Source organism: Polypterus senegalus, chromosome 4, assembly GCF_016835505.1.
Source record: "Polypterus senegalus isolate Bchr_013 chromosome 4, ASM1683550v1, whole genome shotgun sequence".
Lineage (NCBI taxonomy): Eukaryota > Metazoa > Chordata > Cladistia > Polypteriformes > Polypteridae > Polypterus > Polypterus senegalus.
Window position 1 is genome coordinate 129,365,593 of NC_053157.1, and position 576,716 is coordinate 129,942,308.

General features: G+C 36.4%; 1 protein-coding gene across 7 annotated transcripts; it reads left to right on the forward strand.

The window, feature by feature from the left end:
* Window positions 1-3,715: 3,715 nt before the first annotated feature.
* pcdh7b (protocadherin 7b) lies at window positions 3,716-474,999 on the forward strand. 7 transcript variants are annotated; one of them, XM_039751265.1, is made up of 3 exons: window positions 3,716-8,098; window positions 224,645-224,861; window positions 288,936-289,706. In XM_039751265.1, the coding sequence occupies exons 1-3, from the start codon at window positions 4,991-4,993 to the stop codon at window positions 288,950-288,952; spliced, it is 3,342 nt and encodes a 1,113-aa protein (XP_039607199.1). In that variant the 5' UTR covers window positions 3,716-4,990; the 3' UTR covers window positions 288,953-289,706. The 7 variants fall into 7 exon arrangements, with proteins under 7 accessions (XP_039607199.1, XP_039607200.1, XP_039607203.1 ...); XM_039751266.1 differs by having other exon boundaries at window positions 224,645-224,837; XM_039751263.1 differs by lacking the exon at window positions 288,936-289,706 and adding an exon at window positions 469,442-474,999 and having other exon boundaries at window positions 3,717-8,098.
* Window positions 475,000-576,716: the final 101,717 nt, after the last annotated feature.

Genomic DNA, 576,716 nt, shown 5'->3' on the forward strand with positions numbered 1-576,716 from the left:
GGGAGCACCATAAGAGGAATGCTGTCACCCTGAATACTTGGGAAATATATGTATACGGGAGACTGTCTCCCGTTGACCATTCATTAACATGGTTTCCTTTCCAGGAAAGGAAGCCACGTCCAACTCGGATGAGATGCCTGTCCTTCCATGTCTTTTACAATATATACACATACACTCACGCAGTATACATATAGACTTACCCACACGCACACACTCACACAGTATCATACAAATCTACATTTACACACACACTCACACAGTATACATACCTACAAACACACATGCACACACACACGTATAGTTTATTAAGAGATGACTGAGGTACACAGAGTCTTCAAACTAAAATTAGAGCAGTCAGACATGGATTTGATTGCTTGCTTACAGGAGACCATAATGGAATCAACTGTGTGCTTTCATTCTTCATTGTTTGATTCAATAAAACAAAATTATCCCACTCACTCATACTGTATATAAGCACACACACACACACAAACACATAGAGACAACTGAACGTTTGTTTCTCTTTCATTCTGAGGTACCATTTACATTTAGTTACCCTGGAGACTCTGAGACAAAATTCAATCAGCCCTAATGCACCTCCACTACCAAAAGATACTTGAGCAAAACAAAGATCTAGAGAGGAACGGAGCAAGAGAACGGAAAATAATGTAATATCTGTGAAGCAGATCCAACTCACACACCAATTTAAAATACTCCTTAAAAATAAGAGGAGAAACATGGCAGGTGCGCAGTATAGTTAAATTCGCATACCTAAGAAATAAAACATGAAAGAAAAACAAATTTCACCCAAACCTATAAATCAGGTTATATTATAATGGGCTCTAATTCTGGTGTGGGTGGAATTTTGTATCGATCTAACTAAAACTAAATCAGCAAGCAAGCAATTCGGGAAATATCTTAAATATTCCAAGTCTATAGGCTAGTCAGTGAACAATTTGGGTATTAATACTCCAGTTAGACAGTTTTTATTCCCACGTGCAGACAGACGTGGACTGAATGCTGATCACCAGACGAGTTTCGTTGCGGCTCGTGACCGGTGTCTTGTTGGGTTTTGCTGCTCAGAATCACACATTCTTCCCGGTGTCGTCACTGAGAGTATCGCTTCAGCAGATGCAGGAACTGATACATCGCGGCATTTTAAATTTTATTTTTTCTTCTCCCTTTTCTGTTGGTTTGCAGAGTTGTCTTTACAACGTTGATTGACTGTAATTATAAGGATGAACAACAGAGGGCGCAAAGTCGCGTAGCGTTTACCTGCCTGCATTTCTTGCATGCCGGCTAATGAAATTATTTAGGTAGATCTGATAGGTATAGGGGAAGGTAAAGGGCTACGAATAATAAGTGAAAATAATACAATTTCAAATCGGGTCGCTCACAATTGATCACAGTCTCAGATCGCAACGCTCTCCCTTTCCTCCTTCTAAGTCTTTCTGCAGGAATGCGGCGGCACATCTGCAGCATTTCTCTAGACGCGCGGTTCCCACGCGATCAGAACAACAACCGCAATTCACAAAGTGGATTTCTTTTCACCTCGAGCTGTGCTCCGTCTCCGGAGATGAGGTGATGAGTTTGCCGCATGCTGCAGATCGCGGCGGGGGAAGATGGAGAAGTGCGAGGTCCGCCGCCGAGCCCGTAAGGAGCCGCCGCCCGCAGTGCGGGGAAGGGGATGCGCGACTCTCTCTCTTTCGCTCGCTCGCTCGCTCGCTCACTCTCTCCTGCGGCACAACGGCACAACCAATTGCCTCAAATGCACGGGACAGCAAAAGTTTGCAGAGGCAGCTGCCGTTCAGCAGCGCGCTGGGCCGAAATGTAAAAGCACACGTGGGAAGGAGCGCGCGCGTTGAAATGAATGAGCTCGTCTGATCGAGCGAGGAGATTTAAAGCGTCCTGCCGTCTGACATTCTCTTTGCAATAAGAAATGGGAACAAAAACGGCCGACGTTTTTGACCTTTGTGGGAAGTGTCCTGGGATCACTTACGTCGCTATTGCTAGAGAAAAAGGGGGAAACTGTCCCGAAAACGAACCATCGTTTACTATATATATATATATATATATATATATATATATATATATATATATATATATATATATATAATGCATTCAGCTGTAATTTACTGTTAAATCTGTAAAGGTCACTCATTATCCATGCCCTGCACAGCAGTTCAGTTTTCGCTTAGTAATGACAATCTGGGCTTTAACGGGTAAGCTTGCCATTGGTAGTAATCGAACCTACACGCTCTTGGTCGATTTATTTATTATCGATATAACGGATGTAACAAAAACAGGTGATGGGAAATGCCAGAAGTATGGCCCGAACTGGTCTAATCAAAACGATACTGCTTTCTTCTACCATTAAACAAAGCAATCTACCTAACTGACGAAAACCAAGCATTTTGCAGTGTATAATAAGAATGGAACATTTTCACTTTAGCGTTTTAAATGTAATATAACTGTACCTTGGCGGTTCACACGGTGTAATCGCCAAAGGCGCACTGCACAGTGTTTACATTGAGATGATGTGTTCATTTGGTACATGTATTACTCGTTATATGGCCGCAAAACCACTAGATCACATGCACTTTTAAATGTTTTAATCAGTATTAATAATTAAACAGAACTGCTCTGCGATGGCAGCCACATCCAGCATGCTGCCGGTGTAGGCTCCTGCATCCCGCTGACTCTTTGCAGTATTATACCGGTCTGCTTTCTTAGCATTCGTTTTCTGTACCTGTAGCTGAACTGAGTGACTGCCTGAGTGTGTGAGCGCGTTACATGGGTGCCCTGTCCTGCCTTGGGCCAGCTAGGCGCAGTCACTCTGTAGCCCTGCACACAAACTAGTTGCAAGGACGTTGGCTGATTGACATCATTAGATTGATTAAAAATATCAATAATTAAATAATTATAATAATATGTCTAAAAGACTGGATGGATGGGGGAAATACATATGAAAATACCGTATTACCCCTTGATATCGGAAGGCTTCGACCTTTCATGGCAATGACAGAAGGGAATTAGATAATTAGATAATGCAGCCCAAAAGTGCCATTCATTCCTACTGTTAATGTTCTAATGCATTTACATTGTATTGTCGATTTTTTTTTTTTTTTTGCTTAAATATAATAAAAAGTAGCAATAACCCCGAAAGCAAGCTGCTGACATTAATGTTTTACCTGTATAGCGGTTGCAAAACCGACCACTCACATCACCTGGAGATAATGATGATGATGATTATTATTATTGTTATTCACAAGCAACATTATGATCAGACCACGTAAGTACAAATAAAAAATATAAAACTACAGTAGTTAAATACGCTTTGACTTTGGAGGACGATGGTTCAAATTGTGCTCCCGCTTTTGCTGCTTCTGATGAATGACACATACAATGAACAATAATAAAACTGTAAAGCAAAGAGAAAAAACGCGTGGAAGTGGCTGCAACGTATATTGTAGAGTCAGCACCCCAGGCTTAGTATTCTATCATTTGTGCACGATGTTTAGCCGCAACGCTGTGACATATTAAAAATCCATATTATCGACGATTCCTTTAATAGGAAGTGTTTTTGCACCCACCTCTTTCAGTAGCGACTAGCCATTCATTTCAGCCGCAATTTGACTCTCTCTCTCTCTCTCTCTCTCTCTCTCTCTCTCTCACTCACTCACTCTCTCTCCCCCTTCAATCTCTCTCCCCCTCATATTTTTGCCCCTTACACGAACGGACTAGAATTGCTCAGCTCACGTGGCTCCTAGCCCCTACTTTGATTCGCCTTGCCCTTATTAACTAGAAGAAAAAAAAGGATCGCCCTAACAAATATTCTTTCAGGTCCCCCCTCTTAGACGGAGCGATCAAGTTCAGCTCTGGTTACGTGCGCCGGGACAGAGAGGAGGAGGTGGAGGGGGGTGGAGAGAGAGAGCGCGAGAGACTGCAATATCATTTGTGAATCGCTCAGAGTGCTGCAGATACAGATTGCTAACACATGCAGTGCAAATGCAGGTGAAGAACAGACGCGCACACTGAGAATATGCAGGACTTGGGGAAAAGGCTCCATACTCGGGATCCGAACTACACGGCTTGTCGGAATTACAGTTGTCACTCATTGAGCCCGGCAGCAACACTGTCCAGCAGCTGATGGCAATTTATTTTTTTGGTTCTGTTTTTTGAAAGGCTGTTTTATTCTTAAGTTACTGAAGGAACATGCATCTTGCCCTCTTGGATGTTGTGTAGATAGGCGACGGGACGAGCACACTTTGCTCTCGTTATCACTGCTACTGTGAGGTAAGAAGGCGCACTGTTTAATAAAGTAGCAGTACTTTGGATATAATGTCATTTTTCATTTCATTTCTGTCTTGATCGGACGGCGGATCTGAACGTTTAACCTATTGCTTGGCATGCGAGACTGGAATATAACTGAAGGGGGATCATTTTTGGAGCTGGTTAGTTGAAATACTTTATACACACACATATCCGTAGAAACTGAGCGCTGCAAAGCCCTGGACTTGGGATAAAGTGAATGTTTTTGGAGTGGATGAACACAGCGGGCTATGCATACGAATACGGTGTGTAGAAGCAGAGAAACCAGAGCACAAATCTCAGCCGCTGCAACAAGAAGATCCCCCAATCTCTCAAGATAATGTGTACATTTCTTTCAGTATATATGCAAGATCAGCGTAATAGGTTTACAAGAGATTTCTTTTTCCCACGTTAACAAAAACGACAAGGATTATTTGGATACAAGATTTTTTTTTCTTTTTTTTCAAAGGATGAAAGTCTGCAGCATCTGAAAACCTAGACGCAAGGCTTTTAAAGTCACTGTTTTTTTTAATTAACTGTCTAGTGAACGCGAAAAAAAATTAAGAAAAACGAGTGAACTGTATATCTTGTCACTGGTACTGAGAATATTAGAGACCCAAAAAGCAAAAGAAAGCAACAATCCACAAAAAAGAGAGTACAATAGCAGTTGCTGCGAGCCATGAGGACTATTGGTGCAATGGACTGCCTGCGCTCGTGGGTGCTAGTGCTGCAGCTCGTGCTGACTCAGGCGGCTGCGAAGCAAGTGCTTCGATACCGTCTGGCGGAGGAGGGACCTGCCGATGTCCGGATAGGGAATGTCGCCTCCGACCTGGGCATCGTCGCCGGATCCGGCGAGGTCACTTTCACACTCGAGTCAGGATCTGAATATTTTAAAATTGACAACATCACCGGAGAGCTGAGCACCAACGAGCGGCGCATCGACAGGGAAAAGCTGCCTCAGTGCCAGATGATTTTTGATGAGAACGAGTGCTTCATCGACTTCGAGGTGTCCGTCATCGGGCCGTCCCAAAGCTGGGTGGACCTCTTCGAGGGCAAGGTTATTATTTTAGACATCAATGACAACACGCCCACTTTTCCCTCCCCGGTGCTCACTTTGTCCGTAGAGGAGAACCGGCCGATTGGTACACTTTACCTTTTGCCCACCGCCACTGACAGAGACTTTGGCAGGAATGGCATTGAGAGGTACGAGCTCCTGCAGGACAGCGGGGAGAGCTCTTTGAGCCCAAGCAGGAGAGGGGGAGGAGGAAGCTCCATCTCAGGTGGGGACAGTTTTCCTGCCAAAAGGAGATTTGAACCTGAAGGAGCCAGCAGAAGTAGTGTCTTTGAACTTCAGGTTGCTGACACCACAGATGGAGAAAAGCAGCCCCAGCTCATTGTCAAAGGGGCTTTGGACAGAGAGCAGAGGGACTCTTATGAGCTGACACTTCGAGTTAGAGATGGAGGGGATCCTGCCAGGTCTTCACAAGCCATCCTCCGAGTTCTGATCACTGATGTTAATGACAACAGTCCTCGTTTTGAGAAAAGCGTGTATGAAGCTGATCTGCCTGAGAACAGCTCTCCTGGGACGCCTATACTACAGATAAAGGCCACTGATGCTGACGTTGGTGTGAATGGACAAATTGAATATGTATTCGGGGCTGCCACTGAATCAGTCCGCAGGTTGCTGAGACTGGATGAGAATTCAGGCTGGCTAAGTGTTTTGCATCGCATTGACCGGGAAGAAGTCAGCCAGCTCCGGTTTTCTGTCACGGCACGAGACCGTGGTCAGCCCCCCAAAACAGATAAAGCCACTGTTGTCTTGAACATCAGGGATGAAAATGACAATGTTCCCATCATTGATATCAGGAAGATAGGCAGGATTCCACTGAAAGATGGCATCGCCAACGTGGCAGAAGATGTAGTGGTGGACACCCCTATTGCATTAGTGCAGGTGTCTGACAGAGACCAAGGGGAGAATGGGGTGGTCACCTGTACGGTTGTCGGGGACGTGCCATTTCAGCTCAAGCCCGCTAGTGAAACAGAGGGTGAACAGAATAAAAAGAAATACTTTTTGCACACTTCAGCCCCACTGGACTATGAAGCCACACAGGAGTACAACGTTGTCATTGTAGCAGTGGACTCTGGAAGTCCAAGTTTATCCAGCAATAACTCACTGATTGTAAAGGTTGGGGATACCAATGATAATCCCCCTGTCTTCAGTCAAAATGTGGTGGAGGTGTCCTTTGCTGAAAACAATGCCCCAGGTGAACGTGTTGCTACTGTGGTTGCAATTGATGCTGACAGTGGCAAAAATGCAGAGATTATGTATTCCCTAGACCCTTCCGTATCTGGGATATTTTCCATTGACCCAGATTCTGGTGACATCATAGTCAATACGGTTTTGGATCGGGAACAGACTGAGAGATACGAATTTAAAGTGATTGCCAAAGACAAAGGAACACCTATCCTTCAGGGATCTGCTACGGTTGTGGTGCTGGTTGCAGACAAAAATGACAATGAGCCCAAGTTCATGCAGGACATATTTACCTTTTATGTCAAGGAGAATCTGCAGCCAAACAGTCCAGTTGGAATGGTTACAGTAATGGATGCTGACAAGGGCCACAATGCTGAAATGAGTCTCTTCATTGAGGAAGAGGATGATATTTTTTCTATTGAAAATGACACTGGAACAATTTACTCCACCATGTCCTTTGATCAGGAGCAAAAATCTACCTACATGTTTCGAGTGAAGGCAGTCGATGGTGGGCTTCCCTCCCGGTCAGCTACAGCCACAGTGTCTTTGTTTGTAATGGATGAAAATGACAATCCTCCTACTGTTACCTTCCCAAGTAACAATTCATACACCCTGTTATCCCCATCAAGCAATGTCAGGACAGTTGTGGCTACCGTATTAGCAACTGATAGTGACACCGGCATCAATGCTGTTTTGAACTACAGCATAGTTGGTGGGAACCCCTTCAAACTGTTTGAGATAGACGCAGCCAGTGGGGTCATTTCTTTGGTGGGGAAGCTGGCTCAAAAGCACTATGGGCTACATCGACTTGTTGTACAAGTGAATGATAGTGGCCAGCCATCACAGTCAACTACTTCTCTAGTCCATGTCTATGTCAATGAGAGCATCTCCAATTCGTCAATTGTGGAGGCTCAGATCTCAAGGAGTCTGCACACACCTCTTGCACAAGACATAGCAGGCGATCCAAATTACGATTTTGGGAAACAACGACTCAGTATTGTTATTGGGGTGGTGGCGGGCATTATGACTGTCATCCTGATTATTCTGATTGTGGTAATGGCCCGCTATTGTAGACCAAAGAACAAAAATGGATATGAAGCTGGCAAGAAGGATCACGAGGACTTCTTCACACCACAGCAGCATGATAAAAGCAAAAAGCCTAAGAAGGACAAAAAAAATAAAAAATCAAAGCAACCGTTATACAGCAGCATTGTCACGGTTGAAGCATCAAAGCCAAACGGGCAGCGCTATGATAGTGTCAATGAAAAGTTATCTGACAGCCCTGGTATGGGCCGATATCGGTCAGTAAATGGAGGACCAGGAAGCCCAGACCTGGCGAGACATTACAAATCAAGTTCACCACTGCCCACTGTTCAGCTTCACCCACAGTCACCAACTGCTGGGAAAAAGCACCAGGCTGTACAGGAGCTTCCTCCTGCCAACACTTTTGTTGGGACAGGAGATAACATTTCCATCGGATCTGACCACTGTTCCGAGTACAGCTGTCAAACCAACAACAAGTACAACAAACAGGTAAGAGGATTCCTCTGAGTGGTTTGTGTTAGTTTGACTGCTTGCCTCGATATTTGAAGTCCACAGGCACAGGATTGTAGGTCTAGTGAAAGAACTGGGATTGTAGGCTTACGGCCCTTAAGTACTGGGTCATGGCCATATTGTGCTCTCCCTTGGCTGGTGAATTCATTTCTGAGTCCTCTTGGGATCCTCACTATTTGCTGAAGAAACTCACTTCTAACTGGGATACAAACCCAGAAGCTCCATCACCCGTAAATGATATGCCTTAATTGTTTGGGAGTACCAGGGTGGAATCAGTTTTAGCATAGTTTGAAGATGTCTTTCCCCCCCAACACCACCACCACCTTCATCCTCCCCAAAACCTCATCTGGGTTTGATAAACTGGTCCTCTGCCATGAAACAAACTCACTACCTGTCTTGTCCTAACACCTCAATGTAATTACTGTTTTATGCGTGCTTTGCAGAAAAAGGTGTGCATTATTTACAGATTCCAAGAGCGGCGTTTTCTCACTTCAGCTCTGGTGGCATCCATAAGATCTGCACTTGCATTTCATTTGGGCTAGCATTCGAGAAGTGGCAATCATGCCAGCCCCAGTAAACACAGCCAGGTTAATGCACTTTAAAATAAAACCTTTTATTATCCATTTACTAGGAATGATCACTAACACAGTTTTTTCTGGTCTTTTCTGTGGCAGTCTGATGAATTTTTAATAGTTTTGTTACCCAGTCTAAGCAACTGCTCTGAAATTTCTGAGTGCTGCATCCTGTCATTTTTAGCGTGGTATAGGATTTATTTTATTTTTTTTAAATACATTTATTTATTCCATTTTGTTGTCATGATTGTAATGCATAGGATGAAGGAGCACAGCAGCAAAAAAAAAAAAAAAGAAAAGCAAACCTTAAACAAAGAAGCATTTCAAAAGGGAAATTGCATGGAGTGCAAAGACTGTTGTTTCTTATGTTTTCACTGGCTGTCTCATGAATGATTAATGCAGTACTTTATGTAGTGCAGGGCACCTCTTGCATTCAGAAGCTCTGTTTCCCACTTTGATTTATTTCATTATTTATTTAATGATGGCACACCTATGTCAGTCAGTCAGGAAAATCGATTTAGGGCTTATATAGGTGAGTGAAATTAAACAATTGACCTGTGGTGGAACAAAAGAAAGAGAGAAAGAGGCACCCGCTCTGTGCATTTGTAGCTGTTCTGAACCTACACTATACAGGAAGCGGATGCTTTTGACATTGAATTAATGCACATTAGAATTGGTTTTATTCACAATCAGAGGACAAGAAACTATGGTAACAGGCTCCAGCGCAAAACATTTTAGAAGGATAATTTTAGTTAATTTACTAAAAGCAAAAACACAAACTGCTTTGTCTGTTGTTGATGACAAATCTAAATTCTTAACAGATGGATCTGCATCCAAAAAAGAAAAAGAAAACCTTTTAGGCATCATCTCCTTTAATTTCAAAATAGCAATATAATGCATCTGTTGTCCCCTCAGAGTCTAAACGTGTAATGCGTTATACAGATTTTTAGCCCAACATAATCTCTCTGAAAATCAATCAAAGTCTGAAAAATTCTATCTATCTATCTATCTATCTATCTATCTATCTATCTATCTATCTATCTATCTATCTATCTATCTATCTATCTATCTATCGCTAATGAATGATTCAAACCTATTTGACTTTCTCCTTCTCTGCCCTTAGCTGTTTAATATAAGGAATGCAGCGTTGTGCCCTTCATAGCCTTAACCCCACTTTTGTAGGGCTTGCATGTTCATGGCTATGAAGACAGCATTCTGATGATGCTCCTTATGTTCCATGTACATTGACAGTATGCACATTTGGGAGTGAGTGAGTGTCCCCTATATGTATAGCTGTTGCTTAGTTCCCTGTGTCCCACAGAGGTTGTACTTAAATGAAAATGTAGGAATTCTGCAAGCTACAATGACAGCGTGTTTGCTGTAATTGGCGAGAGAAAGCAGATAAAGCAGAAGTGGCTGGTGCGCAGTTTGTCCTTTTGAACAGAAGGTGCTCCAGTGCGCTTGTAATACAAGTCACCTCCTTCTCCTGAGATAGCCCATAATTTGGCACACGCTGGGTATTGTACGTTTATTTAATCTCCTGTTGGGCTCTTAGACTGTGAATAGTCAGCTTATGAGAACAAAACATTGGGAAACCCAATTGATTTGGGCTATAAAGTGCCTTATAATGACCTTATTTGCATTATTTATTTTTATAAGAATGTAACATTGCCAAACAGAAAAAATCAGTCACTTGTTGGCAATGGGAATTTACCTTTGTTTACTTTGTTTTTGGACGTTGTATGATTATTAAGTGCCTTACATTTTTTGTTATCTTTAATCATTAATGTACCTGAAGTGAGCCTGACAAATGCATCAGGGTTTTAGGAAGACTTTTAATCTTTATCACAAAGGCCATGAATCCCGCCCCACCACCCACCAACCACATCTTATTTCTTTTCTTCTATTCTGTAGCTCAGCCAAAATGTATTGAGGCATATCCAGTGTGACATACAAATTCTTTCTCTTAATAACTCTAGGAGAAGCACATAACATACTCATTATATTTATAAGATGTAGCCTTTGCCAAACAGAATTTTAGCGGTCCTCTTGATTTCACTCAGCTTGGAGTGTTGTGTGTGTGGGGAGGGGATGCCTCGCCTTTTTTGTAAGTTTAAAAATCTTTTAAAGATATTCATTCCACCTTGTTAGCTGATTGCATTTATTAACCATTGCTTGAATTTTGCTTTGTTTTTTGTACACCAAGTGCCTCATTGTCACGCTCTGGCTTCACAGTTTTTGTTTTCTTTGTTTTTTTTTTCTTAATTTTATATGTTTATTTATGTACTTTTTATTTTATTATTATTTTATTCTTTGTATCAATCATTGATGTGGGGAATATATTTTGTTGATTATTTTGCTTTGAAGTTGAAATTGAATGCTTTTCTTGTGACAAATTCTTTTAGTGACTCCTGTATGCTTGCAAAAGAAATAAAGGAATATAAATGTATAATGAAACCCCTGATTGTGTTCTTTAATCCAGTCGATATGCGCTGTATCTACTTTCTCAAAGATTTCAAGCAACAGAAACTAATTACTGCAGGTAATCTTGAGTGATCTCTCCATCTCCTTGAATATTCCCTCTAATTAATAAGATGGGGGTGAGCCTTCCATTCATGAAAGTTTAAAGCTACTGATTAAAAGCATCTGGCCTCTCCTAGTTGCAGATAGCAGGCGGATGTCCTAAAGGGATAGCAGTGGGGGAACAAACTTGCTAATAAAAGGTTACATCCTGAACGCTTTGTGCTCTCTAGTACTCTTGCCATGTGCGCAGTCTGATTTTTTTGGAAGCGTGTTTTGATGAACAGGAGCGGTCCCACAGGAAAGCCTCGCTCGTTGCACCCTGGTGGTTTAAGGTTACCTCATTTTGAGCTCTTCAGTGAAATGCTAACTGAAGTTTGTTAATATAAGATGCACAGGCAGGTATCCAGGCAACTGTAGGGGGGTTTTCAGAAGAAGCCTTTACCTGATAGAAATTTAAGTCCAGGAGTGAATCCAAAAAGAGAAGAGAAATTCAATATGGAAAGTCACAATGCAGCTGTTGTGAAGGAAAATGATACCTGTCATGGGTATCTTCTTTGCTTTCTACTTGATGTGAAGGCTTTTCTAAAGTACCTGGGCACCACGGGAGAAAGTAAAGGGACAGTAAACTGAAGCTTCATCATCAATATCGGTGTGTGTCAGCAAAGTGAGAGTTACAGCATTCACATAGAACTCTCAGGAGAAATCATTGTATTAAAACCCTGCTACCATGTTCTGCAATTTGCAGTCATAGGTAACCTTAAAAATGTGCACTTGTTAGCTTGATGCAGAGAGACAGAGAAAAGAAGAGTAGAATGAATTTGATAACGGCATAATGACCCATTTTTGAAAAATATTTGTTTTATTTCAGGCTTTTAATCCTACATTAATATACTTGTTTTCATGCATAGGAGCTGTAAAAGGAATCATTCTTAGAATATGGGCTAGCATCCCATCTAGGGTTGACCCTGCCTTGCTCACGATGTGCCATTATAGGCCTTTTACTTTAGTACTCAACCTTCAATATTTCAACGCTCCAGAACTTTACCAAACCCTGAAACCCTATGGTCCTCCCTGCGTGAAGTTTGCATGTTCTCCCCGTGTTTTTTCCCCGTGGGTTTCCTCCCACATTCCAAAGACTTGCAGGTTACGTGGATTGGCGGTTCTAAATTGTCCCTAGTGTGTGCTTGGTGTGTGGGTGTCTGTGTGTGTGTGCCCTGCGGGGGATTGATTCCTGCCTTGCGCCCTGTGTTGGCTGGGATTGGCTCCAGCAGACCCCCGTGACCCTGTGTTTGGATTCATCGGGTAGGAAAATGTATGGATGGATGGATGAAACCCTATAGGGGCCCATTGATGGAGGGACCTGTCCAACATTGGTCAATGGACTTGCCAAAAATTGGACAAAAGTAAATTTAGTTAACCAATAAAACTAAAATGTAATAAAAGGAGTGATTAGGGCATTTGATTTTAAACAAGATAGTTCAAAGCCCGCCTCAAATACATCTCATAACTTTCATGTGCTCCATTAAAAAAAAATGTAAGCAAACAAATGTGCCACATTTTAGTGTTTTAGTCACCTCAGTTAAAGGTGTCTGCCAAATTGACAGTAAAATTAATAATGGACTGCATGGCGGTGCCACACTGCCGCACACCCCAAGGACTTGCAGGAGGTTTACTTTCCCAAGTAATCTCTCTCAGTGTGGAGTTAACACATTCTCTCTGTGTCTGGGCAGACTGTCTGATTTTGTCCAAGTCTTCTGACACCAAACTTGAAACACATGCACATTAGGTGCATGTCTGAACAAGTACCAGTATATAACTGTGCTCCTAATGGCCGTGCCCTGTACCCAGTTCAGTAAAAATTAGGCTTTTCCACTCCATGATTCTGTAAAAGAAAAACACCGGAGAAAGGTGGCATAGTAGTACAGTCTTACAAATCAAACACCCTGCATTCAAATATTGTGTTCCATCATCCACTCTCTGAAATTGTTGTTTGAGTATCTGCATGGGCTTTCCTCTAGGTTTTACTCCCATATCCTCTAAGTGACTGTGACTATGTGACTGTTTCGTTATCAGTCTTTTAAAATTATCCCCGTATACATGTGTATCTAAGTCAGAACTCAAATGTAGAGGCACCCCTTCTAGGATTTAGTCCACCTTATAGCCAGGGTTGCCAGCATATGTTCAGGCCCCTCATGACACTGTGTGAAAATGCATGGATATATTTATATATGGGGGAATCAAAAATAGTGTTTATTTACCACATACCACATTTATTTGTTACATTTCTACGCATTTTCAGTACCGCATGTCTCTTTGTAGCTCTCATTGGCTGATCTAATGCAGGCAGTTTGGTGCAGTGGTTAAGGCAAGCAAGTCACTAGACCTGTCTGTGCTCTAATTGGAAAATTAAAAGAAATCTAACCATTTGTCCAATTGTATGTCAGATGCTGTAAGTTACCTTGGGTAAAGGTGTCTGTCAAGTAATACTAGAAAAGGATACAATGGTGTTGGAGAGTTTTAATTTATATCTCCTTAACACAATACCTACATTAGTGTATATTGACTGTTTTTATTTTCTATACAGATTTTTTGAAAATGGATGGATAGATGTGTATGTGTATGTATGCAGGAGATACAGTATATGTGTATTACGGGTATATATATGCCAAGGGAGGAAAAATAGTAAAGAAAGCAAGTAAAGTGGCTATGCACCCACTCATTTATTACTGAACAGACTTAATTTGGTTCAGAAACACAGGAGCTAGAGATAATTCCAAGTACAAGGTAGAAAACAACCCAGTTGTGGGGTACGCTAGTATACACATTCACACTCACTCATACACGGATAATTCAGGCTAAACTAATTAACCTTACATGCACATCTTTAGAGGAGGCCAGAGAAGAACCATGGAGACTTAGGGAGATACAGGAATTCTGGACAGTGGAGCTACGAGGCTTAATGCTAAAATCTGATTTTTTTTTTTTTTTTGAGATTGGCCTCCTTTCATTTGTTTAACTTCCTTCCTTGTCCAGTCGTTGCCCTTGAGGAGTTAGCACATTCTTCCTGTGGCTGCATGGATTCTTACCTGGGTTCTCTGCTTTTCTTTCCCAATGGTGGTTAATAGACACCTCCAAATTGACCCCATTGTGAAAGTGATTGTGTGCATGAGTGGGGCCTGGCCCCCCATCATAGGCTGTTTTCCTGCCTTGTGCCTAGTGCTGCTGGTGTTGGTTTTGACCCCTAAATTGGATTAAGTGTGTTTCAGAATGGTGTGTGATTGTATACACACAAAGTATACCATATGTGGGACAGTTACTAGTTAAAAATAAATAAAATCTTTTTAGCTCATGAGAGAAACACCTCCTGTCAGTGATTCACAATCTTCTCAGAATGTAGCACAGTTTTTACACATTCCATGTAAGTGTATTTGTGTGATTGTTGCTTTTATTGACTTTTGAACATCTGCTGACTTTCATATTCTGCCAAAAGTAGAAACCTGTTTCCAGTCTGTTTATAAATATAAATAAATAAATATAAGCAAAATAGCGTCCACCCTTCCATGTTTTCGAAATGAGCCCAAGGTCCATTTTCATAATCAAATGCAAAACAAAGTATTTTTGGGGGTGTCAGAGTTTCATTGATGTTTTCATTTTCTAAAGGCCCACACAGCACTCATAAAGCTGGTGGAAATTTGATTATCTTAAATATTGCTTCTGCAAGTAAACCTATTTGTGCCATACTTTGATTACTTTTTAAAAGCTTTGCTTGCACTGCGGATGCAGTAATTTCTAAACTAATTACATTTAATTTTCTTTTGCTGTGTTAGCAAGCAAGCCTCTTTTGTTCTTAAATTAATTTGTCTAATGAATCTATTGCAATAGATGTGGTAATTGCTTATTTTGCTTGAATAATTATTTTTAGTTTCCTAGTATACTAAATTCTACCCCAGAACAATAAGGGATATCAAACAGATTTAGCATGTTTGTATTATCTATCGCATGGCGTGTTCTATTATCCTGCTACTGTGCCGCTTACCTTATTGTGCTTTTATTATTTCATGTGCAGTAAGTTTGAGTTCTGGAGATCACTTTCTTTGGTGTGCCTCAGGGCAGTGCAGCAAATAATTACAAATATGTGAATGCTCAAGCGCAGTGTTTTTTGATAACCCTGTTCCTCTCAGTTCCTGTTTTTCATTCTTTCTTCATTTTTAAGATTAAGGTGGTGCAGTCCAAATAGTTCCCAGTATAGATTGTGGATAATATCTTTAGTAATCCGTTTTAAGGGACACTTTAAAACACTTTCAGGAAGAGTGTGGCACACAGCAAGTGATACAAATTGCTTCATACAGACACTGGCACGGACACTTTAATAGTATGATGATAGCTGACATATTTGTAATGCTGTTTAATTATTTGTAAAATATGTCATGGACTGGTTAGGATTTGTTCCTACCTTAAATCCTTTGATGTTGTGATAGGCTGCAGCTCGGTTGTGAACTGGATAATATGATTCATGAAACAAACAGTTGGATAGATGGATATTATAAAAATTATTGGAGAAAATGATATATTTGCAACATCCAATAATTGTTTGAAACAATATTTATAATACTGAATTCTGTGATTTAATCAATTTATTGTCACCAGTTAACCTGGCAGTTGGCTTTGTGCATTTGTCGAAAGATGTGAACTCCACACATAGAAGGATCCCTAGCCTGCATTTGCAATTCTGTGACATATTAACTGTCTGCATGCACCACTGATCCCTTTATTAAAATCTGAAACTGATGTATAGATTTCTGGTATTATTTTATTTGTGTTTATCTAAATAAGAATTTTAACAATACTTATATGCAAAAGTTTGTTTAAGTGGTTATTGGCATTTTTATTAAATTTCTTACTGAGATCTTTCTACTGTACACCTCTCTGTGTTTCATTTAAAAAACAAAAGGCTATATTTTGACTGAGGTATTTTTAAGCTATTACTGAATTTAAATAGACCAAAAGTATTCAAGTTCTGGTTTTCTATGTGTTAATAGATAAATAGTAGCATTGGTAAGACCTTGCTGAATTACACTGGCTAGCCAATTCCTGCATACGCTTAAGTCATTTAAATACATTAGTTTCAGTGTGTTGACTTATCTCTGTAATACAGCCACTTGACAGGCTGAGCAGATGAGAGTGCCGCACAGATATGTAAATAAATAAATAAATAAAAAATTAATGGCTGGTCTGAAGGACAGTGAAAATGAAAGAAAGCTCTCTAAAAAATGAAAGCTTTAAATATACTTTCTTCTCAGAGCTTGAAAAAATATATTTATATTGCCCAATTTATATTTAATTTGCTTTGATTCTTTATATATTACAGAACCTATTATTTTAGGAAAGATATATGCAGTGTATATGTATAGTATGCTGCTATGTACAGTCTACACAGTTTATACAGCACACTGGGAGCAACTATAATGTTATACAACACAGTACATGTATACTCTGTATATATATATATATATATATATATATATATATATATATATATATATATGCGCTTTGTACTTATTTTCATATGTTTTGTACTTATTATGCGTATATTAATATATATATATAGAGAGAGAGAGAGCATAAAACAGCAAGAGAAGTGTTAGGGAAGAAACCTTATTTGTTCGCACTAGGCAAGTTGGAAAAAAGCATCATCGGTGTCTGTTAGATCATCGTCATATCCTTCAGAGTGCCAGAATGATAACAGCTTTTTCTGTTTGGGTTACTTTTATGTAGCTATTGTATGAAGGAGTAGACCCTGTGTTGGGTTGCAAATGGTGTGACTGGCTTTTTTTCAGATAGTCCTCTTCCTTCAAAGGGCAGAAGCGGGAAACAAATCAGAGGTGACAGTGGATCATGGTTGTAACTTCAAAACAAATTGTTCAACAAGATCAAGCTGACACAGAAGAAAACACAATACAAGTAAGGTTTTCTTCACTCAGGGAGCTAAAGACATATGGACTAATTTACGAAGTAGTGTGGAAGAGAGTGATGCTTTAGGGACCTTCAGAACTTGACTCAGCATTCATTTGGAGAGAGCTGGGGAATGAGATTGGCACACCTTGTGGGGTTGAATGGCCTGTTCTCATTAAATTATTCCAGTGTACCTGAATACAAAAAAATTGAGGTAATACAATACAGATGTTGGCCCATAAAATGCCCTGGATGTAAAGGTCCTGGTAATTGTAATGAATCCTGTTTTTTTATCATTTTTATTCAGTTTTTTCAGTTTTGCTCAATTTTCCTTGCATCTAATTTTATACTTAAGAGGATGATGTCATTTGATGCCATTAGATTCTTTGCCTATCATAGGCATTGCTATTTTGTGATTATTTTTATTGACCATGGTTATATTGTTTACAGTTACAATATCCGCTGGAGGTCTTGTTATAAAGATGTCACTTTATGTATTACATCATTCAGCTCCACCTATGAAAGATGGTGACTTTTGCAGTATCTGGCATCCTAGCCTTATAATATGTTGAATTGTTTCCTTGAGTTCACTTTACTGATTTTTGGCTATGGACTTGTTCAGTTTTTGAGTTTGGGAGTTTGACCATTTGCCTTTACCTTTTGAATTCGTAATTAGGACCTTTATTTTGATATTTCATGTTTGATTGTTTTCACTCCCCTTGAATGTTGTTCTGTCCTTTTTGTCAGATCTTTCATCTCCTGATCTTCTTTTTTGTTGTTTAAAATCTAGCAGACACCTAGCCCATGGTGTTTCACATCAGCAATAACAACATTGCTTAAAGACACAAGACCGGCACTGACAGAGAACAGTACTTCCACATGTAATACTAAGAGCCCAGGAGGCAATTACTCCTTCCATTGGGGGAAAATACTAACATTGCCCATACAGAAAAGAGGTTCAGCAGCAAAACTCAATTGCATATGTATGGACGGACTTTATATAGCAGACATGACATGGGGCCTTCCACTTCCATCCACAAGAGGGGTTTACATTGGAGTTGGGAGGACTGGTATAAGCATGAGCTCGCTCTGCAAGAGGAAAAGAAGCAAGGTCGGAGACAGAGCAGCCTGTGCTTACATATGCACTGTGAGGCTTTTGGCTTTGTAGTTCTCCATTTTGTAACCTTTGTCTCCAGTTTTCCTGCACTCTTTGGTAGTTAATGTGTTTTATTGTAATGAACTCTTTATTTAATCCTTTTTGGCCTACTTGGATTATTTGGGTTTGGAGTCTGGTTGAGAGTGGCTTCTGTTATTTACTTTTTTTAATATTTATATATTTATATTTATATATACATATATGGTGGCGCAATGGTAGTGCTGCTACCTCACAGTACGGAGACCTGGCTTCGCTTCCTGGGTCCTCCCTGTGTGGAGTTTGCATGTTCTCCCCTTGTCTGAGTGGGTTTCCTCCCACAGTCCAAAGACGTGCAGGTTAGGTGCATTGGCAATCCTAAATTGTCCCTAGTGTGTGCTTGGTGTGTATGTGTGTGCCCTGCGGTGTGTGTGACCCCGTGTTAGGATATAGCGGGTTGGATAATGGATGGATGGATAATGACTGACTGACATATATATATATATATATATGCTGTATATATCTACCTGTATATTTGTATCATATACAACTAAGGGTAGAAGCACATCTAGTATTTCCTTTTATTACATTATGCTCTAGATGGTAAACTAATTTTTCAACAATAGACCTAATTTACACTCAAAGTATAATTAAAATGTGAGTGACTTACTTATACGTGTGCACTGATCTGATAATGGGAACAAGAGGTGATTTGGCACATTTATCGCTGTAGTGTTGATACTGCAGGTCAATTTGCAGAGTAATCCAGAAAAGATGAGAGTTATACAATAGGAAGCTCAAGGTGAAGTGGTAAGTGAAACGTATTTTGTTAAAAAAATAATTTTTCTGCCACTTGCAAATTCATTTTTGATAAATCCCAAATAAAAAGTCTTTATTCATAATTTGTGAAACATACTTGAAAATGAATGTCTTATTAACAATTAAAGGCAAAGCACTGACAGTGAAAGGAACTTCCTTTTGGTTATGTTTCATTCTGTGTCCTAGGAAGTTTAGCTGGATTCAGAGATGGAAACATAATGGTTGATTAAGTGGCTTTGACTAACTTGACACTTTATTAGAATAATCATATAGTCTGGAATGGCATATGTGCTAAATAAGACATTTTTTTCTTGGAGTGTTAAATTTTGCAGTTGGTGAGAGTGTAAGAAAATGAGGACTTGGTGGCTGGTTGTAAGGCCTACCTTTTGAATTTTGGCATTCATGGCAAGTAAGAGGGCTGGAGGAATTTCACCCTAAGCACATGGAGGAATGTGTGTTTGCATGCTTGTTAGGCCTGTCTGTTCCTGACTATAGTGCCTCACCTCAGTAATTTACAGAGCCTGGTTTTCCCCTAACTTGATTGAAACTTTTGAATTTTGAATTTAAATACACTCAACTGTGTCATGTGTGCCAAGAGAGGCTTTGTGACATTTGTCATAATTCTGATGATATTTCAATGCTCCATGCCTGAGATGTTGGAGCTGAGGTTGATTTATTTATTTATTGTTTGTTTGTTTGTTTTCCATAGCTAACATTTATTCTCTAGGCTCATCTACTGCCCTGTGTCATCTTATATCGTTTAAGTACAGTCTTGTAATAATTTAGCTATACATAGCAATGTTCTGAGTGCACCTCATTCTGTTCATTCGCATTACTGTGTTGAGCACTGCCATACATTAATGAGACTGGATTCAGAGGTTTCAATGGATTTCTCCACCATGACATTTTACTTCTCTTTACTATATAATTCCAAACATAAATAGTGCTCCCAGTTTATGTATGTTATTAGTGGTAGTAAATAAACAGTGTAAAAATAGTTATGCTGAATGGGAAATCCAAAATATTCATGTAAAAAATTGGATGTCACATCATACAAATAACCGCTCGGTTTCATTTTATTTTTGGTATTGCACAGTTCTTTTTGTAAGTCAACAACACTGTAAACATTCATAAATGTAATAGATAAAATAAAATAGAAAGTAGCACACACTAACACAAAGGCACCATGCAGACATGATATAAATGGTTTGTGCCTGTATGTACTGTACATAAGAGCATACATACAGCATAAGAAATTTTATAGATGAGAGGATTCCATTCAGTCCATCAAGCTCATTTGTTCAGCTAGTAGGTAAAGATATATATATATATATATATATATATATATATTGACAGGTGGCCTGGGCCCTCTCCCGGCCGAGAGGTCAATATAATGGAAGGACCCACAGTGTTAGATGGCAGCCTCCCTGGGTTGCAGCGGCACCTTGAATTCCCGTGGGGCTCCATGGGAGTTGTTGGGTTCTGTGGGGGGTGACAGGTGGAGCTGCATAGCCCTGTTTTGGGTTTCCACCACACCTGTGACTACCAGGCGTGACTATATGTTTATACGTATATAGGCACAGTCCACATGGAACTTTCAAGTTCTCCATATGTCTATTGTGTATTTTTTTTCTGTGGGTATCTTGGTTTCCTCTCACATATCGAATGACATCTTTTTTCAGATAATTGTCACCTCTAAAGTGATATTGTCCTGCAATGGAGTAGTGCCCTATCCAGGACTGGCACCCAAAGATAAACACTGAATCTCTAGAAATATGAACCAAGTAAGCAGGTTAGAAAATTGATGATAATAATAATATTATTAATACTTTTTACTAATCACTTTTCCTACATAGAAATTCAGCTCAAGGTGAATTCAATAAATTTCATAAATTAATAAATATAGCGGTAAAAAGACAAAACATGATTAGAAAATAACACAAACAGATATTGTATAAAAATAAATATACTAAAATATAATAAACATGATACAGTTGATACTTGACTGAAAGACTTTAAACAATTTTCTAGTAGTAGCATACATAGTATATATCTTAATAGTAACACATTGGTGCCACTGTTTGATAGTTGTTGGCCAGTATTGTCTGCTTAAAATTTGTGTTGCTGTCATGAATGGTGTGCCCACGGGCACTTCTCATACCCTTAAATAAATATGTAAACACTGCATTACATATTTAGCTGTGTGCAAAATGTGTAGTATGCTTCTGCTCAGGTTAAGGGCAATTTAGAGTGTTTCATCAGAGCCTGTGAAAAGATCATAGGCTGTAAGTTGTATACTGTTATGCAAGTTTTATATGAATCCTGGGTAAGGAAGTGTGCTGCAAAGATAATTGCTGATCTGACTCACCCTGGGTATCACCGATTCCAAAGGCTTCCCCCCAGCAAACGCCTGTATGCAGTGAAAGCTAAAATAACAAAATCACCTAAACAGTTTTCTTTTCCACATGCAGTTCCACTACCCAGGCCTGAGTTTCTATTCAGTATTCATGAATACCTGCATACTGGATTACCTGGGCTTTCCTTTTTTTTTTCTTTTTCATGTTTCATTCTGTTTTATCTGTTTAGGTTCTGTGTTGACCTTGTATTCTCCATCATAGTCCATCTTTTTATACTTCTCTTTCTTGGATTTTGAGTTGTTCTTGCATGTTGCATTAATACTACCAAGACTAATTCCTAGTACACATTAGTGTACTTAGCCAAAAAAAGTGAATTCTGATTCAGATTCTGAAAACAGCACATGAACAGAGAAGTAAGCATTCAGTTCTATTAACATTTTTGGTCAAATTTCAATGTATGTTCCCAAAAGTATCAATAAAATAAGAATTTAGAAATTAATTAGTTTTATAAGCTAAGGTCAGCTATTAAGGGTGGAGAAAAAAACCTTTTCTTGGCTTTAGTGTCTTTAGTGTCAAGGCCACTGCCATTGTCAATGTGGAGTTTGCATGTTCTCTATGTGTTCTCTTTTCCCAGGTTTTCCTTCCACGTTTCTAAACTTATGGTGGTTAGGTTTATTAATGATACAAAAAATGGACTGTGATAGACTGGCTCTCAGTCCAGAGCTGCTTTATGCTTTTCACTTTATACTGCCAGGTCCCGGCGACATATGATTCCCAGTTGGATTAAATAGGGTTAAAAATTATGTATTATTTTATTCTGACTTACACATAGCCAAATACTGTATGCCATACAGTGGTTACATATTTACTTAAAGGTAAAATTCCTATTTAAGAGGAGTGAACTGTAAAAATAGTTATGTGGAAAAGAAGCTCTATAACTCCAAGGCAGATAGTCAGTGGCACCCAAAATGTAGGTGGGCAATGGTTAGTGGGCAGTGTACCCTAGACATTTAGTGGTAGCACTGCTGCCTCGCAGTTAGGAGACCTGGGTTCGCTTCGAGTTTGTATGTTCTCCCCATGTCTGCGTGGGTTTCCTCTGGGTGCAACGGTTTCCTCCCACAGTCCAAAGACATGCAGGTTAGGTGCATTGGCGATCCTAAATTGTCCCTAGTGTGTGCTTGGTGTGTGAATGTGTGTGTGTGTGTTTCTGCGCCCTGCCCGGGGTTTATTCCTGCCTTGTGCCCTGTGATGGCTGAGATTAGCTACAGCAGACCCCCGTGACCCTGTGTTAGGATATAGCGGGTCGGATAATAACTGACTGATTGACATGACTGTTCAAACTCTTTAGGTCAAGTATATCCAATATCAGGTAACATGACAAAGTAATGGAGACATAAGCAATACTGTACTTCCTTACAGTTTTGGGAAACATGGTTCTGATTTGTGCCTGTTCACTATCTTTCTATGGATCTGTCTCACTACTCTTGTTTTCCTCCCACATTCCAAAGGTTGCGCAAATTAGTGGTGATGCACTGCGGTGAAGGTTAGTTCTTGTCATGTGTCCAGTGTTGGGTGTAGCCTGCTGTAATTATAAAATGAGATGAAGCAGATCAAATAATGAATGGATAGATGGGTTCAGTATGTTAATTTATCAATGCATAAAGAATGATTCTCAACGTCTATGCTAAATGAAGGCTGACAATTAAATTCCCACCTCTAATTTATTTGCAGCATATAAGTATATATACACACACAAATACACACAAATGTGCTGTCTTGGAAACCTTACTAAAAGTAACAGCTGATATTATTAGGGAGCTTTACGTAAAAACGCACAAGAAGATAAATATAGCTTTTACTTTAAGAATTCTCACTTGAAAGATAATCTAGGCTACAATGCAATGCAGGAAGTTAGCACTTTCTCCTGTTTTCATCCATCCATCCATCCATCTATTTTCTAACCCGCTGAATCCAAAGACAGGGTCACGGGGGTCTGCTGGAGCCAATCCCAGCCAACACAGGGCACAAGGCAGGAACCAACCCTGGGCAGGGTGCCAACCCACCGCAGGACACACACAAACACACCCACACGCCAAGCACACACTAGGGCCAATTTAGAATCGCCAATCCACCTAACCCGCATTAACGGTGAATATTAAGTTGCCTACATTTATTTAGTTTTTCAATATAATGACTTTATATTGTACCTTAAGCTTCATTGTTAAACTTTGAGTTTGCAATGACCTGAATCAATAAACTCTAATTCTTCCTCAGTTACATTAAGTCATTGGTCCATCCATCCATCCATCCATCTTCTGAATCTGATTCTTCCATTAGAGTTAGGCAGGGGGATTTATTGTGGTATGGTAGCACTGCATGCTGGGCAGAAGTCAACTCAGGGCATGAGGTCAGTCTATCACAAGGCACACTCGCACACACATCAACACTTTCTGAAACTAGGCCAGTTTATACCCACTCTTTAACTCTGAATGCAGTCTCCCTAGGTTTATCATACTGTTCCTAACAGATTCTTGTTTTCCTCTATTGAAACCCCCATGCCCTTGTTTATTAATAGTCAGTGATGTACCACACAGACTAGTGTCACCTGTAGTTCTGTGGGTCATAACTAAGGAACAATAAAAGTGACTTAAAAATCAATTTTAATTGATGGAATTATTCCGAAGCTGACAAAAGTCAGAATATCCAACGATTTGTGAGGGCCAAGAATGACAAACTACAGAAGACACTTTTTAAAAAATCATGCTTTAATGTCTGGCATCATGGGAAAGAAGAAGGAGAAAACAGGAAACATGTTAATCTTCAATGTTACGTTTTGAAGTTTAAAATTACGTTATGAATAAAACATTGGAAGCTCAATCATGTAAAGAAGTAGGAACTCCAAAAAAACAAAAAATGTGCACAAGATGTTTTCCTTTAAGTTTGCATCAACTTTGGATATCTGCAGTTGTTTCACATGCCTCAGGCAGTGCTAGTTTAAACAGAACATCTAGCAACGTGTCTCAACAGACTTTAATGGAAGTTTAATAAACTCTCTGTTCTCTTGTGAACTCTGTGTTATTCTAACAGACTCTGCCAGGAATGAATACGCACTTACTAAACTAAATAACTGACCAAAGAATTCAAATAAATCCAGTCAATAAAGCAAATAGTACTTAGGAGAGCTGACAACAGTCTATTCTTAAAAATCATGACAACAGAGCATAGAGAAATTATCACTTCAGTGAGTTTTTTGCTGACAATTAATGTAATTACATTTTCATCAGCCACCTCTTTATTTCATAAATATTTAAGAGTCGTCTTTGTTTAGTTGGAAACTTGAACTCATTTACTTTTAGATCTCAACATTATAAATATCATCTTACTATGTTACTATGATGTACCTCTGAAAATACATATAAACATTTTACAGGTATCTAGCAGCTCATCTGGCACACATTTAATTAAAATCAATTAACAACGTGGCATTGCTTAATTTTAGAATGTAAATAAGACATTTTTTAGTAGTTGCCCTTTTGAAGCCCAACATAAGCAAGTACTAGAATGTGAGAGGTCTATCCTATTTTTAGTTCATATTCAAACACTTTCTGAACTCACTTTTTTATTTAGGAACCAGCAGCATTAGGCAGGCAAAGCCCTGAATGTGATGACAGGCTGTAGTTGTACTTCCATAGCTGGTAGTCTGGAAAGGCCAAAAGGACAAGAAAAAGAAGTCAGAAAATTATGAGAAGTCAAGAAACTAGCAATAGTCAAAAACAACAAGCCAATAATATCCGTTGTCAAGCCCAAAATGTATTCCAAAAGGAAGCAATTTCATAAACTGTAACAAAGCCAATAGTCATAACCAAAGGAATCTACAACGAATGTTCAAGCAAAACGTTTAGAAACTGTAACAGAAGTCCATTTGGTGTCAGTTTAAGCAGTGTCGATGACATCATAAATGGCGACAAAAGATAAGTGTGACGTTAGCAAAGGACAGCAGTGTCATACCAACTATTGTTCAAAATGTCAATGCCTACAAAAAGAGAAAAAGGCAACCCAAAATAACAAAGTAATAGTGGTAAAATAAATAACACCAAAAACCAAATGAAATAACAAACCCATATTGAATCTAAACTCCCTATAATTACATACCAATGGAAAATATTTGTTATTTCCCAAAAAAACTGTAAACTTCACATTCATAGGGTTTAGTCTTTTACACCAAAACATCTTACATTCAAAAAATTATTGCTGGGCTATGTTGCTACTGCTTAACTGACTAAGGTAGACTTTATTCAAAATGTGCGTAGTACTTTATGCTTCTTGGGTGTGATGTCAAGAAGAGCGTTTGAAATTGCTTTAAATAACAGATACACTCCAAGAAATAACTTTTGGGCTAAGTTGCCATCACAAGGGATTAGTGAAACTATTAATGATTGTGTGAAACTGAATTCGTAGTGAACGTCATTGTTTGACTTAGCAAAAGAAATGGTGTTTTACTTCCAGCATGCTACTGATGCAAGAAGAAAGATGTTTATTTCCTGCCTGGAAGTATTTTCATGCATTAATTCTGCATGTGTCTGCCTTTCATTTAGTATTTAAATAAAGATTTCAAGTAAAAAATAATAAAACACCAGACAAATTTCCTGTCATGTAAAGACTATTTGGTGCTGGTAGTATGTGCTTCAATGACAACTTGGCAATTGCCATCCTAAAGATGCATTTCAGACAGAGCAGAAACTCTGTGCTCTATGGTGCATTAAGTGTAGATATCCTCAACTAAGATAAGGTGGTCACTAGGTGATTGTGGGGAAAAGGCCTTCCATGTAGTAAGGTTTCCTGTGGAGAAAACACAGCAACGTACATAATGATGTATTTTGGTGTGATAATATGCAGCATGTTACATTTTAAAAAACACATTGCACTCCTCTGTGATGATGTGAACAGGAGGAATGAACAGAACTGAATTTACGTGTAGATATAGCAGGTTGGAAACTGACTTGACTGACTGGCTATGTGACAAATTACATGTTGCAGAAAAGAACACAGGTAAACTCGGAAGAGTGATCAACTTTTTAGAGAGCAATATTTCTTATTGCTTATCCCCAAAAAACTTTAAAACCCCTTAGAGAACTCCTTTTGGTAAGTTTTGTATTCCGCAAGTGCAAAATTTCTCAGTTTTGAGAAACTGTATGTCAAATAATACTGACTTGTTTCTCTCATTGATAACCATTTCCCAACTACCTTAAATTGACTTTATTAATAACGTGCTTTCAAATGTAAAAAATAATTTTTTGGGACAGTTTAATATTATACTGCTAGCTCAAGTTGATTCAACTGGTAATATACTTGTTTGTAGGCTTTATGTATCTTTTTCTAATACAATTGATATCATTAGTGGATGTCATAGGTTCATATGCATTTAAATAAAGCAAATGAATTTCTTTAGCATCAGACAACCAATCACATTAGGATGTCACACAACAATGTTGCAATGTAGACAGGCTGCCCTAAATAAATCAGGTGAAGCACCTTCTAATAGCATAAAAGAACTTGGTTTGAGTGTTTTTTGGGTGCTTTTTACAGCTTATCAGCCATTTGCCTTAGTAAAAAAGCCATATTAACCTAAGGAGAAGGTGGAACTTTCTTTGTGAAAGAACTGAAAACAGTTTTGGGAATCTCCACTTATGTATGTATTGTCAGAAAAAAATTAAGGCTGGACAAAGCAGTGCTCTTTTGAGTGCTAAAAATCGGTGTGATTATGATGGTGACTTTGGGCTGGTTTGTCTTTGAAAATTTGGTCATCTTATTGCAGTCTTACATCTCAGTGGCATGTAAATCACATTTTTGAGGCCAAGTGGTACTGTATTTGTTAGAATAAATTGAATTAGACCAATTCAATTTAAATAATTGGAATTGTTTGTCATAAGAATTAACAGTAGGCTTGCAATTAATTAATTCTTCAGGTAACCAAATATGAAGATTTACCTACGCATATAATTTCATGTTAAGAAGTTCAGATTGATTGGATGAACTGTGATGTGTTGTTTCCAGGTGAAATCCATTGAGTAGACAAAAATAAAATGACCTGGTCTCACGAAATATTGCAATTTTAGAGTTACTATGACAGTCTACAGTAGGTTAAGATCACTCTTTGTTGGTGCATGGAAATGTGTGTAATAAATAAAGAAACCAAAAAAATCTACTTTTTGATTGTAGCATTTCTAATTACTTTAGGATGTACATCTTTGTGAAAATCTAAGTAATTAGCGGAAGAATGAAGAAACACAAGCAGTGGTTACTAAACCCAAGTTTCTCCATTAATGAGGATGGACTGCTGGCCAGTTTCAAGTTTTCAATCATAATTGTGAAATGAATGAATATGATTTGGTGGATCATTTATAAAGCTACTTTCAATCTGATCTGATGTGATCAGGGTTGAAGGTTTCTGATCTACCATGAAAGTACACTTTGTGTTCTACATGTTGTTCTCATAGTTGTAGGTGGAATTAAAAAAATTAAGAAATGCCAATGACATTGCAAAGTGGTTTGCAGAAGGAGAAAGTCTTGAAGGCTCCCTATTGGCTTTCTTGGAATTTGACTCCTGTAATCTCCACTAATCTCTCTGGTCTTAGCGATCACAATGATTAAGTTTGAAAAAGTACTTGAGTAACAAAATGCGTTAAGTTGGTTTTTTTTTTTTAGATAATTTTTCACACAGACTTTTTTCATGAAGGAACTACTCAGAGGAAAATAGGTTTTAAGATCCTTTATCTGCTGATGCCAAAAAACGTCTGCTGCAAATATTTTAACCAAAGTGTCACACTTAAATAATACAATAAAATATCAGCATTTGTAATGTTATCCTGTGTAAAACAGCTATAAAAGCAATACAATGATGAATCGATTTTATAATGTGTAACAGCTTGGTGCCATTCAGAATTCAGAAACTATACTGAAATAATATAAATTCTTCACCTGCTTTTTATGGGTTTATAAGGTCACAGTCTACATTATTATAACTGTATCTGTTCAACTTTGCATTTAAATTCTGGCCTTTGTGTTTTTCAATCTGTAGTTTTCTTGTTTTGACAGTGCTGATGTAATTTTTCACCATTAATTGCAGCTTGTTTCCTTCACAGGAGGGTTCAAACTGATCCAGTGCAGTATACAGTATGTGAGTGTCAGTGCATATAGCAAGCGAAGGACAGATATTCTTGTCCATAGTTGTTTCTTGCCTAACACCTAATGCTGCCAGAATAGATTTAATCTCCATCAGTTTCTGATAGAGGACGTATACTCTTGAAAATAAAGGTGCCAGAGTGGTTGCATCAGAGTTATGCCATAGGGTAACAATTTTGGTTCCTAAAAGACCCCTCCACATGAAGGATCTGGAAAGAACTTTTATTTATTTAGATTTGTAACAGGCTCCATACAGTAAATACCAATGAATAGATGGTTAGCAGAATTGTGAAATATCAGTATAGTATTTGGTACACTGTATTTTGGTCTTGATTTCAAAAGAAATTTCTCTGCATACAGTAACACAGGCTAAATTGAGGTTTTTTTAATCTGTTATTGTCCTGCTAGGTAGATTAGCATACATTGAAGACTTTTGTATGTGTGTTTTTTTTCTATATATTAGGAAGTTTTTCAAAACACAAAGAACAAACTTCATATGCAAAGAACCCTTCTCAAAATGAAATGGTGCTTTGTCAAGCATTGACCATTTGAGGTACCACACAATCCGGTAAAGTGCCATTAAAGAACCATTATTTTTAAGAATTTAGTTTCAGAGATAGATGGACGAGCAGAATGCTTTTGGACTGTTTTACCTTCTTGCTAAAACATCTAATACTGACATTTATTTCCCTTTATCAAGAATATTCTAATTTATTTTTAGTTGAAAATTAACACCTTAAATTTATGTAAAAAAGAAAATAATTCCCTTATACTTATTTGCATTAAATTTCTTTGTGTGGCATTGTTTTGCTTTTCTTCTCAGCATTACATTGTTTTCTGTGCACAATGTAAAATATAAATAGCATCATAGAAAATGTAAAATAAAATATACTGTATCATTTTTATATGTTTACTAGAACATGTACTTAATAATTTCACTGCATTCTGTAAATGTAGCAATAATGACCTCATAACCTATATAATGTATAACCTACTTAATTTAAATGAGGGTTTTGTAGCCTATACTGGCAGTACTGGATACATGGCAGGCAGCAGCTGTGGTGAAGGTACCAGTCCATCACAGGACCACTCCCACACACATGTATGTACATTCTCAGTCAGGCCCATTTGGAATTAGCAGTTAAGCTAACTTTAAGGTTTCTTACGGATGTGATGCAGGCAACCTGGATATAGAATTTGAACCCCGGATACTGCTCCACCTTTCATTCCTAAGTTAAACACATCTCTCTATAATATAATAAAAGTCCCATGAGATGAGACTTTGGCCATGAGATTTTTTCAAGTCACGCCCTCCTCTCAACTATATTCAACCACAAACAAGGTAATCTCACCTTTCATTCTTGTGAATGCTTTTGACAGACACAGTTTCTGCTCTCTCGGGTCTTATAAATTATAAATTTTTTCCTCACTTTAAGTTCCCAATTAAAGAAGACATATTATGTTCAAATCGTATTGAAGAATTTCATCACGAAAGGTTATCAACAGAAAAAAATGAGTATACATGCAATCCTAGCACTGGGAAATGATGAAGTCAAATGAATTAATGCCAAAAATATTGATCCATTACATGACAAATTTGTTACATACGTATCAATATACGATGGTGAAAAAGTTGGTGGTGATTGTGCGGAAGATGAAAACATCAACTTACAATATCCCGACGAATATCTATAACCGTTAACACTGTCCGGTCTTTCACCGAAACTAATTACTGTAGAAATAAGGATGAACCCAAGAAAGGTAATGTAGTATATCTTCCGTGGATAACATTACACAACAAAGGAGACCTTGATATGCCATTTGTATTAAAACATTAACAGTTTCCCGTTAGAATAGCTTTTGCAAAGACAATTAACAAATTGAAACAGTTATACATTGTGTTGGCATGATGAAAGTGCAAACACAGAATCAAAATTCAATGCGATATTGCCGAAAATTTTATTAAAAAAATATTTTTACTGAGGTTTTACAATAAAAGTGTAAGTTTAAAAGGTATTTGCGTGTTAATTTCAAAGCCAAACAGAACAAAATTGTATTATGCAATGAATAACTGTAACGCAACATGAAACATAATTTACTTTCAAATTATTACATTTTACTCCTTTTTAATATGGTTAATTACTTGCTGCAATGTAAAATAGTTCTATTATGCATATGTAACAATTCCCACGAAAATAAAATGTTTAAATTGTACATCCACATCCCCATACGTGAGTGACAGAACTGCAAAGAAGTTAGCGCTTAGCACAGTCATGGGGGTTGGCGAGTGAAGTGAGCAGGGGGCTAAGCACCGTAATTTTCAACAAAAAAATGTATTAATCCATATCATGTCACATAACATTTAGGTTCATTGTTAAATGTCACTTATCATTTTAAAGTTTAATTTATTGGAAAAATTGCACATATTATGAAAGCATTAAAAGATATACAGTCCTGGAATCAAAGTGAAGTACAAGATGTTTATTTTGAGCCATTTGGATTTTTAGATGTATTGCATTCTCCAAATCTCATTTCCTCTTACCTGCAAACACTGATTTCTAGGAAGATCCTGGGAAAAAATGAAAACTAAGAAAGATGAATAAGCAAAATTTCCCAGTAGTGACATCTTTGGTCCAGACAGCCACTTGATGAGTGATTCAGTTCAGCATTTAATAGTTCAGTTCCACTATAAAGCAATTAAATATGCTGACTTTTGTTTGTTTAATGCACGTCAGTAAGGATTCTTTAAATTCTTTGCTGCACATATGAACTGATTCTGGGGACTCCTGTTTGAAGGATTGTATTACTTGTGATATTTGAGCTCACTGAGATTTCTGCTGTTTGCTGCAGGCTGTGTGCTTTGTTGAAGTATTAGGCAATTTAATTAAGACTGTGCCATCACCCACCCCATCAATGAGTGCATAACGTGTCATCAAGTGGGTATGGTGGGTGGAGGGCCGACCGGGGTGTTAAACAATGTTTCATCAGCCATCTGTGTCCAATAAATGGGTCTACCAATTCTTCTTTCATCATTTCCTTTCAAATGCCCAGGTGTGCTGTGATTTACCAAGCCGTTTGTAATCATGCAGTTAATTAAACACCACAACAAAGCCCACCATTGACTGCATATGGTCTCTCAATTGTTACTTTAATGATGCTTTGGCACATAATGCTGGCCATTTCATACCAGTCTCTGCAGAAGACCATTTTAAGACTCATAATAATCAATAAACTTTTAACAAATGCTGAGAGAAATGTACATGTTTACTAGAATGTCCTGACTACAGCTGCAAAGAAATCCAAGCTGATCATTATCATCATTATTAAAATTATTATTTTCTGTTACTGCAAAGTGTTCTTTTTCAAAACCAGAAAATTAGGTGTTTTTGCTAGGCTTGTCAGGATTTTTTTTTTTACCTCAAAGCTAGTGTATATAGAATGGATTCAGCATTTTTTATTTTATTGTTTTAATTTTTTGACCAGCTTTGTCAATCAGCAAAAATGTTTTACAGAATCAAAATGTTAGTCACGATTTACATCCATTTAAAATGTATGATTTGAAAAGTTCTAAATATTCAGAAAGCACTAGGCAGAGTACAAAGCAAAGAGTAGAAAAAAACAAGGAATCAACCTCCAGGCGAAAACTTTTCTAAGCAAGAGGAATTAAAGAAAAAAAACTTGAGATCTGACATTTACTTCTGTTATGAAGATGACTGCTTTTTGGTGTTGTATAGTGCTGTCTTATGTAATGTATAGCACCTCTGATGAATTTGAAGAAAAAAAACCACACACACACAACTCTTTTTTCTGTAAATACAAAGCATTAATTTCTAAAGAGAAAGTCACAGAAATATTACTAGTTAAGCAAATTTGTCCCAGGCAATCAAAAGTGTACTGCATATAAAGCAATCATTCACACTAGAAAAGCAACACTAGCAGAAGGAATTGCACTTTTAGTGAAGTCTATTCTGTATGCTACACAAATAAGCATAAGTTATATATAATGGATGGACAGATTGTTGTATGACTTGATCCATAATTAATTTAAAGGGAGTCTATCTATCTATCTATCTATCTATCTATCTATCTATCTCTCTCTCTCTCTCTCTCTCTCTCTCTCTCTCTCTCTCTCTCTCCAGATGAGTATTCTGGTCTAATAACGTGTTATAAGCCAAGGGTTTGGAGCTTTGAAGCATAACGTTCCATGACATAATATGTTTCTGAGGATCTTCCTATAGCTGTATGGATTTTATCTCACTAACTCTGGAAGGTGTACCTCTGCATTTACATAGAAATTGTATACCGCAATAATAAATGAACCCTTTTAGGGATGAACAGCCACTAAAGTATATCCATGCATCTATTTTCTTAACCCACTTAGGCTAAATTAAGATTGCATCGTGCCAGGGCACGTCAAGGGAGAACTGGGTAAAATGTATAATCATTAATCTAGCATTTTTTTTTCTGAATGTCAGTTATCCATTTTTCAGATAAAGCAAGCCAATCATGCCTCCCGCATTAGGTGGAAAAGAAGAATTAAACCTGCATAGAACACACACACACTCTCATGCACTAACTCATTTTTAAATATCCTAACCGACAAGTCTTTGGGATGTAGTTGGAAACTGGCTTGAATAGACAAAGCCCAAATTTAAAACAGGGAGAATGTGATAACACCATAGAAAGTGAACTGAAGTCAGTGGAGCAGTGAGGCTGCAGTACCAACTACTGCACCATGTTGCTGCCCTATTTCTGACAGTTAATTGATTTTTATATTAGTGCCCTTGACACTTTGGTCTCCACTCCATTTCTGTGATATTTGCAGTGTGCAGGCATGACAAATAAAGATTCAACCTGCAATACTTTTATCTTGTCAGTTCTTGGTTGGCAGTTTCCTGTTAAGTTTTTTTGAGTACTAACTGTGCTCCACTGACATTGGGAATCCTGAAAATCTTGTTCCACTCAGAAAAATTAATTCTGCTCAGTGCATGTCATAAAAGTATAAATAAAACATAATATTTTATTATCATGGGTAACCTGAATATCCCACCAGCAGTAGGCACAAGGCAGGAACCAACCATGGATGGTGTGCAGTTCCCACATCATGTAAATCACAAATAAAGGCACGTGTTGCACAGTGGTTAGTTCTTATGCTTAGGTTCTGACTCCTACCCTGACAATGTCTGTGTGCAGTTTTCACATTCAATCTTTGTATTCTTTAGACATTTCTAGTTACCTTCCATATTCAAAGTGAAAAATAGTGTTTGTTAATTATTCTAATTTAGTCTTGTGTGTGTGATTATTGTCAATCTTCTGACTGTGCCCCTGTGATAGCCTGGTTCAGGATTGGCTCCTTCTTTGTGTACACTGCTCTGTACATGAGCTCGGGGGACTCTATAATTGGATAAGTGAGTTAAGATAAGGAATTAATGAAAAATTATAGTGACTGGCTGAAGAAGAAATTTTGAGCTCTTTGTAGACAACCTAAAGAAAAAGGGTTTTCACTTATGGATCGATGTTATGATCTTGAAACCCACAAAAAACCCATCTTCACCGAAAAGTTAATTTAATCACAAAAAATCATACAAAATTGAGATGATGGTTTGTATTTAAAACTGGAGAAGGAGGGTATTTATGTCAGTCTGTAGTGGTTGCAGAATACCACAGATGGTAGGATGTCCGAGAGCAAGTTATTGGCACTGTAGTTTGTGTCCTGCCTTTATGTTTTTCTTTTTTTATCTTGATCTTATTTATGTTTTGTCAGCAAATGTATATGCAGAAGAATAATGATCAGCTCTACATGTATTGTCAATGTAAATGATATGAAGAAATTAAAAACTACAAAATTATCTCTTATCATTGAAAAAAAAATACAAACCCACCTCATCAATTCCCCCGCTCCCCCATCCACCTCCCCATCCCTCCTTAGTTGCTATATATTGCCATGGATTCCTGTAAGACTAATGATTTTCCTCTGATTATGATTCCTGATAGGAGCTGAAAGCTTAGGAATAAAAAAAAACTATATATATACATAAATACAGGGGTTGGCTACAGTATGAAACAATAATATAAGAATAAACTCTGTGTTTTGCGTACAACTATAAACCTACTTTTGCCCACCCTAGTTTATACAAGCACTGTATATTAAAAGGATCACTGGGGCCTGCTGGAGCCAATCCCAGCCGTGAACCTGTAGTTAGGATATAGCAGGTTGGATAATGGAAGGATGGATGTATATTAAAATCTCTAGACAGTGTTTAGTGTTCTTTATTTTATTGCTGCTGAATAAACAGCTAAGTTGTTTCAATGATCTGCGTCTACCTATTGCAGAGAGCTCCACTGGAAATGCAGTGTATTCTTTTAAACATGTTGGGTTCTTCTTCTGATCGCTGATATTTTGCTCAATTTTCCTTATGTCTTTTTATGAAGTATGTCATCTTTCATTCATTTGCATTTTGGTCTCACAGGGCTAGTCTTTCAAAAAGTCCCAGGAATCCGTCTATTACTTGCATGTGGCGTATTGCTTGTCCTTCAAGTACGTACTTGTGTTAGAGACAGAACATATATAAAATGCTGCATGTTTCAATCTGTATTGCTCTCTATAAAATGTAAGTTTACAAATAATAATTGATAAAACTATAAATCTGCAATACTTTCATAGGCAAAAAGCACATCTACCATCTTATTTTGAACAGTAAATGATGAGGCATATTTGTTTTATTCAGACTCTAGGACCTAAATATTTATTCAAAGAATATTACCTGTTTTGTTCTTCAGGATATTACCATTATAGTGGACGTGGTTCAGTCAATTGACTGATATTCCTCTTGCCTTGATCCTGTGTATCCTTAGCAAAGTGATGTTGACCTTTCATAAATAAATAAATACAGAATTATTCATACAATGGTATCTCTTATGTAAAATAGAATGCTGAATCTTTCTGCATGATAAGTTCTTCCATTTTTTCTGTTTATGCGTGTGCTTCTTTCTTTTTTTTTTTTTTTTCTTTAGACCTGTGATGGCATTTTGAATTCTGGATGACATATAGCTCTTGATTGATTCCACTGATGCCCTTACTGTTTGACATGCATGTGTTTGCTCACACTGTTGTTCTTTACTGCCTTCCTCTTTGTTCAGTGCTTATCATTCTATACTGGCACAAGGGTAACATAAACTAACCTGTGGTTCTGTTTGAATTTCTGGTGTATATTTCAAAAATACAATGTAACATAAATGTAGAACGTTGTCAAGTACTGGGGGCTGCTTAGTGTGTTAGTGCGGGTGTGACTGTGTTGCTCTCTGTCATGTATGTAATTTCTCTGAGCTTACCAAATGTTTATCTGTGACTCAGATAGCCTGTATTAAAGTCACCAGATTACAGAGTAAGTGTACAGGATGTAAAGAAATGCTCACAGGCAAAAATATATGCCATAGTTTTTAACTTTTTATTATTTTAATCAGCCCTTGAGGCTTTTTCTATATTCACCAGATAAGAATAGCTTTGCTGTACTGTAGAATAAACCACAAAGTATGCTTTGCTTTTTTGCTATTAGCCTTTACAATGGTTCATTAGAATATGTCCTTAAATGAGATTAGCTGTGTACGAAGCAGGCTTAAGCACATTGAGAAGTCATCGATCACCCGGCAGGGAAGATGGCTGTCATACTCCAATCACAAGTGCAGCATGAGCTGCGGCAGCAAAAACAGCACTACAGCCCTTCTTCATCATATGTGGAAAATTCAGTGGAGTGATGTAGGTGAAAAGATTTCATATATATATATATATATATATATATATATATATATATATGCACATACACACACAAGCATTGAAGTCATGGAAACGAAAAGATGTGGTATTAATGAATTTCACTTGTGAAACTATTAGTGTCTGAAAATAAATCTTGTCAAATTTGAAGCCCTCCACAGCTTTGAGAAATGAAGGTCTTGGCTACAAGAATTTTACCAGATAAATGGCTTGCTATTACAAAAGAACACAGAAAAGGTGAGCAGTGAAGAGCAGGGGCACCTTTACAGGCAGGCTAATTATAAGCAGAGGGGGTTGGGAGATGGCGTCCTTGCCGTATTCTTACATGTGTGGCTCTGTTTTACTGGACCAAGATTATTTCCCATTGTTCCGCTTCTCGTTTCAACAGTCTGTCAGTGGGAGGTTATTTATTGCTTACTTGTGACTATGGGGAAGCATTTAATATTTATTCTGATGCATTCACATATTGAGTATTCAAGAAGCAGAGGCTTGTTGCGAACCGTGAAATAGAACTAAATTTTGGACTGGCAATTTAGCAATGAGCTACTGAAAGATCATATTAATCTTGTTGCTGTTTTTGTATCTATTGTTGGTTATTATTAAAAAAAAAGGTTAATTAATGTAAAACAAACTCAATTAAGGCACTTGGGTAAAATATCTGTCATCGTGAATGGCAATAATGTGAAGTGAAAGTGGTAAACATTTTTCACACGATGATTCCCCATTCTTTTTTTCACTTTGTGGGTTAACTTAAAGGAACATTTGCAAACAAAGCCAAAACTGATATTAATAGAAAACTTTTTTTTTTTAATTAAAAAGTATGCCTAATATTTTTAATGAATGATAATCACAGACGAGCTAAGCACATAATTAATATACCCTCAATCAATGCAAGTCCTAATGCGGGAATTTAATACAAACGAAGATAAGGTTTACAAAAGACTCAAGATACTTAAAAATAATAATTAATTAGTAGGGCTGTATTTTACACTGTGGAGCTTTAACCCAGACTTTGCAATCTATCTTTATTTCAATCAGAATAATTATTTTGAAATGGGAGTTTTATATGAGGAATAAAAGGAAATGTATACCCACCGTTTTTTTGTTTTTTTTTTAAATGTGAATAAGAGCATTCTCAATATGACAGGGCAGTCACTTTGAATTTTTTTTAGCAGCATGAATAAATAAAAGAAGCCAAAGCTGCTGGGCATGGCAGAGTGATAAGCTGGGCTTGTTTAATCAACCCTAGACTATTTTAGAAAAGTGATTATGGAGTAGAGGCTCAGACACTGCAGCAGATATTTCCTATATGTATATTTTTGAAGTATTTTATACACCCAACACAGAAACCACATGCATTTATTAGTGGCTGAATCATAGCATGCTTGACTGTAGATGTGTCAGTGCACGTGTTGTGGAATGAAGCTTTCTTTTTCATTCTGCTTGTGGTTTGCTTATTTAGAGAAGCAGGAGTTTAAGGCAGTTGGCTTAATGACTTACTGATCAACTGATACAGCCCAGAGTTGTTTCAGTTTGGAGGGGTAGCCTGTGGTGGAGGCGGCAATTACTCTTTCACAATGTAATGTAGTGGTCCTTCTTTTCAAGACAGGAATTTGTTTCTTTGTTATGGGTGATAGCACCCCCTCATTATCACTGGGAGGGGATCACATTTTGAAGTGTTTTGCTTTGGGACGAACTCTGCGTTACATTTTGCTGGGGGAGGGCCTTGTTTACACTTAAGAAGTTAGGTGTGTCACTTGTCATTGTTTCTTTGAAGTTACAGTTAAGAAAGTGCCACTAAAAAGCTGAGTAAAATACATAGAAACCAGCCAAGCAATGTTGTGGTCTGTCATTAGTGGTCATAATTTCAATTTCACTAATAAAAATTTGATCAAAAGCAAGAGTAGCTAAGGAGAGAGCTTCATTGCAAGTGATGGCATTAATTCTGTTTATACATTTTTTGTATTTTTTAGTAGAAAACAGACAACTTGAATCAATAGTTGCTTGAAATCACAAGGTTCCAGGTTTAAACCAAAGGCTTATTTTGTGCCCCTTAAAGGTCAAATGTGTTCCTATTTGTCTAGTTTTAAATCATATATCTGTGGGAGCTGTGCTATGTGTTTTTTTGAAAAGTGTTATACTACTTAAAAGAAAAGTTGCCTAAATTATTCAGCCTAATGACTAGGATGGTATATTTTTATCCACATTTGTCCTTTAAAGAGTTTATATTATAGTTAAATCTTAAGGGTTTTGCCTATTACATCATGATGCCGACACATTTGCTAGGAACTCAGTTCTGCCAGCAGTATCAGCAGGTGTGATCTAACAACTTTCTTCTTACATACTTTAAAGAAATTGACTTGAAAATCTCACTGATTAGCCAGTAGTTGTTCTAGATTATGCGCACTTACTAACACAGGGACTCTTTACTGGAATGGAGGATGGCCAGATGGCATATTACATCTGAATTAAAATTTATAGTATAGTCAAACTGTGATTGTGTTTTCAGTGAACAGGGCAGCGTAGTTCTGATTGTATGTTGTACCAAATTCAGAAGTAAAAATCAGGACAAATCACTGTCCAGCAAGGAGAATATACTTATTGGAGAATATATTTCAGAAACATTTTAAAATTGGGAGTGCATGCTTGTTCACATCACTACAGCCTGATGACAGCTCTTTCATCGAGCTGCAAAGTGAGACCAGCTCAGACTCTGATTAAGTGGCATATTTAAAAATGCTTCCTGGAGTGAATTGTCACAAATTTCTGGAGATATCTGACCACCATCCTGTGGCTTATGATGTGTAACACCCTGCACTAATACATAAAAATATTTGTATAACAGCTAATGTACTCCATTGGACAGAAGTAATGGATAAAATTTACAAATATTTGACAGTGATTTCTGAAATGTTTGAAATGTCAAGTGGTCGGGGTCAACCACACGATAAGGATTGACTGACTATCAATTTATTCATTTATTAATCTCATGTCTCACCAGGGAAGGAGAGATGCTTGGATATTACAAACCAATGTAAGATGAGAGCATTTTTTTTTTCCTCTAAGCAATAAATTATTTGAAACACAGAGACAAATTTGATCACATTTTGTTTAAATAGGCCAGTTGCACGAACTGCTAGAGAAATATTATATTCAAAGGTGCAGAGGAGCGCCTCTCGTAAGGAGGTGACAGATTATGTGATTATGTCATGTACTGATGCTTGTGAGCCATAGAGCTTGAAAAGAAGTCTTCAATTTGGGATTCCTTTTGAGATTGCAACCCCAAGAGACTCTTACAGTTGTGGCCACAGTTGTTTTGTGTTTTTTGTTTCCAGCTAACAGCAGTTTGTCTCCACAACAGATGGCACACCCTGGACATTTATCAATAATCTTTTCGCTTTATTGGAATCAGGCTTTCTGTAAATGCCAGAGAAACATTTATGTGGGTTTGGATAGCTTTAGATCCTTCTGCTTTGGAGCATTCTTTGAGTTTAACACATGTTCCTATTTTAATACATATAGCATGGACAGTGAGCCTATTTTTGTAACCCATCATGGACTTTTCACACAGACAGTATGTGGCAGTTGATTTTCTATAAAAATTACATTTTATTAATAGTGTGTTTTAGTAGTTGTACTAGAACTGTATTGAAGTTTGAATGTTCACTTTCTAAGTGTTCTTCGCTACCTAATCCAGAACAAGTTATTTAATCCGCTTGTGCTTTAATTGTCAAAATATATACAGCACCTCAGTAGAAGAATGACTCTAAAGTACCAGTAAACTGCTTTGGAATAGTGTTCACCCTGAAAGGTGCGTTATAAAATTCAGACTAATTGAAATGCAGCCATATATTTTGTCACATAACACTAAAGCAAGTCGTACAATGCATATTCCCTCATTAATTTAATTTATTGAATGTGAATGTGAAAGTTAATGATGGCCCACAGCATTTTCAGTCCCCCTCCCACTCTCACCCAAGTGGGATTATTTGGGCTGTTACTCCAGCTGTTTCGTCTTCCATTACCTATGCCAGTTTTACAAAGCCCAATTAAATCTCTTTTCAGTTAAAGTGGCCTCCTGAAAGCACATGGGGATTCCGTATTTCTGAGCTTTGAACCAAACTGAATCAAGTTAGATAAGTTATACCTTTTCTTGACTGTTTTGGATTTTTTTTTTTTTGATAAAGGCTATTGTCCAAATACCATTCTCATTTACACTGATTTTGTTAATACATTTGGTAAAATGTGTTTTTTTTGTGATCCCAAGTGTATGCCCACATAATTTGTTAGGAAGGTCATTGGCTAAAATATTGAAATTTTAATTAAATAGTTTTCCAATTAGAGATAAAATGAACATGAATGGTTTTACATTTAAAAAAAATAAATAAATAAAGGCTCTACCACATTTTTCAGACTTTTTGGGTTTTACCCAAGGCATGAAAATACAGCATTTTCCTTCATGAATTAATTTTTTAACTCATTTCAACTACTATAACGTCACAGGGTCAAGCCGCAATGGGGTCCAGACAATATTCAAAACTAGGTGAGCCATTCAGACCTTCCTCAGGGTAAATTTATATACACAAAAACAAATTCCAAGACAACTAAACTACTGGCATTGTGGTACAGTGTTCAACTCTGCTGTTGCCTCACAGCTCCAACAACCTGAGTTTGAAATCCAGGTCCTAGAAATTTCTTTGGGAAATTTACATATTTCCAACTTGTCTGCAGATTTTTTCTATGGGTGTTTTTGCATACCTCTCACACTCTGAAGATTGGTATGTTAAGTAATTTGCAACTCTAAACTGTTGAGTGTGCACTACAATGGAATGTTTTGCATATTACACTAAAACTAATAGCTCTAAAATGGTCCTTTGCTGGGTGGTGTGCTTCCTCATAGAACATCTTCCTGAAAAAGAACCTTTTATTTCTGGGAAGGATTCTTTGCATTTGAAATTGGTTCTTTGAGCTTTTAAAGGTTACTAACATGTGGACAAAACTGAAATCTTTAACTTTCATCTTTACTGTACAGTTGGCTACCTAGGAGGTTACAAACATATCAAGAAAACCTGAACTTATCCTGTGTTACTGCATACAGTAAGAGTCTTTTAATATCATGGACTCAAAGATTTTTCAAAAATGTGTTGCCTATTCATGGAATCTGCTGTGGCTCTGAATTAAAGGTTCTTCCTGGAACCTTAATATGGATGGCTCTTTTGGACAACAAAAGTGTTTCCCCTATGGCATTGCTCTGATGAACCACTTTGGTGCCTTTGTTTTTTAGAGTAAATCTCAAACTAGATAGGTAAGGTAGAAAAGGGATGAATAGTTGAAAATGTCTACAGGGATATTTTGAAAACCTCAGTGAACCGAGGAAACTCAAATCATGAGTTAACAAATGAATGGATAGATGTAAATGTCATTAGAATGTTTCTAGAAACCTCAGTGCCTAATGAAAATGTATGGATAGTTTGAAACATTTTTAGAATGTTAATAAAAAGTACAATACCCAGAGAAAGCTCAGTTCGCCTCTAGTTGGACAATACAAGATATGGAAATATATATATTCAAACCTGGATTCGGTAGTGGTAACTAGTTCACCATTATTATTTTGGTCAACATATAGTATAGACCTTGAAAAAATTAAATTAAAACACTAACTTAATTAACTCAAATATGATTATTAAAGGAATATTCTTTGCAAAATTTTCTATATATATACATATATATATATATATATATATATATATTGCAACGGGTGGCTGGGTCCCATACCCGGCCAGGACGCGCCTTCATCGCTGGATGCACTCTAAGTCCCCCGGAACGCATGGTGACAGCCCTCTTGGGTTACATCGGGGCAGCAGGTGTGAGACTTCAGGACTCAGACCTGTTGGGCTCCATAGCCACCTCCCAGAGAAGCTGCACGGCTTAACAGGCCTCTGCGGGCTGGAATGCAGCCACACCCAGAAGTGCAGCCTAATTAGGCCAATTACTACCTGGAGCACTTCCGGAAGGGCTACAAAAAGAGCCTGCAGCCACTACTCAAGGGCCAGAGTAGGGTGGAGGAGAACATGGTTGCTTGGGAGGAGTGGTAGTGCCAAGGAGAGAAAAGTGCTTGTTGTACTGGTGTGATTAGTGCTGGGACTGTGTATTACCTGTAGGTCACGGGGAGGATGTGTGCCCACAGGGGAAGAAAATAAATACTGTGGTTTATTTTATTGTATATGTACCTCTGTGTCATTCTGTGTCGGGTCAGGCGCTATATAGCATCAAGCTTACAATATATATATATATATATATATATATATATATATATATATATATATATATATATATATATATATATATATACTAGAAAGTTTATGCCCTGCTTGCTTCGTTCAACAACCCCACACCATACCCCGGTCTGCGCTATGCACCAGCCGCTTTGCGTCTCTACCGGCTCTGTTGTGTCCATCCATCCTCTTCCGCTTATTTCTTGATATTTTTTAGTTTATAATTTAAAAAGGGAATAAGAATCTGAACATCTAACAACATTATATTAATGTTTGATAAATTCTGAAAAGAATGATACCAAAAATATATATGTAGGTTTTAAAATAAGCCCAATTTAAAGCATAACATAAAAACATCACATAAAATCATTGCACTTTTAGGCTTATGATTTTTTATTTATTATATATATATATATATATATATATATATATATATATATATATATATATGTTAAATACCTCCTGTAGTCTGTGGTGATGGCTGAGAAAAAAAAATGGAAGCCCTTATTTTAATGATGGATGGAGATTACAAAAAGTTTCTGATACAGTCAATAGTGACCACACTTTGATGTAAGTGAGCATTTGAATTGAAGAACCTGTTCCCATTCATTCATTAGGGCACAAGTCCAGCCGAGTAACAGCTTATTCATTGTCTAACGTTGCATTGTCTAAGGGTGCATAACAAGCAGAAGATCAATTCACCTGTGCAGTTTCACAATTCACTGCTAAAAAATTCAAATGCAATCCAGCTTTCAATATAATTATAAATATAATGAAAGGGAGGCAAGTGTACATTTCAAATACTGATTCATATCTGAGCTTGTTCCGCTTTAGGTCATTGGAGCATTATTAACAATACATGTGTTTGAGACACTGTGAGCATATGACCAGATGACTTCATGTGTGGATTACGTGAAATTTCTTTATGGACATTTTGGTATCATTTGCTGATATCAGTCCAGTGTTGCTCACCAATGACTTATATTATATTAGAAGATTTTCTGTCCCTGTGTTGCCTGAAAACATGAGATAAAAAAATTTTCTCAGCTGACTACAAATTACATGTGGTAAGTAAGATAAAATTAATGTAATTTTTGGCTGAAGAATTCCTTTAACATAAGTATTTGTAGAAATATCTCATTTTAATCTGATATGAAATGAAATCAAGTAAAACCAACCATCAAAATGATGCATTTGTTTAGATGAAAATTTACTTGAACAGCAGTGTACAGTGACTATGTTGTGGTTTGGAGAATGTTTAATAACAATTCATTTCAACTACCATTTTTGTAGAGCTACAGTATACGGCTCTCTGGTTTAAAATGGAGATTTGCCAGTATGCAAACACCTCAATGGGACCCAGTATCCCTTTACCACCAATGACCAAATACTCCATAACAAAAGTGAGCTACACAAAAATACTCCATGTAGCTGATTTTTATAGCCCAATTTTAGGTGTTATCAACAAGAACTTAGGGGTATAAAAATAAAAATAGTATATCAATATTTGACATGCTCTTCACAGATCCTTTGCTGACATTGGTTTGTTTTTCCTGATTGAGATATAAAACACTCCTTGCTGAGACACTGGGTTCATCGTTAATGACACAATTTATTTTTCCCAGGCATGTTCCTCCATCCATTGGCCTGAGAAGAAGACCACAGCGCAGGATGGTACCTTTGACCATTAGTAAAACTGGACATGAGCAAAACCTGAGAGCAAAGTTAGTGTGGTGGAACTTTATGTATGATCTTTTTCATAAAGATTTCCCTGGCATGGGAGTTTTTGAGGATGGATGAAAGCTACAAGCCATGACTTCTTCTACTCATACTTATAATATGCACATGACGTTTGATTCCAGTTTGTTATTTTTGGAAAAACCATCTAGTGACAAATAAAAAGTTTTTTGCCTTGTATCAGCATGTTATTGTCACTTTTCTCTAGTTTTCTGAAAAGCAGGTTTACACTGTTTGCCCATTAAATCTCTGTTTTGCTTTATATTCATTGTTTACTCCAAATTAATAAAGTTTTGTAGACATTTAATCCCAATGAGCATAACTTTTCATTCTCACACTGCCTATGTTAAAGACATGACGTTACCTTTGGTGCACTTACTCTTTTTTCCAAATTGAACAGTAAAGTAGAGCGTGCCATGGTCGGGTCTGCTGCCTATCAGATCCATTGTCCTAGGAATCCAGCATTTAATCTCTGCCTGTGTGGCACTTACATATTCTCAGAGTATATTGGTTGGTTTTTACTCAGATACTAAAGTTTTTCTCCTCTATTCCAGTGACATTTAGGTTAGGTTAGCATACTGTATGTATTGGAGCCATGTCGGTGTATGTAATTCCATAGACAGCCATCTAATTCAGTGTTAGTTCCTGACATGCCCCCCAAAGATGTACCCACAACCCTTTTTAATGTTACTATGGCTATTTGCTTTAATGTTTTATATTGGCAGGCTATTTGCAGAACAGTTTGATGTGCTGTTTTCTGTGACTGATGACAGTGGATGGCAGGCAACTTTGACCTTTATGTCACCAGTTTAATTCTAGCTGCGGGCAACAGTAATTGTAATCGTTTCCTTCTGATGACACATTTTAGAGTGTTGAGAATGGGCCTTGGTAGACATTACAAAGGCACCTTCATAAACATTGCAGATTTAATGTCTGAATGTTATCATTGTTATCATTCTAGAAGAGTATGCCAACAATTATAGCTTTGTATTTTAAGAATCCTACCATTAACTGAAGCTCAACACATAGCATCTTAAACCAAAATATACTGATAGTTCTTGTACTGACCTGGTTTGTCCATAGTACTGCAAATAACAGAAACACAGCAGGCTACCTGCAAAATGAAACATGAGAACACTGTGATCTTTGGTCATGAGTCACTATTAAAATGATGCAGCTGCTTCAGTAACCTAACTATTAAGTGTGCTTCATATTTTGTGTTTGTCTGAAACACACAGTGAAGTTGATGGCTCATGTCTAATTGTTAAACTTCTGTATCAGTCTCAAAAATTATATATGTCTATTTATATACTGCTCAAAAAATTAAAGCAACACTTTTTAATCAGAGTATTGCATCAAGTCAATGAAACATTTGGGATATTGATCTGGTCAGTTAAGTAGCAGAGGGGGTTGTTAATCAGCTTCAGCTGCTTTGGTGTTAATGAAATTAGCAACAGATGCACTAGAGGGGCAATAATGAGACAACCCCCAAAACAGGAATGGTTTAACAGGTGGGGGCTACTGACATTTTTCCTTCCTCATCTTTCCTGACTGGTTTTTCACTAGTTTTGCATTTGGCTACAGTCAGTGTCACTACTGGTAGCATAAGGCAATACCTGGACCCTACACAGTGTGCACAGGTAGTCCAACATCTCCAGGATGGCACATCAATACATGCCATTGCCAGAAGGTTTGTTGTGTCTCCCGGCACAGTCTCAAGGGCATGGAGGAGATTCCAGGAGACAGGCAGTTACTCTAGGAGAGCTGGACAGAGCCCCTCGTAGAAAGTCTTTAACCCATCAGCAGGAGTGACCAGTATCTGCTCCTTTGGGCAAGGAGGAACAGGATGAGCACTGGTGTGAATGTCTCTGACCAAACAATCAGAAACAGATTTCATGAGGGTGGCCTGAGGGCCCGACATCCTCTAGTGGGCCCTGTGCTCACTGCCTGGCACCGTGGAGCTCGATCGGCATTTGCCATTGAATACCAGAATTGGCAGGTGCACCTTGTGCTTTTCACAGGTGAGAGCAGGTTCACCCTGAACACATGTGACAGATGTGGAAGGGTCTGGAGAAGCCATGGAGAAAGTTATGCTGCCGGTAACATCATTTAGCATGACCGGTTTGGTGGTGGGTTAGTGATGGACTGAGGAGGCATATCCATGGAGGGACAAACAGACCTCTACAAGCTAGACAACAGCACCTTGACTGCCATTAGGTATCGGGATGATGGGACCCATTGTTAAACCTTATGCTGGTGCAGTGAGGCCTGGGTTCCTCCTGGTGCACGACAATGCCCGGCCTCATGTGGCGAGAGTATGCAGGCAGTTCCTGGAGGATCAAGGAATTGATACCATTGACTGGCCCCATGCTCGCCCAACCTAAATCCAATAGAACACCTTTGGGACATTAGGTTTCGATCTATCTGACGCCGCCAGGTTGCACCTCAGACTGTTCAGGAGCTCAGTGATGCCCTGGTCCAGATCTGGGAAGAGATCCCCCGGAGACCATCCATCGTCTCATTAGGAGCATGCCCTGACAATGTCAGGCATGGATACATGTACGTGGGGGCCATACAAACTACTAAGTATGATTTTGAGCCTGCCGCATCATTTTTTCACTTTGATTTTCAGGGTGTCTTTCAATTCAGCCCTCTGTAGGTTGATAATTTTCATTTCCGTCAAACGATGTGGCATCATTTCGTTTCTAACACATTACCCAGTCTGTATCAGTATAGATATACAGCTGGATTTTTTTTCCCATTGAGATCAAAGTGTTCCTTTAATTTTTTTGAGCAGTTTATTTATTCTGTCTGCTTTTCCCTTACAAGGTTATGGGAACCCAGAGTTTACCTAGGAGAACACAAAACTTGACACATCTACACTCACCCATACTCAAGCTTGATTAGAACCTCGAGCTATTTTTACCAGTGTGTCTTTGGGATATGATAAAAAATAAATAATATGAAGAAGAGGCAATGAGCAACATACAGAGCTAGCTTTGACTGAGCTTTGAGATGGTGGCACTAACCATTTTACCATGCTGCTGAAGTTTTAACAATTAACCAATATTGCCTAGGTGAGAAAATAGAAAGGTAAAGGTAATTATAAATGATCAAACTTGTTGCATTAAGTACATAACTAGTTTGAGTAAATGAAAACATCTTCATATACAAAAGTCTCATTTATTTTTCTCTTTTAGTGCAAAGAACCCTAATAAATAACTCTGACGAAAGTATAGCTCCGCCGGGCTTGGTTAGGGGTTTTGCCAAAATAATGACGGAACTACTTAATTAAAGAACTTGTTTAATTGCGGTGGGTGGATATTCAACCCAGATTTCTTAGTTAAAGCAATGTAACTATAACACTCTCTGTTGATAAATCATAGAGGAAAGCATGGTACAAATTTACATCAAAAAACCCAACTTGTAGTGAGAAGTACCTGTGTACCAGATTTCAGCTTTGTCGGTTGAAAGTAAAGTCATTCTTGAGAATGCTGCTTTATAGACTATTAAGGGTACAACTGCAAGCTGTCTTGACAATAAGTGTTACTAGAGGTTTCTCAGACTGAGCTAACTGGTTATTGTATGTTTAAAGAATATAGTGCCCTCTCCCTTTAACTGCTTCTATATAGGTAAAAGTAATCCTGTTGAAAATGAGCAATTGTGTTGGCCTTGTGTTCCTCACACGCTGCCTTCTCCCACTGTGAGAATGGGGGTTTAAAGTCAGTTAAAAATAATGATAATCCATCTTAATAAAAGGGTAAGTGTCTGTGTGTCTGTCTGCATGTCCACCCAGTTGCTATGTCTCCATCATTCCGAAAAATGGTGCATCACAAACATTAACACTGCTTTTACAAATCCCATATGAAATGACAACAGACACATAGGTATTGCATGGTGCAGTGCAAATGGTAACGCAGAGGTCTAGATAGAACTTTATTTGTTCCCAAGGGAAATTTGGCAATGCTAAGTACTTACCTTTCATTCCACCTTAGATAGGTAGCACAGCTAGTAATACAAATATCCATAATTCTGAAATTGACTTTATTCAAATCTGGATCTCAGTAAGCTGGGGAAACAACCCTCTAGAGAGTGTCCATCATGTAAACACACACACACATAACTATGCTGCCATACATATTGTCCAATTTAAACTACTAAATAACCAACTAAAGCTTTCCCAAACAACTAAAGCAAGACATCTTTGGGGAAATTTGGTAAGAAAAACTCAAATAGTCTATAGATACATCTGTGAAACATCAGTGTTACACACTGTGCAACCATGCTGCTAGAAATAATAATACTTCTAATTCTTAACTTAATTTCAAAGCACCCAAAGGCAAGTTAAAATTAAATTAAACAAATTATGTACATATAACATAATATTCTAAAACACAGGCCACACACTGAACTCTAGTCAATTTGGAATCAATTGCCTTTGGAAATGTGTAAGAAAAACTCACACAGACACAGGGAAAACATGAAGATTCCACACAGATAAGAACTGAGCAGGAATTAGAGCCCAGGTCACTAGATTTGCGAGGCAGCAGCACTGACCACTGTAAAAAAAAAAAAAAAAGAAGAAACAGAAAGTTAAAATAAGTTAAAGCTGTGCATGCTCGCACACTAAAAGTTATTTTTCAGTAAGCCCTCTTCACATTATTTACATGGTTCCAAGCCATATCAGGATTCTGGATTGTGTTTGCCTGACATGACAAGTGTCTTATTTGCACTTTCAATTTCAATAACAAAAACAAGCTACATTAAATTAAAGTCGTCTGTAGTAGCAACAAATACAAACAACATTATATATGTAGATTTTATAAAGATAGAGTTAAAGAAGGAAATCTGGAAACAATGTAATACAGGAAGCTTTAATATGTTGATAAGCACACGCAAGAAAGAATATTACTGTACACTCTACATGTGACAATTCTTATATGCTATGAACATATAATAACAAAAATGTACAGTATATATATTTAACAGTTAATGGGTGCTGCCTTTTCAGCACAGACCAGTCAATTCATTTCTAGATCCATAATTTACAAAACCCAAACTAGGCCAGCAAACACAAAAAAACTGTTCCCCACACATTTTGTAGACTGAACACGTTTCAGAACATAGACTTCATTTTTCTAACGATGACCAAATTTTGTGTTGCCTATTTATGAATAGTAGACCATATCTATATTCTTTTTATTTTTACCAGATATATTAATCATTGTTGCTTATTAGTTCTGTAGTTTATATACTAAGTAATTGTCAGATACCACTAGTTATGTATTAAATTAAAGAGGAAATATATTGAGCAAAACTGCAGTTCTTAGACCTGAGTGCTTTTTAGTGTTGAATATCTACTGATAACAGTGAACATTGAAGTGAACAAAAATGGACTAAATGGTTAAGCCACAACAGTCTGAAAGGGTCTTCTGAAGTACTGATTTGGAATTCTTTGTGAATGGGGGCTTTGCTTTGTGCCACTACCTTTGGGAATGTCTCATCTTTTTATTCTTGATTTTAAATATGCTGAGAATTGACAGATGTATGCTAAGCTCGTGTGAAAATACCACACAGTTCATACACCGCACAGTATACATACAGAGAGAATGTGGGCGCAACTGGGAGCTCTGATCTTTGAAATCTGTTACTTTTCACAAATATGTAGTCATATTAATAATTCAATTACTAGCTTACTGGCATTATTTTTAACTTGACTTGGATGAGTGTAGAAAGATAGCCTGAAAATAGCAAGTATTTAAAAGTGAATGAGGCTTTTATCAATATGGAGTAGGTGTTTGCTGATAGGGTGCAGGGGCTGCAAATTTGTGCTTCAGCTTCACTTATTGTCGATAGATTGCACAGGCATGGGCATGGAAGCTAGAATGCTGTTAGCTGATGAATCCATTCCAATGCTTGCTCTAAATAGGGTTTCTTTCTGTGCAAATCTAATGATCAAACATCCAACATCAATTTGTAGCTGAAGAGCCCCCTCTTCATCGGTGTTTTTACATGTTTGAGTTTTGCAGAAATAAGGTGCCATAATCTGTCTGCCCATCTACATTGTGCTGCACGGGAGAGAATACAAAGGCCACCATTGTTTCCTTGAATCCATTTTTTTCCATTATAGGGTTGTGGGTTACTGGACTGGAGGGAGTATTGAGCACCATCCCTTTTAAGGATGCCAGTCCATTGTGTTTGGGCATCCATGCCCACAACAACACTTACTTGTATCAGACAAATTCAGAGTCATTGCAATCTGAACCTCATTGTAATTGGGGGGAAAAATATACAGACAAAGTGAGACCCCTGACCAGGCCAGGATTCAAACCCAGATCCCTAAAGCTATGTGGTTAAATCATTCACCAGCACATAAATCACAAAGAGATAGAAAAACAGGTGAAAACTAAACAGGAGTAGAAAATAATGGAAATAAACATCATGCTTTTGTAACTGTGAAGCATAGGGAAGTGATAACATTCAAATGGAAGCTTTAAATATTTCATCACTGCCTGGTCTTTTCAGAAAAAACACAAACCAATAAAACACTATCAGAGGCAAAGGCTACCAGAGATGAACTAGTCTTTCTTTCTTTCTTTCTTTCTCAGAATGGGATTGCAACATTAGTTTATACTAAAGTGAGTAACAACGTTCCTTCCTGCACTAATCAGAACGTATGTGGGGGGCTTGCAGTGAGTAAAAGCAGCTGCATTCCTGTTTGATTACTCTCATAAAACAGAGAGAGCTTGCAAGCCAACACAAGAAGAGCATTTTTCTCCTTTAAGCAAAATGATGCTAGGTTCAGTGCTTATGAACTCGGTTATTGAATAACTGAGTAATGTCCGGGCTGAGATCTTTCTTAATGAATAAAATCTGAAGTAGCAATCAGTACGTTCTTTTCCCACAGAAAAAAGGAATTGTTTCCACTTTCTTAGCTGACCAAATTTAAAACTTTTATTATGGTGCTCCAAGTGGCTAGCGAAATCGATATAGACAGCCAAACTCTGGTTGTCTGCCAGCGAGGATCAATGTAAGCAAAAATGAGTATCAAGCAAAACGATTGTATGTCCAAAGGGTTATAGAAGTCGTATCGGGTTAGACTGCGCAGTGCCACTGTTGAAATGAAAAGTGGTGCCTACAGCTGTAGAATTCCACAGAACAGAGAGGCAGTTCTCCGATATTAAACTACAAAAAGAGAAAGAACTTGTTCTGCTAGCCTTTATGTGACTCTGACACACAGTGGAGGTGTGTGTGTGTGTGTGTGTGTAGCTCAGCATGCCTCTAGGCTTTAGCAGTCTGTGAGAAAACTAAAGGTGGGGTGTTGAGCTGTTTTATCTCTAAATAAAGTAGAGTCCATTAAATTAAAAGATACAATCTGTTTGTGTTTTTAGTTACTTCTTCAAATCCAGCAGCTACTTAGAATAGGTATGTCATCATCTGATAAGACTCTTGTCCTGTATTTTGTATTAAAAGAATGAGAGCTGTGTAATGTTGGCATTTTAGATTTTTCTGTATAAATTTCTAGTAGCCACACATCTCTGAAAAGAAAAAAAATCATAAATATACTTCATGAAACAAATTTATCATGGTCAGAGTTCAACTTATCTTTATTTTATTTATTTATTTATGTATTTATTTATTTATTTATTTATAACATCCTGGCCTGCGCAAAAGTCAGAAATGCATTTCTTTTTCAATGAAATATGTTTACTCAGTTTTCTAACAACGTGAATTTTTTTTTTTTTTTGTTAAGCAGATTTGTAAGGCAGTGACAGGTTTGAAAAATTGGACACACTGGTTGCTTGGAGCATTTTTACAGATGCTAGGCACTCTAAGCAGGGTAAGAATGCAGACAAGAGAGAGTGAAATATTGCTGTGTTTCAGAGATGACAGATTTGTCATATATCCCTTATTTCACCTGATGGCTTGAAACAATTTGAGTATATCTAATGTGGTATTTGGATCAAATACATGTATATTTTGGAACAGCCTCTCTGTCTTGCCACTTGAATTGAACGCTAAGGCCCAACCGTGTATATTGAAATGACTTTCTGAAACTTTCAGCTGGCCATTTAAAGATAAGTATAGTGTCTGAACATTATAGCTCTTCACATTGAAGCAAGCCATCAAAACCTTTATACAAGCACAAGAAATAAATGCACAATATGTTGTCCAATTTGTTTTGCAACAATATATGAGAAGCCCATGAGAAAATGTGCACAATTATTAATACAGGAGACATTTCAGATAAATGATGTTTATGTAGTCGCTTTAGACAAGTCTATACATTTTTTTGTTACTGAGTCTCAGTGAAATATGAGGAGCATGTCTTTCAGGATGTTCTAAAGAGCAAAGAGAAGACAAAACCGTGCCATCCAAGGAATCTACATAAGAAGTTCTGTTTATACAGTATAATCACTTAGGATATGCAATTCACAATTGAGTGTTATGGCATTTGGTGGGAGAACATTGTTCATATGTCAGTGTCACTGCATGTGACTGAGGAACTTTGGAGTCAAGAGTTTATAAACATAAATACTTTTTATCTTCAGGTTTATGGACAAAGAACAAAATAAAACCTTAAAAGTCCGCTTGGCTTTTTCTAAACCATAAATGCTCCCATATTTTGTTCTTACTAGTGCAGACTTGATAAAATATACTCTCTCACTGCTCAACTGACACAAAATAAGAACAAAAATAACAAAAAAGTGCATAATCATCAACGTGTTTTGCAAAAAAGCAAATTTAGAGTGAAAATACAGTTTAATTACTACAAACAGACTTTGCATTTTCTAAATGACACTTCTGACTGAAAACAACTTTTCGCAAAATGGATTCACTGTTCCTACCATCAAGCTTCTTTCAGTCGGGAGATATTCAGGCTTGTGCAGTCTAGAAGGCAGGTTATATAACTTATGAAAGAAGGAGGTCATCCATTCAGTCCTGGCAATCATTCAGCCAGGTACAACACAAAACATATTGATATTGACAAGTCCAATAGTTTGAAAGCCAAGCATTCATGCTTCTAAGAATCTTCAACCATGATATCCACACACCATTGCCAAAAAACAAGCAATAAAATATTTAATCCATCCATTATCCAACCCGTTATATCCTAACTACAGGGTCACGCAGGATAAAATATTTAATGGTTTTAAATATTTTTTCACAATTCTGGAATGGAATGGCGACAGGATTAAAATAACCAAGCACCACACTGTTTGTATAATTCCTTAGAAGCAAACGTCTTTCTGACATCACAGCATGAAGACTTAACTTCTTCCTGAAGTTTTTCTCCTCACCAGAAATGAGCAGCATGGTCACAATAATAAAAAAAAAAAAAACTTACAGAAATATGCTATTCATCACATTTGATTATATTGTGTAATGTTTTATGTTTCAGAAAAAAAATCATAGGCAAATAACAAGCCAATTTTTCTGTTTTTAAGTTATCTTTTAGGCCAAATTTAATAATGGTGAGGTGCTCCAGTAGTAAGTGACTGAGAAAGAAAACCGAATTAGTGAAATTGGACACGTAAAAAATAATTGAGATATTGTGTTAGTGAGGGAGTGATGGGTTAAAAGTAAGTAAGTTAAGTAGGTGATACTAAGAAACTAAATAACAAATCAGCAACTGAGAAAGAAACCAGTTTAGTGAACTATTGATTGAAAGAATGATCAAGCATTTCATTGAGTTGAGTAAGTGAGTAGTAAAAATGAGTTACTAACACACATGAATGACATGTTGACTAAGGTACTCGTTGGATGTGGCTCCCGAAGAAACTAACCAGTGACTGAGAGAGCAATTGACTTACTGAAAGTTTGAGTGAACGACTAAGAAATTCATTGGTAGGAGTGAATGAGTAAAACTGAGTGAGTTAGATTCTGTGAATAGAGTAGTTAGGGGCAACTAAGAGTAAGTGAAATACTGAGTGATATGAGTGAATGACCAGTTGACCAGCTGAGGGGCTGAGTAAACGGGTGAGTGAGTGAATGAGTAATAATGTTACGTAAGTAAAGTAGGAGTGATATTCTAAGAGACTAAATAACAAATGAATGGCTGGGAAAGAATCTGATTTATCAAACCAGTGAGGCAGTGAGTAAGTGATGGGTTAAGTAAATAAATTAGGAGAGAGTCACTAAGAGATGAATAACAAATGAGTGAATGAAAAAGCAACTGACTTAGTAAGAATTTGCCTGAAATGAATGAATGAGCGAGCGAGTGATGGGTTAAATAAGGGAATTAGGAATTAGTCACTAATCGATTAAATAACAAATGAGTGCCCACGAAAGCAACTGAGTTGGTGCATCATTGATTGCACGAGTGACCGAGCAATTCAGTTGGGAAGTGAGTATGAAAGCTGAATTGGTGCGACTGGTTGAATAGATAGGTGAAGTGAAACCATGAATACGTGAAATACTGAGTGATGTGAGTAAATGACTGGTTGCTTGAAGGATTTAATGAGCAAGCAAGTGGCCCCTTAAATAAGTAATAAAGAGATGAGGGAGTGGTAGAGTTTGAAAATGAGTCCCTGAGAGCAAATAAGCGAGTCAGAGACTAGGAAGAGGAGGATACTGGCTGAGTGAGTGAGTGTGTGAGTGAATCAATGAATGACTCACTAAGTAAGTGAGTGATTAATTGAATGACATTGAAGGAGTGAGGGTAGTTTGTGTGGAAGTGACTAACCAAGTGACTGAACAAGTAAGTCAGTGAGTTGAGTGCCAGGGGCAGTGTCTTATGGTCTGTTAAGACAGAGGATGTTCCTGTTTTTAACAAAACTGTCTGCTATCTCACATAAACAAATTTCCGGTAGAAAGGAAAATTATTCTATCACATAAATTTTTAATGGTTATTCAGTAGTGTGGTTAATTAAAACAATGCATCAATATGTGCTTAGAAGCCATTGCAGAATAAAACATTTTGTTCATTAACAAAACAAGAGTTCTGTACCAGTGTGTTTTTTTACAGTTGTCTTCCCCACACTCAAGCAAAAAGCAACATTTGCATTTTTTGTATCTGTGAAGCTTAAAATGGATCTCCACTGCAGCTTTAAAGAACAAAGCTGAATTTAAAAGGTGTTTTAGAGAACATTTACCGTGTCACATGGTAGAAGTATTTAGAGCATTAAAATTCTGATGGTAATCTGTTAGCCTTGAAGTGTCACAGAACATTGGTGAGACTGAAATTGAAACATTTAAATGAATAGTCTGTGGTTTAGGAAGATTAATAAAATTAGAAAAATTTGATCTGCAGCCATGACCATTACTCTCACCTTAATTTCACAGGCATCTGCAGGGGTTTTAATACTGTGCTTCTCATGAATCAATTAGAAGAAGGTGAAAATCTAGAAGATGAGGGTCACATATGTCATTTTATATTGAACAAGATATCTCCCTCGAGACTTAATGAGGGTCTAAATTCAGTACGGTTGGGTCATTGTTTTTGCCACTGTTGCATCAATTTCCTTGTTATAAGGTTTGTAGAGTTTTTATATTCTGGGATGAGTAAAATACAGGGATACATGTTAAAAAGGTAGCAGCATATTATGTTTATTTTTTTTACAGGAACCAGGAAAGTCTCCATTCTCTTTCATTGAGGTGTAAAATTATCAATTGCTTTCAAAAGTGTAATGTCGACTGTAACATAGTGTACCAACACATTGTCAAACCCATTTAATCCAATTCGGAGACATGGAGCAATGTGAAATGTGGTATATAATATAAAGCATTATTGGGCTTATACAGTATATAACATGTGCATTCCTCTAGAAAAGAATTACCCCCTTTCTGATATCCTTTATTTTGGCACATATTTGACACTGAATGTAACAGATAAGTAACAGATTAAAGTTACCTGAGTGAACGAATAACTTATTTAATTTGTGTAAGGTTTATTTTAGATATTTTTTAACTGACATTTTAGCGTATACCTTTCACACTATGTTCCCTGATTTATTTTCCTTGTACAAGTGAGGGCTTTATGATTCCCTGTCCTGCAAGTTAGAAAATGAATGGATGGACATATTCACGTGTAATGTTTACATTTAAATGCTCAACCTCGACTTTTTAACTCTTTCTGTTTGTTAAACCATTATTAAACATATTTAATAAAGTATACATTTTAGTTTCTACTACTTGTACATTTTTGGGTGCTTTTTGAAAACAAAATAACTGATTACCAGTAGGATTAAAATAAAAAATGAGCATCATTATCTTAATTTATGTCACACTGATAAATGAAATGTGTAAATAAAAAAACCCCAAAAAAGTCAGCAAAGCAAAAGGAAGACAGCACAGCCGTTAAATGCACAGTAAAGGCTCTTTCATTTTGATGACATTACTGAGTTTTAATTTAATATTTTAGATAGGCCCACTTTTGGTACGGTGTTTGTTCCCATTTTTTTTACATATGTGTTGTTTTTGATAATCATTTTTTGGATCTTTAATGCTGTACATCTAATAGCACTTTAATATTAACTCAAATGGCTTAATGAATAACCTTTTACCTGCTCACCAGCTATGGTTGCATGCATGGCATTAAAAACTGCAATTATGTTTGCCAAAATAAACAAAGCAAATCGATTGTAACATCACAGATGCAGTAACAGACCACCTAGGCTGGATCATCTCTTTTCACAGCGGGTCCCTGTTTGTTCCCAGTTAAGCAGTAAAACAAACTAAAGTGGCTTGATTACACGGAGAGTCTCTTGTGGAGATAGAATAGCAATCATGGATCACTTTCGCTCTGTGCATCCGGTACAGATGACAGTGGTGTACCTACTGTGCTTTGACATCTTCTTCAGGCTTGCTGATATCTAACACGGACCTGATCCATGGAATGTGACCTGACCCTCTTTTAAAAGAGATGCATTAAAACACCGGAGCTTAGTTAAGTAGCTTACCACAGAATTCAATAAAGCAGATCATTTTTTTTTTGTTGTTTTTATCCAGGTTGGGGTGGTTTTTTTTTTTGGTTTTTTTTTGTAGAACAGGCACAAAATGGTTAGGGGATTTGTTATTCTCTGAATGACATATACTTGTGTTTTTATTGTAGTTGATTACAGACATGCCACTGTGCAAAATGTGTAGTTTTAACAGCTGAAGCTGCAACTACTGAAACTTCCTAACCAACTATTCATTTTCTGCCCAGCTTCTCCAAACTATTCTGGCAGCCACATACATAAAACAGCTCTGTTAATGAATCCAGTCCATCATAGGGCACATACTACTGTGGCCATACTTTCACAACATGGTCATTTAGAGGGGCCAATTCACATCAAAACTAGGCCTATCAGGTAAAACCTGAGTTTCGGTTACAGTCTGTGTGAATATAAGAAGAACAGCTAAATGAAAATATGTGAAAATGTATTGTATTAAGATAATTTTAAAAAATGTTCTTTTCTCCATAAAAAAAGATAATAGAAAACACTCTAGGGCTAGATTTTAAGGCACATCCCTGTAGTGAAAGGGGAATAGCATCTAAATTACTTTCTTATGTGGGCAGTAAAGAATAAGGGGCAATAGCACTGTGATGAGGAATGACACTAAAGAAATTCATTCCTTTCTTCTTTATAGTGCACAGTTGTTAGTTCTAAGTCCAAAGTGAATTATGCTTAAGCCTTAATGTATTACAAATTGGACCGGCCGTTTCATGGTGTTCTAGGTGTTTGGTCCATCAAGCAGACTTTAAGCTAATTCAGTCTTCAGTCCATATAAACAAAGGAATGACATTTAAAATGCACTTAGTTATTGTTTTTAGATACTGAGCTCAGTGGTATTTTGTATGTCTCCCTGTCACACATGAGCATGTCTACAATTTTCACCCATAACACAGGATCCATGCATCGTTAAAATGAACTGTATCTCAAGTACTTGCCTTAGCATCCCATTTTACTAGTGAATAAGAGGAAATTTAATTTTCAAAGTGCTCACACATACTGCAGTTCCCAGCCATTATGATTACAGTATATACTTATGTATAAGTCGGGTCTTAAAACCCGAATAATTGATCATGAAATCAGACCCTGGCTTATATGCCCCTTCTTGCCTCCTCCAATCTCACACCAGTTTCTCAGACACATTGAAGTTTGTTGCATCAGTGCAGAGACCAATTTCTTTTGCTAGTTCTAAACTGTTTAACTTAAAACAAGCTTCATATTTTCTTCTGACCGAATGCTCCATCATAGATAAGGGTGTGAGATACAAAAACACAAATCAGGTCAAACTTTGCTTTGGAATAGTTTGGGTATTACCATTTGGTCACGCAGGCACAATACATAGAAAAAAAGCCAGTGTGCTTTGTGGTTACTCTTTCAGGTGGGCATTAGCATATCATAATTTCTTGGACCAATAGCGTGAGTTTTCTGCTTTCGACTTATACGACCAACATTATAAAATACCAGAAATTATATCGTAAAATCAAGTCCCAACTTACCCGTGGGAGAACTTATCCGCAAGGATTTTTCCGTTTTTTGTAGACATTAGAAAGAATATAAACAATGCTGGGTGGTTTACATGTATTCTCAAAAAAGCTTGTTTTCACATAGCCCATCTTATTAAATCAGAACTTTCATTACTATTCCAAAATATTTTTTTAACAGATCAGCAGAGTATACTACAAGTCATGTCTTTAGCAGCACAGTCACAAGCTCTTCAGTATTTTGCGTGTCTTTATTTTTCTGTCGCACAGCATGCAGTCTTCTGTGGTCATTCATGGTTTGTGAAGCTGTCTATCAGACAGTTTTCACTAGAATTACAGAATTGTATCTGTATTATACTTATATTATATTTATACTTTGATATTTTAAGGACTGCAATAAAGCATAAGATATATTTATATGTATGTGCTTGTACCGTGTGTGTATATATATATATATATAATGTGTTGTGGGGAACAGCCCAGACACAGACAGGTAGACACGATCTTATAGCACCACACACGTTTATTTACACTAATATTTACAACAGTGACACACACAAGCCAGTGAAGCAGCACCAATCACCCCAAAGTCCAGGCCATTACACAATGCCTCTTCACTCTTCTGGTCCGCCTCCACTCCTCTCCTCGGAGCTCTGGCCTCTTCCACCCGATTCAGCCATCGAATGGAGGGAGGCTGCTCCATTTATATACACCAGGACGTGCTCCAGGTGCCTCCCGGCAATCTTCCACCAGCACTCCCCAGTGTGGCGGAAGTATTGGCTCTGCATCCGGAAGCACTCCGGGTGTCCCTGATCCTCTTCCCCCAGCACTTCTGGGTGTGGCGGAAGTGTTGAGGTCCAGGGCTCCATAGACATCGGGGCGCCCCCTGGCGGTGCCCAAAGCCACCAGGGCAGTCCCCCTCCAGTGGTCTGGAGGAGGCACAAGCCCTCCTCTGGTCCTCCTGGGCGTTCCGGCTGGGTACCAGTCCCAGCCACGTGCCACAGTGTATATATTATGACAAATGTAGAAGGCGTAGCAGCCACTCAACTCGACACAGACAGATGCAGAAGGCACACTAATAAAAGTACAAATGTTTTTATTTTCTTTCTTCACCTGTGGGCAACGCCTTCCCCGTTTCCCACAGGCACAACACAGTCCCACTAAGTACAACAACACACAATACTTTTCATTTTCTTCCTGACTCTTTTCTTTCTCCTTCAATCCTCCTTGGCAAGCTTTGTCTCCCTCCTCCTGACTGGCTCCCTGAGTAGTGTCTGCTGGCTCCTTTTATATATTACCCGGCAGTGCATTCCGGCAGCACTTCCAGGTGTGGTGAAAGGATCAGCCATACGGGCTCTGGATCAGCTACAGTGATGCCCCCGGACGCCAACATGGCTGTAGACAACTCGATCTCCCATGAAGCCCTGCGGGAGTCTGAGGAGCCACTGCAACCCATAGGGGCTGCCATCTAGCATCTCAAGGGAGGTACTGTTCTGCCCAGACTTACTTCCCCGGCCATCTGTGACAATATATATTGTCCATATTGACATGGTTACGTTATAAAATTTCTGAGGATGTGTCAGCTGTGCATTCATGGTGCAAATCTCCTGTTCTACCCCATCCCAAAAGATTTCTATTGGATTTAGATATAGTGAGTAGGATGTTGTTGCCCATCCACCTCAAGGTTTCCCATGTTTTGCATTCTGTCATGCTTTTCTACTCACCACAGTTGTACAGAGTGGCTATATGGGTTACTATAGCCCTTCTGTGAACTCCAACCAGTTTGGCAGCTCTACTCTGACCTCTCTCATCAATAAAACGTTTCTATCCAGAGAATTGCCACTCACTGGATGTTTATTGTTTTTCACACTATTCCGAGTAAACTCTAGAGGCTGCTGTGCTTAAAAATTCCAAGAGATCAGCAGTTACTCAAACCAGTCCTTCTGTTAGTCAATATAACCTGAGACCACATTTTTCCCCTTTTTGGTAATATGAACAATAACAATATGAAGTTGCATGAATGAATAGGACCAGATTAAGGAAATTTAAGACTTAAGTCCATGCAAACATCCTTTGTGCCATAGCCTAGGGGAAGCACAGCCTGCTCTTGACTAGTTCAGCCTCCGCTCCATGCACATCTCCCCAACGGCCTCTGCCAGTATTGTAATTGGGAACTGCTGTCTCAGGGGGGAAATCACTGCTGTTGCAAACACAAAAATGAAGGAAAAGTGAGAGCAAGTGAAGGACACTGTTACCTACATGGATTGCATCTTCCCCTCTGCCTGAGGCATTTTTCTTTATACTAACTGTCCCATAAAAAAGTTCTACATCTCCACTGTGAAGTCTCAGTGCCAACAGGCATTTACTGTGTAAGAGAATGAGTGCCAATGTCATGGTAAGTAGGTATATCATCCACTTTGCAGAAATGTGTTTTTGCCACTGCAAACCCTTCTGCAGGGATATATAATACATAGGAGCAAGCAGTCAGAAGAGAGAATTCACAGAAAACAAATGATTTACTGTGTTACTGACAAACAGACCAACAAGGCTTATCTTCCAATATGATTATTGAAATTCATCCAGGAACAAAGGTATGATTTTTAACATCATGCAGTTGTAAGCTGTAAAAGGTAATTTTTTCTTGTGACTGTACAAAGAGAGAGAGGTTTGGAGCATGCACTGATTATAGCACTAACCACATGCCGAACCACCTGGATTGAGATCCGAGTGCACCTGTGTAACAGGTGACACCTCAGCACCACACTGAAGAGTGCAAGTTTTTTTTATTTTTTTTACAGTGGCTGGAGTGCCAATCCTGCCACCAACCCCCAGGCTTTCCTAGCAAGTTGGAGGAACTGCTTGTGGGGCTGGAGATGATTGTGTGAACTGATGTGCTAAAGTCACAGCCACAACCTTAAAAGATTGTTCACAAAAACTTAGTACTGGAAAGTAACAAATTACACTTACTTTCGTTACTGCACTTGAGTTGATTTTGTAGAGAACTGTATTTTTGTTAATATTTTTAAATCTAAATACTTTTACTCTTTAAAAAGTATATTTATTAAGTAACGATCCTACTTTGTTACATTTCCAAGATTGGTCGTTACAAAGAGTTCTTGACCAATTAAAATAAAACTAAATGCTTACATTTTGGGGTTCGAAGGTGAGGATCTGGAAGCACATATTTTATTTTAGAAGTATTTTAGTAATGATATAAAAGCCATGCAATTTTCTTGGTTTCTCTGGCTCAGTAAGTGGACGGATCTTAGTATATCATGGTTTAATGATCCAGTGTATTGGCTATGGTGGCCCTGATCCGAGGTCTAAATACAGCCTGCAATACCAGGTAATGCTCACAACATCAGTCATGAAACACTCTTTTATGTCAGGTATCCCTCCCACAACTCTAATCTTAACAATAGTGTAATATGATGGGCATTTCGTGACTGACACTGAGGGTGTTTTGTGATGTCGGGGCGTTACATGACTGACCTCATAGGTACTGTAGTTTACAATTACAATCTTTTGTAGAACACACTGCTGGCCTGATTCTGCCTCTTGTCTGCAGTGTTTGAGATGTCTGTGCAATGAAAGATGTAACAGAAAGTGCAAGATGTAGTGGTAGCAGTTGCTCTCATTATTAAAGATAGTGGGTACTATAGCTAACTGGTCACATTTAGAAGAGATGTTTAGTCTCGATGACTTCATGTGTGATATTGATGTTGATTTACCTTCACTCTAGTACTCATGGAAGTAAGTTGATTTTTTTAAACTTGTGGGGTATCTCAATACAACATAAATGATTTTTTAAAAAACCATAGCTAATTGCACTGACAAATAGCACAGTACATTTCTGATAACCACGTCTTGTTACGAATGAAGCAATGCCAAAAGAATAAGCTAGTATGGCCGGCGTTAACATAAAAAAAAGATGTTCCCCTTCAGTGTGTAATGTGAGGTTCATTTTAGCAGGTACACCATTTCCTAAACATGGGTAGCGTGCATTGGTTTGTAATTTTTAGCAGTCATTTTCAGTATAAGAATAAGGGCACTTGCAACATGTTTGGTTAAGAGAATCGTAATGATGAGTCCAGAGCACCTGCCTTTTCACGGTGTATGCAAAACCCAAGAATTATTCACATGAAAAGGCAAAAATAAAAAAAATTGATGTTATACTGACGGTACAGTCATTTTGTATTTGACTAAGCACACATTTCAACTAAACAACTGAAAACATATGAGTAGTTTTACGTATTGGCAACACCTGTCCACATGATTTTTTTTTTTGTTTTATAACAGCAATGCATTGTAGCGCAACCAGAAAAATTTGAATGCAGCTTATTAGTTGAGGTTCTCCTTTGCTGTTTAGAGATAACATCCCTCATCCAACCTGCTATATCCTAACTACAGGGTCACAGGGGTCTGCTGGAGCCAATCCCAGCCAACACAGGGCGCAAGGCAGGAAACAAACCCCGGGCAGGGGGCCAGCCCACCGTAGGGCACACACACACTCACACCCACACACCGAGCTCACACTAGGGACAATTTAGACTCGCCAGTGCACCTAACCTGCATGTCTTTGGACTGTGGGAGGAAACCAGAGTACCCGGAGGAAACCCATGCAGACACAGGGAGAACATGCAAACTCCATGCAGGGAGGACCTGGGAAGCGAACCCAGGTCTCCTAACTGCGAGGCAGCACTGTGCCACCGTGCCACCCTAGATACAACATATTAAAAGTAATTCAAGTTTTAACAATTTGCTTTTTTATGCTGGTTATATACAAATTGTACTTGCCCAGCGTCAACATGATTCAAAAGCCTTTTGTGTGCTAATGCACATGATTTGCAAAACTGTTTGTCTTTATTGGAATCTTTGCTTTCTCAATTTATACTTTTTAATGCTAACTACATTTTGTATCATGAACTGATATTCGGAGACGATTTCTATTACTTGCATTTGTTGTCATGATGTCATTCTTTGCATATTTTACTTTTTGAAATATCCAGGTTACATCAATGATGTTCACTGTTAGTGTAATAGACTAAGATAAGTGTGGTCAATAACTTTGTAATGACAAACTAAATAATATAACAGCCTAATTGATTTGAAATTGTAATTAGTATAGTGAATGCGTAGTAATAAAAATATGTCGACTTGTTTTAATGAGTTTAAATTCTAATAAGGAGAGAGAGTATGAGACACTTTGCTGTCAATGAAGTAGACAATAATAAATACAGTTTGAAACCTCTCTGCCTGCTGCACTGTTTATTTGGATTTTAGGTTTTAATCAAATGTTTTCATATGTTGAAATCCAGGTGACAGAGAATCCTTCTGTCATATTTGTTCCGTATTTAGAAATGTCATTTAATCTGTTGATTTCTGACATTTTATAGAAAAACGGACTGTTGCAGTTTTGCATGTAAGGTTTTCCACTGAGTTCATTTACAGTAAATGTAAAAACATTTTTAAACAATATGTAAATAAAAAATATAACAGCCATATGTTAATTATTGTAAACTACTAGCAGTAAAAACACATGGTTAGCTTCCATAACTTTAAATCTTAGCCCAGTGGATGGAATGCTGGGCAACTGATGGTGGGCAAACTTTGTGGTTAAACTGGAAAATAGCTAATAAACCGGAGTTGATGATGATGATCGCCATCATCATCATGATAAATAGGTATTATACGATTTTATGTATTTTTTGTCCAATATCCAGAGTACATTGAAAATCTTAATTTCATGTACTAATCAACATGAAACACATCGCCGTTCTTTGGCATCATGATAAGTGAATATTATCTGTATAACCCTTTATATGAGCAACCAGGTATAATAAGTAGATTGATGATCGTACAAAAAGAATGAAGAAATCTTTTAAGCCCCAACATTGAACAAAAGGAACATCAACATCCAGTCTACACCTATCAGAAGTGTTAGCTACTTTAGCACCTGCTGTTTCCAAATGTACAGACCCAAAATGCTTCCTGCATGTGCCTTTTAATATCAAGGAAGGAAGCAATTTGTGAGTGGCACACATTTGGCTGTATGTCTGGATTGTTTGTCCATGTTTATGAATACCTTATTATGCAGAGTGCAGTACATTGAGACCATTCTCTGACCACTGCACTGTTATAATGTGTGATAGTCTGTGCAAGTGCGAAAGTGTTCAATTATACAATTAAAACTCTTCCCGCCCCCCACTGCATTCTCTGATGAAGGTAACTCAAATGGCTATGGACATTCATATATACTGTAGCTTCATTTTGCATGGGATACAATGGCTTGTATTATTAAACCATTAGAAAGGCCTCTCTTAGATTACATTCTATTCCAATATTCTGAAGGCCTGTACTGTGCTAAGGTCATTTATAACACAAAAGAGAAAAATGCAGTGCCCAGCTATAGAATTGGTGCTTTGAATTATTGAGGGCTTGATCTACCGAAGATTATTATTTCATATTTAATGTTGCTGCTTTTGAGGAAGATCATTTTTACTGATGAGCTAGTTGTTTTACAAAATGGTGTCATTAAAATGTATTCATAGATTCAAAAATGAAAAATGTAAAAAATAAATACTTTTCTATATCTGTATTTTCCTTCGCTTTTTCTTGGAAAGTTTAAAGTGAATGTTAAAAAGTGTCATTATTCATTTGCCTCTAGCATACATTACACATTACTCATGTTTATTTTCAGACATGTGTAACTTAATGGAGTCTTTGCATTTGTTGTTAGTACAGCTTTAAGAATTCCAAAAGAGGCACTGTAGGATGTATGGAATACACTACAACTGTTACTACATTTATTTCCTCAGTCCAGTGTACAGTTTTAGTGTATCCACTTTTTACCGGAATCTTCATGACAAACACATTTGTTCGATAATTATGTCTGCTTAAGTGTCATATGTGGTTCAGTTGATGCCGAAGAAAACCAGCCTTGTTTTCATTGCATGCGAGAGCAAAAGCTTCCTCTTAGAGATCAGCTTGATCAAAAGCAAAATATTTAAGGCTCAAACAACCCAAAAATTCATTTCCGATAGCAATGTTTCATGGGCTGTGTCCATTTATTAACCTTATGAAATTTCATGAGTTTCTGATAAAATGTGCGTAAATAGTCCGTCAATAGGACTCATTATTTCTTTTCTTGGCAAGAGTTATGCTTAAGACTTGCATCGCAAGAGACCAAGTTAAATGCTCTTGGCTCAAAGTTTTCTCTCTTTGTCAAAGTGCCATTTTACTTTCAGAAGACACAAAAGGATCTTCTCATAGAAACAAAGTAGAAATAAAGGAACTTAGCAAAAAAAGGATGTCTACAGCAAAACAGCCAGCCATCTATATACAGTCAACCATTTATAGCCTTAGAAGAGTTGCTGGACCTCCTCTGGGGAAAGAATTTATTTTTAACTTGGTAAAAGGATAAGAGAAAATAAAAAACATTGTAATATTAATTGCATTAAGATGTATTTGCTGAAAAAATATTTTCGATTGATTTATGTCAAAAAGCCATCTTTACAACCGAAGTCTAGCTAATCAGTTGAAATCTGCATTAAGAACATTCCCATCCACATGTTAGTTTTGTAGACAAAACAGTTAATTTTAATATCATTTTATTTTGTTGTTTTCCATCCCTTAGTAATAATAAATTCTGCCTAATAAAATTAACCCATTGGATAAATATATTATTTCATTTTTTTGACAGTGAATTTTCTAAATTTGTAATTCATATTAGGTGAATGAACTATATAACAGAATCACGACATATCTGATGTTTGAATATTTTGAGATGATGTGAAATGACTTTAAAAAGTAATAAAACCAAGAATTCTGCACAAAAAAACATAAAAAGCGTAAAATCACCAGTGCTGAAATGGAAACATATTCAATTCAGAGTCAGATATTCAGATCAAACACAATGTCTCACTATTTTCAGGAGCTTTCACTTTTGTACAGTTTTCTTTTGCAAAAAAAAAAATAAATAATAAAAATCTTCACAAAGTTTGATAGCTCTCTGGTCTAAAATCAACACTTTAATACAGGCATTGCCATGTATTAAGAGGATGTGTGATGATGTTACCATAGTAAACTTTATTAAACAATAAACAAACACATTAAGCACTATAGGGAATCACAACAGCACAAAATAATGGTGTGCTGGACACAAAATGGCAGCAAGTAAATCATATTGATGGTAAAAAGGGTGGGAGATTTGTTTTCAATCCTATTTTTTTGTAAAAATTGATCTATTTGTATGGAATGATTATAATAAAATCAATAAAATAAAATAAAAAATCAGACAAAATGTTCGTGCCTTGCCCTAATAAAAGTAGACTGAGGAATGGAGTTAACCGGAGGAGAGGAAATGCAAACTGAAACCAAAGTTGAAACCATAGACTTGTCCTACTGTTCACTGATACTAAAATTCTAATCAAAGAATTATACTAATGATACAAAACAAATAATCAGAAACTGGGGAATCTAAAGCACAACAACTAAACTGACTCACGCAAGTAAAAATGTTTTTTGAGGGTTATTACAGCTGCAGTAACTAACGCTGTGTCATCACTGTGTCATGAAGACAGCAACTCAACATGGCAGTGCCCATAAAAAAATAAATAAATACTGCAATAGATAAGGCATAATTATTTATATTAATAACCAAAAATAATAATAAAAGCTGAAACAGGAGCTTAGTCAATATTAAACGACACAGAATCATATAAAAACTAACAAAATCAAGACAATAATATTCTGCAAATCTTTTTAATTCAGTTATGGCATTGTAATTTACCACTGGATACAAGAACAAAAGGAACATATTTGCACACACATGCATACACAGGTATTGGATGTGTGTGTTTTGTCAGTCTCCATTTTTAGAAGATCTATTACATCTTCTATAGAAGATCAGAGAGGCCTGCAGTTTATCCTTCCAGCATCAGGTAAAATGCAAAAACTAACCTTGAATAGGACAGGACACCAGCCTCTAACATGGCACACTCACTCCTAGCAGGTTCCTAACTGTTACCAGTTCTTTGTGGAAACCCACACAGATATTGTGAGAGCATGGAAAATCCATGCAGACAATGACCAAGTTGTTGTTTTGTTTTACATAAGTATTGGTATTCCCCTACTATAGTGTGTTTCCATTGTCATTGTTAATAATTTTAGAATGGTATATTTATTCTTTTAATATCTAAGGTTTGTAAGCTTACAAATCTCTAAGGTCATCGGATAATGATTCATATCTAAACCTTTGTTCAATGTAACAATTCTATGATTCAAAAAAAGTAAAATAAAATATAAATTCAAGCTTTTGGTAGCTCAGAGGCAGAATGCTCAGCACTGTTGCCATTCAGCTCCAGAAGTCTGCGTTTCAATCTCGGTCTAGTCTTCTATGTCAGTTTGTATATCACCCCACGTCTTTATGAGGCTTGTCTCTAGGCCCTCACGTTTTCCTTCCAATGCCAAAGCTGTAAGCGTTAGACTAAATGGCAACACCAGGTGTGCCCAGTTGATTTAGTGAGGGTCAGGGTTGCCAGGTCCTTAAAAAATGTCAGCTCAAAAATTGTGTAAGCGTTAGATTAAATGGGAACTCCATTGTGTATTGGCACACATATGAAGGGGGAGGTGTATTCAAAAAATAAAAAAAAATGCTTATAAGGTTCTGGAGTGGTTTTTGAAAAAATAGCCAAAGATTCCATATTGTTTTTAAAAAAGTAGTCCAAAAATACAACCCATGGAAGCCCAGTTTTTTCTTACAGATACCAATCAGATGTAGCCCAGTAGGTCAAGAAAACTATGGACCTGGCTACACTGGTGAGGGTACATGTTTCCTCTGACTGGCACCTCATCCAGGATTGGCTAGTTGCTCATGGTGCCACAGGAATAGGCACTGGCTGCCACAACCTTAAACTAGATTAAGAGGCTGAGAAAATGGATAACTTGACTCTTTTATCTGCAGATGTAAGGTACTGGTATCTAAAAGGCCACCTATTCATTAATACAAAGTCATCATTGAAATGCCTCAAATTCTTGTTTTCATTTTCTGCCTCAACAAAATTAGGAATTTTAATTTTGTATCATTTTGTAAATCATATTTTAGAATTAAATATGTGACAGGATCTTCAGAAATATTTACAGTGAAATAAATACTCAAAATACTCATTCACATATAAGCCCTTCACGAATAAACCAAAACTTTTGCACATAAACCAAACTTAATCTACTGGCAGCATAACAGACCACCGTGACAAAAGGAATCGGTCATGGCATGGTGGTAGAGTAGCTTTTAGTGCTATTTTAGGCTTTTTAGTGTATTTATCATTAATAATATGTACATAGTCTCTGCTGGCAAATTGTGGAGAGAACCCTTTGCAATCCTCAAACATGAAGACAGAATGTTTCTTCGGTCTGGGATACTACTAGCAATGTTAGCACTGCTACACTATGCTCAAAATATGAAACAGAAAAAAGGATAAGAATAATATATAATAGGCAAAACGAAAGCAAACTTATGTCACTTGGCCCATGCATTGGCTCATTTTTTGTTTTTTTTTTTAATCTTATTTATAATCGTAATTGTAGTAATCTCAGCTTTAACCAAAAAGTCAGTGGCACAATTTTTATTTTTGAATTAGAAAACAGTTTGGGACATAAGAGCAACGCAGAAAGATAATTCTGAAATGCTGAAAATAATTATGCTGATTAATCTTTTAATGCTAGCATTCTTCTGTAAAGTGTCATCCAACACATTTTGGTTTTGTACAATATTTAATTTCTAAATAAAAATATGTCTAATAATAAACTATGCCTTTTTCGTCAGATTGCAAAAAGCCAATTTACACTGAACAGAGAGACATATTAGCACATGACTGTAGAAGCAAATCAAAAGAATCTGAACATTGTTTTCATCAATGTAACTGAAAGAGTTGTTTGATTAGGCTGCTCTCTCAATTTCTTTGTTGAAATTGTAATTTTATTTCTGGGTTGCTTGGCCATCTTATGTGGAATTTAAGCTTTTATTCAGTAGAAAACAGACAAACAAGTCTGTATATCGTAGTGATGTTTTTTGTAAATTAGCTTTCCGTTGTGACATCAGTCAAGATTTTCTTGTTTTCAGTATTGTCTGAGTATATTAGTGTATGTGCAAAAAAAAAAAGTGAGCACCTCAGCATTTAATTCATGATGTCAGTTAATGAGGAATTTTACTACAATCCAATATTCAATTAGCAAAGCTTCCTTTCCAAGCAACTTGCTTTGTGTCAGTGTGAGGCAAGGTGCTTTTGTAGCAACAAATCAGATGAAATTAAATGTCAAATTTGTGGGGCCTCAGCCTCTGATTTACGACTGCTTGTGCAAACCTGCTCACTCAAGATTTCTTTCAGACCTCATTCTGTCCTTGACTATTTCTGTGTTCAGCCATGTCATTGATATTATGAATTAAAGATGCTGAACAAATAATGCACTATTTGTAAGCCATCCTCTGATCCCATGTGGCCCTGATATTTAAGATGCTCAGTTTTTTTCTAAAGTTGCTTGAATGAGTGGACATTTGCTTTCATGTGCTTGCATGTTTTGCATGGGATACAAATAATGGAGATGGTTGGGGTGTTGTGTATGTGTTAATGAAATATAATTGAATAGAGGGATACGTTGATGAGGCTATTTTTCTCACTCTCTCATCTCAGATAGTGGCAGACTAGGCCCTCAACGAAAAATAATGACCAGATTTGTGGACATGGTGTTTAATAAAGTTTGTCTGATCTCATCTCAAAAAAATTGAATAACATTATTACAATAGTTCATGCAAAAGTCAGGCTCATCAGTAAAATATTATGACTTTAAAGAAGGGTTATAATAATTAAAAATGGACTTGCATTTTCTTTCCACATCTCAAAAATTGGACTCACTTCCAACTCTACCCTTGCCCAGGTGACTGAGGGTAGGTGCTCGTGTGTCCTGTAACTCTTGTACCAGCAGACGTAAAGTGAAGGTGTCCCTTCTTAACACACTTACAAAGATGGTTTGCTTAACAAATTATAGCTTTTATTTCATGGTTTTGCAAGTCCTTGCTTGGTATGAAGCATTAGCCCACAACATTTCCATTGCATGCACAAATCAATCAATCAATCAATCAATCAGTCAGTAAGTCAGTCAGTCTTTACTTTATGTATTATCACCCACAGTGTACAATACCTCAGGTTTTTGTACATAACAAATAAATGTTATATTTCCTTTCCAATTATAAAGCTTTCTTTCTTGCACAGTTTCTGTTTCTATTAAATGTAACCCTTCTGCTCCACTTGGTGCCCCTCATGCATGGCCTTAAGAGGGCTTCTCTTCTTTTATTAACTACCTCCAGACCTTATGCTTAGGGGTCATAATAAGTGGCATTAATATTTACATTTGTAGTCTACAGCAATGACTTTTGGAAATTGAGAATTCAATGTTCTCTTTTACCATGCTGGCGTAGCTTTTTTGCTCATTATTTAATGTAATTTATTGACTTCATTGCAGTGCTTACATTACAGATCAGTAAGACGTTAATTAATCTTATTCAGTTGCGATAACCCTCCTTATCTTGATGCTCAATTTTGGCCCAAAATGTCCTCCCACACAAAAATGAGAACAACAACTGAAAGATAATTTTTCTCACCCTGGGTGAAAGAAAGCAATGCAGTGACGAGTAGGCCATATTTATATAATTTCTTCTCCATTATGAGCCTAAGATCTTTCTAACAAAAGTAATTAACATTAATATAAATCATATGACACAAAAGGCATAGCTGATATTGTACAGCATATGAATCACTGTGTAGCAGATACTGAGTATTTAGACCTAACAAAAATCAAAGTACTTAATAATGGTTGGATGTAAAGGTAAATATTTCACATAAATTAATTATTTTTTTGTTCTCTAAAGGTAAAATAGCATCACTCCTGACATACGCAGTGTCAAAGAATTGTATGGTGCCCCCAAACCAGCCCGTTCTGCAGCAGAATGCCCAGAGAAGGGGCAGTTGGTCTCTGTCAGCTAGAATTAACGTTTTATAAGGATCATTGGACCCTGGAGGTCCATTTTCACTAATATTTGCATAAAGTACAGTTTTATTTACTTGTCCTTCATTGCCAGCTGTCCTTAGCTTTACTTACCCTTTCTTAATTTGCTTTATATTACATTCCCTTTTAATTACATTACCATTATTGAGGGCCTTAACCAGCTATCCTGAAAGAAACCACACACACACGTATGCAAATACTGTATGCTTGCAAAAATAACATAATACATTATGTTCTTTTTTAAGAACCTAATATGTATAGTGCTCGGAACCCGGGAAATGCAGTATGTGTAGTAATGAATTTAATTGAAATGAAGAAAGAAGTAGACTTCTGTATTGTAAGTTTAGTGATTATAAGCTGGAATCATGTTTGCCCATATAGGTTACACTTTCCTTGCTGCAAATCTTGGCTTTAATTTGACAAACTAATTATAATTTATAACACTAAGGCACTCCCGCAACCCTGAACTGGGTCAAATGGTATTGAGAACGGATGGGTGTATGTAAAAAAAATAAATAATGATAATAATGGTAAGCCATATTAGAAAATCTCCATTATTACAAAGTACTTGAAGGGCACCTTGTTGGTGCCGTACGTAGCACTGCAGCCTCTCAGCTACAAAGTCCTAGGTTCATATTGGTGTTCTCTCCACTGCCTCTACATTTGTTAAGTGTGACTACTGAGATTGACTGGTGCCCAATTCATTGTTAGCTCCTGCCTTGTACTCCTTGTTTATGGGATCGAGTGGATTTATCAGGTCTAATAACAAGTGGAAAGCTCATGCATAAGAGCATGCAGTCATGCTGGGATATTTTTTCAGAATTCCATGTTCAGTTTGACCTATTAATATAATGAGTTTTGAGTGTAAAGGTGGAAAGCACACTTTGGAACATTTGCTTACAACATAGGAATGTCATTTGGCTAGAGATGGTTAATTAAGGTTTTATCTAGTGCATGTAAATTAATCAATTGCGCCATAATTTTTTTCCTGTCAAGTCCAGGCCTCAGGCACATATTGGTCCTGCTGTAATTCAGATAGCTTTATGAGCAGTGAAATGATTGGCTTTAGAATATTGAGTGATGAAATACAGTTGTCAATGCCCAATATCATTTCAAAAAGCTTCACTATTGATTTTTTAGTTTTTTACACCATATATTTAATTTGTTTTGATGGTACCAAAACATTGCTTTGTTTTACTCTATATATACTTTATTAAATGTAGAATAATTACATTGTCTAGTATTTCTGGATCTGTACTTTATATATATCACTTTAAATACTTATGTTGACAGAAAGAGGAGGTTCATTATGCCCACGAGTGTGGGTATTGGTGCAGTATGAGGTGTAAGTGTAGGATGGTGGGCAGCTGCATGGATCCAGCATGGAATGACAGTGAAAGAGGCTGGGCAGTTGCACATGATGCACCATAAATGAAGGTTGTGGGTGTGTATGATGAGCTGCACCCATGTGTCCATGGGAGGAGGTGCCAACATCCCAGCATTAACTGGTGACCTGCAGATATAAAGCATCAGGTTAGATGCTGACTAGGAAAGAGCCATATGAGAGAGGGAAAGGATCTAAAGAGCGTTTGCATGAGTTATCTGAGCAGGGTTCAGGAACGGTGACTGAACTTCAGATATGTCTAATATGTTTGCATGTGCACGCATGTTACAGGAGCTATAGTTAGATGATTCAGTGCAGTGTTGCAAATTTGGTGGCATGTGGGTGTGTAGATTGGGATGAGAGTGGTATTCAATTGGCATTGGCTACAGCAATTCTACAATTATATATTACAGCACTACATTGGCTAGTAAAGGTGAGTTGTAATTAGTTTACCTGTGGAGATGATCCAAGTGTCTGGCAGACTTCTGAGAAATCTTTTTTATGAGGAGAAGGTTTTGCAGTGCCTGTGGGTGAAGTCCTCTGCACTACTGCTAAAGCGGTGGTAGAAGTCAGTGTTAAAATATGCTGCAGTTGCTGGAGGGAGTTTGACTGTTTGTTAGTGACCTATGCCAGCTCCGTGGGAGATATAGTATTGTGCAGTGCCTGTAAACAAAGTCCTGCAAATTATTGAAGAAGAAGATGCACAACTGAGTGGTGATCCTGTGGGGTCAGCTAATCATCTGAAAGAGGGGAAAAGAAGTATTTGATTTTTGTCATCTTTATTCATTACACATTATTTTGGACTGTGTCCATGTACTAGAATAGTTTTTATTTATAGTTTATTGCTTGGCGCAAGTTTGTGATTTGGCATACTTGGAGTAAATATTTTTTATACCTTTTCCATAATATTGGTTTATGTGTCTCAGTCCTCTCACTCCTTTATGACTCCTGATGCCCTGAGTCACCATTTGGGTTATGAGCCTAGATGGCAGCATCACACAGCTTTTTCTGGACAAGCTTTCCTAGGCTATGTAGGTCACCACCACAGTTTTGAATAGCACTTTTCGCCCTAGCTCTGGGAGTGGGTTCTGGTGTTTCTGTTGCAGTCAAGGTTCTTCATTATAATTAGAATAGTTACGAGGGTCATTTATGCATTGTTCTTTGACTCCTTCTATTAGAACAATTTGCTGTGAGTGAACCTGACAGGAGCTCATATTTCCAGAAAACTTAGCTCCAAGGATAAGCTAAATCCCAAATTTGACTGAGAGACAGAGGCTGCCTTAAAAGATAGTTTCTGTAGCAGTTGCCAAAGCAAAACCTTGTGTATGAGTAGAATTTGGGGAGACCCCAACAGAGAATGGTTTTCAGATGGTTTTGAAGAGGTTCTGGCAAACTGTTTAGCAAGGGTAGGGAAATATTGACCTCCATCCACATCATAGTAGAAACACCACATTAAGGAGCACGTAAACCCAGTGGTCATAATGTATTTGGAGGAGAAAGCGCCAGAAGCATTGTTTGGAGTTGGGTGCATCTCTATGACTGAGGTAACTTTTATGGTTAGGAAGCTCCATTGTGTGCTGAAAGTACGGATATTCTGAGTTTTTTTGGCTAATGCACCATAGGAGACATGGGCTGGTCCTTGGGACAGGCAGACTTCAGTGTTAATACCTATTTTTAAAAATCAAGACAAGAAAGTGTGTTCCAACTGAATCATCTTCAGTATCTCTGGAAAAGCCAATACCAAGGTACTGCAACAGAAACTCCAATTGTTAGTTGAAATTGAACTAAGTTAGTTGAGACTTGAAATTCAAGAGGGTCAATGTAGATTCTATCCTGGACATGGAAGAGTGGAACAACTCTTTGCCCTTCCTCAATTAGTTTTGGTGGTCATGGGAGTTTGCTAGTCCTACCTATGCTTGATTTGTAGACTTAAAAAAATAAAATAATAATTGTAATAATAAATACAAAAACATGTGTTATGTTGCAACCATTGTTCCTCCTCTGGTTGGGGTTCAAATATATGTTTTATATCTCTTTACTTCATCTTTGATGGTTTATTTTATGTTGATTATGTGCATTATTCTTTGTTTTTGATTTTGTTTATGTTTGTATGCTGCCTGTGTTATAGTCCATGTGTTTTTTTCTGGGTGGTCCCTCAAGAGGCAGGGTCACTCGCTAATTACCTCCAGGAACTGCCTTCCAGAGGATCCCCACAATTTCTGGTGGTTCATTCCAAACATGCCTAGGAGTGGTGAGCTTACTTGTGTTTAATGGATTTCTAGATTTTCGACTCTCTGATCAGTATTTGGACTTGTTTGCTTTGGATTGCCTTTGGAGTTACAGGCAACTCTTTTTTCCTTTTGGATTCCTAAGGAGATCCAATATTGGTACAAACAGTTTTGAGAAAAATACATCTTTTTATTGGTATAGTCTCTGTGTCATGGCTTGCCACTGAGTGTAATGTGGTTGGGATGGCAATTAGTATCTCCATCTCTGAGGTCAAGGTCCATTTCTGGAAAAGAGTAACCTGTTTCCTGCAGATAATGGAACTAGTGTAGGAGTTAAAGTGCCTAGATGTCTTATTTACAAATGACTGTAGAGGTGACCAATTGACTGATTAATGAATCAGTGCAGCAGAAGCAGTTTTACTGGACCAAGGAGGTGGTGAAGTGGGAGATAAATTTTTGGATAAAGCTGTTAATTTAATGTTTAGTCAACATCCTCACCCTCATCTGTGGTCATGAGAACTACATAGTGACAGAAAGTCTGCTATCTTGAGTATAAGCAGGTAAAATGTTCTTGCGCGTGTTTGCTGGGCTGACTGTCCATGACAGAGTAAGGAGTACAGAAAGACCTTAGAATAGAATCATTACTTCTGTGGAACGAGAGGAGGTGATTGTAACTAAGATGGTCGAGGTGATAATCTTGGGAAGTGGACAAGGCACAGCCCATTGGAAAAAACAAAGGGAAAGAAAAGGACATACTGACTGGATTATATCTCTTAATAATCCTTGGAGAATCTGAGTAGCCCCAAAAATAACTGGAGGAAATTACTGGGAATACTACTAGTTGTACTACTACTGTACAACTACTACTGTTGTTATTACAACCTCTACTAAGATATTTACAATGAAAGTAATGATTATAATAAAATATTTATTATTGGAAGTACAATGTCATAAACACCTAATTTTATTTTTTAACCATTCACCATTAAAGAGTATTTTTATCAAATTACTGAGTGCTCCTTCATTATAGTGGAATCATTTTTCATATAATATTTATTAAAAACATGAAGACATTCATTTTAATGAATATCATTCTACTGGTACAGATGAGAATCTACTTTTTGTAGAATATGCCGGACTCTATAACCTGTTTATTTGTTCTATTTTGTCATTAATTGAGTATTTTGATTAATAGTTCAGTTGTATGCTTTTGTACAAAATTGTTTTCAAAGCTACAACATACTAAATGCAACTACCTCCTATTTAAGTAATAATGCACATATTCCATTTCATTAACAGAAACTGCGATGATTTCTTTAATCTAATATCACATGGCATCAGTACCATAAAACATATCTGTCAGATTACTGAATAGCGAACAATAAATTAAACACATAAAAAATATATACCAGTATAAAAAGAATAAAAATGTATACAAGGCCAATGATTCTCTTTCATTTGGAAAAGTTGTGCTGTCAAGTCGCGTGACTTCACCTTCATATTACACTGGTTTGTCCATGCCAGGACAGCAAGATGTTGGTGTTCAGTCTCTGCATTTTAATAACAATGCTCAACTGTCTTTTACTGCCTGCACTAAACAGTGCACTAAAGTTTTTATGATTAGTTCACATAAGGAGATGTCACAAGTGTGCTGTCTGCTGTTGCGTCCAGGGAGAGAGAGCACGCATCCACATCTTATCTTTTCAACAGTCAACCTTTACTCATTCTTTAGTTATACTGCATTCCTCAGCTAAGTCCCCCGGCACATTGTGGCTCACCATCCACCCACCAATTTCAATGTGCGTTGGAGTAGCAACACCCACACTAACCTAACATTTCCTAACATGATCTTAAAATTTCTGAAATGTTGAGGCCACAACTGTAGTCTGACACTCTGGCTGTCTGCTTAGCATCCTGACAGACTAGAACCACGTCTTTGGTAAAGTGTAAGCAGTAAGTCTAGCAATAATGACAAATCCAAAATAGGATGCTATTAGGTGCAACTGTAAAAAAAAAGGCAATCCATCTTTTCTTGTCATTTGTGGCTTTTTTATTCTGGACAGAATCAAAATGAGCACATGCTTGCACAGCATGCACAGCATGATTCACAGCCAGAGCAGAAGGCTGTGTGACTCTCAAAAGGCAAGAGTGCTGCAGTCTCTAGTCATCACTGTACTGAAATTTGGCTACTTCAAGCTGGTGACTGATTTGTAATGGAGTTAACTAGAAAGTGCAGGTCCTACATTTTATTAGCATCTTTTCCTGTCTCTGACATAATCTGTCTAGATTATTGGACACAATCTATAATCCACTCCATCCCCTCTGGGGAACATTTCCTCCCCTGAGAACCGGTTTCTTGGTTGCATGTGTCACCGGACAAATGTTATGTCATGTTTGACTAGATGCCTTATAGCATACCTGTAGATGTCTGCATTATCAGCCATGTAGGTTTGGAGGAACCTTTTACAATAATAACTCTCACATCTCAGACAACACTGGACCAATAAATAATATCTTTGCAATCCCTTTGGAATTATTTCTTACCTATATACCACCTGTCCTGGATAACTACTTTTTACATAAACATATTTCATTACAGGGTGTACATTTTACATTACTGGATTAATTGTAGTATGGGCAGCAGTGCTGCTAAAAAGTTTGAGCCGCATGAAAGGATATCATATTGGGTCCTCACCCTGATTCATTCAACATTGTACAATCACTGTGACACTATAATTCAGCATCCCGTCCTCCTACCCAGTCCTTGCTTTTGAAAACTTTACCTCTGCAGCCTGGTATAGCTGGAGTTGAGCCACATACTTATTATACATGTCATATTAGGCAAAAAAATGTTTGAATATTCAAACTAAAGATATGTAATACTCATATATATTTGAACTTAGGTTAATGATTCTAGGTTTTACTTTTTTGCATATGCTTTTTCCTACATTATTATTATGGTAATGGCAGAAACATCAAGAATACAAGCCACCAGAAAAATAGTGATACTTGGACAACTGTTATATTTAAATATAAGAGCTGTCAAAATCCCATGCTGGTGCACTCTATAAAAGAGAAGCATCTGCTCAGCCATCATGTCTTCAGTCTAGAACTGACGGCTCAGTGAGCAAGAACAAGAATGGCGAGACATAAAATCAGCCATGAAAAGGATATTAAATCCTTGAAGGCCGTGCATGCTGGCACTGAATTTGGCTATATTGTTATTAATATTTTTGCTTTTTTTTTAATCACACCCATATGTCTACAAAGCATGAATTTTTTACCTTTATTTTCTGAAACTGGATTTCAATTTAAGCAAAAACAAAAAGCATCTAACATTGGCTAGCAAGTGTGCAGACCAATGCTCAATGAATTCAAGTTCATAAAGACCATACTGAACCATTCCAGGTAAAAGGTGTTAGGGCGACAATGTAGTTTAAATTCAATGACTGGATAATTAAAACTAATACAATTATATTCCAGTATTTTTAAGGTCCCCTGTCAGTCATGGGGCTCCTCAAATCGTCCACTCCATTATGGCACCCCTGAGTACAGGACAAAGTAAAAACAGATCCATCATTCTGCCTGATAACGTTAGTAGAAATAATCAGAAGTCATTGGAAAACTCCATCAAAAGAAGAAAACTTTCTTTGACTAAGCATCTGTAATGCTTACTGTATTTCTACACCACCTACTGGTACTATTGATACTATCTCTGTATGTACACTCACTTTATTAGATGCACCAATTTAGTACCAGGTAGAACCTGCTTTTGCCACCAGAATAGTCATGGACTCAACAAAGTCCTAAATATTTTTCTTAGAAATTTTGGTCTATAATAACTGAATAGTTTCTACAAATTTCATGGTCATACAGTCGTTCAGGTCATTGGTGTAAACTGATGTCCCTGCCATGCGTTATGACCTTTCTGGCTCTCAAGCACAAAAGTAAAGTGTTGCCTCCAAAATGTTAGCTTCGTGCCTTATTCAAATTGGGTCTAGAATTCAAATTGAGCCTTTCCCCTAAGCCATAAGAAGGCTTTGGCCTACACAGGCACAAACGGGGCAAAGTTCAGCATCAAAACAGTACTTAGTAAATAGCAAGGAATTACACAAAATTCATAAAGAGTGCGTAAAACTATAGAAACTGTAATTTTTTTTTTTTACAATTTAACGATTTTATTACCAAAAATATATATTCAAACAAAAAGCAAATAAGAGCTCAAAACTAGGCGAAGGCAAGACTTGACATTTGTCACCATATATTATTACAGTAAGCAAAAGCATGACAAGCTTTCCCTGTAAATTAGAGGATATAACCAAATGTAAAGAAATCATGTAAGGCCTGGGGTCTTGAGAAGCAATAATTCTTTGTTATCAAGCAGCTAATATAAAGAATAGATATAGACATTGAAGGAGGCTCTTATGCTTTACTTAAGACCCCTGTGCCTTCTTCAAGGAGAAGAAAAACAGTTAACCCATCCTGCCCTTTTTACACAAACCTGACTCTGCAAACTAAATAAATATTAGAACAAAACTGTAATACTATTGCAGTGCTTCTCAGTTTGAATCATAAGCAAAAAGTTTAATTACATACCGTTAAAAAATATATTTCCCAGTAAACTTTTACATGATAATTGGAACATTCTGATAGGCAGGAATGAAAAATAAATCCCTAAAACTGTAAAAAATATTTTTTTTATTTTGCTGGTTATTTACTCCCTTTTAATAATATGAATCGCATAGACTACATGCCGAGCATTTTCATTTTAAAGGGAAGTTCACCAGCATCCTGATTTATATGCCAAAATAAAACATTGCAAGGAAACACTGGACCTTATAAACGTGACTGGTTTTTGCAATGATAACACAACAATACAAACACGGATTAACAGAGATTTGCCATAGATTTGTGAATGTTGCTTTTGGAGACATTAATGAAGTGCACTTTGGGGCTATAAAAGGTCTTTCTTATGTGGGGGCATTTTAATGATTCAATTTCAAACAAATTGAAGGAGAGATGGCAAGTTGTGTGGGAGATACAATAAAATTTTATTAACTTTCGATGGTAATCGACAGTTTTAAATGTGTGTATAGTATTTATGTGTGTATTGGGAGAGCTCGTCTTAGATCTTATTACAGGCAAAGCCGTTTTATATCTGCAAGTGGAAAAAAAAAGTATGACCACAAATTATGCATTCCTGTTTTCTACACTGATGCAATGTCATCGAATGTGGAGTGGATGAATGAATTGCAGTGACTTGTGGTTTTCACGCAGAGGTAAATAGAACTATTTTCCCTGCTTTTAACCAGCAGGATTTAAGACCTGCTGTTTCCTTTTTACTTAATTCTTTTTACCAACAAATGAATAATTGGTGTTAGCAACGTGCGTGTCCATGAATTTTATTATAGCCCTTTTGTTGTGCATGTTTCAGCACTTAAGTGAGTGAGTGTGTGCCAATATGTGTAAAAGGTTCAAAAGGAAATTGTTGACATTCACCATTTTCTTTTACTTTTTTTAGATGGTCTATCAAATTATATGAAAAAGGTTGCACATATATGTACCATTATAATCTTGCCAGCACTCTGAGCAACCTGAAAATTGCTTCATGCAGCAGACATCTTCCTTCATTTTGCAAAGTTTTGTTCCAGAACTATGAATTCTGTGAAAAAATTGAGAACAAATAAGTCATTTAAGTTATGTTTATTTGCAGAGCTGCAAAAATATCTTGAATCTTCAGACAGAAGCCCCTTATGAGAGCCTGAGTCACCCCTCAGCAGTGCACCAATAAATCACCTGGCATCAGAAATCAAGTTTCACCTCTCCTCCAGTCAATCATCAAACATCAACCCCAACCTGTCATTTAGTCAATCATCTGGCATTAGCCCTCAGCTGCTCTCTAGATAGTTGTCTCATGTCAGCACCACCCCCCACCCCAGTCTATCATATACTGTAGTAAGCTTCAAAAAGAACCCTCAAGAAATTATCATTGACTCCTCACCTCATTCCTCCAGACATTTGTTAGAGACGGTCCTTGTCAAAATAAAATTGGTAGGATATTAGCTGTAAAAATATGTTTTCAAGGTTCATTTATGAGATATGATCTATTGCTCCAGTTTATGTAAACTATAAATAAGGTTTCAAGGAAAGAGTGACCACCTTAATTGGCTTATCCATTCATTTCCTGTTTTTTCTACAGCAGGGTCATAGAAAGCCAGAGCCTATGTGTGACAGCAAAGGGAATACAGCCTAGACGAAACCAAGAGTGCACTGGATACACTCACAATTACATTCCACTCTTAGTCGTACTAAGTCAATTCAGAATTACCAGTTACTCTAGTGTTAACACTGTTGGGATATGTGGTGGAATTGAAAGAAACACCACACTGATAATCATCACATTTTCTTTTAAAAAGATGCTTAATCATTTCAATTGGGATATAAAAACTTAAATCAACATGACCATATGGCTGAGTGGCAAAAGAATTATGTATGTAGAACAGCCATACAACTGGTTGTTGGATGAAAGATTCAGAGACATTGGATAGTATAAATGAAAACAATGAAGCAAAGTTTTAGTATATTGTGAACACAATACCTTAGAATATCTTAGGCATTTCTTGGGCACAAATATTTTTAAACATGAGTTAAAATTGCACAGGAAACCGGTGCATTTACCCCAGCTGAGTGATTTTTGTCATGGGAAACGAGGATGATCCCAGTCTTTGTGAAACCCATTCTGGAAGCAACAGCATTAAGAAAGGAACACATTGCCAGTGAGACTATTTTCCATTCCATAGTAGAATGGTGCCACTAAACATTCCAGAGCCTGCTAAAGTCTGGATAATGACTGATGGAGCAGATCCTGATGGCATTGTCACAAGGTTGGAACCAACCTTAGAAAGGAAACTGGTCTGTCAGTCTCCACTCACTAGCACACATTCACTCAGTTCTGAAAAATAGTAAGGTAATTTCAATGCATTATTTAACTAACAGAAGTATACTATTTCTAAATTATTATTTTAAAATGAATTTTGAATAGGAAAGGTTTGAAAGGCAATTGACACAATCTTGTGCAACTCTTCCTTAGCTGTAAACATTAGAAGGGTTTCCTACCAAGTGAATGATCATCAGTATGATATATCATCATGCCAAAGGGAGACATATTGATTTCCTGTCATTTAAGCCTCTAGGGTCCAGAGGATGAAGCCACTGACCTTAAATGTAAAGATATTTTGCTGGAAGGCTCTATAAAAGTTGGAAGCAGAAGGAAAACAGTTGCAAACATTACATTAGGTGGTGCCACCTCACTGGACACACAAAGCAAAGGATGCACAATCCTCTTTATTAAACTGATGCATGTATTTTAACAAAATACTAGCCAAACTGCGGCGTACCATATGCTGCCTAATCAGGCCAGTTTTTTAATGATTTTTTTTTTTTTTATTATTTTTATTTCACGCCATACAAAGCAATCAAGTTTTTACAAAAAGAAAAATAGAGTTAAGAACAGATCGATCCCCACCCTTGAGAGAGAGAGCAAGCCAAACTGCATAAAAAATTTTACAGCTTTTAAACATACCTAAATTAATAAATTCTCTATGCTTCATGAACTTATTTTAAAATATTACTGATTAGATCCTGCCATGTTTTGAAAAACGTCTGTACGGATCCTCTAACTGAGTATTTGATTTTTTCCCATTTCAAATAGTATAACACATCAGTTTCCCACTGACTTAAAAGAGGAGAGTTTGGATTCTTCCAGTTTATCAGAATAAGTCTGCGTGCCAAGAGTGTAGTGAATGCAATCACAATTAGTTTGTCTTTCTCCACTTTAAGCCCCTCTGGAAGAACCCCAAACACAGCTGTTAATGGGTTAGCAGGGATTGTGAGTCCAAGGCTATCTGAAAGGTAATTAAAAATTTTTGTCCAGAATAATGTTAATTTGGTGCAGGCCCAGAACATGTGACCTAGTGAGGCTGGAACTAGTTTGCAGCGTTCACAGGTTGGATCAAATTTTTAATGATTTTTAAGCACAGGGAGAAAATTAACATTTGAAAAATCGGTAAGGTAATAAATCAGCAAGAAAAGCAACATTGTAACCATGCACGGAACGAACCAACACACAATCGTCCGTGACTGAAAACTGGAGGACCGCCATTGCTCATGTGCCTACCTCCAACTCATCACTTGAGTCATTGTCATCTTTGCACAGTCCAGATACACCTGTGACTCATGTAAACTTTCCGTGTTCCTGCAGGAGCATCTAAGAAGACGCATGTTTGTCGCGGATGCGAATTGCTGTATGTAGCGTGTAAAACAGTTTGCTATGGTGCACGCGATCATGCGTCGTAACCGAACACTCGGTTTTTAAAGACTGCTTACTTCATTGTGTTTTAAACTCAGTTGTAAAGGATTGTTTTAAGGATCCCATGAGATACCCCTCGCAAACCGTTTTACACGCTGCATATGGCGATTCACCTCCGTGAGAAACATGCGTCTATGAGCAGTCAACGTGGCCTCTACGACAGATGAATATAAATGACGCCTTTTTTTCTGTGTCGTCGCGTCCGAGTTGGTGGGCGTGGCTCTGCGAGTTGTCGTCGTATCCAATGGTCTTGGAGTTGGTGGGTGTGGCTCCTTCCTGCATGCGCCATAGGTGTCTTACTTGTCGACGGCTTAGTGAATCCACGCCCCTTCCGGCGTGCTTTCCATGGGTGTCTTGCCTTAGTGAATTATATATATAGATGATGCAGCATGGTCTTACCGTTCAGTTTATATAACAACGATGATCTCAGACAAAATCACTGTGGAGCATTTATGGTGACTCTGAACAAACCTTACAATATAGGCCAAATATTTGCACTCGAATGGCATGTGGGTTAACTAGCCTAACTGCCGTAATCAGTTCATGTCATCTGTCATTTTACTTGCGCACTATATCTGTCCGTCTGTGGTGTCTTTTCATACCACCACTTTCTCCTACTTAAAGCTTGTTATCTTCTGCTATCATTACACTATATATTCTACTCTATATAACAGGACATGTTCAGAGTTTGAGATTATTGTAGAAGGTGGTGTATCATTACCCATATTCTTTGCTGTGTGTTGTTTAATACTCTATAGTAAGTTCATAGTACCAACTCTGTGGAATGAAGCCCTCACAGGTCAGGATCTTCCTAGTTTAAAAAAAATGATGGTACTTTCTCTCACCTATAGGCCCCACAGGTCTTCTCAAATGCAGCCTTTGCAGGTTTGATATTTACTATATAAGATCGAGTTCCATAATTCTCACAGTGTGCATTCAGGATGCTAGCCTATTGCAAAGCACATCTTGCCTGACTGCTTACAGTCTATACTAAGTTTTTACAAACAAAAAAGCAGCTCTTAGAAAATTCATATAAAGAAATGTATTTACAAAGCTTTATTTTAATAAACTTTTAATTAGATACCGCTTAATGCAGTACACTTTCAACATAAATGCAAGTCATTAAATTATCTGATTTTTTAATCTTGTTTTTGTTGCCCTTAATTTAATGGCTGTTTTTCACTCAGTGAAAAGTGACTTATAGCATTAACTGTTTAGCAGAGGAATACCAGAAGAGACAGGTTACTATTAAGTTGATGGGGGTCCAGTTTTCTGTCCTCTAGCTGCTGGTTCTGGGTCATCCCAAATTTTTTGATTTCTTACTAATGAAATAGAATGTTTTTCTGAAATTGTATTTGCTCCATTTCATTCTGCCCTTGAGTCATGTAGGTCACTGATGAATAGACAGATAGATAAAGTAAAGGAATAGTTTATCTATTCACCTGTCTTGATGGAATCTCAGGGTGATTTAGAGTCAGAGCCTCTTCCAAAAAAAGGCAGGAACCAACCCTGCATGGGATGTCATTCCACAGTGAGGAATCCCTCATACACACTCATCGTCATCTGCCTAAGGCCACAATAGGATAATTCAGCTAACCTCTTTAAGTTTCTTTGGGATGTCGGAGGAAGATCAGAGTACCCAGAGGAAAACATATGCAGACATGGAGAGACTGTGATTTATACACAATGAGAGGTTTCCTTGAGGTATGGGACACTAGTAGAACAAAAATAAAAAACAAACTTTTCACATTTCATTCACATTCATGCTTCCATATGTAATGGTGTGGATTGCATAAGTTTCACCCTCTTATTTTTTCTTGATTTTAACAAATTAGAGTTAAAAACAAACAAAAAAACCCCTATGATTATTGCTTTGTCACTCACAGGTCTGCTTATTTGTGGGTGACAATGTGGTGCCATCTTGTCTTTGTAGTGATCTGACTAAAGTTCTGCTCAGGCTGCCATTGACTGATAAGCACTTTTGTCTTTAGTGATTTCATCTTCTGTTTTATTCTGTTGTATATCATATATGAACTTCTTTTGTGTACTCATATGTTTCTACTTTCACCGTTTCCTCTGTCCGCATTGACTACTATTCAATCTGTCCGCCACTTTGGTACTGCACTGACCTCATTTTAAGAGAAAGCTCTGTGAAATGCTGCCGAAAGCGTCATGATCCTCTGACACGATTGTTGTTACACTTCAACAAGAGTAATTGCTACTACACTACCTTCCCTGAATCAGCTCCTCTGAGAGTTAAGACCATACATTATCAAGTGAAACATTTTTATAATGCACTTGCTTACACAAAGTCATTAGCTTGGTCCTGTTATTGCAATGCATGTTAAAAGCATTTTTTTCTGGTGTTTTTGATCCTTTTGAGTCCTGCTGCTGTTATAACTGCCATTCCCCCTGATGAGGGTATCCAACAGAAAAGCAGTAAAGTAGAAGATATTCCTCCATTGTGGCCAGCAGGCCTGCTTCTTTTGGTACAACCCTGAGATCTACTTAGAGACATTAAAGTGGAAATCATTCAATTAAACTCTTCACCTTAGACTGCCCTTGGCAGTTACTATTACCAGCCAGACCTACTCAAGTCCTTACATGGCTGAAGTTTCCCAAGAGACCATGTCACATCCAAAAAAAGATGTACCCATTTGTAGCATCGGCTAATAGCACTTTTATTCTATAAACGTGTTTCACAAGCGACAACATCTTTTAACAGTTGTTCATGCTGCAAGATCTTAGTGTCTTGTGCACTCTTGCATTCCTGACCCTTTTTTACATAATATGCAAGCAACTGTAATTCTATTTTGGAAAGAAGTAACAACAGTGTCTTGCTGAATTAAGAAAGAGTTATTATTTAATTTTATTTTTTAAAATTAAAAGACCTCAGATTTATTAGGCTGAAGCTCATAAATAGAGTTACACAAAAAAGTAATATGTGCACCTTTAGAGAAACTTCATTCCCATAGGTATAATATACATCTTTTCTGTGATGACTTTTTTTTAAACGGATGTTCCAGTTTTTAGTTTATGCTGTTTCCTTTTTTCTACTGCCCAGTTATTGAACTACTAGCCACGCTATCTGTCCTATGTGTACCTTCAGCATTTCTCATATGCCTTTCCTCTCTATCTTTGTGTCTGGACCTCTCTTGCCTGATGCTACCTCTCTTGAACGCGTCCCTGTAAAGCCTGCTTCTCAGACTCTGACATTTCAAGGTGCTTTGCTCACCTCCTGTCCTCTTTCTGACTACCACCAATGGTAGACAGGCCCCCATTACTGTGAAAGCATAATTTGTATTATTGCGGATACTTCCCATCTTTGAAGGCAACTGTCAGCATATCTTTTGCACCTATACTCCTGCTTCTATATTTCAGGCTCTCTTTTCTGGTATCACCAAAGCCAAACTGGCCAATTGGAACAAAGCCAAATTAACAAATTAGATTGTTTGGAGGAACTGAACACACACATACACACACACACACATACAGAGACAGTAGAGTTTTTGAGTAGAGATTCACATTTATGCCACCAATATATTTTTGATTGAATGTTTAATTTGTAAAGCATTTTGTGCTAATGCCAATTATAAAAGTGTGAAAGGTGCTGTATAATTAAGTAAGTACAATAGATTATATTTAGAAGGCACTATATAATAGATAGATAGATAGATAGATAGATAGATAGATAGATAGATAGATAGATAGATAGATAGATAGATAGATAGATAGATAGATAGATAGATAGATAGATAGTGTAAGGTTTCTAAACTCTTCTGGGACTCCCTCCAATGGGACGACATGCCGAAAAGCGTCCCAAAGTGCGATCACCGTGTCTGTGGAAGACAGCCTATCAGTTGCCAAGGTGTCCGCAGGCTTCCAGCACTGTAGCGGCTCATAGCAAACGCAAATCCGAGCCGACCTCATTCACACTATAAGTGCCTGTCTTCGATTGGTGATTCAAGGAACATTATAAATGCAGGGAACAGTATTACTTGGCCACTAACCTGGCCACGACCCTGCCTGTTTGCTGTGTCTGTGTGTCGGAGAGTGGTAGATCCCGCTAAAATAAATAATTGTGCTGTTCCTGTTTCCGGCTGAATAAAGCTGGTTTTGCTAAAGTACTGAGACTCAGTCTCATGTTTTGGGGTGCAAGACAGGGACTCACACATCACAATAGATACATAGATAGAGAGTAGACATACAGCATGGCAAAAAAGTACAAACCAATACGTAAGTCCAAGACACATAACTATCTGTATACACACCATATACCCATTGTACATTTAGTATATAGTGCCCTAAATAAATAGTCACTATGCCAAAATGTCTGTTAATACACTACTTGCCATGGTGAAGTTGAGCACAATGGCAAGATGTGCTTTGATTTCCAATGGTTGTTATCAGAAAACAAGGTCAATGAAGAGCTGTTATAATGTAACATATTTCTTTGAAAAGACTGTACTTGAAATGAAAGGCACTGTATAAAATAAAGTTTCACTGATTGCCCGTCCTTGAGTGAGCTTTCACTTGGTTCCTGCCACTCTTACATCCAAAGCAACGTTAAGCTTGACAGTCTTATGTATGGATGATGGATTGATATGCTCATGGTAGATAAATGCAACACAAAGGAGCTGGGTTTCAGCACATTGATGCTGTATAGAAAAGTTACAATTATAATGACATCCTTACAGAAAAAATTTAATGAATAGATGGGGTGAATTAAAAAAACAAACTATAGGTATTGTCAATTCTTTCAATTGTTTCAGATCTTTTGTACTCAATTGCTTTTAGGCTTTCACACCATGAGATCCCTTATTTTTATTGAAGTTGTTAAAGGTAATGCTTTGTGACACATGCTTATCTCGGTGTATTCTAACCACTTGGCAAAATGATTTGCTTTGGATTCTGAATTTGGATTAAGACTGAGCTTGTTGATCCATTTTATATAGTTTTGTGACATTTCTACTAAATAGTATCAGTTCCCAGCTCCTTCTTTTGGGAAACACAGACACCATAGTCTTTCTGTTCTACACCAGTGTTAATATTTATTTGACTATAGTACTATATGAAATGTTTTTATCCAGGCTAAGGCTAATAATACCACAAACAGTTATTTGCCACTTTTTCTTGAGTTACTACCAGGTGAGTTATATTTTTATGCATTATAGCTGTTAAGCACATTGTGCACCTGAAGTGATCTGATATCAGATCATCCTGCCGTGGAGCGTATTAGGATTAGCAGGCCTCTCACTGTGGCAAGAGTAGTGTGTTATGGTAAAAAGAGGCCACAACAGTGCAACTAAAGTGAGACTTTCTTACTGGATTGCACATTTTTAGACTCAATATATTTCCTTTTCTTGATGCTTACTGTCTAAAAACTTGCCTTGACAGATTGTTGGAAAATGTGCTTTCAATCCTACTAAAATATACATGACTCCCAAAGCAAAACCTGGTGCTACTCACTGATTACTTCAACAGCTCTGGCTTTTTAGTGCATTGTATGGGAAATTATTTAGAGTCAATTAAAATATAATGATGATGCACAGTTATCATAAATGTTCACACTTTCAGAGATTTGGTTTCAGTTCAGGGACAAATCACTCTTTTGCATAGTTTTTCTGATGTATCTTTCTTGCTAATAGTACTACAATGTTATGCATGTGTAATAAGTTTCTGTTTTTGTACATTCCTAATTCACTTGGAATGACTAAATTACCCAAAAGGCATCTTATTTCAGAATAAAAATTATTGGGAATTCCAATATATCTTTGTGATCTGGTTGACAGTATGGGGTTTAAAAAAGTAATACAGCATGACTTCAATTTTAAATACATATGCTTTGGCGAGTGGTTGCATAATGATCCAGATTGGTTTTGGTGTAGAGTTTGCATGGGTTTTTCTCAATTTGCTCTGGTTGTGTGTGTAGATAAGTGCCCCAGTGATGGATTGGAGTCCCATCTAGGTTTAAATCCTACCTACAGCCCTGTACTACTGGAACTGGCTCAATCTTCGATTGGATTAAACAAATTTGAAAATGTTATCTTATTATAAATTGAATAGATTCTTAGTCTTAAAGTCATCTTCATGAGTTTTCATATCACGATGCCCCCACTGAATTTTATTTCTTTTCTTCTGATTTTTCTTTTGATTCTACATGCCAAAAGGGGGTGTGTGTGTGTTTTAGGCAGACTAATGATTCTAAACTGATGGCAGTGTGAGTGAATGTTGCTATGGAGTGCAACTTGAGTTGGACTTACACATTTGTAAAATGGATTCATGCAGTGGTAATATTTATTTTAATTTTAAGCATTGCTGTTTTAACACACTGCTTTTTTATTCATTTATAAAATTATTAAAATTTATTATAAAATGTATTATTTTATTTTATGCTTTATATTTTTCTGTATTGGTGAGCTCCAATGTCACGTTATTGGTTGATTTATGTGCTAAGTAAATCTAAAAACAGGAGTAGGCCTTTTTGTTAATGATAATTTCATTAATATGTGCAGTCTAATTATTGTAAAATTTATGTATATGAAATAACATATATCGTATAATTGAGTGAGTGAGTATGGGTGTGTGATGAGTAGCCCTGGCCGGCATTGCACTGACATCACATCCAAAGCTCAGGGCTGCATAGATAGTCTAATGCCCCCCATTTACCCTGAACTGAATTACGTAGATTTGAGAATGTTATCTTGCATCATGTTAACAAAACAGCATTTAAATATTATAAAACCTATAAATAAATAATCACTGTAGATCATTTGAGTATTATATTAAATAGAAATAATCATTAGACTTCAAGGAACATTATCTTTATCTACAGCTTCCTTCTTCTTTTCTAAGATCATTTATTACTGTTCTCCTGTCTTATGTCATCAGATATTTTGCTGCATTTCAGAGAACCAAAAGAAAAATACTCAGCATCAGTAAACTTTAGTTTTCCTGTACGTCTGTACTGCAATGTGCTGATTTTAAAGTTTTATCATTGTTAATTTCAAATATTGTTCCATTGCCCCAGTGCTGTAAAAATAAACCTGTCGGGAGCAAGGAGCCACTCGCACCTTCACAAATAGTGGCAGCAATGGCATGAGCTGGCAATGGGGACTGAAGAATCGGAGACAGAACAGCAAGCTTGATAGGTGCCTAACTTTTTAAAGAACCCATGACACCAAGCCGGATGAGGACTTTTAAGAATTGAACTTTTTAATGGAGATTTAATGGATCATTATTTGATTGTCGTTTTAAAAGATCTTGTTTCTTTTAATGTCCTGGTTTTGCAAGGGAGCTTGGGTTGGTTTTAAGAGGGGTTGTTTGAATGCTTTTATTGCACTGTAGGGCTATGTTGTGGACCTGTGTCACTACTTGCACAGCATTGGTTGAGACATGAACCCTTTCCTTTATAATCTTGCTTGGAAAAATTCAAAATGGATTCATGAGCAGGATTAAGTAAGCTTGGACATATTGTTTCAAATAGAAAAGAATGGTAAGTTTATGGATTAACTGTTTAATCATAGAAATGGTTGAATTGAGAAATATCAACAATTGATTGGAATGAAAATCTGAAGCCACTGCAGCACCCTTGAGCTGTACAGCTTGAACTTACAACATGAAAATATTTGGATATAACAAAAATAGCCTCAAAAATACCTAGTCTGTTTACATTTCTCCCAGATAATATTTTAATGAAATCTTTCTTAAATTACACCTACTGCTTTGATAATGTTACCTTACTAGTCCTTTAGACCTTATTCATTAACACAGCTAGCAAATCTGGACTTTCCACTGTTTATTTTAGGAAAATATTCATTGTAAGTCTGTTTTGATTTTATTTTCAGAAATAAATGTGTACCCCTAGGGTTTTTTTCACTATTCTGTGACAAAAAAGTATTTTTTAAAATCATATTTTTAGACAAAATGTTTTCCTTAATTGTGTTTTAAACTTTCAGTTGTAATGAAAATTTTTTATCCCTGGGAGTGTTAGGTTATTCCAATCTTGCAGTGCTCCATCGAATCATTGCAGTCACACAGCTGAAATATAAAGTATTTGAATAGATGCAATTACATAAACTGATGATTTGAAGTAAAATCATAACCAGGCAGCAGTGTTCTCGAGGTAGGGGAGGAGATACAAATCCATCACAGGATACAAATGTGCAAATTCAGTCATTTTGTGATTTAGACTGTGAAAGGAACACTAGTAGGACTTTCAAACTCCACAGTTTCTTCACTGTTAGCCTAAGTTGTCCTGTATTCTATTTAAAGCTATGTTATAAGGGAATGGCATAGTTTTTTTAATGTGTGTGTGTGGGGGGGAATGTGCATGTGGGGCGGGGAATATATGAGTGTACAACATGCAACTCCAGTGAGCAGCAGCATATTGTGTAGGGAGTGTTGGCAGGAACTTTAAAAGTTTGTTGATTTACTGCTGGTGTCTTCCATGTACTTTAGAAGTCTGATCACTAGGCTCAGACAGACTGTATTGAAGATTACTGTTATTATGACGTTTCTGGCAAGATATTTCAGTTTCCTGAGCAAGGAGGTAAAAAAGCAACAGTTGATCTGCTGTAATGACGGTAAAAAAAAACCTTTAAAAATAGCTTTAAAGGTGTGTGACCCATATGTGAGGTACCCATTCTTGTATTGAAGTATAGCCCAGAAATGTTTGATCTTTCATTTTGGTGAAAACAACTTCAGGGAAAAGAAAAAATAATCCCTCTGTACCTTGTGATGAGCTGAAGGGGGGACTCACAATAAATATATCAAGATGATGACACAAGCACTAAACTTGAAAATCTATCTGTGAATGTGAAGTTTCTCATACAGTGCTGGTCTTAAACTTTGAATTGAGATTGCCAAAGTCAAAAATATATATATAATGAGATAATATATATATATAAGGAGCTACTTACTTACTAGTGGTGTAGCACAGATATTTGGCTTGAAACCAAAACATTCCGTCATACCAACTACCTTATTGTGTGACCATGACTAATTCTAATTCTCTTAAGCTGTCTATGTTGCAAATATGAAAAATATACAGTATGTGAGCAATTATATGGTTTAGTATACTAAAGTAGTGTGTTCACAATACAAAAGCACTATGTAATGTAAACATTTGTTTATTTTATCATTATGGTATTGTTGATTACAACTTTAATGTTGTTCATTTCTTTGTCTTATGGGTGCCACTTATACCTATGAGACAGCAAAAGTGTTTCTTTGATATTTGGAATTCAGGCTTCACACATTATACACTTCATGTCTACATTTTGTCAATTATTACTAAAACATGAAAAAGTTTCTGTTTTAACGATGTGTTTACATAGATCGTTGTAGACATGGAACACACATGAAATGCAAGTGTTCCAAATAACGATACAGGATTTATAAAATGTGTCATTTTGCTTGACTTCTCACTCTATACAACTCTAAACAACTGACACACAGGTAAACAGACTTGAGATGAGGAAACTATGCGGGGTGAGGGATGTGATAGCAGGCTGTTTGCTGCTTATCAACACATTTAAAGGACAAACAACGCTGACAGAGAGGTGCAAAGCGTTTTAAGGTGGGACGGATCTATGAGTTTTTTCGTAGGCTCTGGTAATTCTAGTGTTAAGTAATCCATACTAATTAATAATTAGCTGATCTTAACAAAATAATAAAAATAAGATAAAAACAACTACATAGATATACTGACAATGGGATATTTTATTAAGAAACCTGATGTAGGGAATTGCTGTTACACGCTTGCAGTGATAGAGAGATTAAAAAAACTGACAATCTGATAATTTTGGAAGAGAGGCCCTAAGAGATTCAGATGGCTTTCTTTACAGACTGGAGCCAAAAGGCTAAATGAATTATCCATTCTATGTTGAGTTGATTTGGTCTTTGGGCAGCTAAGAGGCAGAAGATCTATGTATCTATGAACAGTGAATATGTCCTGGAGGTACACAGAGACAGTAGTGATTGGGCACGCTCCGTGGTTATAGTCACAACACCAGGCCATCTTATTCCATCTTATTTTATGTGTAATGTTTATAATGTTGTGGAGTTCAGCATGTGTTTGTGAAATTGTAACGTGCCAAGCAGGGGGAGGGCAATCTGTTGGCCTGGGGTTAAAAACTCTGATATTGCCTGTATCTATATAGAGTATCATGGATCCCCAGTGGTTTACTTTCTGCAGGGATGCTATTAACTGGAGATGTGACTTTCCCTCTCATTTGTTGTTAACTGGCCTTATATAATTTCCTATATCAGCAAATACTCATTTTAATATTGCTTTTTAAAATATTAATTTTTATAAAAAAAAAATAAATAAACCTCTTGATATATGTGTTTCTATATGCGAATTCCATACGATCATATACTTAGTTGCATTGTATTAGTAAATCTGTATAAGAATCTGAGTCTGAACTTGGAAGTACAATTTAACTGAAGTGAGTAATAACTTTGTAAAGGATTTTAAAACAAATTCGGTAACCCTTTAGGTAATGCAAAATGAATCTATTACTCATTTACTGTTATGTAAGAAGAACTTACCAAACACTTCTTTGAGTCTTCATAATACTTATAAAGCATCAGTAAAGGATTCATCTCTGGAGCTACTAATAAAACTTCACTTTGGAGTGGTCTGATGAGGCTTAACTGAGACACATTTCTCTTGATATGACATATTTAGTAAAAGACCTGCGAATTCTTCATATTAACAAGTAAGTTTACTATCATGTCAGTATGCCACACAGCACAGGGATGAATGCCCTATCTACTGATGTTTTATAAGTGTCAGGATGACCAAAAGAAGCCAGTGTTGAGGTCTTGTTTCATATTACTAAATGAGTAATCAATGAATTTTTGCAGTACCTAAACTAAACTGTTACCTGAAATTCTAATCATGATTGGGAACCCATATACAGACATAATAACATTGGAATGATATGACTGGATATTCATGTTTATATAAGAGTATTTGAACCACAATGTTTGGCTTCTGTGACTGGTTTTAACTGAATCCTGCCATTATCCAACTTGGAAAGAGCAGCCTATCTACCTGCACCATGACAGATACCATGGCTGGCAGTAAGGCATAAATCGCTTATTACACCAACAAATCTACAATCTGCTCACTACAAGCAGAGGAAAAAAGCCATCTGGTCAGAGGAGTACATGTGTAGCACATATGAGCCTAGTCCCTGGGCTCAGAATTTCTTGTTTCTCATAGTGAATGGCCATGGTGGGGAATTAATTTACCTGAAATGGTAAGGTTCATCCATTCCCTTAGAGTGCAAGATAAATGCAAATAAATGTGAAGTGATTGAATGTTTTTCTGTGATGGAGCAATTCTTTTCAGATGGTAGTGTAATTTTTTCAGATGACAATGAATGGTTTGAAGAGGATAATGTTTTAAACCAAATGTCAACCAAATGGCCTTCTCAGTCACAGGCTCTGAAACCTATTAAGCCATTATGGGAGATTCACCTGAGTGAGTGTTTTCCACCACCCTTATTAAAACACTGAATGACAGAATTTCTTATGGAAGAATGTTGTTGTTTCTCTTCGATACAGTTCCTGATGCCTGAAGAATCAATGCCAAAGTGCACTGAAGCCCAAAAGCTTTATGATGACAGTGTACCTAGGTGTTATCTTTAATTTGTTTAGTAAATGGGTTAACTCAGTTATATCACATAAGTTACCTTCTGGCTTAGTTTTGTAACACATTTACTTTATGCATTGAGGGTAGGTCCATTTTTATTTCTGCTCCATGATCTGGGAAGTAAAGAAAATTTTGTTTGCCTCTCCTCAGTTACCACCATGTTGCATACAGTACTTATAACTAAGTACCTTTGCTTATGTTAAAATACCATAAAACAAAAAACAGTACTTGAAATAATTTATTTCTTTCATCTGAGCATCCATGGCTTACTGTAGGTTGCCCTTCCCACAGATTCCTAAAATGCAAAAAAAAAAAAAACTGTTGTTGGCATTATTTGACTTGGTTTTATAATCAGTTGCATGATAGAGTTTTGGGAAAGGAGATGAAATAGATCAAAGACTGAGTGTATGCCGGGGAATAATGGGGGCCTAGTTTTTGGATGGGAATGTGATGTTGAGTTTTAATTATTAAATTTACACACCACGCAGTCTTACCCTGTATTCCCACTGGAGCTCCTGGGTTCTGAAGGTGCATAGCTTGATTAGTTGTTGATGAGTGTATGTTTGTTTCACATTATTACAGAAGCAATACATGCAAATAGCTACTAATTATATTACCACCAATTTTAGATTCTTCTTTTTCGCCTGAAAAAAAATCCTCAGAATTTGTATTTTTTTTTATTTTTTTAATTTTTTTTTCACCATGATCCTGGTGTAATGTTTGGAATGTGAAAATGACTGGAAAATGCTTTAAAGAAAAGAAAAGTAAAAAAATACTTGCCTTCCTACCTTTTCTGAGAGCTTGCCTGTATTGTGAATTAATAATTTAAGGCGAATACTGTACTTTAGTAATCTTTTCTATTCCCTCAAGATCCAATGCTGAACTTGCTTTGTATTATCCATAGCATTTGTTCTAATTAAACAGCTGTTTATTTTTTTAATGCAATCTCCAGACTGTACAAAGACCACAGCAGCAAGAAGCACTCATTGGGAAATGTGGTAAGCAGTCAGTGTCTTGTTTTTTTATGAATAAGGTCGGGCTCGGATGAAACATTTCTGGTGCACTCAGGATGGCACGGGTAAAAGAGTAGAGTACAAAAATATGAATAATAGATGCGCTTCCTCTGGACAAATGAGCAAACGCAACAGCTTATGCTAGAAGAAGAAGACCCACTTAACAAACAGCAAATGTGCACTTTACATATAGCTCAAAGTACAAGGTCATTAAAAAGACAGTGTTGATTTCATCAGTGCATTATGATAGTTATTGAGAGAATGAGGAAATCACTTGTCTTGAAAATGGACTTCTCTAAACCCATAGATGCCTTCCATTCTCTTGGGGGTATATAGGAAAGAGCCTTCCTCTTAAGACCAGGAACATGATGCATTAATGGATTCATCCAAATAACTTACACACCTGAGCCTTGTTTTTCTTACCTCCTCGAAAATATTGACAGCAAGTAACTTGTTGAGTTTACGTAGTGATAACACAGAGATTCAAATTTATAATTTCCTCTAACCTTTACACAATGATGTTTCTGTCCATCTATTTTCTAAGTTGCTTATCCAAGTTAATCAATGAATTCACTGAATCAAGCTAGTGTTACGACTTAACTTAATCTGCATGTCTTTTGAATAATAGAGGGAGACGATATACCCAGATATGGAAGGAACATTTAAATTTAGCAGGCTGATTTTCAAACTAAGACTGAGGAGTTGTGTAGTAACAGTGATAACCACTATGTTACAGTATTCTTTTCCAACTAATTAAAATTTGTGCAATATTGAGGTTGATAGCATTAATATTTACTTTGGTAAGAGTATGCATAGCAATTCCTTTCAAAATGTGATGGCTTCAGAGTAACTAGGGAACACTGCAAGTGCAGTGCCCTATTTAATAGCTCTGGAGAGTGAAATCCAGTATTTAATTGTTTGAATGAACATGTTTTTACATATTCATCTCTCTTTGAACAGTTGATTATCTACAACAAGTTGGAGTTTCCCCCTAAATATTTAATGTTCACAGGTACAATATATTTCCAGATTATCTATGACTCCGGCCAACATTCAGTTCATGTGCACCAGAAGAATTGATGCTCCCAAGGCAGTCACAAAACTCGTCTATGCCACAATCCTTATACAACTCCCTCTGTCTCTTAGGCTAGGGGTCACCCATACCATCTACTAGTATTTTTGTCTTTCTGGTGCTTTAGGTAAAAAAATGTGAACTAATTTCATTCTTTGCATTTACAGTATACTCTGTATAGATGCCATTTATTTTTACGTTTAGATTAATTTGCTTAGCAGACACTTTTATCAAAAGTAACTCACAAAAAAGGTCAAGATAATCGAGTAAACATTACTCTAGGGGACTGTTTGGGAAGAAGTGATACAAGATGGTGTTACCAAGTTGCATATCACAAGTAAAGAACTCAGAATGAAAATACAAGCTAGTTACCCTAGGTTACAAAAACCCTAACAACTAATATTAGATATTCACCAAACAAGAGAGTCTTCAAATGCTTCTTATTGAGGGTGTCAGAATTTTGATTGGATGTGAGCAGCATGTTCGAACAGTTAGGAATTACAAATAAAAAGAGTCTGGAACGAAATTTTGGCTTCACCATCAGTAGACCAAGTGAAGAAGAAGCATAGGACCTCACAAATGTCTAAATATATATAGGTGATGACCCATTGGCTACTCTCTAGGCAGTCATCAAGGATATTCTGCGGGTAGCCAGTATGGTGACCACTAGACATGCCACTCCATTTTGAATCATCTGCAGCACTTTGATGGCACGTGTCTCCTGCCAGCAGAGTTACAGTACGTGACAAGACCAAAGCCTCAGCTAGGAGTGGTGCTATATACTCTTTCTGATACAGTATATTTAGTGGATATTGAGAATTGGTGCAGTATGGTCAGTGAAATACAGCTGGTCATTAATCATTACCCCAAGTTTGTGAACAATCTTGGTGGGTGTTAGTGTTAATGAGATAGGCTGAACAGCCTGACAGACTGGGATAACCAGATGGTCTCTCCTTGCCAGGTTGATCTGGAGATGATGTTAGTTTATCCAGGTTGCAATATCAGAGAGACATGTCTTGATTCTAGCTGATAACATGTGGTCCTCTGGACAGAATGACAGGTACTGCTGTGTATCACTGGCATAGCACTAATAAGAGAAACCTTGGGACATGATGATAGGGCGTATTCAGGAGGTGAATAGACAAAAGAGGAGATGGCCCATCGCCAAACTTTTGGGCACCCTTATGCTTACTTAGCCTTTTTTTACAACATCACTTGTCATATTGTAAGTATCCTTTTTGCTTCTAGACCAAACATCTGAGTTTGACACTAATTATTTCAACATTATAGGTGACTAAAATTATATGTCAATTAGCCAGAATGTAACTAAAACAGAACAATTAAAAGTAAGTTTTTAACCAGGTCTTCAGAATCAGTGCTCACTGCTTCATGAATAGTTCACATACAGAATAAAATAGTAAGACTTTGTGACTTATCTAAAGAGTGGTTGCTTGTGCTATATTTACAAATTTGTTCAAACATAGCCCACATGGAAATCTATTGATTTTTCTGAGATCAGGTTCTTCATTTAGAGCAATGAGGGGAGCCTATTCTGGCAGCATCATATCCAGAGCAGAGATACCAGTACATCACAGGGTTCATTAATTCAAATACCCACTTTCATTCATTCAGGACCAGTTTACAGCTGCCAGTTATCCTAATTTGAATATCTTAAGGGATGTGAGCGGAAATGATCTTTAAATTGTTCCTTGAATAGAATTATATACATTGCATCTAACCATCCCTTTTGTAAATCTCCTTTATGCATTAAGAGAGTTGTGGCATGAAAGAATGCTTTTACTGTGCAGTCACCAGTCTATCACAGATAGTCATGCACACACCTCACTTATTGACACTGGGCCAATATAAAGTTGTCAGTCAGCCTGACATACACATCCTGAAATGTAGGACATAGCATCAGAAGAAAAACTTGTGATGTCATGGTGAGAATTTACAAACTCGATAGAACTGGACTACAGTCCTCTAAAATAGCGATTCTAAAACTATGCAGAGGGATGATGAGTTTAAGTGATAAAATTAAAAACTTTGTAGCTCACCCCATTCAGTTATTGGTTTGCCAAGCAAAAGTCATGATCTTCCTTGATTGTACGTTCAGTTTTGGTCTGTGAATGCTAAAGCATTTTTTGGTTTTCATTCCAAAGCTGCACGCAGTTACTTAATGCATCTAATTGTGGGATCAATTGGATCAATGTTGTGTGAAAGTTGTGTGCAATGAGGTTTTGCGTTGTTGTTGACTGCTCTTTTTATTCCTGGTTTTCCCTGGTTAATGCAGAATAGACTGTAACATAACATATACTCACATTTGTTTAAACTAATTCAGGGTTGTGAGCAGCCAGAACCTACCACAGCAGCATTGAGCATGAGGTAGGAACCAGCCCTGGATGAGCACCAGTGCAGGATTCACTCATTCACACTCATGCGTGTCCATATGTGCAATCACTAACTAACTTATATGTAAACTGCTATATGAGTGGTTCCAGGGGTTTTTCAGTTCTCTCTGCTTCTTGTGGACCTGAAGTATGATATGACTGCACTGTGGGGTGGGAGGTAAACATTAAGGAACAGAAGGCCAAAATGATGTTAATTTATTAAGCTGATAATCTCTTTGCGATGACAAACTTAACAATCCCAAGCATCAGTAAAATTTAAGCTGTTGGTGTTATAGATTAAGATCAGATAGATATTTTGGTTAGGTTGTCTAGTGAGAGTGTCCCCTGGATATATTGGACAATACAGAGCATTACAGGCATACACATGACATTATGGATAGACTATATCTTTTCCAAAGGTTTCTGGAAATTGTTTCAATGGAAGTCTGCCCCTCCAAGGATGAGAGGTTTAAAATTGACTGACAATGAGAAATATATGTGTATTTCTTCAATGTAATATTTTTGCTATTTCATTTAATTCAACTCTTAGTTATACATCACTCATTTCAAAGGGCAACCTTATAATACTGTACAGATGTTCAAACTGAAATCGCAGAACTATATTAAGCATAATAAAGCAGGATAATAATGGAGGAAAGGAAAACAAAAACTTAACTAGACATTAATGTGGACATAAATAGATTCAGTTCAGTTTAGTTTTCTGATTAAGTGATTAAGAACTCAGCATCCAGTAAAATAATTGCAAATAGAGTATGGCTATGAGATCTGATATATCAATTTGTATATAGTGTTTGAATTTTAAGTTCATATACAAAGGTCAGCCTCGTCCAAAAATGGTTAGCTCCTTTGGCAAGCAAGAATAATTTCAGTAGAATATTAGACATTTGAAAGGCAGCGCTATACTGGATAATTGTAGCAGGACTTATGTCAAATGATAGCTAGACCCTTCTTACAGTGTGGGTAGCAGTGTAGTCATATATTCACATTTATTACTAAAACATTCTCTCATCTGAAGCGGGGATCTGCCACTGATGACTTTCTCCACTGTGATTCTCCCCATACTAAATATAAGAATTAAGAGTATTTTTTCTTGTTTATGTTGGTGGCATAGTGCTGTGACATATGAGACTGATGTTTATTGGCAGCCCTAGGTTGTTTCTGTGGAGGATTTTAATTTCAGGAACATTTTATTGGGTTAATTAACACTATGAAAGTGGCACAGTTTAAACGTGAGTGTGGGTGTATTGGCATATGGCTCCATAGCACCCCCATAGGGGATAAAATGAGTATTTCCTAAATTAGTTCACCTTTAATTTCTTAAACTTTAGGAAGTGCTGTAATGTTTGTAGTCTGAGAGATTTTGATGGTAAATGTTATATTTTAAAGACAAATGGGTGAGGTTATGAGAAAGGTAATGAAAGACAAAAAAAAACTTCACATTGAAAGAAAAAGTGTCTTGAAATGGATGTTTTTGTGCAGGTGAGGCTGCTGCCATCCTGTTTGCCGGCACACACAGCCCTTTAACTGTTGTGAACAGTCAAAGGTGCCAGAAGTTGAATGTTTGATCAGCTTGTGCCTGTAATTAATTCACTCTCTTACCTTAATTCACAACACTCATTTTATGAATCTTGCTCCTGTGTATTGTAATGCCAGCAATATAAGTGACTTTTGCTGCAAATTGTGTGAGCTAAATAGCATCTCTTGTGTACTCTAAAAGAAGATGTAAATTGAAGACCCGGAGATATTGTGCACATTTTTCATTTTTCAACCACTGGAGCCTCACACATACCTTCAACAGATTCCCAGGTATGGAAACAATGCTGCCAGGCAGCATTGTATGGCTGTTAATGATTGTGAGAAGCAGAAACTGCAAAGAATAAATAAATCAAAATTTTTGATACGCTCAAAGTAATTTCATTCTTTTTTCACGGTGCGAAACTGTGCCATACGTTTGCTAATGATATGCCAGCCAGCGGGAAATGCTGAAAAGACCAACCATTTCAGAATCAGTCAGGGCATGTGCAAATAGGAACCTTGGTCTGTTGTATTGTCAGCATTTTCCCATTCTGGCTGCTAGGTTGTTTACTTGAGCATCGCAGATACAAGTAATTCATAAAATGAATCTTTTATAATAAATGATCTTCTGCAAATGGGCATGTAGCTTATTTGAAATTGACTCTCATGTCATAGAGCTGAGTAGGTGGAAGAGAAGCACTTCAGAACAAAATTGCAGTGTCTAGAGACGTGCCGCTGAAGCAGTTGCCGCATACTGATACAAAAAAAAAAAAAGGATGAAAACTTACAGCAAAAAAGAAAATGTGTAGCCATGGGGCATCATTCTGATTCCTTTCTGCTCTGCCACACTGTTCAGTTTTTATTAACTGTCAAATTAGGGATGAAATAAATTGTGTATTTAAAAATAAGAAAAACTATCACGTTCATATTTCTGGTAGGTGGTAACAACAATTAACAACAAAGCAGAGAGGCAGTGCAGCAGGCTTAACTTCTGAAACCCGAAGGAACGTGGTCAGCCTTTAAAGGTGAGAATGGTGTCGTGTGTTGTTCTTAAAAGCTAATAGCCATCACGGATCGAACTGTTCGATTTGTGAATTGCTATTTTTGCCACGTGTACATTGGTTAATTCTAAGGTCTCCAATTATTTGGCACAATTTGGCGCAATTTGTAAGAATTTGTAAGAGTTTTTTTCAGGTATTCCAGTCTCTTTCCATATCCCAAATATGGACTGTATGTGTTAGATCCAGTACAAGCGAGGCTATCTTACAGTGGACAGGTATCCCATCTGGTGAGGCCTCCTTCCTCATGCCTGTGCTGATAGGACAGTCTTCAGCTCTCCTTCATCTTTTACTGACTCTGAAAATGAATGCGTCTAGCACATTTTCACAAGCATATTTGTATCACATTGGTGTGCTAGGAGGCGTATTTATGTTGCTGCTTCTCCTCTAATTTTAATGTTCCTTAAATGGATGACTCACTCTGTGCTGTTTAAATTGAAAGCAAACAGCAGCTTATGGCTTGCTCTTTTGTGGCATCCAGCTATTTCTAATTTATCTTATTTTTTCTTTCTACTAATAATGCACTTTATGCATTTTGAGTCATTTGACACAAGGGGTCATTAATAAGTTTAGACTTTTTAGCAAATTAATTGAAAAGATGTTATTACATTTTTTTTTCCTAGCAATGAAAATGCTGAAAGCTTTGGCTGCTGGATTAGCTTATTCCTTTTATACAGATACTATGTAAAAGAACATTTTTTTTCCATATGGCTCCAAGGGTGTCTAATTGATGTAATTAAATACTCTTCGTACTTGTAAACTGTGTTCCATCTTTTAATTACCATTTTGACAGAACAGCATGTGTTTTGAAGTGTTGCTAGATCCCAGATATTTTTTTCTGACCATGTACCCATAAGGCTGTGAAGCTACATTTCAGGGTTTTTCCATAAGTAGCCCCAGTAGGCATATCATTAGATGATTATCACAAGGACATGATGGATTATTCTAAATCTAATTGCAGAGCTTTGTTTACCAGGGGAAAAAAATAACCAATAAGCGAGGTTGATTGAACTTGTTTGGTGTGAATTAACTCTGGTGTTCAACACAGTAGTTCTTCTTGACAAAGAGGATTTCATTTTTAGATCAATTCTAGTATCACATATTTGACTGCTGACCTCTAGAATGCGAAAATGAGGAAACTGACTTGGGTACATATACCTGTAAAAAAGATGGTGATTGTTGTTTTGATTGATTTGTTTTGGTAGGACAAACAATTTTGACTGCTTAGCTCCTATTCCAATGTATATACTGTAGTATGCTGCATCCACACCACACAGTGATCAAAAGGTGAAAATAAAATTGAAATGGTTTTATGAAGTTTGGCAGGGTTTTTCAAGAAATGTTTAGATCTACCTGATCCATGCTTATGCCAAAATTCTGATTTAGTGCACTTATAACAAATATCATTTACAGTATATTGGAAAAATCTTCATCAATTAGGAAAATGTAGCACCACAATACAGCATATTTTCAAGCAAAAGCATAATTTGCATTGTAAAGAGATGCCAGGCTAATAAGGAATTCACAGGGGCAAGGATGGCACAAGGTTGACACAGGATAGGGGATGGATTTGCTATGAGCCAAAAAGTATGAAGAATGCCCATACCGGCTGCTGGGAGGCAGAAAGAGCAGATGAAGGGGGGCGGCTAAGCTTTCTAGGAGCAGGGCATAGATATAAATATTTTTTTCTGCAGTAAATAAGCAAGTATGGACAGGTAAGCAATACACAAAACACCTTTAGAACTCCTTCATTGCAACCCATTTTCACAGGGCATGCAAATCACAAGCTGTGATTGCCTACTCTCTTACTTTTGAATAAACCAAGCAAAGTATAAAAAAAATGAGGCACTGACATGTACTCAGTACAGTCTGCCTGGAATTCTCCAAGACTACATGATTAAGAAACAAACCAAGGAGAACTGGGGGGAAGCCAAGACGATTTTGGATGTCTCTGTCAGTGGTAGACATGTCCAAATAAGGCCTGATAACTTTCTTCTTACATTAAATGGCAGACACTCAAAACCCACTGTAATGTAGTGCCTCTAAAGCCTACTTTGGACTATTGAGTTTTAGAGTGTAAGGATTCATTCACCTTAATAAAAGGATAAGTGTATATCTGTGTATCTATGTGTCCATTTTGTTTCTGTGTCTCTGTTATATGCCTTTTAGTATGGAATTCATAACAGCAGTGCTAATGTTCGTGATGTACCCTCTGTTGGAATGAAAAATGCAAACATTTTATTCCTACAAATTTCTGTAATGTATCATCTCTTGGAATGAAAAATGCAGTGCACTTTAATACTACAAATGCTTGTGATGCACCACCTGTTGGACTTAAAAATGCAATGTATTTTATTACTACATGTATCATAAAATACATTCTGATAGATGGTACACTACAAACATTAATGCTGAACTCACTGAGTTGATTACTTACATTTCAACCCATCTTAGATAGGTAGCCCAGCTAGATAAAATTATTTTGGGGTGAGTCAAAGATGGAAAAATTACAAAGACCAAAAGGTGAAAAAGTAAATACTTGAGAATGAGGCATTGCCAGCATTCTTGGTGAGAAATCCGAACACTGGGGGTTATTCTGATAAATACAAAAAAAAAAAATGCTAATCCAAAATAAAGTCAGAACCCATGCCAGAAGTTCATTAACCAGAATGGATAAGAAACATAGGATTAAGAACCTGATAAGGTCACATCCCAAAACTAGGACAGCACATACAGTAGCAATATCTTAGATATCTGCTCCAGGCTGATGGCATAGGTAGCAACGCAGATCACATAAATGACAATGGAACTATTTGCTAGTAAACAATGTGTCTGCACTCATGAAACAAACAATGTCACAATCTAAATAATAAAAATAATAGTATAGAATAAAAAGTAATGTGGTAAACCTGAATACAATGGTCCTTTATAAGGATAATTAAAAAAACCACAGAGTTTTATTGAAGTCTAACTTGCAAAATTATTTTGAAGCTAGCCTGGATCGCCTCCACAGATATAGGAAAATGAAGTCCCTGCCAGTGTAGTCAAGGAATTAATAATGAAAAGGTCGCAAGGAAAAAAAGATTTAAGTAATTGAAAGAAAGAATAGGAAGTGCTGATGAGACCATTTCTGATGGGGCATCAAGGAGTAGGATTATGGAAAAACCACCCAACCAGATTTTCTGTTGGTCTGTTTCTTTAAGTGTACATTTTGTGGATTTTGCCTTAATAAACCTCTTGCTTTCTGAAATTTCCTGGCCATCAGCATACAAGGTAAACTACTAGGAGGATGTCTCTCTTTAAGGCTCAGAATACCTGAGAAGTAGTTTTCTTGTTCAAGCTTTGAATACAGCAAGTTTGTAATTGCAGCCAAGCACTCCTCTAGCATCTGAAATAGGCATTATTTTACAATAGGGAAAATTGTTTGTCAATCTGCATCTCCCAGGGTCGTCCAATAGACTGCTCTCCTCTACAACCCCAGGGATCTTATAGTTAGTTACCCTTGCTGTTGTTATTGCTGAGCTTGTTTTCCCTTTGCTGTCAGACTGATTAATTAAGCATTAAGTGGTGCACCATGATTGGCAAGAGAGCATTAAACTAAAGTAAATAAACACAAGGAATTAAGTGCAGCTTTTGCTCAAGAAAGACAATCCAGATAATCCAAACAATCCAGGTTGAACATTCTGAGTTGATGATGCTCCCCACATGAATGCAACTTATAATGAGAATCTGAAGTAAATATCTTATTTAGCGTTCCGTTTTCATATCTGTTTAGGCTTTTTTCAGCATGAAGAGTAGTGTGGCACAGCAGCACTGAACACAAAGTAATATTGCTTTTGTTAAGGGATGTCATATGCATAAATGTACCAGTTTGCAATCAAACCTACAGAACAAATGTGAGGCAAACACTAACAAGAACTTGTCAGGTCCAGATAGAGGCCATCACAGTTTCAAATGAATAAGTGGTCTTAAGTTCTTTGAGACAGCAACACTCTCTGCTGTGTAAACAGACCACCTCCAGGTAAATCAGGAAATCAGGTTTCATCCATCCATTTTTCTGAATAAGTATTTTAGCTTAAGTGTATTGCAAAGTCAGAGTTTATACACTTGCATACAGCAAGTTTATATTGGGTGAAGTTAGATCTGGTAGTTAGCCCTGTGTTGAAGTTTCTGAAGAACTAAGAAAAACACATATGCAGACTATATAGATAGTGGGCTGGATTGAAATCACAACCTGGTCTGTGAAGCATTGAGCCAGCAGCACAAACCTGTCGACCTGCAACTTAACCCACATGCCTCAAAGTTAACAGAAATGCATTTCCACCATGCCGCATAGCATTTTTTTTCTTTGTATTAATTAAATAAGCTCCAGATGGAACCCCCAAGATATGAATGGAAATTGTGTTCCAAACAAGATAAGGAGTACTTTTCTAAATAGACACTCAATCTAATCTAAAACATTTTTAGAACACTGTGTGCTAAATGGTATTTTTTTGTACAAGTGAAGATTTTTTATATTTTCAATTAATGCAATGTTTTTTGAACAAATCGTGATTAAAAAAAAAAAAAACACTGTTCTGAGATGTAGAAAAAAATAAAGTCAACAATGGACTGTTTCTTTAGTTTTGAAAGCAAACAAACATACAAGACCTTTAAATAAAGAAATGTTGGATTAGAATTATAGTACTGCAAAATCTGCACTATTTTCCATTCATCCTTCCATTTATTAAATCCACGTCAGTCACACTACTTCTAAAGATTTTAAAGCGCAGGCCTGTATCTGAGATGGTAAAATACAATATTGCAAGTAATTTTTTGTTTCTTTTTACCTTTCATTGGAGGACTCATTATGGTGTAGTTACGTTAATAAACTCATTAATTAAAGCTTACTCTAATGACCTACCATTGAAATCGAAATCAAGTGATCAAAGCCACAACTTGAATCTTCACTTCTTAGACAGTTAAACCTGAAAATAAAGACAAGCTAGTCAGCCTTTTTTTATTTATATAGTAAAATTACAGTAATTTGATTAAGTCAGCCAGATTTTAGCTCTTTCATTGCTTAGTAATGTTTAGATAATCTATTTATAGCATATTTAAAATAAATATACTGTATAATGTTTGTGTGTATTTGTGTACATATATACAGTAGATAATATATACTGTACATATAAATATATCACATTCGTATGGTTAAATTTACTGTATATCATGCATGCAAACTTGTATTTATATTTATTCTAGGTATATTTGTGTACTGTATATATCATAAATAAGGGTGTATGATTTTTTTAATTTACTCTTTATTGGTGTAACATATATGAGTGTGTATTTGTAGTGTAGTGTAAATATCAACACAGAATATTTTTAGGTCTTCAACCAAAATCAAATATAAGTCAAAGATCCCATGAATGCAAATAATGCATGCTTCTTCTAACTTATTTAATTTATTGAAATATCATACTAAACTAAACACCGGTTCACACCATATGAAAAAGTAATTGCAGCTCCTAAAACTAAATAACTCAATGTCCAAAAATTGCAATAATAGAGGAAACAAGAAAAGGGCAAACACTTTTTTTTGGCAGAATCTTCCATAATGCATGTGTGACTGTATACTCTAAGTGTGTTTGTCTGCATATACATTGGATACGAATGTTTGTATAATGTATGTGTGTGAGTGAGTATGCACATTCATTTATAACATTCCAAGCTTAAACTTGCCGTTGAAAATCAATGGGGCTGGAGCCAAACAGCAGCACTAAGCATGAGGCAGCAAATATCCATTTTATATTAGAATATTCAAACATTTCTTTACAAGAACAAGCCATTCAGCTTCACAAAGCTCGCCAGTCCTGCTCACCTAATTTCTCTAAAATAACAGAAGATTATTTGAAGGTTCCCAAATTCCTGCTCTCCACCACGCTACCTGGTAATTTATCCTACATGTCTTTTGCACCCTGTTTAAAGAAAAAAAATTCGAACTTTTGTGTGTAATTTACCCATAACAAGTTTGTACGTTTGTGCTGAACTAATTTTAAAGTAGTTGCCTGGATCTACTGCATTAATTCCTTTCATAATTTAAAAAAAAAAATCAACTTCCTTAAACTGAAAAGGTTTAACTCCTTTAATCTTTCCTTATAAGTCAAGCTCTGCAGTCCTGGAATCAGCTTAGTAGTTCTTCTCTGGACTTCCTCTAGCATTGCTATGTTTTTTTTGTAACCTGGAGACCAAAACTGCACATGGTACTCCAGACAAAGCCTCGCTAGTACGTTATAAAGCATAAGGATAACCACCTTGGACTTGTACTCAAAACACTGTGTTATATAACCTAACATATATAGCCTAGCCTGGCAAGTCCACTATGAATACTTGTTCCTTCTTATTAATGGTATTTTTAAGTTTTAAACCTCACATTGTGTATTCAAATCTAGCATTTCTACTTCCGACGTGTAATACCTTACATTTATTTACATCAAATCTAATCAGCCTCAAATCCAAACAAGCTCTTCATTCTATCCAAGTCCCTCTGTAACGATTTTGCTGATTCCAGATTATCTGCCATCTCAACTACTTATCATCTGCAAATTTAACCAGCTGGGTATTTATATTCCTATCCAAATCATTTATATATATTAAAATAGCAGTAGTGCTAGCACTAAACCCTGAGGAACACCACTCTTAACATCGACCAATTCTAATAAGTTTCTTCTCACCATAACCTTTTGCTTCCAACGTTTTAACCAATTCTTCACCTATTTACACTCCCACTTCTTTCAATTTTATTGCTAGCCTCTTATTTATGACCTTATGAAATGCCTTCTGAAATTCACAATAAACAATGTATGCTTATTGCATCTTTTTGTTGTTTCCTCATAGTATTCTACCATATTATTAAAACATATTTTCTTGCCATGTGCTGCTCAGTCTTTTCCTTTTCCTAAATAAAATAATAGTTGTAAAGCCCCCTCACATGTACTTATTTACATAAGGGCTCATCAGGTTAAAACCTATTCAACATGTGCAAAATGTCAAACCCATGTTACTAGATTCAGAAGGCAGAAGCAGTACCCAGAGTGCCAGTGTGCTGCCAGTTGTTAAAATATATACTTATACAGTGTGTGTGTTTATATTGTACTGTATGTCTGGTATTGTGTGTGTACATATTTGTGTGGGTATATACTGTGTATTTGCTACATATTAGTATATGCATATAGTCTGTGTATGTGTGTAAAATATTTTTGTAATTGTAATGATCCACACTGCTCTAAGAGATACTTCAGATAAACAAATGGATAAATCAATCAACCGTGCCTCGTATTACTGGAGGCATCAGGAGAGACTGCCCCAGGAGTGACTGACTGAATCGCATCTCCTTTGGAATAACTAATTCTGTGCTATCATCTTTCCCAATTTAACAATCACACAGACTGTAACCCATGTTGGCTGTGTTTCTTCATTCATTTTAATCTTGTTTCACACCCGAGTTTCCCAAGACATAGTTTTTCATTAACGGTGCAGTTCTCCAAACACACGTCTTACTAGAAGGGAAGTAACAGATTGCATAAATAAGCAAACGCTTCTATTTTTGGTAATTTCCCTTTTAACTGCTTCTTGGGAAAAGGAACTCAATTTTTTTTGCTGTAAATCTATAAATGAAAAGCTCTTCTTATTAAAAAAAGTGCTTCATTAAGCCAGCAGGGCCAGACTTTGGTCACTGTATCTCCTGTGACATTTATTCACGCTTGCTGCAGACAACCAAAAATAGTAACATGTATTCATTTCATGTTTTATGTTTTCTGGGTTAATTCTGTGAATGGACAGTTTGTGGTGCTCTAAGAGATACTTCAGATAAACAAATGGATAAATCAATCAACCGTGCCTCGTATTACTGGAGGCATCAGGAGAGACTGCCCCAGGAGTGACTGACTGAATCGCATCTCCTTTGGAATAACTAATTCTGTGCTATCATCTTTCCCAATTTAACAATCACACAGACTGTAACCCATGTTGGCTGTGTTTCTTCATTCATTTTAATCTTGTTTCACACCCGAGATTCCCAAGACATAGTTTTTCATTAACGGTGCAGTTCTCCAAACACACGTCTTACTAGAAGGGAAGTAACAGATTGCATAAATAAGCAAATGCTTCTATTTTTGGTAATTTCCCTTTTAACTGCTTCTTGGAAAAAGGAACTCAATTTTTTTTGCTGTAAATCTATAAATGAAAAGCTCTTCTTATTAAAAAAAGTGCTTCATTAAGCCAGCAGGGCCAGACTTTGGTCACTGTATCTCCTGTGACATTTATTCACGCTTGCTGCAGACAACCAAAAAATAGTAACATGTATTCATTTCATGTTTTATGTTTTCTGGGTTAATTCTATGAATGGACAGTTTGTGGTGCTGAAAATGACATGTTTTAAGTCTATAAATATTCATCTATAAATTGGATGAATGACATCATTACATATACAGTATATATATATATATATATATATATATATATATATATATATATATATATATATATATATATATATGAGTTCTGCCTAGGCTGTCACACACATGTCTCTCCGGGTATTTTCATACCCTGACGCTTCACAATGATGGTTCTATTAGCTGCTGCTGATCTGCTGAGCTTGCTTTTTCTCTGCAGCCTGCATGTCGTCACTGGTGCTTTTCTGCAGTTTTCTTATTAGTAGGTGCCCTTTACTGACTGTGCAGCCAAGATTAGATGGTTTCAACTAGACCTGTCCTTACTTTGTTCAAAATGATTACAATCCATAAAGGGGCCTATGTTCTGACAGCCAGAGACTGCCCAGATTGTAATGCCATCCAGTCAATTTTAAACATGAAGCTATTGTGCATTCATTTACCGGTAAAAGAAAAATGCATGAGGGAGAGGGGGAAAAAAATCTTTCCATAAATAGAGATTGATGAAGCTCTTTTCATGTACTGTTAATAGAAAATCTAAGTCTCCTTATTAGATATCATTTTGGGACTGCGAGAAATGGGGATAATAGCCGCTGCTAGATTAGAGTGCTGCCACTTCAATCTATCGTGTCATTTTATTAGCAAAATGTGGGGTAACTGTGACCTTGGGGTTCAGGGGACATTGTTACAAGATACCATTTGTGCTTTCTGAGGGTGGGTGACAAAAAATGGGAAACATGACATGTGCCAAATGTGATGCAAACACAGCATCTGCTACAGTCTCGTTTTATTTATTTATTTTTTCTTTTGGTGTGTCAGACTTTTTAAGGATTTTTATGTGTGAATGTATGTATGATTCTTGTTAGCAGTCATCTATTTTATAATGAATTTTATCCAAAGGAGTGAAGGAGAAAGTGGGGGAGAGAGAGAGAGATAGAGAGAGGTGGAGGATGTTTCTGGAGATAAAAGCTGCATTGGATTTATTGTTGATTTCTAGGAATGAATGCGTACTAAAAAATAAATAACAGTAATGAAAAGCACCAGCAGGCAATATCAAGGAGGGACTTGCTTTATCAGTGCCATTACAGGCAGGGGTGAGTTTGGATCCAGGGTCGGCCAAGAAGTAGCTGCTCCCTCACTACCACAGCATGTTCTGTGTTTATGAACATCGTCTCTATTCACCTTTTTACGGTCCCTTCCCACAGGAATATAGTTCATCAGGAATTGTATAAAGCATTTGGCAGCAGCGACCCACTCCACAAATGGCAGAATTGAGGGGCAGCCATTTCAAGGTGCATTTTGTGTTCTCTGCACACTTGGAAGTGTGCATTCACTGTAAATGTCTTCAAAAGATATTTTGTTTTTGTATCCCAGCCATTGATCTGAGTAAGCAGCGCAGCAGTGGAAAGGTATGAAACTGAGTTTGGCCCAGGGTCACAAACTATATTTAAAACATTTGAATTCTTCTGTTTTGCTATTCATTTGGTAACAATTCCACCTCATATTATACAATATGTTAAAATGATGGAGGCCAATTTCTGCTTTGCTACTTGATAACCTCACCCTTCACATTTGCTCTGCTAAACTAGCATTTAGTATGTGCCCTTCTATACCACAGAAACAAACTAGAACAGGGACAAAAACTTATTTTATAGAGAAAGCTACCTTTCATTTTGTAATCATAGCCTTTATCAAATACTGCACCATTACATTAAGAGTGGCACAGTGGTGCTGCTATTATATGGATTCTTATGGATTGCTATCTTTGACTATTTAACACATTCTCCCTATATTTGAATAAAAATACCTCTGGGTACTGAATTTTTACCTCACATACTGTATCGTAAAACATACCTTAGTTCATTGGTAACTACAAGTTTGCACTGTGTGAGTGTGTGCATGAATGGGCCTTCTAAACGTCTGATATTATATCTATGGGTTGGTCCCAGTTTTATGTTCAGTGTTTTCAGTTTTAGGCTTCTGCCCCCTCAACCTAGAACTAAACTCACTGAATTTCAAAATATTATGTTATGTTATGGCATGGTATGGTATGTTATGTTCTATTTCTATAATAAGTAGTACAGTAGTTAGATCTACCACACATCTCTTGAGTCCTGAGTTCACATCCAATTCAGACTGTAGCCTGTATGAACAATCCTTATTTTACTGGTACCTGTGTGGGTTTTATTCCCTGTTCCAAAGATATTAATGTTCACTGTAAATTGGTCCAGCATGAGTGACTGCATTCCCTAAACCTGATGAACAGGATAGAAAACTGATAAATGGATGGCACCTTAAATATGGACAGTTCTATAATATTTCCTGTAACAAGACAACTAAAGTTATCACTTGTGTACTTTCACAAAATTTCTCAGTTTATTTTAGTCCTCTTAAGAGAAGCTGAGCTTGTTCAGCAAAGCATTATAAATTTTCAAATATATGAATTCTCTTTAGGTGCGTCTTTATCCATCAATGTCCAGGTGGAACAATGGCCAATAGTGACTGTAATGTCAAGACAAAGGGCACACTTAGTCAGTTTTCTGTGTAGTCTGCAGTGCCTCAAATGTCACCAGAAGATAGGAGAGATGGCCATTGGCATTCTGTAGGCAAGAATATCATTTGCCAGTTTTGCAAGACACTCTGGTTCAAGCTGTTCCACTGTGTCCCAGCTGCAGATCAGCATGACAGATGTCTAGCCAACATCTGGACCCCAAAATAGGACCAGCACATCATACTGGCATATCAGAGAAAGTATTTCAGATCTGATTCCTCTATTGCTATTGATGCTGGCAGGCACAATGCTAACATCATTGACAGGACATTGAGGGAAAGATTTGTGCTGCTGGCTTTAGAGCAGAGACCTTCTGCTCACATTGGGACAACGCCAGACTACAGACAGCTGTGGAGGTCACAGCTGTCCTGAGAAATGAATGTTGGGGTGCAGGTGGTGCCTTGTCCTGCTTATCTTCTAACCTTAATATTATATAACACCTTTGGGATACCCCGGTTTACAACATCTGGCTATGTGACCCAATGCCAACATCTTCATCAGACCCTTCTGCACGAATAGGAAAATATCCCACTACTGCAGATTCAGAGGCTTATTGGCAGTAGAGGTTTAAAACAGTGGCAGTCACACAAAATACTGAAGGTCTGAAAGCTGATTGCTGTTAATGTTCTCAGTTGGTATTTTGTTTTCATTGTTATAGTGTTTTTTCTATTATTCTATTATTAGTCCAAGTGCTGCATTATTATTATATATATATACAATATATATATATATTTACAATCGGATTATGAGTAGGGTAAGTTGACTTGCCAAGAGTGTCACACAGCGAGTCAGAGGCTAGGATTGAACTAGTGACCTTGTAGTTTAAAAGTCCAATACCTTTGCCATTAGGCCAGGGCTGGATTAACAGAACAGTAACCCCACAGAGTAATCACTAGATCTGTAACCCTTAAAGCAGGATATAAAAACTGCCACCCCCTGCATGTTAGCTGAGATTGGCTCTGTTAAGCAGTTGGAGAAAGACACCACTTGCAGGAAGGAGGTCAAATGTTTGTGGTAGAGAAGAAGAGATATTATGCTTTACTTTGTTTGCTGATCCGAGGATGCTGCTGAGTTGCCATCTACTGTAGATACCTCCTGAAGTGTTCTTTTCTGTTTTGAAAGAGGACATGAACTGCATTGTGCCTAATCCAAAAATTGTTCTGTGTAGTTGGAAGTGGTGTTCAATGGGGAATTGTGCCTTCCCAGCTGAGCACTTAAGAGTCTATGTTTGGAGAGGCAGCAGAGTGAAACCGTGCTCTTGGACATGCAGCAGTCAAGGCAGTTAGCTTCCTAAAAAGTCAGATTGACCTCTCTCGGGCTTCAGTTATTAAGTCCCCTGTATGTACAAGAAGATCCGATTATCACAAGGGCAGCCGTACTTCCATATCTACTGCTTGACTTAATGATGTTGTACTGTGTGCAGTTTTAATGTTCTACAAGTCCTTCCCCATACCAAAGTGTGATATGCTTAGTCTTGTCTTCATAGACAATAAAATTTAATGATAGATAGATAGATAGATAGATAGATAGATAGATAGATAGATAGATAGATAGATAGATAGATAGATAGATAGATACTTTATTAATCCCAAGGGGAAATTCATATACTCCAGCAGCAGCATACTGATAAAAAACAATATTAAATTAAAGAGAGATAAAAATGCAGGTGAAACAGACAATAACTTTGTATAATGTTAACGTTTACCCCATCGAGTGGAACTGAAGAGTCATAAGAGTTATATGCTATTGTCTGTTTTGGTGGGACTATTGTCCAATTTATGTTGAAACAAGGTGATTAAAGATTATGTTTTATAACTTTAGGTACCTGAGTTCATCTTCTACCTTGGTCCCTGTCTGCCATATTTTCTTGGAGCTTCAGTTTCTACCATCATTGCAAAAATGTGCATTCATTCATGCTGACCCTACCTAGTCTCGCTGGGCCAAATTTAATTCTTCGAAGAAAACAATTTAGAGTAAATAGCATAAAAATCTCACTCCAAAAAGACTACAGTTCTTTCTTAAACCCTTGATTACATCCTGCTTGAAGAAGGGGCCTGAGTTGCCTCGAAAGCTTGCATATTATAATCATTTTTGTTAGCCAAAAAAAGGTGTCATTTTGCTTGACCTCTCATTTCATCCATAATGGCTAACACGGTACAATACCCTACTTTCTCTTCCAGTCTGTGCACTGTAAATGTTCAGGGTGCAAACAAAAACAAAAATGAAGCAACACTTTGATGGCTAGCATTTGTTAAGGGAACATGAATGGTAATATTCCAAAATGGATGTCTTAAGAGTAATGACCAATTTAGTTTTGTGGTCCATATACAGTGGAACCTCGTTTCACGAACGTCTCGGTACATGTACAAATCGGTTTACGACCAAAAAGTTTGTCAAACTTTTGCCTCGGTTCACGACCACACACTCGGTATACAAACAAGCCAGTTTCCCTTTCGGTTTGTACATGTTCAGTCTCTCCCTGTGCATTTCCTGTGCAGCGAGTGAGCGAGCAAGAGAGAGAGAGCGCGACACACACACAGGCACGTGAGAGAGGCGCACACACACAGACTCGGGAGAGAGGTGCACACTCACAGGCGTGTGAGAGAGAGGCACATACACACAGGCGTGCGAGAGAGAGGCACACACACACAGGCACGCGCGCGAGAGAGAGGCACACACACACACACAGACACAGGCGCTCCAGGCTCACGAAAGAGAGAGTGATTGAGAGGGGGAGAGCTGGACGCATAAGGTAGAAAAGACTTGTTTTTGTTTTCACTTCTGTTTACAGCGATCGGTTCGTAGCGTGCATTGTGGTAATGTTACTTTTCTTGGTGATTTATTAAATTACGGATTTTTCAAATGTTCATTTTTTTCCCTGTGCTTAAAACTCATTAAAAAAAAAGTGTTTTTAGCAAGCGGTTCCTAGCACTATAGCGCAAACTATTGCAGTGTTAGTTTTCTCTGTTGTTCAAGGTTTTTTCAGTGTTATTCAATGTTTTTACATTTAGTTTACTATTACGCTGTGCATTCTACGGTTTCATTAACTATATTTGTGCTTAAAAACTAAAACAATATATACTTACATACAGTTCGTACGGTCTGGAACGGATTAATTGTATTTACATACAATCCTATGGTGGAAATTGCTTCGGTTCATGACCAAATCGGTTCACGACCAGAGTTTTGGAACGAAGTATGGTCGTGAACCGAGGTTCCATTGTATACTGTATTCTGGTGAATTATTTTTGACATTTATACACTGACAGTTATTTTAAATTACTTTAGTTATTCTTTTAGATGTGCTGTCAGAACCTGGGTGATGTACGGCCTCATTTGAGGTCCATAGTTCTGCTATTATCAGAGTTGTTAGGCTAAGACTCTTTTGGCTGTAGTGACTACGGGAATCTGCATATCCTGTGTCTTCATTATCAACAGCAAAGAGACCTTACTAAACTAGTGCTCTTTTCACTTCATTTTTATGTGGTGTGACGGCACACCGTTTAGCTTGAATTCACATTCTTCACTTCATCTTTTCACAGAGATAGCTGCCAGTTCTTTCAACCTCACATTTACTTTTTCTGTATCATCATAACTGTGAGAGACAGAGACCACTTACAGCCTGTGACAATGTGTTGTTAATTTTTACCACTAGTCCAGAGATACAGTATCTTCGAAAGTACAATCTGGTTTAAAAGAATGTTTTTTCCATTGCAACAGGCTTTGTTTATTTCTAACATACAGTATGTAATACACTACATTCATTTATAGGTTTAGCAGAGGTGTTTAATGATGCTTTTCCACCATCCCTGCACAGGCTTCTTATAGGCCAGTCTATGTTGACAAGAGCACCACTGCATTTTGCTGCTTAAATTACCACCCCAGCTTTCTGTGGAATATGGCCGGCCAGTCATCCCGGCCAATACCCCCAGGCCACCAGGTGGAGCCCTTCCTGCAGCATTGAGGTGCCCCGAATGCCAGCAGGGAATTATGGACAATGGAGTTTTTATCCACAGCCCTGCTGGATACCATGGGGGCTGGTAGAAGGCGGTGCAGGGAGGAACACTGTATTTGTCCAAATAAAAATGATTATTTGACTTTTACCTGGTGTCTGACGTATTGTCTGAGGGTTCAAGGGGATGACAGCGCCCCCTATCTGTCACACTTCATAAGGCACTGGATTGGTTTAGAAATATGACACTCAGTGTTCCTACAGACATTTAAACAAATTAATTTATGGTTACCTCCAAATATATAATATATACATCAGGTCCTGTGAGGCTAAATTCGGTCTAACCGAGCTCTAAATCCCTGTGAGAAAATGGATGGACAGAGCAGATTTACTATTATTTTACATATAGAAGGGACAGGTATAATTAAAAAAAATTGTATTTGAATAGGATAAGATAATATTCTCCGATCTGCTTAAGTTATATTAATGTCATGGGGGACTTGGAGCCTATCCTGTCAGCACTGAGGGCAAGACAGGAGCAAACCTTGGACCGAGATCCAGTCCATCACACACCCCAAAAATACACACTCATAAGATCAATTATTCCAGCACCCACATCTTTGGGGATGAGGATGGAAACTGAAGTAAGCAGAGAAAATGTTATGCAGACTCGACTTGGACATTAACCATGTGAGAGATTTCAACCCAGCATATTGGATCCATAAGGGAGCAATTCTAAATTTTGTACTAGCCTGCCATTTTGCTTTACCACATATTTATTTTAATAAATGTCATGACAGAGATATTTTATGTCGACTTACTTAAGAAGGCAAAGGTTTACGCAAAAAGCAAATAAAAGAAGCTGTCACATTTCTTACCCACTTTAAGCCTTCCTGTATTTTACACAGACCATGTATATTTGCTTCCATCCACCATTGTTTGCAGCAGAGTCTTTTCAGTACCGATTAGAAGACTGCCGCATTAATGGCAGTGCTTGACTTGTTTACCCTTGTATTGTACTCTTCAGTCTCTTTATATCATTTTTTTTTTTCTTTGGCGCTTCAAGTTCATGTTCCTTCTGTTCATTAGATGTTTTTATTATCTTGGTGCTCTTTAGTTGGTTGTGACCAATGAATACATCTAACATCATGTTTTCTGCTACATATTGCTCAGTAGCACTTCGAAGCAGTTTATTTTAGCCATTCTATATGCCTTATCTGTACTTTCACTTTTTCTTTAATAGTATTGACAAATTATTTCTTATTTGCATGTGCTGTGACTTGTCAGCCATTATCTTGGGCTTAGGGACTGATGAAAATAAGATACTTACTCTGCTACTTCCATGTCCAAAGCCAGGTGAAGACATTAATCCGCACTTACTGTATTACTGATCTATTTTCAAGTTACTCGAATGACTCTGTGTGCTCTCATAAGCTGGCCAAGCTGGGGCTAGTTATTGTAACTAATATAGTTATATCAGCCAATAGATTAAGAGCTTGGTTTTGTTTTCTGTTCCCTTGGTGGTCTTTGTGCTTGTAGTCATGACACTAAAAAGAGCTTTTTTTTTGAGCCGAAGTCCACTTCCACTGTTCATTCATTTTTGTGGATATGTTTTTATAATCGTCTGACTGCAGCCTCTGAAGCCTGTACTCTTTGGTCGCCTTTGTCAAATTAGAGAGGGTTATTCTGCAGATCCCTATAGCAGAGACATAAAACCTCTTTTTTTGTGACTGATGTTTCGCCAGTAGCCTAGCAGTGTTTTCAGTTCCAAGCAATTGGCATTCTGGCGACGTTTCCTACATGTCAACAGCAGAATGCTGCGTGTCTGAGCCTTCATCTCTGAAGAAATGGTTTCAGCCTTGGGAATCCCCTCCCCCTCTTGCCCTCATTGGGTCCCCTTTCTCGGAATAGGCTAGACATTGTACTTGACCAGCCCGCTGCTGTTTTTAAATATACTTCAGTGCATTGATTAGGCTGTCCTGGACAAGGCTCTTTGAGGCATGCCTTTTATATCAGATGCCATGGAGTCAGGTTTACTTAAATAATGCTGTTCCAGTAGGGAAAAAACTGCATGCCTGTTACCAAAACTGTACCTAAGTAGACCAACTTGCAATCATTTATTTTGCATTGTATCTCTTTTTATACCACAGCAGGTAGAATATTTTACTTTTTACACTGAATTTTCCCAGAGTACCTTGGTTACTCAGAATAGCACACCTGATTAAATCCAGTGATGTGTAGATGTGATGATCATCTGCTGAAGCACAGTTGGACACTTCTGGCATAAATATGATGTTCCTGCAAGTCAGGTATCGGTGTTCTGAGCAGTGTGAAGAGGCTGAAGGTGCACATTAAAGAAAAAGATCAGATCACACTAGGAGTTTGCTTTTAGTTCTAAGCTTTTCTGACTCCAAAGCTGTTTTTATACAGCTGCTTCCTGAAGGGTAGCTTTCAGAGTGAGACGATGACTGCATCTCTTTAGCTGCGTGCATTTTTTAATGATTGTAACCCTTGATCTGCAGGGTGGCCTAACTAAATCAGTAATGTCCAACTTCTTTAACAGTGTCTGTACTGACAGCTTCGAAGAACATTCAGGGACACAGAGGTAACTTGAAATGCATTAGATCTAAGTGACCCAGTGTTGGCAGTGTTGACATGTTACATTCCTCTGTTTTGCACTCATAAGTGGCTCTGCAAACAGCCGTTTTAGTGAGAAGCCTAGTTCACCTGTCTCCTGAGTCCAAGCTCTAGTAGTTTGTCATAAACTGCAAGTAATTTCAAATTCGAGGAGGAAAAAAGTAAGGCAGAAATATTAATGAATCAAACCTTTTTAATCAGTGTGTAGAAAACAAACAAAACCACTTATGTTTTATTCTAATCATAAAATGATTAAAAGTCCATCCATTTATATAACCTGTATAATGCCACTTCAGATACAAGGGGAGTTGGACAATAGCAGAGTAAAGTTGAAGGTGAAGACAAATCCTGAATAATGAAAGGCTATTGCAGGACACTCCAAAAATAAAATTGTCTTTTAGATGGACTGAAAGCAACCACAACTAATATAAGGGTGAGCAGGATTGCAATGGAAAGTTTACATCCCAGGCAGGCTGAAAAGTTAAATGGACCTTGGCTAAAGATACGCTTAGATGTGAAGTGTAGGAATCACTCCTCAGCCTTTAATGCAGGGATACTCAGTTACAATCCTGGAAGTCTGCAGTGGCTGCACTTTTCTTTTCCAACCAGATTCATAATTAGAAGACAGGTCTAGCAGATAATGAATCTTGGTATTTCATTATATGGTTTGTTAGTGCTTTCATTCTACCTAGGTAAATCTTTATCACATTATGGATTTTCATTTTCTGAGAACATTATCCAACTGGTTTGTGGTCCTAAACACATTTGAACCTGTTTTTTCTTCCTTTCTTACTCATTTATTTCAAAACATATATATGTCAATGATGCTTACACAAAGGTTTAAATGGAAGCACGTTAGCTGGAAAGCTGGTGATTCCTCTGTCATTTGCACCCCTTAATTAACTGTTGGCTGGTTAAGAAAACAAGCATTAAAACCTTAATGCAGCCGTATAAAACTAAAATAGGCAATTAAGGGATCTGAATTGTAACAAGTGAGTTAACTAAAACTGAGCCCAAAAAACCATGCTGTTTTAGCAGTAAATAAACACGTCTTAATTAAGAAATTGTATAAAGAAAAAAACCTGCAGCTACTGTAGCCCTCCAGGATATAATTGATTAGCCCTGCTCTAATGGGTAATAGCAAAGTGCTCTGACTTCCTGCATGAGATCTTGAGAAATTTAGTATTTGAAGGATCCTCTGTGAGATGAGGGGGTAAACCAAAAATGCTTCCTTTGAGGCTGGAAGAGGGGTCTTGTTCAAAAAGCGGATGCCATCTCCTTGTTGTTGTTTGTTTTAGACTGGCCTACCCCTACTACAAACCCTAAATGTAAGGTTCGTGGGGGTAAGGAAAGATACTCCAGGGTCACTGATCTTAAAAATTTAAAGTAGGTGCCTAATCTTAAAATAGTGTAAGGGTGCGTAATCTTAAAAACAAATGCCGTCCACTTTCTGAACAAGACCAAAGAATGGCACTGGAAGTTTTCTTCATGTAATCTTATCAATGCCCTCCCCTCTTCACTATGAAGTCAGAAGAGAATAAACAATAATGGCTTTCCTGGTGAGCAGGCAGAAGAGGTCAGTAAACCATGGAAAAATACAGTAAAACTGAAGCACCTAAGTTTCATAGAACAGAAGTTAAATCAGGTAAGGTCAGGAAGGCCAGAGAGGCATATCATTTACAGAATTGTTTGCATTTCTGTTTATTGTTTTTTTATTTTATTCTCCCTTGCACACTTTTGCTGTCCGATGAGTCACCCTTCTTAATCCTATTCTGGACTCCATTGGTGGATTTCTAGGTACAAGGTGTCCTCCAGAATGTTGCACTCATTAAGAAAAGAACTAGCATAACTGCTGAGAACATACAGTATTTTAGTTAATTCAGTTCAGAGTGAAGGTGTGTTGGAGTTTATCCTGGAAGAATTTGGTTCAAGGCAATTAACCTAAGATGCACATCTTTTGGAAAACCAGAATAACCATAGGAAAACCCAGTAAGGCAAGGAAAGAAAGTGAAGCTTCCAAAAGGCAATAGCTTACCATGGAATTCGAGATGACAGCGTTGGATCTGTAAGATAGCAATGTACTGATCCTCTGTGCCAGAATGCTGGTGAAAATGCTATTGTTTTAAGAACCACATTATGAGATTCAGCATTGTGAGGTGGAAAATAAGTTCAGGATCAAGCAATTATATTAACGGGTCCTCCCTGTGTGGTAGCGCTTTGAGTAGTGAGAAATACATATAAATGTAATGACTTATTATTATCATTATTATTATATGTGGAGATCAGCACTCCAATAATATAATTAGCTGTGAAAAACTCAAGCTGCAATGTTTATAATCGACTTATTTATCTTGAGAGGAACAATCATTTTTGTCAAGTTAAGCAATTTTCAGTGGCTTTGGTCTATAAAGGTTTAAAGTTTTCCAGTTATTAAAAAGCTGGGTTTGAGTGGAAATAGATAGGAGTGTGGTTCAGCAGCAAAAGCTTCTGACATACTTGACTGACTATGAAGATAAGGTTATATTAGTTAATCCTAATATCGAGGCAGTAATTATAATAATGCTTTAACAGCAGTCAGCATCTGGGATCAGTCTGCACATTTTCCTTACTATGTGTTGTTTTTTTCCTTGAGCTTCAGATTCTGTAACATACCATACCCTTTTCTGAGCCCACTTAAACTTGAGTAAGATCATGGGTACAGATTCCTCACATTTAATTTGTGTGTTAGGTCAACTGGCAACTATAAGTTCGATCCCAAAAATGTACATTTGTGTAGGAGCATCAGCTGTCCAGGCATTGGACTGAATTCTTGCATTTGGTCCTCATATGATAGGCTTTGACTTTTCATAGCCCTGTACTTGAAAAGGGAGGGTGTCAAAATGGTGGCTGGGATTGTACAGTGATTTTGCTTCACTTCTCCAGTGTCCTAATGTGGTCACTGTCCATGTCAAACTTGCAAGACCTTCAGTTAGTTATCCTCTGAATACCCTTTTGTAAGTTAATTGGTAACTGTGAACTGACCCATTGAGGTGAGGTAAAAGCGTGTGTGTGCCTTACCATCCCATCCGAACTTCTGCCCTTTGCTAAATATTGCTGATGGAATAATTGACATTCCTGTAATAATAGAATCTGTTTACAAGTTTACTCTTTTTGTCTTTAACATTAAAATGTAAAGTTTAAAATGATATAATTTCATAGAATTCTTTTTATCATTTTAGACTTTGCTTGGAGAAATAAGATTGTATAGAAATTAAATGACTTGTTTTGCTTGTACAAAAAGATACTATTGTTTAAAATGGGCTTTCTGTAATGCAGTACAATATGAATATACTGTACATTCTTATTAAAATTGGAGTAGACAAAGCTCCCCTCAACTATCTTGTTTAAGAGCTCTCAAAGAAATTGTTATGTATAAATCTTCAGTAAATAAAAACAAATCCTTTATTGGCCTAACATCTGATGCAAAGAACTTGAATTGATGAAGCTCATACAAATAAAACATTAATAACTAACATACAGCTTAATGACAGCAATAGACTACAAACAACCAATTTAACACATATCAAATTATTCTAAGATGCTCATAAAGTTCAAGATGTTAAATATGAAAGAAAAGTGCAACAGTAAGTTTTCCTCTATAAATAACAGATGCCTATCTATGATAGTGGAACATGTTGCCAGCAAAACAAAGTTAACCAGCTATAGTCAGTCCTCTTCCTGTGATGCTCCTAACCAGTTAGGGCTAATGAAAGAGAATTTCAGCTTGTTTAGAAATATCTACTGTAGTTGTGTAATCACTGCACAGTAACAGGTTTATAAGCTAAGCATTATTACAATATTAAAGTGCAGTGTTACAGAGCAGTATGTCTGCAAAGCTATGGGGGAACAGTACAGTACAAAAACAAAGCTTTGTGAAACAAAATAAATGGACTTAAAGGAGATATCTACCAACATCTTCACCTTGTCTTACCTGTCCTGACTGAATTCTTTGTAAGGAAGTCCACATATAATGAAGACGTTAGCTCAAATCATTAGTAGTTGGGTTGTTTGCTGCAGTGCTACTCGTGTAAAAAGGATAAATAACAAACATTTTGTTGAATTTAATGGAATGGCATGAGTAGTCCTCTCTGGTGTCTACCGACGCATGAATAGACCTACAGTATATACAGTATATATATGTGTGTATATATATTCATGCCCGTATAAGTTATTTAATTAATATATCATAGTGACCAAAGCTAAATGTGATGCCAGTCAATCAGAACAAAGGGTGTTGCAGAAACACAGGTGTTGCACTCTGTCTACCAAATGCCCTGTGCCTGCAGATGTTATGCAGCCTCTGGCATTTACTATGTTTTTTTTATTGCCTCCAGCAAAGCTTTGTAGTTTGTAACATCAATTCATTTTGTTTGCAGGTTCTGTGATATAAAGTACATGGGAATATATCTATATTTGATTGGGTAGTTGAGGTATTACTATTAAGAGTTGCCATAAATGCTGCAATGTTCTGCAAAGGAGAGCCAGATCCTGCACAGTAAAACTCAATTTATACTTGTTCTCAGATCTAGAAACCCTAGAAACCATAATATATATATATATATGCTTGTTTTTCTCTCAGTTTAATCAAAGCTTATTTCAAAAATGATATTAACAGACAAAAAGACTTTGTATGATGTTTTACAGAGTAAACAAAAATATAGTTTAAGCAATGTAAATCCAGATAATTCAGATAGATACTAAAACAGAGAAATAAATCATGGCAAGTGCCTACAAAAGTAAAAATGTGCAATGTCTGTAATGAAGATAAGTAATCTGAGACAAAAGTGAATGGCTTTTTAAGTCAGTGTAGGTGATCTGTTTGAGGGTTTGCATGTTTTTATATCGAGATCCTCACAGCATCTATTTTTGAACCTGTCGTTTTTACAAAGCCAAAAAACTAAACAAACCTGAATGCTTAAAACATTTTAGGACAGGTTCACAATGTTGTCAGTCTTGTTTAGGCTCTAAAGTAGTTGGCATAATTACAGCAATATAAAACAAAAACACCACAATGTTTGTTGCACAGCTCAACTGTAGAGGTGGAATGTACATTACAGAGCTTTACCGTTTAATGAAAGATCTGAGGTCTGTTCAGGATCATAAGTCAGCTACAAATACTCCGTTAGCTGTCTCTGAAAAAAGTGCCCACTGGAATTATCAAGTGTATACAATAGGTGTATAAGAGAGAAAGTGAAGCCTTGACAGGTTCATCTGATGCAAACCTGGGCCTGAGCAAATGGAAGCTTGCAAGCCGAATTTGTAATGCTGAAAGGGCCACCAATTAATGACAGCAAATTGCCAAGCTTCTTGATAAAATGTAAAGTACCAGGTAAAGTGCAGGAAATACTAATAAGATTCAAAGGTTGCAGTATGATGGGAATATTGGAATGCTAGAAAGCTCTCTTGTATTTATAGACCTTGTAATATCTCTGATAGAGACTTGTCTCAGCATGCCTGACATTACCCAGAGAGCTAGCCTCTCACTGCTCTGCTTTTTATTTGTTGGGTTTCTTTTAGAGAATTTGCCTACACACCGGTTCAGCTTGTTCATTTTGACAGTATCACCAGGGATGGACTTGTAAGATCAGATATAAGGACAAAGCAGCAATGGTTAGCTTTGAAAGTGAAGACAGTTCCTTCCCTAAGGCTTGATTTCCAGAATGATAATCATAAAGTGGTTTAATTGATTGTATTTGCCTGACATAACTTTTGTGACTATGTTAAAGACTATTTTCAGGAAATCTAAAATACTTTAAAAGCAGTAATTTACTGCATTAGCACTGGTAGCATAGGATATCAGCTACTCTGTGCAATGAAAAAAGTACATTTGTATAGGCCTCTTCCTTTTTGTGGCAATGGCAGACTAAATATTTTATCACAGACCTGGTTATTTTACGTCAGTGGTGCTGAAGTTGAAGCCTATTTTGAGAGCATCATGCAGGAAGTAATCAAGCTCAGGGTAACAGTCTGTCACAGGGCACATTTAGGAGCATTCAGTTTGGGTTTGAATCTCAATTTTATTACTTACAGTACCCTCTGGGATATGGGCATTCTCTGTGTGTCTGCCTAGTTTTCTCTTTTGTCACAAAGACACGTATGTTAATTCAGCTAAAATCTTTGCCAGAGTGTCTGTGGGTACATGTATTAGTGGTATTACTTTGTGATGGACTGATGTTGATTTCATTGTTGCTTAGCAGTCTTGCTACTGGTACAGGATCTGGCATCCTGCGAAACAAAATTCAGTTTAATAAATGAATGGATGGAAGGATGCGTAGACCTGTAGTTTTGTATGGTGTCATGCAAATTTTCATAATGTTAGACAGCACATGATTCTCTATATCTGCAGATGTTTGATAGTTGCCTAGCTCTCTTGTCATTTTAAGACAAGTGGCAAGTGGGGTGACTACTCCAGGCCTTGCTCCTAAGGGGCCCTGCTTTTGAAGTCCACGTGTCCCGTTTGAGTGGATTTGTCAAGTTATATTCTCCAGTTATATTTTGATAAAGTCTACGTGTTATCTTGCAAAAATGTATCTGAATAGTGTAATGACAAAATCCAGTATATGTTAACATTATTTTTTATTAAATTTGCACGCAAGTTTATACAGTCCACACATATCGGAAACAGCGTTTGACGTAACCGTCCCCAAGTGGGGTTGGTCAGCCCTAGGCCCCATACACCCCTAAGGCTGCCTCTGGCAAGATGCCTGTATTGTAAACTTCTGCCACTACTTAAAGAAGCATTTCTTATTGTTTTCATTGTTTTGGACTGTAAATGGACTTTTGAATATATTTAACATCAAGTGCCTTCTTTGGAAGAATTCTAGATTTGGCCTAATGTGAAAGATATCTAAGTTTATGACTACATTGAAAGCAAAGAAAAGTAAGCGATAATGCTAAGGTAATTGTCTTAGTGTTGGTATGAATTACCACAGTTGTACAAACCATACATTATAAAAATGAATTGGTCAAACTTTAATGTAGATATTATTATAAACCAGTTAACTCTATAAACATTTTATGAATTCAATTAAAAATATGAAAATAATAACTCTTGAAATATGTTACTGCCCTTTTTAAAATATGCTACGGAAAGACTTATAAAATGTATAATGATATGCAGACTGTTAATAGCTACTTAGAATGGATACTTAAACTAAAGTGTCATCAGTTTGAGAAAATGACTAAATGGCCAATCATACCAAGGAACCTACTTCCTTGGTAAATAATTCTTATTTTTCCCTTACATGTTGGACTTTAGAACGGCAGATATATAAATATTTATTTTCCTTTTGTTCAGTTTCCCAATTGAATTCAAAAGAGTAAACAAAATGTTGGGGAACAAAAAATAATAAGTATCGTACCTTTTTCATTTTTCAGTTGTGAATGCAGGACTATAAGCCTAATAGGCCATACAATGAAGACCAGTGGATCAAGGGAATATGATACAAGATCCTTCTGAAGTGTTTTAAATCCTGCTCTGCATTTCATTTTGGAGAGGCAGCAAAGGGAGGATTAAGCATTATTTTGTTATTTTCTCAGTACTTGACAAATATACAGTTAGCTTATAAGACTTGTAGGAATTTGCTCTCTGCATGAGGGCTGAATTATTTCATTCCAGGGTCTGAAGACATTAAAAGGTGGTTACAGTTGATAAAGTATTATGATTTGAGTATTGCAAAAAAAATGAGAGAAATAATTACAGTAATCCACCTATTCATCGTCTGAACGTCTTAATCCAGCTCCGGTATAGGGAAATGCGAAGCTGAGACCTATCCTGACAATGTCACATGCCAGGCAGGAGTCAACCCTGGAAGGATGACAGTTCATCACTGGCATCTCTTGCTCATACCAGGCCTAATAAGCAGACACACACATCTCAGAGGAAAATCTTCATCTCCATCCAGATAATGAATAGGCTGCATTTTGAAGTCTTGGGGTTGCAAGACAGCAAGCAGCCATTGCACCGCAATGCTACTCTAATTACAGTTGTTCTTATTTCACATTTTATAATGAAGCCATTTCAGCAATTTTAAAAAAACAAAACACAATTCTGACTTCAAGCACTTCATTAGTTGCGTTGTAGACAGGTTTAAGTTGTTCAAAGGAAGAGTAACATATCAATTATCAGCTTGACAATAACTGTTCAATTCATTTCTCTCCCTTCAGTCACAGAAATTAAAACCCTAAACACAGTATTGAGCAGAATCAATAAAGGATAGAAATACTATATAATTTATTTTCTTCAGGTAGGCATACTGCAGTTGGGGTGTCTGTCCAAGGGCATGTTCAGGAACATTCATTCTGGGTTTGAATCCCAACTTTATTACTTACCCTCTGGCGTTTTGGCATTCTTTGTGTATCTGCCTAGTTTTGTCTTCTATCACAAAGACACTAACATCTTTGCCAGAGTAACTGTGGGTACATGTGACAGTAGTATTACTTTGTGGTAGACTGGTATTGATTTCAGTTGATTCAAATAGTTAGTAGTAGTTTTGTCATTTGTACAGAGTATAGTGAAATTCTTAATTCCATGTAAAAACATGCATTTTGTCACCATGAAAAAAAGAATATGAATATACATAATTTAATTTAACATAAAGCACAAATCAGCTTATGTGATCTGCAGATTGCATAGTCTTTATTCTGCTCTGTTAGTAACGTCCGTGCTATCTATCTATCTATCTATCTATCTATCTATCTATCTATCTATCTATCTATCTATCTATCTATCTATCTATCTATCTATCATATAGTGCCTATCATATCTACGTATCTGTTTTGTTTGTATAATGTATATTTATTAAATATAGGCAATAACTTGATTGTACTTTCAGAGAACTGCTCATGTTATAATTGTAATTACAATTGTTATTCTAAAGTTGGTAATTAGATTATGGTAACATATAAATAAACATATTATTGAATGTAATTAAACAAAGGTATGACATAAATCTCCACTTCTTTCCACAAAAAGTATTACTACAGTTTATAAACCTTCTAGAAATTTTGAAACAAGCTTATAGAAGGCTGTGCTTTAAGTAGATAAAAAAAATCCAAACTTGTCATCACTTTCTGGTGAAACCTATAAGAATGCTACGTCTCCTGGTGGCCCTTAACACCTTGGGATGAATTCCTACTTGGTGAATGTCATATTTGAAAGTGCTGATGAGTACCATCACGGTTTACTAGAGTCTAAATGATGCACACATACTGAAGTGGAAATTGTCCAGCGGAACCCTGTGCTGCTGGTACAAATGTCAGAAAGTGCTAGCAATAGTAAAAAGCTTCAAACCCATCAGAAAAACCTCACTATTCCACATGCCCTATCATTTTCATTCTACCTTATACAATTACGGATAGCAGTCATCTAAATAACAAGGAAACTGGGAATCCATCCTGATAGAGACAGCAGTTTCTTGTAGGACCTGCAATTTTCCTGGGGCAATTAAAAAATACTAGTATTTTGATTTTGAAATGAGATTTATGGGAACACAGGGAGAACACTTAGACTGCAATGAAATATACTACCAGTTGAGTATGTTTTAAATTATTTTGTGTTCTTCTGGGTTTTTTTCCCCCACTTCTACACAGTACATTCCAAGTTCATGGTGTTAAACTTACATTGACATTAGTCTAATAAATAGCGCACTGAATAATGTATCTCTGTCAAGACAGATTATCGCCTGTCTTTACCACAATTTGTTATATGGAGCAGGAGGACAGTAATATTGTTCTTGATTGCTTTCTAAAGCACTCATTGTGAATCAGAGTGATTAATTGAAGAAGCCATGCACACTTGATTGGATATTAATATTTTGAAAAATACATAGATTGACAGAGAAGTCATCCAACATGGTTTTACAGTGAAATTTACTAAAGGCATTTGCAGTTAGATGTACTGTATATGTATAACATTTATTGTTTATACACACAATTATGTACAGTAGATGCTAAATTACTGTTACTATGAAATGATGTAGGTTGGTTAGTTGTTTGCTACTGTTAATTTACCGAGGGCATTTTTCATCTTCTATCAAGAGCTGATTTTATTTTTTGTACCTTCCTGGCTTGAAAAAATCAGCAGATTCTTGTGTACTTTGAAGAAGAGAGCTCGTGACCCACCTTTAACTGGTAAATGACTGTTAATAGCTCAATGGACTGTTTCAAGGAATAAAGCCTGGGAACAAGTTTTGACCATGCAATACCCTCTCTGGATATTTTTTGCTCCTGGACATGTGCAGTGATCCCAGTTCTTACTTATTGCTTTTTTTCAAGCTCTGACACTTGTTGTTTGCCAAGTTGAATGATTTTTAGTAAATCAATTCCTCCATACTATTGCCTGAACCACCATTCTGCTTTTACCATTACTGTTTTTTCTGCCAGCAATTTTAAAAGGTCTTTTATTATAATATTGAATGAAATAACGATTTTCATTTTGTAGTATGCATAACCAACTGGTGTTTCACAACTTTTTTGCCGTTTTTCTTTTGCTGGAAATCTTGTACAGAGGAAAGGAGCAGTTCAACATGGATGTGTTGAGTATGGGATAAAAGAACAATCCACTAGGTGCATTTATTATGTTGATGACATTGTGTTGTGTGGCACTAGAAAAGTGGACAGGAAAGAAAGCTAGAAGAATAGAGAAGGGCTTTGGAAAGGCTTTTGGAGGAACAGGAAGAAAGGCCCTTTACATGGGATTATGCTTTTGAATTGAAAACAGGATTATTGACCAATGATTAAGGGTGAGAGGTGTGTCTTCAATTCAAATGCACACACCCCAAGTGACGGGACTTCCTGTTTGTACACTACTTTCATTTTCCAGTGTTTGTTATTTAACAAAATTTTAGTAAAAATGCATACATTTTGCAAATTGTGAGCATACATAAGGATGACTTGAGACATATTTTTTTAGACATGTGTAACATGAGAGTTTTCCATGGACATTTTTAATATTATATCCCATTGTCCAAGTTTGGGTGCCCTTCCATCAGAAACTTTGTTATGTAGTTTCTCCACAAAAGCATTTTTTTTCTGGGCACCACTACAAACTACATGAGGTATGTAACATATAAAAAAATAATTTTTTGGTGTAGTATTCCTTTAATGACGTGTAGTTCCCATGCAGGCCACATTTACTCACTCATCCAAATTCGCGCATACCAGTTGACAATCAATCTAGAATTCAGATGCTTGGCATATGAAAGAAAACTGGATGATCCTACTTTTTTCAGTTACTAAGTTAGCTATGCCACTTATTTTCTGTTTTCTGTCTGGTGCTTGATTGTCTCTACCAAGATTGTCTCAAGCAGTCTGCATCCCTGAATTGAATTAAAATTTTATGTTGATTGTCTGATTCAGTAGAGGATTTTATAACAATGAAAACAAATATTCATTGTTTTATGAATATTTGGGAGAAATTACAGTAAAACTGGGCAGCACGGTGGCGCAGTGGTAGTGCTGCTGCCTCACAGTAAGGAGACCTGGGTTCGCTTCCTGGGTTTGCATGTTCTCCCCGTGTCTACGTGGGTTTCCTCCCACAGCCCAAAGACATGCAGGTTAGGTGCATTGGCGATCCTAAATTGTCCCTAGTGTGTGGTGTGTGTGTACACCCTGCGGTGGGCTGTTGCCCTGCCTGGCATTTGTTGATGCTTTGCGCCCTGAGTTGGCTGGGATTGGCTCTAGAGGACCTTGTGTTAGGATATAGCGGGTTGGAGAATGACTGACTGACTGATTACAGTAAAACCTCAATTATCCATCAGTCAAATGACCATCAGGGCTAAAAAAAAAAACCAAAACGCTGCACACTCCAGCACCTACCTATTACTATACTATGCTGCCAGCTTTGCACATTGGAACAACTTTCCCTTGGCTAGCGCATAGTGTTCTTCCCTAGCACCACAGTTTTAATTTTTGTACCTTCAGTTTTAATAACGTTTCGTAGCTTTTCTCTTTTGTTATAATTAATGTACTATATATTGTTATGGCCAATACACGTATGCCTGTGGTGTTGGAACTGTCACAAAAACTGAAATTATTAAACATTTATGCAATGGCGAAAGTGTTTCAAGTATTATTTCACTTTACAGAGTAGGAAGAACAGTGAACGATATATAACGTGATGCCGACAAAATTTAAAAATGTGTTGAAAATTGAAACCACCAACAGTAATGTTATTCTGTATTAATGTTCTTCTGTATTGTAATTTTCATTTTAAATTCTGTTATATTATGTTTTGTTAACATATTGTTTCGTGCAGGAAGCTTCTGGCACACTGTCCGGGTGCAGAAAGATTGGAATGAATGCTTCAAGTGATAGGACTGTGTGAGGGGCTCCTCTTCAGTAAGGGGCGGACACACCTCTTAGGAGATGAGTGACAGGAGAAATTAGGAGAAAAAGTAAGGTGTGGTGTAAGGAGTTTTGAGAAAGGAGTCGAGAGTCAATAAGCAGGAGTGTTTGCGATATAGAGAACAAAAGAATATAAATGGCAGGAGAAAAACTGATTGGTAGGCAAAGCTTTATTTTATTGTTTTGGAGGAGTGCTCCATAACCAAAAATATTGGAATATAAGACAGGCTACTTTTTGTTACGGATCAAAGACTCCATGTAAAACATAGAAAACTCCAGTATCTCTGAGTTGTATTTGCTTATTATGTTGGTCGTTACAATATTATATGAATAAATTAATTTTGTTAAAACTATATTTTGTTAATATAGTTTTGTTTTGTAAATAAATATGACTATTTGCTAAACTAATCTACTATATATCAGTTTTAAAGAGCCGTTCTGTTATCCGTCTTTTCCCTCGTCCATCACGTCCTTGGTCCCGACCCCTGACGCATAATTAAGGTTTTACTGTATTGTGATTCAGGACAAAGTATATGAGACAGATTTGCTGTGGGTGACTGCAGAGCTTTTTACTGGTAAGGTCTGTGCCTTTCCTGCTGCTACTGGGTCTAAATGGATATTATTTGTAATACAGTTAATTATAATGCATAATAAAATCTTATTCTGGATGTTACACACTGCTTTTCTGGAGCCAGATAGATCTCCAGTTATTGCTTTACACATTCATGCAGAGATGTAAATTCAACTCCTTTGTACATCACTGTCTATGTGGAGTCTGTATGTTGCACATTCTCCTTTAATCTGTGCAAGTACCTTCTAGGTACAATACTCTGTTTCTCCAGATTCTTGGGGCATGCATATTAATGGGAGGGTGTAAGTTGACTGGGTACAGTTCCATTGATATAGGCTTCAGTTTCCTGCCAGGGAGGAAACAGATTCAGGAAATGGATAGATAGAAATAAAATCCTACGTTACTGATGTGGGGATTAGTAATGGAACAAACAAAAATAATGTTCCTATGAAAAACTAGAGAAAACTTCTGTTAATTAAATTTTACTATTTATAATAGAGATGCACACATAGCACAACCTTTCAAAAGCTATTTAGAATCATCTCTTGCTTTTAGGTACAATTTCCTAATTTAGCTGCAGCACCAGATGACAAACACTTAATAACAATGAAATGAAAGTTTACTTGCCTATGCTTTCTAAAAGGACCTACTGATTAGTTGTCTTCACTGGCAAACAGGAATTCTAATATTTTATTATGTACTGTATAATTACCAGTAACGTCAGAACGCTTAAATAAGTGCAAATATAATTAGAGCATGCTTTGCAATCCAGTGCCAGGGTATAATTGATATTATTACATTTGGGCCCCAAATAAAAAGCTGCTCCATAGCAAATGGACAAGGGAAGATAAACTGAAAGGAATGTTAAAAGATTTGGTCTAGTCCTATTTGCAGAAAATACTCTGCATTTCTAACGACATTTACTTTTGCACCCCTACTCACAATATATAACTGTGTGGCCCATTTTGAAACAGCAACTGGACCACAGTTGTAAGCCATGAGTGTAGAATATATTTTCCGTTACCTTTTACGCAACGGAGCTCCAGTCCTGAATTACATAAACATCATACTCTTCTTCTGCTTCTTTCTGCTCTTCATCTTTTGCCACTTCTATGTGTGGTTCATTGTGTTTGACCAACCTTCTCCAAACACCTCAATCCTGCACCTTCTCCCCAGTTAGATTCTTTTCATTCAAGAGTTCCTTTGCTTTATCTATCAATCTCTGTTTCTGAGTCTTTTGCTTTCTCTTCCCCTGTAATTCCATTGTCATCACTCTTCTGCCCACATGTTCATTGTCTCTGTTCATCATACAGTATGTCCATGCCACTTCAATCTACTTTTCTGTACTTTCTAAGATATCTCCCCTGATTTTGCTGTACCTCTGATTATTATTTTTTTTATTCTGCCCTTCTTTGTAATTCCACACGTTCATCTCAACGTTCACATTTCTGCCATATTCAACTTTTTCTCCTGAGCTACCTTCACTGCCAATGTCTCAGTACCTTACATCATTGCAGGTCTTACCATTGTCTTTAAAATTTTACCTTTAACCTTTGCCTTAATTCTTTGACTGCACAATACTCCTGATACCTGCTTAAAATTGTTCCATCTACAGTCCTACAATTAAATGGAAGGGCATCATACTACAGTACCGAGTATGCAGAATTGACAAGAATTTTAAATAGACTTTGAAAGGGTGTCTTGATTATGTGGTTACACTGGCCCTTGAGATGCTGTTTATAAATGCCTGCATATTGGCGAAGATGCCCAAACACGTTTTAGTTTTGTAATTGTAGCTCAGAATCCCAGCAGCAGGCTATTGACATGTTCTGAAACATAATGATTAACTTCAAAGCTGCAGTTTGTCAAATTGTTATGATAGCGGACTTCTAGCCTGAATGGAACAGTATGCATAACTGGATAAAATCCAAACATTAATTCTTATACGGGTGTCAGACTAGTCTTATGTTTTGACTTTTCTCTTTGTGTATATGCTGAACAAGCATGATGCCAAACACCCATACATTCCAAAGAGTTTTGCTTATCATTTAGTATCAAATTAGTTACCTATTTGCTTTCCTTTTCTTTGTCAATTTATATCTCAGATAAAGCCTCTGGAGCATCAAAATGAATAGCGAAAACAGTAGTCAGACTGAGTGCTGTTATATTACAGAACTGTCCCCATATTAAGCCATATGAAAAAATACAACCAAAGTTTTAATGTTCATGCGGTTATAAAGAAAGGGTAGGAATTTTAAGGTGGAAATAATAAATATGATTTTTGCAGCAAATATTCCTCATTGGTGGGAATTTGGTTGTAATGTTTCCCTCTCATCATAGCATCTCCTTACTTTTGCATGTTTTCTGAACATTATTTTAGATATTTTCTGCTGTTTAAAACTCATCTACTGTATATGGGATAACCACTCTAATAATTACTCTACTCATGCAGTGCTTTAACCATTTTGGAGTGATATGATCTACACAGCACCATTATGCTCCTAAAAGTAATTTTTAGGTGAAGGGAAATATAAAAATGTCTGAATGTTGATAAACATTTGATGAGTAAACCATCTCTGCAGGCTGACAGCTCTGGGGACCTGAATTGTTTTTCCTGGCCCGCTCATACTGTATATTATTCTGTTTCCTCCAGCATTCCAAAGACATGAAGGTTAAGTCAATTGATGACTCTGAATGAGATAGTGTTAGTGTGAGTGTCGGTGTGTGTCTTGCCTTGAGCCCAGTGCTGTCAGGATAGGCTCCACATTTTGAAAATAAAGTAGCAAGTTAAAAAATGTCTGGACATTGTAAGATGCTAGGGGTCGCTGTTGCAGTCAGAAGTATTTTAATGCTTCTTCTTCTTCTTAAACAGTGCCTCCAAAGCACCCCATCTACAATAAACAGGAAATTACACCACAAAGTATAATAATTATAAATACAATTCTCTCCTTCACTCCTCCCAGCAAACTCTGTCATCAGCTCTGTCGACTCCGGCTTACTTGCTGGGTTCACAGCAATCCTTTATATAGTCCTTGACCCGGAAGTTGGTCAGATGGAGAACTTGCTTTTTCCTTCGGAGCTTCCGTACTCGTGACTTGGGAATATTTCTGGGCTTTGGATGAGGCATGACTCCTCTGGTCCTCTTGCAGCATCCCCTAGTGGCATCCACGGTACCCAACAGGGTTGCATTGTCAGACTCCATGTCCAATAGTGCCCTGCGGGAATCCAGAGCACCGCTACAGTCCAGGGAAGCTGCCATATAGCACTTTTGGGGTTTAGTGTCCATAAGTAGCTGTCTTCCCCCATCCTTTTATTCTTTGGGCATTCCGGGCAGGTTGAGCTGCTGGCCATCCATCACAACATGAAAAATTATTCTATTCTAAAGAACATTTTATTTGTGGTATTTTGTCACTATTGTTGTGGAAAATGCTGCCTGTTTTTGAATTTTGATGTATTTACTGTTATATTTTGCCTTGGGGCGCTCCTGTGGCAAACCTAAAACATAATAAAGGGTACTCACAAAAAAAAAAAAAAGAAAACAAAGACAAAAAAAATAATTTTTTTTTGTCAAAATATGTATGTGGATATTGTGCTACAGATTGGCAATACAAGCAAAACCAAGCAGAAGAAATAAAATGCTATAGTAGGGCTTTACAAATCCTAGGTCACCATGGTGCCTAAGAATTTAATTTAAGATTAATATAAGATTTTCAAACTTCACGGCAGCCTCTCAGAAAATGTAGTTCCTGTGATTGTTGTGCAAACCGTGCAGCTAATAATCCAACTCTCAAGCAAAATTTGAGAGTAGCGTAGGATGCTTATCTCAAATAGCATGCCCCTACAACATTTTTAACCACTTGTCTGAGTGAATGCCTCCATGCATTTCATACAGTTTATTCAGAGTCAGCCTGTGTGAGATACTCTTATCAGTGTATTAATGGAAATAAAGTATTTACAGGAGTACAGTAGGGTGTATCTGAGTGTGTTAGCTTATTGGATAAATGCGTGAAATATGAAATAGTTAATAAGGAAGACTGTTTAAGCAGTGGTAACTTTTCTATGTTGATGTCCTGTAACTTTCTGAATATATTGGCTTGTTAAACATCTACAATCTACAATTCTACTTAAAGTAAACAAGACATTAAGTGCTGATACATTTTTAAACAAGCGCTTCTTATTGACCACCAGGGTAACAAAAAAAATCTTTATTACTGTTCAAATGAAGCTTGAGCTTTTCGTAGACATAAAGTGCTGAGAGATAACTGTGACATTTGTCATAAAAAAAGACGTCTCAGTGGGTTGTACAGTGTCGCTTAACAGCTAGAGAGTGCTGGTTTGAATTGCAGCCAAGGCAGTATCTTTGAGGACTTTACACATTCCTTCCATGCCTGCCTGGATTTTTCCTTGCGGTCATTTGCCTCCAATATCTCAAAGAGATACAGGTCATGCTAATTGGTGACTCTAGATAGATCCAGTGTGACTGAATGTGTGTCTCCATCACTTGCTAGGACGAGGTAAGTCACAATGACTTTGAACGGGATTAAACTGCTTCAATAAATCATGTTTAGACTACATGAGTCTTTAGTTAACAAAACAAAGGAAAAACAGTAGATCACCTGGCATGAGACACTTATTGAACAAATCTCTTTTGTGTAAGGAATAATCCGGAGGTATCAAAGTAAAGGTCCATGTCTGAGTAGATATACTCACTGATTACTCACTCAAGGTGCTTGAGAATGGCAACATCTTACTTAAGAATTGCTGAACCTCAGACATCTAAGAAAAACTTATTGGAAGGGATTAGTTTTGCACCAGGAGGTGAGCTAAAGTAAGTAATTATCACATGACCTCTGTAATATTTATGGTATATTTGGATGGGACTAGTTTTACACTGGCAGGTTGGGTAAAACTAATCAGTACATTTATTTTTTTTTCCCACATCAGACACTGGGTAAAGTAATTATTACCAGAGGGTTTCAGTAAGTTTAATTCTATGGGATGGGGACAAATAAAGTATAATCAATTCTAACTTGGGGTTGTTTTTTATAGACTTTTTATAAAAGGTAAAAGGCTTAGAAATCTTGACTGAGATGTGAACACACAATCTGTAAACTGTTACTGACATTGGCAATTCTGACAGCTCTAAAAAGAATTACTTTACACCACCTTATAGTGTAAAACTAATCCTGTTCTAATAGGAATAAAGATTATTTTTTTCTGTTCATTTGTTCTGAATGTTCTTAAAACTTTTATTTTGAAGAACATGACTATATGTGTGTTATGGATTAGGTCTTCAGTTTGAGGATAATATAAATACAAGGGGCATTCAAAAAGTTTCCGCACTTTTTTTTAAAACTCTGTTTACGACAGAATTTCAAGAACAAATTCCATCACATTTCTACATAGTCACCTTCCTTTGCGATGCAATTTTCTTTTTTCTCAGTGTCATACTAACTTTTTAATGCCTACTACTCGTCCCGCGTTAACCGTTTCCAACGAAAATACAAACGTGCGGAAACCTTAACGTCCCTCGTATATTGTTATTGTGTGTCACATTGCCGTATTAGAGTCTCAGTATTTTGTTATTGAGTTGCTATTATGCACTGTTGCTGAGAAATACCCTCCCAAGTGGCACTGTGTGCCATGTCATGAAGGCACTGCTATAAAATTTAATGCTACACTTCCGCTCTCTGTCTAAGATTACTCAGACATTGAACGGTATTATTTCTGGCACATAGTGTTAGATGTTTTTAATCCCAGCCCTCTCTTTGCATTGTCTACTGGCGCAGTAGATTGTAAGTAATCACAAAGTTGTTTTAAATGGATTGGTAGATATGAAAATTTTCAAGAGACTGGAACAAAAATAGCTTTTTTATCCAAAACATACAGAGAACTAATCTATAAGTAAAATCCAAACAAGAAACTGGCAGTCCTTACCACAATTATGGGGGGGAAACAAAACCGAGAACCAAAATACTATGGCTATGAACTGAATTGGGGAGTAGGAAGCTAAAAGTCTGTTCTGACAGAGCAGAGTCGCTTTGAGTATTCTCTACTGGCAAAACAGTTACATGTTGATTAGCTGTGTAAGTAACAATTTCACTGTACCCTGTATGTGTAATAGGTAACGTAAATTAAACTAATCGACACATGGAAAATCCTCTTGTTCATTTTAAGTTATTTCTTTTGAAGGTTTTATGGATGATAATGTTGATTACTGGTTTTAAAGTTATTCTTATGCAAAATATACAATATATGTCAGGAAAATCACTCATAGTACAATTTGTACAATGTGGTTTTGGGAATTTAAGGCAAGTTTACATTAAAGTCTCTTCAACCTACTGAAACAGATCTGTCTATAACTTTATAGAGTCATTACTGTCATGTTCACAGAGTTCACAGCTTACTGTGCTAATCAACATGTAAAACATATAGACAGCTGCCTTCATTCCTCTTCAAAAGCACTGCATTATTGATTCTCCTTTTGTCCACACATTATCTGACCAGTCTGCAAATATGCGGGCCCTTGTTAAACACTTGGGTGCCTCCCCTCTCACCCTTGTATACCCTAAGGCTTAGCAGCTACCCTTTTACAAAACACAAAAACACCTCTGGAGTATTTAACCTGAAAAAAATCTGAATGCAGTGTCATTGAATATAATTATCTAATGTGTAGCTTTTTTCCCTTTTGTATGCAGAAGGCTATTAAAGTGTCATTTTTATTTATACTGTGACTGTAATGTATTGTGATCAAAGGAAAAACAGATTATGCATGACAAAATCATATAACGTGAGTGCAACTTTTAATGTAGCAATCAGTATTTTATAAATGTGTATCATGTGCAGTAAAACTAGGGAGTCTTTGAAATTAAAAATACATATTTGAACAGTCTTGAATGCTTAAGAGATGAGTGGTGGGCTTTGTTTTTGTTTTTTTTTTCTCTTTTAACTGGAATGGATGACTTCCGGTGTTTTTTTTAAAGACAGGTTTATATAATAGATCAGTGTGCACATACTAAATCAAGATAGCTATCACAAGTGTATTGTAATGCCTAAAGCTAAATGTCTTTAGCCTGAGAGAACACATTTTACCATTTACAGCCTGAGTATCAACCTCACTAGCTGATTTTACTGACTTCATTTTTTTTTAATGATTAGAACATTTAGCTCCGACATAAAATTTTTATTCATTCTGAAAACATTAGGCTCATAGAATTTCTGCAGAAAAACTAGCATATATATATATATATATATATATATATATATATATATATATATATATATATATATATATATATATATTCAAAAGAAATTCAAAGATACCCCAAATGGCAGTTGTATAAATTTCAATGTAAAATACCTTATTTTTTTGAATGAATAATTCTGATTCTTTTTTACTTTGTTGTTTTATACCTTTTCCAAAGTTTTCTGGAAAAAAAGAATATTTAAAATGTATATTCCCATCATGTAACATCTTGATGTAAGGCCTACATAGGGAAGACCACCTATACCTAGTTCTATAGCAGTATATCATTTAATGAGAAGTCAAGCAAAACGGACCCTTTTATTGGCTAACTGAGCCAATTACAATATGCAAGTTTTCGAGGCAATAAAAGGTGCCATTTTGCTTGACTTCTCATTACATCCATAATGGATAACATGGTACAACACCCTACTCTACTACAGTATATAATTAATAAAAGATGCACTGTAAATTTGTATACAACATGGAAGGCTTACTCTGTTTTGTCCAGATAATTATCTTAACATAATTTTGATAACTTGCAGTATTGGAGGAATAACAATAGCTACCAGCTTCACCATTGGATAGTCCCTCATAGCAGTTTCCCTAATTTCAATTGCCTGTTTGAAGTTTTTCTCTGAGACAAAATGTTTGGAAGGCTGAATCATTATGTTCATCTTCAAGTAAATAAAACCTTAAACACTGGAAACAGGAAGTAGTTTAATAATTGTAGATGTGCTCTTCAGCCATATGCTGTGGTAAAAAATTGCTAAATGACTTGTTCTTTTGCCAGGTTGTACAATAATGTAACGATACAAACAAGCGTACCAAAGTTTTCCTGCTGTAAAAATAAAAAAAATGATGCGACATCACGTCAATGGAGAGCTCCTTTGTATAGGGTGGTCCAGATCTAATTATGCAATTTTCATTACGTTATAACTTATTACGTTTATTACATAAAAAATCACCTGAAAAATCCTGGACCATCGAGAAGTGTGTGAACTGACGACATGAAAAATTGTCTTTGCGCTGAACTGGAATCGACCCCGCATAAATCAAAGTCATCCAGATGATCTGGATTTGCATAATTAGATCTGGACCACCCTGTATACATGCTGAGAGTGGAGCCAGAATACTATCCTATAGTTATAATAATTCAAGAGAGTTCGCTTGATCATTCTCTATAGGTTTCAGAGTTAGTTTTGTTTTTGTCTTCATTTTTTTGTGCAATGCAGAGAAAAATTACAAAATTAATCTAATTCACTTTTGTTAACTTTTTAGAGTTTCATTTTTTCCCCTTGGGATATGTTTGTGCAATCTGAAATGAGACCTAATGTCACTGTACCTTTTATATTAGTAAAATATGTAATGTATAGGAATTTTGAAAATCTACATAGCCAGAAAATGTTATGATATCATAAATAAGCATAGTGTACTGTCAGTATTTTGGAAGGCTGATCTATAACTAGACTTTTCCCTGACAACATGAACATCCCTAATCTTTGCACAGCTGAGCAAACCTTTCCTGTCTGTTTTGACATTTTTACAAGTTCAGAAACTTCAAGTGCTCTATGTTATTTGGTATTGTCATGGATTTTCTTTTGTTTCTGTTCTTAAAATCTCTTTAAATCATAACTGTGTCAAAAGGAAAAACATCAATGGTAGAACATTTCAAATAAACAAAGTTAAAGTAGATCTATTACCTTCAGTTATTTTCAGTTATTTGGTGTTAATTTAGACCACTTTGCAGACAGTTGTTTCCATTTGGATATTAAAGGGTCTGTTTTTGTTAATCAGAGTCAATGAGAAATCAAGCAAAATGATACCTTTTATTATGTCACTAAAAAGATTACAATACGTATGTAAGCTTTTGAGGTAACTCAGGCCCCTTTCTTCAAGCAAAATATAATCAGAGTCAAAAACAGCAAATTAATTTAACTAAGATTCAATGCTGCATGACAATAAAATGTGTAAAATTCCAAGAGGATGAATGCTTTTTAAGCACTAGCCTATGAATTCTGCTTGGTGGATAAATGTTATTTCACAATAATCTGTTTTCAGCTCCACCGAGTGTCTGTAGATGTCACTCTTATTTCTGCTTTGCACAAAATGGGAAGTAAAATGTTGACTATATGGGTTTTATTGCATCTTCTTCTATAGTTGTAAATGTAAAACCAATCACGATCTTGTCACTAGTTAAATGTCACAGTGGATCATATTTCTTTGTTTAATTTGGTGACACTGCAAAAGTAAAAAAGCCAAAACTGTTACAGAGCCCTCCCAACACTTCAGCGAAAAGTCAGGTACTACTGAAAAGTGGAAAAAAGCAGAGCTATTAGGTGAAAAGGCAGCTCACTTGTTTTTTTAAAAAGCTTGGGTAAAACTTCCTCCTCTGCTTGCTCTTTCAAGTTTCATATTACATTATAGTGGTCTGCATAGTACCAGAGAGAGCTCAGCCTATAATGCACCCGAGTCTAGACAAATCAATGACCCTCATTCATTTTAGCAGTTAGAATTTCTGTTTCATGGGCACACTTTGATTTTGGAGGTAGGAGCGTGGAGAATTCTCAACAGGTAGTGCAGGAGGGAGTAATCTGTGGGTGGAAGTTTCATTCCTTCAGCAGCTCAGCTTTTTTTTTTTTTTTATAATTGGTATCTTTTTGCTGAGCACCTTGCTGTGCTACTGATATCCAGCATAATGCAAGTATATAGCATTTTAAAGCATTTGATAATATTACCATTAAGTGAAGAAGAGGTGATGTATAGCAAATCTCTGAAACAAAAGTCTTTCCTTTCTCTCTTCTCTGGAGAACATTTCCTTTACGCTATATTTGTATAAAGGTGCACAGTTAAGTCATTCTGAAATTACCAACACCACCCCCCCAAAAAAAGGGGGGGGAAATGTGATTCACAGTGTCAGGATGGCCTGTCAATATGGGAACTGTGCTGAATCCTGCTTACAAACATCCACTTAAGAAACTGAAAATCCATTTAGCAATTTTCGAAGAAAGTCTTTTATAAGCTGTGAATTTTGACTTAATCAGAAGACAGAAAGTCTTTTTATTTATTCTAAGGAGCACCTAAGCCTGAGTGTTTGTGTTAATCCCCAGCATCTGGACATTGTCTGCCTGACCGTGTTATCATTAGGGCACGCACCGAGAACCCAAAAGTACTTTTATTTAATTCTCAGTGTGTGCATGCAGGTGCACGTGTTTGAGCCTGTACTCAAATGTTAGCCAATCTGGTAAACTTGTTTTTTGAAATGTCATTCTTATAGCCAGGGGCTTCCTGTGTGCTTGCATTTTTCTCTGTCTTTCTTTTTTTTAAAATTGGTGGGGTGGTGTTTTCTCTATGCAGATATTTACTATAGCGTGTGACCATTTAAAAAAATACTTGATAAAAAGCTTCTCTGCATTTATTTATTTAATTATTTTGGGAAACAGATGCACAAGAGTCAATAAGCAAGCACTAAGAATTCCCCGAAAGGAAGAGGTTTAGAGTAGGGATTACTCTGAATATCTTTATTATCTGTCAAAGATATCTGACTTGATAGTATTCCTTTGATGCCTTGCGCTGTCATCTTCTTTGTCAGGGCTGAGGATCAAGCTTTTATTATCTGAGGCACCATCCGTAGAGGTTAGAAGCTCAAAACATAAGAATGTTTACTACTGGGGCTAACAAGATTTGTCAGATTAAATCTGTGCAACATAATTATATGGCCGTCCATTACTGGCAGTGTAAGTATATTCAGTAAGAGTAACTGGCCTGTTTCCACTGTCAAATTTGATGTTTAATTTCACAGATCATTTTTTAAATGCGAGAGCTGGTATTAGGACCAAAATGAGAAAATAAAGTACCGAGTTAAAACCCATGTGTGCTTGTGGAAATACGTGAGCTGACAAAAAAGTGATGGAGAAAAAACTGCATATCAATAAATGAAATGAATTGTTTACATAAGGCAGTGAGTTTACTGTCAAGAATGATTTAGGTCTTTTCTGTGATTTTCCTATCATATAGTATTTACATGCTGCTTACGTTCAGCTAAATCATCTAATCCAAGACACTATTAAGATAAAAGAGCAGCTCAAAAACTGGGGCATGTGAGCAGTTCTAAAAGACCAGCACCCCCCACAAACCAAAGCATATTTTCTGCATGATGGAATCCACTTTTGATAGTACCATATCAAATAATTATACACAATTAATGAATGTTCCAAGACATTACTAGCAATTGCTAATCGGTAATAGAGGTGGCCTTGGAGTATATTCTTAGAAACAGGAAATCCACAGTTAAAATGACACCTTTTTCCAGCTCATGAAATTCAAAGATACAGGAATTCTCACCACGCATGGCGATTTTATATGCTATTTGACCTGACTGTATTTCTTTACACCATATTGATGCTGCATGAAGCATGGAATACCAGAACATCAGCCCACATAGATAAAAGGAGCATGTGCAAACTCCACATAGATGGTGGATTACAAAGAAAAAAAATATATATATATATATATATTTTTATATATATATATATATATATATATATATATATATATATATATATATATATATATATATATATATATTTTTTTTTTTTTTCTTCTTGTTTGCCAAATTCAAGAATGTGAATCCATTGACAAATTCCAGTTGACCTGATGGTGAATTTTTGTACTGTGGGAGGTAATCAGCATACCCAGCGGAAAGGCATTTAATATTGAATTAGGCAGCATTTTATTTTATATTAAACTACTCGGTGCATGTATCATCATCATCATCCACTTTTTCTCTGTTCACATGATCATACCACTAATACTACTTCAAGTAATTTTACAGAACAAAGTTACAGCATCAACCCACAAGATCATGGCCACCAATAAGTATTTAATCAGTTATACAAATAGCAAGAAAGAAAAGTAGTATAAGTAATCAGGAGGTGGTTAGAATTAACCTGAAGTCATAAATATGGAAAAAAAAGTTTGGTATTCAGAATGTGTTTAAAACTAGAAAAAGGTGTTGCATAGCAAATAAAGGTAAGTTAATGCAGGAAAATATTTCTAAACAAGAGTGAAGAGTATCGTCAGCCTTGATTTAAAATGTCATGGTAATTGGAACCTTGTGAGCAAAACTAGTTACAGATAATCAGAGAGTAGAAGCTAATAAACTAAGAACATATACCAAGAGTAGTTACTCCACTCTTCAGAAAAGCAAGAACAGCAGAGTTTGAAGACCTTACTATGTACAATGGTAGAGTGACAATTGTGTCCAGTGGAAAAAAGATATAAAAAAAGATCTGGAAATATTAACCTTTCAGAGGAAATCCAAAAGAAAAATGTGCAGTGGTCTGCTAAAGGTAATTTCTATTATACAATACAATACAATACAGTTTATTTTTGTATAGCCCAAAATCACACAGGAAGTGCCGCAATGGGCTTTTTTCTTTTTTTGTTTTTTTTTGCATACATGATCAAACTGGTTTATGAACTGGATTATGCCAATAACCAAAGCCTAAACAAGATGGAAACTAAAAGTAAAAAGAAAACACACACTGAAAATCCTAGCTTTACGATTTCTCTGTGTGATCTTATCTTGGAATTTACTGCGTCTTCAATCCAATGTTTGGACCAGGTTTATATGCATCCAGTCTTGAATTTACCAGGTGGGATGAATAAAGTATCTATCTATCTATCTATCTATCTATCTATCTATCTATCTATCTATCTATCTATCTATCTGTCTGTCTGTCTGTCTGTCTGTCTGTCTGTCTGTCTGTCTGTCTGTCTGTCTGTCATCTGTATATAATGGTTGTGTGATGGCATCATACATTATGTCAATCCTGGGTCATGTGACAAGAATGGGTGTCATAAGTAACAATACAGTATGGCAGTGCCAATGAAAACAGGACTTAGAATGCCACCTAGATGGCAATATAATGATGCCATAAACATAGTGAAAATCCAAATAATAATAAAAATGGTAATAATAAGACATTCAAACACTAGAACAGGTAACATAATGGAATCTAACAGTGTTCCTAATAGTAGCTGGCATGGCCAATATTCTGGATCTTAGTAGTGTCCACTCTTTTAGTTAATATTGATAGCTCTGTATGTGACAGGAAGCCACTGAAGTTAGGATAGTTTTGGTCTAAGTCATGATTCTACAGTGATTTCAAAATGTGACTTGTAGCCTTTTGAATACAGAATTACAGTCATTTGGGTGAAGGTGTGACAAAGAATTCATCTGGCAAGGAATAATATATTTGCTATGTAAGTAAGGGAATGGAGTGTTAACAGTAGCAGCATCTCAACATTTTAGATTACTGTGAAGACCAATGTCAAGGCCTATTACAGATGATGATGGGAAGACATAGCAAGATCAAATATTTACCAAAAAGATGCAAACACCTCATAGAACATACCTGAGCCTAACATCTTACTGCCAAAGCATAATAATCTGACCATACAGCTCACTAGGCAACAGTGATGCACGTTGAAGGAATCATTCATAATGGTTTTAAAAACTTATTATAACACAGATTCTAAAATCCATTAATTATCAAGTCTACTTAATTGCATTTATGGGGGCAAGATTTATTCCTGGATGGGGTTCCCGTCCTTGGTATGGTATGAAACAAATATTGCTTAACTATAGAAACTAATCTAGTCCACATTTTCTTACATACAGAACAAGTACAAAATATTAAAAATAGAATCCTGCTCTGATTGTTGCCTAGTCATAGATCACATTATCCTATTCATGTAATCTTTAAAGTAATTACTTCATATCCACAGTCCAGGCTCAATGTATATGCCAGTAGACTCTTAAAACACAGTGACCATCAAACTGCACCCCACAATATTGCGGTCATCCTTAATTTATGTTTTTGTAAATTTTAAAATGAAAGCATTAACATGCTTCCTTAAGGCTGTGGAAATCATTTTAGAAATGAATCATACAGTATTTAATGTAGCTGGCCTATAATAATATTCATATATTGTTGGTTTTAAAATTGAACACACTACCCTTTTCTTTCTGCCAGGTTAATTTATGAGTCCCTCTCAAATGCACAGACATCAGATTCACACTGTAGCACTTTAGATCTCTGATTCACATCTCCAAGCTGTAGATTATTTCTGCTTGCCAGGCAAGCAATCTGGGTCATGTTTTATCTGTTTACTTTCTGGTTAATTCAGCTGAATTTAATAGAAGACACAAGCATGTTAAAAGAAAAAGGATTGTCCTCAAGGCATTTCTTAAAGAAGAGAAGGTGGATGTCATTATTGTGCATCACAATATGTGCCCAGTACATAAAGGAGAAAATCGCCCTTTAAGGAAATCTAGTTAAATATAAATAGCAGTAATGCTTAAGATGCAGCAGACACTGGTATCCTGCTAACAGTTGATCAGTTTTCAACAACTGCTATTTGTCTCATGCCGCATCTGAAAAATCAACTGTCAGTATCACTATGGATATTTAAAGAAACATGAGCATTCTCATTAAGTATATAACTGTATGTACAGCTTGGAATTTACTTAAATGTGAATTTACACAATCTGGTTAAAAACAGAACAATCGGTCTAAAGTAAAATGTCATTAAAGCATGCAGTGTACAAAGTGTTTTAGGAAGATCCATCGCCCAAACAAAGACTTCAGCAGAGTGTTTGGATTTCTGTAGGCAGGTACTTGTTAACTTTAGTTTCCAATTTAACATTAAACTATTCCCGATGTTCCAACAAGCAACACTGATGTCAAAATAATTTAAACTTTACAAACTGCAACAATGCTAATGGAATAGTCGACCAAGAAGATATTTCATAACAAGTCAGTGCCATTATGAGCAGACCTTCTATTCCCTAACAGATGAAATAATATAACTAGAATGGACCCTTTGTTCAAAGTCCAAATTATAGTTAATAAAACAACAGCATTAACACATGACCACCAAAACAAAAATACAAACAGCCAAAAACACATTAAAGGATATAACCACCATGGTGGAGATTGCAGGCATATTATAAGATCATATTAATAAAATATCATATTAATCAATTGCTATCGTCAATTGCACACTCAGGTTAGAGAAGAGCAGAGCATCTCCAAGGCAAACAACATATGTATGTACAATAATAAATAAGAATAATAAAAGGTTACTGTCTGTATGATGTGTGTGTGTGTGTTCAATCCCACTGAGAAATCTGATCAGTCAGTTTGGCTTTGGTCTGATTAGTCAATTTGGCAGTGGTGACTCAGTGATAGAGATGGTGACATGATGAGTTAGGAGCGCAAAGTTCAATTCTTGGTTGTGAAATGTATTTATTTTATTTTTTTACAGAAAAGGAATTCAAATAGACATTTCCATTAACAACAAAGTGAATCACGTACCAAGTAACATTGGGTTGCTAAATCCTAACAGAGCGCAACCACCTCACCATCAAAGACATGAAGTGGTTGTGTTAAATTGTGCCTTCTCATTAAAATGTCCTTCCATAATTTCTAACCACTTGCTAGCTGCATTCTGGTACCATCGATGTATAATTGTTCTGCTGCAGTATTCGACTGAGAGACAGAAATTCTACAGTCTTGTCTGTAAAAAAGTTACGGTGGGTTGATGTCAGCCATTTTCTAATATTGTAAAAAAAATTTTTTAAATGATGCTGTCTGCTTTTTAATTATCAATGATCTACATTAACAAATTTGGACATGTACACAAGCTCAAGCCTAAGATAACTGATGGCTACCACCATCTCCTACTAAACAGTCTAGATATGAAATGTAATTGTGCTTGTTTAAAGGGCACCTGTCAATTATGCAATTACCTACTCATTTTATTTTTTGAATTAACAAATATATAATTATGCAAAATGCTAGTTTTTTTCTTGTTAAAAAATAATTATTGGACAGGCCTAGCTGTCTGATTGGGCGGTATAACAGGGCTAGTTTTAGATTACTTTAGCTTACCATTTTTTACTTTAAAATTAGCAAATGATTACTTTTTTGTCTAGAATCCTGTACTGAAATTGTCCTACAGTAACTACTGTATCTTTGTGGCATTTGCTCTTATTCTCCCTGTGCCTAAGTGGCTTTTTCTCTGGGTATTGCTGTATTTCTCCCATTTCTCTAATATACGAGTGAAATAAAAATTTATTAAGCATCCCTCAGGCATTTATTAGACGTGTCTAAAAAGTTTAATGTCTGTGTACATTATGACTTTATCTATCTATCTATCTATCTATCTATCTATCTATCTATCTATCTATCTATCTATCTATCTATTGACATCTTCCAAACGTTTTATTCACATTATGCTTAATAACAGCTTATTGCATTACCTTATGCTTCACAATCAATGCAACATCAAGACACTGACTTAAACTGGATAGGATGACATAACCACTACTTGCCAGACGCGTGTGCCTTTTCATTCAGTTTTACTTTTGAATACAGATTCATTCATATTAAGGACTGGATGTATTTGATGTCTCTTTCTTGTTTTTCTATGTTTCCATCCATTTTCTAATTCACTTCCCTACATCGGGGTGCTAGGAGACTGGCGCCTCTCCCATTGGCACTAAGCACATGGCAACAGTTAATAGCTGGGCACACTGATGGACACAACCCATTTAATACCTACAGGGCCAATTTGTGTCTCACCATGCATGTGTGGGATATAGAAGGTACACTGGAGGGCCTTTCTTTTAATAATTTAACAACAATCTTTGTGATTTTATTTATTAACGGTAGTGATTCTTTAATATGGAATATTAAACATTAGACATTTCATATGTATTAGAATTCAGAATGGTGAAATGACAAAGATGATTTGAGTGCATTTTTATATTCTATCAACTCTGTCGCGCCCCCAATTCACCTATCTTTGTTTTTCTTTTATTTTTTATCTGTCCCCAATATTTTACACTAAGCACCATTGACTCCAGCAGATGCTACGTTAGCTGTGACGAAACAAATTGTTCAGCTAGAACCAATGCAACTAAACTTCTAAAAATAACATTGTGTCTTTGGGCTTTGCCCCAGACTGCATTGAAGTGGCTAATGATAGAGCTATACCTTACAAATACTAAAAAGAATGTTTCAGTAAGATTCATTAAATTTATTTATTTGTTTTTTTTCCTTCCTTAACTTTTTTTGTCACTAGGTCATTGGTATTTAGACCTTTGGATATTATAATATTTATAATGTTGTTGGGTAGCATGAGTGTCAGGTAATAAATTTTAAAGGTGTCAAATCAGTTCTTTCTGATAATTTTACATATTACATGCATCCTCAAAGCTATCTCATTATACACTGGTACACTATCCTCTTTTGGTTAAACAACCAGTAAGAATATACATACAAGTTAAACACAATAGTGAACAGCAGTTAACTAATATGTGGCTCAATTATTGAGAGGAACATAGGAAATTAAAGTGTGAAAACTTGAATATTGAACACCAGCATTTTCATTACTTCCTTTACATACTTATAACAGATTACAGTAATTCCTCCTCGATCGCGGGAGTTGCATTACAGAACCCCCTGCGATAGGTGAAAATCCGCAAAGTAGAAACCATATGTTTGTGTGGTTATTTTTATATATTTTAAGCCCTTATAAACTCTCCCACCCTGTTAACATTATTAGAGCCCTCTAGACATGAAATAACACCCTTTAGTCAAAAGTTTAAATTGTGCTCCATGACAAGACAGAGATGACAGTTCTTTCTCACAATTAAAAGAATGCAAACATATCTTCTCTTCAAAGGAATGCGTTTCAGGAGCAGAGAATGTCAGAAAGAAAGAGCGAGAGAGAGAGAGCGCGAGAGTAAAGCAAACAATCAAAAAATCAATACGTGCTGTTGGGCTTTCAAGTATGCGCACCGCGATAAAGCAGCCGCAAAGAAGGGAGCAATGTGAAGGTTATCTTTCAACATTTTTTAGAGTAGCGTCCGTATCCCCTAGGCAAACAGCCTCTGTGCAAACAGCCCCTCTACTCACACCCCCTCCGTCAGGTGCAGAGAATGTCAGAGAGAGTGAGAGAGAACTAGAAAAGCAAACAATCAAGCACCGAGCGGGAAGCACATTGTATGTCATTGAGGAGTTTTATTTGATACGTAATACATGCTCTGATTGGGTAGCTTCTATGCCATCCGCCAATAGCGTCCCTTGTATGAAATCAACTGGGTAAACAAACTGAGGAAGCATGTACCATAAATTAAAAGATCCATTGTCCGCAGAAATCCGCGAACCAGCGAAAAATCCGTGATATATATTTAGATATGCTTACATTTAAAATCTGCGATGGAGTGAAGCCGCGAAAGTTGAAGTGCAATATAGCGAGAGATCACTGTATCTCTTTGTTTCAATGACTTTCAATGTTAGTTGACTAACAAGTAATATTTATTTATTTAAATTTTATTGATTTTATTGTAATCATTCCATACAAATAGATCAATTTTTACAAAAAATAGGATTGAAAACAAGTCAACCCCTACCCCTGAGAAAGAGAACATGGGCAGTGGAGTAAAACTTAAAGCTTGTAAAAATAAGTAAATTGATGAGTTTAATAGGCGGATAAAGATAAATGGAGAAGAAAAAGAAATGGCAAGAAAGTTACTCCCTTAGTGTTTTAAGATCTTATTATTAATATTATTGATTAGATCCTGCCAGGTTTTGAAAAATTTCTGCACAGATCCTCTTAACTGACAATTATATTTTTTCCGATTTCAAATAGTATTTATTTTATTTTTTTTTCCATTCCTTATTGTTTTCCTTTTTTTGTCTGAGATGTTTGATTATTTATAACCATAACCCTAACCCAAATTTTCTTTTCTTTTGAGCTTACCTCTACTAATTTTAACTTGCATCTATACTGACCCTCTTTACTGCTTGTTACATTGTGCAAGGTTAGATGTTCATGACCTACCAGATTAGGTTAAACACGCAAACCCCTTCCACCACATTGAGGGACTGGCTGAGACTTTCTAGTGAGTTTGTTTTCTTTTTCCTGAAACTACACCCCTAAAACGCATAACTTTTTAGTGTCGTGAACATGGGGTTCCTAAGCACAATAAGACTAAAAATTACTTAAAAATGCCCACTAGAGGTTTGTGAAAACATGAAGGGCAATTATAAGATTTTTTATGAATACAAATTTCACTTAAATAAAAATGTTATCACTAAAAATGTTCTAAAACTGTAAAGCTTCAAAGAGCACAAAAGGCACAGCAGGGTTTGCCTGAAAAGGCAATCCAAGGCAAACAAATCCCAAAAACACAAATTCAAAGAATAGTAAAAAAAAAAAGAGCAAAAAGATCATAATCTAGAACAGTAAATGATAAACAAAACAATAAATACTAGAACTTGTTAACATTCATTGCATTCAATGAACCGCAAGGAACTGTGGGTTTTCCTCAGCCTTTATAGGGCAGAAGGCAGTCCCTTGACAGTGATGCAGGTTGCCAAATATCTTGGGGGGAGCACCCATAAAATACATGGTGCATAGTAAACAATACATAGACCTAAAGAAAGTAAATGATGCATAAAATTAATAAGAAATACAAAATAATGCAAATAATTAACACCAGTAAATTAATTAACTGAAAGGAATCGAAAACGGACATAGAAGATAAAAAAAGAAATTTGAACACCAGCCAGGCAAACAAAACAATGTTATTTTTACTGTTAAAAATAGCCCAAAATGCTTAATTGGTTTTTAAAGGAAGCCCAAAAAACACAACCTGTAAAAGCCCTTTTTTCACAGTGGAAACAAATCAAAAACAGTCCAACTAGGCTGGAAAACAACAAGACCTGCAGTTGTGCATGTAGATTCAAGTACACTTCACTGTTGCACACAGAATGGAGTGTAGTCGGATGTAGGTTGGTTGACCGACTATTGCCAGAAAGGTATGACATTAGATGTGTATTTTGTTATTCAATTTGTTAATAATGCAGGAGTAGGACTCAGTAGTACTTTAGTACGTGAATCACTTTAGGTGCAGGTGGAACCTCCTGTTACACTTTATGCAACTGTTGTTACGGTTCTGCCTTTGTCCAGAAACAGTTTCCTAAGCTTTATGACCTTAGTCTCGGAAAGTCTTTCCCCGATGGACGACTGGGATATTTTTTCTGAATAAGGAGTGGCATTGCACATGTACTTTGTGAGCATGCCCATGTCAATCAAACACAGGAAGCTCTGAAGTCTACTTGTAAATTTATGCTGTTGGAAGATAAGTAAATAAATATAGGTAAATGACATTCCATGTGGCTTTTATATACTGTAAGTAACATATAAATGTTTTTATATGAAGACCATCACAAAACATAATCACAAACAGAACTTTCCATGATACCTTGGCGAGCTTGGCATGCTCTGCTGTTTCGTTGAAGGACATGCGCATGGCAGATTGACTGACAGGATGACACCCAACTTGTTGCTTCATCCAAACAGTACCATCTTTCACCTTTATGCCTGGTGCAGCTGCATTGTTCTTATGTGAGAGTGGACATTTCTTATGGGGAGGGCCTCTGTTCTCTTTTTCTGATGTATAACCCTTATCCTCATCTGAGTTCACCTCTGTTATAGCATGTTTTTTTTTGAAAACAGCAGTGTCAGATCGGGGGGGTGCGTGAATGAGAAGAAAACTGAGTGAAAAAAAATGCTAACCTTTACAAGTACCATAAATTTACACCGGCTGTTACAGACTCAAATCAAATGTGTGTTTTTATTCTAAGGTGGAGTGGTGGCTCTGAGGCTAGGGATCTGCACTGGCAATTGGAAGGTTGCCGGTTCGAATCCTGAAAATGCCAAAAGGGCCCCTGCTCTGTTGGGCCCTTGAGCAAGGTCCTTAACCTGCAATTGCTGAGCGCTTTGAGTAGTGAGAAAAGCGCTATATAAATGCAAAGAATTATTATTATTATTATTAATAGTTACAATAAGAGTAGCTCACCACTCAAGATGATAAGTCAGTAAACGCCCGGAGTTGAATCAATAACCTCCCTCTTAATTCTGAGTCAGCAGTTCTTACCACTGCACCACACAAGCGGTCATGTCAGTGTTGTGCCCTAACCCAATTTCTTTTTCTTCATTTATATTCTTGAATACATGCGCACCTGTTTTCTTGTAATTGCACCTTTTGTGAAAGTGTTTATTTGATATTTGGACTTCAGTCTTCACACATTATACTGTACACTTCATGTCAAAATTTTGTAATTAGTACTATAACATGAGAACATTTCTGTTTTAGCTATGTGTTCAACATTTGTTGCCTCACATTTCCTATCATCCTACATTTACATAGATTGTTGTTGACATGTAACACACATGAAATGCATGTGTTCCAAATAACAATATATTATTTACCCTATACAACTCCAGGGACTTCACACCCAGATAAGCAAGACTTGATCTGGGAGAACTTTTTGCCCAAGTTGAGCTTGGTGGGGGGGGGATGGGACAGCAGGCTGCTTGCTGCTTGTGCTGATTGACACATTTACAAAACAAAAGACGCTGATGGGGAGGTGCAAACGAATTTAAGGTGGCCTGGGATTACAAGTTTTTTTCGTAGGCTTCAGAAATCCTAGTGTTAAATGCTCATTACATGCTAACAGTTTGATTCTAATCTTATTCCATGCTCATTTCGGCAGCAGTGTGACCTCTTGCATGAACATCATTCACAGCAGTTCACCACTCCTGCTCCTTGAAATCAAAGCAGACACTTATCTTCAAATCTTCGACGCCTGTTTAATGTAATATACTCACCAACTAAATCAAACACCCCAGAAATATTATTATCATTGGATGCAGAAAAAGCATTCGACATGATTGAATGGAAATACCTTTTTACTATTTTGGAGAAGTTTGGGTTTGGCCCGAACATTTGTGCATGGATTAAATTACTGTATACTAACCCAGAAGCTTCAGTTTGCATCAATAACATTTGCTCAGACTACTTTAAACTAGAACGTGGCACAAGACAAGGATGCCCTTTGTCACCACTGCTGTTTGCAATTGCCATTGAACCACTGGCAATACATTATCGAAATACTGATCAGATAAAGGGGATTAGCAGAGAAGGACTGGAACAGAAAATCTCATTATATGCAGATGACATGGTACTGTATATATCGGACCCAGAAAATTCTGTGCCTGCAGTCTTAGCAGCACTCACAGAATTTCAAAAGCTCTCTGGTCTCAGAATTAATCTGAATAAAAGTGTACTCTTTCCGGTGAATTCGCAAGCATATAATATTAGATTAGACACCCTTCCTTTTATCATTGCAGAACAGTTTAAATACCTCGGGGTAAACATCACAAGTAAACATAAAGTTCTATATCAACAAAATTTCGTCGTCTGCATGGAAAAAATTAAACAAGACTTGCATAGATGGTCAACCCTTCATCTCACACTAGCTGGAAGAATTAACACTGTTAAGATGAATATTCTTCCTAAGCTCCTTTTTTTATTTCAAAACATACCAATATACATTAATAAATCGTTCTTTAAGCAATTAGATTCAACAATAACCTCATTTATTTGGAATTCTAAACATCCACGCATCAAAAGAGCGACCCTACAAAGACAAAAGTTTTATTACTGGGCGGCAAATATACAGGCGATAAGAACCTGGACACAAATGGAAGAACATACACAGGCATGGACCGCAATAGAAGTAAAATCCTGCAGTACTTCTTTGTATTCCTTGCTTTGTGCTCCAATAAACACACGTTATCGGCAATACACTAATAACCCAATTGTGCTCCACTCACTTAGAATCTGGAACCAATGTAGAAAGCATTTTAAGACGGAGAAGCTTCTTTCTGTGGCACCCCTGCAAAAGAACCACCTCTTTCAACCCTCACAAACATATGCAGTTTTAATATCTGGAAAAATTTGGAATTAACTTGCTTAGAGATCTTTATATAGACAACATCTTTGCATCCTATGAACAATTACATTCCAAATTTAACATTCCAGCTACAAATTTCTTTCACTATCTTCAAATCAGGAACTTTGTTAAACAGAACCTTCCAGATTTTCCTCATTTTGCACCCTCATCCACGCTGGAAAAAATATCACTCAATTTCAAGGAGTTAGACTCCATCTCTACAATATATAAAATCCTTTTACAATCCCTTCCTTTCAAAGATCCAAGAGGACACTGGGAAAATGACCTCTCAATTAATATATCAGAAAAGGAGTGGAAAGTAGCAATGCAGAGAATTCACTCAAGCTCCATATGCAAAGCATACAATTATACAACTCAAAATTATATATCGAGCACATCTGTCTCGACTAAAACTCTCAAAATGTTTCCAGGGCATGATCCAACCTGCGAACGTTGCAACCAAGCCCCAGCCTCACTAGGTCACATGTTCTGGGCCTGCTCCAAATTAACATTATTCTGGACAAAAATTTTTAATTACCTCTCAGACAGCCTTGGACTCACAATCCCTCCTAACCCATTAACAGCTGTGTTTGGGGTTCTTCCAGAGGGTCTTAAGGTGGAGAAAGACAAACAAATTGTGATTGCTTTCACTACACTGTTGGCACGCAGACTTATTCTGATAAACTGGAAGAACCCAAACTCTCCTTTTTTAAGTCAGTGGGAAACTGATGTGTTATATTATTTAAAATTGGAAAAAATCAAATACTCAGTTAGAGGATCTGTGCAGACTTTTTTCAAAACATGGCAGGATCTAATCAGTAATATTTTGAAATGATTTTATAAAGCACAGAGAATTTGTTGATTTAGGTATTTTTACAAGCCTTAAATTTTACACCGTTTGGCTTGCTCTCTCTCTCAGGGGTGGGGATCGATCTGTTCTTAGCATAATTCTTTTTTTTTGTAAAAATTTGATTGCTATGTATTGATTGTAATAAAATTAATAAATAAAAAAATAAAAAAAAAGAAAGAAATCAAAGCAGATAAGTGAGCAACTTAATTCATGTAGAAATTTATTAGGGATGGTTCTGTGACAATTACATGCAGTAACTTAACTTGTACTCAATGTTTCTACTAAACAGCCTTGCAGCAGCATAATCTGAAGATTGTAATGATTCAGTATGTCTCTGAAACTGCACTTTTCCCTCAGTGATCTGCTGCTTGTCATGTTTGTATACCGGCAAGAAATTTTACTTGAGAGTTTAGCACAAATATTAAATCTCCATCGGCTACTTTTATGTTTAAGAAATTTGAACTACAGTTAGTCACACAACCTCCACATCCAACAACAAACAATGGCACAATAATCTTTTCATCACTTGAGTTGGAATCTGCTTTCTATGAAAGCAATTTCAGTCACAGAATGTAAAGTGTTATTATAAATCATTTTATGTACACTACAAATACATTTAAATACATTCTATGAAAGAACTTGCAGAGCAGACTTTTTTTTCTTAGAAGACTGTGTGACTGTTTTCTTCTAATGTGTGGAGTGATGTTTATATAAGCTATAACTTTGTGATGGCCAGTGCAGTTTTCAGCAGAAATGTGTCAGAAAACACTACTTTGACTCCATTATACCAACAGCATAATGTCTCACTGCAACTGTAACTGCAAAGTCAGACATTTTTATTTTTAAGTTTATTTTCAGTCATTCTGGTGTATATATAAAAAGAGTTGGCTATTTGCCATATAATATTATTTATTTAGTATCTATCTGTCTATAATCAATGTCGTTTTTGAATATGACTCACCTTTACAAAGATATGTGATAAACAAAATTTTGATGAATTCTTTGAAGTCACTAAAAATGTTTCAACTTTTAAATCAGCTAACCAAGTCCCCAAATGCACCAGAATGTTATGCCACGTGAATGTTTCCTTGCTTGTTTATCATTGATGTTGAGTAGGAGAATTGCCCCTTTGACACCTTTAAGAGAATTGTGTCATGCTTCATTACTCACTCAGCCACATCACTGCAAAGTCTGCAAATCCTTTGTCTGTCAACAATAGTTCTAGGTTGACCATGCAGAAAAAGGTAACTGCTCGCTGGATAAGGAAACCCTGTGTAAAATATGCACTATGCACTGTCTAAGCTTGTTTTGACCGATGATAGAACAGAAAATCTTTGCCCTTGGCTTCCAATATAACTTTTACCACATCTGACTGAAAAACTTGAGATTCAATTCAATTTAATTTTTAAAGCACAGTTCCACTTACTGCCCAAGTCCAATAAACTATTTTTTATACTATATATAAAAAGAGAGAAAATATTTTGAAATCAGACACCAAACCCTGGCAGGCACTTCAGAAGCTAAAGCTGATGTCTCATTCATGGCACCAATGCATTAATATGCATCAGTTCCAAAAATAAAAAGAACCCTATAAATGTAATCAATATAAACAATTTAGAGTAGATATTGTACTCATTGACGTTCTTGAAATTAGCAATATATTTAATATAATTTCTGGTGATATCAATTATACTGGTGCTTGGCTAGTATTAGCATTTATGCATACTTAAATTTGGAAAAATTTTGGAAACATTGAAATATCTGAAAATCTGGGGAAAGTAATAAAAAAAGCTTGAAATGAGAAAAGAAAATACTTAAAAACTTTTTTTTTAATGTAGTGCTTTCCAGTGGTTTTAGCCTCATGAGTGAGACTTGAATATCATTCATTTATTCATCCATCTCTTTTTAAACCTGTCTAATAAAGTCTAGGGTTCTGGGCAGCCTAACCTTACAGCACTAAGCGCAAGCTGACCTTATTTAACTGTCTGCCTCTGAATACGATTGATGAAGATTTATAAGTACCTGTAAAGCCTTACTATAATATCTGTTCAGTCCCTTACATTGCGAATTGCAATATATTAGCACTAAACTGTTTTATTAAAATGTGCCTTATTGTCTGAGAGAAACATTGTTGTGTGGAGCCTTCCTTCTTGTGTGAGAAGTTCATGCAAAGCAAATGGGAAAGTGAGATGATGAACAAAATGCTAAATAAAGTATGTAATACCCAAACGCTCCTCTAGAATTATTTTATAGGCCAACTAAGCCGTTTGTTTTATTTACCTGCTTCTCTCTCAGATGTTCTACTGATGCTCAAGGGTATACATGTTCCTCTTTCTTTAACACTAGAATTACCAGAGCCTACGAAAAAACTCGTAATTCCGTCCCACCTTAAACTGCTTCTTAAATCCCTTCACACCTCTCCGCCAGCGCCCTTTGTCTTCTAAATGTGCTGATAAAGAGAAGCTCGGAGCAGCCGGCTATTCCATCCCCCCACCAATTTAGAACGTGCACGAACTTCTCTCAGCTCATGCCTTGATTGAGTATCTGGGAGTGAAGTGGAGTTTTAGAGTGGAAATAATAGATCGTTGTTTGGAACACACGCATTTCATGTCTGTTCCGTTTCTACAGTAATCTGTGTCAACACATTGTTAAAACAGAAACGTTTTTTATATTCTAGTAGTAGATGACAAAATGTAGGCATAAACTATATAATGTATGAAGCCTGAAGTCCAAATAGCAAAGAAACATTTTCACAAGAATAACACAATTGCGCTTTTATTCAAAAATATAACTGCAGAAACAAAAAGCCGCCTAAACATGCGACATTGACACCACTTTATTGTAACTGCCTCCGTGGTTCAATAGACTCAGCCCCGCTTGGGAATCAAAGGTCACGAGTTCGATCCTGTGCCCTCCGTTTTGAGAAGTAAACTGCTCTTAGTCTTACTGTTTTAAAATAAAAGCATACATTTGATTTCAGTATGTAACAGCCGGTGCAATTTATGATCCTTGTAAAGGCTAGCTTTTTTTTTTTTTTTTTATTCACTTTTCATTCTCTCAGTCGCGTTCAGAATCAATCCATACAACCCCATCTGACACGGCTGTTTTCACTAAAGACGCTATAGCTCTGCAGTGTACCACGATGCATACTAACGCCAAACACCCTCAACCTAAAGTCCCGGGTTCTGACACACAAACGCTGGCTAAGCTGCTTTCTTCGTATCTCACCGTCACTTGCTTTTCTTTTTATTCAGTTTTATTGAGTGTTCCTGCCAGTCCCGCATGTTGCTGTATGCTGTTTCTTTTGTACTCCAGGACATGCAGAGGAAAGAATGGTAAAGACCAGTAACTTCGGCTATATGCAATCATCAGACACTCCCCATCTGCCCGTGTCGTTCAAACACAGGAACATATATTGGTGTAAAAGTATAACAAAAGTGCACTTTTTCCATCGCCTTTTCCTGTAAGAAGCAATGTACACACTTCTCTCTATGCTGTGGTTTCTATTACACACCTGAAAGAAAGAGACAATATATGTGAAAATATAATCGCACTAATGCAATATTATTTGAAAACGAACAGCGTCAGATCGGGTGTGAATTTATGCAGGAACTGGAAATTCTCTGATGCGGGACCTTCCCCCAGGGAAGAAAGTACAGTGTCAGGTGCTCATTCAGTGTAATAGAAACCATAGCACAGAGAGGTGTGTACACGGCAACAAGTACACGTGTCGTAAATGTAGGAAGGACGGTCCTTGGGTGTGTGGGAACTGTTAATATTTGAATGTGATGATTTTATATAGCACGGAATGAAAATCTGCACCATGCAAGCTGTCGTATCAATCGCCTACTGTAACTTGCTTTCTTTTTCTTGGTTATACAGGTAGTTTTGAATAAAAGTGCACTTGTTTTGTTTGCGAAATGAAGTGTCTGCGTGCACTTTTCGTGGCATTACACGTGTATTTTTTGAGCATGCCCGTTTGAGCAGTATAAAAGTATTGAAAAGTATAACAAAACAACGGGCAGATGGGGAGTGTCTGATGATTGCATATAGCGCCAACTTACTGCTCTTTACTATTCTCTCCTCTGCGTGCCCTGGAGTACAAAAGAAACAGAATACAGACGCTATAGCTCTGCGTTGTACCACGATGCATACTAACGCCCCCCCACCGGTTCTGACACACAGACGCTGGCGAAGCTGCCTTCTTCTTCTTATCTCACCGTCACTTGATTTTCTTTTTATTCAGTTTTATTGAGTGTTCCTGCCAGTCCCCGCATGTTGCTGTATGCTGGATATTTTCACATGTATTGTCTCTTTCTTTCAGGTGTGTAATAGAAACCACAGCATAGAGAGAAGTGTGTACATTGCTTCTTACAGGAAAAGGCGATGGAAAAAGTGCACTTTTGTTATACTTTTACACCAATATATGTTCCTGTGTTTGAGCGACATGGGCAGATGGGGAGTGTCTGATGATTGCATATAGCGCCGAAGTTACTGGTCTTTACCATTCTTTCCTCTGCATGTCCTGGAGTACAAAATAAACAGCATACAGCAACATGCGGGACTGGCAGGAACACTCAATAAAACTGAATAAAAAGAAAAGCAAGTGACGGTGAGATACTGAAGAAGCAGCTTCGCCAGCGTTTGTGTGTCAGAACCCGGGGACTTTAGGTTGAGGGTGTTTGGCGTTAGTATGCATCGTGGTACACTGCAGAGCTATAGCGCGTCTTTAGTGAAAACAGCCGTGTCAGATGGGGTTGTATGGATTGATTCTGAACGCGACTGAGAGAGTGAAAAGTGAATAAAAAAAAAAGCTAGCCTTTACAAGGATCATAAATTGCACCGGCTGTTACATACTGAAATCAAATGTATGCTTTTATTTTAAAACAGTAAGACTAAGAGCAGTTTACTTCTCAAAACGGAGGGCGCAGGATCGAACTCGTGACCTTTTGATTCCCAAGCAGGGGCTGAGTCTATTGAACCACGGAGGCAGTTACAATAAAGTGGTGTCAATGTCACATGTTTAGGCGGCTTTTTGTTTCTGCAGTTATATTTTGAATAAAAGCGCAATTGTGTTATTCTTGTGAAAATGTTTCTTTGCTATTTGGACTTCAGGCTTCATACATTATATAGTTTATGCCTACATTTTGTCATCTACTACTAGAATATAAAAAAACGTTTCTGTTTTAACAATGTGTTGACACAGATTACTGTAGAAACGGAACAGACATGAAATGCGTGTGTTCCAAACAACGATCTATTATTTCCACTCTAAAACTCCACTTCACTCCCAGATACTCAATCAAGGCATGAGCTGAGAGAAGTTCGTGCACGTTCTAAATTGGTGGGGGGATGGAATAGCCGGCTGCTCCGAGCTTCTCTTTATCAGCACATTTAGAAGACAAAGGGCGCTGGCGGAGAGGTGTGAAGGGATTTAAGAAGCAGTTTAAGGTGGGACGGAATTACGAGTTTTTTCGTAGGCTCTGGTAATTCTAGTGTTAAACATAAATGCTACAGTATGATGCTAGCCTCTGTTACAGATATCTGAAATAGAAAAATGACCCTGAAAGGTAGAGTTCAACATTAAAACAACAGAAGACTGTGGTAAAGCCCATTTATGGGTCCAATGCAGTGCGCGTGTTTTTATAAAAAGCTACGCTCAGGCTCGGGGTTGGGGCACAGGTGCACATGGTAGCAGGGCCAGGCATGAGGAAACTGGGTGATTGCACATTCATGTGCGGATGCGGTCAGCCCAGCTGGTTTCCTCATTAGCACTCTGGAAGACATAATCAAGGCACCTATGCCCACATTTATATAAAAGAGCCTGAGCAAGATAGACAAGAAAGATAGAAAGACAGACAGACAGACAGAAGGTTGAACCAAAAGGATAGAAGAGGTAGGATTCTGGCAAAGCGGGTGCTGTAGTGAGGAGGCAGGTGCCTGCAAAGTGGCCTTAGGTAAAGCAAGCAGATATCGCTCATGACGCTGGGTCACTCCTGCTGAGCACTCAAACAGCAGGAGCAACCAGCTGCTTCAAGCAGCTCTCAATGAATGCCATGGAACGACAGATTCCACCCACACTAAATGACAAGCATATTAGGTGTATTGTCTACTGTGGACTGGCCCCATGTAAGGTTCCTCTGGCTGGCAAATACTGTATAAACATTCATATTACAGAGTAGTTTTGTTACATGAATTTAATTATGCCCAGTGTCTGTATATTTAGCTATGTGAATGAGCAAGCCCTGAAATGGACTAGTGCACCATCCAGGACTGGATCCTGTCTTGCATTCAGTACTGTTGGGATAGACTCTGGGCTGTACAACATGGCTTAAGGAGGTTGATATGGGATAGGTGATTGGATGGATGCCTTTTTTAAGGTGTTTTGTGTTACTAATGAGAGACAGGCTGATGCTGCCATTGAATGTGTTGATGTGTTCAACAGTATTATAGTCAGAATTGAAGCTGATGTATGGTCACCCTGATACCCATGAATTTACAAAAATGTGTAGAAATATATTTGTAATATATATTTGTAGAAATATATTTGTGTGTTAATGCTTTAACCAAGCAAAATGAATGACAGATGGAAAAGGGTGTAAGATGGCTGAGGTAGCCCATAGAAAAGGAAGTTAGATCACTGCCCCTGGGAAGAGGTGGACAAAGATCCCATAGGTTTATATAGGATGGGCACACCAGCATAAATCAAAGATTTCTGACCATTTTTATAATGATAGAGTAAGGTTGTGAAGGGCTGTTAGGGCAATATGGCCTCGTTAAGGGATATGAAGGTTCAGGGGTATAAACTGACCTATAGCCACAGGAAGCAGTTGATATCTGGTGTCACTGTTTGGCTGCCCTGATTCCAGAGTTAACTCTAAGCATTTGTAAGTTCATAGGCAGGTTACATAGAGGAGGGGCAGAGATAAGAAGTCAGCAGGTAGGCAAGCCTCCTATATAGATAGATACTTTTATTGATTCCAAGGAAAATTCAAGTACTAATAGCCAAGAATTATATCAAGTTAAATACAAACACTTAAATACACACTATACAAATAATGCATATTATACAAATAATGCATTAACAATCTGGCACAAACAATAATGCCAATGGGAATTGTGCAAATAATATTGTACTTCCAAAATGACAGGTAGCACATAATATTAAGTGACAGGTACTTACATGACATTAATATTAAAGTAAGATAAAATAAATTGACATGTCTTAAGCTGACAGGGTGACATGTTTAAAGTGACACATTCTGAAAAGGTTATACAGAAGTGACCAGGAAGTGAGGTATCAGATGTAGTGCATAGCTAATACAGCTAATATATCTTATGAACAGCGAAGCAGCATCAGGCCCAGAGCTCAACCACTCCCCGCACCTATCGGGAAGAGTTAAAGAGTCTATTGTCTCTGGCGACAAAAGATCTTTTGTATCTGTCTGTATTGCAGTTCTGTGATAGCAGCCTACCACTAAACCAACTCGTCTGGTTAATTATATTAGTGTATAATGGGTGATGTTTATTGTCTATAATAGATAGCAGCCTGCATAGTGTCCTCCTCTCTGCAACTGTCATCACAGATGACACACCAACCACAGATCCTACTCATGTGATCAGTTTATCAATACACTAAGCATCTGTCTTCTTCAGGCTAAGTGTACTGGCAACTGAAAACTGATTGAACATCTGCAGAAGTTTCTTACATATGTTAAAAGGAACCCCCTCAGAAAATACAGCTGGCTTTGCCCCTTTCTGACCACAACCTTTGTGTTCTCTGACCAGTCAAGCATGTCATCCAAGTGCATTCCAAGATATTTATAATTTTTTGACCCACTCCACATCAGCCCCTTCAATGGAGACAGGTCTCAGCGGTGGTCTATACCTTCTGTAGTCCCTGACCATCTCCTTGGTTTTGGAAATTTAAAACAGCAATTGGTTTGACCGACACTATCCCACAAAGTCATTCACCAGACCCCTGTATTCCTCCTCCTCTTCACATCCATCCCTGACACACCTCACAATGGCAGTGTCATCTGAGAACTTCTGCATGTGGCATGTTTCTGAGTTGTAGCTAAAGTCTGATGTGTACAGGGTGAGGAGGAAAGGGGAGTCCCCTGTGGAGCTACCGATTACAGTCTGTGATGTGCAGTTTCCTAGTCTGACAAACTGAGGTCTTCCAGTGAGGTAATCTGTAATCTAGTCCACCGATTGCGAGTCCACACCCATCCTGGACAGCTTGTCCCTCAGTAGAAGGGGCTGAATGGTGTTGAAGTTGGCACAGAGAAGCTGTGGACTTTGCCAATTTGATTGCTAATGTGTATACTCCTGTATTTTTATCCCTTGTTTATTGTGTTATATGCTTTGTCATTATTCTGTGGTGCTGTTGGAATTACTACTGCATATTCCTGTTTCATAAATAAGGGCCATTTTCTTGGGATCACTACTCTATATGCCTGTTTCATAAATTAGGGCCATTTTCTTTAACATTCCTTTACTAAATATTACTTCATCATAAGTATTTAATCTCATGTGCACATACTGTATGCAATACCTTCTACAAAATTAGTTCAATAGCAGTTATCTTATGTTATATTAATCTGTCAAAAAAGTTGCCTTTGCAAGATTCAGTAATAGCCACATCTACCGCTCCACATAATATAAAACAATAGGAAATGACTAAAGGAGGTAAGATTAAATGCACGATGAGGAATAGAATCAGATATTACAACTTAGGAATCTGTTATGCTGCTGTTTTATTATTTTTAAAAATCTGGCATTTTTTTAATGTAAGTTTTCAGTGTCAACTTGGTCCAGTGTTGCGGTCCTTGTATTCTTTCCAACTTCACCCTGTTTTCAATCAGGGAACAATTACTAATGTTCCTCATTCTTGTGTAACGGAAAGCATTGTTTAAAAAAAAAAAAAACTGAAAGAGATTATGTTGGCACAAGCCAGAAGTGAAAATGTAGACATTGTATTGAAACAAGTCATGTTTTATAGTGTGCAGATGTATGAACTGTACGTCTTGAAAGCTCCCATAAGGCAGCCAGATCCAGCTCGGAAGAAGTACAGAAAGAGAAACCGTTATACCAATATATAGGTTTCTATGTGTGTTTGTGTGGAGTCTCTACAGTTGTTTATATAATACACATATACTGTATGTGGTATCTGTGCATGCACATATGTAAATATATAAACATATGTATATACATACAGTATATAATATAAAATAAAGTCATTTTAAGCCTTTTAGTTTTATTAACTGTGTTTTTGCAGCAGTATGTGAAGGATAGGATGGAATTTAGTGTGGTTTAGGCTTCAGTTCAGTTTATTTTTCTGATTCAGAGCTTATATCAAATAAGACACCACAGAGTATATGGGGGACAAAATAGTATACAAAGAGATAATTAAAATTAAATTAGGAAGAAAGCAGAAGAAATGGATGCTACAATGTTACAATGATTACTGTTGTTGGCTCATAGCTTTAGGGTTTCATTTCATTCTAACCCAGTGAATAGGATAGCCATCTTATAGACTTAAAGCCATTAATTTTATCACAACACAAGTAAAACATATGTGATTATTTGAATGCTTAATTTTGTAGACTGTGCTTCCTCAGATATTGCAGAAATTGTGTTATTGTTATACTTGCAACATAAAATATAAGTAAGAGATGAATCTGGGCTAGCAACAAGACTTCTGTGTATTGTGAAGCTTTAGCAAACAAGAATAACACTGGGCTTTTGCCTCACGGCTCCAGATGCAGACTTTGTTTGAATTCTTGCCAGGTCAATATGGAATTTTCACTTTCTCCACTTACCTGTCTGGGGTATCACTTACTATTTAGTTTACCTCACACATTACAAAGATGTGAATGTCAGGTTAACTGGCTCATTGTGAGGGAGTGTAGGCCAGCGCAAAAGTGTGCCCAATGATGAGCTGGTATCCCACTTCTTGAACATGAGTTGTTAGATAGAAAAGAAATGTTAAGGCTAGATAAAAAAAAAATGAGTAAAATCCTAGTAACCTTTACTGTTGGCATACTAAGTGCATTAAAAAGTCAATGTTCTTGAATCTTGATTCGTCTTGGCTGTAAATGATTGCAATGCACTTATCTCTCTCTGCTGCTGACAACTTTCTCTGTTGTGAATTGCTCCTGAAATAGAAAGGTAGCACTAAGGTATACTGGAAGTAGGAGAAAAGAAGTGAGAAACACCAAAGGCATTAATCTTATAGAGTTTTATAAAATCTGTTATAAAAAAAAAAGTGTTTGGTGTCAAAAAAGCAACTTCAGCAGACCCAGTGGGGTTATTTAAAAGGCGAGAAATATCTAAAAGACTGAGTTTAAAATGTTTACTGCAATACAAACATACTATAGGTAGGCATATTTGCACTGGCTGGAATATCATACCACAATCTTGCATCTGTAATTAAGTTTTTTTTACATCTTCCAAATATATTTTCTATTTTTTGCAACCCAAGAGATACAGTAATTACCATCCTTTGAATGTGATGCACTTTTAGTTTATAAATGCCTATGAGTTTACTGGGAAATGGCAGTACTGATTTCTTTAGCATTTAGAGTGATGATAGAAGAATTTCAAAATCAGTATTAAACTTACCTGTTTGCTAATGAGACTCTAATCAATTGACATCTGTAAAGTAATAGCATGTCAATAGTTCACTTTTTTATTTTAGTTACAGTCCTTACTGCATTCTCAATACATGCTCGACAGGTTGACTAAGTATACTAGAATACCCTAATATGCTAAAGATGACTGCATGTAACCAAAAGACAGTAATTAGATCAAGAAAGCATATTTCTGATACAGTCTTAATGTGGTATGACAGTCCTCTCTCAAAAATAACTTATTGGTTCCATGCCAATGTTGTAAGGATAAACATCACTGATGGCATTCTGTTCTAGTGAGCACAATATAAACACACACACACAGAATGAACCTTTCTGCCAGCTGTCACCATTTTCAAATGTTTGTGAAAGTAAAAAAAAAAACAAAAAACATATATAAACATCTGCAGTATTAATATTATATAAACTAAGATAATTTATGTCATCTCTGAATCCTAAGCAGTTGTGTTCAGCTAAGAGACTGACTGAAGCAAGAAGCGAACAAAAGTACAGGCTGTGCACTTTCAAAGGTTTATGAGGCTTTGTTTGATTGCTGATCTTGTCACTCATCATGGCACCTACTGCATTCCATCTATCAGCAAAAGAGGAGGTTACACAAATAAAAGGAAGCAGCTTATTCATGGGAAAGAAAAATTAAAAAATATAGTCATACAGCAATGAGACGCCCCCTCTTCCTTTCTTCAAAATATGAGAAGCGAATATGGAAATGGGCTATTTATATACATCTATTCACTTCAAAATATGGATATGCTAATAAAGTAATGTGACAGATTTAGTGGATGATTAATACAGTGAATTATACTCTTTGGACTTGCAATAAATTTGTTTTTAAATAATATTTCAGGTATATAGCTTTTATATAAGCTGCCATATTTTATTTATGTTAATGATATGCAGTTATATAGTGCATGAGTTTTTTCTTTTACATTTCAGACAATCAGGGAGGCTGCAAAAACCAGCAGTCCAATGATCTTCCCAGATTCCCAGACAATAAGTCTGTTGTAAGAGGCAGCATGTTGCTGCAACGGCTATGTAGTAGAGTAACTGCCTTACAGCACTTAAGAACCACTTTCAATTTTGCCCTCTTCTGTATGGCATTTTTATGCTCTCTCTATGACTGTGTGGGAAATTCAATTCTCTAGTTTGTCTAAATACATGCTAGCAAGTTAATCGGTGTGCCTAAACTGATAATATACTGTACAGTATGAAAACTAAGAAACCTAATGGTATATTCGGTTGCACAGCATGCGGTGCTGAGCTCAAGTCAAGGGGCTCATTCTTAAGTTATAAATTATAATTGTGAAGCCACAACAGGGATATTGTGTTCAGTTTCAGTCTCATTACCGCAAAAAATAGCAGCACTAGAAGAAGACCATAGGCAAGTTATTAGACATATTCTTAGAATTGTGAAGTGTGAGCTATTAAGAAAAATTGAAGGAGTTGAACCTTTCCAGTTAAAGCAAAAGGAAATAGAGAAGACATGATCGACGTTTCTAAAATTATGAAAGAAATGAGCAGCTTGGGCACTTACTGTTATTTTAAAATGAGTACTTCAACACAAACTTGGGTGTACAGGTGGACAAAACTTAAGGGTGATTTGACACAAATATTAAAGTGTTTCTTGAAACAGATTACCTAGAATAGGTTAAGAAGTAGTGTGGAAGATGCTTGTAATTTTTACCTCTGTAGATCTCAATCTCATGTTGCAACCAAAGTTAGCCCAAAAAAAATGATCTGATGAGTCATATTGGTCTGATTGGCTTGTACTTATCCATATTTTTATGAGCATACTTTATGTATGTGGAGATGGACTTGCTTTCCAAAGGGTTAGCCCATTTTTCCCACCATGTCTGTTGCTGTCAGGGTTAAGCTACAACCTCTTTGTAATTCTGAATTTAGTAAGCTGGTAAATAGCTGAATCGATGGATATTGTTAGCTGTGTAACTATGATAGTTAGCTACCACATAGACTTTTGTTACTTTTAATAGAAATGTACTAATAGAATTTTACTCTTTGAACCTCTTTTTACTAAAATCTATCTATCTATCTATCTATCTATCTATCTATCTATCTATCTATCTATCTATCTATCTATCTATCTATCTATCTATCTATCTATCTATCTATCTATCAGTTAACATCTCCATTTAATTCAAAGTCACAGAACCCTGCCAAGTGCTTTGTGTTACTTAAAACCAGGTCTTCATTACGTGTTTCACTTTGAGCTTCTTTCAGTGTGTGAAAAATAGTGGGAGCTCCTGGAGTCTGTGGACTCTAATTAACACAGTGGACTCCCTAAAAGCAATAAAAACTGAAGGGGTGTGCAAAAATAAACTTTGAAAACACCTTATTATATAATAAATCATTCCATGCCCATTACTGGGTTCACAATAAAATATAGTAGCAGCTGGCAGATAGGTCTTCAAAGGCAAGGACAGGACTAGATGCTTGAGTGATAGCAGTTCATCTGCAGGAAAGGGATGTGCATCTTCTGACAAGCCTCAAGAGGTTTCAAGAAAGAGAAAAGAATTTTCACAGAAGAACAATAAATACAGCCCCACATAGCCTTGGTCTTAGTGATGCTGACCTGTGTGATGGTGGAAAGCAAAAAATGACAGAGATTGCGGAAACCATCATACAGACAATAGTCACAATGAAGGGGCACACTGCTTCTTTTTCTTCTTCTTTTGGCTGCTCCTGTTAGGGATTGCCATAGCGGATCATATTTTTCCATATCTTTCCGTCCTCTGCATCTTGTTCTGTTACACCTATCACCTGCATGTCCTCTCTTACCACATCCATAAACCTTCTCTTAGGCCTTCCTCTTTCCTTCTTGCATGGCAGCTCTATCCTTAACATCCTTTTCCCAATATACCCAGCATCTCTCCTCTGCACATGTCCAAACCAACACAATCTTACCTCTCTGACTTTGTCTCCCAACCGTCCAACTTGAGCTGACCCTCTAATGTACTCGTTTCTAATCCTATCCATCCTCTTCACACACAATGCAAATCTTAGCATCTTTAACTGTCACCTCCAGCTCTATCTCCTGCTTTCTGGTCAGTGCCACCGTCTCCAACCCATATAACATAGCTGGTCTCACTACCATCCTGTAGACCTTCCCTTTCACTCTTGCTGATACCCGTCTTTCACTACATTATACCTAAAAATGACTTGCCCATGAATTTTGTGCTGTACACTAGAGCTGCAGCACTAAGAAGAGAATTGGTTCACGGCATGCCTTACACTTCAAGATGAAACAGCCATTTTTGAGTTACAAGTGTCTAAGTGTAAATGCCTCATGAAAAGCTGCTATTCTGTGTTATGCTTGTCATAGGTTCAAGAGGCTGTGCCTTTTCTTTGCAGATTAAGTATCTTGTTATGATATGCATACTCACAGCATTTCCTATAATTACATTATTGTATGTTTCATAAGAAGACCCCCTGATTACCACACTGTATTTTGCACACTACCTGCTTTTGACATGGTTTATATTTTCATGATCCCAACTCCATATTATCATGTATTTAGTGATCTGGCCATATCTTCCACAAAACCAATTCTTTAATCCTATTTAATTTTTTTTTTCTCAAAAAAATTCATAAAAAAAAAAACATTATACAATTTTCAACTGGCTACATTTTGTTTGTATTGAAGCCTTGCAGCTACAGTATGTAATGCTATCAGGCTACACACCCACACCAAAGTGGTTTTAAGCAATTCATTAAATTAACAGACAAGGGACCACTAGCTCTTAAACGTACAAAGAGATCATACTGAAAATTGTTGGTCTCTGATACTGTAGTCTTTATTATTGCATCTTGCAATGGCTTAGTGACCTCTTTTATATTAATTTATTTATTTTATGTATTTATTATCACTATACAATGTTCTGAGGTCACAACCAATAGGGAGTCCACTATCCACTATACCTTTATTCTTTCTGAAAAACTGCATGTTGCAGCTCTTGCCTTTTGGTCAGCCTTTTTCTCCACAATTTCAATTAATTTATAAGTATTAATCAGTTGTGAGTTAAGAAGGATAACAAAAATAGCTTAGGAACCTTTGATGTGCATGGTACAGAGCAGCTTACTAAAAGATGGCCTTAGGGTGAAAAAGAGTTTTAAAAAACTTGGCAGTTACTGTAGCCTTATTTTTCAAGACAATAGCATGGCATGCTTTCCTTGCCACTGGAAATGATTATACGTATGAAGTAAAATTGGACTGAAAGATGAGAAGGATTAAATAAGTTTGTGTGTGTTTGTGTGTATGTGTACAGTATGTCTATGGCTCCACAAATAACATCCAAGTAAAAATTTGCTGCCTACTAGGCTTATAAAAGTATAATTTTTTTATGCATTATATGAAAGGAAATTCAGGATTTTTTTTTTTTTTTATATTGTGGCAAATGTTATACTGCATTTTATATAAAGGTTGGGTCACTAAGATGTGAGCAAGCAGTGCAGGTCCAGACCACTATAGTTTGAAAGTGTATTAATGCTGACAAACTGCTTTGACTTATCATTAGTAGTCATTAATGTTAGATTTTAATGTAACTTTCCTAAAAAAAAAATAGAGGGAAAAACAGTTTATTTTCTGAGATGAATCAACAGCCTATAGACAGGAAAGATGGCCCACACAAGTTCCTTTCTAACACATAATACAGTCATACAGGGTTCAATCTAAGGAGTCAAAACACTTATTTCTGTAACACATTTTGGTACTTAAGTGTAGCTCAAATAAAAACTAAATGTATGAGAAAGATAACATTGAAGAGTTCATAACAAATGGCGGAGAGGAAAACAAAAACTGCTGGAGAAAATAAACCTGTCAGGATTCCAAGGTTGAAAGACCACACAGCTCCATCTGGACATTGTGCAGTTCTTCAATGTGATAAAGTAATTCAAGGTTATCTGCAAATGATGAAGTGTGCTAGAAGATTCAGTGCTTTATGTATCATCATAGCGTTAGCCTCCCTCAACCTTACCAGCATCAAAAGTGGCTACAGAGTGGCACTGCCACGACACCACCAAAGGATACGAGAAAGATTTTAAAAAATATATTAAAAAAAATACAAATATTTAGGACCATCTAATAGTTGTATTCTATTTCTTCACCTCTGTGAACAAGTGCAAAGCTTTAAAGATATTATACCGTATTAGCTTTAATCTTTTACAACAGATATACCACAAACAAACATGAAAAGCCAAATTAAAAATGTGTGTTTTTAGTAGCTTTTTTAAAAATGTTTGACAGTACTAAACTCATGTTTCTCTATTGGTAATTTATTCCAGATTTTAGGCACATATAAGCTATACAATTGTGGTGAAGAAACTCTCGCTCTTCTGGGGCCAGACTCATTATTGATTTACTGTTTATTTTACCACTACAAATAAAACACTTGCTTTGAAGTTTAAAGACGCCCTAGCGAATTACCTGCTTCTTCTGTACTTCTTAAAGTGAAAATGTTTCAGTTAGGCTTGTGACTAAAAAATACACTGAAGTCACATTAAATCTCTATGATTAATTAGAGATCCCAAAACTGAAGAGCAGAAGACAGTGGTATGACTAGGATGTTTTTAAAGCATCCCAAAATTGTCATCAATAAACTGGTGAGAATTGTCAAGACATGACCTACTTTCTCAAAGCAATTTTAATCCAAGTCAGGATTGTGCTGTCAATGGGCTCAAGACCGAAACCAGCCGTGCTTGCAGGACCCACACTTGCATTTGCTCACTTTAGAATCTTCTGTTGGCCTAAGGCAAGTCTTTTAGAGGTATACGGAGTCCCCAGACTCAAACCCACAAAGAGTCATGGGAATGTCCAAACGAAGCACTGCTAAACAGTAACCCAGCACACTAGATCTGTGAGGCAGGCCCAGTAATCGTTGCACTACCATACCACCCATTGTCAATACTTAGAAATCTGATTTTACATGAAGCAGCACATCCCTGCTCAAGGTAAAATTAAAAATAAAGCAATGTCCATTTTTTAAAAATAGCCATCTTTCACTTGATCAAAAAACTATCCCTTCCTTGTAATTTAGTTTTTTACTTGCCTCTTTGTTATAGTCTATGGTAAACAATTCATACAGTATTTTTATGCTGCAGCTGACTCCTATCCTTCACCATGATAAAAGGACCTTGCATTCTCAAAGGCAAATATCTGGTCTAGTTTTCACTCCAGCATAACCTCGGCCTTGCTTAATTGCTTGTTTGGTTTTATGGATTAAGTAATTAAACTGATATTGTGCTGTAGCTACTCATTACATTTAGCTTTATGTTTAAGTTTTGAGTGCTATAGTGATCCAATAAATAAACATTAGTGCTACTGTTGGAGAGGACCTAGGGTCCGTTTCCAGCACAAGCACTACTGCTTTGGAACTCGCACCCAAATTTGGTACGATACCGCATAGACTTGCACGTTGCAATTAATGTCAAAATTCTAAATAGATAGATAGATAGAGATAGATAGATAGATACTTTATTAATCCCAAAGGGAAATTCACAATTCATAAACTGGCCAGATGAGAGTGAATATGATTGCATGCGTGAGTATGCCCAGCAGTGGCCTGAAGTTTCAACTGTTTTTCATTTTGTGCTGCTTGGATATACTTTACCTCCCTGTGCTTAATTAATGGAAAAATCACAGAATTAACATGGATGAACAATTGCTTTATGTTCTAATGCAAGCATATAAGAATTAATAGAGAAAGTTTTATGATTTGTGAAAACTGACTGTTAATTAAGGTGATCAATTTTGTTTGCTGCTTTTTGTTCTGCAAAATCGTGAAGATAGAGGTGGCTACAAGTTGTTTTGCTAATTATTTTATTCTGGAAAGTGTTCTTGTTATATTTGCTAATTGCGGTATAGTTTTGGCTAGTGTTTTCATCACTCTGGTCAAGGTGCCTTGTTAGATTTTCCATTTATTATGACTCGGTAATTACTAGATATGAGAATAATTAAGTTTTGATTTAGTTTAATTTCATTTCTAAACTGGCACCATTCCTATCTCACACCTGAGTAGCTGAATCTGCTATATACAGTATAAGTTTAAGGTGGTGTCTTCCCTTTAACTATTTTGGAGTGCACCAGATTCTGTATAATTGAAACAAAAATAGTTTGTGTTAACCATTAGTGGTAATGACACTATTGGTAACAGACAGAGGGAACTACAACTACAATTTTCAGCCATGGGTGACCCAGAAACGAATGCAAAGGATGACCTAGAAACTAATGCAAATGTTTTTTTAGCAGTTCCACAAATCACTAATGGGCAAACTAGCATAGTCTCACAAGGATACTGGAAAGGATAACCAGTATGGTACTCCCAGGTACAACCTGAGGGTATGTAGAACATGTTGGAGCACCTTGTGCTCTTAGAGGGAGCTCCTCCAAAGCACACCACCAGAATTTTGAAAGGACACCCAATAATCTAAAAGATGTTTGTTTGTGTTATTTAGAGTAGTCTTATCTTGAGGCTAGAGTTGTGAGGTCATTGGAGACAAAAGCTCAATTGGAGGGAGGAAGAAAAGTCAGAAATGAGACAAAGAAAGTGATTTGTACAAGAAGGTGAGCAGGAATCAGTGTACAGTAGTCGGTAAATGGACCAGACACCACAAAGGGTAGTTGGAGTCATCTGCTCTATAGGTAGGCCCTGCAAGGATAGATTTTGTTATTTTTACACTGTACCTTATGTACTTTCCTACTGTTATTGAATTCCTGTTATCTTGTTACTTTGATTTCCTGAGTCATTATTTGTGTTCAGGATACTCTTTTAAGCATCCTTATAAGGCAACATTGTAACACTACTTACAGAATTATAAAAGATGCACTAAATATTTACTGGCTACCAAGTTAAGCAATTTACTTGTTATTGTCCATAAAACAGTGTCTTCAGTACTGTACTGTGTTCATGTCCAAAAGTAAGTTTGTTTGATTTCAGCCAAAATGCTGCAGTGGCACAGCTCTCTTATTGCAAATTACTTCACATCGGTGTCATACCGGGTCTAGTAATGAGCTGAACAAGGAACTGAAATCCCAAGAATCAATGCAACAATGTGTTGACTAAATGGTGTATAGTCATCCTTCACTATGACCACAACATTGATTCTTGGGGACTTGTCTTCTTCCTCCCAGTGTACTTGTAGAGCAGTGACGTCACTTGTTTGCTCTTGTTTGACCTTCCATTAATTTACATGAAAATGGTTGCATTGTTTCACACCGTGATTTTTTTTTTCCCCCAAGTATCCTATATGAAAATGTACTTTTTTATTAAAAGCTAGAAAAAGAGCTAGAAAATTGTGTCCATTTAATGACAAAAGACATAGCTCATGAAGTATCTTGCTGTGTCATTCTTATGTGCATGTCAATGTTCTCTGCAGGCAATAGCTGGAGTGCTGAGGCCCACTGGATGGAAAATGAGTCATGCAGGATTTGGCTTTTGTGGCAGAAACATTATCACTGATACCATGAGGAATTCGTTGGAAAATTCAAAGCAATAAATATGAGCATTTCGAAGAATTCACATTTGGGAATGAATGTTTTGTTTTCTGTGAATTACCACATATGCTGTATTATTGTACGTTTCCAATGCAAACCAAAATAAACAATAATACTAACAATACCAGAAGATAAGAAAAACTAACAATTCAGAAGGATACTTCTAAACTGGGCCATCTTGTCTTCTCTGCCTGCTGTAATATTCAGTGCTAACACTTATGAAAGAATCCACCAGGAAGCCATTTGTCATAAAGATAAATATTTGTGAAATGCAGCTGTTCTATAACCTAGTCTTTTATTACGTTTACAAATGTATTTTAATTATTCTAGCCTGGTGCTTTACATCATTTTGCTATAAGATAAAGCTTAGATCAATAGGTCTTACACCATAGGAATACCATGCTCCAGGCAATATATTATTCTTTTTAGAAACTTTCTTTGCATTATACATCTTCAGCACACTCTCAGCAGTATCTCTGTCAAGCTTAATATTTTCTATTCAGGATGAAATTCTAATGTGCTCACTGTCCTGCCAACTACACTTTCATACAGTAAAATTATATCAAAGTAAATTAATCTTTACTTTTTCTAACCAAATAAACGTGTAACTGTTTTTACCAGCTGCTTCAGATTGTGTATTCATTTTCTTACTAGCTCTGGAAAACCAATGTCTCCATTTGCCAAATGCAGTACTCTATTGATTAAGCACCCGCTTGCTGTATACTGCACGGTTGTGTGTGTGTGTAAAATTCCGCATTCCCACACTTAGCAAAAAAAATCCTTTAATATGGTTTTCACTACTGGAAGGCATATTTTATTGATTCAGTTTTACCTATTTTACAGCCATGAATAGAGTAATGGCTTAAGGAATAATGCAGTAAAAGGAGAGAAACAATTTTAGAATCAGACACAAATAGAATAGTATACTGCATTATGATTTTCAAAAGAATTAATTGGTGTAATAACAAATACTTAAAAATTCTGTACCTGACAATCATTTTAAAGATGTTGATTCATTTGGAAGCTAGGGCTAATCCTATAATGAGATATTGCTGAATAATGAAAAGAAAAAGAGTCTTCTCAGCCCTTTTGTCACCAGGGTACACATTAAGGCAGAAAATTATAAATTAAATCTGTCCCACCTTAAGCTGAGTCTCAAAACTAAAATATCACTTAACCAATTAAGGCTGCTTGAAATATATCTTCATTTTCTAGTTATAGCAGCTTGCCTGCGACAGATAGTCTGGTAGTTGTTATTGTCTGTATAATCAGTAAAGGAAATATTGTTTAAATAAATTATATGTAATTTGTTTAAACAATATTTTTCTTGCTGATGAAACAGTCAAAGACAAGTGATAAACTATATTTTAGACTGTTTCTCATACAGTGTGTTTACATCAACACATTTTCTAAACCTGCTTGATAGAGTATGGGATCATGGGAAGGTGAAGGTTATCTCAACAGTAGTGGATGAAGAAGCTCTGTTCAACATATCAGTCCAGTGCATGGGACTGTACATATAAACTCATATTTGTTCCGGATCAATAGATTTAATCTTATATACACATCTCTAGTAGACTGAAGAAATTATACTTGCCAGAGAAAACGCACTCACTGGTAATATATACAAATTATGGTAAGGTTTGGTCTCGAATCCAGGACCCTAGAGTGGTGAATGAACAGTTCTCCCTACTGCACATCTGTTCGTCCTCTATATATTCTGTAATATACACAGTATAAGATGTGTGTTTCTATAATATAGAAGAGTAGTGCAGTGGTGCCATTACCATCCAGTATAGTTAGTTAAAAAATGGATAGGTGGCAAAATATTCATACACAATATTTACATAAATACATTCTAAAAACATAATGTGACCAGTTTATTCAGGATCTCAATGGGTTGGCTGCGGTGGGTTGGCACCCTTCCCGGGGTTTGTTTCCTGCCTTGTGCCCTTTGTTGGCTGGGATTGGCCCCAGCAGACCCCCCGTAACCCTATAGTTATAATATAGCGGGTTGGATAATGGATGGATGAATGGGTTGGAGCCTACAGCACAGGGTAACGTTCAGAAAAGTAAAATTGGTCATGGTACCTGACCTTTCAAGGACACATACACAAACCCATGCACCCAAGTACACATCATCACCCACACGCTCACAGTGGAGCCAATTAAGAATCATCAATCCAGTAGGAAAACAGGTATACCAGGAGGATGGCCACACACTGTGTGAAAGCTCCACACAGATAATGATCTGCCCCAGGATTTGAAATAAGGGTCTGTGTGGCAGTATTGTTAACCACTGTACTGCCAGATGGATATCACAGAATAAATGCATACACATATACATCTTCTTGAGCTCTCAGTAGCTAGAATCAGTGGGCAAAATAGTTAGAATATGGAGAAGTGGCTTTCATTTATAGATCTGGCAAGAGTCCTGGCTGGTGGCTGGTGATTATCACAGTAATCTAATCTTTTAAATCAATGTGTATGTAGTGAGTCTCTCTCTACCCTCTGAATTGTTTAAGCACAATTATATACTGTTTTATATAATTATGCTGTATACTGTACTTTCCTTTTTATTCTAACACGGCAGGTTGACTTTGATTTTGGCTGCCTGGGAGATATTGTTCTCTTCTTTTTCATTTTTTTTTTTTTTATTCCTTCAAAACTTTGGCAGCTTAATAATTCTGTTTTTTTTTAAATTCTGTCTGATAAAAATGCAATTATAAAAAAAATATATGTATATATATATATATTGTTTTTAGTCAAATTTCTTTTAATCATGAATGTAATTGATTGTAACATTTTTTTAAATAATTCCAAAATAATAGAATATAAAAACATTTCCATAACATACCTTTAATATCACACCACTAAAATATTTTTCAAAGCAAAATTAAAATCTTAAGCAGAGAGTAAATGGTTTATGTTTATAAATAAAATTTTAATATCGCTTATTTTTCACCCTATAAACACACAACATTTGTTTTCTGGATGAAAATGTAAATTACAATCTCATTTAAGCCCATTATGAAAAAAATATTGTGCATCATTACTATGTTTTATGCCAATATATAATTCTTCTATTTTTATAACCCATGAATGATCTCCTGTTAGATGATAATTGCACATAATTTGTTGCTGAATATTACTTTCAGCTTAATCAAGAAGCAAGTGGATGAATGTGTGAGGAAGCTGAATATATCAGCAATGTGAATACATTTTTAAATATGAAGTAAACCTGGGGTAAACTCGTCTGTTTTAAACTGAATAAATACATGTATATTCACAGTTCATTTTAACTTTATTAAAAGAGCATCTCTCATCAAAATACAGTGAGCATCTTTGTTATTTGTGTTTAAATATCTTCTGATAAAGAATTCAATCAGCCATACTCAGTAGCAGTTACGCAAATTAATTAATCATTCAGATAATAAAGGCTTAAAATTTAAATGAAAACCATGTATTGTTGAGAACAATGAATCCACTGGATTTCCAGCAGTGTGTTCTTAAGTCTTCATGTAGGTTTCTCTTCCCTCCATGGGGTCACTCCACCACCATGAGCCACATAGTTTCCTTAGCTTAATTATATGTTCTCATGATTTCTGAGACACTGAAAAATAATGAAATCCAGAGAAGCACAAATAGCATTAGAAGAGTGTGTTCTGGAGATCCCTTTATATCCAACAGTTTCAAAAAACAAACCAGTCCTGTTTTTCACTGCAGGTAAACTGCCAAGTGATTTAAATACAATAAAATGCTTTGAAGTCCGTCAGTTTTTTTTGCACTGCAATATCAGCAAAGGCTTTGGGAAGCAAAACCATATGCTGTAGCGAAGAAGGCTTGATAATAATGGAGAAGCATAATGAGAAAAAAAAAAACCAAACAAAAACGGGCAAGTAGAGATTTGAGCTTTCAAAACCACTTCTTATATAAAGTAGGGCTCTGGGAAATTAAATACATACTGTAAATGTATGCAGACAACGTGGTTTTGCAGTTCTTAGCACTACTGCAGGACAAATCTGGCATCTTGGGTCAAATCTTGCATCTGGTTGTTCTATGTGTAATTTGCACGCTCGCCCTGTGTGGGGTTTTCAGGTACTGCGGTATTTTGCATATTAAGTTTTTCGGCAAATTGAAATGAGCTCCATGTGTTTGTGAATGAGTGAGTCCTCTGGTAGACTGGCACTCTGTCCAAGGTTATTTCTTGTCTGGCCCCCAAGGGTTGCAGAGACGCCAACTACCCTTAACCCTAATTTGGAATAAGTGGGTTTGTTGTATGCTTAGAAATTCATATATAACAAACCAGCTTTCAACACGTGTCTTGATGTTTCGCTGTGCGGATGAATAGGAGGATGACCAATGTGCACTTTAAATTTTATTGTGCCAGTAGTCCAGCTCTCTGATACATAAAAAAGCATAAAGCAAATATGAGAACTGCAATGCGATGAGCAGTATTTAATGATACTATGTTTACTCGGTAACCTCAATTTTAAAAGAGGAAAAACTATGGAAAAAAAAGGTTTACACCCAAAGGGAATGCAGCAAGGTCACGTTAGAAAGCTATGGCACCATCCCCTACCCTGAAATAGTTTAGCATTTAGGCCAACTAAGTTCATGTACTGTAAGTTAGAATATTAATTAGACATGCATATCCATTACAGATAAAGGCACCATGGATGTCACTTATGATATTTGGGGTCATCACAAGGTAATGAAAGTACAGATTAGTTCTTAAGTTAAAAATCATTTTAAAAGATCTATCAACAGTATCGCCACTAGTTCTCCATCACACACTGCATGAGCAACTGAAAAATGTTCATGCACGCCATGACATGAGCCAGATATGAATATTTACAACTGCATTTAATGATTAAGTGATCATCAATAATTGATAAATTTAGAAGATCTGTATGGTCACCTTGTTAGCTTTCAATAAAAGGAACAAATTAATTGTTTTCCATTTATAAGGATGACATGTTGCCAAATTTAAATACATTGGGATTGGGATGTTCGTGTGTTACAAATTTTGAAACAGACCCACAACTATTTCCCTGTACTGACTTGATAAACCAATGTAAATATAATTTTTAAAATAATGTGCATACTGCATTGATGTGCATAGTTTTGGTTTGACAGTACTAAAAGAATCATTGTTTTGTAAATTTATTTCATGCTGTGTTATACTTGAAATAGAAAGTACATGTTTGTAGAATATATTGGATATCTACTCAGAGCCTTTTCAAGAGTGGTGTAAGCCTCCTCCTGTATGAGAATTGACTTTCGCAGCTCTACCCACTAATTTAGATGTATGTTACATTGAGACCATATATCTTGGTTCCTGAAGACTTGGCTTTGGGTGTTGCAGTATGTTTGGTTTTATCCCAGCTACTGATTTACTGTGTGTCTCTGAGGTCGTTTAACCTTGTTGCCCCCCCCTTTGTGGTCATACGTAGAATATTTTGATGCTGTATGTTTATTTTAGGCATCTGAAAATAATTTTGCACAATAGTTTAAAGTACGACACCATTAATAGAACTAACAAATAAAATCTAAATGAACAGATACATGCCTTTGTATACCTCTGGTGTTAATAAGAGGAGACACTGAAAGGAAACTATTTTTTTGTGTTACATTTCTCATTACTGTATAGGATCTTGGGACAGGTAGCACAATGGCTCAGTGGTTAGTGCTACCACCTTACAGCTCCTAGTTTCTAGATTTGATTCCCAGTTAGGTTACAGTCTAATTGGGGTTTGCATAGTTCCTTTGTGTCAGCTTTGTTTCTCATCATCTCATACTTATGCATGTGAAGTAGATCGGTGGTGTTAAATTGGCCCTGCTATGGTAATTTATGGCTGTGTTGGACATATGCAGCTTTGGTTCCTGCCTTGTTACATGGCTTTCGGCATAGGATTTTACTCCGTGTAACCTTATAAATAAAGGTTAAATCGTAAATAGATCGGTAGGAACTGAATCCAAAGCCTCCTAAACTATTAGGATGCATTACTAAAAAATACAGCCTTGAAAATTATTTATTGATTCATCAAATTTTAGTTATGGCAGCGTGTCTTCCTTATGTAACTGAATCTATTAAATTACAAATGAAATTTAGTTAAAATTAATTGCAAATTAAATATTAAATTTCCTGGAATATATAAAACATTTTGTTAGAACTGGAATTAGAAAAACTGAAAATGTATTCCTTCAGAATGCAAATGCTAGCCAAAACCCTTTTTTTTCATTAATCTGGGGTTCATTCTCCATCACTTTTCAAAGGCAGTAATATTTAATCACCATGTTTTGTGAAGAATGAAATCAGGGAGTAAATCATTTCTTTTTTTTCACTCATTTAGTGATGTAATGTGTCAGGAGGGTGGCTCAACTTTATTTTATAATATTTAGAAACCTTTTATGGGAACAGCATTACTTCTCAACATGGTCTTTATTTATTTCCAGTAAAATAAGTTTAACAAGCATTACATCGTTCTCTTCTCCCTTTTGTACTTAACAACATATTTGAAAACTTACTGTTACAGTAACTGATGCATTCCATCCTGCAGCAAATTATTGTTGAGACATAGTGCTTGTGGCATGAATTTGAGATGAAACCCTCATTTTAGGCCTTTTGAAGTTTTAGCATTACATTCATCTCAGGTCACTGCATGAAAAGCGTTCTACACTTTACCCTTAGGCTGAATGAATAAGTGTCATTTTTACTATTTCACTTTAATATTATTAGATTAAGTCTTTAGCATAAGCGTTTCTGGTTCTTTTGGGGAGTCAGTTAGGGGAGTGGTTTTGTACATTTTCAATGGACATCTAATGCTTCAATAATCTAAAAAAGCCTTTTCTACTCAAATTACAGAAAACAGAAAATTGTAGTGGAAGTGGTTAACAGAACTGTAAGACTGTTGTTCTCTTTGTTCTAGCTGGTAAAATTACATTTGAATTATGCTTGTTTGGCTACATGCGGGACTGTACCTCTGTGAATTTTTATGTCTGGCTTACTAGATCATATTACTGAATATTTTTTTTTGTTCATTGTTTTAGGATTGCTTGTTAAATAACATTATTTGATAAAGATGCCTTTCACTCTGCAAAAACTAGTACCACGTTTAGACCACACTAGGGGATCTTTCTCTGTCTTGGTCTCTGACTGGTTTTCTTGTACTTCTTTTGTAAGGTATTTTGTTTTGCCCACACATTATATTATAAAAGGATTTTATCAAATTCTATTGTATCTGTGATTTAGAGGGCATTAAAAATGTGCCTAGCAACAACACAATGTATACAAACACAGCACGCACATAGCAACTCTCAGCAATCTAAATTAGTAGTAGTATTATTTTGAATTCAGTCAATTTCCTATAGTTTAGCATAATTTGAAAATGGTTAGAAGTTTGAGCTGTGTTCATAAATATTTTCATTAATAGTTTGTGGAATAATATGATGCTGTTATAAACTGTGTAATATGACTCCCTAACCAGCCCACTAGACAATTCTTGATTGGTGCACACCATCACTTAATACAGAATACAGTGATCCCTCGCTATATCGCGCTTCGACTTTCATGGCTTCACTCCATCGTGGATTATAAATGTAAGCATATCTAAATATATATCATGTATTTTTCGCTGGTTCGCAGATTTCTGCGGACAATGGGTCTTTTAATTTATGGTACATGCTTCCTCAGTTTGTTTGCCCAGTTGATTTCATACAAGGGACACTATTGGCGGATGGCTTAGAAGCTACCCAGTCAGAGCACGTATTACGTATTAAATAAAACTCCTCAATGCTATAAGATATGCTTGATTATTCTTTTGACTGCTTGATTGTTTGCTTGTCTCTGCCTCTCACTCACTCTCTCTGACATTCTCTGCACCTGACGGAGGGGGTGTGAGCAGAGGGGCTGTTTGCACAGAGGCTGTTTGCCTAGAGGATACGGACGCTCCTCTAAAAAATGCTGAAAGACTAGCTTCACATTGCTCCCTTCTTTGTGGCCGTGTGGTGTTATGGGTCCACAGTTCGCTTAGTAAAGGCCATTTAAATAAATGATCACCGCGTGAGGGGTGAGGGGGCATAGTGGTTGTAGCAAGCCGTGGGGCGATCTGCAGTGTGGGCGTTTCTCACCAAGTGCACAGGTGAGGAACTGCTACATCCGTGATTGTTCCGGTGGCTAATGTGCTGCAGCTGCTATTAACCCCTCGTTGTATAAAAAAAGCGCAAGTCGGTTGGGAGGGGGGAACGAGAAAAAGAAAAGACAAAAAGAGAGGACGGAAGTTACAAGGGAGCGAGAGAGGAAGCAGGTTGGTGCGAGAGAGACACATGGAGCGTGTGGGTGAGCGAACGAGCGCTCGTGGGCAGCTGCGAGGAAGCCTGAGTGTTAGGCCTACACCCAGGGGTTGTAGTTGATGTCGCTCCCGCTGAGCGAACAGGTAGCGGGAGTGACCAGGGAAAGGCGACTGGCCGCAGAAGGCCGGAAAGGCAGCGGGAGTCGGGAGGCTTGGTAGTGGAGTCCCCATCGTGAGCGACCTGGCGGTCGGTGGAAACCAAGTCTCGGGACTGGGATGAGTGCCAGACCGAAGCCAGGGATCGGGAGGTCTCCAGTCTCTTGTGTGAGTTGAAGAGGGCAGCTGCAGAGAGCGTCTCGCCTGCTGCAAAGCCCAACTGGGAAAAGCAGGTGAGACGCTAACAGAAAAGAAGCACCAGGCTTGTCATTGTTGTGTTTTTTTAAAGACTGCTTCCTGTTGGATATTTTAACCTCGATTTTTAAAGGATTGTTCTATTTATTGTTTTTTAAACCTCCACGTTTTTCTTTTATTGGATTATTTATTTGGACATTGAATCACTGCACTTTATGAACACTTTGTTTTTGTTGACTCTTTTAAATAAAAGCACTTATGCACCTTTTTTTTGAACCATCCCCTTGCTCAAATGTTTTCTCACTGTTTAGCTCACTCGGTGACATTATCAACGGTGTTGGGTTCAAGGGCTTCCAAATATCAGATGGGAGCGTGGAGCCAGAACCCACATCGTCACAGGCCACTTTATTGCGGTGCTTCGGCATACTTAAAAGCCCAACAGTACATATTGATTTTTTGATTGTTTGCTTTTCTCTCGCGCTCTCTCTCTGTCTCTGACTTTCTCTGCTCCTGACACGCATTCCTTTGAAGATGAAGATATGTTTGCATTCTTTTAATTGTGAGAAAGAACTGTCATCTCTGTCTTGTCATGAAGCACAGTTTAAACTTTTGACTGAAGGGTGTTATTTCATGTCTAGAGGGCTCTAATAATGTTAACAGTGTGGGAGAGTTTATAAGGGCTTAAAATATATGAAAATAACTATACAAACATATGGTTTCTACTTTGCGGATTTTCACCTATCGCGGGAGGGTTCTGGAATGCAACCCCCGTCATCGAGGAGGGATTACTGTACTGTATTCGGTTTTTTTAAAGGATGGATGGATAGATATGTTACCCCAATCTGATACTGCTTTTTAGTCATTTATTTCTAGTCATTTATTTAAGAAAGACCGACTTGGGTTTAAAATACGTACAGAATGAAAAATCTCTGCACTGGCACCATAAACATTTAATTCCTGGGTGCACTGAGCTAAAAAGCCTCATATCTGTGTACAGTAGATACATTTGAATGCTGGCGCTACTGAGATCTTATTTCTTATGGTATAGGCCCAACCTATCCTGGGATAATAACATTTTAATCAATGAACTTGCAATAGAAGTACAATGTGTGTATATATACTTGAAAACGGGAACTTTTGAAAAACCCAATAAAAACAGAAGAAATCCTACAAAAAAATTTTATTGACAGCAATTGAACCACTACAACTTTCCTTTTAAGAGACAGTAATCCAAATTATCAATGTCTGAAAATGACATTCTGTAGATGGCGTCCTCCTGTACGTATGTATTCTTCCAACCTGCTGTTGAGGTTCCCCATTGATCGCTGCAACATCTCAGCTGGGATACCAGGAATTTCATCTTGAATTCTTTGTTTCAATTCATTCAGTGTCCTTGGCCGAGTCATGTAGACCCGAATCTTAAGGTAGCCCCACAAGAAAAAAATCACAAACTGTACATGGCTGCCACTACGCATTTCAAAAGTTCCCGTTTTTCTGTGTCACCCTGTATATATATATATATATATATATATATATATATATATATATATATATATATATATATATATATATATATATATGGAACCAGAGGACATTTATTATGATTTCAAATTAACTTTTTTGGACTTCTAGAATTGCTTTAGAGCCCAGTTATGATTGCTGTAGTGGTCTGGGTGGGAACATTTGTATTAGGTGTGCAATTGTGAGAGAATTCAGTGTACTTCCAAGCCAATATAATATATTCTTGCTGTCGGATATTACAGGCTAACCAGAGAAGAGGTTTACAGTGGATGTTTGCTGGTCTTCTGTAATGGAGTTGGTAGTGAGTGTGAGAGAAGAATCCTGTTTAAAGGTGGATGTAATGGGACAAAGAGGGCTTACTTTTTGTTTACAGTTGCATGTTATTAGTATTACTTTTTAAATGTATCTCTAAAAATAAAAGATAAAAACAAAGATCTTATTTCTATACCAAGTAGACACTGACAGTACTTTTTTTCTCGGTAATAACATCTATCAAGTGTCAGTTGTTGTATGAAGGCTTCATTTTTCCATATATGTAATATGTCAATGTATTGTGATCTCTGAGGACATGCTCAATCAAGGCAAAAAATGAATTATTAAAAAATAATAGAAAATGGGAATGGTTTGTGTAGAAAATGCCAGAGAATCTACCCTTCAGTTGTGTTTTCAATGGATACCCCAGATTCAATTCAGTGCTGGAGAATGTTCAACGGATCTTTTGGCCATATTTTCTCAAAAGCTGAAGCTGAGGCGGGCACTATATTAGCCTAGGTAATAAAGATCTCTATCTTTTAATGCCTTGAACTTGTATCCCCTAGGGCATAGGCTGTTTCATTTGTAAAGTCAGATATCTTCAATAGATCCCTCCTGCTAAACCTTCTTCTTCAAGAATTGCAGTTACTTCAGTTTTCATAGTGTTTTGATTCCATGTGAAATGTGTAAGATAAAGCAGACACTGTATCATTTGACCTTCTTATGTTCCGTTTTGGTGATGAACCTTGCCATATACATGGGTTTCGCAGACAGCAGTTAGAGCAAACTTTAACAGTGTTACAAGAAAGAGAGAAAGCATGCCTGCTACAGGGTAGCTGTGGTCATTTCACATTGAAGAACAGTCATCCTGGACTAAGGGATCCTTCCTTTACCTCAACAGGATAAGCTGCTTTTTAATTCCTTATTGGAACATTTAAAATTCTGGGGGCAGGGATATTCTGATGATTGCTGTCCTTCAAAAGCTATGGAGATTTGGCAAAAAACTGTTACAGGACAGGTGCAGTGAAATTGCTTCACTGAAGTAAAAAAATCTGTACCATTCCAGGTAGAAGGAAGCATCTTTTTACTCAGCAAGTTAAACATTCCCTTTTTTGTATATGTATTAGGAAGTGCAAGGTTGTATGTACGAGGGAACCAACCTGCAGTGGGTGCTGGAGGAATCTGTTATAATAAATCAGAATGACATGCTGTATTGAACTTTGACCGGTGTTTTTTCAATAAGGCTGTCTGCCTTCTTAATGCATGTGCTGATCCCCACCAACTAATAAACAATCACACTCACAAATGCTACCAGTCAAAGTCAACTACAAGTGTATTCAATAAAAAAATCACCTCTTAACCTCCCCCATGCACATTATGGAGTCATGGAGTTAAGGTTTATTTATCCATATCATGATGGGATAAATTGCTCTATTATTCTTCTAGTAAGAAATAGATATATGTATGTATGTATGTATGTATGTATGTATGTATGTATGTATGTATGTATGTATGTATGTACAGTATGTATGTGTATGGGTGTGCATGCATACATGTATACTGTGACTGATAGAGGCGGTTTTAGCATCCAACATACAAACTCATCATTAATGCTTTGAATGTAAGCCATGAGCTTTTATAAAACTCTGTCCTCTTTAAAGAAGATCTAAAAGGGCCAGAATTTGCTCTTTATTGCCAATTATCAAAGATGGCTTTTTATATAACTAAATAATTTTAGTCTTAGTGATCATTCTGCATATATATATATATATATATATATATATATATATATATATATATATATATATATATATATATATATATATATATATATGTATATATATATGTCTATTATATAAATAAATCCTGGGACAAGACAAGACTTTTTCAGAGAGATAATTTCATGTCCCGCAAGACGAGACTGTGCCAAGAGATTTAACCACGCCCGGGTTATACTGTATATAAATATATATATATATATATATATATATATATATATATATATATATATATATATATATATATATATATATATATATATATATATATATATAATGTGTGTGTATAATATAAGACTCACTGTGCTAAAAATGAACTAAAAGATTATAAGGACTGCTAATTTGTATTTGGTCCTTGTGTCAGCAATTGCATGATTATGTTCTGTGATAGGCTGACTCCTTGTCCACAGCTGTTCCCTATCTTATGTGTGCAGTTTTGGGAGGATAGGCTCTAGTCCTTATGATCCTGAACTGGATTATGTGGGTTTGATAATAGATTATGTACCATCCTTTTTTTTTTTTATAAAACCAATCTTACAACAACATTAAAAAAAAAGAATACAGGAGGAACAGTTTTGTCATTAGTCAGTGCTACAAAACTAAGTGTTGTTTTCTGTCACTGAATTAGTTTCACAAATAAAGCACATGCCCACAATTTTAACACATGTAAAGTCGTGGTGTTCTTACTACAATGACATTGATACTTTGCATGTGTACTATTTTTTTATACACTTTGGACTGCAGAGAAGGAGCTGGCATTCTCCAAATAGTTGTTGCAATGTTAAAAGATACTTTTCAATGTTTTGCAGACTGAACATTTCTCATGCACTTGATAATAACTGTTGGCAGACCCTGTTGCTAGAAAGAGACATACTGCAAATCCCAAATTACGTTTCCAGTAACACGCTCATTACATTACAATGTTGAAATCAGTTGCTGTGAGCAACTTTCAGATAAACACTCAGGAATGGAATATTTCTGGAAGAGTTTAGATTTTTTTTTTTAGTCCTATTCCTATTGTTGCTTTTTCTCTAAACAAAAGAACCAGTTAGCAAATCAGTTAAGTCAAACCATACAACCGCTGAGCATAATGGAGAGCAAGATCCTCTCCCAAATAGTATAAATTTTAACAATATGCTATCCCTACATTCTAGTCAAGAAATGACAACACGTTTTCTTTATAGTCACAGTCTGTAACAGAATACTTAAACACATTAGTCGGGTAGGTTCAGGTTTTTAAAGTTTTTATAGATATATCTTAATTGTTATTGTCTAAATAGCACATATGAACATTGAAAACATTACATTTTATTTTGAAATATAAATTAGTGCCTTTCCAGTAATCTGAAAGGCATTCTCCTCCTGTTAGACTGTTTACAAGGGTATTTGGAATATTACACTCCAGGTCATCCTTTCCTAATGAGCATCTGGTTTAACAACCAGCTGTTTGTAATAAAGAAAAGCCCATAGCCATGTGTTTCGATTTTGTAGCTCTTCAGAAAAGTAACTGTAATGATTATATTTCTTCAAGATTTGTTCATTTCTTTTAAATATAACTTAAGTGTTTGAACCATTTTGCAGTATAATTTGTTGAAGATCTGACTCATTATAAGATAAAGTTAAAATGGAGTCTGTTATATAAAGTAAAATTGGAAAATGCAGTCAATTTATTTCATATTGTGTTCATAATATTTCATGGATCACCTGTAAAATGTTCCACCATGCAGAATACTTGGTAAATTGCATGATGGAGTGTGTGCTGGTGTGTGTGGCCCATTACTTAAGCTTCACTTGTGCCATTCTTTGACAAGTGGAGAAAAATGTTGACCTGCTTTATCATTTCGTTGAAATCTATTTAAAATATCGATAAACTGTTGGACTGAAGCCTATCAGTTTTGAGCTTCAAAGGCTGCCTGTTACAGTGAGTGTGCCTTTCAGAGTAAAGCAAAACACCCCTTGTTGTATTGTGCTTTGTCGACATTGTTAATAAATTACAATGTATTTTTGTGCGACATTTTTACAATTAGTAGCTCACAATTGTAAAAAAAAAAACTGAAAAATCAAGGCAAAAAGTTGAACTGAAACTTATAAATGTACAATAAATTCAAGATATAAAAGCTTCTGTATGATAAAGAGAAAACTATGCTTACTATATAAAGCTGTGTTCACAAAGTCTGATTGAAATGTGAGTTGTGAATATTGTCTTATTTGCTTTGTCCTCTGTGGTTAGTGAACAATACAAGCTGGCCATTAACTATTACTTTTCATTTTATAGATAAACATTAAACGCTTTACAATCCCAAAAGAGTGAGTTATGGGAACAGACTCATCAAAACTTCAGTTATGGCCTTTGTCAGGAAATCAACATATTTACTAAATAGCAGTAGCAACCATTGCATTTAAAATGGTATAGTTTTCCCATTACCAGGATAACAAATGACTGCATTAGTGTCTATTCTGCTTAATGTGAAAATGATTTGATGAACCTGAATGTCAGATGCCAGTATTTTGCTTTAGGTAAGAGAATTGTATATTGATGTCAAATTTCATTTAATTCCAATTAACAAAACACAATTATAATATGGAATGAGAGTGCCTACCACACAGCTCCACAAACCTAGAAATAATCAATCCAAGAGAATCTAATGTATTTATTCACCAAAAAAATCTGAGTAGGCAATTATAGAAAACAACAAAAATCAAAGCAAATCTCAGTATCCAATGAGCCATCACAAGCAAGATGCTACACTGAATATCTGGTGTAGCGTCTTATCTGCCCTACCCACCTCCCATCATAACACAAATGCTGTTCCCCTCTCTCAGTTTTTTGCACCTCCTTCTCTATCTTAGACTAACTCTTAGATTCTGGGCCATACCCAGAAATGACATATAGGATTCTATGCAAAACTTCAGCCACTAGAACTAGAAACTACACCACCACCTCACTGAGCAGACGTCCATAGTGTTTTCCTAGCTAGAGCCCTTGCAGAATCTGTTTCTGGAGCATTATTTCTACTGATAGTGAATATACTATAGCTATCCTGCAAACAGAAGAACTGTATGTCTGGAGGTGAGATTGTTCTTGTGTTGACATCTGTTCAAATCCACTGCCTACTATAACATCCTAATCCTACTTTTCCAGCAAGGCATCCGCATGCTACAATACCCAATGTTAATAGTTGATTCTTCTTGCCAATTATAAGTTTCCTATTTCTTTTTTAGCATACACTATAGTGCTACATGTTAAATGTATAAGAATGTCATGCTGAACCAGTGTTTGTGAGAGGAAAAATGGGCCAAATGGAAGTGCACCTATAACACTGAACTGAATGAATGTACTGTAGTGAAGAGATGCTCTAAAATGAGCAGCCATGAAACAGTCACAAACCTGCTTTCAACAGGATCTAAATGTTTATTCTGTTCCACTTACCGATTTTTGTGCTACTACATATATTGTGAATCCTTATATTTGTTGTTTTCATTTTATGCTTGGACAAAATAATCAATTGTGGCAATGTGGCACTAGATGATTATCTAGAGTTTGACACTAATCAACTAGTGTGGCATATCACTATATTTTATATTAGTAAGGCTTTGTTTAATAAATGGATATATTGCCCCACTGTCCTTTTCCCTAATTTAGATTTACTCTTCTAAACTGTTTTCTTAGGGAAGCATTTTCACTGATTCAAAATGAAGCATCTCTCTTGATAAGTACAGTACATCTTTAGATGCATTCACAATAAATTAAATCTGTCACAACAACTTAGACATACTCATTAGATATTCTTTTAATATGTTTTAGAATAGAATTGGTAATTAATCAGCATGTTTTCTGGATAGGTCTGCAGCAGAGCTAGAGCCATTCAAGAAGTAGCCCTAGATTACAGGGGTACACTGTTACTCAGTTTGGGATATATTCGAGCCTTCTATCACTCTAACATGTCTTCTTCAATAACACATGATGTCTGTTTATGAAATCTTATTTTATTTAACATTTTCACGTGACTCATTTTAGTCACATCCTTAGAACCTCAGTTACAGATTATTCTTTACACATACATATTTGTGCTTACCAGAATTGTTTTGTTTTCTATAGTGTGACTGGGAGACAGATCTGAACATATTTCCTTGTGGTTTTTCCTGCTTACATAGTAGTCCAAACTGGCTATAAGTGAATGATGATTATATAAATTGACAGCTTAACGGTTCTCAAATATTAAGCTTAATTATTAAGTTTTAAGTTATTACTTGATCACTCTCAACTCTACTTTGCGCTCTTATATGACTATCCATCCATCCATCCATTATCCAACCCGCTGAATCCGAAACACAGGGTCATGGGGGTCTGCTGGAGCCAATCCCAGCCAACACAGGGCACAAGGCAGGAACTAATCCTGGGCAGGGTGCCAACCCACCGCAGGACACACACAAACACACCCACACACCAAGCACACACTAGGGCCAATTTAGAGTCACCTACACAACCTGCATGTCTTTGAACTGTGGGAGGAAACCGGAGTACCCGGAGGAAACCCACGCAGACACGGGGAGAACATGCAAACTCCACGCAGGGAGGACCCGGGAAGCGAACCTGGGTCTCTTAACTTCTTATATGACTATGATTAATTAATTTTAAACATTTTTTAGGCAGCAAGAATGCTTCTGGAACTAGCAAGCCAATTAAAACATAAACATACAATGGATTTAATTTCAAAATGTTTGTGGTTATATTTTTTACGCAGTGAAGGACCTGACTTTTATAAACTTGTTTTATTCATTGGTGTTCTTTTATAAAATGTTTGGAGTGTCTAGAGAGACCAAGAATACCAGCTGCCTAAGGCATATGTTATAAGTGGAGCTTGGATATTTGCCTTTCCAAATGGTCTTAGTGTAATACAGTTATTCTTTTCCATAAATAAAATTTTAGGCACATTAACAAAACATTGAAAAAGATGTACGCACCTGCGTCTTGTATTATGTTAAGTGTGATATTTGTACATTTTAGGTGTCTTGGGTTGGTTCCTGCCTTACAGGAACACAGTATGCTCTGACAATTCACAACTGAATTGATATGAGCAGGTCTGAGAATGCCTTACTAGTTCTGTACAGTGGGCTTGTAAGTTAAAGTTTTCTATATAAGATAAAATTGAATTGAAAATTGCAATTTTTCCCTGGCAGACTATTATATTCATGGAAGGAATGTTGGTTGATGAAACCAAATGTTCACTGTGGGCATTGGAAATTGCTGTTTTAGTTCATAGCTCTCAATCTCCATCTTAAAGATACAAGAAACAAAATGGTGGTGATGCTGCATGAAAGTTCCATTTTTTGTCTCTAATTCAATTTGTATGTAATATTTATCTATAATTAACCAAATGATACAAATTTCTCTCAATCATAATTCAAGAAAATGTCTTCTAAGAAACATATACAGAAATCAAGAGTGAGCAGTATGTAGGAAGCAAAAAAAGTACTGCATGATGCATTTCAGTGTGTTGAATTTTTACTTAATAGATTTTTGATTTGTTCAATCTCTTCGCACTGCCACATGCTGCATACATGATATACACTATTGTATAGAGTATATTTTTGTATTCTGCAGCTGTGAGAAACCATTTATGATTATTCTTCTCCGTTTGCTATCATTATCTTTTCTAATAATTAACATTCTTTTTACAATTTTATACCAGAATCAGTTTAGGTGTACATTAAGTATTTCATTTTAACTGCTGCAGTGTTGCTGCTTTCTATCAACAGAGTTGAAATAATACATTATTAATGTTTTCAAAAACTGCATGGTCCTTGGTCCAAGTGTTGTCTTTGTTATTATATTATTGTTTTTCTAACATATTAGATGTTATTCTTCATTACTGATTGTGTATTGGTGATTACACAATATGTTATTTGAGCTTTCTCCGAAACAGTCTATAACCTTGAAATTGATCAGATTGTTTTTGTTTTTTTAATTTCTTTTCCAGATGGTTTTTATACCTTCATGCACAAACAGAAAGACAAAAACTAGTCTGCTACTACAGATTTGCTGCTTTAGAAAGATTGGCTAAAATTAGTAATCATAAATACATGGCAGGTATCATTTCAGTTATCCATGTTTTTCCAGTGCTCATCTAGGAACTCAAGTTTTCACCCATAGTCCAAAGATATACTAATAAAGCTACTTATGTTACAAAATGGGACTTATGTGAATGTGTGTGTCAGGCTGCATGGTCTGTCGTCCTGTTTCATGGGAACTTCTCCCTTAGCCCTGCCATCAGGGAATGCTCTGACTGAATCGGGAACAAATGATGAGTCAATAATAGATATTACTCATTTATTTTTGGAACCTTCTTACAAATGAGCTTTTATTTATATTGGCAAATATTAAATCTCTTTTTTTAAAACAGTCATTCAAAATTTACAGGTTGCCTTCAGAGCTTCCAAGCACTGAAAGATTTTTCTAATGTTTCCTTTTGCTGATCCATCATCTTCCTTATGCTTTGGGATTATTACTCTTGAAATGTAAAAAAATATTTTGGTGAAAAAGTAATAAGATGTTATTTAAACGGAAACAATCAATTAATGGAACCAATTAATTGTTTCATATGCCTATGAAAAATGTATGCAAACAATATGTATCAATTTTAATATTTGCCATTTCAAAGAAAATGTTTTTTAGTATAAGTGCTGGAATTCATTAGATTAGCATCAAGTCAACAAGTTGTCAGTCTTTCCAACATAAACTCACAAAATGAAAACTTTAGCTGTCACATAGATAAAGCATAGATATGCTTTTTCAAAACTAGAATAATTCTTCTACTTCAAATCATTCAAAAACATCTAAATTAAATAAACACTTTGCTAAAGACAACACATTATACATCCATTATCCTAGAGCAAGCAGCATTTCAAAGCTTTTAAGAAGAGTAATTAAAAATAATCTTATTTTAAACTATACAGATTAATTTGCCTTAAAAAAGACAATAAAAGCAGAAAATATTTTAAACTTATGTCTTTATTGATGGAAACAGAGTGATAGTAGAAATAATTTGGTGGCATAATGTTTTCATTTTATAATAAAATTTGGAAATTAGATATGTATAGTAAGTGTGCAATTCTGTAAATATGAAACATCAGCTTTTTGTAAACTACTACTGACATTCCTCAAGCTTGGACACTACCAGCTATGTGCGGACACATATTGGAAATTAAAGTATGGCTCACTTATAGGTTTGTTACATTTTACCAAATATTTTCTCCAAGTATACCTTCACACATAAACACATAATTAATCACTGCATAAAACTTTGGTTGACTTCACTTATACTATAAAACATTTTCTACCTTGCATGTGATTAGATGCGATGTGAAAGATACTGTAGTTAACCTTCTGATGTTGCCATAGGAGAGAATCTGGCTTTACTTTACATCACTAGAATTTGCATCACTTAATTGTAAATATCTTCAAAGGAGAATTATAAAAATGCACCAGGTCTTATCTGAAGGAGCTTGGCAAGTCAATATTTTACTTCACTTCATTTCATGTCACAGTCACAATATTCTAAAATTATGTTCATTGAAATATCTATTCATTGTTTAGTATCCACACTACTTTCTCTGTTACAGTGTTATGTTATGAGAGGACAGAGCCAATCCTGGTAGAACAGTAGTGACAATAGACATTTAAATGTTACTCAGACTTTTTATACATTACATACATACATACACACACACACACACACACACACATATATACTGTATCTCTATATATATATAAAATCCAACGTCTGTCTGTATGTCCGCCTTTCATGAGAGAACTACTAAACGGATTTAGATTGGGTATTTTTCAATAATTTGCTTGAACATTCTGGTTCTTTTTGCGACTTCTGTCATCACACTAAGTATCATAGTTCGCTTGCGTTACCGATTTATTTGTGCAAATCCAATAGAGATGCAACGGGCCAAGAAGAGGGGGGCAAAGCCATCCTCACTCACACGCCAGCCTCGGGGTGTAGCTTACCTCCGCTTAGCTAGCAAATAAGAGAACTACTTAACGGATTTAAATTGGGTGTTTTTCTGTAATTTGCTTGAACATTCTAGTTGATTTTGCGACTTCTCTCATCACGCTAAGAATCATAGTTCGCTTGCAGGAGAGATATATTCACGCTAATCCGAGACAGAGGCTGCTGACTGAGGGAAGGAGGAGGCATGACGTGAGGAGTGGCGAACCAGGCAGGGCCCTCCTCACTCGCATGCCAGCCACTGTTCGATTCGGTCTGCCTTTGTATTTTGGAATGTACCTTAGCTAGCGATACCTGTTTGTTTATTGATTTTTAAAGTTTTTCCTGTTTCACTACAACATGGACAGAGCTGTGGAGGACAGCTCGCGTGTACAGTATATATATATATATATACAGTATATATATATATATATATATATATATATATATATATATATATATAGTACACACAAGCTGTCCTCCACAGCTCTGCATATATGTATATAAAAAATATGGATTAAAAAAGTATTTATGTTGCAGCCTTGTATTAAAATAATTTAAATAAATTTTTTGTGACATCATGCAATACTCAATACCCCAGAGTGACAAAGCAAAAACAGAATTTTTGAATTTTTTGCAAACGTATTATAAATAAAAAAAACTGAAAATATTCAGACACATTTTTTAATACCTTAATGATGCCACTTTGGCAGCAATTCCAGCCCACAGTCTTTTTCTGCCTGACTTGACAAGCTTCCCACACCTGAATTTAGGGATTTTCTGCTATTCTTTTCTGCAAATCCTTTCAAGCCCTTTCAAGGTTGGATGGGAACCATCAGTGGACAACTATTTTCATGTCTTTCCTGATATATTTAATTAGGTTAATGTCCAGGCTCTGGCTGAGCAACTCAGATTCATTCACAGAGTTGTCCCTAAGCCACCCCTCCTGTCTTGTATTTGCTTTGTGCTTAGGGTCAATATCCTTTTGGAAGGTAAACCATCGGTCCAGTCTGAGATCTAGAGTACTCAGAAGTAGATTTTCATTAAGCATATTGCTGTATTTTACTTCAGCTTTCAGGGTTTACTTTCAGCTTTCAGGGTTCAGCTTTCCATCAACCCTGTCTTGTTTCCCAGTCAATGAAAAACACCCCCACAGCATAATGCAATATTGCACCAGTGACAAGTACAGCCTTGTGTCCTCCAGACATGACATTAATTTTTGTTCGAACAGAGCAGACAATCCTTTAGATACCCTTTTGAAAACCCAAAGCAAACTCTCATGTGTCACTTACTGTGCAGAGGCATCTGTCAGTGTTGCAGTGATGGTTGTCCTTCTGGAACACAGATTCTCCACACAGATTTTCTGGAGCTCAGCCAAGTTGACCATCAGGACTCTTTTTACCATGGTCCTTCTCCCATGACTGCTCAATTTGGCTGGGAAGCTAGCTCTGTGAAGAGTCATGGTTGTTCCAAACTTCTTCCATGTAAGCATTATGAAGGCTGTTGTACTTCTAAGGACCTTCAGTGCTAATGGATTGTTTTTTGGTAGTGTTCCCCACATATGTTGCTCAACACATTGTCTGGGTTTTGGGCTGGTACACATTGTCATTTGTGGGATCTTATATAGACGGGAGTATTCCTTTCCTAATCATTTCCAATCAGTTAAATTAACCACAGGTGGACTCCAAACAATCATCAACAACATCCCAATGATGATCAACACAATAGGATGCAGCTCAGCCAGATTCCAAGTGTCATAGCAAAGGGTCTGAATGCTTGTGTCAATGTAATATCTCAGTTTTTTGGGTTTTTTTTTTTTTTTTAATTAAATAAAATGTGAAATCCTGTTTTCTTTTTGTCAATCTGGGTTACTGAGTGTTGCTTGATGTGGGGGAAAAATAAATTTAAATGATTTTAGCACAAGGCTGCAACATAGCAAAATCTTAAAAAAGTGAAAGGATCTGAATGCATTCTGAATCCACTGTTAATATATAAATATATAATAGCATTGGTTATACAATAATTTAGATGCCACTGTGTTTAGTAGTCAGCTCCAGTCCTAGATTCATTTGCTGCGGCAGAAAACTGTGTGTTCTCCTTCTGCCTGTGTGAGGTTTCTTTCTACAGCTCTTCCTTCTGCAATTCTTAACTGGTCTGTTGATGATGTGTGTGTGAGGATGCTTTGTGATGCATTTGTACCATATCCTGGGCTGGTGTCCACCTTGTGTCTTATTCTAAGGGGCAGTCTCTGGCTCCTGATAGCTCTAAAGTGGATTAGAAACGTTTGAAATGGATACACAAGTGACTGAAGTTATATATTGTGTGTTTGTAATTAAACTTTTATGAAAAAAATATCTACAAGTTAATAGCACAGCTTGAACAATTGTTATGTTAAACAAATGAGAAGATTCCATCCTAAAAATATAAACTGGTCATCTTGAGTAAAGGTTGGACTTCGCCTGAAAGACAAGCAAGTTAGCGAATCGTAGAGAGGGCTGGGGTTGAAAAGACTTCTGCTATCTGTTCAGTCAGGGTCAAAAACCTGAAAATGGCACCAGAAGCAAGTTAGCCAGATGAAGTATAGTATATGTGTTATGCCAAATTGCTTGAGAAACCATTTTCATTTTAATCCTACTTTGCAAATATTTAGTTTTGACAGTTTTTTATTATTAATTTTACATTTAAACAGCTGTAGCTAATGTTTGCAGATTAATAGATTCTGAGAATGTGAATAATTTTAAATTTATAGCAGACACCCTCATAACTAATTAGTGATTGCCTTGGGGTGAGGCAAGACAATCAGATCCCCTTAATATCCATGAAGCTACCGTGGAGGTGGTGATTGTGGATGAAAAGAAAATACTGGTATTGCCAGAGAGTAACTTAGAGCTTGCCAGTGTTAGTGTAGACTGGAATTTCTTTCTTATTAATCTACAGAATTCATTCATATAATATTCTGAATTCAGTTGTTCTAGTTCAGACTTGGAGAAAGCCAGAAGCCATCAAGGAAGCTCTAAAATGAGTAGTTAATGGTCACCAGTTTGAATTATTTTTATAACATAATATTACATAAAAGAATCCTGGGACAAGACAAGACTTTGACTTTGTGCCAAGGGATTTATCCACGCATGGGCCCGGAAATAAAAGACAATAGACAAGGTAGAACATCGTAAAGAGGTTCAAAAATGTTGGCACGATACACATGCAGAGCAGGTTAGAGATAATGAAAGCACTAAAATTTGAAAGTTTCCAAAAAATGATAGTAAAGATCGCATTAGCACAAACAAACAGAAATTACTACTCGGTGAAATAAGAGAACAGCAAAAAGAGATAGAATATATTGTACGGATCGTCTAATTCATTTTTCCCATCAGGGAAAAGTAGCGTTTCTTCCCAATGAAGAGTCATATTCAGGTAATAATGGAGTCCCGAATGAGGCACATTACCTGCATTGTGAGGGAGTGCCAGTTACGGCACTACGACCATGTGGAGTGTTTCCCTGAGGGTGATCCGGCTCATAAGAACCTCATTGTTGAGGACCCGAGTGGCTGGACAAGGCCAAGGGGTCGGCCACATAACACCTGGCTGCGGCAGACAGAGGGTCATTTCCGGAGGGAGGGACTAGGCCACGTGTCTACCTGGGGTGTTGCCAACCGGGATCCCGACTTGTTTCGTCGTGTAGTGGGTGCAGCAACACACTGTACCAGTGCATGCTCCCCAGCTTGACTTGACTTGACTTGAAGAGGTGTATCCACGAGAATTAAAAGATTTGTTGCTTGGTGAAAGTGAAATCCACATACGCGAGTGGCAAAGAAGCAAAATGGCTGGCACGTATAAGTGTGTGTGTATATATGTAGAAAACTATAGCCCCCCAAAAAAAAAAATTGGTTCAGGAACAATTGCAGAATGTACACTAGAAATAAACATTGGACCCTGGAAATGTGCAGCAGCAGCTAATCATAATGCCACTCTGGTATAGGGCAGTCTTTTAAATTATAAGGAGGCATTATTTGATTGATAAGACTTTTGAATATGGCGGTTTCATGAAGATCCCTTCACTTTAGCACTTCAACAGTTGTGTTACCTACTTCAGCAACTCGGGTCAGGAGTATAATTTCTTATCCCCTGTCACCAACCCCTTTCCCACAGTAAAGAACAAAATGAGCCAAGTTCAAATAAAACACAAGACCCCTGTCGTAAATATACATCATTTTTATTTTTTCTTGAAATAGATTAATACAATGCCTTTTTCCCATCACAAAGCACAATGTCAAAATTTAGACCTAAAATACATTCTTTTATTGCTATACAGCTGTCCAGAGCATATAACCTTCTGTATTAATGTTACTGCAACAACAAGCATAGCAGATTGATGTTTCTTCAGCAGAATGAAATAAATAGAAAAATGAATTGTCTGCAGAACATTCAGTCTCCTTTTACAGTCTACAGATATTCAGTTTTCATTCTTCCTTTTTTTTAGACCAACCCATTTTCCTTGTTTAAGGCATGCCTTTTAAAATCATTTTGATGTTTTAAATTGGCTCTTCTTTAATGGCTAGGGAATTCCAAAATGCTGTCTGTTAGCTGTAAAAGCATCCATTTCTCCATGCATTTTCCACCCCAGTTAACTAACTCTGGATGGAAGGTCCATTTCATTTACAAAAGGTACATTTAAACATACCAGTTAATCTAATTTGTATTCCTTTGATATTGGATAGGAAAAAACAGAGATCTGGAGTAAAAACCTTCACAGATCTAGATAGAACATGAAAGTTGCACTCAAAAAAGACTGAGAACAAGATTTGTAAGCAGTAGCACTAAGCACTGCACCACCATGCTGCCCTAATATCATCTGTAAGTAAGGTTATGCAGTTGCAGCTGCCAGCCCAATGTGTGACCTTGATGAATGTTATATTTCTAAGCCACATGGGTGAAAAGCAGAACAATCCCGTTTTGGGTATTAAAATGCCCGTATTCTAACTTCATAAGCTACCACTTAAGTGCTTTTATAACTACATGTGAATCTTTTTTTATTTTTTCTTAGCTAATTAATACAATTCCATTTTAAAAATTCACTTAATAAGCAGTGTAATGCAAAGTAAGCTTAAGGAAGAACAATATTATTAATAATGTTTTTCCTAATTTTTATTTTTCATTGTCTAACCGCATCATGACAAATGGTGCTGTTTTTTTTTTTAATCAATAAAATTTAAAAAAAAAAACAATAAAATTAATAAAATAAAAAAAAGAATTCCAAAATAAATAAGAATGTTATGTCTTCTCATGAGTATAAATACGATAGTCCATGTGTATATGAAATGCAACAATAATAACAGAAAAAAGTATCTGTCCATCCGATACTGTTTAATTTGGGCCAGGAACTTGAAATCTATTGTGGCAGATTTGGATGCAATGTGGGAATCAAACATGGAAGGGGTGCCAGTCCAGCGCAGTACACTTTACCCTCTCACACAGCCACACTCACTTATAAGGGTTCAAAAGAGAGTTGCTAGTTAACCTATTGGACACACATATTTGTAGTATGGAAGGAAAATCCAAAAGGAATGCTCTCAAGCCATCCCTGAATGCAGAATACATGTCCAGCTGGCACTGTATATAAACAAAACATGTCTTTATTGTACAGTAAATAAAGTACATAAGGAAGGAGTGAATAGTAGGAGTAACAAAAATACATGAACAGACGTAAAGCTGCAAATCCTGAAGCCTTGCTAGCCCTTCTTTTGCAACATAGTTGCCCAGTCAATCGAGCAGAGTGTCTGTTTCATTTATCATCATGGTATCATACTAAAATGTCTTTCTTTCCCTCTGTTTCTTTCTCTAATTCTCTCCCTCTTTTCCCATACGCCCCTCTCTATTCCTTTATCCTGACATCTTCCTGTCAGTTTAATGCTTGTCTTGACCTTTGACTTTAGGTCCCAGGTGAACAGAAAGGCTTTTAAGTCCTCAACAGAGTTGACGTCCTGGGTCATCTCCTAGATCTTCCTCTTCCAGCCCTTAGTGTTCTTTCAAGCCAGAGCCCCATTTCACTCTGAACCGCTCCCAAGTAGCCTGTACATCATTGTTTTTGACAGAGAACCAAGCATATAACCTTGTACCGCCTTGCTGCCATCTAATGGGCTAGGAGTTTTCTGACCTATCAACCAAAGGCCTATACTGATTTTTGTTTCTGTTACCTGAAGTATCTGCCTCATCCCAGCAGCTTCCCATATCAGAGCCTGGTAAGGTCCTGTCCCTGTCATGTATCACTTTCTATTGCTTGCACTTCCAGTTCCTACATCGCCACCCTTTACATTACATGAACACAAAGAACATGCAAACAGACAATGAATAGACATCATAGATTTTATAGTGTAAAAGTAATTGTTTCTTTTATATATAGTTAGCTATATAAATTGAAGTCTGTTTTATCTGTTGGCTATTCTCTTTAACAGTCCTACTGCACATGTTCTATTTAGATAACCCAGAAATGGCCCTTATAACTGTCCATATGCTAAGAAACTTTGCAGCAGATATCACAGGCAGCTTAACTTAGACTGAACTAATACAGTTTCTCTCAGTCTTGAGGAAAGCAAATACAATGCCATTCAGTCACACTGCACATGTCATTAGAGACCAAATTTTGCACAAGATTCTGTAACTAACATATGACTGAGCCTCTCATGGGAGCTGAACAAACCATAAAAATCTTATTTTCCATTTAAACCCTTTATTCAGCCTAATAATGAGTTAACATCTTTAACTGTAGATTAGAGCACGGCTTTTTGCTATGGCAGCACTGTGTATAGACAACAAGGACTTGCTCAGCAAAATTTGATACCACATATTTTGAACTGAATAAACAGTTTAAAATTCACTTATCCTGCCATATGGCTATTACGTTACCTGTATGGGAAGTTACTTAGAAAGTTAATGATATTATACAGCATCAAGTCTCAGCCTACAAATAACAACGTCCCACACACTCAGATATCCCACACTGTGACATACATAACAGAAGCTCCTTTGGAATATTTTTGGAAGACTTTACACCTTAATATTTGAATGTTATTTTCATATTTCATGCTGTTCTGTTTTGTTGCCCAAATGTCTGCAAGCATTTCTAAAAGGACTAATATGAAAAATTAAGTAAATGAAAGCAATTATACTTAGTTGTTTCTCGTTCAGTCCTTTAGAGCTTTATTGATGTACATTAGTACATAACTGCTCTAACCATTATGATTTAAAACTATGTTCTTAAGGCAGAATCTGCTTTCGAAGGGCATCCTATTTTAAGATCTCATTTAATACAGCAAATTGAACATTAATGGCAGGTTTGCATTTGTGTGTAGATAGATAGCAGAAAACTCATTGAATTACAAATGTTTTGGAATTACAAGGTTTAAAAGGAATTAGTTGAATGGGTGAGCTTTCAGCTCTGTGTGTTTCAGACAGTTTTCCTGACAAACAACCCAGAAATTTCAGCTAAACCTCCAGAGAAAATAAGCTTGGCTGGTCATGCAAAGGTAGAACATGACACCTTAAAACCTCATGTTTCAAATGAGCTGCATCCATCCTTGAAGTGTAAACAACTCAGATCGTAGTTGTTTATTTCATCATTGAGGTCTTCAGGTAGACCTATATTGTGACTGGGGGTAAGAAAGGCACTCAAATTTCCCATTAAAATGTAAAGCTTCTTGTTAATTATAGAATAGTTGTGTTGTTGTGCATTCAGCACCTTATGCATTCTATCCGCTCCATTACTTTAAGTATAAGTCCTTTGGTTTTGCTTTTCCCTGCACTTAGTGTGCAAAATGTAATTGCTTTTCACCATTCATATGTGAGTTCTGTTGGTCAACCTTAGTCATATTTGGAAATAAATGTATGAACATATCATTTGTTCTATAAAAGTATGTGAATATGAAATGATGAAAATACCTCTAATGTTTTGCTTAATTTGGATATACTGCTGAAATTAAAACTATTAACTGTTCATTTTTCTCAGTGAGTTTTAAGTTATTTCAGTACTTCATGTCTTAGCTATAGGCAGCAATATATAGTACATATATATGTGTGTGTGTATATATATATATAATATATATATACAGTATAAATATATATATATATATACAGTATAAATATATATATATATATATATATATATATATTGTGAGACTTGCCTGGACACCACCAGTCGGAGACCACATCTTTATAAAAGTCACATGTTTATTATTCATTAAATAAACACAGTCCCAAAACACCACACAATGCATAAAGCAATAATCACCCAATAATCTTTCTTTCTCTCAGTCCTTGGCCGCCAATCTCCTCCTGGGAGCTTCGTCCTGCTCCCTCTCCCGACTCTAGCTCCCAGATTGCTGGGAGGCGGCGCCTTTTATTCCTGCCCGGATGTGCTCCAGGTGGCTGATGACGATCTTTCGGCAGCACTTCCTGGTGTGGCGGAAGTGCTGCCCTTTGCCCCGGAAGCACTCCGGGCGTCCCTGGCAGGTTCCTCCGCCATCTTGACAAGTGTGGCGGAAGTAATGTTCTCTCAGCTTCTAGGAGGCTTAAGATGCCCCCTGGCGGTGGCCACGGGTCCCATTGGACGAACAAGCTTTTCAGGAGGGAACAGGAACCCTCACCAGGGCCGTCTTAACAGTATTAAAGGCTCCCCGGCAAAGCAGTGCAAGGAGGCCCCTACCTACACAACCACTCAGCAAGTCACAACACACATAGATTAACATGGGACCCCTATGCTCATGGAGCCCCTGGGCAAATGCCCAGCATTCCCATACGTTAAAACAGCCCTGACCCTCACCTAGTCGGAAGGCCAATATAATGGAAGGACCTGGGGGGACAAACAATGTCTGGATCCTTTATCTGCTGGTATGATGGATGGCACCATCCCTAGGTTAGAATTCCCACACAGACACTCGCAGAGCATGCTGGAACCTGTAGTCCAGTGGGGTAGCTGTGTTGGGTCCTGAGGGGCAACCAGGAGAAGCTGCCTGGATCAGTAATTCCTGCTTTCAGGGAGTTCCGTTTCACCCGGAAATGCTTCCAGTGGGAAATGCCCTAGAATTGGAAGTGCTCCAGGGACATAGATAAAACAAGGAGCTTGACCTCATCCAAGCGAATCGGAATCGGGAAGCAGAGGACAACACTTGCTTGGAGGAAGAAGAGTAGGATGAAAAGGAGGAAAAATCTTTGTTCACTGTGCTATATTATACAGAGGATTCTAGCAGGGCCTGTAAAAAAGAAAGAAAGAGAGAATAAAATCACTGTATTTGAACCTGTGACTGTTTGTTATGTCAAGGGTTTAGGGCTCAGTGACACCCCCGATCTTATATGTATAATTTTTGGTTGATTGGTTGATTTGGTTGGTTCTTCCAAGGAGTCTACTGCTGTTCTGAATATTCGGATATGATCTATACAAAGACGAAGTCTGCTGGTATAATTGTTTAATTATTTCTACAGTCCATTTTTAAGATTTACTTTCTTGCATTTGGAGGAAATATTACATTGTTGGTTTCTTTTCCTCATAAGTATTTTGTTTTGAAACTTATTCTTAATTTAGTAATCCTTATTATAATTAATATCAAAATTCTACTACTCTAAATTAAAGCTAGTAGCACAAAACAATATAAAATTCACAAACATAGTTAATGGAATTTGTGTTTTTTTTCTTGGGGGCACAAAAGCGTAATCTGCCAGCATTGGGAAAAAGACGGAAAGCAAACCCAGGGAAATGTGATTCCATTGCAGTGTAAACTTTCAACCAAACCCACACTAACACTGAAATGATTAATCCTGTTGTTTCATTTACTTTAATGGCCCTAATTCGATGTTATGTGTATATATATATATATATATATGTAATTATTTGTGTAATTATTTTAGTCAACGTGGTCTTTCGAAAACATTAATGTTGAATTATATGCCTTGCGGTCACCAGGGGACTCTCCAGCTCCCTAGACACCAACACAAGCAGGCTTGGACACAAGTTTAAAAACAAAACAGTTTTTATTTATGGGAAACTCTTCTCCTTAAGCATGTCCCAACACCATCAACACAAGTATAGCTATAGAACACTCAGTATATAGCACTCAGTAATGCCTTGTCTTCTCTGGTCTTTCCCTCTCTATCTCTCACTGCCTCCTCCACGCAAACGTTGTCCTTCTCCTCTCTACTCTGGCTCAGTGGAACTGAGGCGTTCGGCTTGTTTTATGAAGTACTTGTAATTACTTCAGGTGTCACAAAAGAATAGGCCCTGGAGAACATCCACGTGAAATGGGATCCCGACAAAGCAGGGCTCCTCAGTTCCCACAGCATCCCCTGGTGGCACCCACAGAACCCAACAGGGCTTAGCTGAAGAATTCCATGTCCCGTGATGCCCTGTGGGAATTCGTGGTACTGCTGTAACCCAGGGGGGCTGTCATCTAGAGTTCCATGGCAGGCAGTGCCCTAAAGATGCTGCCTTCCCCCATTTAAGCTAGGTAAGGATGCTGGCCGTCCCTTACAGCCTACAGATTATTATAGCTCTATCAGATTCTGAGCAGACTAGTGAGACTACATCCTATATACACAACTAAAGACAAAGAGCTGGGGAGGGGATCTGAGAGTATGATACCTTCCACCACTGTTCCCTCTGTTACTGTTAATTACAAGTTAGATATTTAATTGTATCACTTTTTATGATTCTGCAAAAAAAGTACACTTTCTAAGAAAATCTGATTTATAGTCAGTAGAAGGGCGGTATGGTGGCGCAGTGGGCAGCGCTGCTGCCTCGCAGTTAGGAGACCCAGGTTCGCTTCCCAGGCCCTCCCTGCATGGAGTTCTCCCCGTGTCTGTGTGGGTTTCCTCCCACAGTCCAAAGACATGCAGGTTAGGTGCATTGGCGATTCTAAATTACCCCTAGTGTGTGCTTGGTGTGTGTGTGTGTCTGTGTGTGCGTGCGTGCGTCCAAGGGTGGGCTGGCATCCTGCCTGGGGTTTGTTTCCTGACTTGTGCCCTGTGTTGGCAGGGATTGGCTCCAGCAGACCCCCATGACCCCGTAGTTAGGATATAGCAGGTTGGATAATGGATGGATGGATAGTCAGTAGAATAAATAGAGGTGCTAAACACATTTCTAAGACTTCAAGGTAAATCCATGTTCTAGTCATTGGATTCATCATTTGGATTTGAGACACTATTTTGTAAAAAGCATTATGATTTACTTTTGGTAAGGTTTCCATATTCTTACATATTTTTTAATATGGATTGTTGAATTTTATGTCAATGATGCTTGCTAAAAGTAACTCTTTCAAGTCTGAATGTTAATACCGTCTGTCAACCTTTCCTAAAGCTTCTGTACCTTTTAAGACTCATCCCCCTTTACTTTTTTGGTCATAGAAGTAAGCCAAGCTAGGAACAACAAGGCTTTCTGGTTTCAGCAGTCTTTCTTTACATGCTTTTCAGAAGATCACAGATAACTAGACTTTTATTTCTCTCTGGTAGCTTCAGGGACATCACAGACTTTGAAAATAAGCAGGCGGGAGGGTTGTGGCTTTCTGCGGTGGACTACCTATTAGACCGAGCAGTTCTTTTACTCATGTGTTTAATTCAGAAATTAAAAGCTTGCAACAAGACTGAAGATAGTTATTAAATATGCATATTCATCAAGTAGACAACCCTACCAAATTATACAGCACATAAAATAAATCAACAGTGTAGAGCGCAAGAGACTCTACGATTAAGACTCTAAGTTAATGCATATTACCACTTGTGGGCAGGCACTGTTATAAAACCTGGTAGGTTTACTTTATGCGGTATACATGGGTGTGTGAAAATGTTACTGAACAAAAAAAGAGGCATAAATCTACTCAGTTCTGTACCTGTTTACCCTGTTCTTGCTACTAGTGTAGAGTAGATTACTACTTGAAATGATCCTTTTGTTTGCAGAAGAATAATAGATGTGAAAGTACGATGTGTCATTTCTGAAATACTGGCAATGTTTAAATACAGACATAAAACAGAAAAGTTACCAGAAACAAGATATATACCTGTACATGCCTAAGGACTGGAAAACTCCATCCTTCACACAGGAAGCCTATTAAGAGCAGCATTGTTTTATTTTTTTTTATGGGGTGAAAAGGAGCAAAGGTCAGAGTGAAATAGCTTCTCCTCAGGCTATTTCCACACTGATCAAAAGTCCTGTGAAATTTAAGATAAGTCTCAGATGAACAGTAATGCACACCAGAATTCTGTCACGCCGTTTGTCAGGGTTTTGGTTTGTTATCAGACGAGCCCACTGAGTGACAGGCGAGTCTGATTTACCTTTGAACTTTTGCGGCACATATTAGATTGGTGGTGGTAGCCCAGACGCCCTTTACATGACTCCACTGTGACTGAAGTACAGTTTCTTATCTTTGCAGGCAGAGCTGACTGATTGTATTCACATTTGGACAGCTAATGCACCTGGTGTCATTGTATGTTATGCTGCAGACTCTCAGTGAGGTGTCTGCAGAAAGGAGATTCTGAATGAATGGTTTCCACCTAGCCCCACTGTTTAAATTTCATAAAAATGAGCATATAAGGCTTTTGTAGGAAAATGTTTTAAAATAAATAATTAAAAAATTGAAGCATTAAGTATTTATGGCTAACTTATTATTTAACAATCTCTTTTCAGTGTTTCTTTGCATCAATTAAACTATTGCAGCTCAGCTATTTTTAATTTGGCCTTTTTTGTTTTAGATGCTTTGGTTTTTCCAAATGATTGAGCATGCTGTGAGTCAAAAAATGGTTTAAACTCGGAATCGGTAAATTGCCATTTTTATCTGTATTATACCTATAAATAGTGAAGGAATCTTTTTTTTCCATGAACTGTACCCTTTTGTAACATCATTATGGTAATCTGAAGAATTAATTTTTATTAATCTAACATATAAACATATCTAATGTAATTCTTTTCTTAATAAAAAAAATGTCATTCTCAGCAGTAAAGTCTTGAAGATTGATTAGTTTAATGAAGGAAGGAATGAAGGGTTATGGGAAATGAGAGCCTGTCCTATGAATCAAGAAATTTTGGGATAGATGAAAATATTTCTGTACCAATTGGTTGCCCCATTTATTAGATATGAAGTACATTGATTAATAGTCATAACAATCTCAAAACCATCTGTGGCCACTGCTGTATGAATATTTCACTCTCTGTTTCTCTCTTTCACTCTCTCTTCAGGGGACTCTGTCCCTTCTCTGTCAAGGATTATCTGTTTATGACATGTTTTGATGCCCTTCTAGGCTAGGCTGAGTTAGATCAGATTATATTATTTAATATATTATTAATATAAAAAATGAAACATTTTTATATCAGAAGTATTTAATTTTAAACAGATTACTGTTGTCCTGAACATTGCTTGCCGGCAAGCTAACCCAGTTATTTTTGCTCATATTATCACTAGTTTAGGTAGCTTGCTACCCTTAGAATGACTGCTTGCTTTAGCTAAACTAGAATTTTGATTGTGCAACTATGGCAAACTCGCTCTGTTGTCGGTCATTTCAATAATGAAATGCCAGCTCATATATCTGCTGACTAAGCACCAATATCATCGTCAGCTATTAAAAAAGAAAGCACTATTACAACATTTTAATTTAGTTAATCTAATTTCCTTGATATCTCATTTAAAGTCATTGGGTCTGCCTTAAACCCATTCATTCATTGGATTCACATTTAAGAAATTCATCCCACCTAGGTAACTATAGTATAAAGTGCCCACACTGTTGTCTGGGATCTAATGCCAAGGACACATCTTTGGTTTTTGAATGTGTATTTAAATTTTCATCTTATTTATTTTATAAGGTAGATTATTCAGTCTTATAGTTGTTACATGCTACATTGCCTAGCATAGTATACAGTAACACAAGAGCCGTAAAGGAATGTGTATTGATAACATACTATATCGGGGTGGGCAAAGTCAGTCCAGGTGGGCCGCAGTGGCTACAGGTTTTTGATCCAACCTATTTGCTCAAATAGAAAACAATCCTTGCCAACAATTAATGTTAGTGCTTTAACTCTGCCATGTCAGGTCATTCTCATATCCTAGATTATTTTTTTGTTTCTTTCTAAAGATATCATCCAAATAATTTGAAGTCTAAAACAGAGAAGTAATTCTCAGTCCTTCACTTTTTTCTCTTCACTTTTCTTCCAAGTATTTAATTAAACCAAATAGTGTACTATAAATGCACACAGGTGTAAATGGTAAAAAGCTAAATGGAGAACTGTTGCTTTCCTTTGTCATGTGTATCTTATTGCTAATAAGGAGCCATTAAAAACCAAGAATACAGCTGTTTAAGACTAAAATGAGCAATATGGGTTCAAAATCTTAATGAGCGAGACAATGAAAATGGAGCAGAAGTGTTACTTGAGCAGTACGTGCTTCTTATTAAGCAACTGGGTTGGAACAAAAACCTGCAGGCACTGCGGCCCTCCAGGAATGGCTTTGCCCACCCCTGTGTAACTATATGGAACAAATGTAAGATGAGAAAGATAAGAGTTTAGTTTTGTCTTAGTTTTAAGAATAAGGTTAAGGACAAAGTTTAATTTATGAGCAAATATAAAAAAGAATTGTGAGCAAAATAAAATAGAAAGAAAAAAGTGAATATTTGAATTGCCATTAATAGTATACATGAGAGTAAAGCATCCAGGCAAAGAAGTCTTGATTACCAGGATCAATGTACAATTTAAGCATTCTACTATTCCACAGATTTATGTACACATGTCTTCAATTGGAAATGTATACAGTAATTAGAAGATGAATATGGGAAAAAGTAGTATTAGAAAAGAAACATCTTTTAGTACCAAACTTTCTATTTTAGAATTTGCTTCAGGAAAGGAGGCAATGATAGGTCCTATTTAGAGTTAGAAACATGAGTGAGAAGAAAACTCTTTTAGATAACAGTCATGACTATGAAGGGTCAGTAAAGCGATTAGGACATTTGAAAGTGGATCACATGGATTCATAGATGACTCCAACAAGCTGCTTACATTTAGCAGAAAGAATGACATCTAGCTACACTTAATTTTTTTTACAGGATAAACTTTCTGAGAGATTAACTATTAAATTTGTATTTCTTTATGTTTTGCCAATTTAATATTTTTGGAGATGGCACAGAGGGTGCTACTTCTGCTCAAAAGCATTGGAGATTTGGCTTCAGATTCGTGCCTGATCGCTCTCTATGTAAAGTTTGAACATTCTGCCTATATCTTTATGGATTTTCTCCAAGTACTTCCCGTTTCCTCCTGCATTAAGATAATAAGCTAATTGGTTCCTGTCCTGTGTCCTTTGCGGATAAAACAGGTGAACATTACTGGATTAAGACAGTTAAGAAAATGAGAAAATCAATGGAATGTAGTGAAGATCTTTCTTATAAAAAAATTATAGTTACCATAAGTATTATTTAACTCTTTAATCTGTATTTAGACCAAAATATGGACAAAAAAATGTTAAATGTATTAAAAATGAGTCTACCAGATATATATTTAAGGGAATGAATTTGTAAAATATTTTAATGTCAGTCAGATTCCCGATCCTTTTCTGTTTTTCCTTAATGCAGTCAGATGTTTTTGGATAATAATTTGCCATTAGAGTCTAACTTTTAAGGTTACTAAAATAGCTGAGAAGTCGGCTTTTAAAGAATACAGGTTTTGGCATCCCATTAATATATTGTAACAATTGCTTTGCATTTGTCTTCTCCAGTCTTATAGCACCCAAACTTATTTGCGCCTTATTCTGTTTTTAACCTGCATAAATTGTATACATTGATTTTCTTATAATTTTAGGTTACTGTTTTTTTAAAAAGTGAGCTTGAGCCTTCTGAAAACATGTTAAAAGACAAATAAACCAAAAGATCTATATTCAGTGTTGAGCTAAAACAATATACTGTGCGCAATATACTGCTATATGGCATCTTAGTAAATTATGAGAATTAACTATTAAATTAAACGCTCCATTGGTTTCTGGTTTTCTAATTTAGCAGTGTTAGTATGGGAAAAAAATAACTCTTTTAACCTGAAATGAAAGAAGTCATATCAGATGGGAATAAACTAAGGAACAGGCAATAGGTGAATTATTTTATTATATCACAAAAACATCCAAGTGGAAAACTAGTATAATATGTGGTAGTTCACTGTATTGATTTTAAAAGACATTACCATTTTAATTTCCTATACTCTATTACTTCATGAACGATGAGAGCTGCAGTATCTTTTTTCTTTTGTCTTTTTGTATCTTCTTTGCAAAAGTAGATGGCGTAAACTTTGCTGCTTTTGTCCGAAGCATTTGCAAAGCTTGACTAGAAGGATGCTTTTTTTCTATGTTGATTTTATTTGATAAATCTGTAGCATTACTTTATTTGTAGTGTTCTCTGCTTCTTTGACAGTTGATTGCCTTTCTTTTGTGAAGAAAAATGAATTATTGAGGCTGTGCTGAAGAAAAGCTCAAAGGTTCTAAACAGACGAGTGTATTTAATGTTAGGTAACAACAAAAATCATCCATGTCATCCAAAACAACATACACTATTCATGGCCAGACAGATCCATAATAATTGGCCAGGCCTAGTTGGTTTACAAAGATGTCGCTTAGTAAAGAATACAATGGTTTATTGGAGCAGACAGTATAAAGTGTTCTAAGGAAACACACTTATTACACCATCTTCAAGAATTAATGTTTCCACTTTTTGCTTTATTCCACTTTGAAGGTGAAGCACTGTCTCCTTTTTTAAAAATAAGTTCAAACTTGACTGTTTTAGACACTCGGAAGGCAATTTTCTTTCTTCTCATTCAGGCGATAAACTACATGCAACCAAACAGCAAACAGCAAACATTTTGAAGTTCTACAAGTCATGTTGTTAAATAACAATGTACACTGATCACAGCTCTAAGCTTTTTTTCAATACATTAGGTTAAAAATGCACAAAGGTAAGTTACAAATATACATCAAATACCAAGGTCCAAATGCATCATGGGCCTAAGAAATGTAGAAAAAAAATTAGGTCTGCATTTCTTGGGTAAAGTAAGGAACTAGTCTCTCTTTCTGTATTCAGATGATATACACTCTACACAGTCTTATCCAAGCAAGTGTCCAAGTGACATGCGAAGTGACAGCCGATATGCGTGTTATCTATGATGGGAAGAGCATTATTGTTTTTTACTAGTCACATATGAATAGCGTAGTAGGGACCTACACAACAGAGGTTACTAGTTCAGTCATATGGTTTATTTTTAAAGTATTTGATGAATGATAACAATGCTTCTGTACAAAGTGCACCAGAGTTATCAGTGGAATTGTGCTGTGGAAAAAATACACTGAATTAGGAACAAACAGGCATTTATAACAATGTACTCAACAGAAATTTATAAATTATGTGTGGTAATTCATATTAGCATAAATTACAGATTAACTGAGGTGCTGAGAACAAGAGGTTACTTTTATTACCCAGGTACTATTATCAACTTACTACAAAAAAGGTATATGTTGCAAGATGCACAATTAAAAACAAAGCAAAAATTAATACAATATAAAAATATATATTTGCACTTTCAAATTCATCATGTGTATGTACACATTTTGGTGATCAAAGCTTTTGGTGTTAATGTGCTTTAATATTAATCACATTTGTTTTATCCAGTGGTTAGTGCTACTGCTTCACAGATGCAACTTCCTCTGTGTCTGGTCATTGTCCATATGGAAGTTACCTATTCTGTGCATGGACTTTTTTCAGTTTACTGCTGGTTTCTTCCCACATTCCAAAAGACATACTGCTTAGGTTTGTTGGTGACTGTAAACAGGTACGAATGTGAATGTGGAAGGCTGTGTGTGTGAGAGTGGACCCATTGGTACCTTGTTTTTTCTTTGCTGTTGTCATGATAGACTCCAGCCCTCCATTACCCTGAACTGAATTAAGTGGTACCGAGTATGCATTGCATGTTTATACTGAATAGTCTTGTTGATCTGAAAAAAATACACATTTATCCTTTGTGACTAATTTCAGGATATCTAAACTGGTAACAAAGCTCATAGACATTCCATTGGACTCAATAAGAAGGATCTGGCTTGATACTATGAGATGAACTAAAAAGGGACTGGCTTAATAACTGTGTGATCATTTAATATTCATATCATGAGTTGTGATAACAAAATGATTGGGCCTGAAGTGTGGTCTATTTCTAGAATTCTACCATCTGCTGAGAAATCATAGTTTTTTGTTAAAAGTGCTGAAATAGTGTCCTAGAGATAGAAAAAGATCAAGCAAGGATCCTCAACATAACATCCAAGATTACAGGGATAAATTAATGTATTCATATAAACCTCTTTCTCTCATTTATACTCAATATATAAAATTATTCTGTATGTATTCTGGTTTTCATCCACATCACAAAGATAAGTATCATTTTAGATTATGTATCATGTAGTATGGGAAGGTATGCACTTGAGTATGCACAGTGATAGACTAGATTCCCATTGAAAGCTTGGTTGTGCTATGAATTCACTCCGGGGTTATTATTTAACAATTTATCCATCCATCCATCCATTATTCAAGCCGTTATATTCTAACTACAGGGTCATGGGAGTCTGCTGGAACCAATCCCAGCCAACAGAGGGAGCAAGGCAGGAAACAAACCCTGGGCAGGGCACCAGCCCACTGCAGTAAACAATTTATACAGCATGGAAAATATTCTTAATGTATAAAAGGTACTTCACTAAAGTTTGATAGTGGGATGATTTTTTTAAGAAGGATTACTTTTGGCACCATTGTATTTTTATTATTTATTTTGTGATTTGAAATCAATTCTATTATTCATTACTATTGTTAACCCCCTTTTTATCACAATAGCCTCCATTTGGAAGCACTTGCTCTTTTATTGGTGGCAAGGATTTGGTACTAGGAAGCTGCACTTCATTACCTTTTTGCCCTTCCTGGTGTTCAAGATTCTGGATATTTCTAAAATGATTCTAAAAGACTTAAAGTCTAAAATACTTTTTAAGTATTAATTTTTCCTTTAATTTTGCTTACCTTTCTGGCTAGTTGCTTTAGCTCATTTTCACTTTTTTAAGCTTTTTCTGATCCTTGCTTTGTTATTTGCTTCCCCCATCTCCTGGTCCTTTACAGATAACTTCTTTTTATCTTTCTGATTCAGAACAGATCGATTATAGATTGATTGATACTTCAAGGTACCAGAGTCAGTGTTGCTTAGGGAATTGTAGAAATGCTTCCAAAATAAGTCCCAACTTGACCTCAGATTGTTAAGAACGCGTTAACATGCTCACAAAAGTGAGACCATGTGTAGTGTAGCCCCCCAGCATTGACCCTTCCGCTGAAAAGATTAAGCTGCTAACTGTCACTGTCACTGAAGTCTGTAAAGCATGTTAAATAGTGTACTTCTTTGTTAATATATGTTGTACCTGCACTGAGAAAAAGTTTGTCCAAAAGACAATTTAACTTATTTATTTAGATTGGGAAATAAAGAGTGCAAAGGCTTAAAAAATAGCAGTGAGAGAGACAGGCAGCAGTTGTTACCAAAACGAGAAATTACAACAAAATAACTGATACAGAGCCAGAAACACAAATCATAGCAGAACTGACAAGAGCACAGCACCAGTGTAAGGTCTGGGTAAGCCCGTGCCTACCCACTTTTCCTGTTTTTTTTTTTTTTTGTGTTCTGTTTTTTTTGGTCAAATGAAAAATAGCTTATACTGCATACCTACATTTTAATACACATCTCCTATGATTAAAATATTATAAACTTAGCAAAATCGTCACTGTAACTTTATCATTATAAAAGTTAATTTAACTCTTAAAACATTTGGAAAGTGTATATATGTGGATAGAGATTTTACAGCATATGTCAACGTAATATGGTTTAGAATGAAAGACTGACTTTAAACTTTACCAGTCACAACCACATAGAAGATCTAACATCAACAGGAGGCTATTAGCTAGCAACGTACTCAATTTACTAGTTAGTGTAGGTCTCATTAGAGGCAAACATGAATGGGGCAGGATATACCTGAATGATGTTTTGACAAAAAACCTTTTTAAATTTTATAAATGAAAGAATAGCAACCAGAGTTGCAAATTGTGCCAGAGTCTAATGTTGTCACTGAAAATTTTGGCGATGCACCAAAGGCAAGTGAAAACCCCACTGATGGGTGTGCTAAACTTAATAATGGATTTGCTACAAAGACTATTGTGTAGTGTGCTATAAAAATCTGCAACCATTCTTCTGCCAAATGTTGAAGGATTGGCCAGGTCAGAAATTTGCCTGATATTTTCGAGCCAAAAACTCGGCTGGTACTGAAGTTTCCAACTTCTGTTACTGCAGGTAGCACGCAATTTTGCAGCAGTTTGATACAATAGATAAATAAAATACAGTATATCGAGTGATGCGATTGGGAATTTTTCTGATAACCTAATTAAAGACAGATTAACTCATAGATCCAAAGGCTGGAAACACATCGTGTATGTATACACAGATTACAAGGAATGGCAGAAAAAAGGTAATCCTTTTTGCTCTTCTATAATTATATTGGTCAGAATTATTGTAGGTATTATTTGGGTACTGCGGTGGGCTGGCGCCCTGCCCAGGGTTTGTTTCCTGCCTTGTGCCCTGTGTTGGCTGGGACTGGCTCTGGCAGACCCCCGTAACCCTGTAGTTAGTATATAGCGGGTTGGATAATAGATGGATGGATGTATTATTTGGGTACTTGTGCCTTGCGATAAGCTGATATGTTGTACAGCACATATCATCAAAACACGGGCAATCTGTGTATTTTCGCAATTTGTAGATTAAATTTGTGTTAGCAAAACATATTCAAACTAGTATAGCAAAAAAAATAAAAATAAAATGGTAATACAGTTTTGCTGGTATGCCTGGACTTATATATTTAGCAGTAACATAAACAACATTAGGCCCAACTTTTTATGAAATCCCAACAAGACTAAAATAGAAAGTTTGGTTTTGTTGTAATTCATAAATGAGTGTTGTGTGTCACCATCTTTTATACCATTAGGAGACTGATGTGATACAAAATGCCTATGATGAATACATGACTGGTAAAGGTAAACAAGATGGTTGCAACTGTGAATAAAACATCACAACATGAACAAAATGCTGGTGGATAAGTGGTAAATAATGTGATGAATTATAAAGAAAAACATAAACAATAACTATTGCAGGGAAAACTACAACAGATTCGCAGATCTGATCAAACCAAGACAATTCTAAAGCTATTCTAATCTAAGTAAAAAGTATTTATTATTTATCATAGTCAAAAATTCAAAACGAGGATTGTGTCAAATAGCAAAAAACAACAAAGCACTGGCAAATATATCTAAAACACCAGACTAAAGAAGAATCCAAAAGGCAAGCAAAAGTTCAGAAACTCTAATCAGTATATACCAAAAAAGCTTGGCAGAGACTGTCGCAAAGGCAGAATGCACAATTTTATTGTGAAGGCCTCCACTCTGCTGTTTAGTTGTATTCCCCTGCCTCCCTCCATGTGACTGCTGCATAACAGGGTTTGCTTAGCAACTGCGACAGACAGGAGGGTCTAGCAGAAAATGACATCCAAAAGAAAGGCCAAGAGCCCCAGTCCATCCCTGACACTAATGTACTGAGTTGTCATAAATAAATGTGATTTTTTTTTTTTTGCTTTGTCTACAATTTGACAATTCTGTCCTAAGCCTCCTTTGAGTAGTTATGACTCAGAACTTTTGTAAAGACTAATGGGATTACTTTGCAGCAGACTGGTGATTTCAGTACATCACTGCCAAATTATTATCTTCAGTCCCATATTAAGAAAGGAGGTTGGATTAATGGCTGGATGACCTTTGCTGAAGGTTTTAACAAACATAGAGTCATCAGTAGGTTCTTTCATGGGGGGAATGGTTTTAGGCAGTGTAATATTTTTTATGTTCAGTTTGTAATAAGCAAAATCTTCTGTTAGACTGAAATTCAAAGGGCCATTTTTACTGCACATGTTTATGTCTTGTTTACTGTGTGTATGCCGCAGGTAATGAGGATCGTTTTCATTATATTTCATGATGACTCCACATGAGTGACTGACTTTCGAGTACAATTAAATTTGGCATGCCATGTTAGGTCTTCTAGCTCTCTACAGTTCTACAAGTGAATGGGATGGATGATGCAAATCACAAAGTGACATTTGGAGCTAGAATTGAGATGCAATTTGTTGAATACCTATGACATGTTCTTGCTAAGATGATGCTGTAATGTCATCTTCTGTTTCTTGATTTGTCATCTGATTGTTTTGATGAGATCAGAACAAAATGCTTGCCTTATACCACATGAATTAGTTACTAAGATTTAATTAATTGTTTAAGAGGGAGGCAAACTTAGTGTTAATCCTAGGGCTGAAAAGTAGCAAACTGTCTATATAATTTTAAAGCAAGTCACCTGGTCTCCTTGACTCAGCTTGTGTCATCTGCTGTATACTATTGATGGCTTATTATTAAGTCCATTCATGTGACATTTAGTGCTATTGGATTAATGTATTAAATTATTATATGTGGATGCCAGTTTATGTAGAGAGCAGCGCACAACAGTTGTTGTTGCCTAAATGGCAAAGAAATCCTAGGCATGGGATTGGTCAAAAGTGTCAAAATAATGTTTATTAACAAAATCAACAACATTAGTTGAAAAATTCCAAATAGATATTCTTTAAATATAAAATGAAAGTCTTTCCCATAGGTCAATAAAACATGAAGAACAATAACTCAGAAAATATAAAGTCATTTCTCTTCATGGCCTATTACACATCTACCTCCTGTACCACCATGACAAAGTGCTTCACAAAGTGCCACCATTAAGAACACAATACAAAGCAATGTAAAGTAAGCAATAAAATAACAACAAAATAGACTACATGCTTGTGAGCTGTATGTCAATAGATAGATAGATAGAATGATCCTTAATTAATCTTCTTCTTCTTTCGGCTGCTCCCGTTAAGGGTTGCCACCAGCGGATCATCTTCTTCCATATCTTTTTATCTTCTACATCTTGTTCTGTTACACCCATCACCTGGATGTCCTCTCTAACCACATCCATAAACCTTCTCTTAAGCCTTCCTTTTTCCCTCATGCCTAGCAGCTCTATCGTTAACATCCTTTTCTCAATATCTCTCCTCTGCACATGTCTATACCAATGCAATCTCGCCTCTCTGACTTTGTCTCCCAACCATCCAAATTACAAGTTAATGTCAAATGTATTATGATTCTATATTAATGATCCTTAATTAATATAGAATCATAATACATTTGATATTAACTTGTAATTACTAATTTACAAGAAAGCGTACTCCCCTGGTTGCATGTCCAACCATCAATTTTCTAAACTCATTATTGACTCAGTGGATTATCCTCATAGTAGGACTAACACCCACCATATAGGATCCCAGTCCAGCACAGCATATTCAGATTTATACTTCTGTCCATTCAAACTTTATCAACATAATGTTGACTAATATAAACACTAACATAATCCAAGTCAGCTGTCATGGTTGAGAGTCACGGAGACCAAACCCTTTCATGACAGCATCAGGCACAAAGCCAAAAAAAAAAAAAGCCAAACTTTTGGGTGCCAGTCTGTTACAGGACCCAGTTGCATACAGACCTGTGTTCACTCATATGGGGCTCATTTAAAGCCATCAAATAACCCTGTGCATATTTTGGGGTTTGACAGCAATACAGAAGACTTCATGAAAATGACTTGGGGAGAATGGATCTAGGTCTGAGATAGAGTGTGCACAAGATTCTGGAACTGTGAAGCAGAAGCACTAACTACTGAGTGTCTATAACGCCCTAGTGTGTTGTGTTTGTGCATTTCTCTTTTTACTATTTAAATTATTTAAAGAAATATGGTGACAGAGGACATAAAGGTGATGGGTGTAACAGAGCAAGATGAAGAGGACAGGAAGATATGAAAAAAGAAGATCCGCTATTGCAACTGCTAACAGGAGCAGCCAAAAGAAGAAGAAGAAAGAAATGTAGTGTTTTGTGAAAATGTCCATAAAGTGATACAATTTGTTCAGCAGTTTACAATACTCATTTATTATTTAATCTACTGAAAGTGTTTGTTTGGGTTTGCGTGGTTTATGTTATGTATATTTACTTCTTACATATCTGTTGTTAAGTAAATATAGACTACTCAGTGACTGCCAACTTAGTGTGATATTGTATTTCCAACCTCTTCAAAGCTTCTGAAGTACTCTACATCTGAGAATCGTGACATCTGCATCAGATACACATAAAAAAGAAAATAAAAATCTGAACTGTGCTTTCATTTATCTACAGTACTAGAATTAAATTAGCTTCTGAAAAATATGACATTATTATAAAATGTGATGATTCAGCATTACTGCCCAGCAAACTAACTTCACATTATTATTATTAAACCACACAGATATTCATTTAAAACAGTTATGTTCTGACCTCTTCCTCTAATCCAGATTGACAAAAAACTTTCTCCCTATTCAGTGGAGCTGCATGGGCATTATCCTATGCAGTTTTTAATCTCATTATGTACTGTGGAAAGGGCAGATCCTGCTCTTTTCTATTTCTGCCTCATTTTTTTTACCAAGCTTTTCTGCATACTATGACCCTGGTGTGCCTATAGATATGCAAGGCATAGACAGAATTAAGATTTTTCTCCCTTATCCGGAAGAGCTGAAAGCAAGTTATTAAGGTTCCATCTGCCAGTCATAGCAAGTGGTATTTTTTTTTAATCACTGACGGCCTAGGGTGAAAAATACTTGAGGCCTGAAGACTTCCCCAAGCTAGGGAGTACAATTCTCCTCCTTACAATGTTTATAACATGGCTCCAATAAAAATCTCATCATGAACGCAGTCCCTCCAGGGTTTGGGCCGGCAGACTATGGTGCTGAAAGGAGTATATAAATGTCAATCCAATACTTCGCTTTCTCAATACCTTCAATACTTATTTAATGGATTTATGACCTCATGCACTGCATACATAACAAAGGAATGTGTTTTAGTTCCATTAAAAATCCTGTCTACTGCTTCAGTCATTTTTATTTTTTTTGATGATTGCCCTCCAGCTGACTGATTTGTTCATTCTAAAATAACCATTTTAATATATGTCACCGAACACTTTACCAATAAATAAATTTTAGAAATTGGTTTCTACCTAACTATGCTCATAAACTTTATCGCTGTATTGTGAACACATTGCAAAATATTTAACAGAAAATAATCTAACCTGGGTCATATTAACTATATGCTTCATAGCCAGTGATTCTGAACAAAATGTCATGACTCCTTACACTTCATCCCCTTATAAACAGGGACAGTACAGTGTAACTAGAAAACCAGTCAGTCATCACCAGCAGAAATCCTTTCAGTTTGCAGTAAGTGTGCATTCATAACATACGGACTACCGGCCAGACCTGGACCATCAAAGACATGTTTTCACTGTTTAAACTCATCTCCTCTGTAAAAATTAACTCCCAATAACTCACAATCTGGACCAATATCAATCAATATAGCAGTTCTAAACACCAGTGACTGTATTACAAAAAGGGGCAACTGTTTTTATAATACAAAATGAGATCACATCCTTTCAGAGAAGAACTCAAAGTAAGGTTCAAGATCCATCTTCTTAGCCCTCTTCATTTAGTCCTCTTCAGGGATATTCAGGGTTGTTTCCATTAAATGGATTGCCAGCCCATTATGGGAACACACTTAACACTCGCTTATTTCGAGTTTAAACACACATCTGTGATATGGCTATACAATTAGATCACCTGAAGAAAACCCATGTAAATGTGGGGAGAATGTATGAACTCCCAAAAGATGCCAAGCAGGCCACTGTTCAAACCCAGTCTGTTAGAGAAGAGTGCTAACCAGTGCGCCAACCAAGATGAAGTACTTCATTTCAAAGATGCACAACACTGGTTCAGAGTAACTTGCCCAGTTTTACAAGCTGAAAAACAATATATACAAAACTGTTAAGAATGTTTGAGGTGCCATGATCTATCCTGTTAAATCCCGTCAGTGCAAGAGATTTTCCCTTTTTAGATGAGATAGCACAGGCTGGACTAGCAGAAATGTGTCTAATTTCTGGGTTGGCTGATATTTGAAAGTACTGTATCTGCTAACTGGGTGATGTTTTCATAGTAGACAGACCAGAAGAAACAGGTGAGGAGGCTGGGATTGGGAAGCATTCACAAGTTAATCTGAATTGTCTAGATCTTCTTAGCTGAGGGGTGGAAGTAGATACTAATCAGGCTGCTCTGTATCTCTCAATCCCTTTTTCCATGTACCCTTTACATCAGACCCCAGATGAGACGGGCCTTGCTCACCCATTAGACACCATATTTGATTTACTGATTAATGCATGTTAGCTTGGAGCCCAAAGTACCCAATCTAAAAATAATTCTCGCATGCTCCATCATTGACTTGCCAGGCCATCAATCCAGTAATCCATTTTCATTCCCAGTTATCCTATTCCAGGGTCACATCCTGTGCTTGGTTGTTGCATTTGTGGAGTTTGCATGTTCTTCCTACGTCTTTCACCCATATCCCTAAAGATTGCTGGTTAGATTAATTTGCAATGCCAAAATGGCGAGTGCAAAGGTGGGACCTTTGTCATGGACTGCTGTCTTAATCTGGGGATGTTTTCAGCCAGGGTGGCTTTACCACTGCAACAAAAGCAGACATTTCAGTAGGATCTCTGCATGTTTACTCAACACCTCATAGTACAACATCTAATTACAAGTAAGCTAATCGGGTATAGACAGATATAGTACTTTATTGATTATTGAGGGCAAATTCACAATTTGCTGACCCTACCAAGCTTTCCACCTTGACCTGGAAGCACAAAGCTGTGTGGCAGCCTATTTATAGCACTTAAAGGTCACAGCTCCAATAAAGGAGGCAGAGACTTGCACCAGGTGTCACTGAACCTCCTGTAAGGCTTTCCAAATTCGCAGCCTCTTAGTGTGAGGTGATGCAATTCACCTTACATTTGAAATCTTTGCAAACTTAATCATCCACTGGATATTAAATGGTTTTCGGAGATAAGCAGTATGACTAGTGATCTGCATTAATAAATGTTTTCTTTATCTTGTCTTTCTTTAACATTGTGGTGTCAGGACATGTTATCGAAATGCTGTGAGATTTATGAGCAGCAGAGGCAGCTAGCCGTGTATCAAATTCTTATTTTATTTTCCCAGAGTTTTAAAAATACCATTAGAAGGACAAAAAAGAGGTTTGTTTGTAAAGGTGTCACAACTGCAGGGCCCTGCTTTGCTAAAGCAAATTGATTAATGTAGTTATCTGAAAATGTACACATGGAAAAGATATTTTTGGCATCAACAGCATGTGTACCATATATATTTTCTGTTTGGAAAGTGTTTGCCTATTCAAAGCAGAGCAGGTGCCCTTCAGCAAAGTGAATGTTTCTCCTCCGTGTGCTGTGTTTTCTTATTTCTTTTGAGGCTTTTTTAAAGGAGGAGCAGCTGTGAGCACTATGATTACACAGATTAAAGAACAACATTTTTTATTTTAAATAAATTGCCATTCCCCTCAAAAAATAAGTATATTTCTTCATCTTTTTGTGTTTGATTATAATAGTTTTCATTAAGAGCAGTAGAATTATGGTAGGTGTAGGCATCCTGCATAAAATGCAAGTTAATAAAACTCTTCTGTGCAGTTCCAAATGTAATGATTATCATTATCTCTTAAAGAACAGTTTTATCCTGAGGAATAAAAAAGTACTTATTTTTGTATGGTTTCTTAATGTCTGCTATTAAAATGTAGAACATAAGTGAATGGCTTTAATAAAGTGATATGTTTACCAATGAGTCACCTTCCTTGGAAATTCTTTTGCAGTAGCACTCCATGCACAGTTTATTATATTTTTTTTTCTCTCCAGTTAAACATAAGGGATTAGAATGTGTTTCTTAAAAATAAGTTTTAAAAGAAGAATGAAAAAGTGAATGAAAAATGATGTTTCATGTTTTCTAGCCATTGTAACCCCATGCTAGAATCACGGCTCCTAAAATGCACTCACAAAAAAGTTGTAGTAATTTGTAATTGCCGCCTCATCGGCCCTAAAAGTGACCTTCAGAATCTTTTCTCTTGTAGCCATTTCGCAGAGTGACGTTTTCTGTGGTGAGCCAGCCTCAGGACCCCCATCAGGGATCATTGCAGAGTTGCTATGATAGTGGATTGGAAGAATCAGAGACGCCCAGCAGTAAGAGCTCATCAGGTCCCAGATTGGGTGCCCTTCCACTCCCAGAGGACAACTATGAGAGGACTACGCCGGATGGCAGTGTTGGTGAGGCAGAGCATATGGAAAATGGTAGGGGCAAACACAATTAGACACACATGTATAATAACACCAGGGACCACTGCTGCATTACATTTGAGCTGAGCAGCTTTCATTTAACATCTCCATGGAATCAATGTAGCAAAGGCAAGAGAACTTTCCCCCTTGTTTCCTCTGTTTTTCAAAATGTTTGTTCTAGTATATGCACATGAACAGAACTTAGAAGTTGATCGCATGCATTTTTTTTTTCTTCTTGAGTTTCAAATGCAAGTTAAAATTCTGCAATATAAAGAAAAACCCCAGTAAATGAGATTATCCAAACTGAGGGTGGATAAACGTTTTCAGTAGTCTGGCAGACTATATGAAAATAGGGGGATTTACTCATTTGAGATCTGAGACTTGAATTATTGTGTTAAATGTATCTGTAGAAATGCTGCACACTAATATGTAGAGTTAGTTAATGTGACAGCCTGAATTAGCATATACGAAGGCAGTATGTGCTGGGCCAGTTCCAGTCTACTTCTCATATTGGCAGGCATTGTCCTTTTAGAGTGTTTTGTTATAAAAGAAGGAATACAATGTAAAAGATATTTGATTTATTGGCCTGGTCAGTAAAGCTTTAATGGATGTCCAGCCCCCTCCAGTGCAGCACTGTATACATTCCAGAGGAAATGTATTGTACTTGATAGCTAAGCACTTCCAGTTCTTAAGTCAGTAGTTTTTATTAATGGGTTATTCTTCTTTTTTACCTTCTGAACCAATTTATTACAGTGTAATGTTCCTCTCCAGACTCCAAAAGTCAATAGATTTTTTTTCTCTGTCTCAGAATTCATTTTCTGTCTTTTGATATTTCTAAAATGAGCAACTAAAGAAAAGGGCAGGGTAATTCATATTGGGCAAAAATGACCTCCTTCAAAGCATACGTTTGGTAAGCATTTCTGATAAAAGCCTGCTGACTTTTATATTTGAATAATCTTTATTTATTTGTTTTTTGAATAAATTTACCTGAGGCTTATCAGTAGAAGATCAAGGCAAATGGCCCGTGATCAACTCATTATCATATAAGGCAGTGCTTATGTGACCTATTCTTCCAAAAGTATTTCATATCACTCACATCTATGTAGAAAAGATCAAGTTCCATTTGAATCATTGGCCTTCTAAAATAGAATACAATACTTCTCGGTCAGCTAATGTGTGACATTTACAATTTTAGGATCACTAGTCAAGGGAACATAATGATTTTTATTCTTTGCATCCTTAGAAAAAGCTGATAGAATAAATTTATCTAAAAAATGTGGTTCAAATTCCCCTGCATAATAAAGTAATCTGACAAAGACCTTACAGTCAAAAGATTATTCTTTTTGTAAGCAACAGTGTGTTTGATTTATTTTGCTAGAGATAGCTCATTGCCATATTTCACAATATTTTTCACGCAATCCTAAATAGGCACAATGGAAATGAAGGAACATAAATATTTTCCAGTGGTACAGCATAAAAGAATATTAGTATTATAGTAGCGGTTACATCCACGCTCCCTAAAATGAATCGCCGGAGTAATTTAATGTAGAGCTCAAAAAATACCACTCTTCTCTAACTATATATAGGTGAACCAATAAATGCCCATCCCCAAAAATGCAATACTAGAAAAAGTCTATTCCCTGTTCATTCAGGCAATTTCACACATATAGTGCAAAGTGTATAGGTATTTCTCAAGAGAGGGTACAATACAGCAAATCCAAATTAACTATAAAAACCACCTCGGTGAGTCTTGACAAACTAAAAATACATGGCCCATTTCCAGTTTTAGGAACATTTTGCCATCAAAACCAAATAAAGTATAAAATAACAACACCTTCTGCATTGTTGTCCTCCATTCCACTCAATCTTCTAATCAGTTCCACAGATCTGTGGTGTTCTTGCTAAAGTCATTTTCCCCAGTAATATCAAAAATTCATTTTCCTCTCTTAACAAAATGAGCAAGAAACATTGCACTGAACGTTATCCATTTTGTAGATCTATGCTTCATCAGTTTACAACCACCTTATAGGATGTGTATATAATATATGGATTGTATGCAATAACTATGATGCTCTTAAGATTTAAGTTCTGACACATTATTGATAAACTGTACAGTATAAATTGAGAGTTTTCTAAAAAAATATTTCATTCCAATTAAAGTCTATTCAGCACACTCTCCATTTCTAACAGAACAGTTAAAGTGTGTCTAATTTCTCTCTGCTTTTTTCTTTTGTTGTACCTTTCTCTTTGATATTTTGCAAAGCATTTTGAGCTACATTGATTGTTTGAAAATGTGCTCTAGAAATAAATGTTGTTGTTTAGAATCATCGGCCGTACAGCACCCTGTTTTTCTATAGTGGTTCCAACCTTCAACCCTGTTTACTGTATATAAACTTTATATTAATCTGCTCCACCCCACATTACATCTTTGATTATCACTACTTATCCTGTTTTTGCTACAGAATAGGTATCATCGACATGAGGAAAACTTTGTTTAGAAGATGTTGCTTTTGGTTTTCCGAAAACTGGTTGTATAAAGTGAGTTAACTAGGAGTGCAAGCCTTTGTACCCATTGTGCATTTTACACCTCCTTGGTGGAATGATTGAAATCTTGTGCTATAACTTACATCATGGCAAAGATGTTCAATGAGACTTCAAGACTATCTGACTTGTAAATAGAACGCCTCGAGCCTCGTTTGATTTGGGATCTTAATTAACAGCTAATGACTGCTATTTTTAAAGCCATATTGACCAAAGGTAACTATTCCCTTAAGGAAAAGAGCCTGGAATGGCTTCCTTTAAACAAACAGGGACCGTTGCATTTGACAGCACTTACTGAAAATGTGTTCCCTAACCCTGCATTTAATTGAGAATCGTTTCACTGTACGGTAGATTCCAGATTAAATGGATATGTCCACAAAGGGTAGGCTGAATGATTCTTTTGAATATTTAATGATGTGACTTTTGTTAGCACAGTTTAATTCTAGGAAAACCAAAACAATTGATTAAACCAAAAAAAATCAGAATTATTATTGTTAATAATAGAGAGAAAATCATTCCATGTTCTACTGTTAATGGCAGCATTCAAAATCTAACAGAGTCTTAATTCTGCATTCAGCCAGAATACTTTTTTAAGTATCAGGTTATAGGTTTTAACACTATGTAGTACTGAATAACAATTTCAGTCAATAAAATGCATTTACAAATCGTGAAGTTATGAATTCATGATTATTTTTTCCATGGTTTCATCACATAATATTCACCTTAGTTATATTTCTTTACAGAATATTATAGCCAGGCAGAAACATATCTAGCCATCTCAATACAAAAAAGAAAGGAAAACCTTATCTGAGGTATTATTAGGACTTAATCATGTCAGGACTAATGTACAGTAGAATGAAACACATGACGCAAAACTTTGTTGTAAAGCTTCTGATATAATGTGCAAGAGAGGGACAGACAGGGAGCAAGGACCTTGGATAGATTGCTGCAGTGTCAAAATAAATCAAAGGAAAGTATGAAAAGCCCAGTGTTAAATAAATCAAATCAGATGTTGATGTTAAATAATACTTTGATTATAACATATTCCATGCTGCATCTATTTCTTGAAATTTAAAATGACATGAAAACAACTCATCCATCAGACGATGTCTCTCTTTGTGATATCTTGCAAATAACAAATACACATTTGTTTGTATGAAGTGATTTTGAGTTCTGGTATTTCAGAATGGATAAAATATCTTTGCTGCGCCAGTGCATTTACTTGGTGACACATTTCTGAATCGATTTCGGATACGACCGTAAATCTCTGGATAAGACTAGGCCATCATAAATGTAATGTCTGATTTATGAAACATGCATACATTTTTAGATTTGATTATATACCTGTCATGAATAATATATCACATGTCATTCAAAATAACATGTAGATACTTATTTTGGTGATTTTAATATAAAGTCACAGCTTGAAGACACAATACTGACATCTGAACTCCTAGAACTGCCCATGTCAGGGCTAATAGTTTAGCAGCCTACGGTAGTGGGAGGAAAAAACACACACTCCCATTCAAAAGAAGAGATATTCTGAGATCATAGTCCTTATAAACAAGGAGCAGGCTAAAATGTATGTTTTATTTGTTAGCATTAGCAGAGAAGTTAAGTAAAATGACACCTTTTATTTCTCACTTAAAGATTTACCATTGTTGTTTCTTGCCCTAGTGTGTATATAAACGCAGGGAACTCCAGTTTCTGTATTACATCTTGCCAGAAGAAGGGGCCTGAGTTGCCTCGAAAGCTTACGCATTGTAATCTTTTTAGTTAGCCAATAAAAGGTGTCATTTTGCTTGACTTTTGACTAACTAGAAAGATTACAATATACAAGCTTTCGACTCAACTTCTAGAGTGTAAGGTAAAATTAAAACTCTAAATTGCCTGCTTTTATTATGCCAGGTGAATTCCAAATCACAACTAGATTTGTCGTTTATCAGGTTTTCTTCAGTATCCATAGGCCATTAAATTCTGTAAAGCTTGTGAACTCTGATTTAGTGACAAAAGAGGGTCAAGATTAGATAAAGATGTTCTCAAGGCACTCTGGGTATCTGCACTTCACAGTTTTCTGCAATATTTTCAAACATTTGTCAAACATTTACTTTGAAGCTTCCATCTGTGCACTTATGTTCTTGTTAAAGAATGGATTTTAAAGTATGCCTTGCATTATTTAACCATCGTGCTTTCTTTCATTCTTTGAACCTGCATGAAGCTGGAGCCGATCACGTTAGTAACAACCCCAAAGCTGAGGCCATTCTTAGACAGAAAACCAACTGGTTTATTTTCTGCACAGTGGAGACACTACACCCTGGCTTACATTAAAAAAAAAAAAAAATTGTGCTGTCCTAGGTTTAATGAAAATTTATAGTTGTGCATTGTGCAATGCCACCTAGTTTAGCCTTGCCACTCCTCAAAAAAGTATATTAACTTGTAAAAGCCATATTAGATAAATACTCTGGCACTGACACGTTTAACTAAAATGTCTCTTCTACTTATCCCATTATTGTATAAAAATAAACCACAGTCTTCTATAACAGAAGGTTAATCAGATGCAAAGTTGAAAGTGTGTTCATAACGTACTTATGACTGATATACTGGACGTTAAATCAGTTTGGTTGAAAGTGACAAAAGAAATGGCAAAAGTGCAAATGCTTTTGTTGTCCTCAATGCATGTTTAATTTATCTCCAGATCAAGTTTATAAAACTGGAGTGATATGGGTTATTAGTTAAAATTTTTGCATCAACAAAATATACATTTTCTATCATATGACACTTTTTTGATTATCTGTACATTCAATATGTGTTAGAGTGTTTCAGAACAGCCTGCATTTGATTTGCTATGGCATTTGAAAGCTATGCTGTGACCACAGTAGTGCAAGACCAGCTCCACCATGACATTCTTTCCCTTGTCGTTTAATGTGAAAGCTCACAATCACACTTAATAACTACATAAGTAAATGAGTGTGTTTCTTTAAATTGATTTTGTAAATCATCAGATTCAGAATACATTTATGAAACTATCTGTCTATATGCAGTATACTCCTGATTATGTACTGTCATCTTTTTATCATGGCTATATTTGCAAGGCAGACTTTAAAATTATTAAGTTTGCATTTCAATTTACAAATTAGCAGTTCCAAAATTTGAATTCTCATTAGCTTTGCTTTAGAACATTTAAAGGTTAAATTTAATCCCTTTAGTATATCCAATATCTCAATTAAAATGCTTATTATGTTTTACTGCTTGAAAAATATCTGATTATTAAAATACTGCTTGCTTATCTTTTTATTGACATAGCTCATTCTAAAGTTTAATAAGGAAAGTAAAATTGGAAACAAGCAAGTGTAGAGGAATTAGATTAAAAGTATAAGACTGAAATATGTAATGAGCACAAATACCCAAACATGAATAAATCTAGAGCGATTAATATTTACAATTTAAAAAAATATTTATTGTATACTGTATGTCCCAATTTTGTATGAGTCAGACTTTTGATGACACATAATGTTATTGCATAATAAAATCACCACTGTTCAGTTGCCTTTTAAACTCTTAAATGTGTATATATGAAAACAATGTTTATATATATATACTGTAGAGTTGAAATGGTAATGTAATATTGACAGTTTTGCTGCATGTGAAAATTCATACAGAATCATTTATGTAAGTAAAAAGAAAGTCTAATGGACATACTGTAATAATCAGCATTTTACTTTTTCATTTCTATTAGGCGATATGCAATTTATTATTTCCCTAATTTATGTGAGAAATAACAATAAAATTTGTTAGAATTTTGTAAATGTCATAAACTTCACCCTGGGAACTTTGGTGAAAAGCATTGTCTATTTGCTTTTACTTTAAATAATAGACCTATTCTGTTTTCTTTGGAAGTCAACTGACTTCATTTGTATAACTATGTTTAAGAAAGTTTTGTTATTTTTTAACAGTTTTGCATAATACTTTTTATTTATATTTAGCTGTGTGTTTACATTATTTTAATAAAACACGACTTTAACATTTATAATAACCTTACCACTTACTGACTATTAATTTTCTTATTTACTCTTTAGCACCATAGCCCATGCAGGGCTTTGGCCTCCTGATAAATTTCTTTTGGTGTTGCTAAAATATCAGCTCCTTTTTAATAACCCCTCCATACACTTTTCTACAAAGCTGAAAAACTGCATTATATGTTTTGTACAGTTGTGATTATATACATATTATGGTGAATGCCTTTTTAAATAAAGCAGTGTTTTTAAAGATACATTTAAGCTAGCGTCTCTTAACTTTGAAAAAAAGTGCTATGACTGATTATCAACCAACGAAACAAAAAAAAAAAAAAACGCCTGACATCACTAATTGTTACATTGTGTTTTACAAAAAGTGTTTACAATTTTTTCCCATTATTCAGAAAGTTTAAAAGTTTTCTCATCTGGTAGACAGTGATCTAGCTAAATAGCAACTGACAGGCTGGCAGAATGAAAAGTGATTGAAGTAGCTACATTTTCTTCTTTGTTCTTTGCTTTGTAATTGAGACCAAAGCCTGTAAGAACTTCCTTTACTAGAATTCTTTTCCTCTGGAGTTGTCAACATACAAAATCACCAGGCTGAGTCTCATTTTTATAACATACAGTTTCTCATATATACGTTTTTCACATGAGATGGTAAGAACATGGCCAATTTCTGTAATTGTTGACATATCTGTTTTGTCTTGTAACAACGAAGGCAAAAACACTCAGGAGGAAGACTTTGAAATATAATCCAACTTTTTTTCCTTTTTTCATAAAAATGTGTTCCATCTGTATGTTTCTTTGGATGATCTAGTATCCCCAAATAAGCTTTATCCTATGCATCATTTAAATTGACAGCATGATTAACATTAGGAGGGTGGTAAAGCAAGATAGCATTGCAGAATTCAGGCCTGTTTCCCTCTGTTTGTGCAAGTCTCTTCTGGGTACTCCAGTTATTTCTCACAGTCCAAAGTCATGTTCCTAGTTTATCTGGCATTTTTAAATTGACCCATCATGAATATGACCACTGCTGTGTACTGGATGTCCATCAATGGCTGATTCCTTCCTTGTACCAAGTCATGTTGGGAGAGACTTCCCCACCTTGCTTTCCTGAATAGGTAAGACTTGTTTTTGAAAATACAGAATTTCCACTTCTAATTTGAAACAGGACAAAGACATAGTCTTGTAAAAGAATAGAAATAAAGAATTGTGCAAGAATTTGTGACTTGTGGATGTTGCCTTTGATACAGCTGTAACTACTTGTTGTGTTTAAAAGTCACAGCTGATTGCAAATATTTTAGACTGCCCTTGTTTACTTCTGTTGTAAACAATTTTTGATATACTGACTTTGGTTTGCCTCTAACAATATACTGTGCACTTTTTTAAAGTGTTTTTCTTTCATTGTTTGTCAGCAGCAGTTATTAATAATGAGGTGTGGCATATTAAGTTGCAGAAGTCATTGGTAATTGTGTGAGAGAGCATCATACTTCTCAGTAACAGACATGAATACAGAGACACTTGAGTTCTCTTAAATATATGTATTTTTTGCTCAGATGTCAGTTTTTTAAAATAGCGAAACAACACAATAATTTCAGTTAACTGACGACTCTAAATTGAGCATTTTGTGTGTGTGTGTGTGTGTGTGTGTGTGTGTGTGTGTGTGCGTGCATGCGTGCGTGCAGCAGATAGACTTGTGTTCCACCTATAGTTCATTCTGTTCTTGTGTCAGGTGCTGTCAGAATATGTACTGGCTTACTATGCACCTTGATAAGAAGGTTATAAAAAGGTTGGACAGATGAAAAGCTGTATAGTAATATATTGTATCTCAATATAAGTTATTAAGGTGGTGCAGTGGTTACAGATCCAGCATCCTTGGTAATCCTCTGGCTAGTGTTTTTCTGTTATCAGAGTCTGAGTTAAGTGCAGTGTGTCTGACAAACAGAGGGCAACTTATCAGAGTTCCTCTTCAAATGCTCTCTTACATGTATTTTTTCACAATCAAATTCCAAACTCTATGCCATAACTAAGAGTCATCATTCCTTGAAGAACACTTCAAGCTTTTTGAAATTACAGTTGAACAAAGTGTAACTTCAGTGTGTCCAACATACCATGTGAACATGTAGTCTACAACTCTTCCAATTTTCATCTCTTTTGTGGTGCAAAGGGATTAAGCAGATTTCCTTCTCTTTAGATGCCTTGCAGACTCTTTGTCTCTCTATTTCTCTCGACATAAAGATTCGATATATGATGAGGATACCTCAGTGTGCCACTCTACTGCAGGTTTCAAAAATAATGATTTTATTTTAAAAAGGGTACAAGGGGGAGATAATTAAAGAAAGAACACCAAAGTATCAAATGCATGAAAAACAAAACAATCACACTTTACTCCTGTGGATCTCACAACACAGGTTAAATCCTCATTTTAAGAAATGGGATGACTTCCTCACTTGACCATTGTGAAATATCACAGCACCACATGCCTCAAGCAGCTGTCACTCTCTCCTGCCAAACTCGCATTTTGTCTGTCTTCCATAACTAAATTACTGATCTGCCAACTAGGTGAACATTTGCCCTGTCCCACCATTCATCTCCAGGCTAAATGAACCACTACCAGAGACCTTCCTTTAAACTCCATGCTGGTTTTACTTCTGAGGCAATCCCCAGAATTCCTTTTCTGCTTTGAAGTGCTGAAAGTGTTCTACTAGAACTCCTTTTGGTGTCATCAGATATCGCTACATCCATAAGATACAGTTTACCATTAAGTGCAGCTACCCGAAGTTGCCTTAGTTTTGTTTCCCAGTGGTTTGGGATATATTTGGTAATATTCTGCCCTTCACTACTTCATACTTTACTCCCAAGTGAATATTTTTTCCTAAAACTATTAAAGTAAATATAGATATGGCCCCCTGGAGGTCATCTGTCACAGTGACATTTAGAAATGCTTTCCAATTACCTGATGGACTCCTCTTTCCATCATCTGTTGTGTATTTGCCCTATGCCCTTTCTGCCACTGGTAATTTCTTGACAACCAGACAACCTGTCATAATATGATCAGTAATGCAGATGTGTCTCTGTTGCAGGTTTGCTTGTCATGTTTCTACCATTTTTTATTGGTTAACCCTTTTTAATATGCAATCTGTATAAAAACAAAAAAATGAAATAAACCTAAATGAATGTGAGCAACTGGTTTAATGTATATTGGTCATTAGCCAAATGCAACATTTTTCTGAAAGTTTTAAACAGTTCTTATGATAAAAGCTTTGCACTGAGGGGAAATAAATAAATAAATAAATGATGTGCAAGTGCACAGCACCAAATTCACTTGCCTTGAACTCCCCATTTCTGCAGTGCAAGGCTTAAATCCAACTTTACATCATGTTGTTATATCCATCCAGGCACATTACTCTGTGGAAATCGATAAAGTGGCCTCAGTCAGCCTCATCCAGCACTTGAAAGACAATCACGCCTAAGATTTCCCTTTGCAGTTAAAGAATCTAAAACATTTAGTTTATTCCTAATGTTTATTAGCTTTATATAATGAGAGTCAAATTAAAGGAAATCCAGCATCTTTTTCTATCTCTCTAGGTTCTTGAGGTGTAATGAACAAAGAACTCTTTGGCAGAAAACAATGCTTTCCCAATTGAAATAGATTGTTTTGTACTCTAATACCATGTGACTTGTACAGTAGATGCAAAATGGATTTGAAGCTCTAAGTGAATGAACCTTTCAAAAATGTTTTGCATAGGATTTTTTTTTTTCCTGGGTGAGCAGTTAAGGATCCATTAAGGCTTATTTGTGGTTCGGTGATAAGGGTTATAGTAATGGACGGAGGTGCTCAGTGCTTGGTAGTTTAGCTCATATTTTCATTAGGTGTAATAAAAGTGCATATGTGCAACTCTTGTAGTGGTGCAGCAGCTGTGGTCTTCATTCATAATAATGTTCAACAAATGACTGAATAATATATGCCAAAGATGCTACTCATCAGTCTGCCCTTGAAAGGTCTTTTTACTTCATCAAACCCTTTAAAGAAAGCTAACTGTGACAGCTTAGGTATAGACAACTAGAGCCCTGCAATGCAAGCAAGCAATCAGCTAGCATAATAAGGCTAATTCCATTTTTCTAGCTCAGCGGTAACATTACTTTATAGTCCTTTTTAGTCCCTTCCAGAACCCCTTCTGCCATATTTAGCCAATCTACTTTGAACAAATGAAATAATAATACTTGCATTTTTATTAAGGTTACAAAATATCTTTAAAATGAGATGTGAGCAACCCAGGAAATCATGCACAGTGGTTAAAATAAATTGCTCTGAAAGGTGCTTTTCACTTCCTAATTTATTTTAAATACCAGTAAAGTGTCGTTGAGCTCTTGAAAGTCTCTCTGATATTCAGTCTTTCAGATAAAATTGCCTTTGCCATTAATGCCTTTACTGTGGCAGGCGTATTAAGCATCCATTCTTGTGGTAATTGTTACCACCTTAAAGCTAAAGTATATGATGTGCCAGTAATACGAGCAAATGTTAACGTCCTATTAGGAAAGGAATATTCTAGAGAAAAGTTCAGGTATGTGTATGATTATAAATAAATGTATGTTTATAGTGTATATACGTGTGTGTATGTATACTGTATACTTGCCATGGTATCTGAAAGAATATAAATTTAAAAACATCTGATTTCTCTATGTGTACTTACATTGACTTTCTCTGCAATCATGTATGTCTGAATGCCTGTTCACTGACACTCCTTCTGTCAAGTGTGATCGCTTAAAACCTGCTTCTCATTATTTTCAAGGAGCTTTTCTCACCTCCTGTATGGTTTTATAAATTTCTATTTGAAGGTGACTTTCTCAGCATGCACCTTTACTCTTCTTCCTCACGTGTCTCACATTTCCTCTTTCGTCATGTCTCCATAGCCACTCTGACTAATCAAATTACTCTGAGGGATTGGGCACACAAACCTTATTATTATATAGTAGATTATATATATATATATATATATATATATATATATATATATATATATATATAATGTGTGTGTTTGTGTGTATGAATTTGTGTGTATATATTGTGATGGGCGGCCGGGATACCCCTTCAACACTGGATCCGGGGGATGCACTGTACGTCTGATGAAATGCGTGGTGGCAGCCCTCCTGGGTTACATCAGGGCCACTGGTGTGGGACTCCAGGACTCAGACCTGTTGGGCTCCGTGGCCACCACCCGGAGGAGCTGCATGGCTTAAAGAGCCTCTGTGGGCTGGAATGCAGCCACAACCGGAAGTGCAGCCTAAGTAGGCCAATTACCACCTGGAGCACTTCCGGAAGGGCTACAAAAAGAGCCTGCAGCCACTACTCAATGGCCAGAATCAGGAGGAAGAGGATGAGGTTACCTGAAGAGGAGTGGTGGTGGCAGTGGAAGGATTGCTGTGCTGGTATTGAGGTGCTTGGACTGTGTTTAAGTGTTTGGGACTGTGTATTGCCTGTGGGGTTCACGGGGAAGACGTGCTGCACAGGTGAAGAAAAATAAAAAGCCTTGTTATTTGCCCACGTGCTTCAGTGTGAACCTGTGCCGGGTCGGGCGCAATATAGCACCTTTTTCACTATATATATATATATATATATATATATATATATATATATATATATATATATATATATATATATATATATATATATATATATATACTGCTCAAAAGAATTAAAGGAACACTTTTTAATCAGAGCATAGCATAAAGTCAATGTTTCTTATGGGATATTAATCTGGTCAGTTAAGTAGCAGAGGGGGTTGTTAATAAGTTTCAGCTGCTGTGGTGTTAATGAAATTAACAACAGATGCACTAGAGGGGCAACAATGAGATGACCCCCAAAACAGGAATGGTTTAACAGGTGGAGGCCATTGACATTTTTCCCTCCTCATCTTTTCTGACTGTTTCTTTGCTAGTTTTGCATTTGGCTACAGTCAGTGTCACTACTGGTAGCATGAGGTGATACCTGGACCCTACAGAGGTTGCACAGGTAGTCCAACTTCTCCAGGATGGCACATCAATACATGTCATTGCCAGAAGGTTTGCTGTGTCTCCTGCACAGTCTCAAGGGCATGGAGGAGATTCTAGGAGACAAGCAGTTACTCTAGGAGAGCTGGAGAGGGCCATAGAAGGTCCATAACCCATCAGCAGGACCAGTATCTGCTCCTTTGGGCAAGGAAGAACAGGATGAGCACTGCCAGAGCCCTACAAAATGACCTCCAGCAGGCCACTGGTGTGAATGTCTCTGACCAAACAACCAGAAAGACTTCATGAGGGTGACCCAGGGGCCCCATGTCCTCTAATGGGCCCTGAGCTCACTGCCCAGCAGCATGCAGCTCGATTGGCATTCACCATAGAATACCAGAATTGGCAGATGCACCATTGGTGCCCTCTGCTTTTTACAGATGAGAGCAGGTTCACCCTGAGCATGTGACAGAAGTGAAAGGGTCTGGAGAAGCCATGGAGAACATTATGCTGCCTGTAACATCATTCAGCATGAGCAGTTTGGTGGTGGGTTAATGATTGTCTGGGGAGGCATATCCATGGAGGGTCACACAGATCGCTACAGGCTTGACAAAGGCACCTTGGCTGCCATTAGGTATCAGGATGAAATCCTTGGACCCATTGCAGACCCTATGCTGTTACAGTGGCTCCTGGTGCACGACAATTCCTGGCCTCATGTGATGAGAGTATGCAGGCAGTTCTTGGAGGATGAAGGAATTGATACCATTGACTGGCCACCACACTTTCCTGACCTAAATCCAATAGAACACCTCTGGGACATTATGTTTTGTGGTCCATCCAATGCCACCAGGTTGCACCTCAGACTGTCCAGGAGCTCAATGATGCCCTGGTCCAGATCTGGGAGGAGATCCCCCACAACACCATCTGTCATCTCATTAGAAGCATGCACCGATGTTGTCAGGCATGTATACAAGAACACTGGGGGCATACAAAGTGCTGCGTACAATTTTGAGTTGCTGCAATTAAATTTTGGCAAAATGGACTAGCCTGCCACATAATTTTTTCACTCTGATTTTTGGGGCATCTTTGAATTCAGGGCTCTGTAGGTTGATCATTTTCATTTCCATCAAACGATGTGGCATCCTTTCGTTCCTAACACATTACCCAGTCTATATCAGTATAGATATCCAGGAGGATTTCTTTTTCCCAATTTTATCTGATGTGTTATCAAAGTGTTCCTTTAATTTTTTTGAGCAGTTTATATATATATATACAGTACCGGCCAAAAGTTTGGACACACCTCCTCATTCAATGTGTTTTCTTTATTTTCATTACCATTTACATTGGTAGATTCTCACTGAAGGCATCAAAACTATGAATGAACACATGTGGAGTTACTGTATGTACTTAACAAAAAAAGGAGAAATAACAGAAAACATGTTTTATATTCTAGTTTCTTCAAAATAGCCACCCTTTGCTCTGATTACTGCTTTGCACACTCTTGGCATTCTCTCGATGAGCTTCAACAGGTAGTCACCTGAAATAAAACCATCTACCAATGTAAATGGTCATGAAAATAAAGAAAACACATTGAATGAGGAGGTGTGTCCAAACTTTTGGCCTGTACTGTATATATGTATATATGCTCGCGTATGTGGATTTCACTTTCACCAAACAAAAAATCTTTTAATTCTCGTGGTTACGCCTCTTTATTAAGAAGAAACACTACTTTTTCCTGATGGCAACACAAATTAGACAATCTACAAGTCTCCGACTTAAAGTTTAAATCCGAACAATATATTTGATCTCTTTTCACTGTTCCGTTTTTTTCACAGAGTACTAATTTCTGTTTGTTTGTACTAATGCGATCTTCACTGTCATTTTTTTGAGCCTTTTGAATTGTAATACTTTCATTATCTCTAATCTGCTCTGCGTGCTTATCGCGCCGACGTTTTTGAACCTCTTTACGACATTCTACTTTGTCATCTTTTATTTCTAGTCCCAGGTGTGGTTAAATCTCTTGGCACAAAGTCTCATCTTGCTGGGCTTGGAAGTATCTCTCTGAAAAAGTCACGTCTTGTCCAAGGCTAAAAAGTATGTTTCCATCCCTGGAAATTTTTATAGAATAGAGAGATATATGTATGTATGTGTGAGTATATATAATATATATATACTCGTGTATATATATATATATGTATATATATATATATATATATATATATATATATATATATATATATATATATATATATATATATATATATCCATCCATCCATTTTCTAACCCGCTGAATCTGAATACAGGGTCACGGGGTCTGCCGGAGCCAATCCCAGCCAACACAGGGCACAAGGCAGGAACCAATCCTGGGCAGGGTGCCAACCCACCGCAGATATATATATATATATATATATATATATATATATATATATTGTCACACTTGGGTTACAGAGTTGCACAGAAACACACAAGAAAAAATAGAGACAGGACTTTATTCAAACACTTCAAACAAATGTAAGTCTCTTTCAGGAGTAAATCGAACTCCATGTGTAGACAGAGGGAATAGTTCTGTCTCTCAATTAAAAGAATAGAAAATCTTCCTCTTAACAGGGGCGTGCCTCTGGAGCAGGACCCCCAACAGGAACAGAGGATGTCTAGTGGAGAAGAGAGACAAGGCAGTTAGACAAAAGGACACCTGCTATACAGGCTTTTAAATGTTCGAAATGCCACGCAGGATGCAGATCATGCAGCATGGCAGCAGCAGCAAGCCATCAGCTAACCAAGCAAAGAGGAGGTAAAAAACTGTATTTGTTCCCATTGTATCACCGTTTAAGAGGGAGTTTCGGAGGAGAGGCCACGTCTTCTAGGGGTGCGTTCAGCCCCCCTCTTCATAATATATATATATGTATATACGTGTGTGTGTATATATATATATATATATATATATATATATATATATATCTATACTAATAAAAGGCAAAGCCCTCACTCACTCACTCACTCACTCACTCACTCACTCACTCACTCACTCACTCACTCACTCACTGACTCATCACTAATTCTCCAACTTCCCGTGTGGGTGGAAGGCTGAAATTTGGCAGGTTCATTCCTTACAGCTTCCTTACAAAAGTTGGGCAGGTTTTATATCGAAATTCTATGCGTAATGGTCATAACTGGAAGCAGTTTTTCTCCATTTACTGTAATGGAGATGAGCTTCAACGCCGTGGGGCGGAGTTTCGTGTGACATCATCACGCCTCCCACGTAATCACGCAGTACATAGAAAACCAGGAAGACCTCAAAAAAGCGCTGAAGAAAACATGCATTATATAATTGAGAAGGCAGCGAAACAATAAGAAGCGGCGAGTGACATATACAACCATATTCATGAGTTCTGCTACTTCGGAAACAAAGCACGATGTAAACCTAAACTTTAAATTAAGTTCATAGACAGGCTGCGCTGGCGTTTGTAATTTAGTGCCTGCCCATATAAGGCCGTCCGTCAGCGGCAATCCAATAGCAAACTGCCACGGGTAAATATTCACGGGTGAAGGACTGTGCTTATGGAGAGGAAGATGAGATGGTCAGGGTGGTGTTTGACACAAACTCAGCGAAACTGCGAGAGAAAGTTTTAAGTGCCAGGACTAAGGTAACATTAAATACAGCCATGGACATAGCACGAGATGGCACCAGCACAGCTGGGAAACTTCGATGCATGTACACCGAGGCTCACGTGAACTGACGCAGTGCACAGATAAAAGCAACAGTTCCAAAGAGCTGAACAAAACCGAATTACACAATTGAAAAGGCAGCAAAAAATATGAAGCGTCTGATACATACAAGCATATTCATAAATGCAGCTACTGTGGAAACAAAGCACACAGTGGAAAAAGTCAATGTCCCGCTAAAGGAAGACTGTAAAAAAAAACCCGTGCATGCAGTGTGTCAGGTCTCAGATAAAGAAGAAGATGAGCTGTTTATTGATGCAGTAAGAAACGAATCGATGAATGAAACCTGTCATCTTTACAACGATTGACAAACACGGAATGTAACTTGAACACAACACATCCTACAAATACGAACCTGATTGAAAGAAATAATGATAATCAAATCCTTGATGACAGCAACACTCAGTAACACTCACAAAACAAATACTGTATATTGACAGTCATGTTACGTTATTTTTAAAATGTTCCCTTTTCTTTTTCTAGCTTTTTTAACACACTACTTCTCCGCTGCAATACGCGGGTATATATATATCCCGATCTACATACTCGAATAATGGATACTTTATTCGCCATCAATGATTGTTTTGGTAAAGCCATACTCAGTGTATTCATTAGATGAACGGTAAAAAGTAAGAGCGAGGGGATGATGACTTATTGAGGCATGCAGGCTGTAGTGCGCGTCAACTCTATCTGAATTGCGCGATCACATTTGAAAAAATATATCTTTTCAAGTTCTATTTAGTCCATATGTGTCAAACTCAAGGGCGCGGGCCACATCCGCCCGTGTAATTATATCCGCCCGGCGTAATTATATCTGGCCCGCGAGATCATTTTATATACTGTATTATTGTTATTAAAGCCCGGGTATGTGAATCGCTGGTAACACAATAAACTACAGATCCCATAATGCAGCGCTTCAGCTGCCTTGCCGAACACTTACCGCGTTAATCAAGTCTACCTTATGATGCTGCAAGTTATTGCGAAGCTAGCTCACACGATGCTGAAGAGAAAAGTTGATTCTGAAAATAGAGCCTTTAAAAACCGATGGGAGGCTGAGTATATGTTTACTGAACCCGTGTGTCTCATTTGTGGAGCTAATGTGGCTGTAATTACAGAATTTAATCTAAGACGGCACTATGAGACAAAACATCAGGGTAACCTGAATGCAATGCAGAAGATACAGAAAGCAGCATAATTAAATAAGAATCTGACACTTCAGCGGACGTTTTAACCCGTGCACAATCACAAAGTGATTTCAAGTGAAGCTGCTTTTATGGGAGACACAAATGCACTAGTGCACCTTGCCCCACTTTCCCTGTTGCCAAGTAATGTTAAACCAAGTCGTCACTACGGTGTTCCCAAATACGCACTTTGCTGATAAACTGAGCGCACTGCGCACTGAGTTTGCACGGCGCTTTGGTGACTTTGAAGAACAAAAAAAGTCTGTCTACATGCGGCTCGAACCTTGTGCATGTTTGGTAGCACATATCTGTGTGAGAAGCTCTTCTCAGTGATAAAGACTAACAAAACAGCACACAGGAGTCGCCTCACTGATGAGCACCTGCAATCCATCCTGAGAATCTCCACAACACAGAACTTCACACCAAACAGAAATTAACCTGTGGCCAAAAAAAGATGCCAGGCGTCCAGCTCTAAAATGACATATGAGCAAAGACAACTGAATGATTTGATTTGTTATTGCTGAAAGGAACACATTTTATTTATATTTCCAGGTTTTGTTATGCAGCATGTTCATATTTGAATTTGTATAATTTTGACAGGATATATTTTTATGGAGAGCAAAATCTTTTGGGATATTTAAATATTTTTTATTTTTTATATAAAATTACATAAGAGTAAAGAAATTTGAATGTTTGTTCTTTTAACGTTTACTTTATTTCTAACTTGTATAATTTAGACAGGATATATTTTTATGGAGAGCAAAATATTATAAGTTGTTTAAGGTTTGAGTTGATTTATTCACGAATAATATTCCTGTCTGTTTTTACCATTCCTACCAAAGATATTTCTGTCGGCTAAATAAAAATTCCTTCTATTTAAAATTTAAACAGAACTTGAAAAATACGATAGTTCATAATATCCACGCAGACTTGCACGTAAGAGCGGGAGTCATCCGTTTTAACAAGCAGCGTATTGCACTGATACGAAATAGCTGTGTGTGTATATATGTAGATATGTATGTATATGTACATATATGTTTATATATGTGTGTGTGTATGTATGTATATATATATGTATTTGTGTGTATATATGTGTGTGTATGTATGTATGTGTGTATGTATTTATGTGTGTGTGTATATATATATATATATATATATATATATATATATATATATATATATATATATATATATGACAACAACACTCATCACTCACAACAGTGACAAAAAAATTACATTGACAATCATGTTACGTTATTTTCAAAATGTTTCCTTTTCTTTTTCATTGCTTCTTTAACACACTACTTCTCCGCTGCGAAGCGCGGGTATTTTGCTAGTATATATATATTGTGGACTTGGCCCGGACATAGACATGCGGACATGTTGTTTCTCAACCACCACATGTTTATTTACAATATTTACAATGGTCACACAGACCCAATTCAGTGCACAATCCCCAAAACACAGTCCTGGCCACAAATTCCTCTCTTCGGGCCGCCTCCACACCTCCTCTGTGCTTCGTCCTGCCTCCTCCTGACTCCAGAGCTGAATGAATGGAGACGGCCACTTTTATGCAGTCCCCGGATGAGCCCCAGGTGTTCCCGGCATTCCTCCCTTGGCCATGCCCCTGAGTGGCGGAAGTGCCGGCTGTCCTCCCAGCAGCTCTCTGGGTGCCGTCCTAAATCTTCCCCCCAGCACTTCCTGGTGTGGTGGAAGTGCTGGGGTTACAGGTCCCCAAGGCATTGGGGCACCTCCTGGCGGTGACCACGGGTCCCTACAGGATGGAGTATCCATGCCCTGTACCCGTGGCCCCCAGAACAACCAGGAAGGCGGCCCCCACGTGATCCAGGGTGGGCTTTGACCCTCTTCCGGTCCCTCACGGTGTCCCGGCAGGGTCGTTGCCCCTGGCATCCCTGACAATATACAGTATATATATATATATTTATATATATATATATATATATATATATAATATGCTTGCTTTATTATTCTTGTTAGACTATATTGTTGACATTAGCAACATTTTTAGGGAAAATAATACAGCAAGGTCTATAATTGTAAAAGTTTCAAAAACATTTTTCCTTGCCTCTTTATAGTATATGCTTCTGCCACTTTATTTGAAATGCTTTATTAAAAATTATATTTTTGTTATAACATAAACGCACTAACCTATCCTTAATAGGTAACTTTTTTTTTTACACTGAAGTGAGCTGAAATTGAAATCTGTCAAGTGTTTGTTAATTGTAATTGGAATCTTGCTTACATGCATGGTTAAGTTTTAATCAGCTTTTGTATTGAATTTAGATTTAGAGGTTTAAGGAGAGAACCAACCCTTTGGAAACAATTCTGGCCCTTAATTATGACTTTAAATATTTACCGCAGGCTTTAGTCATTTGAGTTCAGTGAAATGGCAATCTCTGAAGTCTGCAACTGTGTTTATGCCACCTTAAGTGCACTAACAGATAAACCTGACCCTAAGAAATCTTCTGATGGTCCGTTTATTCAGTTAGATTTCTGATTAGCTTCCTTGTGATGCAAGTATACATTTTAAAAATGTCTTGTGCATTTCATTTGAAATTTTGTATTTATGTATAATACTCTTAAACATTACCATTTATTTAATATGTTTTAATATTTCAAACTTGTGTTGCCTGATATCATTTTCTTGTTTGGTAAACAAGTATAAAAGGTTTGCAAGAATAAAACACAGTACCTTTAGGATTCACAGTAACTGCTTTAGTTACTTTCAACAGTGGAGAAATGTAATTGTTTGTGTAATGCTCAACAGGGCAAAAAATGAGAAATATACACAATTTTTCTTTCATTTTGCAGTCATAAGATAACATTTGCTAAGGTTCAAATGTTCTAAGTGGGATGTATTGTTAATTGAGGATTTTTTAAATTCCTAATGAAATGTTTAAGCTAAAAGTCATCTGCATTGTATCCTTTGTTATGTTTTGTGTGTGCTCTTGCTGTAGTTTTTTAGCTTCTTCTTCTTATATAATTAAAAGAAGAATGTTAATTTTCAAACTAAAAAGAGGCGATGCTGTGCAAACACACACAACATCTCCTTCAGTTGTACACTAAAGCCTTTGCTGGTAGTAATGATAAATGCACATCATTTGAAATACATTATAACCATACTTAGTACATTTGCTTTCAGCCAGTTAGTTAAATAATAAATATATGCTAATGAAAAGGATGCTGAAGCTATATTGATTTAATATGGTGTTAATTCATAAAAAATGTAATTAATCAGTATGGTATAAAAGTCATTACTTTTTAAAGACTACCAACCAGTTTTAAGTTGCTCCATTTTAGCTTGCATTTGATACCCAGTGTGGAACACCATAGATCTTGGTGTCAAGCATTTTGCAGGATTCAGTGAAATTATCTATAAAGGTATCTTTATAGACAAGTACGCTTAAATTTGATTTTAGATATTTTTGTTTGTCATATGCATTAACTCCCATACACATCATGGTCTTCTGGTGCAGTGGTGTTGGATAGCTTTATTCTAACATATAAACCTCTTGTATTGAGAATGAAATGTTTGACTTTGGAACTTCCTTCAGTGATAAAATATGTCACAAGTAAGGCATCTTTAGGGTGCGTTCTTTGGCCACGCATCATTAATACATTAATATTTACTTTATATAGCATCTTGTCTAGTCAGTATCATCTTAATGATCATCTCAAAGCAAACTTTGAGACTTGAAGAATGATAAAGTGCATTGATCTGACGAAACACTGAGAGAAACATACACAAGACTCCATGATGAAGCCTATGAAATTTTGACCTGGCAAGTTTTAAGAAGGAAAACAAGGAGGTAGAAACTAAAAGTACTGTAGATTAAAGTAATTATGAGTGTGATGAAATCATAGGGAGAAAGTTCCAGTGAATAAGTACTCTAAAGCTGAACATATATATTCACAAAATGAGGTATTGCAAGGAATTATAGTAAATTATTTCCAATGGTCGCTTCAGCGCTCTCATTTGTTGTTAAGTATGTAGGCTAAGCAGTGTGGAAAAACATTTTGGAGAGAATTAGAAACCAATGTATTTCAAGCTGAATGGCCTTAGGGGTGAGTAGTATTGTGCTGTCCTTGGAATGAGTGAGGGGAGTGGGCAGGTGTGTTTATCAAATGTAGGCTTTTACAGCCATATATGATATAGGTATTCTATTAGTTGTGACTGGTGACATGTAAAAGATCAATCTGGATGTTTTTTTTTTCTAGATGAACTCAAACCTATTTCTGCCTAGGTCATGCTGCTCAAGTGACCTGTTAGGTAATCAAAACCATTGCTTTATTTGATACAAGATCTGCTAAAGGTCATCCAATGACCTTTTAGCCAATGTGTTTGTTTTTATTAACATGTAGTTTGTGTTTTCTTTCCTGTTTTACAATACAAATATCAATAAAAATGTTTTGTTAACACTGTAGCAGCTTCAAAATGTACAGTATAAATTTAAAAAATGAATAACATAATGTGACCTGTTACTAAAGCATTGGCCACAAATCCTGGAAGAGACGCAAGTCCAGCACAGGTCATTCTCATGCACTCAAACACAAATCTTCTTCTAAGTTATTCAACCTAACATGCCTTTGGACTGCTGTACAGTTACAGGGTATACAAGAGGGAAACAATGGCAAATTTAACAGAGAAGCTGGCATTAAAATCAAATTCAAAGCACTTTGTGGTAGTAATGCAGGTATGTGGATTTATAAAGACACATCACATAAAAGTGAGACCAGCTATTGGTCTACAACATCTGTCCTTTGGTTTTTCCATATTCACTTTCCCCTTCTCAAGCCGACAAAGAGTTACAGCTCTTGGAAGCAACAGTACAGTTGGTTTTATTAATTTATTTGTTTCATTTTTAACATACACTTTGAAATCCACTTAATCTAGTAAAGGATCATGTGGGGCTGGAGCTTATCATACCAGCATTAGGTATAATTTGGTAGCCAGGATGAAGCATCAGTTCACTGAAGTTGTATAATCTATCTATCTATCTATCTATCTATCTATCTATCTATCTATCTATCTATCTATCTATCTATCTATCTATCTATCTATCTATCTATCTATCTATCGTGGAAGAAATTTATGGGCATCCATCCCCCACTGGAATGCCCTGGTTTAGGCAATAAACCACAGGCAGGATAAAGCATCAGTCATCTTTCTTTATCTAAATCTTGCAAGAGGCAGCAAAGCATATCTTATTCACAAGTGTTACAAAGGAAAAGAACATACTGTCTACTATATTTAAACAATTCATTGATTAGATCACATTTCCAAGGAATTCATTACATAATCAGAAAACTTTTAGCATGATTAGTTACACCAAGTTACTAACAGGACATGAAAAACAACCATTGACACCTTAAATAACCACTATTAACCCAGTCCACTAGGTTGATTGATAGTCCTGTCAGATTTAGGAGTACTGTATATGACCTTTTAAATGCGACCCTGAGATTTTGCTCCTTTTTCTTGTTCCCATGGTTTGTTAGAAATTGGTCTATTTTTTTATAATCTAGCTGGGTAAAGCGACAAGAAAATTAGCCTAAGTATTACAATACAACAATGATTATGCCTTACATATGACCTTCCCTTTAGTGTCTATATTTGTTTTTTCCTATTAAGTCATTACAATCATTGTGAATAATAAAACAACAGCTTCAGCCTTTAAGCATAAGCTCAGAAGATAAAATATTAAAACTCGAGTACAAATTCAGCAGATAATAAAATTACCTGGTCATCTACTAGGTGCAATTCGAACCAGTGTGCAAATTCAACTCTTACACTATCTGTCTATCTAAGAAAAGTAACATTTTAACTTAAGATATTTGATTTTAACAAAGAAATAAATTTGATTATTATTCTTAGTAAAAAAAGGAGTAGAAAGGATTAAAGCAATGTCTTAGTCTTGAAGTTTTCTACTTTCACCCCCTTCCATTTACAGACAGGATTACAGTGCTCTTTGTAAATTGTTACTTTTCCATACATCCTGTTTATTATACAGCTCCAGTTTGATGGCAGTACTAAGCAAACTGTTTTGTTTGGCAACTTGTGTGTCAGTAAAATGGATTAAAGAGCCTTGTGTTTGCAAGCAAACAATGTGTATAACAGGACTCTTTAAAACATTTTTTCATTTGAATGGAATGCGTAATTTGAGGAAACGTTTTTCATTTTCTGCTGGCTGGTGGCATAATAAAAATTTTATTCAGTTTATTAATGTGCTCTTCAATCACAATGGAATGACTGTCATAGAAGAAAAATGTCAGTAAACACCATTAAGAACTACCTAAACATCCAAAAATGCTACATAAAGGCTAGCTGTATATAAGTTACATTTAGTATATTAAGACACCAAATCTAGTCCTGGTTAACTTAGCATTCTTTGGGTTTTGAATTGCAGCTCTCTTACATTCACAGTAAATTTTGGATTGTCCAGCAAAAAATGATTTTATAGCATATATGATGATGTGAGTAGGAAAACAATACAAGGATTTTTGAAGGAAATTTGTGTCCATGTAACATACTCCACGGGAAGTACCCCACTAACGTTTCAAATTCATACTTCAATGATATCTTGGACATTAAAGTGACCCAAGTGTGTAATGGTGTGCAGTCACACAAACATTCAGTGCATAGTCCACTTGATCAGGTTTGTTTGCCTTATGTTTGACAAAATATATTTCTTAACACTCCTTCTGTGGAGATTTTACACAATATCACAAAAGCAGTGTGTCAGCATTTGATGACTGTATGTTACCAGGTACTGCATATGCATTAGAAATTTTAATTCCTTTCCTAATTTAATCATAATAATTCCTGATGCATTTAGGTTAAAATATGGGGGAGTCTTTATAACCCAATGTACTTTGTAAATGGAAATTCAGTCACTAGTTGCCAGGGTTGTGTGGTGTAGTATTTGTGCTAAATTTAATTAGTCAAAGGGTTAAGCCATGTGCCTGTTTTCTGAATTAGCTCCCTTTGTAATTATATCCTTGACATTCTATTTACATTTGTTTCTTCATCTGATAAAACAGAACTGGAGTGAAAATTATAAATGTGCAAAGCTGTGCTTCTTTTCTATCTTCGTGTTTGAGAAAGAAGCATAGTATCAAAATTTTTTCATTTGAAATACAATTTTAACTATGACATTATTGCACGTTTTTTGAACAGTAAAGATTTCAAGGTAGTACAGTGACATTACCGGAAGAACAGTGACTGAGCGCTTCTGCTTTTGAGCACCAGAGGCCAGAATTCAATTTAATATCTTATTGGTTTCTGTGTATAATTTGTTTGCAACTTCATTGCCTTTCTCCAGGTCCTCAAAGTTCCCTTCTGAATTTGAGCAAGTTATGTTGAAAGGTTAATATAAACTGGCCATGCTTGAGAAAGTGTGAGTGACATTGTCTCAAGATGGACTTGTAACATGCCCAGGGTTGATTCCTGTCCAGATAAAGTTCTGACACTCTGCAAACCTTTATCAGGATAATAGATGAACAGATGGCTAGATACATCTATTACTAACACCCAGAGCCCCGAGAAATTGCTACATTAAGCTCATGCTTTTATTGTATTTTCCTTAATATATTCTTAGAATTAGTAAATGTTTCAGAGCAGTACTACATTTGTGTTAACATTTGAAAATGTTTTATAATGTTTAATTTAAATATAAGTGGGTGGATGGATAAACTATAAGCACATCTAAGCTAAAAAGCAAAATCTAATGCATTTGTCAAATCTTTACTCCTGTAAACTTTTTAAAATGGAAAAGCACTATTTTTGTGTTTTTTAATCTTTCATGTGTATACTATCATCAAATGGCAAATTCCATTTTGTTCATGGGCCATAACATATGCATCAGTGCTTCAGAGGAACTGATACAAAAAAAAAACACTTTAAGGATTCTGGCTTTTATTCTTCCCTTTCTTAAAAATGATACATGACTAACAATTCACCTTTATAATCCACTGTTTCACTATACAGAATTTTAACACTTACACATTTTACATATCCAAACAGTGTAAAATCACAATTATTTTTGAAAAATGAGCAGACATTGCTACAGTAAAATTACAGTACTTTGCCAATTGAGCTTCCTGACAGTCATTTTTAAATTTATAAACTAACAGAGGTGTACAGCAACCTCTTTGGATAGTATGCTGCCATATTCACCCCACAAGACATACAATTCTATCTCCTCAAGCAGCTTTACTGCATCTTTCTCTTTTTTATTTTGAAAAGCTCATATTTTAGTTATGCATAATTTATGTTAATTTTTTAATAAGTAATTTGTGGTACATACCGTATTTTTGTTTTTATTTCAAACATAATTCAATTCTTGATAGATTTGGCAGTATAGGATTTGTCTGATTCTCTGGGCACAATACAGTTTATTAATCTTGATGCACCAAATTGTTGTCATTAATTCAATTTATTTCATAGACAAAGACTCAATCTATAAAATGGAATTAATGCACCTCCAGAAGGAACAAATGTTCAAGATTCTTCCCATTGTGAAGAAGGTTAGCAATTCAACATTTTGTGCCTCTAACTTTCTTTTCTACTTTTTATCAGTGTGTGAATACCCTTTGCCTTTTTCAGTCTACAAAATGATTATTTTTGGTTCTTATTTATACATTCTACCACCTGAACACACACTAGCTGTCTTGGTCATGGACTGGATTGGGGTGAATGAGAAACTAGCTGATTGTGCATCAGCAAAACTAAAGAGCACACTGTTATAGGGTAATATAAAAGTGAATTTACAGAAATTTTGTTGCCATGTTAAGTGTAATAAGAAGTGAAATAAAAACAAAAACTGCCCTTTCTGCCCTTGTACTAAAACTTTGTTATCTCCTACCAATGTGTGAATGTGTAGAGTTGACATTCAGCATGTATGACTAGTCATTGCTGAAACAAATGAAAGCGTAAAACAGTGACCTTAATAAAGCTCTTTATTTCTATTTCAAATACAGCTGTTTTCATAATATTTATTTTAGAAAAATTAAATAGATATACTGTAGGAACTTAATTTAACAAAATTAAATTAGGACTTCAATTAAGAAAAAAAGTGTGTATACAACACCATGACTGAACTGGATCATTAAATAGCTCCTAATGTTCAGTAAATATACAACCTTATTATAATCAAGAGAGCATTTTAAATAGGGTTACATCAAAAAATATATTAACACAGGAATCATTTTGGAAAGAATATTTGGAAGATGGGGCACATCGTAGCTCAGTGACTAGAATGCCAAGTTGTGGTCTGTGTGAATTTCTTACATTTTTCTTGTGTCTGTATTGGTGTTCCTGTCAAATTACTGTCAAGTTACCTGGTAATTTCAAATTGGCCCTGTTTAAGAGTGCTTGTGTGTTTGTTTCTGTGTGAGTGATCCATTAAATGGACTGGAATCCTGTCCAGCATTGCCTGTTAATTTAGCTTAAGTGTGACACAATTCTCAGGTGTGAGATGTTAAGCCACTTCTAGGACTGTTTATACTGAAATGAAATGCAAATAATAATGAAATAATGCAGCACAGTCTTCATGCCATGCCACCTCACAGAAATCCTTCACCTGTTTGATTCCTGGCTAAGCTCTCTTCACTTTCGATACTATGTCACCCTCATAATGTTACTTGCTGTGATGTTGATAGCTCTTACAAAGTAGTTTTGTGCCTCCCAAGGGTTGATATTAATGTACTATAGCTTGGTTGTCATTATCTTTTACAATGGAACTGGATCTCATAGAGTCACCACTTTATCCATTGATTAAATGTGGGGAAAATGCAGCTTTTTCATTTTTTTCAGAATAATTGAATTTTTGCTAGTTCTAGGAATATTGTATAGATAAGTCTTATTAATCAACAGATCCTGGTAAAAAAAAAAAAATAAGTTGATTTTATAGTTTATAATAACAATAAAAATATTCTAATTATTCATGTTTTTCCCTAGTTTGATTACATTTCATTTCATTGTATGCTATTTCTTTTGCACTGGCATGTGGACATAATTATTTTTTAATGTTCTGGAAACTGGCTATAAATATGAAACTCCATTTGTAGCTATTCAAGTTCATATCCAGCAATATTTTTTTTATTCTTTCTTTTCTCTTAGCTCAGCTCTTTTCATAGTGTGCCTTCCTCCTTTCCCCAGATCTGTCCTTATTTTTTTCATCATTCTTACTTCTTATGAGTCTTAGTCATATTGTATGAAAAGTGAATTGCATCACTGTTCATTTAGCTTGAGCAGCTGAATCATTCTAAAGATGTTTGAAAATCTGAGCAAGACGAAAGAGACCCTCTCGCTCCAAGTTATGCCAACCCTGTGATTTTTAAATTGACAAACCTGACTTTTAAGATATTTTGCCTTTGAATTTTGTATATGTTAAAAGGATGAGTTACAAAATCATCCGCTAGTTATTTCTGTTTTCCTGTACATACGGTTAGTTAGGTCCAAAAGTATTTGAACAGTGACGCAATTTTCAAAATTATGGCTCTATATACCACCACCAGGGATGGGAAATAAAACAATTATTATGTGATTAAAGTGTAGACTATGAAGAGTGGACCATGGGTTCCAGACTTCACGCAGTCATTGACTGTAAGGGACCTTCAACCAAATATTAAAAATGATCAGTATATTTATGATTATGTTAGTTTTTCCAAATACCATTGAGCCCCTGGAAATGGGCTATGCAGGAAGTTAACATTATTAAATGGCTGATATGATATTTTTGGTAAACCCCTTAAATTAAAACTGAATTCTACACTTTAATCAAATAATGATTTCTTTATTTCAAATCCATTATGGTGGTGTACAGATCCAAAATTATTAAAACTGTGTCACTTTTCAAATACTTATGGGCCCAAGCGTATGTAACTGTGAGACTTCTAGTACAGCCTTAGCTAAGACTGCTTTGGTCTAATGAAACTGGCTGTAGATTATCGAAGTAAGTAATGGAATATGCTAGCTGAGGGTTGGCATTGCATGTTTGTTTAAATCCTATGTATTAAAGTAAGCTCCAAATGTTTTGGACTTAATACAAACCAGTTTTTAATGCACAATGTTATATGCTAACCACTAATTTTGACATTTTCTTTTATTCCAAACCCTGGCCCATTTTCTTACTCTCAGCTCCAAAACCAACCACGAAGGCCTAAACATCCACTCTTAAATCAATTGTAGGGAAAATGTGGGCATTTAACGTTTTGCGGTCTTGGTTTGTGTGGGATTTCTCTTCAATAGTAAGTCAACATTTTACCAGCATATTTGGCTAAATGTCCTTAGTGTGAGAAATTTCAGTATCGCTAACCACTTTTCTTTTTCTTTTTTAAATGTGCTGTGCTTTCTTAACATTTTTGAGCTAATATGAAAAAGCCAAACATGTTGTAGTCCGTTTCTTAAATCTAGCGACTTCTGCATATTAGCTGATTTTGTTTTTATTTCTATAAATAATAACATAGTAAAATTTGCTATTTAATGTGAGACTCTGAAACAAACTACCGAGATGTGTAGCTGAAGCAGAAACCTTGACAACCTTTGAAAAGAATCTGGATGAGATACTGCGACAGCTTAGCTATTAGTTAAACAAATGAGCTTGACGGACTGAATGGTCTCCTCTCGTTTGTCAAATTTCTTATATTCTTATGTTTTTTATCATGTGACATTTAAATTAGATTTTTTTAAATTTTTGTATTAAATAATAGAACCTATTTTAGTTATATAATGACAAGTAAAAGCACCTACTTTTTCAAATGGTCTTAACAGTATATCATATCTTAGGTGGAATAAAAGAAGACTCTAATGCTTGCTGGTTTTAAGCAAAACTGACACATTACCTAATTTGCTTCACCAGCTATACCTGACTAATTTTCATGGAACTATTTAAGGTTAAGAGAAGAAATGCACAGGACAGTGTTAACTGAATACATATTACAAGAACTGATCAACCCCACTCTTGATTTTTGTTTTTTGTTATAATTTGTTTTTGTTCTTTATTTCGCCTCATACAATTTCTTGTACTGTATTAGGAATTTGTTAGTTTTCGCATACCCCTTGGGATCAGAGCACAGGGTCAGCCATTGGACAGAACCCCTGGAGCAATTACAGGTCAAGGGTCTTGCTCAAGGGCCCAGCAGAGTAGGATCTCTTTGTGACGGGGATTCGAAACCAGCAACCTTCTGGATACCAGCGCAGATCCTTAGCCTCAGAGCCACCACTCCACCATAATGGCTAAGAATCTGCAATGATGGAAACTTAGACTAGGGCAAAATCAGCAAGATTTAGTAATCAAATTTGTGTGAATTTTACATAATTTTTTTAAAGCAGTTATTTATAGAAAAAACATTAATCTATTCATTTTCATCACCATTTTACTCAATTCAGAGTTATAAAGAAACTTAAGTCTTTTCATGTCTCATCTGAAACCTGAAGTTAATATATCTGAAATAAATTATTCTTTTAAATAAAATGACATACATAAAATAAGCAAAACTTAAGTTGTTTAATATTTCCCAATCATGTTCTTAAATCACTGCATAATATGAAATAGTAAAGCTGCAGTTCCTTTTTGATATGAAAAAATATGCCATCTGGAGACATAGACTTGTTAAACTTACTAACAAACCTAATATATGCAATCTTAATGAATAAATGATGGGGACAATGAATTAGGCATGTGGTATTTAAGGGCACTGTTTAAAATGCAATTGGGGGAATTAAATATAAAAACACTGCAGGCATGCTACATTCTTGGTTATAAAAGGAATTTTGATTCTAGTCCAACATGAGATGCTTCTGCTTTGGGTTAATTGTAGCATAAAATATGTGTGAAATACGTTTAAAGTTATATTAGTGTGATATTAAACACTGTTGACCTGTTATATTATTTAAGCATCACAGTTCAAGTTATGGATGATTCAGCAGTTTTAATGGTTATTATGAATAAGTTGCCCTGCGGTGGGCTGGCGCCCTGCCCGGGGTTTGTTTCCTGCCTTGCGCCCTGAGTTGGCTGGAATTGGCTCCAGCAGACCCCTGTGACCTTGTGTTCGGATTCAGCGAGTTGGAAAATGGATGGATGGATGGATAAGTTGAAAAGTAATAAAGCTATACGTTTAGAATAGTTGTTTGTTCAGTGAAAACGCATTTTAAAACAAACACTTGCATATACATGTAAACTTTCAGAAAATTGTGTTTCTGAAGAATGTAAATCTTTAATTAGGATATACTTAAACAATAATCAAACGTGACTTTATTAAAAAGCAATACATCACTGGAAGATCTTGTATGTGATTACTGTATTTCAGTTGCATGTGTTATATCTCTGTTTTCTTGCTTGTGTCCTATTTTGATGTTTTTGACTATTTACTGTGTGTTTGTCTATACAATTGCCTGATGGTGCAGGGCAAGTCACTGCTGTCTTATGCATTCACCCACATATGTGTGACAGATGTAAAATTATGTTTGTATAAAGCAGGCCAGCACTTTTATGTTGTTTTATATTATTTGAGCATGGTGATTAATTTTAAATTGGAACGGAATTATTTGCCTGAAATGTTTGATTTTTTGGCTAGTTCACAAAAAAATTAACAAACAAGCAATGAAACTAGTGCTCATTTCATATGCTTCATCTTCTCCTTTATTAACACAATAAAGGTTAATCTTATTTGATTTTGAAAACCTTGCTTTGGGGAATACAATGGCTAGGAGAATGGTGTCTGATCCAGTGGCTGCTAGCCATGTGCCTTGCAACGAACAACACAATGTCCGCATGTTGAAGAGTTGGGAACAATTAAGGTTACTTCATTTAATGGTGGGAAATAAAAGTATAAAAAATGAAATAAGGAGATCTGGATGATCAAAGTATTCAGACTTCTTAATTCCCTGTTCCTGTTCCTGATGCTTCTGTTGATGACATCTTTCTCTTACTAATGCAGGACCTAGAGTGAATGCTAACTGGCATTTGTTTAAGTAGTCTGTGGGGTTAACGAGACAGGGCTTCTAGGACTATGGTGGAAGTGATGTCAGAGCCCTTAACACAAGTCATTTTCCAGTCTATGGACATTAAGGGCAAAGGAATTAGAAACAGTGTCACCTTAATTTTTTTGATTTTGGGCTTACCTTACCAGACCCCTGAAGTGCCCATGTCTATTACAATATACACACACTACCAGTCAAACATTTTATAACACCCCTATTTTTCCAGTTTTTTTTTCAAATGCAGTGATAACCTGAAATGGCACACAGATACGCTATAAATTGCTAGAGGTTAAAAAAAAAAGTTCAGGTTTCCAAAAACTGAAAATTAATATTATTTTCACAGTTTTACAAAAAGACATTTTTCAAGGAAGAAGTAATGGGTTAGTAGTGAATGTCAACTGAGCCTTGAAAATTGATACAAACAATTCCTACAGGTGTCTCAACTTTTGTTGGTTACTTACAGACCTTCTATCTTTATCAAAGCAGTTTTCGATTAAACTGTGTTTCTACACCTACTGAAGCATTATTTTAACAATATTGCACTGTATATTGAAATCATTTAACAAAATACTGAGTTAATATATTCTATTACGAGTTTTAATTTCTATTGTTATTATTTGTTTTGTTTTATTGATCTCCTTTCTCTTAGTAGAGAATTCATGGATGTTTTCACTAGAAAGATCAACAGGGAGTTAAGACCATGCCCCTAAAACAGATAAGTTGTGCCATAGTGCCATTTTTTTAATAAATGTAATTAAATTTTAGATATGCATAACATTAATATCTGTTCTAGTTGTTTTTTATCCTACAGGAATAAGGTAATAAATAATTTATAACAAGAATGTTTAGAATATTACACCTTCAAGATTACTAATTACTAATGGAAATACTAGTGTTGAGGGACCCAGTTTTACAAGGGTATGAGAGACCATGTGAATGACAATAGAACTTTCACCTCAAATGCATCTTTGCAGTTCCTAATCATCTAATCTATCTAAAAATGTCAAATCAGAGTCTGAAGATTGAGCACCTCACAGCTGAGAATTTGTGAATTTCCCCTTGGGATTAATAAAGTATCTATCTATCTATCTATCTATCTATCTATCTATCTATCTATCTATCTATCTATCTATCTATCTATCTATCTATCTATCTATCTATCTATCTATCTATCTATCTATCTATCTATCTATCTATCTATCTATATATCTATCTATCTATCTATCTATCTATCTAGGTCATTGGAGTTGGTTTGGGCATTCTGTAAGGATTGCTGGATGCCTCTCATGGGAACTGTATCAAGAATAGCCCATTGACAATTGACACAGGGTCTAATACTGTAAATGCTGGAGGAATTATATCCTTAGACTGGCCTGGGATTGCCTGAATTTTGCCCAGTCAGAGTTGGAGACTATGACTACTGAGAAAAATCAATAGAGAAAATGAAATGAGATGAGATTTGATTGTCCCCAAGGTGCTACTTTCAACTGCTCTCCTAGGTAACTTGCTCCATGTATCAACAGCCCTTGCTTTGAAATTTACTCTTAATCAAACTTTCCCTCTGTGCCTTCAGGTCCTTATAAGAAATAGTGCAAATCACCAACTTGTAGTTTCCTATACACTTAATTTTAAATGCATACATATGAGTCACCATTCAATTATAAAGCATCTACATGCTTCACAATTTGTTTTTGTAGAAATTAAAGTAGTGCCACTGCATTTTATTTAAAACACATGCATGGAAAACAGTTTTATGGTGAATCAACCACCCAAACTCACTATTTAAAAATATAAGCATAAAGCATAAAAAATTCTACCTTAGAACCCAAACAAATTTTTATTGTAATCTAAACTTAGAAGGTCCTTCAGTATTGTGTTGGCCTATTAATGTGTTTTCCCTGCCAGATTTACAGTTATTGAGTTTCAGAGTCTGCTGCATTTCACCTCTCAGAGTGTTGTGTCCCAGGAGGCTAGTAAAGGACCTCTGTGCCAGATACTAATAGTTTATAGATTAAAATATTTTCACTTACACTGCAGACCTACTTTAGGTAACTATCCTTATCCCATACATAAAAATACATATCATCTAAGGGCCATCGAATGTTGTATACAGGAGCTTAATATTTTTCAATTTCAATAATATTTGTGTAGTTTTTTTGCACTATTTTTGCAGAAAGTGGCTCTTTTAGCAATTGGTACAGAATTAATCCTGTTTAACACAAATACTTAAAATACTTATAGAATTTCATTTTGTCATGTCAGATATTTGCTTGATGCACTGTCAATTATATATGCATAATTACTTTATAAGGTTGTGCAAGCTGATAAAAGAGGAGATAATTATCTTATTCAATTTAGATTAATAGTAATATTTAAGGTTTTATTTTAACAAATAACACAGCACATAATTCCTGCATAAAGTCTTTAACAGTCCAACATTTAAAATTTTGACTATAACAAAGCAGGCTACATTTTCCAAATAAATGGAAAAACAAGTGTGCTTTACAGGACACACATTGCATTATAAACAAGTTTGGTGTTTTTTTAATGTACTAGCCATGTTCCTGGGAAATTTTCTAAGCTAAAGGGCCTTAGTTATAGTGCCAAAGGTTAATTGGAAGTATCAAAAGTACTATATAACTACTTTTCAGTATACAATATTTGTATTTTTATTACCAGGAGCTAATATCACTAGTTCACTTGAGCTGCTTTCTGTTGAGCAAGCTAAGTACAGTCCTGCTGGTTTTGCTGTGAAAGAGATTACAGTAGAACTCTTCATTAACATTGTATTCGGTAATGCTACAAGGGTAATTTAAAGTTGATTTATTAAAAGCTAAAAAATGGCAGTGTTTTAGTTTGCAGTGGAGATGAATGTCTACCAAAAAAAAAGTTACTAATTACTTTTACTCATTTAAAAACACTGCCCTGTTCCCTTCTTATCACATTCTGAAAAACAGCATTTCCATCTGCTATAGAAGAAATCGTGCTTCATTCAGTTCAATCATGGTTTGGCTCTGTTGGCTAATTGTGTGCGTGTGTTTTTTTTTCCCCTCTTTTTCTTGACTTCCAAAAGTGCTTATTGCTGATCATTGATCAATATTATGAACTTCATGATGACATGCAAGTCGATAACGGTGTTGGCCTTTTCAAAACCTTAGTGTAATTAATTTATGTCAAATGTATCGTCACATGTGAAACACTTCCAGTCTGCTGAAGCGATTAACAATGCTGCACGATATTTTTCCCCATTTCTGACTGTGCTCATTACACCAAGGGGAACCCCTTTCCCCCCCTCTTCAATTATTCAAATATTGTCTGTGTGTCATCATGAAAGGTAAAAAGGTAAAACTGCGTCCCAAGGCCATTAAGGATGAGAAACGCTGCTCCAAATTAAATGCTTCAATCCAGTGAGAAAATTATATTGTTATCCCAAAGGTATTGGGGGACAAAAAGCAAACACGTTGCTACCTTTGATGACGTGATGCTTTTATCAGTACTCTTATTTAAACTTTGTTAGCTGGAGCAGCACAGTGACTGATGGGAATTGCATTCCACTCTTCAGCATTTGTACAAGGTTACAGATAAAATGAAGGAGATGGAGGGTAATATATATTAAGTACCTGTCTTACTAGATCAGTTACGTTAAATTAACTACATTCACAACCATAGCATGCGTGTGTGTGTGTGTGTATGCGTATATAAATGTATATATAGATTACTAGCTCCGAAACACATTTGATGGCTCTAACTGAATTAATTATAAAGGAATGATCACTACAGTCTGGCTTTCCCTTTAATTCTCCAAATAATTTATGTGCTTTAAACATTATCTTGCTGATCAAACTTTTCTTTGTCACACTACAGCTTATCATTTGGAGAGTTCCAATGATTATGCCAAATATATTTGAGTTCAGGTGATGGTGCTGCCATTCATAATTGACCTTTATGTATTGATTTAGTTTAGTGTTGTACAGTAGTATATCAGAGTGAAGAAATCTGTTCCAAACTTTATTGTGTTCTCCCTCCCCTCCAAATTTCAAGTAGTCTTTTTTTATCATTACTCCAAACTGTGAACACCCTCCACTGTTTTTAAATATGAAAGGTACAAGTGTAGAATTTTTGAAAAAGGACCTGCTGGGGTTTTTTTTTTAATAAAAATATGCCTTTTTTATGTTTTTACCAAATTCCTGTTAGTGCCAACAATGTTAAAATGAGCACTTTCACTTTAGTCAGAAATCAGCTCTACCACACCTCCTTCAAAATATCATGCCATCTTCACTATTTGACACATGTAATTCCACTGAAGGGTCACTAAAGACTCAGGAGTGCTTTTAAAAGGTAAAATATGAATGGGAATACATGTTAATTAGATCTTATTCATGAGATTTCTGAGGTTGCCAGTATCTGTGACAAAAGTATTTTTAAGAAAAAATGTTTAATTTTTCTGTGGGGATTTTGTTCTTTGAATAATTAAATCTCATTGAAATCTTAAGATTTTTCTAATCCTTACACAGGGTGCTAATAAGGCAGTGCATGAGTGAATATATTGGATAAATCTGTCTTTACTTCAAACAATTCTGCCTCTAATTTACTCAAATGTTTCCGTTTTACGTACACATTACTGCAATAACATTTCAGTTATTTATCCACTTGAATCTTGCTATTGGTGTCTGTGTGGAGTCAGCATGTTGTTTTCATGTTTTATATATGGTCAGGAAGTGTGGCCTTTAGTATTTAAAGAATAAACTGTAGACTGTTAGCAAAACCTAACCTGGAAGTTACTTTCAGTGAAACCTAAGCTAAATAAAGAAATAATATATATGTGATACAAATTTGGCACAGTATTAAAAATAATTTACAATTATAAATATTATTTACAAGGTAAAATAGTAGAATGTTCAATAAGAAGAAGACAAGAACAAAAACTCTGACTGCACTTTCAGTTTTTTTTTTATTTACTTTTTGTTATGATATTCTATTCAGAAGAAAAGATGAACATTAGTTGCAGAGTAATAAGTACCACAAGTATATTTCTAGAGAAGTGCAAATGTTTGGGTTTTTATAGTGTAAAGAAACAGGTGGGCTTTCATTGGATTCTTAACAGTTTCAAGTTAGATGTTAATAACTTCATCGACAATCATAATGTGACAGTCAAGTCAGAAGCGTTTGTTTTTAATTTTCTTGCTTTTTACACATCCTGGTGTGTACTCAGACTGTAGTGTGTGTACGTACATATATTTACAGTATTTATAGATCTACCTATTAATGTATTTATTTATTTCACATCTTCTACAACTCTGTGACAGCCAATGTGATTTTCTATGGTGTGGTTCACTGGGCTGGTACCATCATTTCAAGAGAGTCTCACTGAATCAACAAGCTAATTAAAAGGGCAGGCTCAGTTATAGGACATACTCTGGATCCCTAAAGGTAGTAGCAAAGGAGAGAATTAAAACAAAACTGAGTGCCATCATGAACAATGCTGCTTATCCTTTCTCTGACACACTAACACTGAGGACTTTCGGGCAATGTATTATTCAACAGAAATATGTCAAGAAATGCTACTGGGTCTCCTTTATACCAGTAGCAATATGTCTGCATAGTGCCTCACTGAGACTTGGACTCTATCCTCACAGCATTCATTTGACAGACCATTGTACTTTAAACTACTTTTATGAGTAATAATTTATTATTATTTTAATTACTTATTTAATTATTTTTACTAAGATTTTGATTAAATTGCTTAAAACTTAACCTGTTCATCACATTCGTCTTCAAAATAGGAAACTGTAACTACTGTGTATGCAACACCTTTTTATTTGCTGAAGGTCAAAAATGATCTAAGCAACAAGACCAAAACTACCAATCAGGAGAAGACACATGCATGTTTTTATGGAAAGGATCTCCAGATAATTTTTAATAAAAAAAAAATCATTGTGATATTTCGAATACTGACATTCTGTAGGTTTAAGAAAATTATGAAATAATCATTGGTTTTACACTTTTCTAAAGACCACCTGTAAAATGAATTGCTTACATGATGTTCCTTTAAATGATCTAATTCAAAAGATTTACCTACGTTAAAAAAATAAAAATGCCTTTGCCTATTGTTCCGTGCTTTGTTTCACCTATAAAATTAGCTTTTCATGTGGGATTTGCAGGTCTCACACTGCCACAGAGGTTTCAGCTCTGCTATGTCTCACCTCTTAATGCGTTGCTTCCCATGAGGAGAGTTAAAGACCTCTGGGCCACACTCTAATCATTTGTAGATTAAAGTATTTACATTTCTAATGGCGCCCTTTTTCTTCATAAAAAAAAAATGATTACACACTTCAATTATTCCAATTTACTTTTAAATACTCAGCTAGCATCTAAAAGCATGGCTCTTCAACTTTACAAATAGCATTTGTTTGATGGGCACATTAGTTGCTGCTTTTGGCACCTTCTGGTGCAAAGAAAAAGAAAGGAAAAGATCTGCATGTCAGTTCTGACAAAATCTTGTCATAGCAACTGAATTATTCCCAATGGTAAACTTCCTTCGCTTTTAGAAAATTAGTTTAATGCAGGTTTGATGTCTGTCATTTCTAGCAGTGTCTTATCATTATTTTTTTGTTGTAAAAATGGTTGGGCTTAATGCTTAATATACAAGTATAAAAGAATAAATAATGGGATATAAATGAAAATGGTATGTCTTGTGGAAGATTAAAAAAGACAAAAAGTTTTAACTCTCTTAGAGTTTCTTAATGATCATAAGCACCTCCACCTACAGTACTTCCTTTATTCTCACAAGAAACTCCATCATCTGGTGTAACGGCCCTTACCAAATGCGTCTCTCCCCTTAAATCATTCAATCCACTTAGTAAGGAGCAGAGAGGAGACCTTTTCCTGACTGCACACGGTGCAAAGCATTCTGGGGACAGCAGCAGTGTGGTGCAGTGTTAGCCTTATTGCTCTGGAAGATAGGATTCATATCCCTTCCCTGTCAATACTGTTTATATGGTGTTTATACGGAATGTCTTAATATGGAATTTCTCTAATTTTCTCTCACCACCCACAGTTGTTAACACAAGATACCTGGTCACTTGAAACTGTCCTGGTATGTGTGGTTGTTGTATGAATGTGCCCTGTGATGAACAGGTCCATCGAAAGTTCTTGTTTTTCTTGTACCAGGATAGTTTCCGGCCCCTTGTGTACATTGATTTGATCGAGCTGGTTCAGAAAATAGATAGATGCATATTTTCCATTTATGTATCAATTACTGTCAAGATAAATTTGACTCACTGTGACCCTGTAATTGAAATCAAGTGCATGCATGGATGTCCCTTTTACATGCTTTACACATTAATAAACATATCCTTCTATTCATGTTTTGAATTTGTTTAGTCCATTGAACAAAAGCCTATCCTAGCAGTATTAGGGAAAGGCAGTAATCAACTCTTCAATACATTAAAGAACTCACCTATATGGACTTATCCAGAGTCATTTCAATGTATAGTCTATTCAGTTTAGTTAATGTCCTGCAACACTACAGTATGCAATAATATATACTTCAAGATTATAGGCTTATATACATTAAGAAGGTTTAAGAATGCTATGGTATGTTAATTTGATGTGCATTGGAGTGATATATGTAGTGATTCATATTTTAAAGCCAATAATGTTTTCAGAACAGTATCTCATATGGTAGTATACTATATGTGTTTATGCATAATACATAACATTCTCGTATCTGTTTAATCTCAATAAGGGTGGCAGAGAACTAGAACTATTCTAAGCTGTATCTTGCAAAAAGGAAAAAACACAAGCTGGAGCACACCCACTCACAATCTAACACACACATCTTTATCTTTAGTGGAAAACCAAACCAGGGTACCTGGAAAAACATACACACACACATAAACATGAAGAGAATCTATAAGCTTCATGAAGATAATTGGTTTTAAACACTGGATCCATAATGTAGTCAGCCTGGCAAGGCAGTGCCAGGGGGAGAAAGATGTAGGATTCAATGGAAAAAATAGTTGGAGGACCCAGTGTGGTTTGTATTGGGTTAGTAGGTTCCTCAGTGATAGTTATTTGGGCTATCTGCTGCTGGACATCTGTCATGTTCCCTTTGTGAGAGGGAAGCAGCCCTGAATGATTTGTTTTAAACATTGGGTCAACTGTAGGACCCATTGTGAATGTAACCCAATGTGTAGGTTGTCAGCCGCTTGACGATTGTCTTGCTCATGAGATTGTGATAGGAGTTAATTCTAGCATGTCTTTTCGATTCTATATTGAAGCTCATGGGTGCAAGGAGACCAGAAAGAGAGTTCTGCAATACAGGCCATGGGGCATTAGGAAACTGATCTGGGTAATGCTTTGTTGAATTTAGATGGAGTCTAAATGCCATTCCTAACTAGAGAGCTTTGGATTTGGATTCACATTGGTAGTGTTGCCAGATATTGGGAGGTGAATGGAAGGAGTTCATTTGTGAGGTCTTGTGTACTGTGTTTTGGACAACGGGTTTGTAGATTGGCCAACCCATTTCACCAAGCAGGGTCCAAAGTTATTTTGTAAAGATTATTGGGGTAGTCTTTTCCTTTTGTTACTTTGAATACAACCTCTATTTACCCCTGAGTTGTTCAGGTTTTGTACAATAAAGCCTATTTTTTTTTTTTTATTTTGCTTTTATTACCTTTGTTTTGGGTAAGAGTGGCACACAGAGGTGTCCACATCAAATATACTCATCTACGTGTGAACATTAATGATGTCCTTAACATTTCTGTTAAAAATGAAATGGTAATGTAAAAATTTGGCAAGCTAAGGCTAAATTGACTAAGGTGGAGAAGACAAAAAATGTTAGTGTATAGAAATTCCAGTAAACATAAACCTCCAGGGTGCATGGTTATCCAGACCAAGCAATTTATAGTCCTTAACAGTAATGCCAACTAGTCAGACAGCTCCACCCTGGGTAATTTCAATTAGGAAGTAAGGAAACCCATAGTAATTGATAATGAAAAAACAATGTTGACTCCTAATGGCAAAGAAAGTCTTACTGTTTTGATGTTGATTGATGTTGTACGGTTGATTAACTATATAATTTTCAAATGAAATGTTTCCTACTTGGATCTTTATCTTGAGGCTTGCACATAGTTATTTTTCTTGATAGTATCTGGTTTGAAAACTGTTTATAACAGAAGACTTTGACTTGTGTTGCATAGGAATTAATGTTTTTGAGCTTAGCCAACACATTATGAGCAATTATGATAAATGTATTTTGATAACATGTCCATTCCCACTAAACCATGCATGCCATTTAGAGGTATAAATAGCAAATACCTTCATAATCTGAAATAAAAAAATTGTTTTATAACAAAACCAATGTCATTCAGTTTGGCAGCTTGGCATATGAGTCCTTCATGTTATCTACAAATTTTAACTATTGAATTTTGAACTTCTTTTTATTAATTGAAAATATTAAATGCACAGCTTTTTGAACATTTGAAAGCTATTTTAAAAAAGTGATGCTGTTTGCTTCATCCCTGAACTGCTAAAAGTAAACCTTAAAAGGATGGGAGGTTTACTGTGGTAAATACTATTTACGAGCTCACTGTAATGCAGTTGAAATAATGATCAAAGCACATGTTAGCGCAGCGGGATACTTGTTTGAAACACTGACTCAGTGGGTGCCCTTTTCACTAGGAGTATATTCATTTAACTGCTGTGTTTTGGTGTCTGTGTGTGTGTGTGTGTGCACAAATTATTCAGCTTCAGGCTGCTCCGAGGAGCAGGACAGGCTATGTGTTACTTTAGTCCACAATGGCGATTTCTCCCTTGTCACCATGCTTGTCCAGGGAGTTGTTCTGCACTGCTAAGTATTTTAAGGCATGAAATTAGCATTTTGGCTCTGAAAAACATTCCATGATACCTAGGGCTAAGATTACCATGGCTGTACTTAGTTCAGTCATGCATTAGTCCCTCAACAAGGATTCTCAGTATATTTTGTGTTTAGGGTGAGTAGAGGGCAACCCGTTCTCATGGAGAGGCAGCTAAACTTGCAGCAGGAAGGATGTGCACACACTTTCATGTGGTCATTCCTAAGAAAAGTCCTACAGGGAACATTCTTCATGCTTTACCTGAGATCTAACATTTCAATAAGAAAGGTTCTGTGGCCTTCTACTGTAAAGCTTTTCCTGCAATTTTAGATGCCACTGTCAAGTTTATCATTTCCACGTTAATGTGCTTTTTTGGGGGTAAATGGATAGTCTTCCAAAAGATTGTGGTGTGGACACATTCATAAAAATACATCATAGACTTAACAATTCACGTCATACATTACAGGCATTAAACTTTTTTTGCCCAGAATCAATCTACATATGCTATACACTAAGCAGTTAACCACTTTTTATTAAAATAAAATCCTTCCCCGTATCTAAAAATGTCAACTCACGTTTAATGTAAAGCTGCTTAGAAATATTCCAGTTAATTACCATATGGCAATTACTTATTGTTTTGGGTTTAGCAGCAAATACTGTGTGGTTTCATTAATATTCTTTGTGGTCGAATGGAAGATTACTGCGCCATTTAAATTTAGCAAATACTATGTTGTTTCATTAAACCGTTAAAAAAAGAGTAATTGAAGTACTGTTTTACCACTAAATGAAATAAAGGAAAAATTGATGCAGGCTGCCATTTCGCCCATCAGCTCAGCTTTCAGCTCAGAGTGATTGCTTCATTTTATCTGCATGGACTAAAATCAGAGGAAGCCAGTTACTTTAGACCACCTATCAATATATATCAGTACACTTTATTAAAGAATGTCACAGATCCTTTTCATTCATTTTCTAAATGTTTATGTCCACTGCTGCACTACTGTACAGGGAGACAGCTTATCCTGGCAACATCAGGCACAAAGGCTGCTAGTTCAAACCCCACCAAAAGGAAGAGGCTTAATCGATTAAGACTTTCAAAGACCAAAGTACTGAAAGAATTATGCAATATACTTGATAACTGAAGGTAATTTTCTGACAGAATTCTGCCTACATAAATACATGTAAATACATGTAAATTGTTATTAATAGGAGAATATGCTCTCTCTGTTAGAAACTAAATATGTTTTATCATTTTGTCACAGTAGTGGCAGCACTTGATAAAGATGGAAAATAAATCCTAGAGAGCAAACAAGGTAAATTTGAAATTCAAAGTGGGTTAAACCGAACTCCTGAGAGTGGAGCCAAAGAGAAGCAGAAGTATGAGTAGATCTGAATATTGTGTAGGGTATTTCACCTTAAATATCAACAGATGGGTGTGACACTGTGGGTTCTGCTCCATGCTCCCATCTTACTTCTGGGAGCTCTTGAACCCGACACTGTCAGTAATGTCACCGATGAGCTGGACATTGAGACACAACAAAGCAAGGGGATGGTGCAAAAAGTGCAAAGTGCTTTTATTAAAAATAGCAAAATCAAAAACGAAATGTCCAAATAAATAGTACAGTGCTTCAAATAAGTCATTAAATAAATACCCCATCAAAACAAGTGAACAGTGGAAGTTAAAAACACACTAGAAAAAAAATCCTTCAAAACAATGAGGTTAAAAACAATGGCTGGAGGCAGTCTTTCTTTAAAACTAAAACCAGGTGCGTTCTTCTACTGGCGGCTCCCCTGCTTCTCCCCTACGGGCTCCGCAACAGGGGAGTCGCCCTACCAGCAGATGTAGATCCTTCTTTTTTGGTCCGGTAGCCCCCCAATCCCCAGCTACGTCGGCTACGTATGTATGAAACATACATACAGACATCTCAGGGAGATAGGATGCACTCACACATTAGAGAACATGCTAGCTGTTGTGGACATTGCAACATACTACCTGCTGTAGAGATAAGGAACATATAATTATCATCATGTTTAGAGCAGTGGTCTGATAGAACAGAAACTTTCTTGTCTGTTTTTGAGTTTTTATCTCTTCAGCTCAGCCCAAGTGGCATTTTTCAGAAAAATAACTCAAAGGCTTGATGGTTTAATGACTTCAAAGAAAGCAGAATTGGGGTATCAAATTGTGAAAATAAATAAACATAAGCAGGATGTGGCTGCCCCCTTTTATCATCTTACATAAATATAATTTATAACATTTGCCCTTTCTTCCTGCTTTGCCCCTCTCACCAGAAATTCTGATAAATTCTAAGCTGTCATCTCTATTATTATTTACCTGGCTTCTCTCGGTTGTTTTCAGAAAAGTGAAGAACTCAAAAAATGCATATGTTCTGTAAATCCTGTATCTCATATTGTTATAACGTAAAATATATGTGTACAGTAATCCCTCGCTATATCGCGCTTCGACTTTCGCGGTTTCACTCTATCGCGGATTTTAAATGTAAGCACATCTAAATATATATCACAGATTTTTCGCTGGTTCGCAGATTTCTGCAGACAGTGGGTCTTTTAATTTATGCTACACGCTTCCTCAGTTTGTTTGCCCTGTTGATTTCATACAAGGGACGCTATTGGCGGATGGCTTAGAAGCTACCCAATCAGAGCATGTATTACATATTAACTAAAACTCCTCAATGCTATAAGATATGCATCCCGCGCGAAGCTTAATTGTCTCTGCCTCTCTCTCACCCTCTCTGACATTCTCTGCGCCTGACGGAGGGGCTGTTTGCTTAAAAGATACTGATGCTCCTCTAAAAAAATGTCGCTTTATTGCGGTGCTCGGCATATTTAAAAGCACAAAAGCACACGTATTGATATTTTGATTGTTGCTTTAATCTCGCTCTCTCTCTGACGTTCTCTGTGCCTGACGGAGGAGATGTGAGCAGAGGGGCTGTTTGCACAGAGGCTGTTTGCTTAGAAGATACTGACGCTCCTCTAAAAAATGCCGGCAAACTTAAAAGCACACGTATTGATTTTTTGATTGTTTGCTTTTCTTTGCGAGCGCTCTCTCTCTCTCCCTCTGAAATTCTCTGCTCCTGAAGAGAAGAAGATCTATTTGCATTCTTTTAATTGTGAGAAAGAACTGTCATCTCTGTCTTGTCATGGAGGACAGTTTAAACTTTTGACTAAAGGGTGTTATTTCATGTCTAGAGGGCTCTAATAATGTTAACAGTGTGGGAGAGTTTATAAGGGCTTAAAATATATAAAAATAACTACACAAACATATGGTTTCTACTTCGCGGATTTTCGTCTATCGCGGGGGGTTCTGGAACGCAACCCCCGCGATCAAGGAGGAATTACTGTATATATGCAGGTGTTTGTATGTTTAAATATGTAAAAATAGCAAGAAAATTACGTATATGTCATCATAACCATTTAAAGCATAAATCACAGTGACAGATTATTTATACGTAATCTTTGCTGTGCACCACCTTAGTTTCTTTTTGTAGCTTTGCATCTTAGATTACATTTCCAACATTCGACAGAGTAAAAATGTTAGAAATGTGTATCCCTCTTATAAGGTTAGGGAACTCAATTGTATATACAGTAGTTTTAGAATTTTTTGGTATTGTAAAAATGTCCTCTTGCCCCCTCAATGTTCATCTCTACACTTGCAATATAGAACAAATCTCATCATTAAAAGCATAAAATATACAAAATCAGACATATGTACAGAAACATGCAGTCTCTCCTTCTTCCTCACTCTCAGATTTTCTATAAATTAATTACCTGTTCCTTTTGGCAATGCCCTCATGTACCATCCAAGAGAATCACTGCCAACTTTTCTTCTAGCTTCACATTTAAGGTGCTACAAATATTGGGATTTGACACACCCGCCTCCAGAGTCAAAGTTCAGAAGTTCACAGGGGCAACCAGGAGGTGAATGCTTTAGCTTCCAGCAGAAACTCTAATGCCTGTGCGAAGAAGCATTGCAATCCTCTGTCTGTCATTTACTTTTGACTTACTAACAGTAACAGTAGAGTTGAGTAACATCACTTGAAGCATGTATCTAGTGGCTGGGCAGTAGAACACCTGGCTGATTTGTAACTTTACTGACCATTTTAAAATTTTACTGTCTAGTTTAGGAGACAGAGCTGGAGGTAGCAGAGTTAAAGATGCTAAGATTTGCACTGGGTTTGACAAGGATGGATAGGATTAGAAATGAGTACATTAGAGGGTCAGCTCAAGTTCGACAGTTGGGAGACAAAGTCAGAGAGGCGAGATTGTGTTGGTTTTGACATGTGCAGAGGAGAGATGCTGAGTATATTGGGAAAATGATATTAAAGATAGAACTGCCAGGGAAGAGGAAAAGATGAAGGCCTAAGAGAAGATTTATGGATGTGGTGAGAGAGGACATGCAGGTGGTGGGTGTAACAGAACAAGATGCAGAAGACAGGGAGATATGGAAGAAGATGGTCCGCTGTGGCAACCCCTAACGGGAGTAGCTGAAAGAAGAAGAAGACTGTCTAGTTTAGGTGTATAACTGCTTATTACTACTGTATTTGCATTTATGTTCCTTCAATAAGCAAGAATAAGTCAACTTTCTGACTCAGTAAGCTCTAGCAAATATGTGAAATAAAAAAAAAAATCAAATTATACAGCCTTGATATGTGGCGGAGTTAATAGGAAGTGACTAATCCCTTATTATTATTCATATAGTATGATTAAAAGAGGAGGAAGAAAAAAAACACTTGTGGTAATAAGAATGTTTTGAGTCAAGAGAGCAACATCAGTTTGTTTGTTAAATAGGGAATGATAATCAACATATTGAACCTAGATTATTTCAAACTAATATATTAATTGTAGCAAATGAAGCCACAGTTTTCTCAATTAAATACTTCTTTTGGAATTTAGTATCATGTTTTACAGTTTGACTAAAAGCACATGTTCTGTTTAAACGTACTTTGCAATGCAGAATATTTTAACTTGAGTTGCATTTAATAAAGTACTGCTGCATCATTTGGAGAAAGGCAGTGTTTAACCTTTGGCATTCTTATAGCTTTTTCAAGCTTTGTGACTTTCCATCTTTTGAGGATGAAGCCACTGAAAGTACTAAATATCTCTGACTTCATTTTGCCAAAAGGCAAATGAATCAGTGGCTGGAGAATTCGAAGAATGAATTAATTCAAATTAGGAAATCTTCTGTGCTGCCTTTTTGTGAGTGTGTGTGTGTGTTTGTTTAGACATTTTATGTTACTTCATGGGATTTGCTTCACGAGAAGTTAAACAATACTGATATTTTATATTTGAAAAATAGCATTAAAATATATAATTGTAGTGTGAAATTTTAAAGTCTAAGTCTTTTTGACTTAGATATTAAGGTGTACAGGTGGCATTACGCCATTTTAAATTCAGAGAATTTTGAAGGGTTAGGTAGTTCACCTTTAAATCCAGGTATCCAAGTTGAAGTTATAATGGCTGTTTTTAAAAGTCCTTAGCCATAGGGGCATTTCTGTTAAGTGCATTTTTGACACAGCTAGTCTGCCAGTCATGTAGGAAACTAAGGAACTAAAATGTATCACTTGGGTATTGAAATTAGAAAAAAATATTCCTGTTTCTTGTTTTTAACATTGCAATTTCTATTTTGAATTTTAATTTATCTTAATTATACCATGAGATGAACAGCTAGATTGTTAAACCTTTCCACTATGGTTGAGCTATTAAAACTCGAGGAAAAGAAGAAACTGAGCCTTCTATCAATCAGCCTGTAGATGACTCACCATTATTGGTTTATTTCAGGACAAAGCTCTTTCCAAGTTTGGATGTCATGTTAAGTTTTATAATGAGTTCTTGAGAAACAACGAAAATGAGCAGCAGGATAACAGCAACATTTTTTTTCCCCACTTAAAAGTAGGCAACCTTTGTAGGTCAACTTTATATTAGAAGACAAGATAGAAATGTGTTTTCCTGTTTTTATGGATTAAAGCTTTCTATTGTGAAATATAGCAAGACTGTTATAAACCAGAACATACAGAATACAAAGATTTAAATCTTGTTCAAAACAACTTACCTGTGCTCTTTTGAAACTTATTTATCATTTATTATATTTTGGGAGCAGGCATTTGATATGATTGATATATATTCTGTATTATTAACATGGTCATACTGTTTTCTCAGAAACAAAGGAGCCTATATTGATCATAGTAAAAAGATATGGAAAATTAGTTTGACATATTCTGTCTGCAACAAATGATGATAACTGAGGACAGTAGACTCTATGCATGTGTTGTTGTCAACACCAAACTTTGAATGAATGGCATTATTCTGTTAGAAATAAATCACATATACCCTCACTCACTGTCAAGAATTTGTATACCTGCCTGTTGCAGAATAGAAACCCTTACACTTACGTTACCAAAAATAAACCCTGCCTACATCTTCAGCTTGGTCACTTTGTATGTCACTCAGATCCTCCAAGTATAATATCATGAGCCAGAACAATAAAATCAATATAATTAATACTTATTTTCTAGAATTCTTTTACATACAACCTTCAGTTATTTAACAAACATTATGATTAATTTACCAGCTTAACAATATACAGGAATTGTTCATAAAATTAAAGAAGAAAACGAAGTGAGGCATGTTTACAAGTAAAGCTATATAGCATCAAAATAAGTTGGTTGCCACCTCGTGTGTATTATGCAGGTGTGATGTGATTTCTTCAGTATGTCAAGCGTAGATGTTCCTCTGACTTTTCTATTTCCTCTTAAAATCCAAACATTTTCTGCTTGGTTGTTTGGTGACTCAGAATTAGAATGATGTACTATATGTAAGCATGGGTGTTTAGATATACAGTAAACCCTTGTTTATCGCGGTTAATCCGTTCCAGACTCTACCGCGATAAATGAATTTCCACGAAGTAGGATTCTTTATTTATAAATTGAATATTTTCGCAGTTAGAGCATAGAAAACCTGTTTACGACCTTCTAAATACGTTTTTTAACATTATTAGAGCCCTCTAGACATGAAATAACACCATTTAGTCAAAAGTTTAAACTGTGCTCCATGACAAGACAAAGATGACAGTTCCGTCTCACAATTAAAAGAATGCAAACAGCATATCTTCCTCTTCAAAGGAGTGCATGTCAGGAGCAGAGAATGTCAGAGAGAGAGAGAGACAGAGAGCGAGAAAAGCAAACAATCAAAAATCAATAGGGCTGTTCAGGCTTTTAAGTATGTGAAGCACCGCTGGACAAAGCAGCTGCAAGGAAGGGAGCAATGTGAAGGTAGTCTTTCAGCATTTTTTAGAGGAGCGTCTGTATCCTCTAGGCCAGTGTGTGAACAGCCCCTCTGCTCACACCCCCTCTGTCAAGAGCAGAGAATGTCAGAGAGAGTGAGAGAGACAGAGAAAAGCAAACAATCATAAATCAATACGTGCTATTCGGGCTTTCAAGTATGCGAAGCACCACACGGGAAGCATATCGTATATCATTGAGGAGTTTTATTTAATACATAATACGTGCTCTGATTGGGTAGCTTCTCAGCCATCCGCCAATAGCGTCCCTTGTATGAAATCAACTGGGCAAACCAACTGAGGAAGCATGTACCATAAATTAAAAGACCCATTGTCTGCAGAAATCTGCAAACAAGCGAAAAATCCGTGATATATATTTAGATATGCTTACATTTAAAATCTGCAATGGAGTGAAGCCGTGAAAGTCGAAACGCGATATAGTGAGGAATCACTGTAGTTGACTTCCAACTTTACAAAGACTTTATGATGCTAGAACATAGGAACAAAAGAAATTTGACATAAAATAAAGCCATTCAGTCCATCAAGCTAATTCGTTTGGCTAATAGCTAAGCTGTCCCAATATCTCATCCAGCAGTTTCGTAAAGGTTCTCAACATTTCTGCATCAACTACATGTTTCAGTAGTATACTCCAGATTCCCACAACTCTTTCTGTAAAGAAGTGCTTCCTAGCTTCAGTCTTAAATTCAAATCACTTTAATTTCCACTGATGTCCTCCAGTGTGTGATTCACCTTATGTTGTAAGAATTCTGATTGATCTACATTATCCATGCCTTTGAGGAAATTTGAAGATCTGGATAAGATTCCCACACTCCTTTCCTTGAGACCAAACAGGTGTAATTCTTTGAGTCTGTCAGAGTATGTCATGTCTTTAATGCTACATTTTCACACGATAGTATGGAGGCATTCTTCAGTAAAACTGAAAGATTATTGTAATGCAGTAGATTGTGATTTTTGTATTTTGTAGTGTAAACCGAATATCCCAGGTTTGCACAGTATGGCATTTTAAGAAAAATAGCAATCATGTATTCCCTTTTATTCACAGCTTTAATATGCACTCTGTATGGGTGATATCTGTGGCCCCTCGGTCCTATAGGTGATCAGTATATTTAAAGTCTCATTGTGTTGCTTTTTACACAAATGCAGTTAAGTGCTTGTTAAGAATGAGCAATTTAAAGTAATAAAAGTTATAATCACTAGCCCCCATCGTACCTTTTGCTATATTTAATTTTATCATCTTTTGTCTAGTTGCTTCTAAATTACAACATGCTCATTTTGTTCATTTTTTAGTGTGAGTGAAGGATGGAGTGTGCTCATAAACATAAATAACGAGGAACAAAATTACTCTGGTAAAATTAACTTAACCAGAAATAATAGTTAAAATATAAAAAGCCAGGTTTAAATGTAAAAAGATATTAAAGTGCTGTCATGTTTTGTCAAGGAATTTTGTTACAGGATATGTTATGCTAATTAAAAAGCATGGAGTTTATTAAAGGATAATTAGAAATCTCTTGTTTTACATTTTTGATTAAGCTTTTGTAATGTCTTCCAAAAAAATTCGGACAACTTGCACAATGTAGTCTTGGAAAAATATTAATGGTGTATTAAAATTCTCATTTTACTATCACAAACATTATTTCTATATTACTGACAGATTTTTTTTATCGAAAATTTATAAAAAGGCCTTTAAATCCTCTATGCAGAATACACTACACAAAAGAAAGAGCTTCTGAGAAATCCAGGCATTTCATTTTGAATGAAACATTCTGTCAAAGTATTAAAAATACAACATTTCCTTTTAATATAAGCTTCTGTGGGCTGTCACACATTGCATCTGAGAGTTGGATATAGATAGCTCTGCTACCAAGTGAGCCAGACGGTTTAACATCTTTTTGACTGTCTTTTCGATGGGATTATTTGGATTGATTCAGTCAATAACTATAATTAGAACATTCACTGCTGTCTTAGATGCTCTCAAATGATTGAGCATAATTTTGTCTGAAGAGGCAAGATTTATTTCCTTGGAGAAGGTAGTACAGCTTACAGCTTTAACAAATACCTTTTTATTCCTAATTCATTCGCTGTTTTGCAATTAGTTAACAAATCACCAATTTTGTTCCTCCTTCTAAGAACTCTGCAAAGCTTTTGCCAAAACTGCATATGGAATTGCTGTTAGAAAAGATGAATCCTTGAAACAGTTGCCAAACATATGTATTTTCTTGGGAGTGTCATAAATTTCCAATCTTACTGCAAAGTCTAAAATCCTTCTGTTTTAAACTTCTGTGGGTAAATATAGATTTTACTTTGGGCATTAGATCACAGCATGCCTTGTATGGATGTTTTATTTGGGTTATTAGGAATGTTGTTCAGTCAGAAGGCAAAGCCAAAATAAAAAAAAGAAACGCAGCATTGCCTTCCTAAGTTAAATTGATAACCACTTTATTCATTGCAAGTGGTTGAGAATGATCCCCGTTTCTTTTTATTATATAATATTACATAGTTGTTTGTATATTGCAGAAGACTTTTTTTAGTATAAACACATAAGCTGAGTCACAACATACAGAATAAATTACAATTTCAGCTTTCATACAATGATTTAAATTGTGAATATATGGATTGCTTTTATTTGATGGACACGTTAAATTTTAAACAACTTTTCCATCGAAAGGATGATTGTACCTTGATCTTAAACAGACAGACCGAAACTTACTAGCATGTTTAGTTTATGTTTTTAATTACCTTTAAGATAATATAACCTATTCAACTTTATTTAATCTTAAATCACTCTTTATATCTAAACAGCTGAAAGTCTGACATATCTGTAGCAGGCAAACAAACATAAACCGTACTTGATAAATAGCATTTATGAAAAAAAAATGATGTAATTATATCTTATTTCTAGCATATATATTTAGGGTTACATCTGTAATATGTTGTTTAAGTTAGATGTTAAATATATTTTCAAGAGAGAAACTAAATTATGAAGTAATATGTCATTGATTTGTGTGTTTTTTGGAATTAATCTGAACAAAAGACTTTTTTTTCCCCTCTGACTTTGATGTTTATCTTTAAACAAAGTGTATTTTGAATGTCTTTCTGAGCAACAATTTCTTCTCAGTTAAATAAGAAAGTTTTCCATCAAGGGTGCCATGGCGGTACAGTGGTTTAATCTGCTGTCTGGATACCACATCCTGGGTTTCAATGGCAGATCATTGTTTTTGTGGAGTTTGCACGTGGTTCATGTGCTTATATAGGATTTTTTTTTTCCTCTCACTCCTCCCATAGCCCTAAGGCCATGCATACTGAGTTAATTACTGAGTTTGTACTTGAGTTGATCCTGCAATGGACTGGCAGGAACTGTAGGGTTGGTTGTCTGTAAGAAAAAAGCTCTGACTCCCTGAATTCCTGAACTGAATGAAATGGCATTGAGAATGTAATGTATATGGTTTCAGTTAAATGGTATGACCAATTCGCTTGACTGTTGCCACAGTTAGCATGCCTTCTCTTAAAATTATATGCAATGGCAAATTCTTTGTTTAATGTGTATGGAATTTATTTACTTTGATATAGGTGAGTCATTTCTTTATTTCCTGTACATATATATATATATATATATATATATATATATATATATATATATATATATATATATATATATATATATATATATATATATATATATATATATACATAATTGGTATGCTGTTATTTTGACATATCACAGGAACATAATGCATTTATTTATTTATTTTTCTGTATTGTTTTTGATGGACAAAAATCTCTCACAAAGCTTTTTGTGTTACAGCCTGTTCTCCTTCTAAGTAGAAATGAATCTTAGAATCAGTTTGACTGCATTTTTCTTTTTAGACTATTTCAGCTTGTGTCTAAATGCCTGTCAGATATCCAGTATGACAGTGCCTAACTCATCAGTCACTTGGGAGATGGGGATGAGCAAATGAAAAAGGGGTGCTATAGCAATGCAGAGCTCAAACATTTTCTTGTGGCCTTAGTGAGAAGTAAAACAGCTTTATCATTCTTGCTTCTTTAGGCACATTCTATTTAGAATTTCATGGTTTTACATGAGGTCTAGTTATGGTTTGGATTTTTGACTTTGGTCTTTAGAATTTTGGCCTTGTTACCTTGTTTGGTTTTTAAGTTCATTCCTGTGTCTCACTTAGGTTGTTCTTTGAACACATCTTCTTTAACAGATAGTTTCTTGTGGTTTTAAATTGTGGTTTCTAGTTTCCTTCCTAGGAGTTATGTATTAGTTTATGTTTATAGGTTTTATTGTTGTTTTTGCTGTTTTTGTATTATTATTTTTCATATTTTTGTTGATGTACTAGTTTTATAGATAGACAGAACTTATTTTGTCCCATGGGACAATTTGAAAGAAAGAAAGAAAGAAAGAAAGAAAGAAAGAAAGAAAGAAAGAAAGAAAGAAAGAAAGAACTTGTATCCGGGGGGAATTTGATTTTTTACAAAAGCTTTTTAATAAATAAATACATAAATAGATAAGTAAGTAGATAAATAAATATTCACACACTCACCCTTTGGTCTAAACACACACTGGAATGACTACAAAGAATAAAAATTTTAAAGTAAGAAAAATTTGATTTGGCTGTCACAGTCACAGTGAAGCATTATGCAGACATAGTGCTGTGGGTATAAAAGAGCCCTAGTAGTGTTATTTGACACACTTCTACTGAAAGTACTAAGTGTTAATGTGTCAGAGAGAGGATGTGCAGCATTGTTCATAATGACAATCAGTTTTGTTTTAATTCTTTCCTTTGCTACTACCTCCAAGGGGTCCAGAGTGTGTCCCTTAACAGAGCCTTCCATTTTAATGAGCTTGTTGATTCAGCGGGCCTGTCTTGAAGTGATGTTACCAGCCCAGCACACCACAGCATAGAAAATGACACTGGACATCACAGACTTGTAAATGTGATGGATGTCACTACCTACATTAAAGAAATGCAGTCTTCCAAGAAAGAAGAGTCTGATCTTTCCTTTCTTATAAAGTTCCTCTCTGTTACGAAACCACTTCAACCTGTCATTGTTCTGGACCCATATGTACTTGTTGAAGTGCACTACCTCTACATCCACTCTCTTAATAGTGAAAGTTTATAACCAGTTCATTGGCTTTGCAGATGTTAAGTTGCAGGCAATTCTGCACCAAGAAACAAAGTTCTCCACCTGACTCTGTCTCCTCCCCCTTAACAATAAACCCCATAAATGTAGAATCATCTGAGAATTTCTGCACGTGATATGACCTGGTGTTATATTTACAGGCAGTGCTGTGCAGACTAGTGAAGTGAAAATAAGACAGGTCTGCTCCTTGTGATGCTCCAGTGTTGCTCACTTCTGTATCAGAAGCATAGTCCTTGAGTCTCACAAACTGTGGTCTGCACAACAAATAGTCCATTATCCAGGACACCATAGACACCTGCATATCTCTGAGTTTACCTCTTAACAGAGATGGCTGGATAGTATCAAAGGTGCTAGAGAAATTAAAAAACACAATCTTTACAGTGATGTTCAGGTGAAAATAAGCCTTCTCAAACAGATAAATAATTGCATCCTCCATTCCAATCTTTGTCTGATAGGCAAACTACAGTGGGTCCAGGCTACCACAAGAGGACTTGTATAGTCCAAGACCAGTCTCTTAAAGGTCTTCATTATGTGAGACATAAGTGCCACAGGTCTGTAGTCGATATGTACCTTGTCTTTAAATTTAATAATGTACCATGTTCTTGGTGGGTGTAGACCCTAGAAGCGGAACCACCATGATAGTCACCACTTTTAAGCCCTTCTTCAGGCTATTTAAAAAGGCAGAGTGGGAACCATTCATTAAACTGGTGTTTTGTAAGTATTGGGAAAAATGTTGATCGTTGATTTAAAGTATTAAAACTGTTCTGCTTTAGGATTGTCTTTTAGGTAACTCTTTTGTGCTTGTTTTCACTTGACTGAGCCATGTTTCTGTACTTTTGCAGGTCTTTAATTTATAAAGATAGTTTGTTTGCTTGTCCACACAAACTGAACGTTTTCAGTCATCTTTCCCTTTAGTGAGGCTTTCATTATAGATTTTGAGATAAATAGCTTTCTTTGCCAGTTTTGGGACCTGCTCCGGCATGAAACCAGCAGGTGTCTTAGGGGATTGGCAGAAGTTTGGTGGGCCTCAGCTGGACAGACCAAGTAAGATTCTACCCTTCTCCATAGCATGTTTTGGAGGCCTTACCATTTCTTCCAATTTATAACACTAGGATTCTCTTTATTTTTTTTTCCATTTTTTTAGCTTAGTTTGTTGCATAGTTGAATTTTTTTAGAATCCCCTTAATTCTGTTAGAGGTTGCCTTGCCTCATGGTTATTGTTTCTTTTTTGATTAATTAATCATTACCTCCTAAACATAGGGTATTTATTCTCAATAACTTTGAGGGTTTTACTTCATGTTTTGGTGCTTCTCTTAATTAATCTTCATTTGTGTAAATTACTTGAACAGACCTCTTAATGCGTTTCTTACAAACACTTCTATTCTTGTAGTGGCCTTATTTACTTAATTCCATGTTTCTTATTTGACGATTAAGGATGCAGTTCTGCTAGGTTCAACGTTGACTTTAGTTCTGCGGATTATGCTATTTTTCAAAGTTCTTTTAATGTAGTTGAAAATTACTGAAATCAACATATACATGCATCATTGCTATCTGTATATTGGTGTCTACTATGCTGCCACTGAATTGCAGTTTGTTTATAAAACAGAGTTATGAGAAAACCTTAAAGGGTGGCAGAGAGTGAGTTCGATAACTAATCAAGATCATACAGTACAGAGATTTTTTTTCCTTACTCCTAAAGTTGGGCTAGTTTGGAATATTGTTTGTTCTTTATTAGTTGTTATTTTTGTGTTAGATTTAGTTTAATGTCATTTTGGTGATGGCTTTCTGCTGCCATTTTGGCACTGTATTAACTAGTGATGAGCGAGCACCAAAGTGTTCGGGTGTTCAGTCCGAACACATCGCGATGTTCGTGTGCTCTACTGAGCACACAAGTATAATGTAAGTCAATGGGAGACAACCAGGCACCCCCTGCTCTGAAGAGGACCTGGAAAAGGACAGAAAGTGACAGAAACACCACCCAAATGGACTGGGAACAGCATGGGGACGATGTCTGAATGCATCTTGGACTCCCAAGTAGCTGCTGAGAACCAGTTTGTCCGAGTTGTACGCCACTTTTACAGACTGACAAAAACACGCCCAATTTTACAGGAAAAATGACACTCTAAAACATTATATGCCAGTGCCTGCAGGTGAGCTGACGCTCTAAAACATTATATGACAGTGCCTGCATATATAGCACCCGATGACTTGTTCCGGCCAGCCAATCACTGTAATGCCAGCACCTGACATGGCTACTGGCATTACAGTGAGGACAGTACTTACCTGCCCCTTGATTGGCTGTCTCCAACCCGCGAAACGTGCGGGGCGGAGACTTGAACATGACGCATGAGCAGATGTGGTGCTCGTTCAAGTAGCGCCGTGCTCCGAGCATAGTGATGTTCGAGCCGAACACATATTCGGCCAAGCATGCTCGCTCATCACTAGTATTAACCCATAGCGACTGTGATTTTGATTATCTTGTCACTAAGATGTTGTATGGTTTCTAGGCTCATGATGCCAGTGCCCAGTGACTCATACCATCATAGTGACCATGATATAAAAGATGGCCATGCTTAACAGCATGTATTTGAACCTTAAAATATTAAAAGGGTAAGCATTAATTCAAACAAAAAATCTTCTTGCAAAAGTGTTTGGATCTTTACTTATTCTGACTTTGGCTTTATTTTATGATTTGGCTTTGGTAATTTGGACACTGTTTATTCACGTAAGTTTAACTCTTCTCCTGTTTATTCATAAAGACTTGCAAGGCTTCTTTGCTTCTTCCTTTAACTGTTTGAATTACACCACTGGCTTGAATTAAATGATACCTTTGTAAGTGATAAGTCAAATGCAATGTTAATGCATGTAAGAGAAGAATATGTTTTTTTAAAAAAAGAAAAACGTTTAAAATTACCACAAACTTCAAGCATTATGATAGGACAAAGAAGAAAAAGATAAATGATAAGTGTACTATCTGTTCCCTGTTTAGTTATCTAGCTTTTGAACAACAGTAGCTTTAAAATGACTCATCCTATCCTAAACATTTTCCATTTGGATAAATTTCTGTGGAGCTTCAAATGTTAAAAAAGTATCAGACTGATTAAATAAGTAAATATAAATCATATTCTTTTTTAATTATTTAATAAAATATTTGGTGAATCTGTTACTCAGTAAGTACAACTGTCAGACTGAGATGTTTATTATCTAATATATCTGTGCCATTAACACTGATATTCATTGAGGGCTATAGCTTACATTCACAGTCACAGAGCATGCTGTTATATCAATTTTGACTCCCCTTGCCTCAGTGTGACCATATTCAAATGCACCCTGCAGCTGAATGGCAACATTACTAGTTCAGTTCTTGCCTTGATCTGAATGCTTATGAATTAGACTCTCCCTGATCTGATCAAAAACGTGACAAAATTATTGGCCAAAAGTCTTTGTAAGTCACTGCAGCACAGCAGTATAATATGTCACTGTGAACTGTACTTCACTGATATCTTTATCTGACATCCTACACTATTTTGGAAAGGTTGTTACATGTGTATATTTTTAAACACACATTTTTATATTATTGCATTAGAAAATTGTAGGCCTCCTGTCAAGTATATTTTTAAGTGGATCACTTAAAAAGTAAAATGGATTTCACCCGTGCATCCATTTACTGACCCTGCTTATCCTGTTTAAGGTCATTGTTTGTTTATTTTAAATATTGGCTTTTATTGCTTTAAAATGTTTTTAATGCCTCAAGTATTGGCAGCTTACCTAGATTTTGTTACTAACATGTTAAATAGTCAAGTCAGGACCTAAAAATAAAAAAAAAAATGTTAGAGACAGCAACATAGTGAAGGAAAAGACATGCACACATTGAAAATGCTAGGCTGTGCATTTGTCATCAAAGACCCTTTTTAAAGTAGCTTCCTTTATTAACAGGTTGTCTGACACTGTTTGAATCTTTCCTCATATTTTGTACACGTTCTCAGATACATACAATGTTAAACGTTAGCTTGGTTTTAATGACTACAGAATTCTCGATGATCATTACCACTGCATTTTTATTCAATTCAAAGCTCAGCCTATATATACTTTATGTCGCTAACAATCCTCATTGTATGACGGCGAATAAAATGCTAAAAAATTTAACACAAAGACATTCAGATCATTTTTGTGATACAGTACATTTAATTAATGTCATGGTTTTGCTGTATTGATTTACTCTTCATCGTAAGGGTTTAAGTTCTAGAAATATCGAAAAAATGAGTGCATCTAAAGAGGCAAAAAGCATGATGTCTTGCAAAACATCAAGACAAGCTGAATGGTATATGTGGGGCTTTTGTCATGCCACTGAGTCAGGAGACACCATACAAGAAAAAAAAAAAACAGACTTAAAAACATTCATAAGTAATTCTTTTGAACAATAATTGTTTGGTGAAGAAATATGAAGTTTTACTATAATATGCTGTGTTTTAAAATTACCGTTACATAATGATCATCTATCAGGAGTACCATGCTGTACTGAAATTTGACATATCCTGCTGTTTAGCGTTGTTAAGATGTATTCTTTGGTTTCCTAAAGCAAAAAATGTTAGTTCCAGTTTAGTATAATTATATTTACTTTTAGCCAACCAGAGTCTACAAAACATCCAACATGGCATCTTTGGAGTCTTTGATTGAGTTCTTCATTTACTTTTATCGTGTTCATTCTTTATTTATTCTTAATCATTGTGGTCTGCTGACATTTGCCTTCTGCCCTCTTTGTTCACTTGCTTTGCCTCAGTGAACTTCAGTACCGCCTGCTATGATGTTTACGTGTGCACTTTGTCAGTTTTCAGTCAATTTATTCAATTATGTGTAAGCAACTGTTGAGGTTTAACAGATATAGTTGCTGTAGGTTTTACGTTTTTCTCGTGATCTTTTTGTGAAACTCCTTGATGCCATCTTAATGATTTTCTTTGTTTTTTGTTTTTGAAGGAATTTTTGTTGTTGTTTTCTTTTTGCTTTGCTTAGCTCAGTTTTTTTTCTCTTAGGCTTATTAATGATATTCTTTTTATTTTACTTACATTGATTGCCTGTATTCATTACTTATGTTTATTTTACAGACGATATGTATATTTAAAAAAAAAAAAACTTTTTCTGAAAAATGACATTTTTTACATTTATTTTGAAAGTTGAACATTTCACGTAAATTTAGCAAACATATAAAACTGTAGGTTGTTAGTATTCACCATAGTGTTTGGTCATAGCAAAAATTCCAACTAGGATAAAATAAATACTGTAATATAGCGTTTTGTGATGAAAATCTTTTGCAGACTTCTTTCAGTATTTCATTGGACAAGGTGGCACTTTTTAAATGTGAATCAAGGTTCTTAGCATGCAGGAATGGATACAAGTGATTTTGTTGAAAAGCAAAAAAAAAAATCCACTACATATTTTCCAAAAATTTTGGGATGGACCTAAAGCTGTTTAGGGAAAAATGCCAACTGTGGCTCAGGCATTGGGCAGTAAACTATTAGTGCCAATCTTTGATTTCAAACAAGTGCATTGTTTGCAGAAATATAAAAAAAAAATCCAATGTACTGTGACATATCTGCTGCCAGCTGCCAGGCCAAAGACCTTTTGGCTTTTTGCCATCCTAACCTGACCTTTCTCTCACTACAACTAGGTCAGACACCTAATCTGCTATGTTGTCTGCTCTGTAGCCTCCTGGCAGGACCTGGCAAACTTCTATCCAAGATTGCACAATTATTTGTTTGCCCATGTCCATTTCACTTCTGGGCAACCTGAAAGATTTAACAATATTGCTTTCTCATTCTGACATGTATAGACCTTTATTATTCTTAGTGTGGTTCTCTTTCTGGGGAGACTCCAGCATGATTTCCCTGTGCTGCCATGGTGGGGCTTTTGGTATCCCCTTAACATAGTACTTCATTGGCAGTTATGAAACTCACTGGGGAGGAATTAACTATGGAATGGTAGTATATTCATGACTATTGTCATTTGTGTAGAAAAAATAAAGAAGCAACCAATTTTAGGAGTACATAGCATTTAAAGTAACAAAAAAAACTGCGCACAGTATTAAGCATTTGTATTATATATGTATCTTACTGAATTACAGCCTTTATTGCAAATCTTAAACATTTTAGATAGTGATTCAACTTGAAAGGAAGTGTGGAATTGTCATTTCAGTATACTCGTTAAAGTAATCGTGCATTTCATATGCTAATAAGGGTCTTGAACGCAAACATCATAGTAAGCTTTCATTACTGGGATATATGTCACAGAGAGATTTTTTAGTGAGTTTCCTAATTAAGAATTAAGAACATCAGAGCATTTAATGACAAGGACAGGCCATTCAGTCTGTCACAGTTCTTCAATATCCTGTTAGTGAGCTTGGAAACTTGCTTCCTATTTTAGCAGTTAATAAAGTTAAGTGTTTTCTTTAGCCTGTGCAAAATTTAAGAAATGACTGTTAAACAGTGTACTAGGAGCAACATAGTCACAGATTCAGAGACCTAAGTTTGATTCCCAGTCTGGTTGCTGTTTGTGTACTATTTGTTAAGTTTTCCCATATCCGTGTGGATTGGTTTGTTGTAATTTACATTCACACATCCTTGGGATACAGGAAGAAGGATAGAATATCTAGAGTAAAACTCGTGCACATATGAGGAAAATATGAAAACTCTACATAGTGAAGCTGTTCACCTGGGATTTAAACCCAGTTCAGTGGAAAAGGAAAGCAGCATTCTAACTACTGTGCTGCCAACCAACCCTAAACTGTACTGTCCAATGCAAAATTAAATATAAGTGATTTCATTCTGCCACTCCTCTCTGAAAAATATAAAATACTAGCTGTGTAAGCCCGTGCTGTAAAAAGCCCAGGATGCTAGAAACTATTGAAATCATCAGAAAAAAAATCGAAATGCAGAGTCGTCTGTTTCGTTTTTCGGATGTGCTCGGTCCGCTTGTCTATCAGCGGCTTAGCAAGTTTCTCTCTCCTTGGAGGTTTCGTTTTGCCGATGTGCTCGCCTCACTTTTGTATCAACGGCAAAGCAAGTTTCTCTCTCCTTGGAGGTTTCGATTTGCTGATGTGCTTGCCCCCCTTGTCTATCAGTGGCTAAGCAAGTTTGCTTTTGTCAGTGGTTTCACTTTGGGGACAGAGCTTCATGCTGTAGCTTCATACTTCTTTCTTCTTCCGACACGTTAACTTGGGACTTCCTTGCTGGCTCTTTGAGCTTCATGCTGTAGCCTCACACTCCGGGCTGGACAGACAGATACACAGACTTCCACGCGTAGACGTTTACTGTATATATAAGATATTTAAAGTCTTGGTCAGGATGAGCTGTGAATCCCACAATAAACAGGCAACCCCATTTAATGTTAGCAAAGCAAAAGTATTATGTTGTTTCCAAATATTGTTAGATCTCAAATGATAAGCAATCTTGGTCATTGGCAGGATGGAAGATCACTGTGTAAAAACTCAAGTTGCTGATTGAAATAGCTTTGATTCACCTGTAGGAAATATTTCCCCCTATGCCCAAAAGTTTCAATATACGATGCAGTTACTGTGTGACACAGTAATACAAAGTTGTCATTAAAGATCCCAAAGTATAAGTGACATTTCTTTGTGGACCTAGCAACATTTAGAGTTTGGCTACTGAATCTGCCATCCTCAGTATTCCCAGAAGAGCATATTTATCTCAGCAACTTTTGCCTTATCTGACTCAATTACCTGCGATTGCTGGGTACAGTTGTGTGTCACAAATTTCTTTTGTACAAAATAGGAAAGTCCTTTTAATGGCATTTATCAGGCCATAGGCAGTGCATCCTAGAAAAATAGCTTCTAACCTTAGCAGATCTCCTTTTCTTTGTTTTATTTTATTGTATCTATTCAAATTGATCTCTGACTTAGGGCAATATTACATTTATCTTGTTCTTCATCTATCAATCCATTCATTTTCAAAGTCATTTAATATAGTTCTGGGTCACAGAGAGCTGAGGTTCCTCCAACTCCTACTGAGCAGCAGCCTATCACACCCACCCACACCCATACTCATTCATACTGGTCCAATTTATAATAATAGTAGTTGCTGGAAGCAGACACTTTGCTTCTAGAAATGCTGGCCAAGATATGTATTTTGGAGTTTATCTCTTGAACCACAAATAATTGCATCCTTGACCCAAATATGAGACATACTTCAGAGTCATATTGTCACTGGTCTTTCATTCCCTTGAGAAATTTTCAGTACATTAGAAACATTTTGCTATTTGTGTTTTTCAGCTCTCTTATTTGGATATTTAGCTGCTCAAAAAATGTTTATTTGTGGATTAGTTTGTTTTCTTTTTCTGTACATAATATTTTACACCGAAGACTAAAATACTAGCTAACATAGCTGAAATATCCGGCGTTGCCCGGGAGAAAAATGAAGTGTTTTTTTTAATTGTTTGAGAAAAATATCATTTAAAAAAACACAACTTTAAAAATAGAAATAAATTAACAAACAATGAAGACTCACTAATGTGCTTGTCTTGTGGTCTTGTATTTATGTTATCATCCAGTTGATGCTCAGAACCGGACAAATCTATTTCATTTCAAAAGCAACAGTGGCACGGTGGGGCTCAAACATAAAGAATGTTGGCAGTCACCTCCAGTTCGCCCTCTGCAGGTCGTTCTGAGTGTCAACTGGATGATAACATGCATAGAAGACTGCAAGATCACCCCCCCACCCTACCCAGAAGGGGGTGAGTTAGGGTTGATTTCACCCTACACTATTTTTAGTCGACCAATGAGGGACATGTGTACCAAGTTTCATGAAAATCGCTTCAGCCATTCGGAAATGATGCTGGAACATACATACAGACACACACACACATACATTGACTTTTTTATATATAGATGATTTGAATAAAACCACACACATTTATCTAGTAATGTCCAATTAACAAAGTAGATGCTCTCCAGGATTTTAGCTCACTTAAATTTACCTCCGATAATAAAAATTCTTTATCATAGGAGGAATATGGATATATATTTTAATAACTTGGTTCAATCAGGTTGCCCAGGGCTCATGCATTTGCTTTTTGTGACCACTGTGTAATGATACCCAGCTTCATCCATGTATCTCCATATGCTCTCATCTGCCTCGTTTATTGCCTAGATATTCACACCGCCTGCTCCACCTCACACCTTGCTTCAGCTCAGAGGCAACATTCGCAACTTTTTCATGCGATCATAGCCAGGACCCTTAAGCAGCAAAGGAGCACCTCTGACATCCTTGCACATACTGCGTGTGCTCTCTATCAGAGTACCCTCACATGCTCTGAATCGATTCCTTTCGTGAACACGTTCTAACACCAATGAATTCATTTTCTCTAGCTTCTGATCTCTTTATGATATATGAATTTCTAAAGATTTTGCATGCTGAGCAATTTATATGCATTACTTTCTAAAAAATATGTGTATAAATATAATAACACTTGAAATAAGTAAGTAGGCACATACGGTAATTTTGTGTTCTACAGCACACACAGTATCAGCGACAAAGACTATCACTGCATTCCAGTAGAAATGTACCTGAATTTGCACATGCTCAACAGTGCTTTTTATTTTCAATACAAAGGAGCTTCGTTCTCAGAAGATTTGTTAACCAAGCTATTAGGATATAAAATACACATATACAGTAAATATGATTAACCTGAGAAATGTTATACGTTAGTCTCTTTTTTTATTGCAATATTGCATTTACCCATTATTAAATGTTGTAACAGCAGACTGGACATAAATCCCATGCCATGGTCACCGGTTATGTGGAGTTTGTCTATGTATGAATTACTTTTCACCAGGTACCCTAATTTTTCTGACTTCCCAGAAGACATTCATGTTGCATTATTTGGCCATTCCAAATTAGCCCTATGTGATTTTGGACTTGAAAGTGCCCTGTGGGAGACTGGTGTCCCATGCAAGCATGGTTTCTACCTTGTACTCTTGCTGCCTCCACAACCCAGAATTGGAAATAGTGAATACAAACAATGAAGAAATTAGCTAATTTACTTAGCAGTAATAGTCACAGAAACACTTTTTGCCAAATATTTATTAAATTGACTTGTATACAACACTAATAAAAATACATTATCTGTAGCATAGCTTTATGCCTTTCCCTTAATGCTTATTTTAAAAACATTCCCATGTAAATTATAGGTCCTCTTGCTGTATTTTTTACTTGTGATTTTCCACTTATCTTCCTTCCTGCCATGTTTGCCTCTCTTTTCTGACCTTGGTGTATTCCTGTCATTTTCCTACCTCACGTTTTCTGGGTTTGTTTAGGAGTGAAGAAAATCTGAACAGACATAAAGAAGCTTTCTCACCCTGGAATATTCCAGCCCCACAAAACAAACCCTCAAGTTCCACCATGGCTGGTGTCACTAAATGAAACATACACATTTTTCACTGTTGGAAAAGCATGCAGATTGTCCACATGAGAAACTGCCTCTTTGCCTGTGCCAGCGACTGAAGCCAGCATAACATGTAAATGAGAAAAACCGATCAAGCAAGAAGGAAAGAGAGGAAATGTCATGAAGAAACATGATGAAGGCTAAACATGAAGTAATGGAAAAAATGAAAAATGTATTCAAGAAAACTAAACAAGTGGGCCGCCTCCCCTTCAATGTAATTTATCAAAAAAAGAACACAGACCCTCCACAAATATCCCAAAAGACAGCTGGAGGAAGAAGGACAAAAGAAAGGAAAAAAAAACAGTCATTAAAAAAAGTAATAATAATACTTTTCAAAAAGCATTGACTGCTCCTGGATTACGAGGTGGATGTGGAGAACTACAAAAGACAGGAACTTTGAATAACTGTCTGCCAGCCAAGGTGGAGCTGACGTGATAACCCAAAACATCCTTAATGAAATTCCAGACAGGCTCTGAAGATAAAAAATAAAGGATTAGCGCATAGCAATGAAACAATATTACACTGATGGGAGAAAGATAAGCTACAAGTGGTCTGTCTCATACTAAACAGCTCATCAAAGCTGATAGTGCAGCAGTATTCTGTTTAGACTTGACACCTGCTAATATTTGGTACACAGGAACATAACTGGAGTCCTGCCATTGGAGGTGGGGGGGGGGCTTTATGGGTAGACAGTGACTTTTGAAACAGATGCTGCGGTGCCAGCTGCTGTCTTCTTGCTCATTTTGATTGTGTGTTACTGTACTCTGCACTATGGATCTCTAGCCACACGGGCAAAGGGGACCTGGGGTCTGATCTTTTTGATCAAGCCCAGGAAATGGTACAATCATAATAATAAAAATAATAAAGAGCTCAATCTTAAATCTAGTTTTAACAAACTGAGCATCAAAATCCAGATGATGTAGCTGCAAATCCACTTAAGGCTGCAGTTAATCTCAGAAAAACAGTGGAATTGAATTCAACAATCAGACTTCAAGTGAATCTAATATAGGCGACAGACAATGAAACATCTGGGTTTAATATGAAGGCTTGTTCTCGAGGAGGCCGCTTATTCTGCATACGCGACTGATGGTGTCATCTTTGTTTTATGTAAGATTTCAAATTCCAAAACTGCTAGCCTAGATAGGGACTGAGCCAATGGACTGTCCTGCAAGTGTGTTGAAATTGCTGTGCTGTATCCTAATTTTGCATATGTGCTATTACATGTAAATAGTTTCAAAATATGTAATTTTGACTATGCATTAATTGTAGGATAAAATGGCATATATAAGCAATAAAATGCCTTAATATTATGTATATGCTGCTTTCAAAACTAAAAAAAGGAATTGTGTTGACAACCAAAAAGAAATTTTCATTTGCACATGGGTTTTCCTGTGGGTACTCTGTTATTTTTTTCCCACATCTGTAAAAACATCCATATTAGTTCAGTTGGTAATACAAGATTGGCCCTTTTTTAAGTGTGTGGGCTGTGAGATTGACTAGTGTCTTGTCTAGGGCTGTTTCTTCACTTGCACCCAAAGCTTCTTAAATAAACTGACCCCCCACTGGGACCAGGAACTGATTTAAGTTTCTTTGAAAAGGTCATGTAGAAATGACGAACAAAAGATGCTTGTTTACTTTTAAAATTCATAAAGATGCATTACTGTTTATATTTTATTCCAACAAACTTCTCTTGGATGTAGTGGGTTAAAAAGAGGATGGATTTGTTAAAACAATGTGGTGATATGGTGGGACAGGGTAGAGCACTGCTATCTCACAGATTCAGGAGCCAGAGTTGGATTCTTACTCCTGTCTTTGACTGTTCAGAATTTGAATATTGTCCTCTTGACCACTTGGGATTTCCATGGATCTCTTGTAATTCCCTTTTACAAGCTGGTTAGATTGCTTTGTGACTGTAAATTGACGCTTTTTGAGTGAGTGTGCCCTACGATGGACTGACAGCCTGTCCTGGGTTGGTTCCTGCATTGTGTACTATCCTAAAAGTATAGCCTCTGGTTTCCCAGAAGTCTTTACTATACATACATAGATACATACATACATAACCAAATAAACTGGTCAATAAAGGTTGCTTTTGAGCCTAAGTTCACCAAAAAGAAACTTTATTAACAAAATAATAATAATGTTACACAAGCAAGCACAAAGTATTGACTTCACAGCCAAAGACAAAATCCCGGATGAACCATGAGTTCTAGCTATTGCAAGGTTTTCATCTCTGTTAATTTTAAGGGTGCCTAAAGCAATTTCGCACTATAAGAACTTCCTTAATCCTTTACAATATCTCACACAAAACCATTGCCTCTTTTCCTCTCTCCATTTGAGCCCTTGTCCTACTTCACTTTCCGACTTCAAATTCAGTGATGTGCTAGATAGGAGAATCTTTTAATCCCTTACTAGGAAGTACTTCCAGGGTTATACTGTACTGGAAAACACTTCTAAAGTCACGAATGGTCTATGGAACGCCAATGAGAATGGCCACTCAGCTCTGCCAAGTGACCCCAGATTCTCCTTCAGTCCTGAGTGAAAGTTAACAATTAACAAGCCAGAATAACCCAACAAGGTCTGTCCTCCATAAAACCTAGCCAGGTGCCATGTAAAATATAATGAGCCTTCCTTCTGTACCCCCACTGGATGGGAGGACCCCTGAAACATTGCCTGCCCTCCCTTTTATGATTCTTTTTTGACAAATTTAGGCATAGCAGCAGCACTGAATGCTGTTTTAATTTTTCTGATCATTAACTGATTTATTGAAGAGAAGAAAAGTAAGACCAAGCAGAAGTTTTTACATCAAAGCATCAAAATGAAGCTGAGCGAGTAAACTAAGTGGAGAGGCTAAAAAAGTAGTTGAAGAAAGAAGGCAAATGCTAAACCAACCTAATCTCTTAGTCCCTAACTAAAGCAACGGGGAATTAAAGTTTTTGAATGGATTTTCTAAAAATTGGATACGTCAAAATGCATCCTGCCATTTTAAATTACGTCTGCGTGTTGATGTCATACATAAAGCCAACATGACCAGAAAGCATAAACAACATGGTAGCAACCATATCCATATGCCACAAAATAAGGACTTAAAAAAATACACAGTTTAAAAAAAAAAATACAAAATTATAACAGATTCTTTCATTATCCTATATCTTTATTCACAGCCATAGAATTATTATTTCTGGAGCATTACGTGCAAACATTGCCACAGCACTTGTGCTTTCATCTTTCCTGCCCTTAATTGTTGTAAGGCCAGTGCTCACCTGTCACCCATTCACAACATATATACATTAATGTAAATTTAAATTTTATTCAATACAATTTTTTATTTCCATGCATCACAGTTTTTATGTGAGAGTTACTATTAGCATTTACTGTTTCAAAATGAAATGTAAAAATATTGGATTTTTAGTAAAGTTTAAAAGTGGTGAGAAGCCATCATGATCTGATGGCTTATGAAAAGCTATCTTACTCACCTCGACTCCACACAAATAGTGTGTTTTCTTTTTTAATTATTGACAAAGCCAACAACTAACATCTCCCCCTAGAGTCCTAATTAAAACAGACACTATGCCTGTCTCACGTGGACCAGCTAAGACACTTACTCGTCACACATCAAACAGTCGGGGATAAACATTATGAGCTACTGCTCTGCCCCTCTTTCTCTTTCTTCACACATACCACTATGTTTACTCTCTTGCATATTTGCTTACCATCCTCAAGATGTCTTCTTTTCACTGTTCTACAGTCTCATTAGGAATCGAGAGGCATGAAACTGAACCTACACTCATAGTGCTACCACCTGGACCAGACCATTAAACCAGAAATTAACACTGAAGCACTCTTATGTCTCCAAAAAGATTCAACACAGGGGGGAAATTGTAAATTGTAAGTGTTCTTCAGATCAAACTACTTTGTAAATCAATGTACAGTATGTATAGCGGCTTAAATGCAATGCTGCATTCCTTGAAAGTGTAAAGGAGTTACATTGAACTGACATTCACTATTTACACTGCAGTAGTGACTTTCCTAAAACAAACAAAAAAATCCATTTGAATATTTCTTGTGTCACAAAAGGCTTTTATACAGTATAGTCAAACGTAACCTCTGGGGTTAATGACTGAAAGAAGATAATCACTTTTCTGCACAGATGTTTTTGGGTATACATAATTTCTTTTCTCCTGATGTTTTTCTTGTATTGATGAGTTTGATTTTATTCATGCAATTCCCTGACAGGATTATTCCTTTAATCAGATGTACTGTATTATCTTTGCTATACTTTGTTAGTACATCTGGAAATAGAAGATTTAAGATTAAGCTCTCCATATTGTGCAAAATTTGCTTAAACCGAGACAAATCAATGACCATTTTTACCAGAGATTTTTTTAGTTTTATTATTAGTGAACCATTTCAAGCTTGAAGACAGATATTTTAGCATACATACATGAGAGGGGTGAAAATGGTGTGCTGTAAGTAATGCCTTGAGCTGTGATTGGTGCTGTTTATCACTGATAATGAACAATTGATGTATAATTAGAGCTCTTAGCTTAAAAACACATTTATTTTAATGATGAGCTTCAAATGTTAAAGCTACATTTAGCATGATTATGAAAAGGCTAATGAAAAAAGGGAGTTTTTTTAACTATTATGTAAATATATTTAATCAGATTTGTATTATAGATATATTTATCTATTACCTTTCAACACATTTATTTTAATGGTGAGCATAAAATGGTTCATGTACATACTGTATGGCATGTTTATTCAGGCTAATAAAAAGGTACAGTCTTCTTTTAAAATTGCTGCAAGAATGTATTTAATAATGTCTTTTTGTGCATTTGAATGAGCTCAGCCTAGCTTCAGATAACTTCAGCATTTCAGCTGGGTCACACATTCATGATTTCAATGGTGAATTCAGAAACATTGGACAGCTCATCCACTGGCTGTTACTGATCTTCATGACTTTCACAAGACCTACACGATAAAATTCAGTCGTCCTTCCAAGAACAGCCACCATCAATTTTTATTGTTATATTGAAAAACAAACAAAAAACAGCAACATCTAAATATGTTAAAAGAGAACCTACATGAAATTCAATACTCATCTGGCTATCTTTCATGATTTTTTTTTTGTTGCTTTTCTCAATCAAGCACAGGGGAGATGGACACACAATTATAAAGCCTTGATCTGTATGGCACCACATGGAGCTAAAATGGTGACTCCCTGCTGATGTATCTGTTAGAGCATAGACATGCAGTTTGCCTTTTAATAGCAAAATCTATCCATTTTATAAACATCCCCCATTGTTCAGTTCCCAGAGAGTGACTTTTTCTTACATTTATATTGTGAGCACAGCATTTCTCGGTTTGATGGGCATTGATTGATTGACTATTTCTTCTTTTCAGGCAGTGCGAGTACAGGTGACTTTAGTATAGTGAAAGTATAGAGAATACAATTGGAAATAAAAGACAATTATTATTTTTTCATTTTTCTTGAACAATAATAGGCAGAATCTCCCTACAACCTTGAACTGAGTAAGCACATTAAGAAACAATGGAGGGACTGAATGCTAATTGTAAATTTTAGCTGGTTTTCGAAACATCATTGATTTTATATGAGTCACTGAAACACCTAATAGAAAATGTGCCAGATAAAGTACTGTACATCTTACTCCTAAGAAGTACCAGGAAAATATAAAAAGGTTATATTAAATGGTACAGCTTTTGAAACATGAAGTTATGGTTAAGTATGTACAGTAATAGATGAGCTGTTTATTTCTAACATTGGGTTACAGAAGCCATGTTTCATTCATGCTTTTTTCATTTGACTGGTTTCCTATACAGTGTTGGCTCCACCCTTGTGTCAAAAAAAAGAAATAAACAAATGGATAAATTTTCTTCTTATGTGACAAATAAAAGTTAATTTGTAACAGTATTTTCCTATGCCATCCTTTATAAATATCATTATGCTACCAAATGTAGTTTATTGTATTATGAAGAGCATAGGATTACCATATGAATAAGTCAGAAAATCTATAATTCTAAACAATGGCAACAGTAAAATTTCCATATAAATGACCCTTAATTTTGAGATCATAAATGTTACAAATCCACTCATTATCATTTATTAATCAAATGTTAGGAATCCATTTATCATCTGATTTATCTAGTCACTCTTTTCAAAGTCTTAAAATATTAAGGAAATAATGACAGAACAGAAAACAAGCATGTACAGTCATAAGGATTATTCATTGATGTTCAATAAATTATAAAACATGCGATTTATATGTAATATTCTTTTTTTCTTGTTCTATTATTTAATTTCTATGATGAAAATCAAAATTTTACACTTCTGGGTTTAAGGTAACAAACTATATTTTAATACATTCAAACACTTGCTTTTGAAAGATTTGTGAGGCAACTACAATCTCAGTCTCTCACTGTTTTAAATTAAAATGCTTTGTTTTGAGGATGTCAACGAAGGATTCAATTTCTGTTGGATATAATACTTTGAATGGCTCATTGCAGGTAAAAAGTACTCAGTAAAATAACCAGCTAATACATTGCCCCGTGAAAAGGTCCTTGTTTCATTAATCATTCGCCTTTCTTTTTGGAATTTTGTATATAAAACAGTCACTCAATCCAAAGCTTCAATTCCATACACCTAAGTTAAAAAATTAGATGGAAGCACCCATTTCAATCTCTTTTAAATAGAAAAATGGTGAGAGCCTCTGTTATGTGTTAGGATTGTTACTTACCTTCTCCTTCACAGCATATCACTAAATGGAAATTAGGACTGTGTTGGTGCAGTAAGTAAATGCAAATAAAAATATTCATTGATTAGTGCAACCGGTACAGATGACATTGACTCTAGGCTTTACCGTGTCAGTATCATGTTTGCTTTCTTTTCTCAATCGCTGTCAAACCACCCTCATTGCCAGTCTATTAATGGCATACAACAGCTTCTAAAATAACAATAGAAAACAAGAACCTGTCATAGCAATATCTGACGTGCAAAAATCTGTCAAATACAATTTGCTTAAAATTGAAAAAATCTTTCAACCTCAAATCAGACTTATCCTATTCTCCTTCCACTTTTTCAACATTTCTATTCCTTCCCATTCCTTCATATTATGGCTCCCATGAGCTTTCATAAATATATTCCTAAAATGTGTGCAGCCAGATGGACTAAAAAAAGTTATACTCTCAAGGAAGATATCTGTTCAAGTAATCACTTCAACACTCTATTATTCATCTTTTTGAAGAAATTGTTATAACACAGATCTGAAAAAAATCTGTACTATGGACACGGATAAAAACTGAACACTGTTAATTTGATTTCGATAAAAATAAACTGGGGAACACGGTTGCTCAGCTAAGAAGCCCTTTCACATTCTGATGCTTTAACTTCAGTTTAATTATTCATTGGTGCTCTTTCTGGATGGAGTTTGTTCTTCCTGTGTTCATATGTATTTTTGCAGTATATTAGGGAAGGTAAATTGGCCTCATGATGAACTAACAACCTGTGGACTTCTTGGTGATCTGAACTGAATTAGAAATTTGCAGAAAGTAGATAGGTGAAAATGTTTATGGCAGCAAATTGCATGTATGTGGTATTAAAAGCAGAGCTTACTTATGTAAGTAAACAGATGAAATGAAATTAATATATATATATATATATATATATATATGTATATGTGTGTATATACAGGTATATATATATACAGTATATATATTTATGTACATATATATGTGTGTATATATTGTAACAAAGGTGCTATATAAGCGCCTGACCTGACACAGACTCACACCAAAGGCACATATGAAAACAAAGAAACTTTCTTTTTCTTTACCTGTGGGGCATGTCTTCTCTGTGTCCCACAGGCACAACAAAGTCCCAAAGCAGACCAGTAAAGCACACAAAAGCATCAACACTCTTCTCCTTTAACCATCACTCCTCTAGGTCAAGCTTTGTCCTCCTCCTCCCGACTCTAGCTATTGAGTGGTGGCTGCTGGCCCCTTTTATATTCCACCCGGAAGTGCTCCAGGTGGTTGACTGCCGAGTTCCGGCTGCACTTCTGGGTGTGGTGAATTCACTGCCCATAAGGGCTCAGGAGTCCCAGCTGCAGCACCCCCTGGTGGCGCCTGCGGGACCCAACAGGGCTGCCCCCAACTTCAATTCCCATGGAGCCCTGTGGGAAACCAAGGCACTGCTCCAACTCAGGGGAGCTGCCATCTAGCATCCAGGGGGAGGTATTGCACAGTCCATGGCTGCTCCCCTGAACATGAAGCGAAGGGGCACCCCGGCCATCCACCACAATATATATATAAATGTGTGTGTATGTAAGGCAGTCACCAAATTCTGCCACAGCTATTTATTCATTTTTGTATTTTATGAGTCACTCATTCAGCCATCTGTTTTTATTGTGAAATAAATATTGTGCAAAAAGCTTTCTTGATAGACACATTTATCTTGTATTCTACACATTTAAAACTATTGCCTCTGTTTTAATTGCTTTTCCAAAATTCCCAAATGACTGCTAGACTGCCTTTTTTAAAGCATTAGCTCACTGTAGATGTATGAAAATCATATGGTTAATGAGCACATGGTTCCATTGTAGTCGTCAATGCAATTTCCAATCTAGCAACAAGAAAATATTGCATATTGCATATTGCAAAATATAAAATGATTATACATTTCAAAAAAGGTATCATCTAATTTTGTGTGGGACACAGTGTTATTAAGTTGCAACATTTATGCTTTCCTTGTGTGATATCCCATGACAATTTTTGCCATGTGAACTTTCATCACTCACTGGTTATAAATTTATTAAGACTTCTCTCTTTATAGCTAAGAAATCTGATCTGTTTTAAACTGCTTTGAACAGCATAACTTGTGGCTGCTTCCCAATAACTGAAATTCTTTGTCTAGTGAAATGATTGTAAAAAATATTTCTTTGTTATGGTTTATTATATTTTATTACAGTTCATCTTATTAACCAACTAATTCAGGGTGAAGAACATTACTTTTAGGAGTAACTCTTTCCAAGGCAGTGAAATTATTATGTGCTTAGGTAGATAAGTTAATGATCAAACAGGAAAAATGAGTAGTAAGTCCAGGAGATGATGAGAATAAGAACAGGCAAAACCTAAGCTAGAAAACAAACAGAAATACTGAAGAAACCAAATAAAATGATTATTCAAACAAAAGGAGCTAAACCAGAATTGAATCTGCCTAATAGCTAATGTGGGGCGAGTGTACTGGTACAAAAATGGCTGTTGTTACATCATCCAGGTGGATGCCACACATTAGTGGTGGATGAAGTATCTCCCCACTCACTATGAAATGTACTTTGAAAATTGAGAAAAGCGCTATATAAATGTAAAGAGTTATTATTCTTACCAAAAAAGATTCAATGCCAAAAAATCCTAGCACCCCCAGCTACCACTAAGAATAGTGTATTGTAGAATAGCAATGAGATCCAAAGCTAGGAGATGGCTGGATTATGCTTGGGGATCTTATTATGAGTGATAATATGGTGCCTCACTTCCCTGTTACATGAATGACAGTAGGCATAGTAACAAAAAGCAAAACAGCCTCAGCCATGCTGGGATTTACATTACATAGTTGCTGCACCATTGCAGAACACAAAATGGCGTCACCAAAATCACATTTAAAAATATGTCACCTACCACAAAACAAAAGTGAAGTACAAAGCATCATGAGACACATTAGAAAATACAAAAATAATCAGATCACAACTGTAAGGCCATTTTGAATTAAACCCTGAATAAATAAGACATTTTATGTTACTTTTGATTATAGTATAAAAACTAATTCAAAATATTTTGGGCTGCCCCTGTCACTCACCATCATAAATTACCTTTACATTTCAAAGAGTTAAGTGTTTTTAGAATGCATGTAATGTAAAACTTGTCACTTCTAGATTTTGTATTAATGGTTTATATTTTAATATAAATATATTATATTATAAATATATATTATAAATATATAATAATATGTTTGGTAACACTTCAATTTAGGTACTGTAAAAATTAATCTATTTACTATTATGTAAGAAGAAAAGTGTTTTTATTCATCTCTGCAATGTGACCTTCTAACAAAACTTCACTTTGGGGTGGTTTGAGGTAGCTTAACTGAGACACATTTTTTTTGATATTACATATTGTAACAAGACTTCAGACCCGTATAATATGTTCCTGGCTGCAAAATTAAAGAATTGTAAGACCAGAGTAGTTTACAAGACTGAGTCCAAAACAGAACTGAATTCCAGAGGAAGGGAGTGAGGCTTTATAGCAGGTCTGGGGGAAGTGATGTCATCCTTTGGGCCGGGACCGGAAATGATGTTGTCCTTGGACACGGGACCGGAAGGGATGTCATCCGCGAGCCCGGGGCCGGAAGTGACGTGTCCTGAGTTGAGGCAGTGGTTCCTGGTGGGATTTCCCGGGAAAGGTCTGCAGGGGACTTAGAAAGAGAGTTAGTGTACCCCACTGCCCCCTGGGCAGATGTGTTACCATTATTCTTTAAGCCCTTCAGCTGCCTCCTATTCGCACATCTGTGACAATATTTAGTATAAGACCTGTGATCCTTCATATTAACCAGTCATTTTACCATCATGTCAATATGCCACACTGCACAGAGAATAATATCCCATCTGCGGGTGTTTTAGAAGTTTTAAGAAGACCAAAATAAACCTTTGTTAAGGTCTCCTTACATAAGAGTAAATGAGAAATAAATAAAAAATAAAATTAAATCTTGAAAAAATATGTAAAAAGTCTATTTAAAAAATGGAGGGAAAGGCAGGTAAATATGATTTTGCTTATTTATACTGTAGCTTTATGCAATTTCCTTACATCAAAATATTTTAATACTCTTACTAGTCACACCAAAATGTAATTATTAACATTAATAATTACTGTGCCGTCTCAGTGGGTCTGTTGCCTTCTGAGAGCCAAGGTCAGCTCGACTGTTTTCTAACAGGTTCTAAGCAAAATCAAAAGTCTACACTGAGGATTTGACGATTTGAAACACAAATTTAAATATACCTTCTTGCTAAGCTCAGGAAAAACAATTTTTTATTTCTGTACACACTTCACTTCTGTAATTCTGTTTCCACGCTGGGCTCTTCAACATCTTTTGCTGTACCAAAACATCCGGTTTAAATTAGCTGTAATTATTTATAATGAGACTAATAAGTGGATCCTCAGGTGGGTTACCTGATAAAGACATTATTTCAGTCTTTGCGTTTGTTTCATTTTTGTTACTGAATTGTAGAGCGGTTTGTGCTTATGCATCTGGCAATTATAAAACATTATATTTTCACAAGTGAGGCAGATTTCACACTCTTATTACATTTAAAGCTTATCCCATTACTGTAGATATATTTTAACATTGTAAGATCCATGTTCGTGAAAAGACTGTGAGGAAAAAATAAAAATAGCATTACATAAAAATGAAATTGGCTTAAAATAGAGGAAACATATGCATACATTGTGAAGAGGCCTGTTTTACCCTAAATTGAAACAAAAAAAGAAGAAACAACGAAAATCCATTCATTTCACACACCTTTAGTCATAATAAAAGCTATGCCAGCAGCATAGGCCTACTTGCACTGGGACAGTTTAAAGCCATCCATCCATCCATTCTCTTCCGCTTATCCAAAATCAGGTCGCGGGGGCAGCAGCTTGAGCAGAGATACCCAGACTTCCCTCTCCCCTGCCACTTCTTCTATCTCTTCTGGGGGAATCCTGAGGCATTCCCAGACCAGCCGAGAGACATAGTCTCTCCAGCGTGTCCTGACTCATCCCCGGGTTCTCCTCCTGGTTGTATGTGCCCGGAACACCTTACCAGGGAGGCGTCCAGGAGGCATCCTGATCAGATGCCCGAGCCACCTCATCTGACTCCTCTCGATGCAGAGGGGCAGTGGCTCTAATCTGAGCCCCTCCCGGATGACTGAGCTTCTCACCCTATCTTTAATGGAAAGCCCAGACATCCTGAGGAGGAAACTAATTTCAGCCGCTTGTATTCGCGATCTCATTCTTTTGGTCACTACCCATAGCTCATGACCATAGGTGAGGGTAGGAATGTAGATCGACTGGTAAGCTGAGAGCTTTGTCTTATGGCTCAGCTCCTTTTTCACCATGACAGACTGATGCAGAGCCCGCATCACTGCGGACACCGCACTGATCCGTCTGTCGATCTCACGCTCCATTCTTCCCTCACTCGTGAACAAGACCCTGAGATACTTGAACTCCTCCACTTGGGGCAGGATCTCGCTCCCAACTCTGAGAGGGCACTCTACCCTTTTCCGGCTGAGGACCATGGTCTCGGATTTGGAGGTGCTGATTCCCATCCCAGCCACTTCACACTCAGTTGTGAACCGATCCAGAGAGAGCTGAAGATCACGGCCTGATGAAGCAAACAGGACAACATCATCTGCAAAAAGCAGTGACCCAATCCTGAGTCCACCAAATTGGACCCCCTCAACACCCTGGCTGCGCCTAGAAATTCTGTCCATAAAAGTTATGAACAGAATCGGTGACAAAGGGCAGCCCTGGCGGAGTCCAACTCCTGAACATGGAGCGGACCATGTTCTGACACTGGTTGTACAGGCACCGAACAGCCATTATCAGGGGATCCGGTACCCCATACTCTCAGAGTACACCCCCCCCAGGATTCCCCGAGGGACATGGTCAAACGCCTTTTCCAAGTCCACAAAACACATGTAGACTGGTTGGGCAAACTCCCATGCACCCTCCAGAACCCTACTAAGGGTGTAGAGCTGGTCCACTGTTCCCCAACCAGGATGAAAGCCACACTGTTCCCCCTGAATCCAAGGTTCAACTATCCGAAAGACCATCCACTCCAGGACCCCCGAATAGACTTTTCCAGGGAGGCTGAGGAGTGTGATCCCTCTGTAGTTGGAACACACCCTCAAGTCCCAGTTTAAAGCTGCAGAGCAAAACAAGCACTTCATTGAGATATTTAAAGTAACCAATATACCTAAGTAAAATACTTAAGCAAGGGGAAAAAAGATTTAATGTAGACAATCAAGTAGACTGCTGATTTTACCCAGGTTACTAGACCTGTGAAACAACACAACTCAGGAGTATATCAATGTACCACCTCAAACCTAGGTTTGTGTGGTATACACACCTCACCTTTATCTTATTATCTCTCTGTTTCTTTTTTTTAATAGTAGTATCTCACTTGTATACCTCCTTCCAGTAATTGTTTAACTTTACTCATATATGGGTTTGGCGACATTCCACAAATAAATTTCTATGATTATGGGCTGGCATTTAAGGTGTCAGAGCAAATCCGGCCATACTAGATCTGATTACACTTTTAGACCCTGATAACGCTCTCTATTGCAGCTTTTCACCTAGCAATCAAGACCCAGATTGTTGTTTTCATTATGCTTTCATAAAGGTCCTAGAAACTGGTGGCAAAATTTCTCAGTATTGTTGGTTACTGCTCCATATGTGGACCTGTAACTGTATTCACAATCCTTAGTGAGAATTGTATTGCTATCTCTATATAGTTGCAGCCTGTGCAGTCATAAATTTATTGCAACAGCACCCAAAGCTTCATTTTTAAACATTTGAATGAATTGTTTTGGATTTGTGAAATATTTTCTTTTCATACAAGATGGAAAAACAAGTGCAGTGGATCTCAGAGGAAGTGCAAGCAATTAACAACAGTACTCAGCGTTGTCCTGCCCAGAAAGGACCAGGATGGAAATGTATAAGACCAGAAAGTGAAAGAGTCAAAAAGCCAAGCCAAGATCTGTCCTATCTTTCACACAAGTCCATATAATAATAATAAAATAATTCCTCATTTAAACTTAATGATGCCAACTAATAACTAAGAAGGCCCACCTAGGTACACTCTTATGCCAAGCAGGTGCTGAGAAATATATTTAAGACTACTCCCTAGATCTTACCTTCTTACTACTTGTTTTATCCTGCCAAACCCTTGGCATCAGGGCAAATGTTTGCAAAATCAGTCCCCTGGTTGTTTTTATTGTTCCCATTCAAAGTTTTTTAGAGTATGTGCACATTTTTGGTATAGTGTAGCCTGATGGAATGGGAAAAGGACTTTAAACATGTGGATAATCAGTTTAAAAGCCTGTCACTGGCTAACTCTATAACCTAGAGTAAGTCATTTAACCTACCAGTACTTCACATATTTAAAAAACAATGCATATCATCTATTTTACTTTTGCTCTGCACTTGTAAAGCACCCTGAGACGGTATGAATTATAGAAAGCTTTGTTAAAACTAAAACATTTCTTCATGTTGATCTTTTGTGCATACCTTCAAATTACATTGCTTATTAGGCCATTAGAAAGAAAAAGATTCCTCACAGAAAGTTTTTAAAAAAGTGAATTTTTGAGTTAGTGTGATATAAGAATCTCCTGAAATTGCAGCAAATACATATTTTGAAAATGTAATTGTAATGCAGATGTAGTATTCAGGCATTTTAGAAATGTGTTTTACTGTGCCATCGGGTTTTAGTTCAGGTATCGTTTTACATGTTTTACTTCTACAGTCTAATGAGAGAAGTGTCTAACTCAATAAAGACCTCTCTGTCCAACAGTACTCTTATCCCTTCTGGACACAGTGGCTTCATTTGCAGAAAGATGATTAAAAGAACACCTACAATATTTCAAAGACAGGTTGCAGCAGCCCCGTATATAAATATTATTCATAATACTTGTGCAGAGAGGCTGATGGTTACTTCTAATCATCTGTTTATATGCAAGCATTAATATCATTTTGGCATAATCGGCTTGTGGTTCACAAAGAAATGTTATTTAACTGGCATTTTTGGTTATTTAATTGCAAATCTCTGCATGCTAGTGGATGTGTCAAAGCTTGAATAACATCCTGGATCCAATTAATGCAGAGTCATTTATCAAACAGGGCAGGGTTGTTACAACTACTAATAATAGCATTATAACAGCATATTTCCATTTCGCTGTGGGTGTAATATAATGGAACTTGTGCTATACCAATCATTAAACAGAAATAATTTGAAGTGTGTGAGGGGGTGAGGGTGTTGTGCCACTGAGTTCCAAGGTCATATGCTTCTCAGAAAATAAGCTTTTAATCAAGAGAACCTCTGCAGTGTTCAATTATCAATAATATCTAGGCACTGTAGCTTCTCAAAAAAGTAAAAGAATGTTAACCTCTTTTTATCATTTTTAATGAATGAGTTTGTTAACCCTGTTCTGAGTTATTTGTTCATTTATTGTACTTGTGTAGAGAAATCTCACATTGTCATGGGGTGACAATTTCCTGTCTCGTTTCTGTTGTTGTTGGATTGAGCTGCTGCTCACTTTGACACTCACCAACAGATCAATGGCTTCAGAACAGAATGGTTGCTCAGTCTTTCTCATAAAGCCTATTCAGATATTGTCATGATCTACTGTGCTAGCAATACTAATAAATGAAGTACAGCAATTCCCTTTATTCTGCAGTTATTTTTGACTTCATGTGATTTGTTTTGGTTCTCAAAAGCCTTCTCCACTCCTTTCGTGTGGTATACAGTACTTCATTTTCACCTACCTTCTAGTCTTTCTTTTGACTGAAGTTTAGTTAGTGTTGAACTACTCAGTTTGGTGTCAGCCTTGCACACAAAGACACTAAGATAGACATCAATACCAGCCAGAAATTACAGTATGTGGGTTTGTAACAATGAATAAATATATTTTGCTGAACATAAATGTGCTCATCTTCTTTAACCCCAGTCTGAGTGGAACTGCTTCTGATTCTGGCACATGTAACTCCAAAAGAAAAGATGTGGAGAGTCTCAGCGTAACATTATTGCATGTGAGGATGCAACTTATACCGTAGTTTCAGTTTCTGCCTGCATTTTATCAAGTGTTTTAATTTAAGATTGTGTAGGGAGGTGTATAAAGGATGCATATAGGCAACTTTAAACTTAATCCTGCAGATTTATGGTAGATTGGTGGGAAGACTTTAAATTTGTTCAAAACTAGAGATGCAAAGTAAAAAGGAGAAGAATGTACACCTTACAGAGGTCAAAGACACACAAAAGGCATATCAATTACTCATGTTTGACTAAAGCTTCATATTCCACTAGTGAAACACATCGACATACGGTCCTAAAATAAAGGTGGTTCATATAAAGCAAGCTAAATTTTTCCATTTTGACAATGCATTCTTTTGTTTTCACCCTGAAAAATTACAGTTTCACTGTGGCCACATTAGTGGTGTAACTTTCATAAATAGTGCTTGTTTGTCAGCCTGCATTTCTTTTGTCATTCTTGCATTCTGTATCCTGGATATTGTCTGAATACCCATGAGCCTTTGTGTCTGCCTGATGCTCAATCGCTTTATGTGATGTGCTTGACACTCAGCAGATGTCGTATTGCATATTATGGAGTTCTTTGTCAAGTTTGATGATCAACAATCACAATACTTACACTTGTTTATGAATTCTGAAGACATGTGTACCTTGTCCTGGGAGATTATCAATAGAATACTTCTTCTTTGTCTGTGTTTGTCAGCATCTTGTCTCCTTACTCTTTCCTGGTCTTTGTCACTTAATGACCTTCACTGATATGTTTGACGTTCAGCAAAGGTACTGCTCTAATTCTTCTTTTTCCTGTTATGTTGTTCTTCATCATGTAATCAGCTTCACTGATTTGCTTGACACTTGGCTGATGTCACTGCTGTTCTTTTTCATTCTGCCATGTTACTCTCAATATCACTTCACCATAGGAAACACATGACCACCGGTCACTTTGTCAGTGTTGGCACTACCTAAAATATTTTGAATTCTCCAGAATGTATGCATTCATAAGCTTTCAATTAAGACCAAGATCAAGGTTCTAGCCCCAGTAGTTTGTGAGTAATCATGTGACAGAAGGACAGACCTTAGCATTTTATATACATATATTTCAGTTATTTTGCCTTGGAAATCACATATAATTAGACACCATACTTCTCTATTATTTTGTGAGTAATTTAATTTCCTCATATATTTTCAAGGAGATCTGGTGAACAGCAATGAGGTGTTTGCTTCCAGGTGATGGTGACATAGTTTTTGGGCATTTGGCTGGCCAGGACTTTACAATGAAAGTGGTCACTCAGATACATCCCATAAGCAAACACCATAAGGAACGAGTAGTTTAAGGCTGCCCATACATCTCTCAAGGCCATGGAGTTCTAAAATAGAACAAACATGTATATGTTGCTAGATGGCCGACCTACCGTGGAGATATTTCAAAGAATTCACAATTGCATTACCAACTTTATACTCTTTATAAACTTTGTTCTAGACTGAGTACTTGGATATTAACAGGAACCTGAGCCAGATAGGGTGTTGTTTCACCTGTTTTCACTAAGAATTCTGTGTTGTGGCCTCTTTTAGAGTGACCCCTCAGAGCTACAAACAGTATAAAAGATATCCTCTAGCCAATAATCACCGAATGAAGGCTCAATGATGAGGAAGAAAAGCTATAAAACTTTGCAGATGAGAGACTTTGGTTTGTAATGAGGATTACAAGTAGACTAGTAGTTGCTTTCTGTAAGATGGTGAATTATCTCAGGTCTATGGTGGGGGTCAGGGAAATGGCTTAGTAGGAGTACAGTCTTCTTTATTCATCTGTTATAGGAACTTAGGGTTCTGAGACAAAAACAAATATGGGATATGTGAGGATCATTGTCAAGCAACAATTTACATTAAAGTGCAAATCATTAAAAAGCTAAATGCAATGCTTGAGCATGCAGCCATCTGTTAACAATAGCCTCTCATCTCTCTCTCTCTCTCTCTTTTTTTTTTTTAATAATATAGGCGCCACCATCCTTCCTGCCTTTAAAGCTCTTCTTCGGGGTGGTATTCACTTGAAGCTTGTTTCTCTCTTTTTTTTTTGCTAGATCCAATTTGATCCTCAAGCAGCCATATTCCAACCACTACAAAGGAACTAAACCATTTATTTCTTGTTTTTGAAACAAGAAAAAGCAATATTTACAAATGTCATACGACATTATTCAAGCTTTGTGGTTGCCAAAAATGCCTAAACATCCATAATAAATGTGCTGATGAATTTGTTTTCAAATTACCAAGTATTGCAATATTTCCTAAATATGATTTCAAGCTGAATACAGTGACAAAGCCCAATATAAAATAAATGACAAAATAAATGAAGTGTAGATGCTATCTGCTATCCATGAAGCTATGAGTGCAAGGCAGGGACAAACATCAGCTGTATTAAATGTTAGTCAGAAATGTTTGAATTACGAAAGAATGTGTTAAAAAATCAATTGTTAATCATTAAACTGTTAAGTGGTAAAAGTAATTTTCTGCATGTACAGTAATGTCAAGACTGAACCATTAAAGAATCCAGTTTAAAAGTGCTGGCAGTTCAAAATTATCTTTACCTCATTATGTTATAAAGACAATCCAATCACTTTTTATTCTCTGAGAATTTCACTACAAACTTAACTGTGCAATTTTTCACTTACTATGAGTGATTCATCTTTGCTAATTACTGCATAAAGCCAATAAATCAGACATGAGGTAAGCCCTAAACTAAAATGAAAAGCGCATATTGCACTCCACTGGGTGAGCCGCACTGACTTATCCACTCTCTTGTGCCCACGTTGTGAATTACAGGAAAGTAATAACCACTTCTTCCTACATTAGTCTCTTTATAATTAATGCTAGTGAGTACAATTACCAAAAAAAAAAAGCCAAAGAAAGTTAGAACAACAGTTCTGAAAGAGTCAGACATTTCTGGGTAAAAACTACTCACAAGTGGAAAATATATTAAAATAAAGTAACAGATCTACAGTTAGACATTTTCAAAAAGAATTCAAGAAACAATTTTTCCTAGACTTGTCACATGTGTGATCACTGTTTAAACCATAAATCATTCTACTTTATTTAACCCTAAATGTTTTATACTGCATAGTCATGTGTCACTACAGCCAATCCAAGCAGTATTGGTAACAAGGCAGGAAATGGGCCTAAATGGCACACCAGTCCCTCCAGTGGCACACACCAATTAGTTACTTTCCTGCTAAACTGCATATCTTTAGAATATGATAGGAAATTAGGGTACTCAAAAAAATATACGAGGATGGGAAAAGTACTGTATGAGTCTACATAGAATGTGAAGTAGGCATGAATAAGGCCAAGGTCTCTATAAGTTAGCTGTGCCATCAAGATAATTGTAAATCTTATCTATCCATTCAAACATTTTCTTATACCGCTTAGTTTTTTATATGGTTAGGAAGGGCACAGAGCCTGTCCCAGCACATCTATGTGCAAAGCACGAACAAGCTATGGACTCACACCAGACCATATTAAAGTCACTTGTTTCTGAACATTTGTAACCCTTTTCTTTCTCTGTCTGTTGGTTTAGCTAATTGACCTACCTACTGAACTCTTATTGTATCAATAATGCTATCAATGTTTAGTTTTCTTGCCTGTGTTTTCCAAGTAAGGTAGTCGGTAATATTTCTTATTAGATGGGTGTGGATATAAATTGGATCACAGAATGCTCATCCATACTCGAGTTAGTTTGATGTTTCTTCTTTTTCTTCTTCTTCTATTCCTCCTCCTCCTCCTCCTCCTCCCTCAAACTTTTCCCACTTTTATAAGGGGCTGATTTGCTTGATCATCCTTCTCCAAACAGCTTGGTCCTGCACCTCCTTGCCAGTCAAGCCCTTTTCCTTCAGGTCACCTTTTACTTTTATCGATCCACCTCCACTCTGTCCTCCCTTTTTTCCTCTTCCCCTGTACTTCCATTACCATTTACTCTTTAGCCCACATATTCATTGCCTCCCACATGTCCATACCACTTCAACTTACTTTTCTGTACTTTCTTTGGTATCTCTCCTACTTTTGTCGTACCTCTGTTGTCTCATTGCTTATTCTTATCCTTTTTCGTAACTCTGAACATCCATCTTAACATTGTCATTTCTGCCAAATCTTTTTTTTTCTCCTGTACTCCCATTACTGGCCACGTCTCAGCTCCTGAAACCTTCTTCCAATTTTAATGCACCAAAATCCACATTTTCTGATGATGTTAAGGGTTAGGTTAAGAGTCCAAAAACAGAACTTATTAAGTATGGAGGATGAGGGGTTTTTACAGTATAGGTGGTTCACAGGAAGTGATGTCCTCGGGGCCGGGACAAGAAGGATTTTTCGTGTTTAGTCTATGGAGAGAAATGTAGAGAGGTTTAGTGCACCCTCCCTTTGGTTGACTGCCAAGCGCACTTGTGTGACTCTATCTATCTATCTATCTATCTATCTATCTATCTATCTATCTATCTATCTATCTATCTATCTATCTATTGTGACAGATTAGGGTTTTTCTCGCACCCTTGTACCCTCAGACCACACGTCAGACACCAGATAAAAGTCCAAATAATTATTTATTATAATAATTATGTGCACAAAGCACGCTCCTCTCCACACTTCTCCAATAATAATCACAAATAACAAATAAACCAATCCTCCACTCCCAGACGCTTAGCCACCCTGCCTCCCAACTCAGCTCCTTGTTCCCATGATCCTTTTATACTCCCTGATCCGGAGGTGGTCCTGCCCAACAGTCCACAAGTCCTTATTCCTTCCGGGTCAGGGTAAATAGTCCTTTTCTCACCCCGGAGGCTCGTCGCTCTTCCTATGACGAACCTCCGGGTCATAGGGCACGAAGAACTCTTCGATCCTCCCTGCAGCTCCTTCTTGTAGCCCCCATTGCATCCAGCAGGGTGGTGCATAAAAACTCCATTGTCCGTGATGCCCTGCTGGTCTTCTGGGGACCTCCATGCTGCAAGGAGGGCTCCACCTGGCGGCTTGGGGGTATTGGCCAGGATAAACAGCCGGCCATCCTCCACACTATCTATCTTGTTGGGTGCCACAACCTTTCTAAGTAACTGCAACCATAAGGCTGAAATTAACCAAGAACTGAATACCAATCCTCATACTGCACTCCTTCACGGTCTTTAGTCCATACTAACACAGATATTCTTTATGCTATTCACTTAGACCCTCTAACTGCATTTTCAACCTCTAAAAACACAATCCGTTTAAAAACAATTTCCAAAATGTATATATTTGTCAATTCCATCTTGAGTTGTAGTATTCATCCATCCATTATCCAACCCGCTATATCCTAACTACAGGGTCACGGGGGTGCGCTCAAGCCAATCCCAGCCAACACAGGGCGCAAGGCAGGAAACAAATCCCAGGCAGGGGTTGTAGTATAGGTGGGGGAAATTTGTGTTGTCAGATACTGATGTAAGTTTGGCTGTGAATTTCCTCTGTGATCTCATCTTTATTGTGGGAGTAGTCATTGCTTAGCTCCTTCGCATCAGCCAACTACTATTGCACTTTCAAATACTCAAATATTTTGCTGTATTTATTCTGGAACAGTGCCCAGTCTATTTTTTTTCCCAAGGCTTTGGCAGTCTTATACTCATTTGTAAAGTTTAAAAGAAGTTGTACATCATCGTATGTCCAGACAACAAAGTTCAGTTTTGGCTGACAAACCATGAGTGCATAACCAGTAAGAAAGATTATGGTGTTTTTGGATTTTCAGGGTGGATGACAAATGTTTCGAAAACAACATGAAAATGTTAGGGTGGACAGAAAGCTTTAAAAGGGAAACCGTGTTTTCAGAACCGTGTGGACTAAAGAGAGGACAATTAAAACTTGTCCTTTAACCTAACTTGTCTTTTTTTTTTGGAATGCAGAAGAAAGCTAATATAATTGAGAACCAACATAGACACAAACAAAACATGCAAATTCCTCAGAAATAATGAACAGAAATTGAAACCAAGACCCACAGAGCTGTGTGTTGTGTTAATTGCCATCCCACCACATAAAGTAACTGTATAACAGAGTTGTAATGCATCCAGATATATTGTTTTGTTTACCTTCTCATGATGACATTTTTTAGATGCTCCATTTCCCCCAACAAAATACTGCAACCTCTGTGCAATCCAGAATCACGTGACATAACCCTTAGGCTATTGCAATTTTAATACTTCTACATGAGAAACAGTGAATGTAGAAATGGTTAGCATTGCTGCCTACAAGCTCCATAGCTCAAGTTTCAAATTTCAACCTTGTCGCTTTTCACGTGCAACCTCCACATTCTCCGTTTGTCTCTGTGGAGTTTTTTCATGGTACTTTTATAAATATGTAAAGGATATGATACTTAAAATAATGCTGCATGAGTACATTTACCAGGATAGGCTGTGACTTTCATTTCCTTGGGTTTGATAATTAATGTGGAGATGATATAATGAATGTAAAATTACTAAGCAGACACAATGATTATCATTCATTTTAATACTATTAGGAAGAATAAAGCCAATATTATCACAGTTCAAATATCCTGTCATGTTTCCCAAAAAGTGATCACTGATTGCTTTGCACAGGTTAAAGGGTCTCATTTTAAATCTGACTGACACCCCCAGTATTTTTTGTTATGTTATTGTTCCTAGATAGACTAGTACATTAATTATTGTAGGGACTGGTGCTACTCTATTTCATCTGCAGAACTGATTGCCATTCATTTTTTTTAACAAATGAGTAAAAATGGAGAATTTCAAATGGTTTAATATTCTGCAGTATCTCAGTATTTTAAGCGTTAGGCTTTGCTTGCATGCTGTGTCTGAATAGGCTTCTAGGCTGTATCCATCTCCTCTTCAGCAGGAGGGTAGATTAACAGAATCTGCTTGTTATTAATTTACGTGAAGCTGATTTTCCTTAGGAAAGATATCCAGTCCTGCAGAACAAGACAACAGGGGGCATGCAACCTGTAGTAACACAAAAAAAGTGTCATTCCTTTATAGAATATTGTTATTTTTTACATTCAGATGATATATTTGTTTTCAATGAAAAGAGTCATTCCTTCACAGTTATTTTTTATGTCCAATTATTATATTAATTTTTCAATGTTCCTCACTGATCTGAACAGTTGTTATGAGACACTCTAGAGCAGCTACTTGAGCCACAAGGCAGAAGGCAGAGCTGACAGCTATGGTATTTGGGAATCAAGTGTGGGAGTTGGAGCTGGTCAAGATGAAGTAGCCCCTGAGCTAAAATACAGTAGAAAGCACAGAGGTGAAGGATGCTGCCGTTCTGAATGGATGATGCAGGAAGCATCTTGTTATGCTGTATTACTGTGCTTAGCAGTCTATTTAACTACTGTATTATGGGAGGGTAATTTCTTTTGGGTTTTTTGTTTTTTTGGATATTAGTGTCAGATTTGCTTGAAGTTCAGTTACAAAGTAGTATATTAAAACATCAGTAATTATTATTACCTTTTCAACCTTTACATTTTAGTCCTCCATCATGTGTTGGTTGGATTGTTGCTATTTTTCTTTTCAAATCGCAGTTTTCCTACCTATCAGTTTTAGAATGTTTCTGGGAGAAGTTTGACTTGATCCATATGTGAAAAGCATGTTTCACTGCAGCTGCCTAAACTAAACTGGATTCTTATTCATGTTACAGCTCTGAATTCAAACATCACATTTCACCCTCTCAAACGCCTGAGATTATGGTCTTAATGTAGTCCCAAGAACTTCACACCTACTGGTGTGAGCTCATGCTGAACTGTGATATGGTAGCATATGTCTCCTTCTGTTCATTAAGGAAGCTTTTTCAGTAACACTTCAGAATATCAAATATGTTGGTCCATCTATTAGCCAGTCAACACTATATTGGATCTTAATGAGTCTTACAAAGCACCAATAAAAACACTTGAGAATTGCATCTACCTACAGAGCATCTATTAGTAACATCTTCGTTTGTAGCAACACTTTAACCAAGGCTTTATTTGTGTTACATACAAATAAGTGACGAATAAAACCCTAGTAACACAATATTGTAAAGTGTCTCTGCCCTTTAAATCCTAACACTCAAGGCTACAGTTCATGTTGTTAATTAATTAATTAATTAACTAATTAATTAATGTATTTTTTACTTTTTTTATCCTATGCTGCTTTGTGCATTTCACCTTCCTGTATCCCCAATAATATAGGGGAAAATGTGCTCTTTTGACCTCATATGGCTGCATGCTTTTATTCCCATCAACGTCTGGATTTAACTAGCCTCATATGTGATTAATAATGCTGTTATGCCCTCCAAGAAATTGGATTTGTTAAGTTTTCAATAGAAATATAGTATGTTTTATATGTTACACAGGATGAGGGGTGTAATTTGATGGATCCTTCTGCAAATTAAGTTAGCTCCCAATTGAAAATGATCTTCACAAGCAATAAAGATAACTTAATGAAATGAAGTTTATCCATGGTCCCTTGCATTAAGAAAAATCATCCATGATGGTTTTCAAGTGCAAACTCTTAACTGTTGTCATTACTGGACATCATAGCTTATCCATTTAGTCTTTCCTGTCCCATACTGCTTCACATGTAGGACCTGATGAGTTTTAATCCAGAGGATGGCTGCTCTGTTACAGTAAAAGTAACAAGTAGTGTTAGGAATAGCAGCATTGAGTGTGCACCTCACAATTTCAATGCAGTTATCAGCAATACATTTTTTTGGCTAAGTCCTGCTTTACTGATTGCTTTGCTACCATGATTTCTGTCCCACTGTAGCCTTGTCGTATAATTGAATTGGCGGGGGTAATAATAATATTAGCAACAGAAAAATGAGCTCTTTTCAATGCTATATTCTAAATATCAACATTAATGCGTTTTATATGGCAAATAACCTAAGAGTGTGGCCCTAACCCTAACCCTAACCCTATATTAAGTCCAAATGACAAAAAAGTTCCCATATAATGTTTCTCTCTCTGGGACACAATAATTAGACATTGTATGAAGTTGTTTTATATGTGTTGTATAAACAAAATGTTTACAGAGATTTAGATATTGAGCAGGGCTGTTTCTGGGCAGAGGCTGTCCAGGCAAGCGCCTGGGGTGCTGTCTAGTGTTCTGGGCACATTACTTACTGCAGCCCTTTGTACAGATTCCTATCTTAATTTTTTTTAGAAAAATTTTCCTGGACCAGAGCACAAATAAATGTTTATGTTGTGCACTTCAGCCATGCCTGCTCTTTCTACACAATGCACAGCTCAGTCTGTGTGCTGTTGTATACACTTGTGCAGGCTGTGTGCCAGGTATCTCATGTGATGTGTGGCCTCATTGCTACCTAAGTGAGCGACCATGCGACAGAGCTGCTTTAACTTAGTCAGTTAGCCACTTCCAGGACCAAGAATCAGAACTCATCTCCCGTATTTCCCACGTGATGCGTAGCCTGCCAGACAGACATACAGATGGGACCCTGTCCCCTTATCCTCCTCTATAAGCGTGGCACCACATGGTCAGTGACAGCGGACCTGGGTGCAGTTAGCAACTCAATAACCGACTGAATCTAAGCAGCTTCCTCCTGTCATCACCACCACTAAGGTGAAAGAGTGAGCCTGAGGAGACCCAGTCTTGGAGGCAGGAGCACTGGCACTGCAAGCAGGGACACTGTGGCCACTACACCACCAGGGATTTTTAACCAAAACACACACATACATTACACAGGGACACTTTTAGCACTACACAAGCACAGTGCCAGGTGTCCCCAAAAAAAAGGCCCTGGTGGTGACACTACAATGACCAGTCAGACCTTGATGGGAAAGCACTGGCACAAGAAATTGAAGTTTTCCCAGATTTTCCTAAAGCTAACCTAACCACCCTAGAACTGTTATCTTTTTTTTAAGAAACTAATTTAAATGAAATACATTAAAATATATGGATATTCCTCAGAATTACAGCCACTACCCCCATAACTGGAGCTTCTGCAGAGAGAAGCTTCTCAAAACTGAAGTTCATAAAAAAATAAATTGTGGTCTACAATGTCATAAGACCATCTCATTGGCCTTCAATAATAAGCATTAACAGAGACAAGTCCAGGAATATAGCATATGATGATGTTGTAAATGATTTAGCTGCAAGAAAATCAAGGCATGTCAGATTCTACTTTGACTTTTATTGGCAAAGTCCCTCCTTTTACCAGCGACACGTTTCTAATATTACTTATTTGTTGTACTTCCTTTATATATATAAAGTTAAAGGGCACCAAATAGATCAGAAATAGCCATGACAGTGAGTTATATAGCTGCATGTATATAGCATTTTTCTAAACTCTTAAAAGCACTTTACATAGACAATGAGGAATCACTTCAACCAGCACCAATGTGTAGCATTTTCTTGGCTAATGCTACAGCAGCCATTATTGTGCCAGCACACTCACCACACATTATCCCTCTCACTCTTTCACTAGTTAATAGCTACTTAGCCAATAAGAGACTCCCTAGTTTGTGTGTCTGTGTGCGTGCCCTGCGGTGGGCTGACGCCCTGCCAGGGGTTTGTTTCCTGCCTTGCGCCCTGTGTTGGCTGGGATTAGCTCCAGCAGACCCCCTTGACCGTGAAGTTAGGATATAGCGGGTTGGATAATGGATTAATGGATGGATGGATGATTAGGAGAATGTTCAAGGCTGTGATGGGTAATTTAGCCAGAGCATTGGCGTACACCATACTTTTTTCAAATGCTTCCAAGGGATCTTTTATGATTAAAGAGAAATCATGTCCTTGGTTTTACTTCTCATCTGAAGGGCAGCTCCAGCATCACTTCATTGTCATTGGGATCTACACACAGACAACCAACACCTCTTCCTGCAGCAACCCAAGTTTTTCCTAGTTGGTCTCACATCCCAGTACTGCAATGTTGTCCAAGCATGCAAGTAATAAGAAGAGCTCTGGGTACAACCAAGTGTGTGCCGTGGACCCCCACCCCATGATCCCTAGTTGAGCTCTGTCTATAGCTACATCATTGCATATTAATACATTTGTTTTATTTTTCCTATTTTAAGGAGCCATTGCTTGTTAATGAGCACAGAAATGAATACAGAATATGAGCAGAAAACGTCAAGCTAATTAAGCAAATGCATCAATTAAGCATAAAAATAAAATACCAGTTGAGAAAATAATTAGAACTAAATTCTCCTGCCACCAGGGTCCCCAAACCAAATTTATAGAAGCAGGTTCAGAATGGGTTCTGTTTTCAAGGGACATAATTGTGGCCTTTTAACACTTGCCTTTTTGATGACTCCACTTGTTCACATTGCTGCTCAATATGGATCTTGTCTTTTGTGTATTCACCTACCTTCCATTTTGTTATTTTAATTACACAGTTTTGAGCATCAGCATAGTGTGCAAAGTGACAGGATGCTAGGCCAGAGCACAATGTCACTCACATTGACCAATTAAGAGGGACATATCTTGCATGTCTGTGGCATGTAGGGATAACTAGGTAAAGCACACACAAACACAGTGAGAATGTGCAGAAACCCAAACCAAGAACAGAACCCTTGCCCTTGACAACCCTACTGAGCCTCCTCCTTTTATAAGTCCATCACATTACTTCAGTGATTTTAGGAAAATTAGAGCTTGTTGCCATATACAGTATTAGTATCAGAGTGAAAGTAGCAACATATGTGGGCACTGCTTGACTATCCTTTGCTGCAATTTCATTTTTGAAAGCACTTTAATGCATTCTTTGCTAGTTTCCATCTGACATTTTAACGCTCACCATGTGTTGCTTTACGGCCACCTGCCGATAGCCTCAAATGCCAGCGGTCTTTTTACGTAATTAAGTCAGTTTAACCGACTCGCACAAATTTCTTTTTCCAATTATATGAGAACTCAAGTTCCTCCCTTATTTCCTCTTTAAGAGTCTCACTTCAGAGAGGTGTCCTTAAGCCCCTTTCATGGGATTAACTTTTTTTGTGCAAATTTCAATTTTGCATCTTTTTCGAATAGATTTGCTTGCTTTTATGTTTACCGTACTTAACTGAGTCATTATGCTGTTGGTGAATTGCCAAGAATTTATTAGCAAGTGTGTCACAAGTTGGAAATATCCTTGATGTAAACATTCTGTGTAATGAATCCTGCTGACTTTATTCTAAAGCTGCTTAGAGCAGAAAATAAGGACCTTTTTTCTCTAGCAAATGCATTTTTGTTATACAATTGAGGGAACTCTCAATGACAAATAATGATAATTTTACTGTTTGCCTGTAAACAGTACCCAGAGAGGCAATGACAATAAATAAACATGTTGACAGATGATCAGGTTTCTCATTAATTATTGCACAGGCAGGGTGTCTGTCTTCTGCTGAACACGGACTTGATTTTAGCAATCTGTTTGGCAATGTGTCCAGCATGGACACATTACAACGATTTTGCCTTCAGGTAAATTGCCTCTATAAAGACAGAAAAAAAAAAAACATTTTGAAAAACAAATCCAGGCTTGTGTGTTCACTGACTCATATCACAGGGGAAAAGTCAAGTAAGTAAATGCCCTAACAAAGGGATTTTGAGTGGAAGAAATGATGCCTTTAAATGACAGAGCTGCAATAAAGGCAGATAGGTTGCTTCATGAAAACAACACATGGCTATTAAGTTGGGTGGCAACAGCCCTGTGTGTGTCTTGTCATTTTTAGATTTGTATTGTGCAAATAATGCTACCGTTTCCTTTACCTGGTTCTTTTAGTGTATTTTATTTTCACATGTCTTTCAATTTAAAGAAGACTTTAATACTACATAATTGCCAGTGTTAAATTGACTCGGTGCGTTATATTAACCCTTGAAACTGTATATACAGTATATGGAAATAGTTGATTTGCTAAGCATTAATTTAAGACTTGCTGTGAATATATAATGCTGTTGATGCTAACATCAATCTTGCCAATGAAGGCTAAATGAATATACTGAGCACATTATTACAAAAATGAGGCAAACGTACTCCAGTGAAATTAATATCCAGGAAATGGCAGGGCAGTCAGTTGACCTAGGTCACACAGACTTAAACTTACCTTCTCCTAATGATTGTTATCCCCAGGAGCCATCTGTGTATACTGGAATTTTGTCTTCCTGTCTTTTATTGGTAGCTGGCCTTTTAGTTGAATGCATTTAACGAACAAAACACAGTTTGTATAGAGGATTGGGCTGATGATTTCAAGGCTGGGTTCAAATTGCATCTGTACATTTCTTCAAGTGTCTGCATGGGTGTTTCTTTAAGTATTTGAGTTTTTCTCCATTGTCAAGATGTGTGTGTGTGTTAATGGGCCATATGAAGGACTGATACCTTTTTATGGCTGATTTCTGCAAGCATAGGCTCTGGCTTCCCTAGTCAGTCAGTCATTATCCAACCTGCTATATCCTAACACAGGGTCACGGGAGTCTGCTGGAACCAATCCCAGCCAACACATGGCGCAAGGCAGGAACAAATCCCAGGCAGGGTGCCAGCCCACCGCAGGCTTCCCTATAGAAACTGAATTAAAATGGGCAGACTTCAGTTATTCTTCACTCATCCATGCATTTTCTAGACCTCTTAATCCAATTCAGAGGTGCATATACAAATACAATACATGTATTACTTCCATTATTAGTAGAAAACAGTTTAGAGAAAACTACTTTTTATTATTTTGTAGAAAAATATATTATTTTTTGCCCATACATAGTACAAAATGTCTCTGTTTTTTTAATTTAAATGGTGCTTTATTTTAAATTATTATATCTGTTAAATTTATAAGGTTTCCTATGTTTGTTAATGTGAAATACAAATATATTTACAATAAAATGTAATTTTAGTTTTGGGTTGTGGAGAGCAGTTCTTGGCTTTTGTAGTATACATACCAAATTAAGTATTACAATTAATGGCACCTATCTTGAAAATAACTACTCGCCTGATTAGAAATTTTAAATTCACCATTCTACAGCCATTCATTTATTGTTATTGGTCATTTAGCACAGTTTCTTTGGAACCTTGGAAATGAATGCAAGAAAGGAAATAATCCTACATGTCCATCATAACTGAAGTAGCACTTTTAAGCAGTAGCTGAAATAGTATTGTCACATTTATAAATTGTAATGAAATTCTTACTGCATGTCCAACAAGCACCGACCATGGCACCACTCACTGGTGGCATGACAAGCAAGAATGTGTTGAAATTCTCTGCGTAACTTAATTGTATTTAATAGAAAATCTAAGTGAAAGTGTGCTACACACTACATAATATCTAAATAAAAAATATAATTTTACAGCACTGATGATTTGATGCCTTGAGATGCATTGAGGTGATAAAAGGTTATCTCAGAATTATTAAAATGAATATAGAAGCTCAGATCTAAAGCTGCTTTAACTAGTTTGTTTGTTTCTGTTTCTCTTAAAACCTTGAGACAGGGTTAACAATAAGTGGTAGTAGGCCTACATTTTTATGAACTCTTAAGTCGATTTCAAGGCTTTACCCCAAATTTTAGCACAACGTCTATTTATATAATTGTTTTCCTTACAACAATTGTCAGTTGTATTCAGCTTATTTCAATATATCCTTATTAAGCACACATCCAAGCCCAGAGTATTATACAATAGTTACATACATACTATAAATAAGATTGCATTACATCTAATACTAATCAGACTTAATGAAAGATGAGTAATGAAATTACTCCTGGGTAGAGCTGAAGATGCTCCCTGATTGCTGAAACTATTTTCTTTGTGACATTTCCAAGTTCTCCTCATGTTCATTTGGATATTCTTCTCCAAAACAAAAACAAGCTGTCAGGTTGCTTGCTGCTTCTCTCAGTGTTTTTGAGTGTGTTTTCACTGGTTAAAAGTTTTTCAAATCAATAAAAAAAAAAAAAAAAATGTTAGGGATCAAAATCTGCATCTGGACTGAAGTGGCTCATCACTACCGATGGCAGTAAGACAGTGCATGGCACCGATATGTTGAATGTGGTCATGGGTGAAGTACTACATTATTTATGGTATTCTTCTTAGAGAGCCTTAATTCTCTAGTAAATGCAGAGTCACCAGCGTAGACCTATTGAGTGCGTTGTATGAAGGTTAATAATTATTTTATACTTTACATAGCCCTGATAGTCCTTCTATTCTTTAAACATTTAATAAATGTAAATGTCACACTAAATTTTGAGCTTGCAGCTCTTTTGTTGGAGGGAAAAAGTCTAGACATATTTAAAGAGTTTGCCACAAGACCAACAAAGGCAACGAAGAGAGTAAGCACAACTGACAATTGTGAAGTTTGTTCTTCTAACTGATACTCCAGCACAAGCAATCTCTTAAAAAAAAATAATGTTTATTTTTTGATAAATTATCTTTAGAAACAGATTATTTGTTGTAAGTGCTTTGCCTGTAAAATGTAGCATTTCAGATTAGGTTTGTATGATGTTCAGAATTTTCTTTTTTATATTGTCCAACCGTCTATTTTAAAATCTGTTTATTCTGATTATGGAGTCATGGGGGAATCGTGTCTAGGGTATTGAACTTTAAAATAGAAGGTTACTAGTTCCATCTCAATCTCCAACTCCCTCTTTGTGACACAGAGCAAGTCATTACTGAAGAAAATAATAATGTGCAACGGTCTTGTAAAATGCCTTGGGTAAAGTTGCCTGTCAAATATTGAATCTATCTTTTCATCTCCTAGCTGACGTATCCATTTGGGGGGTTGGCAGCCACCGGCACTGGGCACAAGGTGGGAACCAAAGGTCGAAGAAAGCTGGTCCATTACAAGGTACAAGTACACAGACACACTCACTCTTACAGGATTGATTTGGAGTTCCCTATCAACCTAACCTGAATATCTTCAAACTGTGGGATTAAACCATATTACCAAAAGATAAAACAGGCATAGACACACAAAGAACAAGCAAACTCCCAAATATACAATAACAATAATAATAATAACCCACAAGGAGTAAACACATATAAATACAAACATCTCCGAGGCTATTCCACAGCTACTAGTTAACTTAACATGCAAGTTAAGTTGTTCCATCTGCTGAAACCATGTGGTCAATTATAGATTTGCTGAGAGCCCGAACCTGTCCTCCCATTACTGGGAACAAATCAATCACCATAGCTTTGATCAGATGCCAGCTTATTTAAGGGCATATTCATGCACATTTACAACAATTTACCACACTATCTTTGCAAATATTCCTTCCTCAATTATCTTGTTTTCTTTTTTACTTTTTTAGTGAATTCCTGACATATTAATAATTGTTTCTATTTTCATTTCATTTTTCTATAGTTTAAATAATGAATACCTGGTCCCCTTCCTGGTGGCACTGAATTTACAGTAAATTGTGTCATAGCATTTGACATGTAGACACAAGCATGATATGCAGTGTCGACAAAGGGAGTGACCAGGCTGTCCCCAGGTCCCTGTAGCCAATCAGCATGCTATGCCACTGTTAGCCTCTATGCAATCCAACATGCTTGCAGTTTCTGCAGAAGTGCAGCAGCTCTTTTGTCTCTGACAGTGATTAACAACCTTTATTTGGTCTCTTTGGAAATTGTGCAGGATATGTAAATTACATACATATGAAAAAAGTGAACTTTTCATTTCAGTTTATCTGTTACCAGCTGTTGATGTGCTTCCCTTACTTAAGTGAAAACAGATATTAATGTTTGATGATAACTGAGCTGGAGATGTTAAGTGCACAAATCTGTTTTGGTTTAAGTAAACTCTCTCCTACAAAGTCCTTGTTGTGCTCTTTCTGTAAAGCGTGTCATGTAATCGTCAATCAATACAGCAAGATTAGCAGAGGATTTAACACAGCAAAGGTGGTCCTAAATGTAATCATCCTTTGAAAACATGTTGCAAAACTTTTTGAAAAAGCCGTTATGGGGATTAATATTTATAGATTTAATCTCCGTCTGTTTCTGCCAAAAGGAAATGGGATCCTTTTGTTTCCAACAACATGAGGGGACTGGAGATTGAACAGATGTACAAGCTAGAGAGCAAATCCCAGCATCACCTGAAACACTGTCCCTGTTGAACCTGTAGAAGGTTAAGGCCACCGGGGGCTTGATTTGCTTTGATGATTTGCACAGATCCCAGGGCAATTAATTAGTCTGCATTTGAGAAGTCTGTGTCAGCCTGGGGTTTTGCAATTGACCAAGGAATATTGAAATGGCAACGCTTCTTGATTTCCAAGTGACAGCCTCTAACAAAACAGGTTGGAGGAGTTTGTCAGACCATTGCACCACACTCTGATAATGTTGCTTTCCGGTTGCCTGTTTTTGCTTGGCTAGGTTTTAAGGATACATAAACAAATAGGACATGCAACATATACCTATTTCATGCCAAATATTTACCTTTTGTATTGTATTTTTGTCAACATCTCTGAAGACTTGCAAGTAAGCATTTCATCATACTGTGTACACATGAAAATAGACTTGATATTGTGATTCCCAGCACAATCATTTTAATTTTTTTTTTTGCAAAACTCCAATCAGTTTTCTGTAACCTTTCAGATAAATAAAGTTAAATTAGTACAAGTGTTCCTAACAGATTTTTGGATCAATGAAGCCAAGTGTTTAAAAAGAGATCAGAATGCATTTACCAAGCTAGCTTCTCTTCTCACTCATACTTCTTTTGCAGTATTATATGTAGAGTATAATGATGCATGCAGGTTATGTGATATTTGCATGTCCAGTTTCCTTTCAGAAACTGGATACTACCACACCTGAACAGGTGTACAAGTGGGGGGGTACAGCAGTCATTCAGCAGGTGAAAAAATATTAAGACCTACTGATCTCAACCCTAAATCCTCAGGAAGAAGAATAATATGCATCCTGTACCTCACATATTGTCTGCTGTTCCTGCAAATGATTTTTTCCCCGATTGCTTCCTTGTAATATACACAAGCAATGGCCTCTACCTCCTGCCAAGGATTTTATAATTAATGCAAACCAGATGTCATTTAGTGCCATAGAAGATACAGGGAAATAAGATCCTAACTCCAGAAAATGCTTACCAACACTAAAGAATGCATACCTCATCATCATGTGGAAAATAAAGCACAACGTATTCTCTTTCATGCACCATCACAGCATTTAACATTTCATTAATCTAAAGTTAAAGGGGTTTAAATGCTATTTTGTTGCAAGGATTATTACTATACAGTAATTGAGATCAGAGGCACTTTTTTAGAGTAATACAAAGAATTTCTCATTCACAAACTGAATTGATGTGTACAGCATCTTTTAGACTTAATTTTGTAAGATAAAAATTAATTGTAAATTATTTATTAACTCCCCGCCCTCATTTTTCTTTTGTGCTTTCACTATTCCTGGTGATTTTCTTAACCTTAATATCGTTAATTACTTCTCCTCTGTATTATCGTGTTTGCATTTAGAATATCACTCAACATGTCTGGCAGTGCTGCATGACTACCAGCGGCTGTATAATATAAACAAACATAAGAGATCAGCCCATTATTAAAAATCTATTGCTGCTAATAATAATCCCCATAATAACCACAATGAATACATTTGGGATATACGCTTGGGAGTTTTCTAGCATTTGAGACTTGATGCTCTTGTTGGTAAGCTACATAGAATTTAAATGTTGGTTTTCTTCTTTGAGTTGAGGGGTTATACATAAACACACACTCATAATTTGTGGCTCGCTGTCCCCTGAAACTGGATTAGCAGGTTCAGTAAATGGAAAGATGTAAAACAGATATTTATACTGTATATTATCAGGCTAATTTGTAGGTTTAATTTATTTTGTTTCTTTTGGCTAATATTTCCATATTTAATTTCTCTGAGGGAAAATTTCATTTATTGTTTTTGTTCTTTTCATTCTGTTGGTTGTATCGCTGTGCTTTTGTGTCACTTCATATTTCTGGGAATGCGTTCTACACTCACTAGATGCCTTAAAGATTATGTATCAGAGAACAGAGGGTTGCAGAAATTAACTATATTTACTTTACATAGAAATAAAGGAAAGTGGCTATCAGTTTCAAAGAATAAAAAATATATATTTGAGTTATTAGGTAGGCAACCATTATAATCATCTATTACTGTATATTACAAAATCCTTTTTAACATGATATAAAGCAATGAGAAATGACATACAGTTTGACAAGAGGTATTATTTTTATAATATATTATTATTATTATTATTATTATTATTATTAATATCCTAGTTTATAAAATGCTTATAAACTGATAATAGTTGTTTAACAATGGATAGTAAACAAAACTGTGATGATTTTGCCCAATTGATTGGTTGTTACTTGTCTTACAATTCTAATTTCAGTGTTTTGCATTCTTATTGCTGGCATCCATGAAACAAAACAAATAAAACATAATCTTTCTTCATTAAAGTACACTTTCATTGGTCACATATATGTTTGTACATACATAATTGCCTGGATTTTCCTAGATCAGAAAAGGCAAAAAACTGAGCATATTGATTTCTGCAGAGGCCATCTTGAAGTTTGCCTTGTGAGCAAAAATAAGACTGTGAGGTAGCAGTAATTGTAATTTGTAATTACAATTCAAAGACCACAACTGTAGAAGGATACCAGCTTCATTGCTCTTTCCACAAGCTGAAAATGGCACATTAAGTGTTGTTCAGAGTCCTTCTTCTTGAATTTTTATTGGTATCCGTTCATTCATTCATTCTGTCACAAGAATGAGTCACAGACATCATGAAGGTTTGGGGCAGCCACCCATATATTGTTCCAAGGCTGCAAAAATCAGATAGTTTGAACAGAGATGTTCACAGATTAGAGTCCAAAACAGAACTGATGTTATTGAGGTAAGATGGCGGCTTTAAAGGCCAGTAAAGGAGATGACGTCATCAGGGCCGTAAGCAGAAGTGACGTCGTTATTGGTGATGGGCCCGGAGGTGTCATCATCATTGGTGCAGGGGACGAAAGTGACGTTTTCGGAGCCAGAAGTGATGTCATCAGTGGTGCCAGTACCGTGTGGGATTTCACGTGGATGGTGTGCAAGAGATTGAGAGACACAGTAACGCATCCCGCTGCTCACCTGGTCTGGTGTGGAATTACTATCATTTAGGCCCTTCAGCTGTCTCCCAATCACACATGTGTGACAGTTCCTTCATTCAGTCAGTCAGTTTTCTAAAAGGTTTTTCAGTTTGGAGGTAAAACTTAGCCTGGCAGCATTTGGTGCAAAACAAGACCCAACCCTGGATGGCATGCCAGGGACATCAAAAGGCATTCATATTTGCACACCTAAACTTACTCATGCCAGGTCAACATAACATATAATGAGTGTGGCCAAATAAATCGACATACTGTAGATTCAGGGAGAACACTACAAAAACAGTCCTCAGGTGGGGAGTGTGGAGTTATAATATAGCAAAGACATTCACTGTGCTTTTTGTCACTTCCATCTATTGGGACTTGCCTCTTTTAAAGTTACTGACTAAGCTTGTGTGTTCAGTGGAATTTGTGGCCTCCAAAGGGCAATCTGAACTGTTAGCTTAAAAGCTTCAGAGGATTCCTTCTGATCCTTGAAGTGATCACATTGAGGTCCTGAAAATAATAACCCCCAGAGTGTCCCCTGAAACTGAGTGTAGACTCAGGAGGCAAGTAGTGTTAAAGGCTCGCTAGCAAGGAGGCAGCACAGCCGTATCATTTTGTGAGAATGGTGTGTGTTGTTAATAGCTTGGAAGTAGAACTCTGTTGAAGAAAAAAAAATGAGTTCAATAGCTAGAGAGGACAGACCCATGTGTCTGCTTTCAACTTGTGTTTGTGCTCGGTTATATTGTATATTTTTGCATTTACTTATTTCAGCTGCTTTTATTCTATGTCTGGATAGAGTAAAGTGGGGCAGCCTATAGGGAACAAGAGACAGAGAATCTAAAATTTAAAGAGTTAGTATGCATCATGTCTTCTTTATGAAAAGCCACATTATAATACAATTGCAAAATAAATTTGAGCAGTTCCAAAATACAAGCTGATTTCCTCCTCCACACATGCCAGATTCAGGCAGCTTTTTAGATGCTGTTCACTTCCACAAGTCATAGATGCTCTATGACTTTCCCCATTAATCTTGAAAAAAGTTACCACTCTAAAATTACCTTCACAGTAAGTGTTAAATTGATACTTTGTGGGTACACAGTTTCCACACATACAGTTTTAAGGCTTGCTTTGACTTTGTAAGAGTTCATTTAAAACTGGTGATCCTAAATTACCACTTTACTACTACATGCTTTCACAGTCTGAATACTATCATAAATAGAGGTGGCAGAACTTTATCAAAATACCTCCTAATGCCCCAACTTGGCCATTCTCTGAACACTAGCAATATGCTTGCCTAGTTGTAGTCATATTCTGTTTTTTTTTTTTGTTTTTTTTTTTAAAATTCTGTTCATCTTGGCATGCAGTGCATCCATAGCCTGAAGCAGTCCGAAGGAATGAGAAGGCAACTGTCTGGCAAATGGTATGTTCTTCTAAATCGCTCACATATCCACTGGGCTATGGTGAAGGCCCATGGGAAAGGAGCAGAGAATCAGAAAGGTAATCAAGTGAAACAATGGTGTGATATCACAGCTACTCTGCTCAGTTTTTTGAGATCAGCAGAGCAGCGCTGTGGCAGGGAGCACTGAGGAGCTCTGTAACACAAGTGTGTTCTCAGCAAGGCATGGAATCATTTTTAACTTGCTTGGGGGGGGGGGCTTTAGTTTGGGATTTCTTTCATTTCTTTTTTTGTTGTTGTTGAAGGGGTGGGAAACTGCTTAAATAGCTCATACAAATGAAGTGCTGATTGTATTATTTAAATATCTCAGAAACCAAAGCAGAACAGCTTGAGAACATCTAAGCATAATTATGTGGTTTCAGAACAGCCATGAATGAGACATTAAAATGCTGCAATTCAAGAATACTTATCATAGAGTCCTTTTAACATACACTCGAAACCTATATAGGAAATGTTCTTTATTCTCTTTTTCACAAGACAATAGAAAAATGTCATTTGATATATATGTATACTTCTGATTCTACTTACAGGAGACTGATCTATCTCCTTGAATAAAAGTAACAAAAAATGACAATAATATCTGACATGCTTGAGTAGGCACTTCAATGAACTCTGCTGAAATCCCCAGTCAGTCCATAACTCATTGCGGAGTCTTAAGCAAGCCCTGATATTCCTTGAGTTTTCACATGTGGGTGAAGATAAAATTGTTCTTTAGGAAATTTACACAAAAATTTGATTTCTGTTCATGGCTTTAGAATTTTTTTTGAAAAGAAAATAGAGGAACGCTAATATTATACAAAAAAAATGACCTATTTGGGACCCCGAATCACTACTGCTGCACCTGGGTTCAGCATCTGAGACTCAGTTGACTTAATTTTCATGAGAGTCCTTCAATTTTTGACTTCCAGGCTTGGGCCTTACAGGCCTGTATAGGGAAGCATGTGTTTTTAGAGTATATGGAATTAGGTAGGAAGATTTTGAAATATTTACAAATAAGAAAAATATTTTTTTGTCTAAATTGCTCGTGTTAATATTTTTGTGTGTGGTTGTGCATGTTTACCCAAATGCAGCGAATTTTATTACTACTTTCATTCCAAAATACATTCCATTAGATGATGCACTGCTAATGTTAACACTTTCATTATTTAGGTTTCAACATGCCTTAGATGGGTAGCACAGCTAAAAGTGATAATATGACATTAAAGTCATGTATGACTTCTCTTGGAGTGACAATGTTGGAAGAATTTATACTATGGTAATATTATGAGTCTTTTCAAAAATATCAGGCTTATTTCCAAAACTTACATTGAAAAAATATGCACACTAAATTTACAATTTTTGTTCAAAATTTAAAAATAAGGTAGCTATGGCTCACTGCTCAGCACACACCAAAGATGGCTAACTTAACATTGCAGGTCATCATTGTACAGATCCATGCATTCAGGCCAATTAAGCTTAGAGGAATCATGTCAAAAAATTGTCATCTGTGTGCAAGTTAAAAAGTCCATTCACCCATCTGTCAATTGAATCCAAGAACACCAGTTTAGTGTTGTATGCAGCTGGAGCTTCAGCAGCACCTACCATTAGAAAAGAACAGACACAGCATGAAATATTTGCACATCACAAATGTACTGTACATTCAGTCTTAAATCAGATTTGGATTTTAACTGCATTACTTTTAATCTTTTAAAAGCTTACCAAATCTTGAACTGTTCCAAGAAGCAATTAAAATTTTGCAGGTTTACACATTTTTCATATATCTTGCAAATTTTCACAAAATTCCCTAAGAAAAAATAATAACATATTTTATACTTGATCCTGCAATCAAGCCTTCTTAAAATAAATTAAAAAAATTATTTATTAATGTCAAATCTTGCTACTATATTTGCTTCCATGTTTATATAAGAACTAGAAAAAAAGATTTTAAAGACAAATTACTAATGATTGTTTTTATTCTTTAATTTGTCAGTCTAGGTTCTGGCAGATAAAATTTGCATTGAATTAGCTGCTTCCCTGCAGATCACTGTCATATTTAATGTACCTTCATCTGCACAATTACAGTCCCTGAATCATTATAATTTATTTGGTGAATGCCTTTACGCAAGGGTACCTACATGTATCAAAATTAGCTTTATACATACTATATATATATATATATATATATATATATATATATATATATATATATATATATATATATATATATATATATATATACTGTATATATTTTTTTAGACATGGAACACAGGTTATTTTATTATATTGTTCAGGGTCACACGTTAAGCGAGAGGTGAGCAGTGAAGCAGTGATCTAGTAGTTTAAAATTTAGTGTTGCAGTAGTGTGAACTAGCAGATGTGTGTTTCAAACAGTGAAGTGTACAGAACCATATTATCCTCTGTTCAATTTTCAGAAACCGCTCTTTCAGCTCTGGTCAGGACACCATTTTATCTCCACACACTTGCACATCGACCCACACTCACTCATGTAGGGTCAGTTTAGAATCACAAATAAGCCTAACTACACTCTTAAAAATAAGTGTCAATGCCATAGGGGAACCATTTTTGCTTCCCAAAAGAACCATCCATAAGACATTTTAAGAAAGAACCTTTTTCTTAGATAGGTTCCCTAAATAACAATATGTAGAAGATAACAGACTTGTGAAATACCAATGGTTTTAACAGGATTCTTGCTGCACACAAGCTAAGTTCAGGTTTTCTTCTATACATTAAAGGTTTTTGTTTCGTCCATGTATTTCTCCACACATTTAGGAACAATTTTACATGCAAAGAACCCTTCCCAGAATAATATGGACCATTGTCAAGCTATGGCTCTACCAAGAACAACACCATCTAGTGAAGTGTCATTAAAGAAGCAATATTTTGAAGACTATACTCAAATGTAGGTTTTTGTAATATGACAGAAATCCCACTTTGCATGGTGAGAATGTTAATACTTTACAGAGTGAGTGGCTGGGATAGGAATTGAATCTTGTTCCCATGAGCTGTGAAGCAAGAGTGCAAAGCAATGCTTCCCTGTTTTCATTCCAAGAAATCTTTTAAACACCAATCAATTGAACCTTCTAAGACATTTTAATGGAGAAATTGAACGAGGTGTTGTAATATCAATGATATGGACGAAGACAACGTCAACCAGTCATTACAGATGTTATCTACATATTTTGTATTTCTTCAACCTGAAAGGAACAACAGTTTTGCACAAAAGTAAACTCTTTTTCACCCATAGTTTAGTGTTTTACTTGTTTTGCTTCCTGTGGTTTTGCATTAAGAAACTCTCATTCAACAAAGAAGAGTTAACAAAACATAAAGGGATTTATTTGCCATAGTCCAGCTTAATAGCTGACATTTTTAAAGTGAATGGATATTATTGAAAATGATCAGTGCTGTGTGTTTGTTAGCAAATTCCCAATTTGCCTTTTTACTACAGTTTTAGAAGTGTTAGAAATTAAGAAGCTTTAAATTAAAATCTGCACATAATATTCTGAAGCCTATTGTTCATTGTCGATTGGTCTTTTTTAAACATCTTTTTTTCTTAATAATAATAATTAAACTGATTACTCAAGGGTTGCATATACATTAAGTTCACAATGATCATTTTCTTTTCTAATACCATCCCATTTATTTAATGATGCCTGAATTTGTAAAGACCAGGTTGTTACTGACAGGTAACGAGTATTGCTTTGTGCAATTAAGCGGAGTACTAATGATTGGAAAACATTATTACAGAATTAAACAAATACATAGGCAACATTGTTTCATCTGGAAACATTTACTTAATTTGATTTGAGGAAATAAAGGACATTAGAACTGTATTATGAGTGAAGTCTTTGTCCATGCATTAACCAATGAATTGGATTAAAAAAAAAAGAGAGAGAGAAATGAAAATGTGACTTTATGAACTTGCCTTTCCTTTCAGTGTTTGACTTTAATATCATTTTTAATTGCATTACCTTGCAAGTGTTTTCATTTTGAAATGCCTATTGGCCTCCCAGCACTTGAACTTGTTTTAGTTTCTGCCTGGAGAGCCTCTTCACCCAACATCCGTATGTCTTTCTTCCATTTTCCTGTCATTTCTATCCAGTCGATTGTTGGCTCAAGTGGAGTGACACTTGAGGAGTGTGTAATGGTTCAGTGTCATACAAAGGCTGCTGAAAGAACCCACTCATTCCATTTATTAAACATTAAATTAAAACACAGGCAGAAGTGAACTAAGGTAACAGTAACAACAATAGGCTCGCTGACTGTATGGCTGACTGTGTCTGTCTATACAAATGAGTGCACTATGGAAGTTTAATCTGCCAGAACAGTATGCTTTCACTCTGTCTTCTTTCCCATTTCCATCGGTTCTTTTGGTTGTACTAGCCTGGCACCAGCTTTGCCTCACTCCACTCCTAACTTTAAACTTAGTTTTGCTTTGGTAGTTAGTGACAATTTTCAGTGTGACCTGAGGTTGTTAAAATACATACCTACATTTTATTAAATGGATTCTTGTTTATCATAGTTTTGGAAAGTGATGACATAATACATTTTAGTCGGACATGCAAGTAGGAATTTCACTTTACTCTGTACATGTGACGGTACCACTATTACTCCTCTTTGTAAATAACTGAGCACTGGACCCTTCTTAAATGTGCAATGGCATTTCATGTGGTGAACTGTTGTCCCATTTAGAGGTAACATCTTGCTATGGGCTTATTGCTCTCATCATTATAACTTTGACTAGTAAATAGCAGGTTTGAAAAATGGATAGATGCACAGCAAATACATATGTTGTCCTGCTTTTTAAAGATACACTTAACAGCATGGGCATCCTTGTGTCTGGCATATGTAGAGAAATTTAAATGCCTAAAATATACTGTAGATTATTAATAGAAGGTGGATGTGTTTTAGAATTACACCTACAGTGAGTTAAATCAGAAACTGTTTTATGAGCCTCTTAAAATTATGGGTAAATTCCATTTGATGGTATTATACCATTACCGAGAGTTCAGAATCAACTATAGTATAAGACACCTTTTTGTTTATTTGGGCAGTGCAGTGTATTGATTTAGAGGGTTCGCATTTTGAATTAGAATCCAGAGAAATGGCTCACTTGGGAGCACGAGTACCATGTGTTTTTCATAAATCTTTCACAGAGAAGCTTGAATAGTGATCCCGATATATGCTGTTGTGGTGATGGGACTGACTTCCTGTTGAGTGATTAATGGTTCAAAGTGTTGAATTACTGTACATTTGGGGTAAAGATCATTAAGGAGATGTCCACAGGGTAAAACGGATGTATGTTAACAGTTATGGAACATTTGTTCAGAAGTTCTTGTCTGTTCTTTTATTTATTTATTTGAGAGGAGGGTTGCTAAAGTCCAGTGATAGAAATGCAGTAATTATTATACATCCATTTTCAAACTCATGTAGCTGTTTGACTGTAAGCCAATCCTGGCAGCACATAACAAGAAGCAGTCCTGGACAAGGTGGCAGTCCATCACAGGTCACGTTCATATTCACTCATTTAAGAATCACTAATCTTCAAATCAGGAACATTTTTGGATAACAGGTTAGAAACTGGAGTGCCCAGAGGAAAGTTCAAGCAGACATATCAAGAATGCGCAAACTTCACACTGACATTGAGTACACGATGCTGAATCTATGAAACAGCAACACTAACCACTTTTTTCTCTCCATGCTACACTAAGTACATCTATGCAACTGCAATTAAAGGCAATATTTACATTAAGTTGTTGGCACAGCAGTTAGGCATTGCTGCCTTACACCTCCAATGCCCAAAATGGTCATTATCTGAGTTGAGCTGGCGTGTCCTCCCAATTTTAGCATGGACTAACTGTGAAATCTTCTCTCATTGATTTGTACGCACTTTAGAAACCAGGCCAAGATAGAATGACAGTACAAGCAGAAGTTAAATCTTTTAATTTAAGACTGATAGTTCTGTTTCACCTTTGCTAGAAAAGTTAGGAACTTTTTAATTGAAGTATTTAAAAATGCATTCACTGATTGAACACCATTACAACTGCAATTATGCTGCATTATAATGTCATTAGTCAGTGAAGCTGTAATTTTTTTTCACATTACTAGACGAAAAAAACATTTTTATATGGAACAAATTGTGGTCAAGTAAAAAAAAAGTTTGATGCAGGTACAAGCAAAGTAATTTTTTTGTATTAGCAAATCAAGTAAATGAGAAATATAAAATGAAGAACAAGTGTTCAACTTGTCTCCAGTTTTTTATTATTATATTAAGCTGAACATTTGCTTTGTTTTGCTACTACAATAAAATATAAAATATGTATGTCATAATCATTGCTAGAATCCTCACAAAATATACTTGGCGTAAGTGAGTTGCATTTTAAAATCTAAAATATACTTCTTTAAGAATATTTTACTCAAGCTTTCCCCTTCTCACTCAAATCCACTATTTTTGCCTTTATGCTTCTGCATGGCCACCATAAAGCACCGCTTATTGTATAGAACATGGCTCTATTTGAAAATGACCATCCCACACTAAAGATATACAGCAATATCTTTGTGAAAGGTAGCATGAGTAAGACAATAAAAGCAATTTCTGTTAAAATACTGCTTTTAATGGAAATGAATACAAGGACAGTACAAATATTCTTAAAAGAATGCTATGAAATGTGTCTGTAAAAAACAGTCTAGCTATATGGGTTCACTAACAACATCAAAAGGTAGCCTTGATGATGCTTCTTTTTCTATTAGCAACCCTACATAGCTGTTAAAGTGTAGTAACGTTGATTTGCTGCTATGTTTCTGGAAATTGAACTAACCTTCATGTGTGGCCCTTGAATTGTAATTAACAAGATCTTTCCCAATGTAAAGCATTATCATGTCAAACATGCAAGATAATAAGAACAACTCTATAAAGCTGATGCTATTCAGAGGTAACAGAGTGATTAATTCAGTGATGGTTTCAAATGAAATCATTCTGGTACTTCAAGGAAAAAAATATCAGTATAACAGTAGGTCATGTAACACACTTCCTGTCTGTACAAATGAATAATGGAGAACCAGAAATGAACAAGCATGCTATTTATTATATTCCTGGTGGGTTTGAGCTCCCTATTGTATTTCAGTTCGTTGTCCATGAGTGGATTGTATATTAATGATAAAAGCCAAGGATACACAGCAAGTCAGCTGTCAGGATACCTTTCTGAACTAAGACTACAGTCTTGGCTTATTTTCATAAAAAGAGAAGTTTTTGGTTATATGTCTAGCATATAGACTTCATTTAATATAGCTTTATTTATATTGCGAGACAAAATGCATCAAATAAGAAAATATTCCTTCCATAAGCAGAGGAATACAGCTCGGATTTCAGAGCTCATTGTTACAGTATTTAAAAGAAAAGCCACTCGACAAACCTGAGAATCAACACCAATGGACTAGTCTGTAACAATCTCTAGTTACTCTGTGATTAAAGCTGAAAAAGCATTGCAAGCTAATCAGGTATTTAAGCAAACTTTTCATTCTAATATTCTATCCTCTGTTTGCATGGAAACAAGAAACTAATATAGCATTTGAAAATCAAGGATATACACATGCTGTACTTAGTATTTGTACGCAATCAAATAATATCAGATCTAATGCATTAATTCTGCAGTATCAAGTACATTTATTTGGCACTGTAGTAAACCATGGAAATTCTAGAACTGAAGCATTGTACAGTTTTAAACTTACTGTAGTTTAATTTCTGTTTAGGTGATCACAAAAGAATTCTTAGACCTGCATACAGAAAATACTTCCTCCCACCAGCATCAAATAGGGATTTCCTCGTATCACATTTTAATACACAACATTTTAAGAAACACTGTTCATTAAGGAAGGCAATTAAAACACACTGAAGTACTTCAGTAGAGAGATGCAGTGAATGTAGACAACACTGATCGGACCATAAAAATACATAATGTTATCATATAGCAAATACATCAATAAAGATCAAAAAAAAGATGCTCATTATTTTGCAGTACCAACTAGTTTAGTTGTTCGATGGTAAATGCATAAGATAAGCAATCAAATCTTTGCAGGTTTACTTTACCTAATGCTATAAAAGTTGCACAAAATCTCTCTTTTCTGTCAATACAATCTGTTCTGTTGGTCTAGTCGTTTTCTTCTCCTGACCTTAAGCAATTTTCTGCATCAAGCAAAAAGGAAAAAAGCAACTCGGTACAGGATGCCAGTTCAAGATATGGTGTGCTCACACACCTAATCTCTCTCAGCTCGCAATTATCAGTCAATCCTTACTTACATATTTTTGAGATGTTCACACAAGGAAAAACCCACACAGGAACAAAGAGTACATGAAATCTCCACACAGACAGTGACTGGTATTTGATTCCATAACTCTGGAACCGTAAGGAATCGAGGCTAATCACTGCACCACCGAGATGACCTGAAGGCTCTATGATAGCTAAAAATATAAACTAACTCTATAGAGCAAAAGTGAATTATATAGATTTTTATGTCATTGTCATGTTTTATGATGATAGCCAGATGTATTTTTTAATTTACTGCCTCCTCCATGCAGGTCGTCTAAAGTGTGTTTTGATGGTTCCTCGCCAGAAATTTTTAAACAATTATTGTTTTTGGACAGTTTTGGCTAAGTAGAAACACATGTGTCTGTCTGCAGTGCATTTCTTCTTTAAAAAAATACAGGTTTTAGAGCAATTTGTAACCTGCTAACATCAAGTAAATGCATTAACGCTTTGATTGACACCCTTCGCATTTTTGAGTTAGTTTTCCTGTTACTTTAATAACTCCATTTGCCCTGACTTAGTGCACTTACAAACTACATCTACTGCTGAAAGCTTTGGCTTGACTTGAGGCTAATTCCTTGACTTTCACCCTTTATTCCATATAAAGTAAATGAGTTGGAAATAACAGGTCAGTCTATTGTAATAAGTCTGACAAAGTAATTCTCATGACAATCAGACCAAATTAGCTTTAGAGTGTACTGGAATGGAAGGATTTTTCCTGACATCAAGCATGTTAAATCACTTTTTGGCCAGAGGACAGGGAAATCTCCTTTTCTTGTTAGGATATTCCCATTTATGAAATCTCTATATGTATATGTATTCCTAGCATCTGCAGCCACAAGTTGTTTCTATGAGCTGTGTGTTCATTTAGAAACAACCAATATACTGAATTTATAATACTTCCGTTTTGATGCACATGCTGCTTACACATTATGCATTCAGTTCAGTCAGTTATTTCAGCTGAATAAGAACTCTTATTTTTTAACTTGTCTTAGATCATACTATGTATGTCCCATTTAACATACTGAAAAGTTCTACCACATAAAAGAAAGAGTTTTATTCAGATGGTTATAACAAAGCATTTTCACATGTGCTAGCATTTGCAATCAATTAACTATTTGCCATTCAGAAAGAATAAGCATAGTCAATAGAGTGCATTCATTGACTGTCTCTATTTTCCTAAACAACATCCTTGCGGAACATTGACATCAGCATATTATTAACTGCTGCGGATATACATACTGTATGTAACATAGTATTAATTCCACTTTAAAACTGTTAATTATGGATAACACATATAATGTCTAGTGCAGCATCAATAACCTAATAATGCTGAAAAGGGTGACATACCAGTTTTGTCCTGATTCAGATTCAATACACTGACACAACTCTCTGAATGGAAAAATTCAAATTAGCTAGATGTGATAATGCTTTCCAACTCGTGGACATCCATCACCAAAAAATAAACGCATTCTACTATGTAATTTTGACCTTTTGGAGAAAAATATCACATTAAAACTTTTCATAATGCATCCAGTAGAAAAGGCCACAAGTCATGAAAAATGCTGCCGCATAATGACAAAGAAAAAAATTATTTATTTCAGCAACATGATGTCATTTCAGCACCTGGAATTTTTCTGTATTGTACATTAAGCATACAGTTTCAAACCTTTGTTTGCATGAAGAGGCAAATCTATTAAAAAAAAATTCACTGCATTAGTCACAGGTTCACGGTTTACGTCCTTTTTGGCCATTATATTTTGTATATGTATGAAGCAATAAATAAATCTACCACATACAGTATTCTAGTTTATGATGTCGCAAATTTATTAGCTTTTTAGAAAATACAGTAGGTACATTAGATCAAGCTACTAGACTGGATGGTGCAAGGAAAAAGTATCCCATAAGTCATGGAATACAGAAGAACATGACATTTATGATTAAACTACAGTATCTGTTATGATAATTGCAGCCTCGCCTTAAGAGTACTTTCTGTATGATCTGCAATGTCGATGACAACCTCAGAAGTACAGACAGAAAAGTTTCTTGCTTTCGATGCACTGTTAGCTGAAACAGAATTACTCCTCTTTTTCACCAGTTGCTGAACAACTTTTCACTGGAACACTTGCAATGACATATTTTTCCTTTAATTGCTTGCTTATTACCTTGAAAGAGTGTGTACCAATATATACAGCTCCACAAACAAAATATGCTGTTCAAATTAATATGGTCTGTCTTTTGTCCAACAAGCACACAGATAACAAAACTAACAAAATGAAACAAAACATTCACAGGGAGAAGTTTAGAATTAGCAGGTTGATAAATCTAACCTAACTTCTTTACCTAGTGCTATATTGTATATATGATGACAACTTCTGAATCTTTAAAGTAGACGATTGTTATTATAGGCGATAGTTAAAAATTCATTTCTCACTGGAAACATTTTTTGATGGACTTCAATAACTCTTTTTTATATTTTTGAACATTGAAAAGCAAGATGTAGCATTAACACCTTTGTAGAATGTGTCCTGAAGTAAGTCACTTTGTGATCATTACGTTTTCTTTGTAATTGGATACCACCATATTCTGGCACAGTCATTAGGATGCGACGATGAGCACCTAGTGGCATGGCTTCAGAAGTTGCACAGGAATGTATCACAACATTTAAAAGCCAGCATTGCATATTAAAACTCATCCTAGATTTGGTTAGTGAAAAATCTTCTTGATAAAGCTCTTGATTCTGATTTCTCCGTTTTATTTGAACTCATCATTGTCTCATCCTTTTTTATGTTTTTTTTTTTTGTTTCCTCAAAGAACTTTTATAACATGTATTTATTTAGAGGTTTTGGGACCCAGAGCTTCTGAATTTAAGATTAGTTTTTGGTTTCATGAAAGAATGAAGTTGTACATATTTGCTGTTATGCTTTATTTGTTGTAGGCACCATAATATTTTTGCAAAGTCATCAAGTGTTTGCTAGACAGTTGTTCCCAGAATTCCCTGGAAAGTGGGACATGAGTTACATCATCAAAAAGACAGGATAAAAAGCCAACTCTCACCTCCCCCCTCTTTATTGATTGACGGATAATCCCTGTTTAGCGTGCAAATTGAATTCCTGATATTTGTCTGCCATTTTATAGAACATATCATCTGTTTATGGGTGTATAGGTTTTGGTTATTGAGTTGATTTTGAAAACAGATTAGTATGATTTTTGGAACTGACTTTGTCTTGTTTCTGACTACATTCACCTCCCAGTCCTTTTTATTCAAAAATCTTACTGTCTCATCCAGAACCAGGATGCTCCAACTTAGCAATATTGTATGGCTCCAGTTCAATTGACATCCTGGTTTTGCCCATGGCTTTTCTTTCCTTGACAGTGTTTAGTTATTGTTCCTATATCCTTTTCTGTGGGTCTGCCATATTGTCTTTACACCATGGTAGAACAATAGTTCGGTAATTTGCACCTAGTGTCTATTTTTTTGCAAGCAATAGTGAACAGAACTTGCTTACATACACCTTGCAGTGCCTTTACAAAGATGTTTGCAAGAACTGCTATGGTGGTGATGTTGAAACACTTCAGCTTATTTTATAAAGTTTTTAAACTTAACATTTTTTTCTGAATTGTTGGAATTCTGTATGTTGGAAGCTTGATAATGAAGTAAGGCACACCCCTGTCTTAATATAATTATTATTTTACACCCTGTAAATTACACTGTCAGATATGCTTTTTAGATATATTGCTTCTTAAATTAATACATGACATACATGACAAGACATACATGAAATCCACATGAATATTTTGAAAGCAGAAAAACTTTGGGTCAATATAATAATAAACATATTCAATGTGTAGTAAATTTACATGTTTTATTCTACCTCTGAAAGGATCAGTATTCAAAATAATATTTTCTGCATTCAATGAAAATCAGAAAATGTATCTTTATCTGTGGAAATTCAAGACAGCAACTACTGTACTTGTAAGCTGCAGACACATTTTCGTGGTTTTAGAAGTAAATGGAAATGATTGGGTATAACAAAAAGTGAGCAATTTGTGACGGTGCTTCCTACAGCAGTCATAATATGCTTTTAACCAGCTGCTTGTCTTTCCAAAAATGTAGCGGAATGCTTTATCAAACTAAGAAGGTGTAAGTCTGGTAAGCTGAGATTGATCTAAGACATTGCTTATATTAAACCACTCAAATGTAATTGCAAAGCACTTAAACAGCATAAGAGTAAATATATATATATATATATATATTTCAGGAATTGTATTGTCTCAAAAACCTCCTTTTGCATCCTTTCAAACAAGCAGTGGTTTGAAGAATCAATTCCTTCAAACTGTTAGGGAGTAAGTGCCAGTATTCATGAAGATGACTCTAACCTGGACCTAATTCTAATCACTTTTGCAAAGACTGCATATTAAATAAAATCAGTCTTGTGAAAAAAAAAAATAAACCACTGTGGGTTGTATCTGATTGATTTTTTGGGCAATGTTAATATACAGGTACATGTATGTTAGGGTTTCATTATACCGTGTGTGAAATAGCAAGTATGACTTTTATATTAAGATTACATCATATTCAAAATATTGATTTTTCATAACAGTACATATGTAATTGAGGTAGAGCCAATGATTTAAGTATGAAATGAGGTTTTGAGGAGCTATGGGAGTTTTTAAAGTCATTATTTATGATATCAGACCTTCCCAATTTGTTATTTGGCACAAGTATTTTTGGACTGGATTTAGATAGAAACGTGAGGTAATTTGATTTGCTGCTGTATCATCACAAAAAATGTTTTTGGTCTAATTTCTTACACAAAAATAACATAAATCATATTAAATGGTTATTTCACCATTCCAAATATAAGATGTCCACCAATAGCCACTTATGGTTAAGCTGATTATTACATAAACAAGGTGAAAGATCAGTGTTGCATCACAAATTTCTGAGCCACTCTGGGAGCTACTGCTTAAAAAGGCATTCACTGAAGACTCCCACTGGGATGTTCAGATTTTTCTTAGTTTCTCTAGCACATGAAAGTAGCTAAACTGAAAATCTCTTGGATTAACCAAACAAAGAAATCAAGCAACCAGTATGGTGAGGTTTGTATGTAAAAAAAATATGTATTGATAGGAGAATAAGAAATTACAACAAATTTAAAGTTATAGTAAATATTCATTCATTTTTATAAATTGTGTACTAACTACAGAAATTTACAAAGCAATAGCATGAATATACCACTGAAAAACAGAATCATTATGCATTTTTTTAAATTTCAAAAAATCCAAAATTTGTAATTGATAGTTTAATGAGGGCGGCATGGTGGCGCAGTGGTAGCGCTGCTGCCTCGCAGTTAGGAGACCTGGGTTCACTTCCCGGGTCCTCGCTGCGTGGAGTTTGCATGTTCTCTGCGTGGGTTTCCTCCCACAGTCCAAAGACATGCTGGATTGGTGATTCTAAATTGGCCCTAGTGTGTGCTTGGTGGTTGTGTGTGTCCTGCGGTGGGTTGGCACCCTGCCCAGGATTGGTTCCTGTGTTGGCTGGGATTGGCTCCAGCAGACCCCCGTGACCCTGTGTTTGGATTTAGCGGGTTGGATAATGGATGGATGGATAGTTTAATGATAAAAACAAATCTGCAAGACTTTGTATACTTGAATAATAATTTAAACATGTAAGCCATCTTTACATTTCTTTCCAGCAACATTTTGTTTGAGAAGTTTCTTTAAAATTTTTGTTATTTTGATTGGTATGTTGTTGATAGTGAACGGAAATGACAGTGGTGTAAAGCATGATGTCAGTGAACCACCATTTTAAAAGAAAGCAGCACTTGCATAACTGTACCCATACATTTCCAATACAGATTAGCCCAAGAACAAAATAAAAAAGTAGGTTTTAATTATGACTTCAATCTGAATATTGACTAAGAATTTTGGATTATGGTACATTTTGGTTTTGGGAAAATGCTGTTTTGATTAATATCTTTCTGACCTCTGACTGATGAACAACTCTCCCTTTTCTCTATCCTCCAAACAAATTTAAAGACTGGTCTTTGAAGAAAAAAAAGAAAACACAAAAGAGGTTAACTAACAATTCCAAGGGCCCACGATTTGATTCTTGGGTACTGTCTTCCCAAGTCCATGTGGATACCCAGAAATATTCATGCTATATTTTTGGAGTCTTCCAAAATTGATTCAGTGTGAGTGAGTGTGAATATGGGTATTATTTGATTGGCATCCTATGCAGTGCAGTGATGCCTCTCTTCCAGCTGGTACTGTTAGGACAGAGCCTGGCTCTCCGCCAGCGGATATAGAAAATGGCTGAATTTTCTGGTGCAAAAAATTATCGCTTCACTGTTCTGTTATTTATGATGTATTCTCTATAAATGATATATTTTTGGGCAAAAATACTAAAAAGATACACATGGCAATTTAAGGTAACATTCAATTTTTAAATAATACTAATGATGTACATGCTTGGCCAGGGCAGTCATCCATGACAGAACAAGTGTGCCCTTTTTGAAACTCGTTTCCCAACACTAGACTCAAAAGCTCCTAAGGCTCAAGGTAGCCTTAATTTCCTTTCTGACATAATTTAGTTTCCTGGTTAGGTTCTGCCCTGCTTCTGCTACCAAGACACCACTGTTCCTGCACCCCTGAACATCCCATCGATATAAAAGCACCATTAGCACTTCCATTGTGTGTTCTGTTAAAGTGGCAAGTCAGTGCCTTTCCTTCTAGCATGGGATCATATGTTTTCTTCTACTGGCCAGGTTACCTTTAATCTTCTTCTTGGCTATTTCTCTCGCTCTCTCTCTCTCTTCCTCCCTAACTACCTTTGCCAGATGGAAGAGGGGTGGTTTGTTTATTTCCCCTCATACCTACTTGATTATCTTGCCTTGTTTCTTTTTAAGCCACACTGCTCCCTCACTCTAGCTTTATCCTTATACTTCCCACGTGCACACTGTGTATACTATTAACAGGGCTGACTAATCTACCAATGCCCAGCTTTCCACTCTTGCATTTTTTTACAGTTCTTTCATGAATGTATTCAGATCCCTTCACTTTTTACAGTTTGCTGTGTTGCAGCCTTAAATTGTTTCATTTTATTCTTTCACCAAACAAATACTCACTACCCAGAAAGACAAAGTCAAAACAGGAGTTTAGGAATTTTTTGTACATTTTTTAAAAATAAACAAAACCTGAAATATCACAGTGATAAAAGTACTGAGACCTTTTGATTTGATGCATCCTATTCTGTTGATCATCATTGAGATGTTCCTACACCTTGTTTGGAGTCTACCTGTGGGCAATTCAATTGATTGCACGTGAGTGGGAAAGGCACATATTTTTCTGTGTAATGTCCCATAGTTGACAATGTGCATCAGAGCAAAAACTAAGCCATGAGGTCAAAGAAATTACATGTAGAACTTATAGGCAGAATGGTGTTGAGACAGATCTGGGAAGGCTGCGGAACTGAAGATTTCCAAAAGCACAATGACCTCCATAATTCTTAAATGGAATAATAATAGAATAAATGGAAGAACAGCAATGGTAGAGCGAGGTCACCAAGATCCCAGTGGTAACTCTAACTGAACTCCGGAGAACTAGTGTGGAGAAAAGCCACCATTGCAACATTTTATGGCTTTATGGCACAGTGGTCAGACTACACATGAAACCCCACTCGGAGTTTGCAAAAATCCACTTTAAGGACTATCGGTCTATAAAGAACAACTATTTAAATTATTTTAGCAAAAGGTTGCAACGTAACAAAATGTGCAAATGTTGAAGTGGTTTGAATACTTTCTGAAGGCACTGGAGATACTGCATTTTCACTGCACTGTGTCCCTTTCCTTTGCCGCTCTTGACCAACAGAGATGCCATTACAATGCAGTAAGTTACTGTAGCATTCTTTTTAATTGTGGATTAATAAAACACCATTAAAGTTCTCTAAAGGCAGTAGGGTGATACCTCACAGTTCATGGCACTGGGTTTAAATTAAAACCCAATCACTGCAATTGGAGAATTTGTATGTTCACCCTTTCCCTGCCTAAGGTGTTTTTGCAGTGTTCTGTAGTTTTCCTTGTACATGCCAAAGTAATTTAGATGGATTTAAATAGGCCCAGTGTGTGTGAGTGACTGTGCCCTGTGATGAGCTGGTACATTGAATGTTGACAAGATAAGCTCATGTACCCTTCAACCTTGATCTCAAATCAAGCAAGTCAGAAAGTAAATAGATGGAAAGAGTAGTTTATAGTACAGAATAGGAAATTTAATACTTCCATAGAAGTAATTTAAGATCTAAAGCCAGGTTTCTAAATTCATATGTGACTTTGGATTGCTGAGAATCAAGTGATGCTCTTTTTATGGTGTACCCTTCATAGTGAGTGCAATCACAAAGCACTTTACATATACTGTAATTCATTCTTGTTTTAAAAGAATGAATTGTATGCACATAGAAACAGATATCAATAAGACAAACCACAGGACAGTACATTGAGTATTCACAGAGGAAATAAAGTATCATAGATTAAGTGTGGCATTGCAAATGTCAGAGAAATATAAAAGCTATTTAGTAACGCTAAATACGTCAATGTATAATGTATATAATCACCTGCCAACAAGTCTCATACAAAGTCACATTGCCAGCTTTGATACAATATGCTTGAATATCTAGTGGAGTCTCAGTGCATTTTGATGAAGCTAGGTTAGATTCATACTAAATAGCAATTTGTCTGAAATGAATATCACAGTGTTACACCATTGGACCTACCTATTTCTTAACATCACCATGTTGGAATATTTGATGAATTGTTTATTGTATATTGTGTGCTAAGCCTAGCAATTCTAAGCCGTGCTAAAGCCAAGACGTGCTGCCTGACTCATTTTGGAAAACCCTTCATTCAATGTATAATCAATAATTGCCTTTACAAATGCGGTCTGTGTGTTATGAGCTCCACTGCCAATGAAAATCAATAGAAACAATTTCCATCTACATTCATGATTTCGCTTCACACAGGTTCGCCCCCCCCCATATCTTTCAGGACCTATTCGATCAAACTGCCATTGTATGAGAAATGTCACCTTAACGTAATGGCGATGCCCTGAACATAATTAAAGGCGAAGGCAACTTAATTTAAATTACTGTCAGTTTAAAAGCTGTGGGAACATAGTAGCATATGTAAGTGTCATATGATATGTATTACCTGATATATTAATCACTATCTATCTATCTATCTATCTATCTATCTATCTATCTATCTATCTATCTATCTCTGGCTTTTATTTCAAATTACTTAAAATTAATACTAATGTGTGATGCTTTTAATCAGCAATATTTCAAAGACGGACAATGAAGATAATATAAGGTATTATATCACCAAAGTATAAGCAAATTGTAAAGTATAAAGAGCAAAAACTTAAAAGCATTTACGATATAAGAAAAACATTGACCTTTTTCCATTGGTTCTGCTTCAGTAGACAATGCATTTCTCAGTAACAACCTTGCACAGAGGATTAGTGGAAATGAAGCTAGTAGCACATAAAAAATACTGGAGGGATAGTGGCTAATGCAACAATTTAATTTATACACATTGAGCAGGCGTGTGTTTAGAAGTGTGGGATTCAAGAATAAACCAACTTCAGCAAAAATGTCTTATCCATTGTAAAATGAAAAGAATGAAACCGTGGCCCTTCTAAACCTTGTTGCCATTGCTAATTAATAGAGGCTACTGACAGGTTCAGATTGAAGAATAGGTATTATCTGTTAATTGTAAATTTGCCTAATTTTGTATTTGTACGTGTTTTTTTTTTTGGAGCAAGTTGCTAAGTTACGACAAACTCTGGTACCCATGTTGCCGGGTCAGTTGTTCATATTATTGGTGATCTGCTCCTGAGTATAATAAAAAATCCACATCCTCCTATAATTTTAAATAAAGCTGTCCTGTCAGACATTTCTACATAACTGATCAACACTCTTTTTTTTTACTCAGTTTCACAACTACATCTGTTTGCTCTTTAATATTTCATGAGGCAAATCAGAACAAAGTACTGTAAGCAATTAACAAAAAGAAAGCTCTGACTTATTTAAAAGATTGCACTCACAAGTGGTGTTTTGTTTTATGGCATCTTGGAAAAAAAAGTATTTTTGTTGGAACTCAATTTTTCATTATGCCGTCTGTTCCTTGTTTGCATCAGCCATTCTGTACAAAGCTGTATAAGTGATGAATTGTGCTTATTTAAGTTAGCATGGCCAAATTCTGTTTTAAATTCTTTTGAGACCCAGTCATTCTGCACATCTCAAATCCTATGCTGGTGAACTACTGTGGCTTCAAGATTTCATCCTGTCCAATCACTGAAATGCTAATCTTCATACTTCTGATTGACATTTTTAATTAGTCTTGTAGCTCCCTTCTGCCAGAAGCAATGTGATAACATGCAGGGAAATATTGGGCCATTGGGATGAGCCTGCAGGTGTCATAAAATAACACAATAAACTTAAACTACGTGGGAGTCAGTTCACAAAAATAAGATAGGCAGTGCAACAAAGATTATAGGAATTAAAGTTTTAAAACATTTAAATGCATGTTGGCTAATGTAAAATGCAGATGTCTGTGTTTTTGGTTGTACTTTGTAATCTGTGTACAAATGTCTTGTGTACAAATCTAGGCTATACAAATACAATATTACTGTAAAAGTTATGTGGCCATCTGAGTCCAGTTTTTAGAGATAATTTACTCCTTTTCATGTTTCTTCACTTATCACTATACTAATACATAGGCTGGTTTTGTAGATTACTCAGAGATTTCCCATTTTTCTATTAAAGAATTGTCCTCATTTGCCAAGATTAGATAGCACTGACAAGATAGACCAAATTTCTGTCCATGCTACTTTCTAATATAAGTATATTAAAAGAAGAAAGTTTTTTTTTCCCTTCTCAATAGAGAAGGGATCAAAAACTGAAAACATGCAAGCCCTTCAGCAATTTTACAAATGGCACTTGATAACATTTTGCATATTGTGTTAAGAAGGACCATCAGTTAAGAAATCAACTACATTTTCATGGGCATCATTTAAGTACAGTAGAGTTTGATTTAATTAAGCAGATTGAAATGAATCAATTACTTAACAAACTGGTGAATGAGGAAAGCAGAATAAAAGCTTGAGCAGCAATTCTAGTACTAGGTCATCCTAAATAAGTGTAAACAATTGTTCAGTCATATTTCAAATAGTGAGATTCTGCTGTCTCTGTAATACATTAAAACATTTTAATTCGCTTTTAATTAAATAGTGCATATAAATGGAATGATGCCCTACTCAATGTTGTGTCCTGCGTAATACTGCCAAAATAGAATTCAGCACCCGTGAACATGAATTGCGTTAATTGGGTTTGGGAATATCATTACACTTTCATTGGTTAGTTTTTTTTTTAGGTACACCTACCTGTTACTGGGTAAGACCCATTTTTCCCCTCCAGATCAGCCTAAATTATTTGACGTATAAGTTAACAAGGTGCTGGAAACATCCCCTAGGGATTTCAGTCCATGCTGACTCAATAGTATCACATAGATTTTTCTGTTGCACATTTGTGCTGCAAACTTCTTTTTTCACCTCATCCCAAAGGAGATCTAGTACACCGAGGTCTTTGAAGGCCATTAGTGTTGAATACAGTTAAAGTTTGAAGTAAAAGTTTATCTGAACATCTTGAGATGGTGCTTGTTTTTCTACACACATGTCCAACAACAATGCTTTGGAATGCTGGGGCATTCAAATGGTATCAAGAGGCCTGTTTTATTCCAAGAAAACACTTCCTACACCATTACACTACCACCTCTGTATGTGGTTGACATAAGGTAGTTATTGATCAATTGATTCATGCTTTTTATACCAAACCATGACTCAACTAACTGTATGCTCAAGCAGAAACTGATTGAGGTCAGACCAAATATATTTCCAGTCATTGTACTTAGTGATCACACACCTCCATCACCATGTTTTTCTGTGAAACCTGGCATGGTCTTCTGCCGCTGTAGGTTATTTACTTCAAGGTCCAATGTGTTATGTATTCAAAGATGCCATTTTGCACATAACTTTTGTAAAGAAATGTTATTAGAGTATAAGTGGCCTATCTGTTAAGTTGATCAGATCTGACCATTATGACAACTCTCATTCTGGCTACAGAACTGTTGCTCATTAGACTTTTTTTGTCCAGGGGACAGTTGTTTATGAGATCCAGAGCGTTTGCCACCAAAAATCTTACCCTGATCAGAGTCACCTAGATCACATATTTGGGCCATTAAAATGTTTGTTGGAACAATTACATCTATTGACCATGTCAACATGCTGTGTTTTTGAGTTGTATCTATATGATGTAACATTGACATGAGGGCAGAGATGTAGACTTGTTAAAGGTAGACCTCACTTAAACATTAAAAAGCGTTTCTTCACAGAGAAAATCAAAGTTCTGCAGTGCTGTGGTGGACAGTAAGACTTTTGGGATGTTCAAAACCTGACTTCACATAATTTTTGGATTAATTAGGTGAACAGGACTGATTATCTTATTGGTCTGAATGTCCTGTTCTTATAAAAATTGTTTTAATGGTTAGTATTTTAGTTGAATAAATGCATTAGCAAGCATGAAGTGGCCAATGACTAAATATAAATGACAGTAGCTCCAGTTTATGCACATGTGCTAAAGATCTCCATTCCACAACTTTCTCACCATAATACACTGGCTGTTTTTGAATATCATAATGTATTTACTGTAACTTAAACTAGAACTACTTAACATACTTAGAATGAAAACACACAGGTCAGGTTAGTTTGGAGAGCACACGCTAGTAACAGAGCATTGCTGCACCCACCTTATGACGAAACATCCTGGGATTCATGGTTGGCAACCCTCAAGGGCATACATGTGGTCCAGTTCCACACTCCAGAAATGACCCTCTATCTGCCGCAGTCAGATTTTTTGTGGGCGTCCCCTTGGTCTGGTCCAGCAGCTCGGTTTCTCAACAATGAGTATCCTGTGAGCCGAATCACCTTTGGGAAATCGTGCCACATGGCCATTGTACTGTAACTGACACTCCCTCACGATGCAGATAAAGTGCCTCTTTCAGGATTCCATGAGCAACCGCTCATTCGATACAAAGTCAAATCAGTGGTACTCAAGTATTCTCTGAAGAGACACGGTACCGAAGGATTCCAGTGTTCATTACAGGTCACTTGGATAGCATCCATGTCTCACAACAACATAGCAAAACAGGAAACACATGGACTCTAAAGACTTGGACATTTGTCCTTTTTTAGAGATATTGGGAGCATCACACACCCCTTTCCAGCGACCTCATGACCCCCCATGCTCTCCAATCCATCTAGTGACTGCATAGGAAGAGTCACCAGAGACATGAATGTTACTGCCGAGGTAAGTAAACCTCTGGACATTTTTGACATTCTCTCTGCAGACAGACATACTGCTGATGGCTGTGCCCAAGAGGCCATTAAAAGCCTGGATTGTGGTTTTAATCCAGGACGCTTGCAAGTCCAGACACTCAGACTCCACAATCAGTCTCTCAAGGACATATATCAGAGCTTCCATTGACTCTGTGAAGATCACAGCATCATTGGCAAAGTCAAGATCACAGAATCTTTCTTCACCATCAGATGCCCCACAGCTGCTGGACCCCATAATCTTTCCCTACACCCAATCCATGCAAGAATTGAACAGAATAGGAGCAAGAACACACCCCTGACCAACCCCAGAATCAACTTGGATAAATGCAGAGGTTCTGCCTCCACTCTACACAGCAATCACAGTACCAGTGTACAGGCCGGCCATGATATCAGCAACTTTGGGGGATCCCTCAAAAATCACACAACCACAGTTTTTCTTGTTGCTTATACAGTATTAGAAAACCTGCAGCATTTAATAGTTTAATACTGTGAATCAGTTGTTATCTCTAGTGTTTAAAATAGCTATTTTAAACCCAATTAAGAAGTCATAAGTAGCCAAATTAGAGCTAATTTTTAAGAATGTGTGTAAACTAAAAATGATATCATTTTGCTTTTGAATGGCAGACTCTCTTGGGCTACATTATTTGCAGTATTTTATTTAGCTAAAATGGCCCACACTATACAACATAGACAGACACCTGACGATTAATGCTTTTCCAGTGGTGTGCTGGAATATTTGCTACTTGCATTGATCTGCTTAGATCCAATACCCAGAGTACTTTTCTGTTTAAATTAGGAGTTGGTGCAGAGTGTTCTGCTCTATTAGTACAAGAGAATTGTTTGAGTAGCAAGGAGATGTTTTCAAGGACAGTGTGTAGTGGGTGTTTGCTTATGATAAATCAGAACAGAGCAGGCTTTCTAAAATGATGTTTCCAAGACTAAACACAACCTTCAAATTGAATAGTGGCCTTTAAATTTCTAGTGTTCATCTGTTGTAAATTCCGTGCTAAATGTAGACGTTTGAATGATTGAAAGCACCATTAGCTACTTAGGTATTTTTTGAACATGAAAAGGCAAAGCAGGTTTTAGGTAATTATTCTGTTTTATTTTTTTTTGTTGTGGGGACAATAGTGTTGGACATTTGACTTTCAAATTAGTGAATGAGGACAGTTTACATCTAAGTGTTTTAAAATTAAGAAAAGTTAGAATTGATCACCCTATGAATATTGGAGTGTAAAATGGATGAGAATGTATATGATAAGAGTACGGGTTTCTTTCTGGTTCCTGAATGCACACACTGTTTAATTCAATTGTTTGCCACTCATTCTTTTTAGAACAATGTGTTTAATTAACTCAGTAGTGGGGATCATAGGCTCTCCCGGCAGTGTCTAACACAAGCAAGGAGCCAAACCTATTCTGTACTCTGGCTCAACACCGGGCATGCTTTCCACACATTCATTTTCATTCATAAGGGCCTAATTTAGAGTTACTTGTCTACCTGACCTGCACATCTTTGGGAGATGGGAGGAGGCTAGAGTACCCAGGGAATGGATATGGACAAAAGGCCAATGTGTATAAAGTAACTAAAAATGGGGATTGATTTCAGGTCTCTAAGTCTGTGAAGAAGCAGCACTACCAATTGAGCTAGTATGACACATATCTTTACTCTTTTAAAATATAATTTGATTGTGTTTCCCTAGGCACAGTGACACTGTTTTAGTGGGTTTGTAACACCTGCATATTCCTGAAAAAAGTGTTAGTACAGACCTTCTAATCATTTTAATGGTCAAGGGTTACATATTGATTGTCTACCACCAAACAAAATGACATTTTGCTGTTGCTGCTCAGAGCTGTCAGGATGATCATTTACTTTTTAGAAACCTACTTCCAGATGATAACAAGCTTGTCCTTGATTTGAAAGACTAACAATCAATTTACATGCAATAGTGAAAATCTGAAGCAGCTGATGCTGTAAGTTTATTTGGTTTTGCATAGGCTGCCGCTTTTGTCAGTGCAGCAGAAGGTCAAAGCTGAACTTATTTACGGGTGCCTCTTTTCTATTAACCTTTGTGATACAGAAGCTCTCTGTCTTCTCCCTGCAGATCCAGGGAAGACACTCTAGCTTTGGTAACTAGTTAATATAAAAGCAGACTTCCAAGAGGTACTGTTAAGCTTACCTCTTGTGATTCTAGAGCTTAATACTTTCTTTGGCACATTTTCATTAAGTAAAGCTTTCCAGTTACATCAATAACTGGAACAGCCTAGCCCTTTGATTCCAAAGACATATTGGCGGGGTTCAATTCCTAACACATTGAGGACAGTATGTTCATTCTGTAAGGTGTTTGCCAAAGAGCTTGACCACACCTTTTGTACCAAGTCACATTTGCTTTTTTGCTGATCAAGGTATTACCAATGTCTATCTCAATCTGACTTTTGAGACTTTATTGAGAGGCTAGCCTAGCATTTTAACACAAGCGTATTCCAGGTTAATTTAATATGACAGGCAAAATCATAGAAGGATAATCAGCTTTAGTTTATTTAAAGGGTAGGTCATTTATATTTAAATTAAATTGGCAATTTTTTAGGGGTGTGTTTGTCTTATCAAATGTGTTTGACATGGATAGACCAACAAGCAGTGGAAGACTTAATGGAGTAACACTTCCATTGTTGTTATGAAAATAATATAAGTAACAAATTAATTCTGATGTCAGAACATCTGTCAGCTTTTAGGTGGCAAATGAGGGTTCTTATTTCAGTTCATGTACAGTTTACATTTATGTGTATCTTTAAATTTCCTACTTTTATTCAGGTAAAGGGAGATCACATTACATCAATTACTTTCATTTTTTTCTTTAACTGTAATACCAATTTCTTCCATGTAATGGCAGCAAAAACATTGAAGATTCAGTTGTATCATAAACTGCTTTGGAATTTCAGCAAAGAAAGCTGTGCTGTTTGGGCATTAATGGGCAACCTTTTCTTTCTTTATTTCTTTCTTTCACATCTCCTCTTCATTTTGGTTGCACAAAATTAAACAGTTTTCTTTCTTCTCCTCTGACATACAAGCGAGTAATTAATTTGTTTTAGATTTTCAGCATCTCAGAATAAGATCTCCATTGCTTGTCTGCCCTGCTTATTCAGTTCTGGGATATAGGGAGCCAATAACTATCCTGGTAGTGGTGGGTGCAAATCATGGACGAGTTTGCCGCCAGGTAGTCTTGTACACAGCCATCTTATCCTACATGTCATTGAGATGTAATAAAAAAGTCAATTCAGGTAGCGACCGGACTCAATATCTCAAGCCAGGACTCTGAAGCTATGAACCAGCTATTCTACTGTGCCACACTGTCACCTATTTGTGTATAAGAAGTTCTTCTTTATATTATTAAAGTAACCACAGATGTGGTCAGTTACCACTGAAAAGCTGTAGAAGACATTCATCACAGTTGTGCTTGTCATTTCCAAATAATGGCCTACTTAGGACTTTGTTTTGGTGCAAGAGGAAGTAAAATTAGCATTTTTTTTTACTATAGAATGAACTTCTTCTTCCTTGTCCCCTAACTCCATTCTCCAGTCCTACTGAATGTGCTATTAATACTAAGACACCAAACCAATGACATACAGTAAATGACTACCAACATTAGCATTAATTGACCCAATTGATCCATGGTTTGTGCATGGGTATCTGTATATCAAAAAGACTGCTCTGTTCTAGTGGGTGCCAGTTTCCATGACAAAAAGCTTACTTTTTCAGATTTTCCAAGCATCCTTTGATTTCCATCTTTTTATTCTTATACTCTTCAGGCCCCAAACCCCGCAGTAGATATACCTACTTTAATTAATTATTTTCATCGGTGTTAACAAAGACCTATCAAAGGTGACCATGTTTGGGCCTTAACTCTTAATCCTAGGCATTGTTCATGTCTCGGGAGACCTGATTATTAAAGGGAACTGCTCACAAAGGTCAGTCAGAAAGACAAAACAATGAGGGGGAGGGTCACTAAACTGTCGAAAGAAAAAGTGGAAAATGAAAAAATATCAGTGAAATTGCTTGTGTTTAAAAATGTGTGTGTGAGGAAAAGAAGACAGGGCAACAGAATACCTTTGGGAACAAGGTGCCCAGACACATTGGAAGACTGAATGAAATGAGTGAGTGAGCCTGACTGCAAACTATTATCAGCCAGAAAGCTAGTGGGATCACAGTGAATGGGAATTAAAGTCAGGGATTTAGAAACTCTGTTCGGTTGTAGTTTTCTCAAGGACAGTGAGGTATGCTGCAGTTCTAGGAACTGATGGGAAATCTATATTAATTTGCACATTGTTATCATTAGTGCAAAGTACTGAAGTGTGGTTACCAGACTGACAATGACAGATTTAAATAATAAGGTTCTAAAGATGGAAAGCCCATAAGCTATATGCCTATGTTTAATGTGGGTGTGTATATTAACACAGATATTACATGCAGTACTGTATATATAAAATATGTTCCCTGCATGTTCAGAAAATTAATGGATAGATGACAATGTGTATTTTTATATATGTTTAAGGTGACAAAGAGCTGCAGTAGTTAATGAAGCTCCAGAGTCCATCCATCCATCCATTAAACTTGCATTTCGGCACAGGTGCCCTCTCTGTTGAGTATATACGTTCTATGTATGCCTTTGTATGTTTTCCCCTTATAATTCAGATTCCTCTCACATCCCAAACACAAACTTTATGATGAGCAATTGCTCTATACTAGTATAGTGTGAGTAACTGATTAAGTAAGCAAGGGCATGTGAGTGATAATTCCCTGTGATGATTTAGCACCCCCATATATTGTTGGTTCTTGTATTGTAGGCGGAGTGGTGGCTCTGAGGCTAGGGATCTGCACTGGCAATCGGAAGGTTGCTGGATCGAATTCCGTAAAATGCCAAAAGGGACTGCCCTGTTGGGCGCTTGAGCAAGGCCCTTAACGTGCAATTGTTCTGTCCTGGGTATGACATTAATCTGCATCCATCCCTGCATGTAGGCCCTCCAACCTGCAAGGAAAAACTTGGGGGTTGGTGGCAGAATTGGCACTCCAGCCACTATAAAAAAACCTCACACTGTTCCATTCCATCTGAACTAGTGTGGTGCTGAGCCATTGAGCCATTGCATGGCTACACTCGGGTCCTAATCTGGATCCTGAGTTGGTTTTCTTGTGTGGTGGGTGTGGCAATGTACTCCTAACCTCTCTCTCTTTTGCTTGTATTGTGGCAGATGTTGCTGACATATTTACCCCTAAGACAGCATTCTGTACTGAAAGATTGAGGAAAGAGAAGAATCTATGTCATGTTCTACCTACCTACCTACCTACCTACCTACCTACCTACCTACCCGGGTAGTATAAAGTAGGAGAAAAAAACACATGCAACTATCAAGACAGACAGAAAGCTCAAACCTGACAGCACCAGAGATCCTCTGAATGCCAGTGTAGGAATTCAGGGGCAATTAAGTGATGGCACACCCTGTTTTGGGTGCTGTGTAACTCTGAAGTGCATGAAAAATGAGCAGCTTTTGCACTTTCATTAAGTGCAATGCTCCCTCTGGATGCTAATGAGTATGTTACTCAGCATGTGCCATGGGCACCTGACCTTCCCATGAAAAAAAAAGTATGCAAAAAAGTATACCCAGGGAGAAAGCTTTACAGATGACACCTTCTCCTGATCAGTACAGGATACATAGTCTGTGACACAAACATATTAGATTGTATAGTCTCCCTAATGGTGTTGATGGCTGAGGAGATGACTTGGATAAACACTCCTTTGGAGTGCTACAGGAGGAAACCTTCACCTGATATTAATGGAATTTTCGGATTGCTGTTGCTTGTAATCGATTCCAAGGTATAAAACCTCTTCTCAGCAACAGAATAACTGAGTGCAGAGTCAAGAGGAATACTTAACTAGCAGAATGAACACAGGAAATGAGTGAAAGCAAAAGAGAAAGACAGAAGATGAAGGTGGTAATATGGTGCAGTACTGCGTTGAAAAAATGGATAAGCCATCCCGCTTGAGTTTAGGCAGGCAAACAGCGGTCAAAGATTTTTGTCTGTCTATCTGTCTACCAATTTATCTATACACTTACATATACAGTATGTGTGTGTGTATGTGTATATGCATATTTATATATTTTGTATACACCAGATATATAGTAAAGGAGGTCTGTCTTTTGGCATGTCTTTTACCTGCAAATTTCCATTATACGCTCCTGCCTAGTTTAGACAGCCTAATAACATTCTACTGCTTTAAAGAAACAATGATTTGATAGGTATAGTTAATGAAAGTGACAACTAGACAACTCACATGGTAGAGAGCTCTAGCACAACCTAGAAATTTAATGTTACATATTAATCCTTAAAAAGGGCTTTGCAATATAATATATATATATATATATATATATATATATATATATATATATATATATATATATATATATATATATATATATATATATATATATATATATATATATATATATATATATATATATATATATATATATATATATATATATATATATATATATATATATATATATATATAAATCAATGTGTGTATGTATGTACTGTATGTTCCAGCATCACTTCCAAATGGCTGGAGCGATTTTCATGAGACTTGGTACACATGTTTCTCATTGTCGACTAAAAATACTGTAGGGTAAAGTCAACCCTAACCCCACTTCTTGGTAGGGTGGGGGCTGATCTTGCGGTCTTGTATGCACGTTATTATCCAGTTGACACTTGGAACGACCACCAGCAGGCGAACTGGAGGTGACTGACACCATTCTTTATGTCTGAGCACCACCGTGCCACTGTTGCTTTTGACATTAAATAGAGTTGGCCGGTTCAAAGCGTCAGCTGGATGATAACATACATACAAGACCACAGGACAAGCACATTAGAGAGTCTTCATTGTTTGTTAATTAATTTATTTATTTTGTACTTCACTGGGTACCAGTCTATCACAACACAAACACACACACACATACACCCACAGGAAGCAGTTTGAAATGACCAGTTACCCTAATATGCATGTCATTTGTAATATGGGAGAAATATTATAGTAATAGGAGGAAAAGCCATGTAGTAATGGGAGAAAGTGCAGTCTTCACATAGACAACAACTGAGAGCAGGACTTGATCCCAGAATGCGTGAATTATGAGGCAGCAGCACTAATCACTGCATCACATTGCCATCTTATTACTGTTAGGTTATTCAAGAGATTGGATAGAAATTACTATTCTTTTCATAGATCTATATATAATTTAAAGGTCAGCTAAAGAAATAACTACAGTCTCAATCAGCCTTCTTGGCTGTCTGTAACTGCTAAATGTGTTTTTTTTTCCTTCACTTTTCTTTACTTCCCCTTAATGTGCGGAACTAAAATTAGTACACTAATATGTAAACATTAACTGTCAGTTTGGATGTTCAATGGGGCAAGGCCTTTCTTTTAAACCTTATGCAAGAGCAACTGTCACCCTTGTGCTATGGAAAGGTCAATCAAGCCTTGCTAATGCATGTACAGTTTATTTTAAATTATTAATATGAAAGTATATACCTTTCAAAACCTATCCTGAATGCATCTTGCTTTTCAGAGCTCTCAAGATGTCCAGTGGTTTTCCCGTTGTTTATTGGTTCGTTTATTTTTAGTAATGTTTGAATTTGTTAAAAATTATTTTAATGAGTTGTTATGTTGCTGAACCTAAATCAAGGTTAGAACTTGGAAAAGGTGAAATCTTATAATACAAAAGGGATCTCTGTACTGATTGCTGGGAGAATTTTTTTTTTTAATTTAATTATCTTTACAAAATTCAATAAGTGGTTCCGTTTGAGTGTTTTATTGCATTACCGTGGATCTGGCAATTTGTGATTTGCCTTTCTTTTATATTGTGCTGAGGGAGTCGGATGGTCAACCCTTGGCCATTAATGTTTTATTAGCTGCATGCAAGGGCTCTTTTTGTAATCCCTTTTTGTGTTTATGCTCTTTTACTTATTTATTTTTATCCCATTTGAAAAAAATGATATTTATTATTTAAACTTCCTTGTCCCATCTGTTGGAATTTTCATTATTGGGTTCATAGGACCCTTATATATTTTTTATTATATTTTTTGCAGCCCCTATTGTCATTCTCTGAGATGTGCCGAGACACACACAATCACATATGCCATTTTGTGAATAAAATATGGTGTGCCTAGCCATTTAAAATGAAAGCCTCCATCTGACTGCACTCAGCGGCATTCTGGATCTCAATGAAAAAGTAAAACAATTCATGAGGTTGAAAGGCAGCAGTTCTTATTTATTACTAGCCCCTTTAATAAAAGTAATGTACTGTAGCTCTTCCACTAAATGCCTGTATCCCACAATGCATTGCTGCTCACACCAAATTGCCTGTTTGGCATCCCTAAGGAATGCCATTGTATTACTGCTGAGCTTAGTTTCAGGTGGGATTTGTATAAAGAAGATACTAAACTAGTGAAGGAAATTAAATGACCAGCACGTGACAATAGAATGAAAAAAGTGGTAATTTATCAGAATAGTTGGGACAGATTTCAGGCTGCATGAAATTAGTATTCTGCTGAGTATCTTTTCCTTGTTAGTCCCAGTTCATTTACCTAGTGCTTTTTTCTCCTTCAGCAGGCTCATATTAAGTTAAAAAGCTTCTATGTTAATGCTGGGGGATTGTTACAGTAATAAAGTGGTGATGCAAAATCCCAATCGGCCTTTATTTTCTACAGTGATCACAATTTGACTCTTATCTTGTTCTAATGATCAGTTTGTAATTTCTTATCAAATTTGGCATCAATGCCCTGATTTTGTTTCTATTCTATATAATGCTATTGTTTATAATTATTATTATTATTACTACTACTACAGATTGTTAATAAACATGGTATCTGTGTGCAATTTTAATTAAAAAAGGGAACAAAAATGTATGCTTCAAAGTACAGTAAATTATGTGTTTTGCTGTTTTACAAGGGAGAAAATGGTTTTAGCCAGGCTGAATATATTAAAAAAAAAAGGTAGCTGCCCAGACACATCCATGGATAGTTCCCGTCTTATTCTGAACGTTACTGGAATAATCTCTGTGTGACCATAAAATTGGACTAAGCACATTCAGCAAATTTATGATCTAACTTCACATACACATTTCTAGCTGTCAGAATTGTCAATGTAGATTTGTAATTAAGTTACTTCTTGCTCATCATTCAAACTGTAAATAGAAAAATTCTATTATCAGGTTGGACTCAATGAAAGAGTGTCTCCATGTGTACAGTATATATTGTACAATCTAAACAAACATGCATGGTGTTCAATTACTTGTAATATTTTTTGACTTTCAAATTGTGCAAAAATGTAATTCTGGCAATCTAAAGACAGTAGGTTTAATATCATTTAATAGCTGTATCTTTATGTAAAATGTTTCTGTTCTTATATCCATCCTTCATTTTATCACCATAAAAGTGTTGTGAGCGAGATTCTGTCTCAGCATGACCAGGCAGAAAGTAGGAAGCAATCATGAATTGGAAGACAATCCATTAAAGAGCACACCCATGCACCCAACTACACTGGAGCAATTCAGCCTTTCTGTTAGTCTCTCGTACGTGATCCTTGAATGTGCCCAGAGAAGAACCACATTTTGAATGCCACACACGTATCCTGTGCTTAGACAGTATTTTTCTGCCATTTTTAGCACAACAGCTTTATTAAATTACAGGCATGTTCAGACATTTCTTTGTTCATTTATTGTCATGCACTTTTTACATCTTGTTTTACTCACTTTTCGCTCCTTCACTGAAGAAAGAAAGTACTCCTATATATTAAAGCATCTTGTCCTTTCTTTTTTGTGGGACTGCCTTGGCCACCAAAGTAGGAGTCCTTTATCAGTTGAAGTATGCCTGGCAATACCATAGATGGAGGTCCTACTAGCCTGATGCCCGGAAATTAACTCTGCCACCCCTGGTCAGTCTTTAATCCTCCTTCTCCTTCTGGGCCATGTTACTGGAAGTCCCGAATGTCTTCCTCAGCAACTCATGGGGCATAATTTATCCTTGTTCACTTATGATGACCTTTTTGAACCTTCTTTTTTATCTCTGATCCTTTCCTGACTATGCTTTCCCTTTAGGGATTGTGGCAGTCCAAGTTGACTCCATGCTCCCTGTTGCATCCAGGAGCCTCTTAAACCCAAACTATCGATAGTCACGAACCGAGATAAGCCAGGCAAATGAAGACATATACTTACAGCAAGTGTGAAATGCAGTATTCAAAAAGAGCAGCGCATCAAAATCTTCAATAAATAAATAAATACATCATCTCTAAAACAAGTTAAAAATTTTGGCTGATCTTTGATATATCCATTTCGATCTAACAACTGGTAATAATAAAAGAGCAAATTGGATGTACACAGCATATATTTTCTCAGTGTTCAGTCTGTATGATTATCAGTTAATGTAATTTTTTATGTTTAGCTTGCCTCTTGTTAAAGTAATATAGCAAAACATTAGTATACCATACACAGACTCTGCTACAATTTATTCCACACACTGAAAGTTTCAGTATAATATGACAAGATTAAAAAAGCATTTTTACTTGAGAAATTTTCTATTACACATATTTAAATACTGAAGTTTAAAATAAAAATTGAACAGTATGGTTGATGATTAGTGAAGGTCACTGCTATGTTTTTCTAACTAGTGGCTGCTATTCAACCAGCTATGAATTAACTCCTTAATGGCCCTTTCTTTCATTATTTCACATCATTTGGGATATGAACAATTACCAGGAATTTGTGTTATAACATGCTGCAGGGTCAATGCTGAATTTGCTAAACTTGTATTCATGATTAATTCTCTATCATGTTAGTGTGTTATCTTTTCCATTCCGTTTAAAATAACAAAATGTATTTCATATCATACTCAAATCTGCTTAGTCCAATTCAGGGTCCATTTTTGAACTAACATATCTTATTTAGTGTCAAGGTAGGAGCCAGTCTTGAACAGGTTTTACTGAACTGAGAAACATAATATTGCCAATCCACACTGGGACTTTAAGAATATCCAAGTCAATCATCACATGTCTGTGGCCCATGTCATTATTCTATCGATTTTATATAATCGATTCCTAGATTAGTTTGCAAGCACCTTTCGTTTCCATATGAACCTTACACCTAATGCTATCTAGACAAGCTTTGGATAATCATCCATATTAAGGAGGATGTGTGTTCAAAGAGTGAATAAATGAAAGACAGATAATATAGGCATGCTAGCAGCATCAGTTTTATTATTAGGATTGTATGTGAAATAGTGCATCTTGAGAGTTGCTGACTGAGTTCATTCAGTTAGAAGACTTGGGAGAGTCCTGGGTTCTGTTGATAGACCTGTGGACAGTAAACACATTCACAGAAAATGTGGCATCGGCCATTTTAGTCAAAGTATTCCCACAAAGGATACTCCATTCGAGATGGCTGGAAACAATTATTTTTGGGTCTGTAATTATTACGATCATTATAACAGGAAAAAGTGCAAGGGCTAAAACTAGAAAGGACTTTGTAAGGTGTTGCTTTGTTAAAACAGAACAGTATGATGTCTATAAATGAATGTGTAAATATTTTATTTTGTCATTACTACCAGATCTGCACATCGGCTACAGGCTTTTAAAAATTCCATTAACCTTTTATTTTCCAATTCAAAATGCCTTATTTTATCATCCTTTATCTCTCTGATGGTTACACTCCATAGGCTGCTTAACAATGTTTAAAAGGTAAGAATTTCACTTATGCGTAATTATTAGCCAAGTAAATAAAATATTTGGCTGGACACAGGATACACTGATCAGGTTTCAGATTTTCACAAAATAAAAATATCATGTTTAATTTTAATATAAAGCAAGCTGTTCAATCACAAAGGAAAATGCTTAAGCCAATTGCTCATTAATAACAGAAATAAACAGCGTGATAGCTCTAAACACTGATGTGTTTAGATTGTTTATTATACCAATATCTGATCTCATTTTTATGTGTAGTTTGTCAGTAAGATTTACAGAACTCCTTAACTGTCACTTTCTTTAGGCAGTTTTTAAGGTTAATGTTTTGATACAAAAGCTACAAAGAAAAACTACTATGAATGCTTTTGCAGAGGAAGTATAATACAGAAAATAGGTTTGAAGATTGCTTTAAAAGGGATTATTTCTAAAGTGTAGCCCATGGTGCATTAGAAAAAGTGCTACTTTCTTGCGTGGCTTTATATTAAGCTTTTAGCACATTCACTTTGTCAGAATGATGCATCATTTCTTATCTCTGTATTTCATGTTTCCCACTGGGGCTTGTTGAGCAGCAGATATTATTGAGGAGTATTGAGGCTTATTAAATCCCATGCATATTATTGCCTTTTGCTGCCATGTTAAAATGTTGGAAATATATATGATATTAAATTTCCAAATGCTACTTCTTTGATATTAAAATTCTTAGCATATTATGTTAGTTCAATGTGCTTACCAAAGTTTTTTTTGTTTTTTTTTTAAATTGACATTATAATATGCATCGCAGCTATTCCATTGGTCTCGCCTGTATTAAGGCAGTTATATTTAGAAACTAAAGGCTTACCTTCAAAGAGTCTTTGTGTGTGTGGTTGGATGAATCTTACCACTTTATGTTATCTCTAGAGTATAGACCAGGTACCGAATCTACTGTGAATGTTAAAGAATGTCTTTCAAGTTAGTTTTTCCATTTCTAATTTCCTCTTGTTGGAATGCTAAACAAGAATTAAGTTTAACTTCAATATTCCACTCCATTTATAGAAGTAGAGTTTTTTGTTTGTTTGTTTGTTTTTTGGTTGGGAGCTCTTACATTAGAATAACATTGAGTCTCCTCCATGCCAATTCCAAATATGGCTACATGGTTGTATTCCTTTCACTGAGCATGTGTGTTAATTTATTTGTTAGGTACATTGTGAAAGTAGCATGAAGAAGGGAGGCAAAGGTTGTGAGTGTTGGCATTAATCTGATATCTGTCTTAACCTGCTACATCGATACCCCATAAGAATGCTTATCTGACAGCTAAAGTTAATAAACTGTATAATATAAAAATAAGAAAAGATAGTTGTAGGTCTGGGGTGGTTTCCAGAATTGTAAAAAGAAAGGTTTCATCTCCGTCTCATGGTAAGTGATTAAAAGATTAGGTAAGACTGGTTAGTTGGGTTTAATGGGGAAATTGGACCGTTTATATTTTTCCATGCCTCCTGTCCAAGCCAGCTACTCATGTAGTACACCAAAATCACACTCTTAGTTTAATTTAACAAGGAAGTCAATCATAATAGACTTACAGAAGTGTTTTCTATATTGGACCTGGAATGCAACAAAATTGAGACTTTAAAAAAGGTATGCAGCACCATAGGCTACCTGTTCAATAATGATGTTGGTTTTTGTTGCCTTCTTTTTAAAGTGCTCACAATGGATGACATGTTTGGGTTTTATTCCCTCACTGTATCATTTGGGCTCCTCTGGTTGGACTTCTTATTTATTCCAGAAGATGGAGGTTGTTATGCCACACTTAACACTTTACCACGTATCTGCTTGGGTGTGTCCTAAAAAAGGTTAGGCATTTCTTCTCTTGCATGTAACACTAAGGTTATCCATTCATTTATTTTTGATATCCACTGAACTAAAGAATTACATGGTGTACTGGTAGCAGTGGGTATTGTCTTTATCAAAGTTGCATTCTCAAAAAATACTGATCTTCAAAATTTGTTGAATGTGTTACTTGGTTTCAGAGGACTATCCTGTGGGCACTGAGTGCAACCTTAGATAGGACAACATACTCTTGTGAACTTCCTCACTGGCCTACAAATACACCAAATGCTGTTAAACATATGTTTTAGGATATGTGAAGAAACAAACCTTCCTGAGGAAAAGTGATGGGGACATGGAGTGTGACCAGGAAGAGCATGTAACTCCAGATTGGGAAGCTCCTGCACTACTTTGCCCACTCAGAAAATACAAGAATTAAGAATAATAAAACAATTCTTCCATACAAGTTAAGAGCACAATATATATTGTTTTCTGAATATGGATATAAAATCAAAGTGCCTTCAATGCTATTATTATAAAATAAAACCCATGTGGCTCTGAAAAAAAGAAACAGTATGCAGTTACCTAAAATAGCATCATTAGTAATCTAAAAAGCAAAGGTGCTCTTCATCACATTTTACTCTCACTGCATTGTAGCTTGTTGCCATCTAATTGCCACCACCCAAAATGCTGATTACCTATATGGAAACAGTCTGCTGGCTTATCATTTCCTTGACATACAGCTCCACATTAGCACTTTAATGCGTATGACAACAATGAACATTTCAAAAACTATTTTTCATATTTTTCCTTGTCACTGTACAAAACTGTGGACAAATCTGATGTCAGTCAGCTATCAATCTGTATTAGGGAAGCAGAAAGAAACATTCCCATGCAGTAAGATTGCTTGTGCATCACCCTCATGTTTTCTTTTTGAGTGGTTCTAGAAGCTTTAAAATTGCATTGTAAAAATATATATTTGTATTTTATTATCCATTAGAATTTCTTGAATACCATGATCATTATTAATATAACTAAAAAAATGAAGGTTACGCTGTCATTGTAAACATTCTAAGTTTCCTTGAAGTGGAGGATAGTGTTGCATATGCTGACTAGTAAGTCACACATAGTGAGTTTAGATGACTGGATTAAAGAAGTTGTTTTTAAGTTTAATGGAACATAGAACAATGCTTCTGCCAGTTGTATCTAGAAAGAAGTGGACAATTCTGTTCTTATTTGCAGTTTGTCATTTGTAGTGGAAATACTGTGATTTTTGAAGTGTCTGATCTTGCAGTGCATGGGCCGTTGGCTGCAAACAGTCGTGAAATCATGAGACAGGCAACCTTGACTCCAAAACTAAGCTTGAATGCTGAAAATCTAATCATTTTTCTGATAAGGACATTGAAGTATAATCTGATATCCCATATACAGTACAGGTATAGTAGTTTATTTTGATGATTTTACAGCTCATTTACAAATTTCAACAAAATAATAATTTCAGTTTAAAATGATTTTGTATTGTACCCTAGCTCACAATGTCCTTTCACCTCAAGCCATTTGTTTAAGGAGGTTTTTTTTTTGGTTCAATGTTATTTTGCTGTATGCTTATTGATTATCTATCAGTATATCAGTCAATTGGTCTCTTTCTTTAATTATTTGCCAAAAACAGATAATCAACACACTCATTTTTAGGAAAACTAACAAATTCCTAATACAAGAAACTGTATAAGGTGAAATAAAGAACAAAAAAAATTGTTTCGGACGAGTCATTCTCTTAGATCACGGCATTCTCTTTTATACAAGCATAAAGAACATTAGTATGATCAACATTCATAAAAGGAGAGTAAACTCATGAATAAACACATATTGAATGATTGTGAAAATTGATTCAAGCCTAGACTATCTGACAATAGGAGATGTTTCATATTCAAGAGGTTCATTGTATATGAAGTGAAAAGGAAAAATTTTAGTGTCAGGTTTTGACTGGAAAAAAATGGGATAATATACCTTGTCTAGTGTGGTATTGACAGTCAATCAGTCTCTTTTTATGTAGCACATTTTAAGAAGACCACTCTCCTTAAACTGCCAACATCAATTTATATTTGCTCTCATAATAAAATATACTTTCACAGAATATCATGTGAAGAAAGTGGAATATGTAAACTCTATTACTTATTCTTCCATCCATTTCCAAAGCTGCTTAATGCACTTTTAACAGTCTGAGAGAATATTCCTAAAATGGGACTGTGTTCATCACAGGGCACACTCAGTCTGTGCCACCAACTAAGCAGGCTTGCAGATTTTTGGGAGGTGGCAGGGGAAACCCTCACAGACACATACAGAATGTGTAAGAATGTTTGCTATTTTATCAACTATCCCTTGCTATTTCTTTTCTGAATGTATATTATTGAAAATGGAAATGAAATGAAATCCTAAGATACTTACAATTTCAGCAATACACAAAAAAAAAAGTATACTGTATATGAGGCAAGGACGATGTAGGGCAGTGCATCCTGTTATCCCAAATCATCACTAAGATGGTACACCCTCCGTGCAGAATTTAAAAATTGTTTTCTATTTTTGCATGGACTGGTACTTTCCTATCCCAGAGAGAAACTATGCTATTATATTTGGTTGATTAATTGCCCCACTACATGATGTCCCCTGTGCAAATGTCCCTTGATAGATTTGTACCCAGTTCATTCCACAGTTTTGCTGGGTTGTTAGGTTTATATTAAAAGCTCAAATGACATAAAATGTCATGTTGGAGATGAAGAAAAACTTAAACATGTCTGTTCGCTTACAATTTACCACTTATTAATCACAAATTACATAGATTGTAGGTGTTCAACTACAGTGGACCAGTGCCTAGACCATTATAATTGTGTGCCTTTTCTTTCTAAATTTGCCTGTGCATTTATTCCACGGGCACTGCAGTTACTTATGTGGATTCATAGCAATTACTATCCAAGTTTGACCATATATTAATAGCACAGTGCTATAATGCAATGTAACTGCAGAGAATCCTGCTATGTATACTCCTACATTTGTGTTCAGGTTTTGTTATAATAAATGTGTAAAGCACCCGCATATCTTCACAGGAGAAAGAAAACAGAAAAACAAAATTCTCACAACATTTTGCTTTCGATGAGGTGAAATTAATCTTCAGTCCCACAAGGTTAAGCTAAATTGACAAGTCACATGCAGGTGCTGTACAACTGCTTAATGGAGATGTCTGAAAGAGACAAATTGCACGAAAGGTGTGTCATGGGTATAACAAAAATAATGCACGTTCTCAGCACACCTGTGGATAATTTTTAAAAATGAATAAGGACATGTCAGCAGCATCCATTGAAGAGAGGTGATCCAACCAAGGATTTTACTTAATGGGAATTGCTCTAGTCATTTGACTGATCACTTTCAAAAAGCCAATAAAGTTAATAAAACAAAAACGGTATAGATTTCAGATTTTGCTGGAGGAAGAAAAAACTGATGCAATATAAAAAAAAATACGCAACTCTTTAAACTATCAATCACATACAATTTCTTAGCTTAATCTAATTCTCTATACATAGCAAGAATTACTACATTTTAATTCACACTGGGGGGCACAGTGGTTAGCACTGCCACATTACTGGTTCAAAATCTTGTTCCCAGATGCTGTCTATGCCTAAGATATGCATATTAGAAGATTCTAAAATGGTCTGCTTTGGGTTGCTGTCAAGAATTGTTCCTCCCTCTCACCAGAAGCAGTCTGGATAGACTCCAACCCTGCTGTCCCCCTGAATGTGCTTAACACGAGTTGGATTTGAGTATTCTCTATTGAGTTATGAAAATGTACACCAATCAAGTGGTAAGGAAACTAAATACAATCAATTTTCTAAACCTGTAGGGGGGTACAGGCCTTGTCAGCACAACAGTACAGCCACACTTACTCATGCAGGTCCCTTTTACATTTTCAGTAAATGTATTTATTTGGTTGACACATTTATCCAAGGCGACTTACAGCATTTGAGATGCAATTGGTTACATGTCTTTTGGTTTTCCAGTTGGAGCACAGGCAGGTGAAGTGACTTGCTCATGGTCACAGAGTGTCAGTTAACTGCCATGCCACTCATTTAACAGTTGTCAGTTAACCTTATTTGAGGATTTCAGAGAACAGCTAGAGAAACCATAGGAAAATCCAAACTGACACTGAAAACTTTGCACAGGCAATAACTGAGTATAGAATTCAAATTCAAGAAGGTGGATACATGAAGAAGAAGTGGTCACCACCCTATACTGGAATTCCCAAATATGGACTTTCAAAGTATATGAACATAAATATGAAACATATATATATATATATATATATATATATATATATATATATATATATATATATATATATATATATATATAAATATAAATGTAACAAGCAGCATGACACAATAATGTCCATTATTGCTGCTATATGCCATTGTTGAGTTCAAATTCCAATCTAGAAACTGCCTGTGTGGATTCTGCACATCTCTTCGTGTTGTTCTGCACTTATTTCTTTTTATTTTATGCATCCCAAAATTATGGAGGTTAGGTTCATTGGAGACTCAACACTGGCCAACTCTAGTTGTTTGGTTCAGAGAGGACTGCCACCTCATTCATGGTTAGGCTTCTGCCTTGCTTGCCAAAATAGACTATAGCACCTTGTAAATTAAAATAGAAACCAGCCCATTAGAAATTGATGGAAAAGTCCAACAGTCATTTTTTGGACTCATCATTGTCAAAATATATGTGCAAAAGATTTTTTTTATAAATGAGAAATAAATTAGTGTTACCAGGGGGCTTTGCCCCCTGCTCGCTTTGCTTACCAACCCCTCCAGCCTGCGCTACGCGCCAGCCACTTTGCGTCTCTGCCACTTGTGTATGTGGATTTGATTTCACCAAACAACACATCTTTTAATTCTCACGGAGAAGCCTCTTCATTGGGAAGAAACACTACTTTTCCCTGAAGGCAATACAGTACTAATTAGACGATATACAAGTCTCCGACTTAAAGTTTAAATCCAAACAATCTATTCAATCTCTTTTCGCTGTTCCATTAATTCACATAGTAATAATTTCCGTTTCTCTGCACTAATGCGATCTTTACTATCATTTTTTTTGAGACTTTCGAATTTTAGTACTTTCATTATCTCAAACCTGCTCTGCATGTGTATTGTGCCAACTTTTTTGAATTCTTTACGGTGTTCTACTTTGTCATCTACTCTTTGTCTATTATTTTTTTGGTTAAATCTCTTGGTAAAGTAAAGTCTCCTCTCACGGTACATGAAAGTATCTCTCTGAAAAAGTCACGTCTCGTCCCAGGTTAAAAAGTCCTGTCTCATCCGAGAATTTTTTTATTATAATAAAGAGAAATCTTTTAAGATTTATAGTTTATGGATTGGCTGCTCATACTGCTTTACATTTTGGGCAGTAAGGTCCATTTTTGCCGATGTGGTAAAGCACTGCTACAGAGAGCACAATTCTGTTGCTTAATTAAGGTAATTTTTTTTTCCTTTTGTTCACCGCTGTAGCGTTGATCTGTAAAAATACTATTGACTGTATGTCACAGATCTGTGTAACTTACTGTGTAAATGTATCAATGTGTGTTTTTAAACTTAATCAGATTCTACGAAGAAAAAGGTGAATGAAGGAGTATTTTGGAAAACTGCTGTTATTTAAATGAGATTTATTATCACTGTGCCTTACTTATTTCACAATTATTTATCAAAATACTTTCAACAATAATAAATCATGGGAATCTCCTGGGTTATAAACATTACTTGGGCTACACCAGTCTCTAAGGTGGAAATGAATGATTACTGCTGAAGACCCCAGTGGGTTGCTTTAGCTTAAGCTGAGTCATTGAGGTTGAAGGAGGGCATCTTTAGGGAGCGAGGCCGCATATTTGATCTTCTAGCTGTAAAGGCAATCAATTCAATAACAGCATAATCATTTCAGAACTGCTAAAGGTGTTGAGCAGTGTGGTACAATAAATATAGAAAATGAAAACAAAAGCTGAACAGCATTCAAATGTATTATTTTGACTTAATTATAATATAGATAACACCCTTTTATGTAGTATATTGTTTTTGTAAAACTTTAATTACAGAAGCCATTCTGGGGATCTTTAAGTTGCATTTTGTATCATTTAATAGGAAAATCTTTTCTGTTTTAATGTTTCATGGCAGATGCATCATCCATTTTTTCTTTTTTTTTTTCCTCAATGTTCCTGTGATACTAGTAAAACTAGAAACAATGAACACTACTTGGAGAACTTGCAAGTTAAATTAGCTCTTTTAACCTAACTTCTTAAATGCCCATTTTAGAAAGATGTTTTATCTTTGATAGAATGATTAATTGACTAATTCATTCATTCTCTCTTTTCCTGAAGCCATTGATTTCAACAGGGGAATGTAGGGAACTACTCTCTATCCCAGCAGTAAAAAGTGTAAGGTGGGACCTCCATCACACTTCATTAATTGAGATATGATGGTCACCTTTCATTGTAATTTTCTTAAATTTACTCCAAAAAATAACAAACTTATCAGAAATTAAGATATTTGCATTGGCCTTTTCTATTAAAACATCAACTCACATTCTGCAAATAAAAACATTGATAATGAACAACAGCTGTCTACGCCTAAAGTGGATAGTCAGTAGTGTTGTGCACTGGAATCATTTTTACTTTCATACTACATGTTAGAAGCCATTAATTTAAACTTCAAAATATCCATCTGTTTATTTTATAACACCATATATCCAGCCTATTCAAATGGCGGCCAATGTGCCAAATGCTTCCCAGAAGCAACCTCTGAGTGGCCCAACCTGTGATCCCGCCAGAAACTCAGGGAAAATCTCATATCGCGAGCCTTTAAAAATTCCTACATAAACTCCTACAGTAGTATACACCATGAATGCAACTCTCCATGTAGCCAAGCAACATCTCTCAACGTGGTGGTAGGTAGTCTATGATACAGTGATTTTATTTATTTACTTTTTTATTTTTTAAATGATTGTTTGTACCTCAGCCGTAACAGCTGGTCTTAGCACTGACTACATATTAAATGATTCGATAATCAATTGTGTGTTGAGTCTTAGTTGTATTCCAGTTTCATGAAGTGAATGCGAACATGGGTTTTCGCAAATGAATCTAATTGTTACTCCAATGATAGCCTTGTTACTGACAAGTACTGTCTCTGCACTTCCCTTCATACGATTGTTTGACCCTCCAATGCTTCGATCCTGCGGATTTATGGCTGTTACGAGGATGATGATCAGCCATTGACACTCAAAGCAAAGAACAAATTAAAAAGACTGCATTTGATGAAAACATATTTTAAACTATCTGGCACAATATTATTCCATACAGTACAACTATGCAGGTGGTGCAATAGTACCATTACTGCCTCCCAGAAAGGAGATCATGTGTTTGCATACCTGGTCCTCTCTTCTTGGAGTTTGCAAAGTGTTTTGAGTATGAGTAAAGCATTATTTAAATGTAAAGAATTATTATTATGCATGATGATTTTTCAATTTTGAATTTCAAACATTATGTTTTTTCACCAAATAAACAAAACATGTAGCACAAGGACTCTCAGTCTCTATGTGTTTTCACAGTACCTCAAACTTAATCCAAACACAGTGTATGCATACCGCTACCTTTTTGTTTACAATAATAGCACTGCTAATCACACGTGTGGTGATTAACAACAAACCTGTGTTCCCTCAGTGTGCGATAGATGTGGTACTTGTGTGTGTTAGTAACTGTTATTACTTGTTACGGGTTTGTGCACTGAAAACTTTGATAACAATGATAGTTCTTTTTTATTCTGCTGAATGCACTTTGTGATGTGCCTGTGTCATATATGTACAAAATATTATTTATTTCAAAAGGTAAACAAATGTTATTGCTAATACTGTGCACTTTTTTGGTTTTATGCACTTTGAGGTTTACCTAGGTCAGATGTGAGAAAAAAAGTATTGCTACTACCTCAGGTTATGTTCAGTTATAGCATTTACAGTATATTGGTTTTTTTACGCAATTTTGGATTTTCCTGTGTCAAGGAAACAATGAATAAACATTATTCGTTTTTCAAAGCATCCATTTGCGTTGTTTTAAAATTTGTTATTAGTTGCTACTTACCAGCCACTGAAAATGTCTTACCCAGCTAAATTTCTTGGTTTGAAAACCTGGCCCAACTGAATTTGTAATTGAATAGCCCTGCCATATATGGTTCAAGGTTGCAGGGAGTCGGTTAGAACATTAGAAAAAACCTTTGATAAGAACAGATCATTCAGACCAAAAAACTTATCAATCAATCAATCATAAGTCCTACTGCCCATCATATTATTTAGTAGTTTTCACTAAACTTAGCACAGTGTGAAAATCAACCATGGGTGGCACACAAGTCTATTGCAGGACATACTCATATATGTACTAATACTCACTTTGTTCTTAGATACTGACATATTTTCAGCTAGTATACTTGGTTTGCTAAGCTTCAACTATTTCAATATTCTTATAATTATAATGCTAAGAATATGGTAATGGACACCTACAATTCTGGTCTCAATACCATTCCTGTTATGGTAGCTGGCTGTTGAAAGTATATATAAGTATTACATATAAGATGCTGTTGCTCTGATCACATCCACAAAGGGAACATAAACAAGTGTGAACATTTTGTAGTACAGTTACTACACAGGTCTGATTACAGGGCAAAAGTAATTATTTATTTATATTACAAAAAATTATGTATTTTAATACATTACTAAATGCTTGTTTATCTTGGCAAGAGTGGCAACATGTTTCATTTGGTTGGACATGTTTCATTGTACAGTAAAACCATGATTATCTGTCAGGGGTTGGGACTGAGGCTGTGACGGATAACAGAACAGCTACTTCAAAACCGATATACAGTAGATTAGTTTAGTGAATAGTCATATTTATTTACAAAACAAAATTATACTAACAAAATATGATATAGCATTAACAAAATGAATGAATTACAGTGGTGCCTCGGTTTGCGGGCATAATTCGTTCTGGAAACATGCTTGTAATCCAAAGCACTCATATATCAAAGTGAATTTCCCCATAAGAAATAATAGAAACTCAGATGATTCGTTTGACCTAAAAATATTCATATAGAAATGATTAATACAAAATATAAAGTAAAAATATGTAAAACAAATGAACCTGCATTTTACCTTTGAAAATAATCATGGTTGGTGTGAGGGAGATCGAGAGACAGGAGAGGAGGATGAGGAGGGTTATTGTGTATGATGACTTTTACTCTAATGGTATCCCAGTTATCTGTTGGCTCACTGGAATCTTTTTCTTTTTTTACAACTTTAGCAAGGAACCTGTCCAGTGACAGTTTGTTTTTGTCTGAAGAGTCACAACACTTGGATACAAAATTTTAAAAAATGCTTTACGCACTGTAAGGATTCTAAAGTCATTTGGGATGGCACATGGAAGAGTGTCCCGAAGCAACCGCAGGCTCTCAGCTCTGTAGCAGTTTGCCGTAAAAGCGAATCTAAAAAGATCGCGGTCGCTCTATAAGCGCCTACCATCAATGGGTGATGCAAGGAACATTATAAATGCAAGGGAACAGTATTACTTGGCCACTAACCTGGTCACGACCCTGCCGGATTGCTGTGTCTGTATATAGGAGAGCGGTAGATGCCGCTACAATAAATAACCGTGCTGTTCCTGTTTCAAGCTGAATAAAGCTGGTTTTGCTAAAGTACTGAGACTTAGCCTCATGTTTTGGGGTGCAAGACAGGAACTCACATGTTACAGCACACACACGTGGCCACAATCCTATAGTAAACATTATATGCTTATACGGATGTTGACTATATGAGTGAGGCACGCCGAATGAGACCAAGCATGGGAGACGATTACTCAAAATCCTATAGTGAGAGAAAAAGAGAAGAACCATCAGCTCAGGTGGAATCATGTGACACTCGGCCAACTTGTATTGCAAGATCTCACTCGTTTATCAAGTTAAAATTTATTTTAAAAATGTAGCTTGTCTTACAAAATGCTCGCAAACTAAGTTACTGTACTTGCAATCCAAGGTTTTACTGTATTATAATATTATAATGACCAGCGTAATAAGCAAATACAACTCAGAGGTACTGGAGTTTTCTACATTTTACTTGAAGTCTTCATTCTGTAACTAATGGTGGCCTGTCTTATACTCTGTTATCTAGGTTACACAGCACACCTCCAAAACAATAAAAGAAAGCTTATTCTACCCATCAGTTTATTTCCTGACATTCACGTTCTGTCTTTCTCTATACTGCAAACAGTTCTGCTTATTGTCTCCTGACTCTCTACTCAAAACTTCCTTCATATGCACCTTTCTTTTTCTCCTAACTTCTCCTGTCACTCACCTCCTAAGAGGCATATCCACCCCTTACAGAACAAGACCTTCACATGGTCCCATCACTTGTTAGCATTCATCCCACCCTTTCTGCTCCTCCACAGTACATCACAAGCTGTCTGCAAGTCACAATATATTAACAAAACATAATATAACAGAACTTAAAAAAACTACAATACAGAAGAGAATTAACATTAATACAAAATAACATTACTGTCAGTGATTTCCATTTTCCACACATTTTTCAATTTTGTTGGCATCACGCATTATATTGTTCTATTGTTCTTCCTATACATACATTGAAGCAATATTTGAAGCACTTTCACCGTTTCGTAACCTTTTAATAATTTTAATATTTTGTTACAATCCCAATTCCACACGCATACAGTATGTTTATTGGCCATAACAATGTATAGTAGATTAATTGTAACAAAAGAGAAAAGCTATGAAACGCTATTTCATGATCTTGAAATGTGGCATGACATGAGGTGCTGATGAAGAACACAAGGTAGAGTAATTCCAATGTGCACAGCTTGCAGCGTACCGCAGTGCAGTAGGGATAGGTAGGTGCTGGTGCTTTTTTTTTGCCCTGACAGTTAACAGAGACTGACAGTTAATCAAGTGACAGATAATTGTGATTTTACTGTACTCTGTAAATATAACAATGCTGCTGGTGCTACTACTACTACCTCTACTACTTCTGCTCCTTACGTGAGGCCAGCATAGAGTCACTAATTAACCTAACATCTAATACGATTGTCCAGTAAAATTATAAGCTAAGTAATAGTTGAGACCAAGGTTATAATGGCTCCAAGATGGATGTCCTTTATTACAACGAGCTTGAGGGAGCATACTATGTACACTCATCAGTTCAGCATTGTGAGCCTAGAGAATATAACAAAGCAATGATCTTAAAGAAGTTTGGTCCATTTGCAAGAATCAGAATACAGAAAAATTATATAATCTTTTACATACCAATATCGATGTATATGTAAAGGTAGCTAAATAATAAGCAGATTAAAAGTCTTTGGCAAATATGTGATCATTAAATGTGACTTATTATACTTTATATAATGCTGCAGTGAAAAAGTCATATGATGTCATCTCCATGTGCTGAAAATAAATGGTCTATATTGTCTTATTTAAACTGGCATGCACAGGTACAGTCAGAGGCACTTTACAAATTCACAAAGAAAGTTTTCCCAAACAGATATGATAGGAGGAAAACTAAAGTACCTGGAAGAAAATCCATACAGACACATAGAGAACTTGTAGACTCCGTATAGACAGTGCTTTGTGCACAGTGTGAAATGAAAGAAATTATATGTATAATTATCTATTAATGAATTAAACAATCATGCAATCTATGTTACATGTAGCTATTGAATTGAATTCAGTTCAGTTTTACATTGCTTTCCCCAGTAGCAGCAGCAAAGTGAAATACTGGTCCGTACTGTTATCTGATGGATCTAGCATTCTGGGTTTATATATTCTGTCCAGTTGCTTTCCATATGGAGCTTGAACTTTGTACCCATGTCTGTGTTCTTTCTCAGAGAACTCTGGTTTCCTCTCACATCCCAAAGGTGTGCTTTTCAGGTTAACTTGCGGTTGTAAACTGGCTGTATGCACAACTGAGCTCTAAAATAAACTGGTGCCCGTAGTAGTACAGTATCTCCATTGGGTCTGATACTGCCAGGTTACTTTTCAAGATTGAGAATGTCTTCACGATAGGCTGAGTCAGACCACTGCACAGAAATGTAAGAGATAAAGTAACCTACACTTTAAGGATTAACATAGACCTTAGTTACTTACAAATGCAGAATAATGATGATTTGGATATTGCGACCTCTTACCTGTCAAATCATGAGTTTTATTTCCACCTTAGTTTGTATTTGGATTATTTTTCTTCGGGTATTCTGACTTCCACTTAAATGTCAAAAATACACGCATTAAGCTTGACTGTCAACTCATAAACAAGTATAGATGTGGACGTGAGCGCTATCAGTCCATGAGATTGTGTAGAAGCCCACCCACAGATGATTGCAGCCTTCTGCTTGATAATGGCACTACAGGTTCTGAGTCCTTAAAACTCAGTTTCAGTTTGAAAATAAAAGAAGGAATTAGACAGGACATTATTAACACAAAAGGAAAATGAAACACTTTTTTTAACATTTTCTAGCCTTTATTCTTATATCTTAAGGTGCCGAAGTGAAAAGTTCCAAATGTCATAAGACATTTTGTTTAATATTTTTCCTGTACTGAATGCATATATCATTTGTAAGATTAATTTTGCAAAGCATCCATGTCTGAGTTTTTTTAAGCAGCTTTTTGGTTCAGTGAGGTGTCCTGCATTTTCCATTGGGGCGTAAGCATTGACCAGATCTGCACCTTTATTTGTTTGTGATTACACTAAATTAAGGCAAATGTGCTGTTTCTTAATAAAACAAATAATTATAGAGTGTTTAAAATAGTGTCGGCAACAATCTCTTAACTCTCTGAGCTCCCTGATCTATTTAGAACTGAAGAATATAAAACTGCTTCTGTGACACTCCTTTGTCAATAGCATTTTTCTTCTTTTTGTTTACAGTTTGAAAAACCACTGATTGTAGAGTGCAATGGTTGTCTGGGAAGCCTATGAATAATTTAAAAGCACTGAGATATTGTTATGGCTTTTGCCTTTCTCGTTTACCTTTTTGATTCAGAACTGACAGTTTCAAAATTAATTTATTTTACTGATGAAATGACCAATGCTGTACAAGGAGCTATTCATTAGTGTAAAAATTCTTCTCTATTTAATTGTAGTAATTCTTGGATTGAAGCCGAATCAGCTACATAATGTAAATAATAAATGGAGAAAACGTATTTTGTTGATGATAAAAAATGTATGGGGAAATCGCAAAAGCATACAATGAAGGATTTAGGCAGGAACTCCACTGAAATTCTACCAGTGTGCTGAGCGGTCCAATTCATGGTTATGATTCAAGCTGTTTCTCTTCTGGGGTTTCACTATACTTTCTGTTTCACTCAATATATTATGAGGTTCTTTTGGGAGACATACCAAGGATACGCATCAAAAGACTTATAACAAAATGTTAAGGTTTAGCTGTGGCAGCATGCTGGGAATACTGGACTCTTATGGAAACTTTGTGTAAGAGCATAGTAACTGAATTGAAAAGGCAGCAAAAGTTTTATGCTTAATAGAAAAATAGCACCCTCCTTTATTTTCAAAATATCCAAAACAAAAATACTCTTACATGCCATGTTTGCTAAATGTATTTATGTGAAGTGTGTGAAAAATGTCATTTGTGTTTATTTTCGTAACCTTACAAAAGTATAATAGTGTTGTTATGTTTTCAAGTATCTAAATAACCATTCTGCTTTTTCAGAAGCTCCTAAAACATTTGGAAAGATTTTGTTAGATTTATTGAGCAGGAGGGTCACATAACTGATGTTTGTAGCATTACTCTTCTCTTTTGCAAATCTATTTATTGTTACATAGTTAATGGTTCTTGATTTTCTAATTTCTTATCATTATTGTTTCACTGTTTCAGTTTTTTGCGTTCAATAACAAGGTAACGGGATCTCCTTATTAGTTCAGAGCACTCAAGTGCTGCAGTCATTGGGTGTGCAGTTACCTGAGAGCTATTTAGGTATTCTGTCACTTCAAATGTTCTTTGTAGCTGTGTTCTTCAGCTCTTTTTTTTTTACTTGTTTGTAAAGGTTTGTTCTGTTTTAGATTATTTCAGTTGTAGTCTAGTTTTTGTTATTATTTTGACTTTAGGTTGCATATTTTGTAGTTTTAAGATTTTAAACTGTTTTTTTCTTTCCTTAAATCTTAGGTCTTCTGTTCTTTTCATTCAGTTTAATACTTAGAATTGAATAATTAAAGTATCAGATTGTCAGGGTGTGTAGTAGCTTAGTTTAGTTTAGTAGTCTTCCTATTTTTGACCCTAAACAAAACAATTTAGGTGGTGTCCAGCACTTCACCCGTTGTATGAATGCACTTCAGGTCCCAATCTGAAATCCTGAGGTGGTTTGTCATGTTGTGGGTGCAGCAATGCACTGTATCACTGCATGTTCCTTACCTCTCCTCCTCTTCCTTCTCCAGAACTGTATTTTGCAAGTTTATACATGGATTATTAAAGCACTGTTTTAAGATCTTTATTAAAGATTTATGAAGTAAATATAAATTAACTGTATTTTGTAAAATCCAGGATTTTTCTGCACACTTCAGGTTCATGCAAATAATGTTCTGTGTTGTATTCTTTACTTATTATCTTTTACTGTCTTTTTAATGTCTATTATCTTGTATTGTCTTTTACTGTTATTTTGCTGATGCTGTTTGATTAATTTGTGTGTGTTTGATTTCATAGGCTGCCATCACTCTGTGTACGGTTTTGTGTGTCTGATCACTATAATGCTGTGTGGATGCTAGTAAAGTGCCTTAAGGTGCACATATAATAAGATCCTTAAAACAGTCTGAAGAGGTATAAAGTAAAGGAAAAAAAAATGTTTAGGAGCTCTATTCTTGTTAGAAAAATTCTGTTTTTAACTTGATGATTGATTTGTTGTCTAATGATGCATTGATAAGATGCACCATGGTTGGTGCTGCTGTCACAGGCTTACTTCATGGTACAGGTTGAAAGAAGTATAGAGGAGAACATGTGACAAATAAATCAATACAACAAGAATCTAGTATTAAAATGCTAAGATCTGTGTGTGTCTGGTTCTTATGAGCAATCTGATTGGGTAGATTGGCTTTGTTGTGATTAGTCAGTTTGGCTATGGTGATGCAACTGAAAGAGGAAGTGCAGGTGTGAGGAGCAAAAGATGGAGTAAAGACATAGGATGCACACTGAGAGTCGACTTCAAAGATGGGAAGTATAAAAGCGGGCTGGTGGCGAGCAAGACACCACAAAAATGACAGAGTATGAGAAACAAGCTTTGAGGGAGTGCCATTCAAGAGAGGTTCAGAAACACTATGATACTGAGTAAAGGTGAAGGTACAGTATATGTAGAGCAAGAGATATGAAATATTTTCAAATGTATTCTATTGTCTGTCTTTGACAATTAACATGACTAGTGTTTAAATGAGCATTTGTGTACTATAAATAGGACAATTGCATAGGAGTTGGTTCCACAGCCTTATGGATCCAGCAGTTGGTGAAGCAATCCCGGCCCTTTGCACTTTGGACTTTGCACATTTCTTTTAAGTGTTTGTTTTTTTTTTCCCAGTTTTCTTCCCACAACCCGAAAATATTCTATGTTAGGTTACTAGGCAACTTTAAATATATTCTCCTATGGGAGTGTGCCTGAGTATACTTTGTACTTAACTTGCACGCTTACCAGGGTTTGCTCCTACTTTGTTATCAGTGTTGCCAGATTAAACACCATCTCTTCTCAACCATAAATTGGAATAAACGTGTTTGTTATTTATGCATCATTTATGGACGGCTTTGTTTTCAGTAAATCAAGCAAGTATTTTTGGCTGCATACTAAGCAAAAACCAATTATAAATGCATTACAAATGACTGGTGAGCGTTCATTTTAAAATCTAATGTCAGTTAATTAATGAATCACACATTGGTCTGGAGTATTATTTTCCTCTTTATTTAAAGAGCCTGTGTCTTAAATTCTTGTTGTTTCAAATAAGGAGTTCTACATTTCTCAAAAAAGCAGTGTGAACCTGAGCACTGAAGATAACTTGAACTGTAACTGTGTTACAAAAGTAGATTATAACACCACTTACAGTGCTTGTGTGAAAGACTGTAGACAATTGCAATTTGGAAATTAATATGGTTGAAAATATCACCTGTAGAGTATAATATCTGCAGCCATGTGAGCAGGCACTTTATTTGAGAAGAACTATTTGCCAAATAGTCTCTAAACGGTGTAGGGAAATAGCTGTAACGCTTCTGTGATAATTCAAAGAAGAATACAGTTTAATGTTACAAATTTGGACCAAAAGCCCTTCATGTCTTCACCTTTATTTACTGATGCATTGTGGCACAATGTCTTTTAGGCTGCTTGCTTTGAAAATGTTCATATTCTTGAATCTGCAATGTTTCTTATACTTCATGACAATTTTTGGAAACAGAATCAGACTTGTTGTCACCTAATGTTCTATAAAAAATGTAAAGTAATTGGTCTATTTTCTATCTGGAAGCAATAATTAATTAAGTAAGAAAATGATGATGTCAAGATCCAGTGATAGAAGAGGATCATTTTATTCCCTCCACGATTTCCAGCACATTTCCCTATGCTGCTGCTGTCAGATCATCCTAAAGATCTTGTTAATGACTACAAGGAGATTTGAAAAATTCTCATAATGCTTATTTAAAAAAGAATTATAAGGAACAAAGGAAAAAAGAAATGTGTTTCGTCGATTTTGACAGTCTTAACCATATGCTTAATGGTGGCCTAATATTATGGATTGCCAAAGGACGGATTCTGAAGAACTGCTGCTCAGTAAGATACATCGAATGTATTTAATTATAAACCGTATTGATAAAAGGCATCTAAAGCTGTGTTAAAGAGGGCTGTGAATTATACATTAGACAAAAGGCATTTGTATTTCAAAGTCACTTCTATATAATTTCTTAGTGGGAATGCATATTATGCTACTTTTTGTTGTAATCAGGTCTTGTCTCTGTCATAGTCTTTTGAAAAAGTAAGAAAAAAGACAACTTGGGCAGATATCTGCCGTGTACAGAAAAGGAAACGAAGGAAGTGCTGTCAGAAAAAATTGCTGAGGAAGACATTATGCACTGAATTATATATGAATAAATTACGGATCTTTCAAACAGAACAAAATGAAAGATCCACAGAAGCACTCTAGTCCATTTCAAATTAACAGTTTAAAGCTTTGCCAAATCACTGGTGTAAATGATTTTGTTATCTTCTAATTGCGTTGTTTTGTCAAGAACCATCCCCATCAACCTCACCACTACAGTGCACAACTTTGATCGGGTGCAAGAGTAAAACTAAGCATGAGTGAAAGTAAAGTTACAAAAAGAAAAGAAAAAATGTAGGCTGAATAAACCTAGCACCTTGCAAAGACAGTCCCTATGTTTTTAATAATGAAGTGTATTTTAAAACAGCCATGCTTTTTCACCTCCCTCAAATGCAGTCAGTGATATTTATTTCTTAAAAATGAAAACCTTTTAACAAGAAACAAAGCCCATCATAATGACCTTTTTTGACATGGACATGTTTGGTGTTCGCTCACAAACGTATTAGTGCTCATTCATGTGTGAGGCTGGCTAATGTGTTTTTAGGAGCTGGTCTAGATTTAATTTGCTGGTTGTATTTATATAATACAGTGCCTGTTTAAGTCCTTGGCAGTCAGACATCAAACGTTTCGCATGATTTACATGGCAGATTCTTAAAAGAAAGAAACAATGAGGGGGTGGGTGGAAAAAAAAAATAAAAATAAGTCACTGTTTCATTCTTAGAAAATAAGACAACAGGCTTTGTTTTTTGTAACTATCCAATGAAAAAAGGTTATTGACTTGTAAAACCAGCGTAAATAATCACTAGACAGACTTAGGCAGTTGATTAACCAGTACTTGGCAAGGCTGTCAAACAACTGCAAATCCTTTATGCTGTATAAAGTGTATACACCGTTTAAAAACAGATCGCCTAGAAAGGAAGTAGTGGGCAGTCGTCTAGTTTATGGTGTGGCTTTATAGAAAAGCTGGGATATGGAACTTGTGAGAAGAAAAAGAAATGAAGACATGTGAAGCAATGATTGTGTTTCTCTTGTTCTGCTTTGATGGGTATAAACTGTGTGTGGTTGTGTGTGTAAAATGTAAGCTGTTATCATTACTTGGACAGAAAATATGGTGTAGGTGTAGTGTTAATAGGACCGGGCTGGGGACCATTTGACTATAGTAACAGATTCCAAAGCCACAGTGGAGCTCTGAGTAGTTTTTCTTCACTCCCATTGTCTGAATTAATATAGTATGCAAATTGCCATATAATGTACACATGAGGTATTTCACGATAATTGTATTATGCAAGATTCTATATGCCAAATAAGATATTTAATTTTCCCTGTGTGCACAAAGCACTTTAGAGTGCTTTTCACTTTGCAAGTTGAAATGTTAAACACATTATCTTTTTCCCTCCCTGTGTATGTGAATCCCTCCAAAAAATGTAAGAGCTTCTTCAGTTTGTAATTACTGCTGGGTAAATTAAGGATGTCACCCTCAACACAACACAGTTATTATGAATTTGTATAACAATGTTTTCCTGCGAATACACACACATATATATATATATATATATATATATATATATATATATATATATATATATATATATATATATTTTTAAATGTAATGCCACACTGTGATGTACATCCATTTTATGTCTATCTGAAGTGAAAACTCTGTTGACTCCTTGGTGAGCAACTTTCCTACATTTGCTGTAAGTCTTCAGATGTCAAGATGTCTGCCCTTTACTGAACAGCGTGGAGCTGTTCAGTTTTTCCTTAATGAAGGTGTCAGAAATGTGACATTTATAGGAGAATGACTGCACAGCATGGTACACACTATACAAGAGAAAAATGTGTGTAAATGGGCCGGAGAGTTTTGAAATGAGCAGATGAGGAGTGAAAATGACGGTGCACAAATTCACTAACATTATTTAATTTCCATGGGTCTTTGTAACCTTGTGAAGGACACAGTGCTAAAGGATACAGCAGTGCTCCTGTTTCAAAAGTGCAATCCTCAGAACAGATTATGCTGACTGTTCTTCATGCTAATATCTAAACTAAGCAACATTATTATCTTATTATTCGAAGGAGGGAGGATAATAATGATAATGCAGGGGACAACAGCACAAAGGCTCTAAGATCCATAAACTGAATGTGAAAGGGATTTATAAGTAGGCCCCTCTTATTGACTGCATAAGACAGAATGAAGGTAGTGACCTAAGAGATGTGGTTAAAACAATGGATAACCTCCAGTGGGGGACAATTATTTTACTTTTGGCCAGAAAAAGTGAAGAGATTCAGCTATAGTAATATCTTCTAACCTTCTTAGCATTTACTAAATGAGAGGGACAAAGTACAAAGTATATTATACAGAAGATACAACCTTTCATGTAAGCTGTAAGGTATTAGTCTTCATCACACTAGCACTTCCATGTCTGTTATCAACTCTCTTGGAACTTTACTTGGTGTGAAAGACACCTAACTGAATTGGAATCAAACAACCATTCTGTACGGCTAAAACACATGCTTGACACAAAGCTATACGAACAAAGGTCAAAAATTAGTGGTACAGTAAGAGTATTTAATATCTGCATATAACCTGATATTTATTTACACTGTACTGCATGACTACTTAACCGATGAATAAAACAACAATTGTTGGTGATGCATCTGCCAGAAAATGATCAAAAGTGTGTTGACAATTGTTCGATGTTCATTTTGAAATCCACCATTTGTTTATGGTGGACATCATCAATACATTTTACCAACTATATCTTTTGAAGCATCCCTGCCTTGTTCCCTGTGCTTGTTAGGGTTTACGCCAGCCGTCCAATGACCTTGCATTGGATAAGCATGTTGGGGAAAATGGATAGATTTCTTTGGAACCCAGTATGTGTACTCTTATCCCTTAATCAAAACTACCAGCATGCTTGTAGAAAATGTAAAGTAAAATGAGTCACTACACAGGTTAGTACCTGAGTTAAAAAGCTGTGTTACTAATGAAGTTGAAGTGTAATTGATCAAAACTGTTTAATTAAATATATTGAATATCGTTTATCAGATGTACACTAATGTAGTTCAATCAATTATTATAATTTGCAATTTCACTTTAAGCTCAGAGCAATCAAAAACATTATAGTTCAAATAAAATACACTAAATGACATGCAACAGAGCACAATGCTGAACAGAGAAACACATTAAACTGAAATCAAAAGATGTCAATACCCTCTCTGGTAGCCATGTGTCATGTCTATACATGAAGCTAAAATTAATTGCAATTGTCTACTTATTTCTAGTAGAACACATACTACCATAATAGCTTGTTTTATCAGGGTGAGATACTCATTGTTACATGTTCCTGTCTTGCACTTTTTGTCAGAAGGAAGGACAGCGTATTAATTCTTGTCTCAGAGAACATAGTCATTGGTCACTAGAGCAGTACTTTATGCATTTTCAGAAAGGTCTACACTGTCATGCTAATATGGAAGAAAAAGTTATCAATTAGTTGATTTATTAACCCATAATAACATTTTTCAAAAGCTGAAGCAATACAATATATTTTTACAGTATGTGTGAAAATGTCACTTGAGTGTGACAATCTTGGTAAACATGTTTGTGCATTCCATTTGTACCACTTAAGTTCTAATACTCTTTTATAACTTTACATAGATAAATATTGTGGACACCAGGGGGCACTACAGCTCCAAAAACACCCAACATAAACAGGTGTGGAAGCCATGGACACAAGTTCAAAGGCACAGAGAGTTTTAATTGTGGGGAACATCTTCCACACCAACTGTTTCTTTCCCTAGTCACGGCCACAAGTAGAATAAAGTAGAAGATAATACCCAGCAACTCTTTGTCTTCCCTCTGTCTCTCGCAAAGTACGACCTTCTCCTCAAAAGCAGTTGTCCAACTTCCTCCCGACTGTGGCTCGTCCATCTAAGGCAGACAGCTCCTTTTCTCTATCACCTGGGAGTACTTCCGGTCTTCTATACAAGTGGTGTGATAGCATTTCTGTGTGAGACGGAAATCCCATGAAATAGGGCTCCCCAGTATCTGCAGTGCCCATGGAACCCAACAGGGCTGAGTTGAAGAACTCCATGTCCCATGCTGCCCTGTGGGAATGCAAGGGGAGGCTGACATCTAGATAATGCCCTGTTCACGTTCTCTTCCCTGGTCCTTCCATCAAATGAGCATCCTTGATGGATAAGGCTGCTGGCCGACCATTACTATATATATATATATATATACATAGATATATAGATAGATATAGAAAGATACATAGAGAGAGAGAGAGCAAGGAAGCAGGTTGCAGTATGAGAAAGCAGTGTACTTCTCTTTTAATATTTAAATAAGTTTGTGGTAGTCTACCTCATTCATTTAAGAACTATACTATCCATCCATCCATTTTTTTAACAAAGACAAAGTCATGGTGCAGCTGGAGCATATCCCAGCAAGCACAGGGTGAAAGGCAGGAACAATAACTGGACAGGATGGCAGTCAATCACAGGATGGAAAAACTCACACACTAGGGCCAATTTCAATTTTGAAATTTATCAAGAGGTGGTAACACTAAGATGCGTCATTACTAAAACCATTAAAACTTAGAAGTGCTGCAAAAGCTTAATTAAAACTGTGGTTGATAGTGAAAAATTGCACTTAGGTCATGGCTAGCAGGAACCACTGCTCCAATTTCAATAGGTCCATACTTAAGAAAGGTCCAACATGTCTGCTTCATCAATGTGCCATGGAAGTAAATTAACACTACAATGGTTTGAGTAAAAATGATTGTTGATGTGCACCTTCACATTTTTGGTGTTGGTGCAGCTTTAAGTTTCCTGATGGAAAGACATTTACCAGTAAGTCTTGTTCATGCAATTCATGACTTTCCTTTTTTTTCTTGTCAAGCTGTACAAAATCTCTGTGTCTGGCATTTCCTGTAATTTAGCCTCTTTAATCCAAGGATCATCCTTGTCATTCTTTCTTAAAATGTTGTTAAAATACTTTTATATTGAAGAGGTTTGAAAGGAAGCTTAATCCTATTGAAAGCCAGTGTGACCCATTGACAAAACTGGCCTATGTGAATCAATGTGATTGCAAATTTCCATTATCATCCTTGCCCATTTTATGTCTCAGAGCACATAATTTAAATACTTTTCACATATACAGTAGAACCTAAATGATCATTTGCTGCATAATAACAAGACAAGTTTCACAAACAAGTGGAGACCATTAAGCATATAACTGTTTTACAGTGTATCTTTAGTGGCCTACACTATGTGAAAGGCACTATGTCAAATTTTGTATTTGGCTTAACTTCACAACGGTTTTAACTGAAAACTCTTTGAAACCCAGGCAGAGTATCTATCTATCTATCTATCTATCTATCTATCTATCTATCTATCTATCTATCTATCTATCTATCTATCTATCTATCTATCTATCTATCTATCTATCTATCTATCTATCTATCTATCATTTCTTTTCAACGTCATAGTCTACACAATTGGAGTTCTGCACTGAAGTAAACACATGCATGAAGATCTGGTCTCTGAGCCAACTGCTAATTCAGGAGAAGCAATTATTCCAGAGAATATGGTCATGAGAAAATGCCCTCATTTTTAAGAGGAAAGAGGTCTATTTAATTAACTAATAGAAAATTTAGTAAGAAAAAAAGAACACATTTTTAGCTGAAAATGCAAGGTCTATTTAATTAATTAATAGAAATTTGACTATTGGGTTAATATAAGAAAGAAGAAATTTTTCAGCTCAGAAATGCAATCTCCATATGGCTCCCGGCTCATGTACCTCAAAAAGATTAATTGAGAATAAAAAGTTTTCTTGAGAGCAAAAAATAAAAGATTCAGCCATTTCAATTAAGTGAAAGCGTTCTTGAGTGATGGAAGAAAGCACATTATTACAATGTTTTATGGATTGCACGTTTATACACATACGTATTAAAGAGACAATGCACCATTTTCCAACATCAAGAAATGTACTTTCATCCTGATAATACTAGAATGTAGATTTCTTATTGAGCAATTAAAATGGTAATGCACAGTTCTCAGAGACGGATTTATTGAAATAAGAGTAAACTGAAGTGACGGAACACTTCCTTGTTTCTGATTAATAATTCCACAAATGGTTTGTGAAAGTATGCTTTTTAGATAACAGCTGGTGGATATTTTATATCTTTAACCAAAGGATTCAGAACCTATTTCTTTCAGCTAGGGCTTCTGGCTGTAGCTGCAACTTATTAATGATAAAACCTGATACAGCAGCCTTCTATATTCATTAATCAACTTATTTACTTACTTAAGCCTATTAGCCCTCCTGCGGCATTGGCCTACACCAAGAGTCCTCCATGCATTTCTTTCCAGAGCTTTTCTCTCTGTTAATCTGAGCTTAAGCTCATAATCGTTAACTTCACAACTTTTGTGTACTTACATGTGAAAAAAATAGGATGATGTTGAATTTTTAGCAGGCACTCATTTTGAATTTGTAAAGAAATTCATGAGCAACACAAATAAAAACAACAAATCTATGTTTTTTCAACACCTAATTGAAGGGTTGCAGAGCTTGTTTAGGCAAAAAAGGCAGGAACTAATTCTCGATGGAGTGCCAATCCAACATTGGACATATTCATTCACTGATAGTGTCAATTTACTATTGCTCATGAAACAACAATTCTGATGTCATTCACCTTCAAAAAATCAACTTTAAAAGTAGCCACTGAGATCATAAAAGAGAGATTTACAGTATGTTCATGGCCGGTTTAGAATCATTTATATCTATTTCACTCATTTCTAAACATTAAAAATGAACAGTATGGAGTACATACAATGTTGTTAACCTCAGTTTTCAAGGTGGGCAATTGTTGCAGATGATAATTAAAACAATGAATCAATCCAATTCTTGAATGAGATATGGAAAATATTGAGTGACGCCAACATGGATCAATTCCAGTTTCTCTGTTTTTCTGTTTGTATTCAGGTATCACTGATTCGTCCATTCACAAATTGCTTAATTTGCTTCATGGTTATGGGGTGGAGCTGCCAGCAATTATGTTTATATAATTAGCTCAGTAAAAAGCTAATGTAGGCTCAAGTATATACAGGATATGCCTATGTGGGATTTTATATGATGCATTTTATTGTGTCTCAAAACAAAAAGAAGATATTACTGTAACATAAAAATAAGTAATAAGTTAAGGTGTAATATTTTAATTGAACATTTTAGGAGGGACTGGCTTCCCAACTATTGCTAGCTGCTTCCTTTCACTCGTTGCCGATAAGGTAGATTTTGCATCTTTATGTTCCAGTAGAAGAATAGTGGTTTCAGAAAAAAATGCATTGATGGGTTGATAGCATCTGGATAATAAAGTTGGCTTGGCACCATGTTCCTGAGCAGCATATGTGAGTTTGGCATGTACTGTACTTTTGAAAAAAAAAACTGTTTTTCAATATTACTTTTGTCTAAGCAATGTTGCATTGTTCCATGCACTACTATACCCTGCGATTTCCTGTGCAGATGACACAATTTCAATTCCTCATACTGGAACTATTCTGGGGAGGATTTCCAACTTACAGTAATGCAAGGCATGTTCTCTCTCTCTCTCCCGCACACACACACACACACACACCAGTACTCACACATCCCACGTAAGTACCTGGATGTAACCCATGTAGATATAAAGAGAAAAAGACATTTGGGATGCAATCTGAACCCAGGTCCCTGGAGCTGTGTTGCCACTACTCCACAGTGTCACTATACTTCAATACTCCAAATTAAAATTATATAATTAATGAAAAAAAAAAGCTGTCACACTATAATTCTCAGTACTCGCTGCATCATCAGTCAGCATTCACTGAAGTTTTATCTCTAATAAATCTTATTTTAGTTAATTAGTCCTGGAGAAACAACAAGCTTGATGCGTTACTAGCACTTTTATTTCTCATTCTTTCTCCTTGTACAATTAATGGGTATTATGCAGAAACCAAATCCCAGCAGACCGGTTTGCTTAGCTGCTTGTTTGCTTACCATACAGAAGAAAATGCATTGCAAACAGCCTAACAGTATGGGCTCATTGTTCTGTCCTGATCCACTTCTTTTGATGTGCCTCTTTCCTGAATTAAAATGGATGTTTTTCTACATGAGTAGTGGTTATATGCCTCTCGGGAACATTGGATGCCTCTTAGTGATGTCGGGTTGTTTGTTATTCTTTTGAATATTTTACATATCAAGAAATTCAATTCCAGTTAAAGCAATTTTATATTTATGGCAGTTTGATTTTTTTTTTCGCACTGACCAAAAAGAGTGTGAAGGAATAAGGTTTCAGGTCAACCTGAAAATGGTTGTTAAACAGGTCATGATTATTATTATCATGGTAGCACTTTTATAATTTTACTAAATGAAAAAAAAAATCACTTTTTTTCCCCCCAAGTAACCTTTTCAGTCCAAACAAAAATACTCAAATTATGCTTTTACAATCAAATTCGGTTAATGGCTAGCAAATACTTTAGTTTATATAAAAATTGTGCAACCTTTTAGACTTCCCGGAATATTATTTGGTTGAATAACATTTTACTATCTAACAGCTTCAAATAGTGTGCTAATAGGTCTGCCCATTGTGAATAGTTTTCTGCCAAATTGTTCTTGGCAAATTTGCACCATCGTTTTGGAGCTGCATTAACATTACTTGCAAATTTCAAATTGTGCCACATATGCTTAATGGGTTGAGGCCAGAACTGAATACTCACCATGTATATTTTTGGACTTTTCCCTGTGCTTTAGATAAAAGCCAAATTTGCACCACAGCATTTGTTTTTTTTTTTAATAAAATGAAACATTACATGCCCCTAATCTTCTCCATCTCCGTCCGTTTCAGCCGAAGAACATCCACATTGGATAAAAATGCATGCTGCTGCCACTACCATAGTTCACTGTAGGGATGTGAGTGACATGATGGTAAGAGAGAAGCTATTAATTTAAAGTAGGAGCACAGCATATGTAGTAAGTAATTAATCTCTGATAATGGATAAAAATTTCCATATAGTAGTGGTAGTATTATTATCATGTACTGTATACATATATACATATCATGTGCAGAAGGCCCTGTAACTTGCTTAGGAGTATTTTTAAAAGATAAGACATACAGATTAGGTGAACTAGTGACCCTCAGTTATACTTTAAGTGCATTTCAATGGAGTGGTGTGCTATCCAGGGTTGCTTCCCTCCTTTCGCCTAGTGTTGCCGGGTTGGCTCACCGTAATCCTAAATTGGATTAAGCAGGTTTGAAAATGCATATTCTATATAATATACCCTCAATTAATTCTTCATTCTTTACCTGTAAGAAACTCTGCATGTATTAGTTCATGTTTGTTTATCCATCCTATTATCCATTGACTGAACCTGATTACTCCACTTTTAGCACTGTGGAGAGTTAGTCTGACAGCACTGGGCACAAAGCAGACATAAATCCTAAACTGGCTCCAGTCCATCACAGGGCATGTCTAATTTATAGATTGATTATTATAAGAAAGAGTCTTCTTGAGAATGAGTTACAACTGAAATGTCATTGTGGAAAAGTACAGTAAGATCTCTGATTTTAACCACTTTCAATTAATTACATACTTTTAGTATTTGTTTTTTATACTTCATCATTTCACTTATGTGCCCTTGGCACCGTTTCCTTGAAAAGTTGCCCATTTCATATATTCTAAATTTCCACATCAATGACAAACTTAAATATTGTTTATATAGTGCAATTGTTCTTTTAAGCTATTTTTTAAATTATAGAACCACATAGTGTAAACACCACTTTTGAAGATTATCACCTGTTTTGGTAAATCCAAATGTTAGGAGCACTTAAATTATAATTTATTTATACCCTGTGATTTTCAGTGCAGATGTCACAACTTTGTTAGTGGCCTTGCTGTCTTGTGTGGTTTTGTTAGAATAAAAAAAAGTGATTATCACCAGTCTGGAAAATCCCTATGATGTAATGACAAATCATCATGGATATCCTCTTACTAAGACTTCATTTCCGCAGGCCTTATGGAAAATGGAGAAGCATTTGGTATAACCCTAGAGCTGCAGACTCATCCTAGGTCTTTATATATTTTTAATGTGGGAAATCTGAGCCAAGTGCTAATTTCCTCTATTAATATTGCCTGGGATGTGTCACACTGTGCATCTCCTAACATCTACAATGGGTCTTGTTGCACATACTGTATATTCACTTTTTTGATCTGACGCTTCATTCTTTTATGCAGTCTCGGTGTTGTTACTCTCCAGACCAGTCACTGTAGTGCCCTCCGCAAACTGAGTGATGGACTTTCCTGTCATAGGTAAAGAATGCGTGCAGACTGAGGGGGAAGCGGGTGCTCCCGGTTTTAAACACAGTATGTCTGAGGTTTAATGGCTCATATTTGCCACTTCCGGTCTGCCTATTACGAATTCCAGCATGTAGTTTTGCATTATGACGAGACATACAAATCTCTAAATTGCAGACTCTACCGAGAGGACGCCATTGATTTGAAGGCTATAATCAGTTAAAATACTTGCATATATTTTTATGGCTCTTTCCACATTATCATCTTAAGGACCAATATAAAAGTAACACCTAGATTACAGTGAAAGATAACAACAATAAATTGCAATATGAGGTACATTTACAAATGCATTGCCGGCACATAACAGTTTATATAGACATTACATCAAAAATTATGAGGTAAAAATGAAACAAGAGCAAGAACAAACTTCAAAGTCATAGCTTTGCATATTAGAAGCAGGAATATAAGTGTTAAAATGGAATAGAGAAAAGCCATTAAATGAATTTTAGGAGTAAAGATTCTCCTTTAAACAACTATTAAAATACACATCTTAAAATGTATGCCATAAAGATGAATAAGTGAAAACCAAGTTTTATCTCAGAAAGTTATTACAATAAAGAAAATCCACCTTCAGGAAATCTGAGAGGTATGAAGTTAGAAAAACAAAATGTGCATTTATAGAAGATGTAATGAAGCTGTAACTGTTTCTGAGCTATAAGATTTAACACCCAAGACACTGTGAAGAATATCTCCATGGCTATTAACCAACAGTGATGGAATTAACTGGAAGGATCCAAGATGCAAGGAGAAAAGGACAAGCATCTTAACATGTACTGGAGAAGCTTGGCTCTTTCTTTCTGAACCTTGGATCTTAGATCACTTGAAAAAGAAAAAAACAAACAAACAAACAAACAAAAAACATTGCAGTAAAATCAACATAATGAACATTGCTAGGATGCCAAAAGCTAAAATACTTGTGGCTCTTTCATTCTGAACATTGTAAAACCAGAATACATACAGGTTTAGAAAGTTCACCTTAGCTGAAAGACAGCAACTACAATCTGTCAAAGTGTTTTACTCAGTGTTTGTCCAGTATACTTTTTTAAAATCCCTTGTGTATATTCCAGAGAAAAGCCTTCAATTACATAATCACAGTATGAAAGGGACACTGGTGCTTTGTAAAGTGCATACCACCACTGCTATTTTAGTCAGTCTAATGTAATGGTACCTTCTGATAGGCTGTTTTTAGGCCATCTGAGAATGACAATGACAAAAAATTAAAGTAACTAGAAGATACTGTGTATGAAATAAGATTTCATCAGCTAAATGAGTTACATCTTCCACAAATTATTTTTGGTGCAGTTTCTTTTTTTCTTTGTGCAAAGTGATGCTAATGAGATTTGCATGGCTAATTACTTCCAAGTTACACTGTCTCTATTTAGCTATATTGTTTGCGTCAGTGTATTTAATATCATTCATCTTTGAAAGTGAATAGAAATTTTAGTATTGGCAAGGAGAAAAATGTTCAATTGAATTTATATACTGTACCATTTTTAGTTATTATGATTCTGAAAAAGGGCAGCATGGTGGTGCAGTGGGTAGAGGTTTGCATTTTCTCTCCGTGTCTGCGTGGGTTTCCTCCAGGTGCTCTGGTTTCCTCCCACAGTCCAAAGACATACCAATTAGGTGCATGGGAGATTCTAAATTGTCCCTAGCGTGTGTCTGGTGTGTGTGCGTGTGTGTGTGTGTGTGCCCTGCATTGGGCTGGCGCCCTGCCCGGGGTTTGTTTCCTGCCTTGCGCCCTGTGTTGGCTGGGGTTGGCTCCAGCAGACCCCTGTGACTCTTTAGTTAGGATATAGCGGAATGGATGGATGGATGGATTCTGAAAAGAATTATTTATAAATGTGATTTTAATATTTTTATAGTTTTTTTCTTTATATTGTAAAGGAACCTAGAACTGCATTTACATTATAGTAATAACAAATAAAGACAATGAAATACATCAAGTTTACGGTAAATAGTGCAATGTAAGATGACTAATTGCTTCGAAAATGGAAAAAAAAAAGTTTAGTAATTTACTTTGTACCATTATTATCTACAGTCATTCAAATTTCATACCTAAGCACTCTTTTTGAAACTGAGGGCTTTTTAATTTTGTAATAAAACCTAAATGTTGTGCATATTTTAATTTAACTCATCTGGGAAATGTATCCATATAGAGCATTATGTTACACAGTATAATGACCACTAAGAACAGAAAATATTTTATTCAGATAGCAAAGGGTTGGTGAAACAATTTTGCTGAGGGAATTGAATAGACTGAAATAGGTACAAATTACTGACAACATTCCCACAAGTATTATTGCAAAATTGTATTCAGTGGTCTTATTTATATAGGTTATGCTTGTGAGGTGAATTAACAGTAGGGTAATACTCATTGTCTAAATGACATATAATTTAATTTTTTAATATAGCTTGTGGCGATCTATCATTTTTACACATAATTATATGATTCCTGTGTGGGCAGATTTTTAGATTTATAGCAGCACATCTGTGTTAAGAGAATATATGGCAGTTTTCCTATAAAAAAGCATTCTCTGGATAGGTGTGGGTATTAATTTAGTCTCAAGGCAGAGGTACAACATTTCACCACCGGTTGTAAAATTGTTCATTTTATAATGTGCCCAAACCTAGCTATGCATGAGATCTCTGGTATAGTATGTGCATTTGAAACAATCGAAAATAATTTGTTCTTGTGAATAACCTCAATAATTAACTATTATTATTGGGATGTTATGATCAGTAAATTGAGAATATTATTATTTTGTGATATAATGTTATTTTTGTGATCTTTTTTTGATTAAATCACATAAAGGTAGAAAACAGAGATGAATGAGATCTGCATCCATTTTAACGTAATAGCAAAACAACTGTAACTAACTGGTGAATCCAAATCCAGTTCTGTGTATTCATTAGCTGCAAGATTGTATTTTACAATAAAAGACCTACAAATATGGATTATAATTTGTGACCACTCCACCTACCAAATCATAATCCCTTTGTTACAGTTTCCATCCTCCTCAAGATCAGGATGTTTATAATAGTGAATTAAATATACAACAAGACAGTTACCCAGATAGTTACGCTCCACTTATCAGAGGTGGTCTCTGTCATGCAGTAAATACCAAAGAAAAAAGTCTTTGATAGTCTTTGAACATTGCCGTTTTCCTCAATTTCAGGGCAGGGACTCTCTAGGTCAGTGTTTCTCAACCTTTTTTGGTGTCGCAACCCAGTTTTTTCCATGCAAGTGTCTTTGAGACCTACCAAGAGATGGTGGGGTCCCCAAGGGGGTTGTGTCCCCCTTCTGCTTAATGAATTGAGCACAATCATCACAGCATTCTCCCTTGGTGATCCAAGCATGATCCTCAGAGCTACCACCCCTTGGCGAATCAAGTTCAATCAGCAGAGATTGGTGTATTAAGTGCGATTATCAGACTACCGTGACTCACAGCTTAACTCACCACGACCTACTTTGCGATCCACCATGACCCATTACCATCATAAATACAAACAACTCATAAACCACTGGCTCAGTGGTTGAAAATTACTGCTTTTGGCTTTCATGCTGGATTTAATCTTGGTAGCTGCTTTTAAAGAACCCCCCCAGTGACTGGGTTGGCTCTACTTTTGTACTGGGCTGAGGTTATGGGACTGGAAGTGGCCTTGATGGGCAAGAACAGGTTTTTAAACCTTCTGTTTTTTTTCTGGGGTGTGTCATTTCTTTTTCATTGTTTTCCCCATGGTCTCAATTCAGTGCTCAGGGTAAGGAGGAGTTAACTGTAATAATATATTATATACAGCATAGTATACCATGACATTTTCAATCCTGCTTATTCCAATTTAGGGTTGCAGTGGTCCGTAGTCTATTTAAGTGCCACTGGACACTAGGCAGGACCAAACCTAAAAGAGGCGGCAGTTTGTCTCGGGTCAGAGACTAATCTCCCATCAGAACATTCTGGATGCACACCAAGGAGCCTATGACTTTAAGGGGCTTCTTCACCAAGCTCCAACCCCCACCATCAAGTATCCACGTGTTTGAATGATCAAGGCCCCTACTCGATGAAACAATCAAGGTTCCATGACTCAAAATTATTGTCTAGTGTCTGCACACTGCATTGCTAAAAGCATGATCTACTCTCTGTTAAGGAGAGGGTCTGTGGGGGTCTTAATCCTGCCTTGTCACAGGGCCTACTCAATTAAATGGGTTCAATTTAGAATGCACACATTTTTAGCGATTATCATGATTCTGTCGTCTTATCTTTATGAATCCAAGTTTTTTTACTGTGTGACTTTTAGTATGTGCTGCTTTTGTTTCTTGTGGTGTTCACTGTGTGTATTTATTTAGTACTGGGTACCTACTATTAATGTATCAGATGCATGGCCGTATTTCATACTAACGGTGCCTGTTGCTAGTGATGTGATTGGAGTTATCTGATGACACCATTATTTGGGAAAGTGTGGTGCCCAGCAGGTACAGTGTCCTAATTTTTTTTACCCATTTATAAAAAAATATAAACAATAGTCTTTTGCTCAGCATAGTTAGGGGTTAAATAACTCAAGATAGTGTTGGGACTTCTGTCTGCTTGTGTTTTTTACCATGATTTTCATTTTACATTCTCTAGCTCTTACGTTTTGCTTATTGCTTGTTTCTTAAGTATTTCAACCTCTTGCCCGTCCCTGCCAATGACTCACCCACTAGCAGTGTTTATTTTTTATTTCCCGGTATAATTGCCATACTTAGAGTGTGTTTGAAAAAGTGGAGTACAGTACAAGGAGGAAAACCAATGACAGCATGATGATAATTTGTGAATTCTACACAGACTATAATCCAACACAGAGTTCATACCCAGGATGCTGTATCCATGAGACAAAAGCACTAAACACTATGCCTCTGTTCAGTCCTCTTATATATAATATACAGTATACTGCATATATTACACATACATGCTGCTTCTACTAAATTAGGCAGTCATTGTGGTGGAGTTTGTATGTTCTTCCAGTGACAATGCTGGCTTTATCAAGCTGCTTTTCTACCAGCATTGCAAAGGTGTATTTATTAAGTTATTTAATAACTGTAAATGGGCACAGAATGTATTGTTGTGCCTGGTGATAGACTAGTGTTCGGTCTTTTTTTATTTTCAGCCTTAAGATTGATGTCATTGGTTTAGCCTCTGGCCCCACCATTTGGTGTTGAAATAAGCTGACTAGGAAAATAGATTAATTGATTCATTTTTTGATGATATACATACACTTTACACACAAATTAGTACTATATGCAAGTATGAATGTGTAAAATATATATACTATTAATAATGTGGTATATTTGTTAGTTTTAAAAACTGTACAGACAATTTGGGAATCTGTAATATAAGCACCTTGAGCATGGGAAAGGCTCTGTCTAAATAGAATATATTATTATTATTATTATTATTATTCAATACTGATACTAATAGCTGAATGCACACTCTGTTTCATGATTAGTATTGTGAACTTAAAAATATAGAGTTTATGAAGAATTACTCTTTCCTGAATTCGATGCCAGAGTAGCTGAGTCTGCTAAAAAGCAGTTTTAAATAAGATTGACTCTTGAATTTCTGCAGTTCTTGCAAATAAAGAAAAAAAAAACAGTTTCCCAGAATGTGTAAACAAAAAGACATATACATGGCCTTTGACAGATACTGCAAATACTTTCCCCATGTTCATTTTAATTACAAATAATCCAACAAAAGAAGAAATGCTTTCCGAAATACAGTATTGCATACATTCTGTAAGGTTCAAAATTAAATGCGGCATACTGAAGAAAATGTGGGTCGTAGGCTCCTTACTTTTCCATTAGGTAAACTTTTCTAAGAACAAATGGCATTTATAAAATTGTGACATAGCATTCACCACTTGAAACATAAAATGCTATGTTTGTATTCAGCTCTTAAACAAGACAGATTTATTTAAGGGTTGTTTTTGTTTGCAGTAACTTTGAACTTTTGGTATTAATATATCAGAATAAACAGCACCCTAGACCATACCAATGCAATAATCTGAATTCTTTCTTAGAGGACATAACACACTTATTATACTCTATTGGCACTACAAAGTAGATCACAAAAGGGAGTGCCCCCTTACCCAAAATGTCATTCATCAGAGCGTAAATAACCTGAGTTATTCCTGTGAGGTATTATTACAACTAAAGAGCTGTAATTAAATCATCTGTTTTAAGACTTTAAATTACAAATAAATTGAAGCGCAAGGTATTGCATTATTTGGCATGTTCTTCTCCCAGATAATTAAAAAAAAATATTATTAAAGGAGTTTTCCACTTAAAAACAAAAGTACAATGACAAAGGCCGTTTGACCAGCCAAGTCATGATCTTCAAATGTGCAAGCTTTTAGTTATAGAATAAAAGAGAAAAAGTTTAGGAAGTCTTCGGGAATATTATACTTGACTATGAAGAATTTAAGCAGAAACATAAAGATGCTGTTTTAGCCATATTGGTTGGCCAAATACAAAACATTAAGAGCACTTCAGTAGCTGTTTGACAATTTTCCTTTCAAATTTATTACAGAAAAAATATACTTTTGATCATCAGAAGTAAAACAGTATTACATATTAATATATGCAGCCGTTATTTACTTTGTCTTTTGACTTTATAGAGTTGATGTTTGTAACTGCAAATCAACACAACGTACTGTAGCTTTGCTTCTGGCCACAGGCAGTCTGAAAAGCCTAAAATACAATAATAAAAATCTTACTTGGCCCTGAACCATTGTTCTTTCTTTCTTTCTTTCTTTCTTCCTTTCTTCGAATTACACAGTTTAATACAGCAGTACCTCAGTTAAATACAATAATAAAAGTATTACTTGGCCCCTAACCATTGTTCTTTCTTTCTTTCCTTCTTTCTTTGAATTACACAGTTTAATACAGCAATACCTCAGTAAATGAAGTAGATGCATTCCATGATTTTAATTCATTATTAGAAACATCATTTTCAAACATAGGAGAAATATGATTACATATCATAACACCCCAGGGCTCTTGCACTCTGTCATCTCCTCATGTGGCCACCTTTCAACTTTGCTGCCTAGACATTTCACACTTCTGGTTGTACCTCCCACTTCATTCTGGCTCAGAGACAACAACATCTACCTCTTTTTCCTTAACTCTATGAAACAATCCAAATTAGGGTCCTTAAGAATTGGCCACACACCCACATGCTAATGGACTTCAGCAGGTGAGAAGCAGCTCTGAAGTGCTTGCAGGTATGTGTTGGCTATTCACGACATCTCTTCCAAGCTCTGCTTCAGCTCCTTCCATTTATTATGCTGTGTTGCGTTTAATTTCTCCATCTTCTACTATCTTTTAATCTGCATTTTAGTGACTAAATGTATTTCATTACATTTTTTTAGCATACTTGCAAATTATATTTATTACTTTGTAAACAAATATTAATATGATTACATTATGGATGAAATAACTAAGCACTCATATATAATATAATTTTATGTTCCAAAATATTCATAATATCATTGACACACAACAAATATTTTCGTGTAAGGAAGCTGCACAATGACAGCACTCCAGGAAACTGGTACTTGAATTTGGCATGTGCCATATTGCATTTTATGCAGACTTTAGTATAAATAAACTTTGCTCTAATTAACCAAAATATTACTGTATTTTTTTACAATAAGTAACGCTAGTGTCCTGCTCTTTGTTAATAAAAATGTGGAAGTTAGGTGAGTGCACCATATTTATCAATCAAGTACTGTTTTCTCAACAAAGACAACTGATTGAAGCACATCCTTCCTCCTTTCAGAATAAAAGAGAGAAGCATTTAATCCAGCTGTGTACCAAGGAAGCAAATCTCTACCTTTTTCTGATTTGCACTGCTCCTGTGAAGTGCTTTTCTTTGGCCTCAGAGTAGATTTTTAACTGTGTTTTAAAATCATCCAAGCACTCCAGTATTACTGGTATCCTTCCTCTGTCTTGAAGTGTATTAGGTTGATCGATGTTAATTATTTGGCCTAATCCAGGTGGCTATAGAGAGGTTGAGAGATTTACTGATGGGTTACTGCTATTCCTGTCTGATATCCATGGCAATCAACGAAGCATTCAACCTCCTTTCTAGGGTACCTTATACAAAGTGGACTCCATTACAGGTTAACTTCATGTATTTATAGGTACAATTATTTTAGTTGATGGTTAAGAAAGGGAGGGTAGGTGGTGTAAATGTTCAACAGCTGTCTTAACAGTCCTGAGAAGCCCTGGATTTATAGAAAACATATTTATCATCTTTACTCTATCCCCTTGCCTCTCATTACTTATACTTTTCCATTATGCTTTAAAACAATTGATACAATCCTTTATATTTTTCTGTTATTTGCATTAGTTAGATTCTTGCATGACTAACCTTATGGATGTCTTGTGGAATTTTCCTCATCACAAATCTTGCTGTCTTGATTTATATATCACTATGAAGTCATATTATCACTGTGGCAAAAGCATAAAATAGGCACATGCATAAGCAGACAAGACATGATAGATGTTCCTTGTTCAGTCAGCATTTAAACAACTGGAACCTTGATCTTAAAGTAATACTCCACCCAAAAATAATATATATTTTTATATTACTTGCTCCATGTACTTCGTAGTAGTGGCCAAGGAGAATTTTTAATCTCATATCACTTGGAAAATAAGTTTATTAATTAATAGAGGCCAATAGTAACACATGTTGTACAATGGCAAACCATGTGAAAAATATGCAATGAAGAAAAAGATTATTTACATGTCTCACATAATCCACATGTCAGTTGTCTAGTTGTACATTCAAAGCTTTTTGAAAACTTTTTTCCTAAAATAATTGTTACTTCCCGAATAATTGGTGCACTGCATAAACATTAAACTAAAGCCTCATGGGAGTGATGTTTTGAATTGAAGACAGGACTCTTGAACAACGAATGAGGGGCAATGACAGGATTTTCACATGGTTGCCATTGGTTAATATTTGCTTCAGTTACATTATTAACTGTTTTCTCTCCATTCTGTATGAAAACAGGAGTCTAAAAATGTTTCTTGGCCACCTCTACAAAATACACAGGGTAAGTAACATATAAGGAAAAAATAGGAGTATTCATTTAATGAGGCAGATTATGAATACAAACATCCTCGATTCGAGAGTGGATATGAATTGGTCTATGCTTTCAGAGCAAGCAGAGGTAGCAAAACAATATTAATTTCACTTGTGAGGGGAAAATCTTAAAATGGTTGCTTAGTTTTTAGATTTATAAGATCAACTTAAGTCATAAACTGATTAACTAAAATACAGCACTCAGTCAACCAATATCGAGGTGCACGCCAACATGTGTACACCCCAGTCAATACAATGAATTTAGTTTTGTAGGCTTTTCTATTGTGTAATTGTTCTCGCAGCCAAAGATTTCCCTTTTTTTTTTAAAAAAGATAAGTCAAAGATTGACTAAATGGCTGTTCTCTAAATAGTAGATTTTTTTTTGTTGTTGTTAATGGCACATTCTGAAATGATGTCTGATCATTAAATTCATTTATACATTTTCTGGGAAAAGGCCACAGAAATCAGTGGGGTATATAGTCCTGTATAATTTAGTCTACCCAGAGCTTTGTGCAGCAGCTATAATTAATAACTGTGCACCTGTAACTATTACGTTTTGTTAAAATCCTGCTACAGAGTTCAGATGGATGTTAGTTTGCTAGATTTGTGGAGAATGTACCTAAAATTCTTGCATCCTTCTATTTCCTAAACTTGCTTAATCTTGGAGTATCAGTGCAAAATTGCTGTTCTGACAGAATCGTGCATAGGGTAGGAACAGATCTGTACATCTTTGAGATGTGTGAGGAAATTTGGTGCACCCATTTAAAAAATGTAAACACACAAAATAAATAAGACAATGAGATTCTGGAATAGCATGCAAGTCTATATAGTTAGTGCTCAAACGTGGAATTCAACTCATTGTCCTGGCAATTTAAGGAATAATTGCTAACTGCAAGTTCACCATATCAGCCATACCTGTGAACCAGTGCAGCAAATGTACCTACATTGCTAAATTGGTATTTTCTTTCACAAAAGAACAGTTTTGCCACTGGACTCTAATCCTGACCTGGTCTCTGTCTGTCAGGTTTGGAACTTTTTTGTTTCAATATTAATGTTGATTTTTTTTATATAGATATGTTAATTTACCACTATCATCAGGAAGGCATCTATTACTTCAAATGGCAACCCTGCATGGACAAGTATAGTTATGTGTATGAGAGTATCCTGAGATGAACAGAAGTGATCTGCTAACCTGTCAAAGTATGCGTCTGATGCTCCAAATCACAATGACCCTGAAATTAAATTAAGCTGGTTGACTGAAAAGAATGATGGATGTGCACTGTTTTCACTAACCAATATGCATATATATAAGCCACACAGGATTTTTGTGTTGCTATCACTGTAATCGTATAATTTAAGGAAAGCAGAAGAATTACAAGTTGTCAGATCATGATGTTCCAGTTGAAGGTGAAAGTCCCAGTACTGTACACAGCATTTATCAATTTTCAAGTACAATGCCTTTTAATTATTTGCAGCAAATATAAAGGAAATATGTAAAACAGAATGATTTATCCTTACCTAAGACAACATAATGCTTTTTTGGGGGAGTGAAATGTCACGTTTACTTTGATTCTAACGTGTATGTGAAGTTTAGCTCTTTGTTTAAGATAACCATGCAGTTCCATTCTACGACATCCAAACTGGGCTTATGCTATAGTAAGTGTTAATGGGGGAAATTAAATATTATTACAGACAATAAAATTGCATCCATTCGTTGTTCATTTCCTAAACCTCTTCTTTCTACTCTGGGATCATTTGGAGTCTGTAGTCACATCAGACACAAGGAAGGCGCCATTAATGTTTGGGACACCAGTACATCATTGGTAGCCTTCACCCACACATATTCAACCGCATTAATTGATTTGTGACTTTGGAGAGAAAACAAAAAGAAAACAATCAATAAAATAGGAAGAATGTTAAAACAGCACAGACTTAGTAGACAGATCAGGACTCTATAGCTAGGTGGCTGCAATGTTAACCACTGTGGTACCACATCACAAGAACGTGTTTATGTTCAAAGAGATATACAGACCTTTAAAATGGAGCTTGGTCCTGTTGTATTTTAATAGATTATCTCATACTTTGAATTAGTTATATTTATTCATTTTTGCAAGGTCAAATGTTCCTTTGCAGATGGCTTCTACTTATCATTTATTTTCATAAAAACAACAGGGCAAAATGAATTGCAATTACCTGCTCTGTACATAAAGTAGATTATTAATAAATAAATAGTATGACTGTAGAAAATTCATAATGTTATTACCCATTTTTTTTAAAGCCCTGGGGTTCTTCATTGACTGCTTAATTGTTTTTATCTTCAGTATAAGTTATATTAAAAGAGAAATGCTTTATGCCTTTATGAATGTATTCCACAATTATGCTTGTAGTATAGTTTACACTTGCATGCCCATTATTTAGTCATACACTTTATAAGATAATGTACATGTATTATTCCAGTCTCAAACCAGCTGAATCAGATTCAGGGTCATGAGACACTGGAGCCCACAGGCTGCTGGGTAAGATGGAGCTGCTTGGCTTTATTTGACTGCTATCATTGACCAATGTTTCAGAATAATCAGAAGCCTGATGTCGTCATGAGCACATGGCTAATTAATGCATGGTGTGTGCATTTTGTTCAGTTATTTTTAAAATTCTATTGTCCATCATTATTATAATGAGATCATTGTCAGAAACTCATTAATATTTGGTTTGACATTTCTGTGCTGCACTGATATAATATTAAATTATTTTCTTGCCGTTTTGCTGTTTTGGCGTTTTCTACCTTTTTCGCCAGACATTGCAGTTTTTTAGGCATTAGTGTTTTACCTTTTAAGCAATTTGTTATATAATTGTGTGGTATGTGATGCTGACATGATTCCATTTTTAAAGAAGGTCCACACATAGTGAAAGGTCCAAACTTTTTCTCAAAGAAAAAAAACACCTCAGTTGACAGGCTTAACATTTTTAAAGAAGGTTCACAATCAGTAAAATATCCAAACTTTGACTCTAACAAGGGCCTGAAAGTCTCTGAATACTTGTGTAAATATGATATTTCATTTTTTGTTTTTAACAAATTTGAAAAAATTCTTCAAATCCTGTTTTCACTTTGACATTCTGGGGTATTGAGTGTTGTTTAATTAGAAAAAATATTAAGATATATAAAGATTTTAGCATAGTGTCTCAAAATATCAAAATGAGAAGAAAGTGAACATAGTTGAGTAATTGCATCTGTACATATAGTCGTGCTTGTGAGCTGATAACATAGGCACATGACAACATACAAAATAAGGGCCCAAGGGACTCAGGGCCTACCTAATCAACAGTAGTTTCTACCTTTTGTGTCACCAGTGCCCTTTCTTCTCACCTTTCCAGTACATACAATAGATTCCATCTCTCTGGCTCTCCTCCCTTCCTCTTGTCAGACAAGCCCTCGTCACCAAGCTACCTTCTAACCTTCCCAAATCTAAGCTCACCCGAAAAAGGTAAGGAAGGCCTTTTAAGGTGTAGCTGACTACTCCTTCCAAGTACCCCATAGTAAGCACTTCCAGCAATCCTGATAACATTATCAGCTCTACTGCCACATGAGCAGAACTCACTCTAGCAGTACCACTTGTTGTGAAGGTTCCCTTTAGCATATATGTGTATTGAAGAAAGCAGATTAACTGGGAGAAGTAACTGTTCACTCTACTTCCCAGTACCCTGGTGTGGCTACAATCTATTGTCTTGTAGCGTAATGGGTAATCTTAAGCTCAGTACTATTGAACACACGTGCTTGAGTGACCCTTACTGTGATACTCTAGTAGTTCCACCTTGGATCAGTATGTTGTGTTTCTTATTACTTTTCATTTTCTTGTCATTTTTTATTTATTCTGTGCATTATTTTATTGTTTTGTAGGTTTTTATTTTATTTTTGTCATTTTTGTGAAGCCATTATGCATTAGATTTGTTTCCACCATTTTGTGATATCTTTACATGAATGCATGTGTGTTACTTATGGCCACAATGTTTATTGCTGACCTTTTGAAACATTTAGGGGGTTTGGGGATTTAAGACGAATTGCGTCATTGTTTCCCGCATATATAACGTGGTATCACATTGAACTCTGTATTAAGGTTGTGTAGTATACCAGTACAGAAAAAGCACAGAAAAAAACATTTTTTTAAATGGTATACTACTAGCATTTTGTTCATTTCAGTACCAGAAGTAAAATTAAATGGTCATTAAAAAAAGTAGCAGGATCAGAACTCCAAGGGGACCACAAATGATTTTTTTGGAGATATATATTTATATAAGCATGTGGGAGACTCCCCTTACTTGTCATAATGGTTTGTGGATTCTGGCGTTGAAGGGAGGCGTACGTTTTTGGAGTCTGGAGGAACAAAGCACCTATGAGATGGTGGAGGAGGGGAGTTATGTGCTTTGGTATCATTTTGGCATCGGTACTGAGGTCTGCAAGCTGGAATCGATATCAACGTCAAACTTTTAATACTGATCCAACATTAATCTGTATCTAAGTCTTTGCATATTCTAAAATATTGTGCAAAATTTAGACAATGTTTGGGTTAGTTTTGTTTAGATTATTATTTATTTTGGGTTAACATACTAGTAGTTGATTTTATTCCCTCTTTCTAGGCCACGATTCTGTCTGCTTAGCTACTTTGTTCATATTCCAGTTTTTTTTTTTTTCTGCTCTACAACAACTTGCACACATTTTAAGCATATATCTAAAGTGTGTGCTGCATAATATGGGTATTTCTTTTCAGATTAGATTTAATGTACATTACTTTAAATATACGCTGAGTGTGTGTGTGTGTATATATACAGTATATATATATATACAGTAATCCCTCCCTCGATCGTGGGGGTTGCGTTCCATGAGGCTGTTTAGCTCAGTGTACCCAGGAATTAAATGTTTATGGTGCCAGGGCAGAGATTTTTCATTCTGTACGTATTTTTTAACCCAAGTCGGTCCTTCTTAAATAAATGACTAGAAATAAATGACTAAAAAGCAGTATCAGATTGGGGCAACATATCTATCCATCCATCCTTTAAAAAAACCAAATACAGTACAGTAATCCCTCCTCGATCACGGGGGTTGCGTTCCAGAACCCCCCGCGATAGGTGAAAATCCGTAGAAACCATATGTTTGTATGGTTATTTTTATATATTTTAAGCCCTTATAAACTCTCCCACACTGTTAACATTATTAGAGCCCTCTAGACATGAAATAACACCCTTTAGTCAAAAGTTTAAACTGTGCTCCATGACAAGACAGAGATGACAGTTCTTTCTCACAATTAAAAGAATGCAAACATATCTTCCTCTTCAAAGAATGCGTGTCAGGGGCAGAGAATGTCAGAGAGAGAGCGCGAGAGAAGAGCAAACAATCAAAAAATCAATACGTGCTTTTGGGCTTTTAAGTATGCCGAAGCACCGCGATAAAGCGGCATTTTTTAGAGGAGCGTCCGTATCCTCTAGGCAAACAGCCTCTGTGCAAACAGCCCCTCTGCTCACACCCCCTCCGTCAGGAGCAGAGAGAGTGAGAGAGACAGAGAAAAGCAAACAATCAAGCACCGCATGGGAAGCATATCGTATATCATTGAGGAGTTTTATTTAATACGTAATACATGCTCTGATTGGGTAGCTTCTAAGCCATCCGCCAATAGCGTCTCTTGTATGAAATCAACTGGGCAAACAAACTAAGGAAGCATGTACCATAAATTAAAAGACCCATTGTCCACAGAAATCCGCGAACCAGCGAAAAATCTGTGATATATATTTAGATATGCTTACATTTAAAATCTGCGATGGAGTGAAGCCGCGATGGATCACTGTATATATGTATTTTCTTAGGTCTGAGTCACAATCTGATGATTTAATACTCCGATCTTCACCCTGCCAAATAAACAAACCAGCCCCCGTGCGATGCAAAAGTGTGTACACCTGACGAGCCCCAATATGGGCGAAATACGTGTCGTGTACTCTTTGGATTATTTGGTAGATACTGTATAACACATATAAATATAATTTCACATGGCACCTGACCACAATTTTTCGTGTAAAACCAAAGGGTCTGAATACATAAATGAGAGATTTCAGGTTTTCATTTTTAATAAATTTACAAACCTTTCCGAAAGCATATTTTCACTTTTTCAGTATATGGATATTGAGTGTAGATTAATGGTTAAAACTGGCAAATTTATCAATTTCAAATGAAATATATAGCACAATAAAGGTCTGTAGAAACTGAAGGGGTCAGAATATACTGTGTGTATATGTGTATCTATATATAATAGAAATATCTTGGAAGGAAATGTCTTGCAACTTCTTGAACAATCAATCAGCCATGTCCGCTCCATACAATCCAAAAAACTGTCGAGTACATGTTATGTTAGATATATAAATACTTTCAAACAATTTGTTTTAGCTCCTTGTGGGTGATTTCTCTGGTGAACTACACTCACTAGGTTTGGTTCCGTTCTTATATGGATAGGTTAACAGGTTCACAGTTAAATGGGTTTAATACTCGAAGGATGGAAGAGAAAAGTATAAAGACAGAAGGGCTTGAACATATGGCCACAGAAAGTTGGGAGAAGAATCCTCTTTTACTTCATACTTGACAGTGTTTCGCTCTTCTCCCCTGCCATGCATGACTGCATCACTGGTAAAAACTTCCCCTTGAAGAAACATTTAAAGGTGACATACTGTAGATCAATTTTCAAACACAGTAAAATCAGACTGACAGAAAAATGAATATTTAAATTTAGGAAATATATGCATTAGTGAAGGAGGAATTATTTTCAAGACAAAGGGGTTCACAAGAATCTTAATTTTGACTCTTGTACCCTGTACAATGATTAATCAATTATTTTAGAAACTTACTACCAGGGTTCTACTGTTTTTTTGTATGCATTTTATGAAATTAAGCTTAAGTGTCTATTAACAATAAATAAAATAGAAAGAAAGCATAGAAATGTCACTTTCATTTTCCTTTTTAGAAAATCCATTTAATAGCAGCTTTATGCTTTTGAGTGCAGTATTGTTCAATAATGCTATTTTCTTTTACTGAATGGTATTTAAGCCAATTCTAATCTCTGCTGAGCTTAAGCAGAGGTGAGAAGATTATTTGTTTGTGTTTGTCTTTTGTTCCAACCTTTATGATGACCTTTTTTAAGTTTCCCAGAAGCAAGGACAAGAGCAGTGGATAACTTGTTATTATGAGGGTACAAACTAAATTTCTGGCATTCATTTTTGCAATCTCAAGATTTTCCACTTTCCTGAATATTCTGCTGTAATGTGCAATATGTCTGCTGAGGGAAGTGTTTCACAAAAGCCTTGATCATAGTTTTCCACCTGAATTAAACCTGCAAAATGGTCACCAGGTTGAATCCGAGATTGGCTCTCTAGGGGCTGCTTCTACTTACATTCTAAGACCTGTGACCAGCGGTGGTGCAATGAAGCAAGGGCATCTGAAGCGACAGGAGCAGGAAATAAGGACAAAAACTCATAAACTATTCAGCTTAGTGAGTCATATTTGATTGTATATCAGTTCAAACCCCTTAATGCCTCCTTCACATTTTAATGATTCAATGCATCAACCTTACTTGTACCTTAAGTATGCATCGCCTATCTTGGTAAAGATGGATTAGGTCAATTCTGGAAGCGACAAATTTTTACAGGCTTTGCACAGAACGGTTAACACCTCTTTATTTTATTGAACATTAGAAACATCCCTTTATGGAGGGAGGACAAAGACAGGGAGAATGTTTTTTTTATATTATTGCTGAGGAAAAGTTTTAAATAAAGTACAACATGAACAGAGAAAAATTATAATAAAACCAACCTTCGTATACTATATTCAAAACCATAAGTCCAATAAATATTAAGAATTTAAACCTTAGGAAAAGCAATTCAGATTTTTTGGGACTTTAATCCTTTTGGTTGGAGGATTGCTTAATCTTACATGTGTATATATGTTATGTATATTGTCACAAAAAGGGTGCTTCTGTAGCAATCCTCTTACCTAGAGTAGTATGAGTGGGAAGCTTGACCAATGGCAAGAATCAAATAAAAGTGATAAAACTGCAAAAACCTGCAGCACATCTCTGCTTAACCTACAGTGTATTGACCTCTGTTTATCAGATGGGGTGGGCTCCACTTGCCCAAGAAAATTGCAGAAAGTCTTCATCACTTCAACTCTCCCTAGTGGACTGATCCCACCATTTAAGTCCTTGCCCCTATCCACATATAGGCTCAGAGCAGCTTACAACTCTATCCCAGGACTTTCCAATTATACCTCTGAATATTTTTTGGGGTCTGGAACAACACTATTTTTGTAACATACACAATTTCATCTAGCAGTCATTAGTGTCCTCCTTTAAAGGTTATGTCTGTCAGTCTAGAATCATATATTGTGGTCATTATTTCCTCTGTTTACCCTTTTTCAAGTCCTCCACAACCCCAATCTACAATATTCATCAATATCTTGCCAAGTGACCCAGACGTACTGCAGTATCAGCACAGATATTGATGACCTAATTCTCTTTAAACGGAGAGCAAAATTTGTTGTTTCTTCAATAATAGTAATTTGTCCAAGTCTTGATGTAGAAAAACTTAACCAAACCATGACACAACTCATTGATGTAGGGAATTAATTTCTTACTGGGAAATGGAGCCCATGTCAGCTTAACAGTTCCACCTCTCAGACTGCATACAGAGCTCTGGAGGATTATCAAGATACATTTTGAAAAACGTGAGGGAAAACCAACTGTGGTTCTTGCTTTGTGTTATTTTCCATATTTTTTTCCCTTTTCTTTGTTGTTTGTACTCATTTGCTGTCATTTTTTCAGCATTTAATTGTTATACTTTAATCCTTATATATAATTTGATACTAATCATATGTATGGTGTTCACGTCAATACCCCGTAGATATGGTGTTCACGTCAATACCTCAACTCAATACAAGTTACAACCATGCAATGGGACTCTGTAGTTAGAACATAACATGGCAAACGCAGATGCAGTATTGCATGATTGGCTAAGAATGTTCGAATGCTTCAGTGACGCCGCTGGATGGCCGAGTATAGTAAGTCAGTGTTGGTTCGAGCAGATAACAGTAAGTTCGGTTGCTTTTTTGGTGGTTTGGTGGGGCATACTTTCCAGGACTAACATCGTCGACTGACTTAAACATTTCGACAGCTCCAGAACTGTAAGTAATTTAGAATGTATCACCATTTGCTTGGTACGTCGAAATCTTTGGGCAGTTTGGTTTTGGCATCCGTCCTTTTGACATCTATTGGCAAACTGAGTAATGACGGCTGGGTATTAACAACGGTCATTGGTAAATTTTACCCAATCTCATACCTAAAATAACCACGGCAACATAATTATTACTCCGACTCTGATTAGAGTCGTAAAATACGGTTTGTTTTGAAAATTTGTTTGCCGGAAAAAATCAAATGAGGTGTGCCGAAGAGCTGAGGTCACATCTCGCAGCACTGTTTAAACAGGAAGCTCTTCATTACATCCGCTGAAAAGGTCTATTTTAAGCACAAATCAGTGCCATGATAACAAAATCATTTCAAGGACAAAACAAATAATTCTTTGCAGAGAAAGTATGGATTTCACAAATGTAGAATTTGTAGCCCGATTTGATCGGGCTCCCAGTCACTAGTCAATAATATTTTTAGTAACTATTTTAGCTTTGTTAATTTAATCTCTACTTTGGGGCTTTCCAATTGCTCTAGTCTCCTGGCTCACAAGCCCACGATAGAGAATGTCCACCATTAACTTTATCATGGTTTTCAGCCTGTTTTTCCTTGGTATTCTCTTCTTTAAGCGGTTATTTACTAGTGACTAAAGCAGTTCTTCATTCAGTTTAGTTTGCCTAGGTGTCCACTCCACTTATTTTTATTTGTCAATATTAGGACACTATTAAGGGAACAAAGCGCACAGAAAAACGTGATTTATTAGGAAAATAACTTGGTAGAGTCATAGATGTAAAGCTATGGCAAATGCACAAATTTCTTCTTTAAATTTCTTATGTTACATGATACATTAGAGATACAATGACTTGGGTGCCCCTGTTTTGGGTTTGGCTTTTCCCTTTATGTCTGTGAATATTTGGGGTTTCTTTTGCATTTTGTTAATGAAAGTTTGGGGTTTTTAACCTTTATGCATTTAAAGTGTTTAGTGGATTTCTGAGTTCTATAGCCTTATAATACAGTTCCCATTTTTCTGTTTTGGTATATATTTGAAAATCTGGATTTAGATTTGGTAAAAATGTCAACCGTTTTGTTTTTTTTTTTTCTTGCTTGGATATGTACTTTCTAATAATATTGATTAAATTTATTTTCCTGGTGCTTATTTATTTCCTGGATTATTTGTACTACTATATTACCTGAACTGTTTAGTTTTGCAATTAATCCTACTTTCATTAAAATATTTGCTGTTATTAAGTGTTAGCGGACATGTCTTGCGCAAAGCTAGCCAGATCATAACATGAGGTGAGCTACCAGACTCTTATAAATACACAGTCATGTACACTTTCTCTCCTTTCCAATTTACGGGTTTTAAGTTAATTGATGGCTCTAAATTGGACTGATATGTGTTAGCGAGCCCTGTGATAGACTAATCAGACAAACCTATTTCATGACAATAATTCAATCTTTAAATAAAATGATTTACGCATTGCAGGTTTAATGTAGGGCGAAAAATGTGAATTCAAAATCACCATGTGCCATAAATCTTTGCCCATGGACTTCAGCATAGTAGTATTTACATTTTAAAAACAGTTTTCCTATTAATACAGGCACCAAATAGCATGCATTTCTTTGAATATCCATTGCTCTAAAGCGTCCACAGTATAGATAACATACAGCCTTGGGAAATGAAAAGGTTGACACTGACATTGACCTTCTTAGATGGCTGTCTTGAGGCTGCCTTGGCATGCTTTCAAAATGCAGCAGCAGATTCAAGTAGAATGTCTTCAATATATCCTTCCTAAGAAGTATTCTGCGGCAGAGCACTGATTAGATTTTGGCTAAGTTTGCTTGGCAGCAGATGGCTATAGTAATTTTTTTCTCCGTCTCCCACCTCCCATTGGTTACATTTATATGAAAATTTTGTGCTATGGGTTTAAAATAGCTCCACCGATGTTACTTAAACTTTAGTCAAAAAATTATTAACCTTGCTGAAAGGATTTTTATCTCTTGCACTTTAAATACTCAAGATTACATTTTGCACAAATACCCCTTGAAAGGAATTTTTTTAAAAATGTAAATCATGTTATAGAGTGAATTGTGAAATTCAGCAACATCTCATGTGGCTGTAATGGCAAATTTCATGTGTTTTTAGGACATTTGTATTAGATTAACATATATTTATGTATTTTATAGTTTAACTGTCCTAAATGTATTACTACTGTCTATTTACAGTATATATACAATGTGTGTATATATAAAAATAACTAATGACAAAAAAATCACTTATATCACTTACTTGTAAATCAAATGTTCTCCCAAATGTTAACATCCAGTACATATAAAATTGGATACATTACACAGTGAGGTAGTGTACTGCTGCATAATGTTGGACTTGGATTTACACAGTTGAATGGAATATACTGTTTTTAAAACTAATTTGTTTTATTTGGTATTTTTATAGTCATTATTGTTTCTGCTACAGAAATCTCATATTCCTTCATTGCTTTATTGTGGCAGAGATCTGCTGAATCAGGACTCTTGTCAGCTTAAGTGAGTCCTAACCCATAGTGACATAATGTCTGCAAATGCAGCATAGAAGCATCACAACACGTTATTTTCAAGAATAAGACAGTTATCAACATAAATATTCTTTAAAATGATGTTCTTTGTTAAGCATTCCAAAGGGCATTCTTGTGGCTTTCACTTGGCCCTCCTGACATCAACTTCAAAAGCTACTATGATCCTTGAACTACTGACTGATCTTTTAGAAACACACACAGACACACACACTTCAGTATTTAACACACACACACACACTCCCCAAATAGCTGTGCATTACATTTTTTGGAATGCCTTTTTTGTTCAGAATGTGTCAGGCATAAAATAACTAATGTGAAGTAGCAATAATATACTACATTTTAATAATTTAGCTGTTATTATATTTAATATTGTGTGGAATTACGTACACAGTAAGGCTTATTTTTAATGGCTCAATAGAAGAAGTATAGTTGATGTTTTTACACTCTGCATTATTAAAGCCACTAGATCAGTTTATCTGTATGTTATATTTTTTACATGAAATTCTGTTCACTTCACCAGCATTAAGACAAGCTCAATTTTTTCATGTTCATTACTGTAATTTAAGTGAACTATTATGAGCAGGCAATATAATTTACCTATAAAATTGTTAGTTTACTCAGCAGGGAATGCCATTATTACACTGAAATGTCTTTCTTTGATTGTGCTATGCAGGTGTGTTAATGCATACATCTATATCTGAAAAAAATATCCTACTATTACTTGACTATGTTTAAACTATAAACATAGGAAAGTGTTTTATAGTGTCAAAGTCTGTCACAAAACTGCTTTCAAAATGTAAATTATGTTTTTAGAAGTAATTGGGGGAATTATATGTTTTTCTCTTCAAATCTTTACATTAATGTTTGAATAACATATATGAGTATAGTATATAGATACATTAATTTATAAGCCCTACTTACCTCAATTTAGAGTAATGCTAGAGGATATCCCAGCAGCATCAGGTGCAACGCAGCCATCAACCCTGGACAGGGTGCCTGTCCATTGCAGGACCCTCTCAGGCATACACTGTGTTGGATTGTCAGCCTGTTAACATAATGAATACCTGCACCACTCAGCATATGAATGCGTGTCAGCACATCAGCCAAGACAGTATTAAATGATAAAACTGCTACTAAAACTCTAGATATTACAAACACTGTGGACTGATTCCGAGGTTTGTCTCTCTTGTCTTGTCTCTCTTGTTCATCTCTTTTTTGGACACATTTTCCATTTATTGATTGTTTTGTTATAGGCACTGCTATTTGGCGTCTGTTTTATATGGCTGTAGCCAGGTGATCACTCATGTCGACACATGTGATATCATTGCCTGAACTCTTTAAAAGATATTAGTCATTTACGTTATGTTCTGTGTATGTTGAGCCTAAGGGGGCAAAGCCCCCTGATGTTGCAGGTCGGGACCACCTCCAGTGTTATTTAAGTGCATAACAGAACATAAGCAGAGAGTCTGGCATTTCTCAGTACTTCAGATCATAGGCATTCTATTTGGATTTTTGAATTTTCCATAGTAAGTCTGTTGAAGTTAAGCATTTCCAGGCCTGACTCTCTGCAAACATAAAACCATCTGTAGGCATCTTTATAAAAAAAAAAAAAAGTTAAATTTTCTTGATGTCCTGGCTGAACTTCCCACCATTTCCTAGTCACTCTCACCCCCTTGACATTCCCTTTCCCTTATGGGCTAAATGAAAGTTCTGGCATAAAAATGGTTGCCATCACATCCAGCCCATTGGAGGCAGCTGAAGTGGTCCCCTGATGTCTATGTAAAGCCCTTTGAGTTGGTTAGGAAATGTACATTTTAGTGAGTAAATGCAATTAATAATTATTGTTAGTAGTAATAGTGTCTTTTTTGTTTTTGGATATTGATTTTATTTAAGAATACACTTTTGGGAATGTGGAGTGGTTTTGTTTGCTCTGAGGTACACCTTTTAGTCATAACCTCCTTTTCTGAAATTGTTTTACTTTTTCTTGCTTGTTGATTTTCATTTCTTTGAAAATAAATTCCTTAATTATTGAAGAGTTTTGCTTTGTCACTTGAACCAGGGATTTTGCATGGTTCTCCTCTTTCTTTTTTATATGTTTGTCTCATTGACCTGCTTCTTGAGGTTTGAAAGTGAGGGCCTACAGTACAGTAGCTCTGATGGGCAAATGTTGGATTCCTTTGTCTGATTTTATTGTAGTGGAATCTTAAAGTGTTTCCAGGAAGATTTTAGTGTTTCTTTATTTGTTTGGTCCTCAGTTTTTTGGTCTTGATCTTGGTGCTTTGAATAACCTACCTGCTCTAGGCTACAGTCTTGATCTTCTTCTTTATAGTTCTGTATCCCTTGTCCTTTTAGAGATAACATCCATCTTCTATCAGTATCTGCTTTGGTAAAACTCAATAAGCATGGGCTGCACAGAGAAAATACAGAAAGCCGGCTTCAATATAAACTTGTATTATACAGTACTTGATAATGGGTCACTGAGAAAAATGATCTTAGGCAAAAAAAAATGATACTGTACACACATTCATAAATGCTTACATTTTATGATACTCTTTCAATTACAGGGTGGTCGTAGCATATTGGGGACATGTGAGTGTGATGCAGCATGTCAGGCTTCCATGGCAGTGCATCCTTTTCTTTTAAGAACAGTGCAGTGAGGTACAGGCTTTCTGGGTGTAGGTGTGTGATGGCGGATAGCTGGGCAACCCCAGAGTGTTTAATGGGAAAATGATCTGATTGCTCATTCATGGGCAAGGACATTCGGCCTAACCATTCCTCAAAGACACTCAGTGGGTCATTATAAACCGCACCTTCACTCACAAGGATAAAAAGGGTCTGTGTACAAAGGAGAGGAGGAGACAAAGACTGAGATAGAGAGTGGTAAAATGGAGTGGTCGAGAGGGTGTGCAGGAAAGAAGGTGAGACAGTTGGCAAGTCCCATGAAGGAGCAAGAAGAACAGTGCTTCATGGCTAGGATTGCGCCTGTTGAGCAAGAAGAGGCTCAGGAACGACCGATTGCTATTGGGATAGTCCTGTGTATGCTATGGGATGGTGGTATGCTAAGGGAGCTGGGCTCAGTGGGTCCCTATGTACGCTGAAGTATGGCAGAGCCAAAGTTAGTTGTCCACACTTGCCAGTGTCTCAGCCGGCTGAGAAGACCATGATGGTTAGCAGGGGAGATGGGGTAGAGAGTGAGATGCAGTGCAGCTCAAGAGGAAGAGAATTAATTTGCTTCTGACTCTGCTTTTATTCTTACTTTAATGTATTTATTGCAGCGTTTCTCAACCCTTAAGCATTTGCGACCCGAGTTTTCATAACAGTTTTAATTGCGCCCCCCAAACATTTTTTGAAACCCTAATAAAAAGTATTCCTTTATTTTTTTGCTGCCAATACACCGCTACAAGTTTTATTATGCCTACTTAACTTTTATCAACACTTATCTAACTCTATATTTATTTTTCTAGTATCAGAATGTAGTATAAGTTCATTTGTTTTGGTTTCAATAGAAGTATTTTTCATATTTTTGATTCTAGTTTTCTATTTTTCACATCTTCACGCCCCACAGGTTGAGAACCACTGATTTATTGCGTTTATTTATTGGCTTTTAACTCTTTTTATGGAGAATTTTGCACTGTACTTTTTGAATACAATTTGACTTTTTAATTGTTATGATATACACTATGCACCAGAAATTGTTGTTTGTGTCCTCATACATCCTAGTCCATCTCAGTTATGACTATCAATGTCCCGGGAAATGGGAAACACCCATGGCTGCTGGCACTCTGAGTTATCATAATGAGACACAAGGCAGGGAACCTTGGGTATGCACACTCTCACTTTTACATTGTCAATTTAGATTCTTCCATCAGCTCATCATGGCTGTAGTAGCCAAAACACATTTATGTAGGTGAACAAAGGGTATAAAATCTACGCAAAAACTTGTCCAGGCTGGCAGTCAAATACAGCCTTCTAGACACATTTTTCTGTTTTGTCTGCTATATGATTCTGTTACTTAGTGACATAAAAATACAGGTATTTATTACATGGAAGAGAGTGTGAGGTTGTGTTTAGTGTGAAAGCAAATGTAAGGTTATATTTTTGTGTTTGAATTTGACATATTTCTGTAACACAATACATATGGTCAGGGTTTTGGAATATTCATATAGTTTACTCATCAAAAATGTGTGTTAATATCCTTTAAACATGCTTTAAAAGTGAGTAGGTTACAGAACAGAAAGATTTGTGAACATTTATGGGAAACGGTGTATTTCTTAGTTAGTAAACATGGAATGAAAGAGAATTCAACCATAAAAATTGCACCTTTAATAACGAAAAGAAGGGAGGATAACACTTAGGAGAAAGAGTAAAGCAAAACACCAAAACGATCAGTTGGGGGCCCTTCTATAGCATCCTGAAGGAGCTAGGCTCTAATGTCTTGCTTTTTAAAGTTGTTCTAAGGTTAATTTCCTTTGCAACCTGATCTCTATAAGGTTATGCAAACATATCTGTTTACTGAAAGCAAAGCCTTTACTTTTAAAAGTAAAATCTTAATATTTTCCACTGGGTACCCCCCCTGCAATCTAATCACCCAGAAGTCTCCTTTACTAACAAGTGTGTAGAATCTCCTATAAAAGTGACCACACTATGGGCGTTGGTCACAATAACACTGGAAAAAAATTGATAATTACTGTTTGAGTTTTGGGGGTAAGGTCTGGAGTGAGAGTGCAGGCAAGGTATACAAGTGAAAGCAGGGTAAAGATCAGAGAACCCAACACAGTTTACATGTTATGCTTTTCTCTTTGTATTAAAAAATGAGTGAAACACCTGCACTAAACTGTACTATAAACAGTTTTTCTTTCTGCTCATGCTGCTAATTCAGAAGCACCTATTCTACATCTGTTTGGATTAACAAGGCAGGACTTCCACATTTGTGTTCTAATTGAGTATGTGAGAAAGTTGATCTTCCTGCCAGAGAAATATGCAAATGTGAATCTTGTATTGCAAGCTTCAGCTGAAATTAGCTGTCATTGGATAGTCCTGCAGCTGTGAGATAAGTTTAAGAAGCTGCAATATGCGTACACACAGAGCATAATGTTCTACACTAGACACAGGAGAAGTCGAGGTCCTAATGGGATAGGATGAATTCAATTGTAGGGTCATCAGACAGTGCCGGTGTCTGGGGCCACATTATATACAAAAACAATTGCTCTTTCAGATGTCCTCTGATATACTGCCCTCATCATAACAGCATAGTAGCAGTTTATTGCCGACTACAAATATAGTACAATAGAAACGAGGCTTACGAGTTAAGTGAAGGTTAAAAAAGCAGATTTATTCTTTTTTTCAAATTGAGCAAATCTTTAAAGCCTGAATGCCATTCTGTTGACATTCGAGTGTATTGCACATTTTATGGCACTAAGAATCAAATTGAAATCTGTTCTTAAATTGGATTAGTTTCCTGCATGGCTATTTTTCTGTACTTTTTTTCCTTCTGTCTTCTGTCTAATTTAACTATGTTTAGGCTTTTTAAACCATTCAAACCTGCCCAGCATTTTGTGTACTGTGTGGTCTAGTAGTGTTACATCTGGGCAGTAAAGTACAGTGAGCACCATGTTTAAATGGTGGCTTGAGCATTAAGGTATTTTACTACTATCTAATGTATCTTTCATTTTAGCTTAGGGAATGTTTTTAGCTATAGTAAGCTTTTCAGGCATACTTGTTGTTTTAAAATGTTTTATGAAAATGTGCCTGTTACTGCTGTGGCAATTCCTGCTACGTCCTTGACCTGCGCAAAGAAATCAGCCTTCAGTAGGCTCAGTGCACACTAAAAGAGATGGCCACTGTCCACAGTTTCATGTTTTTCATACAAAAAGACAGAACAGTCCTTCACGTTCTTTTTTAAGATACTAAGGATTGTCAAATATGTGATATTCATTTCACAATCTGTGGCTGCATGTGTCTGCAGGTGATAGATCCTGGTGGTATTTATTATTCGTGTACCTTACAGGCAGGTGTCACAAAAATTAGAAGCTCCATGAAAATATGAGTCTATTGTACATGGGCATATGTGCACAGCATTCTCCTGCAAATCATCTTATCACTGCACTAATCTGTCTTTAAGGGTTTAATGGTGCTGCAGAAATGTAAAAACGGGTAACTGTGTGCATTTTCCTTACAAAGTAGCAAGCTTTGTCCAACTGAAGAAAGCTTAGACAATTACAGAGAAGTTGCCATTGCCAGTGGCCACCAGTGCCTTCAGATGGAGCTTTTGAAAGTATCATTTGCCTTCTCCTTGATTATGGAGATGTGTTGGCTAGTGTTAATATGATAGAAGACGGATTTGGAACAGAGTATTAGTTCTTAAATGCTTGTATTGCTGCACACACCTTATTGGCTGACACTGCTTTTATTTTTTTCACAATGTTACTTTGCCAGTCCAACGATAGAACTACACATGTAGATGTCCACAAAGCAATTGATTGTATTTTTGAATGTAAAGTTGCTTTGATTGTGGAACACCAATATTTCAACACTGTTTAATGCACCCCCAACTTGAATGATCTGTCTTTAAGGGTTTAATGGTGCTGCAGAAATGTAAAACCAGGTAACTGTGTGCATTGTCCTTACAAAGTAGCAAGCTTTGTCCCACTGAAGACCACCAAGCATCTTCATATTTTTGTCATCCACAAACTGCTGCTCTTGTAGACTGTGCATTTTACTTTGTTTTTCTATTCCAGTTGCTTTGTGAATTCCTAAAAACACAAATTAATACATTGTCACTCTGAGTTCTTGACACAACCTAGGTAATTTTTAAAACAAAAAGGGTAAACTGTCAAAGTACTCTCAAAATGTAAAGCAAAGCAAACTATTCCACCTATAGGTCTATTAAAAATATGAATTCTCCCTCACGTCATATTAATGTGATGTATTCTGTCTTGTGTGATTGTGTGCATTCTAAATGTATAGCAAATTTCCAAGCTTCTTGCAACATTCCAGTATGTATTATGCATTTATAGATTTATAAGGTCATTATTGTGATGTTTACAGCGTACAGTGAGATTCTTAGTTTCGTCTGCTAAGCAATATTTAGTTTAGTGTTGTATAGCGCTTTTTGAGTGTAAGCTCTAAGTGCTGTAACGAGTTCACAGCTAAAATGCAATTTCCACTTTAAGAATAACTGATTACATAAAGAGCAAACACTCACTGGCACCATAATTAATAAGTGCAACTATCTTACATCGAAACTTCTATTTTCAATGTCTGAACAATCGTTAAATCACAGTTTACATTTTTGTGTCTGGCTCTCTTTGGTTAGTTTGGCTGTTGATTGTTTTTCCTGTGCTTAGCATTTGGGTTTAGTTAATGCGTATTTTCTCATTTTGGTTCTGATCTTTTGCTGGCCTTTTGATCACTTTGCCCTTTTTACCTCCTAAGCCATCCTTTATTTGAGTTCATTCAGAACTTCAGCCTGTTCTCAATATTTTGTTTCTGGTTGCTGGGCCCATTGTACAGAAGTTGCACATCGTATTGTGTCATCTCATCCTCTGTCCAAGATGGTGGTGTAAAGCTTCTGGTATCCAAGCATGCAGCAGGTATGGTTTAGATTTATTCTCTTCACCTCTTGGTGCTTCAGTAAGCAATAAATATATCAGATCAGTTGAATGAAATAGATTACCTTTACTTCTGGAAAATGTATATTTGTGTTCCTTCACATAAAGATGTTCAGGCCCAGGTTAATGAAGCAGGTGACCAAACAGGATCTGTAGAGGTCCTATACACAAAATGGATATAGTGAGTGCATCAAGCAAGGTGTCAGATAATAAGCTTTGTCTGAAAGGTGTAAATGTAAAAAAATACTTGAGTCAACACGACTCTTAAGAAAAATTAACTTTGTGTTCATATAATAAAAAAATTTGTTTAACGCAAGAAAATTCAGAGATGCATTTTTGTATGGTAATTAGTATGACTGTATGTGTAGATGTCTAACAGCTACATTAATCAAATCAGTAATCCAGTCCTTGGACAACTGGATGTCTTGTGGTGTTATGGGTCCACAGCTCGCTGAGCAAAGGCCGTTTTTTAAATAAATAATCGCCGCACTCGCGGTTTAGTGAGGGGGCGTTGGGCCATAGCAAGCCACGGGGCGATCTGCGGTGTGGCCGTTTCTCACCGAGTGCAGAGGTGAGGAACTGCCCACATCCGTAATTGCTCCCGTGGCTAATATGCTGCAGCTGCTATGGCCCCACACTGTACAAAGGAAGCGCGAGTCGGTTGGGAGGAGGATCAGGAAAAGAAAAAAGAACTAGAGAAAGGAAAATAGGACGGAGGTTATAGGGAACAAGGAAGCAAGGCGGTGCAAGAGAGAGACAGCGACACGCGGAGCGTGTGGGCAAGCGAACAAGCACTCGCGGGCAGCTGCAAGGAAGCCTGGGTGTTGGGCCTACACCCAGGGGTTGTAGTTGATGTCGCTCCTGCTGAGCGAGCAGGTAGTGGGAATGACCAGGGAAAGGCGACTGGCCGTGGAAGGCCGGAAAGGCAGCGGGAGTCGGGAGGCTTGGTCGGGGAGTATCCAGCGTCAGCGTCCTGGCCGTTGGATTAAAACAAGTCTCGAGGCTGGGATGAGTGCCAGACCGAAGCCAGGAATCGGGAGGTCTCCAGTCTCGTGTGTGAGTGAAGGGAAAAGGGCAGCTGCAAAGAGCATCTTGCCTGCTGCTAAGCCCAAGTGGGAGAAGCAGGTGAGACGGCAAACGGGAAGAAGCACCGAGCTTGTTGTTTTTAAAGTTTGCTTCCTGTTTGAACGTTTTAACCTCTGATTTTAAAGGATTGTTTTTTCTATTGTTTTTTAGCCTCCACAATTTCTTTTTATGGATTATTTATTTGAACAGTTTTTGAAGCACTGCACTTTATTTATTGAACACTGTTTTTGATTTGTTGGGTTTTAAATAAAAGCACTTTTGCACATTTTTACCATCCCCTTGCTCAATTGTTTATTGCCTCAACTGTCTAGCTCAACTCGGTGACATTATCAACGGTGTTGGGTTCCAGGGCTCCTGAACAGCAATGGGAGCACGGAGCCGAACCCGCATCATCACATGTCTATATGGTGATATGCTTGTACAGTTTGTCCAGACCTTTTTACCTGTTGAATTTTCTGGTAACTGGAAATCAGTTTGAAAATGAACTGATTTATTCACGCCTTTTATTCAGCCCGATGTAGAAGTCTGTTTTCTTGCCATAAACAGTGTTAGGACAAACCAATAGAATGTTTATGTCATTTAGAGAAAGCTTAGACAATTACAGAGAAGTTGCCATTGCCAGTGGCCACCAGTGCCTTCAGATGGAGCTTTTGAAAGTATCATTTGCCTTCTCCTTGATTATGGAGATGTGTTGGCTAGTATTAATATGATAGAAGACGGATTTGGAACAGAGTATTAGTTCTTAAATGCTTGTATTACTGCACACACCTTATTGACTGACACTGCTTTTATTTTTTTCACAATGCTACTTTGCCAGTCCAACGATAGAACTACACATGTAGATGTCCACAAAGCAATTGATTGTATTTTTGAATGTAAAGTTGCTTTGATTGTGGAACACCAATATTTCAACACTGTTTTAATGCACCCCCAACTTGAATGAAGTATTTGTGGTCTTAATATTGGATTGTTGATGCTACAATGTGAATTGTTATTATAATAATTTAGCTTTATTAATGGAAGTATATTTTAATGGTGTAAAAATACTTATTTTATTTTAAAACTATTTCAAAAGTTCAGAAACCTTATTTTGCCTATTTGTTTATAAATGAATAATTTAGTATTTGTGCTGAGTTTTCAGTTTTTGTTTAATGTTGGTTTCCTTGAAACCTGGCCTTTTATTCCACGACCTTATTAAATATGCAGAAATCTTCTGTGCACTACTGAGACTCGCAGGTAGATCATTGACAGATAATTAGTCTCTGGGCATTGCAGAATTTCCCACAATTAAAAGGAGCTTAAAGCGCAGCAAAATAAAAGCTAAATACATGACGTAGAAACAAAGGTTTCCATGCAGCTCATAAATATTTTGACAGCTGGTTAGCATGATAAAAAATTTAAGAAATGGGCTATAATTGAAATGACATTGCCTCACAAAATACAATCAGAATTGATGGATTATGAAGGAGAATCGTAGCCGCATTGAAAGCTGCATGTTCTGTTTAAAAAGAACATGGCAAATCAGAAGGCGGCTTCCATCAGTTTCATTTTTAATCACTGAGTCTTTGTTTCCAGAGGCTTTGTATTTTTGCTCTTCAGTTTTAAAATCAGAACTCCACCTCATCAGTTTTAAGTTTGGGTTTAATTGAAGATGTCCTTTGAAGTCCTAGAATCAGTGGTTTCATTTAGATCTGATTAATGTAAATGCAATAAGAGAATGAAGCTGACTTACAGAATCACATGAGCTGAAAGTTTCAATAGCAGGGATCAATTGGTCAATTACAGTACCTGATACTAAATTACTCATATATTATACTACTAGCTGTGCTACCTATTTAAGATGGGTTGAAATCTAAATGATCGACGTAGACCTCAGCGTTAACGTTTGCAATGCAACATCTAATGGAATTTATTCAGCAGATGGGGCACCACAAGCATTTGCAGTGATAAAATGCATTACTACAAATATTTTTGATGCACCATCTGATGAATGACAAATGCAAAGCATATGTCTCTGTTGTATGCCATTTGGTATGGAATTCGTAAAAGCACTGCTAATTCTTGTGAACTGCTATCGGTTGGAATTTCAAATGCAATGCATTTTGTTACTCCAAATGTATGTGATGTGCTCTCTGGCAGAGACAGTGACTGGACGTACACACAGCTACACAAACACACAGACACTTGTCTTTTTACTAAGGTGGATTTTACCTAAAATATAAGAAATCATCATGACAATAGTTTAAACTGAAATTGATTTTCCCTAATTATGTAAGAAAAAAAACTAAATGAATCCCTCCATAGTCACAACCTGATTGAAGCGATTGCATAAAAGAATTAGTATAGCAAAGTAAGTTAGGCCTGATGCAATGAGAGCTAGCGAGAGAGAAAACTAGAATTTGCTTTACTTACAGCAGCTGAATCAAGTTGATGGACAATAAAAACAACAAACGTCTATGTATGCATAAAACCGGATATGGAATACACTAAATATATTGCTAAATAACATTCGTTCTAACTTAAATCTGGAAATAATTTTAATATGAATATGTAAAAATCCTGTACATTTAAAATCATTTGTTTTTTTTTTTGTAACATACATGATCCCTTCAGCAGTTCTGTAAACAGCTTTCTCACAACATCACAACTGAATGATTATTATGAAAAGTGGATAGCCTGTAGTTATTGCAAGTAATTAAACTATTACTAAATAATCAATTTGTATAGCTTCTGGAACCATCTCTTCATTACAGAATTGCAGATAGACAAACATGTATTTCATCAGCACTGTCTGTGAGACAGGAACCAAACCTGAATGAGACTCAAGGCCCGTGCAGAGCACATTAGCACAGTTATCAGCATTCACTGATATTGGCCTGATTTTGAGTGGCCTATTAAATTAGCATGTACATTTTTAGAATGTGTGAAGAAAACCAAATATTCTTTAAAAGATTAAGTGAATACAAGGAGAAAGCTTAAACTCTTCACAGACCGTAGCAAGAGTTGCAGAAATAGACTCAGGACTCCAGAGAGCTGTTCAGCATCACATCTAACCATGGTACTACCATGTCACCCTTTCATCTACTGTATAATAAAACACTGCTATCTGTGTGTGTCCGATCCCACTGAGTAATCTGATTGGTCAGTTTGACTTTGCAGGCTCAGTGGTAGGGATGATTTTATGACATACAGTATTAAGGGTGCAAAGTTCAATAACTGGCAGTTCTTTTTTATTTTTACAAAAAATGAATTTAAATGAAGCATTTCAGTTGCAGTAAAGTGAATAACGTACCAAGTGACGTTGGGTAGCTAAATACTAATGATATGAATTATGCATTCCCAATAGGCAATGGGGGCCAAGCTATGATTGGTGGTAGTCAAAAAGGAGGTGAGTAAGGCACCTTAAAATCAAACAGCCTGAGAACCAGGCTTTAAAGGAATGAGATCTAGAGAGGAAATGCTAATACAAGAGATGCTGGAAAGGTATAGTAGTAATCCTGAGAGTACACATAGGGTAAGAGATATCCAATATTTTTTAATTTATTTGATTGCCTGCCTTCAAGAGATAACATACCTACTATTTCATATATCTGTCATTTTCTGATTTTTATGTAAGTGATTTGGTAATTAGCCCTTACGCCTCACAGCTGCAGAATTTTGGGTTTGAGGACTTAAACATTTAACTTCATTCAACTGATAAGTTAAACTGGCTAATAACTACATTGATTATAGATTAGTCATTAGAGTTTTAATAAGTGCCAGACATAGAAAAGTGCTGTTTTTAGTTAAAGGTACAAGTTGTTTCCATGATAGGTACACTGTAGAGAATAAAGGAGGGTACAGTTCAATATTAGAGTCAGAAAAGTTACCGAGATTTGAACTTCAGTCCCTGTATGTGAGATTCAGTTTTGTTAGCCACTACACTTCCATTTTGCACTATGCCACAATATTGGTATAAAAGAAGTAATGTGACATTGTCAAGCAGTCTAGAGCTATGGCCTTTTCTGGTGCCATGAGGCAGAAGACATGAATTTGTCCTGGACGGAGAGTCAGTCCATCGCATTAGATCTCACAATCACACTCCTAAGAGGCCATAATTTAATGGAAATGAAGACAACATATTTATTTTATAAAGAATAGGAAAAACTGTAGAAAATTTGCTTCATTGTGAAAAAGTTCAGTTTACAAAGACATACCAAGAGTTAGTTCAGTATGGTGATAATCTTTTATTATTAAGAAAAATGTAAAGCTGTATGTATATAAAAACACATTTAGCAGTTGACAGCAGTAAATACATCACTAAAACTTTAAGTTTAGCTATTATACTGGCAGAGACTGAAAAAGTAAAAAGTCACGAGGAACTATATTAAAACAATATTAGTTTAGTTTCCATCCAATTATCTGTTTATTATTGAACAAGCTTTTCCAGTCTATTTTCACAGGGATTTTGGTCTATCCTAAAAGCATCAAGAGTAAGAATCAAACCGTGGATATGGTGTATTGTTCTAAATATGTATAGTAAATATTTTTACTTTATGAGGTACTTTTAAATATATAGTCCTGTTACACGTGCAACAGAAGCCTTCTAGCCTAGAGGAGTGTCTTTGTAGTGCAGTAAGCTACTTACCTTATATGTTCTTGGTATGCTTATAAATTCACAGCCCTACTTTGTCCAAAGTATATTCTGCATATGCCCACAACATGTACTTGAGTTATTCTAAATACTGTATATTATGTATGTTTTAGAAACTGTTAATCCAGTATAGGGTGGAAGAGTGTCAGGGGAAGTCCTAGCACTGGATGGAGAGCAGGAAAAAGCCCTGGACATAGCACTAATTCATCACAGAAATAACGAACGCGGACCCAGCCTGGACCAGTTTGGAGTCATCACTTAACCTAATCTAGAAATTTTTGGGAGAGAAAAATGGAGGCCATGCAGACATTACACAGACAACAAGTGCACACAGGATTCCAACTCCGAACATTAGATACATGAGGAAGCAGCCATAACTACTGCCATCATGCCATCTTTAGTTCCCAGTGTTGAGTAACCATTCTCATCTGGCCTACCCCTCCTCCCTTCATTTGGGAGTTTAGCATTTAACTCAGAATTAAGCAATGCAAAATTCATCATTGAGAATGAAAAAATAAAATGATGGTAAGTGAAAAGGGAAATGCACTAACACCCTAGACATTTAAGCACACTTACAACGTTGTACATGTTTTTAAAATAGCATAAAATGATGTGAATACATGTGTCACTTGTGCACAGCAGCAGTGAGCTTCAATTATGCAGCAGTAATTTAATGTAGTAAAATAATCACCCAGTACTGCACATATAAAATATGTCATCAGCAAGGCCTTTGCCCCTATGCTTTAGCTGTAATCTATCTGTCCCGATCTAAGTTGTACCTGAATGACTTTTCTGCAGCTCGAGTGCACTATATATCACCAAGCCTGAGTGACCTTAAAACAGTAATTTAACCTCCTGGTGTCCCAACCTTCAGAACACATTTTGACAACCATAGCTCTTACAGGAGGTGTTGATAAATATTTCACTACCTGGACTTTGTAGAGCACTTTGGGATCCCATTTAATGATGAAATGCAGTATGTAGATACATGTGTGAATACTGCAGTCTTAGCAGAAACCTTACTTTGTAAGTTAAGCACTCATCCTCTCATTTGACCTTCAAAAAAAGGTTCATTCTTTTCATTCAGCTTATAGATAAATGACAAAAATAAACAGCTAGCACAAAATGTTAACTTTTTAAAATTGATGAATTAAAACCCCAAATGTGGGGCTCACAGTGAAACAGCATCTCCTTTTCACAGGATGTTTCTTTTCCTAGTTCACAGCTGGGGGTCTTTGTGTAACACCTCTGTAGAATAAGGATTAAAAACCTCCTTTTTTAAACATTTCTTTGAAGGCAATGCCATTATGTGCTGCATTGCATTTTAATCATGTAATTTCAGGGAAATACTTTTTTTTGTTTTTCATGATAATTGCATATTATAAAGAGCATAGAGTAAAAAAAATCTTTTCTCACATTTTTTTTTTATTATTTCAACACTCTTTGCTGAATTGTGCTGCATGAGCATTAGAGAAATATACTTTTTTTCTCTCCACATTTGAAGTAATGGTTCCTAGAGATTAGATTATCGTGCAGTTAGGTCAAGGTGATCATCTGGGTGTCAGTTTGAGTCTCTGCACTTTGCAAAGATGCAGCCGCACTTTAACACCAAAAGTCTTCATATGAAACCATTTTTATTTGTGGTTGTCTGTTAAAAGGCATTTCATTTCTAAGTAAATGAAACAGGAACAAAGGAAAAAACACATTATTAAATAACACTGTACATTACATTTAAACACAAACACAACACATGACGTTTTTAACTAATGTTATGATTTGTGTTTGAAAAAGGAGTTTCTTTCACATATGCAATAAATAAAAACACTTTAGGGTTTTTCTTTTATATTAATAAATTCTGTTCACAACATCTTGGCTGTTGAATGCATTATGACTGCAGAAATAATTCAGAAGTGCATTCTTTGTACTTACGAAAGATCATGTCATAGATGAGAGCAAATATTCAATGATTTTAATTTATGTGCATCAAATAAAATGCAAAACATGTGAAAGACATCAAGGCCAAGTGAATTAATGGCATTAGCTACTTGTTTTGACCAGTCATTTTGTAAAGATAATGAGTTAAATCTGCATTCAGAATAGTAAATTATCGTGGAAGGAGCTACTCAAGTGAAAAAATGTCAATTTCTTACTTGACAGAGTAATAATTCTCATCTGCTCAAGAAAATGAAAATAAAACTGGAAGTGTTTGATGCATGTAGCCTTGATCCACTGGCCACTTGGGCCTTTTGTCTTAGTGTACAAATCTGGCGTACTGTTCCTCCCAGTATACCCTTCTGCATTGGATTAGATCTTCATTTGTAACGTAAAACACTTTCATTGCTACCAAGAGAAAGCCAAGCTACTCTCTAGTCATTTTTAGAGTTTCTGACATTCTAATTGCACCATGCATTTTTTTCAGATGAGAGTTTCTCTGTCAGCTTGGTGTTAGAGGAATGCAAATTCCTGTAATTTGACATCATTACAGATTTAAACCTGAGCAGTAGACCACCAGAAGCATTGTTCACTGTCACGCAGGAGTAACCTTTTGCTAAAGGAAAAGAACATTCGTCTTAACCTTTCCAGAGCTGATATGTTGCAAAGCCACAACCGCCCTGCAATTATAACACTTGATGGGTTTTCCTCTGCTAATTTTTATGTTTATCAATACAAAAAAAAAAAAGAAACAAAGTGGCTTGCATGCACTTCTATTTGAGGATAACTATAGATATCTGCTGCTTAACCTCTTCACTCCTGCAAATAGTGTGATAACCTTTCCTCCAGCTTTGAAAGAAAATCAGTTGCCTGCTAGTGAAACACACCTCTCAGTCCCTGATTTTAGGGTCGTCTTAGCTAATTTAGCTGTCTTTCTCTCTGCATTCACAAGGCTTGCTCATATTAAAGCAGAAACTGAAAATGTCTTATTCAATTTCAGCTGAGGTACAGACAGCCATTCTCTCCTGCCTCACACAAAGAGCAGGCCTTGTGTGTAATGCATTATTTAATGGTCAATGTGAAGCAAATACTCCAAGAACAAACTGGCCCAATCTGCACAGACTGAACTGCTGTCTTCGTGCCTGTTAGACAACGTTGTTCAGAGACTTGCAACTGCATTCTCTGTTGACTGGTATCTGTCTTTTTTCAACTGGTAATTTTATATTGTCTTACCTGAGGCTATGTCTCCCTTGCACAATCCCTTTGATCCAGGATGAGGAAATGTTATTTTTTTAACCTGTGAACTGCTTTTTTTTGTGGATCAGCTGTATTACCAGATATACAGTATAATACAAATGAGGCTGTGGGAGAATTCTTATTATACATAAAGGACAATTTAATGAGCACAAAAAGGGTAACAAAATCTGTTATTGGGTTATTAATTATTTTTAATACTAATTATACTCTGTATCTCCGTAATTGCTTTGAGCTGATTCACACAATATTTTAGTGAAATGATTTTTAAATGGTGAACCTTCAGTGTCATCCAAAATTATATAAAACCATCCCATAAAAATATAAGGGGTGTTCAATTATAAACAGGAGTTTTCATGCTCTTATAAATAGTGCAGGTTAGACCTGACTCATTGGGCAAACACACGCATATATGAACTTGTCGTTAGTAATCCTTGCTTCTCTTTCCCCCTTCCTGTCAGTTGTAATCAGCATGTCGGAGCAGGAGTTACACAGTAGTGTTACGCAGTGCATTATTATTAACTTTTTGACAAATGAAGGAGTCATTCCATCTCAGATTTATTCGAGACTTAAACATCAGTTTGGGGATAAGTGTGTGTCTCTCTCTCAGTCTAAAGTGTATAATTTCTTCGGTCTACTTAAGAAATTTTTAGGAGGGAAGAAATTCAAGCTGATTGAGGAGGTTATTGACACTGTACAAGAATGTGTCAACATGCAGTCAAAGGTCTTCTACTCTTCGAGGATCAGGAAGCTTCCTGAGCACTGGAACAAGGGTATTGCAGTGTCAGGAGACTATATAAAAACTAGTGTGTATGTCGTTGAATTGTATTAAATAAATAGAGCATAGCTCATAAATTCCTATTTGTTTTTGAATGCCCCTCGTAACAGGAGACTGGCACCTCATCCAGGGATGGTCCTTTCCCTTACTGTTCAGACAGGCATCAGCTCTGTGTGACCTGACCTTGTTATGTCAGGTGGGGGATCGATTGATAGATACATAGAACAATCAATTGTCACACACAATGTCAGACAGTTCAAACAAACCCCAAGCCTGTTCTTCTTACTATGATAATCTGGTTCTGCTAAAATATAAAAAAGTACAAAGTTGTGTCACATGCCTTAATCTCAAAGACTTACTTTTACTGCTGTCTGACATAGGTAAATATAATGAAACCAAAAGTTCACCAATATTCTTGTGTAAGCATTTTCATCTGTTCATACACACAAGAGGTTTGATGCTAGTGGACTTTCTTGAGTCCTACTCCATGGTAATTACAGCACATAAGTCTACATCAGAAGAATAAGGGCTTCCAGTACGCTCAACTTCTTTCACAAAGTCAGTCCTCTGTAGAACACATTCAGAATCATGCATGAACAAACAAGGCCTATTTACCAACCCCAGTTAAGAAATTTAAGAGAAACCCAAAGCAAATCCCCTTACACTTAGAGACCATGAGTCAAGCCTTGGGTTCCTAATGCTAACCTATGCCCACCATGTTCACCCTACCCAGAGGAAAATCTAATTTTATTTGTTTCTTTTCATTTAAAATTACAGTTTATCTTTGTTTAACAAGCATCACAATACATGGGGCTTAGTGATGTCAGTAATTTAAGTTTGGAAGATTTCATAAAATTCATTTCACTTGCTACCCTGGGTTGATGGACCAATGAATATATACAGTATAGACCCATTGTCAGTAGATAAACCACCCAGTGAGATGGCTAGAAAACAAGTAGTGGTTTCCAGGCATGGAGGAAGAAAAAAACCAAGCCACAATCAAAAGACTGTGAGATCAAGTGGGGGAGAGGTCAACCTCTGAGTAAATAAGTGTCACGAGAACACTTCTTTGGATTCCTGACCCTTGCCAGCAGGCAGAAGGGCCCTAGCATTTCACTTTGTGCAGGTTCTGCAGCTTTCTGACATGTTTGCCAGATCCTGATATGAAATGTGTACCCTTGATATACTCAAGTATATATACAGTACAGTGCATGTGATTAAGAATTCTAATTATTAATTTGTAAAGTTTGTATTTGTATGTACCTGTGCAATCGGTGAAGAGTGCTATACAAAAATAAACTGTTATCGGCTGAATTGAAGAGTTAGGCTGGCGAAAGGTGTATGTGTATATAAAACAATATACAGTATATATATATACAGAATGTGTTTACTGTACAGTATGGATCATCCAGATACTCTGATTATTGTTCTACATCCCCAAAAACATGCACGTTAGGTTAATGGGTGCCTCAGTGTGTTGTTATGGCTAATACAGTGTGCATATAAGCTGTCTGCCCTCAACAGTTTTATCCTGCCTTACAGCCAGTTCTTCCGGTATAGGCAATGGTCCCCCATGACCCTGAAATGCATTAAGTGGGGTTAAGAATATATGTATAGTTTGTATGTACAGCATTAGAAAAAGGGCAATTACAGCTTCAGTCAAGTAAGCACAAGTAAACTGTTTAGACATATTTTGCTCCTTGCCTTGTCACTGCCAACCATGTTCAAATCACCTAAACAGCAAGTCTGATAGCCTTTTGCCTGTCTTGTCATTAATGTTTTATGTAGCCTACTGTCATGACCGCAATGTGCAGCTTTCATTCTTTTCCACACTTGTCATTTAGGTGGATGTGCTCCCCTGCCCTGCTTACCAGCTTTTGCCCTGTGGCAGATCAGCACAGATATCAACAATAAGTTGTTTTTAGCATTCAGCTGTGTAGTTTACAGTCATGTCTTCTTGTTTTATAATTACAGTAATTACCATTTATTATGGGGTCTGGATAGGTTAGATGGTAACTTTGCATATACAGGCAGTAAAGAGTGAAGATGCCTCTTTTCACACAATATTTATGCAGCACATGTACAAGGATTGTCTAAAGTCTGAACTTGCAATGTCTGAAAATATTGAAAATACTGTGAAAGGAAAATTGCATGTATGGTGGAACTATAGAACTCCAGTAGCCTTTCTACCTTTATTTGTAGGTTTACAGTTAACAACTATTTAAAGTGTAATTTATTCCATTATTGTTTAATTGAGTACTATTTATTAAATTTAATTAGAACAATAAATATAGTTATGTCAGCTGTTTTGCATACAGTTTTTTACATGAAGCATCATCATTGAATGATTTAGTAGGCACAGAAAATTGAACACAAAGCAGCACAGTATAGCAAAGTAGAATATGTGATACATCAAGTCCTAACAAGGAAGCAAACGAAACACTAAGAGGAGACTGCAAGTGTCCTGGCCTCAACAATGAGCTGAATGATCACTGAAAAGAATCAACAGTCCCAGGCTCCACCACAATGGGAAACTCACAGATATGGCAGAGAAAGTCTATTTAACAACATTCTGTCATATCCTAATATAAAGACTCATATAAATAACACATACTGTACATATATTGCAGAATGCAGTTTTGAAGTTTAAACACTGCACATGCTGATTCTGTAAAAACATATTGTCATCACAAAGCTATTCCCCCACATGCTATTTGGCTAGTAAATGAGTAAGCACAGATCAGCTGTTTTGAAGCACACAAAACAGCGATAAAGAGCTCTCATTACTTCAACTTTGATTCCACTCATACAAGACTTGATCAAATGCATCTGCTTCAAGACGACCAACAACTACAATTGGTCAAAGCTGCAATGACAAAGTGCAGGAAGAAGACCAAACTAAGTAGCCAGAGAAAGAAAGATTGTTTGATGAAGAAAACGACTGTGTAAACAACACAAAAAATAGTGCAACAGGTGCAGATGAAAACTATAATGAAGAGAGATTGATGAACATGCAGCAAGTGGCTAAAATGACAGTGTCATTAGACTATATCACAATTTACCAGCGTTGAAATTTCTAACTTGGCAGCCTCATTCATGCTTAAGCCAGGAAACCAACTCCACCAATTCATGCTGATTCTAAAATCAGTCACTCACCATGATTGTCCTTAGAGTTTGTGTGTTGTGCGCTGCAAGTGCATTACACTGGCGGGGAAGGGAGCTTCAGGGGATGTCCAATAGCAACTTTGCCCCACCGCCAACCCAGTTAAAATTTTTTTTCCACCACTGCTCCACAGTCCTGGGTTCGTAGTTCTTCTTGTGAAATTCACATCTTCTCCCATAGCTACAGTACTTGGGACTTTCCACATGTCTCCTACGGATGTGTGTGTTAGGCTGGTGGAAAGCTTTAAATTGACCCAGTATATCTATATGTGGTTAAGTGTGTTAGTGACATCTCATTCTGCATGGCTTCCTGCCTTGTGCCAGATGTTTCCAAGATTGGGTTCAGCTCCTGTGACAATGAACTAGATTTAGCCACTTCCTGGTTATTGGTTTTGTAGCTTTAGGTCACTCCAGTGGGTAGGCTTCAGTGGTGTAATAAGAGCTGGTAGCAAGTTTAGTGGGGCTGTGGTTTGTTAATTTAGATGTTTTAGTGATAGTGGGTCTCCCTCTTTTTTTTCTTTGTACTCTAGGATCCATCAAGCAATGAGTAAAGCCTGCTCTGCTCTTTCTTTTATAGTTCTTTTGTGTTACTAGACCAATCTAGCCTGTCATCATTGTGATCCCCCAAGTATCTATAGAAGTGCATTACCTCCAAGCTAAATTTCCCCTTGGAACAAATACAATTCTATCTATCTATCTATCTATCTATCTATCTATCTATCTATCTATCTATCTATCTATCTATCTATCTGTCTGTCTGTCTGTCTGTCTGTCTGTCTGTCCATCCGTCTAATTAATTCACAGGGTTTAAGCAGTGTCTTTATTTTATTTGAATACTCTTCATTCTCTTTTCATATTTGATTTGTAGTTTTGTATTGGAAATTCATTTCAATTTGCTTTTAGGTCAAAGCAGTTACTAGACTTGTTTTCAAATTAATTTAACAAGACAAAAAAACAACATAGCATTATTGGAAGATGGTAGATAGCCAGTTTATTTCCTGAAGATGAACAAAAATGAGTTTGCAGCTCTCATGACAAGGTCAAGAAATGTAATGCCCCTGGCAAATGATATTACAGTTACCCATATATCATTTTCTGTTTGGTTATTCAGCACAAAAGGCAGAGTTGTAACTGCAAAGTGTAAGTAACAGCTTCAGTAGAATAGTTGGAGTAGCTCCTCATTAAATTATGGTTATTCAAAGGAGGGAGTAAAATAGGCCCCCAACAGGTTAAGCCCCACACATAGCAGATTCCCTATTATGTCACTTCCTTTAAAAAAATAAAAAGATATTTCAAGAGGGAGAACAACCCATCCACAAATATTTAAAACTTCAGATGCCTTTCATCTATTATGAAATGTTTTTTATTTAATCCTTCCCATAACTCCTAAACTGCCTCTGCAGCAGCCATTAACCCAGAAAGTGGAAGGTGTGGACAGCTTCATCCTATGTGCAGACTCTCCTCCTGTCTGTCCCGTGGGCATTCACCAAGCCAAAATGATTTGATTTTAACACCACAAATCTCTTTTTATAAATGCCATTCATTTTTTAAAGCAAAAGTGTTTTGTCTAGATTTGTTAAATTAATGTCGGTAACATGGCATGTGTTCTTCATTTCCACATGTGTTAATCTACAATGTGCGCTAATATATTAATTTCAAAAAAAGCTAAATATTTTCTTGTAGAAAAAAAAAGTAAAATATGGTATGGAGGTAAGGACTTAATCTGTTTGTAAACTGTACACCATCTGAAGATAAAATATACTCCTAGACCTCACTGTTGTACAGCCATGAGGAGACACCTAAAAAAATATTTGCTACATTTACTTTGCTCAGGCTGCAAAATTATAAGTCTATAGCTTGAAATGGCCAAGTCTCTTTTATTTAAAAAAGTACTTTGTTCATGCTAGCAAAAGTAACTGTAATTAGAAGAAAAAACATGTGCAAATTTTTCTTAGCTGTTTGATTTTAATCAAAATTAATAAACCCATCCATCCGTTTTCTGTTTTCTTTTTTTTTTTTTTGATGGACCCTACTTTGGAGAAATAGGACAGATACAGTATAACTCTGGATGAAGCCCACTTATAGTCAGTTTAGATTCACCAGTTATCCTCACTTGCAAATTTTTGAGATACAGGATAAAGCCATTAAGCCCAAAGTAATATGAAGCCAAAGCTAGAGAACTTAACTCCACAGTGCGAGAGACTGGTGTTGTAACTTGGACCACAGCACCTCAATGCCACTAAAATAACATTGAACTGTTGAAATTTGGTGTTGTTCATTGCTAGAGATGGACGTCTGATGCAAAGCTCCGATAACAGCGGTGTTATTTTTCATATTATCTTCTTATTATCCTGAGATATCCTGTATTTATCCAACCTGAGGGCACTACTACAGTATATGCAAGCATATATAAACATGGCCAACAAGAAAGGGGTTCAGAAAGAAACGAAAGAAACGAAAACTAAAGCTACATCCAAGCTCAGATCGGCAAGTCCAAGTTCATGCTCAAGGTACAGCCTCTCAGAGACTGACCTGGATCAGATGGGCGAAAGCCCAGACTCCTCGGGACCACGGTCCGCTAAATCGTCTCCGGCTGAGAGCAAAATGGAGAGCAAATGTATGAGTGCAGGTGACTCAGGTCACGATAGCTTGACGATTGTAGAAGATTATCTGAAACTGGAAAAGGTCTTGCAGTCCACGCTTTCAAGTACTCCACGCGAGCCGGGAACACCGGCTGTAATAGAGCCCACCGCCTCACCTACGGTGCGCAAAAGCAGAAATGATCTGTCTGTTAAACAGAACCTTCCAGATTTTCCTCATCTTGCACCCTCATCCACGCTGGAAAAATTATTGCTCAATTTCAAGGAGTTAGACTCCATCTCTACAATATATAAAATCCTTTTACAATCCCTTCCTTTCAAAGATCCAAGAGGACACTGGGAAAATGACCTCTCAATTAATATATCAGAAAAGGAGTGGAAAGTAGCAATGCAGAGAATTCACTCAAGCTCCATATGCGCAAAGCATACAATTATACAACTCAAAATTATATATCGAGCACATCTGTCTCGACTAAAACTCTCCAAAATGTTTCCAGGGCATGATCCAACCTGCGAACGTTGCAACCAAGCCCCAGCCTCACTAGGTCACATGTTCTGGGCCTGCTCCAAATTAACATTATTCTGGACAAAAATTTTTAATTACCTCTCAGACAGTCTTGGACTCACAATCCCTCCTAACCCATTAACAGCTGTGTTTGGGGTTCTTCCAGAGGGTCTTAAAGTGGAGAAAGACAAACAAACTGTGATTGCATTCACTACACTGTTGGCACGCAGACTTATTCTGATAAACTGGAAGAACCCAAACTCTCCTCTTTTAAGTCAGTGGGAAACTGATGTGTTATATTATTTAAAATTGGAAAAAATCAAATACTCAGTTAGAGGATCTGTGCAGACTTTTTTCAAAACATGGCAGGATCTAATCAGTAATATTTTGAAATGATTTTATAAAGCACAGAGAATTTGTTGATTTAGGTATTTTTAAAAGCCTTAAATTTTACACCGTTTGGCTTGCTCTCTCTCAAGGGTGGGGATCGATCTGTTCTTAGCATAATTCTTTTTTTTTTTTTTTGTAAAAACTTGATTGCTATGTATTGATTGTAATAAAATTAATAAATAAAAAAAAAAAAAAAGAAATGATCTGTCTGAACTGAAGGTGATGATCGCTGAGCTCATGCAGTCTCAAGCTCAAGGCCAAGCAGAGCTCAAGCAAGAGATAAAGAAAGATATAAGGAAAAGCAAGAAGGCAAGGGAAAATGCAAATGAGAAGCGGCAGCAGGATAATAAAGACTTGGAGAAACGCATATGTATTCGTATTGAGGCAGTCTTCAAAGATATGCTGGGTAAAATTAAAGAGCACATTGAGGAAACCTCGTTTAAACTGAGCACATTTGCTGATCAACTAGAGGATGTCAAGGAGACATTCACAATTCGGATTGAAACAGCTGAAAATCTTGCTGCCAGTGCTGAAGAAAACGCAACAACTGCCAACTCCAAATGCAAAAAACTCGGAGACAGACTTGCTGCTTTGAAACATGGAAGCAGAAGGAATAATGTTAGAATCGAAGGTCTACCTGAGAATCGAGAAAGTCCAAACCCAGTGAAATTCGCAGCTTAACTATTTTCTAAAATAATTGGAAAGGACTTTAAAGCAGATTCTGAGATAGCAGTGGCTTATCGCGTACGTGGATCAAATATCGTTAGACCTAGATCTTTTATTATTCGCTTTGAGAGATTATTTAAGCTAGAGGTGATGACACTCCTCAGACACAAGCAAGAGATTATATATGAAAATAACCACATTTGAATCTTCCTTGATTTCCCTCCAACAACAGCTACTAAACATGCAGCATTCTACAACATTAAACAGCGGTTACGACAAGCCAATATCAAATACAGCCTCTTGTATCTTGCCAAACTGAAAGTGGAATTGCACGGTCAATTCTATGTCTTCGCCAGCAAGGAAGAAGCAAAAAAGGAATTAAGAAAGCTGATCCCGACACTATTCTGAAACGCAATAGCGAGTCGTAGTCTGTCATGACATGGCAAGGATAAACAACCTACTGTCTGATCTATTTCTTAAGATACAGATTTTTATAATTATATATGCTCTTTATTACTCGGATGCTATCTGTTTATGTTTTACTTACAGTTATAGAAGTTTGTGCTTAATCCTTTTTTTTTTCTTTTTTTTATCTTATTTATTTATTTTTTCTCTACCCTAAAGGAGACTGTTTAACATCATACCCTTGGTTTGTTATTGTTATTATTGCATTAAGACTTACTATACTTATTCTGGACCACTTTCTAACACCATTCCCCGGGTTTATTATCCGGGTTTATTATCTTAATACATTAAGATTGCTGAAGATTATATATATTTTAAGTTCATAGTTTGTTAATTATTATATTTTAGGCATATAGTGGTTAGACTATATTGGCAATAGATATCTCTATTTTTTAATCCTAAAACGCTGCTGCGTGGGGGCTTGTTTAGCTTTGGACGTGTTCTGGGTATGTCAGAGGACCGGGATTGCGTGAAGTGGGGTCCAGCCTCACGTGGGGAGGCGAAATGGGAGGGTGGAGGGTTAAAGGGGGCAGAGAAAGAGAGTAGGCTATTTCTATATCTAATTTATCCTTTTAATCTTTATAATTATAACTATCAACGTAACAATAGGCTGCATGGCAATAACTCTTGGGGAAACAGGAAATTAAGGTTAAAGCTGTCTCACTTCCAGTTAAGACTATAAAATAACATCAAAAATTCAGAATCAATGTCTCCATGATGGGACAGTTAACTTTGTGAGCTGGAATGTTAAAGGCCTGAATCACGAATTAAAGAGAATGAAAGTACTCTCTCACCTAACAGGTTTAAATGCTAAAATAGTATTTTTACAGGAGACCCACTTACTAAGCAAGGGTCAGTTCCGGCTGCAAAAGGACTGGACTGGCTAAATGTTCCATCCTAGCTTTACAAAGAAAACTAGAGGTGTGGGAATTCTCATACATAGAACAGTACCATTTGTAGCATCAGATGTAGTATTGGATCCTGAAGGGAGATATGTGATGGTCATGGGCAACTTATCTAACTGTAAAATGATCTTGATGAATGCTTATGCACCTAATGTCGATGATAAGGAATTTATACAAAATTTATTTGATAGATAGCTAGATAGATACTTTATTAATCCCAACGGGAAATTCACTATTTGCATCCATTCCCAATGTGAACACTCATAAAATTATAATGGCTTGGGACTTTAATTGTGTTTTAAATCCACTCTTAGATAGGACTTCTATCACAGGGGGGACGACATCTAACACTGCAAATTATTGCAGCTTCTGTAATTAAGATAACATTCCAAAGCCCACTTAATACAACTCAGGGTTGAGAAGAGGGGAGAAGTCTGAAGTCCTCAAGTTCAATGCAAGAATCAACCCCGTCAGTTGGGCTTACACCACACCAGTACCAACATGGAGCCAGCTCAGATTAACCAATGAACGAACCTATAACATAATTGACTTTGGAATGAAACCATAGTACCTGGGGAAAAATCTCATACAGACATGGGGAGACAATGGAAATTTCACTAAGCTGTGGGATTCAAGTTGAAGACGAAGAAACCAGGATGCATGGTGACTGCTGTATATAAACTAGTTAAGGACATTCAGTATGCTTCTAAAACAAATGATGTGCATAAAAATGGCTTCCAGCTTCAGAATTGGCTTACCATGTCATTTTTAGCAAAAAATGTCAAATGAACTTTATTGAACTTGCATTGTGTTTGTCTGCCTGCTGCCTAATTAGTCTCAAAATTATTGGAATTTCCTAATCAAAATAGGTTCTGGTTTGCATATGTTATATTCCACGTTATTATTAAAGATACTGTAGTGTATGTACGAGCATCTACAGTACATTTTTAGCCATCTGTCACTACCCCCGCCAAGTCCACAAGTTAAGAAGTTGATCTTGATGTTCTGTAATCTTAGATGCACTTGTGAACTTTTGACCTGGTATGCATCACTGATCTTTTCCAATATTGATTGGGTGATGAAGACCAAAATGTGAAAAATATCAGGCAGGGAAAAAAAGACACAATACTTATGCTTACAAAGCAGTAAACTGTAAACCTTTTAACAAGCTACCAAAAATCCTTAGCAAATTTAAATAAAGATTATAATGCAAAACTGTTAAGGTGTGTGACATTTTTTTTTAATTTTAAAAACATTCAAAATCAAAGGTATTAAAATATTTCATTTCCATACTTTAAGCCATGAAGGTGAATCCCATGAAAGTTTAAACACTATGCTGATGAATTGTGTTAGAAACATTATTTTTAATTTCTAACTGTAATTAGTGCTAGCTTTGTAATGTCCTTTATTTAAGCAGTTGACATGTAACAGTTCAAAACATTTAGTATATTCATTTCAATTCCAGATATGCCTTTAATATCAAACAACAGTTAGCTCAAGCAAACAAGAATTCTGTTTAGGTACCTTTGTTTTATTCACAAAAATCCCAGCATGAAGTAAGATGATATTTTGTATTTTCTGCAAGCTTCAAGGATCCCTAAGGTGTTGGTCATCTGGTGAAAGCAAAGAGGAAGAAGATGTGCTGAGATTTACATCTCTACATGAAATCAGAGCTGAAAAGTGATTCTTATTTGAATCAATAAAGTGGCAAAATTACACCAGCCTGCTTCGCCTACTAATGACTGAACAAGCAGTTTAATTCTTATAGCTGGATAAATAATATTAAATGAAAAGTAAACATCTAAAATCATGAAATCAATACTTGTTCACTAATTGGTATACCACACACAGGCAGTTTTTATCATAGATATGTTACTGTACATAATTTTTTTTTTTTCTCCTTTGAATAATTTTATTTGTTATTATAACAAAACTGCTACATGAAAAAAATGTCCATAAATACAATCAATGCAAAATACAAAAAAAGACTCAAAATGCATCAACAATTTGATGCCACCTTACCTTGGTCAGAGAGCCATTTAATAAAAACAGCCCATTATATTATACTTCTATTCAAATTAAACTAAAACAGCAAAAGTTAAAGAGAAATGTAGGCAGGACCTTGGCGTACTTGTTTTAGAGTAACGTTGAATTTATTTTAACTGAATCGTATGGATCAACCATTATGTAGCAATACAGCACTGCTTGTATTTTTTTTTATTACTATGGCTTTTCCCATTTCTGACAGTATTCACAATAGTGTTTTAATGTTTTTCTTAATCTTCATATGAATGACAACAAAAGCAAACCTAATAACTTGAAAAGACGTAGGATTCTTAAAAACATCTGCTTTTATCTTTGAATTACACACCACATTTATTATGAAAGACAGGTTTAATACACATGTCAAATGCTTTGTTATTGCATTAGGTACCTACATTTGTCTTGTCACTGTCTGAGCAGATATGTACCTATGTATGTTTGAGGTGAACATGGAAAAATACACTATTGAATTATTCTTTACTGGCAAACATAATGGAGTACCTTATGTTAATCAAGTTGTTGCAAATATTCAATAGATCTGTAGAAAAAAAACACAAGTTTTTGTCAGAGCTTATACTACTGGCATTTTCATTAGCGTCAGTGCCTGTGTAATTTAAAAGTGACTGTTTTGACAGGTAATATGTAACCACTTACAGTATATGAAAAGTTCTGCTATGGTTTATACAGAGAACAATACAGATGACATTAAAAGAGTTTATTGATCACATCTTTTGAGAGGGTACATTAAAGACAAATGTATCCCACATACTGTGCATATTCATAGAAACAAAATATGAACAAAAATAGCACCTTAGAGTTTGTCTTCTTTTAGAGGTTTTATTTACTTCTTAACTAAATAATAACACTATTTTTTTAACAAGTTCCACCCTATCCATCCAGGATTGTTTCCTGCCTTGTGCCAGTCATGTCAGACAAGGCTTTAATTCCCATGACCCTGAACTGAATCAAGTGGGCTCATGAATGGCTGACTTCATCCAGTGTTTTCTTTGCTTTTTTAGCAAATGCCTTTCTCTTCATCGATAAGTCGTTTATCATTAGCCATCTTGTAGATCTCTGTCACAAGTAAATCACAGGACAGAGAATATTACATAAGTTAAACGCCACTTCATTGTTTGGAAGTTTACTTGAAACAAATACCAGGACATTGTCAAACCCTGGATCATTTTATATGTGTTCCTTGTTAAAACAATAAAGGTTACACTTTAATAAGAATAACCTGTACTGGACAAGTATAAACAGAGGGAAGAACTAATGTGTGTTTTTTGTGAAGTAAAATGAAGTCCTCTGTTTTAATTTACTCTTGACAATCATAGCGCCAGAGAGTGGCGATGTGTTTCATGTTTGTCAGACATGCAAGTAAGAATTTTACTGTACTCTGTATATGTATCCTGAGGTGGTTTTTCCTGTGGTGGGTTCGGCAATGTGCAGTATCAGTGTATGCTCCCAACCTCTCGGTACATGTGACGATACTACTACTACTACTACCACTACAGAAAGTTTTAACTATCCGCTGACTTTTTTTGGTGTTGCCAGTTTTGTGACTTCAGGCAGCATGACAATAAAGTGAACAGATACTCTGCTTTCATTCTGTATTTGAATTGACCCATCACTCAAATTCTGATGTCTGTTCATCCATCCATCTCCTAAACCAAGTTATTAAAATATGTAGCAGAACAGAGATTGTGTGATTTCTTCATGATGGTCTCTGTGGCCTCTGTAATGAAGGCTCCAGTTCAGTACACAATTCCAACAGGACAGCTCTAAGTCGATTAGTTTGGCTTGTGAGACTGTCATAATCACAAAAAAGGGCACAAATACCATTAACAATGTTTAAACTACAGAAAACATGTTTTTAAGTTTGTTTGCCTACATATTTTACCTGTGGCAAAAAAAATGACTTTCTTAATTTAAGAAGTCTGAAAATGTACGCATTGTGTAACATTCGCAAGCAACTTAGTTAACTGATTTGAAAGTTGAAGTGTTTTCCGTTATTTATTTACTTCAAGAAAGAGACTGATATTTGCTAAGACCACCATGTTGCCGTTTGTACAGGCAGACACGCTGCATCCACGTGCACTGCTGTTTTAACTGCTTAGTTGACTATTGAGGATTTATTTTGCCTCCAGAAGTGATCTATGCGGTGTGCAAAATAGAAAAATACGCTGTACACAGTATTCATATTGATATAACTTCTCTCACACTAAATCTGAAATAGTGAACTAACCTGTAATTGAGAATATTTTTCTGTTCTATGGATTGGCAATGTGCAAGTGAGAGTTGCTTTGGGCAGAACAGATTTTAGTATGTGTTGAAACATCCATTCTTTATACCCACCTACTGAGGGCAAAAGGAGCCTATTTTTGCAAACAATAAGCACAGGCAACTAATGGACTGAGCAGCAGCCTATCATACGGTGATCACTCACCCATATATCAGGGGATGATTTAGCATCACCAGTTCACCTAACCTGCATGTCTTTGGGGAGGAAACAGGAGCAAATCCACATACATGCACTTGCAAATTTTAAGCAGGGTGTACCTGTGATGAGACCCTCACCTGACTCCTTACCACGAGACAGTAGCTCTACAGTTACTGTACGTCACCTAATTCAAGGATTAATATATTTGCATTAACTGTGACCTTAAAAATTGAGGAACAAATACCCATTATTTGAGGCTTATTTTAGTAACATAATGCATATGTTATGGGGGACCCCAGCCACTCAGACCCCAGAACCTTAAGTTCACAATTACCGAAGTTTAATTTTTCTGTGTTCTCCCATGGTTTGAAAGTAAAGACATCACACCAATTTTTTTATGGTGATTATTAATATTCAAAAAGGGTGTTTTTTTAAGCCATACATGATTACTGGGGGGAGGAGACATGGAGTAGATTAAAGCCCGTGTACATTGTGATACTGTAAATAACATTCACAGCACGTGGCAAAGGTTTGGCGTTTTGCCCCATATAATCTCGGGTATCCAAATTGGTCAAATTGCAATGAAAAAAATACATCAAACATTTGACCTCAACCATGGCGTGAGGCTCATTTTTATACAGAGGACAAAATGGCTGCATGAAATGATATGGTAGGAAGTTAGCTGAGACCGGAAGTGACGTCATTGTAGTGGGACCAGCAGTGATGTAATCAGGATTGGCCGGAAGTGACATCAATGTTGAGGGGCCAGAAGTGACGTCATCTGCGGGAGACAGAAGTGATAATGAATCTGAAGGAGTTGTTGTTGCAGAGCCCTTTTCGAGTATTGGTATTGTTGATGGTGATTGTGTGTTATTATTTGTCCTCTTTGGTTCTGTAAAGGTAGAGAGAGAGACATCAGTGCCACAATTCAATCGCCCATCAGACAATATATCACACACCTCCGGGCTTGTTGTGCAAGCGCAAGTGTGTGACAACATGCATTCTTTTTAGTTGATTTATGATTGAAAAAAGGAACTTGGTGGGGGATCTGGTGTACATACTGTTTTTTTTTATTTTTTGTGTGTGCATACAGTGTTGCTCTTCCTTTCTAGCATAATCAAAACTTTAGTAAGAGATCTAAGCAAGATTTTATACACAAGGCTACCAGTCTTGGCAATTACTGTAGTGAATGGAAATTAATTTCCATCACTACCTTAAATGATTAACCATGAGCTAGCTCATTATTGCTAAATGGGTAATGTTCTTCCAAAGATGTGTGTTTTGAATTCTTCATGTTAGGAGTGTTTCACCTTGTATCCAGCTTATCATGAGCATATGATAAAATAATGCTTCCTTTCTTAACTGAATGTTACCTTGATAGGCGCTAGTGCTTCACAGCATCTGAACCTTAGATTCAGTAGCAGACTAGGCTGTGTTCTTTGTGAAATGTATTTGTTCCTTCTATGTTTTCTAACAATTCTCCAAATTACTCCAGTCATTTTGTGGTTTTTTGTTTTCTGTGATGTCCTGACTTTTTATCCAGTTCTGCCCCCGGCACAGTGCAACCATTATTTAGTTTATAACTAACCAGGGAAAGCAGATTATTAAAATCAAATTACAAAAAGTGTTTTCAGATATCAATACAGAATCAGTAAGGTTAATGATGAAGTGTTTCACTTATGCAAGGAAAATATTCTGAAGTATTTACTTTTATTTGGTATTTGTAAAAGTAAATTATAAGTGACACGAATGTAAAAATGAGCGGCACGGTGGCACAGTGGTAGCATTGCTACCTCGCAGTAAGGAGACCTGAGTTCGCTTCCAGGGTCCTCCCTGCGTGGAGTTTGCATGTTCTCCCCGTGTCTACGTGGGTTTCTTCTGTGTGCTCCGGTTTCCTCCCACAGTCCAAAGACATGCAGGTTAGGTGCATTGGCGATCCTAAATTGTCCCCTGCACAGAGTTTGTTTCCTGCCTTGCGCCCTGTGTTGGCTGGGATTGGCTCCAGCAGATCCCCATGACCCTGTAGTTAGGATGTAGCGGGTTGGATAATGGATGGATGGATGGGACAAATGTCCAATATTATAACCAATTAATGTTTATAAGGACATTAAAATGTTTTATTTGTAAGTAATAAGTCTTTAAATTAACAATGGCTTTTTACTCAAGACTTTTTTAAAAGGGCCAGTTTACAGTAAATTAATTCCTCCCAGCTGCTTGTGTTAATTATTATTATATTTAAATGATTTGTTATATTTGCTGCACACGACACACTGCAGTTCACTTCTTACTCTACACAAGCAATGTTAGCCTCAGTCATCTCTTTGCATCAAGTGTTTTTGTAACTGCAGAATTACTGTTGGCTTGATGTTTTGGAGTGGTGGACCAATCCCATTAGACCCATGAGCAAAATCCCCAGCAGAGTTGCTCTTCCTGATGCAGAGGTGTTCATTACAACAACCTCATTTAAAGCCATTTTAAATGAAAATGTAGTTTTCTATTGCCAGTATAACCTCTGACATCCTGTGACCCTGTACCGGAGAAAGGAGGTTTACAAAATGGAAAGGTAGATTGAATAGGCTAGAAAATGCTGAGAAAAAACAATCCTGTATTGGAACTGCATATACATTTGTGTTGAGAAATCTGTCAGGTCTTATGGTTTTGGTAGCAATTTTCCAAACCTGTTTAGGCATGTTTAAATGCCCTTTCCTTGAACTTGTGCTAATGGTCTTAAATCTGTCAACCCATATGGTATAGACACCATTTTGAATCTTGTATTGTACCTTTGAATCAAGCAGTTCTGCTCAAATAAATACATAAACACACTGATCAGAGCTTTAGATTGTTTATATGTTTGGTTCTTCTAAAATCACAATATGCACATTTAACAATTTTCCACCACAAATATATTTAATTTATTCCAGCTCTTGCAAAATACAAAGATTTGTATAATCACAACAAGCTTTTGTAGATTTTTTAAGCAATATAATGAAACATATAATACATTTTCTAAATATTTCAAGAAAAAACCGCAGTAATATATATTAAACGCAAAACTTTCTGAACAATTGATTAGTTGCTATAGTTGCAGAATAACAATTTGTTATTGTAAAATGGAATCCTGAATGGGCATGTTTCGGTTTGACGACTGCATGGTGGCACATTTATTAGAACTGATGTTTTGCAGTTCCCATGCTCTGGGTTTGAGTCTTGTCAAAATCACTGGTTAGCCGAGGCAGGTTTACATCACATCAGATATTTAAAACAGATATTGGTTTTCACCCTTACATGAATTATATCATTAAAAACTGGCCGGGTGCATTTTTTTCAACAGCAGTGACATGAATTGTGGTTTTACGTCTCGGTGAAGGGGAGTGACAATTTTTTTTCTTCTATGATTTCTGAACATCAATAGTTTGCTTTTATATACTCTAGTTGTCATTCAACAATTAAACGATACACTTGTGTGATTATCCTCTGCCATGGATATGCATCCTGTCCAGGTTTGATTGCCCCCTTGGGCCCAAAGCTCTTGGGACAGCCTTTGATTTTGTGCAACCCTGAATTTAATAAGTTGGTTGCAAAATGGATGAATGGATAGAGAGTGAATCTAATATAAATGCTTAGAGTGGACAATTGAGTGAAAACTGATGTTATGTATTTTATGTGCTATATTTTGTGGAGATCAGTTAGCCCAGATTGGTGGTTGAAGTTGACTTTTTATGTTGGCTTAATGAAACTTTGTCTGTTAAATGCATGTGATTCCTTCCATAATAATGTAAGTTGCAGAGTCTTCCTCACATAGTTTCTGAAATAATATGCACAAAAGAGGGGATGCCAAAACACCCAGTTCTTTACTTAATCAACTGTGAAGTTACCTTTTATGGGGACTAGATGACAAAGACAAAGTCTGGAAATGACAGCAGTACAAGTGCTATGTTCAGAACTACTCACTGTAATGTCAAGGAAAGGAGATCTGACTTTGACATCATAAATCGAATAAATAACTTCAGATTCAACTCTGTTGTATTTACAGAAAGTGCTATCACTGCTCAGCAGAGTTTATTTCAGCTCAGCCAAGCTAACTCTTAGTGTGAGGTTTCGTGAAACTGATGGATGGTGGAAATCTTTTTAAATAATGTTATTGTTCTGTACATCTATAGTTATATATGATTTATTTCTTCTGCAAACTGGGACTCGAGGGCACTGCCTGAATGAGTCTTTTTATTTTGACCGTTAGACAGTACTGTCAGTGTCACATTGTCAACCGCAACTGGCATTATATACAGTAGCAGCAGCTTCAATGTGATATCTGGTAAGGAGAGGAATCATGTGGTAAGAGAGAGAGAAAGAGACATTTCTACCTGCCATTTAGCCAAAAATCTTTAATTGCTACACATTTAATTTTACAACCCTTTCAAACTTCTTGGTTTATTTGATATATGCATCTTTAGGACTTTAATCATCCTACTGTTGCACCTAATTTTAAAATGTGTGGTTAAAAAAGCTGAGTGAATTATACCTCTGTGCTTTCCATGGAGAAATGCTAAACAGAGCATTGAAAACATTAGTCTTGCTAAACGGCATCCGTATAAAGTTAGAACTTCATTTACTAAACAATAGGTTGTCTTTTATCCTAATTTACAATTTTAGATTAGTAGTTTAAATATTTTTTGCCTTAATTGTAAAAATCCATAACGGGTAGCACTGCAAAACACACAGAACCTCAACAAAGGTTTATTTTCTCTCCTGCTGAATTAGAGCATTAAAACACAAAAAATACACAATTAATTATAAAAGTACCTCTGCAAGCATTTTTAATATTGCATTAATGTTCATGGGCTTTACATGTGGTCCATACAGAACTATATTTGGAAGTGTTTCAACCTCAAAGAGCTGGGATTTCTGTTGAATTCCCAAGTGATGTACCCTCTATTTAGATTTTGCATGTTCTTATAATGGCTTTTTCTAGGAACTTTGGTTTCCTACAACAAACCAAAAAAAAGTGTTGCTAGAATGACTGACAATACAAACCCAGTGGTGGGTGAGTGAGTGTAAGTGAATGTCTACTGCAGTGGAATGTTGTCCAATTTGGAGTTTTCTCTTAATTTGCAAATTAAATAGGTCTCTGCACTCCATTACCTGTAATGTGGAGATGTTAAAAAGGAAATCATGAGCAACTAGCTACAGTATGTAACATCAAACATTAGTGCTCAGTAAAATATTGTATAGAATTTGAAAGTTTTTATACAATAAGTGACCACTTTATTAGGTAAACTGCAGCTCCAAAAAAGCAAAGCATGTGGTTTTAACTCTGAATGTATAGCAAGATGACATCCACCCATTAATATATCTTCTATACCTGCTTACCCAGAGCAGGCCAGCAGGGAAATAGACATGATCAGGGAATATAGATGTTTTTGACAAATCTAAGATGTATGACCTATGCAACCTTGTGAGTGATATGATTGTTCATTGTGGTTCTAGATTCAATGAAACATCTGCTTGCCTGGGACCTTCTTGCACTATAATCTCCAAAGTTTACAGGGAATGGTATCCTCTTTAGTAAAACCCCTGTGTGCATCCAGGTGTCCGCGTGTGTGTGCCTTTTGGTGAAGTGCACATGCGCGGGACCTCACGTGTTCAGTCTCTCCCTGTGCATTCCCTGTGCAGAGAGAGAGAGAGACACACAGGCGCGTGCGCGAGAGACACACACACACACACAGGCGCACGAGAGAGACACACACACAGGCCCGCGAGACAGACAGACAGACACACACACACAGGCGCGTGAGAGAGACACACACACACACAAACACAGGCCCGCAAGAGAGACACACACAGGCGCGTGCGTGCATTGTTGCAATGTTACTTTTCTTGGTTGTTTATTAAATTACGGATTTTTCAAATGTTCATTTTTTTTTCCTGTGCTTAAAGCTCATTAAAAAAAGTCTTTTTAGCGAGCGGGCCTTAGCGCTATAGTGCAAACTCTTGCAATGTTAGTTTTCTCTGTTGTTCAAGGTTTTCTTAGTGCTATTCAATGTTTTTACATTTAGTTTACTATTATGCTGTGCATTCTATGGTATAATTAACTATATTTGTGCTTAAAAACTTAAAAAAATATATATTTACATACAGTTTGTACGGTCTGGAACGGATTAATTGTATTTACATAAAATCCTATGGGGGAAATTATTTTGGTTCCACTGTATTACTGTTAGACAAAATTACAGGCATTTTACGGAAATACAAACCAGTATTACTGCGAGAGAAAATTAAAGGCACACAATACAGTGATGCATATTTTAGCCACATACAGGGTCCCTTGCCATTTAATATAGACTGCTCCTACTAATGTTTATGCACTACTGTTCTAGCACCCGTTACTGTAACGGGCTTAATGTCTAGTGACAAATAAAAAACTAAGCTAATGACCAGCAGTTCTGTGGAAAGAAGCAACTTGTTAACGAGAGAGGTCAGTTGAGAATGTCAAGACTCATTCAAGCTACACTCAGGCCACAAATTTTTAAACAGCAGCTCTTTACAACAGTAGTGTACAAAAGGACAACTCTGAATGTGAGCTCAGGACAAAGCTGGATGACAGAACCAGAAGACCATGCTGGATTACACTTTTGTCAGCTGTGAATGGGAAGATGAGGCTACAGTGGGCACATGATAATCAATATTGGACAATCTAAAGATTGGAACACATTTACTTTGTCTGACAAATTTCAGTTTTTGCAAATCAGAATTTGGTGAAACATGTTTTCTTACTGCCTCATGTCAACTGCACCTGTTGGTGGCAGACATGAAATTGTGAGGGGGATGTTTTTAGGCCTTTTAATACCAAACACCCTTTGAATGGAAATGAGTGCCTAAGTATTTTTGCTGACCATGCATGTCACTTAAAAGTCACTTTTCCAAATGGATGCCTTCAACGGGATAAAGCTATCACAAAACACACATCGTCTTGCAGTGGATTCTTATACATGACAATAATTTCAGCCTACTTACTCCAAGGTGGTTCTACCTACTGGTACTGCAGTGAGCCTATTAAAGTGACCAATGAGTGTTCATTATAAAATATAAATAACAACAGTCCTACCTGTGTTAGGCAGTAATTAAAATGATTGAAATTAATAGTATGCTGTTCAGTCAAAAATCTACAAATTGAAAGAAAGGGAAATATATCACCAGTAAACTTTATCATTTTCAGAATAGCCACACAGCATGACTACCGATTATACTACTTTAAAAAATACAGTGTACATTTAAACAATGAATCCCAATGGTAGAATATGAGAATATTGACATTTAAAATACAGTAAAATCTTTTCCAGTTTCATCATCACTTACAAGGAAATGTTCTTGGATCATGGTGACACATACTTTGTCTTTGTTTTGCTGGATGCCCTTGCAAGCAGAAGGTAAAATTCATTAATATGACACCACCATCCTCTAGTACGTCCACAATACCACTACATTTAACAGTGACAGGGAAGGTGGAGGGGTGCGCGAAACATAGATGAGGAGAGCACTCACCATGCTTATTTAATTAAGGTCTATTTCAGGATTTTGTTTATGTGTTTTTGATCTATTTAATATTGTATGTGTAATTTTTTTCAAATTTTTGTAAATATTCATACCTTTTTATTTTGTGTTGTGCACCATTTTTGTTGGCTATGTACAGTAAATCTTACTAACAATAAATATACAGCCTTACAGGAGTTTTTAATGTAGGCGGAATAAACTGAAAATAATTAGTGCTGTAGATTCTACTGCAATAAAACAAAAATATTTTCTTAGTCAATACAGAGACTATTATACAGGGTGTCTATAAACAATTTCGCTGATTACAGTATGTGATAATGTTGTAATTAACACTGATAGTCACAAGCAATTTTATGTTAAAGGAAATAAACGTAAGAAGTCTCAGGTCTTTACAACTTAATTAACTTCATATTAAGTGGATGTTTCCATACTTTATTCTGAACAACTGCCGCACAGTTACAGCAGGTTTTGTTTCGACCAGCCAAACAACATATAACTTATTCTCAGTCTTCCTTATTTAACAGCTGCTATAATGGAATAAAAGGTAGATATATGAATCGATCATACATACACAAACTCTCCTTGTGACTGTAAACAAGAAAAAGTATGTTCGATTCTGCACTAAAAGTTTATACAGAAGCATACTTTAATCAGGGTAATCGTTTATAAGCGAACAGTATTATAAGCAGACCTTGCAGTTCCTGCCGTGCAATTCAAATTCACTGATTAAAAATGTCATGTTGCTTTGGAAGTGCAGAACTCTGAACTTTTATGTGGTCAGTAACAAAAGTTTTGTTATGCACAAACAGGTAGAAGTAATATTAGGTTGATATATTTTAAGCTACTGAAGACGAAAGCTTCTTTTGTAGTGAAGAAAGACTGTTCTGTCTGAGCAGCCATTTCCTCTCATGTGGATGTTGCTAATTTAAAGTCAGTTTAATTTTTTTTTTTAATTAGTACTTCAGTGAGAGAAATGATTACTATCTTCTAGACTTCGAAGAGAAGAAATATAGTTTTTTAATCCATATTTTGTATTCTTACATAATTATTATAATTGCAACACCCAATAAAACATAGTTGTAAAATATTTTCATATGAACATTTATATATAAGTCTTGTAGTTATTCTTACATGCTTCACACATACATTTTTGCAAAAAAGTAGAAACAGAAGGATGTAAATAGTAGTGTTAACTAAAGCTGAATGTTAAATTTTAACCTATGTCTTAGTAATAATAAATGCAAAGTTAATTCTAAAGTGTAAACTATAGAATACGTTACATAAGTAATGCATTTGTATTCATGTGTTGTCTAATCTAGAAAAGAACAATATAATTAATTTGTGCATAGACTGTTTTTACTGATATCATTGCTTCAAAAATTATTTAAACCAAAAAAGTGAAGAGTAATTATTAACATTAAAAGAATAATTGTATTATTTCTAATGATAAATTTGGATCACTATACTGTAGGATTTCCAATGGCAAGTATATGGTTCAAATTTGTTAATGGTCTGTGTAAAGCAAGCCTGTTTGTAATTACATATAAGACAATTGAAGTGTATTTGATTCAAGCATTCTGGAAGATATATTACACTTAAAGTATGTAATATATTTTCAAATTAATCACTGCAGGTACAAGCTTCATTGATGGTGGCCTTGAATTCTGAAGGCTTGCGTGTGAGGATTTTTGATTTAAATATGCAGTATATTTGCTTTGCAAGATAGTTCACAATAAAAAAATTTGAAATATTGTGGTAATAGACAGGAAATAAGAATTCATATTACAATATGTACAGTAGAATGCTACATTGTCAACAGATAAAATTTAAATTGCTTGAATTTCCTTTAAGGTGAACACTCTAGTTTTGAAGTACCTTAGATTATTTATTTTTTTGTATGAGTGTGAGGTCACCATTAACAAGTCACTTTGTAAATGAGGGGGCACAAAAACTCTCATGCTGGTTGTTGGACCAATTATCAATTAACTAATCTCCTGGAATGATAAAATGTATCAAACTTGTACTGGAGAGCCATTGTTCAGTGACAGAAACTTACCTGTCTACATTTGTAACTGCAGGTTTTCCACCCATAATCAAACAATTGATCAAGATACCAGAATAATTACTAAACAAATGATCAGTATTATGAAATTTTATGTTTTTTCCTTATCTCTACATTGTCAATTTAGTCCATTGCTTGTGCCCAGCAAAAGTATTTGACCAAAATTCATGAAAGGCTAGTCTATCTGTCTTGCAATGCAGAAGCACATATGTTTGAAATAATCTGATTCTGTATTAATTTTAAGCAAATAAAATTATATACCTTTTAGCAAAATAATTCCAAAATGTACGCAATGTGTTATCAAAAAATAAAATTAGAAAAAAATAGAAGAAAAGGTCATTTGTGTATTTTGCAAGGGCTTACATTTTTAATGTAAGACAAAAACATGGAGGAAAATTTCCTTGTTCAAATAAAGTAGTAGCCAAGTTAAAAAGTAGTAGCAGAAATGTCAAAATTATATTGAGGTCACGACTTGAATGCGAAACAGGTTAAAAATTATTATAATTTTACTGCAAACTCAAACATCCCGTCTGCCAAAGCACAATCACAGCTTCTCTGTGGACCACCAATCTGACCAAATGAGTTAAAAAAGAAATTCAGTAGCCTGGTCATTCTGAATTTTAAGCATGTTGCCATCACTGTAGCACAATATGTTAGAACTTTGAATGCTGTTATAATATTATTGAATTGATCATACATAGCCAAGAAAACTAACTTTTGACATCACAAAAACTAAGATAAAAGTCACCACTCTTACCTATTCAGGACTGACTTCCACATCGAATCAAACCCTGGCCCTCATGTTTCCCACTGAATAATGCACCAGACACATAATTAACCAGCTAGATTAAAGAAAAAACCTCTGTAGTTCAATCAGTACTTTCTGTTTGGTATGGTGTTGCTAAATTGTAATAAGCTCATGCCACTTTTAGACTCATTCATTTCAGATTCGTGCTTTCTGTTATATCATAAAAATGGTAATTGCTTTGATGTTTCCTACATACAATATATAGTAAAACTATAATACTTAAGCGTCAATAAGAGTGAAGCAACAATTAATTTGAATTTCCAAATAATTTTGGAAATTGGATTAAATAACATTATTATTATAAAAATCTCAAGACAACTTTTCCACATATATTATTTTTTTGTGTATCATATAAAGAGCCTGATATATGACCCTGCTTTCCCTCTCTTTCTAAATATGCCTTAGCAATGATTTCTAGTCTCATTTAGACCAGTCAAATTTTATTCAGTGTAGCTTTCTGAAATGTTAATCCATTTTTTACACATTTTTATTTCATCAAAGTTGGCAATATCTTTATGCAGACCTAGCCAGTAGTTTAAAAGTATGTCGTGTTTTAATCTCGTTAATAATTAGCAGTGAGATTCTTTTCCCCTTAATTTAAAAAAAGAGAAAATAGACGGAGCAAAGTGTTGCCTGTGGGTTGAAAGTGTCCTAGAAATAGCTTTCTCTAAATGAGTAAACCCTTATGAAATGATTAGCATTTTCTCCTTCCAAATATTCCTTGTGTATTTGTGTTCTGTCGTGACTTCATGACAAGTGTTTCAGATACATTTACAAATGCTTTTTCATTCAAGAACAAGCAGATGTTTGGTCCCCTAAAATCCCTAATGCTGTGCTGTGTGCCAGCATCAAGTTTGAGCAGGAAGTCATTTCAGATGTAAACACCTCATATTTAGAAATTTATAAATGGCCAATCATGTCAAACAAAATCCTCAGCAGAGGTAAATATTTTAGAACTGCTAGAGAAAAAGAAAATTATCTATTTATCTTGTCATGATTTTGTTTGCATGACCTTTTAGTGAAAGTGCTGTTGACAAGTCTTTTATATGCATCTCTTCACGCTTTCAGCACGTAAAGGGCTCTTTTTCTTTTATCTGTTCCAATGGTAGTGTAAAAAAGAATTTTAAAAGAATGAAAGCAGTAAAGTACTGACTTTTTTGTTTGCATTCTAGATTTTATTAAGAAAGTCAAGATGTCCCCCAAATATGAATGCATCGTTGATTTTATTCAAAAGGACTGCTTGGAAATAGCACACATTATCTGTGCAGTGCTCAGTGAAGCCCTATGCAAAATGACAGCATTCCCAGCCTTGGGCAATAAATGCTTCCTGAGATCTGTTCTATTGCTGTTCAGCTACTTTTAGCCTCAGGTGTACAGAAAGGTTGCTGGGACAATCAGACATGTTAAAGTATTCTGAAGTTGATTTACGTTCTTACACTGTGTCAGCATATTGTTGTTTACATTCAGCACAGACATGTACACTGAAACTTGAAAAATATAAAATTAAATGGAGGAGCTTTTAAGTTATAAATATGTGCATCTCATGCATGTTTATTTTATGTATATTACACACTTATCAAGCAGTGTGACCTTGTTGCAGTTATAAAATAAAGTGTTTTGGTAGGTTATTCTCCAATCTGAAGGTAGAAAATAACTACATAAAATGATAGGCGATATATAAAATGAAGATGTATGGATACAGTACATGAGCTGTATATATCTGCATTCAAAATAAATTCCTTCAGGGATTAATGCCATGTACCAAATACCAAAAAAATATTAAATATACTCGCATAATGACGATGTTTTTAATTTCCAGGCATAACATATAATTTAGGTTTTCCACTACTAACGGTTCTTAATAACTTATGCCATTGGACACTAAAATAACAGCAACGTTTCAGCCGTGGAATGGCCAAATGAGGAGGCAGCTTGATGGATGAGGTCTCCAGGACTCAAAAATATCCAAATCTTATTATGTGATATTATCTACAGTTAAATTCTGCTCCGTGCTTCTAAAATCTTTATTATTATGCTGTATTAAGGATTTGTTCTGTTCTGTGTATTGTATTGTATTGACCCCCTTCTTTTGACACCCACTGCACGCCCTGGAAAGGGGTCTCTCTTTGAACTGTCTTTCCCAAGGTTTCTTCCATTTTCCCTACAAGGTTTTTTGGGAGTTTTTCCTTGTCTTCTCAGAGAGTCAAGGCTGGGGGGCTGTCAAAAGGAAGGGCCTGTTAAAGCCCATTGCGGCACTTCCTGTGTGATTTTGGGCTATACAAAAATAAACTGTAAAATAAAAATTGAGAAGGAATATTTTACTGATTCATATGGTACCCAGAACAGTATAGGCAAATGATACCAAGGCTCCAAAATAAAAACTGAAGTTTTCTCTTGTGTATCGAAAAAGATGTAATAGAGGAGGTGTAGCCCATTAATTAATATGAATAATTTACAAAGAAATATGCATTATATTTCTCATGTTTGAAAAAAAAGCACACGGTTAACAAATGTGTGGATGTGTAATAAATGCATCTTTAACAGGAATGGTGAGCTTCATATTTAGGGGTGAAAGATTTTATCCATGTACAATAAACATGTTCTCATTATGTTTTGAAGGAATTATCTACTTGTCTATTTATTCTGTCCAAGCAAATAATTAAATAAACTCCAAATAATCATAATTGTAAATATTAATGAGAACAGAAATTGGGTTATGATGTCTAAAACAGATTAGATTTTGGAAACTTGAATGCTCAGTGAGTTCATTTATAAACTAGGCCTACTCTGCTTTATAAAAATAAAAGAGGAAAGCCTACATGGTCCCCAGGCTTCAATTAGTTTCTCAAAACAGGCAACACTATTAAAGTTTCATGCAGTTTTGAATACTTGGTAATAGTGACATTCAAAGCATATTTTATACACTGTATACAGATTTTTATTGGTGGAAGAATAGTAAATAGGAACAAGTCACAATACAGGCTGCTTACAGTGAATGAATAAGTCAGCATTTTTAATAGATAGATAGATAGATAGTAAATCTGCACCTTGTTAGAGTGAACTGAGGTCCTGAATTATGTTCATTAAACAGTATATAAAATAACATTAGAAAACATTATTAAACATTAGATTGATGTAACATCACTTGTAATATAAATATTGTGACGTGCTTGTTCAATTTGTTGTTTCATTTTTGTAATTTCGGAATAGTTCCAAGTCAAGTCCGTTCAGCTTAGTGTGTGAAACAGTGGCTGAAGGATTTAATTATAGCCAGGGTGTTAATCAGATACTCGTTAGGGGCGACGCACTCAAAGTTCTAGTACTTTATTGCCTTTCTAGTGATTTTGAATTTGTCTCTTTTTTTTTCATTTTTATTTTCTAACGATTTTTAAACTGAAACTCCATCAAAATAAATAAAATCGATGTTTAAAACTTGGCAGAGTAAACGCCGTTCATCCGGCTGTCTATTGCATTTTGTTTTTCCAAACATCAAGGTTTCACATGAAATTTATCAACGCACATCCCAAGTTATTTTATTATAAAAGTTTTGACTTCTGCTACATGATGGAACATATTGCAATGTAAATAGTTGCACAGTTATGTTGTTGAGTTCAGGTTAAACCATTATTTATTTGAAATGTAACTTGTCACTAAAGGGAAGAAGAGAATAATACGTAAACATGTGCAGCATGCTGCCACAGTGGTATAGCTGCTGCCTTGTAAGGAGACCAGCGCTGGGTGTTCTCTACATAGAGTTTGTATGTTCTTCTCCTTGTCCACATGGGTTTCCCCCAGGTGCTCTTGCTTCCACTCACAGTCCAAAGACGTGCAAGTTAGATGAATTGGTGTTGATAAACTGACCCTAAAGTGGGTGTGTGTCTGCCCAATGATGGAGTGGCACCCAGTCCATGTGTTGTTCCTTCCTTGCACCATTTGATTGCTGGGATAGGTTTCAGCTGCCCTGTAACCCTGCCAGGGGCAGGTTAGTTTTGAATATGGATGGATGGTTTGCATGATGTTAGCAAATCTGCTGAGAAGAGTTTCTACTTTTGTTAGCTCTAAAGGGTGTGAGAAACACTCCTGTTTATATGCCATTTAAACCAACTTTGAAAGTAGCTGTGTGAAATTCTCATTATTTATGTTATCTGTACAGTTTTCCACAACCCTGCATTGGATAAGTGGGTTTAGGTATTGCATTCACCATTTGCTAGAACAGTCAAGCTGTTTACAGAGTAAGGTCATTTGTAGGTTTGCTGTAATGTGATGTTTGCTTTTCAAAAACCCCACGACTTGCACAGCAAATTACTGCATATGTCATTGGAAAGCTGACAATCTGTTTTTTTAGGCAGTTAAAACATTTTCCTTTACAGTTTTTAGGTTGAAGCGCATACATTTTATCCAGTTGAGTTTGCTTTGTTGTGCTTGTACAAATATCTCTTAAATATCACAGCCCTGCAGTAAATGCACAATAGCTTACATTCAAAGCTGTTAGATTTCCAAAAGGTGAATGCAGACCAGAGTGATTTTAGCATTTAGTGTGAAGGCATTGTTTCTCATCCAATGTAGTGTACATAATCCTACTAATACTACTATATCCAATAAGCCAAAAAGTTAGCTTTTTTTATTTCCAATTCCCAAAATATTCCTAGTCCTTAACTTACAATTTGAGGTGAAGATCACTGTAGAAGTGAAACCTTCTTAGATTTATTTAGCTTTTTTCTAAACAATAGTATAAAGCATATTTATAAACACGAAGACAATGTATTTCTAACAGAATACATTTCAAATATGATTCAGTTTTACTATGCCATTTCACATTTTTTCTAATGTAAGATCTCTTATGGTTATGATGACCTGCATGTAGTTACCATATCTGTCACATCCAGGACTGCAGTGGTTTAATCTTAGGCCTGGAGTGAATAGACTGCATACTTTTATTCATACTCTTTAAACAATCTATTAAATATCATGATATTTACCTGCAGAATATTTTTGTGCAGTTTTATTAATTTTCATTCCTTCAAGCCTCTAGTCAATGGTATTCTTGTATACAGATATGGGTATTTCAATAAATTTTGAATGTAACAATTAAAAAACATGTAAGTGCCTATTTAAGGAACCAAATATATTATAATACAGACAAAATGGAAATAAGAAAACTTTAATATCTTATACATGGAAAGTAAACTGATCATTTATGTTTTGGCTACCAATGAGAGAGGAAATTAAACACAACAGAGAATTTATGGGATTGTAGCTGTGGCACAACAAAAGGTTGCCAACTCAGTTACCAGTACTGATTCACTACATCATCTTGAACTGAACTTGCTGATGCTAATAGCTCTACCCAAGCAAATTAAGTTTACTCTATCTTGAAACTGGGTTGGGTTGACGATACAAATCACTGTGGTGCCAACTTAGGTTGTTATTGTAATAAGTATTACACATTGAGAATCGTTTTGAGTAAGGAAAGTCACTTTTTTATATTCGTTTTCCTATAAAGAGGATTGTATGCTGTCAAAATGCATATGATGTGCACCACACCAAATAGATGTTGTTCACTTTTGTCACATTCATTTGGGTTATACACTCCAGGATTTACATAAAACACATCTGTTATACTATATTGTGAATTGGCGATATTTTCTTCTGCCATGTGCATTTGCTCTGCCCTACCCCACAGTGCATGTCTGTGCCATCAGAGTCCTCTTATATGTTCATCTTAATTTTAGTTAGTGGAGACTCTCTCTCTCTCTTATTTTTTAATTATTATTATACTTATATTTGTGTGTGTGTATAAATCTACAGTATTATATATTTATATACACACACATTTAATTAGATTATTTAATTTTTGTCCATCTTTATTTATTTAAAATTTTGCTGGCCAACTCCCCAATTTAGAATATGCTAGTAAAATCTATACTAATTATTTTGTTTTTGCATGTTATTTAACTGTCTCATATAAAAATAAGCAAAATGTGGTGTTGCAATGTGAATAGATGATACAGGTAATTGTAAAGAACACAATTTTTTTTTCGTTTTCATATTTACACTGTTACTCATAAAGTAAGCAAAACTTTAATCAGATTTCCTATATCCAGTTGCAATTTCCAAATGCAGTAATTAAATATCAGCTAAAGAAACAATCAAAAATGGCAATTGGATATGGTCTGGTCTATGATGAAATCCAATTGGGCAAAGCATTACTAAGATTAAATATTTATCTTTTATAACATATAAAGTATCATTGATTTCAAATTGCAATAAATATTTCAGCAAAGATGTTTACATTAAAAATGTCATAAAAATTGTCTGTTAGATTTGAAGTTATAAAATCTTTGATTCTGTAACTTTACTACTGATAAAAAGATTTTGATTATTTTCTGTTGGATATATACAGTAAGTATGATATAAGTACAGCCATAGTGTGCTCATGTTATCAACCTGCATTCGACCTTCACCCACCCTCCACTGGACACTCAACTGTTCTCTTCATATGGCCATGCTGGAGTAGTGTTAGTAATAATAATAACTAATGGACGCCTGCCATAGCATACGGCGGTGTAAGAATAGGAACAGAAAACGGTTAGAAATGAATTCAGAAATCAAGAAGAAGGAAATACTTCTTGAAAGACGTAGTTGTGAATAGGTGTTTTGCTGGAGACGACAGATAATGAGCCGAAAGATCTAATCTAGAAAGAGCTTGAATTTCAGCTTCACCACCATAAACTGTAGATGTCGCCATGTATCGATAGTACTCGTGACTTGTTGTGATAACTCGACTTGCGTTGGAAAGAATAACAGGAAGAACATCTCCAAATTTGTCCCAATGTGATGCAACAAAATCTACAGTACTGTACTGTCCTATGTTGTAGTGAGAGTGCATTGCCTTCGTCAACCATTTGTGTCAAGAAATAACCCACTGATAGGAACAGGCAGTTGCCGTATCCTGGAATATAGATGATGTTGTACAAAAACCCGTCAACAGGGAAGATACTGTCGTTCATTTTATAACAAAGGCTTAGGAAACAACCGTCGCAGTATAATAAAAATAGCAAGGAGCGAAACCAATGGCAATGGTCGAGAGAGTACCTTCCTGTAGCAGGCTATGGAAAAGACTCCCAGGCACAGACATGGCCGAAGTTAAAGTTCACACGGTCAGGCTAGATATAGGGTGGTGACGTGACACCAATGGAGTCATGAGAGAGGAGCGGGGAACACGGTAGTCCGAAGGAGGAATAGGACTTGAGAAAAGTGGAGTGGGGGTGTATGGGAGGCCGCAGGCAGCGTAGGGAAGGGTTTAAAAGAGGACGAATAGGAATCGAGAAATGCAGTGTGGGCTGCATGTGGGCAGGACCAGGTTTGAAGTGGAAGCAGGATGAACCAGAAGAGAAATATATATAAGAGATAATAATAATATTTTTATTTATATAGCACCTTAAATGTAAAGGCCTGGTGTTGATGCCTCAGCAGAACTTGCTAGGGCAATTTGTGTGGCTGAAAAGGTCACCAAAAAAAAGAATAATCTGACCATTACAGTGCAATGCTCTATTAGAAAGGTGAAAGCATAGTTATAACTAGCAGAAATGGTGATATGCAGAATGGTCCAAATATCTGGGACAAAGAAAAAAATCCAGAAGTGAAGTTGAATGAAAAAGCAAAGGTCAAAATCAAACGAAATCAGATATTAGAAACATTAGAAACACCAACTAGTGTTGACTCAATGACAGATTGCCTGTTAAAGTGAACATTCTGCATGTATCCGCTGACAAGACCAGTAAAACTAGCCTCTGGAAATGGCAGAGTAAATGCTGTCACTAAGCGGGAAGGCAAGAGGCAGGGCAGAAGGTGTGTTGCAGTTACATATTTTCTCTCATCAATGAAGCTAATTCTTTCATTTGCAGAAAAAAGAAAATTCAAAAGCCATATCTAGAGAATGGTAGGACAGTAATACGAATGTGCAATATGAAATTATGATATTAAATACATATAATTAAATTTCTAGTATTTATAAATATGTTAAAACATTATTACACAGAAAACACATAGTTCTAATCAACATAAATGGGTTTGGAAATGGGTATGGAAATGAATGAAATAATTATGTAGTAACATATAGCATGAAGCCTTGACTAGTGAATAAAGAAGCAAACAACTACATTTGTAGAGATAAATATACAGCAAACGGAACACAACAGTCCTGTTAGATAGATAGATAGATAGATAGATAGATAGATAGATAGATAGATAGATAGATAGATAGATAGATAGATAGATAGAACTTTATACAGATTGATATATAAATGTTTGGGGAAAAGGGAATTGATATAAAACATGTACTATGTACAAGAACAAATATTCAGAGCTTAAAATCCTACAGCATAACTACATAAAAACACCAGGCATTTTAAACAACTAATTACTTGCAAAGGTATTTCTGAGGACAATTTTTTTTATGTCTATGCAGGGCTGGTACCAGAATTTCACTGAATGCTGCCAGGAGTCTCATGTAACACTGAATTGGAATAAATACGTTTGATATAAGATGGAGGCTCACACTAGGGTTAACTTAATTTGAGACAGGCATTCATACTGAGCTACAGAAATATATTTTAAGGCCATAGTTATTAAGAATACATAGCAAAAAGAAATTTGGATAAAAGTATAATTTTAGAGGAAAGGACTGCAAATTGGTTAGGAAAAATCAAGTCTTTCAAAATTTTGTGAAATTGTATAGAACCCAGCATGACACACTGGTTTTAATTTAAGTATGTCTTAGTTAGATATCCAATTAGAGTCTGTATATAAAAGTATCTTGTGAAAGTTTTTTATGAAAGATTAACTGGCACAGGTTCGTTGTAGCATAGTAGAATCTTGTAATAGGGCTACAAAAAAGATTGATTCAATTACATAATGATGGATGTAACATTTTATCAAAAGAGATTTATCGATAGGTTAATTTAATGAAGTATGTAACTTGCGTCAGTAAAATGATTGACAACAGAATGTTTACCTATTCATGTACCAAATTACATTCACTTCTTCAACTGTATTTCCCTAGTGGACCTGAATAAGCAGTGTTAGCATTGGGAGCAAGCCACAAACTAGTCCTGGATGAGACCAATACATATTTAATGGAATTAAATTAAACAGAAAATGTGCCTTCTAGGATCCTACTTGGCTAGATAGCTTACCTAATTTTTACAAGGGAGACTCAAAAAGTAAAGGGAACTTGCCCTTTAAAACTGGTAACTGTGAGTAGATAAATATAACAGTTATATCACTTCTCCACATGTTCTCCTTGTAGGGTGATGCACTTGTTGTATCGTTCCACTAACTTCTTCGTTACTTGGGAGATGAAGCTTTTTGACTGCTCCCGAAGTCTTCACGGGTTCTTTACCCTCATCATCAGAGGTGCACCGGCAACAGCGTAGATCCTCTTTAAGTGTACCAAAATGTGATGTTCGCATGGTGCTAGATTAAAGCTGTAAGGGGATTGTGAGCTGCAAAGGGACATGTGTTGTAGTTGAGCAGCAAGACTGTTTTCAGTCGCAACCTCCATGCTCTGTTGCTTATCCATGTCACTAAGCATGTTTGGGTGCCCATCATGCACAAATGTTATGGTACCCCAAGTCATTATGCACTAAGGTATGTGCAGATCCATAGCTGACATTCAAATGTCCAGCAACAGCGGACAATTTAATCTGTTGGTTTTCTCTGATGAAAGCATTCGCCATTCACGTGTAGGCTTGTATGCGCGATGTTGATGATCGACCAGATCGTGCTTTATCGGTTATACTTGTTCTTTCTGTTTTAAACCTTTATACACATTCTTAATTTTTTTGTTGAGTCATGCTGTTTTCACTTCCATACTGAGCCAATATCCTTTGGTGAATTTCAGCAGATTTCACTCCCTCTGCACAAAGAAATCTCACAATGCCATGCTGTTCAACAATGGTGCAATCCTGCAGCGCAGCATCCATGTTCATTTGACCTTAGCTTCAACTAAACTAATGGCAGAGCGCTGCACTGTGCATGTTCGAACTGTCAATAAGCCACCGCAAATGTGTTGTATTACATCAGCTTCTATACCTTGCAGTTACTACATAATTTTCAAATTGCCTTTACTTTTTGAGTTACCCTTGTACATAGCAGTATGTTTTTGTTTCTTTATAGCAAACACCAGGTTAAAAGGTTATGCTACAGAATAAGTCATTTGTTTGCGTCTAACTCAATCTGTGTTTTTTTTTTTTTTTCACTGGATGGTTGTAGTGTATTATATATGTTTTGGTTATTTTTATATTGTAAGTATGGAGTGCTAGGCCAGACTATTATGTAAGATAGTTAAATGGTGTGATTAGGAGGAATTTATTATTAGGTTTATTATCTGATTTACAGTTAATATATGAAAATGAAGAGTCATCCAAATTTAGGCAAATATGATCATCTTCACTACTTTAGCATACTATGTACAAACCCCCTGCAAATGGGTGTTTTTGACACAGTGTTCTGGAAGGCAATCTAAAAATATAAAATGTGATTTTGGTAGATTCCTTATTAAACTGTCATAGGTTATTGCAAGAGTGAATATAATTTTGTTTTGTGCTCACATTATGTTTTGTGAAGTTTATAGATTTTCCCTGCTTATAAAGCAATTTCAGTACTTCTAAGATAGTATTTTTGGATCCATAATACATTATTGTTTCAGCTTGATATCTTCAGGGAGAAGGGTTGAATCTGGGCTTAGTTTAATGAGCAGGAAAGGTTTTATTTTTTCCATAGTATGTAGAATTCCCAGGCTACAGTGATTTAAGAATTGATGGGCTGACAAATGTCAGTATTTCTGTTATTCATCATAGATAAAGTCACTGTGGGTGTTTAAGCTAAGGGTGAATTTTTAAAGTCCTTAAAAGTTACTGTGTTCAGAGTAAAGGACAAGGGAAGAGGCTGATTTAAAATAAAGCCAGCATAAGCTGGCTACTTCTGAAGTATATGAAGTGTAATTCTACGCTTAAGCTGTTTACATTATTAATTTAGTTGTGCCAAACTGAAGAATATAATTTCATTTGAAAACCTAGGAAAAAAGTTGTGAAATAATTAGAATATGGCATAATATTAATTCTGCAGGCGTTATGTTAATCTTGATGATAGCATAAGAGACTGTAAATGTTATCCTGTAGGAATTGTTTGAACAGTACCCTATTAAACCTTATAATTATTTAGCTTTCCAGTCTTGATGCTGCTTAATTGAAAATAAAAATAATTGTTTCCTGAATAGACGAAGAAGAAACATCCATCCATATATTCATCCTCAAAGTCCCTACAATTCCAATTTAAATGTCAGGGGAGCCAGAGTCTATCCCAGTGGCATTGGGTACAAGGCATTAACCAACCCTGGATGGGAAGGCTGAACAATATATTACAAATATGAACAATATGTTACAAATAAGTAGTTAACAAGTATGTGAATAATTATTGTTGGCCAGTTATATCTACAATTTGAAAAAAAATGTAACTTCATTAGAGTTTCAGATACAGATGGCACAAAGAAAAATTCGGCATGGAACAGAATGCTACCACATCAAAGACACAATACAATGCAAGACAACTTATTTTTTGTATTGTTCTTCAGTGAGTGCAGGCGCAGAGCACTGTGAACAATTCTCAGTTCAAATAGAAGTGTAGATTATACTAATTACTAAATATGGAACTGGTACTGGTTTTAAAACACACGGAAAACAAGGCAGACACTGCTTAAACAAAAAATCAAAGCCAACAATATCCACCAGTACGAGGAGTTAAGCAAAAATTAAACTAAAATGTGAAAACAGGGAAAACATGCAAACTCTACACAGGCACAGAGCTAAACAAAGATCAAATAGAGGACTTCATGTGGATATTGAAACAGCAGCATTGAGGTGGCACTGTATTCCATTTTCAGTGTCTTGGGATCAAATTAGGCACTATCTGTGTGGAGTCCGCATGTTTTCCCCATGTCTTAGAAATGTTTTCTGTTAATACTCCCATTTCCTTTCACATCCTAAAGACCTACATGTCTAGTTAACTGTCATATCTGAATTTGGTCCGGTGTGTGTGTGACTGGGTTCTGAAATGAATTGGTGACTCATCTTAGTGCTGCCAAGGTAAGATTTGGACTCCTGTAGCCTTCAGTTAAGTGGGTTTAAGAAAATGCAGATTTAAAAAATATTTTTTTCAACTAATTTATGCACAAATATACCTCTTAATGTAATTATTGTTTGCATGTCACACAATAAGTTAGATGGATAGACACTTTATTAATCCCCAAGGGGAAATTCACATACTCCAGCAGCATACTGATAAAAACAACAGTAATTAAATAAAAATGCAGTACAGTTTAAAAAATGTAAGGTGGAGAGTGCAAGGCAGGTATAACAGTAAATAACATTGTATAATAATGTTAACGTTTACCCCCCGGGTGGAATTGAAGAGTCGCATAGTGTGGGGGAGGAACGATCTCCTCAGTCTGTCAGTGGAGCAGGACGGTGACAGCAGTCTGTCGCTGAAGCTGCTCCTCTGTCTGGAGATGACACTGTTCAGTGGATTCAGTGGATTCTCCATGATTGACAGGAGCCTACTCAGCACCCATCACTCCGCCACAGATGTCAAACTGCCCAGCTGGGTGGCACAGTAACACTGTGGTTAGGTCTACTTTTTTTTTTCTTTTCAGGAAGAGCAAGGCTAAGTTGGCTCCATTCTTCAGTCAGGGAATAAATGTTGATGTGGTTCAGATATATACCCACGGTGCATCTGAATGTAAATGTTTCTTGGGCTGAACACAGAAAAGAACAGGGTAGACGGTTTGTCAGAGGAGTTTCAGATGCTTTAGAGTAGATGGAATATTTCTGTTCTACCTGTGGTTTATACAATTGTTCTTTACACAGTGGAGAACAAAAGAAGCCAGCACACCTAAATTCACGTACACTCGCTGGAGGCACTAGCAGAGAGAATGATATGAGATAAGTGCCTGATTATCTTTATCAATGCCTTGCAACCCTTATGCATGTCTCCCTTTTCCACTTGTGGAGGACCATCAGGATACGACTGATTTTGCCATGTTGCTCCAGGGACCCCTAATGGAAGTGTTTCTTTCCCACTGCCATTAGTCAAACATGTTGTAACATCTGGAGTATTTGTTTTTGCTATTTTAATTTGATTATGGGCATGAATTATTATTTCTTAATGTTTTATGATGAGAGCATTCTGTGTAGATTTAGCGTTTTGGAAGTGAGAGCATTGTAATGTCCTCTAGGGATCAACAAAGTATGTACAATACCTCTCTTTACAGCCATGCTCTGACCCATTGATTGTGTAGTTTGTCAGTTTGCCTTTTGTCTCGATGGGATTGTTTTTTTTTATTTGGGTTCTACAGATTTTCTTCAGCATGTCTTGGGCTCAAAGCTACAGTATCCTTTATGAGCCTGCACTTGATGAGGCAGGGACAGAAAATGAATGGACATATGGACTTTTACTGAATTCATAGTAATCTTCAAAATGCCAAGTATTAAAATAATAATGTTTTCATATATTCTCTATGTACTGATTGTAAATATAAATTTTTTCACAATGTATCATTTTCTTCCCAGAAATGTATATTTTTAAATAGACAGCATGACATATTTATCTGGAGGTTACACGTAAAATGAAGCTCAAGTAACCTGAAATAAAGTGACTGAAAATAGCAATAGAGCATTACAATTCTCTGTAACCTAAGGCTATTCTCTCAATACACCAAGAACACTATTCTGAGCTTAGTGCACTAACAAGCAGCAGAAGACATGGGGGGTCAAAAAAATGTGCATCGTTTTTAAAGGGTGATGTTTTCAATGAAAGTGATCTTCTGAATGTGAATAAAGGAAAATTGACCTTGATGGGCAAGAACAAGTTTTTATTAATGTGTATTTCTCTGGAAAAAATATAAAGAGTGCAGGTTTAGAGAAACCATGACATAGGCGTACAGAATCCTAGTTTTTGATTAGGTGATGGCAGCTGATGGAATAGGGCAATAGTAGTGCAACTATAGTTTTTAAGATATTGTAAGAAAAATAAATTATATGTGGATTTTTAGGGATTACTAAAATCTTTTAAGGCAATGCATCAGTTATATATTCATTATTTCCATAATTTCATAAAGGAATCTGTTTATATCACCCATAACAGCAGTAGTGACACACACTAGATCATCATTGTTAAACAACCTTGCAATTTTTAGAACCCAAGAGTGGCAAAATTAATGAAAGTTTTTTAGTACCTAATTGCCACAGTGTTGTGACTTTTCATGCCATTGACATGGCTTTATGCATTTTTTTTAAACACTGTTTGTTCTGTTCTACAAAAGCAAGTTGACATAATATGTAAGAATTAAAAAATAATTTTCAAAAATGCTGTTCTGAATACATTAATATAGCAGGGATTTTTTCTTAGACATTTAGTATAGCAGAGATTTTTTTCTTAGTGCAGCACTACCTCTTGTTCATTAAGAGAAATTTTATTTTTATTATTGTATATTTTTTTTGGTGATGATCCAACTGTTAACCACTGGGTGGTGCCAGGATTCCAGACTGAAAACTGCTTGGTTCTGCCCTTTCTTGTTAGCTCCCTCAGGGTCCACACTTTGTTGCAGTTCTATGATGGATGTCAATTTAAAAATTAGATTGTACTGAATTAACTGATGAGATCTTAGGGAAGAAAACACAGGCAGATGTTTAGGATGCAGAAGCATGTTAAGGACTTGTGCATTACTTTCATTTTAAGGTGGAACAATAGTTTCATGAGAAAACTGCATAATGTGCAATTTGCAACAGATTTAAGATTATTCTTAAGCAACACTGACTACAGACATACAGCTGTGGCATGATATATATGAACACTACAGTGTTGTCAAATAAAGTTTATAATTAATAACATAACACATTATGAAATCTCTTTTTATTTATAACTTAATATTCAGTAGAAAACTGAGCTGTATGGTTCTTGCATATATTCTGAAAAATTATAACATAAAATAAAACTTACTGTACATTTTCATAAAGTCATGTTCAGGTTCAAGTTAATTAAGATTTGACTTTAATCATTACTACCATATGGCTTACTACTAATCAGTCACATCCATTAAAACCACTTGCCTAATATTGTGTAGGTACCCTGCATGCCACTAAAATTGCTCTGACCCATCAAGGCATGAACTCCACTAGACCTCTGAAGGTGTCCTCTGGTACTGAGATGTTAGCAGCAGATCGTTTAAGCCTCTATGGATTGGACTTGTTTTTCCAGCACATTCCACAGATGCTCAATTGGACTGAGATATGGGGAATTTGGAGGGCAAGTCAACAACTTGAACTCATTGGCATGTTCCTCAAACCATTCCTGAATTACTTTTGTAGAGTGGCAGGGCACATTGTCCTGTTGAAAGAGACCACTGCCATCAGGGAATATCGTTGCCAGGAAGTGGTCTGCACCAATCTTTAGGTAGGTGATACATGCCAAAGTAAAACCACATGAATGCAAGGACACACGGTTTCCCAGCAGATCATTGCCTAGAACATCACACTGCCTCCACTGGCTTGCCTTCGTCTTATAGTGCATCCTGTTGCCATCTCTTCCCCAGATAAAGGACATATGCACACCTGGCTCACCCGCATGATCTAAAAGAAAATGTGATTTATTAGACCAGGCCTCTTTCTTCCACTGCTCCATGGTCCAGTTCTGACTACAGGTCAGCAATCAGCTAGCTTTTAACATTCATCCTACCTGTATCTTGGTGTATTTAACATGCAGTCACTTAATTTATGTTAATAACAGATAATTTAGAATCCCTTATAGCAATAAGCCTCACTTTTTCCATAATGGGCACACAACCGTATGCCAGATGCATAGGATATGGATTTTCAAATGATTAACCAAAACATGTCTTGCAGAAGATAAACATGAATTGATTGTACAGTATAGAAAAATTGCAGTGTAGCACAAAATCAGAGCCAGTAGGGACTAAGTTGTTGTAACAAAACAACCAGCCCTCTAACTTGTCATCATGACATCTAAACAGCCACAGAGATAAGAACTTATTTGACTTTATGGAAAAATCATTTTTCCTACAGTGTCAGCCTCCTTTCTTTTTACACATGTTCATTTTGTTAATTCTCAATTCTAATTCTGTGTGATATGAGTGAATATGGGTATGTCAGTGAATGTGCCCTGCAAGTGTTGCCATTCTTAGATGAATATAGTGGATGCAGAAAATATAAGAGAGCTCCAACCTGCTAATTAGCAATGAGTACAAAGATGACATTAGAAAGGACATATGAATAGTTTATTTCACGTTCTTTTCACCACTGTACTTCTCATCAAGTAGACAGAAAGAAAAGAAGTAGTCCCTAAAAATACATTGAACCTGAATATCTCTTGAAAATGAAAATGCATATAATGGAGTAATCACAATTTGCAAGTAAGATTTGAAATCTGATAGCTAACTTGATCATTATTATCAGATAGATGGTGTAAAAGAATACAGACAATAAAGTGAAATGTTTGAGGATCCTCCCCATATACTTTAAAAACAAAAGGTTGGTTTAGGTTGGTCTTTACAGACATGAGCTCAGAACAGAACTGAGGAAAAAAAAAATGGCTGTCATACATATTTGGTAGATTGGGAGTGGTGTAATGGGAGAATGGTATTCTGGGAATCGGAAATGACACCAGAAGGAGGTGAGATCTTGAATACTGGAAGAGGAAGTGATGTTGGCTGTCTTCTGAGGAGCAGATGTGGCTTTAGGTTGAGGGTCTACAAGGAAACAGGAGAAAGAGTTAGAGGGCAGTGCCAGCCCCAGGTCTGGCGGGAACTTATTTGAGCCCATAAACTGACCCCCATGCGCACATGTATGACAATGGAAAATAATTAAGACATATTGATTATTTTTCAGTAAATAAATACTCTACATTTGAGAGGAGTTCTGTAGTTCATAGAATGTAGTGGACCCTACTTCAAGTAATAACCATAGTGCCTTCTGTGTGGAGAATTTTAAGTTCTTTCCATGTACACTGGATTTCTTCATTCAGTTTCAACATTAAAAGTTTGTCTATGAGTTTGACCAATGAGTGGCACCAATAGTATATCTGCAGACTTCCTATGGCCCACGTGAGAAAAAAAAAATGAAAAATGCATGAATGAATGTGAGAATCAAATTGGTTACAAGGAATTGTGACATAACAGTAACAAAGTCTGATTGTTCATTTTTTTAGGTAATTCAAACTGACGTAAGTGCATTTTCAATGCTTACAAGGATTGTCCCAAAAAATGTTCCTGCAATTTTCTATGATAAACATTTTCACTCTCATTACATCCAATATTTTTCTCCTGTTCCAAGGCTGAGGGGGAAAGCTTTTTGTCTCATATCTTTAGGAAGATGAAACTTGAATTAATCACTTTGAATCATAGACAAAAAGACTGCCGTGTATAAGTTTCAGCAAAACAAAAAAGATGGCTGTTGCTAAATTCATTCCTGTAGCTGAGTTTATACATTTGGTAAAGGATCCCAATTCACATGCATGTACGTACTTATATCTCATTGCATCATTAAGCAAAGTTTGTGTTTCAACCAATCAGATGGCAGAAAAGCATCCGTCAAAACAGCTGGAGAATTTTTAGGACTGCATTTGTGTATTCTCACAGCATAAGTTAATAAGAAAACATTTACAGTCTCTGTTATGCTATGAAAACAGTACAAGAGTCAGAGATTATTGTGGAATAAAGGAATCTTTTTGCTGATATGTCTTCAGATTATGATGATGAAAATTATAGCATGCATAGTGCACCGTGCCCTGAATTTTCATCAGAGTTTGAGTCTGTTACAGCAATGGCAATTATATCTGAATACACAGGTCTTAGGCACATGACTATGGGGTACACAGTTCACATAGGAAAATACTGTGATTTTGACAACAGTGTTATTGCCCCAGAAAATGTAATATGTGCAACTAAAGTGGTCTTTTCAATTTGTGATTTTATTTACAGCAGCATTTTTCATATTATTAAAAAATACTATATAGCATCAAGTTAGGTATTCCCCTTTTTATAAAAATGTGTTGCTCATTCAAGCATCACATACAATTTGAACTGTAAATATTCTTCTCATTTGTCGCAAGCAAATTTTGAATTTAGTATTTGAATATTTTTACTTATATTATGGGAAAATGCTTTATTTATCAAATGGCATTGTATATTTTTTAAGATGGCTATGATACCTTTCTGGAGCATTATTTAAAGGTTTATCAGCCTGAAATTGCATTGAGCTTTGCTGTATCACTCAACACAGGCATTTTCTTCTTTTTATTTTCCCCGCAGATTCAAGGCCACTGCCAGACGTCGCCATGACAGGAAAATGTACGAGGGAATGTGATGAGTACGGTCACTCTGACTCCTGCTGGATGCCTGTGCGAACATCCCCTGAAAGGCGACAGAAGAATCCGCCAAAGCTCTCCACTTTTATGCCTACAACTGAACAAGGCAGCCAGGAAAAACTTGCCAATGGAGACCCTCCTCTGATGGGCGATCGCAACAGAAACCTCCTAAATAAAAAGATGGCGTCATCTTATGAGACCTTCAGTGCAGCTAGCTTTGGCAAAAATGAGGATTCAAACCCTGAAGACATCCCCCTTACACAAACGGGAGACTACAAACCATCCCCTGTCAGCACTCTAACCAGAAGAGAAGTTTATCTGTAAGATGCAAAATATGTCATAATGCTGAAATTTTAGAAATGGATAAACATGACTAACCATGTAGAATAAGTTCAAACATTAGCAGAGAGAGGGAGCTACTGATGAGACAAGGCTCAAAATTTGGAATTTTCTGCTGAAAAGCCAGGCTTTCAAATATGTACCGCCTGATTATTTTGTACAAAGTAGAATTCATTTCATGACTTGCATGCCTAATGTCCATGACAGAGCTTATTGTAAACTAAAGACTGACTATCAGTCTGTCGAAATGATCGATTAATACAGAGTACAGATTTTACAAAAGTGTGAGCCAACAAGGTTTTTTTTTTTTTTTCTTTCTTTTCCCCCCCAATGTTAGCTAGTTGGATGTCAGTGGCAGGACCATAACCCCTATTGATGAGAATCAAAAGTAAAGGAGAATGATTGGCAAAGAAGAAAAAATGCATACATACCAACATATTCATTAATACAGTTTTACATTTTATAAGACATCTACAAAAAACACAGCTTTAATGTAACTGCCGAAAGCATAATATTTGAAAACAAATTACCCCTTGATAATTTTGTCATTTGTAACGAGACCATGGCACTGGTCTTTCTTATGAAGCCTTTAAACTGCAGGACATTAAAGAAGTATTGCATTCAACACTGTCTCTACACACACAAACCCGTGTATTTATACATATGAACTTTGGAAGGGAACTGGATCATATGCAAAAAAAAAAAAAATTGCAAGATTATGAGCCAATTCCAATCAATATTTGCCAGTTCTCGCTAATTAAAAAAATGAAATCATGTACATATCAGTTGACTCTTCAGGCATAAACGGCTGACATGATTCTAATTGGACTCCCTATGGGAACTTTTTTTTTTTAACATTTATGACATAAATAAAAAAATGCCTCATCAGTCTCATCAAGGTAAGATGATAAAGAATATACTGTTTTTTAATAGCTGCATGAAGATTAATCTAGAAGATGGATGAACACAACTGTAATGTGAACACTCTTTGTGAGCACATTCACAAGATTCACAGAGGAAATCCATTGTACTTTCAAATGTTTTGTTCATATATACTGTATGAGCTGGGATGAAGTTTACAGACTTGGAATTTTCATCCTATAAGCATGTAGAAGTGCATATGTGCTGGGAATACACAAACAGAATGGCTGGCTTAAGCCCTGCATTACCATTTTATCTAGGCAACAGTGAAAAAAGCAAAAAAAAAAAAAACTAAGGAAAAAAGAAAAATAAAAACAGTAGAATAACATCAGAGCTCTGGGCTACTCCACTACAAAAGGAATGTAATACTGTACATTTTGTCGAAAGGGGATGATCAAAATCCTCCTATTGTGTTGCAGCAAAAGAGAAAGGGACAGGGAACATAATGCTTTATATACATAATTTCAAACCTAGTAAAGGAAACACCATAAAAAAAAAAAACCAAAGTTATGGAAATAAACTGGCATGAAGGTATAACTTAATGTTTCTCCGTTAACATTTAGAGGAAAAAAATAGCTTTTTTGGTAGTTTATTGCTTTAAATACATGCAAACATGTAAGTATACAGTAATGCATTAAGTACAGTTTTCTTGATCAGTAAAATCCAGACTTCTTGCATTTTTATTTCAGTTTTTAATGCCAACATGTTGTGCCCCTTGCTCTGTTCCAGTCCATTAAACTCTGTTACATTAGTACCTACTGTCTTTTCAGTTTGAAATTGATATTGTAAATGGGCACAAGCTCCTCTAGCGAGTTAAAAAAAAAATGTCTCAGAATAAATAAGAACTCAATATTTTATGTGACTCTACTGTACATCAAAATATGGACAGAATACAAAAAAAAAATCCCACCTCTAAATAATCCTGTGTTCCAAAGCTGTTTACAGCAGAACAGCATTCTGTTATCTGTAAGTACTTGTTGTTAAGAAAAGTGCTTCTAATTGCTTACGAACTGTATACATAGATATGTATTTTTATTGCACGTTTAAAGGGAATTTACTTCACTTACTGCAAAAGAAAACATTTCTAAGAAAAGGATCAAGATATTTTTCTTTATGTGAAAACATGATGTCCATCCTGTTGCTTGCTTTTATTTGTTATATTTTTCAACGAACATTTGTCAGATAGTCTGTTATAGGGTACCAGTTTAAAAAGAGGATGAATATTTCCTTATCTCTATTGCCATCAAAGCAAGTGAACATGTTTTAGGAAATCCAGAACTGTTTAAATGTGACACCGTTCCTCTAATCTGAAGTGATCATTAATGATAACTTTGTCACGAAAAGATGTTGACTGTCTGGCTTTCTCGGTACATTACAATTAAGTTGCAATTTTGAACTGGCATGGCATAACCTTCTTTTGTTGTCTGTTTTTTTATTTTTTTTTTTATTTTTTAATTTACTTGTATGCTTATTCTGGTGCCACTTTGTATATTTAGAGTGCTTATGTAAAATAGAGTGAATGCAAAATATGCAATTGTGCCTTTTTATACCTATTGGTATGATTTAATGTTGGTTGGGAACTGGACAACTTAGGGGTAATTTTTCATATTTTGTTTGGGTCTGTATTTAACTACATTACACTAATACTAAGTCATTTAGGGAAAGAGGTTTGTCATAAACTGGTGTTTAGTCACTCAGAAAAAAGATCAGTCAAACTTCTTTTCCATTACAGAAACACTGAGGGATATGCTGCAAATTAGGCTAAACCAGGAATTTTTCAAATCTGAATGGACTTTTTATTAATTATTTATAAAACTTATGCAATTAATTTCATCTTTTAAATAAATGTTCATTTTCGGTTATTATTAGGTATTATTCACAACAATCGTCGGTTTCCAAAAAAGTGTTTGGATTTGATTGAAATTACGATGTAACAGTCCAACACGGATCATATTATGGAGACAATGCATACATGTGCAAAAAGACTTTTGACTGGTCAGATATGTGATTTTCTTCAATTATTTATCATAGCTTAGAAAAGTGGGATGGGAGCTAATAAACGGTTCTAAAGGAATGCTGGCTGAAGGATTACCTCAGGAATTTTAAACACCATGATCCATTTTCATGTGGCTTCTGTTATTAACGGGAAAGTTAGGACATGCTGTCTTAGGCAGTGTGGGGTTTTTAGGGATGGTGGGGTGGGGCTAATAATCCAAATGCTATTTTTTTGCCTCTGGTAGAATACAACACAATGGAGCTTCAGTTAAATGGGTTTACAGATTCATGACACACTTTGCTTTAGTATAACAGACACACTCCTCCTTTTGCATGCACCAGCAGAGGAAGCCATTGAACTAATATATATATACCATCTTCAAACATGATTTGCTTCAGTTCTCTAGGAAGCCATTTTATCAAGGATTGGCAACTCTTTTACATTAGCACTAATTGCAGTCAGACCGGAACTGGAAATGGTTTATAATGAAAGGCATTTACAGAACACAATTTGAAATCCTGTAAGGTGGTAATTATAATTGTGAGTAATAAAACACTTTCTGAGAAAAATGGGTTATGTGCAAGAGAATATATAAAATTTGTATTTTTTTTTACATAAATGTTTTCAATTATATATAAAAATTCTTATATGATAAAAGAAAGGGGTCATCAAAGAGTACATTTGCAATGCCTTAAAATAAACCATTGCTCTTTAAAAGTTTAATTTAAAAGCAGAGGCATACTTAAAATAATCAGAATAATTGAAAGGAAAGTAACAAGTGGAAGTTATGACAGCTAATTTGATTAATTTACTTTGAAAGATTACTTTGTATACTTCAAGATGTGGAAAATGTGAAGCTTTAAAGGTCTCATAATTGCATTCAAAAGTGGTACCTGCCTAGAAACAGATCAATATGAAAGTCTTCAGAAAATTGGTGGATATGTGTATTTAAAACAAGAACAAGAGATTTATCACGCCCCCATTCCACTCCAGCATAAGGCCGTCTGTGAAGAATGTGGAGTGTAAAGTGTAAAAATCAGCTCTGATGTACTTATTCTGAAATGTTCCTCTGATTGTATTTTCTTTTAGTTATGGGCTGTACATTAATTGTCTGATCATCTGCAGACAGATTAAGACAGTAAATATAATTAACAAAATTGCACAGAGTACCTGAGTGCAATCATTTTATTTGCGCTTTCTGGGAAAGCTAGGAGTAAAATATGAGACGTATGAACAGTGAGCTTGCAGTTTCCTGTCCAGCCTAAAATGATGATTAAAGACGAGTCTACAGAATGCAGTTTTTACTTTGCTACAGACAGTGTTGCTGCACATGTCAGACCTTAAACAGAATTTGGAAGAATGGACAAAACTGTACCATCCGTCTTCAATAAATTTAGATGTCTTATTATTAAGGGGGGCATGTTTTGTATCATATTGTTGGTACACTAAATTAAACCAATTGTGAAGAAATGGCAGAAAATTAATCTGCTAGCAAGAATACAGCATACATGTAAGTAGGGCATCCATAAGATTATAAGAAAAAGGTGTTAAACACAGAAGTAACTCATCCTGTTGGAATATTCATTTCTTTCTGGGAAAAGTTTTACATGGGAGAGAAATGAGGGGAAAAAAGCTTTCATTTGATTGTTTTTTTATATGCTGTAAAAACTGGGTGTATGCTGTCAAGAAATATCAGGATGAGACATTTAATAAAAAAAAAAAGTAAAACAAATGTAGAAATATCACACGGCAGAGCTCAATATAAAACAAAATTTCTGTCAGCATTGGGGTCTCTTGGGGGAAGAAAATGATAATTAGAGGCCTTTTTAAAAATTTACCTTTAAAAAATTCTTGCTGAGTTCAAAGATTAATTCTTCCACTTTGGTGCTTGACAATGAGTTTCTCAAATGATGCTGTTCTTTCGTTCTGTCTGGGGTACATTTTCAGCCGGCTTTTCCTGAATTTAAGCACTCACAATCAGTATGATGAGATCTGTTTGTAATATTAATCATAAACTATTGTTCTGCGACTTGGATGTTGATATTGAAGCAAGGAACAATTTATCATCGTTTATTATGAGTCACTATGCACGCAGCTATGCTGAACATTGCAAAATGTATTGAACGCAAGTCCACTTCTATTTATGAAATATTTACATAATTTAATTTGCTTTTGTATAGTTTTCTGTAAATAAATTGCTTGTCATTTTTGTCTCTGCAAATTAAAATATAACATGTAAAAACAAGTCACTTTTGTCTTAAAAATCTTATATTTTTCAGTGAACACTTCATTCTACAGTGTGTTACAGTTTTAAAGCTTAACAAATGATGCCTTAATTCTACTTTTTACTATTATTTTGTAATGCAGCATAATTACAGTGAAATAGCAAGATCTCATCATTTTTATTTTATTACAAAAAACAATGTTTGATATCATTTATTCCAGTAGGGGAGGTTGGCATGGTCATTAATAAAAATAAATGAAAGGTACTGTAAATTAGCAAAACATCCTACACAAATCATCCTATCAAAACATGTCTGTCCATTTTTTTTATATCCCTCATCCCACGCATCATCATTCACAATGGGAGCAAAAAAGGTAAACTTATGGTATTTTTATCAAACCATTCTTTTCTTTTCAAAATCAGCAGAATTTTGGTTTCAAACTGGTTTCATACTTCTTTTTACTGTATAGTATGCTCAAACCAGATGAAAACTCTTAACGTAAACTGATCAAAACCCATCTATGATGCAGCTTTTGTGGAGTCTCTAGTGAGAGGTCTATGATTAAAGTGCGGATTTTTAAAAATCATTCACTTACACTCTTGGAAGGCTTTACAAAAAGGCCAAAGCCTCTTGGGTCTCCAAAATCATGATGCTAAAAGTCTGCATAAAAATGTATGTATTAAACGTGACATAAAAGGCTTAGCTAAATGAATCCTAAAAATATTTTAATGAATCCTAAATATATTTTGAAGTATTCTAGAGAAATGTATATGTAATTGTTGTATAATACTTTACAGTAGTTTAGCTCCCAAATGCATAAGGTTCTAATGATGTCTCTTATCTGATTAGGCATAAATGAATGTGGATATGTGCATGAATGTGCCCTGTGATGGACCTGCCCTGGAGAAAGGAAAATATACTACACCCTAGTGACATACATGGCACTAGATTTGTCTTATCAATAGTATATAAAATTTATGAGAATCTAGAGCCTATTGTTGTAGCATGAGATCCATTTTTTGATCAGATCATTAACTCTACAGTGGTGCACTTCTTCTAAAATTTCCTTTGTACAATAAGAACAATCCAGTAGAACAGAAAATCCTAAAAGAGAAATAATTTTCGCCTTCTGTAACTTCCTTTGTAATTTTTTTTACCTCACCAAACCTAATCCCAAGTATTAATTTCAAGCTGGCATACCTTTCACAAGCACTTTTGCACATTTTTTTTTATTCTGTATTCTTCATTTCATTATTGATGTATTTAAACTGCCTTGGATTTTGGCATGTTTATTGGTATTTTACAATTTACTGGCCTTAACAAAATCTATTCCATTATAGTGGATTTTAAAAATGGATTGATGCAAAGTATGTTCCTTTTATAAATGTATGTCATATTTGCTTCCTTAGCCTATGCAAGCTGTACTTTTATTTTCCAGCTATAATAGGTATCACAAGACCATCCAGATAATTTTTAAACTATTTTAGCTATAAGCCAGTTAAGAATTTATGCTGAAAGATTTTGACATTTTTTTACAGAACCAAACTCTGTATCTGTTTCTGAGTAGCATGTGCTGTATATGCAGGTGGTATGAACAAATGTCTTGCTATGCTGAATTCTGAGTTTTAAGACCCACTGTAAAGAGAGGTCTTATAGGGAATGTATGATACTACTATAGGGCTGTTTTCATGTAAATCCTTTTTGTAATCCATTAGGCAGCATGACCTCCCAGGATGCTATGCTGGTGTGGGACCTGCAAGATGCATTCTGAGAATGTTGTGATTAGGTTTTTTGTTTCTTTGTTTTTTTTTCTTAATAAATAATTTGTTTTAAATTTGTAAGTAAGGAATTTGTAAAGAAATTGTTCAGATGATCAGTCTGCTTGACACAGAGGAAACAAGAATATTAAACTGCTCAATAGGTTGGTTTTCATTCTGTTGCTAAGATATTATGACTTACTAAAAGGTTTATTACATTTACTATTAGCCAGCATACAGAAAAGTTAATTCTCACTACCTTTTAGACCTCTGATTTCAGCAGTGCAAATTATTTTTAATATGCATGAGTATTTTCAGTCATGAATTGTCTGAAATCAGTTTTTCTACATTTGCTTCATACCTATTTGTCCTTTTTTATTAGGGCATCATCCTCTAATGTAAGCAAAAGCACATTCAAAAACAATATTGGAATCTGTTTTATTAGTACAGACTAGAAGGAATAACAGAACTCGCAGATATTCTCAGAGCTGATTTTCCTGTCTTATCTGCACTCATTGTTTTCTGCCAATGATGCATTTGCAGATCACTTGTGTATGTTGCCTCAGATATTTATAATTTCCAACATTTATAATTAATCTGTGTTAGACACTCGAAATCACCATTTAACCCAGGTTTTAGAGGTAAATTTATTATATCCACTACCGATCCACAAAATTTATGTGAAAGTCTGGTAATCTTTTTGGCATTCTGCTTTGATAATTCCTCTTCTGTTTTACTTGTGACTTTAGTGTGTCTTTCAGTAGAAGCAAGCAGTAGTGCTTATTGGCAACAATTAATAGGTTTCATTGTATTTTGTTGAATAGAGTTACATTTCCTTCTGGCTGGAAGAGTTTTAAGTGAAATCTGTAATTCCCACTAGTGTTTTGGATTACACTGAATCTAGTTCGCAGTTTGTAAATTTTGCAAACACCTTCATAATCCCCCTATTGAAAAGTTGGGGATCTGCATATTCATCTTATGGCAGCCACAACCCATTTTTATCATAGGTCATAGCCTCTGACACATGATTCAAGGAAGGGAATAAAAAGCTCTCCCTAATGAATATACAATAATTGTGGAGAAGATGGGTGAAATATAATCAACTGCTTCAGGACGACAGTAGGTAAGCAGGTAAGCAGCACCATCATCTCTTTAAACATCTTTTTATAAAATAATCTGTATGAATTAGTGTTCCCCACCTTTGTCAGGGTGTTTATTAAAAATGTAACGATTTAATCCATGAGTTACAACTATATAAAAAACAAGAATAGTTGTGTCAGGTATTTCAAATATGACAATATGTTTTTTTTTTTTTATTTCAATGCTTAAAGTCTAAACATTCTCGATAGAGGTCCATGGAGGGCAAGATCCCTAGTAAATAATCAAAAAATAACACCATATTCAAAATCACTGACCTTGAAATAGTCTAATACAATACCCCAGATGCTTATCTTTAAAATGTGTCACTTGTAACCTTCTGGGAGTGGCCCTCAGAAGGCTAGGACCACCAGTAAAGAATCCAATATAAAAGAATACTCTGCATAACTTCAAGTCCTCCTCATCATTTTTGCTGATGACACCTATTGGTTCCCTCTTTATCATAAAATATGGTCTAATAATTGTTTGAAAATGATGGTTTTTTGGGTTTAGAGGACCAATAATAGGGGGTAAACCCAAAAAGCTAAACATCAATCAAATCAAAATCTTTATTGTTATTGTAGCAATGAGACATTGTACAACAGAATTTAGGTGCAATTTTCCAATGCAAAAATAAAATAAAAACACACAATTACTCAAGTTAAAATTTAAAATTTCCATTCATTCATACGTCATATTGCACTTGTCCCATAGCCAATGTTGACTTAGAGCTGTATTGTAAATATGAGAGTGTATTGTATTGTAAACATGAAAGTGCCCTTGGTCAGATTGACCATTTAGCAGCATTCAGGATGGTGATGGCTGAAGGATAGAAACTGTTTCTCAATCTATTTTTCTTAGTCTTTATGGATCTGAAACCTCTGCCTGAAGGCAGGCATTCAAACAAATCATGTCCTGGGTGTGATGTGTCCTGAAGAATTTTCTGCACGTTCCTGATACTGCAGGAACTATGTAGTTCTTCAAGTGAGGGGAGAGGACAGCCGACTATCCGCTGGGTAACCTTAATGACCCTGTGGAGCTCTTTTCTCTGTACTACTGTGCAGCTGGAGAACCACACACAGAGACAATAGGCCAGGATGCTCTCTACTGTGCAGCGATAAAAGGACACCAGCAGTTTCTCAGGGATGTTGTTCTTCCTGAGAACCTTCAGGAAGTAGAGTCTCTTTTGGGCCTTCTTCACTACCTCAACAGTGTACACCTCCTCCCTAATGGTGACTCCCAAGAAGCGGAAGTCTAAGACCCTCTCCACACAGTCCACATTGATGATGAGTGGCTGGATGTTGTCTGCCTTCTTCCTGAAATCCACAATGAGCTCCTTGGTCTTGGCTATATTTAGGAGCAAGTTGTTATTCCTGCACCACGTTGTCAGCTGCTCCACCTCATCCCTGTAGGTGGACTCATCCCCCACAGAGATGAGCCCTACTACCATAGTATCGTCAGGGAACTTAACAATGGTGTTACTGTGGTGGCCAGGAATGCAATCATGGGTGTAGCCAGTGCTGAGTCTGATGGGTGTGGAGAAGTAGGGGCCTACTCTAACCCTCTGAGCGCGATCACTCAGGAAGTCCTAGATCCAAAGGCAGGTGGAGTGTGGAAGTCCTATGTCTGACAGTTTGGTTGCCAGTCTGTGCGGTAAGATGGTATTAAAGGCAGAGCTGAAGTCTATGAAGAACAGCCGTGTGTAGCTCCCCTGCTGCTCCAGATGGGACAGAACAGCATGGGACAACACAGCATCCTCCATAGACCTATGTGCTCTGTAGGCAAACAGGTGTGGATCAAACATGGGAGGAATAAATGACATGATGTGGTTCTGATTGGGGTCGACCCGGATACATTTATCCACTGTGACAATGTCTTTGCAGTTTTTAAAATAACACAGTACACTGTCACTAAACACTTCAAGGTCTGGGTGTTCAAAGATGTCCCAGTTGGTCTTACTGAAACAGTCCTGCAGCTGCTGAGAGGCTCCATCTGGCCAAGTTTTAACTATCTTTGTGCTGTTAGGGGCAGTTTTCCTGAGTGGGATGTATGCCGGGATTAAAAACAGTGACATGTGGTCAGTGGCCCAGGTGTGGTAGCGGTGTAGCCCTGTAGCCCTATTTAATGTTTGTGTAGACTTCATCCAATGTGTTAGCTCCTCTGGTGGCACACTTGACGTGCTGATGGAATTTACGGAGCACAGGTTTTAAATCCACATGATTAAAGTCCCCAGCAACGATATACACAGCATCAGGGTGATTGGTCAGCTGACTGCTAATATTGCGGTGTAAAAGTTTGATAACCGACTTTGCATTACCATCCGGTGCTATGTAAACAGCAGTAATCATGACCATGGTAAACTCTCTAGGGAGATATATGGGTCTGCATCTAAAAGTCACCTACTCCAGGTTCAGGGAGCAGTGACTGTCTACAATCACTGTAATTGTACACCAGTTGTTATTTATGTACACACACAGCCCCCTCCTCTGCTCTTACCGGAGTCACTGGTCCTGTCATGGCGCTGTGCAATGTAGCCTAGGTGGATAGCAGAGTCTGGGATCAATGAGTGAATCCAGAATTCCGTGATCAACAGAATGCAACTGTTCTTTACGATGTTATTTGTTGGCACCTGTAGCCTCAGTTCATCGATTTTGTTGATTAAAGATCTGGCATTGGTGAGGAAAACACTGGGGAGCGGTGGTTTAACAGGCTGCCTACGTAACCTCACTAACGCTCCAGCCCTGCAGCCTCACTTTTGGTTTTTTCTATCCACGCTGCCTCCATCGACTCCCCGCGGGGGTGATAATCCACGGAGAGCCGGGACTACTCGCTATGTCTGCCAGAATGTCGTGGGAGCGGAGAAACTCTGGTGAAACACTCCCTTCGCTGCACACTTCGATCATGAGAAGTTCCTGTCGGCTGTAGATGTTGACGGCTAAACAAGATGTAGGTAAAACAAGTAGTAATACTAGTACACACATGCACGCTAAACACAAATGAATAGCACCAAGCCGCTGTGTCCATGCGTGCTGCCAGCTTGTATAAGTAAACATCAGGATGAGTTGAACAGTATACTGTTGAACAGTATACTATGAGCCAGATCGCACCGAACAAAAAACTGAAGTGATTTTAAAGTGTTCACAAGTAAATCTTATGAACACAAAAATAAAGCATTTTTGTGACTAGCACATTTTGTGGAGATATTACACAAGTAACAATTAGTATGATCACCCAGTGAGATACACATATTCAGAGGAATATTATAACAATAGACAATGGGGGCCTCATGTATAAACAGTGCATACGCACAAAAATGTTGCATATGCCCGTTTCCACACTCACTTCGAGATGTATAAAAACTAAAGTTGGCGTAAAGCCATGCACATTTTCATGGTAGGGTTCCCCCTTGCATACACAGTTTTCTGCTCGGTTTTGCAAAATGGCTGCACTTAGCGTCAAAGCAGTGCTATTGTTTCTGTGGTCTGCTTCACTTTTTTAGATCCACATCTATAATGCAGATTTCCTCAAATACACCAAAATTAATTGCATATCGTTTAAATTTAATTCACTTGATTGTAATCATTGTGTAACAATGTAATGTTGCACAGAATGTGCAAACTATTCCAACTACCATGGCTGCTTCAGCGTTGTTAGAAGATATCGAAAATGGAAGAATTAGAAGAGAGCGCATATTTACAGATAATGACTGGCTTCTAAGTCAATTTTGATTTCCAACAGCTGTCCTCTTGGACCTGTGTGCTGAACTGGCGCCAGCTTTGCAAAGACAGACTTTGAGGAATTGTGCTGTATCTGCTCCTTTGCAAGATCTGCCCATGCCCAGGATTTTAGCCACAGGAGCTTTTCAAAGAGAACTTGTTGATGTTCAGGTATTTCACAATCATCACTTAGTAGCACCATGATGAACCTGACCCTGACCCTCCAAATGATTAGCCAAGTCACACAACATTACAACTTTGTTCCAATGTAATTAGCAGAATGTAAAAACAGGTAATGAGATGCATCATTCATTTTTTAACCAATTAATTTAATTTCTGGTCAATATCACATAGTACAGCCCTTATATTTCTTACTTCATTGGCCACATCTCTTACAGCATCTATTATTGCATTTTGTGACTCCAGAACATCGTCCGTCAGCACACAGCCAGATGGCCTCCCAGTGGTTTCTGAGGCAGAGGTATGTGTGCAGCCAACTAGACAAATTTGGCACAGCACCATCATTACCGCCGGACCATCGCACTGTGGGCTGCAACTCATCTTTTCATGTTGACTGTGATATCTGACCACTTCTTTTTTCTTTCAGGCAGTGTGCGACTTTCTGAACTTCAACTTTCAAGTGTCTCTGCCATGCTTTAATTGCATATACCACTGCGTAAGCCAACAAATAGTTTGTTTTTCCTTGCCTCCACTTTGCAATTGCTGGAATTCTTTTTTTAATGTGCCTTTTCCATTCTTTTTTAACCAAACACTGAATGGAAGGTGATATTTATATTGATTTTCATATTAAAACATGCAAAATTCTGGGTAGCAATCGGGGTGGGGCTGTAGGCACATACACGTGTGTTAAATTTCACATTCGTTGAAGTGTGCAGAACTTTGCATACGCACAGATTTATGCATCTGGATTTTTTTTTTGTGCGTATGCAAATTTTCATTTTTGTCTGTACAGAATGTTTTAGTGTGAATTCTATGCATGGCATTATACGTGAGGAGATTGAAAAATGTTATATAGGCACAAAAAGTGTAGACCAAAATAAGTCATCAGAACCAAAAATCAAAGCCAAAATACATAAAGTAGCAGCCAAAGGTAACATAGCAAAGTCCTTATACTAACTTGTTTTCCCATCTAACACATATCTTCATTGTTTCCTAATCAATCAGACCCAAAGTGCTTCAATTTATTATTAGTAGGCTTCTAAACTTCACATAATAGAAACGCAAGCCAACATGTGCCCTGTAATAATTCAGAACTGATTATGGCTGTTATGTACTAGAAAGTTTCTAAGCACAAAGTCCCAAAACTGATTCATAATATCTTCTAAAGAGGGAAAACCCATCAAACCTCTGCTAGAACTGAAAAAGATATTTGTAAAATCTATATAAATAAAAATATTTATTATACAAGAAATTTAAATGCCAGCCAGGGTGGGGAACCATGGCTGAAACATAAGATCAGCCTTGTGCTTATGCTATGGGGATAGATTTCAGCCCCTCAGACCCTAAACAGAATAGAGTGGGTTTGATAACGTATGCATGTAAAAATGTGGAAGTACATTATGAAATATGGAAGGAATCAGTGGTAAAGGCTCCATTGACAGGTGTGCTTCAGAGCAGGTTCTATATCTTGTACTTAAATAAATAAATTTCATTCTCTCCACAGAACTGTGCATCTGTGTAAAACATAAAAAGCACTGTGTTTGAATCTGGTACACTGTACTTACTACCCAGTGTAGCAGCCAGAGCTGTTTCTTGCAGACAGAATACGTTATGAAATAACAAAATAACAAATAAAACAGACATTTCCCTAGCTATCATAGAAATATGCAGTTTAAGGTAATATTAAAAAATGAAATGCAATGCAAAGATGCAATGTTTCAGAGAATTTCTCTAAACTATGCTTAAGAAGTATTCCATAATTATCAATAAAAGAGCATGTATAATCAAAGTTAAGGAAAAAAAAACCAAATAACCTAAAAGAATGGATGTGTGTTATCACCCACCTTTCTTTCATGCTTTACTGGTTAGGAATATCTAAACAAAATACTTTGTACTTTTTGGCAGTGAATTACATATTAGTACTTTCAAACTATTAAGTAGCATTTTTATTAAATTTACACATGCTTACAACTCTTTCTTGCTATATTTGGCATATAATAAAAATCTCTGAATTGATATTTGTTTTCATTTGCTAGTAAACTTAATAAAGGAATATTATATAAAATATAGCTGAGTTGTCAATAAGAACCTTTGCTAAATTTCTTTTTTTACCTACCATTCATGTTTATTTTATTATACTGACTTGGAACCTAATAAAGTTCAGTATATTACCATATTCATAAAAACAATAACAATGAGGTGGTGAAATCCATATGTTTGTTTTATTTCTCACAAATGTAGTTACTGCTCAGATTTCCTACTCCTCAAATGTTAAAAAAAAAAAAAGATTTATTTTATAATTGACTGCGTGAAGCACAAAAGCAAAATCAAATTTTTTTTCTAGTGAATGTTCTGTAGGAGTGAGAAAAAAAAATCAAGTCAAACTTAAGTGAACAAAACAAAAATATTTATGAAGCATTTTTGAAGATTCAACGAGTGTTAACTTTGCCTATAGACCAATATGCACTATTACTGCTATAACCTTGATATTACCCGATTCCAGTTTTCTCACATTTGCGTAAACAGCCAAAACTCACGCTGTTTCTGAATTTTTAAAGCTGGATACGAAATGCTTTTAATTGTGAGACTGAATACTGTTTCAATTCAGTGTTGCTCATGGAAGTTGTTAGATCATCTAATTTTTGTACATCTTGTAACAAATTCAAGTGATTATGTCAGATGAAGCAAATGGTTGGTGGTGCAGCAAGGATACACTTTTTATTGCACAGACATTCAAATGTTATCAAGTAATTGGGAGTCATCAAAGTAGCTAACAATACAGCTTCACCTTTACTGTCAGAAGATGGAATATGACAAGCCCCTTGGGCTAAAGTGAACAACTAGGAAATGAGTAACATCTGAATAACAAGCAAAGATTGAATGCCAGAAGCGCTAATGAATCTTTCACCTAAACACAAGATAAACATCACAGTCAAAATAAAGTCTGACCAGAAATGAATAACCAATGAGACTTTCTGATTCTACCATACACTACAGTTCACTTTGAGATTTAAATCCACAATCCTGGACAAACTATTGTCCACAATACTGACATTTCCGTGATTGTGCTAATGATAGCACCAGACAAGACTTTCTCTACCAAGACTTCTAGTAATGGGATGTTGTTACAATACGATGGTTTAGTAAAATGGTGTCACAGAAACTACAAAAAAAAATGACTTTGCTGAAAAAAATAACCATAGAATTTGATTCCATGATATATACAACTTGTGGAAAGTGCTTTGTTGTGGGACACCATTTTTACGTAAATGAAATAAATAAACGTCAGTTATTAAATATATGATTACGTGAAAAAATCACAATGTGTAGTATATATAGACGAGTTATTAAATTCTGAAAAAACACAAAATCAAATAGAAATAATCTAATTATGAAATACAATTTCAGCATTTTATTTTAATTCAATACTTCCCTTACCTTTAGTTATTGCAGGATTTACTTCAAAATGGCCTGATTGTTAAAGACTGTTTTTATGAAACAATCGGACGTTTCTGAATGACACATATCTGAATGGCCATTTTAATGCCTGCACTCTTTATTTCAGAATTCCTCTTCTCACTATGGCTTTGTCACTAGTGAATCAAGACAAACAGGCTGAATCTTTTCCTATTTTCCTGAATTATTTCCTGTCAATTAATTTTGACTGATTGTTGGCAGGAGGTGGCCAAAGATCTTTAGCCTTAGTTTTCTTGAATTCAAACTCGCAGAAACATCAGGCAGTAAGAGTTGTGATACTAATGCAGGCATACAGTGTATTGAGATAGGTTCAAATATGGTAATGTATACTAAACATCTGGTGCATTTATTACATAATATAAAACAGTACCTTAAAAGCCTAATGACCTAGTTTCATTTTTGTGCTGTTATGATTCACATGAAAGCCCTTTGTTAAATAACAAATACACACCAAGGACAAGACAATGCTAGTATCATGCTATTTCTTCTCCATTATATAATAATGTTTGTATCTCCGATCACCTCCATTGTTTCATTCCCTCTCTCTTACTTTCCACAATCTACCAAGAACACCCCACAACTCCTGAACTGAACTCTGGAACTTCTCTTTATCCTCTCCCTGAAAGTCTTCACCTGTCTTCTTGAATGTTTTTGATGCCTGTAGAATGCAGGGTTCCCCTGCCATGTCAAATGAGAACGCTGTCACTCAAGCATATATTCCCACCAATCTCAATAGCAGCCTGTCGGTCACAATATGACACTACTTTAAGACGAATTGACGATATGCTGAGAATGCTCGATTGAGATTGGGTAAGTGCTCTTCCAAATATCAGAGGTTTAAGGTCAACTGAGCACTGTGTCTGCACAGTAGTTCATCTGGAGACATGTCACTAGACGTTCAACATTGATGTGTACCTATGTGATTTCTTCACAGGCACCTTCTATACAGACATGGTGATCAATCAGTCTTAAACTACTAACGGCTTCTTCATCAGTGTTAACAGAGGAACATTTATGTATCTAAAGGGTTTCCATTTTATCATCAAAATACCATCATGTGTTAAATTATCTCTTTCTATTTCGTTGGGAAAGCTAACTATCCCAGCTCTTAACTTCCTCCATGTCCTTTCCAGTTGGAATGCAAGTAGCACTGGAGATCTTTGGTAGCCTACAATCAGGCAAAAGTAACCAATGGTAAAGGAATAACCGAAAGGAATAGCTTCAGTCTGATGATATTTGACAAGTGGCTAAACCATTATGAAAAGAGGCGTTTTGAAATAAGAGCCATTTGGAAATGTCCTTTTTCAGAAAAATATTTAAAAGTAAGGCCTTTTTAAATAAAACTTGCAACAGTTAAATATAAAGTAAGTACATTATTGATCCAAAATAAAATGATGACATTGTATTTCACAATTAAGTGAAATTAAGTGTTACAATTGTGTATTTGATGGATAGCTATATTTCTATTATTTTTCAAATGAGTATTTCATAATTGCCATTTATTTATTTTAGTTTTGCACAAATGGTATTCCATAATCTTAAGTGCATTTAAAAATTACTTCTATAGTAACAAATGTTAATGAACCATACCCTCACAACTCTTTTGTGTATCCAAGTTCTTGTCTGAATGGAGTGAAGGAAATCACGTCAAAAAATGGTAAGGCATAGTCTTTGTGTTCTGAATCACCACAGTTAGACGATGAGCTTTTTCTTCTAAAACAAAAAAATTGAACAACAGCAAAAATAAAATAATATGTGGGCAACTATCTAATCATACTTCGCAATATATGTGTGGCCTATACATTTCACATAAGCTGAAACATGAATGTTTCAGCTCAAGCTACATTTACATGTCCAATATAAACACCACAAACATTGGATCAAATGTCTTCATCAATCTTACAATAGATGTAAAAAAAAATAAAATTGCTAGTGTCTTTGTAAACACAGAGGATTTCATATGTCTAATGTGGGATCCGAGTTCCTCAGGAAATGCACAACACCTTTTTAATAAAAATATACTTTTAATATTAATGTTGCAGTTAGTAAAGTGTTTATATGCTAAGAGAGATTTCAGAGGCCAAATTACAGTATTTACTTAGAAAAGTTATTTGACACAAAGGTATGGAATCTGCCCATCAAGTCCAAATAATTTACAAAGAGGGAACAGAATTGCTTCCCAGGTGTTTATAAATATCCCTTGTGAAGGGAAAAGACGAGGGAATCAGAGTGTGTGTGTCACATTCAGTTTAAAAATAAACATGGTGAAAGGTGCATTTCATAAACTCTTAATGGATATTGCAATTAATTATAAATAGAAAAAGCATTAAGGTGATACAGACAGCAAGTCTCTGAATAAAATGTGTCAGTGCTACTTTTAGAGCAATTTCTGAGATAGGTAGGTTTTTTGTAATGACATAAGATTATCATATTGACTTTTTAACTTGTGTATTGCAGCAAAGGTTGGGGTCTCAAAGACAACATAATCCTGTATGGTTTCACTTTTCCCACACAGCCAGATGGGATGGGGGTTAATAGTGGACATGAAGCCCACTCAGGACCTGCTTTACAATATGGCAATCTCTGCAGCATTCAGTGTCAATTGCTCCTGTGCAGTTTACACAATGGGTTGCTTCATTTATTAAAGAGTAGAAAAGGAACTGTGCTGTATTAATATGTTGTCTCTTGTGTTTCTGAGATTTTATCAGCTGAAGCAATACAATGTGGCAGCACTCAAGTGTCAGTCATCAAGGAGGCTGTGGGAATAATCTTGTGAAATAAATTAAAACTACTGAGCCTGCAGAGAAAACACAAGACAAGGAATTCTAAGCAAAATGAAGTAGGACTATAATGAAAAATATAGAATTTTATATATTACAAAAATAGAATTTTTTCGATGATCTTCTGTCACTCTTTTATATATACAGGGTATCCATACATTATCCAACCTGCTAAATCCTAACTACAGTATCACGGGGGTCTGCTGGAGCCAATCCCAGCCAACACAGGGCACAAGGCAGGTAACAAACCCCGGGCAGTGAGCCATCCCACCGCATGGCGCGCACACACACACACATACCAACACACCAAGAACAATTTAGAATTGCCATGCACCTAACCTGCATGTCTTTGGACTGTGGGAGGAAACCAGAGCACCCAGAGGAAACCCACGCAGACACGGAGAGAACATGCAAACTCCACGCAGGGAGGACCTGGGAAGCGAACCCAGGTCTCCTAACTGTGAGGCAGAAGAGCTACCCACAGCACCACCGTGCCGCCCAATATATATATTGTGGACCACCATGCTGACACTGCCACCTCAACCCGACACAGACAAGAGTGAGACACAAGTTCAAGGCACACCCGGAAGTGTTCCAGGTGCTTGATGACCTAGTTTCCGGTAGTACTTCCAGGTGTGGTGGAAGAACTGCCCAAAAAGGCTCAGCAGCTCCTGCTGGAGCACTCACTGGCGGCACCCACGGATACCAAAAAGGCTGCACCAAACTCCAACTCCCAATAAGCCCTGCGGGAGTCCGAAGCACCACTGCAACCCAGGGGGCTGCCATCTACCATCCTGGGGGAGGTAACGCTCTGGCCACACTTGCTCCCCCATGTCATTCCAGCATGGAAGCATCCCAGCTAGGCAAGGGCCCCGGATACATGCTACAATAAATATATATACACTGCATAGATAGATAGATAGATAGATAGATAGATAGATAGATAGATAGATAGATAGATAGATAGATACTTTATTAATTAATTAAAATTCACACATATATATATATATATATATATATATATATATATATATATATTGATTTTACTTGAAACAAATACATGTACATTTCACACAATCAAGTTAAACTTAACAAAACCAAAATCCTCCTAATATACAACATGTTTTGCATATTGTATCTCACATGTGATGCTGTTCATACATATCCACATTTGCCCTTTCCAAATAATTAAGAGCTCAGATAACAGCCACATCATATGTGCAGACAATGCTGTTTAACACTGGTGGAAAGCTATCATGGATTTGCGTGCATGCAATTTAGGGGGAATATGGACAAAAACTAAAAATTTGAGAAGAGGTGGAAGCAGCGAGGGTCTGGAAGAGAAACAGTCTGACATGAGTTTATTAGGAACATCCTTTGTCCACTGTTCACCCTCTACCTGACCCTGTACTACATGAAAATACCAGTGGACTTGCTGATCCTGGTGCCTTTATCCTCTGAAGCATCTGACACCTGCACTCTCACTGTGTTCAAAGCTTCTTAATCCTTTAGTTCACATTCTGCGTTCACGTGCTTTCATAGTTTTTAGTTCTGAACAGAGATGCTTTACCTTCCAACTTCAGCGAATTCACATGAATTTCTAATCAAAGAAGCACAAGGTCTCTGTTGATTTGCCACTTGGACCACACATAAGCAACTAAACTGTTTTTAAAATAAATTAAAGAGCAAACTAAACATCTTAAATGTGTATTACTTCGCTCCAGATGCAATTTGACCACAAAAATTATATTTTAGATGACAATGTTATACTTTTCTATATAATACATATCTGTCAAGTAGATTGTGAATACAGCAACATTTTCATACAGACTTTTAGGCACAGACACAATAGCAATTGGTACCAACTTTAAATTGATTTGCACATGTACCTGATAGTGTTACGGGCTTTGAAAGTGCTTCCTCCATCTGTTAACCATATCCTCACTTGAGGTGAACACTCACTCTATCCAAGAACAGACTGTGCAATTTCTCACCTATACTTCCTCATATGTTGAATGGTTTGACAGAATAACTTTGAGGCTTTCCAAAATTTATTCTTCGTGGCTTCACCAAACCTAGCACACAGATGGGTTTTGGCTTCATGCAATTCAGTCATTTCTGCCTTTCAGCATGTAGGCAGCACTTAGTCAAATCTGGAGACCTTCTAGCTAACACCACTTGGAGGCCCTGTTTCTAGAACTTAACATCTTCCCTTACCTCTGGTGTTTACCTAAAGAACCTAGTGTGGCCACCATCACAGACACTAACAAACTTTTGGTCACAAATCCTTGCAGCTGTCTCCGATCCTGAGGTCTTGAATTATATTCCTGACATCTCCCATGACATAGGAGAGGCCCTTCCAGAGCTGTTGTACCCACCCAGAACAGAATCATTCACTAGCCATTCCTAGCAAACCATCACTATCTGTTTGGGCTTTCTAAGCCTGTCCAGTAGACATTTCATCATTCTGATTCAGCAAATTACCAAGTGGTGTGTGTGTCCACAACATACAGTATAGAGTCAGATCAGAAAAGACAACACTAGTGTTGTTCATTGACCTCTGGCCCAAGTTGCTCTACTCAAGTCTGAATTCAATGAATACTACATACTCATAAATACTCATATTTTCTTTCACCGTAGTTGGTTTAAGTTGACCCTCTTCCTTACCAGAATAAACTCAAACTGTACAGCAGTCACACAGGAGCATGTGAGTTTCCTCATGGGACAACCTCACAGTAGGAGAGAGAACAGCTTTGGATCAAGAAGTTTTTTTTTCCAATGCTCACATTCTGCTCCACTGTGGACCCCCTCCTTATACCAGTTTTCCATGGGTAAGCCATCATGGAGCATACATCACCAGAAACCATAGTTATAAAGTTTATTGTGGCACAAAAGCCACTCCACCATAACCTTGTTATAATCTTAGGGGTACATTTACATATTATGTTACAAATAATGATTGTATACTGTAATTATTGTAAACATTGGATATAAACAGAAAAACTTTTTAGTTTTTGAAATATGACAACACAACAATACACATATTTTACAATGCATCAGGAGTGGAAACATAAAAGGAAGGAGTGCAGCAAAATAAGATTATAAGTCAACAGCAGGAATCGTACAAGAGCAATAAACGACTAGTGGCCTGGAAATATATTGTAGTCACCATGTTTTTTTTTTATACATGCAAAACTGAATTCCCTCCTAGCAATACTAAATCAGACAAGCAAGCTTGATTGTATAATGTTACAATACCACCGAAATAATCCTGACTGATGAACTTACCACATAAAATGACAAAAGACTGACACCAGACAGTGCAGCCATTTATAAATTCATGGAACCTACTCAAATAAATTACATAACCTGACGTATGATTAAGGAGGTGAAATATAGTATCATTCTTGTAAGTTACTTGTTTGTTGTGAAAGCTAGGGGCTGCCACAGAGCCACAAACACACAAAACACAGTCCTGGGTACAAATATAGGGTTTTATTACAAAATATCTGGTATTAAACAATAACAGGGTTTTCTTCTTCTTTCTCACTCTCCTCTCTCACTCTCTTCTCTCTCTACACCGCACTGCTACTCCTCCAGTTGAGTGTTGCCTATTTCCGTTCCCAGCTCCGACTCACCTGGACAAGGCAGGGCAGTGTCTTTTATTGAGGACCCGGGAGTACTTCCAATGACGCACCTTCTGGTTTATGAGAAGGCCATGGACATCCTCCTCAACGTTATCTATCATCCACCAGGGATCTCTACAGGGCTATTCCGCTGGACTCCAACTCCCATGCAGCTCTGCAGGTGTCCAAACTGGGACTCTATATGAGGGACACAGCCATCTATTAAAGTGGAGGATGAACTGCTCCCTGATGTGCTCTCCTGACAGTTCTTTGGGCATCCCACCCAAGACAGGGATCATACGGCATCCTGACTGGGTATTGCCTCTGTTTAGTCCATCCTTCAATTATGGTATCCCAGCCAGGTAAGGACTCCACCCCCATCTTTGTCGGGAAGCTCATCCGTCCTCTGGGGTATCTACACAGTCTAACAGGACAAACTACTGAATATAATATTTGTGAATAAAAACACCTTCTAAAAATTGTGATTGTGAAAACTATTTGTGCCTGGTTTGTCAGGTGTCCTAAATTTTGGGAATGGCTTTACTTGTAGCATTTGAAGTTTTTGGAATAGAAGGTAATGAAATAGATTTTGCACTTATTTATTAAGTATGTGATTATAATATGATTTTTATTGTAATACCACCATACATTCCTCACATTCACAGGACAAGTGTTTAATAAAAATGTGAAATTTAAATGAAATGATATAACTTCATAACTTAAATATAATGCATGTTATAAAATACAAGACTTGTTAACTTTTTGTTAAACATTAGTAAATGATAATAATATAAGAATAGAAAAAGTCTGACAAATGGCGGGAGATTATTTAGTTCATCAAACATGTTTGTATAGTTGAAATATCCCAACATTTTATCCAGGTACTTTTTAAAAAGTGTCGAAGTTTGCTTTTGTGGTGGCAGTGCTACACATTGTAGTGGTGGCTAAAAGAGAAAGAGGTCAATTGATCTCACCAGGAAGAGCACTGCTTTGCAATGCTTACAGCCTATTCCTGCATGAAGTAAACTAAAGGAGTTCTCCTTTAGTTTACACTTTAAACAAGCTGGTTCTAAGGGCTTTTGTAATGCATACATCACAGATTTGCAGCTGAGCACCAGAAATTACCACAGTGCAAAATGTGTGACTTGGGATTGTGTGATTATGTGATAAAACCTACAGCGTAGTTGGCAGGATTTGCACTGTAAAAGAGTGGAGTGTGGAGGTGGCACTGCACAGTACATTGGGGGCCGAGTGAGAGAGAACTCTGCTGTCATCACCAAGAAGCTCTTCACTTTGGATTGTTTACAGCATCCCCCTTCGCAAACAGTAAAAGGAGTTCTCCTTTAGCTCATGCTTTTAGAGAAGTTGCTTCAGAGGGCTCTTGTATTCAAGATGTTGAGGGTTTGTGGCTGACCACCAGCATTTGCCACAGTGCAAAATGTTTGACCTGAGATCAATCATGGTGTAATTCAATGATATTACTGATAATTTTAAAACTATGAATAGGCTTACTATTTAGCTGCACATAGTGGGCACCAATGTTATTTATATTACAGTGTAGATTAGCGCAGCACTGTCTTAGGTCCTGGATGATATCCAGGTACATGCGTCTAAAATATAACTGGGTACCTTTGTCACTCCCACATTCTCACTCACTCAGGGTCATTTTATAGCCACCAGTTAGCCTATATCTACAACCTGATAGGAAGCTGCAGTATAAAGAGATGACGAGTGAATACAGGACAGAACCTACGAGCTATATACATACTGTATAGTGTCTTGGCTAGGGTTAAAACTCTTAGAGTCTGGTATTGCCTATAAGCAGTGTTAACCACAGTACTGCCTAAAAATAATAAATATTAATGCATTACAGCAAATCAGCAATTGACATTTATAGAGCTTATAGTGAGATGATATGCAGTAAATAAGTGGAAGAATGTGAACCTAAAATCGGTGTAGTTAACTGACATTTCAGGATTGATCACTGTTTAGAAAATGTTGATTATTTAGCCTCAGTGTACTGTATACCCTTGGCAAACATAGTTTTTTTTTTTATATTTTTTTTATTAATGCATCTTCACTTTTTTCTGTTTTTTGAAAGCAAACAGCTATCACATGTCCCTAGATGCAAACATAGTAATGTAAGGTTACTAAAGTTTGTCTGAATGAATGGCACTGGTAGTCACCCGCTGACACTTGTTGGCTGCAAAGCCAAGACAATTTACAGATCTAATCACATAGTAGCATCTTCTGTTACCGTTACAGGTAAAACACTCTACCATTTGTCAAGGAATATATTAGCACTGTCCTGCACAGCCGTACCTCCACTTGATAAGACCCCAATGCAATCAGATAAAGCACTGGTGAAAATGTGTTGTGTTACCTGTACATCAGCCATTACCTCGCTTCAGCAGCCAAAAGAAAATTGAATTCTTTAAAATCTTCCATTCTACTTGTGTTCTGCTTTAGTGCTGACACTGAGCTCTAACTTCTTGCTTTTTGGAAAAAAAAAAATCAAACATAAATGCCACCACTTCTGAAATGTCAATGAGAAATCAGATTACAGGATTAGATTATAATCAAAAAATATACAAAAAATATCCATCTATCCATTTTCTAAATCCACTCTTTACAAGTCTGCAGGTAGCCACAGGCAATCTGACCATAACAGGAAAGAATGAAAGGTCCAGCCCCAGATGGGATTAAAGTCCATTACAGAGGTTGTAGTTGGGGGCACAGATGACAATGATGATGTGTTACAGTGAGTCAAGCTGCAACACAGACACTTTACTGTAGAAACTAAAAATTAATTAAAAAGTGAAGAAAATGTCTTGTCTAGTAGCAGTGAAACCCCCATATTTCAGTCAGTGCAACAGGGAAAGATTTTTGTCAAACCCTAAACAAAACAAATTTGTCTGAATAAAATAAATTATAAATGGTTCATTTAACATTATATTGTCACATGCATGTCAGTAGGGTGCTCAGAGAAAACACTGCTATTCAGATCTTTTATCTGCAGACCAGTAGCTATGAAAGTAAATGACGGCAATTATGCCTCCCCTCATAGCCGCGCCTCTTCCATTCTGAAAACCATATAAAGACCAGCACTGCCTCTACTGGACAATATGACTGATGGACTTGCCTCTGCAAGTCATCTTCTAAAAAATCTCATTTATTTCTTGCAGCTTGTTTTTTTCTTTTTTACTCGAACATTATACCAGGACCTTTGGCTGGCACCCCAAATCTTTATGCCCTCTCATTTAAAAAATCTTATCATTGTGAATTTTCACTGTACAGTGGACCCTCGGTTTACGACCATAATTTGTTCCAAAATTCTGGTCGTAAACCGAATTGGTCGTGAACCGAAGCAATTCCCCCATAGGACTGTATGTAAATACAATTAATCCGTTCCAGACCGTACAAACTGTATGTAAATATATTTTTTTTAAAGATTTTTAAGCACAAATATAGTTAATTATACGATAGAATGCACATGTAAAAACATTGAATAACACCACGAAAACCTTGAACAACAACGAAAACTAACACTGCAAGAGTTTGTGCTATAGCCTTATGACCCGATCACTGTAAACACTTTTTTTAATGAGTTTTAAGCACAGGGGGAAAAAAAAGGAACATTTGAACAAATCCAAACTTTATTTAAAAACCAACCACAAGCAACCAAGAAAGTAACATTGCAGGAGTTCATGCTAATAGCCTTACAACCCGATCGCTGTACAGTAAACACTTTTTTTAAAATGAGTTTTAAGCACAGGGAAAAAAAGGAACATTTGAAAAATCTGTAATTTAATAAACCACCAAGAAAAGTAACATTGCAACAAATCACGATACAAACCACTCCCTGTAAACACTTTTTTTTAATGAGTTTTAAGCACAGGGAAAAAAACCGAACATTTGAAAAAAGAGAAAAGTGACATTGCAACAATTCATGCTACGAACTGAAAAATTAACTTTTGAAAAATCCGTAATACAAAAACCATAAACCACCAAGAAAACTAACCTTGCATGAGTCGAGTTGTGGCATGAAGTGAGGAGGAACTGGGTGGAGAGGAGGTTACTGTTTTGAGGGAGAGTCTGGCTCCACAATGGAGGGATGTTTTCCTTCAGGCTTTTTCTCTGTTGTGATTTCTTGGGTTTCTGGTGTTTTTAGCTGTTTTAGGCAGGTTATTTTCTTCGAGATATCACTTCACGGCGGGCGCGAAAGCCTTGTGCAGCCATTCAAAAAACAAGGTCCTTGTGACCCACCTCTTCGTGTTTGCCCTCCGCATCATAGGCAGTCTGGCTTTGTTTACATTGTGCTGCTTGAAAGCATGAGCATGGTAAACAAGTAGTAGCTTGATTTTTACGTCGCCACTAGCGTTAGCACACAGCAAAACGGTTAACCTGTCCTTCATTGGTTTATGGCCGGGCATAGCCTTTTCTTCCTGGGTAATGTAGGTCCTCTTTGGAATCCTCTTCCAGAACAATCCGGTCTCATCACAGTTTAAGACTTGTTGCGGGATGTAGCCTTCGTCCTCTACTAATTTTGTGAAATTTTTTACGAATTCTTTCGCAGCTTCAGCGTTGGAACTAGCAGCCTCTCCATGCCTTACCACACTATGAATGCCCCTGCTCTTGCAAAACTTTTCAAACCATCTTCTACTGGCTTTAAATTCCTCACTTTCGGCACTCGTAGAAGGATAGTTTTGCAGTAAATCACCATGAATCTTCCTGGCTTTCTCGCATAACATCGCCTCGCTTATGCTATCCCCTACAAGTTGCTTCTCATTCAGCCACACTAGCAACAGTTTTTCCACCTCTTCCAGCAATTGAGGCCTCTGCCTGGTTAACACTGTAACTCCTTTTGCAACATCAGTTGCTTTAATAGATTTTTTCTGCTTTGGATTTGTCAAAATCGTAGATTTTGACTTCTTATATTTGGCGGCAAGATCAGTAGCACGAACGCCACGCTCAAACTTTTCAATAATTTCTTTCTTTACTTCGATTTCAATTTTCTTCAAAACTTTCTTTTCACCACTCTTCACTTGCTTAGGAGCCATGGTTAACTGCAAAAGCACACAAAATACTGTAGAGCACACAGTTATAGAGATCACAGGTAAAGCACGCACGTCTAACGCAGAACAATGAACAGGGAGCGGCTCAACACATGCTTAAATACAGTAATCAGCGCGTACGAACTGGAAGGGAAATGTAATAGAGCACAAAGAGTTCACAGCGAAAGCACGCACACACATGCAAGCACGCACGTCTGACAGAGAACAATGCAACACATGCGGAAATCATTGGCGCGCACAAACCGAAAGGGAAATTGGCTTGTTCCTATACCGAGTGTGTGGTCGTGAACCGAGGCAAAAGTTTGGCGAAATTTTTGGTTGTAAACTGAGTTGTACGTTTACAGAGACGTTTGTGAACCGCGGTTCCACTGTACTCTAAAAATGTGAAAATATCAGTTTTTCAGCTACTACAGTACATTTGAGACATTTGAGACCAACATTAAATAACTTGTATTGAATATTTTCTCCAGCAATATATTGCATATTCCAAGAAGCACTGTAGAATGCAATGCAGTTCTCTGTCAACATTCAGTTTTTTGCATAAGAACATTTAAAATGTGTCAAATAAGCTAGTTTGGTTTGCTAATAGCTGGGTTCTTGCCAAAGCAAACTCTCTGCCTCCTGTAATGCACAGTAATCAAATGGTTACCATTTTTGTCATTGAATTAACTCTTTTGATGTACATTTCCAAGCCAATATGGTATATCCATTTATACATTATCCAACCTGCTATATCCTAACAACAGGGTCATGGGGTCTGCTGGAGCAAATCCCAGCCAACACAGGGTACAAGGCAGGAAACAAACCCTGGGCACGGAGCCAGACCAGCGCAGCAATACAATATACACTCACCTAAAGGATTATTAGGAACACCATACTAATATGGTGTTTGACCCCCTTTCGCCTTCAGAACTGCCTTAATTCTACGTGGCATTGATTCAACAAGGTGCTGAAAGCATTCTTTAGAAATGTTGGACCATATTGATAGAATAGCATTTTGCAGTTGATGGAGATCTGTGGGATGCACATCCAGGGCACGAAGCTCCCGTTCCACCACATCCCAAAGATGCTCTATTAGGTTGAGATCTGGTGACTGTGGGGGCCATTTTAGTACAGTGAACTCATTGTCATGTTCAAGAAACATATATATATATATATATATATCTATACTAATAAAAGGCAAAGCCCTCACTCACTCACTCACTGACTCATCACTAATTCTCCAACTTCCCGTGTAGGTAGAAGGCTGAAATTTGGCAGGCTCATTCCTTACAGCTTACTTACAAAAGTTGGACAGGTTTCATTTCGAAATTCTACGCCTAATGGTCATAACTGGAAGGTATTTTTCTCCATTAACTGTAATGGAGTTGAGCTGCAAAGACGTGGGGGGCGGAGTTTCGTGTGACATCATCACGCCTCCCACGTAATCACGTGAACTGACTGTCAGCGCAGTACGTAGAAAACCAGGAAGACCTCCAAAAGCGCTTAAGAAAACATGCATTATATAATTGAGAAGGCAGCGAAACAATAAGAAGCGAGCGAGTGGCATATACTACCATATTCATGAGTGCTGCTACCTCGGAAAGAAAGCAAGGTGTAAACCTAAACTTTAAATTAAGTTCATAGACAGGCTACCGCTGGCGTTTCACATGCCCACAGGTAATGCGGGATACAAGTTTAATGATAGGACGCAGGATATAAGCGAGAGTTTTGATCACTTTGTAACTAAGTTAAAATTGTAGGTGAAGGGGTGTGCTTATGCAAATTCCGAGAGACTGTGTTTGTGGGGGATTGACAGTTAAGGCGGGTGGGGGAGTCACGTCATCATCTCCCCGCCCATTCATCCCATTTCACTCTGAGCTGAGCTCTGCAGCTAACGCCGTCTTCCGAAGCAACTTCGTCAGACTGCCACCAAATACTCACAGAAAAATCCACAAGTTAATACACACGCTGTCTCTAGAGTTTCAACACACTGAATCCTCCAGGCACTACTTACAAAAGGTCACATTGACAATCGTGTTACGCTATTTTTAAAATCTTTCCTTTTCTTAGCACAAGCACAGCTGAGAAGCTTCGATGCATGTGCTCCATAACGCGTTAAAAACTAATGCATTTAATCACACTTTGCATTACAAGCAAAGGGAGCTTTTGTCAATGCATGATTTCCTGGTACACCGATTACATTGATCAGCGCATCCCGATTCATTTTACCCTCGCACCACCTTAGTTTGAGAAGAAGTATGAAAAAATATGAGGTTAACACAGAAAAACAGATCACCAATTCAAGCTTTATGAATAATCGATTCGCCATCAATAATTGTTTTGGTAAAGCCATCCTCCTTCCATTTTATAATTTTTCCGCCACTAGCCATGATTAAATGAGCGGTAAAAAGTAAGAGCGAAGCGAGGTGACTTATTTAGGCAGGAATATATATGATAGCAACACTCATGACAATGTCAATCATGTTACGTTATTATTAAAATGTTTCCTTTTCTTTTCATTACTTCTTTAACACACTACTTCTCGCTGCGTAGGGGTATTTTGCTATATATATAATATATGAATTACCTCCAAAGAGCGCTGAGACTTTTGATATCATGAGCGTGTGTACAAAAGGGGTCTCCTGCCCAGCAAAAGTCGAGCAGCCAGCGCGTGCATAGCTGTGCCGGCCTTTGAGGCGCTGACTGCGCTTCTGCCTTAAGTCAAAGTGAGCACTTTTAATTTTTTTCATCCGCCCCCTGAGCTATAGCCCAGACAAGTGCAAACACGGGACCCCTTTTCTACACCACGGCAAAATAATATTAAGGCGATTCACACTTTCTTTTGCGCGATACGATTATCAGGTCCTCAGCTCGGATTATGAACACACGCATACGAGTGGAGGACTCACAGTGCCATCACAGCCGATTAATGGCGGGGCGTCTCACCAGTCTACACAAGACCCACGCGACTGTCCCCAAAAGGCGATCATAACGTCAGCGAACACATCTCTCTATACTATATAAAAGAAAAGGCAACTTTCCTTTCTTTACACCTTTTTCCTTTTATCCCAAACCAAAGCCTTTCTCTCTTAACACGCAGAGGACACAAAATAATTTTCTTTAATTGCGGTAAGGCACATTACCAGAGGCACAAATTTGAGCGTTCACATAGAAAATGTAATTTCTATACCACAGCCGTCGTGTAGCGCCTTTCAAAAGGGATCTACTACCGAGAGATGATCCATATACATTTTAGCTGCTGTTAGTTACTTACCTGTTTTGTTACACAGTCTTTAAAATGTAGTTTACCATAACCACTCCAGTAGTGCTCAATGTACCTGTACTTCTTAAAACGTTAATGTTTTACTGTTTAATAACTTATAGACTATATTTCATTATTTTTCCCTTGCACTCAGTGACCAAAGCTATACACACACATATAGACACATACAAACATACACACAAGTATATGTATGTGTATATATATGTATGTATGTGTATATATATATATACACACACACCCCTATCTAGATTATATATATATATATATACACACACACACACATACATACATACATACATACATACATATATATAATTTGTGTGTGTAGATATGTATATAGATATGTAGATATGAAGATATGAATGTGTATATATATATATATATATATTTATATATGTATGTATGTGTGTATGTGTGTGTGTGTATGTGTGTGTGTATATATATATGACAGCAGCAATCCAAGCTGTGAGAAAACAGTAAAAGGAGGCGTGTCAGACGTCATGGTACATTTTCTGATGCAGCTACGAAAACAACTTTGTGACGCTGCCGCCAAATACACAAAACAATTACTTTGACAATCATGTTACATTATTTTTAAAATGTTTCCTTTTCTTTTTCATAACTTCTTTAACACATGACATCGCGAGCGTGGGTATTTTGCTATATATATATATCACAGCGACAATCATAACAGTGACAAAACAATTACATTGACAATCATGTTACGTTATTTTCAAAATGTTTCCTTTTCTTTCTCTTTCCTTCTTTAACACACTACTTCTCCGCTGCCATGCGCGGGTATTTTGCTATATATATATATATATATATATATATATATATATATATATATATATATATATATAGATAGATAGAGTAGATAGATAGATAGAGATATATAGATAGATAGAGATATATATATATAGATAGATAGATATATATATATATATATATAGATAGATATGAGAACAACATAGATAGATAGATAGATAGATAGATAGATAGATAGATAGATAGATATGAGAACAACACTCATATCAATGACAAAACAATTACATTAACAATCATGTTACGTTATTTTTAAAATTTTTCCTTTTCTTTTTCGTACCTTCTTTAAAACACTACTTCTCGCCAGAAGCTGGTATTCTACTAGTATATATATATATATATATATATATATATATATATATATATATATATATATATATATATATATATATATATGTGTGTGTATAAATATATATATACTGTAGGAGAGAGAAACAGAGAAAAGAGATATATAATACTGTATACCTTGTATATACCTTGTATACTATATATATATATATATATATATATATATATATACAGTATACAGAACAAGAGAAAATGAGAACATTTATGTATCAGTCACAAAATTTTCTGATCTTTTTTATACAGTTGGTTCATATCACAAGGAATTCCCACTAAGGTGTCCTCCCAACAACATAGTCACTTATTAGTAACCTACTGTAAACTAATTGCTTGATACCCACATATCAAGCCAATTTACTTATAATGGCTATTAGCTCAAGGTAAAAAGATTCATTTAATACTTTTATTTATTCCACTGAAGCCTTAAACTAAGAGTCACATTTCAAACCTTCCAATGCAAATATAACTCCCTATGCTAAATGTTACCAAATATAAAGTTTTTGAGGTAGATAAAAATTATTGTGCTGGGTGAAAATCAGACAGGTGTCTTTATAGAAAATCCAGTCAAGTTGATTGATTCTCTGAAACAACAGTGTATTAATAATGGCAATGAAAAAAGAAAGCATTCACCCTAAGAGACAGCTGTCATTGCCAAAGACATAGTGACTGACAGAGGGTGGGTGGGGAAATAAAGGGATAAGCGTGGACTGTCAAGTCTAACTGCTGTCAAACATTATCTCAGATGACAGAACTTTTCAATGTGTGTATCATACCCAGCCTAAAATGTTTTCCAGTTTCTGAATATTAACCAGATTACACAGTACAGTCAGCACTGGTGTAATAATCAACAGACATTTAACTGCTGAAGGCCTGGTGAGTGTGTGTTCCTACTTTTTGTCAGAATATGCTGGCTAGTGAGCTGCTGCGGGCACCCAAACACAGAAGACATTCAAATAGTCGCTTCACTATTGGGTTTATGATTCCCTGGCTGTGTCCTCTTATTTCTAGATTAGGATTACTATTGACCATGAAATAAAACATGAACACAGACATTTAAAAAAAGGTATAACATGAATGTAGGCATCATAAAAGACTGAAATTGTGCATAAGTATGCCTAACATAAATGTTTGTGTATAAATAACTACAAGAATAACAACCCATTTTTTTATAAACTGTGAGTATACAAACAAGGTTTTAATAAAAAAAATAATAATTAAGGTTAGGGTGGCATGGGGGATCGATGGTAGCATTGCTCAATGTGTGTAATTTGCATGTACAGTACTGTAGGTTTACTCTGGATGCTCTGGTTTCCTTCCACAGTCCAAACATACACATGTTTATTGTGTTGGCAATACTAAGTTGGCCCTAGTGAGTGTGTGTGTTCCCTGTGATGTTCTGGTGCTCTGTGCAGGGATTGCTTATACATTGAACTCCATGGTTGCTCTGATAGACTCCAGCTGGTCAATACCCTGTCCTGAACCCAAATAAATCAGCTAATTCTTTGGCATTCCAGTTATAGAAAAGTAAATGTGAACAGTTGTACTGTACATTTCATCTTGGAATGATATTCACAATCGTAAAGGTTGTTTGTTTGCCTTTTTAATGAAGTCTTATTTCTCTTGCCTGTTAAAAGTCAATAGTCAAATACAATGTGGACAATTTATCATATTTAAAGTGATCAAATGTTGTCATCTTGTGCGCAAGCACATTAATCTTTCAGGAGACTTACCATACCATACCATACCATATTTATTTGTTGAGCGCTTAAAAACACAGCATTACAACTGACCAAAGCGCTCTTACATAAAGAGATTTTGCTGCTTTAATTTTAGATTCTCTCTAATATTATGGAAGTGTTTTGAATATGAGAAAGGTGCTATATAAATTACGTTAAATTATTATCATTATTATTATGGTAGTAAAAATGCTTAATACCGTACCTATGCAAGTAGGCATAAATCTGAGTTTAAAAATGTAGATTAAATGAATTGGATATCCTAAAATTGTCCCTAGTGTGTGCTTGGTGTGTGTGTTTGCCATATGATGGAGTGGTGCCCTTTTCAAGGTTTGCTCCTTGCCTTACACCCTATGCTCTCTGGAACTAAACAGGTTAGAAAATGACTAACTGTTCTTTAACCTCTTTAATTCCAGGTTCCAAAAATGATTCCTTTTTCTCCTTAAGGCTGTAATGGCTGCCCACCGAGGAACACTCTAATAATTTTCAACTGCCAGTTTCCCCTTAGCTGTTAATGATAACTGCAAAATGATTTTAGGAACACTAAGAAACTTGTCCAATTAGTAGCTTTGTTTAATGAAATACTGTTTAGCAATTTTACTCTTTTTTATTATTTAATCAGCATTATGGCAGTGGATTAATATTATCGGGTAATAACTTAATTAGGAAATGTTACAATGTTAAATTGCTGAGCACCGCTAATGAGTTCATTTTCCACTAACTGTTTTCAGAAACCAAAATGAGCAGTAACAAATGCATCCATGAAGTTTTCACTGAGTCCTTTTTTTTTAATAAAATATAGCTAACTGGTAAATTAGGCTGTATATGTAACCACTCAAGAATGGCACAGCAGCTACACATCTTGGGATCAAATGCAAGGTCTCTGTCATTTAGAGGTTTTCACATTCTTTTCATGTAGGTTTCTTCTTCTCCTTGGATACTTGGATTTCCCTTCAAATTCCCAAAGATGTGCAGGTTAAATGTCCTATGTGAATGTGGGTGTGCAGGTGAGTGGTCACTGCAAAGGACAGGCACCCTGTCTAGGGCAGTTTCTTGCCTTGTGCCCAATGTTGCCACAATAGGCTCTCTGGCTCCCAGTTTTTATTTAGCAGGTTTGAGACCTGATATGATGATATAACCACTCAAGTAGTATTTAATGCATATTTGACAAAATGTAGCATGTTCAGAACAAATGATTATTACCCTAATAATTAGTTTTGCTGTAGTCAGCTGTATAATGTATACACTTGGAGACAACCATTAGTAGAGTTTTGGTTAAAACTGGGTGGGAACAATTAGATGGCTCACTGAGTGTCTCATTTGTAAACCAATTCAATGCTTCATGAAGGTGGACCTCAAAGCAGTGGTGGTGATTTTGAACTGCAAAGATCAGAGGTGCTCTTGTTATCTTTGTCTGAGAAACAGTTAAATTTAGTTTGCCATCTACAGTAAAAAAAGTCTCCTAAAAAAACCTTTTAGACATATAAATGTGTGTCATATGTGCAGAGAGCATATTACCCATTCTTAAAATAAACATAACCTTTTGCAAGTGAAAAACCTTTCTGTAACATCAGATTATATATTGGCAATAGATGAATGGTAAGCATGAACAGTATATTTTTGCAGGTTCTGTAGAAGTCAGTGTATGCTGGAAAGAATTGGCAGCCATGCTTGTGAAAATATAAACTGCAAAATGTGCATTTGAAGTAAACGGTGTGTCACACTCTGTCGAAAGGACTGCCATTAAGGGAGCTGATAGCAAAGAACTACAGGAGATGCAAATTTTGCACTTAAAATACCAGAATCAAAAAATCTGCCTAACAACACAAGTAAAATCATTTAGAAGTCTGCACATCATCCATCTTCTGACTGCACATCTAAACAAATAACTAAAGAAACTTAACATTACTAATTGGAAATGCAAATATGCCCAGAGAAAAACGATGAAGTGTTTTAACATGTATATCCGTAGACCACAGTGCTTATCTAAACTGTGTTTGCTCTAGTTATATCATATAGTTAAAATGATGGAAACATATTGTAGCAGAACAGAAGCACTTCTCAAACATGAGGAGCACAATAGCTGTGGTGGTCTATGTGTGTGTCCACTCTTTCTCTGACTCCACTGCTGCAGCGCTCATGACAATGTGCAAATAATTTTTAAACTTCACTTACCTTGTGCTACTGAGCTCCTGAATGCATAGCAGCAATTTTAGCTTTTATTTTCTCTTAGTGTCAAGTGTTTTGTTCAGTATCTTTTGCTCTCTCCTCGAAACCCCAGTGGCAATTTAAAACACACGGACTAGAGGAATTGTGGTGGTTGTTTTAGGAAGAAGCCCAGTGGGCGTAGCCTTTGCAATGCAGGAATTTGTTACTATTCACAGCATTTATTAATGGGTTCTCCTAAGATGTGTATTCTTGTTTGAGAATCACGTCTGGTCCCATGAGACTACCAAATAATTGATATTTCAGTGATAATACATGATGGCTTAAGTAATGAGGATTTACAAAGTATTAAAGAATAAATAACTAACATTGCTGTCTGTATTGGGAAGCATTACATTATATTGTAAGCCTCTGCCCTTAGGATCAGATGATAGAAAACAACAGCACAGTTTGAGCAAGGGTTAAGAAGTCCAAAGCAGAAAACTTAGAATGGTAGCACACAACATGACTTATAGTCGGAAGGTTAGGGCTAGATTTGAGTATTGACCATGAAATAACACATTAAAGTAGACATTACAAAAAAATTGTATAAGGAACTGTAATTGCTAATTTCATTAGCTGCGTGTGTCCGATTATAAGACTGGAAATCAGCTCAGTAACGAGTTTCCAACACAGTTTTACATTTCAAAGTATTGCATGCTTGCCACTTTTTCTGACAGCAAAGAACAGAGTGGGTGCTGTATGAATGCTTTACAAGTGTGGCAAGTTCAGCTGCAGTTTCAGTGCTTTTGCTCAGTTTTGTCATGGTATGTTAATCCTGACATCTCAGACAGACAAGTCCCTTCTGTTTTTGAAAACCAAAACATTCATGTTTCTTATTCCTCATTGTATTGTGCTGAGAACTTATTGGTTCTTAAGTCTTAAGTCTTGCTTTCCCCTATGACTAAAGACATAATAAAACCTATTTCAGATGAATTGTGGACTAGTTGAACTCAGCCACTGGGTATGTCAGACTGCCAGTCACAAGAGAACACCAAAACTGCCTCCAGTTTAATCTAAATTGAAAAAAGTCTACAATTGAAAATCGCTGGAAAGTTCACGTAATATGTCAATTAAAGTGTTCAAGAATTCTAACTAGCAAACCAGTTAAACATGTTATTTTTCTTCTGCTCTATTCTTCATGCATAAGTGCAAATGAGAAGGTCTAAGGGGTTTTCCAGGACAAGTCAGTCTGGAGAGCTTTGGGGATCCTTGGGATCAGAGGTTAAAGTCGTATGAGGTTAGTAGCAGACATCTCAAGGCGGGAAGAAACAGCCCTCAGGTGGCTGTGGTTTAAGAGGAATGAGTGTTGGTGTAACCAGGCTAGTGTAGGAGAGGTAAGCCAGAGCTGAATGGAGGTCACACCTGAGGAATGGAGGGGTGGCACCAGGGCAGTGGTTTCAGCTGTTGAACCCCGCATAGGTGTTGAGGCTACTCAACGAAACACTGATTCTCTGTTTGAAAACCTTATGAAGTTTCAAATGCCTATAAGCTGCAAGACTCTGTTCAACAACAGAATAACAACAATGGAAAATAACCAATTCTGAAAATGTGAAAGATAGAAAGTAGAAAGAAGTTACCTTAAATAAGGTGTGCCAATACACATAAGCAAAAATAGAAAGAAAACTACATGAGTTGTTATTTAAGCCCCTTCCAACTATAAATATCAGAACATGTACAGGTTAGCTTTTTCAACAGTGTAGACAGAGCTTCTATTTCACACTTGAAGGCCCATTGCAGCAAAGGATGCATTTTCACTTGCATTCACTCAAAAATCCTTCTCTCTAAATTATATGTGAATAAAACTGCATGTGTGAAATGGCTTTTGTTTAATTTATGTAAATCACTAGGCTTTTATCGCAATTACAACCTAACATTAGCTTGCTAACATTGCAGTCACGCATATTGGACATGTCATACAAATGAACCACTTACTGCAAACAAATGATTGCGTATCTTTTACTTCTGTAGCAAAAGAGAAATGGTTTGAAGAAAAACTTGTACCTTTTGCTTTGGATCTCTTTACTTTAGGGCTGTCTAAAGTATGCTTGTTAGAAGTGGAGAAAACCTCAGGATATGCAACCAATGAAGACTAAAATGTTGTAAAACACTGCTTCTGGTTGTTGATTTCATTATAATAAAGGTGTATTCAGCTAGAGAAAGGGGCATCATCTGGCACATGGTAGATTACATAAATATTGCTGATGCAGGAAAAAAGACTTTTTTAAAATTATCATTTTAATGTTTTACTGCATAGCTGCAGCCAATTTGGTATAGGTTTATTTAACAGGAGAATGACATCTTATATATATAATGCATATATATAGTGTGTGTGTGTCTGTCTGGTCCGGAAGTGAGAGGTGGAGTCGGGGTAAGGGCTGCACCCACGAGAGGCTTAGCCGCTAATAACACAAGCAAGAGCAGCACGTCAACAAAACGAAACCTCAGAAGAAAGATAAAGTCGCTTAGCCACCTACATCGGCAAAACAGTATCTCTTTTGCTTTTCCTCCCTCCGCTAATGCACAAGCGATGTGAGTACATCGGCTAAACAAAACCTCCTAGGAGAGAGATGCTCAGGGTAATTCCTTTCAATTACTACACATCTCTACATTTCAGTTTTTTTTTCTGACGATTTTAATAGTTTCTAGGACCCCAGGCTTTTTACAGCATGGGCTCACATGGCTAGTAAAATATAATATATGTATATTTATGTATATACAAAGTATATATATATATATATATATATATATATATATATATATATATATACTGCTCACAAAAATTAAAGGAACACTTTAAAGAAACACATTAGATACATCAGATCTCAATATGAAGTTGGATATCTATACAAATAACGACAGGGCAATGTCTTAGGAACAAAAGGATGCCAAGTCTTTTAATGGAAATAAAAGTTTTCTGCCTACAGAGGGCTCAATTGTGTAGACACCCTAAAATCAGAGTGAAATGAAGATGTGGCAGGCTAGTCCCCTTTTTTCAAAACTTAATTTCTGCTACTCAAAATGCTTTTCAGTATCTTGTGTGGCCCCCACGAGCTTGTATGCATGCTTGACAACGTCGGGTCATGCTCCTAATGAGATGACGGATGGTGTCTTGTGGCATTTCCTCCCAGATCTGTATGAGGGCATCCCTGAGCTGTTGTACAGTCTGAGGAGCAACGTGGCGGCGCCTAATGGACCGAAACATAATGTCCCACAGATGTTCTATTGGGTTTAAGTCAGGGGATCGTGAAGGCCATTCAATTGTTTCAATTCCTTCATCCTCCAGGTACTGCCTGCATACTCTTGCCACATGAGGCCGGGCATTGTCGTGCATTAGGAGGAAACCAGGACCTACTGCACCAGCGTAGGGTCTGACAATGGGTTCAAGGATTTCATCTCAATACCTTATGGCAGTCAGAGCACCATTTCCTACGCAGTAGATGTCTGTGCGTCCCTCCATGGATATGCCTCCCCAGACCATCACTGACCCACCACCAAACCTGTCATGTTGAACGACGTTGCAGGCAGCATATCGTTCTCCTTGTCTTCTCCAGACTCTTTCCGTCTATCACAGCTGCTCAGGGTGAACCTGCTCGTCTGTAAAAAGTACAGGGCGCCAGTGGCGGACTTGCCAATTCTGGTGTTCTTGAGCAAATGCCAATCGAGCTCCACGGTGCTGGGCAGTGAGCACAGGGCCCACTACAGGACGTCGGGCCCTCAGGCCATCTTCATGAAGTCTGTTCCTGATTGTTTGGGTAGAGACATTCACACCAGTGGCCCTCTGGAGGTCATTCTGTAGGGCACGAGCAGTGCTCAGCCTGTTCCGCCTTGCACAAAGGAGCCCTGTCCAGCTCTCTGAGAATAACAGCCAGTCTCCTGAAATCTCCTCCATGTTCTGGAGATTGTGCTGGGAGACACATTAAACCTTCTTGCTGCAGCACGTGTGGATGTGCCATCCTGGAGAAGTTGGACAACCTGTGCAACTTCTGTAGGGTTAAGGAATCGCCTCATACTGCCAGTAGAGATGTTTACTCAAGCCAAAACTATCACAAGTGGAAAACCAGCCTAAAAAGATCAAGAGGGAGAAACTTGAAATGACCTCCACATGTAAAACCAGTCCTGTTTTGAGGGTTTTCTAATTGTTGCCACTTTAGTGCACCTGTCGTTAAGTCCATGAACACCAATACAGCTGAAAGTGATTAACAATGACCTCAGCTAACCAACCAGAAAATTATCAGACAGGTTTAATTGATTTCATGCCAGGCCCAATAAAAAAAGTGTTCCTTTAATTTTTGTGAGCAGTATATATATATATATATATATATATATATATATATATATATATATATATATATATATATATATATATACACACAGTATATAAAAGGTGGTTATCCTTTGGAGTAACCTCAACAAAATAAATGTTGGTACATTAACCTGGCCATCCCCCTTTACTTCAAATAAAACAAAAGAACACAAACACAGAATGGTATCAAAATTATAACATATAATAACCTCCTGTTGGCTCAGGACTATGTAATCTTGTGCTTCGTAGGTTACAGAGGAGAACCATCTCTCTTGTTGCCTGGTCATAAAGTAACACCTCCTTCTGGGTGGTCGTGCTTTTATGGCCCAGGGACTGGAAGGGGGGGAGTCAGTTGCCCTCACAGGCCAGTTTCTCAGTATTGCAGAAGAAAAACAAGACAGCAGATTTAGTGGCAGTGCCCCCTCAGGGTGAAACTACATAACTGGGAGGGACTCGAAGGGTGACTCTCTGACATATATGTATGGCAATATATATGTAGATTATAAAAAGGACATTATAATTAATAAATGAGTGATCCACATGACTGTTAAGCAAGATTAAATACACAGGAAATATTTAAAGAAATACCCAAAATGACATTCAGAAATACTCTACATGTATATAAGGGTGCTTAAACTTCTAGTAGCACAGCATATCTGATGACTGATTACACTTCAGAAAAAGACTTAATTGTTAGAATTTAATTTCTCAGGTTGTTTCCATACTCAAGGGCAAGAGCTTTCACAAGTCTGATTGTTTGCTAGCATAAATGAAATGTCAAGAGTGCATTGATTGAAATCTCTGCAAATTGTATTGAGCTGGCGACTTATCTAAGAAGTGGGCATATCTGATATCAGTGCATTTTGTAGTAAAGGAGATATTCACCAAAGTTACTGATAATGGAGGCTATGTTATAGATAAAGATAAACGATTGTATGGAAATTTACAGAATACAGCTCTGGAATGTAAGTGGTACAAAAAAATTATATAAAATAATTAGACAGAAGCTGCAGCAAGATTTACCATGTGAAAATAAAAAAAAAATATTGACAAACCTCTTGCTTAAAAATTGAATTAAAAAAAAGAAATATAGTATAGTGCATGAAGAATGATACATGTGTAAAATGGCATCAGTTCCAAATACTGGCTGATCTGATTATTTGTGAATGCACAAAGGAAATTTCTGTTCTGATTTGTTAAATCAACACATTATTTTTCTGGATTATTGTTACTTGCATACTTAAAAGCTGTCTGCTGTGACCAGCTCCATCTGAGCCACTTTCATGCATCAGATTCAGATTCAACGGAAATCCAAAAAATGTAATATTTGTTTTTCACATCAGTAACATTATTATATTTAGATAAATATAACAATCACATCTTAGCAGCAACATCTTCATTGGTTCAGATTTTTTTTCTTCTTTGATGGCTTCATGAAAATTAGGTATTTATGCAACATCACCATCATTGCTAAAATGCAACAGTTTAATTAGAGTATTTATTGCATTGTATTCACTGGCACAAAGGATACCCCTTCAAATCGAGATTTGGGGGCCTCAAGATGAAGAGTACCCCCTGATCAGATCTATAGTAAACCAGTCACAAAAATATATATATACATTTTTGAAAACAGAAATCAATATTTTCTGCATATTTAGGATAAACAAATCAGTAAGAAGCAGGCATGTTGCCTCGTATGACATTATAAATTTCACATTGCCAATTACTGAGCTTGCAAAAAAATATAACAGTGCAGAAAGATCTTCATAGGCAGGACTGAAAGGTGATCTTTGAGCACTTCATGGTCTGGACAGAGCAAGATGAGTGTCTTAGAGCAGGTTGGACAAGCCTAAATGTCTGAGTGGCAGTAGTCCTTATCCTTTAAATTAGGAGGATTTGAGAAAGTGGGCGGAGACAGTGTTACAATGTTGCTGTATATACTGTAGTTATTCAGTAAACAAGCCTATTATTGTGATGGTCCCATTGCAGTGCAACTGAGATGATTTCAATTACCAGTATTCAGCAGCATGAGAACACAGAAGTTGACGGGAGATTGGTGTGCACTTGAAAGGAAATTGACATTCAAATTATGACTTCAGTGGGAAAAGAAACAGCCCAGGAGAAGCTGAAGATACTATTTCAGTTATGTACATCACGAATAGCAGGTTTTCCATGTAATGGTGATATGTTTTTTGTTTGGAAACTTCATAGCTGTTACGCATGTAGACATAGTGGACAGTTTAAGGGTTTTGGTAATTCTCCACCGCTTCAGGGGCTGGCATAGGTGTTGTAATGCTTTTTCTTTTCCTCCCCCTGCAGACCAGAAGACTGACAGCTGTAACACCTCTGATGTTACCTCCTGGACCCGCCTAAATGGATTAAGGACTTAAGACAAGAAGATCCACTATCCTGAGACAGTTCAATTCAGAACTTGTGTCTAGAAAGACATTTTTGTAAATATTGTGTTTGTGTGTTCACACTTTAATTATATGGGGTCACTAGGGTGGTGCCCCAACTCTTTATCGTGTTGTATCTGTTCTTTTACACTGTATACAATGCAATTCATATGCATATCTTAGCTGATAACATTCTCTATAACTATTTATTATATTTATTCAGTATTACCTGATTAAGGTTTCAGTGTTCAGCCAATGGGACTCCTTCAATTACCATGGGTCATTCCACAAACTGCCCAAGTGCTCATTAATAAACATGTGTTGAGGTAGAAATAACAATTGGCAGTATTTGAAGAAAAGTAAGTAAATAAAAACGCTGAAGTTTGAAAAAGTTTTATTATTGTTAATTTAATACCAGAGCAGATTGGTTTGGTGTGGTGTCTGAAAAGTAGTTTATCTGAATATTTGAGGAGGAGACTGAAATTTTGTTTTTTTTTATCATTGCACAATATATATTTTATTAAAGTAAAAGTAAGACATACGTTTGTTTTCCTGATTCCTAATCTGGATAAATTTAAAATGTCTAGTAAATGATGAGACAGATAGTTGAATGTATGCTTTCTAATAAGCTATGGCTTTCCAGAACAATTTTCCATCCTGTAGGTTTACTGTGGAGATGTTCAGATATCATTTAATTTTCTTTTCTAGATCTTTCATTTTTGAATCTTGCGATCATTGCATGTGTGCCACATTAGCCGATCAATTATTACTTATTTGACAAGATCATTGATACATGACAGACCTATTTAGCAGTGAATTTCAAAATTTAGATTTTTAAACAATATCTATGCCCATCTATCTGTCATTTCAGGGTCATTTTTGCTTGTCAGTTTGGATTAGAAAAACATTTTGTAGAAGGAATGAATTTTCTTATAGTGCTATACTGTATGTGACATAGTGCTCAGCTTGCTGTTCTTGTACTGGAGGTTAATTGTTTGTTTCATGGAATGTTTCAGAGGCTTTATATCACATTTGATAAAAAATTATGGGACATAATGTGATCTAACAGATTATATAATGACAGATATGTATCTTCCAGTTAGAAAGTTTTCAAAGATATCCCAAAATTCTAAGAGTTATGCAAGATTCATATAAGGCATCTGCCATTAGTGGTACCCCTCTGAGTTTTTAAGTAACACCCACTTGCTTCTAACAGGCTGCACTGTTTTTCATGTAATGATAGGGGAGCACAATATATTGCTTGAGTTTGGGTGGCATGGCCAACCTGGTTTCTTTTCTTTAAAACAGTTCTTTGTGGTTACTTTATGTATATCATCTTTTCAGTTTTATTGTCTGTCTGAACATCCAGTCCAGGACCCATTCACTAAAATCCTTATCAGACTGGCACAACTAGTTGTTACTCTCAGTGCTTTCTCTTTTGATAACAACCTTTTTCACCAGATCAGTGGAGCTGTACTGGGTACTAGAATGGGACCTAGCTATGCCAACAGATTCTTCATCTAGGTGGAAAAGCATTTCTTTTCTTCCAACCTAGGCTTTGTGCTGAGATATATAGGCAATTGTGCTGGAGCTGCCTCTTGCTCCAGAAGTCAGTTACAGGAATTCATTAATGATGTTACTAGTCTCCATCCCTACTTCTATTCAACAACTGTACCATCAACCTAAACCTAACCCTACCATTTTTAGATATGTCTCTCTATCATCTTTTCAGAACTTAAAAACTTTGTCATTTCAAACCAACTGACACATAATAATTGCTTTTTCTACATCTCTTTTCATCTCATCCTCAATTCTCTCTACCTCTTTCATAGTTTCTTAGATTCTCTAAAACGGAACCCTAGTAATGAAACCCTCAGCCCACTGGTCCCACCTTTCCATCCTAATCTCTCCCACTGTCATCTAATGAAATTTCCCCACTGGTCCTTCTACAGGATCTTTTATTCTAAACCAGTGGCGTAGCTAGAGTTTATGCTGCTTGGGGCGGTGCTTCAATTTGCCACCCTCCAACATGTTAACTTATTTACATAGAAAATTTAAATGTTGAACAGAAAATAATGAAGATAAATTTTGCACAGATTTATACATATACAGTGAAACAGAAATCATTTTTCACATATAATTATTTATAAGCATCAACTACACAAGAATATAGTATAGACACACTGATAAGATGTGTTCTAATTATTAGTTTAATATAATTAAGCTGTGAAAACCAGAACCCGTGTAGAATACAAGCGATAGGTGGGGATGTTTTCTGCGCAGAGCAAGAATGTATTTGGATAGATAATGAAACAAAATTATAAATTGTAAATTAGTTGTTTAACCTCCTAGAAATTATTATCGGTTTAATGTTTATATTTATTTTTGTTATTCCCTCATAAATTTCAAGTGCTGTGTCTGATGCCGTCACAGAAGGACAGTCTGAAAATTATTTTTGAAGAATTTGTGGATAATGAGCAGAGAATTTTACTTTTTTCAAAAAAATGTGCTGCCCGGGGTGGACTGTCCCTAGCTACTACACTGTTCCTAACCCTCCTTTGATCTCCTTCTGTCAACCACCATACCTACGCAAGCATCCCGTCCACTGCTCACTGCACAGAGGAAAGAAACATTCTCAACCAGGCACTTTAGAAAAGGAGCAGCGATGTCATCTCCATAGGTGAAACATGGAGAGAGCTAGCAGACCATTTAAGGGAATACATTTGAGCTGTTAAAATCAAAGACTTTACAAAGCCTATTGTAAAGCACTTCACATCTGTTGGTCATAGCCACACTGAGCTTTTCATTTTGTGTTCTTTCGCAGGGATTTAAAGAAACCTTTCAAAGAAAAACAGAAGAAGCTAAGCTCATTCTCACCCTGGAACCACATATTTCTTCAGGTCTTAATGACTGACTACATTTTTAATCTGTTCTGTTAGTCTCTTCAATGGTAGCCTTTTCTCATCTATTTTCCCCTTTTCTCCTTCCATCTGCCCTACCTTTGTTCCCTCCCTTCCCTCTTGTGTTACCTGTTTTCTCCTTTTCAGTTGCACCCCTTATGAAGCCTAAATGGCTAAAATGCCAGTGTGGAAATAACCTTTAACCATTTTTTCATCCTTGCAAAGAATTTTCTTTTAACATGCTTAAAAATATATTTAACTACGAATAAATTGAAATGAAACTGAAAGAGAAATGAGAATTAAAATAAGTATTTGGAAAAAAATACCTGCTAGTCAGAAAGTGAACCTTTACTGCTATTGTGTAGAATCAAAGAAATTATGCCTTAGTAGAGATAAGAGGTATTTTAAAGGCACTATACAAAATGAAACATTATGCATGTAGTGTTTGGTTTGGGACATCTTTTGTTTATTCTGACTCACACAGAGATTTACACTACATGTTCTTTCTCAAAAATGCCTAATAGCACATGAAAAAAATGAAACAATAACTGTAACCATTCCTCCAGTGATGATGCTGCGTATCTTTATAACAGTTTTATAATGCAGAAACCAGCTTCATTTCAGGGAGTTTTAGACAGTTAAATCATTAATAATGCATTTAGCTGTCCTGGCTGACACTACTAGTCTAAAGAAAGAATGTGTTAGTAAATAAAGGCATAAGTATTAATTTTTTATATTAAAGAGTTAGCAGTGGACTGTGTCAGAATATATTTTCTAAGAGAAAAGTAGATTTTCATATGGAAAAATAAAAATCTAAGCACAACAAGCCCTGGGTGAAAAACATTTACTATTTACTCAGCTACAGCTATGTTTAATAATCAAGAGCTATTCAAGGCTTGACAGAAAAGCCGACTTGTGAGGTGGCCACTTACATCATTCTAATGCAGCGTAAAAAGTGGCAACTAAACATATTCATTTCAACTTCTCTGTTATTGTGACAAGCATCTGCTTCCCTTTATTACGTCATTACAGCATTATAATCTTCTGCCTTGGACCTTGTAGCCAAACATTTGAAGTCTACCACTGTGATCTGTGAGGTTAATTCCAAACACATTATTTTATTAAAAACTAGCGTTGCCCGAGAATCTATAGTATAACCGGTAAATTTCCCAAATGAAGGAAACAGAACATAGAAATAGAACAAACATTTTTCTGATTGACATTTTATGGTAAGTTCCTCTACTCTGGGTTCTGTGTGGAGTGGCTTTTGAGACGGGCTTGAAATAGACTTTGTTGTGGCATCTGAAGTGGACCATCCATTCTACGTCTTATTTTCGGTGGCATGGGTATATTAGCGAAAAGCAGGACAATTATAATGTGTTACATGGCATTACATACGGAATAAGCACCACAGTGAGATGAATTTACGTTATTTACAACACGTTGGAAAGCGAACAAATAGCAGCAGTCAGTCAGAAAGAGCAATACTGACATCGTACTGTCAGTCGGAAAGGGAGCAAATAGCACTACAAATATGGAAAGCCAGTGAGAAAGAGTAGCACTGAAACCATACTGGGAAAAATGGTAGAGAGTGGTGCTCTGTTTGTAAGGAGTGTTTGTGTTGAACCGTGATGCTATCAAACGGACGTTGGCAGTGGTAAGTACAGAAAGAAGTGATATACAACCGGCGCTGTGTTTGAGGAAAATGGTGGATGAAGGATGGTGTCTTTTTAAGGCGAGTCTCTGTTCAAACGTGATTGCATATAACGGATATTGGCAAATGAAATACAGCACTATCAGTGCGTGTGGGAGTGTGACGTGCGGAAGCGTGGGTGTGTGAGCCGGTCACGCGCACTGGGTCGTTCACGTTTTACATCCATACGGCAGTTGCTCTTCACCCAATCAAAGCAGTCGGCCTTCTCATACATGGACACTTCCGTCATCTGTTGGCAATTTAAAGGAACTTGGGTAAAGAGCTAAACACAGAGACCAAAGCTGGCGCCGCGGTGGATGTCTGTTGGAACGTGCGACCATCTTGTCAATGATAAGTACGGGGACATGTACCAAAGGTTGTATCAGTTAAAAGGTGCCTTGCGGTTCACCATGAACATTTTTTTAAACCAAACATACCCCCATGACCTTCTCCTGGTCACAAAGGAGCCCCATGCCCAGTTTGGTGCCAATCGGATGCCCAGTGCAGATTTGTGTGGAGGACAAACAAACATACATACACACATCGACTCTGCTTTATATATTAGATGAGTAAGTGAGGCTATAAATAAATACAGCTGAAACCAAGCAAATCAGTTGACAGAGGGAATCTGACAGGGAAGAAACAAGTGGAAGACAACTCAGGCAAGCTATTTAAAAGTGCTGATGTGCCCTTTTGTGTGATAATCAATATATGGCCAGGGGACACTGTCTTCTATTTAGAGGTCCCGCTGTGTATAAATTCCATGTTTGGCAAATGCATGTTCTTATTTTGGAATATGAGAAAAGCATACAGCTCTAACAACTGCACTGAAACTTAGAGCTCACCTACAGACAGATAGAAAACATCGCTCCTGCCCTTATCCAGTAAATATGCCTTCTGCACTCTCCATATGGCCAGAGCCGACTGCAGGATCCCCTAACTGCATCATGCTTTCACCAACAGGTCTCATTCAAATATTATATAATTGTGAGTGTTCAGCTGTTATTAAACACCAGTAGTGGTGCACTGCACGAATACACTTGACTTGAGCTTTCATAGTTTTCATAGTCTTTCTCTGTACGTTTAGTATTTGTTTGCTCAGAGGTTGATGCACTTGCTTCTTCCTGAGCAGCTCTTGTTTTCTCCACCCTAACGACCTGCTTCTTCTTTTCTTTTGTCGGCATCTCTTTGCATTAAAACTGATTAAGTCATTGCTTGTGTTACTTAGTACATTTTCTTTCATTTTTCACTTAAGCTGGCACTTAAGTCTTCAACCTGCCTCAAGAATGATTTAAGATATGAAGAGGTAGGGGAAGTGACTGCGAAGGGATGAGAACGGCACCCTTATGCATGCGCCACATGGGCACCCTGCTGGCTTCTGCCGAGAGTTGATTCTACAATAAAATAAAAATAAAAAGAGGAATAACCTTGGAGGTCAATCATCACCCCGAAAGTGGATAGTAGACGTCATGTAGTATACAGTATGTGTACCAAATTTCAGGTCAATGGTCACAGGTGATTTAAATTCCTGGATGGACAAACGAACAGCCACAGTATTATATATAAAGAAAAGCTAAGTATATTCTTTCTTTACTGTCACTGTTACATTCTTCCTTTTAGAATCATTGCTGTATCACCAGGGAAAGATAAAATATTTAGGCTTTTGGTTTAGTAAAGGTTGCAATCTGTAATGAAACTATTCCCAGGCCTCCTGCTGGATAGAGACCTCATTTAATATATCACAATTTTTCATGTATGCTTAGACTATGGTCTGCTTTCTTGACTTTTCTATATGTTATACACAATTAACTTTATAAAAATAAATGCCTTTTGTTTGACATGTGTCTTACTCTAGCCATCTAAATAGTAATTAAAAGGGATGCAAGTTACGTGCCTTTCCAGATTACACAGTAAATGTCAAAGACATTTTATGTGTATGGGAAATTATATGGTAAGTTTATCTTTATTTTTTTATTTTTACCAAATCTTTTAGCATTTATACTGTTGAGTTTCTGTATTATGCTACATGTAGTCTCACATTTGACTTGTTGCTCCTAACGTTTATTTTAAATTTTCCTTTTTATTTTTCTTTTCTATTAGAGTGTGTTAGTTTTTTATTATCTTAATTTACCTTAAATACGTTACATGAAGCTTGAAACAATTTGATCTGTCACTTTAGAGGAAAAGTAACACAAAAGAACTGTCTCTTTATAGAAAGCTTTACAGAATACATAAGCATTTATGATTTGCATAATGCGACTTGTTTGAGACTTCACAGATACTTATCATTATAATTTCATGAATCTGAATATATTTAAATAATTGCTCAATTTTTCTAATCTTCAGTCAATATCTATGATTAAAACTATTCTATCTTGTGATCAAGACAAGCAACATTTCCAGACTCTACCAGCTTTTCACCAGTAGTGCATGCATTGATGATCTCCAGCAGTTTTAGGAATGGGCTGTTGTAAACAGAAGCTCAGGAAGTGGCATTTCTCAATTAATGGCAATTGGGGCACTGTGATACCCCATACCCACAACATACCTTCCAGTGGTCTAACAATGGGGCATCTAGTAGATGTAAAACCAAAGGATAAACCAAATTAAATGAAAGAGATGCAGACAGTATAGTAAAAAACTAAAAGGTCTTTATTAAAAACAGTTGATATCTAAAATTGCAAAAATATCAAAATTTAAAGTTCAGTGAAAATAATCACAGAAATCCATCAAATCTTATTTCACCAAGTGCAGGAGTTAAAATGATAAAATAAAGCAAACTTCTAAATCAGAAAATAAAAATACAACAATGGTTCCAGTCCTTTTCTCTTCTCCATTTTTAGGCTGTTCAAAGAGAGGACAAAAAAAAATTCCTAACCTTTCTCATTCTGCACAAGAGAACTTTGATGTACACTCCACTAATCACGAACTTCAATGCAGACAGACAAAGACAACCTCTAGCATCTATATTTTCATTTTATATGCCCACAGGATTTTACTCTTCAATCCCAACTGATGGTTTAGCTAGCCCTGTTGTAATGTGAGATTTTGCATGTAACTTGATAAACCTTTTGTATGTCTTTATTTGTAATTTAGGCAAAGCAATGTAATTTAGTGTTTAACCCCAAACCCCTTAGGAATGAGTCTCTTTGTAACTGTACGACAGGATTGGGGGATGTGCCTTAAATCAGTTTGGCGAGTGTTTCTCTGCTAAAGTCTTTCAACCCCCACAAGAAAGCCAGGTTATGTTAACATCATATGGTTTGGGGGCAGGTGTTAAGATGTTCAGTTTCCCCCATTGGTCTGAAGTATGGCTGTTTGGATTTGGCTTGGATCAGAAGCTTTTAAGTACCATAATGTCCTATTGGCTCTAGGGGTTGAACAGAGAATCTATAAATGTACTTGCTTAACCTCACAATCTCTCTCTCTCTAACCTCTGATGATGAAGAAGTCTCTTTGTTTTACTAACATCTGAAAGAAGCATCTCTTACTAACCTCTGATGATGAAGACAACACAATGAAGAGCACAGCTCAGCAACTATATTGACCAGGCTTGCAGCCTGTTCTGAAGAAAGCTGAGCACCAATGATGCCTTAACTAGAGACATTAAGTAACAAACAAGTCTGTGTACCGCCTGAACTACACATCACCATTTAATCAGGAGGTATGGTTCAAATGTACTTTGCATATTATTATTGTTTATGAATATTATCAATAATACATTGTTTAAATTGTAACTTAACTCCTGTTTGTCTTTTTACTACATCTAATTACCTGAGGTTATAGATATAGAAGGGAAGGTGGGGAGAAGTTACAATACCATAATACCTTATAAACAGTGGTAAATCTGTGGGATTAGGCATTCTGACAAAGGCTACATCTTAATAATACAAAGGAGAAAGTAGAGCAATATATTACTCTACCAAGATAAAACAAGCCCCTTCCAATCACTTTGCGCATCATCAGGCAATGGTGAACCTAGATTTTTGGTGCCCTGAACTCTAAAATCATCTTCTTCAATGGGGATGATCCACGACAGATCACCACAAATTTTTAAACAACTACATCCAAGATTTTGTTTAAAATTACTGCACTTGATTATCTTATATGTCAAAGTCACCTATGTGAATAAAAAATTCTTGTGCCTTGTAATTTTTGTGTTGTGGAGGGGGGTATGTGGAAGAAAATTATGAATACAGACACCCCCACTGGAATGCCAGATTTAAGCAATAAAACACCGGCAGGAGAAAGTGTAAGTCATTATTCTTTATCCAAATCTCGCAAGTGGTAACAAATGCATTACATGTTAGCCACATGTTACAAAGAAAAAATTGTCCTCTGCGCTATATTTATACAATTCATTGATTAGGCCACTACTTAAAAAAAGAGGTTCATTACATAATCAGAAAACTTTTAACATGATTGGTTACACCTAGTTGCTAATGGCACATGGCAGATGTGGATACCTTAAATTACCACAATTTGACTGATAGTCCTGTATGCTTAGGATGTACATGACATTTTAAATGTATTGTTTTTGTTCTTATTTCAATAGATGTGTGAGTTTATCCACGTAAGTAAAAGAACAATGACCTAATTTATAACGATCCAGCTCGGTACAAAAACAGGAAACTTAGTACTATAGAAGAATGGTTGTGCAATAAAAATAGCATTTTCTCTTTGGGGGTTATATAAAATAACAAGAAATATATTTATCATAGTGAATAATAAAATAATAGCATCAGCTTTTAAGCACAAGCTCAGAAGGATATGAGGCTCAGACACATGTTAGGTACATTGGACCAGGATTCAAAGTCAACTCTTACAGGTAAAAATAAAGTCGCTTCTGGGGCCTCTTTGGGATTAGGGGCCTTGAAGCTTAAACTTTATTAGTTTCATACGAGGACCACATGATGGCACTAAAACAATTCATCAAGAAACCTTCAAATGTTCTCCTTCCACTTTGTGGAAAAGACTCCGGCAGTACAATGGGTGGAGTCATAGTGTAGAAAGAACAGTAACATTTCTCAGGTGTTTGTTGTCTCACACTGCCCTGCAAACACCAAGCCACACAGTGGACAGCACTACTAACACATAGTAGCCTGTGATTATTTTCCGTGTTAATTATGGTCATTATTTTTTTTTCACCTCAAAGCTGCTTGATTGTAAATTTGTAAACAGGTGTTGTGGCTTCAATTTAGGCAGTTTATAGCCAACATATTTTCCTGTGCAGCAGGTGGTTGTGAGGCTCTCAGTTAACTTACCATTTAAATATACATTACTGTACTGGGTCAGATAATGACAATATAAAAGGGTATTACAATGATCTGATACCAATCAAGACAAATGAGGGAGCAGCATCCCATTGTTTCATTTTTGTGTGACAGCAACAGTGCATGAATGTGTACATCTTGCTAGTCATTAGCCAAGACAGGGACAGAAATTGTAAGTTGGGTAAGTGTTAAGTAAGTTAGATAATGTTAACGTTAGATAAGTCTGCACACATAAAGAAAATTATGGTATAGCTCAACCATACTTTTCATGCTAAAAACATAGCTGATTGATCCAGATAAAAAGTGTACATTGACTAAGATTCTCTAATATATATCCAGGGCAGAACTCAAATTGTAAAGGATGACTATCTTGTTATGAAATATATTTTTGCAAATACCTTATATTCAGATACCTGCAAAAACTTTTCCTATTTTTTAGAAAATGTTTGATTTACAATTACCCTCCAATAACATTATGTGGAGTGACACCAGATGGAGAAACACTCATTCCTGAAAGATTTACTGAAATATCTTACATTACATTGTGTCAAACACGTGTGATTGGGAGGCAACATCAGGGCTCAGTTGATAGTAATTACCCTCCGAGCCAAGGGTCATCTAATATCTCTCTTCTACCTCCCTCTGCAGAAAGAAAGATTGACGGTCTGCTACCAGTTAAAAGTCTACCGAGACCACTTTTCTCATTGAGTTTCCGGTATAAACCACCATCTTGAGACAGTCATACGATGACATTCTGATGAAGACTTACTTCTTCTCCTTTTTTCATTTAGAAACATGATCATAATAAAAAGGATCACTTTGGTGCCCCAAACCTTTATGATCTCTTTCTGTCTTTTCTTTTGCAACTGCTTTCTTGTAATCTTATTTTGGTCAATTATCAATTATCACTCCACCCTATATGCCTCAAAGGGAAAACAGTGACTTATTTTATTTAAAATTAGAAAAGTTCACATTTTTCTCTGTGAGGATGGACTGGTGCCCCATCCAGAGATTGTTCCTGCCTTGTGCCCAGTGCTTGCTGGGATAGGCTCCAGGGTGCAAATCTAATCAATATACACTCACCTAAAGGATTATTAGGAACACCATACTAATACGGTGTTTGACCCCCTTTCGCCTTCAGAACTGCCTTAATTCTACGTGGCATTGATTCAACAAGGTGCTGAAAGCATTCTTTAGAAATGTTGGCCCATATTGATAGGATAGCATCTTGCAGTTAAAGGAGATTTGTGGGATGCACATCCAGGGCATGAAGCTCCCGTTCCACCGCATCCCAAAGATGCTCTATTGGGTTGAGATCTGGTGACTGTGGGGGCCATTTTAGTACAGTGAACTCATTGTCATGTTCAAGAAACCAGTTTGAAATGATTTGAGCTTTGTGACATGGTGCATTATCCTGCTGGAAGTAGCCACCAGAGGATGGGTACATGGTGGTAATGAAGGGATGGACATGGTCAGAAACAATGCTCAGGTAGCCCGTGGCATTTAAACGATGCCCAATTGGCACTAAGGGGCCTAAAGTGTGCCAAGAAAACATCCCCCACACCATTACACCACCACCACCAGCCTGCACAGTGGTAACAAGGCATGATGGATCCATGTTCTCATTCTGTTTACGCCAAATTCTGACTCTACCATTTGAATGTCTCAACAGAAATCGAGACTCATCAGACCAGGAACATTTTTCCAGTCTTCAACTGTCCAATTTTGGTGAGCTTGTGCAAATTGTAGCCTCTTTTTCCTATTTGTAGTGGAGATGAGTGGTACCCGGTGGGGTCTTCTGCTGTTGTAGCCCATCCGCCTCAAGGTTGTGCGTGTTGTGGCTTCACAAATGCTTTGCTGCATACCTCGGTTGTAACGAGCGGTTATTTCAGTCAAAGTTGCTCTTCTATCAGCTTGAATCAGTCGGCTCATTTTCCTCTGACCTCTAGCATCAACAAGGCATTTTCGCCCACAGGACTGCCGCATACTGGATGTTTTTCATTTTCACACCATTCTTTGTAAACCCTAGAAATGGTTGTGCGTGAAAATCCCAGTAACTGAGCAGATTGTGAAATACTCAGACCGGCCCATCTGGCATCAACAACCATGTCACGCTCAAAATTGCTTAAATCACCTTTCTTTCCCATTCTGACATTCAGTTTGGAGTTCAGGAGATTGTTTTGACCAGGACCACACCCCTAAATGCATTGAAGCAACTGCCATGTGATTGGTTGATTAGTTAATTGCATTAATGAGAAATTGAACAGGTGTTCCTAATAATCCTTTAGGTGAGTGTAAGTAGGTTTGGAAAATGTAAACAATGGGTCCAAAGCTTTTCAAAATATGACAAAAATCATTGAAATCAGTAATAAAATAAACAAGACATGCCTCTGTTAATCTTTTTTAGTGTTTTAGCACATGTATGTTGGGTTTTTGTTCACAGAACTCTCAAAATTCAGTAGAGGAAGGTGCCAATGTTTGGTTTATTTTGAAATGGAATAAAGATGTATGATACATAGCATTCTTCCTTGTTTTTGGTATCATTCATTGGAAAATGATTTATGCAATTACTAAAACGAATAAAACCATCCCGCGCACAAGCAACTTTCCTGCTTTTTTTCTCATGAGGTTTTCATTTTCTGATGAATTTCTTTATCCATTACAGTTAAGTTTTCTTATCCCATGGTTATTCTTTTTTCTATGTAACTGTTAAGGTTTGTTTTTTGGAAATACAGTAGATTTTCTCAAGTCTTTTTGTTTCTCTACTGTACTCAGCATTCTCTTTCTTATTCAATGACCTCCCTACTGTATATGAGAAATCCATTTCCTTTCAAAATGCAAGGTATTCCCTTTTCCTAAAAAGCACTATGAGTTTTCCTTTAGTACTTTTCCTTCCAAACAATGGATTTGTGTTAATTTGTTTTCCTAAAAATATGCAGGTCGTGACTAGAGTAAAAGCATTAGTAAACTAGACTCCATTATTACAGAACTCCTGCAGACCAATTATTAATCATTAATTAAATTGACAGAAGCCATACCACATGCACTTCAGAACAGGTCATCCACCTCAAGCTAAGCATGTGCCAGATGGGTAACCAACTAGGAAAGGCTTGGATTCCTGGCTGAAGTGGTGTTGGTAAGGCCAACAGTCGGCACTTACCCTGTGGGCTGTGTGTGGATCCCAATGCCTCAGTGCAGTGATTTGGACATTGTGCTGTAAAAATGACACCGTCCTTTAGATGAGATGTAAAACTGACGTCCTGACTCTCTGTTGTCCCTGGGCATCCTTCGTAAAGAGCAGGGTGTATCCCAGTGTCCTGGCTAAATTGCCCACCATGGCATAGTCATTCTACCCCACCACTAATCATTCCCTGTCTCAAATCATCTAACTATCTCTCTCACTCCTTCACCACCTAACAGCTAATGTGTGGTGAGTTTACTGGCACAAAATGGATGCTATCACATCATCCAGGTGGATGTTGCATATTGGTGGTGGTTAAGATAGTTTCTTATTCATTATGTAAAGTATTTTGAGTAGTGAGAAAAGCGCTATATAAATGAATCAGAATCAGAAAACTTTATTAATCCTGAGGGAAAATGTTTATGTTACAACTGTACACACAGATAAAGGCACAAGTAACGCTAAGAGCAAGTATAAACAGGAAGCATGTAAAATAAAAAATATAAATAGAATATAAATATCAAGCTAAAGTGCAATAAGTAATCATTCACTAAACTCTACAGGTGCATGGTAATGAAATACAATAAATACAATGCATGTGAGTATCTTACAAAATCCCTAGTATATTAGACAGTAATAGTATACTGAGCTTGAAGCACTTCTCATTATAATATTGCACGTTAAGCGAAAATATTGCATTCTGAGAACAATAAGTTATTCATGTGAGAAGAACAGACAAGGTATTGCAAATCTAAATAGTTGAAAATGTACTCGGATGTGCATTAGAGAAAAAGGATGATTGTGGATGATTGACCAAAAGAGGAGTGATAGAGTTTGATGGCTGCGGGGAGAAAGGATTTCGTGTGACATTCTGTAGCACTTTATGCTATTCAGTCTAATGCTGAAACACTCCTCTGTCCAATCACAACACAATTAAGTGGCTAATTACCATTTTCAATAACAGACTGCAGTCTAGATGATATTCTCTGATCTGCCACAGTTCCCAAGTGTCCAGTTTCTCTCCTAACCCAGAGCCAACCTTCCAAATTAGTTTTTTTAGCCTCTTAATGTCTGCCACTTTCATATTAAGCATGCTACAGCGAGAAAAATAGCACTGGCAACCACACACTCATAAAATATCTGCAGCATAGTGTTGCAGACCCTAAAAGATACAAATCTTCATAGGAAACACAGCCTACTTTGACCCTTCTTATATGTGGCCAGTGAGTTCTTAGACCAGTATAGCTTACTGTTCATATACACCTCTGGATACTTGTATTCCTAAGCGATCTCCACATCCACAACCCCAATAGACACTGGAGTAACTGGAGATTGTGACCTTCTCAGTTCCACCACTATTTTTTTAGTTTTACTGGTGCTGATCTGCTGCTGATTCAGCTCACACCAGTCAACAAAACTGTCCACTACCTTCCTATATTCTGTCTCGTCAACATGCCTGATACTTCCAACTATTGCACGGTCATCAGAGAATTTCTGCAGATGGCAGCCCTCTGTGTTGTAGCTAAAATCTGTGGTGTAAAAGGTGAAAAGGAACAGAGACAGAACTGTTCTTTGTAGAGCACCAGTGCTACAGAGCACAGCATCAGACACACAACCCTGTGGCCATCTGGTTTGATAGTCTGTGATCCACCAAACTAATGGAGCATTCACCTGCATTGCTGATAGCTTACTCCCTAGTCTGGTAGGCTGGATGGTTTTAAAAGCACATGAAAAATCAAAGAACATAATCCTAAGAGTTCCTCCTGGCTTGCCTAGGTGACTATAGAAACGGTGCAGCAGGCAGACGATGGAATCTTCAAGCCCAGTCCTTACCTGGTAGAATTATTATTGTTAAAGAAATAATTATTATACAAATATACTGTATTTCAGATTATTTACTCAGCACTTGGCTCATGAAAAAAGAGAAAAAAAGCACAATCCTGATTTGTTTTTCTAAGCTAAGGATATTTCTTCCATTGTTTAATTTTTATTTCTAAATTTTGCTACAGATGGACTGAATCTTCCTTTGATTTTAATGACCACAGTACAAACAAGTAAATAATGCTTGGTACTTGATGTTTATAAAATTATGTCATTGCCATCAAGCTAAAATCATAAAGACATCTGATAGGCTTAAAATGATTGGTGAGCCCAAAATATATTGCATTATGTGATTTAATTTTGAATGAAATTGACAAACTTTTTTCCTACAATATTCAACACTCCAATTTTCCGCCACAGAGTATCCAAATAGTGTCAATTAACACTGGCACAGTGGCAGTAGACATTACTGACAGTCTGCTAAAACAGGCTATTTGTTTCATGAATTACCACAAATTATGAGAGATTGGACAGTTTTCTTGTGTCTCTCCTTCATGCAATTCAGTAAAACATTAAAAAGAGGCTGCCATTTTCACTGAAATTTCCAAATGTGTAACATCATGTAAGATACATAGATAATCACCTATCTCTTTGATTGTTGTGGGGCACAGAATTCCTGCATGAAGCCTCAGAAAGCACTCTGCTCTTCATCATGCCTTACGCATGTTCAGTACCATAAAGGATCAACAGAAGAATGGATGCTTCAGTAATTTTTTAAAATAATTCACTTTTCATAGAAACTTTCCCGACTGGTAAAATTGTCTGCTGATTTCCATTGTGACTTCCCTGCTTTTACGCTCCCTCAATCAAAAATTAAGTTGTGTTTCTGGGTCAAGTGCTGAAAAATGACTTGATTAGGACTGCTGCACTACTGTAATAAACTTAACAGTAGGAGATATGATGCATTAGATAAGTGTTCAAAAACAAAATGTCCGGTTATATAGCATCCTGATGAGTAGAGTACATGTCCAAGGAGGTTATGTTCAAGCTTTATAACACATTGGTGAGGCCTCATCTGGAGTACTATGTGCTCCAGGCTACAAAAAGAATATAGTAGCACTAGAAAAAGTCCAGGGAAGAGCGACTAGGCTGATTCCAGGGCTACAAGGGATAAATAATGAGGAAAGATTACAAGAGTTGAACTTTTCAGTTTAAGCAAAAGGAGATTAAGAGGAGACATGACTGAAGTGTTTAAAATTATGAAGTGAATTAGCACATTGAATCGATAGTGTTATTTTAAAGTGAGATAATCAAGAATATTGGGATAAAGTTGGTAACTTGTTAAGGGTAAATTTCATACAAACATTAGGAAGTCTTTCTTCACACAGAGAACCATAGACACTTGGAATAAGCTACCAAGTATTGTGGTAGACCATAGGACTTTAGGGACTTTTAAAACTAGACTTGAGGATATTTTAGAAGAAGTAAGTGGATAGAACTTGTGTTTTGGTGGTCTGAATGGCCTGTTCTCATGTAGATTGTTCTCTTGTTAACTTTGAGGATGTTTGATTATGGTGTTAAAAAGAGTGTATGAAAAAAATGAAACTGTATTTTGGGCTTTGGTTGTAATATTTAACCTATCCAGGTTTGGTTTTTTTTTTCCTGAAACAACACAATTCTATTTAATTAAGTGTACACATTTATCTGAACATGGCTTCAGTTATAAACTATGATCCCATTTCTGAGGTTAATTTGCTGTAGGTTCCTCTAGCTAATTAGTGGGAACATCCTTTGCTTAAAAAAAAATAACACAGCTCCAATGCACTAGTTTTTTGAGGCATTGTTGGATTGTATTTGGATTATAATTTTGCTGCAATAGTCCTGCTATTTATTTATTCTATTGTGCCTCTTTATGATTTTTCTATTTATGTTAAAAGTAGTAATCTATGGAAACAAATGATGCATCTAGGTATTAAAAAAAATGGCAAAGGTGAAGATTTCGAAAAAAAAGTTCTTGACGTTTTTGAGATGATGATACGCAGTTGTAATCAAATGCATTTTCAACATTCTGTGGCACTGAAAGCATTCTTCATGAAACGCCATCACTAAAACATAATTGTGAAGAAAGTACCTATCATATCAACTGTATTAGCTAAAGTTACTTGTTCTCCCCTTGCAAATCTTATATCTTGTTCTCATGCACTGATGTGCATCATCAGACAAAAAATAATACAACAAACATGTTACACATGAAACAGCAGAAAGCCCTGAAGAAATCTGAACAGCCACTTCATTCAAAACTGCCTTGCTGGCCATCTTCACACTGAGAGGGTAAGTGCAGCTGTCACAGGATAATGAACTAAACAACAATTTGATGAAGTTTACCAGACAAAGAGAACTTGTTTAGGTTGCCGATAAAAAAAGTAAAAAATATTTTTACTTTTCACATATGTGATGAAATAAGTGGCTTGAAATTGCATGATCAATCATTTCAATAAAATAATCCTGCACACTGAACTACTTCAAAGAGTAGACTAAATGACGGGAAAACTGATGTGATTTTAGTGAACTGTTTGTCAATGAAAGCTTTTTTTTACTTTTAACTTTCAGCTATTTGCAGTTTTCTCTATAAAAAGACTCACAAACTTTTAGAGCAACAAGAAAAATAGTCTCATTTCAGTTACATTAAGCACCAGAAATACATTCTTTTTCTTTTTAAAACATCATTTTAGCTGCATTTTGTGCAACAGTGATTAATCATGTTGACAGGTCATTTGTCATATGCAGAGTGCTATGTCTGCTGTTTTAAAAAATGAGTATTTTAATTTCTGTTTGATCTTGCTATTTTTAACATAAAAATTAATAAAATAATATAAAACATCATAAGAAAAAGTGCCGGTTAAAACTTTGCTGTATAAAATGTTGAATATCATGAATACCTGAGAAAGGTTGTTGGAAGGTGCAGTGCTTACTAATTCTGATTGCAGTTCTAGGGACCCGAGTTCAATTCCTTGTCCACTTTCTGTCTGGAGTGTGCATTTTCTTGTGTTCACCTGAGCTTGATCTGATATTCTGGTTTTATCTCACTTGAAAAGCGGGCCTGTTGGTCTAACTGTTGGTAAGTGATGGTGTGAGTGTGTTCTGTGAGCTACTGGCCCATGGTTACCACCTGCCTAAATGAATACTGTATATGTTTAAAAACACAAAGGAGAATTTTTCTTGATTGTTTATCAGCAGTCTATAGCAATGATCTCATAGAATCTCAAAACCCTAGACAATCTGTCATTAACACAAAGAAAATAGTATTAATTTTTCTGTTTTATTTAATGTGTGTGTTGTTGATAGATGAAAACTACTTGTTAGCTTGTTGCATGCAGACTTGATTATATCGCACCTAGGTACTTATTAGAGTGGATATCTTACTATATGTGTCTAGTCCCCAAATTGCCACCATCTACATTATATTACTGTCACCCTTGCAACATTCTTATTTGTCCATCAAAGAATAGGAAGCCCATCTGCGTAAAATATATGCTGTGCTTTGATAACTTAAAACCTTTTACACCCTGAGGGCATTTTTTTAGCAATTTCTGCCTAATGTGATAGAAATTGTGTTTGTGTTTTTGTTATAAGATGAGCTATCCTCAGACTGCTCAACTTTACCTGTAAAAAGTTTCATTTTGACAACAGAAAGAAATATGTAGTTACAGCATTTGGCACCATGGGCATCCTTCCCACATCCAGAACTTTTCCCGGCAGGGATGCCCAAAATGTAAATATAAATACTATAAAATGTATATAAAATAATATAAAATATTTATATAAAATGTACACACACACACAAAGTCATATATTTGTTTATTTCTCTCATCTTCGGAAGTATCCTTTATTTCCAAACGTGGGCATATTATATATTGTTGGAAACATCTCAGTCTCAGCTATAACGCTTGCGATGGCATAATCCACTGAGCCAGAGCAACCCGACCAACACCGCTAGATCACTGGTGCAAAGGGTCATACCCCCTTGCTCTTAATGGCAAACATCTTGCTAACACTTCATCTAACAGTTGACTAGTTTTATTCAGCAAAAGCTGCTGTAAATTTTGATACATAACATGTCTATATTTTCTGTTGCTTTGTGAAGTTATATGCGACAACAGACAAAAATTCCATCTTCTACACGGGCAATAGAGGTTGGTTTGCATGTCAGGGTGGCAGCTTTTGTATAAACATTGGAAACAGTCTCAACTATCTAATAGTGTGAAGTATGAGGTGTTATGACCCATTGAGCAAAAGCGGATACACTAGATGGTAGTTACCAACCACTTCTGCCATGTCGTTGAATTATGTTGGATCTCTCAGCACCCCTTCAACACAATGTCGGCCATTTAGGGTTTCGGTCCTCTCTTAGTGATCAAGATAAATACATTTTTGGATCAGTTTCCAACAACATACTTCAATAAATTCAGGAAGGTGTGATTGATGAGTGGACTATCTCCAAAGTTCTTTCTTCCAGGTTTATTGCTGGTCTGACATCCTGAGCCCTGGATTTCAGCTATCCTGGCTTATGCGGATCTGATGGAGCGATATATTCATGTCAAACCAAAGACAACATCAAGATAAAGAGGGGTTTGAAAATGCATTATTTTCATTTGTTGCTCTGGGTCTAGAATGTGGATGCTAAAGAATATATGTGTATCATGGGTTTCTTATCCTGAAAGGAGTTTTTTTCTAAAAGCTTAACTTTGAATTAAATGTAAAATTCCCATTTCTTATATGGGTGGGAGAATTACATTTTTTTAATACATCACAAGCAGTTAAATGAAAATATACATTACACTTAATTTTGCCTTAATAACCTTTTAAGTTTCTCTTGCTTTGTGTTTGTGGAAAAATACATTCATCACATACTTGGTTTCATCAATGGAGGCAGAAATCTTCTTTATTTAGAAGAAAGATGGCCATCTTTCATTTATGGTTTGATTTAATGGTCTAATCAATTGCCAGTCAAAGAAGAGGTTATCAGGAGCAATGGCATCACTGTGATGGCAAGTGGAAGGAGCTGCAAGAGACAGATTAAAACCTTAATAATGTGAGTGTGTCTCTTGATGCCAAAAAACGAAGACAAGGATTACTTGAGAAGAGTGAATTGTGTTACATGCAGTATCTTGGAGATGAACTCTCCAGGGACAACATACAAAAAGAGAGGAAGACCGTCAGAATTTTAGAAGGCAGGCGATGGGATATTCACCCCCACCCTGGATTGGCATTCCAGCCACTGTCAAAAAACATCACACTGCTCCAGTGTGTGCTGAGGTGTCACCCGCTACGCTTGGGCACCAAACCAAATGGTTCGTTGTTTTTGTGGGTGCAGCAATGCACTATCAGTGCATGCTCCCAACCTCTCCTCCCCTAGTTTCTTAACTCCAGTCCTGTCTTCTATGGTTGCCTGAGGGAATGACAGGTCATGACAAAATAAATGTTGGGCCACCAACCCAGTTGTCCCCATTTACTTCAAACAAAATCAAAGAACACAAACACACAATGGCGTCAAAATCACAACATATGATAGTCTCCTTTAAGCTCTGGGACAAAGTAATCTTGCTATTAGGTAACTGGGAAGATCAGTCTCTTCATTTACTTGGTCATGAAGTGAAACCTCTGTCCAGGTGGTTGTGCTTTTATAACCCAGTGACTGGAAGGGGTGTAGTCATTTGCCCTCACTGGGTGGTTTCTCAGTACTGTTGAGGAAATGGAAGACAACGTAGTTAGCGGCAGTGCTCCCTCTCAGCCCATGGTGGAACTAGATGACCTGGGAGGAACTCGAAGGTTGAACCTGTGACGCAAATGTGAGACACTTCAAATGTTAATTTTTAATCCATTGCTCATGATTAATGCCCACATAGTAAAATAAAGGAGCCAAAGGTAGTAAGCTCACGTCAGAAGTGTCATGTACAGAGTTTAGTATTGTTCTTATATTTCTCCAGAAGACCAAAAATGTGTCATTTTACCATCTAATTTAGTTTTTGTATTGTCATTATCATGATGATATTATTTCCACTCCATCTTAAGACATTTGGTATTCTTGGCTGCTGCCATTTTGTGGTAATTTTTCATGTGAACATATTATGTGTAGCTGCTATGCCTGTTACCAGTTAAATGACAACGGAGTCATGTGACAATTTATGTCATCACAGCCTTCATATTTAGGTTGCCAGCATTTAATCTCTTCATTCTTAGGTTTTCTCAAAATTACTTTGTTAGGTGCAGTTATGAGTAATTACAATGAGATGACATTATGATTTTGTGGTTTCGTTATCTATGAATTTTGTTTTATGTTTTTAGCAATGAAGGTTGATATTTCCCGTGTTATTTCGATTATTTACCCCAACCTGTCCCGACCATGACTTTTGCCTGTTCTTTTTGATTCTTTGAACTCTTAAGTCATTGTTATCTATTTGATGTGAAGTAAAACAGCTGCGTTGTCAAGTGTGTTGAAGTTGGAGTTTGGTTGCTATAAAAGAAAAGTAATGTTTTGATCCACATGGTCAAGATAAGTAATTTCTACAATGGCCTCCAAGATTATTCCATAGACAGATGTGTCTTATTTGTTTAGAACTGTTGCAGTCATGGTATCCCTAGATTATGGCTACATCACAGACAGCTGTTACAGTTAATAACTTTGATTTAAATATTGCTGGTATGATTTAGTTTAAACTGCTTGCAATATACGGTGGGGGTGGGAGGGTCAAATTCACAGAATCTGTTAACAGTATGGAAGTAGGGCATACTTATCAAATCTGCAACTATAGGAATTGTGTGTCTGCAGTCTGGTTAATCATTCCACTAAGTGGTATTGTGCTGAGTTGATCAAGTGCAAATTTCTGCCATTATTTCTAAAATCAGGAATTTTGTTGGCAGATTTTCAAGAGAGAATGCATTGGGGGAACAAAATCTGGAAAAGTGGTGCAACTAAAGTTGCATTTAACAATGCACCTCCACACAGCATATTTTCAGTCACTTCCTATATTAGCCAGATTTTGTTCTCTTTAACTTCTTTATTTTTTCCAGAAATTAAAACTAAGACTAAAGGGAAGAAGCTTTGCTGCTGTGGAAGAAATCTAGGGAAAAAAACATAGGAGGCTGTAGACATGGTGACAAAACATGAGTACAGGAAATGTTAAAAGGAAAGATAGAAGCAATGTGATAACTGTATTGCAGCTCAAGGATCATATTTTGAAGGTGACTTATAGAAATTTTCTGCAAACCTCATAATGAAGATTTTTCCTTTTTTTCTTTTAACATATTCTGAGAATTGATTCCCTCATGAAAATATCTAAGCACTTAAACATACGTGAAATTCAGTCATCATCTTGGCTGCGTTTTCTGTGTTGAAAAGGCCTGCCATGATATCAGCTTGAACAGAGAAGATGACATTTTCTCAATTTACTGTCAACTATTCCTCTAGCATATGTTGTGTTTGTCTTTGAGTACACCAGCCACTACTGCATGTGTTCAATGTGTATCTTCACTATATAACTACATCAAGGTCCTTCTAGATTTTCTAGCTTCTTGTTCTTAGTTGGAATGACAGCACCAAAACAGCATACACCTCCTGTGGCTTTACTGAATATGCAGCCTACTTTCAAATACCTAACTGGTAATATAAGGGAAAAAGAGAAGTACAGGCTCCTAAAGAGTATTATATTAAAAATGGAAGTCCTGCTTAATCTGTTTGGCATGTGTTCACTTAGCTTTATGATGACAATTTTTCCTCCCCTTTTATTTTTTCTAGTACAGAGCAGAACACACATTGTTACATTTTCTTTTAATTTCCCACCATTTAGCAACATCTTTTGCAAAATGTACCTTTCTAAAGTTACAGTCACCTTTATAGACTTTGTTTATTGACTCTTCTATCTTTTTAAAATTATAACAACCAGAACTTCTTCTTGTAAACTAATTGTGAATTCATTTTATTCAATAAATAAACATGATAATCACACACCTGATTTCTAGCAGCTGTCATGTTTCTGCTTATTGTATTTACAGCTCAAAGATTATTGTATGCTTTCTGTGTTAATGGAAGCTACTTAACATTGTTTATTAACCGAATGGATTGGAACCTTAGGTGCATTTTATTATTTTTTTTACTTTTTTTATTTCAATATATTTCATGCCAGAATTAAATATAAGTGTACAGTTGAGGCATGGACATTCATTTTAGTTATGGGGATTTTCATGAACTTGCAAATATGTATTCATTTCTAAAATTAATAAATACCTGTAAATCTTCTACTTATCTTTACATGTATCTCTCTCTGATTATTAAAAAAGTTTAATGTTGTGTTCTCCTTGCCATTAAAAACAAAATCTCCACAATGTACTACAGTGACTCAGCTTGTTACCCATCTGGTAAATGATCATTTTTATTTATGTATGACTTTTTAAAATTATGTCAATGATTTTTGACTAAGTCAGGGGTCCTCAATTCCAGTCCTGGAGAGCCGCAGTGGCTGCAGGTTTTTGTTCTGACCTGGTTGCTTAATTAGAAAGCAATTCTTGCCAATAAAGCACTAACAAGCTATGAAATTAAATTAACTCTGCTATGTCAGGTCATTCTCATATCCTAGATTTTCTTTCCCTTTCTATCATGCAAATGATTTGAAGGCTAAAATGGACGAGTAATTCTCAGTCCTTCACTTTTTTATCTTCATTTTTCTTCCAAGTATTTAATTAAACCCAATAGTGCAGATAAAGTCACACAGGTGTAAATGTAAATAAGCTAAATGGAGAAATGCTGCTCTCTCTTGTCATTTGCATGTTATTGATAATAAGGAGCGATTAAAATAGCTGTTTAAGACAAAATTAAGCAATAAGGGCTCAAAATCACTAAAGTGAAGCAGAAGTGTTACTTTAGCAATAAGTGATTTTTATTAAGCAACTGGGTTGGAGCAAAAACCTGCAGCCACTGCGGCTCTCCAGGACTGTGATTGAGGACCCTTGGACTAAGTAATACTTTTATTAAGTAAGCCTAAGGCATACTTTTATTATTTTATTTTATTCTTCATTAAGTAAGACCCTTAAGTTTGCCTTTAGAAGTCAAGGGCAAAGCCATCCACTGTACTTTTACATAAAACACATTGATTTAATTCTACAGAGCTGCTTTTGTGTGTGTGGGTGGGTTGTGGTAGTTTTCTGATATTTATGAATTTCTTTTTTTTTGTGGGAACCAAACTCACTGCAAAAAGTTAAGGATAACTGTATTATGTTACTGGCTACAAAGGAATTGTTTTATTAATTTTTCACAGCAATGTTTTGCAATATACCTGAGCTTTGGAAGTTGCTTCCTGTCTAATGCTGTGTGAAATAGGAAAACTTTTTATATTTGTTGTGTTTGGAGACATCTTACCGATGTCAGTTCTCATTACTACAGTATGTTTTATTTAAAACATTGATTGCTGAGCTATTTATTATCAGGATGCTCCAGTATAGGTCTTTGCATATGTGATAAATAATGAACTCAATCAAAATTCATAAATAATGCTAAGAAATTAATTAGAAAGCAATGGTTTTATTATCAACAGTGACTGTCAAAAATGTAAAGAAACTATTATTTCACCATCAACATGACAAAAACTCTTCAAATGAATGAGCATCATTGAAGTGTGGCACCACACAGAGTGCAGGCTTACAAGCACACGTGTGGTAAATATTATGTGTTTCTATGCATGGTTCGTGTTTGCTGCATGCAACACATTTGATGTATTAGTGACTATTAGTGACTGTTTGCACTCAGTGGGTGCAGAATGTCCATGTAGTGCTGTCTTGACAATTGTGATAAGTCAGATGCCATATAATAAAAAACACTCCTTCAGGTAAACTTTTCGTGCCAGAGCTTACAGGTTCCACTTCATCTAAATCACTGTCACTATCTTGATTATTGTCTTTACTATCAAAATATCAATCTTGCAACAAATCTATCCAATCATCCATTATCCAACCCGCTATATCCTAACTACAGGGCGTGCTGGAGCCAATCCAAGCCAACACAGGGTGCAAGGCAGGAAACAAACCCCGGGCAGGGCGCCAACCCACCGCAGTATAACAAATCTAGTTGTTTCAAAACATCATCTTCTTTATACCTTTTTCATGACGACACAACTATGGACTCTCTATTTGTAACGAGTTGTTGCCACCAAACAAAAATAGAAAAAATATATTCTCAAAGGGTATCCACTAAATGGCAGCACTATAATAGGTAACTTAGCCATGGTAGCAAAAACTGCTAGCAAGCTGGCTGCATCTTTAATGGCTGTATGCTGAGATATAAGTTCTCTCGTATTTCGTGCCTTGACAGGGTCAATGAAACACGAGTTTAAACTGTATCTCTCATTCAAAGTGTTAAGCAATGTAATTTAATTTGCTGGTGCACAATACTGCAGGAAAGCAGAATTATAAAATGGACTACTGTATTGAATCATATTATGTGAATAAAACAATGTACTGTATATATCCCCAGCAACTTGCCACATGTCTTTAAAATGGGAGCAAAGAGAACCAGCCATTAGAGTTCAGCTCGGCCAATTTTCATTAACTATAAATGGCAATCAGAACTGGCCTGGAGAAACCCAATTGGTGTAACTCTAAAATTCCCTTTATTGTTTATGCTTACTTTAGAAAGAAGAAAGTTAATTATGTTCCGTGAGAATATAAAGGTCTAGCTCCCTCCATTTAGAAACAACTAAACGGGAGCCATATTTGCTAGAGCTGTATCTTGAAACAGTGAAAATGTATAATTCAACAAAAGAAAATCTATTAAAAAAAATATACAAAGCCTAAACTCTGCTTAACGTACGTGTTAACAGAAAACATGAAAAGGTCTCATTACACAAATCTCATGAAGGCACTGTAACTCATAAAGTTTTTCACTATATTCTATAAAGACTTGACAGAGAACCTGAAAGTAATTTTCCTAAATTTCTTGGAAACACCGAGAATTTCTAATGTCTATAAATGTTGTAATCAAGTTACAACTGCTTATGTATTTAAAAGTCACAAATAAAATAAGATCGTTTACAAGTTCCTATGATAAGCAAAGCCTTCTAAAAATGGCACTGACTCTCATCAAAGACAGAGTGAATCCTTCTTCTTCATGGGATACTTCAGAAGTGTCTCTTCCATAACTCTCACCTACAATAAACGATAAACCCACTCTAAGAATTTTAAAGTGGGGTTTATCACCATAATCAAATGCAAGCAGTAGGACCAACTGAATTCTTTAGAATCTCATTTAAAGCAAGAGGAGAGTTAGTTTAACTTTGAGTTTCTTATTTTACAACTCTATGTGTGTAAGAGCCAATCTTAGAAAGCTAAAGGTTTTGAGCTAAACTCATATTAATGTTTGCTTAATTTGAATAGAATATAAATTCTTTTCATAGTCATAACTTATGGTATAGTCTTTTCCCCCTATAGTTAACAAGAGATAGAACCTTCTTACTATAACTGAATAACAGTGTAATAATAAGCTCTTTTTGTTTAGAACAGGTCTCAGTAAAGAGGGACTTGAAAGACCCATTTAAGCTTAGAAATGGGATAAGCATACAGTTTTCTGACCGTTTTGAAATGGTTCAGATATGTTAAGTAAGAAGTAACGATTTGAGATGTAACAAGAATAAGCTTAGAACTGAACTTTTCTTGCCATTAATTTTTCCTTTTTTGTTATTTTAATATTCCTTTTTTTGTGTTAACGGTTTTACTTCAAAACTTAACTAAACTTTCAAAAACCAAGATATTTTGTCTGTGGAGTCATTTCTGCGCGTCAGGCTTTTGTTGAATCCCATTTTTTTGAGTTGAAGCTGCAGAACTTTAGTAATTTTGGGAAAACGCAGCTATAATGTGAGTTTTGAATAATAACTCTTTGATTAACAATATCAAAACCATTTAAGCTATTGATTTGATATCTGAGCCTCACATGAGCTTGGGCTTGGGCTATTAAAAATGCCATACCACATATATTATTCTGTCTTTATTTAACATTTGCTGAAGCTCCATTACCAATTGCTGAATTATATCAAAAGTAGATTATAATTTACATACTGCACCATCAGGAAACACTATTTGACTATAAGCCAGGTTGTTGTCTGGGTGGAGAATGCTTGTTTTCTTCATGTTTGCAGAATTTTTCTCAGGGTACTTTTTTCACATACAAGTACACAAAACAATCACCAGAAAAGATCATTAGTCTGTAACTGAGCTGGTAGAAGAATCCATTCACCAGAATCAAAGTGACGGAATGAACTATGACGTGTATCACTAGCCCATGCTCTAACCAACTCTTTCAAACTGCAAACAGGTAGTAGACTCATGCAATCAGGTCTGGCTTTTATAGAAATGTTGCAGCCCATTTACTTTTTCAGAGCAGAGCAGAGGTGAAAGAAGACTTTTGATTTGAATTTGATTTTTAAACGTTTGTTAAACCATTAAACTAATGCACCATATGCTATATGATTTGATACACAACACTTATTTTTAATAATGTTCCAGGAATGTCGTGTTTGAAGTCTAAATCGCTAACAGTAAAACTGCCCCATCAAACTTAAAACTGGTAAGTTAAAGTGCAGGAAATTAAGGAACATAATGAACAGCATAGAGATAGTAAAGAAATCCAGAAATATTAAAAATGGACTGATCTGGAGTTGTAAATACAGTGTATTCTTTATACGAGTATTCTCCCTGCAAAAACTGAATTGGATTAAACAGCCTAAAGCTATAATAATTGACATACATTATTTATAAATGTATTTAAAGCTTTTTGGGCTTGTTAATGAGAATATGAAGTGGGGCTGATACACCTATTGCAGATGAGCAGTACCACATTTGTCACCAATGTCCATTTTTTGTATGGTCATTGTATACTTGTTTTGATCTAACAAAGGAATAAGAAAATGTAATATGGTACAAGAGATCACACGTAAATATTTATTAGACTAATAGTGAAAGATGAGAAAAAGGTTCGAAGCCAGTGGAATTTAAAAAAAAATGCCAAATTTATCAAAACAAAGAGACCAAAGAGCTAACCTAATTTTTTAATGGATCTTAATTATTATTCTTGCTCAACAAAATGCAAAATTTTGACAATTAAAGCTTCACATACTTATAATTATGTAAAACATTTACACTCTATCATTATATCCCTAAATTCCCATGAACTCAATAAAAACAGCATTAGTAGAAAATGAGACTTTTGAAGTATGAAAATAATTAGGAAATTAATACTAAATATAGTTTAAATAAAACCAGAACTTGTTATTTAACAAATAAGACTGTCGATTTAGTTTTCAATGTTAGCCTACCGAGAAGAGAGTTATATGAACCATCATGGGGACAGTTAACCACTGCAAACATTTGTGTATTTGAGAAACAATTCTGGACATTCAAAGAACTGCATGATAGTGTAGGCACAGCAAGCTGGACAGGTCCTCAAATATCCACTCCAACAATGTTAAAAGACAACAAAAGGCAACTAAATCAGGTCAGACTTACTACAGCAAATCCAATATGGTCTTAAGACAAAGTACAAAAAAGAAAGACATTGCCCCTTTGGCAAAACAGCTTGCGTCACAGAGTTGTACAAAAGACAGGAAGGCGAGATCTTGTTTTCCAAGGGAAAATAACTTCATTGTTGAACAGGCAGGAACACTTTTAAGACACATTCAAAATAGGAGCCTTAACGTAAGCACACAAGATACAAGCAGCAACATCCTGATTTAGCTCCCTTCTTCAGATTAAGAGAACACAAAGATTTCTTCCTTGAGTGGATTCAGTGGCTGAGAAACACTGGCTGGGGCAGCTGTAGTCTAGAGAAGAGAGGAAAGGAGAGACCAAAAGGGCAGTTGAGAGCTCAGTTTTGAATGTTCTAAACATTGTGTAAAGAACACATTATGTGGTAAGCGTGCAGCTTAGCTATAGAGGGCAAGTTAAAAGTGTGCTCTTTTCCCACTGAAATACCCTCTTAGAAGGAGTTGTGTTAGATTGCCATTGGTTTACTGTTTAATAGCATGACGGTGTGCACCTGCCGGTGGCAGGGAGGAATATGCAGTAGACCATCTACCAAGCTGTCTTTACACAGTAGTGCAAATAGGCAGTGACAGCGGTCAGAGTCTGAGCAACTGAACAAATCTGTAGTTCTCCTAAATCAAATCAATGACAAAATAGTAGACTATCTACTGGAAGGATGGATTTTTGGAAAGGTCTACAGACTTCTGAAATATATGGTGTTAGGGAAAACAAAAAATGAGGAAACACAAGGTGTAACAAATACCACTTACAAAAGCTGTCATACCGCATTTCTCCCCCTTAGGAGTTTGCAGTAAAACATCCGAAATAAAGGCCAAGACAACAAGGCTTTAACAGGAAATCCATTGGTAATGTGCAACAAAGAAATAAAAAAAAAAATTTTAATGTTTGAACTTACAATAAACATATAAATCAAAACAAATAATCCAATATAAACATTCAAAAAATCAACAACACACCTCAGAAAACTACTAACACAATTATTATGAGTCCTGCTACTTTAGGGATGTTACATGTAATCTACAGGAAAAAAATGTTAAGACAAAAATAAAACAGCTCAGTTTAAATATTAACAGAGGCAAAAGTGGTATATGAATGACATGCCAAAGCTGGTAAAAACGTTCTTCAATTGCCGTACTATCCCCAACATGCAAACCTGGTGCAGTCTCATGGGGTTTATTGTTGAGGACCTCCTGTTCATGCTGTTCATAGAGTGTCATTCTCCAGCTGCTTCACTGAACACAATGCCTATGATGGCCGTCATTAACAGTAAGAACCTCTCCAAGGCAGCCAGACTTTTATCAGCTGAAGTAATTGCCACACAATTCACCAGCCAATATTTATCCTTTTGAACACATAATACTGAAGCAGATCTTCACAGTTATCTTTCCTGTTATCTTGCTGCTCTATAGCCACTTTAAAGGGCATTCCGTGACAGCAGAACCAGTGTTCATAGCAACTCTTTTATCCACCACGGGAAAAAATTATGTTACAGAGCAATCAATTCTACAATTATTAGTTAACATCAGGATGACGAAGCAAAATGACAACACTTGTGACAGACAAAAAGAACAAAGCACTTATATAGAAATTACTACCCAAGATCGATTGATTAACTGATTGAAAATGTAGACAAAATTACAGCATGTAAAATTTCTTTTTTAACATGTTTACTCTTTAACATTGATACAGTATCTTGTCACAGCAGGATTTCATGAATTTCAATATTTCTCTCCTAGCATCTGACATTCAACAAATGATATCTCATCTGATTTACAGTTAAAGGTGTTGTGCATTTAACGGTGAGCAGCCTTTACTGTGGCTGTTTTATTTATTAACAGCACAACAAAACAGAATGGTAGCACACCAGTAGATACATCATTTCATAAGTGTTTGGAATTGCATACACATGCTTGGAACTTTTAAGAGCCGAAAGTTGTTCTCATGCAATACTTGCCATAATATTTTTTGCTTCCCTTGCTATTAATAAATAGAATATTATGATTGTTATTAAATTAAATACAGTACAGTGAAAATTGATGTTCACTAGCTGTTCATAGTTACTAATAATATAAAAAACCATAAAGTGTTCATTAAAACACGCATTGCTAAGACTATTGTGTAAGAAAACACACATTATCACCTTATAATGTTTGAGGGGTAAGCTGCTCCACTTAAAAAGCTCCCCACTGCCATGAGATAAAAGTATTAGATCGGCCTTTACTAATATGTAACATAAGTCTAGCTTTTATGGGGAAAAAACATCATCTGTAATTCCAGTTATTCTATAAGGGTAATTAAGTTACAGATTATAAATTATTAGGTGGAGTGGAAGCGCTGAGGCTAAGAATCTGTGCTGGTATCTGAAAGGTTGCCAGTTCAAATCCTGCTACTGCCAGAAGGGATTCTACTCCTTTTGGCCCTTGAGCAAGGCCCTTAGCATTAAAATTGTTCCAGGGACGCTGTATAAACGCTGACCCTGAGCTCTGACCTCCAAAGGTCATGTGAAAAAACAATTTCCCCTTGGGGATTACAGTGTATCAAATACCAAAACAATCCTTGCATACACACTGTAATTGCCTTGGCGGATGGACTGGCATCCCAATTGGGATGGAGGCTGAATCCTTGCCCTGCCAGAAAGCTGTAATGGAAAAACAATGTGATGAAAGGAGCAGTCTGGCCCAGATGGTTATTAATTTCTATCCCAGGCAGGATAAATGAATAATAGATAGACTTGGGTGATTCTGAACATTTCATCCCCCAGTATGACAAAGGGCAGTGCTCTTCTGGTTTGCCCCCAATCTGGACACCTGAAAGGTTGCTTAGGACTTGTAGTTTTGAAGGGCATCAGAGTTGGTGGGTGCCGCCAGGTGGTGCTGTTGGGAAAACAGCTCTCTGGTTTAGGTGGCTTCATTATGACCTGGAATGTGAAGCCATGACTCTGGAAGTACTCCCGGGTCTAGTATTAAAGGAAACTGTCTTGCTTCGATGGTTGAGTTAGAGTCTGGAGGCAGAGGGTAATACTCAACTGGAGGAGAGGAAGGAGATTGTGGTGTTGACTTTGAATACTGGAAAAAGAAGGTGCTGTGAATAAAAAAAAAAAATTCTGTTTGCACTCTGGACGGTCTTGTTATGATTGTGTATGGCGTTTGAGGCTCGGCAGTGCCCCCTGGAGGTCACAACATTTATAATATCTATTCATACCATTCATTTTATTTAAATGTTCATATATACCATATGTATTTTTGTATTTATACAAAAATAGTTTATGTTAATGTAAAGAAAACTGATATTGTGATATTTGGGCTCTCCAAGCTCCATAGTGCCTATGATTGTAATCTTGGTCCACTAGCACAATACATTAAAGCCTGTTCTATGAACCTAGGTGTGATATTTGATAGTAACCTCAGTTTAGATCAATATCTAAATTCTGTGGTTAAAGAATGTATTTTTCAATCACAAGTCCTTTTTGTCTGTTGCTGATCTTAAAATGGTGACGCGTGCTTTTATTTGTAAAAAGCCAAAATTTTCCCCTGAGGGCAAATAAAGTTCTACCTATCTTTCTGACCATTTACACATTTATATTTTATCTCACCAACTTGTTGTCTTAACAGATGGTTTTAGTAGTGTCGAAGGCTCACCTAAAACTTAAAGGTAAGTGTTTTTTTGCAACAGTCACTCCTAGGCTTTGGAACAAACTACCTGCGTATGTCAGGTCTGCTACAACTGTGACCATTTTTAAATCCAGGTACAAAATGTATCTTTTTTCTTTGGCTTTTAATTAGAATTACTTCCTTTAATATTTTTACTGTGTTTTATGTTTTTTGTTCAACTTTATCCAGTCTTATAATTCAGCTCTTCTTACCTTATTTATTCTAATGTATAGCTCTTTGGTCAAAGTTGGTTGTTTTAAATGGCCTTATAAATAAATTAAGCTAAACTAAACTTATAGGTTATCATTTTATAACAAACTTTTAAATTACCCCTTACTATAATAAGCAACATATGATAATAATGCTAGCTCTTGTTTATTCCTCTTTTACCCTATTATATAATTTAGTCATGTGTGATATTTTAGCCGATTCCTAATTAATAAATACAAATTTTTAGATTGAAACAAACTACAGTATGTTGACTTTTCACTTTAGCAGTGCTTACAGTTTAGTCTTCAGAAATTCTCAATACATTAATTTCTTGATGAGTACTGTCGAAAATGATAGCTTGGAATTTCAAACAATGAAAGAAATTGTGTCTGGTGATTAAATATTAATGCTAACTTATTGTTTTATTAACCTCCTTAACCACTTTTTCTTTCAGGATTTTGGTATTGCAAATTTGTTTTATTTGTATAACTAATCATTCCACACAAAAATCAACAGAACGACTTTGCACTTTAGCCATCGCTTGTTAGCCTATAAAAGCATGTACATATTTGTGTAGGGCATTTTGCTCTGTGTATTGAAAGATTATTAAAAATATGAATATTTATTACTTACAAGATGGCAAGGTCATACAACAAAGGCTATGCAGCAAATGACTTCAAGGTTAACATTGAGCTCAAACATAAAGTGTACACAGCAGTGCAGTGCAGTGGCTAGTGTTGGACCCTCTCAATTGCCAGAACTTGGGTTCCGCTGGCTGCCAGGATGCTGACTTATTATTTTTTGATACATACTTTTCATGATCAAAAGGATTTTGTTTAGGTACTGTTGTTTCTTTCTTCATATAAAAATATGTTCATGTGGCCATTGTGTAACTATTGACTAGGTGAGGATGCATGCCTGTTTGTGTCCTGCACTGCTCTGGCATTCTGTCCAGGGCTGGTGCTACCCTTATTACTGATAATTCTGAGTTAATCTTTTCATCTGTGTTACTTTGTAAAGGAAAAAAGAGATCTCAGTAAAGGATGTCAGCCATTAAGCACAAGATAGATTTGATGTTAGTGCTTTGACTATTTCCCATTTCGCATTCTGCCATTTTTTAATAAAATTATCATTTTTTTCAGTTTGCTGTTTCTTATTTTTCTTTTCCACAATGCTTGTCTGATAATATTGTATCATTTCATTAAGTATTTATTACAGTTTTTAACAGATGAAATTCTTAAAGATGACTAGCTGTCATAAATAAATTATGCACAGAAATGACTTTGCTGCATAGCATATATCTTCACAAAGTGCAAAGAAGAATGTCAAAGACAAGCTGTTTAAGTGCTATGTCTTTAATCTAGATTAACCATATTATTCAACTTTTTTATATAAAAACTAACCCTGAAGGCAGAAATAAATAAATAAATAAAATCTGCTATGTATTATGACTTTCATTCTTTATTTACAGGAATTCACAGCAAGCCTATTTGAACTATATAAACTGCACAAAAGTGTTTGGAAATCAAATCATCCCACATTCTTAATGTCAGCTATTCTGCACATAATATAAAAAATGTAGCTTCCTTTTACAACAATAGCAGAGAAAACAGAAAAAGCTCCAGATTTACCATTTACCCTCAGCAAATGTTTCAGGAGCTGGAGCCTACCCCAAAAAAGCAAAGGCCCTGAGACAGGGGCCATCCTTTGCTGGGACTCTAGTAGACTTCCAGCCACATTTACACTTCACCTAGGGATATTTTCTGGCTCCCTGTGGTATTTGACCTATGTTTTGGCGATAAAAAGCTCAATTATTTTACTGTCTCAGTAAATTCACATTGTAATTATATATGGAGCTTTTAAGTCTGTCTTGTTCCTTCTCCTAGTATTTTATATTTCATTACCTTTCTGCATGTAAGAGAAAATTTTACTGTACATTGTGAAAAAACTTTTCACTTGACACTGATGTAAAATGGAATATCAGTTTTAATATACAGTAAATACTACACATATATGCTGTGTGTATATGTTGTGGATACTATAACACTAAAAAAGAGAGTAAGACAATTACATTACTCTCTTCCAGTAACACAGCTAACAACAAGGGATGTAAAGAAGGTCCTTCTGTATTGGATTACCTCGCCGTGTAGAGTACTAATACCACAAAAGTGACACATTGCTTTATTTCCATTGACCTGTTGATTTTCAATTAGGGTTGCATGAATATGGTCTTAAAATTAGATTGACATTGCAAATTCCCAGTCAATTCTGATTCAGGCATTCAAAATGAGGTCACATTTAAATCACAAATATCTGCATCAAATTCAGTATCATAAATAAAAATAGTGTATGTCTATCTGGAAAAGATCTGATGTTCATACCTTTTCAAAGCGATTGGATCACTGTCATATAATTTATGAGTGAATAAAATTGGAAATGAGCTGCAATCTAGAAGGGAAAATTTTTATATTAGCATAAAATAGAGAAATTAACATAAAGAGGCATAAAAGTAATTAAAAGTTTCTAAAACGTTAGATTAAGCATAAATTAGAATGTTAAGAAAATAAGATAGGTCAAGGAAATAGTTAACTAAAAAATCAGTCATTTTGCATTATTTTTCAAGCTTGAAGCAAGATTATTAGTATGGGAAAAGAACAAAAATGTCGTGTAGAAACCAGCTTAGAACAGGATAAGGAGATTTAGAACACCTGTGTTCAAGGCTGAGAAGCTAATGGAACGATACCACAGACAGAAGATGGCTCTGATAGGCACGTAAAGAAACCACCTGGATTGATGAATCAGCAGAAAGGCAACAAAAGGCTTCTGTTGTAAGCAAGGTCACACTAATGTAATGCATGAAAGAAACACTAGTATATTCAGGTATTAGAAATAAATATAGAAGAATATATTAGAAATTAACTTTAGCATAGAATTATAGGCAAGTCAAGCATGCCAAGCAAATGATTTAATGAAAGCATATATACTATATTTCTTTTTAAAAATGAGCTAATTGAACAGGTCAAAGTGATAAGAAATTGTTATATAAACTTTGAATGCTGAACCATTCGGGGCTCAGCTCAATTTGGCCATATTGGGTTAAATCCGTGTTGTTATTTGTGTTGTTTTATTGCAATAAAGCTTTAAAACTCTGTCTGTCTATCCTGAGTCCTAATAGCCTTCATTTTCAAGTAAAAAGTCTTCTGTTGACGAATTTTTCGCCACAACATATTGGTGATCCCCGTGGATGTAATGGAAATAACAGGTCAGCTGCGCAAATCCAGTGGCAGGGACAAAGCTCTACGAAATGAACCACTGGCCCCTAAATGGCTCATTTAATTTGGGATTCTGCGAAGAAATGATAAAGCACATAAAAGATTATAAAACAAAAGAGGTTAGCAAAAACAGAGAAGATAAGAGGAAAGCAGAACTAAACATAATGCAAATGTTTATGGGGGAAGCAATAAAAAGAAGTACAGCACTAGAAAGAATGAATCTGTACTTTATTGACAGAGAAATACAGAATAAGATCCCGTCGGCACCGCCGTCCGGCATATCATATGAGTTCCCATTAATAGAAGGAAAAGTGGAATTTAAGGGATAAATAACAGCTGAACACGAGGAAGAAGAGTTAGAAGGAGAAAAGGGAAAAATAAGACAAGATGAAGTAGAAGACCGAGAGCTCAAATTAACCCAAAGACGGCATCAGGCACGCAGCAGTAAAACAGATGACAGCCTCGTGTGGTGGGAGGAGATAAGTGCAGTTTCAGGCGAGAAACAGTAGACTGAAAATAAAAACAGTGCAGGTTATAATAACTTGAAGAAGGCTTTACAAGAATATCAGAGTGAAATGTTGAAAGACTGTGGAAAGACTTATTATAGAACCATAATGAGGGAACTTGAAAATCCCGGATTGGGCTTTGCAGAAGAATGGAATAAAAAGAGAGAAATATTAGAAAAAACCAGCGAGAGTGGAGATAAAATCCGAGAAGTCAGTTTTTCGACACCCCAAGGTGCAGAAACTGGCACTCGCAGTATTGGAGGATGCTCCATTGAAGGGTTGTGCAGTGATATAACACCAAGCCGGGGTGAGACTGGGGGCAGAGGCTGCAAACATTGGAGGCACATGTGTGATAAACCAGGGGATGAGTCTGAAGACAATGAGGATTGGGATGAGGGCATATCAGATAAAACTGTGAAAAATTAAAAAGTAAGAAGAGAACAGGGAGCAAGGAGAAAAGATCAGGCCTCAATTGGGACTCAGATAAAAGGGAAAGCCCCAAGAGGAACAGAGCCGAGCGATGAGGTAGGCAGCCTACAGAAACAGGTTATTGATTTGAGCCTGAAAGAACTAGATCAAGTGCTTAGTGTCGGACAGGAAGAATACACAAATAGATTAAGAAACAGGACAGCATTGAAACCACCTGCTAGACTAAGAGGAGGGCCATACTCTACTAATTAAGGGAGATAAGGCACAATATACGCCATGGATGACACAGGACTTGGAGGGCCTGGTGGCGGCACTCCCCAGCATATATGAAGGGGGGGGCCAAATGGGTTAGAGCATTTGAGGAAAGAACAACAGGGAAATTGCTGGCAATAGGGGACATTAAAGCATTAATAGCAAGAATAGGAGGCAGCATTACAATGTCAGATCTGCTTGAACAAGCCAGACTATCAGATGTGCTTGGCACCACAACATATGATGCAAATCTTTTTGACCGTCATAGACCAGCATTGTTGAGGGTCATGCAGGAAGTATACCCGACTAAAATAGATCCAAAAATGTTAAAAGGGGACCCCATTGGTGACTCAGAAAATCCTGTTGCTTTTGTGGACAGACAGCTGAGAAAGTGGAGGTTGGAGACAGAAAAGGAACCCGAGAAGGATCCATTAATGACTGTACTGTTCCAAAGAGCAGTGATTGAGGCCTTGCCTAGACCGGTGAGAGAGAAGCTGGAGGACACAATAGGCCTGGAAGCAAAGTCATATAGAGAAGTTCTGCGATTATGTGTCCTATGCGGTAGAAAAACATCGTGCGGAGGAAAAGTGGCTGAGCGAGCAGGAAAAAGAGGTGTTGAGAAAGCTAGCTAAGCTTCAGTTGGGGGAACTGGCACAGAAAAATAAAAAGAAGGTCCAGACAGTGATCCACTCCCTGGAAACAGGTCCAGCTGAGGACGGCAAGGTAATGGCGCCAATGGTTTCCCAGCAGACTGACCCTAGGCAGCCACAGGCAGGACAATCTGTAATAATGCCAGCTCCCATACAGGTGTCCCAACAACCTGCCTGTGTCCAACCATATGTAGGACAGCCTGTAATAATACCAGCTCCTGTACAGGTGACCCAGCAGCCTGCCTATGTCCCCACACTGGTAGGTCAAACCCCCGGAATGCCAGCTCCTATGTTCATGTACCCTGTTCCATATCAGCAAGCAGGTGGAGGATGAGGATGACAAAGATTTCCAAAAAGTGGAAATTTTAAGGCACAAATGGGACCCCCTGGAGTGTGCTGGATATGCGGCCAACCAGTTTACATGAGCAGGTCTTGCTGGACTAGACCATGGCAACAAGGCAATAATCAATTATCTCAGAATAATCCAAGCTTTCAGTCCAGTATACCACAGGCTCAAAATCAACCAAACTGTACTGCTCCCCAGCTCCAGAGCCAGATGAACTATAATGGCCCCCAAGCTCAGAATCAGTTTACTGGAGGACACCAACAGAGTGTCTCAGGACCCACCAATCCTTGGATGGGGTTTACACAAGACTTTTAGGGAGGCCCAGAGAATCCTACTTGGGAAGGACAGTACCCAATGTTATCTGGAGGTGCTGATGGTGAGCGACTTGCTAGTATAGAAATAGAAGGTAGGCCTATTTCAGTAATGATAGACACTGGAGCCACATACAGTACACCTGTGTCCAAAAGAAAGATGCGACACACCTTCCCTTGACTGGAAAACATGTTAAGACTGTAGGATTCTCGGGACAAGCTCAGTTTATTCCATTAACAGCTCCAGTACAGTTATGCTTACAGGATAAAGTAATAAAAATTCCAATACTTGTCTCAGATCATTCACCAATGAATCTTTTGGGAAGGGATGCACTGTGCAAAATGAATCTTACTATTGCATGTACCCCGGCTGGTGTACACTTAGTTGTGGGTTGCACTCCAACCCAGATGACAATACAGGTGCCAGAAGCAACTGTTTATTTGCTTGACGATATGCCTTCAGATTCATTAATCAATATCCCAAATGTGGGAAAAGTGGGGACAGTTTGTAACATCTCGATTGCTGCAGGCCAGAAAACCTAGGTTAGAATACCTCTGCACTATAATTTATGATACTGAAAATAATGCAGAGTTAGAAAAGAAATGGCTTTCTGAGACCGGCTCCAAGCCCGTCTCACCCCACTCTCAGTACTTCATAATTGGCAAACAGGGAGCAGCCATCCGAATAGAAAAAAAATCAGTTCATAGATAAGTGGTTTCACACTACCAATGCCTTGCCACATGTTTCGTTACTAGTAGCAGAAGGGTTTGATAGTAAAGTTTTGGGGCCCATACTTAAGAAGGCAGAGACAGTGATGTGGGATGCGACAGCTAATCCATTACTTCAACGATCCACAGATAATGATTATTTAAAAATCTATTATCCAGTTTGTGTAAAAGGAATTCCTAAAGTGGTGATGTTAACTGCCTGCAGACAGGCACTAAAACTTGACACCTTACAAGTTACACTAAGACAGGAAACGGAATGTGCAGTCCCAGCTGAGCTGTGGTCAGCACATGACACTGATGTAGGATTAGTAAAATCAGCAAACCCGGTGGAGATAAAAATTAAGCCTGGACAGCACCCACCATGGAAACTTCAATACCCACTCAAGCCAGATGCTGAGGAGGGTATAAAGGGCACAATAACTGGATTGTTGGCAGCAGGGGTGCTAAAAGAAACGAGGAGTATCTGTCATATGTCAATGTCACAGGGACTCAATAAAATTGTTACACAGGTTAGCAATAGGAGGACATAAAGTCTCAAAGACTAAGTTACAATACTGTCAATCAAGTGTGGAGTACCTAAGTCGAATAATTTCTCAAGGCTGGCAGGCCATCACCCCCTCGCATTTGGAGGGGATTAGCAAAGCCCCTAAACCAATCACTGTGGGGCAAATGATGACCTTTTAGGTATGACTGGATTCAGTGCTGAATGGATTCCTGACTATATGTTGAAAACAGTTCCTTTGAGGGATCTCATGAAATATGCAGGACTGCAGGACCTCAGAAATAAGCTAGACTGGAAAATAGATGCAAATGTAGCTTTTAATACCATTAAGCAGGAAATTCAGTAAGCACCAGCACTTACCTTGCCAAATTATGACAAACCATTCCTACTCTATGTGGGTAATCCGTGTTCTGAATTTGCGACTTCCATCCTCGTGCAGGACGCTTGTGCTGGGAGAAAACGTCAACCTGTTTCTTACTATAGTACCAAACTAGACAGTGTAGCTCAGGGATATCCGCCCTGCTTCCAAGGGTTGGCAGCAGTTCAATTTGCATATGACAAAGCATCTATTACAATGGGCTACCCGGTGCACATTCTGGCGCCTCATAAGATAGTTGAATTAATAAACTAAGGGAGGTCTGTCATGACCCCTGCAAGATTAATTGCTGCTTCTTTGCTGTTGACATATCCAGATGTTACCATTAAGAGATGTGATACCTTGAACATTGCTGAGTTTATTCCAGTACAAGGGGAGCCTCATGATTGTATTGTAGATTCGCTAACTTTCGCAAAGCTGTAACCTGACTTGCAGTCCGATCCACTCCATGCTCCAGACCATGTGTTTTTTGTTGATGGCTCTTGTTTCAAAGATCATATGCAGGATTCGGGATTGTGGAATATGTCGGAAAACAATTCCAAACATTAATTTCGCAAAAATGCAATCAGCCATGTTCAACACAATTAGCTGAACTCAAAGCCCTTACTGAAGCACGCAAATTAGGGAACCAGAGAAGCGTTACTGTTTTTACTGACTCAGCTTATGCACATGGTGTCTGTCATTTGTTTGGAGCCATATGGAAGAAGAGAGGGTTCAGAAGGAGTGATAGTTCACCCATCTAACACTATGATCAGATTGTGCAACTAATAATGGCAATGATGCTGCTTAAACGACTTGCAATTGTTAAATGCCAAGCCCATAAAAAGGACAATGACTTTATAACTAAAGGTAACAACTTTGCAGATTCTGTAGCTCGTCAGGCTGCCAAACCTGATGTAGCAGTGCTGGCCGCATTGGTCTTTATTGAAACAAACACCACAGAGAAAGACCTAATTGCAATGCAGGATAGAGCTGGACTAACAGAAAAAATGCTGTGGGAACAAAGAGGTGCACAAAGGTCACCTCAAGGCTTGTGGCGAAACTTAGAGGGGTTATTTGTGGCTCCAGCCTCACTTTTACAGATGCTTATTTGAGATGTGCATGGTTCTGACCATTGCGCAAGGGGGGAGGTGCTGAATAAGATCTCAAATTATGGATTCTGGTCTCCTTATTTACAGCCAGCTGTTGATAAGTACCTGTCAGACTGTGAGATTTGTGCAAAAAATAATGTGAAAAAAGGAATCACTGCCCCTATAGGGCACATTCCAGTACCAGAAGGGCCTTTTAAACAAGGTATGGCATCCAATCAATGATCAGTTCAGATAATGGGTCAGCCTTCAATGAAAAAACAATTAAAAAGGCATTGCAAACGCTGGGAATAAAACAAAGACTTGGCTGTATATACCACCCCCAATCACAGGGAATGGTGGAAAGAGCAAATGGGATCCTAAAAAATAAAATAGCTAAAGTCCTCGCAGACACTGGTCTTAATTGGGTAAATGCTTTGCCAATTGCTTTAATGATATAAAGTTTGCAAATTAACAGAGTGACGCATCCAACACCGCATGAAATGCTTACTGGTCGACCAATGCCTACACCCATGTGGAGGGAACCCCATAAGGGTCCCTCTTTAGAGCAGCTTGAGCTTGAAATGTAGCGCTATATCAGGCATCTAACCACTATCCATAAAGTTATATATTCACAGGAAAAGAAAAGGAAGCCTGTTCCAAAAGAACCCATACACCCAATTAGACCTGGGGACCAGGTTTACCTGAGGGTTTACCGAAGAAGATGGGACCAAGCCAGATGAGAGGGTCCATATGAGGTGACACAAGCCACAGCCACAGCAGTCCAAGTAAAGGACAGCACAACCTGGTATCACCTAAATCACTGCACTCGAGTCCCAAGGGTACCTCATGGATCACAAGGAAATGACGACTCTGCTTCTGACGAAGGAGGAACCACATCCAGAGATGCCTCCTATGCCACATCAGAGGAACCTTCAGGCAATGCACAAAAAGGAAGACCAGGAAACCAGCCAGACAATTGAGATGTCAGTCTTCAGGATACGTTGAATCAAAGATCTACCAATTATGATGGTCAGTCCAATCCCAAGGGAGATACAGACAACAATGATGGTGGAAGAACGGATGACGAGCTCCCTAATCCAGATGACACCAACTCAACGTGTGAAGATCTGTTTGCTATTGACACTCCTGGTACTGCAAAGTCTGAGAATACTGATGCTGGTGGGCATATCAAAGACCAAACAAGTCCAGGGAAAGGACAATTTAACCTCCTCTCAACAATTGAATATTCAGATATTGCCTGGACCCCACAATAATACTGACTTTCATGGGAAGAAAGAGACACAAGTATTTGGGGCAGATGACAAGTACTTAATGAGGACTAAAAGAAGTACAATGTTAAATGGAACAGCAAAAATAACAGTGAAAATTCAGAATTATGGGAAGAAGCCCAGAGCAATGACTGGTACCAATGGGCAATGTACACAGCCAAAGAACTAGCAAAAAAGGAATTTTTGTTTTGTGCTAAAGCTAGGCCAGCCATAAGTATAGTGCCATTTCCGTATACCTCCGAATCATGTCGGCAGTATATTACAAGGAGAGATGAATATTGTCCATTTTGGTGTATGTTATGGCAGGGATCATCACAATTTACCAAAGAAGGGCTCAAAATGTTAAATTGTAAACATTCAGGAATCTGGCCCACCACACAAAAGCCTCCCAGGTACACTAAGGTAACCGCCCAAGAGTATGAGTGCTATTCACGAAAAGGGACAGTGCCAGTAGGGAGGTTTGAAGGTAACTGTTCTAAAACATGGAATTTAGAGCACTCATCAATAGTACTGAAAGCAGTAGACTTAGAGGATAGGCCCTTAGTGGGACAGATGGTGGTTATGTGACCCTACACTTGGACTCCTTGACACCCTGCCAGCAAACTGGTCAGGAATATGTACTATGGAGATGGCAGTACAGGAAGTGGATATAGGGTACTTGCCAGAAGAAGGAAAGATTAAAAGAGCATATATGCCTGATCCTAGAGTATATTTAGATGTGATTGGGTGGCCAAGGGGGATTGCTGAACAATACAAGGCACGAAATGATGTTAGAGCAGGATTTGAGTCAATTTTTATTTGGATAACACAAAATAAGAATTTAGAATGGATTAACTATTTATACTATAACCAGCAAAGGTTCATTAATTATACTGAAAATGCACTAACGGCCCTAGGCGAACAGGTAGATGCTACAAGTGAGATGACTTGGCAGAATAGACAAGCTTTAGACTTGCTCTTGGCAGAAAAGGGAGGAGTATGTCAGATGTTTGGGGATGAATGTTGCAAGTTCATTTCAAATAACACAGCTCTTGAAGGTTCCTTTACACAAGCAATGAATAAACTTAAAAAATCTTAGAAAAGAAGTTTATGAAAATGCTGGTCAAGATAAGAATTTCTGGGATATTTTTGGGATGGGGTTTTGGAAATCTTTGCTCATTAAAACAGGGATTATTTTACTGGCTGTGTTAATATGGCTCTGTTGTGTAATGCCCATTGCCAGATCTTTCATTTCCAAGCTTGCTATCAAACAGATGAGCGTACAAATTTATGAACCACAGCTTTCCCCAAGGCCAGACTTTTTTAACTTTTGTTCTAGATGACATATTACAAAATGAAGCTTAGAAGAAACTCCTTGGGTGATGTGCTAGTAACCGCTCCCCAGGGAGGTGACCCTCGTTGGTGCGCAAAGTACATGGGTTGAAGAAAAATGTAATTTCACAGGAAAAATATCTCTCCAACCAAAGAACAAAAGCACTCTTTATGGACAATTGTTTTATTACTATTATTATTTTCTGCTTTATAATTACATTATTTGGTAACCTTCATGGATTATATGATATTCCCATGATGCTTAATTTTATCTGCACCTGTGATTGATTATGCAAATTTTTACTGTTAGGGTAGGGCCAGGAAGTCTTTTACTCCTCTTTGTTGATTGATGGGGGAGATGTTTGGCTCCTGTGCCAACAGAGGAGGGGTATGGGTGTGAAGATTGAGAAGAACTGTGAGGGGTCTGTATTGGACTCCAAAGAAGAATTGAACCGACATCCCCTACCTTTCTTTTGGAATCAGGTTAGGTGGTAAGGCTTAAATAAGTCTCAAAGGGACGAATGTAGAAGGGAAAATTTTTATATTAGCATAAAATAGCGAAATTAACATAAGGAGCCATTAAAGTAATTAAAAGCTTCTAAAATGCTAGATTAGCCATAAATGAGAATGCTTAGCAAATAAGATAGGTCAAGCAAATAGTTAACTAAAAAATCGGTCATATTGCATTATTTTTCAAGCTTGAAGTAGGATTGTTAGAATGGGAAAAGAACAGAAATGACATGTAGAAACCAGCTTAGAACAGGATAAGGAGATTGAGAACACCTGTGTTCAAGGCTGAGAAGCTAAAGGAACGATACCACAGACAGAAGATGGCTCTGGTAGGCATGTAAAGAAACCAGCTGAATTGATGAATCAGCAGAAAGGCAACAAAAGGCTTCTGCTGTAAGCAAGGTCACACTGATGTAATGCATGAAAGAAACACTAGTATATTTAGGTATTAGCAATAAATATAGAGGAATATATTAGAAATTAACTTTAGCGTAGAAATTAAGGCAAGTCAAGCATGCCAAGCAAATGATTTAATGAAAGCACATATACCATATTTCTTTTTAATTAAGGCTTAGCTTTAAGCCACCATTATAGCATAGCTTGAAAGGCTAGAGTAGGAAATGACACCATGAAAGACCAAATATGGAATAAGGAACTTCTGCCCAGTTGAAGAACCAATCAAAAATAAGCAAAACAGAAACTAGAGTGAACAATAGACAGTATAGACAGGTGCAGAATGAGCTAATTGAAGGAGGTCAAAGTGATAAGAAATTGTTATATAAACTTCGATTGCTGAACTGTTTGGGCTCAGCTCAATTTGGCCGTAATAGGTTGAGTTTGTATTGTTATTTGTGTTGTTTTGTTGCAATAAAGCTTTAAAACTTTGTCTGTCTATTCTGAGTCCTAATAGCCTTCATTTTCAGGTAAAAAGCCTTCTGGTGACGAATTTTTCGCCATGACAAAGTGTGAATAAAGCATAAGTTAACCAACACTAGTGATGAGTAAAATGATTTTAAGCAAAACATAGTGTTTTACTTGGTAGACAAATTTGCAAAACAAATTGTGTTTCATTTCTAGCTAAATTCATGCTATTGACACAAGAAGACAGGAAAGCATCTCTGGCGGGAAAGAGGTGAAACTACTTTTTATGTAGTAAATTTTCTTTGCAGTAAAAACAGAAACATGCACAATGTAATGTTTTAGTGTGTCTTCATGTGGAGTTAGTGTGGCATATCACGGTTTTAAAAAACATACTTCAGTGATATGAATGAGACACATCAGTTAAATTGATTTTACTGGTGTATGATGAATTGCAAAAGCTACAGAATGGCAGAAAAGGATGCATATAAACACAGAAGCAGGATGTCATCTTTATTGTTTTCCTACCTCAAAAAAACATTAAACCCTTAAAAAACTCTTTTTAAAGAGTTTTGCATTTCAGTCACTAAGTCACTTGCAAAACGTTTCACAAAACATATGCCAACTAAAACCATTCTGTTTTGCTCATCACTAACCAGCACACATCTTAATCCAGCAGCCTAATAGAACCCATTATGTAGCCCCAGTAACATTTCAAAATAATAGTTTTATTAACAGAGCAAATCAAATGAATACTGCTCACTTGATTATATCTTCAGTATTACATGACAAGAAAAATGCACAATAGTCGGCTGTTGTTTTATCGTAACCATTTTTACCAACAGAGGGTATGTCACAGTTCAAATGTCATTATTTCCCCAGAGTAAAATAAAAATATTCCTGGTGTCCATGACCAAATGAAACATGTGCATTAATATGTGGATTGCCACATAAAGTTACACTACAGTTATATATGATGCGTTAATTTTAAAATCAGAAATTAAACGATTAGTCAATAACCTAAATATGTAATGTCTGCTGCATACTGTATACAGACAATTCCTACTTTGAAGGATTAGATTATGGTTTTATTGATATGGATTATAATATTCTGGTAATTAGAAGTCTAATAACTCTCTGAATAAAGCTTCTTCACACAAAAAAGGGTAATCGGATCAAGGCCTCTCTGAATTAAATCATGTAAACATCATACAATTTACATGCGTTTTAATGAAACTGAGCTTATGCCTCAAGATTTTCTGCTTGGCTGCATCATCATTGTTGTTTAAACTCTAATATTTGATCATAATTCTATGTGATGAAGAGATGATGCCTGTAGTTTGTCTATTTTGTGTATTATCAGCTCTTATCACCTAATCACCGACTCAAAAAGACTTAACGCTGGGTTAAGCCTACCACATTGAATTACTCTATTAAATTATGCATATGCCAAATGCTGCATGAGCAAGTCAGTCACCTTACTGTATACTGGAAGTGTTAATGAAAATTGGCATTTTTTTTCCCTCAGAAAAAGAGACTAACATGGTGAACAGCAAAAATAATAAACAATAACAAAATAAAATATCAGAGATTCTAAGATAAAAAAAGATCAGCAGACCTTCTAATAAACAGAAAATCAATCCAAAGAAAAAAATCAAAATAAGAAAAAGAAGGCTCAAGTTGAAATGTTGAAAATGTTGGCTTTATGGTGTCAACGTGTCAGGTTAAAAAGTTTGTATTATCTGGCACATTCCTGTCAGTGACAGCTACAGTCAGTTAAGGAAGGCAGTACAGAAGCTTTAACAGGAAACCTAAATATCTAGCTGAACCAAAGGAATATCTGATCCCAGATTTTGAACTGATAAAAAAGCAACCACTTTAAATGCAAATCTAACTTTCAGATGTATAAAGTATCCATAATGTGCTGATCAAACTGTTACAAAGATGAACAAATATTTTTTATCAGCGTACAAGTGATATTTAAGAATACATTAACAGAATTGAAATTCATTCTTTGTTTACTGTGCATTTAACATAATTTGTTTATGAATATAAAGGTTTTATAGTGTAATATTTACTGTCATGTATTAGAGTTGCTACAAATATTGATTTTTGCTCATAACCCTCAAGTTCACTATGGAAACATATTGCAATGCCACAGTGGCAACAAAATATCTGTGCCCAATGAAAACAATGAAAGAAAATCACTTTTCCTCTCCAAGAGAAACACATTTTATAAATTAAATCTGCCATACTACCTTTAAAACCTCAAACACCTTTTAAATGTTGGAATTTTCTGTATAAAATCTACAATCATCATCATTACATCTGCAGCAACTCTGAATACGCACGTTATATTCTATTGAAAAGTTTGTTTCCCTTAAAACTAAATTTTAGGATGCCGGATTGCAATGTTGTTTTACATATAATTTCCAGAAATAGTAATCAATTATCTGTTTTCTCATACGTAACTCATAGAGTCGGATGGGTATTTTTATTCACAGTGGTATTTTGGAAGTTTCATTTATTGATGTAGGTATTTATAGTAGGTTTAGAAATAACAAAGGACAAAAGTCTTTAGTTGTGGCTGAGCCTCAGTCATTGGGAAAGTGAGTGAGGAGAGTGGTGTGTGAGAGACTTCACGTACATTGTTGAAACCTTCTCTGTGTCGTGAGCCTTAAATGCAATGAAACATTTTACCTGAGAGATCGAAGCCCACCCGACGACCTCACTAATTCTCCTGGGTGACTATTGTTAAGCCAGATTGAGGTAATAGCATAGCATAGTGTTTAGTAGAATGAAAGTACAGCGCTGTAAATTTAGTCAAGAATGGTTGTGGATGACCTCCGCGGAGTCAACTGTCTGGTGCGATGCACTATATATACAGTATGAATGTTAGAATAAGAATACAGGGTCTGTAATTGACTATGTTAGACTATTAATAATTCTATTATATTTATATTTGGGGTTTTTTTTTGCTCACATCTCTTTTCTTTTTATCTTTGTCTAGGGTGAGGGCCTTATCTTGTTTTTTTTTTTTTTACTATGCCATTCCAGCTTCCCTTTGTCTTCTCTGCATTAACTGCCAAGTAAATGATTGTATGTTACTTTATTATTATAGTCTTATCTTATTTTACTCAATTTCTATCTTTATTCTACTCAATAATATTTAAAAACAGTACAATTAAAAAAATAAAACCCACATTTAATAACAAATGCACCACTTATCTGTTAGGACTACATTTGTGATTAAAGAAAACTACAATACAGACTATACATTTATAAAGTAAATAAATAATTATATAAGCTTCCTACTGTTGTTTCACTCTATATTTACAACATTAAAATGTAAAGTAATAAAGATCTACTCAGTTCACTCTAGGCTCCATCTCTTTTCAGGTAAAAATGCTTATTAGATTAATCAGGATTTAAACCAAAAGATTTCATATATGAGCTTATCCACAAGCTATTAGATGTATGAACCTCACAACCTGACCTTAAGGGATACGTTGGGTATATTTTCAAATCAAAATGATTTGTTCATAATGATATATATTAATTCACAAGATATTTTGTTCTAAAATGAATATTTTTTATAGTAATTAAAAATACCTAGCCTGCTCTTTCATTTTAAAATGTGATGATGATGTGGTCCAAATGTAGGAACAAAAGTTTTAAAAATTATTGAATATGTCAATTTTTCAAGCCAAGAATGTTATTAAGTATTGATCCATGTCTTGAGATTGCACACATACTGCAAAGCAGGGTATCCATGTCATATTAGGAAGAAAAAAGGTAAAAAGCAAAACATCCTTTGTGAGATTAAGCTACAGCATCCTGTGATTGTTCATGAAGTCAACGGCAGGAAACAATTCTGTTACCTGAACTCTAATGACTGTTACCTGAACTCTCATTATGACTCTAGAATGCTGGTGACTTTAACCAAAGAAACTTCCGAACATATAAATGTCTATCAGCATGTTACATTTTGTGGACACAACAAGTGGACCTGTTTTATTCAAATTTTAATGCATTTAATATTAACATGTGGAACAACTGAGCAGGTCTGGCCATCTACTGTCAGCAGCAGCTTTCTCTTCATTCAAGTCAGTGTTACACCACATGTGGTGGCAAGGCTGGCACCAAACTACACAGTCGGAGTTTTGTAGTTCGGAACCAACAAGGATCAGACGAGAGAAATTAGACATGGAGACAAAGACTCAAAAAGGTGGTATTTTCCAAAAACAAAAGTGGGTTTTATTTACAAACTTCTGCAACATTTGTTTCAAGGTGGAATTGTATCGTTGTATTGTTCCACCAGCTCATCTGTCTGTGCATGATACAGTAAGGTCCTTAACCCCCTGATACCTACTAAGCTATTCACCTGCTTTAAAAGTTTTGATGTCAAATAGAATCCCTGATCTGTAAGCATCTGTCTTTGGATTCCTACTCTGGAAAATAGCTGTATGAGTGCTCAGACTATATTGCTGGCATTGGTCTTTTTCAAAGGAAAGGCTTCTGGGAACCTGGTGGAGTAGTCACACACTACTAGAATGTATCTATTTCCAACACAGATATGTTGAAGAGGACTCACTAGGTCTATTGTGATACTAGTAAAAGGCTCTTCTACTAATTGGTAATGGTATGAATGGAACCTTACCCCCCCTTTTCACATGTTTAATCTTCTGACATTCTGCACATGTTGTTGGATAAATCTTTAGTCCATCCCAGCCAATAGGAATTATGAGACAGCCGGTCTGAAGTCTTCACCTACCCTAAATGACTTAACCAAAGGATACTAATGGTTTAGTTACAGCACTTTTTATTGCAGATTAGAAGGCAATGCTCGTCCTAGTGGTAGAGGATGTTTCCCCCCTGCTCGAGGACAAACTGCTCGTTAATTTTTGATCGTATACCCTTTGTGGCTTTGTCAAAGTATGTGAGCAGACTGGGGTTGTCCTGCTGTGTGGAAGCCATGTCATTCAGCAAAACACAAGTGCCACCGGAGATGTCCAAAGGCAATATGGGTTCACCCTGCTTCTCTTGACTCTGTTGACTATGGGCTTTATGAACCAACTTTACTGTCTGCGTCTCCATATGGCAGGAATTATATTATTATAATTATTATTGTGTACATATGATGTAGATAGGTATGTATATATATATATATATATATATGTCTATATGTATATATGTATGTATATATATGCATGTATATATATAGTATATATATATATATATATATATATATATATATATATATATATATGTAGACTCAAACCCATTATGACAGCAACAATCCAAGCTGTGAGAAAACAGTAAAAAGGAGGCGTGTCAGACATTGTGGTACATTTTCTGATGCAGCTAGACGAAAACAACTTTGTGACGCTGTCGCCAAATACACAAAACAATTACTTTGACAATCATGTTACATTATTTTTAAAATGTTTCCTTTCCTTTTTCATAACTTCTTTAACACACAACATCGTTGCGAAGCGCGGGTATTCTGCAATATATGTATGTATATATATGTATGTATATATGTGTGTGTGTATATATATATATGTGTATATGTGTATATGTATATATGGATATGTATATATATATGTTTATATGTGTGTGTGTGTGTGTATATATATACACAGACAGACGGACATCATATTTTCACCCAACACACCGTTTATTGTATAACTATTTACAAAAGTCACGTGCTCACAAAACCCCAGTGCTTCCAGCACCGATCCCCCAAAGTCCAGGCTCACAGTCCTTTGTGCCTTTCTCCTGGCCGCCTCCAGTCCTCGCTCCAGCTCTGTCTACTACCGCCCGACATCCACTGCTGACTGGAGGGAGGCGGCCCCTTTTATAGGAACCCGGATGGGCTCCAGCTGCTTCCCGGCAATCAGTCCTAGCCACACCCCAGTGTGGTGGAAGTGCCGGTCCGTGTGTCCCCTGTCGTCTTCCCCCCAGCACTTCCTGGTGTGGCGGAAGTGCTGGGCTCCAGGGTTCCTCAGGCACCTGGGCGCCGCCTGGTGGTGGCCACGGGCCCCTACAGGGCTGGGCTTCCAAGCCCTGTACCCGAGGCCCCCAACCTAACCAGGACGGACGCCCCCACAATATATATATATGACAGCAACACTCATCACTCACAACAGTGACAAAACAATTACATTGACAATCATCCATCCATCCATCCATTTTCTAACCCGCTGAATCCGAACATTGACAATCATGTTATGTTATTTTCAAAATGTTTCCTTTTCTTTTTCATTACTTCTTTCACACACTACTTCTCCACTGCGAAGCGCGGGTATTTTGCTAGTTATTTAATAATTGCCATTATTAGTGTATAAATGGATATAAATAATTGCATTTAAAACAATTCGCCAAAATCTGTTGTATATAAACGATACTGTTTTAAACGTTATTGTTTTTTCATCAGAAAACCAGGTTTCCACGTCTACCTGTATTAGTTTAAATGGCACTTTTTCCACTCGCAATATGGCGGATGCGCTGACGTATCGTGTCAATTGGGCAACACAATGAATAGAGCATCTATCTATATACAGTATGTCTATGTTCTGCACAGGTGCTAATATAACACAAAGTCTTTAAATCTTGCAGCCATGTTCCTCTGACGTGGGGGCAAGATTTAAGGACTTTGTGTTATATTAAGTTGTATTACTGTTAGTATTGTTTTGATTAGAGCTAAATGCTCTCTGGTCTTATGCTAAATCCACACACTGTTTATGTGCAAGCATTACATGTTGATGTTTTGGATTTTATTAGAACACCCCTCTCATTTTATGTTGAAATCTGACTTTAATTAATTATTACTGTTTAATGACTGTTTAGGTGAGGTCTGATAATGGTTGACCTACATTGTTGTTTCTTTTACTGTAATTCTGAAAAATGTTATTGAAATGAGGACATTTCTTCTGGGATAAGGGAGTAACGTAAGCAGGAGTTCATGCCAGGAAATTCCAATAAGGTTAATTGATAGATTATTTAAGGGAGGAGAAAAAAAAAAGAGAAGTGTTCTTGTGTAGCTCAGTGCTGTATTATTAAGGAAATAAATATAACTGGCAAATAGTCCACAAAACTGGGGTGACCATCTCTTTGTGCCTTTCCACACATCAAAAACTCAGTCGGCTACGCTACTGAGGTCGCCCGCAAGCCAAGCAGAACTGACGCCTAATTCTGGTAGGGAGAATAGCAGACTCTTAACACCCGCTCTTACACTGGGATCTCCTTCTCAAACTGTGTCATGCACTAACTAAGCTAAACGCTGCACACCTTTCTCTTTGCTGTGGAAACAGACAGCTTAAATCTTTGGGACAGCTTTCTGTGTCCTTCCCCTAAACCATGATGGTGAACAATCTTTGTCTTCAGGTCATTTGAGAGTTGTTTTGTGACCCCCATGTTGCTACTCTTAAGAGAAAATTAAAGGAGGAGGGAAACTGACAATTGACCCCCTTAAATACTCTTTCTCATTAAAGGATTCACCTGTGTATGTAGGTCAGGGGTCACTGAGCTTACCAAGCCAATTTGAGTTCCAATAATTAGTTCTAAAAGTTTTGGAATCAATAAAATGACAACAGTGGCCAAATTTATGCACCTATCTGATTTTGTTTGAACAATTATTGCACACTTTCTGTAAATCCAATAAACTTCATTTCACTTCTCAAATATCACTGTGTGTGTCTCCTATATGATATATTTAACTGACATTTTTTATCGTAACAACCAACGATTTATACAGGAAAATAATGACTATTAACAAGGTTGCCCAAACTTTTGCATCCCACTGTATATTCTACTACAATATATATTATGTGTAGAATTGTATGTGACAAATATACTGTAATTCAATTTTGTTTGATTTTTTTTTATTTGAGATTCCACCTTCTTAAAAGGGGACTTATTGTGCGTTTCACCTAACTATTCATCCTTCTCTGTGGAAACCTTTTAATTTCAGGGACATGGTTTCACATTGAAAAGTCGTCTGCTACAATTGATATTATTGAATTTTGTGAATGCTGTTCATGTTTTGAAGATAACCAAACAATAATTGCTGAAAAAATATCACACCATCACCCATCACGCACTATAAAATTCAATAGTTGGTTTGTGGTGTTCAATCTGTTTCAAGAAAAAAAAAAAAAAACACAATGCACTGAAATCAGTTTAGTTCAGAGCTGGTGCTATGTGTATAAAGTACAGTGAAGCTCTTGGTGAGAATGTTGCTCCCCAGGCTATGTAAAATAACAAAACAAACTGTAATAGACAAAGTGGAAGAAAAAAAAATCATGATTTGCTTACATAAAAATAAACCACTGTATCTGTATGTGACTAGTGTGCAAAAATCGCCTTTAAAAAAAATATATATGATTTCACGTGAATGCACGTTGCATAAGGAAATGAGTTTATACTTGTGCTGCCATTACGGGTGTACTCAAAACCAGATGATTTCAGGGTACGCTGTTTACAGTTGTCAATATATCAGAAAATCAGCAGAGTTTCATGCAGAGCATCTTTTGTTACTTGCCATGGCAGAATGTAGCAGTTGAAGAACCAGAACTGCAGAGGCAAAAACAGGATATTGTGCAGTTTGAGGCTATGAAAATATGGTGAATCGTGGGTGCACTCTGGTCAGATATCAAAAATTAACACATGACAACAGCTGCAAGCGAATAAGTGAACAGTAACTATATCCTTGCCTTAAGAAAGAGAGAGAGAGGTTAGGATACAGTGCATTGCCACACCCACCACACGACAAACCAACTCAGGATCCAGATTAGGACCCGGGTGCAGCCACGCAACAAGAAAATAATACCAAAATTATCTGATAACATGTATTATTTCCAGTTAGCCAGGAAGTTTACTCTTGTTGTCAAAAGCATGTTACAGAAACACGGAAGGCATGTTTTCTTAAAACCTTTGCCGTTTCAATGTGAACATATTCTGTAAATTTTCAGGCTTTTGTTTTCATATTTAGATCTCAACTGCATTCACCTTTTAAAACAGTAGTCCAGGTTAAAATGTATTATAAAAATGCTTCACTTTAGAACAGAGTGTTAGGAGGCGGGGCGGCACTGTAGCACAGTGGTAGCGCTGCTGCCTCACAGTTAGGAGACCTGGGTTCGCTTCCCAGGTCCTCCCTGTGTGGAGTTTGCATGTTCTCCCCGTGTCTGCGTGGGTTTCCTCCCACAGTCCAAAGACATGCAGGTTAGGTGGATTGGCAATTCTAAATTGGCCCTAGTGTGTTTGTGTGTGTCCTGTGGTGGGTTGGCACCCTGCCCGGAATTGGTTCCTGCCTTGTGCCCTGTGTTGGCTGGGATTGGTTCCAGCAGACCCCTGTGTTCAGATTCAGCGGGTTGGAAAATGGATGTTGGGAGGCAAATTAATGTATGCCATGATTGTGAAGAAATAACTTTAACTTGAAAAGTTATCATTTAAGTATCTTCAAAATATTTATCAAATTAGTGTGCAAGTGTATTTTGCCAAAGTGATTTAGGAAGAATGTCAATTGCTGTTTTATTTTTGTATTGAGGTTTTACTAGCGTCACCAGATCAAATGCAGTGTAGCAGATGTGGTTATGGTAATAAAGTAATTTCATAAAAAAAGAATGTCATAGTGGAATGACAGACTGTATTGTGGATTGAAAGTGACTGGACACCAGCTGGATTACCAGCAAGGATTCCATCAGTGTGGCATTCACAAGATCAGTTTTGTGTGTTTCTTCAGGCAAATCTGGTTTAAGTAAGTACCAAAGCAAAAATAACACTGGTCAACAAGCATTTTGCTACTGGGAGTCTTTCACCTGTACATTAACAAATTTCACTTGCTGACTCCTAATCTGAAAACCGTTTTCGTCCAGCACGTCCTATTATTTAGTTATGATGTTTCAGGTCTTGGACAACTAGGATGACTGGACTGTTGAAGCGTTTCAGCATTTAAGGAATAAGTTTGGTCTCGAGAAAAGTGAAGCCACAATTAAGGAAGGTGTTTTTGTTTGCCCTGAAATCCGTGAACTGATGCTTGCTGATGAGTTCAACTTGAAACTGGAGCCAACTGAATCAGCACCCTCATTCGTGCAGGTTGTCCAGAATTTTCTTGACAGTAACAGAGCAGAGAATTATGCTGAGCTTGTGGAGAATATGCTGAAATCGTATCAACAGAGCCAGAATGTCACTGAAGATGCATTGTTTACATTCTCATCTTGACTTTTTTCCACCAAATCTAAGCAATGTCAGAGATGAGCATGGGGACAATTTTGAGACAGTGACCTCACTTTTATATTGAGGTAAATTGACATAAACATGTTTTAAAGTGTCTCCGGTATCATCTAGTTTTTTTTTTTTCAGAATTAACAAATTCAAACAATTTTGGTGGGACAGAGTTCAAACTCCAGATATTGCGTTGATATACATATTAATATTCAAAAGTGTCAAAATGTCAGTAATGTGCATCTCAAAAACCTGACGTGCTAGCTTAATTTCGATTTCACATATGAAATCAGTGTAAAAATCTTAATACAGAGCTGGTCTGAAGTTCCCAGTAGCAAACAAAAATTATTCTTTTGTAGACCGGTGTTATTTGTCTACAAATTTTAATTGTCTTTGAGCTGGGTGTGGATTAATATGCACCAACCCACCAACCCATTTACCTGGGAAAAAAAAACTCAACAAATTGATGGATTCAACTATTGCAAGTAATGCTGCACCTTTACATAACACAGTGCACATGTATTTAAAGAGCAGTAAAGCACAAAAAGTAAGGTGTCCAATACTGGGTGCATCTTCCACTAAAAGTAGCTAACCACAGACTTCCTCTATTTTACCTTTTTTATATTTCAAAGTCCATGAGGAATGCCCTTATTTGTTTATTTTACTGCATAGATAGATGTTTAATAATAGCCTAAATATACAATAATTACATATAGAAAACAATTGTGAACATATGGCTGACAGCTGTTGCTTCTTCACGAGATAATGTTAAGAAGAAATGTAGTATAAATGGCCTTTAGTTAGTATACCAGAATTCGAAAACCATCATCCTTTAAATCCCATGATGTACTATGACAGAAGTATAAACTCCCAAAGACAGCAACCATCTGCTGCATGATGAATATCTTTATAATCTGAGAATTGTCATTAGTATTTATTTTAAATCATTTTTAAAGTTAAATGTTTGTATATTATGCACCTGTTATGGGGAAAGATTTAAGGAGAATGCAATGCAAGGATTGTACCTAATATCATAAATCACTTGTTTTTTCTTTCTGCCCTTAGCTAGGAAGTTCAGGACCAAGAAGATTACCAATGACCTCATTTTACTGCTGCATCTGGCCCTATCTCTTCCAGTTACAACCAAATAAATTCCAGCCATTCTTCATGATAGTATAGGTCATCATATGACTGTTGACGGTATTGTCCTAACTCACCTCTTCATTTTATTTACACCTCCCTTGTTGATAGAATATTAGGCATGTCTTCTTGTCATGACAGAAGGAAGAAAGTATTTAAACGCTGAAGTCAATCTACTGGTGAAAAATAAGCATACACAATATCATAATGTACATTGCAGAAAATGGGAAACAATTGAATATCATTTAAAAATACTCGTTCATTGACTACAGTAAACTGTAATTATTTTCTTGTTTCCATTGTAAGCATATATCCATTAAAAAAAGCATTCAGAGTGGCAATTTTAGAAGGTGCGCCTATGTAAGATTAACCCGATTCTCTAGTTGTTTTCAGGACAGTCTGCAGTTATCAGGATATGGGTTCAAAATGGTGTTGAAAATTTAATGTGGACGCTAGGGGTTGCTGTTGCCCCATCAAACCCTACAGACAGAAATCCAAGAGATACTTGTAAAAGCAAGTATTAATTTTAATAATTTTCTTAAGTAAACTGCACAAAGCACCACACTCGCCACAATTAACAATTCTCCATTGATCAATAATCACACAAATAAACAATAAACCTCCACTTCCAGCAGCTTCGTCACCCAACCTCCCAACTCCGGCTTTTCTTGCTGGGTCTTCACCAGTCCTTTAAACAGTCCATGACCCAGAAGTGCTCCTTCTCTTTTTACGGGTCAAATGCAACATCATCTGTTTTCAAGCATCCCGGTAGTACTGTGGGCTTCCGTCCTTGTGACTCAGAAGTACTTCTGGGTTGTAGGGAAAATAGGAGTCCCAAGGGTTTTATTAGCTCCCTGTGGTGGCACCCAACAGGGCTGAGAAAATGGACTCCATGTCCCATGATGTCCTGAGGAAAACAATTACCGTCCAGGGCAGCTGCCACTTAGTGTCCTGGGGGAGGCAGTGTCGTGGAAAGGTTGCCCTTCTCCATTCTTCCTGTTCTGGGACATCCCGACCGGATTGAGCTGCCAGCCGTCTATCAAATTAATTAGATTGATTTTGAAATACAGTGGAACCTCAAGATGCGAGTTTAATTCGTTTCAGCACTGAGCTTGTATAGCGAATTTCTCATATCTAGAACAAACTTCCCCATTGAAAATAATGGAAATCCAGTTAATCGCCCCCAAAAATATTAACATAAAAATCAATTTTCCTAACAAATAACACTGATAAATAATATATACAAGTGGAACCTCGTTTTGCAAGTAACTTGGTTTACGAGTGTTTTGCAAGACGAGCTAAATTTTTTAATTAATTTTGACTTGATAAAACGAGCGATGTCTTGCAATACAAGTAGTATGGATACACTTTGTCTGCTGAGCGTCATGTGAGCATAACTGAGCTGATGGTTCTCTCTCGTCCGCCTCTCTCTCTCCTTATCTCTCTCGCTCGTGCACGCGTCTCTCTCTCTCGCTCGCGCACGTGTCTCTCTCTCTTACCTTATCTCTCTCGCTTGCTCGCTTGCGTGTGCCTCTCTCTCTCCCCTTATCTCGCTCGCGCGTGCACCTCTCTCTCTCTCTCTCCTCTTGAGGGCAATCGTCTCCTATTCTCCGTCTGTATGTCCGCAATATTTTTGCATATTCTTATACAGCGAACTGCTACAGCGAAACAATGAAATCACAAGCGCACAAATGCGTAGATCCTCACACTACGGGAGAACAAGGAACACTGAGTGAGCTTACGGGCTGGCAGTGTCAGCTTGGGTGAATCCCAGAGTCGAGGCGGATCATAAAAAACGCGTCACACGAGCCAATGCTCGTATTTAGATCCAAATTTTTTGCTCATACTTTCCTCTTATCTTGAATTTCTCGTATACAGAGGTGATCGTATCTAGAGGTTCCACTGTATGTCCATTTCATTTTTTCTTAAATGCATTTTTAAATAAAGGTAGATCTCTACTTTACTGTGCTACAAATCCATGAACTTAATATCATTAGTGATAATCAGAATGTTTCTACCAGTCTTTTACTAACAACTTAAATCTTTTTTTAAAGCTTGTTTCATCCTCCCTTGCTTCCCATTCCTTTGTGTAATTTCACTCTTCCTCTGTCCCCTTGCTTTGTGAGGCATCATATCGCCCACCATCAATTAAGTTAGTGTGGCCCTGAGATTTTTCTCCCACTTCTTCAATTTTATGTAATAATGTTCTTAAAAATGTTTCATTAGTGTCAAGGATTCCTACTCATCAACCAACTCAATTTAAAATTGTACACAAATTATATGTCAACCCCTACAAATGACATTCTTGGGGATTATCTGACCCAAATTATTTTGTTCCCTTAACACCACAGGTACATTTGTTTTGGCACTGCCCTCTGTTTTTACTTTTTTGTTCCAAGGTGACTGATTTCCTTATATCTGTACTCTATTTGCTTCCCGATTCTTTTTCTGTTTCTCTCTGGAATTCTTCCATTCAGAATCTGATCCTTTTTGAGTTGTCAGTGGCAAGGAACAATGGGGCATCTGGTGCTTGTCTTGATAAAGGGACACGCATGGTACAGCTGGTCCAAGCACAAATGACCCTGGTCCTGGCTATAACTCTAATCCTTAACTTGTTCTTCTTAACAGGGTCAATGCTGTGCTCTTCCTTTATTTGCTGTTCCTCATGGGCTCCTCTATTCTTTTGTTGTCCATCTCAGTTTTTACATTGCCGTTTTGAGTTTTACTGTGTAGTGAGTGCCAAGCATTTGTTTTTAGCTTATTGTCAATTTTACAAGAATGGCTTATGTTCCCCTTTAAAGTGTTGGTTTGCATTTCAATAAAAAGTTGATTACAAAAGAAGAATGTTCCTGTCAATCTTTTGAATTTGAGAGCCTTCAATCATTTTTGGTAGAAATGTAGAAAGTGAGATAGTGTTTGAAGAGTGAACATAGCAACTTTATTTTGCCAAACCAAAACAAAGCAGACCCTTTAATTGACAAATAACATAGTTATAACAATAATTTAAGTTAGAAGCATAAACTCACTTAAAATCAGTTGATTCCATTTTTTTCAAAATGTATTTGTATGTCCTGTAAACTAATTCATTAAAGACTATAAATTTATCAAGAGACCCTTACCTCGGCACTAACAGTATAATTTGGGAGGACAAAGTCATTCATATCCTTTGTCCATATTCTAGTCATTCATATCCTTTGAAGCAATAGATTTCCTTTTGAAAATCCATATTTACAGTAAAAAGATAAGGATAGAACTGGACATTGTTAATCTTGGCTTTAGTTCAGTGTTTCTTGCTTTTCTTAAGAGTTTAACATGATCTACTCTGATTTTTATTTCACTGCTTATTTATTCTCTTGGGGTTGAACATTGTATATTTTTTTCTATTTCTCTTATAAATGGGCTGAACTGGATAAGAAATACAAAGAAATATGTTTAATTGTACTTAGCTTGCACTGGATACATACTGTATCTTGTTATTAATCATAAGTCTGTTGTACAGTTTATATAAATAAAATTCTAATACCCTCTCTTTGACCTTGTTTTGAATTTTTCAGCTTTGTTTGTTTATATGTATCAGTCTTACATGCTAATGCCTCTACTTAAGCCCTTAGATCACATATGGTCTTTTTATTTGCCTGTCTGTTTGTTCGCCAACTGAACCAATTTTCACAAATTTTGCATGAAGGTTGTTATTGTTCTGGCTTAAAATATTGACTCAATGGTATTTCAGAAATTTTTCAGGGGATGCTATGGGGGTTAAAAAATGCATCACTAAAAATAACTGAGTCAAAGTTCATGAAATCTGCAAGCTTATTACAGCTGATGCAACTCTAAATCTAGACTTTACAGCCTTTCCGAGTTGTAAGGGTTTGGTTTGGGAAGAGTGGGAACACAAAAACGTCATTATCATGCCAAAATCGTTGTTTAGCTTAATTTACTTTTACTGTTTAGGTTTGTCCTAGGTTTGGGAAGTAGGTTGTTGTGTAAAGGAGAACCAACACAAAAATCATGCATCACTCGAAAATGCCTGTTTACTTTCATAAAATATAGTATAATATATTTACATAATTGTTCAAGCAATTTAAAATATACGCTTCATGGAGCTTAGAGAATTTCACTGGGGAGTTGTAAGCACAAAGAAAATACCAGAAAAATAGCATATTTCTACAAAACAGCCAAAAGTACCGATATGTCCATGAGAGGGTGTAGGAAGTTTAAGGAGTTTTGAAAGTTTAATCATGCATTGTGATTCAGTAGAAGGAGCAACATAAAAACTGGTAGTTTTACTCCGCTCACTGATTCCATTAATTAACAAGGCATACAGTTTATTAGAGTGGGATTAAACATCTATTCATAAATCAGAAAATACTAAGGAACAGCATTCATGGTCCCAACCCAGGAAAGAGTTACTATAATTAGAGAATTCAAACATACAAAAAAAAAGAGTAGAGAAATTGAAATTTGTCAGAAAGGTAGTGTAGATGACAGATAGGACACTTGCATTTCAGCCAGCAATGGCAAAATGGTCAACATTTAGAGAAACACATTTTCTTTGTTAACCCATTATACAAATTGACCTTGGGCAACAGAAGGTACTTTCAGCTAGTATATCATAAAAACAATAATGCTGGATAAAACTGTTCAGAATATAGGGAAAAAGCTAGAATAGATCAAAACTAAGCCAAATACTGTTCACAACATTTAGAATTGAAAATTGAACAAAATACTTAATTTGTACTCCTCTTTTACAGTTCAATACAAAACCTTTCAAATTGGACCAACAAACATCTCTCTTACAGAAATAATGCAGTTAAGTATATATTTTTAAAACTATTACATTTATTTTATTGTACTGCTGTTTATACCTATATGACATTTTAAAACTATACATAGTGTGAGGTTTCTGAACTCTTTTAGGATCCTACCCTAAAGGGGATGACATGCCGACACGTGACTGCTGCATCTGTGGAGGACTACTTGTCAATTTCTGAGGCAACTACAGGTTCGCTGTGCAGCAGCATAGTACCACAGAAACAACTACGAGGTGATTGAGATCACGCTATATGCACCTGTTGCCACTGAGTGATGCAACGGACATTATAAATGCAGGGAACAGTATAAAATGGCCACTGACCTGGGTCCGACTATGCCCATTTGCTGTGTCTATGTATAGGAGAGAAGTAAATCCTACTGCAATAAATACCCCTGCTATTCCTGTTTCAAGTTAAATAAAGCTGGTTTTGCTAAAGAACTGAGACTCAGCCTTGTGTTTTTTGGTGAAAGACAGTAAATCACGTGTCACAATAGATTAATATCCTTCTTTGCTTGAGATTAAGAAATTTGCAATAACAAGAAGTCTTATTTGTGGACATTTATTCTCCATATTTGTAAGATACAGGACACACACCAAGAAAAATATTATTTGAAACTTAGAAATACTCCTCTCAAAAATTATTTTTTTAATGTATTGCTTATCTCAAGTAGTTTGTAAATTTTATTATCACGTTTTGTGGAGTAAGAACTTAACAAAGTTTCACATAGAACAGGACCCAATAGAGGCAAACACTGAACATCAGCAAACAAGATGAGAAACTTCTATGAAAAAAATCTCATGTTACATAATCCTCATATTAAGTCATAGAGTTGAATATTCGCAACATGCAAAACACATGTATTTTTTACTAAACATTGTTAAATAAATTAGTCCACAAACACGAAGCTTCTTCACATGATGTTTTGCTTTTGAACGTTGGCCCCACTTCTACCTATCATTCATTGGTCAATATTCCAGTTACAACTTTTGTTTAATTTGGTAAAATGCATTCCGAATTTTGAAAGAAAAAGAGAGGCTGTGAAAACACTAACGCTAGTGGAAAATGTGACTTTACATGAATGAATGGAATGACTGGATGAAAGTGCTTTCACTTTTTAATTTTTGTTTCAATGGGATAGTTTTAATAACTTCATCCAAATTCTGTACATTATGAATTTTTTACCATTTTCTAATATAATTTAATGTTTTTATGAATGTACTTAGAGCTTATAAAGATGTATGCTTATTACAGATGCACGATATATCAGAAACTATTGTTAACAGCCGATGTTCATTAAAAATGACAACATCGAAATCGGCCAAATGTGTACATTTAAACCAATACTGCCAACCGATTAAATTCAGACTTATCAACATTGTCAGTTCACTAAATAATTAAATGTTGGTTTCATTGTTCGGTGAGGCAGACATTAAGCTGCAGAAAAACATGCATGCAAGCACAGCCCCATGCGCTCACATAAAAAAAAAAAGATAAAAGAGGGGTTTCCTTGTTTTACTGATTACTGATAGGAGCACTATATACGTTGTTTACTCATTGGGCAGATATCGTTAGTAATGCAACATGTCAGCCGTGTGGTCATAATTTTCTAGGAAAATGAAGACAACATAGTTGCTATCTGCTTTGCCTGCAAAAATGAGATAATGCGAGGAGACTTTGGAATTGAATCTTTCAATATCACAAATTTAATTACCCATCTGAACCACCGTAACGAATTATACACAGAATTTTTATCAACTAATGCTACCAAAACTAAAGTTAAGTTAGACGCTAGAGGTAGCCTCATACAGCAAACCCTTCAGAACGTGAAGACATTTCCTCAAGACAGCACCAGAGCTAAAGGCATAACTAATAACCAACCTATTGACCAACCTTTTTCCCTAGATGAAGACAAGAGATTTTGCCAGCTGATACATCATTCAGAACCTCGGTACATTCTTCCAAGCCGGGGATACTTTGCTGATGTCTCACTGCCTGTATTATATGATATAACTGCTACACATATCCACAAGCTTTTAAGAAACAATGTCACCAGCATTAGCTTCACTACAGATATGTGGCGCGCAGAAGTCAGCACCATGAGTATGTTGAGTCTAATGGCACACTGGACTGACGAAAATGTTGAGGCAAGAAGAGTTGCACAAGCTTTCAATTCCATGTCAATGAACTGGAACATTTCAAAAAGTAATGTGCACATTGTGCTTCGTGACAATGCTCGCAATATGGCAAATGCTATGGAAGAAAGTGGCATTAAAAGTTTAAGCTGCAAGTTTTAGCTTGCTGTAAATGAAGGCTTATTGAGCCAGAGAAGCATCTCTGACTGTTTTGCCATTGGGAGGCAAATATTTACTCATTTTAAGTATGCGGCTGAGAGAAACACAAACAGACCTTGGTAACCCAGCAAGAATGCATCAGCAGGACATGCCGATATAAGCGCGCATTCATTTATAATTGCAGACGTGATTCCGTCTGTTGAAGTGCTTAAAAGTCTGCTTAGCAAGTGTGACAAGACAGAATCTGGAGTTCAGATGGCAAAAAACACACTTTTGGAGACTGTCACAAAACACTTCAGTGGTGCATTTTCTTAGCCACTATACTATTAATCTACTGTCTTTGATCCACGGCACACAGATCAATTTTGTGACCAAAAAACAAGCACAAGAACCACTTGAGAAACAACTGTCGAGAAGTCAGCTGGTGAAGGAAATGCAAAGAGCAACAGTGAACCAAAAGTGAAAAAGATTTGCACTCGGAGAGATTTTGCTGCTTCATTGTGGGAGATGTATGAAGAAATTCTTGAAGAAAATTCATATGCTGCTGCAAAACCACATTCAACTGCCGCCGAGTTAAAATAACAGAATCATAAAATTATTAACAATAATCATACTAATTAGGATTATCAGACATCCAGAATTAAAAATAAAAAAAAAAACATCTCATACACTGCAGCTTCCTAATATCCAATCAGTATCCTCGTGCATTTTCCAGAAACTCACTTTTGGCACTGAGAGGTGGCTTGCTGGGACAGTGCACGAGTGCGGGGTAAACTTCTCCGCAAACATTAAAGAATGAAAAAAAGGAGCACATTAATGACATCACCACACATTTTTTGTCAGGTTTTTAAACTTTATTTGCTAGATTGCCTTCAAAACTGTTATTGCAGTGGCCCAATTTAGGGGTTTTTCCATTTTAGTCGAGTTGCTGTGGAAAATTATTGGAGGAATTTAATTTAATGGGTACTTAAAAAGTAGGAACAGGTTCACCTGCATGCTAGAACCTTGTGAAAGATGCATCTCCTGTGTATAAACTGTAAAAGATTTTAAAGCAAGATCTACTCCAGTTTTAATGTAAGCATTACTTTAAAACAATCACCCTGAAATATACAGCAGTCTCTCTATATTTCAAGGCACACCTGTGTTAGAAAGTGTTTCATTGTGAACAGCTTGTGCTGCATCACTTAAAAGTCCATCCGTATCACGCTTTATAAAATGCCCTTTATATGAATCAAATCATTATATGTCAAGCTTTCAATGTTTTTATTAATGGCGGTGATTGGTACAGGCAGTAGTCCTGTTTTTTTATCACATATCTGGTAAACCTAATAAAAATTTGTAATTTTTTTTTATAATACACGTCAACGTTTGTAAACTTGTTATTTTTTTTTAGCTGAATAATTATCTCAGCAAGCCCCCTATTTCCAGAAATAACTGCGCCCTCCAGTATTGGAAAAGCAATGCAGCCCGTTTCCCAGCCTTGGCTAAGGCAGCGATCAAGTAGCTATCGGCACTTTGTACCAGTGTAAACAGTGAACGCCGTTTTTCAGCTGTGTCATATATAGTAAATGAAAAGAAAAACAGACATGCTGGTGAAACGGCAAGAATGCTTCTTTTTGTTAAGAAAAACCTACCGTTTGTGCTTTTAAAGAAGACAACCCAAGACCAGTGTTACTGGCCTCATTGTACCTTTAATTTTAGTTTTACTTAAAGTAATATA

Excerpts from the sequence above, each read along its gene's own strand:
- pcdh7b (XM_039751263.1), top strand. The coding sequence starts at position 4,991 with ATGAGGACTATTGGTGCAATGGACTGCCTGCGCTCGTGGGTGCTAGTG. Across the intron at positions 8,099-224,644 it reads ACAACAAGTACAACAAACAG|CCATTTCGCAGAGTGACGTT; the intron begins GTAAGAGGATTC and ends TTTCTCTTGTAG. Across the intron at positions 224,862-469,441 it reads GGCAGAGCATATGGAAAATG|ATTCAAGGCCACTGCCAGAC; the intron begins GTAGGGGCAAAC and ends TTTTCCCCGCAG.